General features: G+C 40.1%; 2 protein-coding genes, 3 long non-coding RNA genes, 1 other non-coding gene and 2 pseudogenes across 21 annotated transcripts; 5 read left to right on the top strand and 3 right to left on the bottom strand.

Annotated features, from left to right (window-relative positions):
* Positions 1-9,923: 9,923 nt before the first annotated feature.
* NCOA7 (nuclear receptor coactivator 7) lies at positions 9,924-165,811 on the bottom strand. Of its 16 annotated transcripts, none has more exons than XM_045865492.3 (16): positions 165,671-165,811; positions 132,455-132,568; positions 85,683-85,903; positions 69,463-69,542; positions 66,109-66,216; positions 61,468-61,581; positions 60,755-60,880; positions 58,789-58,973; positions 53,389-54,434; positions 52,625-52,793; positions 28,947-29,094; positions 20,001-20,126; positions 18,516-18,668; positions 12,933-13,028; positions 12,418-12,491; positions 9,924-12,045 (listed from the first exon to the last, which is right to left on the bottom strand). In XM_045865492.3, the coding sequence occupies exons 2-16, from the start codon at positions 132,502-132,504 to the stop codon at positions 11,910-11,912; spliced, it is 2,832 nt and encodes a 943-aa protein (XP_045721448.1). In that variant the 5' UTR covers positions 132,505-132,568; positions 165,671-165,811; the 3' UTR covers positions 9,924-11,909. The 16 variants fall into 16 exon arrangements, with proteins under 16 accessions (XP_045721448.1, XP_045721449.1, XP_045721447.1 ...); XM_045865493.3 differs by lacking the exon at positions 165,671-165,811 and adding an exon at positions 157,537-157,829; XM_045865491.3 differs by lacking the exon at positions 165,671-165,811 and adding an exon at positions 156,831-156,970.
* A 177-nt stretch (positions 165,812-165,988) lies between these two features.
* On the top strand, positions 165,989-171,186 carry LOC123836579 (uncharacterized). Its single transcript, XR_006788986.3, has 3 exons — positions 165,989-166,123; positions 166,933-167,030; positions 170,300-171,186. It is a non-coding gene; the product is annotated as an uncharacterized LOC123836579 (long non-coding RNA).
* Positions 166,714-166,785, top strand: TRNAE-CUC (transfer RNA glutamic acid (anticodon CUC)). The gene has a single exon. It is a non-coding gene; the product is annotated as a tRNA-Glu (tRNA).
* Positions 171,187-178,801: 7,615 nt separating the features above from the next.
* HEY2 (hes related family bHLH transcription factor with YRPW motif 2) lies at positions 178,802-191,348 on the bottom strand. The gene is made up of 5 exons (XM_045865490.3): positions 191,066-191,348; positions 189,029-189,107; positions 188,812-188,895; positions 186,492-186,573; positions 178,802-182,511 (listed from the first exon to the last, which is right to left on the bottom strand). Exons 1-5 carry the CDS (start codon positions 191,146-191,148, stop codon positions 181,826-181,828), a joined length of 1,014 nt encoding a protein of 337 aa, XP_045721446.1. The 5' UTR covers positions 191,149-191,348; the 3' UTR covers positions 178,802-181,825.
* Positions 191,349-191,503: 155 nt separating this feature from the next.
* LOC135365612 (uncharacterized) lies at positions 191,504-415,887 on the top strand. The gene is made up of 8 exons (XR_010413756.1): positions 191,504-192,184; positions 198,904-199,124; positions 204,291-204,406; positions 209,804-209,927; positions 323,987-324,077; positions 399,016-399,157; positions 413,803-413,861; positions 415,050-415,887. It is a non-coding gene; the product is annotated as an uncharacterized LOC135365612 (long non-coding RNA).
* LOC123836514 (phosphatidylinositol N-acetylglucosaminyltransferase subunit P-like) lies at positions 213,440-223,379 on the bottom strand (annotated as a pseudogene).
* LOC123836573 (large ribosomal subunit protein P1-like) lies at positions 410,498-410,843 on the top strand (annotated as a pseudogene).
* Positions 415,888-505,878: 89,991 nt separating the features above from the next.
* On the top strand, positions 505,879-517,159 carry LOC129045530 (uncharacterized). Its single transcript, XR_008505376.2, has 3 exons — positions 505,879-505,934; positions 507,642-507,686; positions 517,041-517,159. It is a non-coding gene; the product is annotated as an uncharacterized LOC129045530 (long non-coding RNA).
* Positions 517,160-576,716: the final 59,557 nt, after the last annotated feature.

Genomic DNA, 576,716 nt, shown 5'->3' with positions numbered 1-576,716 from the left:
TGACCTGAGCCGAAGGCAGACGCCTAACCAACTGAGCCACCCAGGTGCTCCCGTCTGGCATTTTCTAAGGCACTTTCTTAAACGTACATTAATTTGATTCTCTGACAACTCAGACAGGTAGCTATTATTGTCCCTATTTTAGAAATGGATAACATGGGACACAGGAAGATGAATCAACCTACTCAGGATCATTTAATTGGTGGTTGATAGAGGGGGGCATCCTACAGCCCTTTTAGTAGCAGCAGAGAGGTACGTTCTGTCCCCCCAAATCGACAGAAGACAGCTACTGTGTAAATCAGCACACACTCCCCATCTTGAAGTTAATTTTCAGTCAAATTCATACCTGCATTTCTTTATAACTTTGAAGTCAAAAAATCTCATCTATACCATTCATTCTGGTTCTTATTAGTTACCCCCAAACTCTTTATTCATACATAAATTGCTATGCTTCTTTTCCCCCAGCTTCTTTCCACTGCCGACCTCTTTGAAATTTTTCACTGTAAAAGCCACAATTTCACTGTAAGTATTCTATATCCTCAGTGTCCTCAGAGAACCATACCTTCACTTTCTTGCCTTAAATGAAACCTGGCATTCCCCCAAAGACATCGCTTCCCTTGAGCCTTGACAAACAAAAACTGCTTTTTCTCCCTGCCTTTCAACATGCTGAGAGAGATTTGAAAGAGGTGTTGGTATTCTCCTAGCTTCTAACTACCAGTTCCAGGTGATTCCATTCCTACCTGTATGTAACTCCCCACCCTCTGCCCCCTTTTGAGTTTCATGCTGTAGCATGAGGCGTAGTCATCATCATTCACCAGCTCTAGGTCGCTCGCCCAGATTCATGGAAAGCTTCAGCACCTGGCCCACAAATGCTGCCAAACTCCCAGTCCTAAGTTTGCATTTACCCAGATGCTCTCAAAACCTAGTGACTTTAGGTGACTCTAGTGACTCTTCACACCTCTACAAGCACTGTCCCAGCAGGACAGTGCTCCTGACTTCTTAATAATTTCTGTTCTTGATCTTTCTTCAATTCTTTCAGTTGCCCTCCCATCTTCAACTTTTATCCCTGCCCAGTATAGATCCCAAAGGCCCATCAGTACCCTGAACAGCTTCTGGGCACCCACCGTGCCCTCCCTCCATCTTTGCTATACTCCCAACCAACTCCTGTGGTTATCTGAGTGGTTAAAGGCATGGGCTAGGGAGGCCTGTTTCTACCATTTGAAGCCTATTTCTGTCATTTAGTAATTCCACCTTGGACAAGTCATGAATTTTTCAAGGTTTCCATTTCCTCAATTGAGAAATAGTGGTAATAGTATCTGTCTCCTGACCATCATAAATTATTATGAAGATTAATTGAGATAATATGTGTAAAGTGCTTAGAATAGCACCTGGCTCATAAGCACTCAATAAATGTTTACTGTTGTTACAATCAAACTGCTTGCTGATGTTTCAAAAAAAAAAAAAAATCACAGTGGCACCTGGGTGGCTCAGTCGGTTAAGTGTCTGCCTTCGGCTCAGGTCATGATCTCAGGGTCCTGGGATCGAGCCTGCTTCTCCCTCTCCCTCTGTCTGCTGCTCCCCCTGTTTGTGCTCTTTCTCTCTCTGTCAAATAAATAAATAAAATCTTTTTTAAAAATCACAAAACCAAATTAATAAGTGCCAGTACATGCCCAAATCTGCAAAGCAAAACACAATCCAACAAACATCCTCCTTTTTCACCCCTTTCCCTAGATAATTGCCTGTTTCTGGGAGACTTTTGAGTAAATACCCTTGTATGGCCTGGGAACCTCAGATTTTATCATATTAATTATTTGTCCTCCTCATCAGAAGTAGATAGGATTAGCAGGCTGACTAATGTCTATTATTTGTAAGGCAGGAATGGCAAGGATTTCATGTGACCACTTTGCAGAAGACAGACTAGAAGAAACAGGCAAAAATAGACATCTCACAAGAGAGAAAACATGAATGAGCAAGAAACTATTAAAAGATGCTCATCCTCTTTAGTAGTCAGGGAAATGCAAATTAGAACTACAATGAAATAACTTTTTTTTAAAAAAAAGATTTTCTTTATTTATTTGACAGAGAGATAGAGCACAGATAGGCAGAGTGGCAGGCAGAGGGAGAAGCAGGCTCTCCGCTGAGCAGAAAGCCCAATGCGGCGCTCGATCCCAGGACCCTGGGATCATGACCTGAGCTGAAGGCAGACACTTAACTGACTGAGCCACTCAGGTGCCCCACAATGAAATAACTTTGCACACCTTTGAAAATGGCAAAAATGAAGAAATTTAACAATATCAGATGTTGGACAAGGTATTCTTAGTATGGGCATATAAATGGTACAATCGCTTTGTGAAACATTGTGGGGTATCTTGTCAAGCCAAATATTCACATACTGGAGGGTCCAGCAGTTCCATCCAGTGAGACTCTTTCAGATTTTGTTGACAAAACAAAACAAAAAGCACAAAGCTGTGAGTAACCCTATCCATTGACAGGAGAATGGATAAGTAGTGGTATAGTGGAATATTCACCAGAGGGATTTGTTTTTAAGATTGATTGATTTAGGGGCGCCTGTGTGGCTCAGTCATTAAGCGTCTGCCTTCGGCTCAGGTCATGATCCCAGGGTCCTGGGATCGAGCCCCGCATCGGGCTCCCTGCTCGGCAGGAAGCCTGCTTCTCTCTCTCCCACTCCCCCTGCTTGTGTTCCCTCTCTCACTGTGTCTCTCTCTGTCAAATAAATAAAATCTTAAAAAAAAAAAAGATTGATTGATTGATTTGAGGGAGAGAGAGAGAGCAGAGCGTGCATACACAGGAGAGCAGAGGGAGGGGCAGGGGGAAAGAGAAAGAATTTCAAGTAGACTCCCCACTAAGTGTGGAGCCCGAGGCGGGGCTCAATCTCACAACCCTGAGATCATGACCTGAGCCTAAATCAAGAATCCGGATGCTTAACTGACTGAGCCACCCAGGCACCCCTCGCCAGAAGAATATTAAACACACACATAATAAAATACGGCTGCAGTAAGCAACATGAATGAATCTTAGAAACAATATTGAAGGGTAAACAAAAAACAAGTAAATGTACATATTATAATGACGCTTTACATATATTAACCTATTTCATTCTCCTAACATCTCTTTGAGGAAGGTACTATTACTCTCATTTTACAGATGAGGAAACTGAGTCACAGAGGTAACAGTTACAGATAAGTGACTTACTAGTAAGTGAAGGTTGCAGGATCTAGCTAACATTTACTACATGCTTACATAGTATCGGGCACTGTATTACCTTGCCTAGATTATCTATTTTATGAAAGATGCTCTTATAAAATGTCCTTCTTGTTTTTTGTGGGGTTTTTTTGGGGGGGGGGATGTTGCCTGATAAATCTCCCTAAGTCAACATAATAAGTTAGACTGGAGAATTCAGTTTATCATTTGGCTTTGCACTCTTCTCTCAACCCCTTCACCTAAGTGCAAACTCAGTGGATAGTTGACTCTTCATGTAAATGGTCTTCTGAACCATTTTCTAGGCTTCACTTTTGGAAATGGAATATAACTCCCAGCCAATGTCCTAAGCCCCTGAGGCCCTGGAACTTCCTTTCAGTCTACATTTTTCAGAACGCCAATAACTAAGAGATCTAAAAATGAAGGAATTCTTTTCCCAAGGGCAACTACACATACCAGCACCACCACCACATCCCCGAAATCTCTTCCCCAGTCTTCTTTCACTTATATCCCTAAGACCTAAGGGAAGAACTTGAGCAGTTAGAGGAAGGATCATTCCTTTCTGCACCACAACCTTAAGAATCATGTTTGCAAGTTTGTAACTGAACATTGTATGGGGGTGGGGGGTGGGGAAGAGAGCCAGGAATCCCAAACCTGTGTTTTAGTCCCAGCTCTGCCTCTCAGTTGTTGGATGTTGGGCAAATCCATTAATGTCTCTGGGGTTCATATCCTTCAGTAATGCACGTCAGTTAAACTTGACATTTATTGGACGTCTCCTAGGTGCCATGCACCCTGCCAAACACTGGGGTTATAAGGATAGACAAGACTTGATTAGCCACAGAGAGCTCCCAGACATTAAGGAGCTTTCTTTCTAGAGTAGAGAACTGTGGATCTTGGTGCATCAGGTGGTTAAGCAGAGTGTGGGTAACCAGGTGATGGAGATGTTGCAGAGACTAGGCAATGTCAGCATACTGTTGTGGTTGAGAGCTCAGCTCTGGGGTCAGTCATTACTAAACATATTGTGGCTCTAACCCTCATGATCTCTGTGTCTTCAAGCGAGACTTCTGAAGAATCAGTTTCCTCATCTCTAAAACAGAGATAATAATTATACTGGTTCCATTTTGAGGATCAAATAAGATAATGCATATAAAAGAGGGTGAATCGTGATCAATAAATGTTACCTATCCTCCTCATTCTCCCCTTCAGCACTATTATTACTGTTAGCATATCAGTTGTTCCTTAGCAAGGCATCATGACAGGGTTTGGAGATCCAGGCAGAAGTTGTCCATCAACACTGCTCAGCTCTCGCTTACTCACTACAGGGACGGTACTGAAGATGAACATTCAGTTCTTGACCCAAGACATTTCCTGAAGATATTGACATGTGTTAACAGGATGATTACTGGCTAGTGTAGAGTGGAATTGATCTTGGAGGAGGTTATTTCTAAATATTCTGAAGTATGGGGGGCGTGTGTAATTTAGTACAGCATAAGGAAGAGGATGCGTTTTAGATAAGGTGAAAGATTGCATTGATACATACTTTTGGGAGATGTTTAAGTGAGGAGTGGAAATCATGCTGAATAATTTTTTTTTAAGATTTTATTTTTATTTATTTGACAGAGAGAGACACAGCAAGAGAGGGAACACAAGCGGGGGAGTGGGAGAGGGAGAAGCAGGCTTCCCGCCAAGCAGGGAGCCCGATGCGGGGCTCGATCCCAGGACCCTGGGATCGTGACCTGAGCCGAAGGCAGACGCTTAACGACTGAGCCACCCAGGTGCCCCCATGCTGAATAAATTTGACTTGATCTAAAAAATTATGGCCCAGAAGTTATAATGAAAGTGATTAATAAATATGACTACAAAGAAATTATAAACTCTTCATGCATATTAAAAATATAACCCAAACAATATTTTATAGTGTGTGTGTGTATATATATGACATATACATGACACAGGGCTAATTTTGTGAATATACAAAGAATGCTTACACATCAGTAATATGATTTGTATCGACATGGATGGAACTGGAGGGTATTATGCTAAGTGAACTAAGCCAATCAGAGAAACACAATTATCATATGGTTTCACTCATATGTGGAACATAAGAAATAGTGCAGAGGACAATAGGGGTGGAAGGCGGGAAACTGGAGAGAAATCAGAGAGGGAGACAAACCATATGAGACTCTTGACTCCGGGAAACAAACTGAGGATTGCAGAAAGGGAGGTGGGTGGGGGGTTGGGGTAATTGGGTGAGGGGCATTAAAGGGGGTACATAATATGATGAGCACTGGGTGTTATACTGAACTAATGAATCATTGAACGTTATATCAGAAACTAATGGTGTACTATAAAAAATCAGTAAGATGATGAAAATAGAAAAAACACAAAGGACTTGGACAGAACACTCAGGAGAGAGACACAAAAATAGTCAATAGTGGGAAGATTTTCAATATCATTGATGATTAGGAAATGAAAATGAAAAAAAGATACCATTTTAGCAAAGATTAAAAAGAGATGGACATAATCAGTGTTGGTGAGAGTATGAGGTAATTGGCATACTCATAGACAGTTGGTGTAAACAAGTTAGTATAACTTTTATGGAGGGATAATTAGTATCTTTTTAAATAAAAAGTATGTAACTCTGACTCACTGCTAAAAATTACCTCAAAAATATACCATTCAGGGCGCCTGGGTGGCTCAGTTGGTTAAGCGACTGCCTTCGGCTCAGGTCATGATCCTGGAGTCCCTGGATCGTGTCCCACATCGGGCTCCCTGCTCGGCAGGGAGTCTGCTTCTCCCTCTGACCCTCTCATGCTCTATCTCATTCTCTGTCTCAAATAAATAAATAAAATCTTAAAAAAAAAATATATATATATATACCATTCATAAATGCACCAAGTTCTATATACAAGGATGTTACTCAGAACTTTTTTTTTTTTTTAAAGATTTTATTTATTTATTTGACAGAGAGCGAGAGAGGGAACACGAGCAGGGGGAGTGGGAGAGAGAGAAGCAGGCTTCCCGCCGTGCAGGGAGCCCGATGTGGGGCTCGATCCCAGGACCCTGGGATCATGACCTGAGCCGAAGGCAGACGCTTAACGACTGAGCCACCCAGGTGCCCCTACTCAGAACTTTTTAATAGCCAAAAAAAAAAAGTTCTATTAATGAAGAACCATTTAAACAATGATAGACCCATGCAATGGAGAATGAAGTAAGTCTATACATACTGTTACAAAATGTTGTCCACAGTATATTGTTAAATCAGAAAGACAACTGAAGAATGGTATATACAGTATTCTTCTGTTCATGTGAAGAATTTATAAATAAGTATGTGTGTATAGAAATGCCCTAGAAGGAAACATAAGAAAGTTTGATGGTTGTTATCTCTGGGAATGCAGGGAAGAAAATGTTTGCCTTTTACTGAATTGCCTTCTGTACTGTTTAAAAACTTTACCATCAACATGTATTATTTTTGTAATTATGAAAGGAAACAAATCCTTAGTAAAAATATCTAAAGAGGAAATGTGAACTGTTGCAATGTGTCTGAAAAATAGTTTTCCTAACTAAATGAGGTGCTGTCTTAGAAAATGAAGCTTCCTTTGCAAGTCTCACATCATTAGTTTTCTCCATTTGAAGGGCGGAGTTCCTTTATTGTTTAGTAGTGCTTACTTTATCCTGAGCACTGCTGTTAAGTGCTCTAATCATCATACAATCCTGGGTGGTCATTATCATTATCCCCACTTAGTAGATAAGGAAAGTGAGGCGCGTGTAAGTTAAATTACTTAACCAAGTTCACATAGCTGGTAAGCTCTAGAGTGGAGATTCAAACCCAGAATGTTCACACCTTGGGCACTATGCCAGCTGCCTTTTGAAATGTTTAGAAGCTTTGAATTCTACCTGGGTGATCTGATGATAGAACCTATGTCATATGCCCCCAACTCTTCCTTTTGGACTCCAGGTCACACCGACCCACTTTTCTGACCCTTTGGAGGACCTAATAGGGAAACATGCTGCACGAGAACAAGACCAGGCCTTGCTGGGTATGGAGTAATAATGGGGCCTTTTAACAACTCCCACGGTTGACATAATACCTCAACACAGCATGTCTTTGAAGAAATATTCTTACTGTTAACTGGAGATGAAGGAGCTGATCTCAGTCAGCTGTTAGGTAAAATGTCGTTCATCCATCAGCTAGTGGAGACTGAGGTTAAGCCAAGAAGGATTGCTGTAGGGATTAAAGGCTGAACTGACAGGCTGAATTACAAAGTTTTCAAAGTATGTCAAGGTAAGGAGGATTATTTTTTTTTAGCTGTGGAGACATGAAAAAACATGCCTTATCGTGCAAGTTTATTGAACATGAGTGTGTTTCTTGTTGGTGTTTCTTGTTTAGTGGTTTCCTCAAGTTATGTTAAGAAGTTACATCAGGGTTATTTTTTGTAACCCTAGAGGTGAAGTGGTTGATCAAATGATGGGCCCTTGTTGATGTGTAAATAGGACACTAAGATCATCTGTGGTCTTTAATGCTTTTTGACCACCATTCATTCTAACAGGTTGATGTTGAAAACTTTCTCCACATGCAAGCAGGTTCTCTAGGTGGGCATGTAGCTAGTGGGCATCCCAGTTGACAAGCTTAGTAAAGAAGATTGGTCACCAAATATAACTATTTGAGGCACTCTTGGTGGTTCATTATTCTTTGATGATTCTGAAACTGGATGCATGGTTCTGTGTAACGAATAAACGGTTTTTCCTTCCTGTGGTTCATCATGCATTGTGGATGGGTGCCTGATGAGGGATATGGCATCCTACGGGGCTACCATGAGCAGCAGAATGTCCAATGGTAGGAACAAAACACATGCTGATGGCCGAGGCAGAAAATCCTAATTTGAAACAAGGCCTGGGAGAGGTTTTCATTATCTTCGGGTAGCAGTGGAGATCAGTACTCCTAGAGAGATTCCAGTTTTCAGTTTGGAAAGATTCAGGGAACTCAGTCCTCTGGTCACTTACCCAAAACAATAAAGACCCACACTGTTACTTTAGGTGGTGCCAAGCTGTGTGGATAATGGCAGAGATGAATGAAAGTACTCAGAACTGAAGGTCCTCTTCTGGTGAGGGAATAATAGTCTGAGTTCATTGCTGATGGAATATGATTTGGCTATGCCAAATCTAGATCTAGAGCTGTACTGTTCACAATGGCAGGGGCTGGCCACACTTGGCTAAATTTTTTTTTTTTTTAATTTTTTTAAGATTTTATTTATTTATTTGAGAGAGAGAATGAGACAGAGAGCATGAGAGAGGGGAGGGTCAGAGGGAGAAGCAGACTCCCCGCTGAGCAGGGAGCCCGATGCGGGACTCGATCCCGGGATTCCAGGATCATGACCTGAGCTGAAGGCAGCCGCTTAACCGACTGAGCCACCCAGGTGCCCCTCACATTTGGCTAAATTTAAATGAAAATTAGAAATTCAGCTCTTCAGTCACTCACGTCACATTTCAAGTGTTCAACACTAGTACGACAGCTAGTAGCTACCATAAGGGATAGTGAAAAATTCATGTAACCTTTCCATCATCATAGAATGTTCTATTGAGCAGCACTGATCTAGAAAATAAACAATAGGTCCTCAAAGATATATTCTATCAAGAAACACCATTTTGGTGCCTTGGTTGACCACACCAGGGAGGCCCTATCTAGTTTTTATTCTGAATCACTAGATTTGAAATAGCAAGGCAGGCAGTAAGACCTTAGATTTTGGTGTGAATTATAAAGTAAAGACACTTCTGTTAGGGGATCACTATGGATAATGGTCACAGGCAAGGAGGTAGGAGCAGAGGATGTGATGCTCTGAGGTTAGGATTTCCTCTGAATGAGAAAAAGTATGTGACCCAATTGGGCAGAAGGAAGTGGTCAGAAGTACTTCTGATATTTGTATAAGGGGTGAATATAACTGACCTAGAATTTCTGGAACTGCCTTTGGTTTAGACCACCTTACCTTTCTTATCTGATTATGTTGGTAAAAATAAGTTAGACATCCTAAAAAGAATATGAATCTTAGCTTCCCTATCTTAAGGGACTCTCAGTGCCTTCCTCAAAAGGAAAGTAGTTCTTTTACTAGTCTTGCTTCACATGCCTTTAAAAGTTCAGAAGTAATTAAGGAAAGGAACAAATGAAGGGCAATAATACTTCTCACGCTCATCAGGATGTTCCTGGTGACTTGTAGCATGGGGATATATCTAAATCATTTTCAACAGAGTCTGGTGAGCCATTAGGTTGCCCCCTCCCACCCTAGCATTTTGATGTAGTCTCATAAACTGAGGAATTGAGAAGCAGTGAAGACTGAGGTCTTCATCTTTAGGGCCTAGAAGACAGCATGCCTGGGATCAAAAAAACTGATGAGATGGTAAGATCCTTCATGGATATTAGGAAGTAGATCAAGAGAGATGTTAAAAAGAGGAGGTCACTATTCAAAGAACAGCTAGAAGGATTAAGAACAGAGAAACTGGCTCTAGGAACTAACAGGAGTTTTCATGAACTGACTGAGAGAATAAGAGGGTGGCTACTGGGAAGAAAAAGGGGTTTCCAAGGCAGCGATAAAAACATGAACACTGGACCTTGTTTAATTCTGCATAGTTCATCATCCTCTCACACAAGGAGAACCTCTAGCATCCAATAAATACCTGTTGAATTAATCCTCGGGAAAGAAAATCACACTGGATGCATAAATTCCTTTATTGAAAATATTGGGCTAGCACTGCATTACATATACTCAATATCCATAAATGAAGGGCCACACATTTCTGATTGGACAATACTGTTTTAAATAGAGAACACAGCATCTGGACACAGCATCTGGATATGCTCTTACAAGTATAATATCATGGACTAAACTAGGTAGGCATGAACTATATGCAAAATGACCATTTTGTTCGTTAATAGCATATGGTTGCACATGGCATAAATGCTAAACTTGATCATCATGAGACATTCCTGATCTCTCACACCAACGTATCATTTAATGAGCAGGTTAAGGTTAAACTGTCAATATGTTGTTAATCAAGAGTTCTCAATAGGAGAACTTGGGTGAAAGCACACCCAGGCTACATATTTAAGATTTAACAGAATTCATTTAAACTTGCATGGAATGTGAGTAAAATAGTTGCTGATCTGACAGGAGGCCACTTGGCAATTTGTTCTCTTTCATAAATATCCTAAAATAAGAGAATAAAGGAAATATTCTGCCAGCTTAAGGCTAACATTCTAAAGGCAGTTTTATGTTTTTTAAATGCAGGTATATAAATGCTACTTGTTATTAATTTTTCCTTTCAGAGATCACTGGGGATGTAATTTATGACAGACCATTTCTCAGCTTTGGCTGTTATTTGAAAACGTTTTCCGTTATCAGTCTTTGGCTTTCATAAAAGTTTGGCAATCAGTAATATTGTTTAATTTTTAACAAGGCTTTATTATCATTTTTAACAAAGAGTATTTTATGATATGAAAATGGGTTGATGTTAAAAAATAGGTTTTACTTTTTTTATTCCAATTTTGGTATGAATGCACTTCTTTGCATTGCTTTTTCTCAAAAGAGTCTAGAAACCAAGACAGTTGGGCTAATTTGACATTTTTCATTTGATATAAAATATGCAGAAATTAAAACATTCAATTCCTTTTAAAACAGAGGCCTGTTCATTAATTTAAGAACCTGGGGAAAATTATGCACAAAGCACATGAAAATAAAGTTTTTGTTATTAACACACATGATTTTGTAAGAAACAAAACATTTTCTTTTCAAAAGCAGGGTTTGTTCTAAGTCTGGATTCAGAAAGGTATCCGTTTTTGTAAATACCAACTTATGACTGAGAAATGGCTTCTTTACACAATTATGTTCAGAGTAAGTAAAAATGTTCCTTTTTTAATGACTAAATGGAAAGCTGGCCTACAATAGTCAAATCAATAAACATTGGTAATGAGTTTTTAAAATTTCAGAATTATGTGTGTGTGTGTGTGTGTATATATATATATATATACTTAAGACCTATCACCCTAATCAGGGCCAAAAAAAAAAAATTCAATATAAAACTATATAAATCAAATGGGTTTGTTGCCAAAACATAGCACAAAATGTATACATTTATTTCAAGATTTGACACATTAAAAGAAAAAACTGCCAACAAATTTTAGACAATATACTAGAAATAATAAATAAGACAATTTTTTAAAAAATCATATATTCCCTTTAAGTGCCGAGCACTTTCAATTTTTCTAAATGAGACTAAGCTTTTCCATGGCAAACAATATTATGCTGTACATTTTGGTAATGAAAATTATGTTGATAAATACACAAGGCATGTATGTATTTCCACAGTATATTTTTTTCACAGTTACCAAAAATAAAAATTGCATTCAACTCATACATCTATAAATATTCTGATTCCTCACTGTATAGATTTGAAGGAAATGGGAGTATTAAGTCTTTCAACACTCCGGACTTCAACTCTCTTTCTTTGTTGTCTGCCCTCCACATGTCCCTTTCAGAATCCCTCTGCGGTGTGGCCATGCTCTAAGACGTTGGCGGAAAGAAAGCAGTATGGTGGGATGAGGCAGTCAGGGCCGGGGCTGTGTCTTCCAGGAAGCCAGCTTTAGGAGGGCTGATGGAACCCGATCTTTTTAATGTGGTATTTTAAGGCAGTCTGAGTGAGTTTCACTCAAATGTCCATACCTCGAGGTCCTGAACTATGAAGTCTTCCTTTTTGGAAAGGATATCGTTATTGAAAGTGCTGCAAGAGTTGCTCCGTCCATGGTATAAATCAGCATCTAGCCATAAACCAAATCGTCCCCTGAAAAGATCACAAATACAAAAAGGTAAAAACACCTCAATCTCATGTGGCACACTCTCTGCCCTCCCTTGCCCCATCTTCTTTCCTTTATGCTACCAACAGACAAAACCCTAAACTGCTTGGAAAACAAAGCATACATTTCCTTTATTCCATTTAAATGACTCATCTTACCCCAAAGACAAATGATAGTAGTCCCTCCTTTAGACACATAAATAAACCATTTTATCTTTGACTCTTAGGGCCATGTGTTAGGCCACTGTCCTAATTAAGCACACGGCCTAGCTAAAATCACCTGATACAAGGTTTTGGCTACCTGGGTCTAAACAGACTCTCACAGGTCAGGCAGTGAATTAATAAAAACAAAAATCTTACCCTCCACCACCAAGTTCCAAAGAACTTATGTCTCCATTGATAAAGTATGAGTTTTCTCCACTCCACTTAAAGACCTTAGGGTAGAAACACAAGAGAGAGGACATCTGAATCTGGAGAATCAGCGAAGAGGGAATTACTAGCGTAGTACTGTGTGTGGAAGGAAACTACCCCTTGGTTGAGGAAGCTCCTGATTGCCAGCCCTTTCTGATACCAGGATGAGATCTTCAAAGGGGTTATAAAGTAGGCAAGACCTCTCAAGCACATGTTGGCTCTGACCTCCTGTCATGCCTCCCTGGATCCCAGGACACACAGAAAAGCAGTTTTCAAGGCCCAAGGAGGGACCCTCCAAGCAGTCTGTGTGCTGGAGCCATGAAGGGCAGACCCAGGCTACAGTGAGTCCAGCTGAGGTCATGGAACCGCTGCGGCTCCAAAGACAGGCCCCCGCCCCCCCCGCCCCCGCCCCCGCCGCTGACACCGCAGCACTGGGAAGTCGGGCATTTCTCCCACTTCGGTACCTTGAAATGGGGGCTAAATGTGTATAGAAAAGTTTCGCCTGTGCCATAATAGTGGTCACTGAACTTGAAAGGATGAGTTGCATATGCTCCAAAAATCTGTCAAAAGAACACAGAAACATTATCTTTTTTTTTTTAAGATTGTATTTATTTATTTGACAGAGACACAGCGAGAGAGGGAACACAAGCAGGGGGAGCGGGAGAGGGAGAAGCAGGCCTCCCGCTGAGCAGGGAGCCCGATGCGGGGCTTGATCCCAGGACCCTGGGACCATGACCTGAGCCGAAGGCAGACGCTTAATGACTGAGCCCCCCAGGTGCCCCGAAACATTATCTTCTTTCAAAGAATGGCCTCCCAAAGAATGGCTTTCTGAAATATTCTAACACAATCCTGTTCTGAGATATCATTAAACCTCTTTCAGCAAAGACCATTACTAAATTAGAGCTCTTAAATTAAAAAGACTACCAACAAACAGATAAATAAAATATCCCTAGTTCTAATTGGAACTCAAGTGGTTCAGAGAACGTATTTGTCAAAGGCCAGCAATTGTTCCAATTCCTTTAGTGAATACAGATGACATACTGGGAACATGAAACAAGATGCATCTTGCACACGGAAGTGAGTGGTTGAAAGAACAAAATCATGTGTCTTAGGTGTTTTATAAGTGGAGTCATGGCCAGACAGGTCCCCAGAGAAAATAAATTTTTCTCTTTCGATTTATAAAAATGAGTTCTCAATATGCTTAACACTGTGTCCTTAACATGACAGATCTCTCTTAGCTCGAAATGGCTTTTAAGAAAAAAAAAACAACAATCCCATAATACTATGGACCTTAAGGGTGATTTAGATGTATTTGAACCAATAATTTTTCTATTTTTTTCTCACTGTCCTAGCTTTCTATCTTTCTGGTCAGATCCTGATCAGTGCTTGCAAGGGTAAGAGATGGCAAGAGTGAACATATGTATTTTGAAAACATCCCTAAGTGATTCTGATATACCTTCTACTTCGGAAACCCACTGGAGAAACATTGCTTTAAATGGAGGTTATCTGAAAAATGTTATAACTTCTGAATATTATTTTAATTGGGTTATAATCAATGTGGAATCTCTTCTTCACCAATTACACTTAGTTCCTGGCAACTTAAAATACTAAAAATTAGGTAGGGTAGAAGTCTAGAAACTCTAATAATGTTCTTCATACTTCCTGCTACTAAAGCCTTTCTCTAGAGCTGCTAGGAACAAACAAAAACAAAACAGTAACAAAAACATCAAAAATCCATTTTCCTTCTTTTGGTGATCTTTCAATAAAAAAAAAAAAAAAAAAACACTGTGATAGGCATCTACTTTTAAAAGCATGTGCTTAAAATAGTAGGACAAGAAGGGCAATGGCCATAGGAGGAAGAAAGTGGGTCCTTTTCTGATCAATGAATAGGAAAAGCCACCCTACGCTCACCCTCTCATGATTCTAAATATATTCTTTCTTAGCTAAAATCTTCTTAGCAATCATGGAAATCTATTTAAGGATTAGGGATTGGATGATAACTAAGAAATTACTGTTAATTTTGTTAGGTACATAACATTGTGGTTATGCAAGAAAATGTCCATTTTCTCTTTTCTATTCACTTATTTTGAAAGAAATTTTATAGATATGTATATAATGATATTAAAAATTTAATATATTTGCCAATAACACAACAAAGGAATCCATGGGGGAAAAAAAGTTGAGACAACCAAAAGTGGTAAAAAAAAAAAAAAAAAAAGGTTTATATAACAAAACGTATAAATGTATATTTGCTCTCCTCTCTTCTCTCAGCTTCTTTAGTAGAAAAAATTACATGAAGTAGTAATCTTTTTATTTTTAAAAAATTTATTTATTTAAATTCAATTTAATTAAGATAACAGCATATTATTAGTTTCAGAGATAGAATTTAATGATTCATCAGTTGCATATAATAACCAGTGCTCATTCCATCAAGTGCCCCCCTTAATGCACAATTTCTCATTGGGTTTTTGATATACATCAGTGTAATATGTGTAACAAAATTACCACAAAAATGGGAAAATGTAATCGAGCAATATCGAAGTAACATTTCTGTACCTCACTGGAATTAAGTTAGTATAAATCAGACTCTATCAATTGCCTGAATTTTGCTATTTTCCACAATGCTTTGTGGTATGAATTACTCCACAGTCTAATCTGACTAAAATTGGGCCCCTCTGCAGGGGTAGTTTCTTTGGTCAGTTTATGAAGTTTATCCTAACTCCAGGAAGGTCCTCCTTTAGCTATCTCTTTTCCTGGTTCTCTCTGGTAAACTAGATGGTCCTCAGTTTGGCTTGTTGTCTTCATGCAGTTAACAGCCTCCTCTTAATTGTTTACCACCAAAATTTTCATCATTTTCTAGAGTACCCTTTGGCTTGAACTTCTCCATACTCTTCTAAATAAAGTCAGTTTGTCTGGGGACAGCTTCAGAGCTCTATGTCCTTTTTAGGGTTTTGGTTTGTTTTGTGTTTAGATATGCTGTGGACAGGGGCTAGGCCAGGGCAAGTTCAACCACTGTGTCTGACAGGGCAGGGGTTATGGTAGATAAGCACAGGATGCGGGAGCATGTGCAAAGGGTCTGGTGGGAGCCACAGTGGACAAGTGGATGAGTGCATGGCTGGGGAAAGTCTGTGTGCTGTGTCTGGAGCAGCTGTGGTGGATGAGCACAAAGCTGGGGCCAGCCTGAGGGCCTGGTCTGGCAGGGTGGAGGCCAAGATGGATGAGCACTGGGCTGGCCTGGTGGGCTGGGGCCACAGAGGAATATGGAGTGAGCTGTGGGGCTCAATTTCCCTAGCAAGGGAAATTGAGAGCACCAAAAATGGCACCCCCCAGCACCACGCTAGCAAGGAAGTAGCATTAAAAAAAAAAAAAAAAAAATTGGCACCCTCCAGTGTCTCTATTCCCAGAGAGCTCTATCAGACCCCTGCCCCTCTGGGATACTCTCTAAAACTAGTCAACAAATCTCCCTCACCTGCAGCCCACGTGCTTCTCAAGCTACTGCCTCTGTGTTGAGACTCAGCGCAAGTAAGTCTGTGTGTGAGCCCTTCAACAGTGGAATTTCCCTTTCCCACAGCCCTCATGCTCTCCCAGAAATTAGTTGTCGAAGACAGCTGTTCTGGGGGCTTGCCTTCCTGGCACAGGCCCATAGGCTGGCGTGCCCAATGTGGGACTTGAACCCCTCACTGCTCAGAGAGGAGCTGCATGTTTTGTGATCTCTCTCCCTCTTGTGGGTCACTAGGGGGATGGGGTGGAGTCCTGTCAAGACCGCTTTTCTGCCCCTCCTACCCATCTTGATGTGGCTTTTCTTCTTTTGTCATTTTTTTTTTTTCCTGTCCCGTGTTATAGAAGATCCGTTTTGTTAGTCTTCAGGTCTTTTTCAGAGAGAACTGTTCTACCATTGTAACCTTGGTGTGTCCATGGGAGGAGGTTAGCAGAGCTCGAGGTCTTACGATCTGCCTCTTCTCCCAGAGCTGGGAGCCAGGGGCTCTGCTGTGGAGCTGGGGGCTGGATAGTGGCCTGCTTCCCTCAGAGGAACACGTATTTCATGAGCAGGATGGCAGGTAGGGGAAGTAGCTGGTGGTCTTGGCTTGCCTCACCTGGCAAAGAACTTCTGCCCTAAGAGCTGTGGCAAGGGCTTTAGATACTCTTTTATTCTACCATGCCTAAGGTAGAGCATCTCCCCTAGGAATAGAGGTTAGGTCGAAGAAAATAATCCTCTACTTCTAAGCCGTCCTTACCTGGAATTTAGCCTCTGAAACACAGATCTTGGGTAGGGGGTAAGAAGTGCTAGGGACCTGCCCCTCGAGGGTGTATCATAGCAATTTTTAGAGACTTGAAGTGACTGTTGTTTTTTATAATTTCTACCAGTTATGGTTGTTTCACTGATTATCGATTCTGCAGAGCTCCCTTTGCTGCCATTCTGCATGTATAATTTTAAATTAGAATTTTATATAATTTATTCCCAGATAAATTTACAGGTGTTGTTCTATCATGTTCTCAAACACAGCAAAGCCACATTCCTGCCTTGGGGGTAAACGGGTGTGGAGAGCAGAGTTAGTATTCAGGTGTTTTCATCCACACAAGTACCTCGAGGGCACCAGATCCAGTAAGACTGCACCTCCTGATGAATAGTGTAGCCTTCAGGTAGAGGCCTCATTTATATACCTGCTGATGGGAAGCCTGGTGAAGCTGTGCTGCATCCCTGCTCTGTGCTGCCAACACGTGCCCCAACAAACTTGGTATCTTTTGGTAAATTTGCAGGAGAACTAATCTATACTTACGGTGAGGGTTTGTGTGGGGTCTAAAACCATCTAGCCATAGCTCCTCTAAAACGTAACATCCAACTTTTCAAACATTTCATTAAATCCCTATGTAATTCCATTTTAAACTGCTGTTATTATTTTAATTTTCAACGATTAAATAAAATGTCATCAATCAAGAAATAATAACAGTAACAGTGATAATAGCTAAACTACTCCCCACAATTCTTTATCTATAATAACCCAGCAATAAAGTCCCAGGAAAGATCACAGTGGAGACAGACAATGCCTCCAGTACCCCCATCTCTCTAATTTCTCCCAAGACAAATTATGATAACAAAGATCTATTTCCCTAAAATGAACACAATTATATAGCTTCACAGCAAGCTCCCAATGCTTAATAGTGCCCCACATATAACAGGCACTCGTACATTTTCTGAACATATAAATAAATGAAAGGCTGTTGAACAAAACCTGCTTCAATGCCAGAAAGAGAAAAGAATAACATCTACATCTTAAAAATGTAAAGGAATTTCTTCTTGATATAACACAGGCCAAACTGGAATGAATAAATAGCAGACTTGAAAGATGTCTTCCTTTTGTGGAGCAAAAACCGGAGTGGGTAGTATATGAAAGAAAACTGCACAGATGCCACTCACACCCAAGCTGACTGAGAGAAGTACTAGTGAGGGGACATGGGGATAATATCTAGAATTCACCACTGCCTCCATATAGCACAGGCGAAAGGGCAATGAGCAAAGGTACAGAACATTCCTTGCTATTTCATAACAATTGGGTCCTTCAGGTACAACACACCACAGCCCTGACTGGCTCTCCATCTGAGCAACCATGAAGACAAGGTTTGTGGGCACCACTTCAGCTCCCTGGAAAGAGTTCTGGTATGGCACTGGAACTTCTTTCTGCACTATCTCTCAATCCAGACTTGACTTTTGTCCAACTTTTCCAGCTTTAGGTTGCAGAATTTCCTACTATACAGTGAGCACAGGAAAAAAAATTCCCGTCTGTGACTGTATTTGGAAATACACTCCATATTCTTCTAGAGATGCATTCGGAAGTATGTAGGGGTGAAATGACACAGTAATTGGGATTTACTTCAAAATACTCCAGCAAAGAAAAACCAACAAAGAAAGACTGATGAAGCGTATGTGGCAAAATCCTGCTCACTGTAAAATCTGGATGATGGGGAGTTCTTATACTGGTCTCTCTACGACTGTGTAAGTTTGAAAATCTTCACCAAAAAATGTTTTCTGTGAGCGGAACAAGCCTCACCTGATTATCCATATCTTTGATGACCAACAGGACAGGACTGTCTAGCGACGCTGACTTCCGATAGAGAGTTTTCAAACTGGTCCCATGCTCTAATGTGCTATAGGCGAGTCTCCACGGATACCCCTGTACCCGTGCTGGAAGGCGTCGGGCCAGCTGCAAATCCAAAGATGGAGATGTATGTATACAATTCGCCCACGGATCTGACGAGCTTGTAGCACAAAGCAAGTACCTGAGGCTCAAACTCAAAAAGCATACGCACTCACATGTTGCCCCCTTTTACTCTGACAAATATTTGTAACTATGAACCAGGAAAGAGAAGGGAAAAATCACTGCTTTGGTGGTGCTGTCTTGGCAGGGATGCCCCCCAGAGCATACATTCCCTCTCAGGGACCTGAACGAGGGGTCACTAGGCAACTATACATTTGAAGATACAGCACCTAGCTTCATATGAATTAGACACATGCTCTCCCTTTTACACCTCGACCTGCCCTTCACCAAACAGTTCATGGTTCTCCAGTTGTTCGTTCTAAATGCTCATAGGCTCAGAGCTGCCACTGACGACTAACTGCAGCTTCCCACAGAAGTGAGGAGAAGAAGAAAACACTGGTGTTTTACGCTAGTAGTCAAATGTAGTCTGTATTCATCTTGCTGCCTCTTTCACCTACATTAACAGTTAGCTTAAATTTGGCTGCCATAAACACCAATAATGCGTGTCTCTTCAAAAATACTAACAAAGGAGGCTATGAAGTACTTAAGTCTTCAGAATGCTTAGTATCAGTTGTAGTATCAGCATGAACCCCATTTCTGTAACTGCTTGGTCAAGTCTCTTGGCTTTCCTGGGCCTTTACAGACTCATTTGCAAACTGAGGGAGTTGAACTTGATTCTTTTAAGGTCTCCGAAATTCAGGTTTCTAAGTTGACTTATGGGAGAAATGCAAGAGATTCCTTACTGAAGTTCAAGTACAGCACACCATAGTTTTTCATAAAATTGAAGTAAAAGATTTTCAGAAAATATAAAGTGAACAAAGGAAATCACAGAAAAAGGAAAACTACTCCTAGGGGTTGGTAGTTTTCGTAAAGCTAGTAAAGTGTATTTGCTATATAACTTTTATTTAGCCCAATAAGTTAAAACTATTGGAACTCTGTAATAATCACTAGGATAAATTTGGATCCTTTTTTAAGTGTTAGGAATATGCATGAAGACTATGGTAGGACAATTTAAAAATTGTGTTGAAGACAAGAAGGGCTTTTCATTCAGACTTAGGAGATGGATATAGTTTCTGGCCAAGCCCCCAAACTCCCAAGAAAGTGACCTCTTCTCCTCAGAAGAGGAGAAAGGACACTGGTGTTGGTTAGGCTGCTGGTGTTCTTCTTTTAAAACTTGGCTCTTCCTTCACCCCATGAGAAAAGCAAATGCAGGGATGCGAAATGCTTCTTTATTAAGGCCTGGAAGACCCCCGTCCTAAGTCCCCAGGGAGAGCCCACCTGCTCTATGTGCATGTTCTCCAGGAGTGCACTGTGGGGCTGCAGGATTGGCAGGGCCACCTCGTCATCATCTTCATAGTAACTGCAGGTGCTCTTCCTGCGCTTTGCCTCCTCAACGGTGATGATCTGAAATGGAGAAGAGAAGCCCCCCAAACCTGATATATTTGCTTTTCCTTCGCCTACTAAAAACGACCTCAGGTACACACCTGCCTGTAACAGGTGGAGTTTTAGCAGTAGGACAGAAACTGAACCAGAACTCTGGGAAAAGGGCTAATTGCAGCTACAATTTTGAACAAACGCAGAATCTAACACAGTACAACGGAGACACTTACTATGTACAAATTAAAGTCACAGGTTTTCCTCTTCTGCAGCTGCTGAGTGCTCACTGAGTGTGATTATGCATAACTCCACAGGTGACTTGTACCCTTGAAATGCCCTAAATTATTCTCTTTTAGCCTGCATCTAAATGTGAATTGTTAAGGGACTAATCAGCAATCATTCCGTAAATCTTCTATAAATAGGGAAATTGGGAAGATAAGGATAGTTTGTTTAATCAAGACTCCTCTAATGTTTTCTCTCAAGGCTATGGCACAAAGCACCAAACCCTGATAGAACTAACAAATGCTAACATCCACCAGAAGCACCAATACAAAGAAAGACAAAGCTTTAGGCTAAATTACAATTAGGTTACATTTCTTTTTGTACAATCAGAAACCATCAAAATAACCTTTCAAAACTGAGAAAAAGGACTTTGTGCACATTTATTATTTCACTGTTAACTATGCTTATGAACAACCAAAGTCAATTTCAACTTAAAAATCTATTTTTTGTCCCTCCTAACGTCTGGATAAATCACTAAATGATTTTGAAACTGAATGATAAGGTAACTAATTCAGCAAAATACCTCGGTATTAGTATCAGTGACGTTTGCATTATAGAGAAAAAGCATTTACGTTACATCTAGTGAAAGTTGCCAGATGACACACCACTGGATTTCCAATAGGCACAGTGACAGATATAAAGTACCTGCCACCGGCTGAGCCAGATTTTTGGTTAGGAAATTAACTACTAAGTTTTACTATCTTCTCATGGGGGCTTTACCTAAAACCCTGGCAAAGAATCACAAATGCAGCATTTTAAATGTATTAAATAAAGCACATGTTTTTAGTGGACTCTACATTTAACAGAGGTACAAATAGGGCTGTGGAATGAACAACTAAAATATGGATTTTTACTCCAAAAAGAAGGGACAAGCCACATCATATCCATCTCCCAAACAAATAAAACACCTGCTTCGGTTGAAATGTCAGCATATCCTTTCTCATTAGAAGGCATTTTGAAACATAGCGAGTGGTGGATCTCTGAGGATTCACCGGCACCTTATCAGCTCTCAGGGACTCCAACATACCTTCACAAAAGGCTCTTGGTCCGGTCTGGCACAATAGAAAATCTGAATGTGCAAGGGCAACCTTCGGGTTCTCATCCTGCTGGGAGGGAGAACTGTCCGCTTGCCCTCTAATGAGAAACAGTGTTCTCCTCTGCCGCCACACGCCGATGCTTCCAGCCACACGGAGCTACGACTGTTTTTGCTGTATCTAGTTTCCTGCATAATTGAGTTTCTGTTTCCCTCAGGAGAGGGTTCAACATTTCTACAGGAACACACCCAAATTAGGATTTAGAGCAAACACACACTTCCTGTCAGGCAGAGCTGTAAGGCTGTAAAATGACACTTTCACCTTTGAAATGGTAGTTTCCTAACTGCAACACAACTCCATGGGTTTGGGGTTTTTGTTTTTTTTTTTTTCCCTTTATCTTCTTATACTTTCCTTCCTAATTGTCCTCTGGCTAAGCTAGCTCTTCTAGCCCTGCCTTTCCAGAGTTTTTTTTCAGCACCTTCTCTAAAGCTAAATTTCCATTTTAAACTTTGTGGATGTTGCCGGACATAGGTTTGAATCTCGAAGGAAGGATAAAAGGAGCCTTTACCCAAGGTAGGTTCATTATACTTACGCCAATGGCATTTTACTTCAATACCACATCATGTTTGTTAGATATGAGGAACTTAAAAGAATGGGAGAACATCTGGTTTATATGAGGCTGAGAAAAATGTTACTTTAGATTCAGTTTTTCAAAATAGCTGGCAAAGGAACATTTACCCTTAATGACCGATAAGCATGATGAGCCCACCTCTACTTCCCAGATCAGATGGTGCGAGGGGTTGGGAAAAAATGTAGATTACCATTGGATCAATTTTCAGTGATCTTTCTGTGACTCTTCCACATCTAAAATGGTCTTGGGTACTGGTGAGGGGGTCAGAGTGCTATTGCAAAGCTCATCCTAAGGGTTGGTTCTAAAGATTTTTTTTTTTTTTTTAAGATTTTTATTTATTTATTTGAGACAGAGAGAATGAGAGAGAGAGAGCACATGAGAGGGGGGAGGGTCAGAGGCAGAAGCAGGCACCCTGCCGAGCAGGGAGCCCGATGCGGGACTCGATCCAGGGACTCCAGGATCATGACCTGAGCCGAAGGCAGTCGCTTAACCAACTGAGCCACCCAGGCGCCCCTAAGGGTTGGTTCTAATGAGAACTCTGGCAGATACTTAGTGACCAGACCCAGGTCAGCTAGAATTTATTTTCAATGCAAGAACCAAGACACAATCTGGGGCAGAATCACTTGGATTTTGTGCCAGTGAGACAGCATTCTCTCTTCAGTACCTGACACTTCACAACAGCTTGCATTTACTGATTGTCTTCTCTGTGATGGCAAGTGCCAGTTACTTTGCCAGACTTGGGGACACAAAGCAGTCCTTAATCTCAAGCGAGTGAGGAGACAGCAGAGAGACATTTATTTTTATTTTTTTTTAAAGATGTATTTATCTTAGAAAACATGATTGGGAGGGGCAGAGAAAGAGGGAGAAAGCCCCAAGCAGACTCCGTGCTGAGTGTGGGGCTCAATCTCACAACCCCAAGATCACGACCTGAGCTGAAACCAACAGTCTGATGCTTAACCAACTATACCACCCAGGTGTCCTAGAGACATTTATAAGTAAACGAATGCCACTCCACGTAATACAAATGCTAATAGTAGCAGCTCAAAGGTGGGTGGGGCCACCCAGTGAGTTTTCAGAGAGGGCTTATATACGGAGGTGATGGGGCTTCAGTTTGAGAGCAGAAGGTGGGGTGTGGGGAGATGTCCAAGTGGAGGGTACAGGAGGAAAACAGCTGTGTTCTAGGTTCACTGTGGCTTGAGAACAGAAAGCAAGAGAAGTCGAGATGAAGCTGGGGAGGGACAGAAGTGGAGAAAATAAAGAATAGTAATGCCATTAAGAAGTAATGCCATTCTAGAGGCCACTTTTTCTAAAACCTGGCTATTCTTCAAAATCATCTAGGAGCTTTTAAAAACACAGATTCTGACACTCGTCTCCCAGACCTACTGAATTAATGTCTTTAGTGATGAAGGTCTAGGATTCAGTTAAAGAAAAAAAAAAAAAATTCACCAAGTGGTGTTCCGATGATTGGCCAGTGCGTAATGATAGCTGTAGGCAATGGGGAGCCACTGAGTGTTGTTAAGCATGGGAGTATATGTTCCCATGTGGTAATTAACCAAGTAAAATAGCACAGAACATATATGAGAGCTTTAAATATGATGAAGGAAACATCAGAAATCATTAAACAGTGCTGGAAAAAATTGACTATTAAAAGTATTACCTACCATGTATCAATAAATCAACTGCAGATTGAGTGGAGTTTAGATTGATACTACAGGGCCACCCATACCTAAAAACACTACAGGGAAAAAAATACATAAACAAAAAACATAAGTAAAATTAAAAGACAAATAGCCATCTAGAAAAAAATTGGTCAAAAATACAGGACGGGCGCCTGGGTGGCTGTCAGTTAAGCGACTGACTCTTGATTTTGGCTCAGGGTCATGAGATGGAGCCCCGTATCAGGCTCCAGGCTCAGCACAGAGTCGGCTTGTCCCTCTCCCTCCCCCTGCTTGTTCTCTTTCTCTCTCTCAAATAAATGGATAAAATCTTCTAAAAATACAGGAAACAAAAATCAGTAAAACAAAAATTAGTATCTTTTAATCATAAAGAATGCAGTGTGATGAAACTATTTACATACATACATATTTTTTTCATTTATTCTATCCTCAACCAAGGAAATAAAAATTAAAATATATTATTTCTCAGCTTCCAAATTAGCAAAATTTTTGGGAAAGGAATAATAGTAGTAATACTTTCTGCTGGCATAAACACAGGAAGAGGGGTATTCCTCATATTGCTGGCAAGTTAAGTTGTCATATATAAAAAACAGGAGTCTTAAAAAAGTTAGTACCCCTATATCAACTAACGTCACTTCTAGGAAACTAAGAGAATAGTAAGAGTTGCAGATTATCTCATCCTTGTGAAAAACTTGAACACAATGATTCCTAAAAATCAGGAAATGTTAAATAAATTATAATTGAGATTTTAAATATTATGCAACCCATTAAAATGAGGCTTAAAAATCTTTAAGATGATCCAATTCTCACAAGATGTTAGGTGAGAAAAGCCAGATACAAACCTATACATAAAGCATGAATGCATTTTACAAAAATAAAAAGCAAGACTCCCTACCCCTCTCCCCCGAGATAACATCCTAAAATAAAAGAGAAAAAAAGGAATTGAATAAAATGTACAAAAGTGTTAAGTGTGGTCACATATTATTTTTAAATGTTCCACATTGTACTTTTCTGTAGTTTCCAAATTTCCTACAATAAGCAGGTGTTCCTTATGTAAAATTAGGAAATAAAGCTTATTTAGAAAGACTATGTATGGGAGAATGGCCTGGTGGTTGCGTTGAGACTGGAGGTGCCCTTGGAAGTCCAAGTGAAGGGTGAAGATAGGCTGACTGGGGCAGGCTTGGTGGAGGGAAGTAGAGGTCCCTGTACCATGTAAAATCACAATCAATAAGACTCTGACTAGATATGATTCAGGAAAAGAAGCTAGGATGATATGTAGGTTTCTAGCTTGGGATACCACTAATTAAGATAGGAATATGTGAGAAGAAGCAAGTTTGGGGGCAAGATTCGTGTTTTTTTTTGGACATGCTGAGGATCAGACACCTGCTAGCTTCGGGGGGAGTGAAGGTGCCCTTCCCCACCCATAAAGGAGGCGCAGTGCCATTACAGCGGCTTGGCTTTAGGGTAATGCTAGCATGCGAGCTTGCTCCTGCACGGGAGGGATCGTGGCCGGCATTCTTCTACTCACTGCACTTTTGGACTCTCTGCCATATGGCAAGAAAACAGAGATAAGGTGGCCTGACCAGTCCAGCCACCTGTCTCTCCAGTTATCCACAAGCACAAGGAGCTTGGAAGAGGCCAACTAATTTCTTCCTCCTTCTCTATCCCTTCTTTTTTTCTTCCTCTTCCACTACAGATCTAGAGAGTATTCTCTAGAGGAATTTGCCCCCTCTTTCATTCTCCTCAGTCTGAGAAGGCCTGGGGCCGACTGCCCAGGCCCACACCAGATCATCGAGCAGACGTTTCCCTCCCTGTGTACCTCGGTAGCTCCTTTTCCCCTGGTGCTGCTAAGTGTGGCCCACCCTCCCCCGCACTGCCAGGGTTGTCAAGAGCTGAGATTCAAGGATGGGATTACTGGAGAGAGGCAGAAGAGCCCTTAAAGGGGGCTGCTTTGGCTCAAGATATTCAGGCCTCATCAGGCAAGGATTAAGTCCCCCAGGCAGCCTAACCCTTCTCTCTGGAACTCCATATTGGAGCAAGAGACCACAGTCTCAGTAAGAAAATGTACATTTCCTCGCTTTGCTTCATCTGTGGGGGCCTCTTGAGGACGGCTGATGAGGTAAGGACAGGACTTGCTATTCCTGGGTGCCTTGGCCAGAATACCTGTATCACACCACCTCTGCCTCATGGACACTTCCAGCAGTGCCCATGGGGCAGCTATGAGCTCTAGAGTAGCAGCTGGGGGAAGGAGGTATGTGGTGGGGGCAGATGGGGGCGGTCAGCAGCACAAGCCACAAGAGTTGATGAGCTCATCCAAGAAGATGTAACAGATGAGAAGGGGGCCAAGGCCAAACTCCTAGGGAACAGCATGAGAAAAGGACCCAGCGAAGCCGACTTGGAAAGACTGGCCAGAGACAGGAGCAAAGACCAGAAAAACAACAACAAGACGTTGTATCTTCAAACAAGACGCGTTGTGAACTGTGGGGAGACACGTAAACAAGTAAACTGTTGGGCAGGACACGAGACAGCTATGAACGATGAGCTGTGGGAGGACAGGACGGGGAACGGACTGAGAGCGCCACAGCTGTGACAAACGAGAGGGTCCTTGAAGGATGGCAGGAGTTTGCCAGAGAGAGCTGCGTGTGTGCCCGCTGCACATTCAGGCCACGAGGGAGTGACAAAAAAGGAAGAGCAAGGGGGCACCTGGGTGGCTCAGTCGTTAAGCGTCTGCCTTCGGCTCAGGTCATGATCCCAGGGTCCTGGGATCGAGCCCCGCATCGGGCTCCCTGCTCGGCGGGAAGCCTGCTTCTCCCTCTCCCACTCCCCGTTTGTGTTCCCTCTCTCGCTGTCTCTCTGTCAAATAAATAAAATAAAATCTTTAAAAAAAAAAAAGGAAGAGTGAGTCCAAGCACACGTATAAAAGGACCTGGTATTCCAGAAGGGATCAGACCGAAGGGGCAGGCTTATTACCCTTGCTCATCCCAAACTGGCAAGGTTCCAGCCTTGGAAGGATCCCACTGCCCACTTGAATCTAAAACCAGGCCGGGAGTGCTGGAGAAAATCACCCCTCACTGAAGCCTGGGGCCACTAGAAAAGTCCAGTGGCCCTCAAAACCAGACAGCCACCCCACGACAGTCTTCAGTTAGCGTTTTTCCTAGCCTCCGTAACTGCTATTTCCTACCTTCCCCATATTCCTCTAACTCCTCCTTCACTTCAGGAGATGCCCCTCCTTCCGCTGCAAGGAAGCCACTGGATGAAAAATGCCACAATTTACCACCACTGAAGCTGCATTTTCTTTGCACACACTTTTTTCTTTTCGACTCCCCAGCCACCTAAGACCAGTCCTATCCCTACCCCCACATTCCCTGCCCTTGCTCAGAGATTTGCTCTTCCAATCATTTCCTTCCTCATGCCCTTATCTTCTATACCTTCTACTCTGGCGTTCCTGCTGACCTCATCCAAAAGGTTAAAGTCTCTCTCGCGAGAGGAAAAGCATCCTCCACCTCACTTCTTCCAGCTCACCATCTCATTTCTACTCTCCGGAACCAAATCTGAGTTGTTTGCCCACCTCTATTAGTTCCACTTACTTACCTCCCATTCATTCTTTGAACCCCTGGAATCTAAATTTTGAACTTAATCACTTTAATGAAACTGCTTTTGTCAAAGTCACCAACTACCACCTCGGTTTTAAATCCAGAAAACATACCTCAGTTCTTATCTTCTGCCTCCTCTGCAACGTAAGTCATTCTGACCATTACCCCCTCTTGAAACATTCTCTTCCCTTGGCTTCTAAGACATGACTCTACTTGTGTTCTACCTCCTTCCCTGGCTGCTGCTTCTCAATCACCTTTGTAGTCTCTACTGCCTTTGGCCCCTTTAATGCAGTGTCCCTAAGAGTTCTGTTCTGAGCCCCCTTCTCTTCCCACTGTACACACTCTCCCACGATGACCTCATCTACATTCATAACTTCAACTTTGCTAATGATTTCCAAAAGCGTATCTTCAGATCTTTCTCCTAAGTTTTATACTCAGCTGTCTCTTGGACATTCCACAGACACCTCAAATTTAGATTAAAACTAGAATGCAGAGCATTTTCTACTAAATCTAGTACTCTCGCTATTCTCCTATCTCAGTGAAGGGCAGGTACCACTACCCTCCAGTTCCCACTCTGAAAACCAAGAAATCAATCTTGACATGTTCCTTACTTTCCACATATAATAATTACTCACAAAATCCTGTATATTCTACCTTCTCATTATCTTTCAAAAGCACTCAATTTTCTCCTTCCCCACTGCCACTCTCTCAGCAACCATTATCTCTCAACACTGATGACCAAAAGCGCCTCCTAAATGGGTCTTCGAGACTCAAGTGTTGTCCAACTCCAATCCTTGAACATCTGCCAGCAACAAAGAGCTGTCTGAGATGCATATGCGTGTATACTTCTCCAGACTCAAAACAGTTCAATGCCTTCCCACTGCCTTTAGGAAGATACATATGGCTCATAGGTCCTTCGTGATGTATCCTTGCTTCCTTTCCCTGCTTTGTTTCTTGCCCCTCCTTCAGCTTTGAGCCCTATGGTCCAGCCACATTGAACTTCTGTTAGTCTATCAAATGCCCCACTCTGTTTCTCCCCTGGGTCAGTCCCCTGCACAGACTTTCCTCTGGCCAGAACATGTCCCATGTCCCATTCCACCCCAACTGCCCAAACTCCCCCTTCTGATCTTTGTTCAGATCACTCCTTCTGGGCAGCTCTCCCTGATCCCCCTGGCTCCATTCAGGGGCCTGGCTCCATGCTCCTATTGCACTTGGCACTTCACCTTCAATGGTAATTATCTCAATTATATTGTAATGATTCATCCATACTAAATTCTGCTTATCTCATCCATTGTGCCCCTGACATGGGAAGGGCTTGGTAAGTGCTCAAAAATATTATGAAGGGCTTTTCAGGCCACATTAAGGAGCTTGAACTTCATCCTGTACATAAAGGGGACCCATTGGCAGTTTTTAAAAGAAAAAGCGAAATGACCTGGCAGTGCGGCATTTATCTGACACATATAACTAGCTCAGACAGAGGAATAAAGTTATTTTCCCCGATAACTTCAAAAGTGCACAGGAAATCTAACTTCTTGCCAGCCAAGAAGTTCGTGGTACCTGGACCCAAGAAGATTTTAATTACATGTTGTAACTTAAGGACCATGACAGTCTAGCCCCTCTTGAGTGCTCACCTCCCAGCTCTTGGTGGTTGGCTCACTGAAGAAGTTGTCGATCATATTCAGTTCTTCCTTTTCCACCACCACAAAGCCTTGCTCTTTGGCATCTTTCCCATAGACGTCAGGAGACCACTGAACAAAGAACGTGTACAAGTGATCCACCCTGAAAAACACGTTCGTCATAGGAGTTAAACACCAAATCCACTTTCCTGGCAGGCACAGGTAAGGACTTGAGCGCTCACAACCATCTTTTCCCTGCTTGGCAAATCCATCTTACTAATTTCCCACTGTGAAGACGGTCTCTACCAGTGCAGTCCAAATCTGGAAAATAAGTCAAAAAGTGAAAGCAGAAGTCCACAGACACTGAGAACCTGTCTTTCAGTCTGCGGGAAAGATCAAGAGATGGGACATAAAATTGAAAAACACAATGAAGTATTTACACCAAATATATACTCCTCATTGGGTCTTCATTTATTGAGCACTTGTATTCAATGGGGAAAAAAAATTGATCTGGTCCTTTAGTTGGACAGGATAAACAATACTTCAATGGGGTTTTATGTAGCTGAAGCACTGTTACAATTTCAACAGAACACCTTTGATAACTACAAAGTAAATAATACTGGTTGTTGTTTTAATATTAGGAAGAGACCTAATCTTATTGATATGGGAATGTGGTTTGCTTCCTATTTCTCTGTTCTCTCATACATATTTAACATCTAAAAGTACTGTAGCATCTCTCCAGACTTAATAGAGAGATGGCTAATTTCCAAGATTATTGCTCATTTTAAAAAGTTATAATTAGGTAAAAAATATTATAACAATATTGCTACAGAGCTTGAATGTTTGTACCCACCCCCCCAAAGTTCGTATGTTGAAACCTCACCACAAATGTGATGGTATTTCAACGAAGGACCTTTGGGAAGTGCTTAGGTCATGAACCCTCATTACTGGGATTAGTGCCCATATAAAAGGATCCGTTTTCACCATGTGACACAGTAAAAGGACAGTCATCTCTGAACAAGGAAGTGGGCCTTTGCCAGACAAATCTGCCAGGACCTTGATCTTAGACTTCGCAGCCTTTAGAACTGTGAGGAATACATCTCTGTTGTTCATAAGCAAGCCACTCAGTCTACGGTATTCTGGTATAGCAGCCCAAATGGATGAAGACAAATATTAACAGAACTAAAACAAAAAAGAAATGTCCCCCACAATTCTGAAATCCCAATGGATCAAAAGGTTTTTAGGTTTCTATATTCCTATCTGTTCCTGTCCACATGTATACAATTTTCATTGTCACGAGGGCCAAGAGATAATCGTTTGTGATATGTACCATTAAATTAAGCACCTCTGCCATGTTGCTAGTCTTTGTACTGATTCTTAATGGCTAATTTCATGAAAGTAATAGTCATGAATAGCCTGGATTCCCGTGTCCTCAGGATATTTAGCTTGTTCCCATTTCTTCAATTGTACAAATGTTACAGTGAACATCCTCAGGGTCTATGCCTTTCACCATCTTTTGAATTGTTTCCTTGAGATTAGTTCCCAGAAAAGGGATTACTGGGCCAAAGGGCAGGATTTTACAGCTTGTGATTCATCCTGCCAGGTTGCTTTTGAAAGGCTAACTCCTTTACTCCGACACCAGCCCTGCAGTTTGCATTAGAGCTTCTTAACACTCTTGCTTACTCTTTTTCAAAAAAAGAGTTTAATATATATTTAAGTTTTACCTGACTCATGTTACATTTCTTTGAGTGTGTGCTGAACAACTTTCGCATGTTTTCTTCCTGCTGCAGCTTTTCTTCCATGAATGGGCTCCTCGTGACTTTGGAGTCAGTGTCTTTCCTTGTCAGTTTGTGGGAACTTTTACAGAATGTAAACATGAACCACTACGAAGTGCGTTTCAAATCCCTCGTTTCCCTTTTATATTAATCACATCTTTCATAATATAGGATTATCAATTTTCATATACTTGAGAAGTGTTATTTCCTTGAGATTACTCCTACTCCTTCAAAACGTGGAGAGCTGGATCCAAGATAAGGTGTGTATCAGTGTGTAAGATATGTTACCATTTCTATTTAAAAAAAAATCAGATATAGGGGCGCCTGGGTGGCTCAGTCGTTAAGCGTCTGCCTTCGGCTCAGGTCATGGTCCCAGGGTCCTGGGATTGAGCCCTGCATCGGGCTCCCTGCTCCACGGGAAGCCTGCTTCTCCCTCTCCTACTCCCCCTGCTTGTGTTCCCTCTCTCGCTGTGTCTCTCTCTGTCAAATAAAATCTTTAAAAAAAAAAAAAAAATCAGATATAGACATAACTGTGCATGGGTGTGATGGTTAATTTTATATGACAACAACTTAGCCATTTTTTGGTCAAACACTAATCTAGATGTTGCTCTGAAGGTGTTTTTTTTAGATGTGATTAACATTTAAATCAACAGACTTGGGCGCCTGGGTGGCTCAGTTGGTTAAGCGACTGCCTTCGGCTCAGGTCATGATCCTGGAGTCCCGGGATCGAGTCCCACATCGGGCTCCCTGCTCAGCGGGGGGTCTGCTTCTCCCTCTGACCCTCTCCCCTCTCGTGCTCTCTGTCTCTCATTCTCTCTCTCAAATAAATAAATAAAATCTTTAAAAAAAAAAAAAATCAACAGACTTTCAGTAAAGCAGATTACCCTCCATAATGTGGATGGGCCTTGTGCAATCAGTTGAAGGCCTTAAGAGAAAAAGACTAAGGTCTTCCTTAAAGCAAGAAGGAATTCTGTCTCTAGATAGCCTTCAGACCTGAGATTACATTATCAAAATCTCCCTGGGTCTCTAGCCTGCCAGCCTCCCCAGCAGATTGCAGACTGGCCAACTCCCACAACCATGTAAGCCAAATTCCTTAAAGCAAATCTGTCTATGTATATTTACATACACATATCATTTTGGTTCTGTTTCTCTGGAGATCCTTGACTAGTACAATGGACTCTTCTGAAAGGTTATATAAGAAACCGATCAAAATGGTTACCTCTGGGGAATGGAATGGGATGGAAGAATGACATGTTTTACATCATATATATCTTCAAGTTATTTTTAGTTTTGGAGTAGGCAGGACACTTTTATGATTCAAACATTAAAATTATATGTTAAAAAGTAAGTAATGAGAAGTTTCCTCTCACTCACATCCCTGTCCACCAAATCCTGTGCCCATCCTTTTCCCTTACAGGTGACCACTTTATTCATTTCCTGTATATTTTTGTAGTGTTATATAAATAAATATATATTCTTTTTGTCTTCCATTTCTACAAAAGACAGTACTATTCTCTATCTTGCTTTCTTCATTTAACAATATATCCTAGGTATCTTTCCACATCAGTATGTAAATGGTTTCATCATTCTTTCTTTTGCAGCTATCAGTACTTCACCCCGTGGCTATACCAGAGCTTATGTAATCGTCCTCTATAGATGGACACTTGGGTTGTTTCCAAGATTGTGCTGTTACGAACACTGCTGTGAATAACTTCGTATGTGAGTCACTTCACATGTGCACAGGTACAGTTGTAGGATATATTCCCAGAAGGGGGACTGTGCTGTTAGAGGAGTATTTCCCTTATCACTTTGCTATATAAAAACCATTTGCCCTTTTTAGGAATGATATCATTGTTGCCTTCCTTGAATCTGAAGTATTTTTACCATGTAGCATAAAATTTCCCATTAAAAATTAACTTAGAAAAAATTAATCACCACTCCAGAGAGGCTTGATGAGTATACAATTCTAACTCTTTCAGTTTTCTAACACTTAAGATTTAGTCCATCTTAACTGTACTTTGTAATAGAGAACCAAACATGCTTCACTCTAACTCTTGGAAAAGAAGACATTTACTATGAGCATATCCACATTGAATAAAATGACTTCCTAATTATTTGCTAGCAAACTTACCTGTGAGAAAGAGAAAAGCAGTCCCTGACACCTGGAGCTAGCCTGGCACTCATAGCTAGGCCCTCGTATTCTCCTGTTGAACCTAAACAACTTCACAAAACTTCAGCATCAGACACGACTGCTCTATGACTATGATGAATGGTGACAAAAACAAGACCACCTTGAGGTCTATGTCATATCTGAATGCAAACAAAAACATGAACATTGTCCAGCCACAAAAATGACCAAACATCCTTCCAATTTGGCTAGTATGAATGACTATGCTTCTTTACTTATTATAGCATTAACCTCTCTACTCTTCCTCTCTAGTCTAGTTCCTCTCGGATAAGACTTATACCCAATCATAGCATGACCTCTGCTTCCTGATAGCATCTAATCTAGAACAAATTCCCACTTCCTTAAGTCCTTCCCTGTATCACCTAACACAAATCTAAATCCTATACCTCCTTTCTAGCACCCTCATTCTGAGATGGCCCGTGGTCCCATGGTATGCGTTTTCCCTTACAGCAATGAGTCAACTCAACTAATTCAACTTTAGGTGTGCTTCCGGAGGTCTCTAGCCAGAGGGCATTGTCTCCTTCAACAACACTCCCTGTGCACCCACTATGTGCCAGTGACCCTGCCCTCATGGAGATTACCTTCAGGAATATGAGAGCTGATGGGGATATTGGGTATCATTTAATTCAGCTAACTCTCCTTAGATATAAGGGAACGGGGCTCTGAAGACTACTATCAGCCTCACAGCCAGGACCAGATCTTCTGAGGTGACAACCAGGGTTCTTTCAACCACCTACAAAGCCCTCCCCTTATTCCACCTTGATTTCTAAATCGTTCCCCAGTTCACTTCCTGGTTATGACACTAGACACATTTTTATCACTTTTTGCACTTACTTTCCATGAAGGACTGCTCATGTATTCTCTAACAGTTTACCCTCATAGGGAAAGTCACTGTGTAAGCATGAACATTGAAGAAGCATCCCAAGAAATCCTAAAAGCTCATGCTGACACATAACTCTGTACAAGACTATAAGGGAATGAGGAATGTGGTACAGATTTTACATTAGGGGCACCTGGGTGGCTCAGCTGGTTAAGTATCTGCCTTTGGCTCAGGTCATGATCCCAGGGTCTTGGGAGTGAGCCCAGTGTTGGGCTCCCTGCTCAGCAGGGAGTCTGCTTCTCCCTTTCCCTGATGCTCCTCCTCACCCTGCTCGTATCCTAATAAGTAAATAAAATCTTAAAAAAAAAAATAATTTTCATTCCTCCTTGGACATTAGAAGAAAATATAAATTGTGCAAACTGCAAGTCAATAAAGATTTTAAGGAGAGACCGTAACCTAGCAATTGCCAGTTACTTCTCTTTTCGGTGATGAAGACATTAAGTTGCTTGAGGAGACCATTTAAGCAGTCCTTTTTATTATGTGGATGTAAGATAAGTAGGATTTATTATTCTGGAGGGAGATATAATTAGACATGCCTTACTTGATGAAGACAACTTGTGCGTACAACCCATTGGGAGGGTGGATGGGTTAGAAGGTGGGAGAGAGGGAAGATCTGTATAAGGTCCAAAGGATTTCCTAGGAAGGAGGAATCCTGTGCCTAATACCCTCTCTTTTGAAGAGATTTTCAAGATTATTAGAGCGCCTTTGATTAATTAAGGTGGTCTTAACAGAGATAAACCCATAGGAGAGGACAATACCCCTATCCTCACCCTACGCTTCTTGAAAAGAAACTCTTCAAGGTAGTAGAGGGAATGGTCTAGATTGATGACCTGGGATCCATACGAATGCCATGATTATTTTAGGAGCAGGTCCATTTGGACAGAATGTGCTGTTGGTAAAACTTAGACCAAACCATCTGCCACTCTGGGCATACCATGGGAGGGAATGGCTACATACGTCATATGTGTATGTGTGAGTTTCTCAGGAGCTGTAACAAGTTGGGGTGGAGGGCAACAAGGTCAGTTTTAGCATAAAGCGTTCTTGCCTGCCAGTGCCATTCTCTCTAGAAGCAATATCTCAGCCTGGGGCAGGAATCTGGGGTGACTTGGTAAGAGCGCCTCTTCTCCCCAACCTCTTCCCTTGGAACTGCTGGGTTTCCAGGGGCTGGTGAATTGAGCCTCTGGCTTTGTTTGTTGCCAGAGCGAGTGTCCGATTCTGCAGCAGCCACGTGTCAAGAGCAGCCAGAGCTGGCCCTTTAACCTGGGTAAGCCCTGGGCGTCTTGGACCAGCCGTAGAAAGAAGTAACGAGAAAGGAGGAAAGAGGTATTTTCAAAATATCACAGAAAAGAGGGTCAGAGTCGTAAACATTTTTAATATTAAACACAGAAGCGACCTTATGTTTTAAGCAATGCTGATGAGCTATATCAGTGACCCTAAAAAGAAAAGATGTGCTTCCCCATTTTGAGGACCTTCAATGGTACAGTAACTCTAAGAGGCAAGTATTACTATGCCCAGTTTGAGGCTCAGCAAATTGAATGATGTGCCCAAACACCCCATCTCTGGAAATATTCCAGCCCATCTAAGCTGACTGCCTCTTCTTTTATGAATGCTGAACTCCAAGGAGGACGGTGTATTTTTGTACCTGTCCACAGTCAGAGGTCTCAGAGTATAGGGCAACTACTTCCTTGGCTTTGGGTTTCATTAACGAAGATACTACTTAGATGCCCTACGTGGCCCTTAAGGCACATGCTGCCCACCTGCTCTTCTTCCTCCTCCACCTTCCATCAGTAGGCTCACAGCACTGCCAAGACTGTGCTCCATGCTTGGGCAACATCACAGGGCAGCCGCCTCACCTCAGCCATGCCTCTGGGAATGGTTCTCCACTGGCTGCAACACGCAAGACAGAAGCCCCGAATGGCCTCCCTCCTGTCTCAGGTGGGAAGCTCTACCTCTGCCGCCAACAAAGTCCCCCCAACCTTGGGAAGCCTCAGGTAAGTTGAGATGAGAAACCTCAAAAATATGTTCCACAAACAGGCATCCTGATGGGAAATGTTCGTGTCTCTTCTCTCAGATATTCAGAGCACGAGCACACCCCGATTATTTCCCTCAACAATAGCCTCCCACATAAAATCTCCTTCTCTCACGTAGACCAAGTCCTCATACTATCCTCTGACGGCAAACCAAAAGGAATGAAGAATTAACATGGCCTGTTTCACAAGAGAAAATTAAAGTTCATTTGGAACCAATCTGATTACTTAACTCTTAGGCCTCTGGAGACCGAATGGAAGGAATCGACGTCCCCCTTTCCAGCTCCACTTCTGCACAATTCTCCAGCCTTTATTTAACTGTTTAACTGGGGGGAGCAAGGAAGAGGATATGACTTCATCTTTTTTCCTTCTAGATTAGAGTGACTGTAAGTTTATTTAAGTTTATTTAACCTAATTCTTGGAATGGTTCTTTTTGGCTAACTGGGTTTTCCTGGTCATTAGTTCCCAGAAGTCAACCCTGCCCTCTGGAAACAGGCCTCAAAGTCCCCTCCTTGTCCTTCTGCCTTCCCTTCACCCATCCCTTCCCTCCTTTCTGTACCACCTCTATTCTCACCTTGACCCCCACTCCCCCTCTTTCCCCAGCCAGGAGCCCCTCCTGGATTCACACACTTCAGGCCAATCTTTCCATCTCAACCTCATTGTCGTCCCCTAGAGGTCCACCTTTGATCCTCCTACTACACCTGCCCTTCCGAACACCTCACAGAAATCATCTTGCGGACTCCTACTCCCTTGGGATGATGGATGTTGCTGGGTTTTCTTATTTGTGCTTAAGGATCATTACAAATCAAAGGCACCTAACATCAGCTAAGAAAACCCTCCCTCATGGGGCTCCCTACTCACCTCTAACTCACTTCCTTTACTACTCCTAGCAGTGGCTATTCCAGACCTCTGCTTTTGCAAGCTCTCTCTCCTACCCGCCTTCCTCTCTGAACATTCTCCATTGTGCCATCCTAATAATGTACTCCTCTTCACTGTCCCTCTTAGCATCCTTCTCTTTGGAAGAAGGAACTTTTCTTTTACCCATTTTAACCCTCCTGTCTGTATTTTCGACAGTCCTAATGCTTGGTGAAATTTCCTCCATTATTTCCACCCCACCTCTCCATGCCTTTATTCCCTTCATCTTAATCCACGAACCCACTTGCATTTCCCTATCCTTAAACATAAAAGCCTCTGGATTTTGTTTCTCCCTAAAGCTCCCTTCCCATACCTCATCTTCCCTTCAGAACATACTGTTAACATTTGGGTTAGCGTATCTCCCAACTTCTTTTCGTTCCTGAATTCTTCCATTCTGATTGTATTAACCTTTTAGTATATGCCCTTTGTTAAACCTGCCTCAGACACTATCTGGATGGAGGCAGAGTTTTTAACTTTGTTCCCTCCCCTCCTTACTTCAGTGAAACGGATTTTCTTACAAGTGACCTACTGTCAAACTCGACGGAATCTCAGGCATCATTTGTCTTGACTTCTGAAAGCCTGTTGATGGTTTTTTGAAACCCACTCAGTAACTCACCCTGTTTCTGATGAGTCACTGGGTTTCTCTGGCCTCAGCTGTCTCAGGACACCTCCGGCCCAGCCAACCCGGGTGCCAGTCATTACTGCCACACGGGCGGTTGTCCTGAAGCAGCGGGTGTGGTAAACACGTGAGCAGGGAATGAGGTCAAGCTCTGGGTCTTGGGAAAGCTAGTAGTAAGGAGGAAACAGCAGAAGTGGTCCTGGAAGGAAGCCAAGAAGAGACAACAGGAAGGCAGAAGTGATCTTGCAAAATGCAAATCTGATCACTTTCACCCAGCTGTGTAAAATCCTTCCAATGTCTCCCTGGAGGTTTTAGGGTAAATTCAAATTCCTTGGGGATGCCTGAGAGCTTGGTTTTGTGCCCGTCTCCCAAATGTGCTCTTTGTTCCAGCAATATGCTCTTGCACCTTGGCTCCAACATCCATTCTCATGCCTCTTTTCTTTATTATTATTTATTTTATTTATTTTTTCTTTTTTAAGAAGGGTGACAACAAGGGTAAGCCTGGAGGAGAATCATCTCAGGCTGGGGTCAGGGAAGCCAGGGCTCATAGTTACTTACTCTGCCTGTTGAGGGAGGGGAAAGAGGCAGTTACAGGAGGAAGGGAGGAGATGGCATTCTCCCGCAGGGAACATGTGCAAAAAGACATGGCACGCAAGAGCAGGGCGATGCTAGAAAAGGAGGGCAGAGTGGACACGGTCGAGAGAAAGAAGGGCAATGCAGTTGGGTCACTGGCCAGAGGGTTCTGTGATGAGGACAGGGCCACTGAGATGCAGGGGACCCAGGCCCTGCCCTAGAGCGCTCAGGTAGAAGGAAGCCAACAAAAAGTCCAGACACAGTTCCAACAACACAGCGACAGAAGCCAGTGGGCATCTGAGCTGGGAGGTGTGCAGAGTGGGAATTCCTGAGGGGTGCAATGAAAGAGCAAGACTAAGTCTTTGCCTCACAGGATGGCAGGAAAGGAGAAAGAAAGAGCCAGAGGGGCTGTGTCACCGGGTGGGTCACGGAGAGTCCTGAGCACAAGATAAACTGCTTGGACCTTATCCTGCCGCTACTGTTTCCCAAAGTGTAGCAGGGACGGCGCTAGTGACGTCAGAGGGTACACAGAGGACCTTATTTTAATAGCTACGTATTTACTTAAGATTGGCTAAGTAAATAAAAATGGATAGAAGTCCCCTAAAGACAACTATTAAGTAAACAGTGGTACAGACGGCACGCAGATATGGGGACACTGGGAGGAAGTGGGTGAACGAGTGAAGCACCACCGAGAGCACTGTGGACACACCAGCCAGGGCTTTTGCAGGAAGCGGCCTGGCCAGGTCTCTGGTTTAGAAAGATCGCTGTGGAGCCAAGTACAGAAGGGCAGGGAAAGATAGGACTAGAAACAAAGGCTGTACCAGAACAAAGGCTACGCCAGTGATCCAGCCAAAAGCTGATCAAGGCCACAGCCCCACACGTGGCAGCGGACACGGGGAGCAGCTCGCCATACATACTCCTCCAGACACCAAACTAGGGCCAACCCATCCTGCAACAGTCGAGACCAACACCTGGCGCTCGGGCTTTGTTTAGGGTTTCTAATTACCAATGTGGGCTTAATCAGATTTCTTCATAAACTTCAAAGGTCTTTATTGTCAACACAAGGCTGTTTTAGGGATCCACCCCAAAGGAGACATCATATTCAAGTCACAAATCCCTGTTTAGCAGATAAAGTTGTCCTCTATGGAAGAGAAATCCTAAGAAGGTCAATGATACCAGTTTGTGAAGGGCATCAGCCTTACCTCAGGGGCAACAAAGTGTTAAGAAAAGGAACAGCAATAGGAGCAGCACAGATAACTTCCATTAAGTGCATGGTCAAGTTCATTTTTTCCTCATATTAACACCAGGAGGTACCCACTATAGGTATCATTTCTGTTTAATGGAAGAAGAGCAACGCTTACACAGATTACCTTGACCAACACCACACAGTAGGTTAGGGGTGGACCCAGGATCAACCTCAGGTCAGTTCATGGTCTCAATGAATATGCTTCACCCTTTTCTTTATGGTTAGCCCCACGGACAAAACCGTAGGGTTGAGGAGCATCTGGGTGTCTCAGTCAGTTAAGCATCAGACTCCTGGTTTTGGCTCAGATCATGATCTCAGGGTCGTGAGACTGAGCCTGCATCGGACTCCATGCTCAGCAGGGAGTCTGCTTGTGTGTGTCTCTCTCTCTCACTCCGTCTGCCCTCCCCCACCTCTAAAATAAATCAATCTTAAAAAAAACCTGTAGGGTTGAGGGATATAAAACCTGATGAAAAGGGACGCCTGGGTGGCTCAGTCGGTTAAGCGTCTGCCTTCGGCTCAGGTCATGATCCCAGGGTCCTGGGATCGAGTCCCGCATCCGGGCTCCCTGCTCCGCGGGGAGCCTGCTTCTCCCTCTGCCTCTGTCTCTCTCTCTGTCTCTCATGAATAAATAAATAAAATCTTAAAAAAAAAAAAAAACCTGATGAAAAATCTGAGTTGATGCTTGGAATAAAACATTACTATTCATACTTTAAGTATATGGGCTTTAGGCACAATTACAATCTATTTTCTCAAAATTAGCTACGGTGGGATTTTGTTTACGGTTACCTTTTTTCTTTCTTCTTCTTTTCTTTTTTTAACATAGTTGTGAGGCAAAGTGAAAAAGCACACATGTCTAAGGTAAAGACCTGAACTGGTCCCATTTGTTACTAGCTGGGGGCTTTGGGAAAGTTCCTTAATCTCTCTGAGCTTCTAAAATGAAGAAGGTAAGAAAACCTAGCTCCTCATATAGGTGTCTGGAGCATTAAATGTATAAGGAAGTTCTATCTACCTTCAGACAGACCTTTTACAAAGTCTCTTCCATGTGATTATCTAAAATCTTGCTACCATATACACCAACAAACTGGACCAAAATGACCCCGAAGCAGTTAGGCATTCTTGTCTTATCAAGGGTCACTTCACTGTTAGGAAAAGAAATTGGGGCTACACACAGCAAGATATAACCCCCAACCATCCACATGATTTAAAAATTATAAGCAGGAACCATCAAACAATTTAACAGCTATTATATTAGAAGCATACTTTAGAGTACATTATGGCACAGAGATGGGAAATAGTAAGATAAGGAAAGAGATGAAGAGAATAAGAATGTGACCCAGGGAGTAAGGAAATATATGTATATGCAGTCCCACCATTCGTTGTATTGTTGATTATAAATTAAAGATATTCCAGTGCACTTCAATCTAAAACATCCCCAGGCTCCATTCTGAATACAGCCACAGAAGCCCAACAAGGCAAAGCACTCTGGACCCCAGAGGTTGTTACTAGAAAACTACCACCTCTTAAAACCCACCTCAGTGGCCTGACCCAAGGTCCTTATATGAATAAGGTCATTTTCTTTGCCCTGTAAGGTCCCTTTCAGATTCAATATTCTACAACTTTAAATGAAACCAACGGTTAGTAATGCCCTGCTGTAATGCCCATTGTTAAAAGGTCTTAGTGTGTTTATAAAAAGAAGATTTATTTATAAAATACCAACTAAATATGCTTCTTTGTCCTGGTTCATCAAAAATAATAGGACAGTTCTTTTGAGAATCATTGATCAGAACAATAACTACAGTTATAAAAAGGATCACTTACAAATAAGTAAAAACTAGAAATTCCTATTAATATCAATCCTGGAGCATTGAATAGGCTGGCAGCCCATACACAGCCTTGGACTCAGCATCTGTACTTTTCTTTGTTAATTAAACAGTGGCTAATACTTAAAAATTGGGGAGATTTGACACACATAATCCATATTTCAACTTCTTTTGAAAAAGATGGGAAGGGGCGCCTGGGTGGCTCAGTCGTTAAGCGTCTGCCTTCAGCTCAGGTCATGATCCCGGGATCCTGGGATCGAGTCCCACATCGCGCTCCCTGCTCGGCAGGAAGCCTGCTTCTTCCTCTCCCACTCCCCCTGCTTGTGTTCCTACTCTCGCTGTCTCTCTCTCTGTCAAATAAATAAAATCTTTAAAAAAAAAAAAAAAGAAAAAGATGGGAAGATCAAGCAACACCAGGCTCACGTCCCCCCATAGCAGCATTTCAGCTCTGAGGCACGGAGGTACACAGGTACTTGGCAGCTGTTCCCTAGGGCAGGTAATTAACACTGGCCCCCCAAGCTTCCCTCCCTCCATTCCTCCATCTGGCTCCTGCAGGCATGTAGGCTTGCAATAATTACTGTTTCTGCATACTTACTCCCAAACAGTGTGCGCAGCACCCATTGGCATTAACTATTCTGCAGTGGGAACAGGCCACGAGCTACGCTCCGAAGTGCTGTTTTCACTCCTCCCGCAGAAAGCACAGCCACCACGGTGAAGAGCTCCTATGAAGGGGGTTATTTTTTCATGAACTTGGATCTGGCTACAGAGTCACTGATTAACTCAAGACATTTGCCAAAGCTGGTTACTGAAATTACTGAAGGGTGGCTGCCTAATAGTGCTTCTGGAAGGTGATGATGAATTTCTAGAACTTTAAGTTAATGAGACAAAAGGTAAGGTGACCAGAAAAAGAATGAGAGGAAGCAGTATCACTTCACAACATTTTAAAGCATTATTTTAAAGCACTAAAAAAAAATATTGATATCAGTGACTAATAATCCTATGACTTATATTTGTTCAGCAGTTTTCCAGAACTTAAACTTGTGTTAAATACAAAGAAAGATCATTCCTTTAGGGATTATTTTGGAGACCTTTTTTTTTTTCTTTCATAGTTACACTTTTACCTGAAAACATCACAATAAGAATATAGTATGATATGTGTTATACTTGAAAATTACTGGGCTTGTATTCTGAAATATCTCTGGTTTGGCTACGTAGGGCCTAAACTGTTCTAGAAAGTACAGTACTTTAAAGTTAAAGACTATTTAACACTATGGTCTTACTGGCATTGACAGTTATTAAAGATTTCAATTTAGCCCTGACCCTGCTAAAAGCAAGATGACTTCTGATCAGAAAATGCAGCACTAACTATGGTTAAAGATTTCATGCTAGAAAACTAGGTTAGTTTTTGATTCCTTTAATTTGTTCTTTTTTCTCCAAGGAAAATGCTCTTGAGAGCACTTTGCTTAGTCTCCATGATGGTCCTTATGATTTGGACATTTTTCCATTGTAAATCTAGTTTAATAAGAGAATCAGTTTTCTTTTTTATAATTTTTACTTGTTACTGCAAAAGTACTGGCTGCAAACTAAATGCATGCTCAACATATAATGGCAAAGATACATTTAAGTAAAAGCAGTTTACTTTTGAAAATGAGAAGATACACAGATAGTTAAAAGATCCTGATGAGGATCTGCCATCAGTCACTCCTAACAATACAATAGCTTACATACCCACAATTATCAGATATAGACAGATACACACATACTATCATTACATTAATTGATACATAGAAAAAAGGCCAAAAGTCTACAAAACTAAAAATAAATTGTAGTTAGCTTGGTGTAACAAATTTGAGCTTTCTCTTCCTTTTTCCTTTCCTGTATTTTTCTAAATAGTATATAAAGTCTGTGCATTATTTTAGTTATAAGGAATAAGGTATTTAAATATTTTTATCTATGAGATTATAGGCTAATTTATTCATGCCTCCATCCAATTAACATTTAGGAGTATATTACTTATTAGATCCTATGCTGTTTTTCGGACACAATATAAGACACAGTGTCAAAAGCCCCAAGTAGTCCACATCTGTAGAACAGTGTAGGAAGTACTATGACAGAGGTGGGGGTACCTTACATCTAAACCAGACAGGGAACATTTTTTAGACGAGACATTTGAATCAATAAATGTATGTACGTGAGGTGGGTAATGGGGCTGGGCATGGGGAGGAAAGGCTGGTCATCCCAAGGAAGCCAGTTAATTAGTCACTTATTATTATTGAAGCCAGTCAATAAATCTGATTCACCTTTCCTACCACTGAAACATGGCCAGGTGTCCACAGAAGGGTCAGAATGGGAGCTAGAGATTCTAGTGATAGTAAGTGGATAGAATAAACTGGATGTGGTAACGGACCAATGTGGGAAGATGACTGAAAAGCAAGATTCTGTCCACATTCTGGCTTTGGGGACTGCGTAGCTGGTGGTATCAGTTACTGTGATGGAGAAAACAGGAGGCAGGAGTTGTGGGGACACTGGCAGGGACAAAAGAAGAACTAAGAACCCCAGTGTAGGGTATGATCTGCCTTGAGTTTGTTTAATCCATGAATGATCCAAATATTGAGACCTATCCGGTATATATGTGTTTGGGGCTCAATAGAAAGTTCTACACTGAAGATAGCTGGACACGATTGGCATATAAGAAAGAATTAATTAGGTGCAGGCAATTGTATATATAGTGAGAAACAGAAAGGGTCATTTAAGGGTTAACATTTCATGAGGAAACAAGAAGGAAAGACTGGGAAGGAATGATAGAAGGATAGAGGGTGTCAAAGAAATGGATGATGGTCAATGGTATCAAATGCTATAGAATGTTAGGGTAAAATAAGAACACAATAATCTCCCTTTGTTTATCATAAAATGGAGGACACCTCCCAGATTCTAGAATTCCATTCCAAATCCGAAGCTGCAGGATGTTCAGGGAAGGACCTGGGTACTCTCTCTGTTTAAAGGCTCCTAGATGGTTTTATTACAAAGCTAAGTTTGGCACCCTCGCATCTAAGCCATGGATTCTTTGTTAACTCTATAGGCTTTCATCTCTATGAGACAGAACATACTCCTTCACAGGCTTTAGTCCTCAATATTTCTGAATTTAGAAACTAAGATTGCTCCTGTCAGAGGAAAAGGTGCCAGACTTCAATTCCTCCCCTGCCCCCTCAGTGCCTCTGTGTCTGTGGATTGTTCACCCATGAAGTGTAGGTTGAGAAAAGACGGTTACTGCCAGTCTGGGGAAGAGATCATTGTGGGGGCACTATTTTGGGAAACAAAGGATCTGCACAGCTAGAGAAGAGAGGGGAACCACCCGAGTTCAGGAATACAGTATTTTTAAAAGATGCCAAGCTAGAAAGGTCCTAGGCCTCGCAGGCAAAACCCATAAAATGACCAATCTTAGTAAAGTCACAGATTCAGGCAAATGAAGAAAAAGTGAGGAAGGTAGGTGAGTACGTAAAGAGTTTTAACAAATGAACACAGGGTTTAGACTTTAATTCTGAAGGCTTAGGATATTTTTTGTGGCAATGTGACACAATCAAAAGACCTTTTGAGAAGAGTATTTTTTTTGTTTTGTTTTAAAGATTTTATTTATTTATTTGAGAGAGAGAATGAGACAGAGAGAGCACGAGATGGGGGAAGGTCAGAGGGAGAAGCAGGCTCCCCGCCGAGCAGGGAGCCCGATGCAGGACTCGATCCCAGGACTCCAGGATCATGACCTGAGCCGAAGGCAGTCGCCTAACCAACTGAGCCACCCAGGCGCCCCGAGAAGAGTATTTTGGCTATAAGGTAACAAAATAGATTTTAAGGGGAGGAACTAGAGAATAGGGAGCCACAGTTTAGGTTCAAGCACTGTGTTCACGGAAGAGTCATGTAAAATAAAGTAACTGGATCTTGTGAGACGAGCTTCAGAGCAAGGAATATTGTAGTGTTCTGTTTGTTTGGGACCAGATAACCACCGTAGCACATAAAAGTTCATTCTAATAATAAGCCAATGCTAGAACCAGGCTGCAACTAAGTTAAACTACCTAATATTAAAGAAAGGACACTTTAGTCAAGCTCTTTATTTCTATACAATGTTCTCATTAGACCACCTCAGTTCAATTAATGAGCACCCATGGAGTATCATCCATAAAATATCAGTCACTTCCTCTCCTCATAATTAGTGAAACACATTTAGTCAGATGGAGAGCACTTCGGCAAGGCCCAAGGATATGAATCCATTTGGGGATGCTGCAAATTTTCATTCCCTCGCTCGTCAGGAAAAAACCTTGAATGTTTGCAGTATCTCCCATCCCTGTTTCAGTGATTTGTCAGCCTAAATAAAGGGTATAATTAAGGCAGTTTCAGCTGCCTGCTCTAGTATCTATTTAGGAGAATGGGATTTGAAATCAAATGGATTTGATACTTGCCAGTTTGAGCAAGGTGTTGAAAACCAGTACGTCCCACTTTCCTCGTTTGTAAAATGAGGAATAACACTACATGCCTCACAAAACTCTCATGACTTTTAAGTGAGCTAACCATCCAGAGTACCATGCCAGGAAAGGGTTAAGGGGGGCATGGACTGAGCACTCTGCCTGCCCTCTTAACCCTCTCTCACTTAGAGCTGGGGAAACTGAATGTTGAGCTCGTAATTTCTTTGATATTCCCCCCTTAAGAGCGGCAATCCTGCTTTGGATGATGAAGGTATCAATGGAGCATCATTTAAAAGTATGTGTTTAACCAGAATAATCTGATGCACTTTATAAAGTTGTGATTCAGGCACCAGAATTCTATCAGGCTCCAAAGAAGCTTAGACTCATGGTTTAAAAATGAATACAACTTCAGACAGATGGCACATCATGAAAAGCTCAGTACGGGTGGCTTTCAAGCTTCACTCTAAATATTCCAAAGCTAAGAGTGAACACGTTTGAAAATGAGAAGAAGATACACAGATGGTTAAAAGATCCTGACCAGGATCTGCCATCAACCAGTCACTCCTAACAATACAATAGCTTTGATGACCAAAAGATTACATATATGGTCTTTGTATGTGTGGCTGCTACTTCTAGAAATGTGAAAAGGGGAAATAAATCCCAAATTCTATGTACTATAGTAAAGACTTTAAGACTGACAGAAATCAGACTAATGTAATCTATATATATATATATGTATATATATATATATAAAGTCTTTAAATACAAATAAATCTTTATATATATGAATATCCAAGTAATCTCACAGAATTAAAATATAAATAGAGATAAAATAAATCAACTGTATTCTATTATCCCAATATCAGGAAAAATGGAAAACAGAAAATTAAACTAAGAAATTCCTATAAAAACGTATTAAGAGAATACCAACTATGAGCATAAATCTATTCTAGATAGAGATGAACACTGACTATGGACCATATTTAACTACAAAACACCTATTACTTGTCCATGGGATGGGTTTCCATTGAATACCTTTGAGGGAAATGCTGACCTAAAGAAAAGGCACCGTTCCTAAAAATGGGATCTTGAACACTTGTTTCTATGCTTTGGGCTAGGCAACCATGCAGAACTCTACAAAAAGAATCTATAACTCATGGGGCGCCTGGGTGGCTCAGTCGGCTAAGCGGCTGCCTTCGGCTCAGGTCATGATCCCAGGATCCTGGGATCGAGCCCCGCATCAGGCTCCCCGCTTAGCGGGAAGCCTGCTTCTCCCTCTCCCTCTGCCTGCCACTCTGCCTACTTGTGCTGTCTATCTCTCTGTCAAATAAATAAGTAAAATCTTTAAAAAAAAAAAAAAATCTATAACTCAGGAAGTACTACTACTGCCCAAAGACTGGATGTGAGAAACATGCACACAACACGGATAGCACCTTCTAAAAGGACAGATACCTGCGCTCATGGGTGTTACTCATTATAATTTTGAAAGCATTAAACAACTCAACTTTCATAAAATGCTCAGGAACATCAGTTATTCTTGACATTACAAAAGAAAATATCATGCTTTCTAAAACAGAATCAACTTAACTTGTACTTGAGTTTATTCTAAATGTGGACAGGCACAAAATACAACCATCGTATATAAATCAAAGTGCTTGCTGATCTTAATAAGAAGCTGGTTAGAGAACATGGTATTTTAGAATAATTATTAAATATATATTTGTATATCAAGGTATAAATAAATTTTTATTATTAAAGGAGTCACCTAGAAGAAAAAGCCTCAGGCCACTATTGAACTTACTTTATATAAACAAATGTCACATCCCAAGCAATCAACTTTAAAACAAAATGATTTTATTTATTTATTTATTTATGTTTAAAGATTTTATCCATCCATTTGCGAGAGAGAGAGAGAGAGAGAGAATAAGAGAGAGAGATCGAGCATGATCAGGGGTGGGAGGGGCAGAGGGAGAGGGAGAAGCAGACTCCCCCATTGAGCAGGGAGCCCAACTCCTGCTGAGCAGGGAGCCCAAAACAAAAACAATTTTAAAGGGGCACCTGGGTGGCTCAGTCAGTTAAGCATTTGCCTTCGGCTCGGGTCATGATCCAAGGTCCCAGGATTGAGCCCTACAATGGGCTCCCTGCTCAGCGGGGAGCCTGCTTCTCCTTCTGCCTCTGCAGCAACCCCTGCTTATGCTCTCTGTCAAATAAATAAATAAAATCTTTAAAACAAAACAAAAATGATTTTAAAGCTGCATTTGCTTCCTTACCAAACTGATAAAGAATCATAGGACTTAGATTTCCCATCATGTGGAGAAAAGGGTCCTTCTCATGCTGGTGGTATATAAATTGTTACACACTTTCATGTGCCTTAAACATATCCTCTGACTTGGTAAGACTACCTAAAGGATTTTATAAAGATGTTTAATGTAACACTGCTTCTAATGGCAAAAAATTTGGAACCATCTAATATCCAAAAGCAGGAGCATCATTAAATCATTCAGGGAATGTATTAGGGGTGCTAACTATGTTGTTCGTATACATATAATAACATACTATTTCATGTAGAAAATGTGTGTAACATTAAGTGCAGGAAAAAGCAGACTGCAAAATAGATTCTGCTTCCCCCCAACTTACATGTGCGTTCAAGTGTTGCTAAAATTATCTTAGCATAATTATTTTCAAGTTTAAAAAATTTTTAAAACATCCACAGGCTCTCCCTTTCCTTTCTCTTATTACCTTACTTATTACACGAATCACACTAACCAATTCATTCAGTTTGGATTTAACATTTATGCATGACTTGGCAAATTCTACATAATTCCTGCCATTTACTTCCATCTTATTTTAAAAGTTGGATAATATGAAATCAATTATTATAAAACATTTCACGAATTGAGATCATAAGGAATTGGGGATAAAAAGATGTTTCAATATGAACAGGAATTATTGGTTCTTCCAAAAAGAAAGAAATAATCTTAGTATTGAGAAAAAAAGACAATTACATTTTTCACATAGAACAGTATCCAAATCTATGAAATACAATCATATAAAGTCTCTAAAAAGTACTAGGAACCGTTTCAAGAGCTTTTAATAAGCTTCTAAAGGTAGACTCCCAATCTTACTTATCTAGAACTAGCCCAACACCTGCCAGGTCCAATGCACTCAGTGTCCAAACATGATCTAATTACTTAATGCTCCACAATGGCCCATTTTCCAAATTAAGAAACTATGTTTCAAATGGATAAAGTATCTCATTCTAAGGCACACTATTCCTAGGAATTCTCATCCATCACTGCCTGAATCTGTGACTCATCATTCCACCGGCCAGAGCAATAGAAAGTTCAAAGTAAAGTGCAAAGTAAAGGGGCAAAAATACATGCTTGTCAATATCACAGACCTTCTCGTTTGTTGTATTCTATCAATTTAGGATTTTCTTCCAGATAATTATTTCTTTAGGAGCAATGGTCTTGTTTCTATAGACCTAAAACTATAGTTTAATAACTAAATTAAAAAATTTTAATGAAATTCTCTGCAAAAATATTAGGGCTGAGTAAAGGAAACAAAGTATATGCAGATCAGTAAGTTACTGTGAACACCACTGAGTATAACAAAAGTTTTAAGTAGTCAAAGCCCTAAATTATTTGGCTATCATGGTTCATAATCACTTTCAGAATGGTGTATAGGACCGGTCTAATGGTCTCATACTTGACCAGTGGTTCTCGGTGTAAGGCTATTTTGTCCCTCAGACAACTTCCTCCCCCAGGCGAGGTCTGGAGACTCTCCTGGTGGTCACAACTGGGGAGGTGCGACTGGCTTCTCATGGGTAGAAGCCACAGATGCTGCTAAACATACTATAATGCAAAGGACATCCCCTCAAAGAATTAAACAGCTCCAAATGTCAACAGTGCCAAGGCTGAGAAATCCTGTACTAGACGATTAATATAAGGTGAAACGATCTACCGTCCTCAAGCTTAAATGAACACCAAGAGCGAGATCAGGAAAAGCCTGGATGCCCCAGGTTCTGGACAAGGCAAATCTCCCAAGCAGACTACTGTCCTCCTCAGGAAGAAAAGTGTGTGATTCTGCAAGCTGCAAGGGAGACAGGGAGGGTTTAAAGTTGACAGGCACCTCATCCTCAGTGAATGTGCACAAGTCTCAAGTAGCTGTGTATGGGTGTGTAGGAGGAAATCACCAGCTTTGCGGGATCCACAGTGGTCACATCTTCTGACAATTTTGACCAAGTTCAACAAAACCCTTATTAGGTAGTTAGGGAGTTTTGTATCTAAAATTGAAATAACAAGGATTGCAGGGGGAAAAACCCAAACAAAGAAGATAAATAGCAACTATATGATTCCTTCCCCTGCCTCCCGCCCTCCCCACTTTCTCACTTGGTAGACTGTTCTTTTGGTGATGGCACCGTGGAAACCACAGAGCACGTCGTAAGTGAAGAAGGAAATATTTTGGTAGAGTTAATTTCTTAGTAATAATAACAAAAGGGGAAAAAACAAACATGTTTTAAAAATATCAGGAACAACAGAGAGGAATAGTGAAACACATCTGTGAAGCTATGTCAACATCAGAATATTAATCTCCTGTGACAAGGAGCTTTGATGCACTGGAGGAATCAAAGAGACCTCCAATGAGAATAACATGCCACATTCGGAAGGTCTATGAGAGGACACTTTAACCTTGAAAGGGAGCCACTGCTAGGGGGACCTCACTCTGCTCCTGAAACTCCAATGGATGCAGGGATCCAGTAAATAGAAAAGCAAGTAGAACTGCTCCATTTGATGTAGCAAGGGAATCCAGAAATGATCATTCCTCAATCCACAAATGAGGAAAGCATTGCATGCCACGGCTTAGCTCCTTAAGGACTTGGTTGAGCCTGAAGTTCGAAAGATTTTCATAAATTGCAAATAAAAACAACCTTCTCTTATTTCTCACTCTGCACCTGAGAGTTCTAGGTGGGAATTAACTATAGAACTGCTCCATCTTTCCCAGTCTTAAACTAAAATGTGGCTTCCTGTAGGATAGGTAGAAAGGGAAACACATAGAAGAACAATTAAAACAAAAATTTCCTAACATCTCTACAAAGAAATCCATCAATAACATAGTGAGATATAATACTTCCCAGAAAATGCTTGGCTAATGCATTAGTTTAAGAAAGAAAACTAAGTACATAAAATACAATATAATGGAATTCAAAAAGTGACCCACTCTAAAAAGGCCACAAGGGGAGCCTGGGTGGCTGAGTCAGTGGAGCGTGGGACTTTTGATTTCAGCTCAGGTCATGATCTCAGGGTCCTGAGATCAAGCCCCATGCTGCTTGAGATTCTCTACCTTTCCCTCTGCCCCTAACCCACCCCTCTCAAAAAAATTAAAAAATTAAAAAATTAAAGGCCCACAAAAACCACCCGTATAAGAGATCAAAGAGAAATATTTCAACATTACAGATTTCTTCTGGGTTAAAAAATGACAGTAATATAATAACTACATGTGTGGGATTGCTATACTTATTCTAGAAGAGTCCCTGGTGTCTACAGTTTCTTTTTTCTTTCTTTTTTTTTTAAATTTTTTATTTATTTGCAAGAGAGAGAATGAGAGACAGAGAGCATGAGAGGGAGGAGGGTCAGAGGGAGAAGCAGACTCCCCGCCGAGCAGGGAGCCCGATGATGCGGGACTCGATTCGGGGACTCCAGGATCATGACCTGAGCCGAAGGCAGTCGCTTAACCAACTGAGCCACCCAGGCGCCCTGTACAGTTTCATTAAAGATAATAAAATAGGAAAAAGCCCACAATTTCCTCATATTATAAACAATACATCTGCCCAAAGAAAAAGTGATACATATAACAGGTAATTTTTCTGGTAGACCCTGTAAGTCCACATCACCAGCAACGTGGCTGAAAAGTTTCAGTGCTTTGTTTTCCTCATCTATAAAATCAGGAGTGGGCCTAAATCTCTAAGGAATTGCTGAGTGTAAAATTTGATTTTAGCATGCTGATTTTAACAGGGCTTCAGAAATTTACATTGTTTCTGTTGAAACATTTTTAAGTAATAAAAGACATTCATTTTCTTTTTTATCTCCCCAATATCCTGAAAGTTTCCATGAAACACCGTGGGAGTTGCAGGCATAGGTAGAAAAGTATAATACGTAAACACAAAAATTATGTTGAATGTCCATGTTAACATGGGTTTGTATCTAAGACAGGGAACAGATATTGGCAAATTCATTAATTAAAATCCTATTAACTATTTTTCCTGTTAAACTATAATTTATTAAAACAGGGCAACTCCCTCAATGAGAAGTATTCTGGATACTAATCAACCAGAAGGTGTGCTCTTGCTTGGAATTTAATTTTGCTTTATTAACAGTTCATGCTTAAGGAAGTTTGCTGAGTATATTCGTTCTCAGCAGGTGTGTTAGCCAAGAGGTTTGCCCAGATGATAATGTTAATGACCAGGTAGAAAGAGGAAAAATGTGTGAGTTTTACAATTTTGAAAACTAACTGCAAGACCTTTGTAAAGACATTTTTATTCTACCACACATACAAAAGGAAAACACTTATTTTTTTCTAAAAATAGTATCTCCTAATTATTTTCTATTATAAAGATGTCCTTAATGAGGTACTGCTAAAAAATTTCTATGCCATTATCCCTGCTCTCCTAGACTCATATAACCAATAACACTTCTTCTTTGGCAATTTAAAAATACAAATCTCTCTAGAGAGTACAGTCCCTGAAACCCACGCAGGTGAGCCCATATCACACTTTTCATGCTGCTGAGTCACAGACACTCCCTCCTTAAGGCCAAAACAAACTTTAGTTCCCTAGAATAATAAGCACTTTAAGAATTACACCCATGTCTCTCTCCTGTCCTTAGAGAGGTTTAGATCTGCTCCATGGCATTCTTTTATTCTTAACAGAATTGCACTTCCAATTACCAGCACTTGAGAATATCTAAATCTTCTTTCATTTAAAATTCAACTGTGTATATAAAAGGGTTTCAGCACAGATGACCTCAAATTTGCTGAACTGAAACCACTCATTAGCAGAAAAAAATATCCTTCTAGAAATTCTAAAATATACAACTAAGAGAAATGTCTTATTCAAGAATAAGATTAAAGATCTAAAAAAAATCGAGGTGCAATTAGAATCTAATGGACCAACATTTCCCATTTTAGCCCACCCTTACCTCTCCCGAGGAACAGCAAACCAGTACTCTGGCTGCTTTCTTCGTTTGCCATACTGCTGAACCATGGCTGCACTGTGAGTGGCAAAGGATTTTCTCATCGGCTTTCCTACTTTAATGCACAGAAACATGGGTGGAGTCTTGCTTTTCTCCTCTTTTGAAGGAAGTATATCTGAATCACACATGAAAAAAAACCTTCCTCAATATTGACAATACTGGTGAAAAACCTTTAACTTATAAAGAATAGTTCCCAATCCCCTCTTAGGGACAGAAAACCAAAACACCATCAAATTAGAAGTAATCACATTTTCCAGACCTTCTTTAGCACAAAAGGGAAAAGCTTTGCATGTTTCGGTTTGTTCTGCATCACATAAAACCAACACAATGTGGCACTTCACAAGAATACATCTCAGTGAATGATACTGAGGACCCACTTACACCATGAGGCAATTTGGTTTAGGACTGAAATAGCTTCAAAGACATTTCAAACCCCTTTAGATTTAGAAATTCAAGGTGAGAAAAGGAAAGTTCTTGAAATTAAAAAACAAATTATTTTTGAACTAGAAATCTATGTCACAGTTCAAGTTCCAAAATAGATACTATATAATGCTAAGTTTTTTTTTTCCCCAATTAATGTTATCAGCAAAGATAAGCTCTACTGAGAGAACACTGTTCTCAAACAATTGTTCTAATTTCACTTGTATTGACAAGTTTCAGAAAGCCAACTGTACGACAGGATATAAAGATGCTAAAGAAAAGTGGCTTACCTTCAATGGGTACCTGAATTCTCTTTAATAGCCACAACTGAATTTCGGACTTATTATCCATTTGTGCCCCTTGGCAGCTGTTGTCCAGGGTAGATTCTGAAGAGGTGTCTAAAGACCCTTTATTCACATTTTCTTCTGTAGAAGAGGCCAGTTGCAATGGGAGGGACACTCTCTCTTTCACCCAGGTTTTATCTGGCTCCTTACTGCCCTCAGTTGGGGGACCGCCTACCTGGGGAAGAGAACTGCTAAGGGTGATATCTATTCCCACTGGCTCAGTACTTTTGCCATCACTTAATTCTGCCTTCGGCAAGTTTTCAGTTAACTGTGACCCTTCTTTGTTCTTATTCAGGTAATATTCAATGAGTTTAACTTTATCTAGATCTTCATGTATGTTCAGTGTGTTTTCCACCTGGCTTTCTGGGGAACCAGACTGCTTGTCCACCTCTGGCATTATATCTTGCTTCTCACGGGTTTCTAAATCTAGGGCCCCCTTCAGTTCAGCGTCATTATCTGTTCCTGAAAAGTTCAGGGCTGACTGCACCTGCATTTCTGTAGTGGAACCGATGATGCGGGACTTAGCCTTCCTTAGCTCTTTTGGGTCAAGAGAAAGGCACTCCTTTGAGGTGTCTCTTTTGTCCATTCCACTATCAGTTTGAGAAGAAAGTTCTTCCAAGTCAACAAAGTCATCATCTTCCCCTAAAAGGGAATTTTCTTTGGCTATAGATTCAAATGCAGCACGAGTGTCAGAAGGTTCCTTGCTGACCTTAGTCACTGTGGCAGATCCACTGGTTGCCTCTGTAGAAGACTCGAGTGTCTTTACCTTTCCTGACAGAGAGCCATCTGAGGGCTTCATGTGCATGTATTCTGTTGACTTCTCCAAAGGTCTTATGGATTTGGAATCTGAAGTGATGGTTCTCTCCCCATTCTGCTGCCGTTTTTCCTTGTTGAGAGATTTGAACTTACTGAAGGGGTTGATGTCTTTTTCTGAAGCCAGGTCTTCCCATTCTCCAGGCCTGTACAGAGGACAAAGATCCTGAGGTAGGTCACTGTCGGGGGAAAAATGGTGGGTGCACATGGAATGTTAAAAACAAAACCAAAAACAAAATGGAGGAAAGGCAAAAATTAAAACAAAACCCAACCAAAAACTAAAACATAAATATACCACAACTTAAATTTATGTTGAAATGATTTCAGAATAAGGAAATGAAATCAGAAATTGACTTCAAAATGAAACATAAATAAGCCACAAGAAGGGGTAAAACAAAGTACCATGAGAACTGCATATCCTACTAGGACATGAATGATTTTTGAAGTCATTTATGAACATGGAGCTATCACCCACCAGATTTTCAATGATGAAACAATGCTTCTGATATTCATGAAGGAAAGGACAAAGAAAAGGAAATGTTTTACTACTATGACCTAAATTCTTTAAATATTCAAAGCTGTTCCTTTTTATAAAATAGTATATAAACCAATTATGTTAAATCTGAATGGCTCATTGACTGAGTAGCTACTCATTTAACTGTTGTACAAATTACTAGCCCTGAACCCTAATTTTGAGCTTCAGTACTTTGGACCTAATGTTTCCAATAACAGATATCCTTCTACTCCTGAGGGAGATGCAAGAATCTTCCACTATTATTGTGAATATATAGCACCTGCTCCATTTTACACTTTAAAATTTATAGAAAAGTAAATCAAGTAAGCTCTTATAATACTTAGGTTAAAATTCTTAATTTCTTGACTCATGACAATATCATTTTACTTTATGGCAATGGGCACTGGTTTATTAGCGGAAACATACTGTCCCTTAACAATAGATGCTTTTCTACCCAGATCTGAATTATACAAAAATATTGATTAGACATGTTCTCCAAAGTTTAAAATAAATGGTCAAGAAACATAATTTTTAAGCCATGCCTGGCAAGATTTTGAGTAACCTCTTTTTTCACTTACCTTAGTATTGATACTGGGTTAAGACACAGATATATAAAGACCCTTTATAAAAATAACATTTTTAGATTTCAGAAATAACTTTGTTTTCTAAAAAGGCTAGATCATGTTCAGGTAACACTTTATTATTCTGGCTTTGAAACTACTAGGGCAAGAAAGCCACAAAGTACCAGGAAGTTCTCAAGTTATAAGACTATCTCCCCAAACTTATTTTATAAATCACATGCATGGAACATCCATGCTTTTTCCAATAGTAGCCTACATAATTGTTAGGCTCTGACAGATGCTTGAAAAAACTTCTTTAATTCATAATTCATTTCAATTCAATACACATGTGTTGAGCCCCTCCATGCCATATGCTAAATGATGATTTTGACAGTGTCTCTGTTCTGCAGGAACCTGCATGCACAAAAATGTCCTACCCAACTCTAGCATCCCCCAAGACATGAAAGAGTCAAATAAACTAGTGTCACATGTCCTAATTTCCAGTTTAGGACCCCACATTTAACTTGGCATCTTAAAGGTTATAAGAAGTCTTACAACAAAGAAACTCGGCTCTTCACATACTTGGTTACTAAGCAAAACTTTCTTCCATGAACATCCAAGACCCCTTCTCATCTCTTCCTTCTCTGCCTAGTTGACTCCCACGAACAGATGTGACTGCACTCTGCTCAGCCTCCTATACGACCCTGTTTAACCCTCCCTTCTTGTTCATCTACCTAGTCCAAGGGGGGAGGAATTTAACTGTTTTTTGGGCTGCAGTTGCCAAGCACTGCTGGGGCAAAGTACACAGTGGAGCCAACTGGCACAACTGTTAATGTTTTCTAGACTCAGCCAGGCACCTAACACTGATCAGTAATCCCTCCAGTTGTTCCCTTCCTATTCTCCGTCTGGGGAAGCTGGACTTATGAAATGTCCCACACACGAAATACGAAGCGTGAAGGTGAGGACCGGCAGATCTTACACACACACACACACACACACGCACACACACACACACACACGCTCTTAAAAAAAACGATTTGCACATTGCAGGTAGATCATTTGTACTCGTTTTACAACTTCTAGTAATAATGAAATTTTAAGCTATTTTTAACTTTTAAACAACTGATGGAATTCTGAAGTCAATACTAATTTTATATCACACTGATCCCACTCACACACTCTATTTTGCCGACTGGGGCACAAACTGTTCACTAGACTGCAAAGTCTTCACACACTTGCATCCAAGGCAGGAATCTGCACCATTTCGAAATAAACTGAACACAGTAGGAGCCAATTCTTAACTCTTCTCTCTCCCTCCAGCTACAGCTTTAACCCCGTACCCCAGATTGTTAAACACAATCTCACAATGAGGGAAATCTTTCTGTAAAGATGTACCTTCCTTTTCTATTATTAAAAAGAATATTTAATATCCTGAGCTGAAGATGTGCCAGTTATTCCTCCATTAGAAGCCATCATCGGTCACCACAGCACATACCCTCTCCAATGTCTATCACCCAGCTACCCCATCCCTCCCACCCCCCAATCATCGGGCAAGAAATGCCCTATTTGCCTGGCCATCCACTTCTAAACTGAACTGTATCTCTCCTCATTCTCATCTTCTTTCCTCTTGTCACAGAGAACCTAATGTTCGTTCCTTATTTCCAGAACTAATGCCTCACGTCCTCTTCTCTGCCTCCACCTGAGACTCCAAGGCAGCTGGCCGCTCCCTCCCAGGGGTCCTCATGGGATGCTGTGCGCACTTCTGCGCATACAACACACTTAGTTATCACTTCTCTCCATCTGTCTCTTGCACCCAGGAGACTGCAGGCTCCTCAAGGGCAAAGGCCATGACCCACTCATCTGCATACCCTTGCCACCCAAGAGGCATGCACTAAGATGAAGTAGAAGCCTCAACTGTACAGACAAGATTCCCCAGAACGATGAACAGAGTTTCAGAAATGAATGAAAGGTTCACATAATAACAGCTTATACTTGGTAGGTATCAGGCTATTTTCTAAGAGTCTTGGTGTATCAATGTTTAGTTCTTTTTTTTTTTTTTTTTAAAGATTTTATTTATTTGACAGAGAAAGCATAAGCAGAGGAAGAGAGAGGGAGAAGCAGGCTCCCTGTTGAGCAAGGAGCCTGATGTGGGACTCGATCCCAGGACCCTGGGATCACAACCCGGGCCGAAGGCAGCCGCTTAACCGACTGAGCCACCCAGGCATCCCTCAATACGTTTAGTTCTTAAAACAGCCCTATAAGCTGAAGAATACTATTCATTCCATTTAACAGATGAGAAAACTGAGGCACGGAACTGAGTAACTCGGGCAGATCACGGAACCATGAGTGGCAGAGCCAGGGACACCCAGACAGTGTGGCTCCAGACTTAGTCATCATGCAGAACTGCCTGGCCTGCCACACTGCCTCCTACACCTCTCACTTGGATACTTCTGGCAGGATTTAGAAATTCTACTTCAGTGCCCATGCCGGGAGTTGGGTAAGGCCCTAGTGCGTCAGACGCCAAGGACTGTGAGAGTCCAGGGAAACCTGCTGGTATAAACCCCTAAGGACTTTGTGTCTGGGTTAGTTCTCTGATTATCTTCCCTTCTTTTTCTAAGTCCTAGGGGCTAGCTTCCCTTTGCACAATTAGGACCCATTGCTTTCCCTCTACCTTCCTATCACTGAGGGTTTCTAAAGATTTTTACTTCTAGTGGACATAGAGAAATAGAAACACTGACAAAGTGACAGCAAGAATCCAATCATCCCTCCAAATGAATCGATTCCCTGAGCTTTCTTAACCCTCCTTCTCTTTTTTCATGGGGAGCTTCCTTCTCTCTCTTGCCAAAAACACCCTCAGTTTTAGAAGGCAAAAATAATCAAGCTTAAGGTAATATTCATCTACATTTCAGAGACAAACAGGCCAGTATTCCTCCCTCTTCACACCACTGCAGGTGGTCTGATACAGAGGCAGTGGCCCCCACACTGTCCACGCTGAGCTCTCTCCATGCAGGATTAAGGGAAAACATGAGTCAGGAATTTGATCCTATCCTAGAATTTGAATGAGAAGAACACATCTCTGTGTAACAACTAAATGGAGAGAAAAACACTATTCTCTTATTGGCAACCTAACATTCCTTTAGAGAAACTTCATTTCTTCTTTCATTAATTAAGAACACGCAATGCTTTTCAGAAAAATAAGTCAAAGAAATACCATTTCTATGTGCTGGCATTTTTGCTTTTCTCCTTTCGTTTTTGTATGTTCAACCTTCCCCTTTATCTCCATTTCCTCTCATTTCTCTGTTTTTAAAAAAATTTACTGCACAAATCTTCCACCTTCAAATTCACCTCTACACAATCTCTCACTCCTGCCAATGCCCTCACTTTTTAATTGTATTTGATTCTCCAAACACCCGAGGTTTTTTTGTTTGTTTGTTTGGTAAACAAAGAAATCTCTCTTACGATGGCAAGGCATCTTTGATCTTCATGTGGGAAATGTCATTGTAGAGAGCAATGGAAACCACCTCTTCCATGGGGCAAATGAGGCCATACTCCTCACAACCATTTTCAATGACCAGGGGATCAGACTTGTGAGGGTCGAACATGATGTTGTTGGGAGTAACAATCATGACGCCTCCGACCACCCCCTGTGGGAGAAAGGGACAGGACAGAATCACTACAGACAGAAATGCAACCACCACAAGCTGCTTTAATGAACTCATGTTGCCCTTCTGTTGACTCCGGGGAAGCATGGTCTCCTCCGTGACAACCGCGTCCCCTGTCAGAGGGCTAGGACAACCGGCTGCAGAAATGCGATGTTGGCTACCGTGTGGGGAGGCAGTCAGCCGAGCCTAGTTCTGGCACAGTTGCTGCCATAGCACAATTGTGGTGGGACCTCGGGTTGCAAGTCTATGTCTCACACGCCCTGCTTCCCTGTAAACGGGAGGGGCTGTCCCAAGTGCTTTCCCACTTGAGAACTGGGCGCCTTACAACTCACTCAGCACACGTTCACCACGTGTCCAACAAGTGCATGGTGCTGGGCTAAGGAAGCATCTGTCTCACAGCCATGGTACCAAATGAGAGTCCTAACATTTTTCTCTGAAATGTTTAGAAAGGCCACATTCAGCAAAATTTGACACAAACAGGAATATGAAATTTCTGCAGCCAGAAATAAATACAACTAAACTGTGGAAGCTAATAGTAAAAAAGCAGTAATTTGGGGGCGCCTGGGTGGCTCAGTCGGTTAAGCGACTGCCTTCAGCTCAGGTCATGATCCTGGAGTCCCGGGATCGAGTCCCGCATCAGGCTCCCTGCTCGGCAGGGAGTCTGCTTCTCCCTCTGACCCTCCTCCCTCTCATGCTCTCTGTCTCTCAAATAAATAAATAAAATCTTAAAAAAAAAAAAAAAAGCAGTAATTTGGTGGGCCCGTCTGTCTGAAGCTTGGCCAGTTTACGATTTTATAGGTTTTATCTCAGAGACAGCAGGCCACAGAGGACTCCCTGTAGGTAGACCATTTATCTTGGTACTCCTAATGAGTAACGGATCATCTTTGTGAAAAATTTTGCATTGCAAGCACTACTTATTCTTGGTTGCAAAAGTTATAAATGCACATTAATAATGTATTTTCCTACCATTTGGAACCTGGCATGAAGTCTCCACTATGATCAACAGGAATTCACTTTATGTCAACATAACCCTTTCTTCAGAGGCTCACTAAAAGCTGGATTTGCTTTGTAAACCACACCAACAATCATAAAACTAACCATACAACATAACAGACATTATTTTTAATATCAGCATCTCTAGCAGCAAATGGGTTGAGAATTTCACATTTTCCAAGTTAGGTGCTAAGATCTTTACAGTGACCATCCCTTTTAATTACCACCCTCCTACAGATTAAATTTTATTATTGTTCCTATTTTATTTTTTAAATTTTTTTATTTTTTTAAAGATTTTATTTATTTATTTATTTGACAGAGAGCAAGAGACAGCAAGAGAGGGAACACAAGCAGGGGGAGTGAGTGAGCCACCCAGGCGCCCCTATTGTTCCTATTTTATAGATGAGGAAAATGGAAGCTTAGGCAACTCAATACCGTGCCCGTGGTCTCAGAGCTAGTGGGTAGCAGAACTGGATTTTAAATTCACTGAGTCTAATTTCGGCCCTTGCTGTCAAGCATGTACTATATTGGCTCCCTAGCAATGTACGGACCAAGAACTGAAAGAGAAAATGATAAATCCAAGGTCACAAAGAATCGTATAATAAGTACAATGCCAGGCATCCAACAGGGGAAAACAAATGGACACTTATGAAATCTTATGATGAAACTTTGGGAAAGATATTTTAATGTCCCCTGTCTTGAGTAATTTGGAACCTACTTTAGTTTTCCATGGAGTCCAAGAAAAGGAAGCAAATTACACGGCCATATACCTTTCCATCGGTGAAGTATCGGCAATTCATTTTTAGAAATTTTACCACGCCTGGCTCATCTTCTTCAGAAGTGGATGATAAGACTCTTTCAATGGGTTTTAAGGCCTTTCTTGCTAAATCAGCATCCTTTAAGAAAGCAAAAATTCCCAAAATCAAATAGAAGCACTGTTTAAACAGATTATTTATATAAATCAAGGCACACAAGTTCCCTGTAAGGAACTTGTTTTTATTTAACTTGAACATGAAAAAGAGGCAAATATCCTTTGTCCTTCAAAAATTATCACCAATACAGTAAGTATCCAAACAGCATTAAGGTTTAAACAACAACAACAACACGTGCATATGTATGAAACCATAAAAATGGCTCATCAAATGTTTTTAGAAAATAACCTAAATGAAGGAATTCATATTTGACTCATGGTTCAAGTTCTCTAGAAAAAGGAGTAAAAGCCATACAAATAAACGATCAGTCTCATTGAGAGTTTAACTTCATACTTTTACATAAACGAGGTGTGCATTTTTGCCTCTGAGACCTTAAATGTGAACATGTTTCTTTTTGATAGGATGCTTTCTCTCAACTAATGAAAAATCCTTATCCCCACCCCTTTGGGGGAATTTCAGATGACAACCTGTGAAAAACAACACATAAAATTCTATAACTCAAAAAATACATTTGATAAATATGAATGTCAGCTCATGAGGGACATACATACAGGCAGTTTATCATATTCTGCATCTGATGATGACGGAGAGACAGTAGCACCAGGACTGGATGATGATAATCTTAAGGTACTGGAAGGAAAGTTGGCATCTGGCACAAAAAGGACCTGAAAATGGGAAAGACAAGCTGAGGATCAAGAATCGGGCAGGCATACACTAGGCAGTGTTTAGAACAGTTGCTCTCTGCACAGTGTCATGCTAAGTACATGGCTAAGGCCTACTTGGCCTTTGCAAAACTCCTAAGTACCTTGGGGCCTTCTAGACTAATCCATGAAACAATACTCTATAATAGAAATGTGTGCAGTGCAAAAGGTATGGGACATACGTACAGACACTGCAGGAGCTCGCAGAAGAGAACAACGTGGGTGAGCACCCTGGGCAGGTCATATACAGCAAGTGGGTCCAAGTGAAACTTTGAGCAGTATGGGAGATTTAGATAGGGAGGAAAGAAGCTTCCAGGGAAGTGTACTAATGGTACAAGGGAAGAGAGAAGAGAGTAGCCTGGCATGCTTCTAAACATAACACCTGCGTCAGGAAGAGATGAAACAAATCCACGCTTGCTAACTCTAAGCCGGCCCTGAGCGCTAACATAGTAAAATCATTGTACGATAAGTGGTACAAGGTAATATCAATAACCTCAGTACTTTCTCTTCTATCACTGTCAGCTTATCGAAAAACAAGTATTAAAATCTCCCAAATTGACAAAATAGCCTCCTTCTGCAAAATGTACTGGTTCCTGAAATGTTATTATGATCCTGTCATTCAACACACTTAAAATGAGACATGTGACATTCTGGCATATATCATATACAGTCTTAAAATGATGACTTCTGCTGTTATAAAACATAATTAGCACTAGTCATATAACAACGGTTCAATAGTGTTTGTTATTCACTCTTTCCCACCTTTTCTCTGTTTTAACTTTAGTTATTCAAATCTCTCTTCAATCTAGAAAAAATGTGAGGCAACAACAAAAGACGCCTTATGATAAAGGTAGGAAAACCAGTATCAAGGAGAAATAAGATGAGGACTAATTACTACTGAAACTACATGCTCCAAAATTACCACTCACTCACTGAGGTGTGAGCCATAAAACCAGGTCTGAGTTTCCAAAAACCAACGCAAAGGGATGGACATCATTAGTGAGAATTTAAAAACAAACCAGTTTCTCCTAAGTATTTTCTCCGTAAGTCTCATAAAGAGTATCCCGGGCTGAACTACTTGTCTTTGATGACACAGTGACCGTTAATACAATAACCAGTTTTGGGGGACCATTCTTTACAACATCTTCAATGTGGATCAGTGGCAAATGCCAACGTGTAGAGTTCCATAAGAGCAATTTACAGAGGCCTAAAATTATATGGTCTTGGTAGACAGCTCTCTTACCTACCTTACATAGAGGAATGAATAGATGACATTTCTTCCAAGCAATTCTCCATGAATATTTTTTTGTATCTGAGCTCTTGACAAGTGTTAGGCAACATGGGTTGAGATTCTATTGTCTGGCCTGTTCCAAATGTCAAATCAAAGGGATAATTCTCGTGCTTACACAGTTCATTGCAGTGTAAACAGAGGTGACCGATGGATGCTGGGAAGCTCAGTAAAAACACCAGCTCTCTCAACATGGATGTGAGCCTGGAACACGGGCAGGGGTAAATTTACCTACTGACTTCAGAAAATAATGCTGGGTGTACTCCAACACACAGGTAAATGGTGGATATGAGATCTTCACGTTCTTTACCATAAAACAAACCTGTCATCATTTTAGCCTAGAAACTTTTCTAAGCATGTGTAGCCAAGGTACTCGGTGAATATAAAAACAACTTAAACCATGTCTCTGCAAGGTAACTTCTGAGTGTGCTCAAGACAAACTACTTGCAAAAGTACATTCTTTGTACATGTCCTGAAATTTGATGTAAGTATCCAAACTAATAGCCAAACTCAAGACCTTCTAAAAAAAATTTTTATGCCTCCGTTATTCAAAGTTTGTCTGCTATTGGTTTTGGTCTTTTAAGCAACAAAAAGTCTATAGTAAGATTTTAGTTAAGTTACAACTTCCTCTGAAAATCACCTCTTACATGTGGTCACTCACCCAGCCAGACCAGTTTCCTTCCCTACCTCATGGTGACCATCAAATCAGTCTCTAGAAGGGTGAGTCTCAAATTTTTTGGAATCAGAGCAGATAAACCCAGGTTTGAGTTATCAGATCTACTGAGATGAAAGGAATACCTACCCCTCCAGGAACTAAGACAAAAAGTTATCTACAGTTTCTGAAAGCCCCTCAATTTCCCTCTTCTTGATTTCTTTTTTCTTTTTCTTTTTTTTTTAAAGATTTTATTTATTTATTTGAGAAGAGAATGAGATAGAGCATGAGGGGGTCAGAGGGAGAAGCAGACTCCCTGCCGAGCAGGGAGCCCAATGCGGGACTCGATCCCAGGACTCCAGGATCATGACCTGAGCCGAAGGCAGTCACTTAACCAACTGAGCCATCCAGGCGCCCCTGATTTCTTATCTTTGTCAGCAAAATCCTGATTACAGCTGGGTCCTGAGACAGCCAACAGCACATAACTGTTTAGTTCTATGAGGGGCTAGACAGCATTGCAGAGGCTATCATAGAAAAGACACCAGAGACATTGTGGCCCACCCCCTAATTTCAGGGCTTAGAAAACTGAGGTCCAAAAAAGGAAGGGACTTGCCCATGTCAAACAGCTACCACAAGGCCAGTCGGAAACAAAGCTTTAGGGCTCCCATTTTGGGCATTTTTGCCATTACAATTGGCATATTAAAACAGTCCTTTTGGGGTGGCTGGGTGACTCAGTCATTAAGCGTCCGCCTTCAGCTCAAGGTCCCAGAGCCCTGGGATCAAGCCCCGCATCGGGCTCCCTGTTCAGCACGGAGCCTGCTTCTCCCTCTCCCACTCCCCCTGCTTGTGTTCCCTCTCTCGCTGTGTCTCTCTCTGTCAAATAAATAAAATCTTTAAAAAAATAAAAATAAATAAAAAAATAAAACAGTCCTTTTACCTCCAGTTGGCTATTGGACCTTAACCTAGTACCGATATTTTGTTTATGGACATAGTTAATAAGAAATCACTCTAAATTACGTTCCTACACTCTAGTGACTATAGTCTTTAGCGTTGAATTAGTAAATATACACGTAGGTTCTCTGCCATGGATCAGGGACATATTATGTAGATTATAAGAAACCCCAGTTGATTTTCCTGGAGATAAATTTTTATTAATTTTTGAAGAGTTTTAATACATATTTCCCCTCAGCTACCCAGTACTGGCAGTACACTAATTTCTCTTTTTTTTTTCCATTTTATTTATTTATTTATTTGACAGAGACACAGCAAGAGAGGGAACACAAGCAGGGGGAGTGGGAGAAGGAGAAGCAGGCTCCCCGCTGAGCAGGGAGCCCGATGCGGGGCTCGATCCCAGGACGTTGGGATCATGACCTAAGCCGAAGGCAGACGCTTAACGACTGAGCCACCCAGGCGCCCCACTAATTTCTCCTTTTGACAAGAACATAAATACTAAAAGCACCATAATACAAACTGGCCAACTTAGGGCCTGTTGGCTTCATATGGGGCCCTTGAATGAAATGCAAAGAACAATATCAGCATTTCCTCAGTAAAGTTGTACTTAAAAGTAGCAGTATCTATTCTGAAAGAATCCTATGTCACTGTCATGTACAGGGACAGAAAGATGCTCAAATAAGTCAGCAATGAAACCAGCATGTGCTCATGGCAAGCAGACAGTTCTATGGACAGGAGGGGAAACTTGGCCTCAGTCAGGACCTACCAAAGACTGGGTCATATATATTTATTGGCTAAATGTAGTTTTAAAGTAGAAATACAAGAATATATTATTAAATATGTGGAAGGTACTAAAAGAAATTGCTGGTCTAACCGACAGTGGCAAAATTACACAATTAGTCAATTTCATTCAGTTTAATAAATAAAGTATTAAAAACCTGGGGAAAAAATCATATGGCTTTTTCTTGATAGTCCTACTGAATTTCTCTGCTTTTGGCTGACTGACCATTTTTTTCAGGTATCAAATCAAGACAAAAACGACAGGATTCTGCCTTATTTATTTAGTTATTTTAAGTAGGCTCCATGCTCAGTGTGGAGCCCATCTCGGGGCTTGAACTCACGACCCCTGAGATCAAGACCTGAGCTGAGATCAAGAGTTGGACGCTTAACTGACTGAGCTACCCTGGTGCCCCAAAATTCTGCCTAATTTAAAATCAAAATGATGGCCATTTTGTATCCCAGGAGCAGAATAAATGGAAACTTGCACTTCTAAATAAAACATTCTAAGAATGTTCGAGTTACATTCTACAGAAGAAAAGGTCAAATTTAACTTCTCTTGATGCTTCGAGGAACACCCACAACATAAACTAATGATAGTTAAGTAGTTAAGTAAACTGTGTTCATCATTTGCAAAGTATTCATTTCTGAACAGTTCCTCAGTTCCAGAATGCTTTTAGAATTCTTGATCTAAGGGAAAGATTGAACCAATGCACATTATCACCAATGTTAATCCTGTGAAACTGACGCTGAAGCATTAAAAATGGCATTAAAGATAAACGCAAAATTTCTAAAAAGTAATATCCAACAAGAAAAGAATTACCTGGCCTGGAACAATAGTATGTGTGAAAAGTTTATTCAGTTCCACTAATTTATTGGGAGTGATGTTAAACTTCAGGGCTATGGAGTTTAGGGTGTCCTGGCTTCCAGCCTAGAATAATCAGACAAACAAGATTCAAAATATAAAGCAAAAACAAAAAACAAAAAAACCTTTCCAACATTCATCTATTTGTGATATGAGTGAATGAAAAGTAGTTCTATCCAGGCATATTCTGAAAAAGAAAGTGGATACATTCTCAAGCCTTAATAAAACCATGGAAGAGCAAAGTCTTAAATCAGTTCATATCTGGGCTCCCTTATCTTCAAATTTCAGTGTCCACTAATTAGATTTCTAAATCTGCTTTTGCACAACTTAGCTGCATGGAGTAGAAGTCCATGAGATACAATACAAAACTGTAAGTAGAGAAGAAATAAAACACATACACCGTACCCACCCATCAGAGAAGTCAGGGCTACTTTCTCTATTCTCAATGTTGTCTCTTGCCAGTCTCTTCACTGCTCTAAAGGCTCCTGGATGGTGACCTGTTAATGGCTGATTTCCCCAGTGTCAGCACAATGACCAACACACAGAAGGTACTCAAACATTTGACAAATGAATACAATGGAAGGCAAAGAAATCGGTAAGAAATTCAGATTAGCTACCCATCACTGTTCAGTCATTAAAATGACAACTTCTCATGGTCAGCCAAATTAATGCTGTCTAAATCTGTGAAACCTATGATACATGCCCCAGGAGGAGGTCTCTCTCCTTCTCTAACAGAGGGGAAATGGGACCAAAGAGGGCAATGAGATGATGGGAAACTTCCCAAAAAAGTCTGCTGCCTCTGGGCAGGTCGATATCTCAAACTCCCTGTCTAGGGTCACTGGATGGGACCTGTTAGTGGGAGGCCACTCTGGTGTGTGTCACTAAGAAGTTCCCATCTACAGCCCTGGGTCAAGACCTGTGGCTGTCCTGAAACACAGAACTGGCTTCCCCAGGTAAGTCCTGAATGAGGCGGTGACGGGACGTCGTGGACCAGTGAAGATGCAGAAGCAGAATGAAACTCACCACTGGTCTGAGCATCAAAAACCCCCCAACTAGATGAACGGTCTCAGACTAATCAAATTCATAGTTACAGGTGACACCAAAATGACCTCAAAGCATTTCTGGAACAAGGTAGTATTTTTAAAAGGCATTGAAAAATTAACAACCATATGTCCCTACTTCTACCCTGGGCAAAACCAGCCTTACTAAAAGTAAAAAAAAAAAATAAAAATGTTTTAAAGCATGTATTGTTCTTTTAATATTAGACATTTACATAATATATTCACATCTAGGAGGTTTCAGGGTTTAGGAATCAGTACAGGACACACTGAGAATGGAGATTAGAGCCAGACTGTTGGATCTGAATTGTGGATTTGCGACTCACTAGCTGTGTGACCTTGGGTCATTTGCTTAACTTCTCTATGTTTCAGGGTCTTCCTTCATCAAACAGATAATTATAATTCCTGCTTCACAGCACTTACTTCATGGCAAGTGATCAAAAAATTTGCTTCATATTTTTAAGAAAAAACTTGTAGAATATACTGCTTAGGGAGTTTAGGGAAGGAGATTAGGAAAGGAGAAAAACATTAACAATCTGGAGTTATTACATAAGGATAAGACATAAATATAGAATCCAGCCACAGACCCTGGGACAGATACTGGAATCATTAAATGTTTAAAACTAAACAGATGCCAAAAAACAAAAAACAAAAAAACCCCAAAAAACTAAACAGATGCTTGAACATCCATAGCTCTGGAGCAAAACAAGTAATCCAGTAAGTGCTAGCATGGTTCTCTAAACACAAAGGTATGAATCACCTTTTATTTCCAATGACAAGTACAAAAAATAACTTGCCAAGTAAAACTAATCTCCATAACCTATCAATCAAACAGGCAGGCACAGCTGCATTACTAATTTGATCACCTGTTTCTAGGAGTTAACATAGGGCTTGCTATTTACTCTCACTGCATCATTTAGTATATACTTTGTGAAGCATCTCCTAGCCAATACCGCTTCTCATTTTTTTTGGAGGGGCTTGTGAGTAATACTGCTGGATACATACATGGCTTTAGAGTTAATATTGTTTTTAATGATAAATAATCCAATACTTCTTGAGTACCTACTAGGAGGTAAGGCACTGTGCGAGGTGTTATGGGGTTCAAAAACATACTGTAGACTCTGGTAAAGTGAAATGAAAAATTACCCCAAATCCCTTCTGGAAAGGACTAGTCCTTTAACCCCCAGAAAGATGCCTGGAGATGTTCACAGAACACTGAGCACAAAATGCCTGTGCCAGGCTCTCCTGTGTGACTCTAGAAGGCTTGGAGATCATTTACCATTCCAAAAGAAATGCCAGGGAAGGATCAGGTCTTGCTGTTTGCCTTATATAGAGGCTGGCACAGCATATGAACAATGAGTAGAAAATATATACACAGGAGAAAATCCCAACCAGGCAATGACAACAGCACTTATTTTCTTATTAGAAGTCAGAGAACACGCCTCAACAATGCTACTTCAAAGTGAATTAAAACAAATCTAGAACTGAATGTTCACTTTGTAGCAGAGCTAGGATAAATGGACACAGCTCCTGGCCTCCAGGAGTTCATGCTGCAGGAGAGAGATGAGTACACGGCACATACTGTGAAGGTACAGTATGGACACACGCACAGCATTATTCATCTACTGATCCAACAATATGGCAGCCTGTACCCGGCGAGCCCCAGAAATACAATGGTGACCAAAAAGGGGTCTTTCTCCATGGGTCCATGAATTAAGGCACAAGACAGACATTAAAATAACAATCACATTAGTGAATCAATAAACTGAGATAAATTATGTAAAGGAACATGAATCTATGAGAGAGTAAAATGAAGGGATCTGGCTGGATGGTCACAGGGGATAAGAATGAACATGGAGAGTCATGGGAAGAAGATGTCAAGGACAAAGTTCTGGCTTGCAGAAATGTGTGGCCGATGGAGCCATTGCTTTTTGGAAAAATACCAAGCCTGGAGGTCTAAATGGATATGATGAGTAGGCAAGTGAGTCTGGTTATGGAACTCAGAAGGCATGGGTGGGATGAGACCTAAAGTTGGCCATTGCTGGCATATCAAAGGTAATTCAAGTCACCGTTTTACATGAGATTGCCCAGAGAGAAAATACAGAAGAGAAATGACCTAGAACAGGTCTTAAGAAGCTTCATTAATTAATGGGCACACAAGAGGAATGCAGCTAAGGGACAGGATGTGTCATGGGGAAACATCATGTAAATCCAGTGGTATTAACAAATGTTTATACCTCCTGTTTATACTTACAGTGTATTCCATAGTACCGTGGGGCTTCTGAACCACCATCTTCTTCTCTTTTTTATCATGTGTTTTGTTTTGATTGTCATCTGAAGAATAAAATGTATATAAATGAATAATTTCATTTTCAGGGATCGAGGATAGGGTAATCTACAGGACATTAAAACCCACTTTCAGGATGCTTGGCTGGCTCAATCAGTAGAGCATGAGACTCTTGATCTCAGGGTTGTGAGTTCAATCCCCACATTGTGTATAGAGATTACTTAAAAATCTTAAAAAAAAAAAATACAACACTTTCAAACTGACTTAAAAAAAAAAAGACACAACTAGAAAAATGGACTAAAGGCACAAATAGACCATACTCTTAAAAAAGTACTGTTCATCAATGAACACTTGAATAAATGATTTATGTTAACTATAATCAAATAGTACAAATAACAATGAGGTAACGTTTTATAGTTATTAAAGTAATGGTTTAAATGATAAGATATAATGATGGAGTTAGAGTAAAACTAGTTATGACATACATGATGCCTAATGTGAATCAATACCACTCTTTTACTTTTTTTTTCATTGAAGTGTAATTAAAATAACGTAGTGAATCAACAATTCTGTACATTACTCAATGTTCACCATACAATGTTATTACACTATTATTGATTATATTCCCTATGTTGTACTTTTCATCCCTGTGACTTATTTATCTTATAACTGGAAATCTGTACCTCTTAATCTCCTTCACCTATTTCACCCATCCTCCCTACCCTCTCCCCTCTGGCAACCACCAATTTGTTCTCTGTATTTAAGAGTCCGTTTTATTTATTCGTTTTTTCAGATTCCACATATAAGTAGAATCATATGGTATTTTTTTTTCTCTGATTTATTTCACTTAGCATAATCATCTCTAGGTCTATCCATGTTGTCACAAATGGCAAGATTTCATTACTTTTTATGGCTGAATAATATTACACACACACACTCACTGTCATATATATATGACAGCCACATCTTCTTTATCCATTCATCTCTCAGTGGACACTTGGGTTGCTTCCATATCTTGGCTATTGTAAATAGTGCTACAATATATCTTTTTGATTTAGTGTTTTCATTTTCTTTGAGTAAATACTCAGTAGTGGAATTACTGTATCATCTGGTATTTCTATTTTTAATTTTTTGAGGAAGCTCCATACTGTTTTCCACAGTGGTTGCACCAATTTACATTCCTACCAACAGGGCACAAGCCCTTTTAGAAAGTGATTTGTCAATATGCAACAATAGCCATAAAAATGTTCATTCTTTGATTCAGTAATCTTTCCCTTAGGGATTTTTATCCTAAGGAAAAATTCAAAAGAAGAAAACTGCCATATATCATAACATACGGTTCATGCAATCTTATTTATAATGCTGAAAATCTGGGAAGACCGAAATGCCCAACAACATATTGTAAGTTGGGCCATAGACTTTGTTGTTTTTATAGGTCAAAACAGGTCAACCTAAGGTTTAGCAGCTGCATTATGATTCAAATTAATTCTCATGGTTAAATACATCCTAATATAATCAGCCCAGATATTGAAAACCAGAGAGACATACTGCAATGGATAAAAATTTAAGTGACGGGTGCCTGGGTGGCTCAGTTGGTTGAGCGACTGCCTTCGGCTCAGGTCATGATCCTGGAGTCCCTGGATCGAGTCCCGCATCAGGCTCCCTGCTCGGCGAGGAGCCTGCTTCTCCCTCTAACCCTCCCCCCTCTCATGTACTCTCTCTCTCTTTCTCGCTCTCTCAAATAAATAAATCTTAAAAAAAAAAAATTTAAGTGACAAAAAATATAAAATTGAATTAACTACATGAAAAGATGCTCTAACTTGTATGTGATCAGAAAAATGCAAATTAAGACAAGGCATCATTTTCTAGCTATTAGCGAGGCAAAAATCAGAAAGTTGGGTAATTTTAGCGTTGGCAGAGATGTGAACTGCTAGGAGGAACGTAAGCTGGTGTAGCCACTGCAGCAAATTCAATATATACAGCCCATATGACTCAGCAATCTAACAGACCTACATCCTCTCGCAAGAGGTATATACTTTATATATATCATCGAGTCACTTGCTGGAGGATGTACCTAACAGCATCATTGGTGACAGCAGGAAGCTGGAGGGTAAGCAAAATGTAGTAGATATGCTCTGGGATCCTAGCCAGTAATTAGAAATAACTAGCCAGAAGTATACACTGCAGCATGTTTACATCAAGAGAAAAAGAATGGGATGTACAGAACAATACCATGAGGTGTATTTAAAATAGATGCACACAAAGCAACTACACATTTTTCAAGGTCACATCCAAATAAAAGTCTACACACCGAACAGAGCAGAATGCATGCGGTAGAGAGAGAAATGGGAGTGGGGAATGAGGATACAAAGAAATTAATGAATAAATAACAGGGAGCCCAGCTCCGACCAGTGATGATACGCCATGAACTAAGAAGATTAGCTCAGCGCTCTACATCTGACATCCTACAACCTCCCACACCTCACGCTCGATCAACAAGATCACTGCACCCACATGACAGATAGGAGTGTACTGTACTGAGAACCGGAAGTTAACACAGAAACATTAAGAGTTAATTCATGTGGTATTGATCTGCCTTTTAAATATTTCCTTTATATTAATATTAAAACCAAGAAAAAAGGAATAGATGCTGTCATTAGAGTCCCTTTCCAGTCATTTTTATGTTCAATTGGGTCCATTCACAGAACCAAAGAGCCTCTGGAAATGCCTCCAGACTATAAAAAAAGGGACCTCCCCACCCTCAGGTGGCCACACCTAAATTACTTCTGGAAGAGGAGACAGTGTTTTTTAGATCTCCAGATCTCTAGATTCTGCAGATAGGGAGAATTTACACAGCCTGATGAAAAACCCAATCTTAGTACTTTACAACGCTTATGATCTGGTATTCCATCCTTTTTTAAAAAATTTTATTTTATTATGTTATGTTTTATTATGTTAATCATACATCATTAGTTTTTGATGTGGTGATCCACGATCCACTGCTTTTGTATAACACCCAGTGCTCCAGGCAGAGCGTGCCCTCCTCAATACCCATCACCAGGCAGCTCTACTCTCTGGCCCACCCTCAGGCCCTTCTCTTGTCACTACAAACAGGTGTCACTGTAGGTGCTCTTGCTTTCTGAACAGGCTCTTCCCATCCTTTTGTAAGCACTTCCCATTTCTAGAGCCTATCCTCTTCCCATCTGTGGCAGCTTCGGGTCCATGCCTGTCCATAAACTGTGCATAATTCTCTCTGGTCCCAGTGGACCACACTGTCAGAAGCCACCAAACCATGAGTTTCCATACTGCTCAGCTGCAAAAGAAAAACAGGTGCTGGCTGACGCTCTCAGGATAAAGTTAACTTGTACGCCTGAATTAGTACAAAAATTACTTTTCCTTTGTCTCAGGTGGGTAGGCCAGAAAAAAGTCAAACACAGTAACATTATAAATAAAGGGAGAAAGAAAAGCCTTCCCTCCAGAATCTAAGATTTTGAAATTCTTGAGGTAAGGACATGATATCCACCCATCTTTGGATGTCTCGTGCCTTAATATGATACCCGGTACGTATGATCAAATGAACTTCCCAATCTAGGTCAATGAGCCTGACAAGGTTGATTAGGGGCAACATCGTCACTGACAGAACATCACACCAGGAATATCATATGAACTTATCAAAGCCACAAGCCATTTTTACAACTGACTCAATACAGACAGCAAAACACCGGCTAATTCTAAGGACCTAATTCAATTGTCTTCACAACAGCACAGTGTTAGGACGCCTGGGTGGCTCAGTCGGTTAAGCGTCTGCCTTCGGCTCAGGTCATGATCCCAGGGTCTTCAGAACCAGTCCCGCATCCGGCTCCCTGCTCAGTGGGGAGTCTGCTTCTCCCTCTGCCCCTCACCCTGCTCATGCTCTCTCTCTCTCAAATAAATAAATCTTTTTCTTTTTATAATAGCACAAGGTAAAGCTTCATGCTGCTTCCTATTCTTTTTTTTTTGCATTGTTTTAAAGATGGCCAGCAAGGTATCTCCGTAAGCGAAGTCCTGCATACCTTACCTGGACAGGCTCTGCAGCATGTAGTCCATGAAGCACGGGAGAGGTTTCTGGCCCTGGAGAGAGCCGAGAAGAAACAGGAGCTGCCTTGGGCAAGGACTCCTCTGCCGTGCTGCAGGATGGGGCTCCACCTCCAGGGTTTCAGGGGAGGGCCCATCACCATCTCCCAGGATGGAAGGATCTCCCAGTGATAATGACACCTTTACTTCCTGCTTCAGCCTCCTCAGACCCTTATATTTACACAAGGTTGGACCCTCCCCCTGCTTAGGAGAACCTGGAGCAAATGAAGGAACAGCATCTCCTGCCGGAGGGGAAACTTGGCCAGATGGTCCTCAGAAGCCATTCAGAGCAAAGCAACTGAACCTCCTACCTGCCCCGCCTCAGGAAAAAAAAGTCTCAGAGGCAGTTTCTTGCAGCCTAATAAGGAAGTAACTGTGACAAAACTGATAAGACCCCTAGAGGAGAGAAACGAAGGCCCCTTAGCCCAGCCCCTCTCATTTCTCATAAGTCCCGGATGTGGGGGCACCCGTGTTGACCTTGACCCAGGTGGACCTGGTGCCTTGCCCCCAAGTCGTGCCTCCTCTCTTTCCACCCCAGGGGAGGGCCGGGAGTGTCTGCGACACAAGGCTCTTGGCCCGAGCATCTGAGGAGATTCTAGTCCCGTTTCTTGAAAGATGACTCCTCTCTCTGTGCAGTGGGGCTAGACGAAGCTGAGGTCCAGGGCCTCCAGGGGCACGAAGGCTGGATGTGAAGGAATCCTCTGCAGTGGTGGTCAGTGAAGTCTTGGATGCGGTTACAGCTGCCACAGGAATACATTCTAAGAGGCTCTGAGGTTTGAGGACAGACCCTAAGGAAAGCTTAGATGTGGGGAGTGAGGAGAAGGGTGCTCCTGGGAGTGGGGAGTAAAAGGCTCGGAAAAGTGAGCGCACGTGGAGAAAAGTTAAAGGAAGAGCCCGTACTGCCAGTGTCAAATCCACACAGAGGAGGAGACACGAACGCCTACAAACGGATCCCTGGGAGGCCACACGGTCCCTGACGTGAAAACTGGAAGGATCTCAACACAGACGGTGTTAACCTGCTCAGTAAGGTGGGGATAAGGCCTTTCGCTCAAGTGAAACGGGGGGCGAAGACAGGATTGGGAGCTTAAGGGATTGTGAAATTTGAATGGATTACTAAGGTTTCAAAACGACGTGAATATTGAAAGAAGCAGTACGGTTTCACCACGGCGTGGGCTCTAATCACCACGGTGTCAGACCAGGTGTGGAGTGAGTAAATACCGCGCTGCCCCAGCCACCCGGGGGGTGCAGGGCACACGAGCAGGGCAGCGAAGCGAGAGCAGTGGCAGGAGAGGGGCCCTGAGATGCTGCAGCGAGGACAGTGGCCCGATGTATTCCTGTCCTATTGCTACTGTTACCAATGATCACAAATGTAGTTGCCTCCACAGGAAAAATAAACACAAACTTAGTATCTTACAGATCTGTAGCTTCCAAGTCTGACATGGGTCTCAGTGGGCTAAAATCAGTGTCTGGCGGTCCCAGGGAAAGACTAATTTCCTTGCCTCCTCCAAATCCTACAAGGAGGCTGCTTTCGTTGGCTCAAGGTCCCTTTCTCCACCTGCAAAAGCCAGCAACACCCAACCGAGCCCCCCTCCACGTGCCATTTCTCTAGCTCTCCCTCCCCTTCTGCTGCCCTCTTCCACTTTTAAGGGCCCTGCGGTTTATACTGGGCACACCTGGGTAATCCAGGATGCTCTCTTTAAGGTCAGGTGATGAAGCAACCTCAATTCCATCTATAACTTTAATTCAGCCTTTGCTGTGTAACTGAACAGGTTTTGGAAATGAGGACACAGACCTGCCTACCACAAGTGGCGACGAGGTTTTAGAAAAAGAGGCTCAGACTCAAAGAGGGAATTTGGGGGGATTCAAGCAGTGATCTGAGCTGTAAGTGTGCTGGGGCATGGGTAGGGGATGTTAAGGAATGCAGCGCGGGCTAGATGTTCTGGTTCTGAGGAAAAAAACGCAAGAATAAGACAATACCCATGTCGTTCAAACCTAAGCTTCGGGCTCCTGTCACAGACTACTGGAGATGGGGTGAAGTCAGGACAATGGGCATTGTTCACTACTGCCCTTGAAAAGAGACAAAAGACAACTGTGAATTCCCTGGATCTTGATTCCATAATCTCTGTATAGATATAGGAAAGACAGAATATAGCCTTTTTTTTCTGTTATCAATTGTGTGAGTAAGCACAAACAGAATGTGAAAGTCTCAGGGCCAACTCTGTACTGGCCTCACACTTAATTGGGGTGTGGGTGTACTCTCCTCTTACTCTTCTTGAACAATCCATTCTCTCCCTTCCTTCTGTCTCTATCGTAAGACCATCTGAATGGGGGTACACGAGCTGACAGCATAGGACCCTCAACAACTTGTCTAAAGGAGGAGAGTTTTCCATGGCATCCAAATGAGATGGATTTGTAGAGGCAAAAATTGTCTATGTCTCTCCAGATCTCTCTATGAAAGGGGCACCTTGATTTATAAACAGAAGAATCCACTTCCAATGACAGGCATATCCCTATACTGGGAACTGATACATTTGACTGTGACAGTTTGATGATATAAACCATAAAAATCAAGTCATGTGCCATCTCCCTTATGTCACCAAACATTTTTCTGATTACAGTTTGGTTTGGGGGTCAAAATGAACTGAGTTCAACTAGCCAGCCTGATACATTCTCACAGCTGTGCAACATTAACCAAGTTATTTGAAATCTTTGAGCCTCCACTTCCTTATCTGTAAAAGGAAGAACTACCTCATAATGTTGTTCAGAAGATTAAACGAGATGACAAGCACAGCATTTATCTCAGAGCCCGGCACACAGTAAGTGCTTAACAAATGCTAGTATTGATAATAATGCAGTCAACGTAAGTTAATAGCAATTTGAATAGAGTAGGGTATTAAAGAATTATAAACCTTAAGCAAAAAGATTTCATTCCCGAAACACAGGAGTGATAGAACATTAATATGATAGATGATTATAAATTGTTTAAAAGAGAAAAACCAGATCTGATCACTTGATACATCCCAAGGAAGCCTTCAATGAAATTAAACAGCCATTATATTAAAAAAAATAACAAAATTAAAAAAATAACACCAGTTAGAAAACTAAAAATAGGAGTAAACTTCCTTAACATTAAGAACTTTTAGTTACTCTTTGATATGCATTAAAAAAATATGCTCCTGAAAAATCAACAGAACCCTAGAAGTTGTATATTAAAAAAGCAATTTCCCTGTGAGAATGGAAGCACTGAATGACCTCCTGAGATCACTTCCTGGTCTGTCCGGGCTTGTTCCTTACGAAACACAGCCTGAACTAAGGCACTTGTGAGGCCCTTCCCCCACCCCAACTTTCTAGAAGAAAGACTCCAGGGTATGCAGTGGACGGAACACCCTCAGGCACTGCAGGAGCTCCACCCTATCCTTCTCGGCAGGTTGTTCTGTGGGAGGCACATGACTAAGAGCAGTTCCAGCAAAGCGTTTAAGGCTTCTGGGCAGAACAACTCCCAACCCGCTAAACTGTAACAAAGCGGCTAACCTAGGATGATACAAGACTACGCCACAAGAATTTAAGGTAATAAAAATAAACTTTGTCATGGAGATGAAAGCAGCAACACTGCAAACACAACGGAGGCCGGCAGTCTGGAACTCCCGAGGCTGAAGAGAGAATCTCTGCCATTCTCTGGAGGCCACCTTTCACAGCACGGAGACAACGCCTGCACCTGCATGGAACGTGTCCTCGCTTGCTCACCAACCGTCTCCTTAGAAATGAAGCCCGAAACTCTCCAAAAGCATACCCGGGGCAAGGCAACTGAGATGAGCGCTTATAGCAGAAACTGAAAGCAAATATTAAAACACCAATACAAATACAAGAATTCCTCCTACCATGGTTTATACTCAACCGTGTTGTGGAATCCCTCGTCAAAGGAAAAGATAAAAGAGTTTTACATACCGAAAAGCAATGACATTTTGTTTATTAGCAGATGAAGTGTCTACTTAAAGAACCAACGTCATAAAAATATCCAGAATATCATGAAATTGTTCAGTAAGGTGGCCAGATATAATAGTCTTTTATATTTGTGATAGAAGTGTGTTTTGAAAAGTCCCAGCCCATAATAGTACGAAACTAGAAAATGTCTAGGAATAAATATAATGAGATAATTGCAAGATATATATATATGTGTGTATATATATATGTGTGTGTGTGTGTGTGTGTGTGTATATATATGTAAATTTTAAAAGGTTTACTGTAATTTTAAATGGAAGCTTGAATAAAGGGAGGTATATATAACGTTCCTAAATTGGAAATCTCATTCTTGTAAATATTTCACTTTCTCTTCAAATTAATGTTTAAATTAAACACAATTCAAATAAAAAAAATTTTTTTTTGGAGAAGGGAAACATGCCAAATTGATCATCATATTTCTCTGGAAGCATAAATACATCATTAGACTATCCAAAATTATTTTTAAAAGAAAAATGACAGTAGGAACCCTGTATTGATGTTAAAACAAATGATTATAAAGCCAAAGCAATTAAAAGTAAGACAGTAGGAACCCTGTATTATGTTAAATGATTACAAAGCCATAGCAATTAAAAAAATGTGAATTATCAAAAATGAGAACTATATTGAAGGAATTTAATGTAACACAAAAATGCCTTTATAAACCAGTAAGAAAAGAGTGGCTTTTCCCATAAATGTCATGTAGCTTCATGTTAGAGAGGAGGCTTTGGCATCAGACAGACTGAATGACAGTACTGGTCTGCCCTGGCTCACTGTGTGATTAAGTAACTTTACTTAATCAAAGACAGTTTCCCAGCATGTAAAATGGGGATACAGGTGTGCCTGGCTGGTTCAGTCAATAGAGCATGTGACTCTTGATCTCAGGGTCCTGAGTTCAAGCCCCACGTTGGGCGTGGAGCCTACTTAAAAAACACACACACACACAAAAATTAAGAATAAATAAATACGGATACCAATTGGACTCCCACAGAGTTACTGTAAGGCTTACATAAGGCAATTCGATTAAGGTAAAGCACTCCACAATGTGTGAAACAAGGACTCAGGAAACCTTAAGGATTACTATTAAATGAGGTTGGGTGAACTCCAGTTAAGATTTGGAGAAAAATCTAGATCACTCTTAAATCAATGCAGATAGATTAAAGATTTAATAGTTAAAAATATAAAGTTAGAAATGTCCTTGAAGAAAAATACAGGATTTGTATTTGCTTAAAGAATATGTTCTCTATTGGTGATACACACTTCTGAAATTATTGGCCTCATTCTGTCAAGAGTGCAATGAAAATATTAAATATTATTATTTAGCATCGTAAGGGTAATTTTGGAACACCTGAATCATAAACTGTTACAATAAAATTTTTTAAAAGGTGTGTCATGAGCAACCTTCATGGAGACGGCAGGGATGTGAGGAAGAACGGACTATACTAAATATGAACTCCATGTTTTCTCCTCTGTTGACATGAAGGGTAATACCATGCAGATGTTTTCCTTCCTTCCAGCATGCCACAGGCAATATAGTCCTTGACTAACGTGAGTCACAGTCACCTGATTTAAAATCTAGAATGCAAGAAGAAGGGCAGGGGAGTTGTTTATGGTGGAATTCTTTACCTCAGAGCCTAGTAGTGCCCTCAGCAGGGAGCAGGCCCTCAAGTATTTGTGGAACGAGTTAACTAAACTCTCACTAGGTATCTAAGCAAACAGAGTACTTCAGTTGTCCAGTCAGCTTCTGACATACCAGCCATAAAACTGGTGAGTGTGTTGACTGTAATTATATATATAAGACTAGGTTAAGCAGTTAAGCCCAGAGAGAAATTTCAACCTTATCATCATTCACACTCTAGCTCAGGGGAAATGGAAACTCTATGTATAATCAACTTTTTCTCCTTACTAAGAAACCACGATGTCCCTGGAGCTATGGAGAAAACACTAAAATTTTATTTAACTTTTGCCTTCTTTCTCTCTCAGAGTTGACTCGGGGGAAGCAGAACAATGTACAATGGTTTCCTTAGGGCTTTTGTGCCAGAGAGCTGGGCTCAAATCCCTGCTTTACACCGATTCACAGTGGGACCTCTGGTAAGTTACTCAGCTTCTAGTTTGTTTTTTTTTTTTCATTTGTAAAATAGGCTCCTACCACCTGCATTAGATCATGACTACTAGTAAATTAAATAATGAAATAAAGCATCTAACCTACAGGAGACACTCATCCAAAACAGGCTCTTTCTGCTCTTCCTGTACCTGCCGCTGTTCTGTCCTACCATCCAAAAACTCAAGGTAGCTTTTTTTTATATGTATATAAATGGATCAAAAACTTAGCTAGGTAAATTTAAAATTTAGAAGAAAATAAGAAATATAAAGATCAATTCTGTACAAATCCAAACTATAAATGGTCATGAAAAAATACCGTTGAACACGGGAAGAAAATACAAAATCACCCATGTTACCCCTATTCAGAAGGAATCAGTGTTTGCATTCTGGTGACTATCAGGCCAGCAGTTCTCCATCTCCCTTTTTGTCTGTATATAGGGGAGTTATTTAAACAGAAATGGAATCATAATCTATACACACTGCCAACCTGCTTTCCTACCATAACAATATTTTGTGAAAATTTCCCACAGTGTTTTTCTACATCACTTAAAAATAGCACATAGTCTTCCATTTTATGTCATTTATTTTTATTTTCCCACTATTTAAAACAATGCAATGAAGAAGATGTGGTATATTTACATAATGGAATATTATTCAGCCATAAAACAGAATGAAATCTCGCTATTTGCAAAGACATGGAGAGAGCTAGAGAGTATAATGCTAAGTGAAATAAGTCAGACAGAGAAAGACAAATACCATGATTTCACTCATATGTGGAATTTAAGAAACAAATGAGCAAAAGGGGAAAAAACAGAGGGTAGCAGGTTGGGGGGATGAGTTAAATACGGGATGGGGATGAAGGAATGCACTTGTAATGAGCACCAGATAATGTATGGAACTTTCAATTACTATATTGTACACCTGAAACTAATATAACACTGTACGTTAACTGGAATTAAAATAAAAACTTAAAGTATAAATAAATAATGTAATAACAAAATAAATAATAAATAAAACAATGAAATGATAGTCACTGTATTTAAATCTTCTAATATGCTCATGACTGGTTCCTTAGGGTGAATTTCTACAAACAGAATTGTTGGGTCAAAGGGTATGGAAAAGGTAAGTCTCTTGATAACAATGGTTACTGCCTTCTAGAAAGGTTTGACCACATTACCGTCCCACCATCAATGTACTGGAGCATTTTTCCTTTGCCCTTTCCCCAGTTCACTTCTAATTTGATTTTTCAATCAAATTGCTCAAGCTGAAAAATCACTGACCATATTTAGTCTGATCTGTTGTCCTTTTTTCAGCCCAAATCACATTGAGATTTCTCCTAATACAAATATGATATGACAGATTAATTAGGGAACAATATTTGGACTAAACAGATCAATTATAATAGGACTAGACTCAGATCTAGCTCTAGTACAAAAGGTTTTTTAAAACATAGCTGTTTGGTTCAGTGACCGTACTTTTTGCTTCAACAATGACAAGAATGGATTACAATATACTGCATTAATGGGAGTGCTGACACTGGAAGAGGAAAAGGAAGGAATGTCTCTTGATCACTCTCAGGTTACCAGGGGCTGGAGGATGGGGGAAATAGGTAGATGTTGGCCAAAGAGTGCAAACTTCCAGTTCTAAGATGAGTAAGGTTTGAGGACCTAACGTACAGCACGGTGATCATAGTTAATAATACTGTATTATATATTTGAAAGTTGCTAAAATAATGGATCTTAAAAGTTCTCACCACAAAAAAGAAATGGTAATTATGGGACCCGATGGAGGTGTTAGCTAAAGCTATGGTGATAATCATTTTGCAATATATACATGTATCAAGTCAACATGCTGTATAACTTAAACTTATACAATGGTATATCAATTATATGTCAATAATATGTCTGGGATGTTTACTGTGTGCCAGGTGCTACACTAGGTGCTGGATCTAGATTTACCTGCTACCATCTGCCTCCCTGTAATTACTTCACTGCCATTTTCCTGCTCCCCTCTCAGAAACAAAACATTTTTAGAATCTGCACCATTTTGCTACAATGGGGCAACTGCAGTGACTCATCTTTCCATAACATCTTTTATAGATAACTAACTGTTGTGTTTTCTAAGTGTCAGGAGACAGCAATGAATTGTTACCCGAGGCTTACATGAGGCACAGATAAATCTAATTCAACAAGTAAAAACATCATTTTGTTCCTTAGATTAGGTAGATGTTAGTGATGTGCAAATAGATACCTATAGAAAGTTACTATGTTCCTCCTTTATTGATCATAGAACTTTACATTTGTCTAATGATCTTTTTGCAAAGCCCTTGGGTTTACTGTTACTCATTTCTCTGTATTTTTCGATTAACATTAAAAATAACTGTAAAATGTATAATATGTAAAAAAAAAAAAAAAGTGAAGAAAACAAAACTCCCTTGCAATTTCTGTACTCTGAGAAAACGATTATCAACATATTGTTATAGGTTCTTCCAGTCTGTTTTTCTACTTTCCTTATCATGTGTCCTCCATTAACTTTTTGTTTTGACTCTCTACATTCCCTGTTTTTTCTCTGACATGTGTGGATTTACGTCACACCTTTGCGTCACAATTTCTAGGCCTCTCACCTGAAATCTAGGCCCCTTTGGACAAATCCACTTGGCACCTCAAAACATCTCCAAACACAAACTGACATTGAACTCTTTTTTCCTTCTTGAGTTTTCCAGTTTGTCAATTCTTGACTCTGTTCTTTTTGTCCCTCACACACTAGAATGGTCACCAAATACTGCTGATTCTATGAGCAAAATCTCTCCGTAGGGTGCCCTCTCCCCTCTGCCCCAGTCTCCAACCAGCTCCACCTGATTTCAAGCTGACTTCTACCCAATGTCCCACAATTAATGCAGTTCTCTGAACAGCTCTCCACAGACGCTAGCCAAGTCCAAATCCTTAGTGTGGCTGAAAAGAACCTCCCATTTTAGTGTCTCTTCTCAGACGAGAGCCACGAAATTGAAATGGGATTACTCTTGATTTGAGGCCTACTACTCCACCTAGTGGTACAGAACACCACCCTGGGATGGAACTCTAGGAATATGCCAGGTCAGCCCTATCAGACCAAGCAAGCCTGCCCACGTGGGTGTTTGTCAGCTAGAGAGGGAAGTGAAAAGGACAAAGAACTCTGGAATTCAATGGCCATCTAGTGGTTTTACCTAAGCACTGAATTCTCCTAAGGGAAGGCCCCAAACCTCCAAACCAATTATCATTGCCATTCTTTATTTTATTTTATTTTATTTTATTATGTTATGTTAATTACCATACATTACATCATTAGTTTTTGATGTAGTGTTCCATGATTCATTGTTTGCGTATAACACCCAGTGCTCCGTGCAATACGTGCCTTCACCGGGCTAACCCATCCCCCCACCCCCTCCCCTCTAGAACCCTCCGTTTGTTTCTCAGAGTCCATAGTCTCTCATGGTTCTTCTCACCCTCCAATTCCCCCCCTTCATTTTTCCCTTCCTACTAGCTTCGAAATAAGTCAATCAGAGAAAGACACGTATCCTATGATCATCGCCATTCTTGAGAGCAGATGAAAAACTATGATGCCATCTAGACTGATCTCGAGACCAGTCTAGAAAATCACAAACTAATTCTGACCCAACTACTGTACTGCCAGCTGTATCCTTCCAGAATTTTCATGAAACTCAAGCAAACGGAAACAGTATTCATTCATCTATGTATTAGTTCATACCCTCGATGCACATTTAAGGAACACCTGTAACTCAGATACTACACCAAGCTAATAATACAGGGTCCATATGAAGACAGCCTATAAACAGGAAAGCAGATAAATAAATCCATAATGACAATGCAGAAGGAGAGTCTAAGCTGGCCATGGACTGGGAGGGCTTCCTGTGAGAAATGATGGCTGACCCGATTCTGTGGTCAAGCGAGAGTTGGTTAGGTAAAGAGCAGAATGAAAGGTATTCTTTCAGATACAAAGCATTACACGTGCAACAGAGTGCAGCACGTTAAAAAGCTATCCTAACACATCATCTACAGTTAGTACAGCATCCTGACTAAAAGAAACCTCAGCCACCAGGACTCTACCAGCCTCTTTCGGGGAAACCTACAGAGCAAAATATCTCCACTTTATTTTATTTTTTTAAAGATTTTATTGATTTATTTGTCAGAGAGAGAGACAGCAAGAGAGGGAACACAAGCAGGGGGAGTGGGAGAGGGAGAAGCAGGCTTCCCGCCGAGCAGGGAGCCCGATGCGGGGCCTGATCCCAGGACCCCGGGATCATGACCTGAGCCGAAGGCAGACACTTAACGGCTGAGCCACCCAGGGGCCCCAAAATATCTCCACTTTAAAATACTTCTTAAGCAACAGCATTTACAATAAAGGTAAAAAAAAGATAATATTTTAAGCTGCACAACTATTCAAAACCACACATTTTCAAATCTCCAAGGTGCACAAATCATATGTAAAAGAAAATGAGAAAGGCGATTCTCCTTAATCCTCTTCCTCTTTTTGGAAAGAAGGGGTAATACTCAACACTTTAAATTTTAAGGCAAGTCTATTAATCACACAGAAGTTTCTTTCAACAGTTGACGGTTACAGCTTTTTATGAAACACTAAGTGGTTTGAGATTAAAAGCATCCGTTGAGCTGTGTAAGACATGATGTAATCACACTATCACCCATGTATGATATAATCGCAATGTGGACTCTCCACAGCAGGTACCTCATCTACCTTCTGCTGGAGCAATGCCAGCAGAAGCAGCCCATTTTATCTTTGATGAGCACTGCTAGAAAGTTCTGTTAAACATGGAGACAAGACCTGTCTTCCAGTACCTCTGGCATTAACTGCTACCAAATGTGGGGCCCCCGGAAGAATCTGCTGCAAGAGCACGTTTCACATACTGTCCTGCAGTCTGTTCTCAGAGACGCCGTCTTGTCCCTTAGCCTAGCGCTCTTAGTACCCTGTATCCTGTGTGCCACATCAAGGTCAAGGTTTGACTCCCGCTTCCCTTTCTTTGCACGCTCTTCTGACATACCCCAGCCCTGCAGGTGACAGGAGCAGTAGGTGTGAAATGGATGATCCCAGTAAAGCAGGGTTATCACCTCCCTCATGCTAGCTATGCCACTTCTGTTAATGCAGTGTAAGATGCAATGAATACTCTGAGAAACTACAGAATATTGCAGCCTTCTTTTAAAATTCCCCTTAACCAAGGGCGCCTGGCTGGCTCAATTGGTGGAGCATGTGACTCCTGATCTTGGGGTTAAGAGTCTGAGCCCCACACTGGGTGCAGAGATACCTTAAAAAAAAAAAAAAAATCCCTTAACTAAAACTCTCAAGTTGTGTGTGTTTGTTTTTAACTGATGGATGCTAGGCCATTTCTCCACAATTTTCTATTGCCCAGCTGATGCCAAACAGTTCAGGCATTTCCAGCAACGTATTTATGGATATGTCTATATACATTAAGAAAAATATTTCTCATACAGGGAAGGTGACGATCCACTGGATAGATATTTATTAGCACACACTAGGTGCTAGATCCTAGAAACACAAAGTTAAATGAGACACACCAAATTATGTCCGTTTACACAAGACTTTGTCTTTACACAAGACTATGTATATAAAACAAGGGTGGGTGGTACATCATAGTGCTCAATAAACTGCTACTGTTATTATAATGATGATGAGCAGTTATAAATAGTCTTTTAAAAATTACTAGTTGTTTTTTTTTTGTTGTTGTTGTTGTTGTTGTTGTTTTTTAGAGAGGGAGAGGGGGGGGGGCAGGGGGAGAGTGAGAGAGAATATTAAGCCGTCTCCACACTCAGCACAGAGCCCAACACAGACCTCGATCTCACAACCCTGAGATCACGACCTGAGCCAAAAGCAAGAGTTGGACACTTGACTGACTGAGGCGGCCCTATTTTAAATGAAAATACTGCAGTATTGCCACCGATACTCACCAGTACTATAATATCTCTTTAGTTCTGTACGCCTGATCTCCTTTAACTGATTATTTTTTCTCTTTTTTTTCTCATCAGTAATATATTCCTCTTCTACAGCAATGTTGCATTTGTCTTGTTCTAAAATGACTGTTTTAGCATCCTCTTTTCCAGTATGGGTCCTTGTAGCAATAGCTGAGGCTGTCTCTGCATTTTGTTTGGCTTGTTTTTTCTTTTTCAATCTAGGAATGGGAAAAAAAAGGGAAAACATTGGAGAAATGATTTTCTAGGAGGAATTATATTAGTTTCATGCTGTTGGGCTTTCAGAAACTAATTAACTGATACAGAAAATACTTTCTTTATATTACTGTTAATCACATTTTCCTGTTACTTTTTTCTTTTCTAATCACTTAAAAATTCTTACATGGAGACCTGCAGCATTTCCTCAACTTTATATCCTCAATACTTAGATCTCAGAAAATTATTAGGAAATCCTCCAGGCCTGGGGAAAAACTAGATTCTTCTACAGGCTATTAAATGTTGAGCATTTTCTTAATCAAAATATATGGCTGCCATGTTTGCAGTGTTACATTAAAAAAGAGAGAGAGAGTGAATTTCGGTTTTCAGTGGGCAAACACATTTGTAAAACTAAATCCTTTATAATTGATTCACACACTGAGTATAAAAGTTTGGCGAACTGGTTCAGGTCTGAGCAATTCTTTTCCTTTATACATATGACGGTAGTACTGAAGAAAGAGCTACATTCCCTGAGACAGAAAATGTCATAATGACAATATAAAAAGTTATCATTCGGATCACTAATAGCTGATACATAGTTAACATATCTGATGTTTTTAATTCCTTACTCCTAAGTCAAAGAGATGAAGTTTACTATACTTGGTGAAATCCAATAACTCAAAATATTTTCCAACTGATGTATCACTCTAATTGATGTGTCACTCCATACTTAACCAGCCCTTCTGAAGAATGCCTTTACCTTACCAGAAGGTAGAGAACAAGGGTTCTGGCCTCTAGTATATGTGGCAGTCTGCTCCTATGTAAATATTTTTAATTAGGACTCTTTTTGCTCGTTCCCTTTCTGTTTACACATGGTCAGCTATCTCTTATACATACATGTCTAGTTCCTTTGCTCTCTTGAGCATCTATACAATTTGATGTTGGGCAAGAATAAGGAAATGTTTTGGGAGGAAAATGAGATACCCAGCGGGTAGCAAAGGGACCAAGGTTAGATTTTCTGCTTCTTTGTTTCGTGACATTGAACAAATCCATTTAACAATTTGGAGAGGTCCCTTGTTAAATAAGAGACCCTCATTGTTAGGGTCTTTTATTAGGATCAATTGAGATAATCTATGCCAACATACAACACAAACAAACAGAAACAGAAATAGTAAAATATCCCCTCATAAATCATATAATGACATGAGAACTAAGGATACATGACCCATTCAGCTTTGGAAATAAGGTGTCATATTCTAACAAAATATTTCAACTAGGCTGTAATTCATTGAACACTTAGCAGCCATGTTCTTAGATTTCATTGGCTAATAAATGAGTATATGGCCTAGGAGAAAGGGCAGCTGGACAAAAATCATAGATGAATACCCTCCCCATTGCTTAGTTTCACTATCTTTTTATGTTTACCTATTAAAAACCACACCAAACCAAACCAAACTGGAAACTCATAAAAAGGACTTCTATTCAACAGACACTTTATATTCTAACCTCAGATTTTAAACTGTTTAATTTTTTTTATTATTTCTGGTAAGAGTGGGTGGCTCTTTGCAATGTTGAGTCAGATAATGTTCCTAATAAAACAATTTCTCTCTTGATCAAGATTACTATGTGAGGCTGAAATTAGTATGCATAATGCCGTAATGACCTAGATATCTTACAGAAACCAGCACTTCGCTTAGGGAGGTCTAGGCACAGAGCTGATATCTGTGTCCAAAAAGCTGGCTGTGGATGGGCTGATGTTCTGATACAGTGGCTTATCAAAACCATGCTTGAGATGAACCTTATTGCCCACTTCCAAAAATCATTCCTTCCAGGAGGAGAGAAAAGAGGAGTCAAAAATTAATTCTATGCAGCCTGAAATATACTGCTTCTTGCTCTTTTGGATTTTTCCACTTTAAGTTGATTTAAATGTCCTCATTTTGCGGTCCCCATGATCATTAAACTCACTCAGATCTAGGGCACATGTTTTGATGAGCAGCACCGTCTGGGGACATCTCATTAGAGACTGGTTTTCACACATGGAAATAACAAAATGGGGTACATCATTTTATTCATTTGCCTCTGTTCTGCACAGACCCATTACTGTCAACACTTATAGCCAAAAGTAGCTGTTTTTCTCCAAAAAAACCCCAAAAAACCCTAGAAAATAGCAATACCAAACTTGTTTAACAGAAAACAGCATCCAATTTAATACTTCACTAATTTTACAATCAGCTACATCTTTTATTTTGACTAGAGCACTCATGAGAATTTGTTTCTCTGGAGTTTATCAACACGACTATAGCATTCTGAGCTCATAACTGGAAATCAGATGTGAGTTCGGGAAGCCCACTGTAAAAATCCTTCCTTCAAAGCAGGGAATACATTTTTAACGCCTTGTCTAAGAGGGACTAACTGCCATCTGACGTACGTGGTATAGTTAATGCTCTTCAAACGTTCCTGTTTAAGCCTTCTCTGCTGTTCTGCAAGTCAGTATCTACCATGGTAAGACATTCTCACAAAAGGGTTTTGTCATCACTAAATTAAGGTAAACTGAAAACAAAAGGTTACACAAGAAAAGAAAGCAAGCTTTTTCTAATGACCCCAAATGTAGATTTATACTGTGCACCAAAAAAATACTTAGCAAATCATGTTCAGCAGATGAATGACTGTAAACAATGAGACATATTTATATTTGATAGCTGTGAATACAAGTCCTAAAACCCACCTTTATTTTGTTATGCTGCATCTATCTTTCTTCAAGAGATCATAATTACATAAAACAAGTTTTATTATTCAATCTCCCCTCACTACTGTAACCAAGCCCTATCAGTTGTTTCCTAAATCCTTCCCTCTCAAATTCACCTTCTCTTCTTGATCTCTGCTCCCATTGAATCATTTCAGGTTTTCATCATCTCTCTGGACTACTGTTCACAAGATAATTATTCTTTGTTTTATTATAAAATTTGTACTTATTCATATTCAAAAATATTAAAATGCAGAAAGGTAAAAAGCACAGAACTTACGTCAAATGAAATGCTAACGCTCAGAAGCAGTCACTGTTTGGGAGAGAACAGGAAAGCCAGGAGTTAGGGAAATCACAGACCTTCCCCAGGCACAGAAGAATGAAGCAGGGTGGCTTGGGTCATGATTCTGAGCTGCTTATTTGTCCCGTCCCTACCAAAAGGAGTGTTAAAGGACTTATTCTGGAATCTCTTGGCTTTTTTAAATTAAAATTTTAAAATTAAAAATAGCACCCAACCCAGCGTTAGTAGACTGAAGAAATAAACAAGGTGTTACTGCTAAAGAAAGCATTTTTAGTTGCTGAATGAAAACTGTTTTCCTCTGAAGCTTTTTCCTTTCCTAAAGGAAATAAGTTCAGGATACTGGCAACAATCAGAGCCAGGGCCTTGAGCAAGTTCCTTGCTTTGTCTCTGCAGGGGTCTCTTCTGCCGCTTCTGACATCCAGAGCAATGAAACACAGAGAGGCATCAGAGGCTTTTGAGGAGGCTTTCGTGAGCACTAGAGTGAAAGCCTCTTGAAGGCAGGGATTTGTCTAGTAAGTTCTGTTAAAATGCCATACTCCCGGGGCTTCTCCAAGGTACACAGGAGGTACTCAGGAAGCTTTTTCCAAACGCATGAACAAATAAATGAGCGAATAAACTGGGCTCTGTCTGGTTGAGATCTGCTCTCCCAGCTAGGGCTCTCCTACAAACATGCCATTTCACCATCTTCTTAATTAGCAGCATGTGTCAAAAACTCTCACATCTCCTTAATTAGACGCTTGATTGAAAAAGAAAATATATTAGCCACATATAATTTAAAATGCATTAAACTATATACTTCTTTAATTAGTATTAAATTAGTTCCATATGATTCTTTCCCTAATTCCATGTTTCATAATAAAACAAAAGAATAATTATCTTGTGAACAGTAGTCCAGAGAGATGATGAAAACCTGAGGTCCATGAGTTTCTGTATCTAGTAAGTGCCGAAGACATAAATATCTAGCACAGCACTGTCCAATATGGTAACCACTAGCCAGCCACTTGTGGTTATTAAAATTAATTAAAATTAAATAAAAGTTTAAAATTCAGTTCTCCAATTGCAAGAGCCACATTTCAAGAGCTTAACAGACTTATGTACTAGTGGGCACCATAGTGGGTGACAAACACATAGAACACTTCTTTCATCACAGAAAGTGTTGGACAGTACGTAGAGCTATTGATTCAACAGTTAGCCCTATGAGCAAGAGACTAGAAGGAAGGGTGAAGATAGAAATCATTGAATATTTAAACTTATTTAGTATATGCATAGAATATGTCTACAAGGGGACACATGAAAAAAATGGTAAAGTGAGTTTCTGGCACATGTTAGTGGCTAGGGGGAAAGACAGAATAAGAAAAATTACTTTTCATTGTGTTCTCTTCTGTGCCTTTTGAATTTTACACCACATATAAATATAAGCTAGTCAGAAAAACATTTTTTTAATTTAGTCTTTGAAGTCTCTTCCTACATAAGAATAATTTAACACATATTGCCAAATTTTAAAAATCGAGTTTTGCTCTTTAACAAAGACTAATGTGTGGGCCAGTTAAGCATCAGTTAAGCGTCTGCCTTCTGCTCAGGTCATGATCTCAGGGATCCTGGGATGGAGCCCCAGGTCGGGCTCCCTGCCTGGTGTGGAGCCTGCTTCTCTCTCTCCCTGCTGCTTGTGCTCTCTCTTGCTATCTCCCTCTCTCAAATAAATAAAATCTTAAAAAAAAAAATTATGAAATTTTGAAAGAGGTTTCTTCTAACAGAAACTATTATTTTTTCTATTTTTTTATTATGTTATGTTAATCACCATACCTTACATCATTAGTTTTTGATGTAGTGTTCCATGATTCATTGTTTGCATATAACACCCGATGCTCCAAGCAGAACGTGCCCTCTTTAATACCCATCACCAGGCTAACCCATCCTCCCACCCTCCTCCCCTCTAGAACCCTCAGTTTGTTTCTCAGAGTCCATAGTCTCCCATGGTTCGTCTCCCCCTCCGATTTCACCCCTTCATTCTTCCCCTCCTGCTATCTTCTTAACAGAAACTATTACTGAGTTGACTAACGAACCAGACACCATGATATGTACTTTACAAATACTATCCCACCCTCACAGAAGCCCAAAATGGTAGGCAATCTTACCTCCCTATTACAGATAAGAAAAGAAAGACTGAGAAAAATTAGAGCCTTTTCCCAAGGTCACAGCGTTGAGAGAGCAAAAGGCAAGCTGAGGGCCAACCATAAGCTAACACCCCCCAACTCCCTTCCCCCCAGGTGGGATACATGTGACATTCCTCAGGCTCTCCTAGTTGCTCTAGAACAAAGGAAAGGGAAAAACAAATGGTTAACTGATAGAGATCACAGTCATGCAGGACAGGAGTCTCCATCAGTTTGCAACTGTCTTAATGATCTACGAGGAAAAAAGCAATCTCCAGAAATCAACAGACTCAAGTTCCTGGAACCCTAACATCACCCTCCCCCTCTACAGGATAGACTATAATCTTATATAGTCAGTCATTCCTCACAACCCCAGTGCAGCTCCTTCTGCCCAGCTCCTTCTGTCCCTGTGCTTTAATAGAACCACCTTTTTGCACCAAAGACATCTCAAGAATTCTTTCTTGGCCGTGGGCTCCTGATTCCAACATTTCCACATCATTTGGCATCTGAGCGTGGGGCTCATCTGGACTCTGAGCCTCAGTGCAAACTTAGCGAATACTTTCTCTTCTCTTCCTTTACTTTCATTTCAGGGGCTTTTCAAGGAGTATGGTCTTATTGGAACACTTTCATGCTGATTGCTCAGGCTGCAATCCTCCAGCCCGTGACTATTCCACAGGGAGGAGAATGCCTGCCTTTTGGCTGGAAGTTAGTACCCTAACCGGAATGGTAATAAGACCCAGACACTTGATGCCCTTTTTTCCTGTCCTTATACAAAGTTATCTGTCTTGGGCACGGGACAGCCACCTAAGTCACCAGGACAGCTACCAGTCTTAAGACTTCCATGTAAGGTTTCCTCCTCATTGGTCTAATGTGATCTCCTCCACATCTCTAGTCTAGCCACGAGACCCCCACCTGGAGCCAGCCAAAACCAGTACCCGACTGAATTAAAACCCAACTGGGGACCATTTTCTAGGGAAGTCAGCTGTAAGGAATTACCTGTGATGGAATGTCACTTAGACCATCATGGATTTCTATCTTTACTGTTTTCTGTCAATGTCCCCTACTAACTGCTTAAATTACAAAATTGGGTAATTTCCCCTTGCAAAAGTTTTCTAGTGTTTTCCAAGGGTTAAAAACAGCAGGTTCTTCAAGGCAAAGCAAAATAAGGCACAGACTTCAAGGCAAGGCAAAATAAGGCAAGGCCTTCGTGGCATAGTCTTTAAGACAAGGCACAGTATCTCAGTCCACTCACATTCTAGACTGCAATGGGGAAGCGTTGGGGGAGGGGCGCTAACATCCTCCAGGGCCTTTAATGGCAGGGCAGTGATCATAGTGATTTCCTTCAAGGGACATCTTGGGTTGCTTTGACACCAGGAACCTCTGACATATTCTGCGTGGGATGCCACCCAGGAGTCGGGGGGAGGCGGGGAGTGGTTCGTGGTAATGGACCTTCTCTACTTTTCTAGGAGCATGGGATCTTTCTTCTACAGTTCCCAAGGACTCTCCCTTGGAATGCCTTTTAACCCACTGGAGACAATTCGGATTGCAAAAATTAATAAGGACTGATCTCCTGTAGCACTGCATGACCTCAGTATGATTGATCAGTTAGATCTCTTCTGCTGCAAACAGGGCAAATGGACTGAGGTACCTTAGGTCCAGGCCTTTAACTATCATCTTGACCAATTCTGTGTGGCTGGGATGACAAAATCACTCCTTAAAAGCCAGAGTGTATCCCACTCCTTGGGGTTAACTATGGGCTTGTGGAGAGAGTGGATGACCCCACTTTCCTTATGATTGGATTGGATGATGCACTTGGGGATGCTCTTATCTCCTGAGACAAGTCTTCTCCCACTTACCGCGATTCCTTGTAATTAGGATATTGTTAAGGCTACACCTCAAATAAAGAGAGTTTCTTGAGGGTTTTATTCCTTAATCATATTCGTCCCAGGAACTACCTCTGTTAATGTAAAACTGCAAATAGAGGCTTTGGCCAAGCATACAACAGTGCTCCTGGTAGAAGCCGCCTCAAAACTCCCTGTGGGAAAGTCCCTGGCTGTGTAATGACACCCCATCGGGTCCAGAGTTGTCTGAGAGACCAAAGGCCACCAATGGATGACGGGAGGCGACTTTATTAAATACCAGGCTATCCTTACAGATACACCTGAAATTTTACTTAAAACCTGTCAAACTTTAAACCCAGCTACCCTATGCCTGGGCCTGACCGTCACACTTCTATGTTAAAATATAACTGCTCAGAGATTATTGATCTTGTTTATTCTAGCCGATCAGACTTAAAAGATCCCGCTATGGAAATGCAGACAACAGTTGGTTTCCTTATGGCACTAGTTTCATGGAAAAGCGGACAAGAAAAGCTAGGTATGCTACAGTCAGTCTAACTCAAGTCTGTTGAGGCCAAAGCCCTCCTAGCAAATACCTGCGTCCAAAAGGCAGAGTTAATAGTGTTCACCCATGCTTTACAACGGGCAAAGGGCTTCAGAATTAATATCTATGCTGACTCTGAATATGGCTTCCTAGTCCTACATGCCCACGGAGCAATCTGGAAGGAAAGGGATTATCAAGCCATAACTCCCCATTCAAATATGGGCCTGAAATTACGGCTCTTCTTGAGGCTGTACACCTACCTGCGGAGGTAGCTGTGATTCACCTCGAAGGATGTCAAAGGTGTATGACCCTAGAATCTAAAGGAAACATTTGGCAGACTGTGCAGCCAAGCAGGCAGCGCAAAATAAATATTAACCCCAATAAAGGCTTAACTCCAGTCTCTTCAGACCAAAAAATTCACTTAGCCCAGGAATGAGGATATTCAAAAATGCACAGGACTGGCTTGTTTTTTTGTGTTTTTTTTGTTTGTTTTTTAAAGATTTTTTATTTTATTTATTTGACAGAGAGAGACACAGCGAGAGAGGGAACACAAGCAGGGGGAGTGGGAGAGGGAGAAGCAGGCTCCCCACAGAGCAGGGAGCCCGATGCGGGACTCGATCCCAGGACCCCGGGATCATGACCTGAGCCGAAGGCAGTCGCTTAACCAACTGAGCCACCCAGGCGCCCCAGGACTGGCTTGTTAATAATAAGGGGAAAAAATCTTTATACCCAAAAATAACCAATGGAGGGTAATACAGGGTTCGTACCAGCTACTCATTTGGATATAAAGGCCACTGAAGTGACAAAAACTTTGCTAAGAGAAACTGTCCCTAGATTTGGACTCCCTTGGTCTCTACAAAGTGACAACAGACCGTCTTTTATTGTGCAAATAGCTCAGCAAATAGCTCGGGCCTTAAAAATCAATTACTATTTACATTCAGCCTGGCATCCACCATCCTCTGGAAAGGTGGCCCTCCAAAACCAAAGGGCTCTGATATCCTGACTGCAGTTCCAGAAGGCCTATAATTAGATGGCTAGCTCCTAACAGGACCCGGTGGCTAGGCAGCTCTACTTGTGGCCATAGCTTCCCTCAGCTGGACAGGCCGCTGGGCTCTGGGTTTTGCCTGGATGCACGGACACATTATTAAAGCCATTACCAACACAGCCAACCTTCCAAATTTAGAACAGCGGTGGGCATGTTCTGTGATTTATTCATACAACCACCTAGCATCCAACTTTGTTGCCTCTTTAGGACTGGAGGATGTCATTTGGCACATGGACGCTCTTAATAAGTATACTGTCAAAGCCCTAAATGACACTCAAAATAGCATTTCTCTACAAAACACTGAAAGAACTCAAATGCATAAAACAGTTCTACAAAACAGAATGGCATTAGCTGTTTTAACAGCAAAACAAGGTGGGACATGTGCCATCATTAAAATGTAATGCTATGTATATAGTCCAGATTATCACAGACATGTCACAGGGCTGTTGAAAAATATGAAAACCCAAATTGAGGCTCTATAAAATCCTTCTCTCTCTTTCAGCGATTAAGTTCCTGGGTTTGGGGGAGGACCATGGTCAACTATTAAGGGTCTCTCTGTTGGAGTTCTCATTCTTATAGCCATATTAATCCTAATATGTTGCCTTTTTCAATGTCTCTCTGCTTGGTGCTGAGACTCCATCTACAATGACTTCACATCGACAGATGATCCCTACCACCCAAAGAGATGCTCGTTACTGTCTAAGTTGGATTCAGTTGCCTCCACTTTTGTAACTCTGCTATCTGCTCCCTGACTGACCAATACTGACCCATGGGTAGGGACATCTTTACGCCCCTACTCGGCAGGAAGAAGCTACAGAAGGTGAGACCTTCTGCCTTCAACAACCTTAAAGATTTAAGGGTCAAGACTGTTGGCGGGGGGGGGGGGGGGGGGGGGGGGGGGAGGGGCGATGATGAGAGAGCAAAAAGCAAGCTGAAGGCAAAGCACAAGCTAACATCCCGCACCCCTCCCCCAGGTGGGATACATGTGACATTCCTCAGGCTCTCCTAGTTGCTCTAGAACAAAGGAAAGGGAAAAACAAATGGTTAACTGATAGAGATCACAGTCATGCAGGTCAGGAGTCTCCATCAGTTTGCAACTGTCTTAATGGTTTATAAGAAAAAAAGCAATCTCCAGAAATCAACAGACTCAAGTTCCTGGAACCCTAACATCACCCTCCCCTCTATAGGACAGACTATCTCATATAATCAGTTACTCCTCACAACCCCAGTGCAGCTCCTTCTGCCCATGGGTGCAGTCCCCGTGCTTTAATAAAACCACCTTTTTTCACCAAAGACGTCTCAAGGATTCTTTCTGGCCCTTGGCACTGAACCTCAACATTTCCACATCAACAGGGCATAGTTAAGTGGTGGAACAGGAATTCACAAAGCTACATGTGAGCCAGTAGCCTCAGGGCCTCCCAGGTCCACTCCTACAAGTGTTCTGCGGCCTATATTAGCTTATCTTTGATTTTAAAATCACTGGACTTTGGAAATTCTATGAACTATTTGGGGGAGACATGCCTGGCAATCTGGTGGGCTTCGATGGAGAACATGCTTGCAGGAAGGAAAGATTTCAACTCTAGGTGTGGCTCTCTGTGTAATCAGCTGGGATCTGCTTTGAAAATACAAGGCCGAACCCTCTGGTACTTCTAAGGTAAAACAAAAGCAAGAGGCTGATGACAGGATTTTCAAGCCTCGGTCTGGCTCCTACAGTTTACACTTAGCTGGGTTAGGAAATGTGCTGAAGCAGTTTTGAGGTTAAAAAAAATCTTTTAAATCCAAACCAAACCTTTCCCAGACTCTGCACTTCCCTGTGCTCCCTCCCATCTGACTACATTTTCCTTTCACTGCAGTTTCCATCCCTGGGAAAGTCCAGAGGCCAACTTAGAACCATTGATACATGAACCGCTGTACATGAACCATTTACATACAAAGGATATTAAAAAAAAACAACAAAAAAAGGCAAAAAAGCACTGCTCTATAATTTGAAGCTAATAGCTCCATGAAGAAAAGTAGAAAATGTCAAAATGGGTCAACCATGAGAACAATATCTTCTTTTATTTATTTATTTTATTTATTTATTTTTTAAAGATTTTATTTATTTATTTGACAGAGACAGAGACAGCGAGAGGAGGAACACAAGCAGGGGGAGTGGGAGAGGGAGAAGCAGGCCTCCCGCTGAGCAGGGAGCCCGATGTGGGACTCGATCCCAGGACCCTGGGATCATGACCTGAGCCGAAGGCAGTCGCTTAACCAACTGAGCCACCCAGGCGCCCGAGAACAATATCTTCTTTTTTGTTTTTTTTTTAATCTTCCTTAAGGATACCCCTTGGTGTCCCATTTCATTCAGTTACAGGTGAAGAGGGAATGACATTTGGTCTGTGGAACTCCAGAGAACATATTAATGAAGGAGAGGAAGTCATAGAGTAAAAAGGTTAGTTCAATATAACTTTCTAGGAGTGCCTGGGTGGCTCAGTTGTTAAGCGTCTGCCTTCGGCTCAGGTCATGATCCCAGGGTCTGGGATGGAGCCCCGCATCGGGCTCCCTGCTCAGCGGGGAGCCTGCTTCTCCCACTCCCACTGCTCATGCTCTCTCTCTAATAAATAAAATCTTTAAAAATATATATATAACTTCCTAACTGAGCAATCCAATAATGGAACTGGCTGCTCCATAAGTAGCGTCCCCATCACTGAAGTATGCAAGCAGGTCAGGTCCAAGTTCTGGCCTCCAACACTGTATGGGACTGCCCTGCATCTTTTTTTTTTTTCGAGATATAATGAACATAAACATTATATTAATTTCAGGTGAACAACATAATGATTGGATATTAGTATATATTGTGAGATGATCGCCACAACAAGTCTAGTTAACATCTGTCACCACACAATGACAAAATTTTTTCTTGTGATGGGAACTTTTAGGATCTCTTAATAACTTTTAAATATGCGATATAATAACATTAACTACAGTCACCATGCCACACATTACATCCCCAGGATTTACTGATTTTATGACTGTAAGTCTGTACCTTTTGACTACTTTCACCCATTTTGCCCACCCCCCAAAATACAGCTGACCCTTGAATAACTCAGGGGTTAGGGACACCAACCCCCACACAGCCAAAAATCCACATATAACTTTTGACTCCCCCAAAACCTAACTACTAAGCCTACTGTTGACTGGAAGCCTTTCTGATAACATCTACAGTCAATTAACATATTTTGTATGTTATATTAAGTATCATATACTGTATCCCTGCAACAAGGTAAGCTAGAGAAAAGCAAATGTTATTAAGAAAATCATAAGGAAGAGAAAATACATTTAGAGTACTGTGCTGTATTTATTGAAAAAAATTCCGGGTATAAGTGGACCCGCCATTCAAACTCGTGTTGTTCAAGGGTTAACTATAGTCTTCTTTAATACAAATACTTTTCCTCAAAATTGCCTCTGTAGGGAAATAAGAGTACTCACATAAAAGATACAGAAGTAATAGTCTTTCATGAAAAAAATTATAGAACAGTATTGTAGTATGACCCTATTTTTGTGAAACAGAACAAAAAACAAAGCAAAACCCTCTCGAACCAGCAACTATTCCGTTTCAATATCTACGTACGTGCGTTTAGATATGTAGGTATGAGAAAATGGTTGGTCAACAGAGGAGAATGAAGTGGGGCAACTTTTACTTTGCATTTATATAATTTAGTGTTTTTGAATTTTTGATACAACAATCCTTTATTGCTTGTGTAATTATCAGGCCAATAAATCTGTAAAAATGAAGTATCTGCAGCTATGGCAACATTTGGCCAAATCTCTGTCAGAGGTTTATTCTTTCTCCTGAGTCCAGCTATCACGGGAAATCCTGCAAAGCAGCCCCACTCCCTCCGTTATCACGCAGAGCTGGGCTGTTGCCCTCGGGGAACTGTCTCTTGCTATTCACTGCAACCTTGTCATTGCACTGTTCTTCAGAGCCTACGCTGTTTTTTCCTGGTTGCCCAAACTGACTCTTGCCATTTCCAGACTCAGGGAAATGGATGGTCACCACGAAATGGGCCAGAAACATCTGCATTTGAAGTCTCAGTTGTTCCTTCTTAGGTGTGCATCCTTGGGTGAGTTACTAAATCTAAGCCTCAGGTTCCTTGTCCTTCAAAGGGAAAGAATGGCGTCAGATGGCTTTTTTGTGATGATTACACTAACTAGCACACAGAAAGCTTACAGTGACTATTAAACGCAACCTGTGCCTGGTCCACAGCAAGGGCTCAATAACCAGAAGTTACTCGTTTGTTGTGCTGAAGCTATTGCCATCACTTGGGGATTTCTCAGGATCCAAGAGAATGAGTTAACATCTAAAGCACTGTAACACATCAAAGAAGGTATTTGATAAATTCTAGATGGTATGGGCTCACGATTTTTCTCGCTACACATAAATATTAATTTTATTTAACTCTGCTATGAATTTAGTCACTGGTACAAGATATTTATTATTTTTAGAAGAATATCACTTCTAATATTTCATTTCGTGTTTTCACAAAAGGAAGGTCAGTTTTCAGTTTCCACTGCAAATGCCCAACTGTGACATGTGCCAAATAATATCCAACTTCATGCCAGAGGGGGAAGACAGTTAAAAAACAAACAAACAAAAACACTCACTTAATGAAAATTCCCTCTCAGAATTATGATCAAATAAAACCAAAAAGCTTAGGAGTAAGCACTAGAAAGGTCTATAGATGTACCTGATTCTAGTACCAACCTTTGAGATGTGCATTCTTTTCCTCACTTTGTCTAATTTTGACAAAGAGATTCCGCTCCCCCCACCCCCGAAAATTATTCAGTCAAAATGGAAATATTCCGGTTCAGAAACAGTTAGAAAAAGAGATCCTTCGGCTTTGAGTTCAATAACTAGCAATATATCCACACAGGTGAACACATGAACACATAATGGAATTTTCCTTGGCCTCAAAAAATAAAAGCATTCTATAAAGATCACTAAATGGAATGCCAATCAAGGACAAAACACCAAACTTCCCCTTTTTAGGATTTCTATGAAAACAGTGATGGGATCAGTAGATCGTAGGGGACTCTGCTCATCAAAGTGCAGGTGCCGGGAAAGGATGCAAATTGTCACACTTTCAGATGAGACCGGGCGTGGGTTCCTAAGGGACATTCAGAGAGCCTTGTATGCCCCTCCTCAGTACCGGGCTGACAAGGGCACTGCCACAAAACGAATGTTTACTGTGTAGAACGTTTGCCTTGTGTTTATGAAACAAGACAGGCTTTTGTTGCATATATAGATTGCCCGTGTGAGAGTCTGGTTCCTTTTTCTAAAAAGTCAGGATGCTGAGTCACAGCCTGAAAAAGTTACAGGGAAATCAGTGGCACTGACAATGGTGATATAGAACTCAGCTATAAACTGAGGAAGGGAAGCAGAAAAGGGAACTTACTCCAGGTGATAAGAGAAGCACGTTGTGCCAAGAGTAATCAGCAAAGTCCTGTAACTATGGTATTTACATTTTAGGAGTTTTACTGCTTATCAATCAAGAATAAGCTGATAAACACAGCAACACAGAACTTAACCAAACCCTGCAAATTGTATGTGGTTTATTTAACTTCATACAGTTAAACTAAGAGGCTCTATTAGTCCCCTATGTCTGCTGTAACAAATTACCACAAACTCTGGGCTTAAAATAACACACAATTATTCTCGGACAGCTCTGGAGGTCAGAAGTCCAAAATCAGGTACAGGGCTGCATTCCTTGTGGCCCCTTCAGCTCCGAAGCCAGCAGCACGGTCTCTGGCTTCAGTGTCTCAACTGCCTTCTTCTCTGCAGTCAAATCTCCCTCTGCCTCCTAACCTTACGGGGACACTGAGATCGCATTTTTGAAGTCCACCCAGATAATCCAGGATAATCCCCCCATTTCAAAATCCTTAACTTACTCATATCTTCAAGGTCTCTTTTGCTATATAAGGTAACACTCACAAATTCCGGCATTAGGACCCGGCTATCTTTGGTGGTAATTACTCAGTCTACCACACTAGCTAAATTAGCATGTGTGATATAAATAATTGTAAAAGCAACATTACAGCCCATGTCCAAATCATTACCAGGTCTAAGAAAAGTTCACTGCTTGCAGTGAGTGGTAGTAAACATGTTATTTCTAAAGCAAAACCCAAAAGTTTACTTAAAACGATCCTGAAATCTCAAGGTGCAGTGGAAATATTACAGACATGAGCTTTCATTTTATGTTGGTTGACCCCAGAACAGCCTCTTGGAGATGGGGATATTGGAAGGAAAATTTTAACAGGCTGGATTTCCAAAGGGTTAAATCTTGTTTTCATATCTGATCACTTCAATCATCACTGAAATCAGTCTTTCACTGTTTATAATCACCTACAAAGCTGAAGAGGTCTTCCAAATATTTTTTTCTTTTATTGGAGCTCCTTATGTGCCCAGAAATCATTTTTATGACAATCTTTAAAAAATATTTCTTTTTTACTCAAAACCAATCATATGCTTGGACTCCCCAGTGACAGCATCGGGATGTATTTCAATAACATATATTTCAGCAGAGCAGCTATATTGCAAAGACACGATTCTTCGGGAAAAACAGAAAAATTTTCATTTCTTGAAGCTACTTCAGCAAAACAAGCAACTAACTAAAGCAGAGCTACTTGAAATTTTCCCAGCAGAAATACAGTGATAGCAGGGATTTTGTTCTCTGAGTTTAAGCTATTCCTTGCTAACTGCTTAAACTGTAGAAACATGGAGGAAAATAAAAGCTAAAAAATACAGTCCAGAAGTAATCAGTTTAGTATGTAAATTAATGCTCTCCTAAAAGCCTCATGAGTGAAACATAACATCTGTGATCAGCAAAAATGTCCTGCTGAGGAAAACAATTATGAGTGGCATAAAATTAGAATATGCTCTAACTCAACTTCTCTTCCTCCTTCCAACTTTTAAAATATATTCTAATAATATTTAACTGCCTTTGAATAATTTTAGACACACACATATGCTTCCTCTCTTATGATAATGTTATTTCAATGCTATAAATGAGAAGTGGCCTGCCTCATAACTCTTCCTGTCATTTTGGGTACTTTCAGAAAGAATAATGTATTATCAAGTATAAAATCTGAAAAATTATTTTGGCAGATGCTCTCAGCTTAGTTGGTTTACATCCAATATGTCCATTCAATTTCTTAGAGGTATTTTTTCTACTTGATATATACTGTCTATATCCTTGGGAAATGACATTGCTCAAAAATAGGATTCACGGGATGGAAGACTAGTAATATCTACTTCGAAATTCTTCCCTTCTAAAATTGCTGTCAAACTCTGAGGTTATTCATTTGTATGTAAAGGCACACCAAAAATAGATTTTTAAAGAAAAATCCTGGCCTTGCTTTCCTATTTCTGAGGGCCAGTCTCTGGGGTGATGACCTTCCAACCACATGGCAGTCTTGGTTGGGCTTTTCAAAAAGCCTCAAGGATGGTCATCTCTCAAGTGTACTAGTTTGCTCTTAACCAATCGAAAAGAACCCCTGTGTTATAATAAAAAATAAATGCTTGGTTTTTGTCCCTCCAGTCTGGTGTAGAGCTCCTAAAACACTTGGAATCTCCTGAGTGATAAGAATATCTTTTGTGTGTCGATAAATGACTCCTGTTGTTTGTGTGGGGGGCTAAGACAGCCTCAGGATAGGGACTGGTCACCAGAACCGCCAAGCCTTGATTAGAAGATTGGAAATTTTGGCCCCACCTCCAGACTCCTGGGGAGGCGAGAGGGGCTGGAGATTGAGTTCAATCACCAATGCCAATGATTTAATCAATCATGCCTCTACAATGACACTTGCATATAAACCTTTAACTGACACGGTTTAGAGAGCTTCTGGTTCAGTGAACACACTGAAGCGCTAGGAGGGTGGCATGCCCAGACAGAGCATGGAAGCTCTGCACCCTCCTACTCCCATACTTTGCCCTATGCATCCTCTTCCATTGGGCTGTTGCTGAAAAATATGCTGTATAATAAACTGGTAAATGTAAGCAAAGTGTTTTCCTGAGTCCTGTGAGTTGTTTTAGAATTGTCAAACCTGAGGAGGGATCACAGGAACTCCCAAATGTACAGCCGAGCTGGACAGAAGTGTGGGTTGACTGGGGATTCAGGACTTATGAATGGCATCTGAAGTGAGGACAGTCTTGAGGGACTGAGCTCTTAAACCTGTAAAGTCTGACACTGACTCAGGGCAGTTCGGGTCAGAAGTGAACTGAATAGTTGTATACCTAGTTAATGTTGAGAATCAGAGAACGCCAGACTCTAGACTTTGCCAGAACACCAATCTTGAGCACAACAGAGAAGATGAAAGTGAGACTGATGGATCTGTAAAAAAAAACAAGCAGGCTATCCTTTTCTCGATCACAGATGTGACTGAATGCCTGTTGTATGTTCTGCGTGGCCCACAAGCACTTTTTGAAAATCTTAATGACTAAAGGAGAGCATTTAAAATGAGGATATTTCACATAAAAATGTGGATTTCAGGCTCACCTTGAAGAATTAGCAGACATAATAGTATTGGTCCTGGGCCCCGCATGGCCAACCAGGCTGGAGCAGAACAACAGCTTCCCTCCTTGGAAAAGGCGTGTCTGTCGTCATCAGGCCCCAGTCTTCCTTCCCCACAGAGCACCAACGTCGAAGGCCGGCAGTTACCACCTACTGTCCACTCGTTTCCATCACCGCTTTGGTCTCTAAGTAGTCAATGTTTGCATTTTTTGCTCCAGACAGCATAAAGTTCTATTCTTGGGTCAATTCAGATGATCAGAGAGCTGCAGTCTTGGACCATACTATGATGGCCCACTGCAAAACATCTTTTACTAAGTCCTATATTGGCATCATGTCCTCTCTTGGCACTTTTCGCTGCAACAAATTGCCTTTATGAATGTTAATAACAGACACTACTACATCTTTTTAGTGTTCTTTTTATATAGGATATGAGGTCCTACATAATTTTAGAGTTAAGGGTGAGGAAGGGTTTTGACACCTGGGAAACCAGTATGTGCTCTACTCATGAATAGGGAGAACTATGGAAAGGAGTCCCTTCGTTTTTGTTTTTTTAATGCATGTACGTATGTATGTATGTTTATTGCTAACCGACTGACTGTAGTCGTCTCTATACCCAACATCGTGCTTGAGCTCATGACCCTGGGATCATGAGTTGCATGCTCTTCTGACTAAGCCAGTTGGGTGCCGTGAAAAGAAGTCCCTTAGTAACACTGACCATGGAAGTAGTTCTGAGTCAACTACACAACTAATAGCATGAAGTTTAGGGTCAAGAAGAAGGAAGGAGTCTGGTGAAATAGCCAACAGCCATGTAAAAGTTCAGAAGCCAAAAGAGGGTTTTAAAAAAAGTCCCATCATATAAAATTAACTACCCTCCTGGAGGTTTCCTGAGAGTTGAAGTAAATACCTGAATTATTTTCTCTATCGTGCTTATTTCTTTGAACGTGACTTAATGCTGGGAGTGGACCAAAACAAGGCTGGTTGCATGTGGGTTACACGTGTGTAATTTTTATAAGGTATCTCAAATCCTTGTAGAATAAGGTGCGGCACGAATGAATGAATACATAAATAAATAAGGAAATGAACAAACATTAGTCCTGGAATGATAAAGCAGGCTAATGACAGGCTGAGTTTTATCTGTATCAAATTTCACAAATTGATAAAACCCTTGAAGCTGACCATGTCACACAGACTAAAAGGGACCTCATCTCAAGGGAGGTTGTTCTACACCCTTCCAACCACAGAAATCAAACTCCACCCAATACCAATCTATTAATTCAAAGAATAATATAAGGTGTTTTGAGAGGCAAGACCTAACAATTCCCCCACAATTCAAACACCTGCCTCTTTCCCCCAAATAAACAAAACTGGACTTTCTTATCATTAATTCTTCTTGTACCTACTACGTCTCTCAGCACACAGAGGTAAAAAAGAGTTCATTACATACCATTAACTGAGTCATCAAGCCACCCTCTCCAATAGCAATTTTGTACCAAGAAACTTACACTTGGAGTTTAATTATTTATTTAAAGATTTTATTTATTTATTTGACAGAGAGAGACACAGTGAGAGGGAACACAAGCAGGGGGAGTGGGAGAGGGAGAAGCAGGCTTCCGGCTGAGTGGGGAGCACGATGCAGGGCTCGATCCCAGGATTCTGGGATCATGACCCAAGCCGAAGGCAGATGCTTAACGACTGAGCCACCCAGGCGCCCCACACTTGGGAGTTTTTTTTAGTATATGTGCTGCCGAAGCGAGCACGGGAGTTTTTTAAATAGTTGATAAAAGGCAAGGTAATTTCTTACAGATTTGCATTTATTTATATAGTTTTAAGTGTTCTGATCTTAGGGATTCCTTTTAATACACATTATAAAACTTTTTAAACCCTTATAACATTAGAATAATAATAATCATCCAAATTTCCTGTGGATTTCCATGTTCCTTCGGTAAGCCGTAAGAAAACTCAGCTGGACTGTATTTTGGCTGAGACTAAAGGCAGCTTATGAAGAAAACCAAAATGTAATGACAACAATATTGCATAAGATGGGGGAAAATAAATATGTTTTTAACTATTGTGGAGACTCTCTGCAGGGAGTATATTAGCCACAGTTCAAATGAAAGTCAAATAAAGAAAAGTTTCATTGCTGTTTATATGGATTAGGCAATAAAGCTCCAATCAATAAAAAGCACGTTTCAATATTTAACCCATACATACATTACAATTCCACAGTGGCATGGACAAAAACTAAAATTCAGCATTTATCAACAATTATATCTTTAGTGAGGCTACCATACAAACAAAAAAGAAGGTGTTTTCCATCAGTATATTAATTCTTCCATATTCAGATATTGTTTTAGGGGAATTATGATGTCAAAGAAAGCACTGAATTGAATTTTCAGAATTTTACATAAAGCTGTCACAATATTAAAAACTCTAAAATGATAAATTTAAAATGATAAAATAATTACCTAAGCTAATAAACAAATTATCTTTTCCATTTCATTTTCCAAGAAGCATAAATCATAAAATCTCATGTAGGAAAGCTCCTTAAAACGTATCTGATCAAATCATCCAATGACGGAATTAAGTACTACATTTACAGATCCTCTCAAAACTCCCCAGTGCCTAGAAACTGAGACTCAACATATGTCATTCTTTTTAAAAACTTTAACTGCAGGGGCGCCTGGGTGGCTCAGTCGTTAAGCGTCTGCCTTCGGCTCAGGTCATGATCCCAAAATCCTGGGATCAAGCCTCACATCGGGCTCCCTGCTCCACGGAAAGCCTGCTTCTCCCTCTCCCACTCCCCCTGCTTGTTCCCTCTCTTGCTGTCTCTCTGTCAAATAAATAAAATCTTTAAAAAAATAAAAATTAAAAATTAAAAGCTTTAACTGCAGTGTCTAGTTCAGTGTCTAACACTCTATAGATAATTGTAGCAGACTTTTGTTGGCCTCCCTACAATCTTTTCCTCCTTGTTTTGACATCAAGTTTCAATTTTCAGTAAATATACCCTCCCCCCTTTTAATACCATATCTGGGTAGGGCACCACCCCAGCTCCAGGGATGGGACACCTGACCCAAGCCAGTCAAAGCACTGAGGCCTCTCAGATAGAAGCAGTGACTCCAGGAACCAGCACATGGCCTAGGCTGGTCCAGTCACAGTGAATCCTGTGTCAATTACTGGCAAACACACTTGCTTTGCCTGATGTTGCACAAGGGAGATCCTGAGTCGGCAGTGTTTATCAAGTAAAATCTGAGAAGACAAAAGAGTGGAAGAACTCAGATACAGAGAAACTGAGTCATGATGACATTATTTGGGCCCCAATCCAGACATTCCTGAAGTCAAATCTAAAATTTAACCTGGACTTTTAACTTAGGTGTGCCAGGAAATCCCCTAATGCCTTCTTTTCTCTCCTCAGCTAGTTTCATCTGTTTTCTGTTACTCGGGACTCTGGCCCCCTGCCCCAACAAAGGGGAAAGACAGACCTGACTATTATGGAAATTTACGTAAGAATTGAGGCTGTTTCATGTGAAGGATCCCAAAATGTAGATCGGCTGAGCTGGGGTTGGATGCCAGCTGGGAAGCTGGCTACCTTTGTCATGTGACAATAAAATGGATGTCTTTTGTACCTTAAAACCAGACAGTGTGCCTATCAGGAGTGTATTATTAGGGAGCTTAAGAGAATTTTTAGGATTCTAAAGTAAACTCTCCATTTCTTTCAAGTCTTCAGTAAGATCTTACAAGAAAGAGACGAGCTTAGACTATAATTTATCAGCTTAAAGTAGAACCAGATGAAAATATATCTTTGCTAAGAGAAAATTTTTGTTTGTGGTTTGCAACAGTTGAGAGCCTGGTGACCCCTGGAGTCCTGCAGACGTGGAAAAGCCAAATTACCTGCCCCCAACTAAAGTTAGTGCAAAAAAGTAGGGGACGCTACTGTACTGAGATGAGGGTTTAGAAGCAGCTGCTCTTCCTCAGGCTCCTCCCAAATACCTCCACTTATTCCCTCTGCCAGACACACAGGATGGTGGCCCAATGCACTGAGGCAGCTAGAACACCGTCCAGGGCTCCTAAGAAGCAAATAAACAGTGCTTCCCCAGCTCAGGCCACTGGTTTTTACTGCCCTGAAGCAAAGACCCAGAGGGCAGTGCCTCTCCGAAGGCCCAGGAGATGAGCTGAGGACCAGCCCACTGCTGAGAGACCAAAATTCCTGAGCCGGTTCTATCTCCACCCAAAGTCCATGGTTCTGGTTACTAACCCGTGGAGTGTGGCCAACGACAATAGAATTAAAGCCTGCAAAATTTTTAAATGGATTGTATTGCCAGAGAAACCCCTCATTTGTCAAACATAGGAACTTGTAAATGCTCAACTCCGAAGTAATCCCTCGGTCCCCAAATCTATGCCACCATAAAATGGGCGCCAAGGGAAGTCCAGCTCGCAGACAGGCTCCTCCTCAGTGTGGTCGGGAAAACGGACAAGAGTGAGCTACTCTGAGCAGCACTCGTGGCTGCCACAAGGCTGAACAGGGAACTGCCCCACGGGTAGAGCAGCGGGGAAAATCTGCTGTTCCTGCTCAGCAAGACCAGGAAGTGCAGCCGACCACCGGCCACGGGCCACCGTGCGCTCCCGGCCTGCTCCCTCCCCCCAAGGGGTGTTTTCGCTTCAGTCCAGTCAGGGCGAAGCTGAGCTGCACAACCGACGGAGCTGCCAGGAAGCACTCCTGCTTGTTCCTACCCAGGAAGATGGGAGGCTGGCCGTCTTCCTGTCACCACACATCACGGGTCCAGAGCCCCAGGAGCGCACTGCGGGGTCTGAGGGGGAACGGAAAACAGCAGAGAGACACAGCGTCCCAACCCGGAAGTCCGCCATTCGTATGGCTCGCCTGCTGTCGTGGGGTTTTGTTGCCACCTGTATCAAAAGGCGCACTCACCGACACAGAAAACAATTATTACTTATAAATCAATAAATGGCATTTATAAAGTTCTTTGTGATGCTGAATGCCAGAATCCGCCTCTGAAGTTTCCAGCCATTGATCTGATTGCTCTCCTCCCCTGTATCAGAGAACTGAGACTTTTCTGCTCCTCAAGGCAGGCCTTTCAAGATGGGAAGCAGAGAGCACACCCCCCCAGCAAGTTTTCTTCTTCAGGCTAAATATATCCAGTACCTTCCATTTCTCTTCATACAAGCTATGTCTGTGCTCCTACATATTTGTTGCTCTCAAACGAACATACAGTTCATTGCCTGCAGGATCTCAGCAGGTGCCTGAGCTGGGAGGCCTGGAAGTCCACTATCCTTTCCCTCAAGAGGACGTGAGCTGCTTAGGGCTCTTACAGCACACTCCCTGGTGTGGGACGGCCTCTTTGTAAATACCGATGACTGGGTGGAGGGAGGGCAGGAGGGCAGAAGGGAAGAAAAGGAGGAAGGGAAAGAAGAAAGAAAACTAGGAAAGGAAGACCAAAAATGAGGAAAGACAAAAAGACAGGAAACAGGAAGAAAGGAGGAAGGAGAAGCTGATGTAGACTAAAACATCCCCAAAGTACCAATTTTTTATTTTATTTTATTATTTTGTTATTTATTTATTTATTTATTTAATTTATTTATTATGTTCAGTTAGCCAATATATAGTACATCATTAGTTTTGGGTTTTTTTTAGATTTTTGAAAAAATTTATTTGTCAGAGAGAGAGCACAAGCAGGGGGAGCGGCAGGCAGAGGGAGAAGCAGGCTTCCTGTAGAGCAAGGAGCCCGATGCAGGACTAGATCCCAGGACCCTGGGATCATGACCTGAGCCGAAGGCAGCCGCCCAACCAACTGAGCCACCCAGGCATCTCAGTACATCATTAGTTTTTGATGTAGTGTTCGAGGATTCATTAGTTGTGTATAACACCCAGTGCTCATCACAACCCGTGCCCTCCTTAATGCCCATCACCCAGTTACACCATCACCCCACCCACCTCCCCTTCATTTCCTAGTCCAGAGTCTCTCATGGTTTGTCTCCCTCTCTGATTTCTTCCCATTCAATTTTCCCTCCCTTCCCTATGGTCCTCCGTGCTATTGCTTATGTTCCACATATGAGTGAAACCATGTAACTGTCTTTCTCTGCTTGACTTACTTCACTTAGCATAATCCCCTCCAGTTCCATCCATGTCAATACAAATGGTAGGTATTCATCCTTTCTGATGGCTGACTAATATTCCATTGTATATACGGACCACATCTTCTTTATCCATTCGTCTGTTGAAGGGCATCTTGGCTCTTTCCACAGTTTGGCTATTGTAGACATTGCTGCTATGGACATTGGGGTGCATGTGCCCCTTCTTTTCACTATGTCTGTATCTTTGGGATAAATACTTAGTAATGCAATTGCTGGGACATAGAGTAGCTCTATTTTTAATGTCTTGAGGAACCTCCATACTGTTTTCCAGAGTGGCTGTACCAGCCAAGCAGCAACTTTTCAAAAGCATGTGTTTCTAGCAGAATGGTAACATCCCAGGAAAAACACTGTTTGCAGGAATGCCAGCTGGGACACAATTCTCAGAGGGCAATTTGGAATAACTATCAAAGTTTATTGATCATTGCAAGGAATTTAGATATATTATCATATAGATGACAATACAAGTGTCATAGCAAAAAATATGAAATCATCATAAATATATGTCTACATATAACATTAAGTAAAAAGAAAAGAAGTTAAAGAGCAATCGGAATCTATTTATGAGCATGGGAGAGAAGACATGATTACATATGCATGAATATTTCCAAAAGGATCGATATGATCCTATCATCCAGATGACCTTTAGAGAATGGAAACTGCAGGGGAGAAGGGAAGAAAAGGTCAAGACTTTAAAAATCACTTATGCTTCCCTCTTTTACACTGTTTCAATTTCTTATCGTTCTTACTTACTGTTGCGTTTAATCATGAAAAATGGGTGAGGCCTGCAGTCTGTAAAAACCGTATTCTTTCTCATTTATCCTCTGTTCCTCTGGTCTCTATTTTCTGTTTTAATAAGAACAAGGCTTCGCTGTGCGTTTCCTCTGACCGGTCAGGATTCCAGACTCCTTGGGGACCCCCACACTCATCCCAGGGGCACTGCGGTCACAGAGCCTTGAGCTTCAGGAAATGCCTCACAGAGGGCGCAGCAGGGATGGGGGGAGCAGTGAGCAAGGGCTGGGAGGCCTGCGTGGACAGTTTCCGACTCTGATCTCACTTGACCCTTCAGCTGCAATCAACACTACCAGATATATTCTGGCTTCCTTGACGCCACGCCTTGCTCATGTTTGTGTTCGAGGAGGAAAGCCACAGGCGGCTGGGATGCGGCGCCCGGGTGAACACTGGTAAGGGTAAGACCAGATCAGAGAGGTTGGCAGAGGCTGAAATTTGCAGGCTCTGTTCCAAGGTAAAGAGTTTAGATTTTGTTTCAAGGGCTATGAGAAGCCACTGGAAGAGTTAATCTAGAGGATGAGATGATCTGATTTGGGTTTTAAAAGTTCTTCTCTGACTCCCGTGTGAAGACTGGGATTGTCAAAGGCAAGAGTAGAAGCTAGGAGACCAACTGAAGGCTACAGCAGCAATCCAGGAGAGAGAGTGGATGAAGGAGATGAAGTAAACAGACTTAGGTTATGTTCTGGAGGTGAAGTCAACAGGGTTTGCTAATGAACTAGGTGTGGAAAGTGAGGGAAAGAAGATTAAAACCAACTCCCAGGTTTTCAGTTTAAGCTAAGGGGTAGATGTACTAACAGCGATGGGGAAGATTAGGGATGGGACAGGGTTGGGAGTTCTCTCTTCCCGCTCTCTTTTCAGAGGACCCATGGCCCACGGCTTCCATTTTTATTCCTAAACTGATGCCTCTCAAACTTTATACTTCCAGTTCAGAATTACGCTCTGAGCTTCTCCCCTGTGTATCCAATCACCTCTTCCACTTCTCCATGTGCCCTTCCCACAGGCACACCAAATTCAAGGGAACCCAAACCCAGCCTGCCTGTCATTTACCTCTCCCAAATCTGGTTTCCCCGAGGTGTCTCTTACCTTACTGGAAAACCACTGTCCACTCAGCTGTTTAATAGAAACCTGGACCCTGGATCCTGCTCCATCTCAATCTCCACGTTCCACCAGGGCTATTCTGCCATTAATTTTTCTTTGTACCACTTATCAATAGTCTAACTGAATCACCACTACTGCAGTTCAACTGTTCAATATCTGGTTTTCCCTCATAGAATATAAGCTCCCTGAGGGAAGGGACAATATCTGTCTTAGTTACACATCACTGTATACTCAGTGCTTAGTACAGTATCCAGGATATACACCAGAAGCAAAATACATTTGCTGAATGAATGGGTAAATGATGCCCTCGCTAGCCAGTGACTCCAGTTCAATACCACCTCTCAAGGCTCAGTAACTCAGCTTGACCAAGAAGTTAGCTTAAGTAGTTTTTAAGATATTTTCTTGCTCTAAATTCCATACAAATAAACAACTAAGAGATAAATCTAAATCATAGGAAAACTGACTATTCAGAGAACAAAATTCTTCATTATTTTAAATGAAATTTTCTAGAATTTTCTTATAGGTGCAGAGGACTAACTATACTATGTCCACATGTACTTAATAAGCATTATTTATATTTTTGAGTTACTTTAGTTTTACCTCGCGATGATTTCAGACACACAGGTGTTTCATGAGAGCTTTCCATGGTTAAAGCCAAACATTTGCGTTTACTAAAAACAAAAAAAAAGCCACCCACATGTTTCTTTTAATACTTCTCTTACTGTGTATCCAATTACAACTTATTTTTAAAGATTCATCATTTCTTGATTATCTCCCTACGAAAATATTTTTGCGTGCAGTATTTTTAAAAAACAGTGACAACTTCAGTGAAACATGCCATTTTTTAAAAAGTTCCATTATTCAGGGCGCCTGGGTGGCTCAATCGGTTGAGCGACTGCCTTCAGCTCAGGTCATGATCCTGGAGTCCCGGGATCGAGTCCCACATCGGGCTCCCTGCTCGGCAGGGAGTCTGCTTCTCCCTCTGACCCTCCTCCCTCTCATGCTGTCTCTCATTCTCTCTGTCTCAAATAAATAAATAAAATCTTTAAAAAAAAAAAAAAGTTCCATTATTCTGAGAGGAAACAATTATGTAGAACCAACAAAAAGGAAGGAAGAGACAGAGGCAAGAAGGCCTTACTTAAGCGAGTGGGGCCAGGCTATAATTGCTCCAGGAGGAAATCAGGAACAGAACTGAGATCTGGAGGGGTTAGGAAAGGTTCTGAGCCTTGCTTTAAAGCCGCATCTGCTAAGCAGGTAGACTTTTTTTTTATTTGGGGTGGTATGTGAGGAATGCTGATGACATGGTCATTGGGAGAGGGGACAAAGGCCCCCAAAGCAACCTCCTGCCTCCATCCTGACACCAAAGACCAGTCCCGGTTATTTCTTCTAAGAGTTTTAGTTGTCTGCCTAATCAAGTAATTGTTCTATGTATCTGTATTTGATCTTCATTATAAGCACATTTGTCTTTCCTGGTTTCTGATTTTTTGCCCCCTTAATTTCTTATTTTCCCTTCAATGCAATTAAACTATGAGAATCACTTAAAATTATGACCCCAAATTAACAAATCACCAGATTTCTAGAGCCAATAGTTTTACTCTACGGTAACAGAGAAACCTTATTTTGAAAAACATAAATGTTTCCTTAAACGGCATTTCTAGAAATTGGAAAATAATCTATAAAAGATCTAAGAAAGAAAACTAGTCTGAAGCTCCAGAGAGAAACTGAAACCAGTTAAGAGAATTTGGGGGGGCAGGACACATGGCAGGCAGAAGGAAGGCTCAGCAGCGTGCCATGCGGGGATGCAGCAGTGTGGTGGTGTCCCATGGATGGGAGAGCCACCAGTGGCCTCAGAAAACAATAGGGCACCGGAGAGATCACAGCAATCCCTCACCAGTCCTGCCCGAGAATTTCCTGCTCCCAGCAGCACTTCCCTGGGAAGTAAACTTGGTGCTGAGTTTCACTATAAATTGGTTGTGAATTTTGAGGAGGCTACCAGCCAAAGCTGATAAAAAAATGATGAACTCTGAGCATCTTTGGTGTGCTAGACCCTCATGGGCCATAAATGAAGGATCTTTACTGACCAGTGAGAAACGGGAAATGTCAAGTTAACACGAATTAAAGCCAATCATCTGTGGCCTTGTGGACTCATGCCTCCTATCCAGGGTGCAAATTTTAATCCTTAGGTAGCATAACCAATGAACTGATGTGTGCTCTCTTGCCTGGGAAGTAAGAAAATTAAGTTGGTAATTATTTCGCTGATCCCTTTAATAATTAAAACAAAAGAGGAAGGTATCTGGTGGCTCCTTGTCAGGGGGAATAAAAGCAACCCAAATTCGCCCTGGTAGAATTAGGTTTAGCACACTAATTCACAAAGTGGCGGAGAACAGCCTAAGAATGATCAAAACCATCACTCAAGAAAGAGTAACTGGTCCAGACACATGGTCAAGGGATTGATCCCCAACAGAAGAAACATGAAATGAATCCCTAGTGACTGAAGTTCTAGGTAGGAATCTTATAGATTTGGGTCGTCAACAATGTTTTCCCCTTACCTTCCAGTTGAAGGTTAGGACTGTGAGTCAAAAGGAAGATATGGAAGTATACAGCAGAGAGTGAAAAAGAACTGACCCAAGGGATAGGCTTCTCTTAAAGAATCTGAGGATTCCATCTCAGTGTCCCAGTCACATGTAAATCCCATGTAATTTCATGCGTCCATGTATCCATACACAGTCTTTCGTCCGTGTGAAACTTCCCTCCCTTCATTCTCTCTTCCTGACATCTGAAGACAGCACAATATCACCTCTTTTATGATGATGCCCAGGCTCTTCTGGACAGTCACTTCCTCTGCCCCATACTCTTAGCACTTGGCAGTCCCCTTATTCGGTACTTATCCCATTGTTACTCCTTTTATAAGCATCCTGTTATTACACCAGACCGCACATTCCTACAAATGTTTTTGTTTTTTTTTTAATTTGCATATAGTTAATACACAATGTTACATTAGTTTCAGGGGGTACAACACAGTGACTCAGCGTCTCCATATGTTATGCTGTGCCCACCACAGGCGTAGCTGCCATCCATCACCATACAATGCTATTACAGTATCAACTGGCTATATTCCCCGTGCTGTGCCTTTTATTCTCATGCCTTATTCATTCCATAATGGGAGCCTGTATCTCCCTCTCCCCTTCACCCATTTCGCCCTATCCCCAGCCCCCCACCCCTGTGGCAACGGTCAGTGTGTTCTCTGTACTTACAGGCCCGATTCTGCTTTTTGTTTGTTTATTCATTTGTTTTGTTTTTTAGATTCCGCATATGAGTGAACCTACCAATGTTTGCTGAGGGAAAGGACAGATGAATACGATCTCATGGCCAGGGCTTAAAAGGAAAATGGTTCAAGAAGGATGACTCGTTCTTCAAAACATTCTGTCAACTCCATCACAAATGAGCCTGTTGAAGAGGCAAAGCAGAAAGCATCTCAAGAACCAAATGTATCCTGATGAACTCGGGTTTTCAATAGGCAGGTACAAAAAATGGCAGAGAGGAACAAAATGAAGCTTAGACAAAAGCAACAAGCAAATGACAGAAACCCAGAAGAACAACAATGGAAATCTGAAGCTCAGAATGAACAGATGGTTGTAATCAATGCAAAGGAAAAAGTCACAAGGAAATTTTCGGGATGCTGAGAGAATGAGGCTGCAAGAAGCAATAGGGCCAGTGTCCATGGCACATTGGGTGGAGTTAACTCATAAGAGGGAGAAAGGAGATCTAGTTCACTCCAATGTGGCAGCACTATCAAAGAGACCATCCTAAAAAGGATGAAGCATCACAGCTAAGAAAATGAAATCCAGGACGAAGTCTCTAGCCCTGTGAGAAACAACTCCCTTCGTTGTGGAACCATTACCAGTAACCTCTGAAGAGTCCTGAAGAAAGACAGGAATTAGAAAAAAATAAATTCTGGTTTTCAAAAGAAAAAAAAAAAATCAGATTCTAGAAATGACACACTGAGCAGCTTGATCGTGACTCCCTGAAAAATAAACTGACAGATATTAGACTAATCATCTGTGACTACTTGAAGAGAAATTATTGACTGCTAGGAACCACCATGGCTATAAGAAAATGAGGGAAAATGAACTAACACAATTCTCTTTTTTAACAGTACTGCTAGATTTGGCATATCAATCAATGGGCATGTCGCCTGTATATCAAGATTTCACTAAGGTCCTTGAGAATGTCTGACACTACCTTCTTAAAAGTAAGATGGAAACAGATGAGCTAGAGAATTTAGTTAACTGAACTCAGAGCAAGATGATTTATAGCAAGTTGAAAGAGTTAAAGATAATTATTTAATCCACTGATGGTACTAATGTGCCATAATTCGTACAGCTCTCCAATTCAGCATTTTTATCAACTACTTGGATAAGGATACAGAAGGCATGCTGTTCAGGTTGTATATCTGACCCAAGCGAGGAAGGCTGGCAAATATGTTTGATGTAAAAAATCAGGTTTCAAAATTCTGGGAAAATTAGAATAAGGGATAGAAAACAAACAAGATAAAATTAAAAGTCCAATTCCCATAAGGAAAAACACTATTTTCCCCTCAGTGTGAATACAATTGTTACCAACAAACTAATAAAATACTGTATTAATGAAAATAAAAGGATAACAACTAATATTCCTATAAATGCATTAATCAGGCCATACCGTGATAGTGAAAAATCTGAAAACTGTCTTAGATGGAGAGATTTAGAAACCTAGGATATTCAGTATGGAAAAGAAAAGGTTCAGGAAGAACATGATGTTGCCTTCAAACACATACAATGATAATATATGAAAGTGGGATTTGATATATTCTGCATGGATCCTCAGTAACTGAGAATAAGTAAATAAATTGAAAAAAAAAAGTAAATTTAAACTAAAACTTTAAACACAACTTTCTATTAACAAGAACTTTTCAAGAAAGAAACAAGTACCCCCCGGGAAGAGGGGGGTCCCTGGAATGCCCCTGTAGGTGGAAAAGTTCAAATCCAGATTGAAAAAGACCTATTTGTCAGATGCAGCAGAGATTCTGTCCTTGGCATGGTGGCCCCGATGACCTCAGCCCTTCTCCTAAAAGATCTTATGTTTCTGAACTTAGACATGGTGCCCGTATTAAGAAGATGAGTGGAAGAAGAAAAAGGAGACGTCAAGTTAACACGAATTTGATACTTACTAAAGAAAATGCTATCTTTTCTTTCTAATTTCTCAATCACTTCTTCCAGGCTCCCAGGGCATTAATGAATTACTTTATTACCTGGTACCTCTTCATCCCACACCTACTGCTAGAGAGGGACTGAAGTTCCTCACATGATGTGCCTACAAAATGAAGTCACTGTGAGACAGTGCACTAAAAAAAGGTCTTGGAGACACTCATTAGAATTCTGATTGCAGGAAAAGAAATTTAACAGCTGTTATCAGAGCTATGCAGACATAACCATTCCACTGCACAATGTTTACTTGAAAATGCAGGAAGATTTGCTAATGGCTTGCTTTCTGTACCCAGAAGAGGCTACTACAGAATAGGAGCTGTGCTCCTCAAACATACTGTACATCAAGTTCCTGCCCATAGCATTAAGATGGGCATTCTTCATTTAAAATGCACATAAACGACTGATGCTCACCTATAACAGAAAAGTTATGTTAAAACTCCAATAGTTTAAAACCCAGTCACTTATAGTTTATTTTTTATTTTTTATTTTTTTTATTTTTTTAAAGATTTATTTATTTATTTGAGAGAGAGAGAGCATGAGAGGGGGAGAGTCAGAGGGAGAAGCAGACCCACCGCTGAGCAGGGAGCCTGATGTGGGACTCGATCCCAGGACTCCAGGATCATGACCTGAGCCGAAGGCAGTCGCTTAACCAACTGAGCCACCCAAGGCCCGCTTATGGTTTATTTTTAAGATTTGTATCAGTAAGGAAGAAGTCTTAAACACTTAGGAATTCTTCAGCTACCTTTGGACATATATTACAAAGAGGACACATTAGTAACTGCTAAAAAAAATTTATGACAAAATTTCTATAAAGTTCTAAATGATGTATTACAACTGAAAATGTCTAATATGGAATAGATTGATTCTACTTATTTTTACACTATACTTGGAAGGCAGTATGGAAGTCGTAGTTAATAAAGGTCTAAGAGTTGAACACAGAAGGAAGAAATCCTGACTCATTACTTACTAGCCGTATCACTTGGGGAGTTACTAAACCACTCCAAGCCTGCTCTCTTGCCTGTCAAAATGAGGAAAATACCACCATCTACCTCATGGGTTGTTCTAAGGATTAAATAAGGTCATATTTGTAAGCCTCCTGGCACACAGTGAGCAATCAGCAAAAAAGAGGGTAGACCACCAATATACACAAGTAAAACTTTACAGTATGTTATAGGCCCTGATTGGACAGGGCCTAGGCAATCTGGTGTGGCTCATCTCCTGCTTTATTGCTTTGTTAATGTTCCCATGACTTTACATAAGGGTCAGTCATCAAGCTGGCCTCTCTGGGGGACCCCACACCCCCACCTCTGATGGACCATCCCCACTAACTGACAAACATGCTTTACTTCTCTTATTCCTCCGTCTTTTTTTTTAATTTTTGAAAGAGAGAGCCGGGGGGGGGGTGGGGGAGAGGGCAGGGCAGATTCCCCACTGAGCAAGGAGCCCAATGCGGGACTCGATCCCAGAACCCTGGCATCATGACCTGAGCTGAAGGCAGGCGTTTAACCAACTCATCTACCCAGGTGCCCTCCTCTGTCTTTATAAACTTACCCTTCCTTGACCTTCACATCTCCCTCCTGCCATGGCCCTAATTTTTGGCTTCCCTTCCCAGCCAAGTTCCCAGAAGAACTGCCTAGAAGTTCTTACTTCATTCCCTTACTTCCCATTTGCATTACACTGACTTCTCCCACTACTGCACTGAAACTGCTTTTATTCAATCATCAATGACATCCAAGTGGCCAAACCTAATGGATAGGATACTTTTCAGTCCTCATCTAATTTACCTCTTACTGCTTCCAAAACCTCTGATCGTTCTCTCTTTCTTGAAATGCTTGCTCTTTTCTCTTGGCTGCTGTGATTCCATCTCTTCTGGATTTCTTCCTACTAGACCAGTAAAGGCTGGAGTTATCAATTCTGTTCCCCATTCCTAAGTTTTGTTCTCTTTTCACATTACATTCTCTCCCTATATGATCCCATCCATTCCCCTGCTGGCTGGGGCCAACAACTCCTCAACTTCTATCTCAGCCTAGACCACTCTGTTTTCACTCCAGGCACATCTACCCAACTGTACATTTCGTGGTTCTACTGGGATGTCTCATAAGCATCTCAAAATTAACATGTCCAAACTTAAATTCTTGCGATTCCCACTCAAAACTATTATTTTCCTAGTTTTTCCATTTCATTTAATGGTACCTCCATTCCTCTAGTTGCTCCACCCTTCTTGTGCTATCCTCCCTAAAACACTCTGTTCCAGCACCACAGGCCTTCCTGCAGACCCAGGAATCTGCCACGCCTTTTCCCCCCTTAAGGTCTTGGAATCTCAGTGTTTCCTCTACTTAGAACAGACCCCTCCTTTCCTTTTTCCCCAGCCCTTCTCCTAAACACATAGATCATATGGCAAATCCTGCCCATGCCAAGATCAGCTTAAATATCATTATTTTCTAGAGGTCTTCCTTGAATATCACTCCTATCTAGAGTAGATACTGCCCTTACAATTCTTCCATAACATCCTGTTATTTTCCTTCATAGCAAACCGTGCAATTTCTCATGACATATGCATTTATATTTCCTTATTTAATGTCTTTGTGAAAAATAATCTCTAGAAGAGCAAGACCCACATTTGTTGTGTTCACCATTCTACCCACTGGGCTTAACAGATGCAGGCACATAAGGTCTTTCTGAGATATAAGCAATGCTCAAGTTTCTCCCTGTAACACAAGAATCTATTTCAAATCCAAGGATAAACATTATATGACTCAAAGTCTTAAATCTGAGTAAGTCAAAGAACTTGGGACGTCTTAAGTATCTTGTGTCTTAGTATCTTTTTTCAATCTTTTTTTTTTTTTTAATTTTATTTATTTGCGAGAGAGAGAATGAGAGACAGAGAGTATGAGAGGGAGGAGGGTCAGAGGGAGAAGCAGACTCCCTGCTGAGCAGGGAGCCTGATGTGGGACTCAATCCCGGGACTCCAGGATCATGACCTGAGCCGAAGGCAGTCGCTTAACCAACTGAGCCACCCAGGCGCCCTTAAGTGTCTTAGTATCTTAAGTAGATACTTAAGACGTCTTAAGTATCCACTTGCATCAGATAATATAAAAACCAATATGGTCATTTATTCAAACTTAGAAAAAGGTTTTCCTGTGCATTAAAAATAAACAGGAAGAAAGTCAAGATTATTTATATTAGGTTCATAACTCAATTTTATAATTTTAAGTTTTCATTGACCTGTTAAAGACAGTACAAATTGCACTTAAATATTAGATGTATGTGTGTTTATAACTTTTATGTTTAAAAAAATCCATATGTTCTTATAAAAGAAAAACTGTTATATGTTTTTGCATTTAAAATCCATTTACATTTATAAAAGAAAAATAACCTGAAATCCTGATTATATATGGTCAGGGCTGTATTTAGAAAAATTAAATTTATTTCATTATCTAGCAAAAGTAGTCGATTTAGCAAAAGGAAACATCCCCCCCCCACACACACACAAAATGATGGAGCCATTGAAATGGAGATGACTCAGTCCCCAGTGACCTCACCAGCATCTGCTTCAATTACCTTCTGAAAATTAAATAACCAAATTACCATTCAGCTTTCTGCTGTGCTAACAAAATTAATCTGAAATATCAAAATTCATCTCCTTTAAATTATATATTATACAACTTCTAAACCAAAACCTCTCCTAGCTCTAAATTGTGAAAAACATGCACCGCAGTTGTCATAATCAACAGTAACATAGTCTCATAGACACAGGAAAAATGAATAAAATGATTAATGACTTGGCTGAAACCATCCTTGACAGTAATTTGATTTAAATCATGCGACCTATTCAAAATTAGAATCCATCAACTTTGCATCTATTCCACTTTGTACAACAGATGTGTTCTTGAAAATGTATGTGCAAACTATATTTTAAATACTGTAGAGTGATTCAGAAATATAATTTGGTTTTTTGTTTTTGGTTTTTTTTAGTATAGAAAAGAATATTTAAAGCATGAATAATTGGCCTCTGATTTAATTGCTTAAGTTCACATGATCATATTTTGGTCATCCAGTCTATCAAGTATTCCATAAACACACTAATAAAAACCATTTTAAAATCTGGATGTAATCCATATTTTTGTTCTCTGGTTCTTCCATATCTACTTCATACGCTATGTTCACACCTAAACAATTTAATGTCTCACAACCATCAAGCTACTTCTCACTTTAGTGCAGGATAGCCCCACCTCACAGTCATCTTTAATTCTTCTTCAAGTGATTTCAGGTATGCCTGATTTCAGGTTCTAGTAATGTAACTACTGAGAAAAGACCTCCTTTTTTGCTCTCCACCACCCTCTACCTCAGCAGAAGCTAACTCCTGTCTTGCTTTGGGAGGAGACCCAGGGTTTCCCAGATCCAGCTAACTCATCTTCCCTTTTTTTTTTTTAAAGATTTTATTTATTTATTTGAAGAGAGAGACAGCGAGAGAGGGAACACAAGCAGGGGGAGTGGCAGAGGGAGAGGCAGGCCTCCCGCTGAGCAGGGAGCCCGATGCGGGGCTCGATCCCTGGACCCTGGGATCACGACCTGAGCCGAAGGCAGACGCTTAACGACTGAGCCACCCAGGCGCCCCTCTCATCTTCCCTTCTTATCCCTAGGGTGGGGAAACCCTTGGATTCTTGCTCTATGGTACTGACACAGCAGTCTGCCTTATTTGGTGCTGAATCACACTGCAAACCATGGACTGCGACGTGTCTTACTCAGTCTCCTTAAACTTGGCCCATTATCCTTTTCACTACCAACTTGATTTACATGTGAAAAGAAAAAAGCTAGAAAAAGTAGGCAGGGCTGTTGCACATTCACTGGTATAATACACGACAAAATGAGTACAGAAAAAAATGGGGAATTAACCATTTTGTTTACGCAAACTTTATTTAAAGTGGTAAATGAAGGAAAAGGGAAGTAAAAAAGCATGAACACATGACCCATGGCTCAAGCACCAAGCATCTTTACAATAAAAGTGCCCAAGCAAGGAGAATTTCAGCTTGTTAGGGCCTCCAACTTTGAATCTAGAGAGGAAATAATAGGGCACTTCTTGCCAGATCCCCAAAAATAGAGAGAAAGGTCAGGAGATTGGTGGCATTTTTGTTGGTATGTGGAGACTTTCAAAGTTTCCTTGAAGGACCAGAGATTTCTAGTTTGTTTCAAAGTTCCTAAGAACAATTTTGCATTGAAAATCAGAAAATACCAGTACTTTAGTACTTTAATACATTTAATGATTTAGATCAGTGAGTCTCACTTATCCTTACCTGGATAACCAATAAAGCTCTATGAAATTCAACATAGTTTAATGAAGAATATGGCATAATGATTGGAGGCATGGGCTAGGAGGTCTGGCACACCTGGGCTGAGTCCTGGATCTGCCACTTTGTAGTTATGTGACTTTGGGCAAACTCCACAACATCTATAATAAAGTTTAGCATTTTTATCTGTAATTAGGATAATAACAGGACCTACTTCATGGAGTGCTTGGGAGATTACATGAGTACACAAATGTGCTTGTTACATAGCAAATGTTCAACAAATGCTATCATTCACACTGAATGACCGTTAGATGCAGGGCATAAAGTTAGACCTTGTGAGGAATATAAAAATGAAAAAGAACCAACAATAAATAACAAAAAATAAGGCAGAGAAGACGAGAGTATTATGGGTATATCCAAAGACAGACTGTGTTCAGGGCCCCAAGAGAAGGCATAAGGAGGCCTTATCAATGCCCTTTGGGTCCAGTGGCAGGGGAGGGCACATCTAGTTTTGTGTGTGTGTGTGTGTTTGGAGGGTGATTAAGAATTAAATGAAATAGAAAAGGTGTCAAGGAGACAGTATCACAATTACAGTTGGGTTTGTCCTCACTGTATACAGAGAGAGGACACTGATAGCAAAGTTCATCATAAAAATAAAGTGTAAGACATGGACAGAAAAATCCAAGAAGGACATAAAGACAGAAAGGTAGGAATGAACCATATTGTGCAGAACCTCAAATTTGAGAGAAGAATCTGGGATGCAGCAGTGACATATCTGAACTCTGTCTCAGGAAGACTAATCTGGGAAGATCCGTGGGAAGATACGCAATTAGCATTTGACTTAAGAGGGTAGAAGGGGTGACGACTGACGGAATTTTCAGATACGAGTTTCGAAGAAAAAGAAAGAAAACTTTCTACTAAAATCACCGACAAGTGGAGTCCAGGCATGAGCTAGGAAGTTCCAGAGCTGTAAGCACAAAGCATTTTTCTGGTTCAGAACTCAATTTTCTCACACCGAAGAGTCACTGTACCAGCAATAATGAAAGTTTTCAAAGGCATGTGCCAAGGCATCTCCAGCTGAGGCAGTGCCAAGTTTCAGACAAATTTAGAAGTCAGTTCAGTTGAAGTCTTCCTCAACTGTCAGCAACAACATTAAAAAAGGAGGGATATAGCTTAAATCATTTACTTTTCAAGTGCTTCGGACTCATCTGCGTCTAGAGTCTTGGGTCTTTCACTGAAGGCTGTGACCACAGCATGTTTATGGACAAGTTTCAAGGTATATAAACTCCCTGAAAACTTACACCAAATGTATGCCTATATCTTTTTCTCAATTATTCCTGTATTCCTCATTTAGGCAGCATGCTTTTATATTAAAATCCATTAGTGCTAATTTTTCATTGGTACTTACTCTAAAAGACTTTATATCTGTATTTTGATTCAATCCTCCAACAATATCTTACAGTAGGTACTATTATTCTTATTTTAGAGAAAACTATACCCAAGGCCCCAGAGCTAGTAGGTAGTTCCAGAGGAGGAACCTACAGGTGGCCCAGAAACAAAAAAGTTCCCCAAGTTTCACGATCAAAATAGTTCCATTTGGTGGTTTTGTTAGGTTACAGCTTCATCAGGTCTCACTCCAAGATCTAGGACAATCCAGATCAGCCTGAGATTTCAAATAGAAGGATACCTGCTTGTCACTGATCTTTCAAATCAGTTTTATAGGGAGCCATTATACTGCAGTGGGGGAAAATATATTTACAGAACAGGTACTTTATGTACAGTTGTCTTTGAACAATTGGTTAACATGTATTAAATCAACAATTTTCAAAGAAATTTGTTGTTCGGTGAGGAAAATAACCTCACTCCCAGTATACTAACCATCAAAGACTCCTCTAGAACAATGAGTTCTTTTGATCATGGCCCACAATAAAAAATAATTTTAAACTGTGATTCAAGATATACATATTTATATACATTTAAAACAAAATTTTCATGAAATACTATTTATTCTGACTACCTACAATGCTTTCTGATATTTTCTATTCTGTCTAGCTTTAGTCCAGACTAATCTATTCTGTTCCATTCCATTAGAAGAAATGCTGGTTCTTATCCACTTGATTGATTTCATGATGCCCCGATGGGTTGTAACCTATAGACTGTAAAGCAGTATACTACATGGGGAGTTGAATCAAGTAACTCTGCCTGTTCCTTAAAAACAAAGCAAAAAGCATGAGTCTGTTAATGTCTAAATGTTTATAAGCCTTTTTAAAAATCTGTAGAAAAAAAGTTAATGATTTCTTAAAAACAGCAGCTCCCACTTGACCATGGACATTTTTCCCATTAATGAATGACAGGCAATATGTAAATGTTCTCTTAAGAGCTGCTTGATCTGAATTCAATCAAAAAAATACGAAGCATAAGCCTTTAACAACATCACAGCTCATTCAAGAGTTTAATTGGCAATTAGTAATATTTTCAAATAAGGCACAAGCAGCTTTTTATAGGAAATGGTTTTAAAATATTCTCAGTCTTTCTTAAGATTAATAAAAATTGCTGAATACTAAAAAATTTATAGTGATAAAAATTAAGACTCGGGGCACCTGGGTGGCTCAGTTGGTTAAGCGTCTGCCTTCGGCTCAGGTCATGATCTCAGGATCCTGGGATCGAGCCCCACATCAGGCTCCCCACTTGGTGGGGAGCCTGCTTCTCTCTCCCCCCACTGCTCACTCTCTCTCTCTCTCTCTCAAATAAATAAATAAAATCTTTAAAAAAAATTAAAACTCACAAACCATTTAGATCCTAGAGAAGCTGTTCTAAATATTGTCAGTCTTTTAGTTGGTAAAAAAAAAAAAAATTTAACACTTGCCACGTGCCAACCACTATTAAATTAACGAGGCACATGGAAGGAGCACTGACCTATTGCAGAGTCCCACCCCTCCAGATGGCCCACTTGGGGGGAGACAGAGTGCAAACACATGAACAAGAGCTCTGAAGATCGTCCACGGAAGTGCTCCTGGGCCACGCTAGGTGATCACTGCAGGAACTCATGGCGATGACAGTCTTCTAGGACGGTTCTTAGAAACTGAAATCAAATATGCTTTCCAGTAAAACCAACTAGAACATTCTACTTTCAAACCCATGTACAATTTTTCCTACTTCCCACATCACGATGCCAATAACATGTTCTATTCCCCCTCAATGTAAAAATTAATGCTTAATGCAATTTAAACAGAGATAAATGAAATAAAAAGAATCAGAGATATAGACAAAGTAGACTGGGATTCAGGGCTCAGCTCATCCATTTAAAGGATAAGTCATGTGAGGCAAGTTATTGAACCTCCTGAACTACAGATGTGTCATCTGCGTTTCTATCTACTCACACGATCATTGTGAGGGTACAGGGAGAGAAGGCACGTGAAGGCACTTTGTAAAGGGCCAACAAATGCTGTTATTATTAACTTTTATTAGCACCACTAGACACAGCGAAACTGAGAGAATAAAATATTAACCAAATATTAAGACAGTAGAGCATTATAACACTTACCAAGCGCTTAAAACAGTTCTATTTGCTTTTCATGTATCAGCTCAGTGAAAACCTACGTTATGACTGAATATCTTGAATCCCACCCCTGGTAATAATCAAGTTTCTCCTCAAATCTTGGACACGCTAACGTTCTCTAATGGTCCTTGGCCAGCAGGAAAAAACAATCTACAGACTTAATTAAAGGAAGGGCGAGAGTTCACATCGCACCGCACCACCCATGTGGCATATTCATTCTCAGCACTGGCATACCACAAAGTGGTAGCTCTTTCCTAGGGTTCAAAGGCAGCCTCTGTGGGGCTGGAGAGGGGGAGCCCTCCCTGTAGCCTCAGCAACTCTGCAGACCAACCAGCCAGACCCATCCAGTTGATACCTGCCACTGGATCTTAGGCTCTGTACATGACCAAAAGGGCATTCTGGGGTTTTCTGACCAAATGTGTTTCTGCATTCATTTCTATTATAGGTAACTACTCTTTTCAGATAAGAGGCAATGCTAGTGAGTAACGTGAATCTCTGTAACGTAAAACCCCGACTTACGTAGGTCAGTTACCCAGACTACACGTTTCCTCCTGCCTTAGTTGGTCAATATGCTGACATTAAACTTGACAAGAGGTAGTATGGGATGTCCTCACAAGCTATAAACAAGTTTGTTTTTTAAACGGTCACTTAGAACTTAGGATGTAGGGGCGCCTGGGTGGCTCAGTTGGTTAAGCAACTGCCTTCGGCTCAGGTCATGATCCTGGAGTCCCGGGATCGAGTCCCGCATCGGGCTCCCTGCTCGGCGGGGAGTCTGCTTCTCCCTCTGACCCTCCCCCCTCTCATGTGCGCGCGCTCTCTCTCTCTCTCTCATTCTCTCTCTTTCAAATAAATAAATAAAATCTTTAAAAAAAAAAAACTTAGGATGTAGCTCTGCACATGAATTCACAATGATGTGAACCGTGTTCTACAGGCCCCCTCCTGCCACCAAGTTGCCCCAGTGCCACATGCAGCATTGCAGAGTATAAGCTGTGGTTGCAGAAGGCCAGGGCTGGGCTCAAATCCTGCCTCACCCGCCTGCTGTATCATCTCACTCAAGTTTATCCAACCCCTCTGAGTCTAAATTTCTATAACAATCCAATCGTATTTGGGCATGAAAATTTTCATAGATCAGATGCTTGGTATGAAGGTACTGTGGGCCAGTTCTCCCAACCTTTCTCACAGGAAAGCATCCACAGAAGAGGGTAATACACTCGACCCGGGATAAAATGCTACTCATGGCTAAAGGTGACCAGCCTACATGGTCCTACCCAGCCACTCTAAGGGCTGAGGAGTCGGTGTCTCTGGCATGCACACCCAAGACATGAGAGTGTGTCAAACCTGAGTGGTGAGGCTCTGATTACCAGTTCATATACATAAAATGGGCTGGTATGGGGCCAGCAGGTCATTGACAATTTCATCCCATGGGCCTGGGCTCCTACTACGAAATAAAAGGGTGCCTTAGAATTCTCAAAGCCAGGGTGCCTGGGTGGCTCAGTCGTTAAGCATCTGCCTTCTGCTGGGCTCATGGTCCCGGGGTCATGGTCCCAGGGTCCTGGGATCGAGCCCCGCATCAGGCTCCCTGCTCCGCAGGAAGCCTGCTTCTCCCTCTCCCACTCCCCCGCTTCTGTTCCCTCTCTCGCTGTCAAATAAATAAAATCTTAAACAAAGAATTCTCAAAGCCCTTTGGACTACATAGTTCCACTTTATGCTATTCCAGAACCAGCTGTGCTCGTAACAATGTACCTTTGGGAAACTGCTGACTGCACTTTGGACTGTTGTGATTACTCGTGCCTCCCTGATCTGAACCACAGGAGCAGCTCATGGGATGGGAGGAGGGTATCAAGATGAAGATTTTTAGGTGAAGACGAAGGTGCAGATAAGCATAGAAGCCAAGGTCAGAGGTGACTGAGCACTCACTGTGCCAAGCAATATGTTACCTCCATCTTCACAGCATCTTGGTTTGGTTTTGCTTGAATAAGACAGCCACACAACTGATTTTGTCTATTTAATAAAAAGACTATCCAGTGGGTTCAAATATCAGCCTCCAGATCCTCCTCCCTGAAGAAGGGGCTAAACCTCAATCAGTGTGGATAAGGGACCAGACCTGGTTCAACTCTGGTCCTCCTTGCTGTGTCCCATTTGGACTTCATCACCTTGGCTCAGGCTGGGAAGCTTCCTTCTTCAAAGCCATTTTGTTAGTAGGTTATTATTAGCCACACTTAACAGCAACAAGAAACGCAGGGTGAAATTTAGAAAACTTGGCCAAGGTCATACACTGGAGTGGTTTTCAAACACCAGGTACTCTGCTGACGGTTCAGAGGTTCAAGGATGAAGAATTGCCAGGGTGGAGGCTGGGGATGCAAGTGGCGGGGGGTGTCAGAGGAGTGGGGATCGGAGCTGAGATGCGCTCTACACTCTGCAACCTTCAGCGTCTGGGGTGGGAGGGTGAGGCAGAAAGAAGAGCGTCATCCCCCTCCACGCTGCACACAACTGGCTCAGGGGGGCTGGGGAAGAAGACAGCAGGTGGTGGCAGCAGCCCTGCTTTTCTGGAAAACCAGGAAGCAGTGGGAAGAGGGACCTATAGGAACCAAACAGAGTCTGCTGAGGAGTCTCCACCACTCGGTGCCTATTTACAGGCCCTGTCAGACCTTATCTGAGGGGAAAAGTCAATCTCCTACAAAACACCGCTTTAGGCTCACTGAAAATATATTTTTGATATCCTAAATTGACACTCGATCCTGCATGCTGTTTTTAAAAAATGTTCAGACATACAAAGAGCATAAAGAGACCTGCACAAAAATCGCTAAATGGGTTCTAAATTCTGCAAAAGCCACATAACGTCAAATAAAGTGTGGAAGAAGATGACGAAGGACAGCACATGGAGTACAACCTGCTTTCATAACTCCGTTTTTCACTTAGTTGCAAGACCTGTCAAGTGTCGAGGAATTAATCCACATATATAATATACTAATTTTGTATACACAAATTCTTTGCAATAGCATGGGGAAAGGTCTCATGAATCATTCGATCTGGAATAGACAACTGGTATAAAACGACACCGAAGATCCTGAAAACCAGGTGGGCCAGGCCAGGAGATCCTGAAAACTCCTTAGCATGTATCCAGAATAAATCTATCTAGTAGTAATGCTAATTCACCCTTCCATTTAGAGTTACATGGGCATATTTCAAGATAAATGATAAGAAAGGAAGTACTGGGTGATCCTCAAATTGCTAATTTCAATCCAAAATTATTAAAATGGCATCTTTTAAACTTAACTTTGCTTTGGTGTTAAATTCAGAGAGAGGGAGAGGGACGTCCACTAGGAGGTAGATAAAGGATTATTTACCAAACACACACAAGCATACAGTGTTTATGAAAACACATGGTAAAAAAAGTACACCAAGAAAACAGAGGCTATTTAATGACACGGAAGGAAAAAGGGATGAAGACAGGGGGAACAGAGTTTAAAAGCAATTTTTCGGGTTTCAGATATGTATCATGGTAACAGGTAGAAATAAGGACAAATCTTTTGCTCTCCTCTGCATACCAGTAGAGATTTATGTAAGGTAGTGTGATTGCATCAGTTCAGCCTTACCCTTGGCCTGACTTTACGTTCTGCTGTGGAAATCTTGCTTGGACTGCCCTTATGCACACTGCTCCAGAGAAATCAGCCCTGTGTTGTCAGAAACTGACTTTCAAGTAGGTCCTCTTGGTAATTCCATGTTATGGTAATTCCACAGTTTAGTCAGAAAGCATTTGAAAAGAGTATTAACTTTGGTTGCCTCTTTTCTGATAATGGAGGGTTTTCTGGTTTCCCTTTAGCTTTTAATAGCTTGACCATTTTGGGCCCCCAGTGCACTGTAACAACTAAACTACAGATTTGTCTGTTCTCTCTCTCTCTCTCCCCCATTTCCTAGTAACTAATCATGTTAGCGTGCTGTTAGAACAGCATCACTGATTTTTGTTCTTGGCCTGTTATCCTTATGCTTGTAAGGTCATACTCAATTTTTGGATATGTTTTCCTTTTCATTGTTAGAACAGTTGTCACAAGAGGTCAAGGCAAGCATGACAATTAAATTTTACATTTCTGATGCTGAAAAAAAAAAAACGGTGCTGTTCTTCCAGAACAGTGTCCTCTGGCATTCTCAACTGAGGGGGCCCCCCTTATTCTACATCTTAGGAAATAGAGGTGGTTAACTTTGCACAGATTGTGAACCACCCATCGCCCTTACTGTTGGAATCAGTGTGCAGTCAAGCTGAGAAGGCACTGTAGCTTTCCAAGTCACTATCTAGGGCATCCATAAGCAGAAAGAAAAGAAAACACATTGACCGAAACTCATATCTCATACAAAAATTAATTCAATGGATGACCGACAAGTATAAAACATAATATTATAAAACCTGTAGAAAAAAAAGACAAAAGCAAATCTCTAGGACTTAAGGCTGGGTAAAGCATTAGACTTGATGCCAAAAGCATAATCCATAAAAGGAAACACTAATAAATTGAATCGCATCAAAAGTAAAAACTTACGCTCTGCAACAGATGCTGCTAAGAAGAGGAAAACAAAAGCTACAGACTGGGAGAAAAGAGCTACAAAGCCTCCATCAAAGGAAGAGTATCTAGAGTGCATAAAGAACTCTCAAAACTCAACAATAAGAAAACAGGCAAAAGACTTATGAAAAGGCACAGCTCTGCAGATGGATAGAGAGCTAATAAACACACGAAAAGATGTTCGGCTTCTCTGGTCATTAAAGAAATGCAAATTAAACCAGGAGTTATCACTACACATTTATCCAGAATGGCTAAAATAAGAAAGAGTGATAATACCAAATGCTGATGAGGATGTGGAGGAACTGGGTCATTTATGCAATGCTGATGGGAAGGCATGTAAAGTGGTAAAGCCACTCTGGAAAAGGGGATGGCAGTTTCTTACAAAATTAAACATGCACTTAACATCTGACCCAGCAATTCCACTCTTGGGCATTTATCCCAGAAAAATTAAAACTTATACTTACACAAAAACTTATACACAAATGATCCTAGTATCTTGATTTGTGATAGCTCCAAATTGGATATAACCCAAATGTCCTTCAGTGGGCGAATATTTAGAAAATTGTGATACAGGCATACCATGGAACACTACTCAGCACCACATCGGAACTATTGATATATGAAACATCTTGAACAGATCTCAAGTGCTATGATCTGAATATCTGTGTACCCCCAAAATTCGTATGTTCAAACATAATGCCAAATGTGATGGTGCTGGAAGGTGGAGCCTTTGGGGAGTGATTAAGTCATGAGGGCGGTGTCTTCATGAATGGGATTAGTGCCCTTAGAAAAGAGGTATGAGAAAGCTCCTTGCCCCTTCTGCCATGTAAGGTTAGAGCAAGAAGAGGGCCTTATATGAACCAGGAAGCGGCCTCTTGCCAGACACAGAACGTGGCACCACGGTCTTGGACTTGCAACCTCCAGAACTCTGAGAAATACAGTTCTGTTGTTTAAAAGCCACGTAGTCTATGGTGTTTTGTTACAGCAATCTGAGTGGGCTAAAACATCAGGGAACAGCACTAAATGAAAAAAAAAAAAATCTAATCTCAGAGGGTTACAGGTTATATGATTCCATTTATATAATATTTCTGAAATGGCACATTACAGAGATGGAGAACAGATTCGTGGTTGTCAGGGGTGGCAAGCAGAGGCAAGGAAGTGAATGCAGCTACAAAAGGGTAGCACATGAAACCTATTGGATCTGTATCTTGATCGTGATACAGCCACACAACTTTATACATGTGATGCAATTACATGGAACTAGATACATACAAATACACAAATGAATGCTTGTAAACCTAGTGAAATCTGAATCAGGTTGGTGGATTGCATCAATGTCAATTTCTTAGTTGCCATATTATAGGACAGTTGCATAAGGTGCTCCCACTGTGGGAAACTGGATGAAGGGTGCAGGGTGGCTCTCTGTAATATATCCTACAACTATATGTGAATCTATAACTATCTTAAAATAAAGCATTTTTAAAGATTACTATCTAGTTCTTATTTATTCTAGGTGCCCTCTTTCTAATGTTCCACCCATTAGATGCCTGATTTCTTCTTTCCCTGATCTTGCTACTCTGTAGTCTTAATAATGGAAAACACAGCACTACAATTAGTCGTTTAACTCCTGCTTTCCAAAAACTCTTACTTACAGTTTACTATTACTAACTGAGGCATGCCAATATTCGAATACTGACTCTTAAGCTGCATGAAATGGACGAAATGCTTCCTGAGTCTTAGTTACCTCACTGGTAAAATAGGGGGAAATGTAGGTTAGGTTTATTGTGAAGATAAATAAAATAATAAAGAACTTTATACATAGCAGTTCCTTAAAAGTTCATTTCCTTCCTTTTCCTATTAACAGTCTAAAACCTAGCTTAATTTCTGGATAAAAAATATCAACAAAAAACTTTGGTTTTCAGTTTCCAAGGCTTACATTTGGAAAACAAGAAATGCATCTTTAACAAGCACAGACTGGGGATGTGGTGAGGCTGAATTCAGTTCTTCAGAAATATTTCAATTTAGGAGACCATAATGATAATTTTAAGCCTATGTGTTCTCACTTCGAGTTTGAAAACATTCTATCAAAATGGTGTTTTAGCATATCATGCACTTTATTATGATGAGTACCTGCCCAATATATGGTTAAATCTTTAAAGAGTAACTGATCATCTATTAGATTATATCTATTCACAAACCAACAACTGTATATATGTTGGATGAGTTCAGCTTTAGTAATGACACGAACTCCAATGGTAGAATTTCATCCATCTACTTACAAAAATACTTTTCAGTAACAGACTCCCAACAAGGTAATAAGCTTAAAATATGTCATAGGTTTTTAGTTATAGCTAAACCAAGTAAGCTACGAGAGCAGCAGGAACTAAGCATTTGGGATCTAAGATTCAATGTAGGTTGCTAAATGTGGGATCCCAAGCAACATGCAGCTCAGTGCATAATGATGGTGCGAGATCCCCTGGGCAGCACCAGCCTGAGAGAACTGTCAAAGATGGAAAGAAAAGAATCGATTGTTCTTCCTCTACTGCAAGTAAGAAAAAGGATGAAAACAAAGTGCATTTAACTTCTCCTGGACACCTGCTTTCTTTATGAACACTCGCCAAACACAGAATGCCAACTAATACTTGAGGACAAAGTCTCCCCGCAAACATTTAAATACTGATAATAATTTTGCAAAGCAATGCTTACCGAGCAAAATAACTTTGTTTCCGTTCCTTCTTCTCTTCCTTGGTATCCATAATACACAATCAAAATGCAAAGTATTTGGAAAAGTCCTTCTTTTTAAATCAGTGAATCATAACCCTATAATAAAAAAACAACAAAGTGACTAAATTAAGAAGTTTATAACAGCCAAGATGAAGAATAAAACAGAGTGGAGCTACATGGCCTGCCATGAATGGAAGATAAACTTGAACCAGTAAATGCAGTCACATGAGTAATACATGAAATGCAAATGCCCATGGGGGGGCGGGATTTATAACCTATCATCAGGATGGAAGTGTTAAACTAAAATAAAAGGTGGCTGAAAAATTAGACTGAACTATTTTCCTTACAATTAACAATTATTTCGAAATGTGCTAAAATGAAAACCACTGTTTTTTTTTTTTTTTTGAAGATTTTAGGCTGCCTATGCAGCCTAAATTTACGAACTCACTTTTATAGGTAATTGATCATGAATAGGTCTCATACATAATTATGAAAAATGGATCACTTACGTGTTTTACGACAATGTTCTTTCTTTAAAAAGAACATCAGTGTTCTATTTTATTTTCGGAAACATGCCAGCGACTACATCCCACTTGAGCAAATGTGGAAATGAAAGTACAAAGCCTCAGGAAGCTATTCTTCAAAATGGCTTTATAGGCTTGCTCTGCCCTCCCCACCCCGCTACCCTCACCTATGCTTCCCAGGAGTGTTTGCTTAAACCTGTAATAAAAGGTTGTCTCCAGATCAATCTTCCTTAAATACCACCTTCATCATGCCACTCCCCTGCTCAAAAAGTTCCAGTGTCTACTTTGTGCCTAATTCACTCACCTAAATTTTCTGCAAAGCATTAACCTTCCCTAAAATCTATCCGCTCATCCTGAGGGGTATCAAAGTAAAAGCAGAGAATGTTCATCAATCAAAATTATTTGCTAATTCAATTCAATGAACAATTTTTTAAAAAGATTTTAAAGTAACCTCTACACCCAGTGCGGGTTGAATCCACAACCCCAAGGTCAACAGCCACCTGCTCTACTGAGTAAGCCAGCCACGTGCCCCTTCAACGAACAATTTAATTCACAGTACACATTCCATGGAAGGTACTATGATAAGTATCAGAGACCAAAGATGAAGAAGCCATGGTATTTGCCCTAACAGAGTTTACTGTCTTACAAGGGAGATGCTTAGGATTTGAGATCAGTGGGATACCTACTGACTGCTGTGGAGGAGCAAAGGTGCCACGAGAGTCCAGAGGAAGAACACTCGGCCTCGTGCACGGCCCACCCCATGTACTCCCCATGCACACGAAGATTAGAAGGATGAGTGTGGATTTCCTACTAAAAGGGTACAGGGAAGCAGGTCTAGCATGCACAACACAAGAAGACACGATACTTCTCGGCTGCTCCAGGATTAACTGTGAAGCAGGGCAATGGAGGAAGACATGGGCAGGATTAGGGTCATGGCAGGCCTTTCATGTCACACGAAAGAGCTTGATCTTAATCCCAGCTATGCATTATGTGCCGCCTGCCCCTTCGCGGCTCCTGTGTCAGACCTCACCAAGCAACAGGGCCGCACTTGCTTACAGACATTACCAAACTGATCAACAGGAGATGAAACCAATTTTCTCATCCCTGATGTACATGAAAGGAAGTCACCAAAGCGTTTTACACGAGGGACTGTGATACACCCACACTGGAAGGATGGACTTGAGAGGGTTGAGTCAGCGCGAAATAGATCTGTTAGGAAGAAATTACAGCAAAACTAGTTGAGAGAGGAGGGCCCACATTTAGGCAGCAGTATCCAACATAGAAAGAGGAGGGATGCACTCAAGAAATATTTAGGAGGCAAATGAGTCAAGGTCTGGTGACTCATTCAGTGTGGACAACATCAGAGAGGCAAGATGAAGAATGCTTCTGCTTCTGCTGCAGGGGCTGGGCAGACAGTGACACCACAGATAGAACACAGTCGACATGGGGCACCTGGGTGGCTCAGATGGTTAAGCATCTGCCTTCAGCTCAGGTCATGATCTCAGGGTCCTGGGATAGAGCCCCACATCTGGCTCCTGGCTCAGCGGGGACCCTGCTTCTCCCTCACCCTCTGCCTCTCCCCCTGCTCATGCTCTCGCTCTCTCTATCTCTCTGTCTCAAATGAATAAATAAAATCTTTAAAAAAAAAAAAAAAAGAACACAGTCGACATGAAGGGGGCAAGCCGGGTGTGGGTCAGGGCGCAGACACAGATAAAAAGAACAGGTTTTGGACACATTGCCTTCGAGGTGCCTGTGGGATAGTCAGCTGGAGACATTCACCAGATGTTTGATTTTGCTTACAGCACATGAGTGTGGTGAGGGCTGGGGCAAAAGATATAGAAGTTATCAGCATATGGTTGTGGTTAAGTCAAAAAAAAAAAAAAAAAGAAAAGAAAAAAAAGCAAGCAAGCACGAATACGATGATAACACCCTGCAAACATGACAGCCATGCACAAAGCCCTCCATGGAAACAACAGGGACACAGTCTGATCTCTGACTGCTTTACCTCCATGTCCTTGACGTGCCCTCTGCTCTCGAGGACTTTATCACCCGGTAGGGAAAATAAGATGTGTGCAAAACACTAAAACTCAAGGTAGTAACTTGGAGTTGTCCAAAGAAAGGTAGTAAGAATACAGAAGACACAAAGTTCACTTTTGATCGAGGTGATAAAGTAAGTCTTTCAGGGCAGTGAGGATTTCAGTAGGTAAAAAGAAGAGGGAGAGCATTCCAGAAAGAGGGACCAGCTGGGCGTAGGTATGGACAGAAAAAGAACAAGGCACGTTCAGGCAAGAAGGACAGAGCGGCTACCAGGTAAGAAAAGGGAACCAATCATAATGCCTGCCTACCAGAAGTTATTTACTTCAACACATTATCCACACGTTATCTCTTTGAATCTTTACAACCACACTGTAAGTTCAGTACCCTTATTTTCACTAAATGGAGGCTGGGAGATACTAATTTCCCTAGTTCCACAGCACTAGCTGTGGTGGAGCAAGGATTTAAATCCAGTTTGGCGCACGCTTCAATGCCTTTCAATAACCTTTGGAGCCAGAAATATTTGGAAATGAGAAAAAGCAGTCTAGAATCAACAGTGCCCAATGCCTCAGTGCAGAATCTGCAGATCGGAGCAAATGTAGCTGGGTGTGGGGGGAGGGGGTCCCTGAGCCCTCCAGCAGGACTGCACCAGCAGAGGGGTAGGAGTAGAAGCCACGCCTCAAGGAATGAGCATTCATTCAAGAAGCAGGGTGATGAAAGAAAGAAAAAAAAGAAAAGACAGTGGCGGTCCAACTCTCCCGAGAGCTCAGTCTCACACTGTGGCCTGAGCCCAGCGGGGGTCCCTTCACCACCCCCCTCCCTTCCCTTCACCACCCCCCTCCCTTCCCTTCACCACCCCGCCATGGGGTCCTTTCACCACCACCCCCCCACTGACCCCACACCTTAATCCTTACTCTTTCTCCAAGCTTCAAGTGACTTGGCTACACTCCTCCATCTGACCAGATCTAGCACAAGGCCCAGTTCTGCTCTATAGCCTTCCCTGACCACTTGTGTGCTCTCCTTTCTCTTCCTTAGGAGCTTATTTCACAGGTCACTGAATACTTACTGTGACGCTCTGAGTCATCCACTGTGTCACACCGCCACTTCACTTAGCCTCCTCAGCCACAAACAAACCAAAAGCACCTTCAGGTCAAAAACCACCATGTTTCACAATTTCCTTTTACTTCCCTAAATACTTAACCCAGAACTAGGTAGTGAATCCACATAAAAGCCAAGCAAGGAATTAATCCAGGCTTGGGGTAAGGGCAATTAATATGGCAGACTGATATACATCCATGAATTCTCCCCTCCCTCTCAATTAAGAATAACTTGGAGGCAAAAAAATAATAATAGTAACTTGGGGGCGAGAGATATAGATGCAAAGCAGTTTCTCTCTCTCTCAGACGCCAGAAAGGATGAGAATCTCTGATCTGGGCCAGGTGGTTTATTTTAAAGTTCCTCTCCTGCATTCCACCATATGTGATGATCCCTGTTTATTAGATTTCTCCTCATGAATAAAAATGAAGTCATAACAATCTAATTGGAAAATTTTTTTTTTTTTTTTTTTTTTTTTTTTTTTTTTTAAGATTTTGTTTATTTATTTGACAGAGACACAGCGAGAGAGGGAACACAGGCAGGGAGAGTGGGAGAGGGAGAAGCAGGCTTCCCGCGGAGCAGGGAGCCCGATGCGGGGCTCGATCCCAGGATCCTGGGATCATGACCTGAGCCGAAGGCAGACGCTTAACGACTGAGCCACCCAGGCGCCCCAAATTGGAAAATTTTTATATTGCAAGCTGAGCCAGAAACTAATATTTGGTTCTAGTGGAAAAATATTGACAAAAATAAGCACAAGAGAAAAAGATTAAATGATCCAAGAACTGACATCTGGTGCCACTGTGTCTGTTTAGAACTTGCGAACGTTTTTTTTGGTTGTTGTTTAATATTCTATTTGATAAAGAAAAAATATACTAATCTTTGATTTCTTTTAAATTTCTGGGAATTTTTGTATTCTTTAAACAAGACATATGCAGTCCTTTCAGGTCTAGACGCACCAAGAGATTAACCAGGAAGAGAGCAGCAAAGGATGCTATAAAAATGATTTGCACAGGGCGCCTGGGTGGCTCAATCGTTAAGCGTCTGCCTTCGGCTCAGGTCATGATCCCAGGGTCCTGGAATCGAGTCCCACATCAGGTTCCCTCCTCGGCGGGAAGCCTGCTTCTCCCTCTCCCACTCCTGCTGCTTGTGTTCCTGCTCTCGCTATCTCTGTCTCTGTCAAATAAAGAAATAAAATCTTAAAAAAAAAAAAAAATGATTTGCACAGAGGACCGCACAGCAGCCTTCATGCTTCACTGAAGGACCAGAGCTCCTTAAATCAATCTCTAATGGGAACTACATTTTCCATTGTAAGTGGTTATAATGGGCTTCTTAAAAGCCCTTCTTTCATTTAATGTTGACTTTTCTTCACATCAATAAACTCTAGACTCATCCAAACACTGAATTATAAGTCTCCTGCACTTACGGCACATTACAGACCAAAAAGAATTTCATGAGGGAAGCACAAGATGAATCTTCTATCTACATATTTCTTTTTGTAATCTTAAATCAGGATGGTCAATTTAAACCTAAATTCAGTTCATTATGCAAATAAAAAAGGCACCTACAGAATCCTTACCTTGTAAGCGCTGTGTTGAAGACAAAATATTTGCTGTTATTACCTGTAAAGTGCTCCCTGTTTGAGACCATGGTGCCACTCAGAAAGAATTCAAGCACAGAGCGACAAGAGACTTCAGAAGTACATCAAACCAGCATGGACCCACAGAGCCCTGGGTGGCTTTCGGGCTTCGCATCTAACACCTTGCAGCTCCTTGCACATTCAGGTATAACCAGTCTGGACTAGAAAAACACCAGTGTACCTACGATGTCCATCAACTGTTTTCCCCACAACATGTTTCCTATTATACAAATGAAATAATGACAAAAACATGCTTTGAGGCTTGGTCACACTAAGTTTGGGCCCTTGGGGGACAAACCAAACTGTACCTTCCTATGCAGATATTTCCTTCTCAAAAATACTTATACTTCTACAGAAACAGAAGAGGTGTTCCGTGTTTCTCAAAGCCACAGTCATCTAAACAAAGGAAGGATATTCAAATTTCAGCATTAACCAAGGTCTGAATTTGAATTCTTTAACAGGAAACCTGGGAAGAAAGACATAGCAACAGATACAAAAGGGTGCCACAAACACATAAGGGGAACAACCAGGAGATAATGTCCCCAAGTAGACAAATGTGTGTCACAAAACCAAAACAACAGAAAACAGAACATAGAACAGAACCAAGAGTTAAAAAATTATGCCTGAATCAAGGAGATGATCAAGGACAGGCCAACAGTCTCTGCTATTTGGGAAAATGGGGCAAAGTCAATGGATGGAAAAATGAATGGAGAACTCATCAGCAGTTATTCCACTACTCTTTGCCTAAGGAACTAGAATTAGCTAAAGAGAATTAAACAAATTTGAGTTTCATTTAAGACAAATATAGAGAGGGGTGCTTGGCTGGCTCAGTCAGTAGAGCATGCAACCCTCCATCTTGGGGTCCTAAGTTCGAGCCCCACACTGGGTGTAGAGTGTACTTAAAAAGAAAAAAAGGGAGAAGTAGAGAGATTTCATCAAAGCTCCTAGATACTTTTTTTTTTTTTTAAAGATTTATTTATTTATTTGAGAGAAAGAGCACAAGTAGAGGGGAGGGGTAGAAGGAGAAGCAGACTCCCCGAGCAGTGAACCTGATGCAGGACTTGATCCTAGGACCCTGGGATCATGATCTGAGCCAAAGGCAGACGCTTAACCGACTGAGCCACCAAGACACCCAAAACTCCCAGATACTTTAAATGAATACCCATCTCTAGGCTAGTTACATCATTTTATACGTTTCATCTAAGAAGAGAATGTGCATATGAGATTTCTAAAAAGTCACCGGTAGGGTCAAGAATTATCAAAGACGTGGAAAGTGCCAGCAGCCTGACAATGGGCAAATACATTTTAATTTTCAACAAAAGTTAGAAAAGGGATTGTGTTAAATTACACACTGCAGATCATTACATAGATTCTCAGCAAAACTTCAGAACTGATCATGACAGGCAGGTTGGCCAGGACTTGGAAGAAGAGGCAGTGAAACCTGGGACAGAGACTGTTTACAGAAAACTAACCATTCAGCAGAACAATAATAAATGAGCAGACCCCTTTTTCAAGCCTCTACCTTGGACCAAGTACTCTGCTGGAGATAAAATATGAAGACAGCATTCATGGGCCAAGAAGCTCAGGTGGAACAGGCAAGCAAAGCCCATCAGCTGGTACAACAAGTTGCAAGTACTCTGATATTGGCAGAGCACAGAGGGAAGCTACTAACTGCTAAGAAGGGAAGGAGAGTCAAGGCAACTTCGCAGGTGATACCAGAGCTGGGTGTTTCCCCAACAATGCACACAGAAGAGGTTGGGTTCACTAGGCAGACTGAGCCTGCGCGAGCCATCATCAGGCAACGTGTGGTCCCCGGAGAATCCTGAGTGGTCTGGGATGGCTGGAGTGCAGGGCTGGTGGAGGGGAGGAAGTTCAGCGAATGGGGGCTTACTCACATTACACTGACCTAATTTCCCTCTTGGACACAGCTACTAGTCTCATACATTAAGGAAATGAAGTAAAATACAATGTAACTGTACTTAAAAGCATTTGATAAGTTTCTCTTGATCTGCTTATGGATAAGATGGAGAAATGTGGGCTGGACATGGGTGGATGCTTCGATGATTACATGGATAAAGAAAAGTACTGAACCACTGTAGCAAGAGGTATGAGCTGACCAACTGACCTCAACCCAGAGCCGGGAGCTGACCTCCATCTTCAGCCTGGAGGGTGGATGCTAATAAGCTTAATGCAGTATTTGTTCTTAGCCCCTCTCCTCATCAGTAGATTTACCACCAACCTAAATGACAATAGGGACCTCCTTATTAGACTTTTGGAAGAGGGATAAATAACATCCCGGGATAATAGCATTTGGATTCAGACAGATCTCAGCTCTCTGTAGGAAGGTGGAATTTACCCCATATGAACCTGAGGTTCTATATCTGGGTGGTGAGCTAAGGAATGAGAAAGAGCTTAGCATTAGCACAAGTGAATATGACCTGCAGTCTTAGGTGAGAGTAAGCTCCATACACCCAGTAGTGATATTCTACCGCCCTTCCTTCCAAAAATAAAACAAAACAAACAACTTAATCAACCCAGAATAAAAAAGATTATGATGGTCTGTGCCACCCTTCTTGAGGATCAGAATATATCAAGATGACTTCATTTAACTCTAGCTCTTACACTAAAGGAGAAATATAAGGAAAGTGGAGCAACTGGGATGGTTAAGTGACATCAAACCAAGTTTTTAGATTAATAGTCAAAGGAGCTGGTCAGGGTTCATCTGCAAAGAGTTGGAGTGAACTGAGCTATTTTCAAATATCTGAAAGATCTTATCTGGTCATGGATTTAGGCTTCTACCAGTAGACCTCTGAGGGGAATACCTGGGACCAGGCATTAGATATGGGGGGAGATGGGTTTTGGCTGAACAGAAGGAAGAACTGTCTTACAGAGAGATGCAAACAGCTGATAGGGGGGCTTCCCAATCTCCAAAAGTGACTGAGCACAAGCTGAACAACCATTTCATGAGACGGCTATAGACCAGCAGTTCTCAACCTTATCAAAATCAACACCCCTCCTCTAAATAAATAGGTATTTCATAATATGCCCTTTATAATATTGAAATGAATTTCACAGCTAATACAACCTACTTACACACTTAATTTTATGAAATCAATATAATGCCCCACAGAAAGTCATTTATAACAGGTATTTCAATAAGCAAATTCTCAGGCACAAGTTCACTAAAAGACATAATGAAATACTCAGATGCTTGCACCTACTTCTATAGGGCAAGTTTAGCTATAGGAGAAGTGGGATCAGAAACTATTTCATTATAAACGAGAAGTACAGGAAAATGAAAAAGCAGAGGTGAGGGGGATAGGAGGGAGTGGGTAATGGGAGGGTGGGGTGCAGAGAACATTAGAATAAAAACTAGTGCTATAAAGAATAATTGGGTATTTCTAAACACAGTAATTTAAAGCTATTCTCTTTTCTTGAGAATGTCCCAATAAATATTCACATAGGTCCTATAGAAGATATAAAATTCCTGAGTGTAAGGGACAATTCCTTGTTGTCTAGGACTGTCCCGCTCATTACAGGGCATTCGACACTTCTGCATCTCCCCCAAATAAATGCCAGTAGCGCCCTCCCCCCAATATCCGGGGGAAACAAACTGCATCCTGCCCCGGGGGGAAGGGGGAGGGGATACTAAACTCATTGAGAACTACTATTATAGAGGAAAGTCAAGCTCAGTGGGGAAACTAATATTTACTTTTTTTTTTTTTTAAGATTTTATTTATTTATTTGAGAGAGAGAGTGAGAGAGAGAAAGAGCACAAGAGGGGGGAGCGGGAGAGGGAGAAGCAGACTCCCTGCCGAGCAGGTAGCCCGATGCGGGACTCGATCCTGGGACTCCAGGATCATGACCTGAGCCGAAGGCAGTCGCTTAACCAACTGAGCCACCCAGGCGCCCAATATTTACATCTTTTTAATTAAAAATGTCTAATTTCAAAAATTCCTTCAAAGCTGAGATTAGATAAACTCCACACACGGGAAGTTCTCCGTTTCCAAGATGCCCCTGCTTCACCTGACCTCTCTGACCCATGCTATTAGGCATGGCAGCACCACTGAAGGACAGGCCTGGTTAACATCCAGACTCCAGCATCTCTGAAGTATGTAACTTTGGGCAATTTACTCAGTTTTCCTGGTCCTCAGCGTCCTTAAGCGCAAAGCACGGTTATAAGAGATTCAACGTGTCCCAAAGGTGTCTATAGCGTCTAGTGCCCCATGGAAAAGAAAATTCTCTCCAGCGAACCCAAATGTTCAAGTATTCACACAAATGATACCTACCTTCAACAACACCTGAAGAGCTAGATTCAAATTTGCCCCAAACAGAAAAAAATCCTCTAGGAAACTAACTGAAGCTAGGCAGCTCCAGGGATATAAAGATGACAGCAATCAGCAACAGTTGAACATTAACCACATGCATCAAGTTTTTTGTTCGATGCTGTTACACAGTTTAATCTTTATGACTGTATGAGGGAGTTAATATTCTTAATCCATTTGAAGTTCAGAAAGGTTAAAGAACTTAATCAAGGTCAAACAGCCATAGAGTGAGAGCCAGAATAATTAGCTTTACCTGATGCCAAAGTCAAACCCACTAATAATGGCCTCTAATGCTAGGCTAGATCTCTACACAGAATTTTCATTTCAACTGCCTGGTTCTTCCTGCATTTACCCACCATTAAAAGAACAAGAGGGTGAACACCAGCTTTTTGGCCAATTGTCTTTTAGGATGTAAATCCTGAACTGTATTCAGGCTAGTCACTACTATTCATTAATAAAAGCACTGCAGCGAACATGTCCATGCATTCAATAAATATTTACTGCAGTGAATTAGACTTTCAAAGAGCTAACTGGAAAGCACATTCCCTTAATTCACTAAACTAAATGAATTACCCCTTAAGTCTTAAGGACAGAAGTAATGACATAACTTTGAATACACCAGAAAGATTTCTTAGCAGTTGACCTTTCATTTGTTTGTTATGAAATGTAATCTTCTGCCAATCCAATTAATTTTCCACTGAATGTTAGTAAAGACAGAGAATCAGCAAATGAAATTTTCATCTTTTTAAAATAACATTTCTTTATTGATTTTAAGTTGCAAGAGTCCTTTGTTCCTAGGGACTGAAATTGTAGGTCCTCTTTAGAGCTAAAAATCATGATTCTATAAAAATTCTACCAGAGGCTTTTAAGGTACTGCACGCATTCTCTTATTAATATTCATAAGAATATAAGAATTCCGTTTCGCACAGCTTTCTACCAGTGCACAGACAGATCAGAGGAGAAAAATATGCAGAAAGTCATATAGAAAGTTATTAGAGGCAATGAAAACAGAACAGAGTCTACTCTGCCAAACTCATTTCTCATACACAGGGAAAACTTCCTCTTTCTCACCATCAATCACTATTTATTGGGCGTCTGCTACATGCAGATGATTGTCTTTCACAAGAGTGGGGAAAAATCTGCCGCCTGCCTCATCCCCAGAAGTGGTTTCTGGGGACACCCCCTACTTCTGGTTCCAGCACTGCAAGATCAGCCCCAGACGATCTCTAAGATGAATCCAAAGGTGGCAGGCACCAAGGAGCACCAACAAAGGAACAGGTGACAGGAGACAGAAGTTTGTCCTCAGTTACTTCTGGACTTGCTTTTAATATTATCAGACCTATTGTTAAAATCCTAGGATCTCTGGCCTTTTGATTTTTTTTCCCCCAGACCTCTTCTGGCCTTGGCCCCAAAGGAATAAGCTCCACACTCTTCCTGGCGTTCTGTCTACTGGTACAGAACTGAAGTTCGCTCCCCGAGGCCTTGCAGAGGACAGCTGCCAGTGTGAATCACTGTGCCAGCCCCCTGGGCTCACAGCATCTGCTGTCACAACTGTCACCATGCCCCGACTCCTTCAATTTTAGGACAGAAATCAATGTGAGCAGTGGTTACAACTACTCACTTACTGTTGTTATTATTATCACTTAGTGGGAGGTGTCTATTGGTAGATCTGAATTAGAGGTAACGGATGCACACAAAGCCAATAAAATTTAAAGGGTAAAAGATGTCATAAGTGAAATGCCTTTACAAAGAACATACAGCTTATGGGCTTCGAACACTGGTTTTCAACAATTTGATTTGAGTGTGTTTTTGAACTATCAAGAGACATAGAGGTTTACTCTACCTGGTAAACTAGTTCACTAAGGAAAAGGCGACATGCTTCTTTGTTCTCTTATGGAATAGTATCTGCAACTGAATGCATTTTCAAAATACACCAGCATACGCTCATACTTGTAAAAATGCAAACTAAAAAATAATTGAATTATCACTCTTCTTAATGTACTTTCAGTATATTTATTTACATGGAGAGTACAGGAGGCAATAAGTAATTTATACTTACTTCAAAATAGTGCTTTGTCAGTAATTACATGCAATCTCTTCGATTCAGTAAGCGTTTACTAAAAACTTGCTTTATTCCTTCCGCTGTACTATTTACCTAAAACCTATGAATACAAAAAGGACTCAACAGGCTCTAAGAAAACTTTGATTTTTTTTTTTGACAAGGAGACAAAATTAACAAATAAAACAATTAGAAAAAATGGGTAGGCTAAAAATTAATGACTGATAAAATGTGTTTATGCACAGAGAAGTGTTAGTGGAAAAAAAAGGGCCAGTTCACATGGGCCAGTGTTGTTAGGGAAGGTGCCTGAAGTAGAATCTCGCTGAAAACAACCATTCGTGGTTGTATTTCGACAGTACCGCACGACCAACAATCATATCTGTAAACCAGAAACATTTTACCCTCAATGAAAATGTTCCCTATCAGAGCATGCTGAAGAGGACGATTCTACCGGCTTCTGCCTCAGATGTCTAATGTAAAGACCGAGAGGGTCAAGTGGTGCTTTGGTCAGTGCAATCGAAAATGTGCTCAATATACAAATAAGGGTTCAGGAAGAAGGCATAATAAAAAGTGTCTTAGGGGCAGGATATCGACCCAACACAAAACCAAATCGGTATTGTGAAGTATTATGACCTTTACTTGGGGGAAAAAAAAATGTATGTGAGGGGCGCCTGGGTGGCTCAGTTGGTTAAGCGACTGCCTTCAGCTCAGGTCATGATCCTGGAGTCCCTGGATCGAGTCCCGCATCGGGCTCCCTGCTCGGCAGGGAGTCTGCTTCTCCCTCTGACCCTCCTCCCTCTCATGCTCTCTGTCTCTCATTCTCTCTGTCTCAAATAAATAATAAAATCTTAAAAAAAAAAAAAATGTATGTGAATTCAACTATAATTTTCCAAAAAATTGGGTTAAGAAACCAAGTCTATGGTTTAATACATTTTCTTTTAAAGGTTTATTAAGTTGCTTCACATAAAAGTTCTTGTAGAATTCACAAGAAAAACTGCCCTTTGCTAGACTGGATTGTTCTCCTCAATTATGCACTTGCTCACTGTAAGAGAAATATACATCCGTACCCTTTGCTATGCCACCTTGGGGTGCTTTGCACTACACAGAGTATGCATCTCCACCCACCTGGCCATGTGGCTTGTTTTGACCAAGAGACTGAGAATTAACAGTGTACCTAATTCAACTTGAGACTCCAAGAGGCCTGGCAAATTTCTGCTCTCCTCCAGAAGAGCATGCTCCAGGTACCAACTTCTCCTTCTTCAGCCCTGTCCCAAGATAAAGACACATGGAATAGACCTGAACTCCTACCTTAACTTTGGAGGCCAGCCCACCCCTGCCAAACCCAACCAAGAGCAGCCAAACTGCAGTCAATCTGCCAATTTATGAATGTGAAATAAATAATTGTGGTTCTAAGCCACTAAGATTTGGAGGCTGTTATGCAGCATTATCACAACAAAAAAACCAAAACACCCTTAGAAATATCCTGATCCACAAATTACTCTGGATTTTTACCAGGAAGATCAAAGCCATATAGTACATACTACTGTCTATAAGAAGAACTCTACTGGGGCACCTGGGTGGCTCAGTCGGTTAAGCAGCTGCCTTCAGCGCCGGTCATGATCCCAGGGTCCTGGGATCGAGTCCCGCATCAGGCTCCCAGCTCGGCGGGGAGCCTGCTTCTTCCTCTCCCTCTGCCTGCCTCTCTGCCTACTTGTGCTCTCTATCTCTGTCAAATAAATAAAATTTAAAAAAAAAAAAGAAGAAGAAGAAGAACTCTACCAAGGCGTGGAATACCAAAGCCCAGAGACAGAAGCAGCCAATTGACACAAATAGCCAAGAAAGCTTCCTTTCCTTCCAGTTGTCATTTACCCCATAAACAATGTGTGTGGCTATGGAAGTTTAGCCATAAGAAGGCATCATCCGACACCAAGGGTAACTTATGCACATCTTGGTATATTCACCTATAGACTTTGATATTACTTCTTGTTATGAGGCAAAATGTGTTACCCCGCCCCCTCAAATGTTTAAGTTGTATCCACAGTACCACATAATGTGACCTTATCTGGAAAAAGGGTACTTGCAGATGCAATTAGTTAAGATGAGGTCATACTGGAGTACGGTGGGCCTCTCATCCAATAAGACCAGTGTCCTTTTAAGAAGATGGCCATATGAAGCTAGACACACACAGGGAGAACACCGGGGGACAACAAAAGCAGAGATTAGGGTGACACAGCTGCAAGCCAAGGATGCCAAGGACAGCCAGCAAAGCACCAGAAGCCAGAAGAGGCAAGGGAGCTTTTCTCCTAGTTCCACAGAGGTCAAGGCTCTACCAACACCTGGATTTTAGACTTCCAGCCTCCAGGGCTGCAGCACAACGAATCTCTGTTGTTTTAAGCTACCCAGTTTGTGCTACTTAGTCAGAACAGCCCTAGGAAACTAATTCACTTATTTTATTTTATTTATTTTTTAAAGATTTTATTTGACAGAGAGAGACACAGCGAGAGAGGGAACACAAGCAGGGGGAGTGGGAGAGGGAGAAGCAGACTTCCTGCAGAGCAGGGAGCCTGACGCGGGGCTCGATCCCAGGACCCTGGGATCATGACCTGAGTGGAAGGCAGATGCTTAACGACTGAGCCATTCAGGCGCCCCCTAATTCACTTATTTTAAATCGTATACACTAGCATTGTTCCAAAAGAATACTGCATCAAAAATGTTGTTAACTTTCCCACCGTGGCTATTCTGCCACTTCCTCTTATAATTTAAAGAAATGTGAGCCAGTAATTGAGAACACTGGTAGAATTTTTTGAGTATTAGAGCAGAAAGCCCCCCCAGTTAATTAACATCTGTACCTAGGAGATAATTTAAACATAGCTTATTTGAATAGGGGGACAAAGAACTGACCTGATTATCAAGAAAAAAACTTAACATAAAAAGGGTTTTGAAATATTCTGAGAATATAGCATCCCCACGTATTATGCTGCTCTTTTACTTTGGCGATTTTAGTCTAACCACCTCATACTGCTAGGTTTCCTGTGCATACTTATGCTATCTTGTACCATTTTGTTTTTGTTGTTGTTTAGTTAAAGATTTTATTTATTTATTCATGAGAGATAGTGGGCGGGGAAAGGGAGAAGCAGACTCCCCGCAGAGCAGGGAGCCAGGACCCAGGATCAGGACCTGAGCCAAAGGCAGATGCTTAACCGACTGCGCCACCCAGGAACCCTATCTTGTACCATTTTCTAATTGATTGCTCATCATGCCCCATCCTCCTAATCAGACTAAGCTCTCTAAAGGCAGGGAATGTGTCTTATGTTTTATGTGCGTGGGCATATGCACATACACACATGACAATTTCTAGTTTAGGCTAGCACAGGATTTATGTTTAATAAGTTCATTTTTAATTTGTTATGGCTAAATACCATACAGAAACTGACTTCAGGGCATGAAACGATAAGGCCTCGCCTTTTATTTAGATCAGTGGTCTCCATTTTTAAAAGTTATATTCTACATCAATAAAAGTATCTGAGCATTAAATCCTAATATGTATATATTTTTACTTAAAAAAAAATGTGCTCTGCACTAATATATGCATTATAAAACATATAACAAAAATAGAAATCATGAAAAGATGGTACAGACGTTCTAGCAAATTCTTCCCGTACCATCATGGGGCACATGAACCCCAGTTGGGAAACCACTGGCCCAGACTACGAGGGTAGATATATGAAAGCGTTTCCTAGTATTTTTGTCCTTTCCAGGAAATGCAAGATCTATGAGAATCTATCATATTTATGAACTTTAAACACATTCTATGGAAGATTCCTTAAATTGTCTTGATCAAACAAGCAATATTTTTGAGTTGATGATAGAGGTGTCCTTGCAATTAGGATTAGTTTGTATATTACTGGACCCCAACTGTAAATCCATTGCCAACCACAGTGTTCTCTGCAACTGAGCTCTTTAGTTTTTAGGCTTTGGGAATGAAAATTTATTACCAAAACTTCAGGTAAGTATCTATAAGACTGAGAGAACCAAATGAGGTAATATTCTGATTTTGAAAAGGAAGGAAGGAGAAGGTTGGACAGAGGAAAAATGGAACAGAAAACTCATAAATCATGTCTTAAGAATACTGTCAACACAACACCACCCAATCTTCCTGTGTCCCATGTGCACATATGTGAACAACATTGCTATAAAACAGAAGGGCAGACAGTAACACAAAACACAGTCCTATCAGCTTACTGTAAGAACAACGAAGCCATAAAACAAGCCAATATTTAATTTGTGGTACAAATAGTTAAGTGCCAAAAGCCAGGGGTAGAGTAGATGTCTTGGAAAGTGTTCATGGAACTAAGCATCAACCTTGTGCAGAATGGTGGCTTTAAAGGAAGAAAAGGGCAAGGAAATTTCAGATAAAGGGGGCAGTCAAAAAGCCAGAGGCAGGAATTACCCGGTGTGTATGAGAGGGGTACTGGGGCGCCGAGTTCATTCAGGTGGGGAGTGGGAGATGGGGATGAGCGCCTGGAACGTGGAGACAATGCAGAGCCTTAGCTGCACTGTCTCGCTTAAACCTCCATAAAGCCACCACCACTAAAATGTCATCAATCATCTCATTTGGTCTACTTATTCTTGAAGAACTGGCCTTGGGGCTGATCTATACCCAAAACAAGCAAGCTAAGTGCAAAAAATGTGAAGCAGATAGCACGTGGGTGAAAATGTTGGGGAAGTGAAATAGTAGCTTTGAAAGGAAGAAGAGAAAGTAAAGTATGTCAAAATGAATATGCATTTGGTAAAGAAAAGTTGAGAATATAAGAATCCTAGGACACCTAAATTTTGGTAATTTCTAACAAGTATCATTATAATACATACGGATAATACAAATGTGAAAAATAGAAATTACCTATGATCCCATCAATGGGGAAAAAGCTTTACTATTTTGTCACTTTCCTGTCTTCTATGCAGGTGCATTTTAAAATCAAATTAGGATCCTTTTGTGCATACAATTTGGTATACTATATACTACCACTTAGAAAATGACTCCACTGTTGGATTTGTCTCAAATTTTTCAACTATAACCCTTGATGATAACGAATTACTACAGTTACTTACTCTGTGACAGTACTTTACATATATTAATCTATCTAATTCCCAATACTATATGGGAGGTAGATATTATCTTCAAATATACATGAGAAAATCAAGGAGAAACTAACGTGCCTAAGTTCACTAAACGGTGGAAGAGGATTCCAAGCCGGGCAACTCGTTCCAGTACCCCTCCTCATAACCCCGTGACCATTCCACATGCCCCCCAGAGACAGTATGCTGATCGCTGAAATGGAGCCTCATTCCTGATTTCCTTTGGAGGTGCTCTTAGAATAAAACCACTGGTGCCAAAAAATTCTACTAGCTAACCTGTTCTCAATCTAAAGTACACCAACAGACCCTCTCACCATCCGTGAAAAAGGAACATGACCCAGCCTCAACTTTGCCAGCACAGTTATAGACTTTTAAAAATCTAATTACAATCTGCATTTCTCTGGTGCAATTAAGTTGAATGTGTTTTCATGTCTTGGCTCTTTGTAGTTACTGTTTTGTGAATTTCCTATTCCTGCTATCGACTGTGTCCCCCACCCCCAAATTCATATGTTGGCAACCTAACGCCCAGGGGATAGTGTTAGGTGGGGCCCTTGGGAAGTGATTAGGTCATGAGGTCAGACCAGCCCCCTCATCAGTGGGATCAGTGCCCTCATAAAAGAGGTCCCAGAGAGATCCCTGGCTCCTTCCACCACGTAAGAACACAATGAGGTATCAGCAGTCCGCAACCTGGAAGAGAGGTTTCACCACAGCTCGACCATGCTGACACCCTGATCTCAGACGTCCAGTTCCCAGAACTGTGGGCAATAAATGTTGCTGTGTATAAGCCACCCAGTGTATGGTATTTTGTTATAGCAGCCTGAAAGGACTAAAACAATTCCTTACTAGAATGTTTTTAAAGCATTAAGGTGTATTAAATTGAAACTATTTTGCAAAGTGCTATGATTTGAGATATCAGAGGGCTGCTAATGAGCTGTTTCAGGGGGACCCAACAGACAGGCAATATGTTGAAGGAATCACCAGGACCTAGGAAGGAGGGCTCAGTTGTAAACAGCCAGGACGGAGCAGGCCCTCCCAACCCACTAATGGCCCAAGACTGTGCTTTATATCGTAACAGCAGGGACTATTCTTGTCCAATGGCTAGGATACTCATTACTGCCACTCAGGACACCCTAGAATCAACATGTCTGAGGAAACAAATCAGTAAATCTGGTGTTTGCTGAGTGAGGTCAGAATTACAGCAGGAAAATGAAAGATTTTGAAGGATCTCATACCTACAAAGTCATCTTGCGAATTTTTCCTACTCTACAAGGCATACCTGATTAGTGATCAGAATCATCCACCAGCCAGGATTCCACATGAACAGTACTGAACAAACACTATTATATTCTTACTCTCTAAATCCTCTGTTAATCAGTCAACAACAAATTATCTCATGCCAGGCACACTGCAATAAAACTGAGCACACAGGATACCCTGATTACTTGACTTGGAATTAAAAATATCTCATCTGCATGCATAGGAGTCACTTAGGATAGACCACTCTCCAGACAGTTCATGTCATCTGTCAGGGTCAATGTTTAATGGCATCCTATTTGGAAGCTTTTGCCACTCTGTGTATCAATTACAGAGGGAAACCCAAGGGCGGAGGCATAAAAGACCCTCTCCGAGATGAGGGCCATAATGAAATACGAAAGTTATTTTGAATGAGTGCTAACACAATGTTTGAGAGAGAATTAGAGAAGCCAGGATGCTAGAGAAAATGATACAGGCATGTATTCTATTGGGGGGTTGGAGGGATGAGTAGAAGAGGGATGAATGGTTAAATAAAACTTCAACCTGGGCTTTTTTTTTTTTTAACCAATCTTAGCATGCTATCCAAAATCAGAGTTAATTTCTACTAGAAAAGCAATTTTGTTGTTTATGGGAAATGCCTATTCCCAGTATGGAAACTGATCTGGGACACTAAATTACATGGGGAAGTCTCCATGAGTTTATGGAATCTCAACTAAGAATGGCCCCTAGAGAAGACACCAGAATTGGGTGTGGCTTGCTAAGGAAAATGGGAGCACAGAATGTCCCAAGCAGAGGGAACAATAGCACGGAGAAGGAAAATCATATACTATGCATGTGCAAGAAGTGACAAGCAGTTTTGTATGACAGCAGAGATTCTTAACTTGGGGTCCATACACAAGGATGTGCAGGCAAAATGGTGTGTAGTGCATGATGAGACCGTGAACTTTCATCAGATTTTCATAAAGGGTCCATAATCTGGGGCAAGGGTAGGGTGGTAGTCAAGAACAATTGTGGGCCAAATGCATGACAGGGAGGTACAGGGGGCAACAGATGAATTCCTTAGAGCCCCAGAGACCACTAAGATCTCTGGCGGACTCCTCCATGTGTAGGATGATTCGCAGAGGAAAGTTGAGAAGGAAGACTGGCTGAAAAGTGGAGAGCTGAGATGCAGCAGAAAGTAAAATGCAGCAACAGTCCAAAGCATCCGAGGAGCCACACAAGGGCAGTGGGAATGGAGAGAAGGGAATCTGAAAAATAGTTGGGAGATAAAACGAGCAGGTCGAATGTTCATCTTTGCTTGTAGATGCATAAAATGTCACCGGGGGATTCCCAGTTAACAGCACTTGTCGCCAGTGGATAGGGGAAGCACATAACTGGGGAAAGGGGAGGAGAGAGTCCTTTAATTATATAACCATTTGTATCTTTTGAATCATATGAAGGTAGTACCTGCCACAAAAATAAATTTTAAAAAAGACATAGAGGTTATTGAAATGAAATGCTTCTGAGTAAAAATCTACCCACTTCTCTCTTCAGATGACTCTAAGGCTTCACACTGCATTTTTGAATTCAGATTATTTTTGCCCCAAAGGTTCCAGGACCACACCCATGACTGAACCTTAAGAAGGGCCGATCTGTTGACCTGGGTGAAAACATTATCAAACTGAACTTGGCATCATATAAATAACTCATATAAATAACAGTAAATAACTATGTAGTTACATTCAACCAACTTAACAGGTAGTTGTCAAAATACCAGAATGAAGAAAGTTTAGTCAATTAACTTAGCTTGATCTTTTAAAATTTATGGTAAATAAATGAGGCACATAGAAGAATCTATCAATCTGATTCATTAAAACAAAGATGAATCAAATAAATTACTGATATGAAAGAGGTAAGATTTGAGGTTTGGTGTGGTGAGTGTTAAGCTAGTTTAAGCTAGCCCCTTGGCTAAAAATGACTTTTTAAAAATTATATGAGGGCGCCTGGGTGGCTCAGTCGTTAAGCGTCTGCCTTCAGCTCAGGTCACGATCCCAGCATTCTGGGATTGAGCCCCGCATCGGGCTCCCTGCTCCGTGGGAAGCCTGCTTCTCTCTCTCCCACTCCCCCTTCTTGTGTTCCCTCTCTCACTGTGTCTCTGTCAAATACATAAAATCTTAAAAATAAATAAATAAATAAATAAATAAATAAATAAATAAATAAATAAATAAATAAATAAATAAAAATTATATGAATCTCCTGTTCAGCCTAACAAAGCACGTAAGGTAGATTCCAGAAATAATTGACTTAAACTGAATGGTTTGACCAATTTTAAATTGGTGGTAAGTGGACATAAATTTAATATTACAAAATAAATGGAATTTAGTTTTGCAAAACTATGGAACATTGTTTTCCATTTGGCTATATAAGCTCAAATATACATAAGTGGAATTTAGTTTTGCTAAACTAGGGAACATTGTTTTCCATTTGAATATATAACCTCAAATATACTAAACTTGCAACATTTATTCAAAACATACTTAAGAGAATCGATTAAACTTGCTAATCAAAAACATATGTGTCCAGAGATCGATTCTGCAAATGTTTTCATTTGGTTTTATGTATTATGTTTTGCCTTGTTTCACAAAGGATATGAGTCAGCTTTAAATAATAAATTCAATAAAGTGGGAAAATGTAATTAGATAAAAATGAGAATCGAGAAAAACAAGGTAGAACAGAAGCTCAATACCAAAGGGAAAGTCAGAACATCAATATTAGGTCATAGGTTTTTATAGGGTTATTAAAATCAAGTTGCAAATTTGATTCTGCATTTGCTAGTTGCCAAATCAGAAAGGGAAATATAATCAATTATCTGATGCTAGTTTTGCATGATGAAAAAAAGGCACACAACATTTGTGCAGGGCAAGTAAATCTTTTCTTTGGCCTCTATTGCTAAATGGAACTTCCCTGGGTCTTCACACAAGAGCCGCAAAAGGAACGATGATCTTGGTAAGGACATCTCTTAAGTAACCTAACTTAGGTTCGTTGTAACTGCTGTTATAGTAGAATCCCTCCGCATATGCAAATGGGGAGTGGGGTGCAAGAGCTGCAAAACAAGTCACCAAAATACATCATTTCTGAAAATTTGGCTAGACTCCTGGTCTAACATCTAGAATTGGAACGGAATGGGTGGACCTCATGGCCTTTATTACCACCAACCTTCTAGAACCATCATTTCTCTCCATTAAGATTCAGATCAAATTCATGAGCTGACAACTGATATTCTCTGGCATGTGCAGAAACAAAGGCATTCTACACCATTGTTCAGGGGTTAGTAGACAACAATTATTCTTCAACCACCACCTCCCCATATTTGAAATTCAAGGTCATACAAATTTTCTTTTCCATACTTTCTCTGCAACCATAACAATTTTGGTTCCAACATATGTAAATTGAGTGGATCCCACCGGATGTAAAGAACAACAACAAAACTTATGGGCTGGGATAAAAAAGAAAAAAAAAGGACAGTAAATAACATTTAGCAAGGAAGGGATAGAGGTTTTGGCAATAAAACCTTAGGAAAGATACAGAAAGAGAGGAGAGACTATACCTGGTCTTAGAATTGCATTCCAGTGGTGCATATGGAGGCGTTGGGGGTTCACCAGACAGGGCCCTGACAGTGAGGCATCCAATCACAGAGGCATTGTGCATTTGGATGCAGGACACACACAGAAAAATGCCTCTCCCATTCTGAGATTAAAAACCAGCTCTTACTTGATGGGTTTCAAGGCCAAGAGTGTCAGCACAGCCTAAGTACTCAATTTCTATTTGTCAAAGGAACAAATAAGTGTTTACTATCTGCAACAAAGTAAAAAGAGTTTACTGTACCCATAGGGGAGGGCTCTTTTGAGAAATTAAAGTGAACAAGTAAAAACAATGTGAAATAACTGCTCAATATTCTTGATTATAAATGTAAGATGCATAAAATGTAATTATCTTTATTTGGGGGAGGACTTTTGCTTCATTTTAATAAATCATAATATTTTTCATATGTTCCCTCCCCCTGTTGGTTCCCCCAATCTTACCACCTTTTACATAAAAGTGTGATTTCCTCACCGTCTGGGAAAGGCCTAAGTAGGCTGGAGAAGCAATAGTAATAAACTACGGTTTACTGTCATTTTATGAAAATAAGTCTTTGGGGTAATATGTAGTGAGGATAGCAGCAAGGTACTAAAATGACAAAAAAGGGGCGCCTGGCTGGTTCAGTCTGTGGAGCATGCGACTCTTGATCTTGGGGGTGTGAGTTTGAGCCCCACGTGGGGTGTAGAGATTACTTAAAAATAAAAGCTTAAAAAATAATTTAAAAATGACCAAAAAAATAAAGAAAAAAAGAAAAAATAAAAGACTGGACCACTCGCAGATAATTGTGTTAAACAAAGTTACTGAAAAAAGGTTAATACTGATTCATAAAGCTTACATAACAGGAAAATAAAAACAAAATCAAAACAGGAAATTTCACAGTGCAAAAATAAAGCAAATGAAATATGATGCAGTTATCCTTGATTCTTCCAAGATAACATAAAATTTAAAAGCAAAAAGACACTGAATCTTCCAAAACCCTGATGTCCAAATTGTGAAATGTGGAAGGCAGCTATGCTCACCACTATACCATCAACACATGCAAACTGTCAAATTTGGAAATCGATATGCTTATGTACTAAGGAAAACCTGCACAGTTGAAAATATGTATCTATACCATATATTTTGAATCATTTAGGAACCACAGACACCCCTAAATCCTTTATTTTTACCTTTACCTGTAATAAAATACATTATAATTAGATCATCTACAACTCAAGTCTAAACGGAGTTAATGTCACTTATTAACCGAAACACTGTTACCTCTGGAGTAACAGAATCTTCTTGTAAACATGAATTGTATTTTTTAAATTGTTTGAGAGTTTAATCGAAATATGTTTGATTACCAACAAGACTAGAAAATCTGCAAGCTCAGACATGAAATGCACTTACATTACGGGTTGAGGAGAATTGCTTCACTTAATAACACAATTTAAAAAAGGACAGCATGTGGTCCTAAGAATGCCAAAATTCATACTTAAATGTTAAGACAATTTAATTTGACACTTCATACAAACAGGCAATTTTTTAAATCCAGTTAAACTTCAAGAGCCACAGGACAAATACGCTGTAATCCTAAACTGTTTTTAGATAAAGCCTGAAACACAGTTCATTCAACAAATAACTAATGAGCACCCATCACGCATCAGACGCAGAGCATTACAGAACTGAACAAGACTCTGTCCTCCTGGAGCTGACACTGGCTCATTTTCCAAAGCTCTAAACCTTAACACGTTAGTATAAAACTGGAGTTCACAATGACCTACTTTCCAAAACTATAAACCTTCTGGCTTATTATAAAATAAAATTTAAAAAAAGATAGCCCGTGAAGAGATAATCTTGCCCAAAGCCCTGATGTATGAACTTCACGCTTGGGGAAAAGAAAGAATTCATAAACCAGTTTCTCAAATACACAAACAGTTAACACCTAATAGGCTGCGCCCAAGGCTGCCTCTGCTGGCCGCATGGGTGCATCCTTCCAGCAGATTCTCAACTCCCGACACCTGTGTCAAACTTGCCACTCTTAAACACATCCCTTCACGAAAGCAGGAGGTTCCTGAGTAGGCAACACGAGAATACCCCAGCCTCATCTACCTCCGGAAAAATTTGACTTCTAGAAGGACCTTCCCTAATTGGCCCTAAAATGTTGACTGTGAGGGACTGAACCATTAATTGTATTCACTACACAGCCAGTTCCGAAATATACAAAAAATCCCCGGAGACTTCTACGTGCTGCTAAAATAACGCTTTGCGTGGCTACACGTTTAGCTAAAACAGGAAGAACGCATCTGCTCATTCAGCCGAAACATTACGGTGACATATTTCTACCTGAGCGGCTGAAAATCCAACGGTATTCCTCCCCCCTCCCCGGCCCCCAAATTAGCCACTAGCCCACCGGTCCTCCCCACCCCCGCCGCCGCGCGCAGCCCACCGGGCCCGGAGGGGGGTGGGCGGGGAAGGGTCAAGCTCTCCTTCGCCACCGCTCGGCCTCCCGAGCTCCAGAAGAGGTTGTCAGGTTAACAGGGTCTGCGCCCAGCGCCATTAGCACACCTCCGAGCGCTGTGCCGAGCCCGGGCGGGAGGCAAGTTTGGCCGGTCCTGGCCCCGGACCCCCGCCTCTCCCCAGCGGCAGCATCAGCTGCGGCCGGCAGCGAGGGCCGGTCCCCGCCTCACCCACCTACCTACAGGGCGGGGGCGCAGGCTCCTCGGGTCCGGGAGAAGGGGATCCGGCGCATGCATTTCTGGGAGCGGTGGCCTCTGCTGCTCGGCGCGGGGGAGCGCATCCTCCAGGGTGGGTGGAAGGAGGGGTCGGGGGAGGTTCGTGCGGCGAGGAGGAGCAGGGGCGGGAGGGAGGAGCGCCGAGGCGCGTGCCCCCGGGGACGGGCGTCCGGAGCTGGTGGACTCGGGCGCCGCCAGGACTCCTCACGCCTCTCCCCAAGCGCGGCACCTTGCCAACCCTGCAGCTGCGCCCGCGGTCAGGGCATCGGCCGCGACAGGCTCGCGGGCCCGGCCGGAGGCGGGGAACTGCGGGTGGCGCGACGCGGTGCAGACGCCCGCCTCTAGCTCCGCCCGGCCCGCACCACGCTCTGCGCCCCTCCGCAGCGGCGGGGGCCGGGGAGCTCCGCGGCGGGGCTCGGCGGCTCGGGCTGCGGCATCTTCCCCGCCCCGGCGACCTCCGAGCTGGAAGGCTGGGCACCCCCGCTACCCCCGGCTGCTGCAGCCTAGGCTGTCCCGGCGCAGTCCCAGCCCCGGCCGGGCGGCTCCGCCCCGGAGAGCTGCGCGCGCGGCCGCCGCAGGCCTCAGCCCATTGTGACGCGTCCGAGAGGGAGCTCGCTGCTACCCGGGCGGCCGGACGCTGGGCGGTGGAGCCTGGGAGGGTCTTCTTACCTCGCCCCGGGCCGCATCCCCTACAGCTGGCCCGACGTGGCCACCACTCTTCGTGGGAAGTGAGGCTTTGAGAGCAGAGCTGGAGTTATAAAGCGTCTCCCCGAGTCTTAAAGCCTTGAGTTTCCTTCCAGCTTAGGGACCACTGGCCACAATAAATTCATCCTTCCGTCCTTTCCGGCGTTACGTTTCGCAGAGGGGCCCACCATCTCCTCCCCCTCCCGCTCCCGACCCTGGTACAGCATCCCGGATGCTGCCAATTTGCAATCAGTACAGCAGTAGGGACGTAGCAATTGGGTTCTCCGGGCCGGCTATTGGCAGAGGCCCGAGAGAGCCTTGGTTGGGAGGATTTGCATCAGCAACGGGGCAGTGCTGGTGAGCTTCCCATCCCCTCTTGGGAGCTGTTTCCTCTATGGTCCCATGACCAGCACTGCAAGATGACTAGGAGGATTTGGCCTTGAGGTTTACCCTTACACACAGAGAAAAAGAAAAAGAAAAAAAAAAGTCAAGGCACAGTCTGCGGCTGGTCTGATAACACTGGTATGTCAGAGGCCATACACACAGACGCACGAGATAGCAGCCTCCTCTGGGTTGCTGAGGCTGCTTATGGGCTTTGGGATTTCAGTTACAAGTGGTCATATTATACGATTTTGCAAAGTATGGAATAATTGCCCAATTCTGTACTGAACATATGTAAAATTGGACCTCCGGTTTACATCTTTAGGCATTTTGTTATTTGCAAATTATTTTCAAGGGAAAATTAGACTCTTAAAATACAAAGAGCTGATTTTATTGAATCAAAAGATTGATTGGGATCTCCAGAGAAATCAGTTGAGCCATTCTCACATTTGTTTGATGAGTGCTTTTATGATTTTGAAATCTAAGGTTACTTTTTTAAAATGGGCAAAGATAAGACATGTTCCATAGCAGTACAAACTGATAAAATCGCTAAGACTTCTTGAGAGGAGTTCCATGTGGAGCAAGGTAAGACCTGAACTGCTTAGGAGTCAGGAAACAGTGGCACATGACTTGGCCACTTTGAGGACTCTGACCTAGAGCTCCAGTTTATATTCAAAAGATACCTTTTATTATTCATGATATGTTGCCTCCAAATTCAGAATAACTCAGTTATAGAAATGTTTAGGTATATATGTGATACAAAAATGACAGAACGAAGCCACTTAAAGAGAATTTAGCAGTTGCTTACTCTAACAATGCTTATAAAGAAGCCTGCCTTAGAATGCAGTTTATAGGACATTTGTAGAAATGCTCATTGAGTTGCAATTCTTGACTGTTTCCATCCTTTTGCCACCAAGAGTCCCCTTCTGTTTTTCTTTAAATAGACCCCATGTTTTGGCAAGAAACTAGTGATCTTTTTTATTAGACAAAGGCAGAACTGAGTATGTATTTTAAAAGTAGTAAGCATCAATCTATAAAATGTTTGCCAGCCTTTCAAAAACACTGAAGGTAACTTAAGGATCCTCTTTCCTATCTTCAGGAACTCCTCTAGGACTGCATACTGTATCATATGCTTATTATAACATTACAGTGGAAGTCCTGGTATAGAGATTTCTGCTCCCCAGCTTAGAGGGAGAGAAAATCCCCTCTTAAAGATTTGTCACTAATTCCTTCTCATTAATTTAGCATTTATTGATTTGCCCAAGCTCTGTCCTTCTGGAGAAATCAGAAGAAACAAAATCATTTCCTTATCCTCTAGTGTGCTAGATGTGTGCTGTCCAACAGTAGCCACATGTGGCCACTTAAATTTAAATTAAAAATGTATTTTTTCATTCCACTAGCCACACTTCAAGTGCTGAAGAACCACACATGGCTAGTGACTACTCTTTTGTATAGAATAGAACATTTCCATTATTACAAAAAAAATATTCTGGACAGCGCCACTCTAAATAGAAGGTGAAATTTTAATTGGGAGATAAGATGAAATACATAAAATAATTTGGGAAATCTTAGTACACTAAAGATCGAACCTCATTAGAACGTGTACTTCTTGAGAACATGGCAATCTCTAAGAATTCAGGCTTTGACCTCAAACTATAGTTCTCCCTGTGCTGACCTAGGATGTGTTGCTTAACTTCTGTTGCTTTATCTGTAAAAGGGGGATGAAAATAGTATCAACTTCACGGGATGGATATAGGGATTAAATGAGGTAATCCATGAATGATGCTTAGACTAAAGTCTAGAATAGGACCTTCAAGAAAAGTTAGCTATTACTCTTATAATATACATTAATGTAGTAAAAGTTTTCTTTCTTAAAAGTTGTATCCCTTGGGGGGCGCCTGGGTGGCTCGGGTCATGATCCTGGGGTCCTGGGATCGAGCCCCATGTCGGGCTCACTGCTCGGCAGGAAGCCTGCTTCTCCCTCTCCCGCTCCCCCTGCTTGTGTTCCCTCTCTGGCTGTGTCTCTCTCCGTCAAATAAATAAATAAAATCTTTAAAAAAAAAAAGAAAGAAAGAAAGAAAAATTTGTACCCCTTGGGTGCCTGAGTGGCTCAGTCAGTTAAGCCTTGGACTCTTGATTTCAGCTCAGGTCATGACCCCAAGGTTGTGAGATCGAGCTCTGCCTGGGGTTCCAGGCTCAGCCCAGAGTCGGCTGAGGCTTTGGGAAACACCACCAAACAATAGTGACTGTTGTTGCAAACGTGTGCATATTTTTCTTACATAACTATCTAAAGATAATTTTGTAGGGAGAGGGGTGGAGGGATAGGGTAACTGTGTGACGGACATTGGGGAGGGTATGTGTTGTAATGAGCACTGGGTATTATATAAGACTGAGGAATCACAGACCTGTACCCCTGAAACAAATAAGACATTATATGTTAATTAATTGAATTTAAATAAAAAAATTAAAAGGAAAAACAAAAAAATAAAGATAATTTTGTAATGAAGTGTGGCTAGTGTGCTTTTTTTGTTTTTTTTAGGGAGGAAGAGTATATGCCTGAAGTAGGGAGTGTGGGGAGGAGCAGAGGGAGAGGGAGAGAATCTTAAGCAGAACCCATGCTGAGCCCAAGGTGGGGCTGGATCTTAGGACCCTGAGAACGTGACCTCAGCAAAATCAAGAGTCAGATGCTCAACCAACTGAGCTACCAGAGGTGCCCCTAGTGTGTCTGTTTTTAAGCACAACACTCACTGGTTATCTTCCCTTGAACTGGAATTCCAAGAACATCAGCACATACTGCTCTAATACTTTGCCAGAATGAAAGAGGCTCCTTGGATAAGCAATGAGCTCACAACCACTGAAAGAACTGAAACTCCTGTGGAAAGAAGTTTTCTCTGTAAAGGTGTTGGAGAGGAGATTTGTGTATTGGGTGATGAGTTTAATCTGTGGGCACCAAGAAAGTTCACTCTTCAGTGGTTAAACCTATCCTTCTCTTCCTAGCACAGAAACATCTTTCACATGCCTGACTTAGGTTGGTTGAGACACAGGAGTTCCATGGCAGGTAAATGCTAATGACATCTATGGAGGCTTGTGGGTAGCCATCTTGGACCTAAAGAATTGAGGACCTGACAGAATTGAGTTCACTATTTAATAGTGGTTCATTTTTACAGCTGCTATCATTGAGCCAGCACATTATAGATAACCCTTGAATTCTGAGAAAAATGTAAATAGGTCCTTTTGTGGATGGGCCTATTGTTAGTGCTTCTCTCAGTTAGTTATAAAGTCTGAGGAGGAGGTAGAAATCTCCTTGTCATCAGAAAGGAGGAGGCTGCCGGAGTGTATTGAGAAAGAAATACTGACGTCTATAGAAACAGATTGCTGTCTGCGTGCCAGTCAACACGTAGAACTAATGGCTGATTATTTAGATTAAGCCCAATAAATTTGTCCTTTTCTTTTATTATTCACAGTTCATTGAAAAGTTCCCTGTTCTTGGAGAGTTTCCACTGTTTTATTTCTGCTGAAAAGTCTGTTCAGTAGCTTGAGAATTCATTACATATTTTCTAAATTTTCTGGAAAACTTAGTCAAATAAGCAGGTACAAAGACACTGTAGCTAAGATATAATTTAAAATTCTGAAATGAACCCCTAAACTGAACTGGTAGTTGTTGCTTGGATTTATTAGATGAAAGAAATTTACAGTGCAATAAGCTGAAAAGGGTTTTTTTCAAAGGACATAATTATAGATCCACAAAAAGTTGCAAAAATATATATATAGGGAAGTCTCAGGTCCCCCCACCCCCACTGCCCCAGTTGTCCCCATGGTAACATTTTGGGTAACTCCACTAATATCAAAACCAGAAAAATGACATTGGTATGCTCTTTCAAGCTTAGTTATATTTCATCAGTTTTACATACACTCTTTTTTAAGTATTTGTGTGTCCTATACAATTTTATCATCTGTACAGATTATTCTACTACCACCCCAATAAGACACAGGACTGTTCTATTACCATAAAGCTCCCATGACCTGCCCCATTATAGTTGCATCCATCTTCCTCCCCACCACATCTCTAATTCCTGCAAATCACAAATTCCTTCTCATTTCTATAATTTAAAAAATGCTATACAAAGGGAATCATACTGTATAACCTTTTGGATTGGCTTTTTCATAGTCCCTTGGGATCCATCCAAGTTGTTATGTGGATCAATGGTTTGTTCCCTTTTTTGATAAATATTCCATGGTATGGATATACCACAGTTTAAGCATTCACCCCCTGAAGGATATTTCTGTGGTTTCCAGTTTGGGGCTGTTATAAAAAAGCTGCTGTAAACATTTGTGGACAGATTTTGTGTGAACGTAAGTTTTCAATCCTCTGGGGTAAGTTCTCAAGAGTACAAGTGATGGGTCAGATGGTAAGTGCATGTTTAGTTTTATAACAAACAGCCAAATTATTTTCCAGAATAGCTGTACCATTTTATATTCCCATCAGTAAAGTATGCATGATGAGTGGCACATTTTAATCTATTAAATAAATATGTTAAAGTATAGTCCTACATGTCTCTTAATATCCACTATTTTACTGTTGTTCCTTACTTACTTGAACCCCACCAGACTAAACTTCAAGGTCAGGACTCCATTTTGTTCATCTTGATGTCTTTGGTGCCTAATATAGTCCTTGACATATATTAGTCAATAAATATTTGTTTAATAAATGAACAAATTAATGAACAAAAGAATAGCTGAGTCAGACTGAAATCAAATTGAAAAATAAAACTATCAATAAATTATAAGTGAATTTGAATTGGATGCAATGAATTTTCTTCCAATGTATAACAATATTTTCAAATTAGAAATTGGCACTCTATAAGTTGAGTCATTTTGGAGCAAATTTGTAAAAACTAAATGCTAAGTTATGTTGGGCCAAGTTATTCATATTAGTACTTTGGTAAAAGCAAAAGATTGGAAATAATCTAAGTGACTGATATGAAACTGCTTTAATAAAATACCTAAATAGTGGAATACTATGTACTTATCAAAAGTAATGAGAAAACTTTTTATGTAAAGAATGGACATCCTTTAAAAGATATTAATTTTAAAAAATTAGAAAAAGTATGTAGAGTATGTCCCTCTTTGTGTAAAAATAAAACAAAGAAATGAAAAAAAAGATATAGGCATAAAGATCTTAATTCTCTCTAAGTCAATCTATAAAGTACAGGGTGTGCCACACTATCTTATAACAGAAGGTAAAGAAGTGCTCAAAAATTAGGGAGACATATCAAAAGAATACAGGAGCCAACTTAAAAGGACCCCTCTGGCCAAATTTGGGACAATTACTAAGAAAAATGACAGTGGTGGATTATTACACATTGAATAAAAACAGAAAAAGAATATGAGTCCAAACTATATTTAAAAATTAAATAGAGAATAAAAAGAGAAAGGAGAGAAAGGGAAGTTGTTTACATGAGAATGATAAAATTAAAATAACACCATCTTGCAATCACCATGGTAATAATTGATTCAAGCAAAGATTGTCAGTGGGTGAAAGTTTGCTGAGGAACAGAAGATTCATACATTCTCAAGGTATGGTGGACACCTTAACCAAATGCTCGAATTTACTATATGTTTCCTATAGCTGCTGTAAAAAATTAGCACAAACTTAATGGCTTAAAAACAACACGAATTTATTATCTTACAGTTCTGTAATCCGGAAGTCTGACTTTGGGTCTCACTAGCCTAAAATCTGGGTGTTGGCAGGGCTGTTTTCTTTCTGGAGGCTCTAGGGAAGAATCCCTTTCCTTGCCTTTTTCAGCTTCCAGAGGCCACCTGGATTCCTCAGCTCAGGGTCCCCTTCCCCTTCTTCAAAACGAGCAAAGGTAGGTTGAGTTTTCCTCGGATCACATCACTGGGACACTAACTCTCCTGCTTCTCTCCTTCACTTATAAAGACCCTTGTTATAATTTTGGGCCCACTCAGATAATCCAGGATAATTTCCTGTGTCTTGAAATCCTTAATCACATCTGCAAAATTCCTATTGCCATGTGAAGTAACATACTCGTGTGTTCTGGAGATTAGGACAGGGACATCCCCATGGGGGCCATTATTCTGCCTACAACATTGGCCATGAGAGATAATGTGATACATTAGCATCATGCACATTCTGATGTAATGCACTGAGAAGGACACATCACTTAAGGTTCTTTTCTTGTCAAAAGAGATATTTATCTGAGTTGATAAATTCAGTTCTGAAACAACAGTCTTTCACTATTCAAAAAGATCAATATTGTTAAAAAAAAAATCGAGGAATTGTTCCAGAATAAAGGAAAGAGACTAAAGAAACATGACAACTAAATGCATTGTATAATCCTTGAGTAGATCCTGGGTAAAAAGAAAAAGTATAAGAAGTGTTATTATGACAATTGAAACATTTTATTTTTAACTGTATAATTAATAATATTGCATTAAATTTAAATTACCTAAGTGTGATAATTGTTTTGCTTGTTCTTAGGAAATATAGGAGAAAAGTATTTAAAGGTAAAGTATTATGATGTCTGCAACTAACCCAAAATGCTTCAGAAGAAAGACGAAGAGAAAGCAAATATGGCAAAATATTAACAACTGGTGAATCTAGTTCGGTACTGTAAAATAGAAATATAATGCAAGGCACATATATAATTTTAAATATTCTAGTGGTTACCTTAAAAAGTGAAAAGAAAGTGAAATAAATTTTAATAATATTTTAGCCCAATATGTTTCTTTTAAAAAATTTTTTAGAAAGAGAGCATGCACCTAAGTGGTGTGGAGGGGCACAGGGAGAGGGAGAAAGAGAATCCCAAGCCAACTCCACACCTAGTGTGGAGCAGGGCAAAGGGCTGGATCTCACCACCCTGAGGTCATGAACTCAGCTGAAATCAAGAGTCCCGTGCTCAACCGAATGAGCCACCTAGGCGCCCCAACCCAATATATTTCTAATTTAAAAATGTAATCAATGTAAAAATTATTGAGATATTTTACTTTTTCCCCTATATTAAGGCTTAAAAAACCAGTAGGCAGTCATCAACTGTAGAACATCTAAGTTTGTGCTAGCTGCATTTCAATGCACAATAGTCACATGGGCTGGTCTTACTAAATTGGACAGCACAGGTTCAGATGAAGGGTATATGTGTGTTCATTTTCCTACACTTGGAATTTTCTGCAGGTTTGGAATTTTTCAAGATAAAAAGCTGGAAAAAGGAGAAATAGATATTAGTTGTATATGCATAGACTGTTTCTAGGATACAGAAGAAACTGTTAACACTGGTTACCTCTGGGAAGAAGAAATCAGTGACTGGGGAAAAGAGAGGGATGGTGGTGTTTACTGTACCTTTCTATCCTTTTGTAGCATATTGTGACTAAGCCTATTAAAATTTGAAATTATTCTAAAAATAATATCTGTTTTATCTTTGTATTCAAAACCAGATCCTTTGCTACTTAGCCCTGGTAACCCGCAATTCAGAGGAAAGAGCTCCACCTACTGAACCTGATTTCCTAAGAATTCCTTGATAGAGGAAAGAAGCATGAGTCCTATCTAAAATATAATTAAGTTTAGAAATTTCTCGTGATTTTTCCATCTTTGTCAGTCTTTAAAAATCCGTTTAATCTTCCTGCCTGTATATTATTAAACAATTTTAGACAAATGTTATCAATAATCTAAACCGTCTCTGGGTTGCCGAAAACAAGAAACAATATTCAAGCAGAGGCTCACCTAAATTCTACGGTGATGGATGACCGCTGGAACTCACAGTGGCGCCGGGGGTTGTGACCAAGTTCATTACGAATTTATATCTGTGTTACTTAAGCCTCCTTCCATCTTGCAGCGGAGCTGGGTCTCTTGGGTTACATTTGCTCTGCTGGAACGGTTGGCACTTCAAAGCGCAGTTACATCCTGTTGCCTTCTGCTCCTATTTCACGAGGATTTCTGAATCGAGGCTGGGCGGTAAGGTTTCTTACTCCTCTGGTAATTGCATCATTTCCCGGCCGTGTCTCGCACAGAACGCGGAGACGTGAAGCGATTGCCCGGTTAATAACACTTACAAAATATGAGCATAATGGAAACGCAGTGGGTTTGAAGGGTTTCCTCGGATCCGGGTGCAGATGATCTCCGCAGTGCTTCACTAGGCACGTCACCCACAACTCTCAGCTTCGTTAGCCTGGCTCAGTAAGTAATCATCACGATAGATACATAATCGGGTTCTAGAAGGCCACGTGGCCCTTCATCACCCACAGAGAGCCTGCGCCGCCTGCCAGGGACGTGTGCGGTGTCACACCCAGCTCTGCAACGTGCAATGCTCTCCGCCGGTGACAATCTATCTAGATTTAATACAAGGTTTAGTGGGACTTAACATCTGCGTGAGAGGAAGAGTCAGAGACAGAGGTTAGATTTAGAAAGAGCAGCTAGATGATTAAAAAAATAACAAAGCAAATGACAAGCTTCCGGGCAGTACTCTCTAACATTTCTATAGATATAGATATTTATGTTACATAATTAGAATGAATTACGTAATTAGTCTTTTCTAGCAGGGCAGTCGGAAGAGGATTGGATTTGGAGGGTCCAGGATTTCCCCACAGGAGCCACCTGGGTGCTGGGCTGGGAGCGCCCAAAATTTGCCTCAGTTTAGGAGACTGCGACTCAAAACAGGAACGAAGTGGGTGGGGCTTAGAACCAACAAACTCTCTTTCTACTGGTCAGGTCTACGTAGAGATTTTTTTTAAGTGGCAAATAAGCTTCAGGGAAGACGGCAGTCAGCTTCCCTGGTGGTCTAGTGGTTAGGATTCGGCGCTCTCACCGCCGCGGCCCGGGTTCGATTCCCGGTCAGGGAAAAAGTTTTATCCTACCTCCTAAAAATCTTGAATTCTTACCTGCTTTTTTTTAAAAAATCATATTTATTTTATTCACTCATAAAAGTTGAATTCGTCTTTAAATGTTATTTAATCTAGGATTTAAAATACGCCTTCTTTTCCCCCCAGGTACAGCAGCAGGTTCTTTTCCTGTTCCTCAAAGCATCCTACGGGTTGTTGGCACCGAAGAGAATGTAAACATTGGGTTCCTCCTGCTGGAGCACCTGGTAAGACGCTTTACCCAGATTGGGACTGGAGAGTTGGAAGGGAACAAAGTGAAAGGTGGAGGTCCTGTGAGACATGCAGGGGAGGCCTGGATAGAGAGGAAGGTGGGTAAAGAGGAAAGACAGTAAGGAGAGTGGTGAGTGGGGAGATGGGGGACACTTCCTGTTCCAGTGCATGTCACCTTAAATAAACTAGATTTACTGAACAAGAACGTTGTGGAAGGAGAAGCAAAGCATAGAAGTTAGAGCAAACACCCCTACCCTGGGCCGACCAGGTCCTCTGTACAGAATTACAACAGAAATATCCAGAAGTAGAGCGAAGAAAGCCTTGGCCCCCAGCACGTGAAGGGGCAAATAAAACTGCCTCTCACAGTTGTGTAGAAAGTCAAAGGAGAACACGATTACGGTTTTGAATATGGCCTGTTAATTTGGAAAGGGTGCTGATTGGGAGCGTGGTAAAGCAGGAAGCTGGGTTACATTAAGATTTGGTTTGAAGAGGTCATCCAAGTGAACTTATCCTGTACATATGGAGTGAAATTTTTGACTAATAATGATAGATTTGGAGGAGATTATGCTTTGAAGTGAGAACTGAAGGCCCAAGAGTAGAAATGCTTCCTAAGAGATTGAGTGCAGCATAAAGAGGCAAGGTTTGCAGGCTTGACTTCCACTGTAGGAGGACAAAGTAGGAAAGTCTGAAGGACAAGAGTCAGTCTAAGTCAGGGTCAAAGAAGCCAAAGAAGAAAGAGTCTAGAAATTGCAGTGTAGAGGTGCCTGGGTGGCTCAGTTGCTTAAGCGACTGCCTTCGGCTCAGGTCATGATCCTGGAGTCCCGGGATTGAGTCCCACATTGGGCTCCCTGCTCAGCGGGGGGTCTGCTTCCCCTCTCTGCCCTCTTCCCTCTCGTGCTCTCTGTCTCTCATTCTCTCAAATAAATAAAATCTTAAAAAAAAAAAAAAAAAGAAATTGCAGTGTACCCATTAATAGCATAACGGATATTTTTCTTGTTTGCTTAATTTTTTTTTTTTTAATTTATTTATTTGAGAGAGAGAGAATGAGAGAGAGAGAGCACATGAGAGGGGGGAGGGTCAGAGGCAGAAGCAGGCTCCCTGCCGAGCAGGGAACCCGATGCGGGACTCGATCCAGGGACTCCAGGATCATGACCTGAGCCGAAGGCAGTCGCTTAACCAACTGAGCCACCCAGGCGCCCTGCTTAATTTTTTAATGGCGTTTTATTTTCTTTAGTCTTGGTGTCATCCTTATTGTTTCACCTATACTATGGCTATTTTTAATCAAATAAGTACACTTTTCCTAAATAATATTGTCATTTAGACACAGCAGTACTTTATCACATTCCCTACACACAGCACAAAGCTGCTGCTCTGTAGAGCCGGAATATTGTGCTCAGCTCCGTACTTATGAAAAAGGGGGGCGCCTGGGTGGCTCAGTTGGTTAGGCGACTGCCTTCGGCTCAGGTCATGATCCTGGAGTCCCGCATCGGGCTCCCTGCTCGGCAGGGAGTCTGCCTCTCCCCCTGACCCTCCTCCCTCTCATTCTCTCTGTCTCAAATAAATAAATAAAATTAAAAAAAAAAAGAAAAAGAAAAAGGGGGAAATGCTGAAGGACTGTTTGCAGAAATAGCCCACATATGAGGAGTTTCCTTAAAGATGAAGGACTAGAAAGTATTTAACCAGCACAGATGAAAGCAAAGGTTATTTGCTGCCTATCAAAAACATTTTTCTGAACTTGTCAAGTTATTTCATTTAAACACAAAATCCTCATATATCCAGGGTTAGGGTGATGCATAATTGAATATTAAGGTGGTGGAGAGGAACCAAGGGTGGAGAGGAAGGAAGGGGAGGACTTTATAGTTGGTGCTGTATTAATGGATTACTTAATCAATTAAATCAAGAAGTAGATTGCTAAGACTTCACTTGCAAACAATCATATACATGTTCAGCCCTCGTAATTCTATTTTTTTATGATCCACAGCTCTACATTTCCACTGAAAGAAGTGGAAAAAGAATTACACTGAGTCAATTTGAATAATGTCTACAACTTAATGAGTTCTTTCAGATTCTGAACACCGAACTAAGCACTTTATCTACAATAATCAAATCAATTTGTACAACAATTATCCTTGTTTTGGAAACAGACTCAGAAAGTTTATTTAACCTATCTGCAATCACACAAGTATGTGGGGGAACCAGGATTCCAACCTGATTTGCCCAACCTAAATCTGATATTCTTTAAGACTCCCCACACTACAACAAATTTTCTGGTGCCACATTGGCATCTTCTTTAAAGCAGTCTTTACAAATCGGATGGCTCATAGGGAGTGTTGCATAGAAGTAAAGAGGAATTATATGACATTGCAGGTTCTCTTTTAAAGGTATAATTGAATTCTATGCATGACAAGTTTAGTAAAAGTCAACTGTAGTAGTTTTGGGGGTTACCAGATTCCATAGAAACATGTGGAAAACATTTATTCTTTTTATTTGTTTGTTTGAGAGAGAGAGACAGACAGCAAGAGCAGGAGGGACAAAAGGGGAGGGAGAGAGAGAATTTCAAGCTGACCCCACGCTGAACACAGCTGAAAGCCAGGCTCTATCCCAGGACCTTGAGATCATGACCTGAGCTGAAACCAAGAGTCAGATGCTTGACCAACTGCACCACCCAGGCACCGCGGAAGACTTTTAGTTAAGAAATAAGTTCAACAGCAAACACAGTGTACTTGCATTTATGGATAAGCATGTTGATTTGTGAAAGTGTTTTTTTTTTTCCTTCAGTGCGATTTTATTTAAAAATCATCTTTACCACAACTCCATTTGATCATTATTACTTTATTGACTTAAAAATGATTCTTGGTTTTTTATCTTCTTCCTTTAATAGGTAGGCTATAGAAAAATAATATTTTTACATTAGTTACATAAAAGGAAAGCAATTTAAATTTAAGCCACGGACCTACTTGATTAGCTTTTTTACCAGCTTATTACATCCTCTGAATTTCTATAATATATATCACATAATATATAGTAGTTTATATAACTTGCTATAGTTTTGTGTAAGTTATGTTTTTGTAAATTCCTAGATGTCAGAGTTCATAAAATATACTTCTTCTGCCTTATAAAGTGATAGTCATATCATTGGTGGCCAAAAATTCTTGCTGTTTTTGGTCTTGATAATTAGTATGATGCCTGAGGGCACTAACGTGGTAGTAAGCCAAGAGCTCCATGAAGGCAACGTCTGTATCACCTTCCTCTTTGTATCCTCTAGGTTATGTCGGTACTTGGCACCTAGGAGCAACTCAAATGACTCTTGAGTGGATAAATGAGAGAATGAGGCAAGACTGGAATTGGCACTTCTCCGAAGAAACATATGTGACCAGTAAATTTTTTTAAAAGAGTATCAACTTCTTTTGTGATTAGGAAATGCAAATTAAAATTTAAAAGATCCTGGGGCACCTGGGTGGTTCAGTCGTTGGGCGTCTGCCTTCGGCTCAGGTCATGATGCCGGGGTCCTAGGATCGAGCCCCGCATCGGGCTTCCTGCATGGAGGGAAGCCTGCTTCTCCCTCTCCCACTCCCCCTGCTTGTGTTCCCTCTTTCGCTGTTTCTCTCTCTCTGTGTCAAATAAATAAATAAAAAATCTTAAAAAATAAAATAAAATTTAAAAGATTCTGTTCATACCCACAAAGTGGCAAAAGTGAAAAAAATCTAATACCAAGTGTTGACAAGGATGTAGAACAATGGCACTCTTACACGCTAATGGTGGAAGTGTAAATTGGTGCGATAACTTTGGAAAACAATATGGTGTTATCCAGTAAAGTTGGAGTTTCCCATACCCAGCAACTCAAACCCTGAGAAATCCCTGCACAGGTGCACCGGGAGATACACAGAATGTTTATTGCAGCACTGTCATAATAGACCCAAACTGGAAGCAACCTAAATGTCCATCAAGAGTAGAGTAGCTAGGGCGCCTGGGTGGCTCAGTTGGTTAAGCAACTGCCTTCGGCTCAGGTCATGATCCTGGAGTCCTGGGATCGAGTCCCATGTTGGGCTCCCCGCTCAGCGGGGGATCTTCTTCTCCCTCTGACCCTCCCCTCTCTCATGCTCTCTCTCTCTCAAATAAATAAATAAATAAAATCTTAAAAAAAAAAGAGTAGAGTGGCTAAATATATTGTGGTTTAGTCATGCAATGAAATACTGCAGCTTAGGGAAAATAAATGGATTACAGCTCCTCTTACTAACATTATGAATCCAGAAAAATATGATTTAAAAGCAAATCGAATGCAGAATGATTCCATTTTATTTGAAGTTTTAAAACGCTAAATTAAAAATGTTGTTCATTGGTAAATATATACACAGATGGCGAACTATAAAGAAAAGCAAAGTGGTTATTCCTGGTTGATAGAAAAGAGAGAGGAAGGATTTGGCAAGAAACATGCAAGAAAAATGCTAGCCTGGGTGTACACAGTTGTTAATTCTCATTTGATTATTTATAACATATTATACTATTTTTCTCCACCAGTTCGATATTTAATTAAAAAACAAAAAGGAATGAATGATATGTTTGGGCAAACTCTTTGGGATGATGGCATGCCAGCAATATTTAGTTGAGCAAAATCTCACTCCTCAGTAGTCATAGTTTATAATGGTGCTTTTCTGTTTTTTTGTTTTGTTTTGTTTTGTTTTTTTAATAATGGTGCTTTTCTAAAGTAGGGAAGTTCCAGGATTTTGAAAGTGACATGCGGAAATAAACCACAAGGTGGCATCATAGACGCATGTGTCTCATTCAGAAACATTTAATCCACTTGCCTTGGAAATGTTGAATATAGTTAAAATCTAGAGTTTATTGTATTCATAGGGAGCAGCAGAGGATATTTTTATTCTTTTACCTTCTTTCTTCTCATTTCATCAATTGTGCTTGATTTTACTTGCATGTATTCTGTGTTACCAGATTAAAGGTTGAAGGAAGCAATTCAAATAAATCCAACGCAACAATTACGCAGGTCCAGCTTGTGACATTTATTCATTCATTTCTCATTCAGTTATGCACTCATATAGTCATTCATTTAACCAGTATCTGCAAATATTTGTTGTTTCTTTCTGTACCAGACGTAAGTCAAAGAGGCCCTGGAGACTTAACATGAGCAAAAACATAGTCACTATCATTTGCTTTTCGCATAGTGGTAGAAACAGGTAATAATCATATCCTTACAAATTTAAATTGCAACTGACAGATTCTGTAAGGAGAAGTATGTGATTCCACACTAAGGTTTTGAATCAGTTGGAGATGTCTGCGGAGGGATCCATCTGTTGAGATCTGAAAAATGAAGGTGAGTTACCTGGGTAAAAAGGAGAGAAAAGAACATTCTAAGTAGAAGGAAAATGTGCAAATGCTGGTAGCAGGAGAGAGCAAGGAGATTACCAGGGGCTGAAAGAAAGCCCGAATGGCTGGATGGCAAGTCCAAGGTGGTAGAGCAAGGTGAGGAGAGGTCTAAGAAGTGGACAGGAGACAGATCTTGCGTGGCTCTTAGCCTGAGGTTAAGGATTTTGTCTTCATACTGAGAGCATGGGGCGAGCCACAGAGGAAAGCAGGTGCAACAGCGGCTTAAAGCCCATGCCCTGTCACTGGTAAATCTGCAGCTTTATCAGCGTCTAGGAAAGATTCTGCCTTAGGTACTAGAGAGTGGCACAACTCTGTTCACCGATGTATGTGTGATTTGCTTTTTGATGGTGAAGGACATCATTTAAAGACAGTAGGATAATTTCATTCTCAGTCGTATTCATTAGATTCAAGATTTGTCTTCTAAAGAGACATGACTCCGTTGTATTTATTTTGAATCAGTCTAAAAACCATTGCTTTTGAAGATAGGAAACATAAAGGATGATTTCTTAACCAACCAATAGATCTATTCAGCTCATCCACAACAAAATAAAAAGCCTTGGCATCTAAAATATAAAAGGTATGAAAGAAAATGTTTATAATCCTGTTGTCTCAGAAAGAACCATGTATTAGAAATCAGGAGATCTGGGTCACATGACTGTGAGAAAGATGATCTAATTTGGTTGGGCCTCAGTTTTCTTCTTCTGTAAAATGAAGCACTGGTCTAGGTTATATTCTTCTAACTCTGAAATTTTGGAAATCTGAAAATTTATTTATATAAAGCAAAATGTACAGGCAAATAATGTAATGTAAAGAGAACAGGTGTTGGGGAAATACCTTGGTATGAATTTGAATAAAGGTGTGTGAATGGGACTGTATGAGACTTATTCTGGATCTTAAGACATTTTCAATAAACTAAATTTGAATAAGCTACACTACCATTTATTGATAGTGTACTATGTACCAAATCTTACGAACATTATCTCACTTAATCCTCAGAAAATTCTTGTGAGATAGGTGTTGTTTTTTAATCCTATTTTACTAATTAAAAAACAAAGCTTACACAGATTCAGTAATTTGTTCAAACTCACACAGTTAATGCATCTCAAGATGTATCTTGATCTGATTTCAGAACTTGTCCTTTCAGTCATTATACTATTTATTATATGTCTTGAAGAGTTGAGATTTTTTTTTAATCTTTTTTTTTTAAAGATTTTATTTATTTATTTGAGAGAGAGAGAATGAGAGACAGAGAGCATGAGAGGGAGGAGGGTCAGAGGGAGAAGCAGACTCCCTGCTGAGCAGGGAGCCCGATGCGGGACTCGATCCCGGGATTCCAGGATCATGACCTGAGCCGAAGGCAGTCGCTTAACCAACTGAGCCACCCAGGCGCCCAAGAGTTGAGATTTTTAAAAATGACATATATATTGAGTAAAATAGAGATAAATTTACTAGAATCACAAATACGGATTTCAAGTTATTTATAAGTGATCTGTTGAATAAGTACCAAGAATTTTAATAAGCTCCCACATCTTAAACAAAACTGCTTATTTAATGAATTAAACATGCACTATCCTGGATATGGCTGTGAAGTTGCACTATTACTAAGCAAACCATCTCTTTGTCAGTATGTTTTTGCTGTATCAGTCAAGGATACGCTTGCAGAATTTTAAGCTATATATTTAAAAGGAACAATTAGACAAATAGCTTCCATCACTTTTCTCGCTATGTCATATCCTGATGACAAACAATGGTGAACTTTGTTTCTCCTTTTGTCTCAAACTCCTGATACCCAGAGCAAGGAAGCTGCCTGCCAGACCTTGTTGTTTGGAGACGTGGCTAAATACATTTATATTGAGTTATTGCTCCTGTGTTGTTTTGTCTGTAGCTCCCACTCTTAAGCATGCTTGAGGTTTGATGATTCACATCAAATGAAATTGTGTTCTCTGTTGTGAGAACTGGTCAACATTGGACAGATAATTCATCAGTTTATTGCTGGACCCGTTCCTATGATGGTCATGGTCAGGAGGCACTTGCTGTTTGAATCTATTCCTTCGATGCAACACATTTGCCTTAAGCCTGCTCAGTGATTCAGCTGTGATGGACTTATGGATATCTTTGGGGTAGGGGTGCTTACTGAACCTTGAAAGGGGACACAATGGCCCCTCAAGCCTCCTTACTGTAGGAGTAAATGGTGTTTGTCATCAGAGGTAATGCTTGCCTACCGAGCTTGGCCGTACCCTCATCTGATGGTCACCAGACTATATGTGGGTTTGATGATGTTACTACACCCAGCCATTTTTACTGTGCTATGCTTATCTTTCTGACAGAACGATTCAAAACAACAAAATAAATCTAGCAGGGGCTGCTTGTGAGACAAAAAAAAAGTGGCTGGCTTAGTTCCTGTTTAGGAGGTGGCGTGTGACTGTGACAGAGAAATGTGTTATGACGAGAGTAAAATATGGTCTACGTCCTTCTGTGTTTTGCCCTCCTGACTGTGAGCACATCTCTGTCATCTTGCCAGACCCCAAGGGAAGCCTATTTAAAGCAGGCATTCTGGGGTGGACTGGCTAGAACAGAGAAGAGGCCAGCCATTGCTGGCCCAGGAGAAAGTCGACACAAACAGCTACACAAAGTGCTAGTTGCTAGTTGGATTGTTTTGGTGAAAAAAAAAAAAGTCTTTATGTTCTCTGTAATTAAGGGCAAGGTTTAAAAAGAAGTGATGAAAGATCTAGGAAGCAGAGTTTTACAGTATGGTAAATAATATTCAGCTTGATAGCTTATAATCACAAAAGGAGGGGTTAACTCAGTTAAAATACTCAGTTTAGTTTTAGGAGTTTATGAGCAATTTAAAATTTATCACCCCACTTGTACAAGTGAGACATTATGACTAATAGCCATTCTTTCCAAATACTTTTTCTTCCACATGAGAAAACATGACTTTGTTATCACTGCTGTGAAAACACAATTACAACTACAAAGCACACTTAATGCAAGAAACTTTAGAGTCAACTTGCCAAAGATACTCAACCTCATTCTATCCCTTAAAAACAAAACAAAACAACAACAAAAAACCTTAGAAGGCAGTCTATTACATGCATATCCATTTCATATGTATGAATCTCTTCACTCCCACAGACTAATAGATTGACAACCAAGGTCAAGGAAACAGAATATTCAGTTCTCCGAAGACTAAGAAATTAGAGGCATATAAAAATGCCTCTGGTTATAAGATTTTTAAAAAACTATACACATATAAACTGTTAAAGGCTTTGGAAAACATGCTTAACTGTAGGCCAAATCTTTAAGGCTAGTTCAAAATCCCTTCCTGATAATAAGAATTGTTATAGTGGATGGGTTACTGGGCAAGTCTTCCTAGGCCAAATGACGAGTATTGTTTTATGACATGATGGACCTGGAATATATAAGTAATCAGAATGATCCAGCATTCTCTCCCACCCCACCCCCCATCCACAACCTCTTTTACATCCAGTGGGAGACTGGGGGTTTTTATTTTCTTTTCAAACTCAATTTACTCAGATACCTCATCTTTTTTTTTTTTAAGTTTTTATTTATTTAAGTCATCTCTACACTTGATGGGCTCAAACTCACAACCCCAAGATCAAAAGTTGCATGATCTTCCAACTGAGCCAGCCAGGAGTCCCCAGGCACCTCGTCTTAACACTTCACCATTTTGCTTTGCTTTTGCCAACCACCTTGAATGAGATTATAGGATATTCTTTGGTAGCCATTACTGAGGGTCAAGCTCACTGATTAAGGTAAGGTAGGTATGACCTGCTTGAAAGTTGAAAGTTAAAACTAGAAAACTGCCAAAACTATTTCCTTTTATGCTGTATGATGGAATAAAGTGGGGTTATTCTTTTTTAAAATCCTTTCATATATTAAAAGGGTAAGATGGTAGAGGCTTTTATGCTAATACGATAGACAGATTTACTCTTGTCAATAATTCAAAGTGATTCCAGGCAGGTTGAAATATTCTCGGTTAGTCTGAGTCTGAAAAAGCAGTGTCAAAAGCCATAGCCTAGAGGTTCAAAGGTATGGGTTGAAGAATCAGACAAGCCTGCGTTGAGTCATAGCTCAAACTGCTAGGTGTGACCTTGGGCAATTAACCTCTTACTCTCCAATTCCTAATATGCGAAGCAAAGATAATAATATATGCACTCCATAGGACGGTTACAAGGCTTAAATGAGACAACAGATTTCAAACACTTAGCATAGAATTAAGCACAGAGAACAACTGAACAATATTTGCAGTTAGTATTAACATGTTTTCTTTATTAGACCTGTGACTTAGGTGGGTACCAGTTCTCAGTTATAGCAGAGGACCCAATTCCCTGACCAAACCCATTCCTGTCTGTTCCTTTGAAGTTGAAAGGGAGGGAGAAAGTACCACCTGGTACCTGGGGAACCATTTCTCATATGCCTCTGGCCTCTCATACAAGATCATCGGTGTAAGCTAAGGGTTTTTTTTTCTTTTAAATTCTCCCATCTGAGTTCAAAGACTTATCCTTCCAAAGAATTTGAGCTATAGTCACAGTTTATGAAGTCATATTTGCTGTAGTCCTTTGTTTTAGTTGCTCAGTTCACAACCTCAGTTATTGCTTAGATTTTAAAAGAATTACAAGGGGAAGTCAAACTCCATTCTTCAGCAAAATGCAGAACTGGGAATAGTCCCATTGGGCAATAAAAGCATGAAAAGCTTAAAAAATGTATCTATCTTTAGCTCATTAAGCTTACAAAGTCAACCCAGATTCATAATTTGACTAGGACCCTATCTTGATGAGGTATTTTTAAAGTAAGCTAAGTCAGACACATTTTAATCTCTATACATCTCTAGTCTTGGACTTTTTTTTTTTTTTTTTTTTTTAAGATTTTATGTATTTATTTGAGAGAGAGAGCACACAAGCAGGGGGAGCTGCAGGCTCCCCACTGAGCAGGGAGCCGGACGCAGGACCTCAGGGTCGTGACCTGGGCTGAAGGCAGATGCTTAACCCAGACACGCCATAGCCATGGATTTTTACAATTGCATTGAAATATGTTATTATACTACACTATTGCCTCAGATCCAAGATGTACCTTTTTTTTTTTTTTTTCATTTTTACACTCTGGAAATTGGGATGTCTTATGTTCAATAGGTAATATTCTGTTGTGGTGGTTCTTTTCCTTAAAAACTGACCTTAAGCCAATAGTGTATTTTGCAACTGATGGAGTCTTACACTTAAGGAAATTGCTTTGTGATGATAACCTAAGGTGATTACTCTTACTCTGAATCCATGTAATGATTGGAAAAGGAACGAGATGATTATATACAGAAGATAATCCAAAAGGCTTCATTAAGATTTATGATACATATGTACATGTGGGTCACTAGGGCCATCACTCTAGTTAATATTTGGCCTTTTTCATGTTTCAACTTACTTTAAAATCCCTCAGATTTGTTCAAATGATAGGATTACCATATTTGCAGTAGCAAAAGATCCCAAAGAGACCAACAAGCCTTTCCAGCTAGTTCTCAGAAACCCTCACTCTCATGGCACCTCCTTCTTTTGAGGGCCCTTGTGAATAGCGAGAGTGAGCCATACCGATCACTCTCGGGCGGTAGAAGCGCGTTTGCATGTGCTGCTGCATGCCCTTCGACACTTAACATGTACACACTTAAAATTGGTAGTTATTCAATAAATACCTTCTGGTTCACTGATGTGAAATACAGAACTGTGTTTTAATTCGCGCTGAAATACATTTCTAGGCCCAAGATGGAGCCGCTCCTGCCCAGGTGCTATATCAGCAAATGGAACTTTAGCTAACTTTTGAGTCCCTGTACATGTTCCACTTGACCAGAAATGCAGTATATCCAGTTAGCCAATCCCCCAATGCCAGGCCAACTCTGGGCCTTCTCACCCTAAACAAGGTTGATTGTGTAACCCTGCCAATCAGATATTTTCCATTTTTCTCTTCCTTGTTATTCTTTATCCTATAAAATCTCCCTGCCTTCCGCCCTATTTTGCAGTTCTCCAAAAGGAGACTTCTTCATGAAGTATTACAGTTTGTTTGTATTGGCTAAATTGTTTCCTTTGTTTTTTAACATTAGGTATGCATATAGCTTTTAACATTTGGGGAAAATGAAATTTCTAAAAATGTTCCTTTTTCCTTTTATCCTACCAAAAATCCCTTGAATTAATTTTGGGACTAACTCTGGCATAAATAAAAGCCACCCACAAATTAAACTTTAAAAGTTCTTTTCCCCTTGGACCATAAAAACTAATTTTTTTCTATTTTGGAAGCAAACATGAAAATTAATCACACCTAAAGGTGGGACCCCACTTTCACAAAACATTGGATCTGTGATGGGAAACAGTTGTTAAAAAGAAAAAACAGGCTCAAAATGGAGTCACTTGTGCAAGCCCCGCATCAGCAAACCAAGACTTACTATCTAACCAAATTGCAGTGACCTTTAACCAGTCAATTTGGAATTAACCCATCAGTACCAGTGAGGTCATCTGTGTCACAGGCCCCCCACCCCCAAGGAAGGTGACCTTCCCTGAAACAATCCACTCTTTGTTACAAACTTCCTTTTTCAGCCCCCTTCTGCCTATAAAAGCCTTCCATTTCGTATGGCTTCTTCCAACTCCTTTCTATTTGCTAGATGGGATGCTGCCCAATTCATGAATTGTTGAATAAAGCCAATTTGGTCTTTAAATTTACTTAGTTGCATTTTGTTTTTTAACAGTGTACTGTGATGTTAACAGCTGAGGATGTGAAACATTTATCAAGAAACAAATTCACATGACCAAAATTACAGACAACAATTAACTTTAGGAACTAAGACAACCTTTAGCAACTATGTAGCAATTTGTTTTGCAAATATTTTAATCATTTAATTGGAAAAATAACAACCCATATGTAACTGAGAAGGAAAAAATATAAGGAAAAAACAAAAAGGACAAGAAAGGGAGGAAAGGAGGAAGAAAGAGGATTTATCTTAAAATATTTAATCAAAATTAAAAATAAAAATTCCTGATCTCTAAAATGGTTTACATTCCAAAAAAGGAAAAGAAATTCTTTGAATGCTGACATTACAACAGGCACAGAATCAGTATTAGATCTTAAAATAAGAATTATTTCTATGCCTATTGTCCACAAATCATGATTAAAAAGCAAACTTCAAATACTACTAAATTCATTTTCTTATTTACTACCTAATTCCATCAGAGCTAATTGAAGATACAATAACCACAGAACTTACAGACAGGAGGAACAAAGTGATCTGTTTTTGCTCATTTTTTTTTAACCACTTATAGACAAAAATTAGAAAAACTATGTAACTTTTCAAAACTAAAATAATGTAAGAAACCTCGCACTCTTTCCTTTAACTGTGAGGATAACTGATATGAATAAAAAACATTCTTTTTTTATTCTTTTCTTATGTTTGGCCCAAAAGCTTCAGGAACTGAAATAATCTCTTCTAGGCTTCACTGAAGAGGGAGAGATATGTGCATAATTTCTACAGCATCAAAAGAAAGTTTCATTGAGGTAGGTACAGAGGATTTATCATCAAGAAGCATGTATATGCTTATCACATATGCATGTGATGTTTTAAAAACCCTCTACAAACGTTTTTGAGTTACAAAATGTATGACACATTCTAGCTTATTATCCTAGGTTCAGTTTACCATTATTTGGAGTTCTTATATTTGCACTTTTCCAAGAACCATGGTTAAGAATAAAAGGCATAGGAAACTGATCACTTCCTGTCTCCAATAATGTCATACCCGCCTATGCTTAACTGATTTACAAGCTCAGATAAATGTTATTTTCAGGCAAGCTGTGAATTATATTAATTATATTAAATGACTCTGAAAGAGAAAAAGAAAAGCCATGGCTTAAACTGTTAATGTAAGAAGGCCTTGCTTGAAATTCATGTCAACTTTCCATTCTGCAAAGCAACTCATCCACATAAAAATAGTCAAAAAGGATTTCATTTAATTAGTGATATGTAGACTTCTGCATAGAAAAAGGTTACAAAGTAATGCAAAAAAGACTGGGTACAATAATTTTAAACAAATATTTAAAAAGTATAATTTTGCATAATGTTTAACATTCTCATGTTTATTGCTTTCTCCACACAGCAGAGAAATGAAGTGCATAATAATGCATGCTGTGTCTTTATCTTTCAAACATAAAATCTCATGTACTCAATTTTAATGTATTAAGAGATTACTTTGTCATTAAACAGAATAAAAAAAAACAAAAGAAAAACACCATTATGTAGCACTAGTCTAGGCATGAACAAAAATAATTTATGTACATCCCATTGCATACATTCATCTTGATTTGGGATCAAATGCAATCATAAGCTTGACAAAGAGCTTTTAAAAATCGTGGCTTTTCTCTTCCCAATGCTCTATCTCTGTCTCATCACCTCCAGAAATGCAACTTTTCCCAAAGGGTGACGAGAATAGATATTACACATTATCAGGACGAAATGAAGAGGGTAAGTATGTAAAAAGAGTCCAAATGAAACAATAAATTAACCTAGACTTTTACAAACTGAAGAATTTTCAAGTTGGCATGAATCAAATGGGCACATGGTAGGCAACTGCTTTTAGGTGCACTCTCTATATAAATGCATGGTTTACATAAAGAAGCACCATATTTTGAGCCATGAAAAGAGTGCCTGGGGGCTTGCAGGCAGGGCAGAAATGGTTGTTAATCTGAGCACTGATGGAATAATTGCTTATACCAATGCATTGCTAAATGTCACCACTTGGCAGGCAAGTCTGTACAAAGAAAGCAAACTAAGATAAAACTAGGGTCTTTCAACTTGAAAATTATTTTCAGCAATCCTTTTGGCCAATAAAAACCTGTTGGTTTCAACACAGTACTCTTCTCTGGCACTGTATTAAAATGTCTGCAGCCTAATGTAAGACTTCTGTCCCTTTCCTTTCTTAACCTAACCTCTACGCTCTTTACTTGTGCAATGTTATATATTCAGAAGAAAACTTTACTAGCTCAGGCACTTATGAAACACGAATTTTTTTTTTCATCTAGTTTAAAGAGAATCCAGTCAGGACTTCCCTCCGCCCCCCCTTCCCCAATTCAGACATACTGATGCACTGCTGGATGATACAGTCCATATATCTTCCAGGAAACTTCTAAATGAATACAAGGGTGAAGTTTTCAAAAGTTGCTGATGTCAGTTACCAAGCTGCCCTAAACAAAACAAGAGAAAAAAGATAATACCACATTTCCACTTGTGAGGTTTGTGTCTCAAATAGCTTTATTGCTCCTTTGTGGATCTGTAGACATCTGTATGGCTACTCTCAGGGTGCAGAGGTTTAAGCTGACTCGGAAACGAAGGACATTCGGTTACCACCGCAAAAAGTTCAGTGAAAACTTAAAAAGCTCCCACTTCTGTCCCCCAGGGTCGGTAAGGTTTACTGTTTGTTCCGCCGCTTGTCTGCTGCGGGCTGGACGTGGCCGACGCGGTTAAGGGCGGGCTGACGGCTGTGGCGGCTGCCACGGCTGCAGCTGCGTTAGGGGGGAGCATGGGGAAGGCCCCCGCGAAGGACAGAGGGAAGCTGTGCGCCGCTGCGGTGGCCGCGGCCGCGGCCGCGTGGACAGTGGCGGACAGGGACAAGAGGGAGGTGGAGAGAGGCGGCACGCAGGGCGCCGCGCTGCCCGTGGCCGGCATCCGAAGGGCGGAGTCGGCGTGGGCGAACGTGGCCGTGAGGAGGGCGGAGCCGTGGGCAGGAGGCGCTTCCGAAGCGGTGGAGAGGCGGCAAGGCGTGGCCTCGGACGCGTGGAGTCCGTTGGGCTGGAGCAGCGCCGCGGGGAGGTGGTGGAAGGCTGCCGCCCAGTGGTGCGGGTGCAGGGGATGGTGGTGGTGGGCCAGAGAGGACGTCATGGCCGCCGCCTCCCGCTGCGAGGCACACGTGCTGAGGTGAGAGACCAGTCGCACCCGCAGGGGGTCGGAGGAGTCCAGGCCCTCCACGGAGCTCAGGTACCGGGCCACTTCCGTTAGGCACTCCCGGAAGCCAATGCTCATGAAGTCCATGGCCAGAGCGTGTGCGTCAAAGTAGCCTGAGAGGGGGTCGGAGCGGGGGGGGGCAGGGGGGAGGAGCGAGAGAAAGCGGTACAGAGACTGAGTAACCACCGGCTGTGCTTCCCTCTGTGCTTCCGAAGAGTCGGGGAGAATGACGACCCTTTCTGAAAATGTTGCCAGTTATTTCTGGCTGTAATTGTTACGGAAGAAAGTCTACTTTGCAATTCACATGTGTGACAACACTAGCAATGCTACATACTACAGTTCTTGCAACTAAATATCACAGTGGGGAAAAAGTAATTAAGAACACCCGCGTTTCAATACTTCCATTAAAAAAAACAAGGGAGGGGGGCCTCTCCTTTTGTACTGTGGGATCGTGAAATTCCCTAGTAAACTTTTTCACGATCGTACAGGATTTCAGTCCCTCTGTCTCTGTCGCATGCGGTGGAGATTAAAGGGTTATTCTGAAACAGCCGCACTCTTGGCATTTGTAACAGATATGAAATACATCTTAGCAGCTTGAGGACTTTCTTTAAATATGTGCTAGAATCTCTTAATAAATTCATAAATACTTCTTGACTGTTGTTTTTTTTTTTAGCAAATTGTATGAAAAATTTGATGAAAACAAAAATTTTTTTTTTTTAATTTGGGGGTTACTAATTTGAAGATCTTATTTTTCTATCAGGCAATATAAGGCTGCTTTACTGATATGAGATTACGATAACTCCTCTCACTTTCCCGAAATTCAAAGATATCTTTCCTTTACCGGTTAGCTTATATTTTCCTGGCATCCACCCAAGAAAAAACTGTTAATTTTTCAGTGTGTATGCATGTACCACACCCCTCCCACACCTAAGGTTACAACCATAAAAATGGCTGGAGCTGAGTCACATTTATGAGAATCCCTTTTTATCCAAATGTAGTACATTAGATAAAAAATAGTAATGTATCATTATTATCAGTGCCAATTTAGGGTAGAATAATAATCAGACATTTGGGGGAAATGTCACCACTCTGAGTGACCTCTAATGTGTACAAATGTATCCTTTTCAGATTCTTTCTCATTTGCAACTTTTTTTTTTTAGCAATTTTCAAATTAAAAATTTATTCAGCTGTGGGATATGGGTATACAGAAATGAAAAATATTACAAAGTTATTTTTACCTAAGGCATTTAATGTATTATCTTTTTCATGTTTCTGCAGACCCAAGTATTACTGTTTCATTTATCATCTACTAAAAATTAAACCATCTTATTGTGTAATCAAAGCACTTTGGAAACTCCTAAAGCTATTATATCAACAGAAATATGGAAGTCTCAAAAAGATATTTGGGGCAAAAATACACACCATTAAAACAGTAACAATAACAGCACAAAGCTGATATAAGAGAATATCATGAAATGTGGAAGATCAGCAACAGAAATAGTTATCATCCCAGGACTTCAGCTTAGATAGCAACAAAATCCCTGGGATTAAGAGAGAAAGCTCTTCCTGAAGAAGACGCCTCCATAGAAAGAGTTCACATGAGAACCCTCAGCGTTCTTTGTCAGGCTTTTCAGGCTTCTAATTTTCATGAGAGAAGGATCAGGCTTCTAATTTTCATGAGAGAAGGATGAATGTAATCCAACAGAAGACAGAGTCCAGAAACACAGAGGGATCTAGAAATTTAGGTTACTCTACTAAATTCTCTTTAGAAGACACTGCAGTACCAAGACACACTGTAAAGAATGGACCAAGAGAACGGGAATCCCAGGGGCTTCCAAGAATTTTCATGAGTGGGCACAAAGTGATTGAAATTTGTGATTTGCCAGCTTTGTGTTGTTATATATGGCTGAGTTCTCTGTTGCGTATTAAGGAATATAAATTGTGTAATTCCTATTCTATTGCTGAATGCAGAAGAAAATGATGATGAGCAGCTGTCCCTTAGGAATAATCTTGGGCCAATAATGAAGGCACATGGGTCCATATCACTTCCTCTGTGCCATCGCTAATGTATGGCTTTAAGTGAATAAACTCACAACAACCTTGTGAGGTAGACACTATCACTGTCCTCATTTTACAGATGAGGAAACTGGGGCTCGGCAGGGGTTAGTAGTTTACCCAAGTTCACAGAGCTAAAATATGGCCGAGCTAGGATTCGAAACCAGGCAACCCAACTGCAGAATCTGTGTCCTTCACCACTACACTGTGAGGCCCCACAGCAGCTGTGAGTCTTGGATGATGTGAGCCCCCACTGCCAATCCCTCCTCTTCAAGGTCCATACTTCCTCCTGTGCGATGACCTCTCTGATGACTTGGCCATCAGGCAACTTGTACGGAGCTTGCTTGGAAATAATCTGTTCATAAACTATTCTGGGATGAATTTTAGGGCTGTTCAGGTAGCCAAGAATAGCAACCAAGAATGGAACTTAGTTTTTACAATAAGGCATAAGAACAGTATTCCTCTTTAGAAGTATAGCTCATGCCAAATATTTGAAACCCTGGTAAGAATTCTTAGCCTTGTGAACAACACCAAGGGAGGCAGAACAGTCAGACTGCTGTTCCTGCACCATCACCAACTCCATCAGTCTACTATCCTGAGGTGGCAGGTGCAGAATCAAAATCATGGGGCTGCAGGGGCTTTAGAGCTCAGAATGCTAGTGTAGGCCTCACAGTGCAGCAGAGCACTTCTGTCGTGGGTTAAAGGCAAGGCAATGGCCAAGCTAGGCTGGATCACTGGTTTCTACGATTTCATCCAGTTCTCTTCTCTATTATGTAAGAGTTTTTGCATCCTATGCTGAAGGTTAATTTTCATGATAAGAAATCACAATTCCGTATCCAGGATGGTTTCTAGAGAAGGTGCAACTGAGGTTTAGTCAAACCATGGGGGCTTCTCTTTACGTGATCACCGCCCCTCCCCGCACACCTGATACAGGTAAAAGAGAGTAATGCCAGGGCTGATGTTCCACAGGTCCTTGGCAGTATGGTCACATTGGAGTTAAACACTGAAGTACTTCCACAGCAATTGGTAAACAGCTATTTCCCTCCAGTGCCTTGCCCTTGCTCCGATCTAGGGCAAACTGTGATACTATGTAATGAAAGGATAATGCTGAGCAGAGAAGCTGCCAGGGTTGAGGGCAGCACTTAGCCCTCGTGGTGGTAGTCTCTCCCTACCCAGTTGTCAAATACATTAAATAACCAAAGACTCTTGGTGAAGGTGACTAGCAAAGGCCTGCTTGAAGAGTGAAAAAGATACTAAAGGGCAAAATCAAGTCTGAGTAATGTGTGAGAAGAGGGATCATGAAATCTGAATGAATATTACAGCTTTCAGGATCGCAAGTCTATTTTTAACGTGACATGAGGGGTCCATCTCTGACCTCTGGATGATTCTTTCCTAAATCACTATCTAGTACAGAAGACATCTCTCCAGGGCCCTGGGCCCAGGATACCTGTCCCTGCTTGCTCTCTGCAGGAATGTCTCTGCTCCATTAATAGTTTTCAGTACAGAGATTCACTACCTATAGTTCAAATGTTCTGTCTGGTCTAAACCCAAGATCAACCAAAATCTGAAAACAGTGAAGATAATTCTAAAGTCAATTCCTTTGGAATGGCTACATTAGGTTGAGTCCTAGTCTTGATTTCGGGGGTATCAGAGGATGAGAAAGAAGAAGAGAAAAAGATTGCCTTTAACCTCCTGTTTATGTTTGGATGTTTGCGTGTTTGTTTTGTCTTTCTGTACAGACTCCAGCATGTGTTCCTGAGGTCCCAAACAAATCTCTGACCAGGCTGCTGTGAATGAAGCTTTACTCCCACAGTATTATGAAAGCAAACACAAGCCTAGGGTCAAGTGCTTCTTTTGTTCCGGAAGTTCTTTCCCACGAGTTCAATCCTGCCACTAGCATTGATTTCCACAGCTTTAATCTGGGACCTCCTATCTCAGCTTGTTAAAGAACTGTTCAACTATGACTTTCCTATAATCTTAGGGGGAAAAATGAAAAGAGAGAGGTGGCAAGGGGGTAAAAATGAAGTCACCTACTTACCTTTACCCCCAGTTGCCTGAAGCATCTTCAGATGATCTACTGTCATTTGCAGTATTTCGGCTTTCTCTAACTTTGCAGATCCCTGTATAAACAAATAACAAAGTCTTAGAAGTTCTATGGAAACTGAATTGGAACATTTTACACTGGATTTTCAATATTCCTTTTCATTAGAAAATTCTAAGTTTAAATTTTTTCACAGAAACATCTGAGTTCTTGGCAAACTTTACATGTAAACAATAATTACTGTGTCACACCTAATGACAGATATTGGCCAATTTATCTTTTAAAGACTAAAAGGTATAACAAATAATTTTTTAATCATAAGAATAATTATACTCCTAAGACTGCTCCACTAAAACAATTATAATCGCAAAAATCTCAAACCTTGCATCCAATCTCTACCCTCTATTTCATTAGGGGACATCTAATAGCCTTATATAATGCTGCAGTTCTAGATCAGTTGAATCCCACTCTGAAGGATAAAGAGACAGGATCTTAGCAAATTAGAATTTTCAAAAATAAAAAGTTCTAATAAGTCTTTAAGGCACACCCTGGTAAGCAGAAACAAAAAATAAAAAAGGGAAAACTTTTAAGGGTTTTTTTTCCCAAAAATTACCAGCAGGTGTCACTGTGAGTCCCAATATCATAAACAAGAAAGCATAATTTACTACCTATCTAGTAAGCATCAGAAATGCTTAAAGATATTTGAACACTTTAAAATAGTTCTTAATAAAATATCTTGGAAATATATTTATATGTCCTACTTTTTAAAATCAAGCAACCTCTGGAAACCAACTGAAATACAGATGTGCCACCTTGAACTGCCTCAGAGGACTGTGGGTGGCTGCTAATTTCCTGGAAAAGCTAAATAATTAAATCAATATGTCTTTTTGAAAAGGAAACTGAAGTTTTTTTCAGGTTCCTATGCTCTACTTGTTTTGTGAAAATTATCAGCGCCCTGTACATGGTGAGAGTGCCAGAGTTATTTAAACTGCTAGAAAGAACACTCTTCTAATCATACTGTGACAGGGCCAGCTAACTAGGATTGGTAGCCAAGCTTGGCAAATGAGAAAGCCTGTGTTTATGGTAACTAACTGCCAAACAACTGAGGTTTGCTTTTAAGGTTTGTTTTAAGTCGACATTTAAGAAAAAAACCCTAACAAACTAAGGGGGAAAAAAAAATCAAACTGACTGTTCTTCATAACTGCAGAGATTTCAGTACTCAAAGTGAAAATGCCAATTACTGATATTTTCATTTTCAGCCTATTGTCATTGAAAATGTTACTAATCAAAACTACAATTTCCAAAGGCAGTTTCAGCATATAGGTATCTTTTTTCTCTCAGAAATGTACAATCAAGAGCATATTACATCTTGTACTTCTGTCAATTTGCAGTACCTCCATGAAGATGTACAGTAGTTTTAGTGAAAGTGACAAATAACAGAATTGCAGTTTCTGGATAATTTCCAAGGGCTTTGTAGGGCTTGCTGTATAGTTGTGGTTCATGAAGTAAACAACAAAATAAACAAACAACTGCTGCCTTATACCCTATTTGAATTAAATTGAAAGTATTTTCAATAGCATACGATGCCATATTCTTTGAAAGATGCTCTTAGAAATCTGTGCTATTAGCCATTGTGGCAAGAGATATAAAACTTTTCCAAAACGGCAAAGGAATATTTAAACATTTGGCTTCTTCCTTTTCTAAGTGTGCAAAATCTTTTTTTTTTTTTTTTTTGTAAAGGAATACCTTGAATTCTGAAAAAGGAAATTTATGGCTAGTTGTATTTTTACCAAACTTCCAAAAAGATGCCCCAAGTAGAACACTGTTCTATTAATCCAGGGATTAAAAATGAAACCAAGTGATTTGGTAAAAAAATTTTATTGGTATTATCATAGGAAATAGAGCTAGAGATGTTACTTCCTGGACTTTGGTTATTTTTAAAAAGCATTTTTTTTTTAACCGTTTGACACAAAAATGAAATTTCACATGGTATATTTTTTAAAAGAGTACGACATACAGCTCAGTTTTAAATAAAACCACTACTGGTCTTCATAGAAAGAACAGAGAAAGCATGAACACTGTTACCCTTAAGGGAGAAATAAGCTGAAGAATGGAAATGTTTTTCAACTTCATGATGGATTATGTTTTTAATAGTTTTGCCACAACAAAGCATTTTATTGAAATAGCTGCTCTGTGCCAGATCAGGGCACATGCACCATTATTTTAATGAGCTTTAACAAGAACCCACATTCCCAGATGAGAGAATCAGATTTTTTTGAGCCTTTTGGTGGGGTGGTCAGGGGTAAGGGTAGCTTACTTGTTTTTCAAAAGCAGTTGGCACCAGTCGTCTCAACTCAGATAAACTGTTATTTATTCGATCTCGACGCCTTTTCTCTATTATCTATTCCAAAGGAAGCAAAACAATAACAAAAGTTTTTGAATACACAAATGCTAAATTTACTCTTAATGGAAGAATACAACTGTTACACATTAGTCTGCATTACATGAAATAAAAAGAAAAAAAAATCACATACCCCTCTCCTTTTCTTTCTTGCCATAATCTGAGATGTTGTTGTTGGGGAATTTGATCTAATCACAGAGCTAGTACTTTGCCTATGAAATAGGAACAGTATGTCAGGTGCTGCATTAACATAACAATGGTTTCTTCTGGGTGCTTCATGGCATCCATTAAATATTGAGTGATTGCACAGTTCAGTTCTGTGTTTATTCTTAATTCTTACTTTTAACATACTTTGTTTTCAGTCCTTATATCTACTTTCAGGTAAGAATCATGCCCTCCCCCCCTTTTTTAACAAGTCATCCAGACACCAAATCCATTTGCAAAAACATCTCTAAACTTTTAAGTCTTGCAGTGAAAAACTTACGAGCAGTCAGAGTGAGAAGTCAGTTATTAGTACTTCCTAGTTCCACTCATAAAAATTTCTTAAAAATCAACTAATCCCTAATAGCATCCCTCCTCCAACCTCCGGTCAGACACACTAAACAAAGCAAAGCTATTTTAAAATAAAGGCCATGTTTAGCACCACTATCAAACAGATAGACAGTCATCACATGTCAAACTGTTGTCCCTAATGCAATCTTCAAAATAAACAGAAGTTATCTTACTATTTCAAAACTTCAGTCAGTCATATCTCACAACAGGAAAAAAAATGACAAATGTAATGTTTTGTATACTAATCTTCCAAAAGAATGCCCCAAATTAAATATGCCACTGATAGGGAAATTAAAATGAGATCAACCACTAGGTAAATGTTTTACTTTGAAAATGAAACTGTAGGTATCTCCTAGTCTTCAGCCTAAGCTTAAACCTCTAGAAGCTGCAATCCATCTTGAGTTTACTAATGAAAAAATATTTTGTATTGAAAATTCAATCAAATCATTATTTTGTCACTTACAGCTTTTGCCATCCTTTCTAGTTTGTACATGTTTCTCTTCATAATTCATGGATACTATGCTTCTTTATGTTCTCAAATTCTCCAGATTCCTGTTATTTGTCCTCTTTCATTTTAGGACTGTTGCACACACCAGGTTCTTATTACCTCACCTTCTCACTTCTGGATCTTATTTCTGAATTAAGTGTCCCCCTCAGTCCCACCCCATCCCAACTGGTTTCGCCTTTCACATGACTTCTGTTTTTCAGATCTCATTTTTTAAGATGACGCACACTTTAATAATTAAAAAGATCCTTCGCAAGCAACGTTTCATGTAAATATCTCTGCTGTTGCCGATTTCACGCTTTGGTTTGTACTTATTAGAATAACGATGTGGAAAGAAAACCAGTTTTCCAAAGGTAGGAAGAATTTTGCTCTTTGAGTGACAGCTGCAGATAAATAATTAAGGAGCTTGTGGGGATGCCAATTAGAAGCAATTATCATTTGACCCGCCTTGGCATTAAAATGCCTCGGTAATCTCCCTCTGTCACTGGAAAGTAGAGGTCTGGCTTCTGTGATCACGACCCCGATCTTTTCCAGACTTAAGAACAAGCAGTCAAAGAGATGATCTATGCCCCAAACGATCCTTACGTCTGTCACTCACTCTCCCGTCAGGCCACTCACACATAGTCAACCTGGAAAGCTCAACCTACTTGGCCTTAAAATTGCAAATTGCTTTAATTTCTCCAAAAGGCAAATCATCTTTTTAGACTCTTGAAAAATAAAAAATATATATATCAATCTCTTTCTCTCTTCGCCTGGCCTATCCTGGAAGTGCTCCCGCAGTTTTCAGTGGCGGGGGCGTCGCCCGTCGCCAGCGCCTGCCTGTCCGCGCTCCCAACGCTGACAGCCGGGGACCCTCCCTCGCCAACTCCTGCGCTGTGGTTCAGTCGCGTCTCCCTTCCTCTCCGCCCCACCCCTGGTGTGAAAACCGACATCCCCCGCCCCACCCCAACGCACGCTCCGTGAGCGCCCACCGCCCAAAGTTTCTCGGGCAAAACTTTCCCCGCTTCGTTAGGACGTCGCGGAGAGGAGCCTCGGGACTTCCCAGGAGCCGCTCGCGCACAAAACTCCCGGATGCCTCGGGCTCCGGGCAGTTCCCGTCGAGCCCGCGCTCACCCCGAGTAATTGTTCTCGCTTCCCACGTCGATGGTCTCGTCCATGTCGCTCTCGGAGGTCGTCTCCTCGCAAGGGCGCTTCATCGCGGCGAAGACGGCGTGGGGAACAGCCCAGCCCGAGCCACCAACGCGGAGCGGGGCGCAGCGCCCAGGGGCCCTGCCAGCCTCCTCCCTTCCTCCCTTCCTCCCTCCCTCTTTGGGTCCGGGAAGGCGCGGCTCCCGCGGCGGCGCGGTCGGCTCCTCGCGGCTCTTTCCCACGCCGCAGCCGGGATCGGCCGCAAGAACCGGCGCCGGCCACGCCCCTCCGCGCGGGCGGGGCCACCTCGCCCGCCTCCCGCGCGCAGGCCCCGCCGCCCCGCCGGGTTCCGCCTCCTCCGGGTCGGCGTGGCCTGCGATTGGCTGGGGCGGAGGGGCGGGGCCGCGCTCGCCAATGCTCGCGGCGAGCCTCCTGCGGAGGCGTGGGAACGCTGCCGCGCACCTAGGGTCCCGGAGCTGCGCGCAGGCGGGAGAGGCAGCGGCGAGCGTGAGCGCGAGGTCGATAGCTCCAGCTAGGGCAGCACGCGGACGTGGGCGCGGGCGCGGCGGGGGAGGACCGTAGAGGGGCGGGCTCCAGACCTCGGGTTTCGGCCCTCCCTCGCACCCCTCCCCACAGTCTGGCGGTGAAGTTTCTGTCTTGTGTTTAAAGAATAACCCCAAGCGCGTGGCTGAGTGTGAGCGAGCGTGTAGTGACGTTGGGAGGCGCCGTGGCTTAACCGAACCGCCCCACTCGGCTGTCCCTTGTCTGGACCAAAACTGCTGACTGGCTGACCCTGAGGGTCACATTTGCCCTCTGGGGTTTTTGAAAACCTTAAATCAAAGTTGCTTTTCTCCCTGGCAACTCCCAAGGCTGCTTTCGCGGCCTCTGGGCTGTGGACAGATAAGGACGTGAGTTTCCCCGACCAGGTACTTAACCGCTGGCTGTCTGAGGGTCTGAGCCCGGCTACCATGTGACGTTCGATTTGCTCTAAATCAGTTATTTCCATCTGGCCACGGGGGCTGTGGATAGTAGACTGCGCTGAGTAGACCGTGAGCCGGAGTTATGTCCGCTCTGGCGGCAGGAAAGACGAGACCAATGACGCAGGTATTTCAGGACACAATTTTAGTAGTTTTTCAAGTTCGAGTTTTTCGGGCTTGGATTATCCAGATGATGGCAATTCTCCACTCCCCTTGGTGTGTGCAGTCGTAGCGGTAGAGTTAATGAGAATTCCGAACGTGAAAAAATTCGCGCTTGGAAATTCAGTTTGTTTTCTAAAGTACGAATTCGTGTCCAGTTCTTAGAGCGTTGGACAAGGTGGGTTGTAAAAACTACAGAAGTGCTTTCAAAACACGTTTTCTAGCGGCTCTTTGCGTGTGTTGCGGTACTTGAACAGGCTACGCCAGGGTGCCTCAGCGAGGGCTGGAGCTGAGCAGACCGAGCGCGAGAGGCGGTGTGGGCTCGCACGGCCCCGAGCCGCTGTACCGCGAGGCGGGCGGCGGGTTGGTCGCGGTCGAGCCGGAGACTCGTTGCTCCGGGACAGCTCCGTGCTTTCTTTAGTGGGGGAGAAAAGGCTTTGAGAAAGGGGCGTCTGTCATTCATCATAACCGTCCGCCACGGACGGATTCCGGATTTTCCAGGGATCTGCTTAGGGCGTCCCATTGACACTCCATTCTGTCCGCACACAAGACCGGCGCGGGGCGGGGAGGCGGAGAGGAAAGGATGCGTCGGGAAAAGACTGGGCCCGGGCGGGGGTTGGGCGGGGGAGAGCGGGAAGGACTTGCAGCCAGCGTGTTAAGCCCTCATTAAAACACAAAACCCCCTTCCCCACAAGCCCTCGTCTCTTTTGTGCGGTCCCGCCGCGGTGCCTGCAATAACCGTGTGAACAGAAACCCAAAACGTTTCATCCTGACTTCTGAAACTTAACCTCGGGCAAAGCACACAGTCGGCGGGGGCCGGGCGGGCCCTGGTGGGCTGGACCAGGTCAGCTCAGGACGCCGGGGACGCGGGGGTGGGGGTGGGGGGAGCAGTGACCCCCCAGCTCGGCTGCCTGCCTCAGGGTGGGTACCCAGCCCGCGAGGGCCTCTGCTCATCTGAGGGCGCTGAGCAGAGCTGAGCCGGCCGGCTTCCCACGCGCTCCGACCTCCCCCGACGTCACCCGCTCCGGATCCCTGTAGCTCTGCAGTGCTGAGCCTAACCGGCGGGTCGCCCGCCCCACCTCCAAGGAGGATGTGCCAATGGCCAGGCGGCTCGGGCCACAGGTGAATGCGCTGCACCAGGCCTGGCGCGAATCAACCTTCACAACTTTCAGTGAGGGATGCACGTTTTTCTGAAAGTGAATGCCTACAAGTGCAATTAACGTTTGCCACGCGAGCAAATAAACCCGCGCTTCCAAACGCCGGAGGCAAAATCTGAGATCGTCACTGAAAAAAATTAAGAGTTCATTCTCACTATATTAGTGCATTTGATTACTATAATTGTGAAAAATTGCAAAGAGGGAAATGGTTTGCTTGCAATAAACTAGCAACTGGTTATAATTTTTCCATATTTGTCTTTGAAGACTTAACTGCTGTAACGTGTTATAAAGAAAAATACAGCAGGGACGTTCGAAAAGCACACGCGGATTTAATGTCGCTTAAAAATTTTTTTTTAAGCAAAGAGGGTCATATTTTAAAAAGTGTTTGGAACAGTGCCGGCACATGGTAAGCGCTATATAAGTCCTTTAAATAAACAAGAATGCATAGGGCAAAAGACCTCGGTGTCAAAACAAAAACCACTACCAAAAGAATAATATGCTCACTTATCTGCAAAATAATCGCAATTAGGCAGCACGGGATTTTTCAATTAGGTCTTTTATTCCCCTCAAGTATTCCATTTGACTATCCCCTGGTTAAGCATCTTGTCTGATCTATCTTCCACTGAAAGTAACTCTCGGGTCAAAGGAAGAAACGGGGAGGATCGCCCCGGTTTACTTAGAAACGGTTGTGGATTGTGGATTGTCGGGGGAATAGAGGGCGATGGAGAGGTGACCTATGCGGAGAGAAAGAAAAGAGAATGAGAGAGCGGTGGGATTTCAAGCCTCATCACCCCTCAGCAACATCCTTTTCAGCGAAAGTTGGTTGAAGGCTTACTAAGAGCCCCGGCAGAAGAAAAGATGTCCGCGCACAGAGCAAACCACGGGCTCTTTCCTTTTCAAAGATTTGTACAGTGAGATAATGAGACCGAAAGATATGAGAGACTTCCCTAGAAACGAAAAGCCATTAAGAGAGAACGTTCAGGACGAGGATCTAAAGGGAATGGAGGAGGGGGAAATCTGCCGTCTTCCCGAAATTGGTCATCTCGCCCATGTTTTGTGCTTATGTGATTTAACTCACTTAAAGGCGTGGGAGTGAGATGTCGAATGCCAAGATCTGGAAACATCAGACTCAATGGCCTTGATCCCCTTCCCCAACTCTTCTACCCATTTAATTTTGCAGCTGTTTAAATTACAATTTTTGTACCTGTGTTTCTAAGTATGGCAATCTTGACCTAGTTTTATATTGTCCCACAAAATTTGGGTTTTCTTGCACAGATTAGTGAAGTGCTTACTTTGCTGTAATTCTAACATTCCCCTTGCACCATTTAGGGAAGGAACCTAGGATTTAAAAAAAAAAAATCTTCTTGGTCTGCTTTTTTCTTCCTTAGAGCTCTCTAATGTTTCAAGATCAATTGTCATACACTTTGCTATTTGTAACTTCTCTGAATCCTTTGAGATGCTCCTTAGGATTACTTAAAAGGTATCTGCCATTCCAATGTTTGGCTTCTCTTAGAAAATCACCAAGGCATGACACCACTTTAAAAAAATGTTTTAACTTGGTTGTCAGTGAAATTATAGGCAGCTCTGTTATGTAAAGACTATGTTAGTCTGAGAAGCCTGTGTGCACATAGTTCAAATTGAGAAGTCCAATTTTGGGCCTATCTGAAATACATATTATGGTTATTTACGAGCTTTCTCTTGCAAAGGGAAGACAAACAGGTTGCTCTGAAAAGTGGTAGTCTATTTGCAATTGCTGGGGCAGGTGACAAGCACATGCATCTGTGGGCAGTTTTGTTGGGCTTCCCTCCCTGACTGGAAGGCTATTGTGAGCTGGCAATGTTTTAAAGTGTGTGAAAAAGCTGCACCCTTGAGAGTGGAGGCCAAGGGCAAGATCCTTGTAAATTTTAATACCTTTCTCAACATCAGGCTGGCAGAAGGCAAGCCAACCTAGGGTCACGTAAGACAGGACACATATTAGCAAGCCAGTAAAGTAAAACAAAGCAGAAAGCAAGGGTAGATGTAGGCCCACCAACCTTGAAGTCAACTATAAAAGGGAACTGCTTTACTAGTTAACAATTATTCTTGCCTGGTCACATAAAGTGCATCATATTTCTTGGCTTACCCCAATAGGTGCTACTTATTTGTTACATCAAAAACTCTGAGGTAGGAAATCTTAGACCCAAAGCCTCCTTTCTTCGAAGTTAGAATGTTTAAATTGATCTCTGCTACTAAGGGGTAATTTATTTAAAAGCTTTTATTTCATTAATAGTGTTATTGGTTTTTAGCACATGCCCAAGAATGAAAGCTGGTTTTATTGTTGGACCCTTGAGGAAAAGGTTGTATAATTAAGTAACTAGTATTCCATATCCCTGTAAGCCACATTCAAAAGATAACTACACTCACTCTATCAACTTCTTTGTGAGGGTTAAATTTATATTGGCAGGCTTTTCTTTCAAAGAGATTCTTTTAAATTTCTGTTTTCTTGAAGTTGGTTTGACTGGAATTTTTTTTTCCTCTTTAAGGATACAGTTAGATATATTCACTTCTCTCATGAAAATAATCTTTTAACTAACCTCATCCGCATCCTCTAGAGTAGGGCCTGGCAGGCAGGGGGTGCACAATAAATGGTTTGAACTGAAATTCTTTTGAAATTAATGAACTTCCTGCTTCTTTCCACATATATAGAATTTAAATACATTGGCATAATAAAATAGCAATAAACAACCATGAATTTAAAAGCTAGGAAAGCATTTACTGTTAATGGGAACTTAGTTTAGCTCTGAGCTTCCTGGCAGCCAAGTCAGAAAGAAACATAGTGAGTTTTCTAATTCTTGTAACCAGAAAAGAGGAAGCACATCTGTTTTTCAAAAAAGAAAAACTTTATCCAGTAGCTGAATTCTAAAAGAACTGCATGACCGCTTTGTTCACAGACTTTAAAATTTTTATTTTATTGAGAACAGTTATTTTCTTTGTCTAAAATTTTCTTCCAAGTATCTGTATTAATGACAACATGAACAATAGCATTCATATTATGTGTAAATGAAGACAATAGTTTATCTCCTAATAGCTGAATAAGCCATCTACTAAGCTCTCAAGTTTAATTAACTGACATAAATAGGACCAGTACCTCAAAGAGTTACAAAAATCTGGATTCTCCATAGGAAAGTGTCTGCTTCTAGTTTTAGAAAAAAAATTTAAATCAAAGATTCCTGGAACTGGTTGGTTGGCATTATTTGATGAGAGTGAAAGAAAGAAACACTATAGGTTTCTGAAATATCAAATGCTGTGGAAAAGTTTAAGAGTAAAATTATTTCCCACTAGAATGCAAATGAACACCTATATTTCCTTAACACTTTCACTGGGAATTTTATTAGATGTGTGCACATTTTATGCCCTTACTGCTTATTTTAAAATTGATAGATGACTTCATGGGGAGGGGAATTCTCCTAGATTGGAAATAAGTTGCTAATTTTAGATTTTCTGTGGAAAAAAAATAACAGGCTATTTCTGGACCTTCATGCTTTGCAAACCTATTGAAGTACATACTTTGTGAGAAACAGAAAAATAGCAAGTTTTTTGTTTTTTTTTTTCCCCCCAAGACAGGACTGTATTTTTTCTAGCAGATACGAGTTTAACTAACTCTGGGGATCTGTTGGTTGAAAGGCAAAACACAGAAGTTTTAAAATTTTTCTGCCTATGGCCTTCAAAATAATTTAATGTAATAATGTATTGTGGGCATTGGAGATAGATATATTTTTTAGAGATAGATTTTGGTCTTAAGTAATAGCTCATTCTATTTCTAGGAAATGAATACTTAAAAAAAAATAACAGTTCTCTTAGGAACTGCAACATTCATCAAGACAATGCAACCTCTTTGAGAACAAAATGTCATGGTGCTTAGCAGAGAGCAAACATGCTCAGCTGCAGGATGGAAAGGGCTGTGTACTGTACCTTGAATATGTAAGAAAGGTGCATCTTGAATATGTAATAAAGGCGTTTCCATAGCACTTTTAATCTGAGAATCCTAGGGCATTAGTGAATCATGTATGAATCAAAACTCAGAGCGTTGTAGGGTTTACTTGTCAAGGCTGGCTATCAGGATTTTGCTAGAATAGTCTCAACAGGAACATTAATAAAGTCTGAAAATAGGTCAAGATATGAATAGCAAATAGAAAACCCATACAAATGTTGTTTATGGGCACTTAAGTGTTTATCCATCTATAAGTAGATAGAAGTGTCTATATACAGATACATGTACAAAGCACAAAATAATTAAAAGTTTTTAAATTGACATGCCTTGATTGTTAGTATATAAGAGGCTATGGTAATACCTGGTACAGACCAGTAGTTCAAGTCAGAGAGGAAATGCTGCATTGCATAATTAAACCACCATTTGTAAAAAGGAATTTGGAAATTTTGTAGGTTTTGTATTTTCTCTATTTCTGAAAATTGCATTCATTATATTTAAGTTTATTTTAGATACTGAAATACCTTATCTTTTGTCTATTCTATCATCTACATTTTTAAATCAGTTTCTTCAATTTTTAAAATGTACACCCTTGGAAAAGCAGACTTTAGTATTTTGAATCTCTTGGTGCAAGGGGAATAAGATTGTTATATAAAAGGGTTGGGAGAGTGAGTTTCTCTGGCATTCAGGTGAAACACCTGAAAAATCATGTTCTGTTTGTGTGAACCCATGAAATATTGATAAATTAACTATATATTTGTTTGCATAGATTCCAGTTGTGATAACGAAGGTGTGAGCAAAATTTAAAATTGAAAAATTCTAACAATAACTTAATGTTTTTGTGTGAATTGGGAAAAGAATATCCACACTTTGATTTTAACAATGAGATACTGTTCTCATTCAAAAATGTAGTTTGAGAACTACTATGTTGGGAACATCACAGTAGGGGCTAAATAAGTAGAATTGTGGGGGAAATGATCTAAAAATGAAACCGAAGAGAGTATGAACAGAGATCGCTAACAGAATTGTTAGTTTGTATACTTGAAAGTAATAAGACTCACTCATTAATCATGCCTGATTTTTTGGACTGTGCCTCTCTTAAATTTGTTCTTATTTCCAGGCCACTGAAGTATTAAATACCTACTTTGAGCAGTGCTCTCTGTTAAGCAGTGTGGGTAATATCTGGTGAATAAGACCCAATTCCCACTCTCCAGAAATAGCAGGAGAAATAATATAGGAGTCCAAATACAAGGAATTGTTACACAAGATGGGATATATTCAAGGCCAAAGTAAAAGAAATCTGCATGCTGTGGGCATAAAGTGAAAAATTCATTTTCAGAGGGTGATTTCATCCATGGTAGTTCCAAAATTTTTGTGTAGGATTAGAGGCAGCGATCGTGTTGGAAGGGGGATGGGGGGTGGCCCAAGGATTTTTGTCTTCAATTTCCACTTATATAATAAGCACAGTTTTCATTTAGATATTATGATTATTGGGATGTCTTTGTATTGCTGTCAAACATTATGAGGAGGGTTGTCTAACCTCTTATCTATCCTTTGGTGCAGTTGTAGGATTAAGAGAAAAAGTGGCATTTGAGCAGAGCCTTGAAAGGTGTCTGGAATAGCTACAATCCTAAACACACTTTCTTGGAGAAGGATCAGCATAATCCTAAACACACTTTCTTGGAGAAGGATCAGCATTTGCCAAGATACACAGAGGCTGAAGATGCAGGCCATTCTTAGGGAAAGAAGTGATCCTTAGCTAGAGTGAAGGATCTGGAGGAAAGGTGGGTATAAGGGAGAGAGTTGTTTGGGGGAAATGAATTAAGTTGTAGCCAAATCATGGAGAAGTTTGCCTGCCTGAAAGAGCTATAATTAATTAGATTGATCCAATCATGTTTCTTCCTTGTTTTGTCATCACTAATTTGAATTGAAAACGTTGTAGTAGAAGAAAAATTCCAGGAAAATTTGTCTTTCTAAATGGAATTTTGATACTCTTTGTTTCTCTGTGTAAGTCTTTTAGCCACTGGAAGAGAATTGTCAGGACTGTTAACTTGGCCTTTGGGAAAGTCATAGAATTTTATTACATTTCTTGGATTTATTTAATATGACCAGTTTAGATGAAATAATATGTTCACTGTCTATTTTGTGGAGAATTCACAGAATTATGCCATGAGTTGCATATCAGTATTTACAGATTTGTTTAAAAATCTGCCATGTCATTATTAAAATCAATAAACAGTTACACTCTCAAGGATTAAGAGAACTTTCTAAAAGTGAGATTTTCAGCTTCGTTGACTTCTGAGTAACCTATGGTACATGAACACTGCAAGCTATCTCAGATTTACCCAGATTAGATATTTTCAGTGAAAGATTGAGCCCTGATTCTTTCCTCTACTTTCTTGCTGAAAGAGAAAAATAAGTTACAGTTACTTTTCTACTGGGTGCCATAAATATTTAGGGATGTTACAATTCAGGTGTCCTTTAACTGTTTTTAGACTCATAAAGTTACATTCTTCCCCAAAAGGCCCTGTGGAAGTGAAAGTAACTTGCATTTAAATGTTGAATATTCAATCAGTAAACAACAGTAATGTTTAAGAAGGAAATGCAAGACAGCCTTAAAATAGTGATTTTCTTTTAGTCACTGCATTGCAGGTCAGAATAAAACAAAGCTCCTATTAGTGAACAAAGGTTAACAAGATAGGGCTCTTACTGAATCAGAGTGGAAAACTTGCAGTGCTGAGATTTGGAATTGGATATTACTTTACATCCAGCTTCAATCCACTGATCAATCATCTAGTGAGCTCTTTAGGGAATTCAAAAGCAATGTAACATGTGATTTTGGGGGGAACTTACTATCCAGAGGTTACATTAATGATTGGAATAACTGCCATTTGGCAAGTGCTTACTTTGTGTCAGTTAACTAACAAAGCACTATGTGGATTCATTTCTTTAATCCTCTCTGGAACTCCTTGAGGTAGGACAATCATCATCTTTATTTTACTGGTGAGAAATCAGACCCAGTGAGGTTAAATAACTGCTTAAGGTGTTATGGGTATTAAGTGGTAGAGTCAGGTTTGACTCAGGAAATCCAAAAACGGGTCAGTGCTCTTACCCATTACTGGATATTGCCTCCAAAAAGGATGTATGTGAGACAGATACAGCCAGTGCAAACAGGTAGAAGCAATGCACAGTTCGAGAAAAATTTGTTTCCCAAAGACCATTTATAAGTGTATTGTTTGGAGTGTCAAATCTCATAGCAACTATGTGATACCTGGTAGTTTTTTTTTTGTTTGTTTGTTTGGTTTGGTTTTGGATGTGTGTGTGTGTGTGTTTTGTTTGTTTGTTTGTTTTGAGGGTCTACCTTCAAAAAGCCAAACTACTCCACAACAAGAATATTTGTGGTTAAGAATATAAGCTTTGGCTTCAGACACTAGGAGGTCATTCCCAACTCTGTCACTAACCACATGGCCTTGAGCAGTCCTTTTTCCAAACCTAGGACCTCAGGGGTTAATGATACCTAATAAAAGAGTAAGGAACAAATAAAATAATGGGTGTCAAGTGCTTAGTAATATGCTTGACACATGAAAAGAGACAGATATTATAACTAATTAACTAATTGTGGGTCCTGATAATAGGGGACCAACTTCCTTGTTACCTTTTGTTTCTTTATTGAAATTGAAGGCATGTTTTATTGCTTTTATATTATAGTAGCAATACATGATTTTGCAGAAAAAATAGTAAATTGAGTTAGCAGTAACATTTAAATTGCCATTTAACCTGATAATCAGACAATCACCATTAGTGATTTCTAAATTGAAGCTGGATGTAAAGTTTATCCTTCTAATTTTATATATTTTTTCATTTTCACAAAACATGAAATCATTTTGCCTAATACTATTTGGTAAACTGCTTTTTAAACCTAAATTAGTATAGTGAACATTTCCTCCAGTCATTAAACAGTCCATAACATCATTTTTTTTTTTTTTCTGATAGTGTAGTAGTCTTTGGAATGGATGTATCATAAATTTACTTAGCTGTTTCATATTGGGCACTTAAATGTTTACAGTTTTTTTCTATTATGAGCAATGCTGAAATTTAGAGAAACCTTATAGGTAAAAAAAATGTGCATGTGTTTTAATTATTTTTAGTCTAAATTATCGGGAATAGAGTCAGGTGACAAAATAGTATTCAAATTGTAATCACTTTTGATATTTCCTGCCAAATTACCTTTAATAACAGTTGGACCAATTTATATCTCTGCCACCAGTGTGTAAGAATATTCATTTTTCTGAATCATCACCAACACTAGATAGTTCAATAGTTGCCAACCTGATAGGTGAAATAGTATCTATTTTAATTTTAGTTTTTTTTATTATTAATGATGTTAGATTTTTTTTCATAATCTTATTGGCTTTTTATAACTTCTTGTGACTGTTAACATACTTAATGTTTCTCTTGAGGTAGTTGTCTTTTTTTTATTATTGAGTTAAAGCTGCTAATTATAAACCAAGGCACTTAATGTTTGTCTCAAATATTATAAATATACATATATATTTATTTCAGTTTGTCATTTTCTCTTAAATCTTATTTATGCACCTTTGATGTTTATGTGTAGAGGTTTTTACTTTTTCAAGTTTATCAGTATTTAATTTTTTTTCCAGTTAGAAGCAATCTTTATTCAATCTAGAATTTACTTTGGTATATTTTTTACATAGGAATGAATTTTAGTTCATTCAGCAAACATTAACTGCATGCCTACAATGTACCAGGTATCATGCTTTTGCTTGGGAAATTGGTACACAATGCAGGCAGAATTCCTGCCCTCAAGAAGGAGTTCATCCTTTAAATGGCTCATTAGTTGTCTCAGGATAGACTATTGCTGCTCCTACATTACTGTTTCACTGACTTATATTCCTTCTTCATTGCATACCAAATTCATGTGTATAAACAGGTCTGCTTATAGACTTTCTATTTGATACCATTTACTTGTTTCTCTGTTTCTGTGCCGGGATCTCACTGTTACTAATTATTATAATTTTAGAACAATGTATTTTAATTAATAGTAAGACAAGGGCTAATTTCATTCCTCTTTCTTTTTTCTCTAATTTTTTCTTGACTTGTCCTTTCTTTCTTCCTTCTTTTTTTTTTTTTTTTTTTTTACTATTTTTTTCATTGTGGTATAACGTGTATAACATAAAACAAAATTTTCCATTATAAGCATTTTTAAATGTACAATTCAGTGGCATTAATTATATTCACAATATTGTGCAGCCATCATCACTATCTCTAAAACTTTTCATCACCTCAAACAGAAACTCCGTGCCCATTAAATAATAGCTTCCTACAACTCACTTCCCCCAACCCCTGGTAACTTCTAATCTACTTTCTCTCTCAATAAATTTGCCTTTTCTAGATATTTTATATAAGTGGAATCATAATATTTGTACTTTTATGTCTGGCTTATTTCACTTAGCATGTTTTCATCCATGTTGTAGTATGTGTCATAACTTTATGCTATCTTATGGCTGAATAATAGTCCATTGTATGTAATACTGCATTTTGTGTATCCATTCAACTATTTATATAGTTGATAGAGCATGCAACTCTTGATCTTGGAGTTATAAGTTCTAGCCCCATGTTGGGTGTAGAGATTACTTTAAAAAATGCTTATACTTCTGGAAGAACTTTAGAATCATTTTCTCAAGTACATCCTCTAATGTCTTTTTTTTTATTTTAAAGATTTTCTTTATTTTTGCAAGAGAGAGAGAGCACATGAGCGGAGGCAGGGAAGGCAGGTTGGGCACAGGGAGGGGAAGAGGGAGAAGCAGACTCCCCGCTGAGCAAGGAGCCCCATGCAGGACTGGACTCAATCCCAGGACTCTGGGATCATGACCTGAGCCAAAGGCAGATGCTTAACCGACTGAGCCACCCAGACAACCCATCCTCTAATGTCTTCTTAACATCCTCTCATGTGCCTTTCTATCTACCTTTCATTCCTGTCTCCCCAAGTTACTAGTACTGAGTGCCTTCATAATGACCCAAACCCAGCATTGTACTTTGATCCTTGAACATTTCTTTCCCTCAAGCTGCTCCATACTTTAAAATTCATTACTTCCATCTTCATTCTCCTAGTAAGAATGGATAGTTCCTCAGTGTAATTGATCTCATAGAGGTAGGTATTGGGAAAACAGTCTGAACTGGCCCTAAGTTGTGTGTGTTAGATGCCTCTTGGTAGGAATGTGTATTTTAGGAAAAGGATGTTTGTGGACTTAAATGATTTGCTATTTTTTCAAATTCCAATAGTATAACAAAGTCTCTTTTTCAAATTTCAGTCTACAGAAGGGTAATGTATTTTTGGGTTGAGGGCCAGCTCCTTGAGTCTGCCTGCCCATCCAAGCTACCTGAAGGCATTCCTGTTTTGTCACATATTATTTCTGTTCTCACTGATGGACCCATTAATTTTCTTTCTTTTTGGAGTTCCTCCTGTAGTAATGACATTACTGAGCCCATTAATGATGGAAGTGTTGGAGGTAGTGTGTGTGTCTGATTGGCAGGGGTAGGTATAAATCAGGGAGTATTTTAAAATAGAGACTTGGGGCACCTGGGTGGCTCAGATGGTTAAGTGTCTGCCTTCGTCTCAGGTCATGATCCCAGGGTCCTGGGATTGAGCCCCGCATCGGGCTCCTGGCTCAGCAGGGAGCCTGCTTCTGCCTCTCCCTCTGCTCATGCTCTCTCTCTCTCTGTATCTCTGTGTCTCAAATGAATAAATAAAAAAAATTAAAATAAAATAAAATAGAGACTTAATGTAAATAATCAAATGCTAAACTGTGGCTGCTAGTCCACAGGTCAGGGATGGAAAACAGAAATGAGGCTGGCATGTTATGAGACAACTTCATGGGTGTTAAAGAGTAATTTATTTGAAAAAGTTATGTTTCTTCTATTCTTTGCAGAGGTATGGACAAGCTCCTAGAAGAAAGAAACTGTGGTTGACCCTTGAACAACATGGGTTTCAACAGTGCAGATCCACTTATGTGTGGATTATTTTTTATGACTATGGTACAGTACTGTAAGTATATTTTCTCTTTCTTATGGTTTTTGTAATAATGTTTTCTCTAGCTTACTTTATTGGAAGGATATAGTATATAATACATATACAAAATTTGTGCTAATTGACTGTTGTTGGTAAGGTTTTTGGTCAACATTAGGCTACTTACTAGTTGTTACGTTATTGGGGAGTCAAAAGTTATATGCAGATTTTTGACTACGTAGGGGTTGGCACCCCTAACCCCTATGTTGATCAAGGGTCAACTGTATTAGATTGGTGGTGATTATTCTTCCCCTGTTGTATGTATGTATGTATAATGGAAAGCGCAATGGCTTTGAAATCATGCAGACTTAGGTTCTTGACTCTGTCACTTAGTAGCCTGTGTTATCTTAGCCATATTAATTTTTCTTCTAAGACTTAATTTCCTCAACTGTAAAATATACATCACTGAGTTGTTTTAAAGATCAAATAAGATAAATAACATGAAACCTCCTAGCAATATATAGTCCATTGTATATTCTCAATGAAGGTCAATTCTAAATAACAACGAAAATAATCTGTATGGGGAAAAGCATTTGTAGCTCTGAAACTGAATGTGTCAACCCTTCTTGTTAATGGCTGAATAAAGATGTCTTAATTTTTCGAAATGCCTCAATTTTCTTATATGTAGCTTTCATTTCACGCTTTGCTAAATTATGGTGCTTGCAAAGCTCCTTGAACTTTACCAGTACAAAGCACACTGTAAGCAGGATGGAATTAACATTATCCCTGGTCTGTAAAGTATGGTACCTGCATTCTTAGTGATTGACAAGATACATGTGTATAGTGTTGATGTTGCCAAGGGACATATTCTTGCTTGCGTCTTGCCGCAGTGTTTTGCCACCTGTAACTGTGCTGAATAGAAGTGGTCCCATCTATCATTTTTGTAGCTTTTCCCCATAGAAGCAGTCTTGATAAGGATGAGAAATCCAGGACATCACAGTATCAACAATCCTTTCCTCTTCAAAGGCATCTTTCAGACAAGGCTCTACCAGTCCCTTATAAACATTAATTATATAAATCTTATACACTATTGCTTTGTGGGAGGTGAAGTATTTGGTAAAAATGCTCATCTGAACAGAGGTTGTCTGTGTGGGGGCAGGATGGAAATATGAAAAGTGGGAAGTGGGTGCTCAGCATGCATTCATTGCTGATACAAGGTCAACTGTGTGCTTGCCTAGTCCTGTGTACCCTTCTGCTAGGTTTTCAACTAATGTATAAAATACAGGCTATTCTTTGTTAGAAATTTGTGAGTGGTATGAGCTACTTGAATACTAACGATGTTAATTCTTAAGGTTAATTCTGCATACTGCATACCCAATGGCACCCTGAGGTCATATGATGAAGAAGCAACTTCAGGTTGAGCTCAGATTGAGTCCGGATGGCTCAATCTGACTCCATAGAGAATTAAATGGCAAATAAGAAATGTGGGGGCCCTTCATCAGAGTGGTAGAGAATGATTTAGTGGAGAAGTGAGCTTTAAACTTGATAGCAATGGTGTATAGGATTTATATGATTTATATGTTGGTGTCTACACTTTTTTGTTTTGTTTTCGTTTTATTTTATGATTATTGTTCCTAATCTGGGGCCCTTGTATCACCAGTGATTCACAATAGTAGTCATGAATATTTTTTTGGAAAAAAAGTCATTATTTTTAAAAGCCAAGAGAGATCACATACATATTATTTATTTTAATCTTTAATAATGCTTTTTAGGCAACTGAATAATATATTTATATTATGATGATACTGAATAGACTAATAAAAATGTCAATTGTCTTCAAAGTTTCAGTACTTCAACTGTTTTCAAAATTTCATTTTTTACCTTTTAAGATTTCTTAAAATTTATGTCATTTTTTTACCTCTTAGGATTTCTTATAATTTATGTGTTTTTGATTAATCTTTAAAATGGAAAAACAAATGAATGGTTTTGTTGTTTGTTTCATAGGTAATTTTTTTTTTGTAATGTAGAATTAGTGTAGAAAAATAATAAAGAGCTCCTTGGTGTCTAGAATCTAGCACAGCACCTGATACACATAAGTATTTGTTAAAAGAATCAAAACTGTTGCTGTGGTTGAAATCTTTGCTAATTTGATTCTTTGTTTCTGATAAATTCCTTATTTCTATGTTTTATAAATACAATTTAAAATAGGAGGACTATTTTCTCTGATGAAAATTGTATACTTGCCCATAATAATACTTGTCCAGAAAACAGAAGAGCTACTGTGACAGTTAATAAGAACTATCTGGACTAAAAATTAATTATCTTCCCAGTACCTATTACCCCTTGCCTCACTAAGTTGCAATACTCAAATTTTCCTTTGAAGAGCCACCCCTCATCACTGGGGAGTAGCTATTAGCTGAGGTGAGATTGAACTGACTCCAGTCCAGGGGTGGACCCTGAACTGGGATAGACCAACCAATCAGAAAATGCCCCTTCTGCTTGCTCTAGGCTCATGTATGCACATGCACAGTCTCCAGGCCACTGAGACTGATGATGAGAAGTTCAATCAGGGAGCATATTGAGATGTGAGAACACATGAAACCCTCCTTCCTGTGAGACTGTTTTGGAATCCTGAAGGAAGCCTGAAGATGACATTATAGAGAAGCGCAAAACTACGGAAACTGTAGAAAAACAGAGCCATGTCCCTGACTGAGCTATACCTGAAACCAGTCCTAACACTGAACCTTACTGTTTTATGAGCCATTAGATCCCTTTTGTTTTTAAACCAGTTAGTATGTGGTTGCCTGTCCTTTGCAAGGGTAAGAGAATAATGGTTATATAGCCTTATCCCAATCATTACAGGAATTAAAAAAAAAATATTAGATTCTCCACAAAATATTTTAAGATTAAGTTTTTGCTTTTAGAGAGAGACACAACTAATTCCAAAAGCACAAAAGTTTCCTCTGATTAGAATACAAAGATACATTTATGTATTTTAGACAATAAAACCACTAGCAAAACAGGTCGAAGTTTATGAGAAACTCATAAGTATTGCATACTTTTTTCCCCCAAAAACCCATTATGGGTTTTTGCATGGCACAATCAATTCATCTATCTTAATGCACACCTGATATCTATCATTATACCTTTTAGTTACTATTCATTAGAAAAACCCTATTTTGAAGGAAGTTAGAAAACAAGTTGTTGTTAACAAAAAGTCCATTTAGATAACCTTTGCAGAGTTGGTGTTTTTTCATGCCAACAAATCTTTTGCTTTATATTCTGACTTGGTTTCCATCATTGTTCATTTCAAAACCTCCCCAAGTCAGACTTTCCATGAAGAGCCATCCAAAACAGAATATATTTGGAATTCTGCTTCTCATGACCTAGTTGTATCACAAGAGGGATCAAAGAGGTTTTGTTCTGTTTCTATAATCAGCCATTTCTTTGAGAGGGCAGATTCATAAGAGTTTGAATTATGCTTAGAAATGCATACAAGGCAAGCAGCTACATGGCATTTTAATTACCTCCCTCCACTCCAATGAAAAACAACACCAGGCACAAACAGATGTCTCAGGTTAAATTCAGTAGATTCTCTTAACATACCAAATAATTGGACTATTTCCTTTCTCCCTGGGCCTTTTCTTTTTTTTTTTTTTTTACTTATTTTAGTCTGTTTGCTCTCCTAGCTCTTCCTTTTTATTTCGGAAGCATTCACCTTTTGCTAATGTTAAGAAAATTCCTACTGGACAAATTCTTCTCCTTGCTAGACTCTACATGACATAGTATTAATATTCACAAAGGGAACAGATGGCTGCCTTTGGAATCCACCAATTATAGTAGTACCTTGCTTAGTCTGAATTGACTAATTAAAATCCTCAATTAACTAGAATGGAAAATTCAGCATGTACAACCCCTATGGTGACCTCATGTTATAGCAAGTTTGCAAATGAGCATTTAGAATTCTTTCCCTGCCCTTTGAGGGGACAAAAACAAAAGGCAAGGAAACAGACTCATCTAAGGGATTTATGAAAACTCTGAAAAAACTCAAACCCTGATATCCATGGTTTGCTCTGGCATCACTATACATCTAACCAAAGTTCCCATATTTTTCAACATATACATCTATAATTTTGTTCTTTTCAATCATCACTGAAATTTAGATTAATCCATATATTGAGATTTTCATTTTTATATTCAATTTGATCAGCATTTACTGAACCTCCAAAGTACTCAAAATACTGTGCTGCTGGGATGCCGGGGTAGCTCAGTTGGTTAAGCATCTGCCTTTGGCTCAGGTCATGATCCCGGGGTCCTGGGATGGAGCCCTGCTCAGCGGGGAGCCTGCTTCTCCCTCTCCTCTCCGCTCCTGCTCTCTCTTGTTATCTCTGTCTCTCTCTCTCAAATAAATAAATAAAATCTTAAAATACTATGCTGTTAAGGCCCCCCCCCCCAAAAAAAAGAAAAGAAAAAGAAAAAGAGTTTTCTAGTTACCATTGCTGCCTAAGAAATCACCCAAAACTGATGGCTTAAAATAACAGCAGTCATTTTATTAGGATCACAGATTCTGTGGGACGGGAATTCAGGAAGGCCTCAGATGGGTGGTGGTGGCATTGGCTATCTCTTGTGGTTGCACTAAGGTAGTGGTCAGAGCTGAGAGAGCAGGGGGTTGGAGGAACTGAGGACTTTATCTTCCTTGAAGTAGCTTCTGGGCTTATCCATGCGGTGTCTCTGCGTGGGCTAGTTTGAACTTCCTTGCAGCATGATGACCTCAAGACAGTTGGGTTGCTTACATGGCAGCTCAGAGCAAATGTTCTGGCTAACAAGGTAGAAATTAATCACCTTTTATGACCTAACCTTTCAAATCAAACAGTGTCATTGCTGCTACTTTCTGTTGATTACAAGTGAGTCCCCAGTCCCTCCAAATTCAAGGGGAAGAGAATTAGATTTGTGTCTCATTGAGGGAGTGGTAAGTTTCTAGAAAAGCATGTGGGACTGAGAATGTGGTCATCTTTGAAAGAGACAGTTTTCCATGATGAATGAGATACAACATCTTTTCCAAAGAAGCTCATAATCTAGTGGATAAAGCATGATTCTTGAACTATGCACTAAGGTACCCCAAGTATCTGTAACAAATTCACAGGTAGCTACAGGATACTTGACATTTTTGAGGGAAACAATATGACATCTGTCAGACACAGTGTGAATTATTACTAGTAAGTTGTTTGGACCTAATTATTTAATAAGTGGAACTGTTTCTTTTGTCCTAGTTATACCATGAAAAAAACTTACAGAGACAGTTTAGGAATCTCTGGGATAAAAACAAGATATAGACATTCAACTACAGTCTTAGCAGGGCCATAATTGACATTTGTAGGGTCCCGGGCATGAATACAAATGGAGCTACTAGCTTGCTCCTTTCTTTTCCCGTTACAGCTCCTACCTTTGTGAGATGACATGCATGTGTATGGACACACCAGCTTTATACCCAAGCTCTGTGCATTCTTTCTCCCACTTCAATAGCAGCTTCTCCTTGGCCCTTGGAGTGAGCATCCCAGAGGTAAGTTGGCCCTCTGGAGGAAGGGCCAGTGGAAGAAGCCCACACAGAAGTGGACTCTGGATTTAAGCTAGGAATTCTGGAGTCCCGGGTACCTGAGACATGATCTAGGGAAGGAGATCAGGGTTCTGGATGAGCACGCCCCCTTCGCCTTGCAGACCTTTTGCCCATTTGGAGGGGAGTGGCTGGACGGCCTTCTAAAATACAGGGACCTGTGCAAATCCTGGTCTAAGGGAGGTACTGAGACCCAGCACAGAACCTAGCATATAATTGGTCCTCAAGTTATATTTGATGAATAAATTAATCCAGAGCAGGTTCTGGTAAGTATGATGACAGAGATTAAATACTGGCTGCTATGGAAATTGAAACAAAGAACAATTAATTCTAACTAGGTATCTTGGGAAGGCTTCTGTGCATGTTACCTTCAAGGATGAGGGAGAGAATTAGAAAGAAGTGGGATGGGAACTCAGTAAAATGCAGGGATTAACGAAGCTGCTAGAGGCAAGCATCAAAAGAAAATCTAAAACTATGTTCACCATCAGTGGTGAATCTGAGTTTAATAGCTTTCTGAAGCATACGCAGAGGGGCTTTCTTTCAAAAAAAAAAAAGTATGAAATCAGGTACAAAAAGATCACACAAATTATATGTTTATAAAAGGTCACAAAGTCACAAATGCAAAACAAAAATCTAAAAAGAGTAAGGGTGTCTGGCTGGCTCAGTCAGAAGAGCATATGACTCTTGATCTTGGGCTTGTGAGTGCAAGCCCCATGTTGGGTGTAGAGATTACTTAAATAAATAAAACTTAAAAAAAAGCCCAGAAAGAGCAATTTTAAATCAATTATTTGTCTGCCACACTTCTATAATACTTAGAATATTGTTTTGGCTGTGTAGTCTGACTGCTTTTTTTTTTTGACTACTTCTTTACTAAGAATCAATTTTATGTCCTGTAGACAGAATAGAAAGATAATTTGCTCTAGTGTTGATTGAATGTTTTAAAAAATTATTTTTAGTTTATAAAACTTTAATGCCATCATTATTTGTAATGACATGCAAACTGCTGTCAACTGTTGTCAATTGGGGAAAACCTCTTGTCATGCTGTTGAACTGTTACAGACCTGCTCTATTTTTAGTATAGTTACAGGTTTCTTCCCTTCAAACCTAGCAATTCTGAAATATTCTGTTTCAACAACTACCATAAACTATGAAAAGTGTGGAGCTTTTATAATTGTATATACTGTATTCTCAAATATATTCCTGAGAGGAGAAAGCATTTGTTTTGATTAGATCTTGATGGGAACAAAACCCTCTGTTAAAATTTTATGCACTTGATGATTGGAAGAATTTTCTACAGATTAGTTTCTGGCTCTGTAATTCCTACCTCCACCACCATATGCTGTCATGTAATAATCAGCCTCTGGCTCTGCACCTTTGTGTCAAGAAACCAGGAGAATTGACACAATGGGCAGTAAGGGTATTCTTAGAATCTGTCCCTACACTGGGATAGCTAGCTGTCAATAATTTTCATGGAACTTAACTGTGAACCATATAAATGACAATGTACTGAAATTGTGTGTATCCCAACTTAATCAACTGCTCCTTAACTCATATCCTCAAAAGGTACAAGGCTACCGAGTACCACCTAGCATGAGGGGAACCTGGAGAGGAAAGAGACAGTGGCCTTAACCAATTGCTGTTAAAAAAAAAATTACTGTGCACATTTTACAAAATCATGTGCCCATATGAACCTAATGCTGTGGCCCTCCCAGGACCTCAGAAAAGGCCCACGCAAACTAGGCGCTTAAAGCTTAAACCTCATTCCTGTAAATCCGCCTCTGCTCACCATTCTCTCTATGTCACTAAAGGAAAGAAGTAGCCCAAACTGAGAAAGCACATTCTGTAATAGAAATAACATTGGATTGGAATCTAGGGGACTAGAGCTTTGGTCCCAGCTCTCTCAGCTCTGTTCCTTTGGGCCACCCTTTGGGACTTACTCTTGTTATCTGTTAAGTACTGGCCCTTCCTCATCTGCAAAAAGGAAATGGGAAATTGGCATTCCATTGTGGGACCTGGGAAGTAAATCATACTGAATTATGTAAATTATGTACATTTTAGTCCATGTTATTTCCATCGATTAGTACTGCCATTTCCGCAACTCACATTAATGTGAGAATTACAAACAGTATGTAAGAACTTAAAAATAGTTTACTCTGACATAGAGAGGTGGATGTACTGCAAAACACTCATGAGAAGCAAGAACAAACAAATTGTCATTCTGAATACCATCACTGAAAGTACACTGGAGCCTTTTTCCTCCGGTTTTAAAAAAGTTTGCCTTTCAAAAAAAATGTGCAGAAGTCACATAAGCTCCTGTAAAAACACTGCAAATGCAGAAATTTACATAGCAAAAAATATGGGTCTCATCTCCAAATTTCATTCCTGAGAGGAATTACTGCTAACAGTTTAGACAAGTGTGTAGCCGTCCAGAACTAGTCTATGCACACACAATGGCAGATGACATTTTGAAATATTAACTGAGGGGTTTTCTTTCCACTGCATTTCCTGGTGGTCCTGGCCTTTCACCCATTCCATCAGCTAGCACATTCGGCCTTCACTGCCTCAGGAAAAGATAACCCAACTGAATACATTAAAAAAAGGAAGTCAAGAACTTTTGAGTTTCTAATTTTGAGTTTCTAGTCCTTGAGGGAAGAGAAAGACACAGGGAATAAAAAGAGATTTGGAAGAATATATGATAAGTCAGAAGAGGCCTTAGAGCTTTTAAGAGTAGATAACAAAAGATTTCAGCTCTTGGGAGAAGAGAGAGATTTAGGAAGAAAGGACCTCTGGCAACTTATGCTGCTTCTCTCTGAAAATTAGAAAAAGGGCACATTTTGGTGAATGAATTACAATAAGGTGCCTTGTTGAGTAGATCCTTCCTAGGGGCAGTGGCTTAGACATCTGGCAACACCTTTGTACAAAGACAAAAGCCCTTCCTTCTTCCAGCAGCCTTGGCCCCATGCCAAGGGTCTTGCCTTTCTAGATTTCAGTCCTATTCATGCCACAGCAAGTATCTCTCTAGAGTGTTCAAACTACAAAACTGTATAAGACAGCTTTCCTTGTGGGGTCCTGAGAAAGAAGGTCTTCTGTCCTGCCTCCCCAACTCAAGTGAACTTGGTAGTAAAGTGACAGGACAAAAGCAGGCTTAGGGAATTTGAAGGTAGAGACGTTGTGCCTGCTTTCTAGGTAGATGCTCAGGCAGGGGTGGTGGCAAGTCCTGGGAGGAAAAGAAATGTCAATGGGGGTAGCTAGCTTTTTATAGTAATACAGTATTTTATTTATTGTCTATTAATAACTAATATTTGAGAACATTTATAAAATTAAAAAACTTAATCTAAGAGAAGTTCAACTTGCTTTTTTTACATTTCAATATCAGGTGTTAATAAAAAAGATAGTCGAAATTATGGTCAGGGTTATATCAAAAATTTATAATAAATGCTTGGTGTTAGTCTATATACAATTTAGTTTTTGGCATAAAGTTCTTTGACTGCAAGAAAGAACATTTGGTTTACTTTACTAGTAGTAATACTTCTTTCTTCTCTCTCTCTCTTTTTTTTTAAAGATTTTATTTATTTGAGAGAAAGAATGAGAGAGAGAGCATGAGAGGGGGGAGGGTCAGAGGGAGGAGCAGACTCCCCGCTGAGCAGGGAGCCCGATGCGGGACTCGATCCCGGGACTCCAGGATCATGACCTGAGCCGAAGGCAATTGCTTAACCAGCTGAGCCACTCAGGCGCCCCGTCTCTCTTTTTTTTTTAGAGGGGGTAGGGGCAGAGGGAAAGGGAGAGAATCTTAAGCAGGCTCCATACCAGCATGGAGCTGGACGCAGGGTTTGATCTCACAACCCTGAGATCAGGGCCTGAGCAGAAATCAAGAGTTGGATGCTTAACCGACTGAGCCACCCAGGTGCCCCACTAATAACAATATTTCTTAATGCTGGGATGGTCTCTTCTTGTATTTCTTCTACTGTTGATTTTTAGTATAGTACCTATGATTGTATGAATGGCATTGAGTGGAGGGGTACTCATCATGTTTATTACAAATAAGAGTATATAACCAATTACTATAGTAATGAGGACATAGACAGAAAATGCAACTGCCCAATATTTTTGAGGCCAATAGGTTTTGGGTTTTTTGTTTTTGTTTTTTGTTTTGTTTTGTTTTGTTTTGAGGCCAATAGGTTAAGCCTAAGGAGTTTAGCCAAGATTCAGGAATAAAAGCCCACACAAGAAATAGTATGAAGCCAAATTGGGAACTTAGGAAAAGAACAAAGCCATAAATCACTCTTTCTGGCAATGACAAGGGTGAGTTTTCTACCACTTTCCCTGTGACTTAAGACAATCTCCAATACACACTGCTTGTATGGATACATAAGACCCACTGGACTTTGGAGAGTCTCTCAGAATTTCCTACAGCCTAGCATGTATGGAATGACTCATGGGAAGGGCATGGGAGTAGCTGGGAGAACAGACTAAGGAAGGGAAAGACACAGAAATGATTGGCATGATCCGAAGATGGGTGGCCAGACAGGTTAAGAATGGATCCTAGGATACCAGTAACTGATAGAGGACAAAACCAGGGATGAGCTGTCTTTTCACCCACAACTTGGCCGAAATAAACCTTCCTGGAACTCAAATGCAATATCAGAAATTAATTTTCTATTACCACATAAAAGTAAGGTTAAAACAGAAAGTTTATTATTTTTTAAAAGTTACATTTCTTGCATATCTAAGTTTGTAAATCAAGATTCATACTTCATTAGCATTGCAATGCTAATAAAATTGTATGTATACTTGACAATATATCTGGAACAGTCTTCTATATGAGCACATACAAATCTACCTCTGTAAAAAATCCTTTCATAATATGGCTCAGTGTAACATTTACCTAACCATTTGCTGAATGTTTAAGTTGTATCAGAATTTCACTCTTAGGAATGTGGCAGCAGTAATTATCCTTTTATGGAAACCAACTGTTGTTAGCACAGCCTCTTTGAGCAATCTTTTTGTGTACCTAGATGCCTGGTATTGAGAGGATTACATATCAGTTGGAAACGCACACGCACACACACACACTCACATCAATATGAGAAATTGTGTGCTAAAATTCATGCTCAGTTGGATTTTTTTAGCACCATTATCTTTTTGTTAAATGAAATATTATGTGGCAAGTCTATATTTTAAAGATAGGAAGTAGAGGCACTCTGGATGGGTAGAGGAGGAAGGCTAGGGGATCTGACACTCTGGTCAACTCTATCCCTGCCTCAGTAGCCCCACCTTTTCCTGGCTCCTGCCTCTGAGTCAGTTCCAAGGCAAGGGATGATACTACAGCCTTTTCTATGGTCACTGGTCAGGAATACCATTGACAAGATTTAGGATGTCAGTCTAGCAAAAGCAGTTAGGTGTCTCAGGTGTCTTTTATGGCTTTTTGACTTTTGCTTCTGTGATTTAATATCAACTGTTGTGAAGTTAATTGTGTTCTCCTTTGGTTTCCCATAATACATAGTGTATATTTCAATTACAGCACTTACCACATTGTTCTTTCCTAAAAATACTATTCCAGAAGAGGAACATTTCCTTTATTTTTATTTATTTATTTTTATTATTATGTTATGTTGATCACCATACATTACATCATTAGTTTTTGATGTAGTGTTCCATGATTCATTGTTTGCTGGAACACCCAGTGCTCCATGCAGAATGTGCCCTCTTTAATACCCATCACCAGGCTAACCCATCCCCCCACCCCCCTCCCCTCTAGAACCCTGTTTGTTTCTCAGAGTCCATAGTCTCTCATGGTTCGTCTCCCCCTCTGATTTCCCCCCCTTCATTCTTCCCCTCCCGCTATCTTCTTTTTTGTTTTTGTTTTTTAACATATAATGTATTATTTGTTTCAGAGGTACAGGTCTGTGATTCAACAGTATTACACAATGCACAGCGCTCACCATAGCACATACCCTCCCCAATGTCTATCACCCAGCCACCCCATCCCTCCCACCCCCCACCACTTCAGCAACCCTCAGTTTGTTTCCTGAGATTAAGAATTCCTCATATCAGTGAGGTCATATGATACATGTCTTTCTCTGATTGACTTATTTCGCTCAGCATAATACCCTTCAGTTCCATCCACGTCGTTGTAAATGGCAAGATTTCATTCTTTTTGATGGCTGCATAATATTCCATTGTATATATATACCACATCTTCTTTATCCATTCATCTGTTGATGGGCATCTTGGCTCTTTCCACAGTTTGGCTATTGTGGACATTGCTGCTATAAACATCGGGATGCACGTACCCCTTCAGATCACTACATTTGTATCTTTGGGGTAAATACCCAGTGGTGCAATTGCTGGATCGTATGATAGCTCTATTTTCAACTTTTTGAGGAACCTCCATACTGTTTTTCAGAGTGGCTACACCAGCTTGCATTCCCACCAACAGTGTAGGAGGGTTCCCCTTTCTCTGCATCCTCTCCAACATCTGTCGATTCCTGACTTGTTAATTTTAGCCATTCTGACTGGTGTGAGGTGGTATCTCATTGAGGTTTTGATTTGGATTTCCCTGATGCCGAGCGATGTTGAGCACTTTTTCGTGTGTCTGTTGGCCATTTGGATGTCTTCTTTGGAAAAATGTCTGTTCATGTCTTCTGCCCATTTCTTGATTGGATCATTTGTTCTTTGGGTGTTGAGTTTAATAAGCTCTTTATAGATTTTGGATACTAGCCCTTTATCTGCTATGTCATTTGCAAATATCTTCTCCCATTCTGTCAGTTGTCTTTTGGTTTTGTTGACTGTTTCCTTTGCTGTGCAAAAGCTTTTTATCTTGATGAAGTCCCAATAGTTCATTTTTGCCCTTGCTTCCCTTGCCTTTGGCGATTTTTCTAGGAAGAAGTTGCTGCAGCTGAGGTCGAAGAGGTTGCTGCCTGTGTTCTCCTTTAGGATTTTGATGGACTCCTGTCTCACATTGAGGTTTTTGAACCATTTTGGGTCTATTTTTGTGTGTGGTGTAAGCAAATGGTCCAGTTTCATTCTTCTGCATGTGGCTGTCCAATTTTCCCAACACCATTTGTTGAAGAGACTGTCTTTGTTCCACTGGACATTCTTTCCTGCTTTGTCGAAGATGAGTTGACCATAGAGTTGAGGGTCCATTTCTGGGCTCTCTATTTTGTTCCATTGATTTATGTGTCTGTTTTTGTGCCAGGAACATTTCCTTTAGCTTTGGAATCTATAGAATGTACCCATAAAACTTGGCAAGTACTAGTTTTCCATAAAGGCCTTCTGATGAATACATGAACACATGAGTCACACACATTTGCACAACTTAAATATACTACACAAACTCATCTTCAAGTGTATAGATAATTTTAAAAAGTACAAATGTACCTATTTTAGTCTCCCCTAGGCTTCTTTGGACCTACTATATAGGTGTTTGAGTATTCTTGCTTTAGAACAGATTTATAGAAAAGGGTTGGAATTGGTCCAAATGTCCCACATCATATTCTTGCAGCCACTTTTGGTAGGTGACATAATGAGAGCAACATATGTACCTATAACAACTACTATTGTGTGTGAAGGATGGATTTTTGAGCAAAAATGGAAATATATCTGTTTTTCACATCTGAGAGTTAGGAGAATCAAAGGTTGCCCACTCTACCCAAACTCTCAATTTTGTTACCAGGATGAGTGGGTGGAAGATGCTGTAGAATAGAACAGAAGATGAAGTAGAGGAGAGAGCACATGATAGATGCTCAATAAGTAATGGAGAGATCAACCACATAAGGATAATAGTTTTTTTTCTTGTATGTTTTTATTTTAACATACTTTCAGACTTATAGAAAAGTTGCAAGAAGATTTCAAAAGATACCCTTCACCTAAAAGATTCTCAAAAAGATTAACATTGAAAGTTGCAGATATGATGCAACTTACCCCTAAATATTTCAAGTGTACACCCTAAAATCAAGGAGATTCCTTACATAACAAATAGAATCATCAAAGTCAGGAAATTAACATTGATATAAATTATTACTTAATATACAGACAGATTTTTCAAATTGTCCAAGTAATTCTCTTTATAGAAAGCAACCAACCAACCAACCAACCAACCAACCAACCAACCAACCAAACAGAACAGCAACAAAAAAAAAGCTGCTGGATCTCACATTGCATTGTTTAGTCTCCTGTCACCTGGAATAGTTCTTCAATTTTGTTTCATATTTTATGACACTGACATTTTGAAGTGCACAGCCAGTTATATTACAAAATGTTCCTTAATTTGAATTTGTCTGATGCTTCCTCATGATTAGATTCAGGTTATACATTTTCAGCAGGAAAAACCTAGGAGAGGTGCTGTGTCCTTTTCAGTGCATCATTCTGCGCTAAAACGTTACTACTTTTTTTCATTGTAATTAATAAATATCTTAAGGGAGAAACTTTGAGACTATATAGATAACTGATGGCTCTTCAAATTGATACATACTAGTTTACTGTCCATTGATGATACTTGCCTGAAGCAATTATTTCAATGACAGTCGCTAAACAGTGACTTTCCCTGTACATCATTTCTTCTATATTTACTAGTTGCTTTTGCACTGTAAAGAAGGGCTTTCGGGCGCCTGGGTGGCTCAGTTGGTTAAGCGACTGCCTTCGGCTCAGCTCATGATCCTGGAGTCCCTGGATCAAGTCCCGCATCGGGCTCCCTGCTCAGCTAGGAGCCTGCTTCTTCCTCTAACCCTCCCCCCTCTCATGTACTCACTCTCTCTCATTCTCTCTCTCTCAAATAAATAAAAGCTTTTAAAAAAAAAAAGAAGGACTTTCTTGGGAGGCCTTGGTGGCTCAGTCAGTTAAGCATCTGCCTTTGGCTCAGGTCATGATCCCAGATTCCTGGGATCAAGTCCCGCATCAGGCTCCTTGCTCAGTGGGGAGCCTGCTTCCCCCTCTGCCTGCAGCATCTCCTGCTTGTGCTCTCTCTCTCTGACAAATTAAAAAAAGAAGAGATTTCTCTTCTTACGTTATGTATGTATATATATGTGTGTGTATGTATATATGTGTGTGTGTGTGTGTGCATATCACTATGGACTCATGATTCTTATTTTATTCAATAGGATATAAGTTACTGTCTTTATCATTTTGATGTCCAGATTTCCAAGATTTGACTAATGAGAAGTCCTTCAAGCTGGCTTCTTTATCCTTTTGATATATCCCTATCATTCTTATTTTCTCCCACCCAAGTGGTACTTTCCCTGTCCCAAACCTGTTTTGTTTTATAAATGGAAAAGGGGTGTCATTGCTTTTAGATCTCAGCTGACAGAGCTGGGAAAGCTACAGGGATTATTCAGACCTTTCTCCTTTCCACATTTGCAATTCTCTTCTTTGTCAGCAAGAAAACTGGCTCCCATTGACCATAGTATATTGACTTATTTGCTTAATACTAGAATATGCAGAAAGTAGTTTCAGAAATGCCAATCTATATGTCTATGAGAAAAAGAAAACTCTACTGATTGAACTTCAGTAATTGTTAACACTTTTTGTTTTTAGCTTGAAGGGATATAGTCCAACTATTCCACTTACAAGTTATTTGAGTTCGTTCTCCCTCTCATTTGGCTCATTTGTTTGTTTCTGTTTATATTTCATTTTTTCAGTTTTCCCCCCTCATCCTTGTTTTCTTGAGTATATGAAGCATTAACATTTCCACAAGTCAAGATTATATAAAAAGTGGTATGATTTCCCACATTTGTTTTATTCTTTTCAACAGTCTTACTGGTTTCTGTTTTATCCTGCTCTGTTTCTTTATGCACAAATGAGTAGATACATGTATATTTTCTAAATCTCTCTCTTTTCTTGCCAAAATAACTTCATATAGATATATTTTTCTTTCTTTATTTAATAGTACATCCTGGAGAGCAATCTGTATTGGTTCATAGATCTTATTCTTTCTTACAGTTGCATGGTATTCCATTGTGTGTATGCACCAGAGTTTATTCAACTGCTCTCCTATAAATGGGCATAAAGGTTTCCAATATTTAAAAATTATAAACAATACAGCAATGAATAATCTAAATAATATTGTACAGATATATTTTTGTATTTTTGGAGGTGTATTTTCAGGGTAAATTCCTACAAGTGGAATTGCTGGCTCAAAAGGCAGACACATATGTAATTTTGTGAGATATCACACATCCCTGTCCATAAATGTTTTGTACATACCACTGGCAATGTGTGAGAGTGCCTGCTTTAATTTTTTGCCATATGATAAATATTATCTCATTGTAGTCTTAATTGACATTTATTTACTATGAATGAAGTTATTATATTTTAATATATTTATGGGCCATTTTTATATCTTTTTTGATTAATTATCTGTTTATATCTTCTGGGAATAATAGTTGTTTCATGTTATAAATGGAGTAAGTGAAATAAATATGCTCACCTTTTGTTCAAACTTTTTGAAAGAGTGGCCAACTCAATATTCAGAGGATTGCAGGTTTCCTCATCTGTAACCCATTGTCTACTATTGACAGGACTCTGCCTAAGTTATCCCAGAGAGAAGGGATATACAAAGCAGGAAGTTCTGTGACAACTAGAGACACTGTTCTTATGTTTGCAATTGCGTTTGGAAAATCAGGGAAGAAAGAATGAAAATGAGAGCTGGTTTTTCCACTCAGTTGAGTGGTTGAATTAGCTGACCTTTAAGGTCTCTTCCACCCTGAATTTTATGATTCCATGAATCATTCCTCTGACTCAGGCCAAGTTAGTGATGAAATTGCTGGGGAGGTGTGGAGGTCAGAGGTGAGCTGGAGACATGGTGAGTGTGAGAACAAGGAGAAGAGGGACGAGATTTTAAATAAGAGTACAGAGTTAAGAAATATATTTTTTCTCCTTTCAAAACCTGGTATCAGAAGGGGGAGTAAAAATGTGCATTGGTGAAAAGGAATATTGGGTGGATAGGAAATTGCAGGGGAGTGGTAGTATGGTCATGATAGAGAATGGATTTAGGGAGTTGGACAGGATTTTAAGGATGAATAAGATGACAAAAAAGCATAACCAGCCACCATCCCAACAGGGAGAACAAAGCAGTATGGGGGTGCACAAAGTCTTCAGAGTGATTTTTTCCTTCTTCCAATGTTATCTACTTTGCATATACATGTAAAAAAACTACTTTGGATAAGACAATCTAATGTCAAATCTGTAACAAGAAATTAAAGAAACGATTCCATTTACAATAGCACCAAAAACCATAAGATACCTCGGAATAAACCTAACCAAAGAGGTAAAAGATCTATACTCTAGGAACTACAAAACACTCATGAAAGAAATTGAAGAAGACACAAAAAGATGGAAAAATATTCCATGCTCATGGATCGGAAGAATAAACATTGTTAAAATGTCTATGCTACCCAGAACAATCTATACCTTCAATGCCATCCCGATCGAAATTCCAATGACATTTTTCAAAGTCCTGGAACAAACAATCCTAAAGTTTGTATGGAATCAGAAAAGACCCCGAATCGCCAAGGAGATGTTGAAAAAGAAAAACAAAGCTGGGGGAATCACGTTGCCCAATTTCAAGCTATATTACAAATCAGTGATCACCAAGACAGCATTTTTTTGAATAGAGACCCATGCACTGCGGTTTTAAAAAATGTCTTCAGATTTTAAGGCCATTCTTAGAGGACAGACATTAAGGGAGAAGTGAAAAGCCTCTATAGATCAAGGTATTTATAAGAAGAGATTGAAAGTATCTTGAAACAATTTAATATTATTTAACTATCCTCAATTGTAGAGGATATTTTCCTTCAGTTGACCAAAGAGATTTTGAGGTGGCAAATCATTGCATATGAAAGTGGACGTGCCATTTTCATTTCATCTTAAAGAAGTATTCAAAACAATAATATACAAAGGAGAAGTAGCCTGGGGGATGACAGAGTGACAATGGTACCATGGTGACTTAAAATGGGTAGATAATACTTGTCTGTTGTAATAATGATGATGATAGTGATAATGATAATAATAATTAACACAGACACTCACTGAAAAGCTTAAGCTTCTTTTTGCTGGTATGATGGCATCTTTCTATCACTAAAGGAGTGAAAAATGCGTGAGAATGAAAATTCACATCAAGCAGCACCAAGGTAACATACATAAGAAGATAATGTTCGCCTTTAAATGACTTCCATGGTTCTCTAGCTCTACTGTGTTGGCTTTACTTTGCTCAACCTCTGAATGGCTGAGCTGCAGAAGACAAAAAAAGTATCTCCTGTCCCAGTCATCTGTGTCCTATACAGCTCTTCCATTTTGAATTGAGCAGAAAGAACAATGAAAATGTCTTTTATTTGCCTTTTGGCTCTTTTTTTGTCTTTTGCATAAATGCATTAATTCAAAAATTATTTACTGAAAACCAACTCTGAGCTCAGCACTGGGTAATTCGTTATAATACCTTTCATTGGATAATATGCTGGATATTTGTTTTATTATTGCTGTGTAAATTGGCAACACATAAGCTCCAAGAGAACAGAAATTTTGTTTCTTGTTTTATTTCAAAAAAAAAAAACACTGATGAAATGCACATAATATTTGTTTAATGAATGGAGAAATAAATGAATGGGTGGATGGAAAGGGGAGATAAGGATGAATAAGATGGAATAGTTTACTGTTGAGTACCTTACAATGAAGAGGTGAGAGTGGTAATAGACACAAGGACAGGTCGTTATAAAGTAAGGTGGTAATACAAGGAATGAAAATATATACAAAGAGTTCATAGAAACCCATATCCCAGGCTGGGTTGGAGATGAATGTGATGGAAAAATATTACATTAATATGACTGTATTATTAGTTATACTTGTATAATCCTGTTTTACTCACTTTTTTCTTCTTCATTTTCTTCAACTTAATATTTAATGTCTAGGTATGGCTAGGCCTGCTCAATAGCAAAAGTATGACCTTAGTACTAGAAATAGCTAATAGTTATTCAGTGCTCTACTTCATGTCATTTCCTTGTCAAAATATTTTGCTGTTTTAACTCATTTAATTCTCACAACCCTTTGAGGTAGTTACATTTATTATTTCCCTTTTATAGATACAAAAACTGAGGCACAATAAGGCTAAGGGATTTGTCCAAGGACGCATAGCTAGGAAGTTGGTAGAATGAGAATTGTATCCAGGCACTTAGTTCTTGATACTCTTTTTTTTTTTTTAATTGAAGTATAGTTGACACGCAATGTTACATTAGTTTCAGGTGCCCAACATAGTGATTCCACAAATCCATACCTTATGCTGTGCTTACCACAGGTATGGCTACCATCTGTCACCATACAACACTATGACAGTACCATTGACCATACCTTGTATCCATATGACTTATTCATTCCATAACTGGAAGCCTGTATCTCACACTCCCCTTCACCCATTTTGCCCATCTCATATCCCCCTTCCCTCTGGCAACTATCAGTTTGTTCTCTGTATTATTTATGGGTCTGTTTCTGCTTTTCGTTTGTTTATTCCTTTGGTTTTTTAGTTTCCACATGTAAGTGAAATCATATGGTATCTTCTTTCTTTGACTTATTTCACTCAGCATAACACCCTCTAAGTCCATCCATGTTGTTGCATATGGCAAGATCTCATCTTTTTTATGACTGAGTAATATTCAGTGTGTGTGTGTGTGTGTGTGTGTGTGTGTGTGGTATATATATACCACATCTTCTTTATCCATCCATTTGTTTATAGACACTTGTGTTGATGCTTTTTGATTAGTGTACCCAGGCTTTTTCTCTCTCACTTCTACCAGAATGTCAGAAAATGCTTTCAGGACTTTCTTTACATTATGGTGTAAGTGTACAATAAGTTCAATATGCTATTTACCTCATGAGTATTTACAAGGGCAGAAACACTAAGACAAAGGAATAACTTCTAATTGGAGAATCTCAGTCACCAGATAATGAGAACATTTTTTGGTGGGGAAAAGAATCTTTAAAAATGCTCCTTAACTCTTACTACTTCGGTCATCCCTTCAGTTGTCAGACATTTATTGAGTACATAGTGGGTGTATTCCAAGTTATGTTCTCTGGAAGCAGCTGCTGAAATGGAATTGGAGTACAAGGTCTTTATCAGGGACCAACAGCTATGAAAAGAATAGGTGGCAGCAGAACTGGACCAAGGGAGAAGTCAAATTGCAAAGCAGGGCTGACAAAATCTCAGTCCATTTGTCACAGAGCTCTGTAGTCAGAACTGCCCATCAGCTTTGTCCCAGATTGGCTTCCATTCTTTATCCTCCTACATCACTCCCCTTGGTTGTTTGGGTAGAAGATGCAGGCTTCCAGAAAAGGGCATGATCTCAAGTGAGGCAATCACCATCTACACCTGAGGCCAACTAAATGGAACCAACAGCTGGAGTTCTGACTGCACTCCCAGCAGCTGGGCAACAAGTCTTTCCATGAAGGGGCACCTGGATGGCATATCTCTGCATCTACCACAAGGTGCCAGACCCTGGGCTAAGTGCAGGGAACAAGCAGATAAAGAAGACACCGTCCCTTTGTTCAAGGAGAAATAGTTCCATCTGATCTATCAATGGTTACCTCTGACTGCTTTTCTTTCTTAATAATTTTGATTGCCCAAAACCTTAGATTTGTCCAAAGCCCTAGAGGGGCTTTCTGTTCATGGGCAAACAGGAATGATTATTGAAAACAGAGCAGGTAGACCTGGGTTTGCCCTTGGGAAGTCACTTTTCCTGAGCCTTTGTTTACTTATCTATAAGGTGAATATTACAAGTATCCTTTGGAGAGAGTTCTAGAAACTACACAAGATATTTATAAATTTTCTAGCTAAGAGTTCTAAAATTTAGTAAGTGCTCAGTAAATGGCAGCTATTATTACTGCCCTCTTTATCATCATTAGATTCATGCTTACCACCAGCGGCCTTCTCTAAATATCTGTCAAGGTGGGCTTGAATCATCTTTTCTGTCCTTCATTTTGACCATGACATATCTTCTCAAATATGTCTAGATCTTCATATTCTACTTCAAAACTCTTTAGCTCTCTGCTTCTTATGAGTTTACTTCTGTCCATTTTCCCTATCTCCTGATACATATATTTTTTTTCCTTTCTAGGAAAAATTTCCTTAATGCTTCTACTCCATCCTTAAATTTTATTACCTTGGCTACAAGTCATATTTAGGAAGTTTGTACCTTTTAGCTAAGCAGACATTTTTACAAAATGTTTTATTCTTTTGTAAATACCTCCAGGATGACTGGAAGAGAACAGCAAACTCTCACTGACACACATCCCTCATGATTCCCTCTTTACTACTTTTTTTTAAAGATTTTATTTATTTATTTGAGAGAGAGAATGAGAGAGAGAGAGCATGAGAGGGGGGAGGGTCAGAGGGAGAAGCAGACTCCCTGCCAAGCAGGGAGCCCGATGCGGGACTCGATCCCGGGACTCCAGGATCATGACCTGAGCCGAAGGCAGTCGCTTAACCGACTGAGCCACCCAGGCGCCCTCCCTCTTTACTATTATTGAATGTCACACAGCATATGCTTTCTGCTTACATGTAGCATTTATAGACATTCATTACTAGGACAGAGAATCATATAACTGTAAAGCTGGAAGTAATAGAAACTTTTGGCCACATCTGCCTCATATAGAAGATGGGGAAATTATTCTTAGAGAAATTAAGTTGCTCGTATTCATGCAGCTAGTTAAGCAGACACAAGCCTTGGTGATTAAAGCTGTTTAACTCTATGCTCTTGTCTGTTCTTTATTTTCTGTATCAATAATGCTATTTTAAGTTTCATGTTCCTTGGGTATAAACACATGAATCAATATAGTCACCAGAGACTTACTCTATAAGAATTTAATAAACATGTGAGGGAAGATGGTTCTTCTCTACCTTCTCTTTTCCCAATTAGTCACATCAGAATAAGAATAAGGGGAGATGGGAGAATCTTGAGCAGGTGGTTGTCTTCATCCTCCCTTCTCCCTGCCCCGGTATTTCTGCCAGAGTTCCCACCCACACCATTGGCTAGGATATCTCTATAAGGTGATGTTTCAGGAAGAATTGGGGCCAGTTGCTTACCTTCAGGTTCCAACCATCTTGCAATCCCAGATCTTAAATGTCAATTTCCTGGAACCTTCCTTTAGGATGAGGGCAGGACCCTATATTGCAAGTCTCAGAGAAAATGTGGGGATCTGTTGATCCAGCAAGTGCTCTAAAATCTGAGCTGCTCAGGGGAGTATACACTTAATCTGGGATGGAGAAAGGGAGATAATTCCAGTTTTCTACTCATGAGGAAGTTTTACTGGGGCTTAGCTGCCCTTTCCCTAATACAACTCACAGAACCAGTGACTTCAGAGGGTTATGGGGTTTTCCCTTTGTTCAAGCTCTGGGTCATGGTGCTCTTTGCTGACAGTTTAATGCATATTTAGGAAAATTCAGTTTGTCTTGGGCCATTTCCAAACCACAGACCTCCTTTGCATTCCTGACTTCTCTACTGTGTTCTCTATGGGATTTGCAGAAGAGGACAAGACAGTCTGGAAAGAAAAACAAATGATTCTGTATTTATTAATGATAATGATAAAATTTTCAAGCTGGGAAGGTTATCTTTAAGTCAAAAGCTATCTCCCAAAGACCACATAAGTGAGAAATTACAGATTATTTCATGTGTTTCTTAACAATGCATTTTTGGTGAACACACCTTCCTTTGAGTAACTCAACAAGTTTCAAATTGGTTAACTTTTCAATGTAATGGTTGTTTGGGAAATTTTTATTTTCCTTAAATTTTTTGAGTCATAGGTTCAGCAAACATATTTTCCATTGCTTTTTGAAGCCCAAATACTCTTTTTGCTCATTCATTGATGATAATATGGTTTATATTATGAAGAGACTGTTGGTAATATAAATGCTACTTTGTAATTCCCAAAAGCCATAGAATTTTAACTTATTTTTCTTTATAGTTCCTAAACAATAAAGAGGCCATTGCATACTTTCTCCTTCTTATAAGCATCCATTCACAGGGACAGAGTGGTGATAAAAACATGAGCTGTGCCTTCCCTCATGGAGTTCAACATCTAGAGTGAAATTAGACATTAAACAGGCAATTATGTACCAGGAAGGCCTCACCTCCTTAATCTCTGAATGCTGTTGTTTAATAAAATTACAACTGACACCAGATAAGAATTATAAGTTGCCAAAGAGACAAATGCACAGAGGAATTATTCAAACTGTGTTGAATACAGTGGTGATTAGTTGGCAACCTTAGCAGAAGAGGGCTGGAGAAGAAAAGTGGGAATTTTCACAAAGATAGCTCATGTTTTTAAGTTTGCAGTTTCTCTCTTTTTCAAAGGAAACCTAAATAATGGCCTTACGGCTTTGGTTCAGAGCACAACTATTGAATCTGGTTGTTCTTGGAATGGTCTGGGAAGTCACAGTGGGCAGGGAGGGAATGTAGGCCTGGCTTCATTTTTGCTTGCACAGATTTAAAACACCGACTTCTTTTCAGAGATCCTGAAGATATTTTGTTTAACAATATAAATTAACAAATAAGAATAATAAGAACTTCAAGAAAATAGACTATATCTGAATATTAAGAAGACTGTATCAGTCAGATGTGCTAGCCTCTGGACTAGCATATCTAAGGATGTATGAGAAACCTTGTTGGTTGATATTGTTTCAAACTGGAGTGACTAATCTGATAGTAAAACAAAAGAAATCATAGCTTGCACTAACAAAAGAATAGAAAAGACTTAGTAAACATTTTCTACCTCTAGGTTTTTATCTGTAGTTTTCATATGTGACCATTGCCAGCATAGTAAGGATAATCATTTCCTACTTTAAGAGGTTTCTGTTGGGTAAATAAACTCATAGTATAATAATAAAAATCAAGAAATTTTGAAATCATTATATGACAATAAAATTACAATGAGACATGTACTTGCTCAGCACATACGGAACAAATATTCCCCATAATAAAGGAGAATATTGGGTGATTTTTCAGTCTGTTTCAATTCTAGAAGCTCAGGGTAGATATACTGCATTAGAGTTCTCTTTTGTTTTCATAATGGAACACTTGAATGGGGCACCACAGCATCAACTGTGAAACTGTAGCTAGATTCCTCTGCCATCCTTCTATCCCCAGCATTTTATATCATTCCTGAAATTCAGCCCAGGGTGCAAAAGTCAGATTTGCCACAGTGTGCACATCCAGAATGCATTCCTTTCAACCTTTTAAAAGTTTAGATTCATCATTACCTTTAGAATGACTATAGGAAGATACTTCTATTTAGGGAATGTTGAATAAAAATAATTTTGTTTTTTGTCCTTAGAATTTTTAACTGGAAGAAAAAGATGAACCCAACAAACATCCAGAGAATATGAGTCTGGAGTAAGGTCTCATTTACCCAAGAAAGTTTTAGCATTTGAACAGGTTAGAAAGGATCCAATCTTTCAAGTAAATCAGGATAGTTCTGAAATACCAGGATCAGAGCAGTTAGTCAAGTTCTAGAGATAAGAGACAGGGCAGGATGCTTCAGGTAAGAAGCTCTGAAGCAGGGAACAGCTGGGCACCTGAGCAGAAATGGTCATGCAGGTCCTGTAGGCAGAGGTCACCAAGCCCAGCTTCTGGGAGGCGAGTAGATCAGGAGACACTCAAGGTGAGCTGTGAAAAGAAGACAGAAGCGATTTGTTCTTGGACTCCTTTGAACTCCTGCTATGTGGGTGGGCTGGAGCTTGCAGGTGTCTGTAGCCAGGAGAGACAGGGCCTCACCAAGATCAGCTTTCAGTTTTCTGTTATCCTCGCCCCTTGTCTCAAGCTATTCAGCCAATATTGCATCTTTAATGGTTAAGCTCTGGGGCAGGTGGCTATTTGTAAGGCTACTAATTAGATAAAGGGACTGATTTGCACCAGGATGCAGATAATGCATGGAATTGTGCCAAGGCCCACAGCTCAGGAGTTTATGACCCCCAGCTACCATGGCGACCATGCCTATTCAGGCTGAGGAGTCTTTTTGTTGTGGGATAGGAGGCAGGGCACCGGGCAGAGCATCAGCTTCTGTGAGTTTGAAACTGAAAACTGAAAATGGAAGAGAAGAGACAAGAAGGCGAGAGGGCATTAGATTTTCCATTTATACCCAAATGGATAGATTATTCTGTGGATTTGTTTCCACTTACTTGTTAGAAAAAGCAGGGCCTTTCTTTGAGGGCAACTGTCAGATGAGTCTGAGATTTGGAAAGAAACGTTTATTTGTGGATCTTTTCTTCTTGCACTGTCTTCACACTTCAAAGCCTTCACCTCTATGTCTTTGATTTCTTATCCTTATCTTAATTTTTTCCAAATGTTTCATTGTGTTCACTAAGCAGATGTATTGTAAGGCTAGCCCATGACTTTAGAAAAAACTGAGATCTATTTTCTGATTTTAATGTATGTAATATAATCATGGCATTTTAGAACTAGAAGATGCAATAGAGATAGATGGTCACTTGTCCAGTTTCCTTACAACTGTCCTGTTATCCTGGTGTACTAATTAATAGTGCTCCCTTTCATGCTCAAAACCAACCCAGTTGGGCAATAGTTATCCTACTTCAAGACTGTATTATCCAACTCTTCATTCTATAGACAAAGAAAGACCCAGCGTATTTAAAAAAACTTGACCACGAGTCTGGAGTCAGACTCTTGGAAATGGAGAGAATCATTGAAAGAGATGTCATCATAGCCAGTGACATAGGACTATTGAATCTAGGCTAAACTGGGGGGAAAAAACAGAAAGAGGTTTAAATACTGGGAGAAGCAGGTGGGGGTGGGGTGATGAGGCATGAGATTGGAGAAAGAACAGATTCAAAATCATGTAAGTAGACAAATGAAAGGATAGGAAGTTGTAGTCAGAGACTGGGATGTTGAATTTATGATTTCAGAGGTGGAGAATTAATAGTGTGGCCTGAAGTTGTAGAGACTCCAGCAGGAAATGAATGACCCACTAAAGGATTAACCAAAGAGAGTTTAATAAAGGAACCAATTATAGAGGTGTGAGCAGGCAAAACAAAAAATGCAAACAGGAATGGTAATACATTCAGGAACTAGCAGTGACAGAAAGCTAAGCCATTTTCATTCTTAGACCTGAAGAACCAAGGAGAGGGAGTGGTGTTACTAGAATCTGGCTGGTTTTGTAGCCATGGGAGAGGGATTGCTTCTAGGAGCTCTGGCCATACCGAGATGAATGCAGCTCTTGCCAAAACCTTGGCTGAAAAAGAATGTGGGCAGATGGGATCACTGTCTCCTCCCACCCTTGGATCTCTTGCCAGGACCTTCTATTGGTTAAACCTAACCAGAAGGCAGAAAGAAGTAGAGAAGCACAAAATTTGGATCTAACAGGCAAGCATAAAATAATCAACACTTTCAGAGAATTGTGAAAATAGAGTTGCAGCAGTTGTCTGTACATACTGGCTTCATCCAGGATGATAGTGAGATATGGAGTGAAGAAAATATGTAATATTATCTCTCAGAGGCTTATATACTTCAGTGTCACTTTACAGAACTGTAATATATGATAACTGAACAAATAGACTCCCCAAAAAATAGATTAGTAGAAAAATATTTAAAGTAATAATCAATTGAAAAATATCTAAATTTGATGAGAACTAAAAATACATAGATGAAAGAAGCTAAATGAATTGCAAGCAGAAGAAATATGAAGAAAAACACACCAGAGAAGAATATAACACTAAAATTACTCAAAACTAATAATTCAGAGAAATTATTAGAAGTAGATAGTGGGAAAAAGACCTCTTAAATACAGAAGAACAAAGATAAGGGTGACAACTGATTTGCCATTGGAAATAATGCAACCCAGGAGACAATGAAGCAACAACTTTAACTTTTTTGAAAGAAAAAATAGTCAGCTTAGAATTCCTTCCCCAGTGGAAATATCATTCAAAGACAAAGGTGAAATAAAGCCTTTTTCAGACATATGAATGCTGAAAGATTTAATTAATAGATCTACACTACAAGAAATATTAAAGGAAGTGATTCAGGCAGAAGGAAAATGATACAATATAAAAATCTAGATGTACATAAAGAAATGAACAGTTCTGAAAATGATCACTATGTGTGTTAAAAAAGGACAATTTTTATTTTATTTAAATCTCTTTAAAATATAATGAACTTTAATGAAGAAAAAAGTTCATTATCTTTTTTTTTAAGATTTTATTTATTTTTTGAGAGAGACAGTGAGAGAGAGCACAAGCATGGGGAGGGGAAGAAGGGAGGGTAGAGGAAGAGAGAGAGAGAAGCAGACTCCCACTGAGCAGGGAGCCTGATGTGGGGCTCCATCCCAGGACCCTGAGCTGAAGACAGACGCTTAACCGACTGAGCCACCCAGGTACCCCAAAAGTTCATTATCTTTTATGACCAGTGGGATAGATATGTAAATATCTATCTCAGAGCTTGTAAGAACCAAAAAAAACCCCTGCAAACAACAATTTAGAAAGTAAACTTTGCACAGAAAAAAAAAAGCACTCAATGGATTTAAAATTCAGTAGCATTTTTGGATATTCTATAATATGCATCTTCAATGAAACAAATATTTCTATAATTTAATAGTAAAAATGGGTTAGGAAAAGAACAATTAAAATTACCTAACCAGTTATAGATAAGCATTTTGTGGTATTTTTGCATCATTCTGTCTCCCTACTTTTCTCTCTCTCAGAACCTGTCTCTCTCAAGTATTAAGTTTCACTGACTGAATCTTCAGGTTTCTGCTTTCTTTTCACTTAAAAAAATGTGAGCATTTTCTGTGTCCTTAAATGTCTTTAAACATAAATTAAGAGCTCTCTAATAATCCATTGTACGGAAATACAATAATTTAACACTTCCGTTCCAATAGATCATTTAAGTTGTTGTCATATTTTCACTTTAATAAATACTGTTCCATTGAATCTTCTTGGAATGCATGTTTATTAAATCTTTAGGATAGCTTTCTGGAAGTAGAATTATACTGAAAAAACGATATGAACAATTAAAAAAGATAATGATTTGTTTAAAGCAAAAAGAATTAACAAGGTAGTATGAAATTTGTAACATATAGTAGTAAAAAGTATAGCAAAAGTACAATGGATGAGAGAAGGCAAATAGAAGTATACTGTTCTTAGGTTCTTATAATATGCAAAAAGCAATATTATTTGTAGGTAGATTGTGATAAACTAAAGATGTATATTGCAAATTCTAGAGGAGCCACTAAAAAAGTAAAACAAAGAGGTATAGTTATTAAGCCAATAGTGGAGATAAAATGAAGTAAATTAATCTTCAGGGAATCCAAAAGGAAGCAGTTAAAGACACAGAAAAAAAAGAACAAAAAACAGATGGGACAAAAAATGAAAAGAAATATTAATATAATAACCCATTCATGATAAAAACTCTTAGTAAACTAGGAATAGAAGAAAACTTTCTCAGCTTGATAAAGAACATCTACAAAAAAACTATAATTGATATCATACTTAATGGTGAGAAACTAGAAGCTTTCTCACTAAGATCAGGTACAAAGCAAGTATGTCTCCTTTCACTACCTCTTTGTGACATTAACTGGATATTGCCTAATGCAATAAAGAAAGAAAAGGAAACAAAATGTATACAGATTGGGAAAGAATAAATAAAACTTGTTCACAAATTATATGTCATCCATGTAGGAAATCGAAAGAATGGACAAAAACACTCCCAAAACTATAAGCAATTACAGCAAGGTTGCAGGATACAAGGTTAATACACAAAAGTTGATTACTTTCCCATATACTAGCAATGAACAGATGAAATTTGAAATTAAAAGCACAACAGCATTTACATTAGCATCCACCAAAGTATAATTTAGGTATAAAAAATTGTAACAAATGTGTTATAAATAATAACAAAATATGTACAAGATCTATATGAGGAAAATTACAAAACTCTGATGAATGAATCAAAGAAAAACTAAATAAATTGAGAGATAGTCTATGTTTATGGATAGGAAAACTCAATATTGTCAAGATATCAGTTCTTCTTAATCTGAACTATAGGTTCAATTGAATCCCAATCAAGATCCCAGCAAGTTATTCTGTGGATATTGACAAATGTTTCTAACATTTATATGGAGAGGAAAAAGACCTAAAATAGCCAAAACAATACTGACGGAGAAGAACAAAATTGGAGGACTGATACTACCCAACTTCAAGACTTATTATAAAGCCAGAGTAATCAAGACAGTGAGGTATTAGCAAAAGAATAGACAAATAACTCAAAGGCACAGAAGATAGATTGAAAGACCAGAGATTGATCCACATAAATATAGTTAACTGATTTTCAACAAAGGAGCAAAAGAAATACAATGGAGCAAAGACAGTCTCTTCAGCAAATGATGCTGGACCAATTGGCCATCTACATGCAGAAAAATGAATCTAAACACAGACCTTACACCCTTCACAAAAATTAACTCAAAATGGATTGTAGACCTACATGTAGAATAAGAAACTATAGAACTCCTAGAATATAACATAGGAGAAAACCTAGATGACCTTTTTAGATATAACACCAAAAGCATGATCCACAAAAGACATAACTGCTGAGTTGGACTTCATTAAAATTAAAAGCTTCTGCTCTGTGACAATGTCAAGAAAATGAGAAGACAAGTCACAGACTGGGAAAAAAAATTTGCAAAAGACATCTGACAAAGGACTATTATCCCAAATACACCAAGAACCTTTAAAATTCAACAAAAAGAAAATTATCATCCAGATTAAAAATGGCCCAAAGACCTTAATAGATACCTCACCAAAGAGATGGCAAACAGGCATATGAAAAGATGCTCCACAACTTATGGCATCAGGGAAATGCAAATTAAAACAAAAAGATACTACTACACACCTTATTAGAATGACCAAAATCTGCAACATTGAAAATAGCAAATGCTGGAGAGGATCTGGAACAACAGGAACTTCTCATTTATTGCTGATGGGAACACAAAATAGTACCACCACTTTGGAAGATAGTTTGGTGGTTTCTTACAAAACTGAACATACTCTTACCATATGATACAGCAGTCATGCTCTTCATAATTACCCAAAGGAGTTGAAAAGTTAATTCTGTACAAAAATATGCACATGATGTTTATAGCAGCTTTATTTATATTTGCCCAAACTTGGAAGCAACCAAGATATTCTTCAGCAGGTGAGTGGGTAAACTGTGGTACATCTAGAAACAGCTGCTATTCAGCTCTGAAAAGAAATGAGCTATCAAGTCATGAAAAGACATAGAGGAAACTTAAATCCATGTTATGAAGTGAAAGAAGCTAATCTGAAAAGGCTACATACTGTATGATTCCAACTATATTCCATTCTGGAAAAAGCAAAACTATGGAGACAGTGAAATGATCGGTGGTTTCCAGGGGATAGTGTTGAAGAGAGATGAATAGACAGAGCACAGAGGATTTTTAGGGCAGTGAAAATATTCTATATGGTACCATAATGATGGATGCATGTTACATGTTATTATATTATTGTCCAAACCTACTGAATACCAAGACTGAACCCTCAGGTAAGCTATAGGCTTTGGGTGATTATGATGTGTCAATGAAAGTTCATCAGCTGGAACAAATGTACCATTCTAGTGAGTAATGGTGATAAAGGAGGAGGCTATGCATGCATGTATGGAGGCAGGGGATATATGGGAAATCTCTGAACTTTCTCCTCATATTTGCTCTGAACCTAAAAAAAAAAAAATTCATGTAGTAGATTTAAACCCAAACGCATTGACAATGATATTAAATGTACATTGTTTAAACTAGCTTTGTTTAATAGAAATACAATATGAGCCATGTGTATAATTTAAATTTTTCTGTTAGTCACATAAAGAATAAAAACATGTGAAGATAATTTTAATAACTTACTTAACCCCAAATATCAAAAACATTATCATTTCAATATATAATCAGATAAATATTACTAAGATACTTTCTATTTTGTTTTCATATAAGATGAAGTCTTCAAAATCTTGTGTGTATTTTATACTTAAAGCACATGTCAATTTACAGTAGCCATATTTCAAGTGCTTAATAGCCACATATGGCCAACCATATTGTACAATGTAGATCTAAATATTTCAGTTAAAAGTCAAATATTGTCATCTTGGATTAAAAAAAGTAAGACAACTATATGCCATCTATAAGACCTACTTTATGTATTTATTATTTATTTATTTATTTATTTATTTATTTATTTATTTATTTAAATTCAATCAGCCAACATACAGTAAGTACTCATTAGTTTCAGATGTAGTGTTCAGTAATTCATCACCCAGTGCTCATCACATCACATGCCGTCCTTAATGCCCATCACCCAGTTACCCCATCCTCCCACCTACCTCCCCTTCACAACCTCATTTCATTTATCAGAGTCCAGAGTCTTTCATGGTTTTTCTCCCTCTCTGAATTCTTCCCATTCAGTTTTCTCTCCCTTCCCCTATGATCCTCTGCACTATTTGTTATATTCCACATATGAGTGAAACCATATGATAATTATGTTTCTCTGATTGACTTATTTCACTTAGCATAATACCCTCCAGTCCCATCCATGTCGATGTAAATGGTAGGTATTCATCCCTTCTGATGGCTGAGTAATATTTCATTGTCCATATAAACCACACCTTCTTTATCCATTCATTTGTTGAAGGACATCTCAGCTCCTTCTACACTTAGGGTATTGTGGACATTGCTGCTATGAACACTGGATAAACTTAAAATAGATGAAAGACCTAAACGTGAGACAGGAATCCATCAAAATCCTAGAGAACGGGCGCCTGGGTGGCTCAGTTGGTTAAGCAACTGCCTTCGGCTCAGGTCATGATTCTGGAGTCCCGGGATCGAGTCCCGCATCGGGCTCCCTGCTCAGCGAGGAGCCTGCTTCTCCCTCTGACCCTCCCCCCTCTCATGTACTCTCTCTCATTCTCACTCTCTCAAATGAATAAATAAATCTTTAAAAAAAAAAAAATCCTAGAGAACACAGGCAGCAACCTCTATGTCCTTGGCTGCAGCAACTTCCTGCAAGGCACATCTCTAAAGGCAAAGGAAATAAAAGCAAAAATGAACTATTGGGACCTCATCAAGATAAAAAGCTCCCGCACAGCAATGGAAGCAGTCAACAAAACTAAAAGGCAACTTACCGAATGGGAGAAGATATTTGCAAATGACATATCAGATAAAGGGCTAGTATCAAAAATCTATAAAGAAACCTACTTTAAATATAAAGACACAGATGGGGCGCCTGGGTGGCTCAGTCGGTTAAGCGTCCAACTCTTGATCTCGGCTCAGGTCATGATCCCACAGTCCTGGTATCAAGCCCCGCATCGGGGAGTCTGTTTCTCCTTCTGCCCATCCCTTCCACTCATGCTCTCTCTCAAATTAATAAATAAAATCCTTAAAAAATATATAAAGACACAGATGGTATAAAAATAAAAGGAAATAAATAGATATTCTATGCAGAAGAAAGTTAGAGTTGCTATATTAGTATCAAAGTAAATTTCAGAATAAGTAATATACCAGGATAAGTAGGGACATTTCATAATGATGAAGAGAGAAATCTATCAAGAGGACTTAACAAGCCTAAATGTTATTGCATGTAATAAAAGAACTTCAAAATATATGAAATGAATCTGATAGAAATTAAAGGACAACAAGACAAACTCACAATTATAGTTGTAGATTTTAATAGTTTTTTGTTGATAGAGTAGACAGAGAAATTCGTGAGGAAAAGAGGACTAAACAACACTATCAGCCAAATTGACCTAATTGATACTTACAGAATAATTCACTCAACAATAGCGGAATAAATATTCCTTTGTGCGTGTGGAATATTCACCCAGGTAGACTGTGTTCTGAGCCATAAACCAAATCCCAATTAGTTAAAAAAACATTGAAATTATACAAAGTATGTTCTCTAATCACAATGGCTTTAAATAGAAATCAATATAAGAAGGATATTTATTTGAGGAATCTTCAGGTTTGGAAATTAAACAACACAATTAAAAAAAACGAAATATGGGCCAAGGAAAAAATTACAAAGAAAGCTAGAAATTATTTTGAACTGAAAAGGAAAATGAAGACAGAGTATACCAACACATGTGGGATGCAGTGAAGGCACTGTTTTAAACAGAAATTTAAAGCATTAATTTCTATTACAGTTGGGAGAAAGTTCTCAAATCCATGATCTAAGCTTCCACTTTAGGAAACTAGAAAAAGATGAGAAAATTAAACACAGAATAAGCAGAGGAAGGAAATAATAAAGATTAAAGCAGAAATAAATGAAAGAAAAAAGAGGAAAATAGAGAAAAATCAATGAAAAACACATTTCACAGTAATTCCACTTCTAGTTACTTATCAAGGAAAAATGAAAACAAATGTCCACAGAAAGACTTGTACTTGAATACTCAGAATAGCTTTATTTGAAATCGTCAACAATCGGAATGAACTCAAATGTCTATCAGTTGGTGACTAGATTTACAAGTTGTGGTGTATCCACACAATGAAATATTACTTAGCAGTGAAAAGGAACAGACTACTTATACATACCACAACATAGATGAATCTTAAAAGTAGTATGCCAAGTAAAAAAAGCCAGATACAACATTTTATGTGATTTTGTTATATGATTATGGTACATGAAATTCAAGCAAAAGCAAAACTCATAATAGAAAGCAGATCAGTGGTTTCTAGGACCCAGGGATAGGGTTATGGAATTAGTAGCAAAAGGGTAGGAGCAAATTTTAGGAGTGATGGAAATATTCTAGATGATGATTATGATAGCTGCTACAAGACTGTGTACATTTGTCATAACGCTTTGAATTGTTCACTTAAAGGCAGTGAAATTTTATTACATATAAATTGTATTTCAATAATGTTTCATTAGGAAAAAGAGAAAAATTTGAGCTACAGATGACGTTTTACAAGTTAGTTTTTAAAAAGTTATATGTTTACATGCTTATTTAAGAGAAAAAATACCAAATAGAACAAAATGATATAAGATGAAAAAGTAAAAGTTCGTTCTCCAGATTCCTACTTCTTGGGGCATTTTACTAAACAGTTTCTGTTTCTTTTCTTTTTGTTTCTCCGCTCCCTTCCCCTCCCCTTCCCTCTTCTCCTCTCCCTTCCCCTCCCCTCCTCTTCCCTTCCCTCCCCTCCCCTTTCCTCCCCTTCCCTTTCCTTCCCTTCCTTTCTCTGTAACCAAACAGAGCACTAGAAAATAAGACTGTCTGATAATCAATAGACTTCAGAATGGACCTACTTGCCTCCTAGAAGTGCTAACTTCTGACCTAGACCTCAGTGGTTCTATGTGCACAGCTGCGGAGTGAAATCACCTATTCTTTTCAGGAATCTGTTTTTTTTTTTTTTTCATGATCATATTGCCGTTTGTTTTCTTTATAGACCTGCCACTTGAGAGCTTAAGAAGTAGAGTATATATCCGCATGTCTCTTGGAATTCATGCTTTAGTCTTAAATACTTTTGCTCTCTTCAGTGTTCCTTTTCCCCATGGGTATTCAATCATGTATATGACAAACCGGCCTTGCATGTGACTCTCCTAGTAATGCCATATGGTTTCCCTGAATGGGGATGGATGGAGGAATTTATTGACTTTGATCATGGCAGTATAACAAATACAATTATGGCATGGGAAATTTCCTACTAGAGTTCAAGAGAAAATGGGGTAAGCCCCTCCTTCAGATGATTTGTGTGTCTGAACGAATCAGGAGGTTTTCCCCAGATCCCATTCTCTTTCATATGTAATCATGGAGATGATGTGCCCATCTGTATTACTGATGACAGGTTTCTCTCCACCCCCATTGCCAATCAAATAATCACTCCTTTAAAACAGAGGGGATGATTTAGCAGTTGAAGTGTTGGCTTTGAAACATTTAGACGTGGTGGCATCTTTCAAAATTTCATCAGGATTGACTTAGTCCTTCATTCTGGAAATATCACAACCACATGGAATCCTAAGCCATTACAGAAGAGCTGTCTTTATAAGAACCCCCAAACTTGGGGGCCTATTGTCTTTGAAATTGTTGAATATACAAAGCATCACTTTCTGAACTGTGGCATACAACTAAGCACCTAAAATTCTGACCTTAGTTATCCCTGGTAGGTTTCAGCATTTTAAATAGAGAATGTAAACTAAATATTTAGTTCAACTCTTAACTTACAATGCCATATGCATTTTCAGACAGAGTGCTTTTATGCTTTTTATAGTTGCATAGTTGTCCCTATGAATAGACAGGTCACTTTGTTTAGGTAAGTTACCATTTGAACCTTCTGATGGTTGCCTTCTGAACTAGCAAAATTAGCCTTCTGTTTAATTTGTGTTCTTATACAAGGGAAAAGAGAGAGTAAGCTTCAAAGCCAGGACACCCAGTTAGAATTTCTGCTTTATGCACTGTTTCCAATGAAGTGAATTGGCAGGGAGGTGGATGCCCCCTCAGCCTTGGCCTGGCCTCTTTGAGGACTGTCAGTGTCAGCATGGTGACCCATGGCCTCAGTCAAATAATAAAGAATGTCTCCTGAGCCCACAAAACAATGTCTTATGTAACACAGTGTCTGTGTTACAGACCAGGCAAACAGAGGTGGAAGCAAGGGGTCGAAGCAAGGGATGGAAGCAAATGTCACTGGAATACAAGGAAATGCTTTACAACCTGCTGTGTGATTGTCAAGATCTCTCTGGAGGAGAATCTACCAAATTTGTTCACACACTTGATGGGATGGGAAGGGTCCCCGTGGGTGCGCAGTCTTTCGGGTGGCTGGGTCACTGAGAGACACAGGATCCCACTTAGCCTAGACCTGAGCTAAAGCCCATTAAAACAGTAAAAATACATCCACGCAGCCCTTTTTTTTCCAGGCCTCATTAAATGGCAACAGTTCTGTGGCTTTTGGCAGCCCTGACGCCTCAGCCCCTGTTGTCCCAGGAGTCTGGCATCATGCAACGTTGGAGAGCTGTTCAGACAATCATCATTTTCTGCAATCCTACTGGGTTCTTGGGCATCTCCCTGGGCCTTGGGCTCCAGGGTAGTTTCTGATGTGTTTTTCTTCTGTGCGATGCTGCTTGTAGTTCTTATTGTTTGGTGAGTCTGTGGCAGATCCTCCCAGCCTTGGGAACAAAGGGGTTCTGATAAGTGTCTCTTGAGCAGCTGATCTCTATTAAACAATACATGCCTTTCTTTTTGTTTTTGTTTTTTTTTTCTAACACCCTGCTGGTTGGCAATGGCACTGTGTCCCCCTAGTCCAAACAGCACTAAGGAATGGGATCCTTGTGATTTTTCTTTTTAAAGCAGCCAGTAGGTCTCAATAAGTGCTCTTTCTTAACATCAATCACCATCCTGTTGAGAGCCCTGGGCAGACCATTTTAATTGACCAGAACCAAATCCAGTTGTTCGATCACGGAAAATGAATGCTATTGGATTGGTTTCTCTTTGCACACTTTGCAGAGTTAAAGATTAAACATACAAGTACTCTGTTACTAAGATATAATAAGCCAAATAATTTCAAGGGCTTTTTTCATCTTAAAAATTGGATGGAATTTCAAACATCATGATGAAAATATTCTCTGTGCTAACAGAGGGTTCTATGGATCCTTTATTTTCCTATTACATAACTGACATTGATGTAGCATGAACAGATGGTTAAAGGCTCTGTTTAATTGGAATTGCAAACCTGGACAAATTTTCTAGTTACTCTAAATTTTTTAGTTATCCTTCTTTGTAAAATGGGGATGATAACAGCACCTATCTCCCAGAGACGTTACAAAGATTTAATGAAATAATCCATGCACGATGACTTCCATGTAGTAAAAAATAAATGTTAGCCATGAAAGTTTCCCTAGTATAAGTATGCAAAAATGTTGTAGTTGGCTAAGTGAGTTTGATTGAAATAACTGTATAAAATTAAGTTTTAAAAATTATAAAGGGAAAAATTATATGTATTGTGGCCTACATTCAGTGGGTTGTGTCCCTATGCTAGATAAAATAAACTTTTTTGTTGTCTTCTCCTTACCTTACCTTCCCCACTGGGTTGATATATCCATCAAGGAGAATTGGGGAGTACATGTGACTGATTTTGTTTTTCACTCCCTTCCTGTGCATGTATCTCTCATAGCCCTTACTAAATTGTATTGGGATTATTCATTCAGTGGTTTGAATTAGCCACTAGGCCAAGAGCTTTTTGAGGACAGAGACATTGTCTTATTTATCTTTGCCTCATGAGCACTTTGTTTCATAGCACTTGGTACATGGTGCCATGGTAGGTCCCCAAAAATGTTTCATGACTGATGGAATGTATTTTTAAGGACTGTGTGCCAGCTTATAGTAGGACTTAGTAATTATTAATTACACCAAGAAACATCTTTAAAATAAAATTAAGCATTCCCAGTAGTTTATTTTTGTTCTTATTTCCCTTGCCTCAGGTGACAGATCTAGAAAAATGTTGCTATGGCTGATGGCAGAGAGGTACCACCTGTGTTCTCTTCAAGGATTTTTATGGTTTCAGGTCTCACATTTTGGTCTTTAATCCATTTTGAGTTTATTTTTGTATACGATGTAAGCAAATGGTCCAGTTTCATTCTTTTGCATATGGCTGTTCAGTTTTCCCAACACCTTTTGCTGAAGAGACTGTCCTTTCCCGTTGGATATTCGTTCCTCCTTTGTCAAAGATTAATTGACCATATAATTATGGGTTTATCTCTGGGTTTTTGGTTCTATCCCATTGATCTATGTTTCTATTTTTATGCCAGTACCATACTGTTTTAATTACCTCCACTTTGTAATATAACTTGAAGTCTGGAATTGTGATACCTCCAGTGTTGTTTTTCTATATGATGGCTTTGTCTAATTGAGGTCTTTTGTGGTTCCATACAAACTTTAGGAATTATTTGTTCCAGTTCTGTGAAAAATGCTGTTGGTATTTAAATAAGGATTGCATTAAATCTATAGATTGCTTTGGGTAGTATAGACATTTTAACAATATTTGTTCTTCCAACCCAAGAGCATGGAATGTCTTTCCATTTCTTTGTGTCGTCTTGAATTTCTTTCATCAGTGTTATATTGTTTTCAGATCACAAGTCTTTCACCTCTTTGATTAAATTTTTTACTAGATATTTTATTGGTGTCGGTGCAATTGTAAATGGGATTGTTTTCTTAATTTCACAATCTGCTGCTTCATTATTAGAGTATTTTGTACATTGATTTTGTATCCTATGACTTTATTGACGTCATTTATCAGTTCTAGTAGTTTTTTTGGTGGAGTTTTTAGGGTTTTTATATATAGTCTTACGTCATCTGCATATAGTGAGAGTTTTACTTCTTCCCTACTAATCTGGATGCCTTTTATTTCTTTATGTGTCCAATTGCTAAGGCTAGGACTTCCAGTACTGTGTTGAATAATACTAGTGAGAGTAGACATTGTTGTCTTGTTCCTGACCTTAGGGGAAAAACTCTCAGTTTTTTATTATTGAGTATGATGTTGGCTGTGGGTTTTTCTTCTTCTTCTTTTTTTTAAGATTTTATTTATTTATTAGACAGAGAGAGAGAGCACAAGCAGGGGGAGTGGCAGGCAGAGGCAGAGGGAGAAGCTAACTCCCCGCTGAGCAAGAAGCCGGATGCGGGGCTCGATCCCAGCATCCTGGGATCATGATCGGAGCCGAAGGCAGCTGCTTAAACGCCTGAGCCACCCAGGTGCCCCAGCTGTGGTTTTTTCATATATGGCCTTTATTATGTTGAGGTATATTCCCTCTAGACCTACTTTGAGGAGGATTTTTATCATGAATGTATTTCATACTTTGTCAAATGCTTTTTCTGTGTCTATTGAAATGATCATGTGTTTTTTATCCTTTTATTATTTTTTTATCCTTTCTTTTATTGATGTGATGTATCATGTTGATTTGTGAATATTGAACCACCCTTGCATCCTGGGAATAAATCCCACTTGATCGTGGTGAATGATTTTTAAAATATATTGTTGGATTCAGTTTGCTAATATTTTGTTGAGGATTTTTGCATCCATATTCATGAGAGATACTGGCCTGTAGTTCTCTTTTTTGTGGTGTCTTTATCTGGTTTTGGTATAAGGGTGATACTGGTCTCATAGAATGAATTTGGAAGTTTTCCTTCCTCTTGTATTTTTTGGAATAGTTTGAGAAGAATGGGTATTAACTCTTCTTTAAGTGTTTGGGAGAATTTGCCTGTGAAGCCATCTGGTCCTGGACTTTTGCTTTTTTGGTTACTGATTCAATTTCATTCCTGGTAACAGGTCTTTTCAAATTTTCTATTTGGCATATAGGTTTTCATAATATTGTTACATCAAAATAAAAAGTTTCTGCACAATGAAGAAAATGATCAACAAAACTAAAAGGCAATCTATTGAATGGCAGAAGCTATTTGCAAATGACATATCCAAAAAAGGGTTAGTATACAAAATATATAAAGAGCTGATACAACTCAATACCCCAAAAGTAAATAATCCAAGTAAAAAGTGGGCAGAAGACATAAATAGACATTTCTTCAAACAAAGCATACAGATGGCCAACAGACACATGAAAAGATGCTCAACATCACTCATCATCAGGGAAATACAAATCAAAACTACAATGAGATATCACCTCATATGTGTCAGGATGGTTAAAATAAAAAACATAGGAAACAAAAAGGATATGGAGAAAAAGAAACCCTCTTGCACTATTGGTGGGAGTGCAAATTGGTGCAGTAACCCTGGAAAACAGTATAGACTTTCCTTTGAAAACTAAAAATAAAATTATCCTATGATCAAGGAATCACACTACTGGTTATTTGCCCCCAAAATACAAAAACACTAATTCAAAAGAATACATGCACCCCTATGTTTATTGCAGCATTATTTATAATAGCCAAACTATGGAAGCAGCCCAAGTGTCCATCAATAGATTAATTAGATAATGAAGAGGTGATTATATATATATATGTTTATATATTTTATATATATATAAAATTCGGCCATAAAAAAGAATGAAATTTGCCATTTGCAACAACATGGATAGAGCTAAAGAGTATAATGCTAAGTGAAATAAGTTAGCCAGAGAAAGACAAATGCCATATGATCTCACTCATATGTGGAATTTAAGAAACAAAAAAAAAGGGGGAAAAAAAAAAGAGAGTCAAACCAAGAAACAGACTCTTAATTACAGAGAACAAACTGATGGTTACCAGAGGGGAGGTGGGTAGGGGGATGGGGGAAATAGAGGATGGGGATTAAAGAGTACACTTTTCATGATGAAAACATAAAACAAAATTAAAAATTTAATATAATTTTAAAAAGCATAAAATGTGTTCATGATAAGAAAGTATTATTACAGTGATGAATATATCATGTTTTAGTATCAAATAATTTAAAAATCATTTTTGAACATTTTTAACTTTTTTAATATTTTAAAAATATTTCAAACACACCAAAAAGTTCAAAAACTAAAATAACAGAGGCCCATATACCTATCACTAAAATTAAACAAATGCAAATACTTTGCTTTAGCGCTCTCTCTGTCTTTATAAAAGCACATTGTTAAAGATAGAACCCCCCACCCCCAACCCCTGCCCCTTGTTTCTCTCTCCCTTTCTTTCTGGATGTAACTACTATCCTGAAATGGTATGTATTTTCTTCACAGTAAAAGTACAAAGCTATTGGAAATTTTATTTTTTAAAAATCAAAGTAGAAACTTTTCAAATACAAAGTCTTTTTTAACTTTCTCTTTTTTTGGTGACAGGCTTTTTTCTCAGCTTAAAAAGACCTGATAACTAGGACAGGGGAAAATGTCACAGCACGTCTTTGGCTAAAGGACCTGATTGAGAAGGGGCACAGATTTTAAATTAAATATAACTATCCCAGACTTTTGTTTGCTCAGTAAAATACGTGTGATCTAGGAATTGAAACTCCTTCCATTTCTTGGTCTTAAAACCACAAAAAAAGTATATCTGAGTACTAGGCACTTCATTTTTCACAGTCTACATAAGTTCTGGATATAGTCACTAACCTCCTTGTCATGGGTGTATAGAAACTTTTCTGCCTGAAGGAAAAAAATATTGATGTTTTTCGTTTTCTAGCAATATACCTCCACCTGTCTGTCCTCTTTGCTTTACCTTCACTCTGTGGGTGTCACAGCAGAGTACACCCCAGAATATAGTGCATTTTACACAACTTGTTACTCTGCAGATTTGGATTTTTTTTTAATTGAAGTTTACATATCATGACATTCCCCTTTTTAAGGTGTACAGTTCAGTAGTTCCAAATATATTCAGAAGGTTGTGCAACTATTATCACTATCTAATTCCAGGACGTTTTCATTCCCCACAAAAGACATCCCATACCCATTAGCAGTTATCCCGTATTTTCTGTCCTCACCCAGCCCTCAGTAACCAGTATCTACCTTCTGTCACTATAGATTTGCCTGTTCTGGACATTTCATCTAAATGGAATTATATAATCTATGACCTTTTGTGATTGGTTTCTTTTAAGGTTCACCCATCTTGTAGCACCGATCAGTACTTCATTCCTTTTTACGAAATATATCCATTCCACGGATGTATCACATTTTGTTTAACCTTCCATCAGTTGATTGGCATTTGTGTTGTTTCCACTTTTTGGTTATTATAAGTAATGCTGTAATGAACATTCATGTGCGTGTTTTTGTGTGAACATGTGTTTTCAGTTCTCTTGGCTATATATGCATAGAAGTAGAGTTAAAGAGTCATATGATACCGGTGTGTTTAACTTGTTGAGGAACTGCTAAATAGTTTTCTAAAGTAATTGCACTATTTTACATTTCCACCACCAGTGTTTGAGGGTTCCAATTTCTCCACATCCTCGTCAACATTTGTTATTATGTCTTTTTGATTATAACCATCTGATGGTTGTGAAGTGCTGTCTTATAGTGGTTTTGATTTGCATTTCTCTGATGACTAAGGATATTGAGCATTTTTTCATGTGCTTATTGGTCATTTGTGTATATTCTTTGGAGAAATGTCTATCCAAATCCTCCACTCATTTATTAATTGGGTTGTCTTGTATTATTGAGTGGCAAGAGTTCTTTATTTTAGAAAGTGGATCACTTTCAGATATATGATTTGTAAACATTTCCTCCCATCTTATTGTTTATCTTTTCACTTTTTGGTAGTGTCTTTTAAAGCAAGAATTTCTAAATTTTGATGAAATCCAGTTTGTCTATTTTTTCTTTGGTTACTTGTGCTTTTGGTGTTGTATCTAGGAAACCATTGCTTTAATTCAAGGACATGAAGATTTAGTTCCCTGTTTTCTTTTAAGATTTTGATAGTTTTAGCTCTTACGTTTGGGCCTTTGATCCATTTTGAGTTAATTTTTGTACGTGGTGTGGGATAGGGGTCCAACTTCATTCTTTTAAATGTGGATATCCAGTTGTCCTACCATTTGTTAGAAAGCTTATTCTTCTATTGAATGATCCTGGCACCCTTGTCAAAATCAATTGAGCATAAATATGTAGGTTCATTTCTGGGATCTTTATTTTATTGATCTATATGTTTATCCTTATGCCAATACCACAAAGTCTTCATTACTGTAGCTTTATGGTGAGTTCATAGCTTTGTAATTGGAAAGTATGAGTCCTCCAACTTTGTTATACCTTTTCAAGATTGTTTGGCTATTATGAATTTTAGTTTGTCAATTTCTGCAAAAAAAAGGCAGCTGAGATTTTGAAAAGGATTGGGAGTGTGCTGTAATTGCCACATATTTTCCACGTACTTATAATTTCCACATATTTGTAAATTTGCCAAATTTCCTTTTGTTATTGATTTCTAATTTACTTCTTTATGGCCAGAGAATATACTTTGTATAATTGCAATCTTTTTAGATTTGAGACTTGTTTTATGGCTTAATACATGGCCTATTCTGGAGAATGTTCCATCTGCACTTGAGAAGAATGTTGTGTTCTGCTATTGTTAAATGGAGTGTTTTCTAGATACGTTATGTCTAATTGGTCTAAAATGTTGTTCAAGGGGCGCCTGGGTGGCTCAGTCATTAAGCGTCTGCCTTCGGCTCAGGTCATGATCCCAGGGTCCTGGGGTATAGCCCTGCAAAGGGCTCCCTACTCAGTGGGAAGCCTGCTTCTCTCTCTCCCGCTCCCCCTCCTTGTGTTCCCTCTCTTGCTATGTCTCTCTCTGTCAAATAAATAAATAAAATCTTAAAAAAAAAAGTTCAAGCCTTCTATTTCCTTGCTGATCTTCTGTCTAGTTGTTCTATCCTTTTTTGAAGGTGGAAAAATGAAACCTACAACTATTATTTTTGCATTTCTCCCTTCAGTACTGATAGTTTTTGTTCCATGTATTTTGAGCTCTGTTGTTAGGGTCACATATATTTATAATTGTACAGATTCAGATCAGGAATGCACCAAACCATGCCAGACAAAACAACTAAATATGGATTCATAATTTTAAAGATGGAACCCAACTTAGTCCTTCTCTAGCCCTCTTACAGATGAGAAAAAACCAAGATACACAAAGATTAAATGACTTTCCTGAAAGTGATAGAGCTACTAGTTATTATTGCTAGAGGCAGGATTAGAATTAAGATCTCTTGACTCACAATCGAACGCTCATCTCTACTAGAGCCCAGTAGCAGCCAGGAGCTGTTCTCAAAATAGTATATATATGTTACCTTATTACTAACCCTAAAAATGATCTTCAGTGTTAAGGGATAGATGAAAAATTATTTGTCCAGTTTTCCTAAAATAGAAAATTTCATATGTCAATATTAAAAAGTCCTAAACAGAAATATCATGGGGAAGAAATATGGCTAAGTGATGGTAATGAATTTTATGTTCCTAGTGGAAAAATCTGAATTTTTAAAACATTAGCCAAAAGACACATTAACCTATGTCTAAAATAATGGAATGTAATGGAAAAGTAACCAAGGTATTAATTAGCTCTTGCAATCCAGCTGTATTATGTCAAGAAATATTTGAACCTTGGGGCGCCTGGGTGGCTCAGTTGGTTAAGTGACTACCTTCAGCTCAGGTCATGATCCTGGAGTTCCGGGATCGAGTCCCACATCGGGCTCCCTGCTCAGCGGGGAGTCTGCTTCTCCCTCTGACCCTCCCTCCTCTCATGCTCTCTCTCTCTCTCTCATTCTCTCTCTCAAATAAATAAATAAATAAAATCTTCTGTCACCTGTTGACCTGAGTAAATGGTATCATTTTTTTGGTGCTTGTCTGTCTTCAACAGGACTTAAGAAGTAAGATTTTTGGTCTAGCAAAAGCCAACTAATTCAAATTCAGGGATGAGCTTTTCTACTGGGGGAAAAAAAAGACAAAAATAAAGAAAACAGATGTAGCAATAAATTTTGAAGTAGTATTAACTGATTTTTTTCCCAATAAGGCTGTGAATCCTTCCTTAAAATTTACTTTGTTTTCAATAGTCTATGATATCAACTAAATGCATTATGATTTGTTACAATTTAAATCACATGTATTCTTCCTTCCCCTTCCTCCTGTTTATTTTCATAGTCACTTAAATATAGTTATTGGCTGAATATGGCTGAGGGTATGTCTTTTTCTATTCTGTAACTTAAATGGCCTCTTTCCCTAGAGGTGTGGATTTAAACTAAAGTCAGTTACACATTCCATGCATGGTTCATAGTTGTATTTATTTTCTCCAATTATATTTTTTATGCTCTGCTTATTTTTATTCTTAAGCACATAATCCAGATCTGGGTTTTTCAAAGCTCACCAATATCTTTATAGTCTCTTGCTTTTGTGAACTTGCAATTTTTGCGTGAGTGATTTATTTGACATGCCATCGGTCTGCTTCCAGTGATCATTTGTTAAGAACCTGAGTGGACAATAAGGAAGTCCGATAAAGGGTGGCCCTGCGCAGCATGCTCCAGCCAGATGGCAGTGGCCTGGAAGTGGGACGCCGTCTGGGGGAAGAGGAGGAGGGGCCCAGGGGGGAGGCAGTGGGGCTGGCGCCCCAAGTCCTGTTATTGGAGTGCGCCTGGGCTTTTAGCTGGAGGCTGCCTCTGGCGCAAGTGAAGGCCTTCGTGGAGTCGGACCTCAACGTGACCCTCAAGGGACAGGAAGCCATCTTTAGTCTGTCACAAGCCCTGGAGACCATTGCAAACGGTGCCTACTGCTGTGCTCAACAAGGAAAGGGGAAAACCCTCCAGAGGAGAGATTTGGATAATGAAATAGAAGCTGTGGATGAATTTGCTTTTCTGGAAGGAACTTTGGCTTGATTGCCGAGTTGGGAAGTTTTGTGAGCCTTCACCTGCATCCTTCAGCTAGCTCTTGTCCGGCAGGCCTCAGCTTTGAAGAACAGAGTATTTGGAATATTATACTTAGATACTTCTCCTGTTCTACCTTCACCTAAGCCAGGATAAGCAGAGATCTCACCTGTTGGCTTTTCTCTACAAGGCCTTCCTGTAGTTGTGTTTTTCCATCTTAGGCTTGGATGCAGCCGCTGCTGTTTGAGGCAGAGGAAAAGAAGATGATTTGTGCAGGCTGCTTAATGAATGATAAAGACCATAATCATAATCAAGGTCTATGATCAATCCCCCCCCCCAAAAAAAGAAAACAAGAAAAGAAAAGAAAGTCCAGTAAAACTAGGACTTGTTGGGAAATTTGGCTGAGATTAGATTAAGGTGGATAAATAAAGGAATATCCTTCATTTGTTCAACAAATATTAAAAGGACTCCAACTATGTTACCAGGTATCATTCAACAGTGAACAAAAGTGATAAAGTTTCTGGCCTAATGGAGCTTGCATTCTAGTTATGAAAGAAAGATAATAAAGAAATAAGCAAATACATGGGTCTTATGTTAATTAGTTCTAAGAAGAAAATAAAGCAAGTCAGGGGAATAATATTTAAAAAGAATACATGGTTAGGGAAAGCCTTTCTGACAAGAAGTGATGGATCAGAAGTCTGAATAAGGAAAAAAGTAAGCAATATGGATATCTTGAGATGAAAAAGCCAGCTTTTGAGGTAGGAGTGTGCTGGGTGTATTCAGAAGTGATAAGGAAGCCAGTGTGATTGGAGATAGAAGAGGTGAGCCAGCAGATGAAAGCAGAGAGTCAGGTCATTTTGGGCCCTGCACCCCATGATTTCCTTTGAGTTGAGTGAGAGCCTTGGAGGTTTTGAGTAGCAGTGACAAGATCCAACTTAGGCTTTAAAAAGATCACTCTAGCTTTTGTGTGAAAAACACAATGTAGGGGGCAGGAGTAGAAGCAGAGAGACAAATTAGGAAACTTTTGTATTCCAGGCAAGAGATGAGGGTGGTTTAGACCATGGTGGTGGCAGGATTCCAGAGAAGGGCAAGCAAATACTAGGTACTGTAAGTTTGGGTTGATGAGAGAGCCATGTGACTTTTCTTCTTTTATTTTTGGCTGTGTACAGAATTGATAGGAACAATGTAAAGATTTTTATTAAAATGAACATGACTATTCATCACCCAGATTAAGAAATAAAAATATTGCCAGAACTGGGGTGCCTGGGTGGCTCAGTCAGGTAAGTGTCTGCTTTCAGCTTGGGTCATGATCTCAGGGTCCTGGGATCAGGCCCCATGTGTGTTGGTGTATTGGGCTCCAGGGAGCCTGCTTCTCCCTCTCCTTCCCTGCTTGTGCTCTCTCTCGCTGTCTCTGTCTCTCTCTCAAATAAATAAATAAATAAAATCTTAAAGAAAAATATTGCCAGAACTTTAAAAGCCTTTGTGATCTTCTCCCCAGTTATACTGTTTCCCTGTTTCCCAGAGGTAACCATTATCCTACTTTTTTAAAAAATATTTTCTCTAATGCTTCCTTATAGATTTATCAGTTATATATTGTATTGCTACACAACATATTGCTTACTATTGGAAAATGGTAAGAAGCACGAACCTAGCTGTGTAGGGAAAGGATAATACTACCATGTTGAGATAGAGGCTTCTGGGAAAAGATGAGTGAACAAAACTGTATGTTCACAATCAGGCTGTAGCTTCCCTGAAAGTTTACAAGACCTCTCCTCTGGAGAAGTCTTTGGGCAAGATCTTGAGTGGATCATGGAAAACATTGGGCTGGAATATTGGAGTTGGGCCAGTAAGCAGGACTATGTTGTGGGCTAGGTTCTACATGTTTAATAGAAAAAAATGTTTAGTGGTGGGAGTAAGTTGCTCTTTATTTTTTGCTTCTACACTAACCATTGCTGCTATGCTTCCAAGCTTACGTCCAGCTCTCAGGAGCAAATCAAAGCAGAACACTTCTGGGAAGTGAACTGAATGTCTTGAGCCGATTTAGGCTGTGGCACATGGACTGGAGAGCCATAACTTACTCAGATAAAAGTCTGGGCTGTTTCAGCCAGACATTCTCAACTCATGATGAAAAGGAAATATGTGGCAAAGTCCTCAATGTGGGCCTGTAAGACTGTTCCAATCTCAGCTAACTGCTCTCTCTTTCCAGTGTAGCTACCATCCTGGGAATGTCTCTTCATCATCCTTCTTGAGAGTTCCTTCGATTTTATCCTGTTCCCTGCATCCCATGTTTTTCTGAGGTCTGAGCTTAACTCTACCACTGTTCTTCTTCTTTTAGTCAGTAATCATTTAGGTTAATCAACATCCCATTTTTTAGTGGTATTTATTCCTACTTGTATCTTCATCCTTCCATTTGGGACTACTTTCCTTTTACCCAAAGAACACCTTTTAGAATTCCTTTGATGCCTGTCTGCTAGTGGTGAACTCTTTTGGTTTTCTTCTTATTTTACGAGACCAGTGCTCTAACCCCTGAGCTACGGAGCCTTTTCTTATTTTAAAAATGTCTTTATTTTACCTTTATTCTGCATTGAGAATCAGCAGTAATTAAAAAAATTTTTTTTTTCACATGAACATTTAATTGACCTTTACCTGACTTTCTTTCAGCATTATTTGGAGCTCTTTGCTTCTGTATGACTGGTTTTTATTTGTGTTTTTGTTTATGTGTGTGTGTGTGTGTGTGCACGTGCGTGCATGCCACAGTCAGTTATCTGGCTGCACCCAAATGGGAGCATTGGCATCTTTTAATATTTTCACCTTCATTCTCCCTTCTTCACTGGTTGGCCCTGTTGTATAGGAAGGGTTCACCTCCAGATCTTCTGTGCTTTCTGTCCTTCTCTTCTTCTTGCCTTTTCACCTTTCTTCACATTCTCCTCTTCAGAGGTCTTATTTGTCCCTTCAGATCAGACTTGGCACAGTCTCATAGCGAGGCTCTTGACTCCTTGATTGTTACCCAAATTCTTTTCTAGCTATGCTGCAGGAAACCACTCTGGATAAATCTTTCTCCAAGCCAGACTTGGATCCCGGAAGCCCTGACTTCAGTATAGTTTCTATGTGTATAACTTTTGGTGGGCTCATTCAAAAAATTCGGGTTCTTGTGATGACACATTTAATAGAAAAAGAGACAGAGAAGATCTTGGGATAGATGGGGGAAACTCTCTCACAATTTCTACCTTGGTAGAAATTTAAGCATTACTTAGAACAAATCAAATGAAACTCCCAAACATGTACATGCATATACATACCTTGTTTAAATAGATATGAATTTTATCTGAACTATTTAAGCTATTTTTCTGTATTAGGGATTTAGGGCAGTGTTCTATGATTTTTTAAGTCTGACTAAAAAGAATAAAAAGTCATTCTCAGAATATAGATATGATTATACCTTATACATTTTATTGATTCTTTGGAATTAGAAGGTGAGGTGGTAAAGGGAAAGAAGTATCATGAAATAATTTTCAAATTATTACATATAAAATAAAATTTGGTCTAAAACATATATTGTTATTGCAAAAATCTATAGATTTATTTGACTGATTGAATACTTTAAAATAAAAGCCAATTTCTTTTTGAGAAAAGCATGCTCCCCAGAAAGTGATTTTTATAATAGTTTGTGAGAAAAAAAAGTTGCAATTCAATTTTGTGGCTCTGATTTTCAGCATGTTTGAAGGGATTAATTTATTGGCCTGGATCTTACTTTTCCCAGCTATGAAATAGGAAGACTAATTGTTGCAAATATATTATGAGAACCTTAAATGGAAGATAACTATCAAGGTGCAAAGAGTAACCAGACATTTTACTCCATTTGTGTTCATCTGATTTTGAAATTTCTGCTCTTTTTCCAGTCTCATAGAGGAAACACCAGCTGCATAATTCATCCTGTTGTGATAAATTATAAGAAGGGATGTGGAAGTCGGCTCTGAATTTCCTCTTCTTTTGGTGTGTGTAAACCAGTCTTTAATGTTATTGCCCTGTTGTTTTGTGGTTTCCTTTCCTTTACGTCAACTGCATTCGTGTGAAGAGCTTTCTCCAAGATTAAACATTTGCTTCATTGGCAGCATTTCTGAATTTTCATCTGCCAAACTCTTCACACACAGACTACATAAAGCCAGTTTATTTTCTGGCTGAAAACCGGACGATGTCCCAACCACCTCATGACAGAGAAATCAGGCAACTGATGTAAAACAGTAGTGGATATGGAGACGAAATTGTGATGTGTGTGTGTGTGTGGGGGTGGGGATAGAAGAGTACAGAAGGGAAGCTCTTTCTATTAGACAGAAATCCATTTTATCCAATAGTCTGATGTGACAGAAAGATGGTGTCTCAGTGATTATAAGACAGAGATGTGAAAGTCAGGCAAGCCGAGAATAGTAGGTGTGTCCAGCATATTACTCTAGTCCAGAAAGCTGCTCCACTTTTGGAAACTGGAGATGGTCTGTGAATTTGTGAGGTTAGTACTGCAGCTGGGAGGCTGAATCTGTGGGCTCAGTGGTATGTGCAGAATGCGTTTGATCAGTTTCCCCACTTGGAGTTGAAGAAGGGGGCATAAAAAGAGTATGACTGAAATAAGCTGAAAGTAGGAGTTGAGTTCTGGGGAATAAGTCTTAGCTCAAATTTAGATTCTAGAAAATTTTCCTGTTGCAGTCCTTTGCCATGGCAAAAGTTTGACTTTTTGAAAATTTCAAGATATGAAAAGCACACAGAATATTTTAGTACCTCCATAAGCATTTACAAGTCTCCTATTATTCTCTTCCACACAATATCTCCAGGAATCTGACACAAGCTCTGCCATTTGGGGAATATAATATGGAAATAAGCATGATGACGGTCTTAATGACCTTACTGTGTCCTTGACAACCAAGAGACATTAGTCAAAAATGGCTTTGAGAAAGCAGGGATTGGAAACCTTGCTTTTTCTTTTGAAAAAACTTTGGTAGGAGCCTATTTATAAAGCTTATTGTTTTTATTCCCCCTTCGCTCATGAGTTCAAGGACTCCACAAACATTTTCCCTCATAACCTACCTGGGCAGTTAACACAGCCTAATGCCAAGAGTATCCTCAGGGGTGTAGATCTTCATTTCATGGGTGGATCACTAGCCCAAGGTCACCTGGGATGGTGGAGGAGAGACTGGGATCAAGCCACAGCCCAGATTTCAAGTCCTGTGCAAATAACTGTCAGCAGCAATCCTAAAACACGTGGGCAGCTGATGCAAGCTCTTACAGGAAAGAAACAAGAGAGCAGTAATTCAGCCAGGTACTTTTATTTGTGCAAAGAGGGCTCAAGTAAAGAGGTTGTTTTGTTGGACTCTTGAATTCTTGAACTAGTTGTGCTGGTGCTGCTCGAGTCACTTAGCTGTTCTGTGGCTCACTTTACTCATTCAGCATTGAGCTTGGGGATGCTTGATCTGTCCCTCAAAATAGAGGATTCAAGGAGATGATGTGAAAAGTGAAGTGTAATGTTTGGCATTGGCACCGGATGAAACAAGGGCAATGTAACCGACGATCCCTTCAAAGCAAGTTTGCTTTTCCTAGGCACTCAGTAAAGTTTGTCAAGTGAATGAGCAATTGCAGAATGTTGAAGCAGGAGGCCTCCGGGAAGCAAGGTCCAGAGTAGTAAAGTGACTTAGCCGGCTTTCATAACTTGTTCATGGCAGAGGTCCCTTGTCACATCCCCAACTCTTGTCCTAATGCTCTTTCTGATATACCACATTGTCTCTCTTAGGCACCACTATGATAGCTTATATATATCCCAGATGCAGAATTAAACAACACTGAAAGCTTATATATATCCCAGATGCAGAATTAAACAACACTGAATTCTAGCTACAGGTAATATTTTAAAAAATTGAGCTATTTTAAATGTCCTAACCTTTTTTTTCCTATAGCTCTGCCCTCAGAGAAATACTTTAAACACAGGCATGAAGAAACAAACATTTACCGTAAATTAATTATTATTTCCATTTCAAAAAGTTGTGAAATGTTTCTAGAACTCCCCAGGATTGACCCAAGTTGGTTTCTAAGAATATTTTCCTATAATTACAAACATGTAATTAGAGAAGTGGTTGGGAGGGTAAAGATTATTTCAAACTTTTCCTCTCTAGTTTGTTCCTAATTAAAAATAATGAAAGGCACAAAATCCCATTCAATGATACAATGTATATTATTTAAAAATATTCATGTAACATTATATTAGCAGGAATAGGAAATGTAATCTTGTAAATGCAATCAATTCACATTTATCAGAGTTAGGGCTATATAATATTTATTTAATTTTTAATATTTTATGAATTATATACAGAGGATTTGGAGAGGAATCAAGGAAAAGCTTTATAACCATTTCTGGCCAAACTAGAAGCAAAATGTAATTGAAACATTCAGGAATGTCCATTTTCAGTTAGGCTCTATCTAAATTTAGGAAAGCCAGATAGGGTTTAAACCTATCACTGATAAAAGTTTATCTTATTAAATCTCCTTTAGCTCAGTTAATCATATACCAGTTTTGATTCTTGATCATGAGGTGATTTTAAACAGTAATAATGCCTCCTTAGTCCTATTCAAACTATGCCCAAGCAATTGTTTTGTGTTTGATGGGTTAATATCATGTAACACTGGCAAATTAGGAAAACAAGCAATATAAAGAGGCAGAAAATATGTACTTTAGTTGAAAGGTGCCATGATCTGTATACAACATAAACACATCTTATTCACTCAAGTACACTTAAGTTTCTTTTGTTGCTAACTAGAAATAATAAAAAATCTTGACCTCCTAAGAAATTTGTTGAGAGTAAGAGAGAGAGACAGAGAGGGAGGGAGAGGGAGGGACTAATTCAAGTCGGGGGTGGGGGAGCCAAGCTAGAAACATTGGAATTTCTTTGTTTAAAGTTATGAAGGAAAACATACAATAAGACATTTATAACCAACACAACATTGTTCAAAGTATTGCTTCTTGGATGGATCTGACTCAGTCATAAAGGGAGTTCAGCAGGACAACTCCCTTTCTGGTATGGCAAGAACAGAAGGAAAAATAAGCCAATGTTCACAAAAGCACTTCAAAAATGAAGATCATACCATAGTCACATTTATTTAAAAGTATATATATTCGAAGGCCTTTTCAACACAAGTTGAATCTACTAGTGTTCTGCTGTGCTGTTATTGAATCCCATAGTTTGAGAGCTTGGCAACACATGGGCTTCTAAGGCTCTAGTCTGCCAAGATGAACACTGTCAAGGGAGCATCTCATCTTTACATTGACTTTCACTTTTCTCTGGAAAACTATGACTAAGCTATAGCACAGTCAGCAGCTCTAGCAGAGGGTGTCTCGATGGTCACCAACTGCTATCACCTAATTGACTGAGGCACTTGGAATCTTTAGGAATGTAGAAGTAGTGGTAAAGGTGAATCTTAGCAACACCTTTGAGACATTTCCATAATTTTCTTGTCACTGCTAGAACCAGATTCCAAAGAGACTAGACATAACTAGTGGTAAAATGGGAGGAGATAATGCCATACATTAAATATAGTTCTAAAGGCTCCATTTCCAGATAGAGGGTTTTATATGCCACTGGAGAGTTCTTTGGCGTTCTTTTAAGAAATGACTTGCATACTCAGTGTTTGAGGCACTTGTTCCTGAGCCAATTGAAATCAGTCTTGAAGTCTTCCCATTCCCTGTGCTGCGTAGCTCTCTGATCTTTGATTGAGGATTGAGACAATAATGAAATGGGGTCGATTATGGCATACAGAGCTTGAATGAGAAATAAAGTCAGGGTGTTGCCAGAGGCAAGCATGTAATTGCCAAAGATTGACAGCGAGTCGGTTTTGAGGATACACCAAGATCCTATCACATGCGTGGTCTGCATATTTGGAAGGTAAAGCAAGAATTGATGATATAGGACAGGGAGGCAAATCTAAAGAAAAGAGTAAACACTGAAATTGCTTCTAGGAGTGAGGAACAATTAATAGCAGACACTGTCAGATCTTCTTAAGTTGCTCTAGTTAGATTCCTTAGCAGCAGTGTTGAAGGAACTAGAAACCCGACCACCAAGGGTTTCTTGTTGTTTATCCTGGTTTTGATGACCTCTAAAACATACACTTAGCATCACAAGCCTCTGTGATACAGATATTTCCTCCTTATTTGTGGAACAAGGGTGTTATAGTTTGGGTTCCCTCAGACTCTGAAGCACTGAAATTTATGTACAGGTAGTCTGTTGTGAAATGCCAACACATTTGAGAGAGAAGGAAAGCAGGATTAGGCAAAGAAGATGTGGAATTATGACTTTGCAGTAAAAGGCTTGGTTCTTCCTACTGGGAGTTCTGAAGCTGAAGTAGTCCTTAAGAGTTATTCTAAACTGGGGAGAGAATATCAGTTCTGAATAAAAATCAGTCACATGATGCACACACACAAAAAGATTTATATCCCCTACTGTGTAAATTAAAAAAACAAAAGTTCAGAGTGGTATAGTAAGTGCCCAAAGTCACACAGCTTCTAAATGGAATGGCTGGAGGCTATTTACTTGTTGTGGCTGAACTCCAGACTCATGGTCACAGCCAGGGAATATATAACCTCTGGCAGAAGGATCCTCTTTCTTAAAAAGAGACCAGAAAACCATTTGAATGTACTAAATATTTTCTTTTATGTAATTATATCAAAATAATAAACATTGTAGAACTTTTGTATTTTGGTTTTCCACCTGCTCCACATAGGAGCTTTGTGGATTTGAGTTATGGAGGCCAGAGCTCAAATGTAGAATCTGTGGTCCTGAGAGGTTATGAGCTTTGCCTGAGGTTACACAGTCTGTGTGGGTGATCCAGACCTCCTGCACCCCTTTCCAGGATCCTCATTTCCTGTGTGCTCTGTATGCACTGCCTCAGCCTAAGGAACGTTCCACCATGGCTCCATATCTAGGAAGTAAATGTGTTGTACCATATGAGTCAATGGAAGAACCAGGGCCAGTGTGTTTTTAGCGTGAGAAGAGCAACCAAACCACTGAAAAGAGGCATTGGAACTATTCCTGTGAGCTCCTAAGAAAAATAATTGCTCTGGAAAGGGATTAAGACTTTCAGTAGAACTTGTTATCTATTTTCTTTGGATGAACTCTCTGTTATTAGTCAATGTGATCTGGGCTTGGGTACCACATTAGAACCAGTAACAGAAAATATTGATCCTGCAACTTGTGAGAAGCATGAAGCAGGCATGAGTTTATCTCGGCGCTTCCATAAATGGTAACTTTAATTCTAGTTATTTGAAGATTTGTTGATTATTATTACTTGAAAGGGATCCAGCTAAAACAGCATTTGCTTGGATTCTTGGGTCAACTATTTCACTTCTAGTGGCAGAAAATATACTACATAAAAAGATTATGTCTATTTTTCTTAACTTTCCTTTCCTTTTTGGTCACTTGGCCAAAGTGAGGTCCTGGAAAATATTCTCCATATGCTCAAGTGTGGGGGGAAATGTGTGCATGTGTGGGGGGAAGGGGCTGGGAGAGAGAGAGAGACAGAGAGAGAGAGCACGAGCAAATTAGCCACGTCTGAATGTGTTGTAACAGTAAGTGTGGTTTATTCAACAGACCAAACCTTACTGGGAACACCTTTGAGACTGGCTAAGGTTTGGTTTGGAAGGCTTAATAAGTGTTACTCTGGTGATGTGTGTATCACGTAATGAGTGTTAGGCAGCGAATCCTTGGGACAGTGGTCAAGGCTGTGGTTATTTCTATGGCAGGACTCAGACTGTCTCTTCCAGAGAGGTGTGTCACCTAGTGTCAGTGGTTGTGGCACACTGCTTGGGTCTAGGTTCTGGTAGAGCCAAGGTGGTGCCACATTTGTTGGGGACAGTGACCAAAGATGTGCTGCTGCCAGTAATTCAGGTAGACGGTATGAGAGCAGATGGACAGCACATGGAAGGTGGCTGACAATCCCTCAGTTCTGTAGGTGACTCACGGTTACAACTAAAGCAATTTTTGGTAGAGACTGCAGTGCCCATGATTATGTACAAAAAGTTGCTGGAGGCTGTCAAGGGCTGAGAGTGCTGATTTTAGTAATTAACCCAGGAAATAGAAATACCAACATTAGAAGTCTTACCTTTTGACAAATGAAATCATTTCAAAGAGAATTACGAGGGCCTGGGGCTTGAGGCCACAGAAGAATTTCAGGGCCGAATCAGGTACTGTAGGTGGCAGTACCAAAAAATTTTTAACTATCCATAAACTTGACTGAACAGTTGCCTCTAGTAATTTATACAAAATGAGTAATTAAGAATATGTGCAAGCAACTACAAGAATTGTTTTTGGAACGTGTTCTTCTAAGTTAAAAATTGGAAGAAAGTGTTAAAATCAGGAATTTGTTAGATTATTATAAACCCATGTAATAGAATCACATTTAGTCATTAAATATGATGAGTTACATAAAAAATATATATGTAAATACATATTTATATATAAATGTAAATGTATATTATTTTGAAACATTTAAAATGCATAGAAAAATTGAAAGAATAGTGCAATGAATATCTGTTAACAACTTGCTGTACTCTCCCTTTTTCTCTCCTTTTTGCTAACCCTTCTGAAAGTAGGCTATCAATATTATGACATTTCACCTTTTAATGCTTCGTCTGCATGCTTCTCCCAAGAGGAAGAGTATTCTCTTTAATAACACCATTACCACAACCCAAAAGATTATCACTAATTCAGTAACATCATTCACAAACTTACTTAAATTGTCCTAAAAGATTCTTTATTATTCTTTTTTTTCTGATCCAAATTCCAATGAAGTTTCATTCATAGCTTTGGCTATTATATATTTTTACTTCCCCTCAACCTAGAACACTGTTCCTTGTCTTCCCATGGCATAGAATCTTTTGAAAAGTCCAGACCAGCCTTCTTATAGAATGTCCTACATTCTGGATTAATCTATTTTTTCAGGATTAAGTTCAGGTTAAAAATTTTAGGCAAGAACACCTTATAGGTGATGTGTATACCTCCCACTACATTGTATCATGAGGCGTAAAATATCTGGTAATCACATTATTGGCAAAGCCACACTTAACTGGGAAGTGCCTTTATTTTAAAGGCATGTTTTCCCCTTTAAAATAACGTAGGCTCGTATTTTGAAGGGTAGATGTATGTTTATCAAAATGGAAAGATGTTCATGCTCTATTAAGTATAAAGAGAAAATTAGGAACTGTAAAGGATCTTAATTTTGTCAAAAAGATTTTACACACAGACACGCACACACACACACAGGGTAATGTCTAAGATACATATCCCAAGGCAGAGGACATATATCCCAAGGCATTTATAGTACTTACGTCAAAGTCATATGACTATGGGTGATTTTTATTTTTCTCTTTTTTATTTGATTGTTTTAAATAATGACTACATATAACTTATATAATTTTAGAAGTTAATAAAATGGATTGAATGCAACTAATGTTTTACAGCCTATTTTACATAGGTGAACATAGTATATGTAATCTCCCTGTACTCCTTCCTGTTTTGGTGACACACATATGTTGTCTGCATAGTTAGAGCTATTTTTATTGTTATTATAGTGGATCCTACTGGGCATATTTCTCTAGAAAGGAACAATTAATTCAAGGACAGAATTCTCACACTTCTCTGCAGAATCTCAACTTGTATATTTTAATCAGTACCCTGTACTTAATGAGTAAAGTATGCTTTTTTTGGTAATTTAAAATGAAATATCACAGAATTTAAGGCACCTGTTTATTTCTTGCTCCAGGATAGCGTAAGAATGCTGTGATTCTGGACAGCGTTTTTGAACTTTTTTCTCCAAAGTGACCTATATGGTTGTGGTCTAAGGTCACCTACCCTTTTTGCAGATGTCCTCTGGCTACTTCAGTAAAGGAAGTAACCTTTACTCAGCATGGGTCACAGGGATCTGGTGAGTCAAGGAGAGGGGAACCTAGGCTCATCTTGTCTGGTGACTCCTAAGTGTACACCAGGTGGTAGGGCCACCGAAGACCAGAGGCTTAGGTCTCTGCGGCAAGGCTCGGAAACCATCTTGGCTAAATGACAGAGTTGAAGACGGCCAGATCACAGCGTCCTGCCGCCTTTGTTATGGATACACAGCCTGTTGTTGATGGAAGCAAAGGCCGCCACTGGCCTTCCATGGAAGCTGACCAGGCAAGAGGCAATGATGTTGGGTTTGCTCCTTGGGGAAATCTTCCTTTCATCCCTGGGAAGGCAGACAAGCTGGTGCAAAAGGAAACCCACACCTAGTAACTGATACACAGCAGTGACGTCCCTGTGAAGCGATCTGCAGAACGGGGCTAGATGGAATTCTGCATTCCATTAACTGTAAGCAGGATGTGAGGGATTAAAAGGGAGTTGGAGTGGGCCGCACAAGGCTAAAAATTATCTACTGGAGTCACTGATATTTTCCAGTGCAAACAAAAAGAACACCCTTTGCAAAAGTAAATCCTCTGGAATAATATTTCTGGGGAATATAAGACTGGCTTCAAGCAAAACTGGTAAGTGGGTAGTGTGATTTTATAGCACACTACCCCTATTTCAATGCCTGTCTCCACCAACCCTGGCACCCCATTTTTCTTACTGCTATATTCCTTTCCTTTGAAGGTTCTGCTCTCTATATTATACCTTTGAATTCAGGGAGTAAACACACTTTGATGGTGGAGCTGAACTGGGTTCAAGTTTCAATTCCATTACACTCTGGTTATATGAACATGGCAGACCTCTTAACTTTTATGAGCCTCAGTTTTATCATCTTTATGTGGGAGTTATAATCCAATATTTAACATAGGTCTTAGTACATAGTCAGGGAAGGAAAGAAGATGGGAACTGATCCTTGCTGGGCATCTCTTGTGTGCCAGAATCTGAGCTGGGCTAAGTTGTGTAGCAGGGGTCTCAGCTTGAGCCCAGGCTGTAGTAACCATTTGGGATCTATAATGTCTAGGCATGTTTGGTGACCCTGGCAAAGGTCACCTGGCAAATGACCTGGCAAAATGGACCTTCCAGAAGATTGAGGGAACTGAGGAGCATCCCGGATGAGAACTTATCATTGAAGGAAAAAGAAGGTCTCCAGACAACTTGGTTCTAAAACACATTATTAGCAGGGCAGAGTTGACACTAATGGAGAAAGTGTGGGTAGTTCATATCCAAGATGGCCATATCGATCTTTTCCCTTTGTATATGTGAATTCCCCTGTTAAGAGGTGGAATCTACTTCTCCCATCCCCTTGATACTGGATTGACCTTAGTGACTTGCTTGATAAATAGAATATGGCACAAATGATATTCAGAGATTTCTGAGGCTCAGTCATAAGAAGCCTTGCAGCTTACATTTGGGACATCTGGAATGATCTTTCTTGCAACTCTCAGCTACTTAAGAAGCACATTTCAAGACCATCATTCATGAAAAGTCCAAGCCACATGGAGAGGTCCTGGAGACACCATGTGGAGAGAGACCAAGGAGAACGGAGGCAGCAGGCATTTGAGTGAAGTATCATCATAGGAGTCTTGATTCCCAGCTCCCCCATCAGGATGCCATGGGGATCAGAGATGAACCACCCAGACAAGCTCTCTCCACAAAACTCTGAGCATAAAAGTGATGGATGTTTTAAGTAACTGACTGTAAAAGGAAGAGAAGACTCTGCGTGTGTGTGTGTGTGCATGTGTGTGCGTCAAGTGTTCTAGAAAACAAATTTGAAAGCTATTACATAAAATAAAAGAAGTTTTAAAAGCTATTTCTGTGAAATAATGTAGAAAAACTATGGGTGGGAATGAGAATATGGTTAAGTTGAGCTATCATGGGAGAGGACAAGTGGACTGTTGGTTAGCCAGCTATGAACATTTTGACCATGCTTAGGGTTTCCTGGGGAAAAAATTTCAAATTAAGACATGGAGCAGGTGGTATCTTGGGAGGCTTATGAATAAGGTTCCATAGATTCCTTTAGTCAGTTCAAATCAAGAATGCTTTGAGGGAACGTAGCCCCTTCACATCCAGAATTGGCCCTGGCATTCCAACTTATATTGGAATGGGGTTATATTGATGTGGGTTCAGTATATGGATGCAAAGGGGCTCTGGGGCAATAGAAAAACTCTTTATAACCTATGACTTACTTAATTTGTTCAGAACAAGTGCTTCTTTACTATGTAGGAGACCCAGCTGAATGGGAGGTCTCCTTATAAGGGAGTTAAAATGAAAATAAAAACCATATGAAAAGAATTGAGTATAAAGAAAGGCTTCAGGTCCTCTGGACCAACAACCTGGTCCCTGGGTAAAAGACCCAGGATGCCACCTTAGCCGTGCTGTGGACTAGACAGAGACATGCAAGGCCACAGCCCCCCTGTGGCATGTGAGAGAGCTTGCTTACTGACAGCACACAGACTGTGCTAGCTAGCTCTGCCACGTCCTGGGAGGGCTGTGGTCCCGTAGTTCAGGAAAGGCACTCTTGGCAAACTGCACTCCTGTTTAAGGATTGAGGGACTCACCGAGTGATAATTCAGCTGCAGTGCTGGAAGTACAAGGGAGTCGATGTGCTGAGTGTCTGCAGATAGAGTGATACGTTTATTCCAGGGGTTGTGGAGAGGTTATCATGGCTCTACTATATTACAAGTTTACGTCAGGTACTTTTCAAGGAAACTTTCTCTTGCTAGCTGGTTTAGGTGTGGAGATAGACAAGTTCTTTTGGCAGTAGGTGGATACAAGGACGTAATTATTTATTGCATTTCTTATATTCCACCATGCCTTACCCTTGGGCATGGTATGCATTCAATCACTCTCTTCTAATTAGCCAGGAAAATATTTATAATCATTCTTTGTTGGGAGAGTCATTGTGTGCTCTTTTTCTGTGATTTTAGTTTTTTGAAAATTGCTTTTCACTAACTTAAAAACAATATGTTTACAGGCTCCAGGTTGTCTGTCCACTTGTGAGTGGGGTCTTGGGTCAGGTCACTCAGATTCTCACAGGATTCATTACTCACCTACATTGTGGTCTGCAATGCACACCATACGCCAGTTGGAGGTAACTATATAGCAAGCTTTTGTCTGCAGTGAAGGAGCAGGAAATCAAAGGTAACAACTACTTCCTGACAAATTCAGCTCTCTCTGTCTCATTGAGTAGATGTTCGTTTGATTACTTAAACATAGAGGGGAAAAACAGGTTCCAACCTCTGTGGGCAAGCGTCAGCTAAGGCGCCATATGAACCCTTGTGGGGCCACATGTCAGGCCTTGTTTTCACCCAAGTTCATTGAAGTGTAAGAGAAACTTTCTATAGGAAATTCCTAATTGAATATGCTTATTGTCAGACATGCAGGGGATTTTGTTAACAATCACCATGCAAAATGGCAGGGGCAGGGGGAGCAGTCCAAACTGGATTTCCCCTTTATACTTAGTGTCCTTGAGATCAGAATGAGACCCAGGGCAAGCTCGATCACACCTTTTACACTTGTTTGAACAGAAGATTTTGCATCTATCTGGATGGGAAGCATGGCTGGTCAGGTCTGCAAAGCCCAGCGTACTGTGCAAAGGCAGCAGGCATTCTGCTCTCGTACCCCTCTAGAAAAGCAGGTAAAATATCTACTTTGGGACATAGGGAGACCAAGGCTTCATATAAAAGGGAGATGGGTAACTACGTGGACATCACTTAGTTTCGAGTAAAGAAAATAAGAAACCAGCAATTCAGGAGAGGTGCATGAGACAGCACAAGAGATCTGAATTAACTGGGTGAAGGTCTATACTCCAACTCTTTATAACTGACATCTTTTATTCTGGTATGTTCCAAACAAACTTAAGGAAGGACAAAAATTATTCTTTGGAAGGAAAGGTGTGGAAGGAGTTGGAAGACAAAGAAGAATGGAAAGGGAACAGGAATTTACAATGAAATCTCCTTTCTGTCCAAGACTTAGAAATAGAGGGTATGTAGAAATCATACTCAATCCATCTACCCATCCATCCTTCTTACATCTGTCCATGGAGGAAAGAGACAAAGGGAGACTACGGCCTGCTGCCACACACCACCCTTTGAAAGTGGTTTGCTGATTTTAATGCTTCCCAGATGGATGCTTCAGGAAATTCTACATGGTGCCCTCAAAATGTAGCATTTCAGTTGTTAGAAGTGGGACGGAAGAAGCAGGGCATTTGGTCTAAGAGCCAATGTCTAAAACTAACAACCCCTTTGTTGTTGTGAAGCTATGAGGAGAAGCCAAGAGACAAGGGGTAAAGGGACACAGCTTTCCTTCTCCTTTAATGCCTGGACTAGGGACACATTTGGTAAAGCCCAGTGGGGAAACATATCTCTGTGAATGTTGTAGGGATGAATAGAGAACTTTTGTCTCAGGATGTCAGTCTAGCACCTTCCATCAGAATTAAGTTCACTCAAAAATTTAAAGCACCCCACCCCCTACAACCATTCCTACATCCCTGAAGGATTATATTACTGTAATCAAAGTCACTCCAGATAGAAAAGGCCTTGCAGGTTATCCAGTTCATCCTCTGTTAGTGCAGACTCTCTTCCTTCAGCATAGCTGTTGCTGTTTTGCTCTGTCTGGTTTCCAGTGTCTCGAGTGAGGGAGCTTCCCACCCTTCCCTGGGGAGGGCATTCTCAAATCCAGCAGTTCTCACCGCCAGGAAGTCTTGTCTGATACTCATCTTGAGTTTTCCTTCTTCAGCTGTATCCCATTACCACCAGGCCCTGCCTTTGTACCAAGGCTCCGTCCCGGTGGCTGCATGATGCTTCCCACTTCCACAACTACCCCTATTAAAACCACTTCTGTGTTGTTCACTCTCCTTTACACATCCTGTCCTTGGTTCTGGAGACTGCAAGTTAACTTTTTGAGATTCATGTTACCATATTTCGTTTGCACCCTTCCTCATACGTGAACACAGAAGTCTAATTTTAATAAGAAAGTGGGGGGGGGTAAAAATTTGTTTCTTGAGAAATTTTTGTAAATTTGCAACTTTAGAAATTCTTATTTTACCCCCAGACTAATTATTGAGCTCTTGTGTATTTCCTCAATGGGCTTAACCTTCATAGGTCAACTCTGTGATATACTTGACAAATTCAGGTCTGTGCATAAATGGGAGGAAGATAAATGTAGTAAAGAAAGATACATGTTCTTAAGCAACAAGATGAAAAGTCAACTTTAAGGGAAGATCCTGCAGAATCATCTGCAGCGTGGCTTTATTAGGTTGTGTGTTGTCAGGGATCTTGACATAAATGTCCTTTCTGTCATTAGCAGAGGGGACTCAGGTCTATTTGGCTCATCTCACAGGCTAGGTGGTTGCATGTTGATGACACGCTGAGCTCAGAGCAACCAAGGACAACTCCAGCTTCCTGAGTCTTCCCAGGTCATCCCAGGTGGACTCTCTTATTGGACAGGTCCTATACACTACATCTGATGTGGAGAAAAATCTCCTTTTGAGGAGAGAGAATGTTAGAAGACATGGCAAGTCTGGCAATATTTTTTATTTTTTTATTCTTTTATTTTTTTTTAAGATTTTATTTATTTATTTGAGAGAGAGAGAATGAGAGAGAACACATGAGAGGGGATAGGGTCAGAGGGCAAAGCAAACTCCCTGCTGTGCAGGGAGCCCGATGCGGGACTCGATCCCGGGACTCCAGGATCATGACCTGAGCCGAAGGCAGTCGCTTAACCAACTGAGCCACCCAGGCGCCCTGGCAATATTTTTATTAAAAGTCTAGACTCTGGAGGCAGACTGGAAGTGTTCAGATCTCTGTTATTTCTGTCTGAACTCGGGCAAGTTACTTAATCTCTCTTATACTCATTTTTCACATCTGTAAAAGGGACTATTAGTCGTAGATTATCTTGTAAGAATATGGCGAGAATTGAGGTAATGCTCATAAGTTATACCACAGTATTTGGCACATAGTAGACACTCATAACATGCCCAAAATTTACCTAGAACATCTTCTCGAAAGTTGAAAAAGGCTTTGCCAAATTTATGTATAAAGGTGCTCATTGCAACGTTGATTATAATGGGATAAAGAAATTGGAAACAACCAACATATCCAACAATAGGGGATCAAAATCTGGAAAATTTTATTAAGAAGCAATTTAAGTTCATTTAGAAGAGAGGAGTACAAGGCTGTATAGTGGGATCCCAGTTTCATATTTATACATATGCTCTATGCAAATATGTAATATATATGCATCAAAAAAGACTAAATGTAAATGCATCAAAATGGTTTTTTTTAAGTTTTAATTTTAATTCCAGTTAGTTAACATACAGTGTTATATTAGTTTCAGGTGTACAATGTAGTGATTCAACACTTCCATACATCACTTGGTACTCATCACAAGTACACTCCTTAATCCTCATCACCTATTTATTTTTAAATTTAATATAATTCTTTTTTGAGAGAGAGCTTGTGTGTGAGGATGGGGAGGGGCAGAGGGAGAGAAAATCTTTAACAGTCTCCATGCCCAGCAAGCCCGATGCGGGGCTTGATCTCACAACCCTGAGATCCTGACCTGAGCCAAAACCGAGTCCAATGCTTAACTGACTGAGCCACTCAGGTGCCCCCCATCACCTATTTAACCCTTATCCCCACCTTTCTCCCCTCTGGTAACCAGCTTGTTCTCTATAATTATGAGCCTATTTCTTGCTTTGTCTCTTTCTCCCTCTTTTTTGCCTTTGCTTGTTTGTTTTGTTTCTTAAGTTCCACATATGAGTGAAATCAATGGTGTTTGTTTTTCTCTAATTGACTTATTTTGCTTAGTCCTATACTCTCTATACTCTCTAGCTCCATCCATGTCATTGCAAATGGCAAGATTTCATTCTTTTTTTATGGCTGAATAATATTCCATTGCATATATATATATGTATGTATATATACATATATATATATATGTATGTATATATACATATATATATATACACACACACACACACACACACATACCACAACTTCTTTATCCATTCATCAGTCAATGGACATTTGGGCTGCTTCCATAATTTGGCTATTTTAAATAATGTTACCATAAACATAGGGGCGCATGTATCCCTTTACATTTGTGTTTTTGTATTCTTTGGGTAAATACCCAGTAGTGCAATTGTTGGATTGTAGGGTAGTTTTATTTTTAACTTTTTTAGGACACTCCATACTGTTTTCCACATGGCTGGATAAATGCACCAAAATGTTAACAGTGGCGCTCTCTAAGTGTGGTGTACTTTCTCTAAGTATGGCTGATATTTTTTTCTATTACTAGTAGGTATTGGTTTTATTTTGCCATTTCCAGAGATGGAATGGGGAGATAAGGTCTCTATGAAATAACCTATATAATTTATGTTTTGAATATGTTTTAGAGCAATAATTCTCCTTTGTCTAAGCCTTTGCAAAGCCATGCTGCTCCATATTCAGCATCCAGATTACTTTCATATTCAGCAAAAAGGAGATGTGAAAAAATGATGTAATTTGCAAATAGTGTCTTGTCGGCTGTTAAACTATGACTCATCGGAGGTGGGCAGGACAGCCCAGGGGTTGCCTCACAATTCATTGCTGGTTCCCTGCCTCTGAGCCCTCCCCAGTCTCTGTTCTTGGCTCACTCTGAGTCACCTTCCTGTTCAGGGCAGACCTTGTCACCCCCTCCACAGAAGAAAGATTATTTTTGACTTTTAAATCAACAGATGTGAATTTGAATTCTAGCATCGACACTAAGAGTTTCATGTTCTTGAGCATGGGGACAGAAAAAAGCAGCGTCCTTATTTATAGAGTACTTATAGAGTATACCAGAATGCATTACTCATGGAAGTTAAACTAGAGACCAAGCAGCTGTGTATGGTGGGATAGTGACATGTTCCGCCTTCTCACTTCACATCCTATGCTCTTTTCTCTACATCTAGCATTTGGCTTCTTATGGATCAGGTTTTGTTTTTGTTTTGTTTTGTTTTGTCTACAAAGGGAGGGTAATAATGAGGGGATTAAGTGAGGTAGCCTACTTGGGAGTGCATGGATCATGATTCATGTCCAATTTGAATGGTGCAATGGTGATCTTGGATGAAGAATTTGAAAGGGGCTGACTTAGAGCCAGGAACAGATCTTCAGGGACCTAATTCCTAGGCTGGTACTCTCTTTACCAATATCCATGCTGCCCATGCATGCACATTCGTGCACACGTACACACACACACACACACCCTGATATATACTGTAGTTACTTCTGTGAAAGAAAGGCAGTGTCCTTTCTTTTCAAAGTAGTATGTCATTCAGGTCAAAAGGAATTTCTGACCCAGATAAAGTTTTTTTCCCCATAGTCTATCCTATTCTGTGTTCAGAGTCATATCATGGAAGATATTTTTAAGGGAAAGAATTGACTGGGATACTGATAGATTCATAAGTGAAACCATATGCCAAATCACTTCTCATGAGCTACAATTTAAACTCCTTCTGATGTGTTTTTCAGTCTTTGTCTTGTTAGACATATTTATCCACATAAACAGAATGGTGAAGTGCTGGGCCTTTTCTAGATTTTGCCAAGCCCTCAGAATATCAACTGCATGCTCAAAGAAACTAAAGCCCAGTGATATGCTTACTGCAGCATCAAGGTAGGTGACGACACCTCTTGAGACACCGTGCCTTGGGCTACAGTTAGTCATAGTTTCATGTTCTTAGCTCAGAATAGGAGATATTTGACAAATATGTTTTGCAAATAGGTTTTTGACATATCCGAGATGCCATATCTGAGATAGCCTATAGTGGTAATATTTATATTGTGGACAATATCACTTTCCTTGTTTTTTTAAAATTATAATCCCTTTTCCTGCCAAGCCCAAGATAGCTGAAGGAGTGCTTCTGGCTCCTGGGGTGGCTAAATGCTGCAATATGCTTGTGTCTGCTCCCCTGACCTTGGGAACACAAAGTAGGCTTCTAAAGATTCCACTGTTTGCTGCAAGCCTCACGCTGGGCCCCTGCTGTAGACCACATTTTGAATGTTTTTATAATGATTTTTCAACTACTTCCTTGAAAAAAAAAGTTCATTTCTGAAATCATCTGTTGGTAATTAGGGTGACCAGCTACTTGTCTCCTATTCTAAGGCCTAGATCAGGATTTACCTGCAGTGGTGTTCAAAGTCACCTTTGTATCGGAGAGGAGAATATGTTCATTGCAAGAGTTTGGGAATCACTTGGATTCTACAGTCTGGAGAGTCTTGGTCAATACATGGTAAAGTTGCTGATAAAGATGATAACTGGAATTTGTAAAGTGATTTATAGTTACAAAGCAACTCAAGGATACTAATTTATTGGACAGAAATTCTATTTATCCAACAGAATTTCCTATTAAATTCCTATTAAATCCTGTTTATTCAAGAGAATTTCCTAGGGATCTACTATATGCTAGGTACTCAGGATTTAAATATTAGTAAGACATGGTGCTACTCTCAGAAAGTTTATAGGGAAGTAAATTACAGTAATTTATTTGGTCATCACAATAACCGGTGATGTAGGATTTATTTTTCTTGAATATGTTTATTTAGGCTGGGAGAAGTTAAGTTTACATCAATATTTCCACATTCAGAAGGGACAGTGCTGGTCCTCAAACCTAGTCTTCTTTGCTCCAAACTCTTGCTCTTACCGAAGTGCATGAGCTCTGGACATAGATGTCTGCATTCTCCTTCTGAGCTCTGCCACTAGCTAGCTGGGAGACTTTGCGAAAGATCCTTAGCCTCCTTTAGCTTTTGCTCCCCATCTGTAAAATCACTCCTCCCAGCGTGATTGTGAGGATGAAATGAGATAAGCATGTGAAGCACTTAGCACAGTGCCTGGCACACAGTCAGTCTCAACAAATGCTCCCTACGATAGGAATATCAAGAAGGATTATGATTCTAGCTACAGCATGAAGCTTGCCCGTTACACGTTTTTATAAGATCCTTGAGAAAAATGTCATGTTTACAGAAGTGTGGTTGACACAAGGAGGTTATGACAGTTTCCATATTTTTGCTAGGGATGATGGCAATGTATATATTGGATCATTTATTCAATAATGAATATTTATTAAACACGTATTTTGTGCTGGACACAGATCTCAGTGCTAGAAGCTAATATTCTAGGAGCTATTTAATTTTCAGAATAATCTCTTGAGAGATGATTATCAATATCTGCATTTTACGTGTGAAGGAAATGAGACTTGGAGAGTTATAAATTATATATAACCTAACTATACATGTATAAAGTTATAAATTATATATAACCTAACTATACATGTATAATCTATAACATATAGTTATAATATTATAATATATTATTTGTGTAATTATAATATATTAATTGTGTAATTTGTGTAAACTCCATAATACATAACAATATTATATAATATATAATGTGTATTATAATATTATATTATATAATTTGCCTACAGTCACCTGGTTGGTAAATGGCAGAGTCAGGATGCTAATTCAGGCCCTCTGCTCCACGTTCAGCGTGCTGCTTCTATTCCTATCTTCTATTCCTAACAAGAGTGCAGATTCATTCCAGAATCTTCTTTCCTTTCATTGAGGAAGCGATGGATGTTACCATAGAACACCATGTATGTTAGGCAAATCTAAAATTTTAGGTTACCATAATTATAATTTATTCAGAAATTTAAAAATTTGTAAAAGGTAACAGGTTAAGATGAAAGGTTATTTGCTAGATTCCCCCTATTTCCAAATAGGTCCATTCTATAGACAGGTAGATATTTATCCTTAATATCACCAGAAGAGAACTCATAACCATTCTGTTCCCTCACAACCAATTTCACTGCACAGAAATCCCTTTTTCTTGTCCAGTATGAATATCGAACACAAACTTGAGCAGTCACAGACTAAGGCGGGGTTTTTACATAGCACTCAATACCTGTTATCACTGAATTAAATTCACATTCTAAAAGCAGTGAGATTAAATATCAGCTGAGCTACTCTCTTCTCATAATATTGTCGTTTATATACAATACTTGAGGAGGGCTATTTAATCCAGATTAGTTCTCCTTTCTTTTGGTAAATGAATTGTAAATTCCATACCATTTTCTTTTGGGTATTATTATTATTATACTCTTTAAATTTATTATTATAATATTTAATATTTTAAATTATTAAATTTGAAATTCAGCACCAGTCACATACCTAAGATGCTTAATTTCAGATTCGGGGTTTCAAATAGAATGGCTCCCTATCTAGACCTGCACTTCCTCCCTCCTAGCTTGGGGTAGGAGAGTCCTAGAAGCTATTCATAGGGAAACTGTAGGCTTGCCCAATACATTTGGCGTTGGGGGCTTGAGAGCCAACAGATACAGTACAGGGTAAACTTTAAACACCTCTAAGAATCAGAATCTAGCCATAAGATCACCTGGAGCTTAGGCTTGCTACATGATCCATTCATTCATATTTATATTTACCTATCTAATCTTTTCTACAGAGCACCTTGAAAACCTGTAGCCAATCTACCCACTCATCATTTAGTACTGGCAGTGAGTTCCAGATAAATGTATTAGGATCATCGTTAATTTCCTGTGGTTGTTTTGAATCTTAAAACTGAATTCTAATCTTCAAAATTAGCTGAATTTAAGCAGCATAGTTTTTTTTTTCTGTTACCCATTTCACTGATCAGTATTTCTGATTGTGCAGAGAGGCAGACCCCCTACAGGATATCAATCAGTGTACGCTGGTCTTTTACAGCTTCCCCACCTGTGGATACGGATGGGTTGTAATAACATCACAGCTCAGGTTTTGCTGGCTCTGTTCTTCATGTGCTGATGTACATCTCCTCTTTCTCCCCCTAATGCTTGTTCAGGTCCTGGGGGTATTGCACATGAATTTACCATAATCTCTGTCCCAGCTCTTTCCAGGTTCCACTCCTACTCCACTTGGCGTCATTTTTGAAACTCTGAATCCCTAAAGTGACCAGGTGTGGAGGGACTTCCGGTGAAGGGGAAGAATGCTGTGTTATATGTGGTGTGAGGAGTCTTAAAGCAACCTGTTCTGTGATCCAAGGTTTCACTGAGTGTTTAGAGAAAGAACTCTCACCCCTCTACTTGCAACCCTCTTGCTTTCAGGATTGGGGATGGTGGGTACCGGGCTGGCAGGGAAACTGTAAGAGAGTGACAGAAATGTCAGAACCATCCCTCCCCTCAACCTGCCTCTCCTCTCAGGTTGTGTGCTCCCAGGAGGCACCTCAGGCCACGGGCAAATGGCTTCAAAGAGTCTTTCCTCACCACCTGGCCACACATACTCAAATGTACCTGAATCCTGCTTAGACTCCTGCTCTGATCTTGACTACATGGTCCCAAATGGACAATAAACTATTTATAACTACGTCTAGGGAAAACCACTTACCTGTAATATTAGCCATCTAAAACTGCTCGCATGTGAATGAAATGATAACCTCTGTGGGGGCAGAGAAATGGAACTAAGCTATTTCTGAACTTCAGGATGATGAACTAATGATAGAAAGTGGATTATTCCGCATTCAGCATAAATGAGACTTCTACTTAATGAAATGCCATGTATTGTTACACAGATGAACACAGGAAATAGAGCAGGCTAACCCTATGCTCTGATATCTATTATACCCCACGTCTGTACTTTTCAAAGGGCAATTAAGAAAATATTAAATGTGATGTAAAGTAATGAAGGCTGTTTCTCACAAACACTATTTCTCCCTCTCAGTGACTTCTTTTGGAAGATGATCATGAACAAACATAGACTTGATACCCTTGTACATATGGGCTGAGCAGATTGGGATGAGTGTCAGGTTGTTCTGGGAGTGAGTGGATGGAAGTGGATGGAAGGGACAGCTGCCCTTGATGAGCAGAACTGAAATCATCACTCAGGCAATCACCAGTGAAAGCTCTGGGTGAATGCTCCTAAAATCCAAGTATCCATTTAAAAATTAATTGCATTTGACATTGGAAACACACATCATAGATCTCATGTGGATGGCTTTCCTTTGAGGTCTACAGTGTTCCCTGCTGTGCTGCAGATGTGTTCAGGCCCTTGTAACTGCAAAATGTAATTAGGATGATCCAAATCTTTACAGTGGGATGATGAGAACCAATCATCAGAAATCAGGAAACGGGATGAATCTAAAAGTTCCATGGTGTGGGGAGGCTCAATTAATTTCCCCTAAAGTGTCTAACACACAATTAGTCCCAAACACACTCTCACTTTGATGGTAGCCATCATAGTCATCTGTCGCAATGTGGAGGATTATTCTGGGTTAAAGTGCTGATTTTCCCTATGAGCCTTCTTTGGGGAATACTAGGTTCATATAATCCTTGCTCTGTTTCTTTGCCTTTTCATCTTACTTTTTAAAGTTTCTAGGTTCAGTACTTAAGAACTGCAAGTTTAATCCTGGGAGTAAAGATTGAAATTTGAGGCTTGCTGTTTTGTATGTGTTGGTGGACTAGTATTTCTTTTAAAAATTTTTAAAAAATTTAATATTTTCCCAGCTGTATGAAGACATAGTTGAAATTCTGTGTTTTCCATGACATTTTTGGAATTTCTGGGTTGCTGCTTCTCCTTATGTTGACCCTCTGGCATCATATCACTGGAAGAGGAGTTGGGGACTCTTTACTCTTTGTCTGTCATCTTGTCAGACAGTCTGTTCTATTTCCCCAAGGCGGCCCAGTATCATTTGGCTACCACACCTGTCACCTGATTACTCTTCTGCTGTGTGTTTTAACATTATTGGACTTTGTGTGTGTCTATTTTTAAAAAAGATTTTATTTATTTTTGAGAGAGAGAGAGAGAGAGAGAGAGCATGAGCAGGGGTGGGGAGTGGCAGAGAGGGAAGCAGACTCCCCGCTAAGCAGGGAGCCCGATGCAGGGCTGGATCCCAGGACCCTGGGGTCATGACTTGAGCCAAAGGCAGATGCTTAACCGACTGAGCCACCCAGACACTCTATTTTTGGCTATTTTTTGCTGAATCTTTGTTGCATACTGTGAGCAGGTTTTTTTTTTGGTTAATGTTGAAAATTTAGCAGACTGCAGTCCCAAAATATCTCTTTGTGTTAAATGAGATGAGAAAATTAGCTGTAGTTTTAATTATTGATGATCCTATGTGGGTCTGAAAACTCAGTGTTCAGTGAATTTTGGGAAGTTTTGTAAAGGTAAAATGAATTCCCTTACCTTTTTCTTAGGATGGTCACACTATTCTTGAGGACAGTGCATAGGAACAATTAGTGATTTAGTTATTTGGGCAAAGTAAAATTCTGCATCTATCCATAAACTCTGGTTTCTTTTGTATTTGGTGTAATGGAGGCTTACACATCGATTTGGTTAAAGACCCAGTCAATAATCCAATATTAAAATCTTTGCAAAATAATGGAAGAAAGAAAAAGAAAGAAAGAAAGAAAGAAAGAAAGAAAGAAAGAAAGAAAGAAAGAAAGAAAGAAAGAGACAGGGAGTAGGGAGGAAGGAAGGAAGGAAGGAAGGAAGGAAGGAAGGAAGGAAGGAAGAAAAAGAAAGAGAAAGAAAGGAAAGAAAGAAAGAAAGAAAGAAAGAAAGAAAGAAAGAAAGAAAGAAAGAAAGAAAGGAGATAGTAGAAGAGAGAGGAAGGAAACCCTCTCTCCCTGCCAGCTCCCCAGTTCTCAACACCACCAAAATCTTCCAAAGTCCTAAATTTGCTTTCCATTAGAACAGTGGTTAGACAGCAGCTGTTCAGCCTCTTAAGAGAATACACGATATGGTAATAAACATCATTTCAGAAATATGCTTTTTGTCCACTTTACTAGGAAGCACAATAATGAGCTCTGCATGTTCTCTACACTTTTTACTCCAGGCCCTGAATTTAACAAGGGGGGCTCACTGCAATTGGTTCACTCCCCACCTAGCAAATGGGAATGTTTGTTTTGTCTTTCAATTCCAGCCACCCCTGACTTGAATTCTTTTCTGCAGTGCATTGTAAAATGCTTTTTGAAGTTCATGTGTCATCCATTTAGAATGAACACCACAGGTCGGCATTTCTAAGGCTCTTGTCTCCAGTTGTGCTTGGTGTCCCAGTTTCTCTGGGGAAGGTTCAAATCTGACAATACCCTTCACTTATGGTACAGAAATCCATGCATAACGCTGAGTTTGCCAGATGGAGATGGAAATTTTATGGCAGCTTACTTGCTGTTTGTGTAGGAAATTTAATTTATAGAGAAATAGAAGGGTGATGATTTTAATGAAATCGAACGTCTTGGAAAGTACTTCCTGACTATGTCCTGCTCTGTGCTCGGCTGGCTGTGTATAACGATTGAAGTGGCTCTTCTTTCCCTATAGCACTGGACAGTGCTGGGGGAAGTCGAGAGAAGACAAATGTGGTTCAGGACATTGCTTGTGGATGGAGAGATGTGTGGAAGGGAGATGGAATTGGAATTTAAGAATGTCCCCCTGTATTTTGGGGGACTCAATTTGAGAGCCCACGGGGGCAACCAGGTATGACCAGTATGCTACTCTTGGGTCAGTACATTTTAAAAGTTACAAGTAAACTATTCCTTAGGAGCCCATGTACTCTGCCCCATGTGAACATAGCACTTTATGATTTAGAAGGCACTTTTTTTTTAAAAAGATTTTATTTATTTATTTATTTGAGAGAGAATGAGATAGAGAGAGAGCATGAGAGGGGGAGGGTCAGAGGGAGAAGCAGACTCCCTGCTGAGCAGGGAGCCCGATGTGGGACTCGATCCCGGGACTCCAGGATCATGACCTGAGTCGAAGGCAGTCGCTTAACCAACTGAGCCACCCAGGCGTCCCTAGAAGGCACTTTTTAAAAAACATTTCTCTTTTCTTCATTTAATGCTTATCACATTGTTCTGAAGTTGAGGGTAATATTTCTATTTTCCTTTTTTTTTTTAAAGATTTTATTTATTTATTAGAGAGAGAGACAGTGAGAGAGGGAACACAAGCAGGGGGACTGGGAGAGGGAGAAGCAGGCTTCCCGCTGAGCAGGGAGCCCGATGCGGGGCTCAATCCCAGGACCCTGGGATCATGACCTGAGCCGAAGGCAGATGCTTGACGACTGAGCCACCCAAGTGCCCCTAATATTTCTATTTTCTAAACAAGAATAGAGCACAGGTTTTGGAGCAGTGATGCTGGGTTCCAATTCCTGTTCTGCCATCTTAACTAACCTTCCTGGGGATTAAACAAGACAAGACAAGATAATATATATTATTATAAATAATAAATGGTAATAATTATAACAACTTAATAAATATTTTTCTCGCCCTTTCCTCTCCATCCCATCTTTACCAGTTGGATAGGTTAGCTTTAGAGAAAGAGATTGATTGTAAGGCTGAAGATAACCACTATTTATATATTGAATAATCACAGTCATAGGCTTTTTTTTTTTAAGATTTTATTTATTTATTTATTTGAGAGGGAAAGAGTACGAGCAGGGGGAATGGAAGAGGGAGAGGGAGAAGCAGGCTCCCCACTGAGCAGGGATCCCAACTCAGGGCTCGAACCCGGGACCCTGGGATCATGACCTGAGCCGAAGGCAGACGCTTAACCAACTGAGCCACCCAGGCACCCCCATAGTCATAGGCTTTTAAAACTTGGTTCTGATTAGAATCAAGGTGGTACAGAATTAGGCCTGTTAAACTTATAGGTGAGATTAGTCACTCAAGAGAAGCAAACTTCAGGACTTCAAGTAATGTGAGGGATATTGCTTGAAAATTCTTGAGATATTATTTATGAATGAGTTGATGAATTACATCAAATAATTAATTTTTCTGTTGTAAATTTAAATCTGTGATCCATTTAACTTTTTGGTCATGAACCCCTCATCCATAATAGAATGGTTTGACCAGCCATTATCTCATTGAAGGAGACTCTGAAAATTGTCTTGCCACCTCCTTACTTTTTATAGACAGAGGGAATGTGACTTGTTCAAGGTCAAGCAGATGAAACTGGACCTGAACCCACATCTCCTTTACCTCATGACTTCTTACCCCTAGACTGACACACTTTCTGTTATATATTGCAGTGAAATCAAATCATTCTCTGTGTTAAAAAAGAAGTGGTTATAAATTGCAATGTGTGGGCCTTATCTGGATTCTGATTCTCAAACAAACAACTTTTTAAAAATGATGAGATTCAAGAGATGATTGAGAATTTAAACATTGAACAGATATTGAAGAATTATTATTACATTTTTATTTTTTATATTTTTAATTTTAATTTTTAATTTTATTTTATTTTTACTTTTTTTTAGAGAAAAAAGAACTTTTATTAGCAAAGGCTGTATACATCCATAGACAGAATGATTTGAAAGATTAGTTCACTTCTTATTTATTTTTATTTATTTTTTTATAATTTTTTTATTATGTTATGTCAGTCACTATACAGTACACCATTAGTTTTTGATGTAGTGTTCCATGACTCATTGTTTGCATATAACACACAGTGCTCCATGCAATACGTGCCCTCCTTAATACCCATCACTGGGCTCACCCATCCCCTCACCCCCCTCCCCTCTAAAACCCTCAATTTGATTCCCGGAGTCCATAGTCTCTCATGGTTCATCTCCCCCTCTGACTACCCCCTCCTTCATTTTTCCCTTCCTTTTCCTAATGTCCTCCATGCTATTCCTTATGTTCCACAAATAAGTGAAACCATATGATAATTGTCTTTCTCTGTTTGACTTATTTCACTTAGCATAATCTCCTCCAGTTCCATCCACGTTGATGCAAATGTTGGGTATTCATCCTTTCTGATGGCTGAGTAATATTCCATTGCATGTTTGAACTCACATCTCTTTTACCACATGACTTCTTACCCCAGGACTGACACACTTTCCGTTATATATTGCAGTGAAATCAAATCATTCTCTGTGTTAAAAAGAAGTGGTTATAAATTGCAGTGTGCGGACCTTATCTGGATTCTGATTCAAACAAACAACTTTTTTAAAATGATGAGATTCAAGAGATGATTGAGAATTTAAACATTGAACAGATATTAAAGAATTATTATTACATTTTTATTTTTTAATTTTAATTTTATGAAAGATTTTATTTGAGAGAGAGAGAGTACAAGCAGGTGTAGCAGCAGAGGGAGAGGGAGAAACAGACTCCCTGCTGAACAGGGAGCCTGGTACAGGACTTGATCCCAGGACCCTGGATCATGACCTGAGCCAAAGGCAAATGCTTAACTGACTGAGCCACCTGGGCACCCCGAATATTAGGTTTTTAGATGTGGTCATCTTACTGTGGTTGTGTCAAGAAATAAAGAACTTCTCTTAAGAGATCCATAGTGAAATATTAATGAATGAAATGTTATGTCTAGGATTTCCTTCAAATCATATAGGGTGGGTGAAAAATGAGGGGATGGGCTGGGTCCAGAAGAAACAAGATTTGCCATGAACAAAATGAACTATTGGGACTCCATCAAAATAAAAAGCTTTTGCAGAGCAAAGGAAACAGTCGACAAAACCAAAAGACAATCGACAGAATGGGAAAAGATATTTGCAAATGTCTTATCAGATAAAGGGCTAGTATCCAAAATCTATAAAGAGCTTACCAAACTCAACACCCAAAGAACAAATAATCCAATCAAGAAATGGGCAGAAGACATGAATTTCTCCAAAGAAGACATACAAATGGCCAACAGACTGAAAAAATGCTCAACATCATTCAAATCAGAACCACAAGGAGAACCACCCCACACCATTCAGAAGGGCTAAAATGAGCAAGTCAGGAAACGATAAATGTTGGCGAGGATGCAGAGAAAGCAGAACCCTCCTATGCTGTTGGTGGGAATGCAAGCTGGTGCAGCCACTCTGGAAAACAGTATGGAGGTTCTTCAAAAAGTTGAAAATAGAGCTACCCTATGACCCAGCAATTGCACTACTGGGTATGTACCCCAAAGATACAAATGTAGTGATCCGAAGGGGCACCTGCACCCCAATGTTTATAGCAGCAGTGTCCACAATAGCCAAACTATGGAAAGAGCCCAGATGTCCATAGACTGATGAATGGATAAAGAAGATGTGGTATATATATACAATGGCATATTACTCAGCCATCAGAAAAAAATGAAACCTTGCCATTTGCAATGACATGGATGGAAGTAGAGGGTATTATGCTAAGCGAAATAAGTCAATCAGAGAAAGACAATTATCATATGATCTCACTGATATGTGGAATTTAAGAAACAAAGGGAAGGGAGGGAAAAATAAAAAAGATGAAATCAAAGAGGGAGAGAAACCATAACAGACTCTTAATCATAGGAAACAAACTGAAGATTACTGGAGGGGAGGGGAGGGATGGGGTAACCAGGTGATGGGCATTAAAGAGGGCACATGATGTAATGAGTACTGGGTGTTATATAAGACTGATGAATCACTGAACTCTACCTCCGGAACTAATAATATACTGTATGTTAATTAATTGAATTTAAATTTTAAAAAATTAAAATAATTTTTTGAGAAAGAAAAGAAAGGAAAAAATAAAAAAATAGGTCAGTAAAAATTATTACAGAGCTGCATCTGGCTGTTAATTCAAGCACAATATTATTTGTCTAGGTTTGTCAGCTTTTAAAAATTTGAAATTTGATGTAATTTCTTTCTTCTTCCAAATAAATATCTACTTTTTACCTAAAAAAAAAAAAAAAAGAAAAAGAAAGAAACAAGATTTGCCATGCGTTGATAATGGTTGAGTTGGATGATGGCTTCATTATATTATTTTATTTTAATATTTGTTTAAAATTCTCCACAATTAAAGAAACATATATGACTGGTTATATTTCTATATGAACTTGGTGTTTCCACTGTTAAGCTTTTCATTTTGTCTTCTGGTCTTGTGTGCACCTATTATGTGTATCTATTTATGCTTCTCTCAAGAAATTGGTTTGGTTTTTTTCTGAAAGACACAGTGTCTTTCAGAACATAGAATTAAATTTGTTTCCTTTTTTTTGTTTTGGATATTAGAAATCTTAGGGCAAAATATATGGCGTGCCATGTCCATTTATTCTTTCCTTCAATCGACAGAGCCGAGGTGATGCTGAGATGGACTTCCCTCCGTGTCCTCTACCAAGTGTTTCATGAGCAGGGATTCTAGAAAGTTAAGTTTGGAGGCTGCATGGTGCAGTGGATAAAATTCCAGGAGTTAGACTATCTGGGCTTGCAGCCCAGCTTTGCCATTATCAACAAATTAGCTTTTTTGAAACTCAGTGTAAGCATCTGTACAATGGGGATGATAATAGAACTCACCTCAGAGGTGAATGCAAGGATTAAATGAAGTAGTGTGCTTTTTTTGCCCTTAGAGACAAGATCTAGTACACGAACAGCACTCAATAAATATTTGCTTTTATTATCAATCAGTAATTATTGAGTACTTACTACCTGCTAAATCCTAAGCTGCAAAGGGAGCTTTCAATGACGTCCTAGCTTCACTTCAAAATAGATCTTAACTTGTCACGTTTTTTCTAATCCAATAATTTTTTTGACCTTGATATCCTCCCTTTCTTTTAAATTAAAAAAAAATTCCAGTAGAATTAACATACAGTATTATATTAGTTTCAGGTGAATATATAGTGATCCAACAGTTCTGTACATTACTCAGTGCTCATCACGACAAGTATATCCTGGGTGCTTGGGTGGCTCAGTCGTTAAGTGGCTGCCTTTGGCTCAGGTCATGATCCCAGGGTCCTAGGATCGAGTCCCGCATCAGGCTCCTTGCTCAGCGGGGAGCCTGCTTCTCCCTCTGCTTGCCACTTCCCCTGCTTGTGTTCTCGCTCTCTCTCTCTGGCAAATAAAGAAATAAAATCTAAAAAAAACCCAAAACAAGTGTATCCCTAATCGCCTTCACATATTTCACTCATCCCCCACTCACCTCCCCTCTGCTAACCAGCAGTTTTCTATAGTAAAGAGTCTGTGTTTTGGTTTGTCTTTTTCTCTTTGTTTTGCTTCTTAAATTCCACATATGAATGAAATCATATGGTATTTGTATTTCTCTGATGGACTTATTTCACTTTCTAGATCCATCCATGTTGTAAAAAATAGCAAGATTTCATTCTTTTTTATGGCTGAGTAATATTCCATCACACACACACGCGCACGCACACACACACATATACCACATCTTCTTTACCCATTCATCTGTCAGTGGACACTTGGGCTGCTTCAATAATTTGGCTACTGCAAATAATGCTGCAATAAACATAGGGTGCATATACCTTTTTGAATTAGTGTTTTCATATTCTTTGGGTAAATGGTGGAATTACTGGATCATCATAATTTTTTGAGGAATGTCCATACTGTTTTCCATAGTGGATGCACCAGTTTGCATTCCCACCGGCAATGCATGAGGGTTCTTTTTCTCCACATCCTTGCCAACATTTGTTGTTTCTTGTGTTTTTGATTTTAGCCATTCTGCCAGGTCATATCTCATTGTGGTTTTGACTTGCATTTCCCTGATGATGAATGACGTTGAGCATCTTTTCATGTGTCTCTTGGCCATCTGGATATCTTCTTTTTGGAAAAATGTCTGTTCATGTCTTCTGCCCATTTTTTAATTGGATTATTTGTTTTTTTGGTGTTGAGTTTATTAAGTTCTTTATATATTTTGAATATTAACCCTTTATTAGAAATGTCATTTGCAAATATCTTCTCCCATTCAGTGGGTTGTCTTTTAGTTTTATTGTTTCCTTTGCTGTGCAGAAGATTTTTATTTTGATGTAGTACCAATAGTTTATTTTTGATTTTGTTTTTCTTGCCTCAGGAAACATATTAGAAAAATGTTGCTATGGCCAATATCAGAGAAATTATAGCCTCTCCACTCTTCTAGGGTTTGTACAGTTTCAGGTCTCCTATTGAAGTCATTAATCCATTTTGAATTTATTTTTGTGTATGATGTAAGAAAGTGGCCCAGTTTTATTCTTTTGCATGCTGCTGTCCAGTTTTCCCAACACCATTTGTTGAAGAGACTATCTTTTTCCCTTTGTATATTCTTTCCTTCTTTGTTAAAGATTAATTGAGCATATAATCATGGGTTTATTTCTGGGCTCTTTAATCTGTTTCATTGATTTATGTATCTATTTTTGTGCCAGTACCATACTGTTTGATCATTACAGCTTTGTAATATAACTTGAAACCTGGGATTGTGATACTTCTAGGTTTGCTGTTCTTTTTCAAGATTGTTTTGGCTATTTGGGGTCTTTTGTGATTCTATAAAAATTTTAAAATTATTTGTTGTAAACTTTGAAAAATGCTGTTGGTATTTAAATTTAATCTAAATCTGTAGATTACTTTGGGTAATATGGACATTTTAACAATATTTGTTCTTCTAATCCATGAGCTTAGAATATCTTTCCGTTTGTTTGTGTCATCTTGAATTTCTTTCATTCATGTTTTATAGTTTTCAGAGTACAGGCCTTTGACCTCCCTGGTTAAGTTTATTCCTAGGTATTTTATTATTTTTTGTGTGTGTGTGCAATTGTAAATGGGATTGTTTTCTTAATTTTTCTTTCTGCTGCTTCATTATTAGTGTACAGAAATGCAACAGATTAAGTTGATTTTGTATCCTCTGATCTTACTGAATTCATTTATCGGTTCTAGTAGTTTTTTGGTGGAGCCTTTAGGGTTTTCTATACATAGTATCATGTCATCTGCAAATAATGAAAGTTTTACTTCTTCCTTGCCAATTTGGATGCCTTTTATTTCTCATTCTCGTCTGACTAATCCAATAATTTTAAAGCTTATCTTTTCTTGTTATATTTTATGTATGTGTCTAAGTATTCATAAATTCTTTTTGAAATAAGGCAGGATGTAAATTAAAATATTGCTTCCAGGTTTATGTTTATGCCTAATTCTAGACATATTTTAAGTAACAATTTAGAGGACAAAGTATTTGATATACAGATCACCTTGGATAACTGCATAATTTAAAATTCAAAAACACAGTAGTAAGAGAGCCAAAATCTGGAGCCAGTGAATGCTGGAATTTGAGAAAGAAAATTGCTGAGTTTCTAAATTGAAGTTTTTCTCCTAGTTGGTACTCAGGTCTCACTGGTATAAATCAGTTTATTTGTATCTTCCCCAGTTCTTATTTAATTTCTACCCTTCTTATGCAATTTTGCCTACTTTTTAAAATGTGAGCAGGAAAGTCAAGTATGTCATTATGCTAAGAGATCTCCAGGGAGCTAACAAGATCTGACCCACACATTATTATACAACTTTTCCCACGATTATGGAGTCTGTTAATAGATATTAGCTGAAATGATCGGCGTTCTGAGTGTACAGTTATGTATGAGTCGGCACATGCACTAACTTCTAGGTCCTATTTAAATTATAACTTGTTAGGCATGCTGTTTAGAAAAGTGACTGGCTTATGTTAAGGGCCAGTCAACTGGAAAATTACATTCAAAACCTCATCATTTTAAAATTAGCAGATTTCAAGAAAAGATATAAGATTTACATTTTATTTTTAAAAATGTAACTATGGTTAGTTAATACATGGTATCAATATTAAATTTCCTGATTTTATTAAGTGTACTATAGTTATATAAGAGCATGTCCTTGCTCTTGGGAAATGCACACTGAAGAGTTTAGGGGTAAAAAGATATGATGTCTCCAACTTATTCTCAAATGGTTGAGAGAGAGAGAAACAGTAAATGGGAAAAAATGTAAACAATTTAAGCAATTAGTGTATCTGGGTAAAGGATATATGGGTGTTTCTTGTCCAACTTACTCTTACAGCTTTTCTGCACATTTAATATCATATCAAAATAAAAAAATTTCAAAAGTAACCAAAGAACTCTTCACCTAAAATGGTAAGAAATTTTTAGGACTAATGTTTCAATCTAAAAGGTATTCCCCCTTGTAGTCACTGTTAAAGATTTGCTTCCCTGTTGACTGACAAGGGAAAATGTCTATTAACACTAATATATTCTGGTTTTCAGAATTAAGCTTAATTTGGGAATGAAACATGGAAAAAGGTGCGGAATATGTCAAGTTTCTGGCATTTCAAGGCCCAGTGAACTCTTAATGGTGACATCATGATCATCTAAACCAGTTACAGGGATTGTCCTTATTTTACGGATCATCGAGTTGGAAAGCTTAAACGGATCATTCTAGTGCTTCCTTTCCCATAGAACGCAATGTTGTGGTAGCAACTCTGAGAACAAGCCACTTTCTTCACTGAAGTTGAAGTTAACTGTGCCCTTTGTGCTGGGGAGAAGCTAAGGAGCCTCGCCCTGCTCCACCACCTTTTGCCACAGCAAAGCTCCCTGAGCAAATTTCAACCCACATTTGAGGCTTTACATGGAGAGGGCTTCCCCAAAATGGTTTAACTGCCTGATCTTCTCACCTTTGGGAACACATACTGTGAGAATAAAGTGAACAATTTCCATTTGACGTAAGCCCTGATCACTTGTTGCTGTGCATTGCGTTCTTATTTTAATGTCACTGTGCAGAGGGACATGCAGCTGCCAGTCTTTGTCAGGGTTGGAATTCTTTGAAAATACATGCAGATGCCTGGAAAAATTGGAGCAGAGTCTTGGATGTTGTAAGTTAAAATCACAGCGAAAGATTGCTTAGAGGTAATTTTGTATATTGGGGGGGTGGGGAATAATGATCGCTTTCCCTTTCGTAGGAGAAATGAAAGAGAAAAATAATGCATGGTTCCTCTGATCAGGTGTTTGTGGTTCTAATGGGGATATAAGATAAACACACCTAAGGCAACAGAAGATCAGATTGGTGGGTTAAAAAGAGCACTAGTCCTGATATTGGTGATCTCAGCTTGGTCCCTGATTGACTGTGGGTCCTCAGGAAAGTTCCCCACTCTCCCTGGTCTGCAGTTCTCTTTCCTGTGCAATGGGGCCTTGACCTCCATAGTCCCTTCTAGCTCTGACTTGTGTTTTCTATAATTACATGATAAAATGCAGTCTTTTAAGTAGTGATGACATTGTTAGAAGTCTGCTATATATGTGTCATAATTTTCCCCAAAATCTACTAGTCTCATACAACATAAGGAATTATTTCTGAGAATTTTATAGTGAAAGAAGGCCAGTCCCCTGAAGTTTTTAGCAACCTTTACTCTAGAAGATGAGAAACTTTTTGGATTCATGTTTTTATCTCATGCTGGCATTTAAGCCCTGAGTCATTCTATTTGAAAACAACATTATGTTTTAAATGCCAGAATATGAAATATTTATAACACATATCTACAATGATTATAAGCTATTAATATAATGTTAACACAAATAAAATGAGGTGCATGTTATCACAACCCTAGAAGAAAGAAGGGAATTAAATTCTCAATTAAGTCAGAAGAGTCAGAAGCTCTCATGAGAGGTCCCCATAATTACAGTAGTTCTATATTCTCAGAGCTTGAGACTGGAAGAATACGTGTTTGTGTGTGATCGCTCCTCCCCTCAAAACAAAGGGAGAGTTAATAAATCATGCCTGTATTATAGTTACTTCTTAGTGTTACAGATGCAAACCTTGGTCTGCTTTTTGCTGATTATTACCATACAGATAGACCCAATTCAAAAGAATCTGATCTGTGAAAATCCCTACTCAACAAAACACATCCATTCTGGAACAATCATTTCTTTGACAAGGTTACTTTACACAGCCAGTCTGGTAAGCACATAGAAAGTATGATTTAATTGACCTAACACATTTACTGTTTAAAGTGAAGTATATAGTAAAATCTCGTTGAAGAACCCCCAAATCAAGCAAACAAAGGAAACAAACAAATCAGGCGAACAAAAAAAGAACTCCTTCAAAACTCAAAGATGCTAAAATATACAGTTGCCTCATAAATTAATTATATGGAGTCTCAAGACAAAATGATCTTTAATGGCAATATACTAGATCCATAATCTCTTATAGATACAACGCTAAAATATGAAAAGCTTGGATAATTATTTTTTTAACTTTATTGAATGGCAAAACTTGAGCTGACCTTAACAAATTTGGTAGAAAACCTCCCTTGAACTGATGTGTCTGTTTATAGTTTTATTTACTTCGTTTTGTGTGAATGTTCATGTTTTTGCTACAAAAATATTACTGTGTTTGATTAAAGAAATGGTGTTAGACCCTGCTGCCTTGTTATGTGACATACAGCAGCTGTGCTCTGTCTCTTTTGTAAAATCCAGAAATACAAAACTTTGAAATGCATTTGGCTATGGGGATTTTAGCTAAGGGATTATGGACTATAATTTTCATATCCAGTTTTTTTTAATTTATTTTTATTTTTTAAGTAATCTCTACACCCAATGTGGATTAGGGAAATATAATTTACATTGAAAAATTCATTTTATACTCAACTCTTCAGAAAGCCAAAAGATGCAAAGGGAGAAACACCTGTAAATGAAAACAAATCTGTGGCATTAGTGTGAACTATCAATTGTTTTAATAATCTATATAAATGGAAAATTCGATTTCAGCTCAAAGAAGGGCGCCTGGCTGGCTCAGTCAGTAGAGCATGTGACTCTTGATCTCAGAGTTGAGAGTTCGACCTCCACAATAATAATAACTTAACATACTTGTAAAATCATATAATTAAAGGAGGAATTTAATGTTATGACATTAATTACAATAAATTGAAAAATAAAATATATACTTAAGATATTTCTCAAAATCCAGAAGTTGTTCTTTGGGATTCCCCTGATGTGTGAAAGAGATTTGCTATGATTTCAAGGTGAAGATACACATTTGAATACAACAAAAAATAATGCAGATAAAAATTTGTCTTTCTCTGATTGACTTATTTCACTTAGCATAACACCTTCTAGTTCTATCCATATTGTTGCAAATGGTAAGATTTTATTTTTTGAAGGCTGAGTAATATTCCATTGTGTATATATACCACATCTTATTTATCCATTTAGAGAGAGAGAAAGAGAGAGAAGGAGGGAAGGAGAGAGAGAATCCCAAGCCGACTCCCCACTGAGCATGGAGCCCCACTGGGGGCTCAATCCTCTGACCGCAAGATCACGACCTGAGCCGAAATCGAGTGTTGGTCACTTAACCGACTGAGCCACCGGGTGCCTCTGCATTTCACCACATTTTAAAGGATAATTTTCCTCTCCTTCGTAGTACTGACATAACCCCAATGGGATTATGAAAACAACATCTTAGTCTCTTTCTCTTTTACAGGATGAGGAAAATGAACTAAACTGGTGACATCTTTTTATATTTCAGCAAATGGTCTTTGTTCTCACATCACAAGATGACCATACTCCCCAGGCATTGAGAACAAGATCCAGGCAGGAAGAGAGTAGAAGGAACTTATTTTGGTCAAACTGTCTTTTTACGAGAGGGAGGCTTCCAAGAGACTTTGGTATATTTTATTGGCCAGACTGTTTTATGCTCACTCCTAGATGCATAGTAGGCTAGGGAAACACATGGTTACCTGAAACAAAATTGGGATTCTTTTAGCATTTTAAAGGAAATTTAATAGTTAGATAGGCACAGTTTGTCATTGATATGTCTTGCCAAAATTTCCCCCAGGTTTTGGTTTGTTTGTTACTCTGCCTATAGGATGCTTGCCATGTAGATTAAAAATTTTTTTCTTTTTATGAAGTCAAATCTATCAATCTTTTTTTTATGACTTCTGTTTCACTGCTTACTTAGAGTGATTAAGTTAATTAATCAATAAATTGATTAAATTAATTAAACCTTTTACTTTGGGATAATTGTAGATTTGCGTGCAGTTGTAGGAAATAATATGGAGATTCCATGTACCTTTTACTCTTTTCCTCAGTGGTAGCTTCTTGCAAAATGCTAGTACAATGCCACAACCAGCATATTGACATTGATACAGTCTAGATATGGGATATTTCTGTCACCACAGAAGATTTCTCATGTTGCTGTTTTATAGCCATACTATTTCCCTCCTACTTCCAATGTCTCTGTAACCCCTGGCAACCACAAATCTGTTCTCCATTTCTGGAATTTTGTCATTTGAGTAATGTTACAGAAATGTAATCATACGGTATGGAATCTTTAGAGATTGACTTAAAAAATCTTTTTCTACTCCTCATGAATCTCTGAAGATTCATCCACATTGTTGCATGTATCAACAGTGTTCCTTTGTACACACATGGTATGTATGTAGCACGGTTTATTTAATGGTTCATCCACTGAAAGACATCTGGAGGGGCGCCTGAAAGACCTCTCAGTCAGTTAAACGTCTGCCTTCGGCTCAGGTCCTGATACCAGGGTCCTGGGATCAAGCCCGGCGTTGGGCTTCCTGCTCGATGGAGAGACTTCTTCTCCCTCTCCCACTGTCCCTCCCCCCAACCCCCCCCATGTGCGTGCTCTCTCTCTCAAATAAATAAATAAAATCTTAAAAAAAAAAAAAAAGACATCTGGATCATTTCCAGTTTGGGAATATTACAAATAAAGCTACTATGAACATTTATGTGCAGGTTTTCTGTGAATGTAAGTTTTCATTTCTCTGGGATAAAGGCCCAGGAGTGTAACTGATAAATTGTATTATAAGTGCATATTTAGGAGTTTTTTTTTTTCTTTGAAACTGTCAAATGGCTGCACCATGTTACATTTCCACCTCTTAGAATGTATGCGTGGCGAGGTTTCTCTGTATCCTTGCCAGCCTTTGGTATTGTCACTATTTTTCATTTTAGTCATTCTGATAGATGTATAGTGATAGCTTATATGGTTTTAATTTGCATTTTCCTAATGGCTAGTGATGGTGAACTTCCTGTGTTCTTATTTGCATCTGTCTACCTTGTTTTGATAAAATATTTGTTTCTGTCCTTTTCCTATTTTCTAATTAGGCCATTTAAAAAAATGTTGATTCAGGGGACCTGGGTGGCTCAGTTGGTTAAGCATCTGACTCTGTTTTGGCTCCGGTCATGATCTCAGGGTTGTGAGATGGAGCCCCCGAGTCTGGCTCTGTGCTCAGGACAGAGTCCACTTGTCCCTCTCCCTCTGCTCCTTCCCCCGCTCTCACTTTCTTATAAATAAATAAAATCTTTAAAAATTTTTTTTAAAAATTAAGAAATATTGATTTGTGAGAGCTCTTTATTTTATATACTAGTCCTTTGTCTAATATGCGGATTGCAAACCTCTTCGCCTAGCCTGTAGCTATTTTATCCTCTTAACAGAGTATTTCATGGAGCAGTAGTTTTTAATTTTGATGAGGTTTGATTTATTAATTTTTACTTTTAAGGACCTTGCTTTTTGTGTCAAGTTTAAGAACTCTTTAGCTACCTTTCAAGATACCAAAGATTTTCTCCTGTGTTTTTCAATAAAAGTTTTATGTTTTAAATATAAGTCTGTGATCCATTTTTGTGTACAGTTTTGCATGAGGTGTGAGATTTGGGTTGAGGTTCATGTTTTTGCCTGTGGATGTCCAATTGCTCCACCACCATTTGTTGAAAAAAACAATCCTTCCTCCATTGAATTTCTTTTGTACTTTTGTAAGAAATTAGTTGGATATACTTGTGTAAGCTATTTCCAGCTTGTCTATTCTTTTCCATTGATCTATGTATCTTTTACTCCACCAAGACCACACTGTCTTGATTAGCTAAATGATCATCTTCAAGTTGGGTAAACTGATTCCACATCTTTTTAAAAATTTTTAGTTGTTCTAATTCCTTTGCCTTCCCATATACAATTTAGAATAATCTTATTTATATTCACAGAAAATTCTTGCCTGGCTTCTGGTAGCAATTGTTAAACCTTTGGATTAATTTTGGGAGAATTGACATCTTTACTACATTGGATTTTCTAATCCATAAACACATATGTCTTTCCTTTTGTTTGGATCTCCCCCCACCCACTGGCTTTGTGTAGTTTTTAGCATATAAGTTGTATACATGTTTTGCTAGATTTATACTTAAATATCTCATTTTTCTGAGTGATTATAAATAGTACTGTATTTTTAACTTCACCATCCATGTGCTTATTGCTAGTATATGCAGTACAATGAATTTTTATATGTTTACCTTATATCCTTATTAGTTTTAGGATTTGTTTTTTATTTCTTGTGTCTTTGTATACAGAAAATCATATCCTCTGCAAATAGGGACAGTTTCATTTCTTCCTTTCCAATCTGTCTGCCTTTCATTTACTTTTCTTGCCTTATTTAGTGGCTAGAACTTCTAGTACCTTGTTGAATAGAAGTGGATATCCTTGCCTTGTTTAAGTGGGAAGGGATTCAGTCTTTCCCTACTAAGTAAAATATTAGTGGTAGATTGTATAGATATTCTTTATTATGTTTAGAAAGTTCTATTCTTAGTTTCCTAGGAATTTTTACCATGAGTAGGTGTTGAAATTTATCAACAGCTCTTTTGCCACCAATAGATATGATCATGTGATTTTTTTTTTTTTCCTGTAGAGGATTACATTGATTTTCAAATATTGAGCAAGCCTTGCTTATATCTCTGGAATAAATCTATTTCATCATGGTGTACAGTTCTTTTTAGATATTATTGAATTCTACTTGATAATATTTTGTTAAGGATTTTTGTGTCTATATTTTTGAGATATAGTGGTCCGTAGTTTTTTTTTTTATACTGTCTTTGTGTGGTTTTGGTATCCAGGGAATATTGGCTTTATAAAATGAATTGGAAAATATTCTGTCCTCTTCTATTTTCTGTAAGAGATTGTGTAAAATTGGTGTTAATTCTTCTTTAAACCTTTGGTAGAATGTGCAGTGAAACCATATAAGCCTGGAGATTTCTTTTTTTAAGAGTTTTAAAATTACAAACTCAATTTCCTTAATAGTTATAAAGCTATTCAAATTATCTATTCCATATTGGGTGGGTAACAGAAGTTTTTCAGGGAATTAGCTCATTCCATCTAAGTTGTCAGCTTTGTGTGTAGAGTTGTTCATAGTATTCTCTTATCTTTTTGATTTCTGCAGGGTCTGTAATGATATATCCTGTTTCGTTCCTGACATTGGTAATTTGTGTCTTCTGTCTTTTTCGTTGTCAGCCTTGCTAATGCTTTGTCACCTTTACTGTTCTTTTCCAAGAATCAGCTTTCTGTTTGGCTGATTTTCTCTCTTATTTTTCTGTTTTTAATTTCATTGATTTATGCTCTTACCTTTATTATTTCATTCCTTCTGATTGCTTTGGATTTATATTGTCCTCCTTGTCTAGATTCTTTAGGTAGGAACTTAGATTATTGATTAGAGACTTTTCCGTTTCTCTAATGTCACCATTTAGCGTTCTAAATGTCCTTCTCAGCACTGTTTTCACTGTGACTCTCACATTTGAATATGTTGCATCTTTATTTTCACTCAGTTGAATGTATGTTTTTGATTTCCCTTGAGATATTCTCTTTGGTCTATCCTCATTTTATTTTATTTTTTAAATGTACAATTCAGTGGCTTTTAGTGTATTCACAAGGTTATGCAACCATCACCATGATCTAATCTGAGACTACCTACATCATCCAAAAAAGAAACCCCTACCTATTAGCAATCATTGCTCAGTCTTCCTCCTCCTAGCCCCTGGAAACTGCTGATCTGCTTTTTGTCTCTATGGATTTGCTTCTTCTGGACATTTCATGTAAACAGAATCATATAATACGTGGCCTTTTGTGTCTGACTCCTTTCACTTCATGTATTATTTTCAAGGTTTATCCACAGTGCAACATGTATCTGTGCTTCATTACTTTTTTTTTTTTTAAAGATTTTATTTATTTATTTATTTGAGAGAGAGAATGAGAGACAGAGAGCATGAGAGGGAGGAAGGTTAGAGGGAGAAGCAGACTCCCTGCCGAGCAGGGAGCCTGATGCGGGACTCGATCCCAGGACTCCGGGATCATGACCTGAGCCGAAGGCAGTCGCTTAACCAACTGAGCCACCCAGGCGCCCCTGTGCTTCATTACTTTTTATGACCAAATAAAATTCCATTGTATAGATAGACCACATTTTGTTTATATATTTGTCAGTTGATGGACTTGAGGGTTTTTTTTCCACCTTTTGCCCATCATGAATAATATCTGCTATAAACATTCACACACATAAATGTTTTTGTGTGAACACTTATTTTCAGTTTTCTTGGAAATATACCTAGGGTCATATGGTACCTATGCTTAACTTTTTGAGGAACTAACAACAGTTTTCCAAAACAGCTACCCTTCCATTCTGTTTTATAAAATATTTTTTTGCACGTTTTCTTTTTGGACTTTTATTGCTTCATTTAAAAGATACATTTAAATCTTGTATTTATCTGAATTTTGTTTTGGAATTAGGGGTGAAATAGGAAAATAAGTAATTTCTTTTCCCCAAAGTGGCTGCCTGTTCATCTGAGCACAGTATCTTCATCCCTAGTTTAAAATGTCAGATATACTAAATTCTCATAGGTAATTAAAATGCAATTTTTAACTTCATGTATTTTGCTTCATTAATCTGATTGCCTACTTATTAACCCATACCATTTTGTTTTAATTATTTTAGTTTTCTTGTGAATTATGCTTTCCAAAAAAAATTCTGACTCTAATCTTACTTTATCCACTCTTCCTGATTTGGTGAGTACATGTGATTGTAGAAATTCTCGGAAGGATTCCCTTCTATCTCTGAAAAACTCAAGTGAGAGAAAATTTCCAGGGTGAAAAGAAGATGGCGTCACTTGCTTTGCTGGAGAAGTTAGGAAATATAGTGTTAATTTAGGTATCAGTTATTTTTTTTTTTATTATGTTAATCCCCATACATTACATCATTAGTTTTAGATGAAGTGTTCCATGATTCATTGTTTGTGCATAACACCCAGTGCTCCATGCAGAATGTGCCCTCCTCAATACCCACCACCAGGCTAACCCATCCTCCCACCCCCCTCCCCTCTGGAACCCTGTTTGTTTTTCAGAGTCCATCGTCTCTCATGGTTTGTCTACGCCTCCGATTTCCCCCGCTTCATTCTTCCCCTCCCGCTACCTTCTTCTTCTTCTTCTTTTCTTAACATATATTGCATTATTTGTTTCAGAGGTACAGATCTGAGATTCAACAGTCTTGCACAATTCACAGCGCTTACCAGAGCACATACCCTCCCCAGTGTCTATCACCCAGTCACCCCATCCCTCCCACCCCACCCCCCACTCCAGCAACCCTCAGTTTATTTCCTGCAATTAAGAATTCCTCATATCAGTGAGATCATATGATACATGTCTTTCTCTGTTTGACTTATTTCACTCAACATAATACCCTCCAGTTCCATCCACGTCGTTGCAAATGGCAAGATCTCATTCCTTTTGATGGCTGCATAATATTCCATTGTATATATATACCACTTCTTCTTTATCCATTCATCTGTCGATGGACATCTTGGCTCTTTCCACAGTTTGGCTATTGTGGACATTGCTGCTATAAACATCGGGGTGCACGTACCCCTTTGCATCCCTACTTTTGTATCTTTGGGGTAAATACCCAGTAGTGCAATTGCTGGATCATATGGTAGCTCTATTTTCAACTTTTTGAGGAACCTCCATACAGTTTTCCAGAGTGGCGGCACCAGCTTGCATTCCCACCAACAGTGTAGGAGGGTTCCCCTTTCTCCGCATCCCCGCCAACATCTGTTGTTTCCTGACTTGTTAATTTTAGCCATTCTGACTGGTGTGAGGTGGTATCTCATTGAGGTTTTGATTTGGATTTCCCTGATGCCGAGCGATATTGAGCACTTTTTCATGTGTCTGTTGGCCATTTGGATGTCTTCTTTGGAAAAATGTCTGTTCATGTCTTCTGCCCATTTCTTGATTGGATTCTTTGTTCTTTGGGTGTTGAGTTTGATGAGTTCTTTATAGATTTTGGATACTAGCCCTTTATCTGATATGTCATTTGCAAATATCTTCTCCCATTCTGTCGGTTGTCTTTTGGTTTTGTTGACTGTTTCCTTTGCTTTGCAAAAGCTTTTTATCTTGATGAAGTCCCAATAGTTCATTTTTGCCCTTCCTTCCCTTGCCTTTGGCGATGTTTCTAGGAAGAAGTTGCTGCGGCTGAGGTCAAAGAGGTTGCTGCCTGTGTTCTCCTTTAGGATTTTGATGGACTCCTGTCTCACATTGAGGTCTTTCAATCATTTGGAGTCTATTTTTGTGTGTGGTGTAAGGAAATGGTCCAGTTTCATTCTTCTGCATGTGGCTATCCAATTTTCCCAACACCATTTGTTGAAGAGACTCTCTATGTTCCATTGGACATTCTTTCCTGCTTTGTCAAAGATGAGTTGACCATAGAGTTGAGGGTCCATTTCTGGGCTCTCTATTCTGTTCCATTGATCTATGTGTCTGTTTTTGTGCCAGTACCATGCTGTCTTGATGATGACAGCTTTGTAATAGAGCTGGAAGTCCGGAATTGTGATGCCGCCGGCTTTGCTTTTCTTTTTCAACATTCCTCTGGCTATGCGGGGTCTTTTCTGGTTCCATACAAATATTAGGATTATTTGTTCCATTTCTTTGAAAAAAGTGGATGGTATTTTGATGGGGATTGCATTGAATGTGTAGATTGCTCTAGGTAGCATTGACATCTTCACAATATTTGTTCTTCCAATCCATGAGCATGGAACGTTTTTCCATTTCTTTGTGTCTTCCTCAATTTCTTTCATGAGTATTTTATAGTTTTCTGAGTACAGATCCTTTGTCTCTTTGGTTAGATTTATTCCTAGGTATCTTATGGTTTTGGGTGCAATTGTAAACGGGATCGACTCCTTAATTTCTCTTTCTTCTGTCTTGTTGTTGGTGTATAGGAATGCCACTGACTTCTGTGCACTGATTTTATATCCTGCCATTTTACTGAATTCCTGTATGAGTTCTAGTAGTTTTGGGGTGGAGTCTTTGGGGTTTTCCACATAAAGTATCATATCATCTGCAAAGAGTGAGAGTTTGACTTCTTCTTTGCCAATTTGGATGCCTTTGATTTCTTTTGTTGTCTGATTGCTGTGGCTAGGACTTCCAATACTATGTTGAATAGCAGTGGTGATAGTGGACATCCCTGCTGCATTCCTGACCTTAGGGGGAAAGCTCTCAGTTTTTCCCCATTGAGAATGATATTCGCTGTAGGTTTTTCATAGATGGCTTTTATGATATTGAGGTATGTACCCTCTATCCCTATACTCTGAAGAGTTTTGATCAAGAAAGGATGCTGTACTTTGTCAAAAGCTTTTTCTGCATCTATTGAGAGGATCATATGATTCTTGTTCTTTCTTTTGTTAATGTATTGTATCACGTTGATTGATTTGCGGATATTGAACCAACCTTGCAGCCCAGGGATAAATCCCACTTGGTTGTGGTGAATAATCCTTTTAATGTACTGTTGGATCCTATTGGCTAGTATTTTGGTGAGAATTTTTGCATCCATGTTCATCAGAGATATGGGTCTGTAATTCTCCTTTTTGATGGGGTCTTTGTCTGGTTTTGGGATCAAGGTAATGCTGGCCTCATAAAATGAGTTTGGAAGTTTTCCTTCCATTTCTATTTTTTGGAACAGTTTCAGAAGAATAGGTATTAATTCTTCTTGAAATGTTTGGTAGAATTCCCCTGGGAAGCCATCTGGCCCTGTGCTTTTGTTTTTTGGGAGATTTTTGATGACTGCTTCAATTTCCTTAGTGGTTATAGGTCTGTTCAGGTTTTCTATTTCTTCCTGGTTCAGTTTTGGTAGTTCATACATCTCTAGGAGTGCATCCATTTCTTCCAGGTTATCTAATTTGCTGGCATAGAGTTGCTCATAATATGTTCTTATAATTGTTTGTATTTCTTTGGTGTTGGTTGTGATCTCTCCTCTTTCATTCATGATTTTGTTGATTTGGGTCATTTCTCTTCTCTTTTTGATAAGTCTGGCCAGGGGTTTATCAATCTTGTTAATTCTTTCAAAGAACCAGCTCCTAGTTTCGTTGATCTGTTCTACTATTCTTTTAGTTTCTGTTTCATTGATTTCTGCTCTGATCTTTATTATTTCTCTTCTCCTGCTGGGTTTAGGCTTTATTTGCTGTTCTTTCTCCAGCTCCTTTAGGTGTAGGGTTAGGTTGTGTACTTGAGACCTTTCTTGTTTCTTGAGAAAGGCTTGTGTTGCTATATACTTTCCTCTTAGGACTGCCTTTGCTGCATCCCAAAGATTTTGAACAGTTGTGTTTTCATTTTCATTGGTTTCCATGTATTTTTTTAATTCTTCTTTAATTTCCTGGTTGACCCATTCATTCTTCAGTAGGATGCTCTTTAGCCTCCATGTATTTGAGTTCTTTCCAACTTTCCTCTTGCAATTGAGTTCTAGTTTCAAAGCATTGTGGTCTGAAAATAGGCAAGGAATGATCCCAAATCTTTTGGTACCAGTTGAGACCTGATTTATGACCTAGGATGTGATCTATTCTGGAGAATGTTCCATGGGCACTAGAGAAGAATGTGTATTCCGTCATAGGAACTGCTCCAGCTCATGCTCCCCAGCATTGATAAGATGTTGGTTGAAAAAAGGGAAAAAGAAAAATTCAAAAAGAAAAAAAAGACAGTTAAAAAAAAATTAACTTTGAAAGACTAAAGAATCATGGTAAAAAAGCCATGAATTCTATGTGCAGTATTCCCCTATCGCTGGAGTTCTGCCGTTCTCATTGATCGGTAAACTTGGTCTTGGCCGGCTGTTCTCGCTGATCTTCTGGGGAGGGGCCTGTTGCCGTGGTTTCCAAATGTCTCTGCCGGAGGCGGAACTGCCCCGCCCTTGCCCGGTCTGGGCTAAGTAATCTGCTCGGGTTTGCTTTCAGGAGCCTTTGTTCCCTGCAAGCTTTCCGTTCAGCTTTGGAGGCGGAGAGTGAAAATGGCGGCCTCCCAATCTCTGCCCTGGAGGAGACGGGAACTCGGCCCCGCTCCTCAGTGAGCCCCCAGAGAAAAGCCGCCAGTCACTCCCGTCTCCCCGGTCTCCGGCCGCACTCCGTGCTCACCCGGCCTGTGCCCGCGCGTTTCTATCTCTGGCACCCAACCCCGGGTGGAGTCTCCAAACCCAGCAGATCCCTGCGTGCACTCCCGCGCGGCTCCTCCCGGGGGAGGAAGGTGAGTCTCCCCGGATCTGCCGCTTGTTGGGTCCCTGCTGGAGGAGCAGGGGCCCGACTGGGCCCCGGATCACGGTTTATGGCCACCCCGAGCTGAGAGCCCGCGCCTGGGCTCCGCCTCTGCAGCCGGCCTCCCTGCTCCGTTACCTGGGAGCTCTGCCACACTCAGGCACCCCCGGTCTTTCTGTGCCCCCGAGGGTCCTGAGACCACACTGTCCCGGAGGGTTCCACCCCCCGCTTAGCCACCAGAGTGACGTCCCTCGGCGGAGCAGCCTTTTAAAAGTTCCGATTTTGTGCTCCGCGGCTCTATCACTTGCCAGAAGCGGCCGACGGAGGCCCCTCCCCCGCCGTCTATCCTCCCGCATATCGCCTGGGATTCACTTCTCCGCACGTCCTACCTTCCAGAAAGTGGTCGCTTTTCTGATGAGAGAGTTGTTGCTCTTCTTTTCTTCGATCTCCTGTTGAGTTTGTAGGTGTTCAGAATGGTTTGATCCCTATCCAGCTGAATTCCTGAGACGAAATCCAGGTCTCCTACTCCTCCGCCATCTTGCTCCGCCCCCCCTAGGTATCAGTTATTTTTAGTCTGAAATCTTTCTTGGTTGTTGCCTCATCAGTTTACCATCTAGGTGGTGGTAATCTGAGAAAAGGGTGGTACATCGTATTTGAACAGTATACTTTACTTTTTTTCTCACTCTGGACATTAGGGTAATGATTCTGAGTTTTGTTTACTTCTACTTCACTTAGATCCATGGCTTGAGGGGATTATCTTAATTCAGGACTCAGTGCTCCGTAAATGATAAAACAACTCTATGAAAAGAAGTACATACAATTTAATAAATATTGACCTAAATAATAATAATAATTTAATAATAGTATTCAATACTGCTTAGCTGTTACATGCTAACTTGTATGTAGATTATACCTGGATTCTGTAAGTGTGGTCCCTCTAGTCTCTTTTGAGAAGCAATGTGGAACCGCTATTAGTTCTTAAGCATGCCAATTATTTAAGGAAATAATTACGTTTTACAAAGAAAATCTGACAATTGTACATTAAAGAGATGAAGTGGAAGAGATGACTAGACACAGGAAGGGCCATTAAAATAGTTATGGAAGCAAAATTCTTTATGGCCTGGTGGTGGTGGTAGGAAAAACAGGTTTGAAAAATAACACAAAAGGAAACTTGAAGGTAGAATCAAAGAAACTTGATAATTTGAATTATTTGCAAATTGGGTTATAGTATATGGAGGTGCTAGCAATGATTTCTTCAAAATTTAACTCTTCTAGGAGGCCTGTTTACATAAATGTTGCTTAACTCTGTCTCTGCCTGTGTTTTATTGGTCTCCAGTTTATAATGACATTTTACACTGGGGCAATCTGTTGCTTTCACAAAATGTCAAGTTGCTTCATGCTTGTGTGTGGTTTCTCCTTTCTCCTGTACCAGTATATATGTTCCTTAAAGGTAGGGATTGTTTTGCTTATTTCTTTGGATTTTGTGGGATCTAATGCTGGTGTTCTGCCTACAGCAAGGTTTTAATAAATATTGTTGACTGATAGAGTGACCTAAAGGGGAAAGAGAACTGGTACAACACAGGAAGATTCAGAAAAATAGGCCAGATTCCCATGTTTCTTTCTGATGACAAAAGTGGAAATAATCAAAGGAGACCCCCTGTGTGAGATGGATTCTTCTAGAGCAGACCACCCTGCCATTTAATCAAGTCTGGTCAGTGTCCCAGGGAGCTTTTTCTTCAGGCTACAGCCTCGTGCACAGCACTGGGCCAAGAGCCTCCCACAGTCTTCATTAACACACGGACAGCGTACACACACACACACACACACACACACACCAATTGGTCAAAAAAAAAAAAGGTGACTGAATGAGAAAAAAATTACACGAAGTAAAGGAGACTGTTTATATGTTTCAGTTTCTCAACATCTGTGGCTGTCATCTGTTTTCAGTTTGGTGATTTTTATTAAGGCAAAGTGGCACATGCTGTCATAGGAACTGCTCCAGCTCACGCTCCCCAGCAGGTCACCGGGTATCCCCTGGTGCGCTGAGACATGATGTTTTTGCCAGCGGATGAGGTGGGGGGAAAACTCTGCTCAGCATCAGTATCTGATTCAACACGGAAACAGACAAGCCATAGGCAGAAATGTGAAACGCACCGAACAATTACTCCATTTAAGAAGTTTGTTCATTAATTTCACAAATAATTATTAAGTGCTCTTAGTCGCTCACAGTGATTTTATTTCTTGATGGAGTTTAAGATTGTTGACCTGCTCTCCGGAGAGTAAGCTTTGGGCTGTGATCTTCCCTTGTGTTGCATTCGCATGCCCGGTCTATTCCCCCATGACCCAGTCTGCATTTGGGACCCAGGTGCCTGGATTTGGGAGTATAGCCTATGGTCAGAGAAGAGGAGAAGGTTAACTGGCCCCATATTGCAACAAAATCAGTGGTTCTGAGTATCATTAACACCAACTAAGTGAACCGACCACAATAATTTGCAAGTGGAGTTTGGCCACTAAACTTGATCTCTGGCAAACTCTGGGATTAATTTACATTTTCATATGCTTTGAAGGAGTGTCTGGTAGTAGATGTGACAATAAATGTGGATCTTCTCCTAAGGATATCTCACTAGACAATAGTAAAGGAGAAAGTAATGTTGCAAACACATTTTCCTAGAGTGTGAACTGTGACTGATGTCACTGACTTTGAGAGTGACTGTGATGTCTGCCCAAGGCTGAGAAAATGAGGAGAAAACAAGACTGAGACTGCAGATTCCTAGATATTTGGCACTCTCCCTTGGTCCCCTGCAGGCCATGAGGCAACGTAATTTTGTCAGAAGATTGGCAATGGACGGTTTCTAGACAGAGACCAGCAGGGGCCCTTTAATGACGATGAGTCTGTTCTGGAAGGATGGATTAGATAGCTTGGCCTGAGTTGCTTCCCCTTTAAAGCCAGCCAAACCCTCTTGCAGGTGTCTGAGAAATAGTGTCATAGCCCTTCCACTGAGGCCCTGACAATGAGTTTCATAAGACTTTTGGACTCCAAATGCGAAACTCTTCTAGAGGCTTCCTATACTTGGCTCAGATCCTTCAACTGAAGACTGTGACTCCACCATTTCCTTGATACTCATAGTGACCTACCCACATTGCCTGCCTGATCCTGCTATCTCTGTCACTCACTAGCTCACTTGACCACAGGCAAAGGCTTCATTTCTCTGTGATTCATGGAAAAGACCGTCCTTCTGGAGGCAGGGAAAGGAATCAGGATTGAAACTCTTGGTTGCACATGGTTGTAGCATAGATAAAATAATATATGTGTACTGAATAATCTGCCAAGTTCCCTCTTCAAGGCTGTTCAATGCACTGAACCCCAATTCGTCGGAATAATAGGTGCTAATGGCCTGAAGCTGCTCTCCTCCCTGGGAATTGTCCTCAGCAGTAGAGAACCATCTCACCCAAGGTTACATCTCCTTTCAAAGCACAACCTGCAACCAGTGCTTGGCTTCTGTAGGTATCTGTAGGCCTCTCCCCCTTGCTTCATTTTGGGACAACTCCCAGCTTTAGAGCTCACGGTAGAATCTGCTGAAACTCACTTATAACCTCACATTGATAGACTGCTCTCTCTGTCTGGTCCTACCTTTTGCACTTCCTGACAGCTGTCTTTTTTAAGAACATTCCTCAAAAAATCTTCTGTAAGCAACATTTCATTTTCAGTCTGTTTGCAGGGAATTCAGTTGAAGACAGTTGGTACCAGGAAAGGTCATAAGAAATAGACTGTAAGGTGCGCCTGGGTGGCTCAGTCGTTAGGCATCTGCCTTCGGCTCGGGTCATGATCCCAGGGTCCTGGAATGGAGCCCCATATTGGGCTCCCTGATAGTGGGAAGCCTGCTTCTCCCTCTCCCACTCCCCCTGCTTGTGTTCCTGCTCTTGCTCTCTCTCTCTCTGTCAAATAAATAAATTAATTAAAAAAAAAAAAGAAAAAGAAATAAACTCTAAGAGAAGAATCATTTGTTGGCTAAATGGCAAGACAGTCCCATTACTATTTGTGGGTGGAATTTATATATATATTCCCTAACATGTTGTACTGGTGTTACTATTAAAACTTTTGCGGGCGCCTGGGTGGCTCAGATGGTTAAGCGTCTGCCTTCGGCTCAGGTCATGATCCCAGGGTCCTGGGATCGAGTCCCGCATCGGGCTCTCTGCTCCTTGGGAGCCTGCTTCTCCCTCTGACCCTCTCCCCTCTCATGCTGTTTCCCTCTCGCTCGCTCTCTAAAAAATAAATAAAAAATCTTTAAAAAAAAAAAAAAAAAAAACTTTTGCTAGTGGTAAAGTGAATTGAGATGTGATGGGAGGAGATATACTGGCTGGTATTGAGAAGTGTGCTGGAAGTCTAGGGACTTTGGAATTAGATGACTGTTGCTGAGCACCATTGATTCATCAAAGAGGTATAATGACAGGCTTAGGGTGATTAATTACCAATTCAAGGCAGAATGTGAAAATTAGAGGGCCTCTTTGGCAACAGTTAGGGCAATTAATCTCTTGCAGTTGAAGGGCAGACTTCACAGGCCAAAGCAATGAACAACCACAGTCCTGAGCAACCTTCATGGGTCAGGTATTCTATTACTCATGTTGCATACATGGCCTATTTAATCCTCTGAGGTGGGTATGATTCCTCCCATGTGACAAAGAAACTGATGCTCAAGAGGAGAGAAGCTGTCACTTTCCAGTATGCCATATTGCCTCCTCAAAGCCCTCTCATTTCACAATAATGTTCTTTTCCTGGCAGCAAGTCATCGCCCAGCAACCCACTACTTGCAGTGAGCAGTCCAGGTATCCTGCTCCACAATGGTTAGTGATCTTCAAAGAGGAGGTGCAGAGTACTACACCCTAAATCCAAACTCATAATGTAGAAGGACAAGCAAGAGAGTGAGCTGTTCTTCCTGACATCTAACTCTAGTAAAGACAATCATAGTGTCAGAAAATCAAACTTTTTTTGGTGGGGGAGGGGGTGAGGTTTGGGGATTAATACTCCCTAAGTTTTTTGGCTGAACCCAAAGGAATGGTGTAATTACTTATTGCAACAGTTGTTAGCAAAGACATATGGAAGGATTAACTGCAAGAATCTTAGTTTCAACATGGTCTTCCCTGGAGAATTCACATTTCTTCCTGTCTTTTCACGACATCAAAGTCAGATGGGCAGTAGTTCCCTGAGTAATATGTGTCTAGAGAGCTATTGGAGGATCTAAGTGGGTTTTGTTTTGTGACTTAACAGCAGTCAAGGAACTGCAGAGAGAGAGAGACAGAGACAGAGACAGAGATGACAGAGAGAGGGAGAGAGCAGGGGAGGGGAAGGAAACAGAAGGAAGGGGAAGGAGAGAAAAAGAGATCCAGTAGAGGGAAAAGTAAGTCCTTGCCTTCTCTCCCTCATGCCAAATGGGTATGCGCTGCTGCTAGGAGCATTTGGCAGACTGTCTCAGTCAGCAAGGGCAGCAAGGGAGCTGTGGCTCAGCAAGTGAGCTGTGGCTCGAGGCCAGTGGGAGGCAGGCTGCATAGTGGATGGGGCTGAGCACGGGGGTGTGGGGGGGGAGTGGCTGGCCGAAGTGGAAAGTCCTGGAGGCAAATTGTTGAAGCTCACGCAGAGATCTGGCAACTAAAGTTTAAGATCTGTATGGTAAAAAATGAGTGACTAAAAATTCTCCTGAAGCTGCTATTAGATTTTGAAGTGAATGTATTTTGGTACCTTTGCTGAAACGAAAAATGATTTAAGATTATAGGGCTATACACTGGTGGCCCATGTGTCTGCTGTCTTTAGTCAAACAGAGGGTCTGGACTTGGCCTCCCTTTTTCAGGCCACCTTTGTCTGGTACATTTGGATCAGATAGTCCGGTCACTTCTGCTCTGGGTCAGACCAGCACAGCTTGCCTCTCTGCTGTTGCCTCTATCTCCCCAATGAAGCCCCGGCTTTGTCTTTACCACTTCTGGACTTTGGGATAATCCCTTTCTTGCTTTGTTCCCCAAGGTGTTCAGCTACAAGGCTTTGGAAGCAGCTTTCATTGGAGGTCTGGGGACAAAGGAGTGGGGCTTAAAATAGGCAAGATCTTGAAACACCTCAGAGCATGTTCTTGTTTGTGGCCTTTATCTGCTGCTGTGGGGCTGGGCCTCTTCTGCCTTGACCTCTTGTAATGTTCTCTTCTTCTTCCTGTTCCCGGTCTGAATTGCAGTCCCTCTTGACTCCTCCTTCTTCAAGGGCTGCAGTCAAACAGTAGGCTCAGGCTCCCTGCTTTCACCATGGCCTGTCTTCCATTGCATCTGGGACTCTGATCAGTCTCTTACTCCATCCAAAGTCCCTCTTTCCTGGTGAGGCTTTGGTAGCAACACACATCACCCCAAGCAAGTTCCTTACTCTCAGAGTGAAACGTGAGTCCTTGATTTCTCATTCTTCACTTGACGTTTCCTCTGTTCACTTCTTTTCTCTATTTCTGGGACCTCCAGCTTACATCAGGCTAATCCCTGTGGACCTGTGCTGGGGGCATCTGTTCCTTTGTGAGCAATACAGGAGGTCTTTGATCTAGCATCTCCCCTTTAAATACCTAATGCAGAGCCTAGAAAAATAAAGTAAAATGAAAAATATTCTTCATTTTAGTTTAGGTTGTGATAGAAAAAAGCAGAAGAGAATTTAACTGTCTCTCGATACAGGAACGATTGACTAGATTATGGTCTGTCATATGCAATCATTAAAAATAATGAAGAGTCTCTCTGCTTATCTCAAATAATGTCAAGTATTTATTGCAAATTGAAAAAGCACTTTCTGAATCAAAAAGTAGAACATGATAAAAATACATGTCTCCTTCTCGCTCTCTGAATGAAAAGATATCTTGATAAACATAGGAAAAAGTCAAAGGGAAGGGCCCAAACTGCTTCTGGATGGTGGAGTGGGAGAAGTGTGCTTTAATATCTTACTTTATATAATTTTTCAGGGCACTGATTAAGTTGTGGAATTATGAATTTATTTTTTTTTTCAAGTAAAAACATTTTCAAGTATAGCATAATATGAAGCCAACTGATAAAAATGAAGGGATCAGGTTAAATATTCTCTGGATACTTTCAAAGTTTTATTTTTATTTATTTTATTTTTTTACAAGTGACCTTTGTACTTTTAAGTTTTTTAAAATTTTTATTTTTTAAAGATTTTATTTATTTATTCATGAGAGACAGAGAGGCAGAGAGAGAAGCAGGCTTCCCACAGAGCCGGGAGCCTCACATGGGACTGGATCCCGGGACCCTGGGATCATGACCTTGAGCCGAAGGCAGACGCTTAACTGACTGAGCCACCCAGGCACCCTACTTTCAAGTTTTATTATTCTGAGAATATGTATTTCCATGTAAGGAACAGATAAGTTTTAAAAGCATAGAGTGCTTAAAATTATTTCTGGAATATATTAAGCACTTACACCATGTGCCTTTTATCCAAAAATTTAAATGTATCATTTAGATTATCCCATTGTTTCTTACATTCTTTTTTATTATTATGATGTTCGAAGATGTTCACTGATTTAAAAATATTAGTGAGATTGAAATTTTTCTCTAGAAACTTTAATAAATAATTAAATGTGTGTTTATATAAATCATTCTTTCTTGATTTGTTTAGTATCTAGCTGAGCTCATATGTGGTATTTAACAATCTTTCTACTGGCAAATTAACCACACAACATCTCTGTGATCAAGGTGGGGCTAAGGCAGGAAAAGAAACAGCTCTTACCCCTTGATTCATAGGTCAACAGTCTCATGTTTTACCACAGGTAATAGCCTCACTGCAAGAGGGTTGCTCATGTCCCTCTTGTCCCACTCAGAGCCACTGCTTTTAAGAGAAAAGGAAATGGGTCTGAGAGGAGAGTTAGGACCGATCTTTCAAGAATATATCCATCAATGAAGTCATTGACTCTAGTGCAGGTCTTTATCACATTCTCTGATCACCAAACAGTCAGGCCGTGATCTGACGTGAATGATGTAATCCCAGGTATCACACTCCGACACATGCTGTTGAATCCAGTCTTCCAGCACATTCAAAAAATGTTAGATTTGGCTCCTTCAGAAACTGAATTGGCTCTTTCAGATCAAGACAAGAGTCTACTTATTCCACAGAAGCAGTAATTCAGTCCTAGTTGTCCTGGTGGCCTAAAAAAGTCAATGCTGCTTCCAGAGGTGCCTGATTTGCTCCCAGGATGTAATTTATGTACCAGGGAAATCTGATTTGGTAAGTCTTTGTTCTGTGAAGCTCAGAAGCAGGTCAGAAATTGAGAATGCAGCACATGACCTTGGAATTTGTGGTAAAGATGCAGTACCACTCAAAATGGAAATAATAAAGCCTCCACATTCTGGAAGAGATTTTTTTGGTGCATATTTCTTCTTGTTCAACTTTGCAACCCTTGATCTAGGGAAGACTTTCTCTAACATCATGCTGCTGCCAGCGTAGAGCTCATTCCCTTAATGTCTTATGTAACTCAATCGCCGTGTGACAGTTGCTGAAGAAAGAACTGATAACAACGACCCACGCCAAAAACCCCTTTTCCTTCTACACCATGGTCTTTTCCCCTACATTCATTCTCTTGTCATGTTTGTTTTCAGTTTGTCCAGGGCATGTTAGAGATTTGGAGTTAAATGTGAATCACCGCTCAAGTGGGGAACATTCTCATTTCTTACCTTGCCAAAATGACTAACAAAGTACAAATGAGCAGAGGATGAGAAGGTTGTATTTTGGCACCAAGGAGTCCTCCCTCCGGGACCCCCTTCACCAATCTGCTCCACTACCCAGCTCTTTCCTTGATTAGCTTTGATTTTAATGTTGCAGTGTGTTTTGTTAGTTAATAGATGGTGTTTTTTGTATTAGGCAGTATAGGGAAGCATGAAAAGAAATAGAATGTGAGGTCCTTGCTCTCAGAATGCCTATAATCAAAGGGCTCCATACCCTGTAATCTTTCTCTTTTGAAGATTTTAAGGATAGCCTCTCAACTGTCCTCCTCTCTTTTATGGGTCTGCATTGGGGAACGGTGAGATGATCACATTTTATTTCTCATCAGGAAAATGTGGAAGGACTCAGAAACATTTAAAATATTAATTAGCAGCAACCATGCAGGAACTGGGCAGAATTTCATATGACCTTGGGACTGAGAGTTTGGTTAACCGGGAATTTTGATCAGCATGGCAAGTAAGGAAGAGCTGGTAACTTATTTTAAGCTAGAGAACCCCAAATTAAGCTTCTCTTCATTTTATCACTGGGCTGTATACTGACAATGTGGATTTCCGAGACAGATGGTTCTCCACTGGGAGCAGTCAACAGTGTTTAGCAACCTGAACTTTCCATAACTCCAGTGATAAGCTGAGATGCTCCAGCCAGGCAGCTGGGATACTAAGATCCAGATGTGCAGGACTAGCAGGTGCTGAGGAGGATGCTAGGTTGAGGATGTGGTTTTTAGCTGTGCCTCAGGAGTACATAAACCACAGTATATTGGCTTTTTGCTCTGTTGGCCAGAGACTGTATGTATGTAGAGTCTGCCTCCTACTGCATTTTTTCCATGGCTTGTGTCCACTTGCTTATTGTCCTCCAGGTAGTGATGCTGTATTTAGGCTTCCAAAAGAAATATTTTTTCTATCTCCCAGGAAAGTCAAGGGAAGATCTGTACAAGTCTTTGATTCCCTAATGGTGCCTGGCATGTAGTAGGTACTCAAAAATATACTTGTCGATTAAATCAATGATTGATTAAATAAAATCCAGTGAAAGAAACTAACTCCCGTAGCTCTCAGACAGTCATCATCTCCTTTAGATGAACAGAAAATCAGTCTCCATTTATTTTCACACTCTGCATAAGTTTCCTTTTCTTACTGACACTTGCTGGTTAGTGACGATGATGCTTTGAATTAGTCAGGAGATTGATGAAGGGATGGTGAGCCCTGCCACATTTAGGTTTGTTGAATATTGCAAACTGCTTTGTGTTCAGAAGAACCCAGAGCATGTTTGGCAAAGTACTTTCTTCTCAATGTTTTAAGAGCATGTGGATTTAAGATGGAAATTTAATCTGCATGTTCATTTACACGTAACTCATCAAAACATTTTAAGCAGCGCTTTGAAGTCTTCAGAGCTTTTTCAATCCATTTTATGGAAACTTTTCAAGTGTTTCTGGGATTTTCGTGAAAATCTGTGTTTGGCTAAGATCAAGCATACTGGGTACTGGATCCTCTCATTCCCGAATATTTCATATTGACCTAAATCTCATACCCTATATTCATGAGTTCCATTACAGTGCCAACCCATTCCCTTATTTCTAAATTGATATTGTTCATTAAACTTCATGGAGAGAGGGACAAATAACTGAAACTCAAAAGGAACAAAAACATTGTCAGCCTTTGATGGACAAAAGCTGACCATAGTCAGTCTTCAATGCCATTGTAATGGAAGGTAAAGGTGAGCAATTCAAACTAGCCAAAAGGAAGAAAGAATTCCATTTGGTTTGAGAACGACTGGTGTCTTTACGAGTTGATAAAACTTTGTATGGCCAGAAACATTTATTTAGTTTCAGTTAGGTCCAGAAAACATTGATCCATTTTTGGCAGAGAGTGGCATGGTTGTTCTTGAATTTTGGCTAGAGGATTGGGTCAGGACAGGGTAGAGTTTAGGCATGCAGGAGAGTGGCTCCTTCTCTTAGACCAGAGGGAATGAGAGGAGAGAGAGGAAGGAAGTAGCATTTTTATGATGGATGCATATGTATGTATGAGGTTATATGCTTTCATTTTCTCAAGTTGTAGACAACGTGGTTGGTCAATAGTTAGAAATATGAGCATGCTTAAAATATGAGAAATCTTGAGGAGAATAGTGAGCAGTAAATATATATTGATGTGGGATAAAACATGTATGTAATATTTGCTCAGGGAAAAAGAGGCAACTGGCCCAGCCCCAGTAAAAGGTCTTGAATTAGTCATTTGCAGTGACTCTGTTGGCAAGTGGCAAAAAGCCAACCAAGACTTGAGGGGAAAAAAAAAAAAGAGTATTTATTAGTCTACATGGTTAGCCACCAAATACTGTCCTCAGGAATTTTCAGGCTCTGTCACCTTCTGAGTTGCCTTATCCTGAAGCAGGTGGTTCTGTGTGGTAGCAGCAGATCTAGACTTACATTCTGTTTGGAAAGATGAGATTAAGCTTGAGATGCTGGAGTTTATGTAAACTTTCTAATATGGAACCCTGCTGGGGGATAACACATTACAGACTATGGCCATGCAAATGGTTGCAGGAAGGTAGAGATGGAAGTATTGAGATTGGAGGAAGCTGGGGAAGGGGGAGGCCAGGGCCAGGGCATCTTCACTAAGACACATTCAAGGTGACATTGGAGTTGGGGTAAGAAGGACCACTTTGAACTACATGCCAGTTTTCCATGAATGAAAGGCAGTGGCTGGGAAGTTTCTAGATGACAGTAACAAGAAAAAGTGTTTTATATAAATAGATGGTATAAAAAAGGCGGTTATTTTCCTCCCAGTGAAGACAAGGATTAAAGTTGGAGAGGCACTAGGAGTTAGGAGAATCCTGACTTTTACGTGATAGAAACCCAAAACCAATTAGTTCAGACTAAGGGGAATTTATTGGTAAATGTGGTCAAACTGAGGAGAGAGCATGGCTGGTTGGAGCTGCCCCTGGGTGACTGGAGTCAACGATGTCCCCACCAATGGCACTGTCTTTCTCTACCACTCATTTTGCATCTCTTCACCTTTAGACTTCTATTCTGAAAAATGTGACAGCTCATATTTTTCAGCTTTGCTACATAAGAACTCTCCCTCTTCCCTCAGCTCTAATGTGATAATTTTCAGAGGAGAACTCTAGCATAGCCCAGTTAGGTGCCCATTTTGTTGGCTTTAATACTGTGGCCAGTGATGTGGGAAACTATGATTGGTCCAGTTAGTATCAAGAGTCCAGCCCTACTGGGTGATAGACACTGGGGAGGGTATGTGCTATGGTGAGCGCTGTGAATTGTGCAAGACTGTTGAATCTCAGATCTGTACCTCTGAGGCAAATAATGATATATATGTTAAGAAAAAAACAAAGGAAGAAGAAGATAGCAGGAGGGGAAGAATGAAGGGGGGGAATCGGAGGGGGAGACGAACCATGAGAGACAATGGACTCTGAAAAACAAACTGAGGGTTCTAGAGGGGAGGGGGGTGAGAGGATGGGTTAGCCTGGTGATGGGTACTAAAGAGGGCACATTCTGCATGGAGCACTGGGTGTTATGCACAAACAATGAATCATGGAACACTACATCAAAAACTAATGATGTAATGTATGGTGATTAACATAACAATAAAAAAAAAAGAGTCCAGCCCTAGACCAATCACTGTGCCTCAGGAGGTGGGACCTGAAGTACTGTGTTCAGAATAAAGTTCAAGTTCTTACTATGACCTGTAGGCCTTACTCATCAGATTTCCTGCCAGATCTTCAACTATGTCCCCATTCCTGCCTCACAAATCTCCCTGTCCTTCCTTGATTACATCGAATGTGCCTCTGGATCAGCATCTCTGTCTCTGCGATTCCACAGAAATGCTTTCCTTCCAGATGCCTGTATGATTAAATTCCCCGCTTGATTCAGGTCTCAGTTTATATATATCATCTCCCAGAGAGGTCTTCCCTGACCACTCTATCCAAAACAATGCCCCCTGTCCATCTACTCTGTAGCTTCTCCTGCCTGTTTCTTCATAACATTTGTTACGTCCTGACGTCTTATATATTTGTTTATTTTGCCTCCTCAGAGAGAATGGGAGCCCCATAGGAGTAGGGAGTTTTGTCTGTTTGGTTTATTGCTATATATTCAGCACCTTGAAAGGTGCCTGGTCCACTCTGCCTCCAGGTGGGAGAACTATCTCCAGGTGAGATTTAAACAGCAGAGCTCATCTGCCCACAATCAGGCAAGGACCACATCCTTGTTCAGCTCACCCTCCTTCCCAGGTCTGCTTCATTCTCTCCCTTATAAGAATTTCCTGAGAATGTCCCCACAATAAGTCAGGTATAACAGAGTCCCCAGGTCAGGATCTACTTCTAGGAAACTTGACTTAATACATCTATATTAAAGTTACCTGTTTTATGGGGGCACCTGGCTGGCATAGTTGGAAGAGCATGCAACTTTTGATCTCAGGGTCGTGAGTTTGAGCTGTGGGTGTAGAGTTTACTTAAATAAATAAAATATATGTTTTAAAGTTACCTGTTCTATATATTATCAACTAAAAATTTTAAAATAAAGCCTTCTACTCAATAAGTAGGCACATAATGAAATTTCCTAAAATAAGTGATGAAGATAAAGCCTCTTTTTGAACAGTAAGATTGGGATCTCCTAGGGAGAGAATTATGCTAGAAGATGAGGGTGGTGCTGCTCTGTGCAAACAAAATAATCCTACCGACCCCTCCTCCTGGTCCATGGAGCATGGGAGACTGCATAGAAGCATCTGTTCTAGCCGTGTCTGGAGGAAAAGCCCAGTTTAGTTAAGGCAGAAGAGTGAAGGAAATGAACATTCAGTAAAGAGGCAAAGGGTATAGAGAGGTTTGTTTATCTTGGTGTGGAGGATCCAGATGGAAGAGTGGAAAGGTCTGGAAGATCAGAGAGAAGACAGAAGGGAGGAGGGGAAGCAGAGGACAGTATGGAAATGGGACTTCGAAGAGAAGAGATTTCTAGAGGGTGTTATATTTGGGGTAGTAACAAGGCATGACAGGGAGGATGTGGTATTAATTCCAAATGGCTTTATTCTGGGCCTATATGCTTTAGAGTCAGCTTCACTTGGGGCTGGGGTGGGCTGAAATGGCTGTGAACCAGCAGTCTTGACCTCCTGGTGTCTAGCTCACAGCTTCAGGGATGGTCTGTGCAGGTCGACTCTCAGGACAGGTGGGCTCAGGGTGCCTGGGAGGAAATACTGAGAAGCCTGCCTTTGGGTCAAAAGTTACTAGATTTTGCCCCATATTTTAAATATAGAAGGTCAAATGGGAATTAAAAATATTTTTAATACTAGCTTAGCAGCACTAAAAACAAACAATTTTCAATCCTTCAAATGATGGGATCTTATTACTACAATTTAAAAATCCCTTACTTGAAATTTAGAATTGACTTCAGAAAGCAAACAAAGTTTTTGGAAATTCATGCAAAATTTTGTGTATATGTGTTTTTGTGCCTATTTGTGGGAGAGGGCCTCACAGTGATGGTGATGATGGCAGTGACTGTGGTGAAGGCGATGATGGTGGTGATGGTGGTGACAGGGGTGACTGTGGTGAAGCTGGTGATGTGACTGTGGTGAAGGTGATGATGGTGGTGATGTGACAGGGGTGACTATGGTGAAGGCGGTGATGCTGGTGATGGCGGTGACTGGGGTGACTATGGTGAAGGCAGTGATGGCGGTGATGATGGTGACTGTGATGGCTGTGGTGAAGGTAATGATGGCAGTGATGGTGGTGACTGTGGTGAAGGCGATGAAGGTGATGGTGGTGACTATGGTGAGGGCAGTGATGGCGGTGACAGGGTGACTATGGTGATGGTGGTGATGGCAGTGTTGGTGGTGACAATGGTGACTGTGATGGCTGTGGTGAAGGTGATGAAGGTGGTGACAGGGGTGACTATGGTGAAGTTGGTGATATGGTGACTGTGGAAAAGGTGGTGATGGTGGTGATGGTGGTGATGGTGGTGACGATGGTGAAGGTGATGATGGTGATGATGGGGGTGATGTGACCTCCCAATGCTTCCTGGTGAAGTGGCACCAGTCAGCCCAGGGCAAATGTCTGGAGGAGGTAACAAGGGTCAGCGGCAGAGGGAATGGGTGCCCTGGCTGGGGAGGGCAATTTGGGAGAGTTGCCAACAGCATCTACTGCAACATGTAATGCAGTTCTATCTGTGTTTAACTCTAAACTGTCTCTGAAAATTTTGAAAGTCAATAAATAGCCAAATATATATCGAGAGTGTATTATGTGCGAGATATTTTAAATTTAACAAAAAATTACCTCTTTACTTAGTGGAAATAGGACTATCAGTTGTTAAACTGTTGCAAGTTAATGATCCTATTTTAAGTCATCTTTTGGTCTGTGTTGGGTGTTCTGCTGATAAAAGCTCTAAGTAATAGAAGAGACTGGCGTGCTTTGGTAAAACCGAGCATCTTGGATCTGAGAAATCCCTGTCTCAGACCTCAGTTGGTCTGGGACAGTGGTTCTTAAACTTTAGTATGCATCAAATTCACCTAGAGGGCTTGTCAGAGCACAGATTTCAGTCTTTTTCCACCTCCGCCCGTCCTTTTCCGATTCAGTGGGGCTGGAGACTCTGAGTTGCTAACATGCTCCCAGATGCTGCTGCTGCTGATTGTGCGTCTGTATTACTGCTCTAGGAATCGAGGAGCTCTTATTTCAAGCCATCAAGGATAGTTGAGGCAGTCTCTTCTTAGTTCTACTTGTAAACACACACATACACACACACACACAACCAGTGACAGTTTAATGTGCATTTTCCTCCTTAGTTGTATTTGTTTATGGTCGTGTCCTTAAGATTGCAAGATCTATCCAGGTGGGCATTGTAGAGGCCACTAGAAAACTGTGAATAGTTTTCCTGAAGATAAAATGAAGATCTCAATTAGCACCATACATGAAATATAATGCAAGCCACAAAATGTTATTTAAAAATTTCCAGTAGGCACATTAAAAAAAATAAAAGGAAAATGGTGAGATTAATTTAATAATATATTTCACTTAATCCAGTAATGCAAAATACTACCATTTTAGCCTGTATAAAATTACTGATTTATTTTGTAGTGTTCCTTTCTGAAACTAGCCCTTAGAAGTCTGGTGTATGGTACATTACAGTTTGTACTAGCCACTTCTCAAATGCTTGGTATCCACGTGTGGGCAGTGGCTACCAGACTGAACAGGGCAGAAGACGGTCTGCTTTTGTCAGAATCATTTAACTCATGATCTGGTTAATCAAAAAAATGTGAGTTCTCTCTTTTATTGTCAATTCTCCAATTTTCATTTAGTAGGTAGGACTCTGCTCTTTATGGTCCTCACAATGTGCAATAATAATAAAGAGGTCCACAAAGGCTGCTGAGGGTGCCAGAGAGTCTCTGAGTCTGTCTGCCTGCAGAATGCAAGGGAGAAGCAGCACTTACTCAAGAAAATTTTGTGATTTTGATAAATGAGTCAGGAGCCCCCTGTCACCAAGGATGTCATACTTCCCAATAATTGCAAATACTGAATCAATCCAACATACCAGGTGGAAAACAAGATCGCCCACACTTTATTTCAGCCATTCCATCAGCCTGGGGGGTAACGAGGTAAGTCTGAGGACTCCATAGCACATGGAAGCAAGTCAATGGGAAGCTGTCGAAGGTTGGTTCCAATTAGTCTGAGGTTAGCGAGAGGTTTAGCCTCATTTCTGACTACAGGCAGGGTGCTAAAACTCATGTAATGCAAATGAGAAAAATAATGAAAACAATTTATATATATAGGACTTCCATATAAAATGCTTTCATATGTGCTATTTCTCCCTTTGTCTTGGTGTCCAGAAGTAGGTAGCATTTGTATTCTTTCTCCCCCATTCTACAGATCACTGTGGACAATGACTTGCCCCTGGTGGCATAGTTATTGGTGCATGAGCTTGGAGTTAAATCAATGTTCTGATTGTTACCTTGTCCCATGGCACCCAGATACCTCCTGTGAAGTATGCAATGTGGGTGCCTGGGGGTGTGAGAGATGGAGAAAGCAAGACCTCCAATCATTTTTACAATTGATTGATGTCAAGTATTTCCTGACATACGTATTTTTTCCTTTCTGATAAATTTCAAGTGGAAGGACCTTCCAGTGGTTTGACTTACCTCTGGAAACTTGAATAACATGTATGTTTCCTTTCTGAGCTTTTATAAAAGACCCTAATGGAAAAACCAAACAGCTGAGAAATTGTCACTTGGCCTACTTTTGGTACAGCTTACCCACTCCCACTACCTACGTGGGCCTCTGTTCCCTATTCCCAAGACAGGGAACTTGAATTGGGATCCAGTGTCCCATTTCATTTCTTTAGGTAGGCCGTATGCAAGAACTGGGAGAAGTTAGTCTCCCCTTGAGTGAGACGTTTAGACACAGAAGGACGAGGCAGTTCCAAGGGTTCAAAGACAAAGATGAGGGCATCACACAGCTTTTTAATGTTCCCATGGTTTGTGGGATAATATAGAATGCAAGGGAGAAGCAACATTTCTTTAAAAAAAAATAATTTCTGATCTTGATTAATAGGAGTCTGTTCCCAACTCTGTGCTCAAACCTGGCTGCAATGAGAAATACCTGAGGTAGGAGGTTATTTTTTAAAATATGGGGCTGACCAGGCTTGTCACTCAAAAATTCTGATTTCACTGCTCTAGGGTGAGAGGCTGGTGCTGCTGTTTCAGGTGATTCTAACGTGAGACCCAAGCTGAGAGGCAGTGTAAAGTATACATTTTTTGTAAAGTAAAATTTTTTCTTGTCATTCCTTCCCATCCATGCATAATTTCCAGGATTTCTGGGAAAATCAAACTTCATTTCAAAAGTGCAATTTGAGGTTTAAAAAGAGAAGAAGCTGCTTTCTTATTTAGAAAGGTCTACAAATCCATCTGGAGGGCAGATTCAACAGGAAAGAACTGACCCCGGGTCTGGGAATGGCCCTGGAGGACTGTGAGGTGGGACTGGGTTGCTGACTGGAGATGGCTAACCAGGTGTTGCCCACTTTTTAAAAAATTACAGAGCTACTTTTAATACATTGGGGTGAGCCCCACGGGAATAAAAAACACTGAGAAGGGGTAACCCCCTCACCCCTGGAGCACATTTTAGTCTTCTCTCTTTTCCCCTCTCAGACTCATTTTCTGTTAACTGGTGACATGAATTGCTAGTAGGAGTTTGGGCATCATATTCGTTCCTGTTTTTGTAGAATGGAGCTTTATATTCTTAGTCCAGTTTTGGATAAATGACAGATTAAGAAAGACCTGAGTTAAAGTCCTACCTCTAGAGAATAAAGCTAGAACAGGCTAGTTCTTTATTCTCTAGTCGTCAGTGTCCTCATCTATCAAATGGGGACAATATTTATATCATTTGGTTGCTGTAAAGATTAAATTACATACGTAGACTGTTTAACACTGAGTAGGGAGGCTTGCATTTAATGAAGTATCAACAAGGAGCAGCTATTACTACTCCCCTATTAATTGTGAGCTTTCTCTTTACAGTAAATCAACATATAGCAGACAGATGCTCCATCCTCTTGGTTTCTCCTAGTCCTTCTCCCACCTGCCTTCTCTTGAAGAAACCCACAACAGGATCTCTCCATGTACACCAACCCTCTCCCTGTCCCTACGAAAGTTTTGCCATTTTTTTTTATATGGCTCTCAGTTTCTTCTGAAGGGCAATGTTGTTTAAGAGAAAAACTGCCCATTATAGCAATTTTACTTACTTGACCTCATTTTTCTCTATTTAAAGCCCAATGTTAGTTTGTATTGTTGACTGAGTTTTTCCATTCCTTATCACCAGTTTTGGCAAATATCACTGGGACCTGCCTAGTGAATCACACATGTCCCCCTTTTCATTTCTAGATTTTTATACAGCAGTCAGTGGGCAAAACTGATTTCTTGCCCTCAAGAATGGCCTTTCTTACTCAGTTTTCAGATATATAATTCTCACCAGCCCCTTCCGCCACCGCCAGCCACATCCTTTTCTTCATCTCAAAACCAACTTCCTTAGTAAGAATTGCCACAGAAGGCCACCCAGATTATGCTTTTGCATTTCTGGGGGCAAACCATGAACGCAGACTAGGATGTAAATGGTTCTCCCTAGAAGTTTTCTGTGACTGCCCTATAACTGTGTAACTGTATACCTTCAATATTCCTCCCAGACTTATTCTCTTGGATTTATTAAGAGCCCTCATTTTCCAAAGTGGTTGTACCACTTTCCATTCTCACCAACACAGGTGTATGAGAGTTCCAGTTCCTCCACATCCTCACGCATACTTGGTATAATCAGTTTTTGTAATTTTAGCTCTTTTATTTTTAATTTAATTTAATTTAATTTTTTTTGAGAGAGAGCGTGAGCAGTGGAGGGAGGGGCAGAGGGAGAGGGACACAGAATCTTAAGCAGACTCACGCCCAGCTCAGAGCCTGAGACAGTGCTTGGTCTCATGACCCTGAGATGATGACCTGAGGTGAAACCAAGAGTCAGAAGCTTAACCACCTGAGCCACCCAGGTGCTCCTAATTTTAGCTCTTCTGATAGGTGCACAGCAGTACCTCAGTAATGGTTTTAATTTGCATTTCCTTAAAGACTAATGGTGTTAAGCATCTTTTCTTCTGCTTATTTGCTATTTATAAATCTTTAGTGAAATGTCTATTCTGATCTTTTGCCCATTTAAAAAATTAGATTGTTGGGGCGCCTGGGTGGCTCAGTTGGTTAGGCGACTGCCTTCGACTCAGGTCATGATCCTGGAGTCCCTGGATCGAGTCCCGCATCGGGCTCTCTGCTCGGCAGGGAGCCTGCTTCTCCCTCTGACCCTCCCCCCTCTCATGTGCTCTCTCTCTCTCTCATTCTCTCTGTCTCAAATAAATAAATAAAATCTTTAAAAAATAAAATAAAATAAAATAAAAAATTAGATTGTTTTCTTAGTATTGACTTTTGAGACACACACACACATACTCATTATATATGCATATACATAATATATATACTTTTGAATTTTGATAATGTTTCCTTGTGAACTTGTAAATTCCTCAGAAAAGGGAGGTTCCTTGAGAACACAAGACACATTATAATATGTAAATCCAAGACATCCAGTTGAGATTCAAGTGCTTGATGGATACTTCTTAAGCATTTGGTGGTGGTGAGGACCAGTCCACGTGTCTCTGTCGCACATTTGGAAACCGTGCTACACAGAGTCAAATACTTTTTAACATTAAGACCTAATCCTATTTAAAGAGTTCTGTATGCATAGCATATGCTATACAATTTACAACAGAAGTACTTTCAAAGTTTTTTTAGAGAATGAAAATTTGGTAGTTTCCCCCAAGTGGTTAAACCAGGAAGCATTTGCTTCTAAATTATTGGCGATCTGCTTGGAGTACCAGTTTAATATTTCCAGTGGACTGTCTTTGTAGATAATTTTAAGAATAAATAAACAATTTTAAAGGAACTGGTGTCTGTTTACCAAATGCAGAATGTGTCGGTCAGTTATATTGCCAAAGGGCAGAACCGTGGTTTCTGAAAATAACTTTAAGAAGTTCAGACCAATTGGCAACCCAAACCAAATTATCTTACAAAGCACAATGTCCCTTGGGATAAATGGCATTTGAAAAGTGAATATGAATAATATATTAAACCTGTCATAGTAGTTCTGCCCTCTTTCTTCATGTGCAAGTTGGTAGCAGCAACTCTGAGAAAAGATTATTCTATTGGATTGAATGATACCCCGTACAGTACTGTGGCGTATAATACTAGTTCTTTTAATTTGAGCTTAATTTCATTTTTAGGCTTAATGGACCATTGCCAGGGGGTCAGTGGGGCCTTTATGGATTCCCTAGTTCTTCCTGATTCTTCTGGTGGGCTGTCAGCTAACCAAACCCAGAACTTCCACTTACTGAACCGCCCAAGGAGATGCCTTAGTTTTGTTTTATCCTCTGACTCTGATTCAGTCTCACATCCAGAGATCTTTCCAGTTGCAATTTTCAGTTTGTTTCCTTTTGTCTCATTCCCAGAGCCCAGCCCTTTCATTCTACCTGAACGGGGCAGCTTCATGTAGGAATTTTTTTAACTTTGCTAACTACACGATTGAAGGCTCTACTCACTTTATGAAAAGGGATTATTTTGTTGAAGCTTCTTATTTTCATGATATGATTTACATATGGGATTCTCTGTTTTTTTTTTTTTTTTTTTTCTGTTGTTTGGATGCTGAATTAGATGACCAGAATCTTATAATAATCACCATAATCCCCTGGCAATTCATAGAGTATTTGTAAGTCCCCAACACTTTTTTATGTTATCTTTAATCTTGACATAATTTTCTAAGAGAGGTCTTAATTTACTCATTTTACAGATGAGAAAAATAAGTTATCTGCCCAAGATCACACAGCCAGTAAGTGACAGAGCTTATTATTGTTATTACTGGCAGCAGCAATAATTGTTTATAGTTGTGAAAGCTTTGTGCTAGAATTCGGAAAAAATAAATGATACGCATGGGAAGATGGTGTGCCTGAATTCATTTACAGCTTTAAAAAGATATGAAATGAAGACTGAGGGCTTTAGGGTCATGGGAAGCTTCTATAATCTCTTGACAAATCAAATATTTTGACATCTATTATCACCCATTTTTTTTCCAATTGGTAAAGAGAGAAAAGTTTTGTTTATTTACATACATGGATTTCCAAAATTTGTTACTTTGGATCTTTTATCTTATGGAGTGAATGAGTACTTTTTTTCTTCTAATTAGTTTTTAAACTGATTGAAAAAATCTACTAGTTTACAAATTTTACAAGCGTGTATTATTTCATGTACAGACATTGAAAAATGACCATTTAGAATATTTGTACTCAGTCATCCCATTCAGATACAAATAAAGAAGGCAAAGTTACCTTCCTAAAGCTGAAGGTAGCCTTCCAGTGAAGTGTATTTCAGAACTTGGAATAGACAAAGCTGTTATAATGTGGACATCATTGTTTGTGGGAGCTGATAAGGTCAGATTAGACAGAAATTAATACCGTACAAAATTCCTGTATGTAATATGTAATTCCTCTTACATATAGAAATGAAATAAATTGATATTGTATTACTGGATGTAATAGAAGTTTATAAATAGTGAGTACATAATCTTTACCAAATTAAAGAAGAGCATATTGGGGAAGCTTTTCTCAATGAATTGATGTGCATTATGCACTCAGGTTATGCCCCCCTGCAAATCTGTGCTATGCACTATATGAGAGCACTTGCGAGACATGTATTTAGAAATCCTTACATCCCCATGACAATCTATAACATCCCTTCACAACACTTGCCAGTTTTAAATTGTCCTTGTATTTCAACGATCAGTTGACTAGTGGCCAGCTCTCTCACTGGGCTGCAGACTTCTTGATGGCACGGACCACACTTGATTTGCTCACCATTGGATCTGTCTGGCATGGTTTCTGGCACATAACATGTACTCATGTCATAGTTGTTAAATAATTGTTAAGTAAGTAAACAAATTCTTGCTTTGCTGGGATTATAGTCTGAGAAGGAGGCAAGCTAGACACAACACCTCTATGCCTCTTACCCTCACAGGTGGAAGAGGACTGTGCTGGTGGCTTGTGTGCCCCCAGAATCTCCAAGTCCTTCCAATTCTTGCCTGCAAGTAGAAGAAGGGTGGGATAAAGCATCTGGCATGTCCATGTTACAGTCAACATGAGGACAGAGACTTTCAGTTTCTCGGACAAAAAGGGAATTTTTTCACCTGAGTTGGGGTCAGGTAGCCGAGGGTATTCAATAACCTTTTTAGGAGAGGGGCTGTGAAGCTCCCTATTATAAACTTCTGGGGGGCCAACTCACTTCTGCTGTCCTCCTACCTGGCTAAGGTGGGGCCTGGGCAAACTTTAGGGAATCCCCTATTCACTCCTTTTAAAACAGAGTTCTTTTTTTTTTCTTTCTTTATTTTAAATTTTATTATATTATGTTAATCACCATACATTACATCATTAGTTTTTGATGTAGTGTTCCATGATTCATTGTTTGTGTATAACACCCAGTGCTCCATTAAATGTGTGCCCTCTTTAATACCCATCACCAGGCTAACCCCTCCCCCACCCCCTCCTGTCTAGAACCCTTAGTTTGTTTCTCAGAGTCCATCATCTCTCACGGTTCATCTCCCCCTCCAATTCCCTCCCCCTTCATTTTTCCCTTCCTACTATCTTCTTTTTTTTTTTAACATATAATGTATTATTTGTTTCAGAGGTACAGGTCTGTGATTCAGCAGTCTTACACAATTCACAGCACTCACCTTAGCACATACCCTCCCCAGTGTCCATCACCCAGCCACCCCATCCCTCCCACCCCCCACCACTCCAGCAACCCTCAGTTTGTTTCCTGAGATTAAGAATTCCTCATATCAGTGAGATCATATGATACATGTCCTTCTCTGATTGACTTATTTTGCTTAGCATAATACCCTTCAGTTCCATCCACGTCGTCGCAAATGGCAAGATTTCGGGGTTTTTTTTTGATGGCTGCGTAATATTCCATTGTATATGTATACCACATCTTATTTATCCATTCATCTGTTGATGAACATCTGGCTCTTTCCATAGATTGGCTACTGTGGACATTGCTGCTATAAACATTGGGGTGCACGTAGCCTTTCGGATCACTACATTTGTATCTTTGGGGTAAATACCCAGTAGTGCAATTGCTGGGTCATACGGTAGCTCTATTTTCAGCTTTTTGAGGAACCTCCGTACTGTTTTCCAGAGTGGCTGCACCAGCTTGCATTCCCACCAACAGTGTAGGAGGGTTCCCCTTTCTCCGCATCCTCGCCAACATCTGTTGTTTCCTGACTTGTTAATTTTAGCCATTCTGACTGGTGTGAGGTGGTATCTCATTGAGGTTTTGATTTGGATTTCCCTGATGCCGAGCGATGTTGAGCACTTTTTCATGTGTCTTTAAAACAGAGTTCTAAGTTTCTAACGTGGAAATGAGTGCGGAAGTGGGCCCCATAAATGGACTTTTTATAGCCAACTTAGGTGAAATGTTGACTGCATTTTCTGTATATTGAGAGATGATTGGCAACAGGAAGCCAACTTGAATAATAATTCAGCCCAATTAAAGAAGGATATATGAAAAGTAGTTTTAGCTTTCAGTGTAGGAAACTTCATGTTGGAGAGAGAGCCAGTTATAAACAGGCCCTTGGTTTATATTTATATTTTAGAGGACATGATTAATTCTTTTTTTTTTTTTTAAAGTTTTATTCTAAAGTAATCTCCACACCCAATGCGGGGCTTGAACTCACAACCCCAAGATGAAGAATTGCATGCTCCACCAACTGAGCCAGCCAGGGGCCTCAAGGACATGATTAAGTCTTAAAATAATGAACAAAATAACAAAACAAGCATAAATTAAACTGCATGTGCTATATAAAAACTTGTTTTATTCCCCCAAACATATATTTAGGTAAAATACATAAATAGGTAGAAGCTTTAATCCCAATGAAGTTCTGGAAGCAGTGAAGTCATGCATCATAACTTGGTATGTGATATTTAAGTGACCTTATTATAAAAGACCTTTGGAATGATATGTCAGGAAAGGAGCAGATCTACAGGACCAGAGGAAGCAATCAATTCCCTATGTGGATGTCACTCTGCCTCGGGATCGCTGAAGTCTAAATTTGGGAAGAGCTGACAGGAACCTGGCTGATGCCATTCGCCACAGACCTGCAGGGAGAAGCAAGCTAGTCCTGGAGGCTTGTGGTCCTGGAGAAAGGACATCAGGGCTTTAACAGCTCCCTCAGAATGCTTTTGTTATACAGTTTCTTCCTCTATCCCTTTATCCAGGTTGTCAATTTTACTCTCCCTAGACCCGACCGATGATTTCAATGATCCCTTCACAATAATCCTTGGGTCCTGGTTCTGATCAGCAAACTGGATGTTTGTTTCATTTTTCAGATATTCCCTTGATTGGTTCCTGGTTCCTGGTCTCCATATTTTGCATTTTTTCCTAAAAGAACAGCATCTGCCACATGCCATATCAATCCTGTAATTGATCCAAGTCCTTTTATATTTGATTAGTCTTCTGAAAGCAATGAGAGTGTCATTCGCTCTCTTAAAAATTTGGTTTCTCTGGATGTCTGTCTGTACTCCAGTGTAGCTAAAATCCTCAAATTTGTGATGCCCACAAATGGGCACACCATCTGAACAAATAGATACGCATTTATATGCCTGCATTATCCTTATTTGAAAAATCAGTGGCCAAAATACAATATTTTACAAATTCTAATTCCCCGAAGTAGAGGATTTGTAGATGTAAGAGTTGACAATTTCAGTCCTCTACATGTGCTTCTTTGTGATTCTTTTCAAAAGTGTATCCTGTTTGGGTGTAAGTTTTCCAAAAATAAGCCATAACCATAAAAAAAAGTTAAACTAAATCCATAAAAATATGTTTAATTAAGTGCAACTAACTGGCATGTTCATTGACTTCTGATACATAAAGGAGAAAGTAGGCTTTATTAATGGAAATGGATATAGAATCAGAATTTCAGAATAAGAAGACATTTTTGAAGGGTGCCTACGTGGCTCCAGTTGGTTAAGCATCTGACTCTTGGTTTTAGCTCAGGTCATGATCTCAGGGTCAGGAGATTGAGCCCTCCACTGGGGAGTCTGCTTGGGATTCTTTTTCTCTCTCTCCATCTTCCCCTTAGCCTGCTTGTGCTCTCTCTCTCTCTAAAAAAATAAGCAAATCTTTAAAAAAAAAAAGAAGACATTTTTGAGCATCTGGTTTTACATTCTTGTTCTTTGAAGAAATTTAGTGTCTTGTTATTTCTCAGTCTTTTGGCTGGGGATGGAGAATAGACTTGTCCAACTTTATAGAGTTATTAGTATCAGAGCTGAAATTAGACCAAGTTCTCCAGACTCTTTTGTCATCATGCTACTTCACCAGCTAAACATTGACATGGATTTGTTTGGGAAATGTGTTATCATACTGTATAAGCAGAGGGGTGGAGATGAGAATGAGCACAGATGAGTGGTAAATAGTGGGGTAAGGAGGTGACTAACTGTATTTTTTCCCATTCTTCTTCTTATAGAGAAATTTTCAAACTCAAAGAGGTCGCCTTGACTATGTTTGGAAAATTGGATGATGAAACCTCATGAACACTATTGACGTTTGTGTAAAAGGTATGTAGGCTCAAGTATCTCCTCAAATTGAAAACTTGTTAGTTTTCTTGAAAAGTAGACTGGCGTTCAAAGATTTTCTAATAATTCGTTTTCTGGTGCTGATGTAAGAGGAAGCAGAAGTGAGCTTACACTGAAAAAACTGATGAAAAGGAAACACGTTCCTAACAAGGTAATCTTTTGCCTAATCAAAAAAATAGTTTTGGTAGGGAGGAAAATGGTTTTTAAAAGAGGTGTGAATCTCTAGATGATACTCTACAATCTTCCAGATACAGGTTTAAATGCATATTTCAACATTCACTTAAAAGGCAATAGTTTTAAATGAACAATTTATTTATTTATTTTTAAAGGTTTATTTATTTGAGAGAGAGAGTGTGCATGTGTGCAAGGAGGGGAGGGGGAAGGGGTAGAGGGAAAGGGAGAAAGAGAATCCTTAAGCAGACTCCCCACTGAGCATGGAGCCAGGTGGGTGGCAGGGCAAGGCTTGATCCCAGAACCCTGAGATCGTGACCTGAGCCAAAATCAAGAATCTAGAGTCAGCTGCTCAATAGACTGAGCCACCCAGGAGCCCCTAAATGCACAATCTAAATTTCACATATATGGAGACTTCAATCTACTCTGAATCTTCTCCCCTAGCACTGTCTTCCACACATTCTTAATCTTTCTTTAGCCCCCTCTTCAGTCCTAATGTGTTGGAAGCTCACCAATCTCACAGGTCATGTTCAGAGATAGCAGCTATGAGAGGCAAAAATACCAGGGCTTCAACTTTGTCCAAGTTCAAGTGAACACGAGATCACAGGAACAAGAGTGGACACGAGGTGTTTGCAGACATAGCATACAGGACAGGTCAGTGGAGCTTTCCAATAGTTCCTTTGGGTTGACTTCATGTCTATGAGCACATGGGTTGTTGTTTGTTTTTTTTTTTAAGTAAACATAAAATAATAAAGCCACGTTTCAGGGCATTAAGTAGATAAATTGAGGAAAAATTTTTAACCAAAAATAATTATGCCTCATTTAGATCTCATGAGCTATTGCTATTTGACAAAGCAGCTGCAGTTTTAAGTAATGGCCAAGTGGGAGCTATATGCACTTTCCGTGCTAGGAGTTGATTATAAATACTGACCTATTGCTCTAAGTAACGTATTAGCCAATCCTTCCTTTGAAGGAAAATACATACATAAAATCCTTTTAAAACCCCTATGGGGTATGTGAGTGTGGGGGGGGGGGGGACCGGTGAGAGTGGGGGAGTGAGGGGTGCTGTGTATATGTGCGTGTTTTTAGGGGGTGGGTGGGCAGGGGCATGGAAAGGCCTTACTGTAGGCAGTCTGTGTTGTAGTGACAATAATATTTTGAATATTCCTATGTGCAAATTGGTGAATCTCAAATTCATGTTGTAACAGGGCTCCTAAAAAACATTTTAACATAATTTTAAGAGGCTGAGTTGATTTAAAAACTGTCATGATGAGTACAGTTGTCAGATATAATATAGAACACCCAGTTAAATTTGAATTTCAGATAAACAGCAAGTACATTCTTAGCATAAGTTTAATCCCAAAGACTGCATGGCATATATTTATACTAAAAATTTATCATTGTTTAGCTGAAATTCAGATTTAAGTGGGTGTCCTGAATCTTTATTTGCTAAATCTAGTAAGCTAATAACTAAGTAAATTATGAAAGTCATGCCTTCAAAATTATTTAGTAGAGCCTAGCTTGAAAATGTGCTACTTCAACATAAAGGAGCTGTTCGTCAACACTTGAGAAAGTTACGATGTGCGGTTTTGCAATACCAAAAAGCTCATGTGCCTGATTTTTGCCTCTTTCTTGTTTTATTTTATTAAACAATACCACTCCAAAGCCCTTGCAGTTATATGCATTCACTTTGAGGGAGGATGCCACATTTTAGCTATTCCCTTATCCTTGAAGACAAAAGCTTTGAAAAATTAGGACCATGTTGGAGTCCTAGATACATAAAGTCTGCTCTCCAGCAAAAAGCAATGTATTGTTTCAAGCTGATTTTCCCCCTTTTCCTTGGGAGAAAAGTACAGCATCTTAAACTAAAGCACACTTCAGCCGTCCCCCTGCGCTTGCTTGGGCCAGCAGCCACAACACAGGCCTTTCATCTAGGCTTCAAAGTGTGGTGGAGGGAGTTGGGGGGAGGGGAGTGGGGAAGAAAGGGAGGGCAAGTTGAATGCAAAAAAAGTAACAAACAAACAAAAAAGAAAAATGGAATGGGCTGGGTAGAAGGAGAAGTCTCCAATCTTTCGATGATCACGTCCCCGCAGCCTGGCCGGACTTCGAGAGGCAAAACCCTCACAGGTTTCCCCTGTTGTGTTTTTTTTTTTTTTTTTTTTTTTTTTGTCGTTCCTGCCACTTCCCATGCTGGGAAGATTCTTGTCATCCCTCACATATTTTATCCACAGAAAAGGCTGCCCTGCCCTGGGCTTGGTGATGGAGGCTGTGCCCCTGGTGTGCCACTCTATCACTGGTTCCCAAGGCTGTCTAGCCTGGGAAAAGCTGCATGGACACGTTCCAAAATCAGCATTACATGCATCATTGTTCTTACCCTCCCTGATTAGAGTGCACACAATGAAAACAACAGCAACAGCCTCGTTTTCTAGCCCTCCTCCCCACAAGGCAGTTCTTAGTCTGTTTTTCTTTCTCTGGGTCTTCCTACAAGTTAACCGCTTCAGTGCTGGGGGAGTCCTGGACCTCACAGCAACTGCCCTGCCAAGTCGCTTTGTGCTTCTGGGAGGTCACCCACGGCCCTGGGGCAGCGCGGGGAGGCAGGCAGGCTTGCCCTTCTCCTGGAAATCTGGGCAAAGCAACTAATGGGGGGCGAGAAGTCCAAAGCTGTGTGTGGTGCTGCTGGGGCTGCTGTGGGCAGGCGTCCCGGGACAGCTCCTTCCAGCCCTGAGCGTGGTGAGGGGCTCTGAGTTTCTGATCTGGAAAGTGGGGACAGATGGAAAGAAGTGGAGCTGGGGGTCCTGGTGTTTTAACTCTTGAAGCCTTCAAGAATCTTTCCGCGTGAAACCTGCTGGGTTTAGTTGTTGAGTCTCAATTATCCACAGGAAACTCTTCTCATCCTCCTTTGGAACTTTTGAGTAAAATCTTTATAAACATTTGCAAGCATGTGGGGATATTGGGTGGGGAATGGCAATTTTTACTTCAAAAGCTATAGGGCAAATCCAAGTCCTATTATAATAAATATTAAAATGAAAATTCTGTTACAAAGGGAAAAAAAAGAAGGAAAAAGACCTCCAATATGCAGCTTGTGACTTCTTTGTTTAAAATAACAAAGGCGGGGCGCCTGGGTGGCTCAGTTGGTTAAGCAACTGCCTTCAGCTCAGGTCACGATCCTGGAGTCCCGGGATCGAGTCCCACGATCGAGTCCCGGGATCGAGTCCCACATCAGGCTCCCTGCTCGGCGGGGGGTCTGCTTCTCCTTCTGACCCTCTTCCCTCTTGTGCTCTCTGCCTCTCATTCTCTCTCTCTCAAATAAATAAATAAAATCTTTAAAATAACGAAGGCTACATGACATTCCAGTATAACTGAAGAATTCGAATGTTTCTCTGGATTATAGTGTAACATAGTTGGCCTGACTTTTGTGAAGAGTGTGAGTGGATGAGGGGCTATGTGAGGCTGTGTGAGCATGTGGTAGTCCACTCAAAGCTGTAACTTAAGCTGTTTATAGACTGCACACGGAGCCCGTGCACACACCCAGAGTCCCAGCCCCAGTGGAGGACTTTAACTCAGATGTGGAGACTGACATTACTGGCTGTGTTTCTGGTATCTGTCCTGAGACCAACATTACATATGCTTATGATCTGGATGAGGGATTGGTCATGAAGTTGCCTTCAGCCCAGTCAGAAAGATGAAAGGCCGAGGTTTACTTTTGAGTCACTATCCTTGACTTTTAAGAACTTTTAGGACACAAAACAAGTAGAGAATGACCCTAAGCATTGTGAGTTCTTAGAATGCGGTACGTCGCGGGTGCTGCGCAAAGGTTTCCTCCTGGCTGAGACCGATGTCACTTTGCTGCTACTTAAATAAAGAGCCACAGGGTTGCTATTAGAAAACTGTTGTCTTTTATTGACTTATACAAGTGAAGAGGCTTCCTTCCTCTTCCTTTTCTCCGTCTCCTCCTTCCACATGAGGCCAGATGCAGGATGGCTGTAATTGACATAATACTGTTAGCCAATTTCTGATAAATGACATCTTGGGGTCCACACATCACATCCATTTTCCAGAAGTTTAACTGTTGGTCACTTATTTGTCTCCCTGCAAATACATAAGATGTCCAGTGTCTCAAAAACAAATAAGTGAACAAAAACTCCAAATCATAACCTGAACTGTGTCACTTGACCAAGACATGATTTTTCTTGCCAACCATAAAAAATCTCACGGTGAGAATTGAGATAGAGAGTTATAGTATGATGCTTGAGACAAGAGTAGACTTAGTTTGTCTAAGAGAAGCAGAATTGGTTCTGGTTTCCAAGGCTGTAAGTGTCCTTTTTATAAGGAAAGCTTATTTCTTGGGACTCAGGATACAGCTAAGGAGGAGATGCAACAAACACCGTGTCATCCTATAGGCTTTTTCTCTACTTCCTAACACTCTGAATATAAATGTTTGTTGGGATGAAGTTAGACTGTTTACAGTATTACATTATGTCACTCACATTTCTTTCCTAGAAATAGAACTGCTTGTTGGCACTTGCACTAGTACCTCAGGTCGACTCTTCTTGAGTACATATGCAAGCAATCTTGGTGCAGAGATCTTCCTTATCCATAGCCCCAGCTTATCCTGAATGGTTCTTGATGTGGGAAACAAAGGCAGAAGAAAAATTATTAAATTTCCTCACTACCTACAGCCCATTGACAAGTCCTTGAAATAGGCAGAGTGACCTTCCTCTAAGGACTCAGCTGCCTGGATGTTAGTTCTTTGCTAAGGGCAAAAGACAATCTTACCATGACCCCCAGGATCCTGTAAGTCTACTTTGACCTATAAAAATTCCTTTGGAAACTTCCTTTATCTCTACCCTCCAAGATACCTGTGGCAATCATCCTCCAAGCATATGACCCACCAATATTCATCTGAAGCATCTCATGACTGAGTTTTTACTAAACAGTAATAAATGACATTTTCCCAACAATAGCTAGCCCCCTCAGGATCCAGGAGACCTTGTTTCCAAAATACCTGGGAGGCTTACACTATCCCTAACCCCCTGCCAACTTGAAAGTATATAATGGACCACCCCTTCCTGACCCCAGTGCAGGTCTTTCTGCCCATGGGTCCTGTCCCCATGCTTTAATAAAACCACCTTTTTGCACCAAAGACGTCTCAAGAATTCTTTCTTGGCTTCGAACCCTAACATCTTTCCTATATCAGTTCTCCCCAGAGAGGAGCTGTTCAAGCCACTAATGGAGCAGAATGCAAGCAAGAACACAGGATTTGGAGCTGGGAATCTTGTAATTTGACTTCGGCTCCATCACTTGGTAGCTTTGGGACAATCAACCACTTTCTCATTGTTCCTACCTCTCAGAACTTATGTGAAGATTAAATGAGATCGTGGATGAAAACGCTTTGTAAGGTGTACTTAAATTTTAGTTGCTAAAATTTTATTGTGTGAAAATGAGATTTACCATTGAACCAAATTGATTTACAGTGTGTAATGCTTAGAGAGTTTTATTTATTTTTTTTAAGTGTAGCTCTGCATTAGGCAATTTCTTTGAAGCTATTTCAGAGAGGGATTTTCCACACACAGAGATATACATACACAAAACATTTAAACTTGAACAATAACTGCAGTAGTTTTCTAGCACTGCTATACAAAGTACTACAAACAGGCAGCTTAAAACAAGAGAAATTTATTCTCTCATTGTTGTTAAGGCTAAGGTCTGAAATCAAAGTGCTGGCAAGGTCATGTTCCCTCTGAGATTCTGGGTAGAATCTTCATGGCTCATTCCTAACTTGCAGTGGTCGCCATCAGTCTTTGGCTTTTGTTGACTTGCAGTCAAATAACTTCAATCTCGGTTTCCATGTCCATATGGCATTCTCCCTGCGTCCCTCTGTCTTCACGTGTCTACCTCCTACTTCTTGTAAGGACACCCATCATATTGGATTAGGGCCCACTCTGATGACCTCATCTTGATTATATCTGTAGAGACTCTAGTTCTAAATAAGGTCACATTCATGGGTACTAGGGGTTAAGACTTAAACATGTCTTTTTGTAGATACAGTTCAACCCGTAAAAATATCCTATAAAACAAGCCAGTGTCTCATTGGCTAGGGACCTGGCTGCCAGCCTCAAATTTGCTATTAAATAGCCAACTAACTTAGAGGTAAAATGAAGGAGTTGGAATAGATCTCAGGATATTTTTCAGTTTTAATGTCCTATTATTCTATCATTTTAGTATTCTTCTATTAGCACTTCTTTCTAAGAACATGATGATTCTCTTTACTCACCTACAAATCATGACACCAAAACCCAAAATTCTGGCTGCAGAAGGAATGGGTGAACCATGGCAATTTCTATGAGCCCAGCAAGCAGAATGTTTCCTTCCTCAGGCCAGGCCCTCACTTCCCCTTGCTTGGACTATTGCAATAGTCTGTCAGCTTCCTTGAGTCTCCTCCTTGAAGGGGCTGCTAGAGTGAGATTTTAGAAAACAAACGTGATCATGTCACACCCTGTATGACACCATTTAACGGCTCCCCAGGAATGCTGCATGGGGAGCCATTCTGAGCTTCGCACCCAAGGCTCTATAAGCAGGAACTGCTGACCCAAACTCATCTGCTCAAGATTTACCCTCAATACATGGCACCTATTCATTTCTCTCCCATCATTTGTCACATTTCATACTTTAGTGGATGATGTTTCCTCTGTCTTTTCTACCTAGAGAATTGCTATTTATCCTACAAAGTCCAGTTCAAATAGCATCACCTTTGAGAAGCCATTCCTGACTACTCTAGTCAGAAATAACCATCCTCTTTTCTGTATCACCATTTTGTTCATATTTATTTCTAATTTTGCACCTATCATTGAATTATAACATTGGTGTGTGTGTGTGTGTGTGTGTGTGTGTGTGTGTCCCCATACTAGATCAGATGTTGCCTAAGGGTTGGGGTGATGTCCCTGGCTTTGAGTCATGGCCTGTACCTTCTTTATTTCCAGGGGTCAAACACATAGTTGGTACTCAGAAACATTTTATTAAATTGAATTAAATAACCAATTCTCAACAGGCAACTGAATCCAGCAGTCATGGTCAAATGGCTTCTTTATATGTGTTGTTGTTGAATTAATGAAACAGGAAGGCGTGCTTTGGCACAGCTGCCTGGCATACCTGGGTGAAGTTCTAGTGCAAACAGCTGTGTTGCTGTAACTTGCTGTAAAACATCCACTTCACACAGTGCCGTGCGCTGTGGGGCCCATGGAAGACAGCCAGGCCCAGGGCTGGCAGTTACCTGAAAACACTTGGGTTAAGTTTCTATTGTCATGGCAGTTAGACAGCCCCTTGTAATTATCGCCTTCAACTGGCAGCCTTGCCTCACAGAACATATTCTGCGAGGGCTGGACTCCCAGAAGAGCAGCTCTGGGTTGCCACCTTCAATGTCTCACCGCTGAGAGCTGTCACCAGGTTGCCTGGGAGCTGCCTTGCAGATAGCCTCAGCCCATGTCACAGGACTGCAAGCTGTAAATCATCAACCACATTAATAGTCATGGCGACCAACTGGGGGACGAGCACCCCAGCAGGGTTAGGGTTACGGGTGCACTCACGTCTACTCTCCTAGTACACTGGCCTCTTCTGAATGCTGCTGCGGAACTCTGGGAAGTGGAAGCCCAAGCTTCTATAAAGAGTTAGGTGAGGCTGGGATAGGAAAAGAAATGGGTAAAGCCCTGGACACTGCTGAGGTTGACGGAGGAGAAAGACACGTGCCTCAGGAAGAATGACAGTGAGGCCAGAGTTGCAAGAAGCAGGGGGACAGGTGCTGAGCCTCGACTGAATGAGGATAGTCTTCTTGTTTATTTTCCCTGTTTTATGTAACGGGTGGATAGAAACACATGATTATCCATCCTCTTTTTTGGTCAATATGAGCATCTAGTCCAATCCTAGTGCTTTCAGGTACCACTAACTGGTCATTGCTAAATGCTACTGCCTGCATTGGTCTTTGTCTTGATTCTGCGATGAGACTGAAGCTCTCTGAGAGCAGGATCCTTATCCCATCCGTCTCTGCTGTACCTAACAGAGTTTCTTACACCTGATCACACAGGAAAACTTCTGAGGTTAGAGAACCTTGAGCATAAATGTTGCAGGTACGATCCCTCATAATCCAGGGAAATGGATGTCCTAAAACGGCAAGTAACAGTGATGATTTTAGAGGAGAATCCTGATTTGGTGGGTAAAAGAGCACATATGGCTTTATCCTATTACTGCTGTTGGCAGTGAAAGGAAATAATTATGCAACCTTTAGAAGCATAATGACCAGACTTTGGGAAACAAAAATAAATCACAGTGGGTAAATGGGTCATTAGAGATATGTTACCAGAGAGCTCAGGATTTACTTTATCTTACATGTTCCAACTTGGTAAATGCATGAATTTGTTGAAAATTCTTATTAGAAAGGCCTACTAAGTGTAAGGCACCCTGTTAGGTCTTATGAAGGATGAAGAGAATCAGCATACTTGAGAGCCTGTTTCTAAAGGTTTTCTATAAGGAAATGTTATACTATAGGAAAGAATATCACCTCAACACAGGACTTGAAAGGAGTGTCTGTCAGGTGAGCAGCATGGCCCTCTATGTACTAATGGGTCCCCAGTGATGTTTCTCAACTAACAAAGTGACAAAGTACAACAAGCTCATGGTACCTACAAATCATTTCCTTCCTGTTGCCAAAGACCAGTGCCATCTGACTGCCTTACTCACACAGCAAATTGTTCTGGCACTCCATTATATTAAGAAGCCTGCCTATCACAAAGACTCCTGAGTCCATCCCATGAAATGTCAAAAATATTGTAAATATTAGTGATGGGCCAACCTTGGAAGTGTTGGAACTTTAGTCTGGGAAAAGTTCCAAGATTTTATGAGCCTATATAAACACTTTTGATCTTGAAAAATTGGTCTGCAAATCTTACAAGAACAGGTTCTTTCCCAAGATTTACAGTATGGTTTTGGTTTGGTGCACCTTATGTGGTAATTTTTGGGAGATTTTGCTATTTATTCCTCTTTACTTTTATCATTCTGATCAAAACAAAATGCACCAAGATACAGGTGTTTTATAAGAAAAACAAGTTGATTCTCATTTCACAGAAAAGTCATTTTATCTCTGAAAATAGGGTGAGAATGTATTCACAAATCCTTATTTTACTAAAATTAATTCAACATTTCCAGTGAATCATATGCATATGCTATATTTAGGAAGAAAATAAATACACGTTGAGTTTCTCATGAAGGATATGAACAAGTGTGAACTGAGAGTAAAACTAAAACAATACATTGTTAGCACTTTGTATATTACACTTAATTCACACTTATTTGGACATATGTGCATAATGTCTTCTGTAACATGCAAACACAATATGTGTATATAAAGAGTCCATCTGATCTATCACTGAAATCACATTTTCTCAAGCTCCATTTTTATGTAAACCATGGAAATGTGGGTTTTTAAGAAAGATTCTACTACCGTTCAGTTTCAAATCTAGTAAAATCTAGGGAAGGAGAGGTATGTAGTGCAGAATTTCTCCAGTCGTGTTCTTTGGGATGTAAACATGTATGACGTGAATACTATTCTGTGGTAATAATTTTTGGAACTGTCATCCAAAAACATTTTTTTTACTATAAGACTTCTCAGAACCTTTAAAATGCAAATGTTCAGTTGGATTTTTCAAATGAATTCTCTCCCGAGAGACTAGGAGTTCATGAACCAAATTTTGAACATATTGGTATAGAGGAAAATGTATTATAACTGAGGTAAAAAGAATCAGATTCCTGTCCTGATTCTGCCATTTACTTGAAATGTGGTTTTAAGAAGACTGCCAAACTCTAAAACAAGTACATTAGATTGGATGATCTTCAGTGTTTTTTGTGTTAGCATTTTCTATGAGGTTTCCACCTTGGGCTATATGTTTGTTTGTTTGTTTGTTTGTTTGTTTATTATTCCCTGGAGGCCCAGCAGAGTGCCTTACATTTTGTTGGCCTTTAATAAATGTCAATTAAATTGAACATAGCCTTTTAGGCTTTACGAATCATTAATGGGAGCCATTTTTTTTTTTTTATTAGCTATGTTACTTTGAGCAAATCATTTCTTCTTTCTGAACCTGTTTCCCTGCTTAAAAATTTAGGTATTTGACCATTGGATTTCACATCTTTTTTATTATTAGCAATATTTTTCATATTCCTGGTAGCACTTGGCTCTTTCTTCAAATGAAATCTTACACAGACATCTAGTGTGTAAACCAGATCAGAAGTGGAGCTGCTCAGTTGAGTGCACGACCATCCCCACCCGTCCCCATCTCAGCCTATCCTTGACTTTTTTTCTTGCCCCTGTGTTCAGGCATGGTTGTGGAACCCCTAGGTTCTGAGTAATACTGATACAGATAATCTCTTAAGCTTCTTTTAGGTCAAACATCTTAGATTTTGCTGGAAAAATATGCAATTCTTATTGCTGAGACTAAAAGCTTTGGGGGAAATAAAATGTAATCAAGCCCCTCTCTACCTGGAAAAAAAATGTACCCTTTTCATGAACCACAGTCTGAAACAAATGCCACAAAAATCAAACATTTACAAAAACTACAAATGACAGATCCAATTTTGGCTTTAGTAACATATTTGAAAATAGAAAAGATTTTTATTTCATAGGTATACATGGTAAGAGCCTATAAGAAATCTCTATTTATCCTTGGAATAATCTTTATAGCCCAAACTGAAATAATTGTACTTTATCATAGTTTAATAATCTCTCATCTCTATAATTCATATAACTAAGACCAGAAACATACAAATATTTCACATAGATTTATGAAGTCAAAAGTAGAAATTGATTTATTAATTCACAATGCATGCAAGGATAGCTAAAAATGCAGCTTAGCATTTCAATTAATATCCTGGTTGAAATGCTAGTGAAAAAATATATCTGGGGATAAATAGCTGCTAGAAATCACCAGGAAATATTTCAGTGACATGTTTACAAGAGACCTTAGGGTTTCTACCTGATGCATATATATTTTTTAAAAGATAAACAAGACTAAGTTCTGTGTCTGAAGAAGACAAGCTCTTGAAGATTCAAGGGTGAGTGTCACTGATATTGCAATAGTGAGCCACCCAACATGAAGCCAAGAGCCCTTCTCTCTCTCTTCTTTGCACTTAGAAGCTGTGGGAATTGTGGTTGTTTATAGTCTCAGCCTTCCTCCCTCTAGATAGAGCAGAATTGAGGCAGGGCTGGTTGTGTGATTGAAGCAATCATCAAGCCCAGCTTTCTCATCTGCAAATGACACCAAATTTGTTAGGAGCTTGTTGATTTAAAAACAGGCAGGCATAGCGTTTTGCAGACAATGTTACTTGCATGTGAAAATCAGCACCAGCTACATTTGGGGACTGGGCTACAACAATCATTATTACTAGGTCACTGTGTTATCCTGGAAAAATATTTATTCCACAGGTTATGATTCTGAGATCATGTTTAAAGTAAAAGTCTGGACTAAAGGAACAGAGCAAGCACAAAGTATGTAGATACCTCTGAACTGAGCGACAGGCAAAAACAAAGCCAACCTTGGTTTGAGATTAAGGGTGAAAGGCAAATGGTCTAATTAAAAAAGAAAAACAGACCATGCACTTGTAAATTTTAACCCATGTGTTAAAAAAAAAATCTGGAAATTATTTTTTGTGGTAAAGAGGCAACATGTTAGAGTATGGTGATTTGTTGAGCACAATACGGGGAATTTAGAATACAAGAGGATGAATCCTTAGCTGCCATGTCTTATTCAGTGATGGGACGTTGTTCTCATTTCTGGGCTTCACAACTTGAGAGAAACAGAGAACTTGGAGGGTCTTCAAAGGTGATTAAAAGGATAGAAAATAAGTCTTTGGAAGAAAGGATTAAAGAAATGGGCATGAATTTAAAGGAAAATAAAAGAAAAAGCCCTTTGAACATGCACATATTTAAATAATTTTTAAAAATTCACTTCAGTTTCTAGCTCCAGATTATTTATGGAGAATTTCCTCTCAATAGAAGATCACTAATATGTTATAACATTTCCATAATCAAAATAAGAGTAACCAAACATAACAAATGCACTAAAGCAAGTTCTAGCAGTACCAACCATGGTTTTATATTTTTTATTTGTGTGGAACATGGAATTGGTCACCTTCTGGTTGATGAGAAAGTATGTTTATACCATGTTGTGAATTTGATGGTTGGATCTGTTTTTCTACATTTATGGTGTATTCACATACTGTATCAGGTTTAACTTTCCTACGTGTCTGTATCCATCTACAACAAACCAATAGAAGAAAGGATACAGATATTTAGTTAAAAAAAAAAAAACCCATAAAAACATACTAGAAACAACCCAGCTCTAAGGACTGGCTAGATGAAGCAAGCATCTGATAGGACCAAGACTAGTTTTCTATGGATTTATGCAATACAGCTAAATGGGATGCTCTATAAGGATATAGGTCTTCCACCTATGGATATGTGAATCTTGGTTTTTGGTCCTTGGCCTTAAGTAAGGTGCTTAAAATTTTCTAAACCCCAGAATTATCATCTGTAGAGTAAGGATCACAATATAAACCCATAAAGTTATTCCTGGTAAGTGAGAGAAAACTTTCTGTATGATTATTGTAAGAATTAAATGAGATAATTTATATCAAGTATTTCAACAGTGCCTAACATGCAGTAAGCACATAATAAATGTCAGGGATAATGATGATGATGATGATGATAAAGAATCTAACACAGTGCCCAGCATATAGTTAGAAACTCAAAAGCATTTAAAGGCAGTTAAATCTGAATCTAATAGAACAGATGAAAAAGAAGTGGTAGAATTCTTCAACATAGGTATAGATATGTAAGTATTATGGGAAATACATTAGAAATATGTAAAATTTTGAAGGGAACTTTTAGAATAACTTATTCATCAAATTGCCAAATCCAGATGTACTTTGCAAAATGGCAAAAGATAATGATAAAACGAATAAAAGAAAAACTGACATGTAGTACGTATTAAAATTGAATGCTCGTTACTCCAAGATATAGTAACTTCGGATAAACTTATAAATAGGTCCAGGGAGGGCTCAGCAAGTCACAGACTCATGACAGGCCAACACAGAAGCCACCCTCTCCTGCTGGAGGCTGCTATCATGGAGAATAATCATGTCATTGTAGTCTGACCGTTAAACGCTGGATGGAGGTCTCGGACTCCATTTGCTTTTGCTCATATAGGCTGGCAATTCTTGGTCATGGTTGTGATAGATCACCTTCAGCTATTGGTCCTTGAGGACAGCAGACTGAAACTCCCAGGGCAGGTTTCACAAGAACTCTTGACCTGGCCTGTAGACTATTCAGTGGACACTCTCCAAATACAAAAGGGTGGGCAGCCTGCCTCTCTGTCCAGTTTGATATAAATTCACCCTCTGAATGTAAGTGTATGATGTTGACAGAAAGAGGAATAATGGAAGTATAGGACCCTTTCTCAAGAAAGAGGAATTCAAGCTTAAACACACAGAACACGGAGGACATGACGCCAGCAATCTCCCCAGTCCTGATTTGTGATTCGAGTAGATCCACATTATGCATCAGATCAAACACTTATCTTACTGTAGAAGAAATATAAAAGAAGAAAGGATGGGTCTGTAAATCGCGACCTTCCTGTAGAAATGCTCATCACTTTGATAACATTTGAGAGAAGGCAGGCAGAGGTGACCAAAGCGGTCAGCGGTGCAAAAAGTCGGCGAGGGAATTCGCTCCTCTAACCCTATGCCCAGAACTGGGGACAATTCACACTCAAGAATTGTTTCCCAAGCGCCATAGCTCTCCTTCCAGACAGCTGGGGAAAGAGAGCAAAAACCATCGCTGGTGGCTGTGGGCTACCAGTCTGTGGCAGACATTCTCCGGCCACACCTCGGTATTAAGCGCCGCCAGTGGGCGGCCCAGGCTATGCTACATTGTGAAGCCCCCCCACACACACACACCAGAATGAAAGAGCCCCACCAGCATGCCAGGACAAACAGAGATAACTGAAAGCACTCCCGTCAATCGTTTGCATTCCGGTTGGCTTGCAAGTCTTGTCTAGGTCATATTATGACTCCTTTATTAGTGTGTAAGGTCACCAGGAGACAGGCAAGTGCATCCTATATCAGGAAGTGTAGTGAGCCTCAGGAGCGAGATATTCGGCTTTCATAGGCACTGGGGCTGAGACTCGGAAATCCAGGGAAATGAGTTAAGCTCAGTCAGACTCCAGGCGCCGCGCTGCCTCCCAGCAGATAGAATGAAGTAGAATAATAGAAGCTTTCCTGCCATTCTCAACATTAGGTTGAATTCCGGTCAGCCCTTCCAGTGGGGTTTCTGGAGGCTGTTTTCTATTCAGCCCCCATGCTGCAGGCTGTAACTCATGGGAAGGGGCTCTAGGGAAAGGTTGGCCCCAAGCTCAGGCTGGATGGTGCCAGCAGAGCCCTCCTGCAGGAAGACAGATTAAGGGGCATGTGTACCCATTTGGTGGGTGAGTGCAAAATTTAGTGCCCACATTGGGCTCCCAGAGAAATTACTGCCTGGCTGATTTAGATCTGGCAACCACACATAAACATGAATACTCACACTTCCACACGCCCCCTTGCACAGTGACTAACCACATCTGCTTTACTCCAGTGGAGAAGGAAAGAAAGGCTGCAGTGGTCATCTCCTCCACCCACTGGAGAGCCCATGTCCTTGTAAGATAAGCTCTCAGCTGGTCTGGTTTGAACGAGGCTTATTCTTTTCATAATATGATTCCTATTCAAAGTCCTAAAAATTCAAATGACCTCACTGCAATATGAATCAGTAGCCTGAACACTTCCTTCACAGTATGACAGTAAAACACAGTTGTTAAGGGAGGTGGAAAAGCTGGCAAAAGTCAGCTCAAAAAGAAGAAGCTTTCTATTTCCATGAACTGATAACAGTAAATACTGCAAGGGCGAAGTTGCCAGTAATGGACTACCACCTTCTCACTTCTAAGAATCCCACATTCACATTAAGAGTTTGTAAAAGCACCAGTAAAATCTTCAACTTGCAGAGGGTTGAGCTGTGATGCACTGTGATATCTGGAGTACTAGAGTTTATGTAAATGTTCATGCCTTCAGTGGTGTTTGATGATGCAAAAGAAAAGGATTTTAAGATTAGGAGACTTTTTTTTTTTTTTTTTGAGAGAGAGAGAGAGAGAGTGCATGAGTGCAGGTACAGGAGAGGCAGAGGCAGAGGAAGAGAGAACCTTAAGCAGGCTCCACACCTAGGGTGGAGCCTGATGCCGGATTCCATCTCACAACCCTGAGATCACTACCTGAGCTGGAATCAGGAGTCAGACGCCTAACCGAATGAGCCACCCAGCTGTCCCTTAGGAGACCATTTTTAAGAGAAAGCAAGAAACATTTGTGACTGAGCAGGCAGCCCTTTACCTCTCATCTGCTTTGTCCCAATGTGCATACCCATGAAGCTGGTTCATGAGGACACAGTGGAGAAGGACTCTGAGCTGTTAGCCTTCAGTAGGCAGGGAATGCATGAGTAGCTCTGGCCAGGATAGGCTCGCTTTCTTGCAGAGAAAGCCTCAGGGCCTAGCAGAGCTCCTAATACAATGTAGGTGGTCAATAAATGTATTTGAGTGACTGGTGAATGGAGAAGCCAGCTAAGGCCATGACCACATGTCACTACATATTTAAAAGAAAGAACAAACACAGAAATAAAATGGGCAAGTTAGTGTATGGAGACCTATGGATAGTTGACATTTTAAACATTACATGATTCTTTTTAAACGGGGGGCAGAGGGAGAGCCAGAGAGAATCTTAAGCAGGCTCCACACCTGGCATGGAGCCTGACTCAGGGCTCGATCTCATAACCCTGAGATCGTGACCCTGAGATCACAACCTGAGCTGAAATCAAGAGCCGGTCATTTAACTGACTGAGCCACCCAGGCGCCCCTAAAGATTACATGATTTTAAAGACCACTTTCAATGCTAAAATCCTGCACCATTTTTTGAAATAATAAACTGAGTTTTCTTATCATGAGAGATATTTAAGCTCTACTATCTAAGATAGTCTGTGGGGAAAAAAAAAACATATTCTGTGGTTGTCTTTGAAAGACTTAGAGAAGCACCAAGCCTTGAGATGATGGTAGAAAATTTTCTGTTGGTAGAATTTGGAAGAGCATGAGCAATGGAGCATGTCGTTTTCCTGATAGAGCAGGGCTTTACTGAGTTAAGAGCTTGTTTTGAAGTAATCACAAAGGGACTGCATGCATGGTGAAAAAGCTTTGTCTTGGGGCCCGTTTATGTCTCTGTGTGCTATGGGCACGGGAGTGTTGTGGCGTCATGTGTGTGAGCGCTAGATGAAAGAAGTTTCAGAACACTGTTCCCAGTGCCTAGGGACATCCACTGCGTGCACAGACCCCAAGCCAGGGGACAGCACAAGTGTGTGGCCTTGCCTTCCGAGCAGCCAGGCCCTGCTGAGCACACACAGCCCCCAGCAACCTGCCACCCAGGGCCTTACACTTTATCACACTCCAAAATCGTGACACATTTCTGATTATTTGAAACTATGTCAGGTAAATAAAATATAACCTCTTGATTATGACCAGTACTGTAGAGGGAGCAGATGGGCAGGCGGGTGGGGCAGGGAGGGAGGGAGGGAAACTTCATAATGACCTAAAAACCCAAAAGGCATTCTGGACATCAAACATCAATTGCAAAGTACCACTTTGATGAGTTAAGAGTAAATGAATCAGAACCAGATGGATTAAATTCCCCTTGAAATATACACAGGATTAAAAATTAAGAGAAGTAGTGCTAGACACAATGGGTTGTTTCAAATGCTAGTCAGAGCATTGGCAACGAATAAACAAAATTCACTGGAGACATTTGACAGTTCAGTGAGTGTGCACCCCACCTCTAGATTCTGAATTCTAATTTGGCAACATGAATAGCGGGAGAGAGGTTTGTGTGTATGAATATAAAAACGTTTACCGGCATCCCGAGAGCGGGCCAAAGAAAAAAATTCTTTCAACATTTTATTTGCTTGCTTAGGTAAATAAGATAACATGAAATGCCATAGAACATGTTTATTAAGTTACAAGCGGGTAGAAATGAACAGTTGCATATGCGTGCATACAGGCTGGCCCAGGCACTTAATTAAAGACACTTGATCATGTTTGACAGATCTTAATAGGTACTTAAAATGCACACACACACGCAAAGGCATCCACATGTCCGTGTGATGCATCCTGACCCTGACGTGTTGATCAGCCCTTCAGAGAGTTGCTTTTCTTAGTGATTACTCACTGACACATGACCCTCCACACAGGCTGCTTGTCCCGCTGGTGACAGCAAACAGGGCTGAGCTGCAGGCCCTTCTCAAGCAGAGGCCCAGCATCTCAGTGCCCCCTGGATTCCACGCACAGGCTGCCAAATAAACAAGGGGTTCCAATTTTATGCCTAGTAGCCTCGGTGGTGTTCCTGCAACAGGGTTCTCTCTGTTTATTTACTCACAGTTCCTCAGAGCTCCCTTGGGAATGTTTGAGGCAAAGGTACTGGATTCCCAGACAGTCTGTGAAAGAGGTAGTGATTCTTGTCTTATTAGCCCAATGCAGAAAATATCAGTTTAGGTATGCATATGACACCAAGAGCACAGGCAACAAAAGAAAAAATAGATAAATTGGACTGCATCAAAGTGGAAACCTCTGAGGATCAAAGCGCACAATCCACAGAGTGAAAAGACACCCACATATTGGGAGAAACTATGTGCAAATCATAGGTCTGATAAGGAGTTAAGATCTAGAATATGAAAAGATCTCCTATAAGTAAACAACAATAACAACAACAAAAAACCCCAGTCTGATTAAAAATGGACAGAGGACTTGAATAGACATTTCTCCAAAGAAGACATCCAGATGGCCAACAAGCACATGAAAAGATGCTCAACATCACTCATCATTAGGGAAATGCAAATCAAAACCACAATGAAATACCATCTTGTGCCATTAGGATGGCTACAATCAACAAAAATAACAAGTGTTGGTGAGGCTTACTGAGCCCTTCCTGTGTCCCAGGGGCTATGCTAGGAATTTTATAAATAACATGCCATGAGATACAGTAACACAGCTGAGAGACCTCATTCCTCCCTTTTACAGTTGAGGAAGCTGAAAGCTGCAGAGCTTAAGTGACACAGCTAGTAAGTTTTGGAATCAGTGGGCCAGTGATCTGATTCTAAGAATAAACTCTCAACCTATATGCTCTACTGTTTCTAAATTATGTTCTACGATCATTGACAGGACTTAAAATGGGCTCAGAAAGCAGATCATCGGTTATCCAAGTCTCTATAACCAAAACTGTAATTATCCTAAGTAAGCAAAAAGTTTTCAAAGGAAATAAAAGGACGTTGTATACATTTGAAGTAGAGGAAGCACAGAATTGGAAGGGACCTTAGAAGTCACCGAATTTACGTTTCATTGCAAGACTCAGATGAATGTTTGCTGAGCCTCTGCATGAAGACGCTCAGTGTGGCAGCCTCACTGCTGAGTGTGGGCAGCGGGGACTGTTGGGAAGCTCTTGTTCCTTCTCAAGGCTACGTTCCAGTGCCTTCCTTCCACTTTTTTTCTGGCTCTGCTAGAACCACACAGAATAATATAACCTCTGCGCCACAAGGTGACCCCCACTTATCATGTACACTGGTCTCCGCATCGGACTCAAATGCAAATTAGCCCTGGTTGCATTGGAGGCAGCGTGGTCCAGAGGAAAGAATGTGGATTTTACAGTCAGAATGTCTGTTCAAATTCTGGCTCAATCACTCATTACTTATGAGATCCTAGGCAAGGTCAGTTTCCATATCTTCATAAAGAGTTTATAGGACAGAGGCGCCTGGGTGGCTCAGTCGTTAAGTGTCTGCCTTTGGCTCAGGTCATGATACCAGAGACCTGGGATCGAGCCCCGCACTGGGCTCCCTGCTCAGTGGGAAGCCTGCTTCTCCCTCTCCCACTCCCCCTGCTTGTGTTCCCTCTCTTGCTGTGTCTCTCTTTGTCAAATAAATAAATAAAATCTTAAAAAAAAAAGATTGTATAGGACAGCTCTGGCGGTCAGGATGTGATGATAGATATCGAACGCTAGCAGGTAGTAAGCACGCAATAAAAATTAGCAATGATTCCAAGTTCATCTGTTCTCTAGTAAAGGGGCCAAGCGTTTTGCTAATCTGGGTTATTCTCAGACTACTGGTTGCACTAGAGCCTTCTCTAATCCATGGTACATGGGCAAGTGACCTGTTGTGTGGTTAAGTGGTATAAAAATAGCAACTTTTAAAGAGAGATGTTAGTAGTTTGCTATTGTTGGTGTGGTGGGGTGTTGGGTGTGTGTGTGTGTGTGGTTTCTCCAGCTATATCTAATTTATTTTGACTACCCAGGCTATACACATCGATACTGGTTAAGTGTCCAAATAAATTGGGATCCTGGGGTCTGAGGTCAGGTTCAAGGTCAGGTTCTTGAACTCCCTGATAATCTGAAATCTCTCCTTAGAGAATTTCACAGAATGTCTGCCCTTTGTATAGTTCTACTTAGGTTAGGAGAGTCGGAGTGGTAATGGGGTCAAAGGCCAGTTTTACAGAGCACGCCTTTCTTCAGACAAATGTCTTCCCTTCCCTGTGGCTCAGTGTGGATTCCCCAGTCCACTTCAAGTCAAGAATGCTATTGGAGTGGAAACAGCTAACTGTCCTTACAAACTGTGCTCTTGTCTTCTTCCTTAGTAACAGAGCTATAACTCGCAATGTGAGTACTCTGTCAGGACTGCATTCCTCAGCATCCTCTATAGCAAAGGTTGGGTATGTATCTTGCTTCTTGCCAATGAAATATGGACAGAAAGGAAGTGTACGATTTCTGCTTCACTTGCTTAAGAGGAGTTCCCTGAGCTTGATCTTCTACTTTTCCCCCCCTTTCTCCAGGAATTGTGACCTTGAATACCTCATTTGCAAGATGGCAGAGCTTCCGTCAGCCTGGGTTCCTGAGTGACCACAAGGATCAGAGTTGCCTGCTGGCATGAAATTCTGACCTTGGAGTTGTTACATAAGAAAGGAATAAATTTATTTGCTCTTTGAGCCACATGATTGTTAGGTCTCTTCTTCTTCTTTTTTTAAAATTTTATTCTTTTATTTGATATAGTTGACATAGAATGTTACATTAGTTTCCAGTGTACAGCATAGTGATTCAACATCTCTATACCTTGTGCTGTGCTCATGTTAGTTCTCTTCTTAAAGTCACTTACTGATCCACCTGTTTTATCTAATAACTTACTGATTTCTGGAGCCCAAACAGTCATTAGTTTCTTCTTTATTCAACAAGAATTCATTATTTTATGGGAGCCACTGTTCCAAAGAGAAGAACAGAGAAAAATATTAACTCTGTCGGTCCTTTGTCCTTGGAATAAGACAAGTGGGGACCATCAGAATTTTCAATGAGTTCCTTCCCTGGGCGGTACCAACCCACACCAAATTTCCAGATCTGGTTAGGATTAAACTAGCATGCTAAAGGGGCAGAGCGGCTAGTTATTTTCTTTGTTCCATCCTTCTTGTAGCCCCACAAAAATTACCTATCCCATAGAGTTGCTTGCTTGAGTTTCCAGACATTTCCTGTATATTTTACCATGAGAAACTGTGTTTCATCCAACCATGAAGCCTTCTTTCTCCTACTACTTCAAGCATAAGCTTGGACTATTTTGGAATGGAAACTGTCAGTTTGGGGGGAAAGCCCTATTTCTCTGATCTGTGCTCTGGATCTGGCAGCTTCTGTAGGCTTTCCCAAAGAGCCACAACTGTGAGCCTTGGCTCGTTGTCTTATCTCTACTATGCTCTGTGCACAGGATATCCTGTGTGAGGCTGGCAGGGGGACCGGGGGGATAAAGAAATCACATTCATCAGAACAAGCTGGTCAATTTCCCTAAGTAAGGAGTTTGTCTAACATCCAGTGGTTTCCTCCAAAAAAGATAGTGTACTTTCTTAACTTACTGATAAGATTAGTGCATAGAATCACTGTCTGCAGATCCTCGGCTGCTTTTCAGCTTTCATCTTCTTAATGACTACTTTTTAGCTCTTCTAGATATGTACAAAGTGCAAATCTCAATGTTTACAATCTGTAAAGTCATGGGATAGCATATAAGATTATTGTAATATACTGTAATCATTGTTAAATGATAGAAATCTATTAAACTCAATGTATCTTAAACTAAACTTCTGATCTGTGCAGTCTGACCTCTGCTACCCACTGCTACCTCATCTCAGGTGATGGTAACTCCATCTTCACAGTTGCTCAGGTTAACAGACCCTGTCATCCTTGACTCCGTTTATGCTCATCTCACAACCAGTGCATCAGAAATCTTGCCGGCTCTACTTTCAGAATCTTTCCAGAATCTGAATCCTTTGTACCACCTCCACTCTTACCACTCTGGTTGAGCTGCCAGCATCTCTTGCTTGGATTAAGTGGCCTCCTAACTCCTCTTGCTCCTTCCTCCACCCACCCTCCAACACACACACATATACACACACACACGCAAGTGCACACACATGCACAGTCTATTCTCAACAGGGCAGCCAGAGAGATCTGTTGAAAATGGAAGTTAGGTCAGTACACACATCTATTCAAAACCTTTTAGAAGACTCTCCACTTTGCTTTGAAGAAAATTCCAAGTCCACCCAAGGGCCAATAAAGCCTTTGTTATCTTTTTGACCTCATTGCTTACTCCTCTCCCCCTCTTAGTCAGATCCCAGCCTAGTGGCTTCCTTGTTGCTTCTGGATCACATTAGGCATGCTATTGTCATAGGGCATTTGCTGTAGCTCAGTCTTAACGCTCTGTCCTCGATGTCTGCTTGGAAACTCTCTCCCCTTCCTTAGGACTTGGCTCAGGCATCTCCTCCTTCATGAGATCCACTCTGATGACCCTATTTGTACTACCACTTGCTTCTCCACCCACTAACCCTATTTAACTGTTTGATATCACTTACTGCCTTCTAACATATGAGGTAATTTACTTACTGTGCTTATTGTCCCTCCCACTCACCACCTACAATTATATTTGTTTACTGGAAGAATGAATGAATGAAACATACATGTGATGAGGTGGGTTCTTGCATGACTCTGAAGTGAACTGAGGTCATCAACTTCTCCAGAGACTGAGGCCGTGGAAGTTATTTTCTTTCCTAAATAGCAAGGATGCAGTAGCAGGAAAGTGTTGGACCCCGAGGACAAGACTTTCCTGAAAGTGAACCAAAAAGTATAGAAAGGAATCTTGAGATGACAGCCCTGGTAAACTCTCCCATGTAACATTTTGGGATGGTTGACCCAGGAGGTAGAGAACACTGTTTTTGGAGTTAGGACTTAGCCATATTGTTAATGAGAATCTCAGTGACTGAGAAAAGCAGGGTGGATCGAATTTCCTGCCTCCTGCACAAATATTTCCTGGTCTGGTTTCAGGTGTCCCTTTCCTGAGGTGGGTTTGCCATTGAGGGATTAAAGTGCCTCGTGATTCAGAGCCTGGACAGTCACGGTGGTGCTGACGCACGTGCTGTATCTTGGATCTCTATTCTGTTCCTCAATCACGTTCATCTTTGGGCTGAAACAGCAAACTTGGTCAGTGGAACCAAATACCTGAACCTGAGCAGCCCGGGGTGTTTGCTGTGGGTCCACTTCCCTGATCCCCAGCCTGCCCCGCCGCTGGTGGCATTAAAGTGGGGGTGAAGGGCAGCGAACATAGAACAGCGACGGCTGGGAGAAGGTGAATAAATGGGAAGAACAGATGGGTTGCAACCAACTGAGAAGAAAAGAGGCTGAACACAGTGTCGGTAGTTTGCTGTGTGCCCCTTATTCTCTGGCATATTCGTGCATTATGTTCCCTGGTGACCCGAGGAACACACTAATTACTTTTCTCCATGAAATATGGAAAAAGCTCCTTCGTCATTCAAATTTGAAATCATTGCCAACAGGGGAGGAATATACTGTGCCAAAATTTGCAAGCACGAGTTCCTTTAAAAAGTGAAGATTAAAAGGCTCTCTAATGACCCTCTGACCACTAACACACCTTCTAAGACATTCCACATTAGACTTCCAACCTAAAGGAGATGTACTGTTTCACATGTCCAAACCCAGGCACTCCACACCACCTCTCTCAAGCTGGTTTCAGTCACCAGGAAATTTATGAACAGCAAATTAGCTTTGCTCAGCTGTGTTCTGAATATACATACTACAGGAGTACTAGTAATTGTGAGGGAGCAATGCATTGACAGAAGGTTAAAAAACCAAACCCAACCCTTTTTCTCCAAAAAAGGAAGAATCTGTATGAAAGAGACTTTTCAGATCTTGGGAGTGTCCAGTGTAGTTCCCAGCAGCCTGTTGAAAGGCCCTGTGTTGTCTAAACAGCCTCCTGTAGGGCAATTGCCAGAGCAGGCCATATAAAAGGAACAGTGGAAAGGTGCAAAAGTCATTAACAGGGAGAAATAGGAAGCAATCAGCAACACTTTAAACAAATTATTGCCATGAAATTACACTCTCAGCTTGAGATAAGTGTCCTGGATCTGTTAAAGCTATATACACCTCACTGGCTTAAATGAGATGAGGAAAGGTTTCCTCTCTGGTTATTTATGAAGTGTGAGCCCACGAAGGACTGTGATGCCTGAGTCAGGGAGGCTGGCTGCCTGCTTCTTCCCAGGCTTCCTGTAGAGACCTATTACCTGCCCTGGAGCTGGGGCAGAGAGGCTTCTCAAATACGCGCCTGGACAAGATGTTACCTTTTCGGATGAAATGGAAACCTATCGGGCCGACTGTATTTTATTCAGAAGTCGTTTTGAGGAGAAAAGCCCAGGACTTCTCCGGGTATGAGCACGGGAGCGGGAATGTGGGCGTTCGCTGCCGGAACTCGCTTGGCACCTGAGCCCTCCCTCCCACGCCACCCAGCCTCGGCCCGCAGTAAAGGGCTGCTTTCCCCCTTTCCAAGAGTCTTGTCCCTCCCCAGATCCATTCCTCTGCGTAGGAGGATTCCTGCGTCTTGGCCTTATTTTAGGTCCCAGAATCTTCTCTGGCCTCCCCTTTTGGACTCGGCTTTTCAAAATGCCCTCAGTTCGCAGTGACTCAGAGTCGGGTTGCTGTTTGCTTCTCCACCCACCACCCTGTAAAGCTCCGGATGAAGAGCTGCTCGCTGATCTGGGACCTCCGGCCCCTGCCACCCCATCAACAGCAGCCTGGACCGTGAGGTTAGAGCACCTCTCCCCTCCAGAAAGCCTCACTCTGCATTGCAGTTGTCTGTTTTTGAACCTCTTAGCTGCCCGTCTGTGCTTGGACCCAATGGACTATATTTGGGGCGCTCCTCATGGGTCCAAGCTGGTATCTGGGGGCCCTAGATGCTGGGACATGCAAAGGTGAGTTTTTCTGGTAGACACCTCAGTTTTTCCCCCCAGTGCCCCAGGCATGTGCCCAACACTCTCCCGTTATATTTGTTTCCTAGATGCATCATTGCAGCTCTCAACAGCCAGCCCAGAGGGAGTGCTAATTCTCAGTTACAGTTTCTTTTTTTGCATTCTCGTTTTAATCACAGGGAAATCTGAGAGAAAATGAAGTTTTGATTTCTTTTTTTTTTGTAAAGAAGATTCTAAGTTGAAAATTAGATGCTTGCTTTTGCTGAAAGGTGAAAAGGGGGTTGTAGCATACCCAGTGCACAATGAACTCAGACATATGGAATAAAGAAGACTTTTTAAAGGTACCATGAATAAAGTTAATGAATCTTGATGTCACTGAAATAGGGATTCTTCTTAACCTATACTCACAAAACTCTTAGAATTATAACATATTAGCATTGAAAAAGAGAATGTAGAAAATATCACATCTAATATAAAAACGAAGACAATAGTACCATCTCTACACACTTGGACTGTTACCATCCAGGCTCTTAAACCTTCTAGAGACAAGGCACTTTCAAACTTACAAAGAAGCCCATTCCAGGTCAAACAGCCCCAACATTGTTAGATTCATTCATTCTCTCTCATATTTGAATGCCTCCCCATAATATCCTTCTACTGCATTGTTTTTTGCCTCCTAAAGATTTGTGAAAATTAATGCAGTCCTAGAGTTGAAAGAGACATAGACAAAACCCTATCACATATTATAATTCTTCAGATTTTTTTTCTCTCCAAATGAAGCCTTTCTACTTCTTTCAACTCTTCATTATGTGACATGGTTTCAGATTGTTCCACATTTTGGTCTCCACCTTTGGGTTCAATTCCTATTAAAATTTTCTTCCCAGGTGTGATAATGGTGACAGCCACAGAGTTTGATTGTTAAGAAGACCCACAGGACCCAGATAGCAATACAGTATAGCAACAACATTAAAATAAAGATACCCATCACAGCCCAAGTTTGCCTCACACTAAAGAGTCTGGACAATCTGGGCCAGGCTCTAATTATCTTCCTTCTGTGAAGGCCATTCTAGACCTGCTTTCTTTTTGGAGCTGAAACCAGCAATGTGTGTGCAGAACACCTTGGAACTAGGGAGCTCAGAATGGATTCTTGACTGGGTATCTTCTACCTTGCTGGTCACATAGGCATGTTTCTTGCTGTGTAACCAGATACAAGGGCAAAGCATACTAGGCTCTCATCAACACCAGGTACATATCATCAATCTCAGTGTTATCAATAAACAATGTTGACAAGCTGGTAAAACCACTCTGAAATTTTCCTTGGACTCCTGTTTACAAAGCAGTGCTATTATTCAGCGCATTTCATGGTCTTGACCAGGGGTCAGTGCTGTGTGGATACGTCTCTTACTTCAGCAAAACAGCTTAGGCCAACTCCAGGCCTACTGGAATAACCCCTCACAATAAACCAAGACTGAACATCCACTTCAAAAGTGGTCTGACTGACTCAGGCTATGGTAGGATCATATCTGTCATATTCTGGATGCTATCATCCATGTCTTATTTTAAAATAATCTCCATGATTTTCCCTCTGGGCAGGAATCCCTGATGCCTCCTTCTGTAGGTTCAGACTAAACATGAGCCAATATTATGAAGGAAGAAAGTTCAACCAAAACTTTATTTCCGTAGCTAGTAAAACCTGAAATACATCTTGTCTAGCAATCCAGAGAAATTGGGGTGACTTCCAAGGAGGCTCCTGTCTATTTGTTTCTGCCTTATTTCTGGCCCCATGTCAACCTTACCTTATATTTCATTCTGGCTATCTGATTCTTTGCTTATACTGGAGTTCTTCCTTTAGCCCCTAGTTGACATGGCTGGGTCCTAGTATCCCACAACATTCTTGCCAGCCCCATCCATAGTTTGGGATCCTGCTGAGAATAAACTTTTCTCCTAAATTGTGACTCTAATCTCTACTTGACAGGAAATTGCCCTCTTCTAAGCCCCCAGGGACAGAGCTCCTTGGACACATCCATAACTATAAAGCTAGGTGTTAAGAGTAGTTTAATTAAAAAAAATGTGGAGCTTTTAAGGTAAGTGTATTAGGGTTCTCCAGAACCAATTTTTATGTATGTATATATATGACATATATGTGATATATATATATAATATTTGTGATATATAAATATTTTATACATACACAGACAGAAAGAGAGAGAGAGATTGATTTTAAGGAATTGGCACATGCACCTGTATGGGCTGGCAAATCTGTAGGGTAGGCTGGTAAGCTGGGGACCTACAAAACGGTTAATGTTGCAGCTCAAGTTTGAAGACTGTCTGAAGGCAGAATTTTCTCCTCCTTGGAGAAGGTCGGCCTTTTTCCTCTTTAGGCCTTCAACTGATTAGATGAGGGTCACTCACATTTTGGAGGGTAGTCTGCTTTACTCAAGTCTATTGGCTTAATGTTACTCCATCCGAAAAATACCTTGACAGGGACATCTAGACTGGTGTTTGATTGATCATGAGGGCACCGTGGCCTAGCCAAGTTGACACATAAAATTAACTATCATAGTGGAGAAAACTATGATTTGAGGGAAAAACAAGGAAATCCTCAGACACAATATAGTGTATGAAGGTTGGGAGTTTAGGAAAGGAAGGCATTATTGGTGTGAGGAGTAGCATGAACTAAGACACATATCTGAGAAAACAAGAGGCTTTCATGATACTAAGTGCACTTAAAAAATCAACTAAGGGGCGCCTGAGTGGCTCAGTTGGTTAAGCGACTGCCTTCAGCTCAGGTCATGATCCTGGAGTCCCGGGATCGAGTCCCGCATTGGGCTCCCTGCTCAGCAGGAAGTCTGCTTCTCCCTCTGACGCTCCCCCATCTCATGCTCTCTCTGTCTCTATCTCATTCTCTCTCTCAAATAAATAAATAAAATCTTTAAAAAAAAATCAACTAAGACTGCAGAGAGACATTATTCATAATGCATGGACTGAGCCAATCCCACACAGACAAGTTTCAAAAACCATTGCATTCAGATAGTAATTAGAAGCTGATTAATTTTACTGAATTCTACCATTCTCCCCCTTCCCTACCTTTAACTGGTTAATGTGTAGACATCATCCTACTCTTATCCCTAGAAACAAGACTGATCAGCCACAAACTCTTGATTTTTATGGGAACTAACTGCAAAATCTCTGTGTGAAAAAGAGGGCTGAATTATAAGATGGAAGCCTTAGGTGTCCTTCCCAGTTTGCTGTGTAACTGTGCCTTATAAAAAATGTAAATACCTTACCTGTTTTCCTGATTTTTTAAAAGATTTTATTTATTTGTCAGAGAGAGAGAGTGCACAAGCAGGGAGAGAGACAGGCAGAGGGAGAAGCAGGCTCCCCACTGAGCAAGGAGCCTGATGTGGGACTCGATCCCAGCACCCTAGGATCATGACCTGTGCCAAAGGCAGGCACTTAACACACTGAGCCACCCAGGCATCCCTTTCCTGATCTTTTATAACAATTCTCTTTCAAAGGCAGGCAACTCCTAATTTTATCATATGTGAATTTATGGGGTGAAAATTTTACTTACTTTTTATAGGCAGGTGAACTACTCATTTATATTCCTTTTTTTCTTCAAAGTTGTGCTTGTTTTTATTTTCAATGTTATTAAATAGTTGTTTTTACTATTCTTGATTATACATTTATAGCATTTTTAATTATTAGAGAGCATTAAAAATTTAGTAATAGCAATAATGCTTTGATATTTATGGCAACAATGTTCTGCAATACTTTTTTGGGTAGTGACTGAAAGAGGTAAGCTAGATGCTTTTTATCACATTTCAACCATATTTTTTTTTTGAGAACTCTCATGTTCTAGCCTTTAGGGGAGAACCTGGGAAAGAAATGGAAATGAAAAATAGACTTAGCTTTAAGGAGTCTGGCATGTGAAAGGTACTACAAGAGAAATAGGATCCCAGAACCTGAGGGCACAGGGCAGGGGTGGTATGTTCTATTGGTCTCCGGTTGGCTGGCCGCAGGAGAGGTCAAGGGCAACTTTACAGAAGATGTGATGCCAGGCTGGGTGTTGGAGGATGAATGTGATTTCATTAGGAAAAGAATGGGATGATCTTCTAGGCAGAGGAGCCAGCATGAGCAATATCAGGTGGGTGTGAGATACCTGGTGTAATTGGGGAAGGCCAGAAAATTCCTTACAGGGGAGGCCAGCAAGACCAGAATGGCTGGGAGCATATGTGGAGGTGGAAGGCAAGGAAGTGAGACTAGAAAGGTAGATGAGCCAGTAGAATCTGATTGCTGATCATTTCAATACTATTTTAATCTATTTTTTGCATGTTTATTTATTTAATCCTTTTTACAAAAGTAATGCATGCTAACTATAAAAATCAACATTTCCTTTAATCTCAATTGTTTTGTAAAATAAAGGTGGCCAAAGACCCAAAAGTTGAAATTCACAGTTCTCTCTCCTTAGGTCAATGCAGCCCCTGATTTTAGCTGGTTTAACCCAGAAATATGCATATTTTGTACCTGCCATAGAAATCCTTACACCTTTTCTAACTGAAATGGTAGAGACAACAGATGAATGCTGGGCAGTGTTTGGTAGAAAGGGATTGCCAAATGTTTGGATATTTAAAGCTCAGTACATACAGATAAGTTCTTATCAGAGCCATTGCACTACCTTAATAGCTAATAAAAACAGTTAAATAGCAGTTTAAAACTGTTTCGGTACAACATAAATATAAATACTCTCTAGTACTGCAATAACAAATCCTATGCAATTGGAAATATTCTTTTGAAATTATTTAAATATGAATACAGTTTTGAATTATTTTTAACATTTTAAACCATCTTACTGAAATAAAGTAATTACATTGGAAGTATCCCTAGGAATTCCTCCTGCTATTATTTGGTTACATTCACATTAATGGAGTAAGAATCCATTTAAAACTACAGAGAATAGATTCTACATCTTTCATATATCACTTAAATAATCTAAAAAAAAAAATCTCAAAAGATACCAACTTTTGTTTCACTTTGCCCAACTATGCTATGCTATAGTTTAAATCCCTTACCTCTTTTTATCAAATCTTTTTTTTTTTCTCTTAAATCAAATCTTAATAGAGACTGAGTCTATTGGGCTGGATCCTCTGTAACAAGATTACCATATCTGTTTGTTATTACTATCCTTCTTCCCTCATGTGAAATAACACTCAATTCACACTGGCTAATGCTGAACTGTAATGTTCGCTTCTAACCATCTCCATTTGAAGAGTGCCACATGCACAAGTATCCTTTCCACAGGTGAAGAAACTAAACCACCACAGCAAGTCAAATAACATAAGCCAATCTTGCAAAGCTCTTTGAAGAACAAAAATTTATGTCTTTAGTCTCTAAGCAGAGTGACCCCCACATTAGCAACTCCTAAGAATCATAGACTATGGAATAATAAGCAAATCCACCTGACGACTGCTTTCTCCATGAAGGAAGTTATAGAAGGAATGTGTACAAGTTATAGAAGGAGCAATGGTTGAAGTAGACTACAGAATTCTGCTAGTGGTAGTGTGTTTTAAAACTACTGCAGGGCCAAATTGCTACAGAATTTGTTTCCACAATGTTATTCGTGGAGAATCTTCTATTTGTGTGGTCATATTTCGGGGTAATCAAGCAGCACCCTTGAACCATTATACGGTGTATTCATTTTTTTTAACATGGAAGGATCTTAACTATGAAGATTTCAAAATCAATTTTTAAGAGTCCCATTATGTTATTTTCTTAGACTCTAGGCAACAGAAACGGAAAACATATTAAAATAGAAAAAAAAATTCACAGGAATAACCCATATCCTGTAGCATATTTAAATAACTCAAGAAAAAGTCTTGATGCTCTCTCTCTCTCCCTTTTATATCAACACCCCATTCTCATTCTCATTTGCTTTTCAGGATTATGATATATTGTTATATTTTGAAAAGTATAATTACCCTAGATTTGTACCCAGAGCTCCTAAAAGAGATTTTGAAAGCACCCACATGGTAATGGAGAGTGAGGTAAGAGGACAAGGGGGTGGGTCCTGTGTGAGAAATGGAGGCAGGAGGTCCTGAGCATTGTTCTCACCCTCAAAGTATCAGGTCTCTCTCAAATGTGCTCTAACCTTGTTGGGTGTCATATGTAGTGTGGTTTGCAGAGGAAAAGCCAATGAAGCCCCCCAGATAATCCACCTCTATCCATTAAAGCCTTTCTCTATAGAAGGCTCTCCTTACTTAAGTGAGATCTGAATCAAAGGAGCAGAATCTGAAGGCTTCTTGGTCTAATTCTTGCTCTTCTAACAAGCCATGTGATTGCCCAGCTCATTCCATCAATCTGTGTTTCTGATTCCTCTTCTTACATATGACTCTGCAATGTCAAACATGAGATCTTCTCCTGCAGCACTTACATAGTTCTAGCAGCCAAGGTCAGAGTGCTTAGAAACTGAGGGGTTTCATGTGCCTAGAAATGTAGAACAATCCTCATGCTCTTGTTTCTGTGATAACAAGAGAGACAAGATGGCAGGTTCAGCATTCCTGTCCATTGTGTGTTTGTGTGTGTGTGTGTGTTGGGGGGAGGGTTCGTGGGGGAATGAGATGGTGGGTGGAGTGAAGGCAAGGAATGGGTAGAAGAAGGAGACTTAGGGAGGAGAAGGCGCTGGGAAGTAAGCCCAGGGCTGGTATCTGGGGAAAGGAGAACCAATACCTCTTTTGTTGTCAGGAAAGCCCTGGGCACAAAGGGTGAGTTTGAGTTTCACTTCAGGTCAGTTCAGGGCATTGTAAAAAGGCAGTTCTCAGACAGCGAGCTTAACTGACTGACTCTGAGGTAATTAAATCACTACATTAGGCTGCTGACCATGAAAGCAGAAAAATACAAGCACATAAAAAAGAAGAAAAAAAAGCCCTTACATTTGTTTCTAATTATATAATTAAAATGTTTACTGTTCCATGTAATAATTACATGGCTCATATTTGATCATGATGGAGTTTCTCTAATTAGTTAAAAGTTTTACCCATTCTTCTTGTGGGACAAAATTTGGTTTTATTTAGTCATTTTTCATTCAGGCATGTAAGGCTTCCATGCCATCTGACTTTTATTCTGGCTGGGGTCTTGGCAACTTCTGTGGTAATTTTCAGTTTTATTTCCTCTCTTCAGTGATGTCTGTAATTATGGACCACCAGTTACCTGAGGAAAGGATTGTTTCTTAGTCCTCCATTTACTTTCCTAGTGTAAATTTTGTTTCTCAGACTCCATGAGGCACAGTAGGTGTGAAACCAGAAGAATTATTCTGCAGTGCTGAGAAGGTCCCCTACAGGGGACCTGGTGGCCTCGACCACTGCATTGTAACTGGCTCATTTTTCCTCCTTCGATCACTGTTACCTGGGCTTCCTATAGCTTTATATTTATTTTATTTTATTTATTTATTTCTCTCCCTCTCTCTCTCTCTCTTTTTTCCCCTGTAGCTTTAGGTCTTGACTAGTCAGGGGCTTATTCATTACATTGCAAATTCTCTAGGCACGTTATTACTCTTCCTCCTCACCTCCTATCTCCTTTTTATTTATCTATTTGTGTTTTGCCATTTTACCGATGTCCACCAACAGTCATCAGAATAATGTAGGTGGAAAGAAAAATGACAAAAGGAAAAGCAGTCGCATACTGTACTTGTTCATTGCTCTGGTTAATGGTGGTAGGAGAGAGTATGCTGAAATTTAGGACTAAAATTAGATTTGACTTTTAGCTACGTAATTCAATGATCTATTGTCTGTTACTGCAAATAAATAGTTTGGTGGGAGAAGTGGGTTTATAGTGGTGTTGAGAATTCTTAATAATCTTATGCGGGACAAAGATTGTTTCCTTTATATAAGGCAGACGCCATATTGATGATCTGTAGCGGGGTGAGGAAATGAAATAGCTCGAGCTGGGAATACAATCTGCTGGTCACACAATGTCCTGTCTCTCTTGGGAGAAAGGCACTGTATCATTTCATGGAGGCCCGAAAAGTCTGTCCAATCAGAGCAAGCTCAGACCATAGAGGTCGGTCAACTGGCCTCCCGACTGCATTCTGGGAGTGGGTAGGGCCTCGTGGAGGGGAGGCAAGATAGCACTTAAGTTCAGGGTACAGCTGGTTGAATTGGAGAAACAGCTGGGGTTTTTGTCCTGGTATACACCTCCCATTTACCCTGGTTCTGCAGTGGGCTACCCACTTCAGAAAGACGCTTGGTACCTATCAAGGTGACAGTAAACTGATAATCTTTTTTTTTTTTTTCCTCTTCCAGTGTGCTAATAGGAAAAGATTAGAGCAGTAGTTCTCAACCCCAGGGCAGTTTTGTCCCCCAGGGAACATTTGGTAACATCCAGGGACACTTTTCATTGCCGCAGCTGGGTTCACTACTGGCACTGAGTGGTTAGAGAACAGGGATGATACCAGACATACTACAGTGCACAGGACATGCCTGCGCAGCAGAGCATAGTGTGGAGGTTAGGAATTTCTGGATAGAGGCATCTATTTAGAGTCCTTAATTCCCCTTCCAGGTAATAGATACACTTGTTAAAAAATGCTTTTCTGGAAACACCCATCCATCCATCTCTCAGTGTGGTCAAGAGAACAAAAATATGCCAGAAAAGTAGAGGACCCTCACTTTTCAACGTTTCTGGGGATGTTGATAGATGTTTTTCCTACTTGTCACATTATTTGAAAATGTGTTCTCTAGTGATTTCAGATCACTTTTAATGAGCTAAGATGCTAGTCATAGCATCTTTTTTATTGTAGCTTTCATACTTTAGGCATGTGCTTTCTGCCTTCTCATTTTTAGCTTTTATAGAATTTCAGTAATAATAAACTGTAATGTCTTTTGCATAATGTTTTCCTGAATAAAATGTTCTGGCCCTCCTCAGTCTGTTGAAAAAAAACACATAAAGAAATTTATTTATATACAAAAGGAAGCAATACTAGGGGAGGCTTTTACCTTGAAATAAAAGTAAGTTCACTCAGAGAAGTTCATATATGATTCTTAATATATAGAGATTTTTTTAAATGTGGAAATAGGCTATTTTTTAATACTTAAAATCTGATTATTGACACATATCTCTTGAATGCTAAAATACGAAAATTGTTTTTTTTTTTAAAGATTTTATTTATTTATTTGAGAGAGAGAATGAGAGAGAGAGAGAGCATGAGATGGGGGAGGGTCAGAGGGAGAAGCAGACTCCCCACTGAGCAGGGAGCCCGATGTGGGACTTGATCCAGGGACTCCAGGATCATGACCTGAGCCGAAGGCAGTCGCTTAACCAACTGAGCCACCCAGGCGCCCCGAAAATTGTTTTAAGATAATTTAGTTCAACCTCCTAATTTTATAGGTGATAAAAACAGGGACCAGAGAAGCAAAGTGACTTGAGAGGTATTTACCCCTAAGGCCAGAACTAGGAAGCCAATGTCACAATCAGTTCCCTTTTCAAGCATGCCACATTATTAGAAGGCTGGGATCCTCTAGTAACAGACACAATTTTTTTTTCTAAATTTGGGAAATTATCTTGGGAGATTTAATTAATGAGTGATTTTGAAAAAAATTAGCCTATATCGACACTGGGCAAAAAAAAAATATATCTATATATCTATATATCTATATATCATATATCATATATATCAGATACCTGATATCTATATCATATCATAGTTATAGATAGCAGATATATATATATATATATATATCTGAGGGAGGTCAGTGCTTTTTCCCTGAAGGCAAATTGGTATGTAACCATTTTATGAAAAAAGTCAGTCTGCTAAACTCATTGGTGATACCTAAGAATTCATCTTAAATCTCTTTCTTAGCCTGACTACGTACTTTTATCTGTTCTCCCTGCTAGCCACCCAGTGTCTTCACAGAAAAATCTTACTTTGTTGTAGTCCCAGGGGAGACCCCTAAGCACCAGGCTCTCATATTAGTTTTCTTGGCCGCCATAACAAATAGTATGAACTGGGCAGCTTAAAACAGTAGCAATTTATTCTCTCACAGTTTTGGAGACCAGATGTCCAAAAATCAAGGTGTTTGCAGGGCTATATTCCCTCCAAGGCTCTCGGGTGGATTCTTTCCTTTCTTCTTTCAGCTTTTCATGAGTGTTAACATCACTCCAATCCCTGCCCCTGTTCTCACATCACCTTTTCCTGTGTGTCTCTGTGTGCTCAGTCTCTCATAAAGACAGCTGTCATTGGATGGAGGGCCCACCCTAAATCCAGGATGATCTCAAGATCTTTAATTATACCTGAAAAGAACTTTTTCCCAAATAAGGTCACATTCACAGGTTCTGGGGATTAGGTGTGGACATTCTTTTGGGCAGGGGTGTTGACGGGGGTGTTGGGGGGTGGACACCATTCAAGCCACCATACTTCCCGTTCTACAAACAGCGCCGTCAACTGTGCAGTCCTCCTTTTCCACAGTTAGGGTGACCAATTGTTCCAGTTTTCCCCACATGACAGATTTTCTGGAAGTGGAACTTCCAGTGTTGAAGCAGAGGAAGGTGCATCCCAGGGAAACTGGGATGGTTGGTTACCCTATAACAGAACAAAGAGACTGAGTGACCAATATCCCCATCCTGGAAGCTTGGAAGTTGTTAAATGATGTCAAAACCCCAGAAAGCAAACACCTCTGAGAAAAGGTGGATTGGCCCCAGCTGCCACTTCTCCTCCTTCTGACCTCTGCTTTGACAGTTGAGAAGAGTGAGTCAGAAGCTTCTGCTGGAAGGAGAGGCCTGAGGAGAGCACTTCTGTCTGTCAGAGCCACTCTCCAGACTTAATTTCCGCTCTTTTCATTACCTGCGGCACCCTCGCCTCCCCTCTTAGCTGTTGGTATTCTAAAAGCAGTTGAGGCAGAGGCAGCTGGCCAGTGAAGTTTTAGTCACCTGGCCAGTGATCCCTCAGCAAAGTGTTTCTTGTGGACCTTGTAATGATTTACATTGTGCTAAGATGCCCTTCCTTTTTTCTCCCCCACCCCCTCCCTCATGAACCACCCCTTCAGCCTCCACAGCAGGAGAGTCAAGAGAAGCAGTGGGTAAAGCTGGAGCTTTGATCTTCTAAGAGGCAGTGTCCCTTTCTCTGTCCATTTGGACCAGGGGTCACTGGGCAAGCAGCCACACAGCTGACCTCTCTTTGAAGAGTTTAACACAGCCAAGGACACTGAAAGAGGTCTGGCATTTGCTTGCTGTGGAAATGTCTACGTGCAGCGGCCATCCACCTTGTTCTAATGACTTCTTTTTTTGAGAGAGTAAGAGAATCCTGTCTTCACACCAACTTTATGAGCTTCTGGCACTGCGCATACCCTCTCCCGACCTGCAGCTTCATGGAGATGGGGCTGTATCTGGTTGCATCTTTAACCCCATTTTATTTTCCAGGCTGAAAAAGATAAGACTATAGGAAAACTGCTTTGGATCAAGCTGAGGCAGTAAATTAAAAACAAAAGTAACATGAATGAGATGATGGGATCGGGACATGATCTTCATGATGAAATGATTACACTATCTGCTTTTGTCACAGTTAGATTAATTTCGTCTCTCATTTACACTGATTTTACACATTTTCATGATGAAAATTTTTAATTACTTAATTCAGTGATTTACAAAAAAATCTTTTGATCATTGTCACTTGTAATTGTGATGGTTTAAAAATTTATATGCAATAATTATTTTGTTGAAAGCAAATTTTTTTGGAAATTAGATATTCCTGATTCATTTATGTATTCATTTATTCATTCATTCCATCTTGATTTATTTATAGTGTTTTGGAGTGTTTAGCTTTGGATACTTTTCTTAGTGGTTGTTCTCTGATTACAATATGTGTGTGTAATTTAACACAGTCTGCTGGTATCAATTTATGTTTTACTACCTATTTTTTAAAATATAATTTCCTTTATATACATAACTACCACATCAGATGACTTTATAATTTTTGCTTTAAACATCAAATATAATATAGGAAACTCATAAAGGATAGTCTATTATACTTGCCCATTTTGCCCATTACCTATTTTCACCCATCCTTGTGTTCTATTTTTCCCTTCTGAAATTCCAAGCCTTCTTCTATTATCATTTCCTTCATGTATAGAGAACTTCCTGTAGCCATTTTTTAAGGGTTATTTTCTTGTTTTTCTTCATCTGAAAATGTTTTTATTTCCCCTTTGTTACTGAGGATATTTTCACCAGTTAAAGAAAATATGGCTGACAGTTCTTTTCTTTCAGTGCTTGAAAAATATTGTTCTGCCCTTTGTGGTTTCAGATGAGGAATCCCTGTAATGTGTCATTTTTTTCTGGATGATTTCAAGACTTTTTTTCTTTTAAGTTTTCAGAAGTTTCATTATGGTATATCTTGGTGTGGATTTCTTTGTGTTTATTCTATTTGGGGTTCAGCCTCTTGAATATGTAAGTTTATGTCTTTCTCCAAATTTGAGAAGCTCTCAGTCACTTATGTCTTTGAAAACATTCCAGCCACTCTCTCCTTTCCTTCTGGGACTTAAATGATACTATTAGATCTTTTTTTTTTTTTCTTTTTTTTAAAATGTTCTATAGGTCCTTGAGACTCCGTTCATTTTTTTTCCTACTCCATTTTTCTCCCTATTGTTCAGAATAAGTAAATCATTTTGATCTGTCCTCAAGTTCAGTGATTTTTATCCTGTCATCTCCACTCTACTATGACACTTATCCAGGCAATTGTTTTATTTCTGTTATTTCAGTTATTTCAATTCTTCATAATTTCTATTCTTTTGCTGATCTATATTTTTCATTTGTTTCAAGAGAATTCATAGTTGCTAGTTGAAGCATTTTTATGATGACTTCTTTAAAATTCTTTTCAGACAATTCTAACATCTGATTCATCTTAGTGTTGGCATCTGCTGATTGTCTTTTCTCACTCAAGTTGTGATTTTACTTGTTCTTTGTATGACCCAAGATTGATTTTTTTTTTTTTTTTGGTATCATGGAATTTGGAGTATTATATTATGAAGCTCTGTATCCATTTAATCTTTCTTATTTAGCAGGCAGTCTCCTGCTGAGGTGTAGCTTGAGGGTTGGGTGAGTGCCTGTGTTGAGCTTCATGCTGGGCCCTGCTGACGTTACCCCAGCAAAGTGGAGCCCTTGTTCACACTGCCTCGTTGCAAACATGTGGGGTGGTGCTTCAGTTTCCCCCATCCTGCTGACATCTTCCAGGAGAAAGTGGGACATGGCCTTTTTGTTTCTGAGTCAAGGTATAAGCTCAGCTCCCCTGGGCCCTGTTGACAACAAAGAAGAGAAATGGGGGGTGGGGTGAGAAAAGACTCCTTCTGATATTTCTTACTACCTCATTGGTGCTGATTGGGGCTGGAGCCTTAGCTTCTCACTGAACCCACTGATAGAGGGATAAATGGGGAGCTAAACTGTGGATCAGCCTTGCTTTGCACTATCTTACTTAGGCTCAGTTATGCCAGCTGGGGAAAGGAAGATTAGTTTATTGCTCAGCCCCACCAACACTACCTGGGAGGGGAATCAGAATGTCTCATTCATTCATATATTTAAGTGGAATTTGTTAAACACTTTTTATGTCTCCCAGACATTAAAGAAGATTCATAAGATCAGTAAGGAACCAAGACAAGGTTGGATCTTTTCCTTTGTGAATCTTGCAGCCTAGCAAGGGAGGCAGACATTAAAGAAATAAATTTCTAAATAAGTTTTTGAATCAAAGCCCAAAAGGACTTACAAAGGGAAAGGTAGAGAAGTCTTCACAGAGAAAGTGAATTTTAACTAAATCTTGAATGAATAGGAGTTGGCTTGATGAAGGGAGTCCCAGGGAGAAGGAAAGAATAGATGGTGCAAAGGTCATAAATTGAGAAGGACCAGAAGGGTAGCACTGTCAAATACAACTATAATGCAAGTAGTATGCACAATTGTAAATTTTCTAGTAACCACAATAAAAAAAGGGGGGGAGGGAGGAACAAATGAAGTTAATTTTAATGATATATTTTATTTAACCTCAAATATCCTCCAATATTATCATTTCAACATGTAAGCAGCTGAAATAATTAATGAAATATTTTATATTCTTGTTTTCATACCACATCTGTGGTCATCGAGGTTTCTGTATCATTGAGGTGGTTGGCCATGGAGAGCCTGGGAATGGGGAGACTTGGACTAGGCAGATGCGATATGCCAGGTGAAGGGTGATTAGGTGGTGAGGATAACAACAAGAGAATAGTTTCAAGGGATAGTTCAGAGAGAATCACCTGACTCCACAAGATTCGGAACCTCATTTGTTGTGGTGATGGCTTACGGTCTGGTATGGGCGTATCTCCAGTCCTTGCCGCAAGCACAAGAGCAAGAGCAGGTGGGGTGGAGAGAGATGTTTGTTTTAGACAAATTGAGACTGAGGTGCCCAAAGGACATCTTGTGAAAGAAGACCTCCGACAGAAAGAGGTGATAATTAGTGCCTCTCCCACAGGTTGGCACAGACATGGCAGAGAGGGAGATCAGTACTGGGCCATTTCTCCACATGTCCCTGGTCTAGTCCCAGTTACCCAGGAGGCATGGACTAAGAGAATGGACTCCTGAAATGCCACCTTCATGAAACAACAACAGCACAGTGACTCGACCACATGATAACATGGACGGAGATGGGAATCTATTTTTTTTTTTTGAAGTCTTTAACTGCAAAACAGGATACTCACGTAACTGCTAATAGTTGCCTGGAGCAACAGAGAGGACTAGCCCATTTCTCAAAGTTTTTCCCAACCGTTGAGTCAAAGAGCTGCTGAGCAAGAAGAGGTCACGTGGCAGTCCCCATGTGGGAACTTTTCTCCTGATGTCCAGCCGTGCCAAAGTTTCTAACACTGCCTGCTGCTTTGCTCATTTGCGACCCTGCCTCCACTTAGTTACAGATCACCAGCTGACCTGAGTGGCCATAGATATCAGAAAAAACATGCAGCCTTGGCTTTTTAGGAGAAAAAGCAGTATTCAAAAGATAAATGTGTGATTCCGGATGCAGAGCACCGATTGCAATCCACGAGCTCACTGGACATGATATGCATCCCCTATTATTGCTTACTTGGGAGAAGAGTCAGGAAATAGTAATAGTGCATATTTAGGAAGCATTTACTTGTGTCAAACCCTGCACTAGGGGCTCTACAAACACAGTCGCATTTAATTCTCACAACCCTGTAACACAGTTATTTTTGCTTTTTAATAATAAAGAAATTGAAGTTCAAAACCTGGGTATGTTGCCATGGGTCATAGAGCCAGAAAGTGTCAGAAACTCAGAGCTGAACCTAGTCCTAGCTGATCGCAAAGCCCTCACTCTTCATGCTACACTAGCCCCTGTCAACCTGTTTGGGGAATGCTTGCCATCCAAGGGCACATCTCTTGTGTCACCACTGCCTGAGGGGACATGGTACCATATCAGAGTGAGGATCTCATGGTGATGTGAGCAAAGGCAGTTAGAAAATCTGTAGGGTCTGAGGTCTGACCCCCAGGATGGAGAGTCTTGGGGAAAGGAAGTGAAGGGGTGTGGAAGGGGGTTGGGTGTTGGATAAAGGCTTGTGCCCTGGGTAGGGAGGAGCTCTGGGGGTGAAATAGAAACCCTCCTGGCCACTGAAGTATATTGGCTGAAGGATGCGTTTTGGAACAACACTGTGTGGTGTCCACTGAAACATTCTTCCACTGATCTGTAAGGGGGAAAACATCCCTCAATTTCTCTAGGAATGGGAAAGAGGGCAGAACTGGATGCTGTAAGAAAACTGAGAGAGTAGGGCACCTGATTTGGAAGCCCAGTTGAAGAATAGCAACCAGTTCCAAGAGGAGAACTCTCAAGGACTATAGCTATGTGACCTTGGTAAGCTACTTAACCAACCTAAAATCTAATTTCTCTACTTGTGAAATGGGGAGAGTAATCATGACACTGTGTGGTGGTTGTTGGGATTAAATGAGATAATGTAGATGAACCACTTGGCACAATAAACCTAATCCCCCTTCCTTCTTGCCTTTCTCTGTCTTTCCCCTCCTTTGGTGAATAGCACTCTTGTATACTGGTGTCAGAACTCCTACAGTCACTACGATTTAAATGTTTTAGTTTTGAATACACACATCTCTTTTCGGCTGGAAACCTGTTAATTTAGTATGAGGCTTCTCTGGTTTATAATCAGAATAATGAATGATAACATCTTAGTTACAGTTTTTCAGGCCAAAAGTCTTGGAGTCATCCATGACACACCCCTTCTTGAACCCCACATCCAAAATTAACAAATCTTGTCAGTTTTATCTATTCAGAATCCGACCACTTCTTGTCACTTCTACTGCTAACACCCTGGTGGTAGTCACCATCACTTTTCACTTGGCATCATCCAGAAGATTCCGAATTGCTCGCTTAGTTTCCACCTTGCTGTCCTTCAGTCCATCCATTCTTAACACAGCAGCCTTTTACAAAGACCTTTCACATAGAGTTCGTATCATGATGTCTGCTTCCAAACCCTTCTATGACTTGCCATCTCACTCAGAGTAAGAGTCAGAGTCCTTACAGTGGTCTGCAAGGCTCTATACAGTCTGGCTTCTTTGTTACTTTTTGATTTCTCTCTTTCCCACTACCACCCTCACCCCCCATTCTGATCCAGCTACATTGGTCTTGTATTTCCAGGAACGTGTCCGGACACCCTCCTGCCTCAGGGCATTTGCATTTGCAGTTTCTTCTTCCCAGAAGCTCTGCATGGCTAGCTGGCTCATCTTTTGAGCCTGGCCTCCAACAACACCTTCTCAGTGAGGCTGTCCCTGACCACACTGCTGAAATGCTTCTACTCCTCTGTTCTCCTTCTCTGAAAGTATTTATTACTTTCTAATACTCTACTGTATTCTCTAGAATTCTAAATGCTATCACTGAAGGTTTGTTGGTATCACTATTTTATGGCCCTCCATAAAACCACCAATTAAAATATGATTTACCATCCTAATTTATGTATGTTAAAATGTGGGAAAAGTATGTATTAAAAACTCATAAAACATAATACCCAACTTACTCATTTGACTTTGTTTAATGTCTGTTTTGGCTACTATTTTGTAAACTCCATGAGAGCCAGGATTTCGCCATTTGTTCACTGTCTAAAACAGGGTTTGAGCACCTAGCAGGTCCTCAATGCATAGTTACTGAATGAATGTGTAAGACATGTCTCCCTCCAAAAAGTAACTCTAGTGATAAGACATGGACATTTAAAAATAGGCATTGCATGATGAAGGCCAGTCCAGTGGCTGTACCTCAAGCTTGTGCTCTGTGAACACCTCTAAGCAAGGGAACAGAATATTCTTGCTACAGCTTTTATTTTAATTACAAACATATTGTATAGCTTAACCTAATATGTGTTAATAAATAGCATCAAGACCCACCTCCATTCTTCCCATCACAAGACCAAAGGATATTTAAAAAAGAAAAGGAGAGAGGATTTAGGAGTAGATTAAGGATTCATTTTCCCTCCACTATATGGCACAAACTTTTTTTTAACTCATGTGCCCACACTTGACCCCTTGTTTCCCTCTTTCACCCTGGACCTCTGCAACAGCTCCATGACAAGGGCATCTAATCATTTCTAGCATGCGACAACATTTGGTTCAGATTCCCTTATCAGCATTTTACCTTTTCTTCTCTCCTATTCACCCCACCTCCATCTTAAAGGGGACCTGGAATGGACCTCAGAGATCACTGACACGTCCACCCCTTCTTCAAACACTTCATGTAAAAAATCTTTCAGAGATGTGATTGTGGGACCGTAGACCTGGAAAGTAACTGTCATCAAGACCTTTACATCTGTTACAGGAATTCACTCCAACGACATTGCTCGGCCCTAAATTTATTGTTAGAAAATTAAGAATCTATATATACAACTGTGGGCTTTATTACACAATGACAGGAAACTCATCTGAACTCCACTTATTTCCATTATAAATCAATTTACTTAAATAACCTGAGAACTGCAATTTGTATTGGAGTACAAGGTGGTTTCACTTAGATTTTTGAAAAGCTTTTTTTTTTTTTTTGCCTTTGAAAAATGTATGGATAACATTATAGTATTTAAATATGTTGCATATATGCAATGCATTTTCATTATAGAAATGCACATTCGGTAATATGCAATTAAGTTATCTCTAGTGTGTATTTTTGTACCTCGCATTATCATTACCTTATGAGTGTTGAGGATAAACAGCTCCAACTAAAATGAAGCATTAACTATGGCTTTTAATTGACACTTAGAAACTTCCAGCTTCTGAAAATATTGCCTTTTAAAATCGGAATTACTTCCAGATTCTTATAGTAGCCTGACTACAAAAATACTTTTAAATGTGCCAAATTATTGTGGTGGGAGGAAAATCTGAAATTTCTCTTTTTGTTGACCTTTAAAGACTTTCTTTATGATTCATTTGAGAAAGTCTCACTTCTTTGAAAGTCAAGCTGTTTTCTAAAGCTCCATGTAAATCAATGTTAGCTGATTCACCGTGATCCAGAGTCCTTAATCAGAAGCAAGTGTTAGGAAAATTCCTCACATGAAAATGTAAATTTTCCCTGCCCCAACTCAACTTTTAAATAAGGTGAGAAAATAAAACACAATTAATATATGAGTAATGTGTTCAATTCACACATTTTTCAGTGCAATTTAGAAAATCGAATCCTCTATTTTTCGTGACGTTATAGAATGAGATGCATGTACTTCTTAAATTTAATTATGTGATTTGCCTGAATGGTATATTTCCTCTAATTTGTTTTCTGGAATATAGCAAGGTGACACCAGGCAGGTGGAAGACATATGAAGCCATTTGAAACACACATAATTTGGCGTCAAACAAGTCTTGCATTCTGGCAAAACTCTTAAAATTGAAGGGCTCTTTGTTTATTGTAATGGCTTCCGCTCTGGAAATTATTTTAATTTTATTTTTTAACCATGCTATTGTGGTACGATTGACATAACATTAATTTAATTTTAAATCTACCTCCAACTTTAAATGTTTTTGGATGTTGTTTCGACTGCTGCTAAATATTTTCTAGTTGTATTAAAAAAATTTTTTATACAGATAAAACAGGAACCAAATTCTAAAATTAAGATGCATGTGACATTCTCTCTCTATGTTTATAATATATATTTAAAAAATATGTATATATTTTAAATATAAATTTAAAAGAGAAAGAAATTAAACATGGGCCTGTGAGTGAGATAAATGTGAATCTTCAAGACATTTTAATCTCAAAATGTTTCTCTTGAGCGAAGACGGATATACTTTTTTGAAAGTTTTAAGTTACCACAAGTCATCTTTTTTTGATGTTAGAATTAAGTAGCATTATTTATTATACAACATCTATTTCTTTTGTAAATATATTGTCTAAAATTTGGCACTTTAGAAATCATAATATTTTATTTATATGTTAGATACATTTACTGAGTGAAGTTTATTTTGAGCAACAATATAACAATTTAATTTTAGAAGACATGGGGTTATATGGTAATTTAATAAGCGAACTATTTTCAAATTTAAATGTTAAATATTGATGCTGTAAAGCTTAAATATAATTACCATTCCACAAGTTAATGGAAGCATGTATAAGAAACCCCTCCAAAAGAATACTCCGTAAAGTTACTATTATTTTCACCAAAATGGTAAAAAGACACTTTGATTACTGAATATCTGATTATAAGTCTTAGAATGTATCATGTATCAGATTATAATTGGTTCACAGGCTTTATCTTTTCAATTTCTTAACTACATATTTTGGTAACCCTTTACTCCCCATAATTTTTATAACATTTCTATTGGTTGATTAGGAAGGTCTAAAAATTCTATTAATACAAATATCTCAAGAGTTTGATGCTATAAACAGTTGGAATGAAATGGAACAGATGGAAACAAAATGCAATTTGAAGTTAATTACCTTTCTTTTAAAATGGTTTTATAGTCTATTATAAATCTAATAGCTATGTAGTTTACTAAAGCATATCACTATAAGGAGTCTTATGTTTCTAACTTAATCTTTGAGTGTATTATAGCACATTTAAAAATTCAACTGTCAAAAAAAATGAGCTGTCAACTATAGCTATATTTTAGTGATGTATTTATATCTCTAAATACTCTTCAAATATGGGATGCCTACGTGGCTCAGGCTTTTTAGCCTCTGCCTTAGGTTCCAGTCATGATCCTGGGGTCCTGGGATGGAGCCCCTCATCAGGTTTCCTCCCTGCTCAGCGGGGGACCTGCTTCTCCCTCTGCCTGCCACTCTCCCTGCTTGTGCTCTCTCTCTCTGACAAATAAATAAAATCTTTAAAATAAATAAATAAATTAATTAATTAATTAAAATAAAATAAAAACTCCTCAAATAATCTTTACTGTTTTGTTAGTGATATTTTTGTTGGTTTGATGTTCTGGTCTTTCTGTAAATTAGTGAGGTCTTTCTAATATAGCACTAATCCAATCTTTTTTTTTTAATATTTTATTTATTTATTTGACAGAGAGCGACACAGTGAGAGAGGGAACAAAAGCAGGGGGAGTGGGAGAGGGAGAAGCAGGCTTCCCGCCAAGCAAGGAGCCCGATGCGGGGCTCGATCCCAGGACCCTGGGATCATGACCTGAGCCGAAGGCAGACGCTTAACGACTGAGCCACCCAGGTACCCCTAATCCAATCTTTTAAATTAACAACTTTATTGAGATATAATTCACATACCATATAATCCATCTATTTAAAGTGTATAATTCAACTGTTTTAAGTATATTCACAGACTGGGCAACCATCATCACAATCAATTTCAAGATATTTTTATCACTCCAAAGAGGAACCCTGTACTCATTAGCAATCATTCCCTACCCCCCTGCCCCAATATCCCCAGCCCTGAGCAACCACTAAATTACTTTCTATTTCTATGAATTTGCCCCTTCTGAACACTTCATATAAACGGAATCACATAATGTGTGGCTTTTTGTGACTGGCTTCTTTCACCTGATATAATATTTCCAAGATTCATCCATGCTATATAGCATTTGCCAATACTTCATTTTTTTTCTGGGCTGAATAATTATTGTGTAGATATATCACATTTTGTTTAACGATTCATCAGTTGGTGGACATTTGTGTTATTTCCACTTTTTGGCTATTAGTAATACTGCTGCTATGAACATCTGTGTAAGAGTTTTTGTGTGGACATATGTTTGCATTTCTTTTGGGTATATTCCCAAGAGTGGAACTACTGAGTCATATGGTAACTTTGATGCTAATTCTAATAGTAACTCTTAAAATTTTGAGGACTTGCTAGTCTATTTACCAAAGTGGCTGCTCCATTTTACATTCCCACCAGTGGTTAATGAGGATTCCGAAATTTTCTCTACATCCTCACCAGAATTTATTATTGTCTGTCTTTTTGATTATAGTCACCCCAGTGGACATGGTGGTATCTCATGGTGGTTTTGATTTGCATTTCATTGATGGTAACTAATTCAATCTTAGTCTAAGCCAGAAAGGCATGCTTTTCAACAACTAAACATATATTTTCTAGAACTTTAAACATTTTTTTTTCCAGAAAAATATAGGCATTAAATGTGTTCATATATGGGCTATCTGGTCTATCTGTTCTACTTAATTCCCAAAGTGTGAAGATTGGGTTGATGGACTAGGAGATGGCCAGACTAAATTCTCATTTCTCTTTCTTTGTGGACATGCTAATCTTTCTCATACAGTGGACTACCCAATCCTAGAACACAAAATTGTTGGACTCTTAATAATAGGAGTAACAACTACCATTTGGTTCAGTGTCAGTTCTGTGCCTACATTGATTCCTTCCTTTACCACAACACCGGAGCAGGTATTATTATTCTCATTTGGGGTTTGTAGAGTGATGTAATTTGGCCAAGGCCACACATCCAGTAAGAGTTGGAGTAGATATTCAAACCAGGGTCTGTCTGACCCCAAAGCCTATGTTCATCATCACTGTCTGCTCTTGTCTCTTAAATATCGTGGCTCAGTTGGAAATGTCATTTTGTAGGGGGCCTGAAATATTCTTTTGAAGTTCTATATGATTATTGCTCAAGGTAGTCTTTAAACAATATCCCATAGTGTGGAGTTTCCTACTTAAAGGAGTTAATTGATAATCCTACTAATCCTTTTCCTATGTAGAAAGAACCTAAATGCATGGTAGTTGACCACACTTTGGTCCACTGCTGTAGTCATAATTTCCACATTGACACTGGAACACTTTCTTGGACATAAATGTGGCATAAAGATTCTTTGTACATACTCTGGACCCAAATCTATGTTAGGTCTTCTGAAAAAATAATAATGACTATTTATTGAGCTCTTACCATGTGCTAGACACTACCATGTCTTTGATACATACCATCCCATTTAACATGCACAGCAAGTGCATTAAATAGTCCTGAAGGAATTTACAGTCTAGTTGAAGATATGAGACATATATTTGCATGCAAAAAATTAAAGTTAAAAAGAGGTCAATAATAATACATGACACCATTAAGCAGCACTTGATTATCCATATAAACAAGTGAATCATATAAACAACATATGCAATGTATTTGGGGGCGGGGGGTGTGAACACTGTGGGCTGGCCAAAGCTACTGTGGACTCATTGAATGTGATGGTCTTACTGCATTAAATAGCAGAGTTTATCTTCATTTGCTAAACTATAGAACATGAGATCCAAAAACACCCTTAAGAAGTCATTGTCTAAGGACATCTGGGTAGTGCAGTCAGTTAAGCGACCAACTCTTGGTTTTGGCTCAGGTCATGATCTCAGGGTCATGACATCAAGCCCTTTATTAGGCTCCCACACTGAGCATGGAGTCTGCTTGGGATTCTCTTTCTCCCTCTACCCCTCCCATTTGTGTGCTCTCTCTCTCTCTCAAATAAATAAATCTTAAAAAAAAGAAGTCATTATCTAGTTTGTTTATAGGCAGAACATCTTATCACCTTATGTTGTGATAGCTTATTACTCACATAGTCCTTAATGGATAGTTTACACAGCCCTTTCAATTACATTGTTATTTACATTACTCCATTTGATCATTGCACACTCAGATGAAAAAAGAAGACCTAGGAGTGTTATCTCTGTTTTCCAGATGAGAACCTGCAGCTCTGGGAATCCAATGATTTGCTTTGAGTCACAAGGTAAAGGAGAGGCCTAGAAGTTTCCAGCATTCTTTCTGCCTCTATTCCTTTTCCTGTGTAGAAAGAACTTAAATGCATCGTAGTTGACCATACTTTGTCCACTGTTATAGTCATAATTTCCATATTGACCCTGGAACACTTTCTTGGAAATAAATATAGCATAAAGATTCTTTGTTTTATGGGTGTGGAAGTAGTCCTAAAGATGGAAACTCGGGAAATAAATACATGAGTTGGTCACTAATGGCAACCCTTGACTCCCAAGCTTTGTTGAGATGAGCTTTCTGTCTGAGGGGAGGGGAGGGGATACTGGCTGCTTTCCCAGATGATGCTCATTGGCTTAATTGAGTAGCCCAGAGCACCGATAAGTTACCAATGCTCCAAGACCTCTCCCCAGCCAGCTGCAATCTGAGAGCTCCCAAGTATTTGCAGATGGGTCCCATTGGAAGTTATTCTCACCTTTTCCAATGCCACCCCCAAAATCCTGAGCTTGCCTTTATTGAATTCAGTAAGTAGAAGTTTGAAGACCTCACTGATTCCTCTCTTGGACTGTACCATGGGTAGGAAGCCTGGGGCTAGTGGTGGGGAGCAAGGGTGGGTAGGGGCAAAGAACAAAGGCTTTCAAGACAGAGGAAATAGGGTCTGCAAAAGGCTCTGGCCTTTTTAATGTGCAGGATCCGAAGAGGATGAGTTTCTATTTGTATAGTACTCTGTCCCCACTATCATCCCAGTAGGGGTCTGTCGTGATGGCAAGTAACCACGTCCAGGAATCGAGCATGCAGGGAAAGATGCCACACCGGGTGTAGCTTTTGTCAAGTATGCTTGTCTTCATCACTCCTCGGTCACGCCCTGATGCCTCTAGGAAACAATTCTAATCTCAAGGAAAATCTGGAGACATAGCAGTGGTTTAGCTTCTTAAACTTGAGGGTCAGGAGAAGACAAACTAGTTCTCCAATTTTCTTTAGATATGGATTATGGTCATTTTTCAAAGATGGGCTTGTAGGACTTGCAAAAGCCAGCAGGTGCTTTTTTCTATAGCCCAAATGCAGCCACAGTTTCCCCCCTTCTGGTTGTGGCCATCTTAGGTACAGGTTAAGAGTCTAGATACAGTCAGGAAAAGCAGCACTGTGCACAGCTTTAGAGCATTGCAGCTAATTGCAAGCCTTGGGCAAATTACCCAAATCTCTGGCTCTCGTTTCCTTATCTGTAAATGGGGCAATAGTAGTGTCTTACCTGGTAAGAACTACGTTAACAATGAAAGGTAAATACAAGTAAGGACTTGGGACAGTGTGTGGCTCTGAGTAACTGCTCCAGGCATTTCAGCCACTCTTAGATCTCATATATATATATATGATCCCTGAGATCATGACCTGAGCCAAGATCAAGAGTTAGATGCTTAACCCATGGAGCCACCCAGGCGTTCCTCCATTGCTTTTTGAGACAGCACTGCCCCACGTGAGGGACCTGGAGATTGAGAAGTGAGAAAAGCAGACACATAGCTCTGTCCTCTTCAGTTTGAGAGTGATCTTTTCTTTCTTGAGATATCTATTCAAATAAAGAAGAAAACATGGACTTTAATATATTTTTTTAAGATTTTATTTATTTATTTGACAGAGAAAGACACAGCGAGAGAGGGAACACAAACGGGGAGTGGGAGAGGGAGAAGCAGACTCCCTGCCGAGCAGGGAGCCCGATGCAGGACTCGATCCCGGGACTCCAGGATCATGACCTGAGCCAAAGGCAGTCGCTTAACCAACTGAGCCACCCAGTCGCCCCGACTTTAATATTTTTATTGAGCTTTTCATGTCCTCTTTTTTGTATTATAGCATTTGAGCATAATAACTTGAAAAGGAATGTGGATTTTCCAATAAATTTTCTAAGCATGATGAGAACCCAAATATATCCCTTCTGCAGAAAATACTAAAGTGCAACAGACTCTACTCGTCATATTTTAAATATACCAGAGAGTAGGTGAGAACTTTTTGTGTTCTATGTGACAACCTCCTTCCCAATCATAGAGAATTATAAGAATAACCCTGTCTTATTGCAGAAGACAATGTAACCTCATAATATGTTGTAGGTTTATAGTATGTTTTTTTTAAAAATAAATGTTTGTATTCAGAAGAACTTACTAGATAACCATGTGAGTGATTAGACAAGGCTACCTACCAGGAGAGATGTGTGAAGAGAATGACTAAATCTTAAAGTAAATTAAAAATTAATTAAAGTGAATTTTCAGTGCTGTTGATGATGGTAAAATGGACACTTAAAAATACCACTAATGGAGAATAAATTGGTAAACCATAGCAAAATTATATACATACACACATAGAGCACTTATTTACATATAAATTACTGATATATAAATATATATCATGTATTTGTTTATATCATATCGTATATATAAAGAGTAAATTAGTAAATTTGTGGAGAGACTATATCAAGAGTCAAACATTTTGGTCTTATTTTCCAGTTTTATTGAGATATAATTGACATATATCATTGTGTAAGTTTAAGGTGTACAACATAATGATTTAATATACATATGTATTGTGAAATGATCACAATAAGTTTAGTTAACATCCAAGAACCAAACAGTTTGATCATAACTCCATTTTTGATTTTAAGGAAATGATCAAAGATTAACACATGAAAATTATCACAATAATATTTGTAATACTAAATGATAGAAATAATTTTTTCAAATTTCCAAACATGAGAAGTTGTATGTTACAACTAATCTATTTGACTTAATATTGTATAACAATTATAACTTGTTAATAAGGAATTTTAATGACATGTAAAAATTCTCGTGATGGAGAGACTGTTAAATGAAGAAAGAAGAATATAATTTTTCTGTGCAGCATCATTTCAGCCATGTAAAAATATGTATAGCAAAAAAGCTGTTATATCTGGACATGGGAATCTGGGTTTCTGCATCTAGATTCCCACATTCAAACCAATAGGATTTCTTTTTTCACACACCGAGCTTCATTTTATGAGAAAGGAAGAAATCACAAGTAACTAAGTTAATGTGAAGAATTTTTTTAACAGAGCACATCCCAGGGTAAGTCTGTGGGGAGTGAGTTTATTCTTCTACCCCTCTTAAAAATGACATGTTTAATGGTGACCCTAAGGCCATAACATTCTAAGGCACTTTGGAACCAAGAACGGTTTTGCTCAGTATGGTTTTCATACTAGGTGAACATATTGTCTTCTATTTTCTGAAATTGGTGGGTCTGCACATATGGAATATACACAACTCTGTGTAAGTAGAAGATCCAATTAACGAAACACTGCATTCTCCCATATTCATGGTAATCTGGGGCTTAAAATCTTGTGACCGTAAGCTTTATTGACTTAAAGAATTAATTTGTATTAATAATTGTGGATCTTACTTGGCCCCAAACAGTCTCCCACATGAGAAGGTCTACATCTGAATGATGCGAATAAAGTAGTTTCCAAGTTTCTTTAGGCAACAGAAAATACCAACTTGTGCCAACTGAAGGGACAACTTCTACCATTACTGTATGGGCAGTGAGAAAGGAGACAGACCACCAATGTGCTTCCCACAGGCCACTGCATTTTCCCATGAGCCTCTCCTGTGGCAGAGCTTCTCAGTGCTACCAAGAGAAGACTGGCATCTCTCCAGGAAGTGAAAGGCTCTTTTTCATACTCTGTGCTGCCATATGTTTTGAGTTGAAGTTGGTACTTTAAAGGTTTTGTGAAGCGGCCACAGGGCTTTGCTTGTACATGTGCCTTTGGATCTGCTTCTGAAGACTACCCTCCATGGTCATTCTGATATCTTCATGGCTTTGTTTGCAATTTGGGATACATATTTTGATCTAGGATCAAATAGGACATCTGAATTGAAGACAAACATTTAAACCAGCCACCACATGTGTTTTCTTCAACGTGTGTCCAAAACAGCAGCTTACTTTTGGCATGCTTTTGGATCCCATAGGCAGGACTTCCAAGCTTTCCAGATCCAGGTATTTCAAGAATCCCCTTTTCCAACTGGTGACCTGACCTGAGACATCAGAGTATTTAAGTGACTCTTAACCACCCTGGAGCTTCCCTAGGTTTGGCCCCTTTGACTCTTTAACTGGGTTAGAGTGGTTCTATCATTTGGAGTCTCTGCTACACTGGAACAAAGACAGTAGTTGTCCTTGTAACTAACTTCTTTTGGGAGAGGAGATGCTTTCATTTAGCTTGTCAGATGGCAAATATTTTTGCTGAATGTCTAATGAGCAATGTATTCATTCCGGGGGTGATGAGCTTAGAGAGAAATGATGGAGGCCTTTTACATTTGAGTTGGAGGGAAGTAGGTCCCAGAATCACAGTGGACCCAGTAGAGGGCTCTCTGCTTAGTGGAATAATGAATAAATAAATGAGTAAGTGTACTTTCCATGAGAAAAAAGTGATAATGTAGCACCTATGTGGCCAATTTACATGGTACCAATAGACAGATTGAGAAAATTAAGACTGTAGAAGTGTTGGCCATGGGACTAGATTTAAATGCAGCAAGTGGTGAGGACATTGGAAGTAGGTCTTAAGGGAGCAAAGCTACCTTTTGGAGTATCTTTTGGAACAGAAGCATCTATTTGATGCTACACAACAATGCAAAAGTAGCTTCTAGAGGCCCCAGTGCCCCTCTGAGTGTGCCTTTCTAGTCATGAGCATGACAAGGAATGCACAGGTAACAGCACACCTCCAGGTTGCAGAGGAGTTGTCCATGGATTCTTTAAAAACTCATCCTACCATTTGTCAAAATATAGCTTTTCTTTGAAACAGAAATAAAAATAATCCCTCTTTTAACTGAGTTTCCATTACACTTATCTTTTTTCATGAATTAACTTATTTGTTCTATAAATATTTATTGAGAATCTGTTCTGTCCCAGACACTGTGATCAGTGCTGGGAATACAAAAAAGGCACGATCCCTGACCCCAAGAGGCTTGGTGTCCAAGAAATAGAAGTAAACAGACAATTAAAATACAATGCTCTTAAAGTATCTCTATTGTACTTATTTATTTTGATGTCTACTTTATTTAGTTAGATGACCTAATTTGACCTATGCGAGTACAGAGACTGGATCTCATTTTATTTGATTCCCTAGCATCTGGGATGCATCCTATGTGTTTCAGTACATTTATTGAATTTAATTTAATTGAGTAAAATCTAGCATATGATGGATTTCGAAGTAGTATCCCCTACTTATTTTTTGTTCATATTATTATCATTATTATTATTATTATTTTAAGATTTTATTTATTTGACAGAGAGAGACACAGCGAGAGAGGGAACACAAGCCACAGGAGAGGCTCATGGGAAAATGCAGTGGTCTGTGGGAAGCACATTGGTGGTCTGTCTCCTTTCTCACTGCCCATACAGTAATGGTAGAAGTTGTCCCTTCAGTTGGCACAAGTTGGTATTTGACAGAGAGAGACACAGCGAGAGAGGGAACACAAGCAGGGGGAGTGGGAGAGGGAGAAGCAGGCTTCCTGCTGAGCAGGGAGCCCGATGCGGGGCTCGATCTCAGGGCCCTGGGATCATGACCTGAGCCGAAGGCAGACACTTAACGACTGAGCCACCCAGGCACCCCTTTTGTTCATATTATTATAGAAGTTTTGTATGTTGGAAAAGTACTGCATGTGCTCAGTAATCCAAATTGATCCAGCACTGATTCCAAAATGCCATATTAAAAAAAAACTTTTATTTTTAAGGTAACAGTGTTATATAATGGAAAAAGCTTGTAAGTGACACCTTTTCTTAGACCCAGTTTCCTTTTCTCTAAAAGGAAAATATAAACAAAACCTAACTCAGGAGTTTTAAAATGAGATTAAAGTAGTATGTGTGAAAATTGTTTTGTCAACAATAAAGTGAAATGAAATGTTAGCGGTGAATCAAAGAGTCAGTTAATCAGATAGAAAAAGCTATTGGGCCTTGTGGGAGGCAAATATTACTTTTGTTTTTTTTCCCTGTTCATCATCGTCTCCTTGGGGAAATGCCCTTTCCCCATTTTTATGTGACTTTGTTGTGCCCCTGTCCCCACCCAGCCAGGGACATGACTGAGGCCAGACCAGACAGTGTCTTAGGAATTGGGACCTTGTGCAGACTTGCGGGTACTGAAGACCGTTGGAGTGGCAGTGGTGCCCAGTGGAGCCCAGCAGCTCCAGGGGAGGAGACCCTCACTACCCTGGCTTCTGCCCTTCCCCAGGCCTGGATGTGTTGCTGTGAGCTGCCATGTAGTTTTTCAGCAAACCCTTCTTGTGCTTAAGTGAATCACAGCTTTTGTTTCTTGCCCCTAAAAATATTGATTGATAAAGACTCTCTACTGGGACTGTAATTAATTTGGAGCAATATCTACTAAGTCTTTGTATATTTATTGCATACACACTCCCTAAGATAGGAGATATGCTTTCTGCTTTTGAGAAGCTCTGTCTCCTCTGAGCACCCCACCTTTCCCGAGCCATCCCAGCCGGGGCTGGAAACACGTGACACCTACAGATGGTATGGAAGTCCCCAGGAGCACCTCACAGGTGGCTTGTGGAAGGGCCTTCTTGACCCCTCCTTGGTATTTCCATTCTCCTCTCGCACTCCATCTGCTTTGGTGGTGAATCTTTTGCTGCCAGTGCCCAAGAGGGCACCGGTGCTGGCAGTGCCTTCTCGAAACTGTTCAGCTTCTGGAGTCTGGCCCTGCAACACGTAAGCTCATGTGAAATGTAGTAGCAATTCAAGGTAAATGACCATTCAATATCAAGGGACTGCTCCACAGACCAGGCACTGGGAATCCCACTGTCCAGGAGGCTTCTTGGAAGATTGAGGATGCCCATTGCTTATCGGAGGGTGCGTTGGGTTTGGATAGACAGAAACAAATGAAGTGGGAATATAGGAAGTGGGAAAGCAAAGATGTGGAGGTGTTAATGAGTGAGGTATCTACATAGCACTAAGAATAGACAACCGTGAAATGGAGGGAGGATTTTTGTGGGCCCTCGGAGTCTCACAACCAGAAGAACTCACCTGAGTGAAGCACAAAGGTGTGGCTTGGATGGGAAGAGGTATGTGAGACACTGATCCCCTCAGCCTATGGGATTACCTAAAGGGGGCTCGGCCAGTGAGAGCAGCCGCATCCAGTGATGATTAGTTCTAACCTTTGACCTGAGCACAGGAAAGCTTTATCATTTTCAAGATGAGCCGTAAATGACAAACACTGCTGTAAGCCTGGTGGAAGATGGGACGGGAAAGACAGCACTAAACGACTGCCCAGGAAATAGAATGTCAGAGTAAAGGATTTGTTATTTCCTGGAGTCAGGGAGGAACCACTGAAGGATTTTGACTGACACAAGATTAGCATTGTCATATGGCCATAAAGCCTTTGACCTAAGAAGGCCCCAAACAAAACTCATTTAATCCATCTATTCACAATCCAAGGGGAGGTAGGGAAGGCTGACACATAACAGTCTCGCTTGAATACTTTTTCAAAAAATGTCCCCTCCTCTCCCTGTGCAGATTCTGGTACATCTGCTGAGGACATTGGTGGGCAAATGGCATCTGAGAGTTTTTCCCAGGTAAACTAGTCTAGTTTCTGCTGATTAAACCTAGAGTTTTTTCAGATATGTGGATCAACTGATACCCTGGTAACCTACCCATCTTTCCCATCCTAAGGGCTCTGTGACCAGTAAGCAACTACCAGATTCTTTCAGGTCTGACACTGATTACCTCTCTGCCTTTCTGCAGTCTGTTACGGTAATGACTCCTTCCAAGTCCCCACACTGGGATTCCATGTTGCCAATGAAATTGGGACCCAACTCCACACTAGCATTCCCGTCGCCCCATCTCTGGCATAGAGACATCCCTGCATCTTGGTAGAGCTCTCTAAGGTAGAGCTTTTTCTGCCTAAGGCATTTCTTAATAAGGAGCATCATATGGGTCTTCTGAAGTGGGGATGGGGTGGAACAGGGGTGAGGGTGGTTGGGTGGTTCACACATAATAAATTCATTCCAACGTTCCCACCTTTTGAAGTTTTTGGACCCCTTGTTCTTCCAAGGGCAATTGTGATATTTCAGCCTCATTTACTGGTCCAATTAACTGGCTAAGGAAACTGTTGTGCAGCGGTTCTCAACTTTGGTACCTATCTGGGTCAATTAAGAAATTCCTGATGCCCAGGATATACCCCAGAAAAGCTAAATTAGAATCTTTAGGTTTGGACTGCAGCATCATTGGTATTTTTTGAAGGTTGTTCCAGTGTGCTGATAAGGTTGAGAACAACTGTGTTAGGCTCAGGTGCGTTTACTCCTATCACTACATTCAGTCCCATCCAATTTATATTTTGTGTTCCTTGGTCCAATCCATTGGATGTTTCCATTCTCCTCTCATGCTCCAGCTACTTTGGTGGTCATGTTTCCCTAGATCTTGCTTGTTATGGATTAAACTGTGTCAACCCAAAATTCATATGTTGAAGTTCTAAACACCAGTGCCTCTGAATATGATTGTATTTGGAGATAGGGCACTTAACAGAGGTAATTAAGATAAAATGAGGTCTTATGAGTGGGTCCTAATCCAATATGACTGATACTCTTATAATAAGAGAAGATTAGGACACAGACATGCACAGAGGAGAGACTATGTGAAGACACAGGGAAATGTTAACAATCTGGAAGCCAAGGAGAGAGGCATCAGAATGTAATCAACTCTACTAACACCTTGATCTTGGACTTTTGGCCTCAAGAACTGTGAGAAAATAAATTTCTTTTGTTTAAGCTCCTCAGCCTATGGTAATTGCTATGGAAACCCCAGCAAATTAATTCACTGTTTATAAAAATTTGCAAGATCCGGGTGCCTGGGTGGCACCCTCCTTTAGTTAGAATGAGTTGGATTTCCTTCAGGAGTAAACCTTGCAATTCTTCTTCTAAACCACACTGGTATTTAACTCTCCTAGTGAGCCTGTCAGTAGCGTGTGTGTGTGTGTGTGTGTCTGTGTGTGTAGGAGTCCTAGCTGTTGGGGGGATATGAGTAGGTTTCAAGGAGAATTGGTATTACCTTAGGCAGCATCTGCCATGGATGGATTCATTGGAAGATCTATAAGTGAGGAAAAGCTTGCTTTCTCTTAGCAGGAGGAAGAGATACTTGGCTGTTGATCTAGAGCTGTGGTTCTCAAATTGTAGTTTTGGGATGAGCAGCTAAGGCTTCCCCTGAGAAGTGTTAGAAATACACATTGTTGGGGTACCTGGGTGGCTCAGTAGGTTAAGCATCTGCATTCGGCTCAGGTCATGATCTCAGGGTCCTGGGATTGAGTCCCACGTCAGGCTCCCTGCTCAGCAGGGAATCTGCTTCTCCCTCTGCTCCTCTCCTTCCCTCCTTTCCCTCCCCCTCTGCTTATGTTCTGTCTCTGGCTCTCTCTCTCTCTCAAATAAATAAATAAAATCTAAAAAAAAAAAAAAAAAACAAACCCCAAAAAACAGAAAGAAAGAAATGCATAGTGTTGGACCCTACTCCCTAACCTACTGAGCCAGAAACTCAGGGTCAGCTCCAGCAACTTTCTCTATGGTGGCAGTGACTCTCAAACTTTACTGAGCTTCAGAATTATCCAAGAGCTTGTTAAAAACAGAGATGACTAGATCCCACCCTCTAAATGTCTCGTGCAGTAAATTTGGGACAGGGCCTGTAAATGTACATTTCTAACAAGTTCCCAGGTGATGCTAATGTTGCTGGTCTGGGGACCATAATTTTGAGAACGGCATTTCTCAAAGAATTAGCACCGTTAAGTCTGAAAAGGCAAGGGAAGAAAATCATGTTGCTGGGATTTTGTAGGAGAGTCTGCCCAGTAGGAGGGAGACAGCAGGGAACAAATATCCCAATTTCTCTCTCCTCCCTTGCTCCCATGTCTGCCTCCCTCCCATTGGCAGAGAGGAAGACAGCTGGATGAAAATCCAATGATACCATCCATAGGGGTCAGCCTTCCAGGACACACAGCGGGGCATAGAATAAATGTACCTAGTAGGGCTAACAGAAAATGAGTAGTAGATGGGGCCATCCCAGTGTGAACCTTGGACCCCACCTTCACTCACTTTACCATTTAATCTTGTTCAGCCTTTCCATTCAACCTTTTCTATAACTCAACCAAAGTCAAAGAACTAATCAGCGGTAGAGCCAGCACTAGAACCAGGTCTTTTGATCCCACACGCTGTGCTTTTCCCACCATGCCAACAGGACTTTAGGCTGATAAATCTGGGTGTGCCATAGGAAATACACTGGGATGCGTGTTTGTGATTCGATCTCTCTGTGTTGCAGATGGTGATGGAGGCGCTCTGGGAACTAGGGAAACAGTTCAGAGCTTGTTGCAAGACCCTAGATATGAAACTATAGAACTCAGGACCAGGGTGGAGGCAGTGGGAGTGGAAATGAGGGAATGGATCATGAAAATCTTTGAAAGGAAGAATGGCTGGGATGTCTTGGGTGAGGGGAAAGAAATATGAGGGTTTGTCAAAGATGAATAAATTCTGAAGGGGAGCCTATTGAGGCATATGGGGAAGGAAGAATTTACAGGTTCGATTTTCCAACTGAAGCGCAGTGGGAGGACCAGGATTCTAAGAGGACAGAGAAACAGAAGTCAGCCCTGTTGTCTCATTCCTGGAGCATGCACCCCCTGGTGCTGATTGTGGCAGGGTGTGTGTGTTGCTCTCTCTCTCTCTCTTTCACTTCTTCAGCTGGTGCCACTTGTGACAACAGCACACTCTGGAAGGATACCTCGCCCAGGGTCAGGTGAAGTGAAGGACAAAAGGTGACTGGCTCCCACAAGGCCAGTCTATGCTGCTGACCTCAGTATACCAGCGTGGTATCAGATCCACCTGGGCTTGAGTCTCGGTTCCGCCATCAGTGTCCAGGCAACCTTGGGCACCCCCAGAATCTCCTAGAGCCTTTGAAGCCTCAACTCTGAATTGGGAGTAATAATTAATATCCACCTTTTTCCTTGTTATTTGAAACTTTCTAACCAAGTTGACCAACTTGTCTCAGAATTTCAACAGTGACTCAAGGTGGGGGCCCTGGGTGGCTCAGTTGGTTAAGTGTCTGCCTTTGGCTCCGGTCACGATCCCACAGGGTCCTGGCATGGAGTCCCAGCTCCTTGCTCAGCGGGGAGGAGCCTGCTTCTCCCTCTGCCTTACACTCCCCCTGCTTGTGCTCTCTCTCTTTCTCTGACAAATAAATAAATAAAATCTTTAAAAAACCCAAAAAACAAAAAAAACAGTGACTCAACGTGAAATAAAGAAAATATTGGCATCTCTGTTCCTAGCCCAGGAGGCAGACAGGTTGACTTTTACATGAAAAGCACAAACTGACTAAAAGAAGCATTTGGTGAGTTAAATTGTGAGAGACTGGCTGTTGGAGGAGAGAGCAGTCACTACTGGAAGAGCAGGTCATGGTTTTAGTCAAATACATTTCCCTTCCTGATATGCTTAAAGAATCAATAAATGTTATCTTTTCCCAAGGTGTGCTTAGATAACTGCTTTTGCATACAAATACGACATTTCACCAGATGGACCATTCATGGATCTTTTAGGATCCTCTGGAAGTGTCAAAAAGGAGGGAAATTTTAGGTTTGTTACTTGGGAAGACTTCTTTCACAGGGAGTCTTATCATTTTATAGTGACTGTTTTCAAGGGACAGGCTAGAAAGTCCGATGTTTATGTTATTTAAAAGTGATACTAGCCTTTAAACTCAAAATTTTAGTGGACGCAATTCCTGCCTTCAGCAGGAAGAATGATAGTAAGACATTTCATTTTACATCTTTTCCATTTGTTTTTAAGCGTCCCACGATCGACACAAAGTAGTCCAGAATATGGCAAAAATTGGCTTTCAAATGATTTCAGTATCTTTCTGAGTTTTCTAGCACCTGCGGTCAATAGGTAGGCTGTTATTTGCTAGTTCTGCAATGTTGAATGAAGCAATTATTAATGGAAAATGTGAAGTGACCAGCAAGTTAACCCATATTTAGTGCAGTCAGATGACATTTATGTTCAAAGCTGTGATTCCAAGAACTACTGGTAGAGCTAGCTTTAAAGGCAACTGTTCCACAGGCGCCTTGGTGGCTCAGTCGTTAGGTGTCTGCCTTTGGCTCAGGTCATGATCCCAGGGTCCTGGGATCGAGCCCCGCATCGGGCTCCCTGCTTGGTGGGAAGCCTGCTTCTCCCTCTCCCGCTCCCCCTGCTTGTGTTTCTTCTCTCGCTGTGTCTCTCTCTGTCAAATAAATAAATAAAATCTTTGAAAAAAAAAATAAAGTTCAACTGCTCCATTAAATAACATGTGTTGTCTCCTTCACCTTGTTCAGCAACTTGGAAGTAAGTGACAAATTCCCATTTTACAGATGAGGAAACTGAGGGCACTAAGAAGTTAATGACTTGCCCATGTCACCAGGCTAGCAGGTGGCAGGGTTGGGCCTGGAACTCAAGTCTGCCTGATTCTCAAGCTGGGGCTCTTTCCGTGATGTCACACCGTCTCCCCAAATGGACAGCCCCAGTGTTGACAGCTGTCCAGATCTGGAAGGGTGACTTCCAGCTGAAATGAGGGTGGACAGTGTACAATCTTGGGAAAAGTTGATGGGAAACAAATCTGAATCAGCCTTATAGAGCAAGGGCTAATTGTGTTATATGGAAATAGGTCTCAAGAATGAACACTTTGCCCCTAAAAAAATTTTTTTTGGGCCTGTCGTGTCCCTGCATACTTGAGAATTCTGGCATAAAAACATTTCTTTTGTTTACATCACTGGACCACACATGTAGCCCTGTTTATCTCTTAACATGTTTGTGTTAATTAGTATTCAAACTTGTTTCCCATAGGATAATTCACTGAGATGGGACAGAAAGAAATGAGATGCAAAGAAAGTAAATTTGGATAATTTGGAAGGTGAAAAGAAAGTTTTGGAGAAGACACTACACAAAAATGGCAGGACAAGGTGGGGGTTCACAATGAGGGGCCTTTGCTACTCCAGGAGTCAGTGTGAGGACTCAGGGAATGGAGGGGCGAGGTCAGGGAGAGGGGCCACCAAAGGTTTATGGATCCTTTGTTTTATAATTTTTAGCTAAGGGTGGCTCTGAATTAGGGTTTGGGGCACATGTGATGGGAAAATCAGATTGTGAGCAGAGCAGGAATTAATCCTAGTAACTGTCCAGCTTAACTAGGAAAAGCGTTGAAGGCCTGGGGGCTATTGCTGTCCCTGAAAGTGGACCCCAGGAGCCCCTGGCCTCAAGGCTGATAACAGAAAATCCAGGCGGACGGGAAGATCGCAAGGCCTTCCCGGGGGCTTGTGGCACAGGTGGGGGCCGGCTCCTGGGGGGAGATGGCAAGTCAGTGAGACAGCGGGACAAGACCACCCCGAAGAGGTGAGGATGTGCCGAGAAGGTAGACTCGGAAACTGAGTTTCATGCCTGCATTCAAAAGGGAAAATAACCCTGCTGCTATGTCGTGAGGAAGGATGTTTCTGTTAACACGGAGAGCCGGGAAGAGCCACAGAGGCTGTGGGAGGCCTTCTGGCGTGTTCCGCTTGACCTCCCACTTGACTCGTGGCACCTCGCCTGTGATGGACACCAGGAGCCACTCCCAGGCCTCCACTTGTGAGTGTTGAAGTGTTAGTCCCATAATCCAGCCTGCAAGTGGCCGGTAAGATGGAGTGCATGGGGCTCAGTGCAAATTCCAGCCCCTTCGATAAGTCGTCCGTGGTCTGGGGCTTGCCTGATCAAAAGGTGCAGACTGGAATTAAGATTCCAGATAAGCAGAATGAGTGTCTGGGGAGAGGCCCATTCAATGCTCTGAGGCCAAATGCTGTAACTTGTGATCTTTATTTAACCCACACAGAGGCAGGGATTCTTGGCTATTTCGGCGAGGTTAGTGGACAGCCTGCATCTCTCAGGGCCTGAGATATAAACACAGTGCAGCCAGAGTGAGGTTATTTCCCCAGGCGATGCCGAAGGCTCCTTGTTGAATCTCCTCTGGGAGGGCAAACTCTAAATACCATAAGTGTTTAGTTAAAAAATACTGGACCATGTTATCTGCTCCTCATGTGCACCACATGACGTAACTGATTAACTGCCTCTAGGCTGGGGTCCCAGCTTACTTTCGCCTATGTGGTCTGTTCACCGGCTGGAGAAATTTTTAGAATTTCTCACTGGACACTTTGAAATGAGAAAATTATCTCAATGGTTTATTATGTAGTGGCTTCTTTGCATATGCGTACATAAAGGTAATTTGGGTAAAATAGATAAAAGGGGAACAAACTGTTCTAGAAAGGAGACGTTGCCATATCCAACTGGCAAATCCTTGATGGAAAAATCTTGATTCACAAGACTCTATTGTCAACAGTACAGAGAAGGAACGCTGACAGGAGTCTGAGATGCGGTCCCAGAAATACAGATTTACAGGAATCAAGGATCCTCTCTGGAAGTAAAATGGCCCTTCCTCTTTCACATGCTGAGCGGGATTTCTCTTTTCATAAAAGGACCTCCACCCATTGAAGCGAATGCTGGGACCTTCCCAGCCAAGCTTGTCTATATTTGCTTGTTTCAGAGCCAGCAGTGGAAAAACCCGTTTCTCAGATTTATTTAGCAACACTGTCATTTCTCAGATTTTCCCTATAAATCTTATTCTAGGGAATAAGTTAACTCTGAGTTAATAATAGCAAGTCGTTTGCATGCAGTTACGTGATTTGTACTTCTTTCATCAGACATCTGAAAAATGACGTACCAGCTCAGATTTCTGGATTTCCAACAGTTTCAAGGAGTCTGACCTCTGCAAGAAGACAGCCTCAGAGTGGCATGCTACTAGAGTGTTCCTTGATTCGAGAAACTAAATGCAGAAATAATACCAGTTAACTTACTATACAGAAAAAAGACTTTTATTTTTGATTCTCATTGTTCCTTTTCCCTTTTTCTTTCTTTCTTTCTTTTTTTGGCAAATTGTTATTATAGATTAGTTGAAACACGCAAAAGGAGACAGGATGCTGTAATGAACCCTCCTTTACCCCCTCACCCGAAGACATTTTCAATTCCTCACCAGTCTACCTTCATAAAAACTCCACTAACCACCTCTCTTCTTATTTTGAAGTTCAACTCAAAAATCATTGCATTTCATCCTTAAATATTTCAGTATGCTCTAAAGTTTATTTTAAATTCAATACAGAGCAATGATTTAATTCCAACAATAAAAGAATCTTTGAAAAAAATATTTTGAAAAAGAAATCTTCTGTTTTTTTTTCAAAAGAATGTCCTGCTATTTTTAGAGAATGTCTCCTCTGAAAGTACTTTTATTATTACTAAGTACTATTATTAGCCTGATTTTTTGGGGGGAGAGGGGTCCCTGAAAAGGATTTTCCAACTTAAATGTGCTCCTGGTCCTAAGTACTAGGGTCCATTGTTTTTTGAAATTGTAAATGAAGACGGGTCAATTTTTTTTTTTAAGATTTTATTTATTTATTTCACAGAGAGATAGTGACAGCAGGAACAGAAGCAGGGGGAGTGGGTGAGGGAGAAGGAGGCTTCCCGCAAAGCAGGGAGCCCGATGGGGAAATCGATCCCAGGACCCTGGGATCATGACCTGAGCCGAAGGCAGACGCTTAACGACTGAGCCACCCAGGCACCCCATGAGACGGGTCAATATTTAAATCGTATCCCAAGATCAGCGGCTTTGCAGCACGAGAGTGGTATAGGGCATGCTTAAATCCTTTAATGAAAAACACAAATTTCATTTGATATAAGGGAATTTGATATGTTTCTATTACCTTTGTGCTTTATAGCTTTCTATTGTTCTAATAGAAAACTGGAGGTTTACATGTTTCTGGCAACAATGTTGTCCTTTAAAACTTGAAATAAACATGGATGCCTGGGTGGCTCAGTCGGTTAAGCATCTGCCTTTGGCTCAGGTCATGATCCCAGGGTCCTGGGATCGATTTCCCCATCGGGCTCCCTGCTCTTTGGGGAGCCTGCTTCTCCCTCCCCCACCCCCACCCTGCTTGTGCTCTCTCTCACTCGCTCTCTCTCTCTCCCAAATAAATAAATAAAATCTTAAAAAAAACCCTGAAATAAACAAAATCTCTTTGATGAGTGACTCTGAGTGTCATAACTGATGAGAAAAATGTGATGAAAGATGCTGGCAAAAACCATGAAAGCTTTATGAAACAAAGACTACCAAACTAGAACCACAAACTTGTGCTAAGTGATAGTCAACAAAATAAGTGTGTTTTTCAATACTTCTCTTAGGAAAATCAAGCTGAAATCCTATATCAAATCTTGCTCAGTTCATTTTGTTGAAATTACACTAAAAAAAAAAAAAAAGGTTTGGTTACACAACTAAGCCAGTGTTCCCAAACGAAGCCAACGTGACACTTAGTCATTAATGGGCTATAGACCACAGTGTTCCTCCCATTTATATTTGGAAATCAACACATAAGCAGGCATCGGCATTTCAATGGTAAATAAAAAGGCATCACATTCCTCTTTCCCCAGGCCAGCTACTTTTAAAGTTCTCTCTCCCTGGGCTCAGGAAAACAACCCAGGATCTGAGCTCCTGTGAGAACCTGTCTGATTTAAGCTCTGCCAGGAAAACACCAAGTAGTTTACCTTACACTACAATGTGGGCTGCCTGAATAGTGGGCTGATCAAAAGGGATAACAGGTCAGAGCACTGAATAGAACCACAAGGAAATCCATTCCTAAGTGCGTTTCACTGGGCATCCATGTGTCCTGCGCCCGGTTTCAGAACTCTGTTTAGCTCCCCTTGAAGTAAGGCTCCGTTGATTTCTCAATTTAAAAGCAGGCAGAACATGTCAAAAAACCAGCAAGCAAATGGGACCGTCCTGGCTTCCTTTCCCAAAGATGGTTATCGGCTCCATCACACATCTCTGGTCTTCACCCCTGGGAACCAGCCTTCGCCTCCGTTTGGACAGTGTCTGAGGATTCATCAGCAAGAGGCTGTCTACTGATACTCAGTTTCTTCCTTCCCTTGCTGACAAGCAAACACCGCTCCCGCCGGTTTACTGGGATCTTCTGGTGCTTGAGAGTGGTTCCGAAACAGCCCCGGCTGCCCTGCCTTCCTCCGCATCGTCCCGCACCTACGGGCCATTCCCAGAGTGAGAAAGAAAAACAATGGCCCTCAGGGCCACGGTGCAGAATGGCAATGGGAGGAAATGGCAGAGACACAGGAAACAGGGAGAGAGGTTTTCTTACACAAACAAGCCCCGGGAGGAGCAGACTAGGAAAACAAAGGTAAAACCGGAGAAGGCGGCCACTGGGCCCCGGGGAGAGTGCGGTCAGGGCAGGGGCCTCTGCCAGAGCAGTGGAGCCAGGGCCCTTGGCGCCTATGGCCCTTCGGTGACCGAGCCTTCAGGGGCTCCTGAAGTCTGAGGGGAAGAGAGGCCCAGAAGGAAACCTAAGAAAATCTTGACCTTCTGCGCTTACAGTCTCGGTGAAGCGCTCAGCCGGTCCGCGTGCGAGTCCGGAGCTAGCCAGCCACGCCTCACCCCACTGCCTCCCGCTCCGGCAGGGAATAGACGCACCCAAGGTCACAGCTCCTGCCTTCGGGTAGGGACCCGTCTCCGGAACAGCCTGCTCGCTATCCTCTTCCGCCAAAAGAGGCGAGTCCCGGCCTCTGTCTCACTGATGCTGCGCCCTTGCTCAATCCTTCCTGGTTAAGGAATTGGTTTCTCTGGGATGCCTCCCTGCCGCAGTAGCTCCTGCATCTCCGCTCCCATAATGCCTGGTAGGCATCCTTAGTACAGAGCCCGCGTGCTCCCTTCTCATTACTTGTCGCTTGTACATCGCCTGCACTCAGTAGGTGCTCAGGAAAGGCATGGGATATGAAGTTAATCGAACTCCCTACCTGTACTTTGCTCTCAGGTAGAATCTTCCTGTCCTTGGGCTTCTGATGCTGGCTCCTCCCTAGTGACCCTTCTTGGCCACTTGCAGTATCCACCTGCTCTTTCTTCTAGGACTTTCTTCCAGAAAGGGGCCAGGGAATGTTCTGACAGAGCACTAGGAAACCCCTTCTGCCTACTCCCTAACTATGTTGAGGGTAGCATGTTGGGAGTAGGACCACTGTCTGGAGAATGCTGCCATTTCTAATATTCCTCTGTGGAATTAGTTTTGGAAGGCGGCCCCACCCCACCTCCTGACCCCCAGGGGAAATGATTCAGCCAGGGGCAGCTCCGAGGTTGGCTTGGGGGATGGTGATGGCTAGAGCGGCCCTATAATCTCCACTGCCCTCTGTCCTAAACCACCATGAATAAGACAACACATTTTTATATGCACTATTTTGTGTGTGACTATTGCTAGTTTTCTAAATGTGGTATTAATAAAATAATAAAAGAAATCTATGCCAGTTTGAGCTGGAGTTTCCTGAAAGGTACATGGAGACTTGAAGAGGTCCCCTCAGAGTGAAAGAAAGGGTGAGCTCAGCCCAGGAGGATGTGATTCAGAACACATTTATTCCCTTAGAGAGGACTTCACTCTGGGGCTCATGTCCCCTTGAGCTATGAAGTCATATTTAGCATTTAGTTTGACACCCAAGTATTCAGTGGCATCTACGTACCCACATGTCTTTGTGTGGTGAGGCTATGGAGAAAGGAAGAGATGGGACAGCAAATGGAGGCGAGGCCTGCCCCACGCTCTTCCACCCTCCTAATGGGCCTCAGGGGGAAGCAGCATTTTACAGGGTCCTCAGTAAATAGCAGCCACATAAGTCGTGGCCTGTGGACCGTGGTGGAGCCCTCAGGTCAAGGAGCAGTGGTCAACTGGATGACTTGAAGGCTGGTACGAGACACAGGGGAGTGATCCTAGGATGGAGGGGAGAGCCACCGCCGGAGTTACTCGTGTGACTAGTTGTGTAATGTATGTCCCTCTCACTAAATTACAAATGCCTCGTGGGCAGGGACTATGCCCAGAGTTCTATTCAAGAATTATTTGTTGGGGCACCTGGGTCGCTCAGTCGGTTAAGCATCTACCTTCGACTGGGGTCATGATCCCAGGGTCCTGGGATCAAGCCCCGCATCAGGCTCCCTGCTCAGTGAGGAGTCTGCTTCTCCCTCTCCCCCTGCTCCTCCCCATCTACCCCTCACCACCCCCACTCATGTTTTCTCTCTCTCTCTCAAAATGGATGAATAAAATCTTTAAAAAAAGAACTATTTGTTGAGCAGGTGAATAGATACATTTATCACACTATTGATTTTCTAAGTTTCTGATTTCCTCATTCAGTCATTAAAAAAAAAACCCAGAAAATATATTGACTCTTGTCTCTGAGCTGAGCACTGGCCAGACACCAAAAATAATGCAAAGCAAGCAAATAAATGAAGCTTCCCATTAGGATATGCTTCTCTGACAGAGTTCCCCAAACTTATAGAGCTTGCCCACAGAATTCAGCCCTGCAAAAAGTTAATTCCTTCATCACGCGGGAAACCAGCCCTTGGATACGCTGCTCCTATTTACAGGACGTACTGATGATGTCTGTTTCTCCCTGTTAGAATGATCTCTTTTTTGCATCTTCCCCAAAGATACTTAGGGGGACGTTAGTTCATTTATCTCTCAGACTCCAAGCGCATGTACAACAATGCAACTTTGTTTGAAATAAGGCGAAATTCTAAAGTTTGGACCCATCTCCAGATCTGTGAAGGTCGGGATGGGTCTAGATTTGACAACAAGATGATGGACACAGCACTGTTTTCTAAATGCTCTGAAAGTTAATAAAGCTGATTACCTCTCAGGCTTGGGCAAGGACTTACGGGGTAGGGATTTTGAAACTAGAAAGAAATTTGCAAGTAACCTTCAAGTTTTTCTCATTTTATGAATAAGGGTAGAAAACAGAGTAAGAGCTTCTATTTATAGCTCTTCTACTGTCCATATTTGGTTGTCCTTAGGCAATTCCAGCCAACGTCTTTTGAGTATTATCAGTATCTGCCCTATCTACCACATAGGATTTTAAAGAGATTATAGATATGAAAGTACTCTGAGAAGGTTGAAGTGCCCTGTAAATGAGATGCCTCTGGAAAGTCTAGGTGGATGCTGATTCAATTTTCTAGTACCTGGGAAGTGGTTTCAGATAAAGCAAATCAGGACTGTTTCTTTAAATGAGATAATATATGTAAAGCTCCCACTATAGTCTCAGGCTCCTAGTGAGTGCTCAATAAATGTTTGCTGTTATATGATTATTTCTTTCCTCAGAAATATATGATCTCAGAAAATACAAGCATTTCAGAGCACTACATGGACCAATCACACTTAAAAATAAACCTGTCTTGGTTTATACTGAAAACAGTATGTGCATGGGATATCTTTATCTTGATGAATACAAGCCAAAAAGCAAGATTTTCAGGTTGAAGGAGTAAAATCCATGCATTAAAATTTGGAATTGATCCCAGAGAGCAAATTGTATCCCTCAGTAAGTCCTTAACCTTTCTTCATCTACATTATTTACCTACAGTATCTTGGTTAAAACTTTGTTTTCAAGGATCAGATCTAAAAGGATACTTGGTGTCTTTTGTATAATCACTACACATATTTATATCAATTTTCCTACAAGTCCAAATTTGGGGGGGAGCCCAGATCATTATGATACTCCCAACTTATCCACAGCATTTAAATAACTAGAACACAAAGATGAGATCATTTTTTAAAAAAAGATTTTACTTATTTATTAGAGAGAGAGCAGAGCAGGGGGAGTGGCAGGCGGAGGGAGAAGCAGGCCCCCACTGAGCAGGGAGCCTGACCCGGGACTCAATCCCAGGACCCTGGGACCATGACCTGAGCCAAAGGCAGACGCTTAACCAACTGAGCCACCCAGGCACCCCAGATGTGATCATTTTTAGCAAATAGTTGGAGCTTCAAGAACAAATTCCCTATTAAAAAACAAAACAAAACAAAACTCACTTTAGCAAGAGGTTTGCATTAATTTCTTTTTAATTTCAAAATATTTTATCTCCATCAATTTGTTATCTAATAGTAGAAGCTACTGAATGGGAATACTCATTCTCTGGATGGGGACGTGCAAAGACCATGTGAATGTGCAATTTAGAAGTGATTCTAAGAGAAAATTAAAAATAAATATCTCAGACCACTGTTATCCATTCTACAAACTTCCTCCCCAATTTGCGTTTTTCCTCGTCTTGTCCGTGGGCTGATGTTTACTTCTGGGCTGGGCTGTTACTCACAGGGCTTCTAACTGGGCATTTGACTTCAACTGGATTTTAATTAAAACGGGTCCAAACTGGAATGGGGCGCCTTGCGAGAGCGCGACGCCTGTCACCGGATGTTCAGTGAGAGTCCTGATGGCTGTTTATATACTGAGGATGCTGAAGAGAGCATCCTTTGGGAGTTGGCCTCTCTGGCTAATAAAATCGTTTCCAATTCCTGAGATTTTATTCTGAAGATCAAAGTTACCATAATCATATTTCTTTTTTGCTTTTATTGTCTAACTATTCCATTCGTATGAGATATTTGGCATTTTACTTAATTTGATGCTGCTCGCTCCTTTGGTATTCATGCAGCTGCGTACTTGATTTTAAAACCACTTGAGAATTGCTGGTCCTGCCTTAGGCAGTTGTCACCAAGACCCCCCAACCCCTCAGCCCCCAAAACAACTCACTGGTAGAAGAGCCTCCCTAGGGGGAAGAGGGGCAAGTCTGGAGTGAAAACAGGACTATGGATCCTAGAAACTCAGGTTAGGGAGTTTGATGCAAGGAGGCAGAAGGGAACAGAGAGACCATAAGGATGATTTATATTGCTGTTTAGGAAGCAGATAGTGAGATGTGCAAAAATAATCAAGGGTTTTCTCAAGGAAAGTGAAGGGGGCACATCGCAGCCAGTGACTAGTGGAGTTGGGTTTGTTCGGGGCAGCCTTGTTCATGATGACAATGGATGAAGAGTCTAAATTGCCTAGTGGGGTTGTTCCACCGTTGTATCCCCCCATCCCTGCCCCCAGGCCCGCCCCGCTGCTACTTCAATGGAGTTCTTTATTTCTCTTGGGTAAGTTCAGTTCATCAGTATGGACCTGCTTTAATTCTCCCAGAGCCCTCCAAACATACATGCCTTGTGAAATTTGGTCCCTGGGTGATTGAGCCATGCTCAGCCACCTGCTCTTATGCTGCGGAGTGGGAAAAGTAGCCGTGGCCAGTTGCTGAATTTCTTCCTCCAGCAATTTCAGAAAGATGTGGGGGCTAGTGAGGAGTGGTGATTCAAGTCCTTAGGTAAAGGAGAGAAGGATGAACAGAGATGTATGTTAACTAGACTTACTATGATTATTTTGTAACATATACAAATATCGAATCATTATGTGATACACTTGAACCTAATACATTGTATGTCAATTACAGCTAAATTTTAAAAAATCAGAGAAACGTGGACCCTAAACTATGGAACTGTAACATTTTAGAAGCAGCAGATACCTTAGAGATTATCTTCTTCACTGATCCTCCACCCTGACTGCCCATTAGAACCCCCTTGGTTGCTTTTCAAAACAATGCCAATATTGACGCTCTACCTTAGACCGATTAATTTCCTTGAATTGGCCTCATGGAAACTACCTTATTTTTCTGACAAACAAAACAAGAAGTGCAGTTTCCGTTCATTACACCAGGTCCCAGAGCCAGTGGGGGCAGAGAGGCTGGCAGCTTCAGGGCAGCGAGCTCCCACCAGGAAACATTTTGGTAAAGGCTCATTTCTCTCCTTCATTTCATTTTTTTTTTTTTTTCAGTTCCAGATGGAAATGGCAATCTCTATTTCTTTTTCTTTTTTATTTATTTATTTATTTTTTTAAAGATTTTATTTATTTATTTGAGAGAGAGAGAAAGCATGAGGTGGGGAGGGTCAGAGGGAGAAGCAGACTCCTCCCTGAGCAAGGAGCCCGATGCGGGACTCGATCCCGGGACTCCAGGATCATGACCTGAGCCGAAGGCAGTCGCTTAACCAACTGAGCCACCAAAGCGCCCGGTAATCCTCTATTTCTTTATGGCATTTCTTTGCCTCTACACTCACCAAACACCAACTACATCTTTGAAGGATTTCTCTTACAAAAGAACTTGGAAACTCCAGGCTGTTTTGTTTAGAGACACTTGGGATCAACCAAGATCATGTGGAGTTGATGAAGCCCCCCCCGCATAAACACACACACACACACATCTTGAGATGCAATTGACCAAGTTGGTGGGTTCAAAAGGGTAAGAAATTCGATTGGAATGGGTTAAACGTTACAGGAAGGCATTCTCGTCTTCTCCCCGCTCCCTTCATTCCTACCCCTAAGCTACGCTGTGGTTAAGTGGGTCACATGAGAGCCTCCCAGGTGGCCCAGCCACCCTCAGGAGGAGACACTTGGGGCCCTCTGACCTGAGGGCAGCATTTTCCATTACAGAAGTGAAATGAGGCTGGAAGGCTGGAAAGGGGACATTGTCATTGAATGGTGGCTGACTTTTACAACCCAGAGCAAAAACTCAAAGCTTTCAGTCTTCCCTCACTCCCTCCCCGCCACATTTCTTTTCACAAAGCAACAAATTCTGGCTGGTTATCACTTATGCTCCACCCCATTCTTCTAAGTTAGCTTTTGTGCAGGAAAATAGAGAACTGTTTTCATTGCCTTATCAGCGTCCCAGGAAAGGGGAAAGGAGCGTCTGGCCTGCTATCTGCGCCTTGCATGGGGACAATGAAACGCTGAAAACAGGCTCCATGGGCAAGGGGCTGCCACTCCAGACCCGGGGAGTGAGGCTCTGTAAGGACCAGGGAAGGAGGGGCTCTGCTTAGCCTTCTGAAAACATAATAGCCCCTGGGGTGGGCTGCCACAAACAGGAAGGGTGTGGGCAGGATCTGAGTGCAGGGGCCATTCTGCTCCTGCCGCCCATTCCCACAGCCTTTGATCAGTAGGCAAATGGCATTTTGTGCCCAGAGATAAATGCTTGGTCAGAGGCATGTGTGGCTGTGGAGGGGGATAAGGATTAAAGATGAAGATGTTTTATAACCTGCCTTAAGGATCTGTGCTTTTGGGGTGCCTGGGTGGCTCAGTTGTTAAGCGTCTGCCTTCGGCTCAGGTCGTGATCCCAGGGTCCTGGGATCGAGCCCCACATCGGGCTCCCTGCTCCACGGGGAAGCCTGCTTCTCCCCTCCTTCTCCCCCTGCTTGTGTTCCCTCTCTCGCTATGTCTCTCTCTGTCAAATAAATAAATAAAATCTTTAAAAAAAAAAAAAAAAGGATCTGTGTTTTTAAACCTGGGATCAGGGAGGTGCTAACAACAAGGGAACAGAAAGATTTTCTATGGGGGCATTCATTCATTCATTCATCAGACATTTTTTTATGCATGCACCCTGTAAGTTCAAGGCACTGTGCTAGACAATGGAGGAGATGCAATGGTGAATAATACACAAGCTCTTTCTTGTCTAATATGGCAAATCTCAAGTGTGGTGAGGTTGTTTGAGATGGGAGAAATTGTGGAGCCAGGTAGCAAGAGGTGGGGTACTCTTTTAGCCTATATACATCCTTCCCCGTCATAGACTCAGATATACACTGCCCTCACCTCCACTCTTCCCACCACGGGCCTTGTGCTCTGCAGTTGAGAATCACTGTGAACTAGGAATGTTTTGGGCCTGTGAACTGAGTGGAGGCAGAATAATAAAAACAAGGGAAACTCCTTCTTGGTCTAATTTGCAAAGCAAAGACTCATACAAAAACAAACAAATAAGCAAACAACAACAACAATAAAAACAAATAACCAAAGCCTCTAAATACACAGTAAAGAGTGTCATTGCAATCAGGGAGATGGAGACCTAAATGAGAGCAGAGAGGAGTGGCTCCTTTCAGTGGGGACAATGGTGAGGATGGTGATGGTGTGCATGTGAAGAAGAGCCCCAGGGAAGGCATGGTTCCTAGAGGAGGCCTTGAGGCTGAATGAGATGAAGTTGAGAATGTGTGGTGATGGCAAGAGGTGCTGGGGAGGCTGGGAAGGGTAGAAAGAACATTTGGGGGGCAAATAAAACATTATAAATAGAACACAATGATGAGGTGAACATGCCTGATAGAAAATAGCTCACTTTGGCTGAGAATGTATATGTTTACTCTGGAAAATATTGGAAGGCTATTCTCCAGAGAGCTTTGAATGCAGACTAAGACCTTAACCTGTGATCAAGCCACAGTCTGTGGGGCGTTGTCCTGTCACCCTTCACTTACCAACCCTAGACTTTTCCACAGCCTAAAGGAAGGTCCCTGGGTCCTGTGGTGTAATTCCCCGCCTCTGGGCCACACACACGATTTGAGGGCAACACACCATGAAAGGTCAATAAATGGCTGGAACCCTTTCTGAAACTCAGGCAAAGGTGTCTTACCATTCACTGATCGATTTATAAAACAAATATCTCATGGAGGTGTCCTCTTTAATTTACAATGAAATTATAATTTATAATATGTAATTAATTTATATTTAAAATAAGTTTTTATTTATAATTTAACAATGTCCTGGCATTATTCCAGGCCTTGGGAGTACAGCACCAAACAAAAAATGCAGAGTCCTATAGCCAAAGAGCTGATATTCTAATTGGGGAAAAGCCGCCAGTGAATAAATGTAGTGAGTTAGGGTTATGAGGCAGACTAACGCTGGGTAAGACGTTGAGAGAGATGGTGTTGATGGGTTAGTTTACAGAGGGTGGTCAGAGAAGGCCTTTTGATAATTGAGTGCCATTTGGGCAGCAACATGACTGAAGTGAGGGAAAAGCATTTCAGGCAGAGGGAGTTTGGGGGAATTTGGTCACTTCTATAGTCAATGGAAGGAAGAGGGACACTGCAAAAATCCACTTATGATGGATACATACACCTCCTCTCCGAGGTGAGGAGACAAGTAAGAGAAAGCCAGTGTTGTATGCTTGATCTGGAAACAATCCCATGCCGCTGTTAGAAGCTCTGCTCCTTGGGCAATTCTGGGTGTTGTTTCATGTAGCCTTCTTAGGATGGAGGCAAACAAAGTTTACCAAAAATATCTCCGTAAACCCTGACTTTGATGAGCAATCCTGGATTAGGAAAACATTGTGGTCTAGAATTCTTCTATGACACTGAAGGTGGTTTTTGCAAGGAGAGTATGAATTTTTTAAAGGGTGGTGGGGTGTTAGGGATGGAGAAGTCCTTCTTATAAGTCAGTTGTTTATTAATTCAAAAAAGGCTTCTCCTTTGAGGTGAAAGGGAGGATACATCTTTCTTGGCCACTTGAGCCACAGCTCACCAGTGAACAGTGTCAGCGTTTTCTTTGGCAGATGAAATCCCTGTTAAAACACTACAAAATTTGGTATATTTCCCCATACCCTACAACTGCCTGCTATTTCCCCAAACCTTATGTAAATACAGTTGGGAAGCTTAAAAAAAAAAAAAAAGCATGTGTAATAAAAAAAGAATGTGTGTGGAAAAACTGGTAAGCAGAATGAGTCTCATATTTTGGTATACAGTGTGTTCCTGAAAACGAGAGAGTTGAACCGTAGATGTACTCACTTCCTGAGGGCTAAATACAAAAAAAAAAAAAAAAAAAGAAGAAGAAGAAGAAAAGAAAAAAGGCAAGAGTGCTAATTTTTAAAGAAACATTTAGGCGTAATTCAAGAGGCCTTGTCGATATTAATTAAGGTTGGGGGTGCTTCCTCTTATAACTAGTATCATACTTTTAAAATATTTTCATAAGATAAGGGAAAATGTAATCTAAAAGGAATATAAACACTTTTCTCTCTTCTTTTCTTCTTTTTTTGTAATGACATTTCTTTAAACGTGATCTTACCTGGAAGACCTCTTGTTAAGGAAATGAGATGTGTTTGAATGCGCTTTCCTGGGCTGCTGGGGCGCTTTTCTGTTTTGGCCCCTGAGGGATCTTAACCATGTATATGTCAAGACCTCTCAGATAGCAGCACATGTGGCAAGTATAAGTGGATTATTCAGCTCCATGCTCATCAAACTAGAAAAGGAAACTTATCCAAGGAGACTTTAGTTTGCTCTGTACTGGACCCTGGAATTAAGCATGCATACATATGTACATACATATTTGCATACATACATCAATCTCTAGAAAATACAGATTCCATTTTTCCTCTACTTGTGACCACTAACCTTTTTCTTTTTTCTCCAAATCTCTTGAAAAATGGTGCAGGGCTGCTTTAATGGTTTCTTTGTTCCTTTACAGAGCAACAGACTCTTGGCCATGAAACTCTAGCCTGTATGCAGATCTAGGTTCTGCCTCACACTTGAGGAGCCATCTGCCCGAAGCTTAGAACTCTGGAGTGACTCTGTGGCCCTTTGGTATCCTGGTCCAAGCCCAGCTGCAGGTGGGTGGGATGAATGAGAGCCAGGGGGAAAGGGGGTCTCTTCCCATCTGCTCTAAGGTGATGTGCTTTGGAGATAACTATTTATTTGTTTATTTATTTATTTATTTATTTATTTATTTATTTATTTATTTATTTAGTTGACAGAGCACAGGAGAGAGAGTGAGAGAAAGCACAAGCAGGGGGAGCAGCAGAGGGAGAGGGAGAAACAGACTCCGCACTGAGCTGGGAGCCCGATGTGGGACTTGATCCCAGGACCCTGGGATCGTGACCTGAACCAAAGGCAGATGCTTAACAGACTGAGCCACCCAGGCGCCCCTGGAAATAACTACTTTTGAATAGCCTGTCTGACCTAATTGGAAAACCCAAGATATGGGGTATAGAATCAATTGCCCTGTCTTGGGAATTTTCTTAATTTCTAGGGCAGGTCCAGGATAAATCAAATATTTGAGGCATGGATAAAATCCATTTGATCCCAATTTGCAACAATGGACAGAAGACTCGTTGGGTATAGTTCATCTTTCTTTGACCACTTTGTAGCTCTGAGAAATTGAGTATGCAGCCCCACCTCCTTGAGTTTCTACTACTTGACTCCATAATGGGTAGCAATTTCTTGCAGTGGGATTGTGACGCTTACATGAGACACTGTTTGAAGAGGACATCATCATTCCTGGCATTTAGTGTCTGATGTATGTTCATTCCCTTTCCTGTGACTATGAACAAGATGTGAGCATTGGCTCAGGAGCTCAGGTTTTAGCGGCAGTACCATATTCTCAGACCCATCTGACATGAACACGTGGTATTAACTATTTCAGATTTACTGGTGAAATCATATGAAATTCCACTTTCTTAAAATCAGCATTAATTCATGCAACATGGATATCTGCTAGACTCCCTGCTAAGCTCTGGAGATATCAATGAAGTACAGTCCTCATCTTAAAGCAGTTCTGAGTTTAGGGGAAGGCCCAGCACATAACAGACAAGGATTACTTCTTGTCAATCAAGCAAGGAGGATGGAGGGTGAAAAGGTATTGGGGTGGGGGAGGCATTTTTAATAAGGACTCTGAATGAATCAGATGGAGGTGGCTCAAGGAACCTACTTAAAAAAACACAGCTCTTAAATACATTCATTCTAGAAGTTTAATTTTTATGAGTAATTTTTTTGTCCCTCTTACATTTAACTATAAAAATCAAGCCCACTTTATCACCTTTTCTTATTATGTGCTCTTATGTTGGTTTTGTTTTTTTTTTTTTTGTAACCTCAAATCCTATTTACCAAGAAAACCACTCTTTCTCCCACATCTTCTCCAATCATCACATCAAAAGTAGCAGGCGCTCAAATAATTAAATTCACTGAGCTCTCTCAAAAATGTAGATCTCCAGGCCCTGGATGGCTCAGTCAGTTAAGCGTCTGACTGGTGATTTCAGCTCAGGTCATGAGCTCACTGGTTGTGGGACTGAGCCCAGCCTGGGGCTCCACACTCAGCGGGGGGTCTGCTTGGGATTGTCTCTCTCCCTTTGCCCACTTGTGCGCACTCTCTCTCTCTTAAATAAATAAATAAATCTTAAAAAAAAAAAAAGTAGATCTCTATGGGTGTGTTGTCCAAGCCACCAAGATTGTGCTGAGGTCTCTGAGCACCACGGATACATATGTACAAGTTCACTGCTTTCGAGGCACACGGATACATGCTTGGTCTCAGTTGCATATCAGCGTCAGGGTTTATTCGGGCGTATTGAGCCTGAATAAGGAACGAGCATTATGTGGTCCCCTGGTCATTGTGTAACACTAGAGCATGCTTTTGTTTGAGTTTACTGTTATAATGCCTTGTGGGTTCAAGTTGTATTTATATGGCACGCTCACAAATAAGGGGAAAAAGAAAAAGGTTCAACTAGCAAGCTGATCGTGTGCCCTTTGTGGGATACTGACGATTTTATTATTTTCTAACTTGGCCAAATGAGTGAAGTATCTTAGGAGGTAACAGGTACAGATTTGGACAAGTGTTCCATCTGGTGTAGGTTATTTTTGTTCCAGCTTAACTTCTTGAAGATCTATTTTATACGGAACCAGCGTGTATACTTGCATGGGGCTTCACATTTATGTTTATGGAAAGGTGAAACCCCACGTGCAGACTGAGGCGCCTGGCTCTGTAGTGTCCAGGCTCATTTACAGCATAACTGCCCCTTCTACCACCCGGGGCACTGCCGATGTAGCAGCTCACTGCTTTGATTTGCCAGAGTGTCGGGGAGAAGAGTAAGTACGACATTCCTATAAGGTAGAGCTGATTGCTGGCTTCTCTTCTCACCATAATTTTTTTTTTCCCAGTTGAGCCTGTGTGAGATGCAGATGGCTCAGTGATCCCATTATGCCTGGCATCTCACACATCTTAACCAATTAGAAAAGGCTGTAGAGAATTACATGGAATTAATCCCATCCAGAAGATGTAGGGACAGCCTCAACTACTCAAACTCTAGTTCCTTGATTTACAATGTCACAAGAGCCCCTTGATGGGATTAAAGCCATGTATCTCCAGGCAGTTTGTCTATTATTTCTTGTGAACTCTGTGTGTGTGTGTGTGTGTATGTGTGTCTACAACTGTGTCAGCATTTGTCGGGGGTTAACAGTAAGCTCTCACATTCATTTTATTCAATCTGCCAAGCCATGAGGCCCTTTGAAAATGGCCACTTCTTTTATACTTATAAAAAACATGCCATTTAGTTGACTTCTCTTGACTTTTTCAAGTGTTTGTTTTGAAGTTTCATTTATACAGGAACTAGGCATAATCACCAATAAATTTAACTTTAATAACTCAGACCCTGGGAGCCTTTCCTGGTTGGCAAAAACTTCCCTACATGCTGCAAATCCTCCTTATGGGATATCCTATTTCTTATCTGGAGTTGAAAGTCAGGATTAATCCAGATGATTAAGAAAATCTTTCTAAAAGATACTCTGCATCCTCTTTAAAATTAAACTCTCCGTGGAAGTTTCCTTTCTTTTCTTACTAAAATCATAATGTCAATGATAAAAGTAAAAGTAGATCACAGGAGTTTGGGTGTTTTCCCTAGGTATTTTTAAAATTCAAAGACAGTGCGATCCTCCCTGTTTCTTAGACCACAAAAATGACATTAGAATATAATTTTCAATCTAATTACTAATACTCAATATTCCTTTTACAATGTATTCAATATACTAAAGAAGTTACAGGAGTATATAAAGGAAAAGTTTTTGATTCTTTCAATGAAGTTATCCATTTGAAAAGCTCCCACATCATACGTACCACATGTATGTGCTTCAGGAAGTACACATACACGTACACACCCACACACAGAATTCACCTGCTCTGTAAATTCTGAAAGCCAGAAACTCTTCTGCAGATAGCATTACTGAAGATTTCCCTCCCTTCCTTTTTGCTTTCTAAGGCCTGGAACTCCAAGGCTCCTTCCCAGACAGTCAGATATGCTATAAAAAGTAACATCAGCCATGGGAAATGTAGAGGGACAAGGGGTATGCCATAAACAGGGATAAACATCTTCCTCTATGCAACCCTGCCAGATCCCTTTAAGCAGAGAACTGCTCCTTGTCTCCACTGTGGCCCCTCTTTCCTGTCCAGGGACCAATGAATTGGGGCTTTCCCTCCTAAGTGACCTACTGTGAGAGGCTTAGATAAGGCACAAAGTTGCCCTCAATAGACTTCAAACCCCCACCTCTGGAACAAAGTGGAAAAGTTATACTTTTGTTAGCACTCTATCAAGGAGAAAAAAACCCAAGGAAAACATCCACTGGACAAAGCCTACTTTGTGTGCCGAGAAACCCTGATCCTGGACTATTGTCTCTGGTCTTATTTATGCAAGAAATGATTTTTCAGAGTTTTAGCAAAATTATCAGCAGGGCAATTATAATACTCTATGTTTATTTGGTTAGTACACTATTATCTAGGGGAAGAAAACATTCAAAAAATTTTCTTTAAACAAAAAGTTACAGAGGAAAGAATAAAATGTTCATTTCTGAATAGGAAAGCTTTCACTTGTGAAACGCCCTGATATGATAAGAAATGTACTTTATGCCAAACCTTATGAAACTTATTCTATACATGTGCTGTGTAGACATATCATATGCTTATGCTTTTTTATTATATAGTATATATGTATACATAATATACATTATGATTCCAATCCTTTTTGTGTAAATAAGTGCATCTATGAGACCCAATGGCTTTTCTTGACTAACCCCAAATCCAAGTAGGCTTTAAACTATATGCAGTGCTTTCAGTTTGTGGGAGAGGCAGGAAACGGAGGGAGAGGTAAAGAGCACCAGAGCAGAGAGAAAGAGTAGGGGATGCATGGGTTTAGGGGCTCCATGGCCCAGGTTCTGAGTCTCAATTCCACACTTTACTCATTAAGAGACCCTAATAAATATTATTTTATTTTGATTTTTGAGCTGTAATATTAGGATAATACTAATATCTCCCTTACAGACCTGCAGTCACACATGTAAAAACCTCCATTGCAAAGTAGGCATGAGAAATAAGCTTTAAAGATGGTTAAGTGCCAGAGGTAGGTAACTGCAGAGTGACTCAGTTTTCTTTCTGCCTCCCCTGGAGAGGACGAGGGGATCTTGAGAAGTCTTTGCTATATTATGCCAGTGAATTTTTAAGCTAAAATCTGTCATCCACTCAACAAACATCTCTTAGTGATTCTGGGCCAGGCTCTGTGTCAGATACTAGAAGAATTCTGGAAAGTGATTCAGGGAGCTGCAAACATTTGATTTGAATTTTATTTGAGAAAAGAATAGAAATGGCAGGTGTGTTTGATGTGCTGTTTATTAACTCTCTTTTTTTTTTTTTTTAAGATTTTATTTATTTATTTGAGGGAGAGCAGGAGCAGGGGGAATGGCAGAGAGAGAAGGAGGAGCAGACTCCCCACTGAGCAGGGAGCCTGACATGGGGCTTGATTCCAGGAGCCTGGGAGCTGAAAGCAGATGCTTAACTGACTGAGCCACCCAGGCGCCCCTAAATTAACTCTTTTGACACCACTAATGTCTTAACTTGTACACTCAGGTTAACTCATTTTTGTGTAGACTCAGAATATAACTTCTCCTGCCTTCTCTGAAAATATTTTTATTTCTAAATGTGCCATTGACTAGAAACGTAATGATGCTTAAACGTTCCTTTAAAAATTCAGGCCCACTCATGTGTGCTCATGTATAAGCACACAACTGTGTTATATGAATGCTGGGCTCGGTTAAATGCTGTGTCAGGCCTGGGGATCTGCCCAGAACCTGCTCTGTTCCCTATGTAACCACACATTTGTGCAAAAACAAATGACAAGCTACCCTATTTGACAGTTTACGACACTGTAAACTTGGGTGCTTCTCTTCTGGCTTTTATATTTATGAAAAGGAATGAACAGTTATTACATATTGCTGATGATACAGTTTTTGAAATGAAATATTCCTACCCACTTTTTCGGAGAGTATATGGAGATTGCAAGGGGAAATCTGCAAAAGTGTTACCCTTTGTAAAGACTTCTGGGGTTGAATTAGGATTTTATTCTTAGTACTGTGCAACCAAGACGAAATACAGCAAAAAATGAAATACTGAGATTGATTTCAAATTACTTTCCAAATAAAAATACTGGCTGTGCTCAATGATTGATTTAGTAATAAGTCGATGTTATAAATTAATTATATGAAGAAATACACTAGTAAAATAATGTTTTGTCTGTTTCTATGCCCGGGCGTCAAGTGCTATTGAACAAGTATGGAAACCATGGCTCAAGGTATGACTTTTTCCAAAAGGAAGGTCATGGGAAGAGAGCAGTAGAAGTGCAGCAAAAGTTCTGCTTAACACAGTGCTATTTTCATTGTTTATGGAAAAAATGGAAATGTAAGCCCCAGACATGTAGTTTGCATGGTAACACGGACAGAAGTGTTCTATATGACATAAGTGAAAGTTGAATAGAATTTGGGTGAGATGGTCTCAAATCATGTTTTACTCATTTTATGCATAAGATCCCTTTCATAAAAACATTTTCAAATTGCATCTGTCCCTTCCCACAGACTCAGAACCATGCATATATCTGGACAAGGCTCATGTGGATTCTTCTGGTTCTGTGGGGCTTATTTCTCCTTTAACTGAAATGTCAATTCGTCCTTGATTTTTTAAAAATTGTGAGAAACATCGCTTGGATGTTCAAAAACGAAAGCACAAGCTTTATAAATATTCCTGTGGGAATGTTTCCCCGCTGTGGTCAACATTCAGAGTGGAGTACATTCACAGTGTCCATCATTGTTCTATTAAGACCAAGGAGTAAATATCACTTCCTGTTTCTGGATCCTACAAACTGAAAGGAAGGAAAGAAGAAATAGGGAGTGACCTGCCAGCTGCTAAAGCTGATGCTTCCCCTTTGATGAGGATTGGACAGAGGCTATATGTTGCCTCCAAAGCTTTTGTGCATTTGCGGAAGGGGTGGAGGTATTAGAAAAGCCTGTATTGGGGCACCTGGGTGGCTCAGATGGTTAAGCGTCTGCCTTTGGCTCAGGTCATGATCCCTGCGTCCTGGGATTGAGTCTCGCATCGGGCTCCCTGCTCACTGGGGAGCCTGTTTCTCCCTCTACCTCTGCCTCTCTCTCTTTCTCTGTCTCTCATGAATAAAGAAATAAAAATCTTAAAAAAAAAAAAAAAAGAGAAGCCTGTATTGATGCAGTGCCCTGCATGGGTAATGGTGTTCAATTATTATTCCATTTATAGTCTTGATAGTTAAATGTTGGCCTTTAGATTAGTGATAATTTACAGTTACTTTTTGATCTGTTGCACCTCTACTAGACAATTAAATAGATGCAAATTCCCATCTAGAAACTAGGAATATATTTTATTGTATCTTATTCTCTAGGGCATTTGTGATAGAACTGTCTTCCTAGTTGCCCATTTCCTCATCACCTGGCTGCCTATTTCTTTTGATCCCCCTGGTCCAGTGAGGTCACATGCCTCTCCTAAAGTCTGTTTGCAGGTTAACATTGGTGGTATCAGCCTTGCTGATGCTACTTCATTTCTCTAGTGCTCCTTCTTCCAGGGGACTTGTCCTACATTTTTGTTCATTTTCTGTTTCTAAGACTAATCCCTTTTGTACTTCTATGTCCATCTTCATAGGGTTTCAACAGGACTCTCCTGCATAGAACCCAAATGACTTAATATAAATTCTGTCATTTTTCATTTTGGAACTCTGCTCCCCACCCCTCCCCAAGACTAGGTTAACATGACCAGTATATTACCTTTTCCAGAATTGGAATAGCCTCTATCAGTCACCACCCAACTAAACTGAACATAAATTAGTGGAAAGATCCTTAATCATCCAATCTCTCTCATCCCCTACACGAATCACTTAAAACAAAAGACACTCAGAGTTAATCATCTGAAAATCCTGCCAATGTAAAAAATAAGCAAAACTTCAAAAACGTGTTAAAACAGGTGGAAAGGGATGTATCCTTATGCTTAACTGAATATACATTTGAAATCATTGTTTTCCTTTTACAAAATAATTATGTGGGGGCAAGAGTAGCCTAGAGGTTAGATTTGGTCTGAGTTCTTGAGATACAAGCATGATGGGGACTTATTCTGTGTTCTCAAGCAATTCACTCCTTGCATTCATTTCCCTAACTATAAAATGGAAGTAATTCCTCCATCCTGAGGGGCCTGGGTCTTACTGTCAGAGAAGGGTGTTGGAATCCACTGCTGAAAGGCATTCAGCAAGTTCAAAGCACTAATATTGAGAAAGGTTTATCATATTTATAATCCTTCCCATGGGTATAAAATGATTCGTCCTAGTTTTATTCCCTACACAGACTAAAAGAAGAGCTTCAGATTCTTCAATACTATCAACGTAATGCAGTGCTCCAGCTCTGTACACGGACAAAACTCTTCCCATCCTCTTTTGATTTGCCCCATGCGCTGAGCCCAAGACAAAAGAACGCACTACTCACAAGTGGGACTCATGTGAAAATTGAAACTTCATGCTCCATTTTATTAAGGGCCTTGCTTTCTTTCAGTGGGTTAGAATAATTGGGAATAAAGATAAACACTGTAAAAAGACATGAACACTGAATTAGTCCAATAAAGTAAATGTGAATCAACTGCTCACCAGCAAACCCAGTGGACAAATGGGGGAACTGCAAGAGTCAAAAAGCTATTGATGAATCCAATCCATTATTTCCCCAGGCACTTTATTTAAATACATTATTTGGATCGATAGAAACAATACCTCATTATAAAACACATGAGAATTGTCGCAATTAGGGTTTTCTTCAAGAGAATAGTGAGCCCAGAAGAGAAGAGAGCACCGGGCGGGCAGCATGGATGGATAGGGGAAAGGGTGAAGGCCCAACAGAACTGATGGTATCACAAAGTTATAAAGGGAGAAAAGAAGAAAGATGACATTCGATGTGTGCCAGGTTTGTGCCAGGCAGTATGCTAAGCACCTCACATGCATTCTCTCATGGAATCCTAATAAGGAATTTGCAAGATAGGCATCATGATTTTTTCCACATTATTGAAGCTGAGACCTTGGGTCATTTTTCCAGGTACTAAATAATAGAACAAGAAATCTTTCTGGTTTCATATGAGTCCCATTAGAACTGTTTCTACCACATTCTGACACCATTTTGGGAAAATGTCTGTTGAATCTGAAAATTGTTGTTAGGTTTTTTTTATTATAATTTGTTAATAAGCACACCAAAATAATACTGTTAGTTTTCCTCTTGGCTTAGTGTATCTCTTTCACTTCTGTGTGGCCATATTCCCTTTTCTCCAATCATAGTTGTATTGAAAACCTGTTTTTTTAATAATTAGATTGAAATCTGTTTTAAATATGATACTGGTGGTGAAAATATACACATAGCAGGTATAGTGCTTGGTATCTCCCTTATGTTGTGATGATAAAGGTGAAGAGGCATTGAGATGAAATTTGAGAATCTTAGAGAAATTTTGGCAAAACGTATAAGAAGAGAGAACAATTTTTTGAACACCTCTTTCAGGAAATTTGTTCTGAGCTGTGTACTAGGAAAGGAAAACCCTAGTTCTTGGAAATTCTATGAGGAGAAACCAATGTGTGGATTGTTCTGAAGAAAGCAACTTTTGTCCCAACCATTTCTATCCCTCAGTGTCCGCCTCCAGAGAGTCTCTAGAAAGGACTTTCCCCTTGTAAGATTAACTCTGAACTGTCCCCTGCCTCCTAGTGCCTCAGGACTCCCTCTCTCCATTGCTCTCTAGGTTACCTTTCTTTACTTCTCAGATCTCTAGTTTCACTCCCCTGACAGTTCCTCTCTCTTCTCTGAGACCCTGGGGTTAGGAACTGCCTTTGTTTCTGCACTAGATGTCCACACTTCCAGCTGCTTTCAGAACAGCATCCGGGTTCTCTCTTTTGTCTGTCAAACTGAAGGATGAACAAGGGCAGAGATCCACAATGTTTCTTCTTCACTGACCAGAAGAGCACTGAGTTTCATCTCATCAAGGCCTGTGTAGGAGCGAGTATCCATAACTGGAAGTCCCTGTGGGGGCTTGGTACTCATAAACTTGGACAAGTCTAAAACTGGCAAGGAAGCTAGCCTTGCCACACCCAAGTGTGTATTTTTTTGGGTGCACAGTATTTTGAAGTAGCATTTGAATTTCACATTGTTTTAAAGTGGCTTTTGCTCTCTAAGATTCTGATGGTAAATATCTCTTTTACTACAGAGAATGAGGTTAAGGGAATGGCAATTGAAGCTCAGACCTACTGCTTTTGAAACACAGCTCTGAGAAGACATCCTGGTCTCTGGCACATGAAACTATCTAAGTATGGGGACTAGGAGAGCCTGTGTTTAGGAGCTTGCTCTGCTTTTTTTTTTTTTTTTAATTAAGATTTGCTCCATTTGGGTATTTACAATGTCTCTCTCCTATCTTTTCTTGTTACCACTTTTTTTTTAAATCTTCAAGTTTTAAAATTCTTTTTTTCTCACTCTCCCTATTTTTTTTTTCCTTTTGGTATTTTTTTTTATTATGTTATGTTAATGACCATACATTACATCATTAGTTTTTGATGTAGTGCTCCATGATTCATTATTTGTGCATAACACCCAGTGCTTCATTCAGTACGTGCCTTCTTTAATACCCATCACCAGGCTAACCGCCCCCCCTCCAGAACCCTCAGTTTGTTTCTCAGAGTCCATAGTCTCTCATGATTCATCTCCCTCTCCGATTTCCTCCCCTTCATTTTTCCCTTCCTGCTATCTTCTTCTTCTTTTTTTTAAACATATAATGTGTTATTTGTTTCAGAGGTACAGGTCTGTGATTCATCAGTCTTACACAATTCACAGTGCTCACCATAGCACATACCCTCCCCAATGTCTATCACTCTCCCTATTTTTGACTTTTGTTTTTATAAGTTATCATCTTTAAGAGAAGCAGGAATGATTTAAGCTCATGAAGAGAAAGGTATTCATGTATACCAGCCCTATACAATAGAATTTTCGGAGATGATGGAAATTTTCTCTATCTGCCCTGTCCAATACAGAACTTGCTAGCCATATGTGGCTACTGAGGGCTTAAAATGTGGCTTGGTGGCACTAAGCAATGACAACACACTAGAGACTTGGGGGAAGAATTATGAAGAGAAACAAGGTAGAAAAAAAAGACTCTTTTAATTCTATGATTAAAGTTCTGGATTGCTTGTTCTTCCCCCACCCCACCCCCACCCCCGAAAAATGGCTTATGTGCATGAAACCTGCCAAAATGAACACAGCAAACACTTATAGAACTGAAATATGGTGTGCAATACCACATTTACAGATTGGACTCAGAGAAGCACACAGGTGAGGGAGACCAAAATAACACTGCAAAGCTTTTGAAACTAAATTAACATTCAAACCACAGTCCACAAAACTGAGTCCAGACATGTTCAGGGTTGATTGCCTGCTAAAATATATGATTTAAAAAGAAACCTCAGTCTTTTAACATAATACTCAAAATGTTCAGGAATCAATCCAAAATCATTCATTATACCAAGAACCAGAAAAGCCATAGCTCAAATGAGGAAAGTCAATAACATATGCCCTGCCAAGATCACACAGAGGTTGGAATGAAATGACAAGGTTTTTAAGTAACTGTCATAAAAATACTCCAACAAGCAATGCATGAAAGGGAAAACTGAAACAAAAAGCAGTGGGAACAAACAGAAAACAATAAAGGAGCTGACCTAAATTCTATCATATCACTAATGACTTTAAAAGTAAATGGCTTAGCCCCCTTTCCTCAGCTGCCACTGAAGTCCTCGATCACACCGAGGAAGCTTCACTTCATCCAGCCACTCGGCCGCACCATGGCCTCGGCCTGGGAGCACGTCTGCATGGACTCAGCCCTCATCCTGCATGACGATGATGTGCTGGTCATGGAGGATAGGATCAATGCTCCCTTTAAAGCAGTGGGTGTAAAGGTTGAACCTTTCTGACCCTGCTTGTTTGCAAAGACCCTGGCCAATGTCAACATCAGGGGGGCCCATCTGCAATGTCGGGGCTGGTGGTTCTGCCCCAGGAGCCGGTGCTGCCCCATCAAGAGGTCCTGCTCCCTCCACTACCGATGCCCCAGCTGTGGAGAAGAAAGTGAAAGCAAAGAAAGAAGAATCAGAGGAGTCTGACGATGACATGGGCTTTGGTCTTTCTGACTAAACCTCCTCTGTAACCTATTTAATAAAAAACTGAACTCTTAACAATAAAATAAATAAATAAATAAATAAATAAATAAATAAATAAATAAATAAATGTAAATGGCTCAAACACACCAATTAAAAGACAGAGACTGGCAAAATGGATTAGAAAATATAATCCAACTATGTGCTGTCTACAAGAAGCTCAGTTCAAATATAGGTATGATATAGGTAACCTAAAGTATAAGAATGCAAAAAGGTATATTGTGTGAACATTAATCAAAGAAAGCTGGAGTGTCTATATTAATATCAGCCAAAGTAGACTTCAGAGCAAAGAGAATTAACAAGGACAAAAAGTGGCATTATAAAATTGTAAAAAAGATCAGTTACGTAAGAACATATAACACTCCTAAATATGTATGTACTAAGCAGCGAACCTGCAAAAATATGAAGCAAAAATTGCAAAACTGGACGGAGAAATAGACATCCCACAATTATAGCCAGGGCTTCTCTTAGTAATTGATAAACCACCAGCCAAAAAAAATCAGCACAAAACCTGAACAAGAATGTTTGTAGCAGCTTTATTTGTAAATCAAAAACTGATAACAACATAAATGCCTTCCAACACGTGGATGGATAAACAAATTATAGTATATCCATTGCTATAGACTGAATGTGGACCCCCACTTTTCAAATTCATATGTTAAATCCTAATGCCTATTGTGATAGTATTTGGAGGTGGAACCTTTCGGAGGTGATTAGGTCATGAGGGGGGAGTTTTCATGAATAGGATTAATGCCCTTATAAAAGAGAACCCATAGAACTCTGTTACCCCCTTCTAGCATGTGAGGACACGGCAAAAAGATGGTTGTCTGAAGCAGAAAATGGGCTCTTGCCAGACACCCAATCTGTACACAGATTGATCTTAGAATTCCCAGCCTCCACAATGATAACAAATATATTTCTGTTTTTTAATAAACCATGCAGTCTATGGCATTTTGTTACTGCAGCCCAAATGGACTAAGACATCCATACAATGGAACAATACTGAAACAAACTGTTGATATATGCCATAACCTGATGGATTTCCAAGGCATTATGATGCATAATGAAAAACCAATTATATTAATGTTACAGTCTCAAAATGACAAAATTATATTGATGAATGACAGATCATGTTTGTCAGGAGTCGGGTTGGAGGGACAGTGTGATTGTAAGAGGTGATGAAACAGTTGATGATAATCTTGATGATGATCATGGTTACACAAATCTATATACATGATAAAATGTCATAGAACTATACACCCCCCAAAATGTGCATATTAAAACTGGCAAAAATCCAAACCATATAATTATTATAGTAATTAGATAGTTAGATAATAGTATGGTACCACCATCAATTGGTTGGCTTTGATAACTATGCTGTGGTTATATAAGATATTATTGGGGGTAACTGGGAGTAGAGTCCATGGGAACTCTGTATTATTTCTGCAACTTCTGTGTGAGCCTTAAATTATTTGAAAACAAAAATATTTTTTTAAATGTGGCTAGATCAACGGATGAACTGAATTTTTCGTTTAGTTTGATTTTTATAAATTTAAATAGCTGCATGTGGCTACTGGCTTTAGTATTAGACCATGCAGGTCATTACTAAGTTTCACCAAATAACCTTTTGATTTCCCTTTGCTCTTATTCCAAGGCTCCTGAAGGAAAGTTTCATGTATGAAAAATTTATCCAACGCATAAAATATAATCTATATTTTTTCAGTCTCTCTCATCAAGTACAATACTATACCAAATCAGAGCATAATGAAATTCAAGTTTGAAAAGCAATGCATTTGGTCATTTTATCATTTTTTATTCCATTCTGATGACTATTGTGGATCAACTCAGCTAAGTTGTAAAAGTTTTAAGACTTATAACCTTGTTTTGTAAGCTCACTGAATAGGAAGAAGTCTATAGTTATTTAGAACCTTAATTATCTCTTTTTACTAACAAAATCTAAGCAAGTTACTACCTCCAAATCCCTAGGAATGAACAGTTGATCTTTTGACTTTCCCTGCCAGAATAAGTGACTTTAAATCTTTGCCAACACAGGTTAAGAGATCAACTCTTCTCTCAGAGCCCACAGAAGCCAAACTCCTCTGACTTGCAGAAGGGGTTTGATTCTGTCCCCTCTTTTCATTCATCCCCTTCTACCTTTCCCAAAGCATCCTCACTCTAGATAAAATATACAAGCTTATGATGAGGCAAATTTATGGTGTGCTGGCTCAACCCTCCTCACTTCCTGCCCCAGCCCCACACAAAAGCAAGAGTCTAATCATAACGAACTGCCCAAGCTTTCCTGGGGGCACTCAAGGGTGGGGACTCTTAAGGTTATTTTGGGACAGATTGCTCTAAAGTTCTTCCAACCACTCCTAAAGTGATAATGGAGGCTTGTTGGGACCCCTCACCTTGGGGAAAGGCTAAGCCTAATTGTCTAGAGATTTCCAAAAAGGAATATTAGGATTCTTTTCAGTGGTATATGGGGGGGGGGGGGTAGGGAGTGAGCATTAATACTACCATTGTTTAGGATTGCCAGCTCATGATAATAATAAAGTGCATACTGACGTTTAGTTGGTCTTTATCACTGCTTAAAATTCTCTACAGATGGTGCACCCACTTTTGCCTGTACTAGGGAAAACTATTCCTATCACCCTCCCTTCAGAAAGCCACTGGTTTTCTCCCTTCTGTGTCCAGAGCATACTCTGCTGTCACCTTTCCAGACAAACTGAGGGAGACTCAGATATGACCCTAAAGCGTAAGTTCTGAAAAAGCAGGGGAGAGTCGATTTCCCTCTTGATATTCTCTAACAGGTAACACAATGCTTGGCTCTAATCAGTGTTTAGGAAGTTATTGTGAAATAAATAGAGAAATGAGTTAGTTTATATTTCACAGACAGAAATGACCATTTTTCTTTTCTTTTTTTTTTTTTTTTTCAGGCTAAGAGATGACTCCACGAAATAGATCTCAGTTAACTGAAAAATACCTCTCTGGACAGGTAATTCCCATTTGCTCAAGGGCACTTTTCCAGGTAAAAGAGCAGGTATGAGCCATTAGCTGACCAACTCACACTAGCTGTGGGATAAGTGCACTGGCCTGGAAAAAAGGGATCTTGGCAGGGCACCAACAGCATGTATGATACTCTATCCCCTGTAACACCTGTATCCAGTTGTTTCTCACATGAAATTCCCTCCATCTTGGAAGAGGTTTTCTAAGATCTGGTTATGATGTTTAGAGGTGGTATTTAGCGGCTGACTGACATTAACTGGTTGAGTCATTCTATCTGTAGTTATTTCATGACCGGTAAATTAAATGGAGCTGATGAAGACCATGATCCATTCACCTTTTAAGTCTTTGAGGGTGGTACCAATCTCTGCCTTTCCATCTGGGATGTGATATTGTTTTTGATACATTACCTTAAACATTTAAGGGGGCTATTCACTTGGTTTTTCCTACTGTAACAACTTTTTCCACTAGTCATTGTGTTAAGTACACCTATGCTGATCATAATTTTCTTTTTTTTATGTTATGTTAATCACCATACATTGCATCATTAGTTTTTGATGTAGTGTTCCATGATTCATTGTTTGCATATAACACCCAATGCTCCATGCAGAACGTGCCCTCTTTAATACCCATTACCAGGCTAACCCATCCTCCCACCCCCCTCCCCTCTTGATTATAATTTTAGTGAGTCAGGAAATAGCTGCCAGGTGGGTTCATGAACCCTGTGGACCCAATTTGAGATGGACCTAGCCTAGAACTCTGGACTCACATATGGCCCTTCTCTAACAGGAGGATCCATGATGGTACTCTTGGTTTTTCGGTATCATAATCAACTCAGATCCCTGATTCAACAACCCACTTTCCCCAGTGTATGTTTATTTGAGTAAATGGCCATTGGCCCTTTTGTAGAAAGACTGGGGGAAACACTGCTATATACACTTTCCATGGTGTTTCAAGATCCTTCCTCATAGGAACTTGCCATTACTTCAAGCAGTACGTTATGGTCTAAGAATTAGCTCAAGTCTGTAAACTGACTAAGAGATGATGATTTTCTACTGAGGTGGTAGACCTTAGTCTTCTGCTCATCTATTCATGATCTATTTTGATTGATGATACACATTAAGCAAGACCCTTATTCCTTGCCCATCGATCTCATTCTGGAAACACCATCTTCCACTAGGTAGCTCCAGAAATCTCTGAGCAGAGCCTGCTAATCCATCTGCTGTGCACTTTGATGATCTTGCCCACCTAGCTTCTGGCCATCTGGCCTCTGTTATTCTGAAATCCTATCATCCCCATTGTTATCAGAGAGCACCGTTCGATAGCAGAATCTCCTATCGTTAATCCTGATCTACATGGGACAGCCGCTACTGAACTTCTAAACAATGCTGGTGCCCCCCGCACCTAGGAGAGGAAGTTGCAATATTCTCCATGGAAGAAGGCAGCTGTGAGCCTCCAGCAGCCAAAACTCACAGCAGCTGTAAGTTGGATACAACAGGTTGAAGAAGGGAATCTGGACAGGGCAGCAATGGCATCCACTGCAGGGTCTTTCCTTTCTGCCCCAGGTCCCTACTACATGGCTTTGTCTCAGTCCTCGCAAGTAATGATGTTATCTGTTCACATGACTGTCCCTCACCATAAAGGCTTTCCTTATGGTGTAACTTAATTTAATCTCAATACTGAGGTGTTTTCCCAATGAAGTTTATGTGCTCTTTCTGAGCCCTGCATGAAAAATGACTTTGACCAACTTAGCTTTGTTTTCCCTGCTATAAAAATTTTGCAAAGATCATCTTTCAATCCATATAACTCATGCCAAATTACTACTGATTTTCTTTCTGATTAAAAAGCATCCATAATTCTTGTAGTAAATTTGAAAAGAAAAACATAAAGGGAAAAATAATCTAATCTTGCTATCTGAATACAACCACTGTTAACAATTGCATTTACTCCCAAATATTCCTCTCTGTGTATGCATATATATCCTATTTTTAACTTAACATGACTTTATGTGAATTTTCTCATGCCATGAAAAATAATATTTGTAAGACTCTTTTTAATGACTACATGATACATTGTCATATGATTGTACTATTATTAATTTAATTAGTTTATTTAAACAGTCTCCTGATTTTGGAGATATAGATTTTTCTTAATGTTTCAATTGTTATTATAAATAACATTGTAGTGAACACATTTTTTTTAAATAATTGAAGTATAGTTGACATACAACATTAAATTAGTTTCAGGTGTACAACATTATGATTTGATGAATCTATGCAGTAGGCAATGATGAACACATTCTTTTTGTCTACCTTTCTAGTCACTTAATTCATACAGTAATCACTTAACCAACAGATATTGGCTTAGCTCCTATGACAAGCCAGAGGCACTGTGCAATCAGCTAAGCACACAGCAAAAGACAATTAATTAATTCAATAAACAAATTCCTTAATAATTCTTCATGAAACCCCCCATTATGCAGTGAACATTTAGCTTTCCTTGACAAGTCCATACTCCTGGAAAACTACTTTTTATAAATATTCAGAAAAATGTGACAATGCTGTAGGGCTTTCAGAAGACATGTGGCTGCACCTCTTCACATTGATTCTTTGTCCCAAGGCTGCCATTCACTGTATTTTAGGCAAGGTAGCTCTTATCTCAAGAGTAGGGTTTCAGCTGCTAGAATACTTTCTGACTCTCAATCACTTTCTCTGCCTTAAACGCTTTATAACTGTTCCTTGAAAAACACTCAAGCCAAGAAGGTGGTACAATTAGCATTTGCCTCAATACTCTCACAGAAGCTCTCCCCAAGATAATTTTACACTCAGCCACAGACACATTATACGATTTTTTTTCAGGGGATTACCAACTGGAAACGAGAGCTGAAATGTATCCTATACAGTACAATTGTACATACAAAGTACTAACGTCTTAAGAGACACAATGTCACCCTATCTACGGAATCTAGCTGGCAAACGAAATATTCAGCAAATATTTATTACATGGCAGTATCTGATTTGAATGTCAATGTCCCCTGAATTTCTTTACTGGTCTCCAAACTCCTTTTCAGATTTCCTGAGTGCTTTTCTTTCTCTTCTCACCTCTAAGTCCATAAACACAGTGCATTGTTTCGCTTATCATCTCTAAAGAAGCAAGCTCTACTTGAATGACCCCAGCTCCCGGGCTAGTAAACGCTAAGTTGTAAACTGTTGGGGTGGAGAACGTAAGAACATACAATTATGTTTTGCTCTTAGTTAGATTTTGATTTAATCAATTCAGACAATGTGAAGCTGTGAGTTAAAAATATTCTTGTGAAGGGTTAGAAGGAATAGCTTGGTTTTCTGTATCCAAAGGAGGCACATGTTTATTTAGAAGCCTGAACTACAAATGTTTTAATACAGAGTTTTAAGGAATAGCTGTTTTGTGTGCACTCTTCTTGACTTCCAACATCTACAGTCCCTTCCAGGACCTAAGCTTCATGGGGATAGTAGATTTTGTTTATTTTGCTCATTTCTCTATTTCTAGTGCTGGGAGCAGTATCTAGTGCATGGTACATTCTCTTTAAATATTTATTAAATGTATGAATAAATAAAATACAATCCCCCAAATGTGCTTCATTTCACTTCCCCAGGGTATAATCATGAACAAATATTTGGTGTAGTAAGAAGGATCCTCATATTTAGCACTAATTTCATTCCTACTGTCAAGGTGGGTGTTCATCGGGTGTTCATACCAACTCTTTCTAATTGATGTTTTCAGAACTCCCCTTGCCAAACATTAGTGACTTTTGTCCTGCCATGTTTACATACCTGAAACCAAGCACAGGCACTTTTTGAAGTTAATTAAAGATTCACTTATGTTAAACATTTCCGGATGATAGCAAGAGACCAACTTGGCAGACAATAGAAATAATCTCTAGTACTTCCCTCTGTGATTTTTCTCAGACAGGTCTTGAAGGGTCTGGTCCTAATGGGATTGATAGATGCGAGATGGGGTGATTGGGAGATGCTGTGCTACTTACTGCCTATAGCAAGAGAATGCAGGTGCATTCAGAGACAAAGATCACCAACTTCCCCCTTTGCATATCAGAGAGCACGTTCTCCACGACAAATATAAAATCCCATAGCTGGCTTGGCCTGCCACCAGGGCCTTTCTGGTATGTCTTTCATTTATTTGTTCTTGTATGTTTGAAGGCTAACTTTAATACCAGCTTAAAAGATAACCTTATCAGATTGCTTCCCAATTTTATCATGTCAAAGTACCCTTTTATTTACTTTCGTCCATGATCCACTCGGTTTTGAAAGATTTTATCTATGTAGAAACTATTTATAAACTAATAATTAATTTTCCACTTCTGTTTTCTTTTAGAAACTCTGCTTCTCAGAGTTTGTCTTTGGAAAGTGACAGGCTGTTACCACAGGTGTTGATTTAGTTCCAGCCAAGAGAAGACTCGGTGTTAAGTTTATCACGGGTAAAATAGATGACTGTCCCGGGGCTCTTTGAAATAGTCAAAGTAGTTCGTGAGGACCTCTGGGGGTCCCAGGCTGAGAATCACATTAGGGCTGTACTTTGGGACCGACTGGGGAGCTTGTAAGTACTGGTGCCCAGGCCCCATTCCAGACCAATTAAATTAAGATTTCTGTGCCCTGGAGTCACTTTATTTTTTTGAAACAATAAATTCATGTGGTTAAAAAAGTCCAACAATACAGAAGAGTGATTTTAATGCATGACTAGGGTTAAAACCACTACACAGTGTAGCATATCTAAAGCAAATGTTAAAAACAAAACAAAAGAAAAAACTGAAAAGAAAGGAATAAGGGGGAAAGCCTGCCTTGGAGGATGCATCAAGAATGTGGGAAAGGCTTTTGGAACTCTGGGTCTGGCCTCTACCGTGCTAAAGCAACTCTCAGGAAAGTGAAGGCAGAGGTGTCCCCCTATCAGCTGAAGCCCCTCCCTTCCCAGGGCCCAGTCTCAATAACAGAACAGGGCACTGCCAAATCCGACAGGAAACAGGAGAGTGAGCTCCCACTCAAGATGTCTCAGGATTAAATTCCCTGCATTCAATTAAATATGTGGGGGCACCATTAATTTCTCAATTGGTGTTCTTCCTGCCAAGCAATCTTGCATTTTCAAACAGCTCTCTCTCTTTCCCACACAGCTTTGGTGTCATCCTTTCTCCCCAGCCCAATGTTTGCAATATTTTCTACTCTGCTGGTGGTCCCTGAGGCCCCACCTCTGGCCCCCTTGCTCCTGAATGGCGACCATTCAAAAGCTCAAGAGAAGTGACATGTTTATTAAAGATGTCCAATATTACCCTTTAGGCTTTACAGATGAACAGAAGCATTCCAAGGGAGTAGGGATATTTTTGCTGGAAAATTGCCTGTAGGAAAAATTGCCTGCAAAGGACAAAATTGATAAGAAGAAATAAACAATAAAATGAATGCCAAACATCTTAGGAAATGTGAAAATTCTCTGATTCAATATATTTCCAACTGTCTTGTAAAAATAGAGGAGACTTCCATGTGTTCATTTTGATAAATTTAGTATATTTTGTAGTAACTTATTGATCTCAGAAAACAAATACCCATGCTTTTATGACATTCATGTCTTTCTGAAAGCTAGGCATCGTAAGGGACCTCAAAAAATCATTGGACTTGGCCCTCTGGCTAAGTTAGGGAATGAAGCATTACGACTACCCTCAGAGGCCGCTTAGCTGGTAGACAGAACAAAGGCTTTGGAGAAGACTGGACCTGGGGTTAAACCTATGTTCTACTCTTGGGGCTCCTGGGTGGCTCAGTCAGTTAAGCGTCTGCCTTTGGCTGAGGTCATGATCCCAGGGTCCTGGGATTGAGTCCTGAGTCAGGCTCCCTGCTCAGTGTGGAGCCTGCTTCTCCCTCTGCCTCCACCCCACTCTCTCTCTCTCAAATAAATAAATAAAATCTCAAAAAAACCCCAAAAAAACACCAAAACCTATGTTCTACTCTTGACTAGCTGCATGATTGTAGGCAAATTTCTTAACCTTCACAAAGCTCAGATTCTGTACCTGTAGAGTGAGACTGATAATACCTGTTCCACAGAGTTGTTAGACAGCTTAAATGAGCAATGTCTACAAAGCATTTAGTACTGAGTCTGTTGTTTAGGAATAATTTTCACATATTGCTATCATTATTATTCAAAAAACTAAATTACATTGCCTTTTTTCAAAGAGTTTAAAATCTTTGGAGGAAATGATTAATGCAAAAAAAAAAGTGAAAATAATACAAATTAGAATATAATAAAATCCTCAACTAAGAAGAAAGACAAAGGAACAGGTTCTGGGTTAATGTCAAGACTGTGGGCTAGTTCTGGGATGACCATCAATGACTGTGTGACCTTGGGCAAGTTACTTAACCTTTCTGGGCTTGTTATTTCCTTATCTATAATATGAAATTATTAAAGTAGATGAGTATTTCCAAATTCTAAGAGTCCATGAACAACGAGAATCCTCCAACTATTCTTAATATTTCAAAAAAACTCAATAAAATTAGAGTTCGTGCCACAATAAAACTGCTCAAATTAGTTAAACTATCAAAATGCTTTGCTTTTGTAGGATTAGAAAAAAATCACTTTTGACTGAAAATATTACTTTCCATGCAGATGAGAAATGATGGTCAGCCATAATATTGTAGGAATTTGCAGAAGAGATAATGAAATGGATTCTTGGTTATTAAAAGGGTGGAAACTACTGTAGGACTCAAAATTTTCCAGTACTGTTTCCTATTTGATTATTTCATGGATTTGACCATATGTTCCTGAAAATCAGTGAAACAGGTTCTCAACTCAAAATTTTTATTCCTGTCTCCCCCATATTCCCTATAAAAACTTCTGCTCTTACAGCATCAGTTTCTTTCTTCCTGTGCTTTGCTTTTGCCTCAACATCTCTTCTCCTCCCAGGGTTACATCTTCCTTACAGCCTAGCCAGCTTGAAACCCAAACTACCCCTCCATGTCATACTCTTCTCAACAGCTATGGAACTTCAGTTCATCACCAGCCTGACACTTCATCAGATAGCTCATGTTCCCTGTCTGTGTCTATTTCTTACTTTCCCAATTAGCCTGCATACTCAAGGGCTGATCATTGCTTTATAGTCATTTCCTAGCCCTTATTTTCCATAAAACCCATGAATTTTAGTTAAAGAAATTGAGTTGTCATTGTTCAGACCTAAAAATCATTGATGGATGCCAAAACTAGCTGGTGATAGTTTGATGAGGATCAGGATATTTATAGTGCCAAAATCTATCCTATCAAAATACTTGTTAATAACTTATTAATAAGTAGTACAAAAAACCTGGCAGACATAATCATAACCAAGTAGCAAAATTTAACAACACCCAGAATGGGACAAAATGACATCATGGACCTCCTCATATGATGCTTCAAGAAGAATATAGCATCACTGTTCTCGTATTCCTGTCATAAAGCATACCTTGAATCTAATCATGAGGAAAAATCAAACAAATTCAGGTTGCGGACTACTACACAAAATAACAGTCCTATACACTTAAATAATATCAAGTACATAAAACGCAAGGAAAGACTGAAGAATTATTCCAAGTTGAAGGACATGGCAACTAAACACAACAAGTAATCTTAGATTGGATCCTCAATTTATAAAGGATTTTACTGAAACAATTAGTAAAATTTGAATGGAGTCTATAAATTTAATGGTGGTATCAATGTCAATTTTCTGATGCTGGTGGTTGTTCTGTGTTTATGTAGTAGAGTGCCTTTTTTTCCCTCAAGATTTAATTTATTTATTTGAGAGAGAGAGAGCGCACAAGCAGGGGGAGGGACAGAGGGAGAGGGAGAAGGAGACTCCCTGCTGAGCAGGGAGCCCAATGAGGGCTCAATCCCAGGACCCTGAGATCATGACTTGAGCTGAAGGCTTAACCGACTGAGCCACCCAGGTGCCCCTGTAGTAGAGTGTCTTTATTTTTAGGAAATAAACACTGAAATCTTGAGGGATAAGTCTGCTACTTACTCTTAAATGGTTCAGAAAAAATATGTATATTATATAGAGTAATTGATGTGATGTTAGATCTATGTACATATTTTACATAGGTTACACATATAGTATATTTACGTGTATATTATATATGTGTGTGTAAATACAGACAAGAGGTGTGATAAAATGTGAACAATTGGCTAATCTGTGTGTAGGTTGTATGGGAGTTCTTTGTACCATTCTGCAACTTTTTTGTACGTTTGAAATTATTTCAAAATAAAAGGTTAAAAAAGTAATGAATTTCAGTACAATCAACATGGGGAATCAAATTAATAACATAAGACTGAGAATTTAACAGATGTAAAAGATGCTATCCTGAGAGAACATCCTAAGGTGTGATATAATAGAAATGCCACATATAATAAAAATTCTTTGGCAAAGAATCATAATCTATTGTTAGAGAATAGGTTGAAATGAAATCAAAAGATGTCAGAGTTTAGGCATAAAGTAAACCTCCTTTATTGCAACTGCATTGCTGAAATTATATATGGTTATTCTTTGCTTATTCTAAAATGGAATACACTTGACCCTTGAACAAAGCAAGGCTTGGGGTGCCGACCTCTGCACATCTGAAAACCTGGGTATAATTTCTGACTCCCCAAAAACTTAACCACTAATAGCCAACTGTTGACTAGAAGCCTTATGGATAATATAAATAGTCAAATAACCCAGATTTTATATGTTATGTATATTATACACTGCATTTTTATAATAAAGTAAGAGAAAAGAAAATCTTAAGAAAATCATGAAAAAAATACATTTATAGTACTGTACAGTCTTTATCGAAAAAAATCCATGTATGAGTGGACCCTGCAGTTCAAACCTGTATTTCTCGAGGCTCAATTGTATATTGAGGTATGGACTTACTGGACAAAAACATCACTGGATTTGCTGGAAAATTCAACGTAATTATTTTCTAATTTTTCTGGACAAATGTTAGTAGATTCACATCATCATGCAATGACTTGGCCCAGCCCCATGTATGTATTAGCTGTTACTCCACAGTAATGACTGGGAACAGACACTCATGTTTTCACCTTAAGCAGCATCCAATCCTTAGGCAATTAGAAGAGCATAGTGTGTGGATAGCAGTGTGCCCTTCTTGCTGAGATAAAGTCACTGGAGGGACTGGGGTGCTTCTTGGAAGACCCATCCCCTTTTAAACCATACCCAACAGTGACAGACGGCCTGGTACAGTTAGCTCAAAGGCTGTTCTAGACCAGTAGTTCTCAAAGTCTGCTCCCCAGGCCAGCAGCATCTGCACTCCGGAAGTGGAGCTCCGCAATCGGAGTTTATTCAGTTCATCAGGGGACTCTGAAGCACGCTGAAGGTTGCAAACGGTTGATAACTCATCCACTCGGCAAGTTTGAAAGACCGTCGTCTGCTAGGAAATATCAGGCACCTGTCTCTCTTCTGAAAAGGGACTAATTCCCAATTTCCTTACGGTTAAAAGCCTTCAGAAAGAATCACCATAATTTAAATGGCTCGAGCTCTCAGGGAACTGCTTAATATGACCATAAATAAAAATTTAAAAACAATTAGAGAGGCACCAGAAGCTCTTTTCATCCTTTTGTGATCCTCTAAATGCACCAAGGACTTGCCACTTGGCTATTATAATTTTATATCCACCTCTATATTAAGGTTCTTGGTTTGCAGTATTTGCTTTCGGAACCAAATGCCTGTCATTTGATGGCACCATGGAGTGATTAATAAAGGCTTTTACAATGCACTGACTTGCCCTGTGAACACATCCTGCTCATTAAAATGAAAATGGCTCAATAGATACCTGCAGCCCAGGAGAACAAGGGGCTCCTGTGGAGGCAGGCAGAGGAGTCTGTTTTAAGAGAAAGCAGGATTGGGAAGCCCAACAGCCTCCTGGGAGATGTGGCAGGGAGAAGGAGCAGTGGAAGGAAGCATAAGAGGGAAGCGTGCTTCTGAATTTCCACGTGCCTGGAATGTGAGTGGAGGTGAGTCTCCATGGAAGAGCTTTGCCTGCCATCCAGATTCCTGCACCGCTCGATGCCCTCCATGCAAAGATTCAGAAATGACACAATACTCCAGTCACAGTTGGTTTTGGTGTTTCTAACACAGTGTTTTGTTTTGCCTTTTTTTTTTTTTTTTTTAGATTTTATTTATTCATTTGACACAGAGAGAGAGCACAAGCAGGGGGAGCGGCAGGCAGAGGGAGAGAGAGTAGCAGGCTCCCCACTGAGCAGAGAGCCCTACGTGGGGCTCCATCCCAGGATTCCGGGATCATGACCTCAGCCCACGACAGATGTTTACCTGACTGAGCCACCCAGGCGCCCCGAACACAGGGTTTTAGTCAGTTCAGGCTACTGTAACAAAAATACCATAGACTGGTTGGTTTAAACAAGAAATGTTTATTTCTCACAGTTCTGGAGGCTGGAAAGTCCACGATTAAGGCACCAGCCACTGTATCCTCACGTGAGGAAAGAGGGCCAGGGAGCTCTCTGGGTCTCTTCTACAAGGGCACTAAACCCATTGGTGTGGGCTCCACCCTCATGACCTCATCACCTCCCAAAGGCCCCACTTCCTAAGACCACATTGCCCTGAGAATTGGGTTTCATTGTATGAATTTGGGGGAGACATGACATTCAGTCTATAGCAGATAGCTTTTTCAGAAGTTAAGAATCTTGCTAACTTTAGAGGAGAAGACATTTATTTAAGTAATTTTGCTTGGTCATTCTCTCTTGCCAAAGGACAATCCCCATGGCTGTGAGATCTTTGTGGGTAAAATGTTTGCCTTCTAGGGCAAAGTCTGCCTGAGCTTTGCTGTGACATCTGGGAAAAGCCACTTCACCTCCATTTGTAAATGACTTATTTCTCTGTATTAGAAGCAGAATCACTTCTTGTTAATAAGTGGACACACCTGTGCCACAGGTAATTATGATCAGTTCCATCCAGTAGCCCCTTCATGGGCATTCTAGGACTCAAAGCCCTACTGAACCAAAGGTCTCACTCATGAGGTGGCCCCCAAGCCTGAGAGACAGGAGGCAAGACTGGAACTCTCACCAACTTGGTGGACAGTCCATTCAGGAAGCTTCATCCCTGGGCCAAAAGCCGCAGTTAGTTTTCTGAGCCCTACCACTTCAGATCATTTAAATGGTGCTGCGGAAGGAAGTTCTGTGGGCCAGTGTTCCTGGAACCTTCCAAGCCATAGACCTTCTATTGGTCTACTCCCAGGTATGGGGCCAGTTCTCTATACCTGGCCCTGGCTGCCTATCCCACTGTTCCTATAGCTCCATTTTACCTTTCTCTTACACTTAAATCTTTTTCCTCCATGAAGGCTGCCTTCCTTAAATTCATACATGCTTTCTAATGAAGTCTGCCATAAACCCACCATCAAGCCTTTGAAGAGAAAACAAGCTTTAATGAGTATTCCACTGTATTAGTTAGTTGGAGTGATGTGCAATTTCTTGCTGACACCACAGCTAGGAGAAGAGAGTCCACTTCAGTTAAATTACATTCATCCATCCACCAATCTGAGCGATCTGCTTTTCCTGGAATGTTCAGGAAATGCTATGCAATTTTTACCTCCGGGTCCTTGAGCACATCGTTCCATCATCATCAACATTATCATAGCTAAAATGTATGGGATATCTACTTATGCTTTCATAAGAAATTACACCTGTGTGTTCGTTTAAACCTCACCAAACTTTTTGGGTAGTTACTACTGATAAGTCCATTTTCAGATAAGAACATTGAAACTCAGGGGATTTATAACTTGGACAGGGGCTTATAACTACTTAGTGGTAGAGTAAAAGTCAACTCTGGTTATTGTGACGGGGTACTTCTCCCCACTCCCTGCCCTGGCAACCCTTACTCATCCTTTAGATCAGGATCAGGACATCTGTTGCAGCACTCTCTCTATGACCCCAAATTAGGATCCCTCTTCAGCTCCCGCATGGCACCTCTGCCCCATCACATGGCACGGTTTTTCCTACATGTGTTGCTCACCTCTTACTTCTGCCTGTGTTGGAGAGCACTATTCATGTAGGTCAGGGGGATTCATGACACGTTATTAATATTCTCTTGCCTTTAGGATATCTGTGTTTTTATACAGCAGTTGTGTAAGAAGTCATGCTTTTAGCTGTTCTGGTGAAATGTGCTGAAACTGCTTGAATTCCATCTGATTGCCTAGAACATGAGGCAGAATAAAGGTAGGAAATGCTTGAAAGAAGGGCAAGGGCAGCTCTACAGGTTTGGGGTGTTTGAGAGTCCAGAGCATGTGGGCATTGCTCTGCTATTTGAAGCTGGGCTGCTTGGCAGGGTATAAACACTGCATTTAGAAGTGGAGAATAGGATCCTGCTCCTGCTCCCACATCTAACTCTCATTGTCTGTGGCACTTTGAGCAAATTATTTAAAATTCTCTGAGCAGCAATTTCCTTTATTAAGATTTTTTTTTAAAAGATTTTATTTATTTATTTGACAGAGAGAGATACAGCGAGATAGGGAACACAAGCAGGGGGAGTAGGAGAGGGAGAAGCGAGCTCCCTGCCGAGCAGGGAGCCCGATGCGGGGCTCAATCCCAGGACCCTGGGATCATGACCTGAGCTGAAGGCAGACGCTTAACGACTGAGCCACCCAGGCACCCCAATTAAGAATTTTTTAGTTCCAAAGCTGTATCATTTGCTTCAAAAATATACCTAATAACACTTTATAAGAATATGAAATAATTTTTTTAAAGATTTATTTATTAATTTAGAGAGAGAGCACAAGAGGGAGAGACAGAGGGAGAGAGAGAGAGAAACTGAAGCAGAATCTATGCTGAGGGTAGAGCCTGACATGGGGCACCATCTCACGACCTTGAGATCACCACTGGAGCCAAAACCAAGAATTGGAGGCTTAACTGACTGTACCACCCAGGCATCCCAGAAATGATAATTCTGAAAGAAAAAAAAAAAGGCAAGGCAAATGAGAATAACTTTTCTACTTAGAACTTCAAAGTCTTTCATTCTCACTTAGAAAAAATAATGCATGGCCTGGAGGGGAAAAGAATATGTTTGCAAATGACTGCTTTTGGTGCCTTTGCATTTGCAGTCTGTGCAAAAAGCAAAAAAGTACCTTTATAGGTCTATTTAGTAATAACCCCAAAGGGCTAAGTATGCATCCTCTAGAGCCCCTTGATTTTATCAGCTAGAGGATCCCAGTGGACAAGAGCCGATTTAGCAAACTTGGTGTTTCTCAGAGGTGTGGGCAGCTCTCTAGGTTCTGGGCTCCCATAAACTAACCAAGTCCTTCCTTTTTAAGTTTGATGTACTGCTTCACTATTAACATTGAGCCAAAATTCTGGGAAAGTCTGTAAAACAAAAAGTCCAGGACGTGACTTGGACAGATTGCTGACTGTCTTTCACAGGCTCGATTATATGAACTCTTCCATGTATGACAGTGTTTTGTTTTGGTTTTAATGTATTCGATGGTGGAGGGATACTGAACCAAACCATTGTGGTGAGGCTCACAAAGATTTAATAGAGTCCAAGGCGGGCCACAAGAGGGATTCATTATGCGCCAAGAGTGGGATTCCAATCATGTATATTCAAAATAGGCTACTGTCATTAAAAATTGAGTTTATTGGGTTGAGAATGCTTGAATTTATTAGCAGGTCATGCAGTCAGATGAAAAGCTATCCAAAATAGACCATTGCTACAACAAAGTATAAGAAGAAGGAAAAATTGTCAGGGATGAATAATTAGATACCAAACTTCACCACACCTCTGCAAACTTCACAAGGGACCCAATTTGTGTAAACTTATTAACCCATAGTTTTTAAATCTCTTCCTCTAGAAGCCAACAATCCATCCAGTCAAAAATGTACCAGGGTGTTTGCTGCTATATGAATGATGGATGGAAGGATCCACTTTCTGCTCCGATGTTGGTGGGGCATATAATCCTGGTCAAAGCTGCAATCGTTTTTACTTCTCAACCCCCTACTCTTTGTGGAAGGTGGGGATTTAATATTTTGTTGGGGTATCAGAGGTAACATAAACTTTGAACTTACTTTTAAGAAGCTTGAAATTTATCTGGAGAGAAAGCATACAGAAAAAATAACTCTAGGAGGGAGGAGCAAGATGGCAGAGGAGTAGGAGACCTAAATTTCATCTGGTCCCATGAATTCGGCTAGATAAGGATCAAACCAATCTGAACACCTACGAACTCAACAGGAGATCGAAAAGAATAGCAGCAACTCTCTGAACAGAAAAGTGACCACTTTCTGGAAGGTAGGATGTGCGGAGAAGTGAATCCGAGGTGATATTCAGGAGGATAGATGGAGGGGGAGGGGGCCTCCATCAGCCGCTATCGGCAAGTGATAGAGCCAGGGAGCACAAAATCGGAACTTTTAGAAGTCTGCTCCGCTGAGGGATGTCGCTCCAGTGGCTAAGCGGGGGGTGGAACCCTCGCTGGGACAGTGTGGTCTCAGGACCCTCAGGGTCACAGAAAGACCAGGGGTGCCTGAGTGTGGCAGAACTCCCAGGTATCGGAGCGGGGAAGCCAGCTGTAGAGACGGAGCCGAGGAGTGGGCTCTCAGCTCGGGGTTGCCATAAACCGTGATCCATGGCACAGTCAGGCCACTGCTCTTCCAGCAGGGACCCAACAAATGGCAGATCCAGGGAGACTCCCCTTCCTCCCCCGGGAGGAGCGGCTTGGGAGCACACTGCAGGGATCTGCTGGGTTTGGAGGCTCCACACCAAGTTGGGTGCCAGAGATAGAAACGCTTGGTCACAGGCCAGGTGAGCATGGAGTGTGGCCGGAGACCAGGGAGACAGGAGTGATTGACTGCTTTTCTCTGGGGGCTCACTGAAGAGTGGGGCCCTGAGTTCTCGGCTCCTCCGGGGCAGAGATTGGGAGGCCGCCATTTTCACTCTCATCCTCCAAAGCTGCATGGAAAGCTTGCAGGGAACAAAAGCTCCCGAGAGCAAACCCGAGCGGATTACTTAGCCCAGACCCAGCAAGGGCGGGGCAATTCTGACTCCGGCAAAGACATTTGAGAATCACTGCGACAGGCCCCTCCCCCAGAAGATCAGCAAGAACAGCCAGCCAAGACCAAGTTTACCGATCAATGAGAATGGCAGAACTCCATCACTAGGTGAATACTGCACATAGAATTCATGGCTTTTTCCCCATGATTCCTTAGTCTTTCAAAGTTAATCTTTTTAATCTTCTTTATTTTTTCCTTTTCCTTTTTTTTTTTTTGAATTTTTCTTCTTTCCTTTTTCAACCAATATCTTATCAATTCCTTTTTAAAAATCTTTTTTAATTTTCATTTTTACAGTCATATTCTATCCCTTCATTGTATTTAACCTTATTTTTGTAGATATATATAAGTTTTTCTTTCTTTAAAATTTTGGGATACAGTTTCTTCTAACAGACAAAACTATACCCTAAATCTAGTGTTTGGCTTTGTTCTAGTCTCCTGCCCAATCACATTCTCTCTCTCTTTTTTTTTTCTTCTTTCTTATTTCAACCAACTTCTTATCTTATTAATTCCTTCTTTAAAATCTTTATTAATTTTCATCTTTACAGTTATATTCCATCCCTTCATCGTATTTACCCTCATTTTTGTATATATATAAGTTTTTCTTTCTTTAAAATTTTGGGAGGCAGTTTCTTCTAACAAACCAAAATACACCCAAAATCTAGTGTGTGGCTCTGTTCTATTCACCAGCCTGATCATATTCTTTTTTTTTTTTTTTTTTCCTTTTCTTTCCACCACCCTGGTTTTGGGTCTTTTCTGATTTGCTTAGTGTATATTTTTCTGGGGTCGTTGTTACCATTTTAGCATTTTGTTCTCTCATTCATCTATTCTCTGGGCAAAATGACAAAATGGAAAAACACACCTCAAAAAAAAAAAAAAAAGAGGCAGTACCAACTGCCAGGAACCTAAACAATATGGACATTAGTAAGATGTTGGAACTAGAGTTCAGAATGACAATTATAAAGATACTAGCTGGGCTTGAAAAAAGCATAGAAGATACTACAGAATCCCTTTCTGGAAAAATAAAAGAACTAAAATCTAACCAAGTCGAAATCAAAAAGACTATTAATGAGGTGCAATAAAAAATGGAGGCTCTAACTGCTAGGATAAATGAGGCAGAAGAGAGAATTAGTGATATAAAAGACCAAATGATGGAGAATAAAGAAGCTGAGAAAAAGAGAGATAAACAACTACTGGATCATGAGGGGAGAATTCAAGAGATAAGTGATACCATAAGATGAAACAATATTAGAATAATTGGAATCCCAGAAGAAGAATAAAGAGAGAGGGGGGCAGAAGGTATATTGGAACAAATTACAGTGGAGAACTTCCTTAATTTGAGGAAGGAAACAGGCATCAAAACCCAGGAGGCATAGAGAAGCCCCCTCAAAATCAATAAAAATAGGTCAACACTCTAACATCTAATAGTAAAACTCACAAGTCTTAGAGACAACGAGAAAATCCTGAAAGCAGCTTGGGACAAGATGTCTGTAACCTACAATGGTAGAAACATTAGTTTGGCCACAGACCTATCCACAGAGACCTAGCAGGCCAGAAAGGACTGGCATGATATACTCAGGGCACTAAACGAGAAAAATATGCAGCCAAGAATACTATATCCAGCTAGGATGTCATTGAAAATAGAAGGAGAGATAAAAATCTTCCAGGACAAACAAAAACTAAAAGAATTTGCAAACACCAAACCAGCCCTGCAACAAATATTGAAAGGGGTCCTCTAAGCAAAGAAAGAGCCTAAAAGTAACATAGACCAGAAAGGAACAGAGGCAATATACAGTAACAATCACCTTACAGGCAATACAGTGGCACTAAATTCATATCTTTCAATAGTTACCCTAAATAGGCTAAATGCCTCAATCAAAAGACACAAGGTATCAGATTGGTTAAAAAAAAAACAAGGCCCATTGATATGCTGTCTGCAAGAGACTCATTTTAGACCCAAAGACACCCCCAGATTGAAAATGAGGGGGTGGAAAACCATTTACCATGCTAATGGACATCAAAAGAAAGCTGAGGTGGCAATCCTTATGTCAGACAAATTCGATTTTAAACCAAAGACTATAGTAAGAGACAAGGAAGGACACTATATCATACTTAAAGGATCTATCCAACAAGAAGATCTAACAATTTTAAATATCTATACCCCTAACATGGGAGCAGCTAATTATATAAGCCAATTAATAACAAAATCAAAGAAACACATAGACAATAATACAATAATAGTAGGGGACTTTAACACCCCCCCCTCACTGAAATGGACAGATCATCTAAGCAAAAGATCAACAAGGAAATAAAGGCTTTAAATGACACACTGGACCAGATGGACTTCACAGATATATTCAGAACATTCCATCCCAAAGCAACACAATACACATTCTTCTCTAGTGCACATGGTACATTCTCCAGAATAGATCACACCTTGGGTCACAAATCAGGTCTCAACCACTATGAAAAGATTGGGACCATTCCCTTCATATTTTTGGACCACAGTGCTTTGAAACTAGAACTTAATTACAAGAGGAAAGTTGGAAAGAACTCAAATACATGGAGGCTAAAGAGCATCCTACTAAAGAATGGGTCAACCAGGAAATTAAAAAGAATTAAAAAAAATTCATGGAAACAAGTGAAAATGAAAACACAACTGTTCCAAGTCTTTGGGATGCAGCAAAGGCAGTCCTAAGAGGAAACTATATAGCAATACAAACCTTTCTCAAGAAACAAAAAAGGTTTCCAATACACAACCTATCTCTACACCTAAAGGAGCTGGTGAAAGAACAGCAGATAAAGCCTAAACCCAGCAGGAGAAGAGAAATAATAAAGATCAGAGCAGAAATCAATGAAATAGAAACCAAAAGAACAGTAGAACAGATCAATGAAACTAGGAGCTGGTTCTTTGAAAGAATTAATAAGATTGATAAACCCCTGGCCAGACTTATCAAAAAGAAAAGAGAAAGGACCCAAATAAATAAAATCATGAATGAAAGAGATCACAACCAACACCAAAGAAATACAAACAATTATAAGAACATATTATGAGCAACTCTATGCCAGCAAGTTAGATAATTTGGAAGAAATGGATGCATTCCTAGAGACGTATAAACTACCAAAACTGAACCAAGAAGAAATAGAAAACTTGAACAGACCCATAACTAGTAAGGAAATTGAAGCAGTAGTCAAAAATCTCCCAACAAACAAGAGCCCAGGGCCAGATGGCTTCCCAGGGGAATTCTACCAAACATTTAAAGAAGAATTAATACCTATTCTTCTGAAACTATTCCAAAAAATAGAAATGGAAGGAAAACTTCCAAACTCATTTTATGAGGCCACCATTACCTTGATCCCAAAACCAGATAAAGACCCCATCAAAAAGGAGAACTACAGACCAATATCCCTGATGGACATGGATGCAAAAATTCTCACCAAAATACTAGCAAATAGGTTCCTACAGTACATTAAAAGGATTATTCACCACGACCAAGTGGGATTTATCCCTGGGCTGCAAGGTTGGTTCAGCATCCACAAATCAACACCCACAAATTGTATCAATACAATATATTAATAAAAGAAAGAACAAGAACCATATAATCCTCTTAATAGATGCAGAAAAAGCATTTGACAAAGTACTGTATCTTTTCTTGATTAAAACTCTTCACAGTGTGAGGATGGGGGTACATACCTCAATATCATAAAAGCCATCTATGAAAAACCCACAGTGAATATCATTCTCAATGCGGAAAAACTGAGAGCTTTCTCTCTAAGGTCAGGAACACAGCAGGGATGTCCACTATCACCACTGCTATTCAACATAGTACTAGAAGTCCTAGCCTCAGCCGTCAGACAACAAAAAGAAATAAAAGGCATCTGAATCAGCAAAGAAGTCAAACTCACTCTTTGCAGATGATGATACTTTATGTAGAAAACCCAAAATACTCCACCCCAAAACTGCTAGAACTCATACAGGAACTCAGTAAAGTGGAAGGATATAAAATCAATGCACAGAAATCAGTTGCATTTCTATACACCAACAAGAAGACAGAAAGAGAAATTAAGGAGTTGATTCCATTTACAATTGCACCCAAATCATACGATACCTAGAAATAAATCTAACCAAAGAGGCAAAGATTCTGTACTCAGAAAACTATAGAATACTCATGAAATAAATTGAGGAAGACACAAAGAAATGGAAAAATGTTCCATGCTCATGGATTGGAAAAACAAATATTGTGAAAATGTCTATGCTACCTAAAGCAATCTACACATTTAATGCAATCCCTATCAAAATACCATCCACTTTTTTCAAAGAAATGGAACAACTAATCCTAAAATTTATATGGAACCAGAAAAGACCCCGAATAGCCAGAGGAATGTTGAGAAAGCAAAGCAAAGCTGGTGGCATCACAATTCCGGACTTCAAGCTCTATTACAAAGCTGTCATCATCAATACAGGATGGTACTGGCACAAAAACAGGCACATAGATCAATGGAACAGAATAGAGAGCCCAGAAAGGGACCCTCAATTCTATGGTCAACTAATCTTCGACAAAGCAGGAAAGAATGTCCAATGGAAAAAAGACAGTCTCTTCAACAAATGATGTTGGGAAAATTGGACAGCCACATGCAGAAGAATGAAACTGGACCATTTCCTTACACCACACACAAAAATTGACTCAAAATGGATGAAAGACCTAAATGTGAGACAGGAATCCATCAAAATCCTTGAGGAGAACATAGGCAGCAACCTCTTTGACCTCAGCCGCAGCAATTTCCTCCTAGAAACATTGCCAAAGGCAAGGGAAGCAAGGGCAAAAATGAACTATTGGGACTTCATCAAGATAAAAAGCTGCACAGCAAAGGAAACAGTCAACAAAACCAAAAGACAGCTGACAGAATGGGAGAAGATATTTGCAAATGACATGTCAGATAAAGGGCTAGTATCCAAAATCTACAAAGAACTTATCAAACTCAACACCCAAAGAACAAATAATCCAATCAAGAAATGGGCAGAAGACATAAACAGACATTTCTGCAAAGAAGACATCCAAATGGCCAACAGACACATGAAAAAGTGCTCAACATCACTTGGCATCAGGGAAATCCAAATCAAAACCTCAATGAGATACCACCTCACACCAGTCAGAATGGCTAAAATTAACAAGTCAGGAAACAACAGATGTTGGTGAGGGTGCAGAGAAAGGGGAACCCTCCTACACTGTTGGTGAGAATGCAAGCTGGTGCAGCCACTCTGGAAAACAGTATGGAGGTTCCTCAAAAAATTGAAAATAGAGCTACCGTACAACCCAGCAATTGCACTACTGGGTATTTACCCCAAAGATACAAATGCAGTGATCCGAAGGGGCACATGCACCCCAATGTTTATAGCAGCAATGTCCACAATAGCCAAACTATGGAAAGAGCCTAGATGTCCATCAACAGATGAATGGATAAAGAAGATGTGGTGTATATATATATACAATGGAATATTATGCAGCCATCAAAAAATGAAATCTTGCCATTTACAATGACGTGGATGGAACTAGAGGGTATTATGCTAAGCGAAATAAGTCAATCAGAGAAAGGCAAGTATCATATGATCTCACTGATATGAGGAATTTGAGAAACAAGACAGAGGATCATAGGGAAAGGGAGGGAAAAATGAAACAAGATGAAACCAGAGAGGGAGACAAACCATAAGAGACTCTTAATCTCAGGAAACAAACTGAGGGTTGCTGGAGTAGAGGGGGGTGGGAGGGATGGGGTGGCTGCGTGATGGAAATTGGGGACGTATGTGCTATGGTGAGTGCTGTGAATTGTGTAAGACTGATGAATCACAGACCTGCACCCCTGAAACAAATAATACATTATATGTTAAGGAAAAAAAATTAAATAATAAAAATAAATAAATAAATAAATTTGGAAAAAATAATTAAAAAATAAAAATTAAAAAAATAACTCTAATTTTAATATTCTTTGAGCATTTGCCGTTTGCCAGCATGATATTAAATGCTTTACGTGCATTGTTTTATTTAATCTGTTAAGCAGTCATTTAGGTAGAGATTATCATTTTCCCCTTTAACAGTTGAGGATGTTGAGACTTAGACGCATGAAGTGCCTTCCCAACGTCCCATAGCAAGTAAGGATCAGAGCTTGAATTTGTGCTGTGTCTGGCTTCCCATCCTTGTCTCCTAACTGCTGCAAAGGGCAATAGAGCTCTCTACCAAGTCATATGGAGACAAATGCAACTGTGGTGCAGACTGAGTTCATAAGTTTTTATCAAGACACAGAATAAAGAAACAGAGTTTGTTAATAATGATATTTTGGAGCTGAAGTTTGAGTATTTCCCATTCATCAGAATAGATGTAGAATGTCACCAAGGAACATGGTGAAGAGACTAAAATACTAGTGAGTGTATTTTATGTCAGTTTCTACCACTAAAATTTGTCCCTTTCATAATCTGGCCTTCCTCCCTTCCTGACCACACTGCCTTCCATCTCTGAACTTTTGCCCTTCTCCTCTGCCAAGAGTTACTGCCTGAAAGCCTGAAAAGGGTGTTACTGTCATTTGAACTCAGTCCTTTTCATCTGAAGAAGTGGTATGGTGTGGATGAAGGGATTTTGTTTCTGAGTAACCAGCTTCCAGACTTGACCATGGCCACGTCCTTCTCACCGGCCTACTCTCCTCCACTTCAGATCCTGACAATCCAGGTGATAGAGTGGGGACGATGCCTTCACCACCCACTGCAGGTTATCTGACCCTCTGAAATTGCTGCAGATTTCAGTTGTGTCCCTCTCTATAGGTCAGGCTACTCAGGCACTATTATGGACTCTTTATCTGATCCCTGGGTCTGTAACAAATCTCTTCCCTTCTTTCATGTTCTCTTAATTTTGCCCAAACCTATCTCCTCAGTATTTGCTTCATCTTGTTCTACCAACCAGACCCCACTCTCACCGAAGCCATTCCTGGAGTTCATCCAGCAGTCTCTCTACTGGGAAGAATCCTTTCTTGGCTTTCATTTCTTTTAGGTTCTTCCTGATTTGGGTGATAATTCGTGTGTGTGTGTGTGTGTGTGTGTGTACAATGCTCACAACAATGAAACCCTCAAACAGATGTTAAACTTAGTTATCATTTGTGTGCTTGCTTGCATATTTATTATTCCTTGTACTTTCTTCTTGTACGGTTGGGTGTGTGGTTATATTCTTTGTGTTGTTAAGTGCTCATTTTGAGTTTTAGATTTTAAACTCCTGCAGAACTCCGTCTACTTTATTGCCTGCTAAAATGTTTTGAGCTGCACTGTGTGTATTTGGGCAATTGAATCCTATTTGGGTATTAGAACCCAATGGAATACAATTTAAAGAAAAACAAGATAATACTAAGTTTTGGATTGCTTTTATGGAATTCATTTATTTTTCTTTCTGGGTTTTGGATAGCATATGTGAATTTTATGGTAGAGTCATACAAATTCTAAATAATTAAATAGACTAGTGTGGAGTGGTGAAAATTCCAGATTGCATTCATTTTAAAATGAAAACAGTTGTATCACTTTTAAGAATGTATAATAATATGAATCATGTACAAAGTATTAATAATATTTGTTTTAGGAGACCTACAATATTGGTGTAATGGTCAGGAGGCCATATATTATACTGAGCACAGGAAGAGATACTTTTGAATCCCAAACTTCCCATGTAAAAACTTTATGTTCCTGGACAAGTCCTTCAACTCTCAGATTGTACATGTGTCCTCCCAAATCAGTACTGAGGATTCAGGGAGAACTGTAAACAAAGCACTTAACATGTATGTGTTGAGTAAATGATAAATATTCAAAATATTTTAGCTGATGTTAATATTTTAACTTGCTTTTTGACAAGATCTTCAAAAGCACTTTATTTCTTTGTTCCTGTCATTTTGATTCCATTTGATTCCATTTACTCAGCAAACTTTTTCCTCATATTCTTTGTCTGAGTAATCCATATATTCTCTCTAAGGGATTTAAATTAATGTAAGTTAGGTGGAATAAGGACAAGAGAACTTCTTCTCTGCTTCCTCAGCCCTGCATAGCCTAGAATCTTCTGTCTTGTGGGAGGCAGAGAATCACAGAGACAGGAAGTAGTAGTTTCGGCAACCTCTCCTTGACCTACGGTGGCACTCAGTAGCAAGACCCTCCTGCTTGGAGGTTCCTCTTTTCTCTTCCATTCCAGGTTGGCTCACAAACTGTATCAGAATTCTGGTAAAAGCAGGAATGATGGCACTATGGGGGCACCTCACTGGATAGAGATAAGAGATGGGGCTTAGAATTTACACTCAGGCCAACAGTGTAGACACACACATCAAGGAGTTCATCAGAGAAGAAACACTGGTGCAAGGCGGCAGGGTCCTTTGTCAGAGTGTTTTCTGCCTTTTTTTTTTTTTTTAGGAGCTATGAAAAAGGTCTATAAGATGCCTGAAGACTTTATAGGCATGTCCACCTTGGTAAGGAGGGATTGTGATCTTGGTTCAAAGGGTTTAGGATCCAGTAGTAGAGAGAACAAGTTGGATTCAATGCCAGTCAATAAAAGAGAAATAATGCCTGATGAGTGGATTCATTTCTCATTTCTCTGGAATGGCAACTTTCTCACAATTATCTGAATGAATCTCACCACTAGTGGGTGATGGGACCCACTGAGGTCAGAGCCCAGCACCAAGGTGTCTTTGAAGGCAGGGTGCTTCATCTGTGAGGAAACCATCTGGGACTCCAGAAGGCCTCATGCATCTAAACAGCTTCGCTTGTTCATTTATTATTTATTTATTTACATCTACTCTAGAGTAATCACTAACAGTTGATTATGATTTTAAGCAATGTTTATGACATATTTAAACTGTTCCAGTGACTTTTAGGATGATGAGTGAAAAAAATCTTCTCATTTCTTTGAAATGTTGTACTACACATTCACCTGGTATTTTCCAAGCCAGTTATTCTAACACAAAGGCTTTTTAATGACTTTTCTACACACACTATACATGTGACATTAACTGAAAACTTGAATTTCCCTTTATTTTTGTTTTCTTTAATAACATAAATCTCTTCTAATTATAAATTCCTTGAAATGAATTTAGGCAATGGAGCAAATGAGTTATATTGAATAGCTTGTAGAGCCAAAGAAGCATTCTGATAGACTAGACTTACAAAATATTTTCTTGTCTTTCATATTCATTTTCCTTAGGGTACAAAGAAACATGTAAACGTTTTTCCTTCAAGTTTGGCTCCTGTGAAAACAGACAACACTCTAAGTACGCTCAGGCAAATGCAACTCTACAAGTGTCTACATTGGTCAATTTGCTTAGAAGAACTATCTTAATTAGCCTACAGTAAATTTGACTGAAAACCTTTGAAACTGTCTTTACTATAGGATCTGTGGAATCCTTCATGTACATGTTCAGGTATCCTGTGCATTTCCTTGTCCTTCTACCAGAGCAGTTTTTCTAAAAGGCAAATCTATCACTTCATTTCCCTACCTAGTGGTCCCCCTTTGTAGGATAAATCCAAACTACCTGCAGACCAGACTTCTTTGAGAACGTCCCCATCTCTCACCATTTCCCCTATGACCCCCATGCCACATTCCTGTGGACTCATTTGTAGACTTGTGAATGTGCCCACGGCTTCACTCTGCGTTCAAGCCATTCCATCTAAGAAAAATGTGAGCCCCTCATTTCCTCTCGCCTCCACCTGCCTTGGGAATGTCCACTGTCTTTGCAAGTGTTCAGGCAACACTTCCTCTCTCAGCCCAGGCAGGACCGTCCTTCTTGCCTCCCCATCACCATCGCCATTTCACATCCTTCCCTGACCACACATGGCATCGTTAGGTTGCACCTCGTCTCCCCAGCTGGCCTGTCTTCCTTGAAAGAAAGATCTGGCCACAATATTCACTTTTATGGCCACACAGTGAGTTCTCTAGAAGTGTGTATCAAATGACTGATGGATTAGGTGAGTAAACAAAGAATTGGATGACAAATGATATTCTCTTACAAGAATAGCCAATGATCCCCTGCCAATAACTGTTATCATGACTTGTTCTTATAGACTGTCTCTGTCCCTTTCATTTATGATACTGCCGCAGGTTTCAGGGAATCACAACAGTCTGGAGTTGATGGTCAGAATGTTGTCATTTTCTCCAGGGCTCATTGGGCTTTCTGTGGCTTGACACCCTAGTTGTTTGCCCATTAATAATAAAAAAAGAAAAGAAAAGAAAAGAAATAAGCAACTAGGAAATGTTGCTGCTGAGTGTTCAAGACATTCCAGCCCACTCCTCACTTGGCCTTGAAGACTTAGACATCTCCATGCTCAAGGACAATGGAACCATTTCAGCTAGACCTCCTGGAATGGATTCACTCAGCAGGGGCATGACTCCTTCAGGAATCGAAGGACTCCCTTCTTGAGTCTGGGTGGTAGAAAATAGCACGTGTGTGCACGTGTATGTGCGTATGGGTGTGCATGTAAAAGTAAGGGAGTTCCTCTTGTATGTCATTTTTTTTTTCCTCTTGTATGTCAAAGAGCAAGGAAAAAACGGATAGATTTCATGGATATTTAATCTTAATATGTCTCCAGCTGAACTTCCGGGATCTTTCCGTTCCAAAGCTCCTGCTGCTTTCCCTGTCTCCGTTAATAGCAACTCCATTCTTCCAAGCACCCAGGCCCAAATCCTTGCATCTGCGTCTCGGGATTCAGCCCCTTCCCCGCACCCCCCCCCCCGCCCCGCCCCACAGCTACCCCTTTGGCTCCAGCCACTGCCATATTTCACCGGGATCTGTCCCGTTGCCTCCCACCTGGAGCTTCCGTCACTGCGCAGCTTCAGTATGTTTTGACACCGTAACCACAGCAACCTGTCAAGACGTAAGTCAGCTCCTGTGGTTCCTCTGCTTAAAACCCTCCAATGGTCTGACGTCTCATTCAAATGAAAAGTTAGAATCCTTGCTGTGGGCCAGAGGCCCACATCCCCTGGCCCCTCGGAGCGCAGCTCCTCCCCACCTCCCTGGCTCACTCTGTTCCAGCCTCGCCAGCCTGCTCCTTGAACCCCCGGGCACACTGTCACCTCAAACTCCCTGAGCTTGCTGTTCTCTGGGCCTCCAATGTCCTTTCCTGTTTGGATAGATCCCTCACTTCCTTCAGATCTTTCCTCTCAACCATCTTCTCAGTGGGGCTTTCCCTATTTAGATTTTACTCTCCATCCTGCACTTATTCCCTCCTCCCCTTTCCTCTCCAGTATTTGTTGTCCAACTGTTCTGTTTACTGCCGTATCCCCAGTGCTTAGAACAAACAATGTGTGGATGCTTAATAAATATCTGTTGAACTGATGTTGGGTATTTTAAAACGTTGTTTTTAGGAAGACAAAAAGTATGATTTTTCTTTTGGCTGAGATTCAAGACATTGTGCTTAGTAGCAGGAGACTCTGGAAGCTTATTAAGGTCTATGGGTGGGAGAAAAAGGGAGAAGGGAAAAATTGTATTTCTTGGTTACAGATTTGCCATCTAGGTGGTGTGTGGTTGGTTTTGCTCTCCTAAAAAGTCCTCTAGTCAGAGCCCTTGATGGGTCAGAGGCAAAATGAGGAGACTTCAAGGCTACAGTCTCAGCATCAAGAACAAAGTATTCCAATATGCAGATTATCCCGGAATTTTTTTTTGGATCTCCTTGACATGAACTGTCTACTCTATTTTTAAATCTGTATTTTTAAAAAAGCAAAAAAAACAAAACAAACAAACAAAAAAAAGTGAGCATTTGTGAATGCAATCACAGAATGGTATGAACCCAGAATAAAAACACCAAGGGGGGTGTTTCTGCAGAGGCACAGAGGACAGGTTGGGAAGGGGGATGAGAAGACTCCTGGAGCCGGAGTGGTGCTAACACCAAGGGGCACCGGGCTCCCTGCTCTGACCAACGGCCTTGCTGCTCCTCGAGCCATCAGCCAGGGCTGCCTGGGGAATCTGAAGCCTAAGCAAGTTTGCTGCTTTGTCTCTGGACAGATCGCCAGGAAGCAAGCAACATCTAGAGTCATGGAGCCAACCTGACTTGACAGGGAGACTGCCTGTGCCCACACACACTCCAGCTTTCCTGTTTAGGGGGTATTCACAACCTCAATCCCATCCCTCCCCACCGATCAGGCCACTGTTATTTATTATATGTGAAAGCAATACATTTGGACTTTAGGTTTTAGGCCACGTGTTTTCTGAGAGGCTTTCAGCAACTGTGCAGCGCTTACAGGTTTGTGGAACTCCTTGGATCTATTCTTGGGCACTCTAAATTGATAATGTTTTGCTAAGAGATGCTGTTTTCTCTTCTTTATATTTTATCTGTGAGTGCCACTTAAAATCTGCTGCAAGAGAAATTATTATAGTGGACATTGGCTGTATGTTACTATTTTAGGCTGAAACAACTCAAGATTTTTGTCCCCTGCAAAAAGACTCCAAATCAGTTTTCAATATTTGATGTGTGTATGTGTGCGTGCGTGTGTGCATGTGCATGTGTGCCATGAAATTAAAGATGTCTGAAAATCCATTGTCAGATTTGGATGAATAAGTTCAGAGAGGACTGAAATATTTTATTTATTTTTATTTAAACCTAACTGTTTCTAACCTGATTGTTTCTAAGGGTAAATGAGCAAATACTATAACATATGTTTAAACTTTTCCCAGGATCTTACCACTTCGTTTTAGCAAATACCACTTTTTCCTTTACACAAATGCCTCAAATTTACTCATAGGCCCTCCACTCTCCCAGAGAAGAGTAATAGATTTCAGTGTCCTGCAGGGAAAAGTTAGGGTAATTTTTATTTGGGAAAGAGTAGATTTTGGAAGCTATGAGATTCCTTCTCAGGTATGTGATGGGCTACATGTGGTTAAGGGATAAATATTCTAAGTTGCTCCAAAGAGTAGAGTTAAGACATCAAGTGGGAATTAGAAATGAGCAAAAAGATTTTAGTACCAATGCTGAATAAGGTTGTTTAAATGTGGAACCGCTTTATTGAAAAGTACTGAGTTCTCTGTTTCTGGAAGTTTATTGGTTGGCAGATTCCATAGATATTAAAGAGAATATTGCTCAGGTACAAATACAGTCAATTCTAAAATTCCAATCCTGAAATAAGATGAAGTCAGCTGAGGGCTGTTTTTGTTGTTGTTTTTAATGATTATGTAAGTGTCTTTATCCTCAAATTTCGGCAATTGCTATTTTGAACCCAAACGAAGGCCTTTGCCTTTTTTCTCTGTTAAGCTTCATCTGGCTGTCTGGGTGGCTCTCCCAGTAATGAGCTCCCCTACCCTGGGGAAGTGTTCTCAGTTCTATGCCCACCTGGCAGGGTTGCTGCAAAAGGACTTCTTAGCCTGGTAGAAGGTCAGAGAGAGAAAGGAAATGAGATGGTATTGTGCTAGGGATTTGATACACATCATTTCATTTAAACCACCCTCTATGTTATGTAATATCATCTTCATTTTACTTAATGAAGAAACTGGAGGTAAGTGGTGATGTTGCATAACTTCCACAAGGCCACATGGTGACTGAGCAGAGATTCAGGTCTGGGGCCACCCTTACATGGCCTCCTCTCTCAGCTTTTCTATTCTGATGAGTGATGTCTGCACACAGAGCCTGGGGGGACTATCGCTACCAAACTGTTTAATCAAGGTGATCAAATAATCAGTTCCTTTGATGATTTAACTAATTTGTTCATTCAGTTGACATCTTTGATTTTGTTTGCTAAATTGGACAGTTGTTTGGGACACTTGTAGAAAAATCTAAAGACATCTCTTAGACTCAATTGGCAATGAGATGAGTTCTTTATGAGCACCATATCAGAGAGTTTGATGTGGCTTTTAAACAACAATATACAGAACCTGGCATGTGGCTGTGTGTGTTAAGGGGAGGAAAAATGATAACAGATGGGAGGATAGATAGAAAGAGGCTGGTCCAGTGGCACAAAGGCCAACAAAGTGAATTCTTAAAGTCTTAAAATCAGGAATTCTTTAAGTTGGAAAAGATCTTAGAAAACATTTTCATTTTGCCCTGTCCTGTTACTGACGAGTGAGCTATGCCCCAGAGAGTTGAACTGAGCTGCCCACGGGCACACCCTGATTAATGACAATGCCAGATAGGCCCCCTGTCTGATGACTCCTTTTCTAGAATTCTCTGCACATTCAAACAACCTGCTTTAACAAATGAGTGTCTCCTAGGAGAGAAAAATGAAGTCTTGACAGAAAGGCACCAAATTGAAATATGTGCAAAGTCATTCAAGTTAGTGACATCACTGACCTTTCAAGGGTCTTGGAGGTAAGTTTAATTTTTTATTTATCATTTTAGGTCAGGCTGCTTTCAGTATTTCAAGGTGAAGAGAAACTCTCTCACTCATGAAGCAGCAAGCATCACCAACACAAATACTATATCTATCTTGGCAAAAAGGTTGCCAAGTAAATATTTGAATGTTTTCATCCTGCTTTTCTCTGGGATTCTGTCCTTGTCACATTCTTAGCTGATAAAGAGCTGATAAAAAGATCATCAGGAGTCACCAATGCTCTTCTTCTCCTATAGATAAGCATACTTATAAGCAGAATATTTTATTTTTCAAAGAGCAACCCTTAATTTGGTTCTCAAGGGAGAGAAAAAACAAAGAAAAGCCAGGATTTGCTTTACCTTCTGTAGCATGTCCGCCCTCATCCACTCTATACTGCTCTGTAAAAGTTGGGAGACAAGAGAGTGACTCTAAGATTACATACATTTCTCTCCAACTAACTAAAAAATCTGGTTCTAGGACTCCCCATCCTCTGCTTCTCTTCAGCTCTAGTCTCAAGCACTACTTTGGGTTTCAAATGGATGTTAGATTAAGTATTTAAAAACACAAAGAGGTTGAGAGCTTTGTATGATCATTTTAAGAGCTTCCACATTCTTATCTTTGGGGATCCCTGATTAGTAGAACACTTTACTGGTAAATTTATTTCTTTCCATTAAATGGAAGTTGCTAATCAATTCCTTACATTCTCACTCTATTAAGCCCTGGCCCACAGGCCTGGTTACTGCTACCCTGAGAAACTGACTCACATTTCCATTAGGCAAATCCAAGTTGACTTGATGGGTTGCCCTTCAGCTGCCTAATTGCTGCTTTGGGTGGGTGAGGTCCCAGGTTTGGACCACAGTTTCTAAGCTCTCAGGAAAATTTAGCTTAGTTGAAAACTATCTGGTAAAATGTCTCCTCATACTAATTCTAGCTCCTTCAGATGAATCCTAAACTTCACTAACCATAATGAATTGAATTCACACGCTACAAAACCCCAACATGGTTCAAGCCTGATTCTGGGATATAATCATCTGAAGTTTAGATTCTAATCAGAGTTCTGGCCAGAAAGGAGCCTGCCAGCTTAGCCAAAGTAGTGGTATTTAGGGGCTCAAGGATCTGAGGATGGGAAGCTCCTTTGGATATTCTAAAACATGTGCATTCCATTTAGGACCCTTCTCTTGAGAATGGCTTGGACTCCTATGCCAAAGGAGCACGAAACTAACATACTCCTCTCAGCTGTATAAATATCATTCGGCAGAAGATATGAGCTGGAATGCCAATAGTCAGAAACAGCCTTTCATCTTCATCATAACCTCAGCTAGGCTGTGTGCCTGTGTTTGACCTCCTTTTTGGGCTGCTTGCTTCCTTTTACCCAATAGAATGCTACCATGCAGTGGCACTAAAGATAAGGAGGGAGCTGACAAGAGGACTCTGGAGAGCTACTATAGTAGCTCCGTGATGCAAAGATTAGCAGCGGGTCCTCTGCCTGCTGTAGGCATTGGGACATTTCCCATGATTTCCGACCAAAATTAAAAAGCCATATTTGAGATGTTCCCCAATTTAAGTCAAAATTAAGTCTTATTTTTCAATCCTCCCTGCCTTGACTGGTTCCCGTATGGGCCAGATTGCCCTTCATTCCTGAACTGAGAAGGACTATACTCCCTGAGTCTCATTTAAGCATATTTATTTCTCTTCTGCACCCAGTACAGAAGTTATCAGAATTTCTTGGTTCTTAATTCCCTTAATGACTCCATAATTTTTTCTTATGATATGAAAAAACAGTTCCATTTCCTAAGTAGAAATTTCCAAACAATCTTATAGTCATAGTTTGCTCCATGTTCAACAAACATCACTGTATTAAAATACCCTGCAGCACTGCTGTGAGTTTGCTGTGGCACACCGGGACCCCTCCAAGCAGTTAGGCACTGACTGCACACAAGGGAGAGTTTAACATAGTTACTTCCTATCTCATGGAGCTAAGCAATCTAATAGAGAAAACAGTGAAAGTGTGGTAAAGCATGTTATTCAGCAAAGCAAGGTAGTATGTCATAATAAGAAAGGTATTTTATTGGTCAGAATGTTTAATTGCAGAAACCAGAATCCACAGACCTACTTTGAGCAGGGTTATTATAGAGTATTAGGGTGCTTACAGAATTTCTAGAAAGGCCAAGGAAGCAAAGTTCGATGCTACACAGCCAGAAGAATGGTCCAGCATAGCACAAAACTGTTTAGTGAAAATCTCACTCTGGTGATCCTTGCTTTCTTCCACCCAGCACCTAGGACCCTAGGTTTTCTACCTGGCTGCCTCAGAAGAATAACATACCTCCCTGCAGGGAACAATTACCTCACAATGGCCAGTTCTTCTTTTTAAGTCTCATGTGACTCAGAGGTTTACTTGGGGGAACCTAAAGCATAGGTAGAAACTCTGATGGAAGAGTTTGGGATTAGTGGGGCTTTTTTAGTTCTCCAGCCTCTTTAGTACAAAAAGGCAGTCCAGAAGTGGGTTGGGATGAGTGCCATGTGGTATAGAATCTGCCATATCTGCCCTGGGTCCAAATGCATATGATGGTTGTTAAGAAAGTATAAGGATCAGATTTGGTTGTGAGATAATAGGAATCACTCCATCCAACATGGACATAGAAGTTGAACTGGAGCTCAGGAGACTGGTGGTATCTCAATAAGCTGAAATGTTACAATGGAAAAAATAAGACAATCAAGGTTTCAAAGACAGGGAGGAGTACGGTTAAGATTGAGGAAATAGTGATCATCCTTTGGAGCATACATTAGCAAGGAAGGATGGAGACATGAGGTCAGGAAATTGGGTTGTATCAATGTGGTAAAAGTCTTATATTGGATGGAGAAGTCTCTGAGTACATGATTAAGGTTTTATGAAGAATTCTGATTAAAGACTAAGTGGAAATAGAAATGGAAAAAATCTTGGGCATCTTCTCTTCTCTGTCAATATTTGCTTCCTGGGTGACCTCATCTAACTCCTATGGCTTTAAAGGTGTCCGAATGCTAGAGACCCCACATTTCCTATATCCAACCCAGATCCCTCTTCTGAACTCCAAACTTATATATCCAATTACCTACTCTACATGATATAGATATAAATAGGCATCTCAGACTCAACACATCCAAAATGGAACTCTCGATTCTCCTTCCACCTTATAGACTTACTGGACAGTCTTTCCATCTTTGTAAATTGTAGGTTCAAAGTTCTAATTCTCAGTCTAAAATCACGGTGCTATCCTTGACTCCTCTCCTTCTCTCACACTGCATATTGACTCTCCACAAATCCTGTCAATTCTTCAGAAAACATCCAGAGCCCGACACCTTCTCATCACTGCCTCCACTGCCACCCAATTATAAGCCACTATCATCTCTTGCCAAGATTACTGCAATGGTTCCTAACTAACCTTCTAGCTTCCAAACATTCTCTACACAGCAATCAGAGTGTTTTTACAAGTTGAGTCAGATCAGGTTACTCCTCTGCTCAGAACTTTCAGTGGCTTCCCAATTCATTAGAGAAAAAAACAAAGTCCTTATAAAGTTCTATTTGACCCTACATGATTTTGACCCCAGCTACTTCTCTGACCTCTCCTTTTACTCCTCTCCCCCTTGCTCACTGTGCTCCCACCCTGGCATGCTCACTAGTCCTCAAACATCCTAAGCACACCTCTGCCTCAGACATTTGCAACTGCCATTCCTTCTGCTTTAAATGCTTTTCCACATGATAGCCCTTAGCTCTCTCACACACTTTTCTTCAAGAATCTGCTCAAATACAATATTATCAGAATGGCCTTCCATTGTGCTTTGCATGAAACAACACTGGACACCATCTACCTTCCTTGTTTGCATTTATCACCATGTATCACATTATATATATACATATATGTGTGTATTTAAATAAATATAAAATATATTTTAAAAGTTAATATATTTAAAATATATGTTTAATTTTTGACCCTTCTTATGAACTAGGACAGTGCCTGGCATAGAGTAAGTGTTTCATAAATATTTGTTGAATGAATATAATTAATAAAGGGGAGATTCATAATGAGGACATACTGTAAAATAAAGAAACACCCAGTAAAGTGGTAGATTATTTTTTATTTCCACATCTCCAGGACCCCACCCTATTACTCCATGCATGTTTCGTTTATGACAAATCTGTTAAGAAAATCTTGATAAATATGAATATCCTGTGAAACAACGTGTTCCCTGGCACTAGATATAGAATAGCATGATTTGGAAACCAAACAGGTGGCCAATTACAACTCCGTACACTTCGATAACCCCTGACAGATTAAACGGCTCTTCCACATTCATCTTCTAACCATATCCTCACAACAATGCTGAGAGTCAGTTCGATGTGTTGTTCTCATTTTAGAAATGAGGAAAATGAGGTTTAGCAAGATAAAGTTACTTCACTTGGTCACACAGCAAGAAAGTGGCCAGTGGAATTCCAGGTGCATCTGAGAAACTCCCAAGTTCTTGGCCTTTTCCCATCCCACCAGGCACATGGACCCTAATTAAAATGCTTTGTAAAGAATGGAGCCTGTTACCTCCACCCTCTGTCTGTTTTTCTTAGTTGAGCAGCTGTACCAAAGTAACCAGTGACTTTTAGGTTGGTGCAGCTGCTGAGTTCAAGAGAAACTGATCTGGAATTTTTAATGTGTGTTTGGTGTGGAAGCACCTTGCACATTAGGGCCGGATGTGTGAAATTGCTCAGTGTTTGGATTAACAGTGATTCAGAACACAACTGTGTTCAGACTGATTGAAAGATACATTCTTCTGGTGGGAAGAAATATGGCAGTGAATGAATATGGATGAGGACTCAGGAAGTTTATCAACAGGTGCAGCACTGCTATCCCTGGGTTTAAATGATTTGCATGCATTTCTTGAGAACGAACACTGTTTGGCAGAAGGGGAGGAGATGGGCTTTCCTTAATGCAGTTGTGATCTAGGTTAATTGAAGGAAGATCTTTCTGATGAGTGTTAAGGACTTCCTGGACAGGTTTCCCAGAGTATGTGCGGCTCTTTAGCCTCTGAGAGAGAAAAGAGAGGAGTCTCCTCCAGCCCACCCCTGCAGACGCAAGCCTGGATACAGCCAATCTTGCTCTGAGGACTGGAGATGGAGGTCTGAAGGCGGAAAAGTAAGTATTTCTGGGAAAGTTAAGATTGCCCCTGTTTCCAACTGCCTGGCACAGGAAGAAAACAGAGGGACGGACTGTTTCATTTGGAAAATGGGAGACAGACAGATGACAACTGTGTGGAAAGCGTAATTAGGGAGGATTTGATTGTTTCCTTCAACAGACAGTCCCAGTACTAACATATACCCTTTACAAAGTAGAAAACAGGGAGATTTTAACATAACAAAGTATTCAATGGCACAGGGATATCTGTGAAGGCCATTTACACCAGGAGGCTGGAAGTGAGGAGAGCACTGTTTCCTCTGGCTCTTGTGGACGTAAAATGAGGGATTCCGGCCATTATCTGCACGATGGTCGTTGTCTATTTCCCCTCAGTTTCTAGAGCTCTCAGTCTCAGGTGGAAGGTTTCTGTACCTAGATCATCACTCTAATCTGATAGTCTCTCTTTGCTTTACATGGTAAATACAACCATAGTGGCAGTGTGTTCGTACTGCCTGCAAAAAACCCTTTGGTCCAAACTCCCCACCTGAATGGCTTTTTTTTTTTCCTTCAAGGTGAAGATGCTCACACCTAACTTCTAGGGATTCTGATTTAGTAGATTTCGATGAGGCTGTAGCAAATGAAGTCTGAAACAGCTTGATTTTCAGCTAACTTTGGAAGGCACAAAACCCACAGTGTCCTTTCCCGGGAGGGTGGCATGCGCTGTGTCATAAAACAAACTCCAGTTCTCTTTTGCTTTCTTAATATTTTCCGAGCGCTGCTGAGCAGCAAAAAATTCCAGTTATTTGAAAGGTCCAGTTAATTGGATTTCTGTGTGTTAATATGGTAGTGCACTTTCCACTGGGTTTTTTTTTGCCCCCACTCGGAGGATGAGAATTTGGCAGGGAGTGGCCTTCGTCGACTCCAGCCTCTAACGTCTGTAACCTCAGTATATCAGCCTCTGGTCTAGAAGAAGGACACTGCCTCATTTCTTTCTCTGCCGAAAAAAGAAAACGTTACCTGAAGGTTCACGTTTTTTCCTCTTCCAGTCTGATATTTCTGTTCCTGTCAAAGAATAGAATGGTCATGTCATCCATGGAAAAGAAAAAAAATAATAAGTAAAAGAAAGGGTACATTGATGTGCCTCCTGAGGAAAAAGCAGATCACGAACAAGGGGAAACTTTGAGTGGGATGTCAGCCTTACTCAAAACAACAACTCTCTTTACTCAGCAAAGAGCACAATATTCAACCTTTCATGGGAGGATTTAGTATTCTTTTCAAAGCTACATATCAAAACCCCCCACACAATGGAAACATTCTCTCTCACTGGGGCATTAGAGAGGAGAGAACTTGCAACCATCCAGGCTTTCTGAAATGTACACTTTTCATTGTGGCCTCAGATATGTTCTCTGGGGATCGCGGACTTAAAACCCTGAGGAAGGGGGTAAGGAGCCATCATGCCATTTCCATCAAAAGCAGTTGTTGAAGGCCATTTTCCCATTTTCTGTCTCTTCTTCCCTACTTCACAGTAATGCTTGCATTCCAATAAAACAAGGCTTCCTGCAATAGGCCAGCAACACTGTTCTTTCCCCAGTGCCAGTTGCTTTTCAAGTGGGTAGTGGGATAAGTGAGAACATTTGGTACTGGGGCAGAGTCCCCTCAAAACCCATTAAAACAAAGTATTCTGCCCTTTCGTTTTGTGGGGATTTTTTCCTCTATGTAATTCAATTTAACTTCTTTTGGGAAGAAGGTCTGTCATCAGTTAAAAGTCGCAATCTCTCCATCTACACAACCAGAGTGAAACAGGAATGGAGACTTCCATTTAACGGAGCTCTGTTTGATTGGCCTTATCCTTGTACTAGGAAATGCATAGGGAAGTGTAGTGACTTATACATATTTGTATATATTTTGTTGTTGTTCTTTGCTGTGATAGGCAGACTTCTAAAATGGCTCCCAGTGAGCCCTGCCCTCATATGCGAGCTGGACCTAAGGACTTGCTTTTAATGAACAGAACATGGCAAAAGTGATGGGTTTTCACTTCCACAATTACCTTACAAAGGACTATGTCTTCCGTCTTGTTAGCAAGCTCTCTTGTGGGCACATTCTGTTACCGTGCTGCGATTTGCTCTTTGGAGAGGCCTACAGGGGAAAGAACAGAGGGAGGCCTCTGGTAAGTAGCTCAGGAGGAATGGAGTTCTCCAGCACAACCTGCAAAGAACTGAATCCTGCCCTCAACCACAAGAATGTGCTAGGATGCAAATCCTGCCTAGCTGAGCCTTGAAATGACTGTAGCCTTGTGAGAGACCCAGGGAGAGCCAGAGGACCCACTAAAGCCATGCCTGGATTCTTGACCCAGAGAAACTGTAGGATCATAAATGTGTCCTAAGCTGTTGTTTTGAGATAATTTGTTACAGAGCATTAAATAACTAACATACATGCACTGTTTTTGTAAATATCTTCGAAAGTACACATACAGAAAAGCACACAAATCATAAGGGCACAGTCAGTGAATTTTTGTAAAAGGAACATGCACATATAATTACCATCCAAATAAGAAAAGAGAACATTGCCAGTGTCCCAGAAGTCTTTCTCAACCCCTCAAGTCATTAACCCCCTTTCCAAGATAATCATTATTTCTAAAATATAAAAATTATAGGTTAATTTGCCTGTTTGGGGGCTTTATGTATTTGAAATCAGGCATTATATACTTTTTTGTACTGGCCTTATTGTCTCTAAACATTATTTTTTTTAATAGTCTTTCTTATTGCTTCAGGTAGCAGCGTTTCATTTATTTTTATTGCCATATACCACAATTTTAAAAAATCTATTCTACTGTTGATGGACAGTTGTTTTTTACTTTTGTTTTTTCACTATTGGAAGAAATGCTGGTATACACATTCTTTTTTTTTAGATTTTTTACTTAAATTCAATTAGCCAACATATAGTACATCATTAGTTTCAGATGTAGTGTTCAATAGTTTATCAGTTGCACATAACACCCAGTGATCATCACATCACATGCATTCCTTAATACCTGTCACCCAGTTACCCCATCCCCCACCCACCTCCCCTCCAGCAACCCTCAGTTTGTTTCGTAGAATAAAGAGTCGCTCATGGTTTGTCTCCCTCTCTGATTTCTTCCCATTCAGTTTTCCCTCCCTTCCCCTGTGACCCTCTGCACTGTTTCTTATGTTCCACATATGAATGAAACCATATAATAATTGTCTTTCTCTGCTTGACTTATTTCACTTAGCTTAATCTCCTCCAGTTCCATCCATGTTGATGAAAATGTTGGGTATTCGCCCTTTCTAATAGCTGAATAATATTCCATTGTATATATGGACCACATCTTTATCCATTCATCTGTTGAAGGGCATCTCGGCTCCTTCCACAGTTTGACTGTTATGGACATTGCTGCTATGAACATTGGGATGCAGGTGCCCCTTCGGATCACTACATTTGTGCTATACACATTCTTACAAATGTCTTTGATAGATATATTTTGCTTTTCTGTGGATCAATGGATGTGTTTGTTCTGCTTTGGTAGATGTGTCAATTACAATTCTACTAGCCGTGTATGAAAGTTCCAGCTCCCTCTCATCCCCATCCATGTATGGAATTGTCAGGTTTATTTTGCATTATGGCCAATATGGAGGATATACAGTAGAATCTCATGGCAGTTTAGTTTGTATTCTTCTAAAAATTAATGACATTAAGTACCTTTTCATGTTTATTGATATTTGAATATTTTAATCCACAAAATATCAAGATATACTTTTATTCTTTTCAATAAAATGTTTATCCTTCTTAGTGTAATATTAAGATACATTAAAAAAATATGGATATTTCCCAGCACCATTTGTTGAAAGATCATTATTCCCATTTCATGGCAGTGGTGTTGTAGGAGTTTCCTAAGGAACTAACAAAATATCATAACTGTGTGGCTTATAACAACAGAAATTTATTTCTCACAGTTCTAGAGACTGGAAGTCCAAAATCAAGTTGTCAGCAGGGCATATTGACTCTGAAACCTGTAGAGAATCCTTCCTTGCCTCTTTCTAGCTTCTGGTGGTATGCTGGCAATATACTGGACATTTCTTGGCTTACAGCTGTGGCCCTTCACTCTCTGTGTCCTTCGTCACAAGGTTTTCTCCCACAGTGTTCTATGTCTGGGCTCAAATGTCCCTCTTCTTATATGGACACCAGTAATACAGGATTAAGGGTCCACCTTACTCCTGTTAAGACCTTCTCTTAACTAATTACATCTGCAACCTCCCCCTTCCCAAATCAGGTCACACTCTGAGGTGCCAGGAGTTAGGACTTCAATATATATTTTTGGGGGAGGACACAAGTCAACCGGTAAAGGCATTTTTGTCATAAATGATTGTTTATGTGTAGTCTGGTTTTGATTTCTATTCCATTCCTGGACTTTCTATTTTTTTTTTTTCCATTGGACTCTTCATTTCATCTTGTGTCTATTATTATAAGTTGATTTTCATTGTGTCTCAAATTTCATGTGGGATAATTTTCTTTGTACCTGAAGAATTCCGATGAGTATATTTTTGGTGTGGGTATGCTGGTAACAAATTCTCTGTTTTTGTTTGTCAGAAAACAACTTTACATTCCCTTCAATTTGATGAATTTTTTTTCCAAATATAGAATTCCAGGTATTCCACGGTTTTACTCTGATGTCCAGGACTTTCTTAGTATTTACTTTTCTTGGAATTCTTGGAGCTTCTTGAAGTGGTTTGATACCTTTCATTGGTTTTGAAAAGTGATGGATATTTAAATGTGCAATATTTGATGAATATTCAAATATTATATCTGCCTTCTCTTCTTTCCCCTCAAACTGGGGAGTCCAAAGACACGTATGTTAGACCTTGTCTGTGTCTCATCTGCTTTAATGCTCTTTTCGGTATATTCCATCCTCTTTTATTGTGCTCCAATCTGAATGTGTTCTAATGACTTATATTCCAGCTCAAAAATTCTCTCTTCTGCTGTATCTAAACTTCATTTAAACCCGTCTAGTGAGTTCTTAGTTTTTGTAATTTTATTGTTCAGTTGTAGAATTTCCATTTGGATTTTTTTTTTTTTTACCATGGGGCAGGCCCCATGCTATGTGCTTTATGTTCATTGTCTCATTTGAATCCTCACAAATCCCTATAAGGAGGATATACTACCAGTACCTATATTTTCAGAGTGGGAAAATAGAGACTCAGAGAGAGATGAAAATGCCCAAGTCACACAGCAAGGAGTTGATGATACTGGAATGCAAACCCAGGAAGTCTGACTCAGTGAGCTTTTATAGCTACTAAGTCAGTTGCTCTTAGGAAGTGCATGATGGTGATAATAATGGTAGTTCTCTATAGGACTTACTATATGCCTGAGAGAGTTCTGAGCACTTAACATATCTTAACTTACCAAATCCTCACAATGGCCCTGAGGTAGGTACCCTTATTATTACCATTATACAAATGAGAACACTAAGGCTCAAAAAAGATAAAGCTTGCCTCAGGTTTCACAGCTGCTGAGTGCAAGTCAGAATTCCAACCGAGGAAGTCTGTCCCAAAAGTCCATGCACTTAACTATTACACCAAACTGCCTCCCAGCAAAATCAGAGCAGAAGGAACACTTGGAATTGAGATACAACACAGGCAAGGGAGAGAATGGCATCCGACTCTGATCACTGAAACATAAATAGAGTGCTGTGAAACAGAGAGAGAGAGAGAGAAAGATGCTTCTCAAGGGCAGGGTGGGTAACAAATTATGAGTTTGATAGAAGACAAGGAAGGAAAGACAAAGGAACTACGGAGGACAGGCTACGGTAAATAAATTATGAATAAGAGCGTGCGGCATGCAGCTCGGGAGAGAGCATTCTTTGGAATGTGGTTTGCAGTCCTCGTCCGGGGAGCACAGCTGTGAGAGGCACAGCAGGGAGAACCAGAGCCTGGTTAATGCTGAGTCCTGGCAACTCTTTAAGGTCAGGAGGTTCTGACCACTCTGGTGGTAGTGAAGGTTGGGTTGATAATTGCTAGGTTTGAAAGATAAGTATCAAGAAGGCAAAGATGTGGTCAGGATGGTCCACAGGGGTCCCAGCAAAGCACTGGGAATCTCAAAACTGGAACTGAATAGGCGGGGGGTAAATTGTGTTAACTCTGGGCTGTAATTACCAAGCCACTTCCCAGACTTTCTCAAAACACAGAGATATATATTTAATAAGCATTTTGGGGAGTTTACAAAAGGCATTTTGTTTGTAATAAGTGACATTAGGCAAACTTTTTCTGTCAGCAAATAGGACTGCCGTTTCTATTCCTGTGTTGCTGCATGTAAATAAATTGCTACTTTTATGTAGCCCTGTTTGAGATTCCTGTAAACACTGGGGATAAAGAGCTTGTTTTTCAGTTTTCTAGAGACAAATCACATGAAGAACCCAGGCACCATAGTGGCATCTGGGCCCCTCTCCCATCCTGGAAATGCAGAACTGAAAATGACTCGTATAAAAGGATTAATAGAGGATGCGTATCTGTCAATTAGCCCTTCTCAAAGAGGCAGAGAAGAAAGTATTCTACTTCTCTTTGGTAAAAACACTCCAACATTAAGCATCCTTTATAGTTAGAAATGCCGAAATTGAAATCTTTCTGTTAAGATTGCAGGCTTTCCCTCTGTTCTCAGGGGAAACCCAAAACATGAAGCCAGATTGCAAGTCCAAATTAGGTTCCTCCTTTAATCTCACTCATATTCTCTTTCTTCACAATGCACAGCACAGGGTTTTGTAGCCATATATTTACACATGTATTTATTTGTTACCTGTCTCTCTCTCTTCTCATTTACGGTCTAGTGCCCCCAGGTTGAGAAGCATATCTGTTTTGACCATAACATACCCAGAGCACAGCTCTGTACTTGCTCCATAGTAGACTGTCAACAGATATTTGTTCAATAAATAAATGGGAGAAGGTAAGTTCTGTAATTTTAGATCTATGTTAGTTCTTTGTTTAACGCCAGTGCATACAGTGGGCATCTATCTAATATCTGTCACTGCCATGTTAGATGCAGTCAGTAAGTCATCCTACTCTTGCATTGGCGCCCTTCATTGCATCTCCAGGGATTGCTCAAAATACTATTCAAATGTCTCTCACCTGGGCTAGTGAGGTCTCTAACTGACCTCCGGTGTTTTTCTTACCAGCCAATCTCACACAGTTGTAACAGTTTAAACGATAAAAACATTCAAAGGTAGAATGAATTAAATGATACTGGATTAGAACTCATGGTTACGAACTCATGGTTACCTTGATATAGATACCAGTAGATCTATATGGAAATAGGTATAGATATGTGTGTATACATGGTTAATATACATACATGTATTCCCCAGATCTGTCTGCTAAGAGGGGCTGGAAGCAGTTTTATTCCAATATCAATGAGCATAATCCCTATCCAGATCTTGGTTTCTAATACCATTCTGCAATAAAATGAATCAGCGGGGGCACCTGGGTGGCTCAGTTGTTAAGCATCTGCCTTCGGCTCAGGTCATGATCCCAGGGTCCTGGGATCGAGCCCTGCATCGGGCTCCCTGCTCCTCAGGAAGCCTGCTTCTCCCTCTCCCTCTGCCCCTGCTTGTGTTCCCTCTCTCGCTGTGTCTCTCTCTGTCAAATAAATAAATAAAATCTTTGGACAAATGACCAGTCCTAGGGCTTGGTTATAGAATATGCAGGATAACCTGGATCACCTTGTAGTGCCAAAAAATAAGGAAGTGCTCAAACAAAATGACAGGAGTATGTCAAAGGGACACAAGAATCTACTGAAAGAGCATTTGATAGCCAGAGACAGTACAATTTATGAATCAAAATAAAGTAGCATTGTATTATAATGTAAAATATAAAATAAAAATCCACCAGCCACAGTCTTAATATATGACTGAATAAATAAACAAATGCAGGGGGGAGGGGGAAGAAGCAAATCTATACAGAAGAATTCCAAATTATTTGTATAGACATTCTGCCCTCAAGGAGATGGAGCATAACACCCCACTTTTTTTTTTTTTTAAGATTTTATTTATTTATTTGAGACAGAGAGAATGAGAGAGACAGAGAGCACATGAGAGGGGGAAGGGTCAGAGGGAGAAGCAGGCTCCCTGCCGAGCAGGGAGCCCGATGCGGGACTCGATCCTGGGACTCCAGGATCATGACCTGAGCCGAAGGCAGTCGCTTAACCAACTGAGCCACCCAGGCGCCCCTAACACCCCACTTTTTAAGTAAAAAAACATCCCACTCTTCTAAAAAGTACAGTAAAGAGAAACCTGGTAAATGCTACCTTAGTCGGGGTATTAAGACTAACATTATCAGTATCAGAGATAAGTCACGTGGCTAGCACATGTCCTTAATACAATATGTTAAGAATGGCATCTTACCTCTCTGATCTTTCTCCCTGAAACCTATAATCCCAGTCTAATGATGAGAAAAGCACCAAACTGTAGCTGAGGGATATTCCACAAAATACATGACCTGTACTCTTTAAACTGTCAAGGTCATTACAAATGAGGAAAGTCTGAGAAATTGTCAAGTCCAGAGGAACATAAAGAAATATAATGATTAAGTGTAATGTGGTCTCTTGGATGGCATCTTGGAACCAAAAAAGGACATTAGGGAAAAACTGATGAAATACGAATGAAGTATAGAACTTAGTTAATCATAATGGACCAATATTGGTACATTAGTTGCGACAAATGCACCAGTAATGTAAGATGTTAATAATAGAAGAAATGAGTATGGTGTATACAGAAATTCTCTGTACTATCTTTGCAACTTTTCTGTAAATCTAAAACTGTCCTAAAATTCAAAGGTTTTTTGAACATTAGACACCAACAGTACATTTACCACATCTTACCCCATTTGAAACTATTAGTCAGTCATAGAGGTCAGGGTAAATTCATGTCTGCCCAGAGCCCATGTCCTTGTTTTCTCTATTTCAATATGTATGATTCATATGAAATGAATGAGGCAAAACAAAACAGACACAGAAATGTGGCCTCAACCCCCCAGACACTGCTAGAAATCACATTTGTTCCTGATCCTTGTATTGATTCTTCAACAAATTCAAATCATACAGCAACTCTGTGAGTAAGGCTTTTCTATCCTCATTTTCTGGTTGAGACTCCTCATAAAAATGACATAGCTGAACTAGCAGTAACACAAAAACTGACAGTCTTTCATTTATTCAAAAAGCCTTAACTCAGCACCTGGTTTATTGAAAACCTAGAAGAGTTCAAGGTACTGATGTGAGTTCAAGCAACATAGTAATGAATAAAACAAAATACTCTCCTGCCCTCGTGGAACTTCCATTCCAGTGGGGGAGAGGGGAAAAAATTAAAAAAAAAAAAAAGACAACAAGCTACCACTAATTTATCAGGTAGTGATACCTGCCATAAAAATAAATTAGGTGGACTTCTTGTTTCTACTCTGGTACATAAGGAGCTTGGAACAACTCTTCTCAACTCCATCAGAGAAATGAGTTCATAGGGGAAAGTACTACCCCACCCCACCCAAACTGGAGAGCCAGACAGGCTGATAGAGATAATAAAACTTACTGCAGCAGAAACCCACTTTTGCAGAAACCATTAGGACCTGAGGGGAAAACCTGAACTGTAATTAATGAATTGCTGGAGGCTTACCATGGACAAGTCTATGAGTTAAAAACTCCCCAGAGTATGGAAGAAGGGCACACTTTGTGAGTTTTATCTCCTGGAGCTCTACTAGGTTCTCATCATGAAGATCAGAGAAAAATCCCCTTGTGCTTCCTGTAAGAGAAGGGGGAAAAGAACCATTTTGAAATGTACCAGAGTATTCTGTTCTTAACAAGGCCTGTCCTCAAGATAAACTATTTTACCAGAGGTTAACCTGCTGGGGTTGGGAAATACCTAAACTCAGCCTCCTGCAGCCATCCTGTCCCATCTAAGGCTGTGAAGTTCACAGCCAAGGGGCACAGGCTCACTAAAAGGCTGAGATCTAATCATAGAAATATAGAATGCTTCCCCTCCTCCCACACTTACCCACCACAACACTAAAGGCCTATTTACTGGAGTTCCTTTCATATAGTATATAATGTCTGGCTTTCAACAAAAATTACAAGGGCATCCTAAAAGGCAAAAAACGCACTTTGAAGACATAGAGCAAGATCAGAACCAGACTCAGATATGGTTAAGGTATTGGAATTATCAGGCCATGATGTTCAAAAACAACTATGATAAATATGCTAAGGGCTCTAACTGATAAAGCAGACAACATACAAGAACAGATGGATAATGCAAACAGAGAAGGAAATTCTAAGAAGAATCAAAAAATGCTAGAGATCAAAAACACTATAACAGAAATGAAGAATGCCTTTGATGAGCTCATTAGTAGACTTGACACAGATAAGAAAATAATCTCTGAGCTTGAGGACATGTCAATAGAAACTTCTAAATCTGAAAAGCAAAAAGAAAATAAAAAGACTAGGGGAAAAAAAACCAGAACAATATATCCAAGAACTGTGGGACAACTACAAAAGGTATAATGTATATATATAATGGGAATATCAGAAGAATAAAGAGGGAAAGGGACAGAAGAAATATTTGAAGCAATTATGACTGAGAATTTCCCCAAATTAATGTCAGACACCACACCACAGATCCAGGAAGCCCAGAGAACACCAGGCAGGACAAATGCAAACAAATAAACAAAAAACTGCCCCTAGGCATAACATCTTCAAGTTAGAGAAAAATCAACATAAAGGAAAAAAATCTTAAAAGAAGCCTTTTAATGGGGGGGGAGGGGACCCTTACCTATGGAGGAACAAAGGTTAGAATTACATCCAACTTTTTCTCAGAAACCATACAAACAAGAAGAGAGTGGAATGACATACTTAAAGTGCTCAAAGAAAATGACCACCAAGCTAGAATTCTGCATCCTGCAAAATTGCACTTTAAGAATGAAGGAGAAATAAAGACTTTCTCAAACAAACATGAATTTGTTGCCAGTAGACCAGCTCTAATATAAGGCAGAAACTTTACATATAAAGAAAGGAAGAACATTAGAGAAGGAATAAGTGAAAGCAAATAAAAACTCTTATTTTTCTTACTCTTAATTGATCTAACAGTAACAGTTTAGTTAGAATAATAGCAACAATGTATTTGCTTCTCTCGATAGATAGATAAATGAATCATATATATATATATATGATGAATGACAGCAATGATAGAAGGGATGGGAGGAAGGAATTAGGATATTTTATCATTATAAGGTACTTATAATACCTGTGAAGCAGGATAGTATTAATTTGAAGTGCATTGGGGTTAGTTGTAAACATATATTGTAAATTCTAGGGCAACTACTAAAACAAGTAAAAAATGAAGTATAATTGAGGTGAAAGACTCAAAATACGCAACACAATATTGAAGGAAAAGTAGAAAGAGGAAAGATACTACTAAACTTTTAAGACTGACTATAAACCTATAGTAATCATGACAGAGTGGTATTGGAAAAAGAATAGACACATAGATCAGTGGAACATAATAGAGAGCCTGCAAATAGGCATGTATATAGTCAACTGATCATTGACAAAAGGGCAAAAACAATACAATGAAGAGAAGATAGACTTTTCAACAAATAGTACTAGAACAACTGGATATCTACAGGCAAAAATAAATAAATATATAAATAAATAAGAAGAAAGAAATGAATCCAGACACGCACCTGAAATTTTTCACAAAAATTAACTCAAAAAGGATCATGGACCTAAATGAAAGCACAAAATGATAACCTCTTAGAAGATAGGAGAAAATCTAGTCGACTTGGTCATGGTGATGACTTTTTAGATACAACACCAAAGTCATGATCCATGAATGAAGGACATGATTAGCTGGACTTCACTGAAATTAAAAATTTCTGCTCTGTGGAAGACACTGTCAAGAGACTGAGGATAAGCCTCAGACTGAAAGATAATATTTGCAAAGGACATATCTGATAAAGGCTATTAGCCAAAATATGCAAAGAACTCTTAAACCTCAATTAAAAAAAAGGAATAATCCAATTTAAAAATGAGCAAAAGGTCCGAACTGACACCTCACCAAAGTAGATATACAGATGGCAAATAAGCATATGAAAAGATGCTCCCCTTCGTATGTCATGAGAGAAAAGTAAATTAAAACAAAAAGATGCCATTATAGCCCTGTTAGAATGGCCAAAATCCAGAACACCGACAGCACCAAATGAGGATGTGGAGCAACAGGAACTCTCGTTCATGGCTGGTGGGAATGCAAAATGGTACAGCCAATTTGGAAGACAGCTTGGCAGTTTTTACAAAACTAAACATACTCTTATCATACAACCCAGTAATCATGCTCTTTGGTATTTACCCAAAGGAGTTAAAAAATTATGTTCACACAAAACCTGTACCTGGATGTTTGTAGAAATCTTGTTCATAATTGCGAAAACTTGGAAGCAACTAAGATATCCTTCAGTGGATGAATAGCTATCTCCATTCCACATCTCTTTTGGTACATCCAAACAATAGAATAGTAGTTAATGCTAAAAAATGAAGACATAGAGGAAACTTAAATGCATATTACTAAGTGAAAAACACTAATCTGAAAAAGCTACCTGCTGTATGATTCTAACGTGATATTTGAGAAAAGGCAAAACTATGCAGTGAAAAGAAGAGTGATTAAGAGGGAGGAAGGGATGAATAGGTAGAAGGGAGAAGATTTTTAGGGTGGTGAAATTACTTCGCATGATACAATATATACATTTTAATGATAGATACAATTTCATTATATTTATTTGTTAAAATCCATAGAATATACACCACCATGGGTGAACACTAATGCAAATTATGGATTTTGGGTGATAATGATGTGTCAGTGTAGGTTCTTTTATAACAAATGTACCAATGTGTGCCAGATGTTCTTTGTGGGGAGGCTGTCTCCATGGGGACAATGGGTACACGAGGACTCTCGTACCTTCTGCTCAATTTTTCTATGAACCTAAAACTGCTCTTTAAAAAAAAAAGTCTATTTAAAGGGAAAGTATTAGGGAACAGAGACAACTACAACATCTGCTGCATTTACTAGGAAGATACAATGATTGAAAAACTGAGGGTTTCACTTTGAAGAGTGAAACTTGATTCAAAAGACTATACTCTGTTGACCAAGAACAATTAATTTTCCCTGAACAAGATGGTGCCATCCATGCTGCTCCTGACAGTTTGAGAATTAGACAGACAGTACATGGTGAATGGACCAGCACATTTTATAGAAAGCACATTGTTTCCAAGGTAATCTGGGAAAAAATTGCAAAGTCTACGCCTTGTTTGCCTGGGGCAATGGAGAAAAAAAATAAATATTATCAATGTCACTAACAAGGCACATGATGTAAATACACAGAATTTGGTATTCTATTCTGAGTACCACATCTTAAATGGGGTATAGACAAACTAAACAGTGAAAAGTATGAAAACAATATCTAATAGTTTTCAAATATTTGATACTCACCAAGTATCATGCTGAATATTTTACTACATTCTGTCATTTAACTTCACAGTTACTTATGATCTAGACAATATAATTATCCTCCAGTTCACACGTGAGGAGACAGAGGCTTAGGAAAATTGAGAACCTTACACAAAGCCACACACTAATAAAAGCTGGAGCCAGGATTTAGATCCAGGCAGATTGACCTCAGGGTTCACTCTCTTATCCACATCCCTATGGAATTTAGGAGGCTATTCTCTGAAGATCAGATGAAGGAAATGGAGTAACAAGGACCAGCTAACTTCAGGGATATGATAGCTGTTCCCAAATACTGGAAGACCGGGATATCTCAGATGGAAGAAAGATTAAACGGGCCCAAAGAAGAATATATGAAAGCCATAAGGAAGCAAATTTCACCTAAATTAAAAGGATGGGGGCACCTGTCTGGCTCAGTCGGAAAAGCATGCGACTCTTAGTCTCTAGGTCGTGAGTTTGAGCTCCATATTGGGTGTAGAGATTACTAAAAATAAATAAATAAACTTCAAAAAAAGATAAGATAAAAGGATGATTTTCTAACAATAAGAACTGCTGAATGTAATAAGGACTGCCTTGGTAGACAGTCGTATCATCACTACTCAAGGTGTTCAGTAGAGACCATATGGAGGGAATGGTTTAGAGCTATTTTTTTTTTTAAAGATTTTATTTATTTATTTGAGACAGAGAGAATGAGAGAGAGAGAGAGCACATGAGGGGGGAGGGTCAGAGGGAGAAGCAGGCTCCCCGCCGAGCAGGGAGCCCGATGCGGGACTCGATCCAGGGATTCCAGGATCATGACCTGAGCCGAAGGCAGTCGCTTAACCAACTGAGCCACCCAGGTGCCCTAGAGCTATTTTTTTCAGACCATAGTTATTTCCCAATTATTAGATCATGAAATGAATTTAGTGGAATATTAACATCATTATTTTTAATGAAATAGAAAAAGTAGAAGAGAAATTATTTGAAGTACAACATTCATGAAACTTTGATTGGTTTTATGTACGTGTAAGTGCTCACTGGGTTGTTAAGATATATTTCTTGTGAGTCATTAAGTAGATGTGAAAGCTGCTCGCTTAAATAATTGGTCTCTAAACCTTGGCTGGTCTTTGAACCAGTGCTAGTCCTTGATAAAGTTATCTCTGGTATTTATATAACCTAACATAGTGTTTTTCATTAAGTTAGATTTATTCAATTCAAATGATTACCTTTTAGTCTGAGATGATGTCCTTCTAAATACATCAGTGTTAAAACATCCTGTCTTTTTTTTTAAATGAGAGGTGTAGATAGTATTTCCAAACATGGTCACAACAATACTGCCCATCCCACACGACCTTTTGCAACGTGACTGTGTCACTGTCCCATCAAAAGGCAGAATCTATTTTTTCTTCCCTTGCATCTAGGCTGGCCCTATGAGCTGTATTCAGTAACAGAATGGAGCAAAACTGATAGTTTTTTAAAAAAAAGATTTTATTTATTTATTTGATAGAGACAGAGAGTGACAGACATAGCGAGAGAAAGCACAAGCAGGGGGAGCGGCAAAGGGAGAGGGAGAAGCAGGCTCCCCATGGAGCAGGGAGCTCTATGGGGGGCTCGATCCCAGGACCCTGGGATCATGACCTGAGCCGAAGGCAGATGCCTAACGGCTGAGTCACCCAGGTGCCCCCAAAACTGACACTTTTTAACTTCAGAGGCTGGGATTTAAGGGATATGTAGCTTCCACTCTCACTTCATAGAATATTTCCCCAGCTACCATCTGGTGAGGAAGCTCAAGCAGCCATATGGAGGAGAAGTAATGTCTTAGGCTGGCAGCCCAAGATCATTGCCAAGTTGACCTGTGGGTGAAGCTCCTTTCGATTTTCCAGCCATCCCATCTGGCACCATGTGAAACATGCATTCTTAGTCAAGCTAGAAAACTGAGAGAAGTGATAAACTGCTGTTGCTGTGAGCCATGAAGTTTTGGGGTAGTTTGTCATGTAGCAGTAGATAATGAAAACACATGGTGACAATAGATCTTAGCTGATTATTTGTTTTAGTGTCTGCTCTTGGCAAAATAAAAATGGACAACCTGACATATCGCTCCTGTTGTTTGTTATTTTTTGTTTTTGTTTTTGTTTTTGAACTTTTTGGTTCTATGAGATTAGGTCCATGAGAACCTCTGGATTTGGTGACCTTCCTTTAATTCCTGAGATGCTAGGAGACGTCCTCTCCTTTGTATATCCAAATACTCTTATTGTCCTGGCCAGATGGAATAAATAGTACTCCCTATGGTCTTGTCATAAAATTAGGAGCCTGTAACTGTTTTCGTGTTTCTCACGCCATTTTAGAGGAATTTTCACTTTTACTTGGTGAACTACTTGAGGACAGGAGCTCTGCCTTATCCATTCTTGTTTCCTCAGCATCTACATTAGTGCTGGGCATGTAGCATGTTCTTAATAACCTAGCGGAACTGAATTTTAGCTTTTTTAAAAAAAATCATTTTGTAATGTCTTTTGTTGCTCTCAATTAACAGCATGCCAGAAGAGAGTATCCTATCACATACATAGGTGCTTAGCTCATGAAAATGTAATGAGAAGAAAGTAAGATTGTTGAAGGCTACAGGAAAAGGGAAGCACCATGCCTGTGGAAGGAGTCACACGTGCTAAATAGGTCCCCCAAATATCAACTTACTGTAGTCCTGGAAACAAATGGGCATAATTCTATGTCAACACTGAAGAGCTTCCATGAAAAAAATGAAGCAAATTATAATTAGCAAGAGCCTGTTCTTTCAACCTAAAGCTTACTTTTCCAGAAGAATCAACAAAAGATTTGTCTCATGATACTTATATTCCCTAATGATGTGGATATATAGTAATCTCCATTCATGTTCTATTTTTCACATGGGGTCTAACAAAACAGAACAATTTCATCTGATATTCTAGGACACTGAATGTAACTGAACCAATAGTAATTGAACCATCCACTAACTATAAGAGAACCATCTACTGATTATACCAGTTAATTAGATGATTTAATTATTTAATGTAAACACCTATTTTCAAGTCACTGAATAAGTGGTTGAGCAAGACATTTACTATAATTATTCACTGCTGTAAGTTCCTTCTTACTGATGCATAGTTACTAACATTGACTAGAAGTTAACAGGAGGCAGGGGTGGGGTGGTTGTTGCTGCATGTCATGAAATTCATTTTATGTCCATAGAAATTTCTCCTAAGAAATGGTATCTGTGATAATGATGACAGTCACTTGACCAGTGAGTATCCTAGAAACGTTTCATCTTCAGCTGCTTGGATTTACATGGTTTTTGAACAGCTGAATTGCCCAAATTGCTGAATCTGTTTAAAGCTGTGTTCAGGGCGCCTGGGTGGCTCAGTTGGTTAAGCGACTGCCTTCGGCTCAGGTCATGATCCTGGAGTCCCTGGATCGAGTCCCGCATCGGGCTCCCTGCTCGGCAGGGAGTCTGCTTCTCCCTCTGACCCTCCCCCCTCTCATGTGCTCTCTCTCAAATAAATAAATAAAATCTTAAAAAAAAAAAAGAAGCTGTGTTCAATCTACTTTTTTTTCCTTAATTGAAAATGACTAATTTTTGCCATAGTTTTAAAATAAAGATCTTTTGTAAAAATGAAATCCTGCTAGTAAATTGTAAACTGTTAAGACTCTTTCATCCTTTATTAAATGAATGCAAAAGATTCACTGGTTTGATCTAAAGCTTTTAAGATATCAAGAGGAAAATGATTGTGGACTAGAGAACACTTTAATTTTGTGGTTTGGTTCCATATTATCAAGAGATCTGAGTGCATCTTTGCAGTGTTTCTCTCCAAAGAGTTCATTCATAAAGAAACCAAAAGGAGAGGAAGTGGGGAGGTCATTGGGCAATTTTTATTTTTGTAATAAACCCTAGGTTAGCTTTGACATTCTTGCATCTGATGATTCCCCATCGTAAGAAGAAACATCTTTAACAAATTAGGAGCATTGTGGTGGTTGAGTATAGGAATTCCCTGTTCCATTTGAATGAATTAAACAAAGCATTTTCTTAAAAGGGAAAAGCGAAACATTTTCATTTTAGATGTTTCATTTTTCAATTTTCAGCTACATTTTATTTGATCTTAGGACCACTGATGTGCTGAAACCAAGAATCATTTCTAGTCTGGTCCTATGAATTTGGAGGGGAGTGTTTTTGAAAAGATATTCTATTTGTATATAAATTCTGATCTAGCACCTGGTAATCATTTTGCATTACCAGGTAAATGGACACCACTTCTTATTAATATTCTTTTGGTTGGATGACATTGCATATCTTGTACATTGAAATTAGTATTAAATCAAGGAGAGTGAAAAAATAATTCCAGAAGAAGTAAAAATGAAGCTAAAATGACATCTGTCAGGGAATGGTCACAAAGAAGTTCCATAAAAGGATAATCCATAAAAAGCAAACATTGAAATGCAGGTGTTCTAAAAGGCTTGTGTAAAATTCTCCTATAACTTAAAAAAAGTCAGACAGAGATCACAATTGTGGAAAGAGAAATTCTTGACTGGGAATTAGTAGTAGGGTAACTGAGCAAAGTCTAATCAACCATTGTTTCCATGTGTACTAAGCACTGACTAGAGAGTACTTTAAGAACTGAAGACCCTCAAAGTCCTTGGGGTCTTCCTGGCTCTTCCTCACATGTTCTACAGACTCCTCCCTTTATCTTGCTTCTCTCAGACCTGGTCCTTCCCACTATACTCCCTCAACACACAGAAGCTACACAAATGCTGAATTCATCTAGTACGGTGTGCATAGGGAATTGGAGCAAGTGCCACTGGCCTCTGAACTTTTCACCTAGAATGCTGTGTTCTATCAGAGCACCAGGCCTCCCCCTCACAATGCTGGTTCTCTCGTTCTTCAGCCCTGCTGGTTCTTGCGTTTCATACATCCTGCTTAGAGGCCCAGAAATCACAGAATTTAGTCCAGGCTCCTTTTTCCGGGAATGTCCATCAAAGTGAGGCTTCCAAGGCTCCAGTTCAGCCCCTCTTCATCCCTAGGAAATGACCCCAGGCTTTGACCCCCACCCTAGAGATCTGCAAAGAGGGACCCCACCCCTCATCCTCAAAGCATCATTTGCATGAACTAAGAACTCTCACTAGAAAGTAATTAAAAGTTCTTGGCTCCCCCAGGATCCACAGTGATTCTGCTTCCCATCCTCACCTACCAGATTTCCACCATCGCAATGTTTGCTCTTCTACCCATACCCAGTAGGCCCCCAGTCTGTATCCCTGGTAACGGGGGTGTGAGACATATATAGCTCAGATGAAGAAAAGATGAATTTAGAGACAAAGAGTGGGCCATGACCACCAGTCAGGTCAAGCATGTGAATTTGAAAGCTGAGAAAGATGGTAAAGACTAAATGAATAAAGGCAGAGATAACTGACTTTGGTTTTATTTTTTTTTTTAATTTTTTTATTATGTTATGTTAATCACCACACATGACATCATTAGTTTTTGATGTAGTGTTCCATGATTCATTGTTTGCATATAACACCCAGTGCTCCATTCAGTACGTGCCCTCCTTAATACCCATCACCAGGCTAGCGGGGATGCAGAGAAAACTAAAATGACTTTAGTTTTAAATGGCTGCAAGGATAGACCAGCACAGAATAGTGCTCCTTTCTGGATTAACTCAAGACATGAACAGTTTCTCTCTTGTCATGAGCAGTGAGAAGAGATTTGGGCCCCAGACAAGGGAAGTGTAGAAGACCGATAAGATATAATTATGATATGATTTTAAAATTGCAGTAAATACAGGGTCAACCTAAGATAATTTTCCAGTGTTCCCAAGCCAGGGAGGTGACTCTGTAAGCAGAGATACAGTAACAAAATATCTGTGGCCAAGGGTTATTCTGCTTGGAGCTCAAAGCCCAGAAAATAGCAGAGTCTAAATAATAGGAAAGTGACTCAGAAGCTCGAGCTGTGACTCCTAGTAGTGGGCTGCTCCTAGCAGTGCCAGGCTGGTTGCAGGGGTCTACCTGGGCAACTTTTAAAAAATAGGAATATCTGAACTGTCTCTCCAGAGATTCCTATTTAGGAGGTCTGGGGTGGGAACTAGGAATCTGCATTTTTTAAAAGCTCTTGGCTGATTCATATGTGCATCCAAAATTATGAGCCACTGGGCTAGAAGCCACAAGTTCTGAGCCAAGTGACTAACATCTCCAGCCTAGATCATTAACTCTGTCTCCAGAGAATGAAACAATATGGGGCAAACCTATGAGGTGTAGGGGTGTGAATGTGGGGGTGCTTACTGTTTGTTAGATCAAGACAAACTGTCTGAAGAGGATGTAGTAAAAGAAGGAATAGGCACCAATAAGCAAGCCTAGGATTAGCTGAAGAGCTGCAGAGAAGGTGTGAAACTTGCATCAGAAGAGAAAAAAAGAGCCCCAGAGACAGCAGCTGACACAATTTTGAAGACATTGGTAAAAGATAAAATCGCAGTAAAGCTAACACTATTGAGCTAGGTGTGAGTTTCTTCATCATGCGGCCAGTTCCTCAGCCCAGGTGTCTGCAGTTCTGTCTCCCCCACGTCCCCACTTTGCCTCTCCCTTCCTTCTTTACTGACACCGCATTTGTTATTTTCAAAATCCATTCACCCTGTTCACTGAAAAATACTGTAATATGTAAAAGAGTGTGTGTTTGGGAGCTAACCTTCCCTGGATTCGAATCCTGATTCAGTTCCTGTCTCAGCCAGTGCCAGCTACTAAGAAACCATAGACTGGGCGGCTGAACCAATAGAAATTAACTTCTCATGGCTCTGGAGGCTGGCAGGTCTGAGTGGAGGGTGCCAACATGGCTGAGTTCTGTGAAAAGCCCTCTTACTAGTCTCCAGATGGCTGGCATCTTGCCGGGTCCTCACAAGGCAGAGAGCAGAGAAAGAGAAAAGGCAAGCTCTCTCAGGGCTCCCCTTATAAAGGCATTAATCTCATCCCGAAGGCTCCAACTTCATGAACTCATTACCTCCCAAAGACCCCACTTCCAAATACCATCTCATCCCAAGGTGATTTCAACATATGAATGTTTAGGGTTTAAGCATATGAATTTTGGGAGGACACAAGCATGCAGGATAGCAGTCCCTTCCTTACTAGTTACCTGCTCTGGGGGAAGTTACTTGAGCCTCGGGTTCCTCCTCTGTTAAGAGGTTTAAAATTGACTGTGCCAGACATTTCATAAGTTGTCATTGCTCTTCTTCTCATTTACTTTACTGCAGTATTAGGTGCTACACTTCTTCCTTGAAACATTCTTTCTCTTTGATCTCCTTAGTGCTCTTCCTCCTCCTCTAGTGTTCTTTCTCAATGTCTTCTCTTTTTATGTCCTTTCATCAGATTGTGGGTTTTCCCCGAGACCACCAAAATACACATACCACCAAAATACACATTTTCCTATTGGCCCCTGTCTTCTCGGCAGAGCTAGGTACGCATCCCGTGAGGTCCTCATTAGGCTCCCTCGCCTGGACCCCACAATGCCCTCTGCACACTAATTACAGGGCAGCGTTATCTTCCTCTCTAACCAGATGGTGAGCTTCCTAAGGGAAGAGACTGGTAACCTGGAAGCATAGTTGGTGCTGAGCTAATAGAGTTTGGAGGGAGAGATGAAATATTGAAATTATGAATGAATAAAGGTCCATGTTTCCAAAGTGTGTGTAGTGCACATTGTCCATCTTCATCCCCTTGCCAGTGATCAATTTGAGGACAGGCAAGCCTAAATCAGTTTGGACCAGTGAGACACAAGGTAAGTTTTACTTGAACCTTCCGGGAAAGAGAACCAAGTTTCTCTCTGTCCTGCTGAGTGTGAATAGGGAAGTGTTGGCTCCAGTAGCTACTGATGGTCAACTCATGATCTTGAGGAAAGCCAGCCTCAGTGCTGTGGATACCAGAGTAGAGATGTAGAAGGAACATGGGTCTTACCTGATATTGTTGGGTCACTGAATCAACCACTTCTGAAGCCTGATCTTCCTCTGGACTTTCATGCTACATGTGATAATATATAATATTATCACATATATATCATATAGGTACATACATCACATAGATGATAGATAGATAGATAGATAGATAGATAGATAGATATAGATATATGTATATATGATAGAAACAGAGCATTTTGTTTAATACTAGTTTCCAAGATGCAGAAGCTTGCAAATTATATTTTTTTCTCACAGGACACATTATCATTTAGTATTTCTAAAAGATCCTATGGGGAAGATATCAGTTCACTTTTGTGTTTAACCCCTTGAAACACTTAAACTCCTACTTCTTTTGGGGGTGCCTGGGTGGCTCAGTCTGTTAAGTGTCTGCCTTTGGCCCAGGTCATGATCTCAGGGTCCTGGGATCAAGCCCTATGTTGGGCTCCCCGCTCAGTGAGAAGTCTGCTTCGCTCTCCCTCTGCTGCCCTACCTGCCTGCTCATGCTCTCTCTCTCTCTCAAATGAATAAATAAATAAAATCTTAAAAAAAAAACAAAACTCCTACCTCTTTTTTAATGACATAATTCCTGATATCACTTTGAGAAATGCTAGAATGTTATTCTCTCCCCTGAAATGCCTTTTATGCTTCTTTCCACCTGTTTAAATCCTGATCATTTTCACCTTCTTGCTCAAACCTGAATTTCTGGGAATGGGCCACCTCAGTTGTGAGTGACACCTCTCTCTTCAGGACAGTGACTCCAGGTCTAATACATGGCACTCTTTCAGCCTCTGCAGACCTTGTAGCATTGTTTCATCATGTGTCTACGCTTTGGCTCGCAACAATAGTGAAATCATGTGAAGATGTAAACTGGGTCTTTGTCTGCAGAGATATTCCAGGTAAGCCTTAACCAGGTCTTGAACCATTTTGGCAATTGTAGGAAGAGAAGAGAAAATGAGTTCAGGAGTCTTTTCAAATGTTTTAGCCAAAGACTTGGTGAAGGGCAGCTAAAAAAAAAAAATCACTCCATGACTGAGGCATAAGAAAGAGTAGGATGAGCGCTGTGAATTGTGCAAGACTGTTGAATCTCAGATCTATACCTCTGAAACAAATAATGCAATATATGTTAAGAAAAAAGAAGAAGAAGAAGAAGAAGAAGGTAGCAGGAGGGGAAGAATGAAGCAGGGGAAATCGGAGGGGTAGATGAACCATGAGAGACGATGGACTCTGAAAAACAAACTGAGGGTTCTAGAGGGGAGGGGGGTGGGAGGATGGGTTAGCCTGGTGATGGATATTGAGGAGGGCACATTCTGCATGGAGCACTGGGTGTTATGCACAAACAATGAATCATGGAACACTGCATCTAAAACTAATGATGTAATGTAGGGGATTAACATAAGAATAAAAAAAAGAATAAAAAAAAGAAAGAGCAGGATGATCACAGGTTTTTCTGTTTTATTTAGGTTTGAGGTATGATAACAATACAGTTATAAAATCTTACCCATCGTCCGAGGCATAGGTCAAATCCCACCTCCCTCTCAAGCTACCTACGGTTACCTCAGCCATTGGTGATTTCATCCTCCTAGTCCACTTCCTTGAACTTCAGGCTCCTGTTCTATAGCGCAATGCCGTGGGGTGTATCTGCCTGTGGACATGCTTTGTCTCCTCCCCTAGAGTATAAGTTCCGGAGGGCTGGTTATGCCTATATTTAATGTTCTGTGGTGGTTAAAACCTGTGTGTGGGGTCAGAGCACCTGGATTTGTATTCCAGACAAATCCCTTAATGGATGTGTGTCCTTGAGAAAGTTGACCAATTGAAGTCTGTTTTTTCCTCTGTAGGTTGAAACAACAATACCTACTTTGTAGGGTGGGATTATAAGGAATACATGAGAAATGCATGTAAATCCAATACCTAGCACAGTGCACTGAAATAGTGGGCACTCAAGTAAACATTTCTTGAAAAAATTGAAAACTTGAATGAATGGATGAATGTCACCAAGGCACCTCAGAGAGGCAATGTTATATGGGGACAAGACTCGGGGTCTCAAGGGCAGAGGATGGCATCAGGGATGGCCAGAGGTCACAGCTCTTAAATTCCCAGCCTGCAATTGGCTTCCTACCATGTAATGATTCTGCAGATTTTATTTGGTTTCCTTTGTTTTAGGTTTTACTATGTCCTAAAGTCATCTTGAGTCTTTTGGGGACTGCTTTGAGGAAGACCACCCCAGAGTTTTATAACACAAGGCTCTATTTTGAAAAATATTCTGTACTTTTCCACTTCCAGCATTTGAGGGGAGCTCTGCATCAATTTGGCTCTTTATGCATACTGTACCTCCTGTGGATAGCTAATGGGATATTATGAGGCTAAAGTATATATTTTGTGCTTTATTTGTCAAAGCCATGACCTGAATTTTTCCAAAGGCAATTTCTCATCATTATAGGCATTAACATCCTTTCATTCATAAAACATTTTCATGAACTTTTTATTTGTACTTTTGAAAGAATACTGTTTTCTTCAGCAGATCTTAAGCACCTTGTATGAGTTTTGTTTAAGTAATCTTTGAAGATTCCTTATCTCTCTTCAGCCTGATCTCCAGTTCAGGCTGAACTTGAGACATCTCAGGGAGCTATCTGAGGGAGAAGAAGAGGGAAGTGGAGCTTAGGACAAGCTCAGGAGGTTCTTACAATTTATTCAATAGCCTAAAAATCCCTGGTTTCTGTAATGTGTTTTTATAAAATATCTGGGAACTTGAGGCACAGAAAAGCCCAGGGGTATCCTACCCTTCCTTCCCTATTTCTGGATTAAGACAACAAGCCCCTGATTAGGAACTTTGCACAAAACCATGCACATCAAGCACTCACTTCCTTCGGTGGTGTCACGCAACGACTTATGACCAGATGAATCAGCAGAGAGGGAGGGCTGCTCTCCATCCCTGCAGCAACCACCCAAAGTGGAGTTGGCAGGCTCCAGAGCTGTGCAGGGGGGCCCTTGTGCTGAAGCGAAGCTTGCTGAGAAGAAACTGGAATCTGAAGAAGGAAGAGGTACGAGCACCTTGGAGACTTCCAGGTGGCCTTTGAGGAGTTGGACGAATTAACCAGTAAGAGTGCAGTGGGAGATAAGTAAATCTGGAATGGAAATATCTCGACAGCTTGAGACAGTCACCGCAGTACAAAAGAAGCGTGTGTCCTCTTTCTCTTCACCTGAGGAAGTTTTCAAATGCGTTTTAAAGGGAAATTAAACATGTCTTTTAATTCTCTTGGCTGAGCATGACATAAGCACATACTCTGATTTTCCCCTCCGATGTTGGACAAAGGAGGGATGCGGTTCCATTTTGTCTGTCAGGGCCCTCTGTTCGGCATTGTGGTGATTTACTGGGATCTTTGTCTCTATGTGAGGGATGCCACATACCACCCTGGTTCCCACCAGAGTCAGTGGTCTGTTTCCTCTTTGTCTTCCTTCTGAACTACCACTGCATGACTTCCACCCCCCCAAATGGGCTGTCTTCCATTATTCAACTAAAAAGATGCTTTACCAGCACCAGCATCCTCAGATGTGGTTCATTCAAATAGCATCCTACCAGCAGCTAAACAGTAACTGGCATCCATCAGCCTCTGAGGAGGGAGCGAGCTGCGAGAGACAAGACTGCTTCAGGCTTGCACAGACAACAATAAAACATGTGCAGATTCCAAAAGAACACACACCAAATCTAATAAAGACTTGGTGCCACAAGAGGCTGTGTTGTGGATGATGCTGGAGTTCTTTTGTTTTCCTCCTGGATCTTCTTGGATAGGTTTGCTTCTGGGAGCCATGGTCCAAATCTCCACTCCCCACGATAGTGAGTAGATTTGCCTTTAATTGCGCTGCCTTCTTGGTTGCTTAGAGCTGGGTTGCTTGCAGCCAGCAAGTGGGAGAGTATTGATCAAATGGAGTCAAGGTTGTGAGCTCCAGCTCGTGGAGTTCTTAGCCTCAGTGTCCTCCAACCACCCCACAAATGCCTGGGCGTGGCCACAGGGGCTCTGGGTTAAGGATGTTGGCGAAGTTTCCATGCTGCAGTGCTTGGAGAAGAGCCTTAAAATCCACGCTTCACTGGCAGTAGCTAAAAAAGATCACTAAAACCAAGTAGTAGTTGTACTTACAGAGTATAGAATAGTTGTAGTACAGAGTGTAGAGAAGAGGGAGTATTTGAGGACACGCAGAGGCTTCTCTGAGAGGGGGATATTTGAACTAGGTCTGGAGAAAGGCAAGATAACATCCTCGCCTTGTGGAGACAGAAACAAAGCATGAGCCCAAAGACTGAGGCATGAAATACTGAGGCTTATTCAGGGTTTTCTAGAAGTATTCACATTTTCTTTTATTTTTTTTTTCAAGATTTTATTTATTTATTTGACAGAGAGAGACACAGTGAGAGAGGGAACACAAGCAGGGGGAGAGGGAGAGGGAGAAGCAGGCTTCCCGGGGAGAAGGGAGCCCCATGGGGGGCTCAATCCCAGGACCCTGGGATCATGACCTGAGCCTAAGGCAGACGCTTAACGACTGAGCCACCCAGGCGCCCCACATTTTCTTTTTTAAATATAAAAGTGAAACAGCAAATTTCAAACAGTGCAGTAAAGAAAATATTTGTTTCAGACAACCTTCGGAGGCGAGAGGAGGTTTAGCTATTCGGGAGTAAGGGGGGGAGGGGAGGGTTAGCCCTGAAAATCTGGCCCGAAGCTTTTTCTGATTTCATATGTTCTGAACGCTCAGATTGTCTCAAATTCTTTCCTTTTAAATTCATGGCTGTCGTGGCGGAGTGGGGGCAGGCAGGAGAGGGGAGAAAGCACTGGGGTTCCATTGAGCTGTAAGGCACCTCTCCTCTGTTTGGGGGGCCCTTTGATGCTGGGGGAGGGAGGGAGGAGAAGGTGGCTTCTTTTCTCTTCTCTAGGAATGAGCCTGCAGCAACTCTGGGGCTCCTCCCCACAGCCTCCGGAGCGCTGCCCACGCTGGCCCTGGCCCCTGGTTTCCCACGCTGGGCAAGCCCGGCCCGCGGGGCTCTTCCCTTGCATGTGCCCGAGGTCTCCAGAGGGACGACGAGGAGGCAAAGGCACATAAATGGCAGTCACTGGCACGGCGCACGGGCCTGCTACTCGCGACAAAACGTGCCCGAGTTCTTATTCAGCAGGTATATTGCGTTAAAATTAGGGTGTCGTGTGGGAAAGGGATTCGGGGTGGATTTCATGACCGTTAGAGTTCAAGGGAAGGAGGCAAAGAAGAGTGAAGGCTCCATATGGTCGTCAGCACATGTCAGTTTTCCGTCTTGCTTGTGTGTGTAAATCTGGCTTCCTGTCCTTGACCCTAAATTACTTGACCCTGTCGGGAGGCCGCGGGTGCTCCATCCAGTCAAGCCCAGGGCTGCTGAGCAGCCGCCCAGGCTGGGGGGGGGGGGGGGGGGGGCGGGGCCGGGAGCCGGCCGCCCTGACTCCAATTTAGGGTGGCGGGGGGGAGGGGGGGGAGCGGTGGCAGCAAGAGGTCCTGTGAAAATCGTCTGCGCTGCCTCTGCTGGCCGTCCTCCAGTAAGAACTGCTCACAGGCCTGTTCTCAGGCGGCCTCGTTCCAGAGGGTCTAACTGGGAACACAAAATGCCCTGCTTTTCTTCTTCTTCTTTTTTTTCACCAACCTCAAAGAGATCCTTTTATGGACAGACCCGTGCCTGCCTCTTTTTAAAAAATTCCTGTTGAGAAGCTGACCTCCCTTGACCTGGGTGAGGCAACAGGTGACCCCCTCAGAGAGTGGCTGGTTGTCAAAGCAGCTCTGTCTCTGGGGTCTCGGCGGAACTGAAGACAAATAGGGCTTTCAGCCTGAAAGGACGCAGGCGTTGCCCCAGGACATGCCCTTGAATCGGGGTGGGGTAGCAGGGCACTGGGACTCTTGGCCTCACAAAGGAGTTGTGGCTGGTCTTAAAGCTTTGGAAACGCACTAGGCTTTACGTGATCACATTGGCAAACAGGAGAGCAGGATGTGTAACAACCCTTTGGGAAAAGTTCCAAATATACTCGATGCATTCTGCTTAAAAACTTACCCTCCATGCCCTCTCTTCTGCAGATCATTGTGGAGAAGAGATTCTGAGTTAGGTCAGGATTCTGAACATCACTGGCCAGATGAGAAATGATGGGCTAGGTTAAAGGGATTTTTCTTAAAAACCCATGTGTGGAATCTTTCAAATCTCTAAGAAAGGATTCACTTGATGTTAATTTACTGAGCCATAATTAAGCGTCATAACGTGAACTGAAATGCAGTTCAAAATTGGCTTCAGCTACCACTCAAATGTTAGCAACTTAATATACAGATCTCTTTAGGAAAGGACTAATAGAATAGGATCTATATAACTGAAAGGCAAAGGTTCAGTTATTCTGGGTACAAATGCATTTGGTTCAGGTTTTAATGGCCTTTTTTAGCCATGTATTTAGATCTCTATATTTATTTTATGCTTGGAGTGGTAAAAAGAAAGGAAGCTACAAAAATGCTCCGTTCTTTTTCTACTATTAAGAGACTTGGGGGCGCCTGGGTGGCTCAGTTGGTTAAGCGACAGCCTTCAGCTCAGGTCATGATCCTGGAGTCCCGGGATCGAGTCCCACATCAGGCTCCCTGCTCAGCAGGGAGTCTGCTTCTCCCTCTGACCCTCCTCCCTCTCATGCTCTCTGTTTCTCATTCTCTCTCTCGCAAATAAATAAAATCTTAAAAAAAAAAAGAGACTTGGAATAGAGGAATCACTTGTCCCTTTGGCATATTTGTATTCTACTTTGTTTATTTTTTTATTTTATTATAGTCTTATCATATATATTATAAATATATATTATATATTTATATCATATATAAATTTGTAAATATATATAACATTAGCATTTAGCATTCATAGTGCCTTGCACTAAATTGATCATTTCCAATTTGGTATTATAAAGGCAGGAGAAGTCACAGTGACTATCACAAGTGATCTACAAGGCCTGGGGAGAAAATAGAAGTGGCACCACACAGAGTTCTCAGAGACTGTAGAATTTAGTATGTATTATTTCACTTGACCAACAACTGACATAGAAAGTATCATGACTTTGGGACTTTGAGCTAATCCAGATCCAGTCAGAAGTGGAGTCAAGCCTCAGTCACTGGACTCCTCCCTCCCCTTGGGTTCTTTTAGCCATTGGTAGGGAGCCTAAGGAAAGCCATTGGCAACTCAAAAAAATATATATATATAAAATTACTGAGTTCTCACAGTGCTTGCTCGCATCAGAAGAATTGAGCCTTGGTCTGAGTGGCTGGTTGGCTAAAGCTCTTTCACTAATGTATTTCTCAGGATCTGCATTTGTGAAATGGGGATACTTAAGACACAAGTTATCCCACAGCTATGTCTCAGGGATAGCATAATAATGATAGTCATTTACAAAAAGATCATTCTTTACTGTTTATGGAGTTCTTTTACACACAAAAGAACTCTGAAAGAAGACTACAATTGCACGCAATTGCTGAGCTTCTCTTCTTAAAAATTCAGTTATCCCACCAGCTAAAGAGATGGTTCATATTTGCCTCAAATATTTAACAGGAGTTTGGAAAGTCACTCACTGTCACTTGGATGGTCTTTTCTGAGCTAAAGAGATACTGATTCAGAAAACTTCTATTGAGCGGGGCCCCTGGGTGGCTCAGTCGGTTAAGTGTCTGTCTTTGGCTTAGGTCATGATCCCAGAGTCCTGGGATAGAGCCCCGCGTCGGGCTCCCTGCTCAGTGGAAAGCCTGCTTCTCCTTCTCCCTCTGCCCCTCCCCCTTCCCATTCATGTTCTCTCTATCTCAAATAAATAAATAAAAATTTAAAAAAAATTTATTGAGAATCTCTTATCTGCTCTGTATTGAGTTAGGTTTAGAAAAGGTGAGCAAAACTGGATACTTTCCCTCAAAGAACTCATAGTCTAGATGGGGAAACAGACTTTAAAAATAAAATATGGTCATTTTAACAAGGCTAGAGAAGAAAATGAGACACAGCCTCAAGCTCAAGGCAGCCAGAGGAAGCTGTTCCAGGTAAGCAATGAAGACGGATGTGCCAGTAGAAATGGAGAGAAAAGATTCGAGATGCAAAAGATCTTTCTGAAGTAGATGAGACTCTCAGTATTTGAAAGTAGGGACTATTTGTTACTCGTTTCTGATCCCTAGCATGAAGCATATACCTGGGACGTAGAAGGTGCTCAGTAACAATGGGAAGTACTAGTTTTACTGTGAGAGAGACAATCTTGCATATTATAAGCCCTTGAGCAAAAAGTTTCTTGTTTTATTATGGTTTAAACCCTAAGAATTAACATTTAACCTTGGTACATGTGTGTGTGTGTGTGTGAGAGAGAGAGAAAAGGGAAAGAGAGGAGAGAAAGCCATCCAACCAACATCCACTAAGCAACTAGGAAGTTGAGAGGCATACATATAATCTACACAGACATGGAGATTTGAAAGAGGTCTGGACTTGACTTGCCCCCATGCTGATCTGTCCTACAGAAGCCCGAAGACATTATTCTAGACTGAGTACATTCAAGCTTGGGGAACCAGGGAGGAAACTTGCTTCCAAAGCAAGCTTAGGGGTTTACCAAAAAGGGATGACATACTGGAGAAAGTATACTCTATGAGGACTTGGTGAGCCCAAGGCTACGAGAATAAGGCAACCATTTGGAGCATTCAGCTCCAGGGAGGATACAAGGAAACTTACAAAGGATTTAATTTCTAGTGAGCTTTCCCTTTAAACCATGGATACATACAAATTTAATTTGGTCACTCCCATGCTGAAATTCCCTTTAATAATCTCAGTGTCAGCTCTTCTTCATCCCCTTGTTTGTTTCTTCTAAGGTACTTATTACCAATTGTCATTTTTTAAATGTTTTATTTGTTTTTTAACTATCTTCCCACCTAGACTATAAGCTCTAAGAAAGAATGTTTTTTACCATCATATTTCTAGACTCTAACTTAGGAGGCACTTGATAAATATTTGTTGCTAGTGGGGAATGAACTGCTACTCTTCTGTTTTATTCCATTTTCTGTAACTGATATTTTCATTATTTAAACATTTATTGAGGGTGTATCTACCATGTGGATTCAGGTCCTGGATGGGCACAGGAATACAAAGATGAATATACATGGTTCCAGAATTAAATGAGACCTTCAGAAGACAGATGGAAGCAGATAAATAATAGTGTAACACACAGAAGAGGAGGTCTACCTTTTTCAAAATGAGCCAAGGAAGGTTTTACAAAAAAAGGGAATATTGGAACTGGACCTTGAAGGCAACTTAGATATCTGTAAGATGGACAGAGGGGGGATCACACAGGCACAACCCAGTGAGTTGTGTTTGGAAACTGATGGTTAGAACATAAAATGAGCATGGAAGCTTGGTAGGAAGTGAGGCTGGACAGATAGATGTGCAGGAGCTGGGAAATTAAGAATTCGCCCACCATGATAAAGACCTTGGGGTGTAATCCCAATGAATGAAGTATCTTTGAAGCAGTTAAAGCATGTGGGGAGATATTAGTTCATCCAGTGATAAACAGGCAAGAAACTGTAAAGGCCTGAACTAAGGCAATGGAGAGGCATGAACCAATTTAACATATACTTAAGAATAAACACCCATATAGTTTTGTAACTATATCTGGCAGGGTTCAATTGCAGAGAACAAATCCGCTATAGCCAGTTTAAGCAGAAAGATTTTTTTTTTGTTCTATATTTTAAACAGGGTATAAATGGTTTGTAGAATGTTTGAAAGGGCTAAAGGATCAGATTCTAGCCTGAATTTCCAGGAATAATTCTCATTGTCACAACAGAACTAGTCTGCCAAGAGAGTTGTTTCTCTTGCTCTGAGTATAAAAATCATATGATGATTCTGGAAGTTGCTAGAACAACCATGTTATCTGTTTTAGTGTGCACCAGCAAAATGTATGCCTAGTGTCCTGCTTCTCTTCCTTCTAAACTCAATTTTTAATCAAGCCTCACACAACTGCATCTGAATCACTGTCAGATCTAGCTTCAAGGGCTTCTGGGAAATGACATTGTTTAATTTTTAAGCCTTTTTAGTACAGGAAGAACAGTAAAAGGAGATTGGAATAGATATTGAGCAAGAAAATATCCACAATTATATCCAGCACAGTGGACAATTAAATGCGGGGGTGGGGGGAAGAGTACAGTTTAAAAAATTATTCACTCAATTTAGCTGACTGAGAAACCAATAACTGAGCCAGGAATTAGAGGAAGGAGAAAAGCAGCTTTGGCATTCAGTTTTGGACATGCCGGGCAGTTGGATAGACCAGAAAGTAAAAAATTTGGAAGTCATTTTTTCATAAGCAATAGATAGAATTAGGGATTGAATAAGATCATACAACTAGATCATCATAGTAAAAAGAATGACAGTACTTAAAGAAAATAAGAGAGATTTAAGCAGGTTTACTAGCTGAGAGGATAGATCCAGCAGACAGGGAAATAGTTAGGATGCAGGAGAACAGACGGGACTCCCTGAAGCAAAATTCTTGAAGAGATAGTGGGGTTGACAGAATGTGTCTTGTCCTAATCCCTGGAACTTTTGAACATGTTACCTTACATGGAAAAAGGGGCTTTGCAGATGTGATTAAAGATCTTGAGAGTAATGAGATTATCCTGGATTATCTGGATCAGCACAATGTAATCACAAGCGTCCTTATAAGACAGAGGCAGGAGGAACCAAGGGGTGCAGGAAGTCTCTAGACATTGAAATAGGCAAGGAAATGGATTCTCCCCCAGAGCCTTCCAAAGGAACCAGCCCTGCCCAAACCTGACTTTAGCCTAGTGAAATTGATTTCAGACCTTTTCCTTCAGAAATTTAAGAGAATAAATTTGTGTTGTTTTAGGACCCTGGATTTGTGGTAATTTGTTACAGCAGCAATAGAAAATGAATACAGGCAGTAATAGTTGAATCAAAAAACAAACATAGGGGTGCCTGGGTGGCTCATTCGTTAAGCATCTACCCTCGGCTCAGGTCATGATCCCAGGGTCCTGGGATTGAGCCCCGCATCGGGCTCCCTGCTCTGTGGGAAGCCTGCTTCTCCCTCTCCCTCTCCCCCTGCTTGTGTTCCCTCTCTCACTGTGTCTCTCTCTGTCAAATAAATAAATAAAATCTTAAAAAAAAAAAAAAGCAAACCTAGGGATTGGCTTTTTGAGAGAAAATAATAGTATGGCAAGAATTAAGATGAAAGTAATGAGGAATAGGAATACCACAGGAAATTAGAAAGAGTCAAGATGGGAAGATTTCCAAACAGCATTTGGATGTGAATGTGAATGTGAACACTCTCATTCTCTATAGTGGAGCAATTTTCTTCATCAGTTCTCAGTAGTCGCAGAAAAGCCAAATTGCCAGATAGAGGCAAGATTTAAAATACGTAGGTGGAGGGTACTAAATAGTCTAGAAATTGAGGGTACTGGTGAAATTAGTTGAAGTGATAACAATGAAGTATAGCCTCGTCAGAAATTGATCAGTAGAGGACCAATTGAGAAAAAAAAATGGTCATGGGAACTGAAGGTCCAATAAATTAAGGGAGCATCTGGTATACCAGCAGTATGAAATAGGTGACTGTAAAGGAAGTTGTGAAATTTGACAGGAAAGTCCAAAATAAAGAGCAATGAGATATTGTGAAAGATATTGTTGGGGCTTACTTAACAGCCAAGAGATCAAATCACCATTGTCTAAGCCAGTGGCTCTCAAACAAACAAGAATTTAGCATGAAGTTGGGAGGTTTTAATTAAGGCAACATAGGCATTTTATGAAATAGCCAAGGATGCTCATGAATCTCCACTGCCTTTCCCCACCTCTGCTCCTTGTCCCTAGTTCCTTCATTTCAGTACTTAAAGGGAACTTCAGCTGAATATAGCTGCTGTTCCTGAAGATTCCAAAAGGCCAAATGCTATCATTGAACTTCTGCCCATGCTGCTTCCCCAATCCCACAGCCTGTTTCTTCTCCTACACATGATATTCAGGGTCAACCAGAAGTTTTTTCTCCTTCATGATTTCCTTGATAGTTCTGACTCGAAGAAGTGTGTTCCATGTATGAACATCTAACACAACTTAGTTGTGTTTTCCTCACAGATTGCCGTTTGCTACTCGTCATTGGTTCTCTATCTGTAAGTCTTGTTTCACAATAGTGGTCTCAAGACATCATTCTCTTCTACCCTATCAACTCCCTATTTTTTTTTTTTTTTACTCTTTGATTTCAGAGACATAATAAAAGATATCAGTTGGAAAATCCTTCACATTTCTCCCTTGCCCTCACAGTCCTCCTTCATGCCTTCAAATCAGGGAGGAGGAGGTGCCTCTCCAAGTGTCAAAGACACACACCCTCTACTGGTGTCTTATTCTCTTCAGTTATTTCCTGAGCATCTGAATGTTCCAGCACTAACCCAGGCAATAAGTAGAGAGTGATGAACCACACAAAAGTGGTTCCTATCCTCAAGGAGGTGAAACTCTAGCAGAGAGCAGGTGTTTGTAATTACAAACAGGATGAGTAGTAAGTCACACAGGAATCCTCTAGTCCAGCCTTCTTGGTAGCTGCCATTGATTAACCCCTTACTGTCTTCCTTATATCTCCCAGCTTTTGTTTCCTACAACATCCCTACAGTCAGCCTTTATATTTGCTATCTCATCTTAAAAGTAAGATCAAATTTCCTTTATCCCATATTTCCCTCCAAATACAGTCCTACATTGTCTTCTATTCCACAGTAAAACTTCTAGAAAAAGTTGCTTATCATCACTGTATTCTTTTTCTTACTTCCCCCTGCTCCTTGGCTTCTGAAACACTTGCTTACCTCTACCACCAGCTTCTAGGAGCCTCTCCTGCCGAAAGCAATGGCTTTCACATGGGTGAACCATATGCATACTTTCAGTTTTGTTTCTTCTCTTGGCAGAATTTAATGTTCCATATCAGTCCTTGCTTCTCCAAATCTTCTTTGTTTGCTCCAGACACTCCACAATCTCCTCACTTCCTCACCTCTTCGGCTACTTTATTTCCATCTCCTTTGAGAATTCATCTTCAGCTGTTAGACCTCTAAGGTTCAGTTCTCCCTTCTTTTCACTTAGTATCTTCCACCTTGGCAGTTTCATCCATTCTTAAGACCTAAAGTAACATCTCCAGATGAATGAATGCTCAGACCTCTTCTCTGAATTTCAGATTAGTCATACCTAACAGAACTTACGCAATTTCCTCTGTGAATATTTCTCAGAATCTTTGACTGGCTTAGAGTCCTTTACAGTGTGTTCCCATATCATATTGTATTTTTCTCCCAGTTTGTTGTGATTTTATTATCTGTCCTGTCCCAGAATGTACTCTGGGAGGCAGGAACCACAGAACGGTCTGTTCTTACCTGTCTTATTCATCACTTTATCTGCAATGTCCAGGAAAGTCACTGGTTTGTATTGACTAATTATTGAAAGTCTGAATTATAAATGTAATGATTTTAATTTAAGCTATTGTAGCTCTTATTTGTCTTAAAGGGCACAACTAAGAGTGTGCCTTTCATTTTTTGCAATGTAATAGTCCTTTAGTGACGGATACTTTGGGAAATACTATAAAAACAAATTACTAGAAAAGTGAAGCCAGCAATAACAAAAAAGACACACAAAATGCAAGCCCTGATTCTTCATTACTAAATTCCACAGACTTGATATGACTCTGTGGGATACTATGTTTACTCTACATTTCTGTAATTTTCCTGGTGCCGAATGGTGACAAATAGCTCACAGACCAGCACTAGACAACGGAACATACTTTGAATAACACTGGACTGGACGACAGTCATACTTCACAGTTTTTTTGCATCTTTCCCTTGTCATTTTATTTGCCGAAGAACATTAGAGAAAAATCCTTTTTGTTTTTGTAAAGCAAGTAAAGAGCTGATTCTCTAATTGTCACACTCGTTAATGAATTGAGCATTTCTCATAGTTCGGCCCTGAGGGTACAGATGTCACAGATGGCACTCTGAGGTGGCATGCGGAGCATCAGTGAGCATGTGGACAAGTAGAGACCCGCCGGGGCCTTTTGCCGTGTGACTATTACACGGTCCTCAGTAGAGTGATCACAGAGTCCGTGTCCATTATTGTGCAGCCTTATCCTGGCGCTATATGCTTTAAAACCAGTCTTTCTGAAAATACTGCCTCCTTTCATTATCAGTACTGTTTCCAGAATCCCTCAAAGACTACAATTTTTATAACCTTTAGAAAATTTTTGCGCTGTTTCTACTATGGTACAAGAACTGCAACTTCTTTCAGAATGCCAACTGTTTTTTTTTTTTTTTTTTTTGGTTGTTGTGTTTTGTTTTCTGTTTTTTAATCCTAGGACCAAATATCCACGGACATTTTAAGTTCAGCATGATGGTATCTACTGTTTTCCCACATATGTTTTAACAGTAAAACTATGGGGAAGTTTCAACCTCTTCTCCTCATCAACTTTGGAGTTTTTCTCTCTTTAACATTGGAAGATCTATAAAAAGCCCAGCTGCACACTGGAACCTCAGTTTATCTCCGACAGAAGTTGCTGAACAGAAAGCTTGTTAGGGTTGCCAGATTTAACAAATATAAATACAGGACACCCAGTTAAATTTGAATTTCAGATAAACAACAAAAAACCTTTTAGGATGGATGTGGGATGTGTCCCTTGCATGAGACATACTTACACTAAAAATTTATTCTGAGTTTGTCTGAAATTCAAATTTAATTGAGTGTCCTGTATTTTATCTGGCAACCCTGTCTTGTGTAAATTATTTTATGTAGATGAGCCCTTTTTCCTATGTTACTGCTGTGGGGTTTTTTGTTTTGTTTTGTTTTGTTTTTGCTTTTGGACTCTTTTCTTCACTATTAGAACACACTTTTTAAAAGGCTCTTGGCAATCCCCAGCTCATTATCAATGACATCATTAGCATCACCATAGCTCTAAATTATGTTAAAACAGGATTAGAACTACTGACAAATTGTAAAGACAAGAGGCTCCCAAGGAAGTTAGGATCAAATTATGATCAAGAAAGGAAAGGAAGGAAATGCCAAACTTAGCTTGTAGATAATGCTCAGTATAGTGAATGCTCTGTAATGGAGTCAGACACAGAATACCCCTGGGAGGCTGATGGGCACTCAGCCTTGCATTTCACAGATGGAGAAACTTGAACACAAAGGGAGTTAGTGACTTCTTGAGGGGGGCAGGAAGCAGCTGTGTAAAGGAATGGGGGTAGAGAAGCGAAAGAAAATCTTCTGAAACCCAGTCTTACCTGGCAGAGCATGGAGAAGGCAGGCATGACCGAAAGGTGGATATTTGATCAAAATATTTTTCTTTCTAGACAACTGACAAAGTTTTGTCTCTACAATCTCACCTTGTATAGGCACAAATCCCGGATCCAACACATTCTAAAATTTGGAAGGGACATTAGAAAACATTTACCCCAATTCCTCCATCATATTGATAGAGGATTTGAAGCTAAGAGGTTGACTGCCTTTACCAAGTTGTAGAATTTGTAGGAGTCCACCTGGGTCCAGGCCTAAGGACTTCTCCATCTCATTGTTTTTATCCAGCTGCTTTTTATTTCATAACTGACCCATAAGCTATAGAAAAAAAGCCAGGTGAGTTTTCTCAACCAGTGAAAGTGACTCCAGTGAATTGGAGAATAAGAGGATCTAAAAATGTTCTCCTCTTTTCAGTAACTTTAGGAGCTGCCATTTAAGAATAAAGTCCCCTCGGGGCGCCTGGGTGGCTCAGTTGGTTAAGAATAAAGTCCCCTCTTCTGATTAAATGATAAATTATAAAAGAGATATAATTATGACACATACAAATATAAAACAACATGTCAAAGATTTCACTTAGACTGCTGAGAAAGCTTTAAATTCTGCTAATCTTCATATTGCGTTGCTTTCTCTATAAAATTCCACTTATTTGCTTGACTTTTGCTGAGATTTTTATGATGATGATATTGATAATTGTCCTATTTAGGAAGCCTGCAATATACTTACGGAAATTAAAAAAAAATGCATCCTCCAAAGGTAACACATGGGTTTTTGTAAGTGTATCTTTATAAACTCATTGATTTTAATACATTTTTGTATATCTCTTCATTGCAATTATTTTTTTGTGTGTGTGTTCAAATGTTTCCATCTTTGGCCAGTAGGATTTCCTTCAAGTTGGCTCTGGAGTCCCTTTGATACAATTCTAGGAGTCCTAGAAAGCTTTCATTTTTTTTGCTATGACACGTTCCAGTTTTATCTGGGACCTCCTGTTCCAAACCTGGAATCAGACATTTTTTCACGCCCTAGTTTCTTTAAGAGGAAAATAGTATGTAGATCACAGTCTATGTGCCAAGGGAGCACATATTAGGATAATATTAACAATATTGGAGAGCCAATCCATTATTCTAATAACTGGGAAAGAATGGAAAAGAATCAGGAATATTGCTTTCTGTAAACAAGTTGTACCTCAGAGTAACCAAATAAAGGAATGTTCTTTATAGATTTTCAACTAATAAATGCAGAAAGAATGGTAGAACTAGAATGCTACCATTTTGCAACCCTTAATGAAATAATGGATTTAGACGATGATAATCCAGGGCTGCTAAAATTATTAAGTAGAAAGTTGATGAACAATTTATAAGAGATGGATTAAGCTAATAATACCAATTATTGATCAGTTGATTGATTATAATGATGACACAAAAAAAGAGGCAACCAAAAGTATGTACCTCTGGATTTGATTTAATAGGAAGTACAGAGCACCACCTATAGAATGCCCTTGCCAAAAACAAAAACAAAAACAAAAAAGTAAAACCTAATCCAGCCTCTAGATCTAACTAACATGTTGCTAGTATGCTGGAGACAAAGGAATGTGTCTAATGACACGACAGGGGCACAATTCTACAACCTGGTTCCTTTAATAAAAACTTTCAAGAACTAGAAAAGGAGGGTGGGGGAACTTGAAGACTAAGAGGAACTTAAAAGACATATCAACCAAATGAGTGTGTGGACCTTGTTTGATCCCTAATTTGAACTAAGCAGCTATACAAAATATTATAAGATAATCAGGGAAGTGTGAATACTTTCATGATATTAAAGAATTATGGACTTGGTTATCTTTTTAAAAGTGAAACAGTAGATATGGAACAAGGTTGAACATGTGCTGATAGTGGGTTCAAGGACGTCACACCCTACATGTTGTAATCTTCCAATTTAGTATGTGCTTGAAAGTTTCCATAGTGAAATATTAAGAAAATGTAAAATGCATGTACTCTTTCATTTAGCAATTGTACTTCAAGGAGTTTATCCTGGAGACATATTTGCCTTTGTGCTAAACAACATGTATTTGTGAATATTCATTGTAGCAGTATCGCTATATCGAAGAATTAAAGTATCTAAATGTCCATCATTAAGGAACTCCTTACATAAATTAAGGCATCTCCATACATTGGAGTACCATGCAGTCATTAAAAAAAAAAGAGTGAGGCAGCTTTAGATGTAAAATTAGGAATGATCTCCAAGACATGATATTAGGTGAAAAAAGCAAGGAAAAAAAACAATTTATATACCTATGTAGCGTTGACTCTGAACATAAATAAAGGAGCACATAGTCCCAGGTACCACTGCAGGACATTTTGTTGTCGTGAAGAAAGCTGCTGTGAGAACTAAGCTAATAATACAAGGGCAGAACTGAGATAAGGTCAAAGAAATGGAGCTATTTGATTTTTTTAAATCACCTTGGTTTGTGTTTTCTGTATTTGCAACTCCAAATAGCCTAAAGGGGGGGTGCCTGGGTGGCTCAGTCGGTTAAGCATCTGCCTTCAGCTCAGGTCATAATCTCAGGGTCCTGGGATTGAGCCCCAAGTCGGGCTCCCTGCTTGGCGGGGAGTATGTTTCTCCCTCTCCCTCTGCTCCTTCCCCTGCTTGTTCTCTCTCTCTAATAAATAAATAAAATCTTAAAAAAAGAACCCAACAACAAATAGCCTAATGGATGCATCATTTAAAAGGCTGGTGCTGGGGCACCTGAGTGGCTCAGTCGGTTAAGTGTCCACCTCTTGATTTCAGCTCAGGTCATGGTCTCATGGTCAGGGTCCTGGGATCAAACCCAGCCCCTTTGGTCTCCCTGGTCAGTGGGGAGTCTGTTTCTCCCTCTGCCCCTCCCCCGGCTCATTCTTGCGCATGCACTCTCTCTCTCTCTCTCTCATATAAATAAATAAAATCTCTAAACGGCTGGTCCTGCATCACCAGGAGAAGATCACAAGAAGGTATTGGGGCTGGGATGTGGCAGACATAGATCATCTCTTCCAAAAAGTGACAAGAGAGATATTAAAACCATATAGTTGATAGCAGAGCATACTTTAGAGAACTGCATTCTTGAAAACTTCTTTAAAAAGTTGCCAGCAAAACCCCTAAAACAAATCTGCTATATTCAGATGAGATAGCTAAGATTTCTCTTTGATTTTCTGCTCTAAAATGTTCTTATTCTCCCAAATGTTCAGGAGCGCATTCTGATATCTGTAATACATAGAGTGTTGGTCAGAACTGTAAACTTTTTTCTGAAACATGAAATAAGCAAAACTTCTCTACTTTGGTGTTTGATCTAAACATGAACCCAATCTGACTGTGTGTTCATGATTTACAAACCATAAGGAATTCTGGGCCAAGTTTCAGGTGAAACTTATTTTTTCCCCCCGATTTCAAATTGGGCAAAAATCAATGTTCCAAGTCCATTAAAAGTAAAAGTTATTAAGGTCAACTGACAGGAATTCAGATATAAGATTTTCCAGCTCCTTAATAGGCACCAAGCTACATAGAAAAAGGCTCTGTTATTCAGATCATTGGTAGCTATGATTCTCCACGGACAAAAGGGCTTTGCTTGATTTGTGTTTGTAAGTTAAATGTTAAAGTAATAAGCTAGAACAGGTAACTTATCCAAAACTTAGAAAGTTTAGGGCAAAAGGGTCTCAAGATCAAATTATCAAAGCAGACTTTAAGGTACTCTTTTTAGGTCGTTTAAACACAGTCGTTATTTATGGAGTTGTAGACTTCTTATTTAGTCTATTAAGAAGTAAAAATTGGGGCCCCTAGGTGGCTCAGTCAGTAGAGCATCTGACTCTTGATCTCAGAGTCTTGAGTTCAAGTCCCACATTGGGCACAGAGCCTACTTAAAAAAAAAAAAAAAGGCCAAATCTCTTATTTGGCTTATCTGCTCTCAAGGGTAATAAGGGAATCTCAAATAACAATTTTTCCAAGAGTTCACCTAGGCCGTTTAAGTCTCTGAATTGAAATTACTCTTTCCTTAACCAGACTCATAGTCATAAAGGACCCAGTTCTATGCTGCTCAGCTGAAGAGAGAGGTAAATACATTTATCTCTAATGGTAGAAGGTGAGGAGCGAAGGTTCTAAAGAAGACTGCGTCACAGATGAAAGGCTCAGATTCCTAACCCAGCAAAGAGTCTTTCCCACTCCAACAGAGTGAGTTGTCCTGAGAAATAGGTGCTTGCCCAGGTCAAATAACCAACATACATGAGTGATGTATATCTACCTACATGGCCGCTATCTAAAGAAATAAAGTAGTACGGTCAGGAGCAAGTTTCTTTTAATCCGTGCTTCTCAAAATGTATAGTCCATGAGAAACTTCTGAAAACCTTGTTAAAAATGCCACCCCCATGTTAGCACCTCTGGAGTCTGAGTTGGGTCTAGGGTGCGACCTAAAACACCACACTTTTAATAGCTTCTCAGGTGATTCCAATACTAGTGAGCTGGGTCTCTCTCTTTGAGAAATACTACTTTAGACCAGGCAGCTCTAGTTCCAGCTGAATTCTGGAATAGGAAATGCTGTGCCACTTGGCATTATCCTGTCCTGAATTCCAACACTCTTGGCACCCCCTTTCTCTGAATTTAGTATCCTAAGAATAGAGACAGACAAACCTGGGTTTATGGCCTGGCTCAATCTGCACTAGCTATGTGATCTAGCATAAACTACTTAACATTCAACTGTCCATTTAGTCACTCAACAAATACGAATGAAGGTCTTGGGCATCAAATTTTAAACAAACCATTATACAGTTTGCCATAAATAGAGACGCCAAGCAAACATATAGACAAAGAAACTAATAAGTAAATTTCAGAGATTCCTGAGCAAAGCTTAAAAGAAAAATAAAACAGAATCGCAAGATGGAGAATGACCCAGGGAGGGGGCAGGGAGGGGCGGGCTGCTTTATTGGACAGACAAATGAGGCCTCTTTGGTGGGGTTGAGTACAGACCCAAGTGATGTGAAGAAGTCAGCCATGCAAAGATTTGGGGGAAGGGCAGCAGGACTGCAAACCCCAAAATAAGCTTGGACAGCCAAGGGACAGAAAGACAGGAGAAGGGCTGGCAAAAGGGAGGGTGGAAAGAGAAAAATCAGGTCAGAGAGAAGGATGAACCAGATTATTCAGGGCCTTGGAACAGGGTTAAGTGCTTAGATTTTTTTCTAATTAGGATGGAGAGCCATTCAACAAATTTAAGCAAGACACAGACTCCTGTTGTGAAGTGGTTGGGTAACTACTTCATAGGGGTGAATTTAGAGTGCTTGGCTCTTAGTAAGGGTTCAGTGAACGGCAGCTGTTGCCATTTCTTTCCTGGGCAAGAAAAATGCTCCCACCTCATCATTCATTACTCATCAGCACCATATTCCCCCCACAGGGCATTTCACAGGCTCTGTATGTTAGGGTCAACTGGGGAGCCTGAGAAGGCTACTTCTGCAGCCGTGTGTGGATGGGAAGCTCCTGGAGAATGTCTGAAGGGTAAAGAAGGCTTCCCACAGGCCTGACAATGTCCCTGTTCTATCAGAGTGGAAGGGACCACAAGGATCATTAGTTTTCAATAGGGAACAAAACCAAACCCCAAAAAACATCTAAGGGTCTAATAGCAACTCCAGAGAGGAAAATGAGAGTTGAGTAAGTATTTTGGGTAGGATGACAGCTCATATGCTCCCGCTGGCCCTCAAGAGATCTCATTAACCCCACATACGGGTCAGGCAACAGCAGCATGGTTTCCCTGATCTTCCTCCCTGAACCAAATTAATAATGTCATGGGTTTATCTTCTATGAAAACACATGACTGTTTCTAATATTATCTCATGTTGTTATTTTAAATAAGAATTAAATACGATTGGTCCAGAAGAATCACTTGTGGTTCAAGTAGTCTACCCTTGGCCAACAAATATTTTTTGAGGGCCCATCACCAGCCAGGCATTAAATTTATTTAGAACAGTGGTTTTAAACTTTAATAAATTTTTTTTTTTTTTAAGGCAGAGGCAACTTTCTTCAAACAAAATCCATCAAGGCAATCCAACATGGACCAACATGAAGCCCCTTTGGCGAAAGCAATGATGGGTACTAGGCCTGAGATAGGTCTCTCAGATTGGCCATTATTTTTCAAGGGGATCCCTTAAGTATTTGGAGAACCTTGAAAATATTTGCAAATTAGCGCCCTGGGTGAAAAGATTCAATAGTCTTCAGATACCAGTAAAAAATAAATTAAAAAAAAAAGCACATAGGACTAATGGCCTAAATGTTAATTCCTCCTTCTTTTGTCTATAAAAGATATTTTTGGGATTGTGAATTACATTTCAAACCCTTTATAGTTTTAATACTTAATGTGCCTTTTTAGTCAAAGTTCCTACAATCTCCTACTTACATAGCTGTCCAGAACCTTCTGTCTGCAAGAAGCCCCATCCCCATTCGATCATTCATCACTACTGCATTCCACTAATAGCATCTAGAACATAAAGGACCAAAAGTCCCACCAGCTGCAAGGTGCAAGACCCCTTTACAAATATGCACAAGAGGTAGTCAACCAGCTCCTAATACACCCCCAAAGTTGGAACATTTGAGGTTCGACTGACTGCAGTGCATTTGAGATAAACTGAGACACATTAAAAATTTTAAGAATTTATTTAAGCAAAAATCATTTTGAATCAGGTAGTACGAAACCAGAAGTATTTAGAAGCATTCCACTGACAGGAGCTAGGGGAGAGACTTTTATAGAGAAGAGGATAAAGCGAAGCAAGGAGATGTTTGCCTGCCTATAGCTTAAGTGTTCACCTTATTTGAAAAAGCCTACATGGCCATTTGTGAGTGGTTGTCCTTATGTTTCCATTTCCTAACCTTACGGTGTTTACAGGCTTAGGTTTTGGTTTGCTTACATAGGCTGCTAAAGCATTAGACCCACTTCAGTCTGAAGGCCTCCTTGTTTAATTAATTTAACAAGTAGGAGCAGAGAGAGGTGGAGAGTGCCGTAATTTGAAAAAGTCCTTGCTCTCTCACTTGCCAATAATAGGACCTGATGCAGGTAACTTAATTTCTCCATGTTAGCTCTTTTCTATTCCATCGAAGAGGATTGATAAAGGGTAACCTTTCTTACCCACCAGTAGTAGGTAGTTTGTACTCAAGAAATACCAGCTTCCCCTTTTCACTCTTTTCCCACGCATGTGGCTGCAGTTGAGCCAAGAAAATACAAATTCGGGCGCCTGGGTGGCTCAGTCATTAAGCGTCTGCGTGGCTCAGTCGTTAAGCGTCTGCCTTCGGCTCAGGTCATGGTCCCAGGGTCCTGGGATCGAGCCCCGCATCGGGCTCCCTGCTCGGCGGGAAGCCTGCTTCTCCCTCTCCCACTCCTCCTGCTTGTGTTCCTGCTCTCGCTGTCTCTTTCTCTGTCAAATAAATAAATAAAATCTTAAAAAAAAAACAAACAAATTCAAAGTCTTTATGAAATTCAAGGTAGCCTTTTTAAAAAGAAAAAAAATACTTTATTTAAAAAATAAATTCATGTCCATGATGCAAATGACCACAAAGTAGGTTGATGGTAAGAGGTCCTTTGGGCTCTGAAGAGTGGGAGCAGCTTTGGGACTGACCAGGCTAGAACAGAAGTGCAATGGCAATGCTCCGGGCCTCACTTGAAATCCTGCGGACCCACGCCCTTCTGTGGCTGCCTCTTGCCATCCCTCAGTACTGCGTATCGGTGGATGATAAGCACACCAACGTGGCTTTCTTCACCTGCCTGCGGGGCGTCCTGGCTTCCCCAGCCCTCCCCTCCCGTGTCCTCGCCCCGCCCGCGCGTCGCCGGAGAGCGGGGCACATCCCAGGAGCGGCGCAGGTGGGCCACGGCGTGCCAGGCTCCGTGGTGCGCTGGCCCCCGCCCGCAGGAGGCGGCGCAGCGGCGGCGTCCGATTGCTAATGAGCTTTCTGGAGGCGCCTTCTGGTCAGCGACGTTTGTTTTTACAGACCGCCCTTGCAGACTTGACGCTTGTTTTCCTTGCCTCCGAGGCGCTCGGAAGTTTTTCCTCGCTGGGCCTGGCTGTCTCCTTTTCTTTTGAGACTGTGTGGGAGCTAAATTTAAACTTGATTAACAACATTTAGTCCAAGGAGGGTCAGGATTCTATTTTCATGTTAAACGCTGTTCTTTCTGGTTCTGTTTTGTTTTGTTTTGAGACACAATAGGGCCTCACAATGAGAGCCCTCCTCATTTTGTTGCTATGGTGTGAGAAACCCAAAGTAGCCCTTTGATTCCATCAGAGATGGAAGAAGGGAACTAATACCCCTTTTGTGAGCATATAGTCTACTATTGACAGATAGATTTGATAAACCTCGTAAGTAGTATCGGCAATAACATTTTGACTCTTGTGAATAACGTCTACTTAACATCTGGGACCCAGCTTGAAGTCAGCTGCTCAGGGAGACTCCCTGACTCCAGACATATCAGATCCACCCAGGGATGTTTTCCTTCTAGCATTTTCTAAGGCCTGATTAAACCATTATTCATCCTCTGCCTTGTCTACTAGACTATAAACTCCCTGAGAGGAGGCTCAGCTTCCCTGGTTACCTCCCGAGGGGCCTGAATAGAAGCCCAGACCGTGGCCACACCACATATGATAGGAGCTCTTGGTCCAAATGGTCAGTAGAATGGTCAGGGCTAGGTCGATGACAGCCAGGTTCTCTCATTGTGTCCCCACTTCCAACTCAGAACCAACCAGAGAAGGTAAAATATGCTCCCCAAACCTATCACATGGGATGCCCCACTCCTATATGTGCACCTCCGGCTGCCCCATACCAGCAGCCTCTAATCAGAGCATACCTGAAGCCTTCCCCTTTTTTTCACGGTGATCGTTTCCCACTTCCCTGCATGCCTTAGTCTTCTGTGTTAAGTGTTAAATGCTGTAGCAAACTCGAAACAAATGGCCTTCGTTTGTTCTCATTTGGATTGTCTTTATTTTTATACCTTATCATCCTTGTACTCTAGCACAGAGCAGGCACTCAGGAAAGATTAATTGAATGAATGAATGAATACACATCAATTCATTACTAGAGTTAGATCTTCCTGAACAGGAAATTCAGGAGACAAGAGGACTTGGGTTTTCACCTTGGGCTTAGGTTTGCACGTGACTTCTGTCTAGGTACCATTTTTTTCAAGCTGTAAAGCAGCAAGCTTGAACTAGATGATTCCCCTGTTTCAAATATCTCTGGATTCCCATGTTTCAAAGATCCTGCATAAAATGTCTGTCTGCCATCATGAGCTCAGTACAAGCCCTTAAGTTTCCCCTCATTATGCTTAAGGAAGAAATGAACTCAGTGCTTTTTCTGATAATCCACTTCTGCTGAATAATGGAAGGAAAGAATAACTTAAAAAAATGAGTTTATTCCTCCTGAAATTATGCCTCGGTGAGCAGGATGTGTGCAAGGAAATAAAAAGATTATTCTTATTGTATTTTATTTGTTTGCTAAAGATCCTGGGGAAATGATCATGCCTTCTGCTTTCATGCTGGAAGGACAAGCTGTTAAACTTTGCACCTCTACTTTCCTTTAACTTACTCTGCTTGGCTAGGATGCTCCCTCCTCTATTCCAACAATGCAAACTCTTCCGTCTTTAAGGCCGGCCTCACATTCTATATTCTACATGAACTCTTGCCCAATTATTCTTGTTCCTGATAATCCTCTTTCTAAACTCCTGTAAAATATCACTTAAAGTTCACATACAGTCTTTCCAATTGGATTATAAATAGCTTGAAGGAGGGAATTACATCTTCTGAGCCTTCTACATTTGACCCAATGCCTTGAGGAAGTGCAAAAGAAAAGTATAAGCATCCCTGGATGAACAAATGCTCTGCACCAGCTTTTGTTATGTCTTAATTTCTACTACAATTTTTGGGCCATGGTTATGACTCCATTGAACAGGACAGACTGAATTTCAGAGAGGGTAAGTTCTCCAAGGTTACATGAGCAGCAATGCTACATCTCAAAGGCAGGTTTCCTGACTCCTGGTCCAGTTCTCTTTTGATATCACTACAAAGCCCAACCTGTGTGTTATAATTACTAAATCAGTTCTTGGGTGCTCACTGACAAATCTGGCTCAAATTTCTAAAATGGCAGCAAATACAGACTGGAGGACAATTTCCAAAGTTTCAAGTTATATTTTCACATTCATTTGAAATTTTCAATTAATCATAACACGTTTTTAAAAATTTCTCCTAGAGCTTTGGAACTCACAGGCTTATGCCCATTTGCATAGTAGTAATAGTCTTTGTCATTATGCACTGAATAATTTAAATATTTTGAAACTTTGTAATGGTATAAGGTGAAAAATTAAAAACCCAAATTGACAAATCAGAAGCAATTTCACTGCAGTGGAAGTTCAGTTCAAAAATTAATCTATTAGATACTAGAAGACATTGTCACCTGTTAGGTTTTCTCTCTTTTCATTTCTTTAACAGAGATGTGAAGATAAACTAAAAGAAGATCAAGAGGAGAACAGATTAAAAGTAGCATGCCGTTCAGCATGGTAATTGTTGTTGAAAGCATATTTACCAGGCTGGGGTGTGGAATTGGAATAATGTATGTATCATTACTGGACAGATCTTAATCAAAGCAATAATTCTAGCACTAGAATGCAAAATTTAAGGTCCTGAGGAATTTAGAGGCAAATAAGAATAGAATCCAGAAATTCTTAAAATGATAAAAAAATGAGACTGGAAGCCAGACTAAAGCAATTGGGATTATTTGGCCTATAGAATAAAACTTCACAATTTTGAATAAATAATGGCTTCCAAGAGTATCAATAATAATAAATTAGACAAATGAGAGTGACTTCCTACTTCCACGGAAGATTGTAAAACACAAAAGAAATGGGCATACACATGGGACGTCTGGGTGGCTTAGTGGGTTAAGCATCCCACTCGTTGATTTCAGCTCAGGTCATCTTGGGGTCCTGGGATGGAGCCTCGTGTTGGGCTCTGTGTTCAGTGGGGAATCTGCTTGAGGATTCTCTCCCTCTCCCTGTACCCCTCCCCCCTGCTTGCTCTCTCTCTCTGTTTATCTTGAGTAAGGGGGTAAATCTTCAAAAAAAAAAAGGGAAAAAAAAATGGGCATACATGTAACTATGTCTTTCCCTGACTGTACTTCCTAATGCTTTACATGTACTTTTCCTGGAGTACTCATCACTTTCTCCTTGTCTCCTTACCTGTTTTCCTCTCTTATCTCCAGAAGCTGTGTTTTATTCATCTTAAATTCCTTGCACTTATAGAGGATATCTCTATCTGGGGATAAAGGGTATCTCTATTTTGTCTGTCTGTTCTTTTCGTCTTTGATTTTCCTCTGGGGAGCCACTCCTCCCCCACTCCTGGTCCCAAGGGTGGGATGACCTCACAGCACTAGCCAATCAGAGGATTCCCTCCATCTGACCACCTGTTGGTTTAAGAAACTGTAACCCAAGTAGGTCTAATAAGAGTCCTGGAACTTCAGTTGGAATTTTTGGAAATGAGAAGCTTTCTTTCTTTGGGGTTTGATACTGATAGGATATAAACTTGGAATTTCTGGGGATATCCATACATTGAAATTGAAATGAAATTGAAAATGAAACCAATTTGGAGGATAATAGAACTGAAAGATACTGAGGCCAAGCCATCACTATGGTTTTATAGCACTTGGATCCGGCCAACCTTCAAGGTAGTCTATCCTGGATTTTTAGAACTATGAACTCATAAGTTCATATTTTTACTTCAAGTTTCAAGGAGAAGAGGATTCTTTCTTTCTTTTTTTAAAGATTTTATTTTTAAGTAATCTCTACACCCAACATGGGGCTTGAACTTACAACCCTGAGATCAAGAGTTGTATGGTCTACCAACTGAGCCAGCCAGGCCCCCCTGAAAGAGAAGAGGATTCTTAAACTAAAAGAGTAGACATGGGTAGGAGACCGGGACCATCAGAATAATAATAATGGTTAGCTGAGTTTTTAACTAGCATCTCTCCTAGACCTGGTTTGCAGTCCACATGTCTTTTCTGTAGGACAAAACCAAAATGCTAGTGCAATCGACAATAATCTCTCCAGAATGCCGTGTGGTTTCCCTATCCTCACAGCTTCAATGGCGCCATGACAGTGACTCCAGTATCCATATTAATAGGTCAGAACTTCTCCAGGCCCATATGCCCAGCTGTCTACTGGTCCCTTAATGGGCATCAACAGCTCAGTATTGTTAAACCACTTGTTTCCTACTCCCTCAAACCTGTACCTCCTCTTGTTTTCCTATCTCACTTAGAGCATTCAGACATCCAAGCCAATCTTTCCTTACTAAGCTGTCTCCTCACTTTTTCTTCCTTTTATCTTGTTAAGCCCAGTCCTGGTAACATACATGCCACTTAATAGATGCTCCAATTTTTTTTTTTTTTTTGCTGAATAAAACTGTCAACAAAGAAAAAATGAATAAATGATTACAGGTAAGACTTCTCTACTATTTAGTGATGTCAAGGGCAGGTACTGATGGAAAGAAAAAGAACTAGAGGACCTCTTAAAATTTATCCTTATGTTAAAAAATCTAATGTCAAAAAATGCTTTTAAAAAACCTCCTATGCCTTCTTTATCAAGAGAGTCACAGGTTGATTTGTGGTTTTCATAGTGTTTTACAGGTAAAGAGCGTTTTTGTTTATTTTTCATTTCTGATCCAATTAACAGAGTAAGTTAGATGCCTAATTAGTGCTGATTCAATACAGTTGGTCATAGACATCTAGTCTATGGATTAGTTTCTTAGCCCAAAGATTCAAAATTGTCTGAAGTATCGGTAATGCAACTTCAATCACAAGTTGTTCTGAAGGGACATTTCTTTCATAAATAAACTAGGAGAGAAGCAGGAAACGAGTGGAAGGAGACTTGGATGGGAATAGCTGAAGAGGCTTTGGGGAGTCCTTAGTGACAAACAACTCACAACTGCACATCGGAAAAAAAAAAAACAGAACAAAAAGTTAAAGAAGACAATTCAATATGAAGGGAGATATGAGAGAAGAATAAAAAAATTGTATCCTGGGGGATAATCTAGTTTGATGAGCATTTTCTAAAGTCTATGCTAGAACACATCATTATCATATTTTTGTGTTTTTTTTTTTTTTTAAAGATTTTATTTATTTATTTGAGAGAGAGAATGAGACAGAGAGAGAGAGCACGAGATGGGGGAGGGTTAGAGGGAGAAGCAGGCTCCCCGCCGAGCAGGGAGCCTGATGTGGGACTCGATCCCGGGACTCCAGGATCATGACCTGAGCTGAAGGCAGTCGCTTAACCAACTGAGCCACCCAGGCGCCCACATATTTTTGTGTTTAAAAGAAAATTTAGGGGTGCCTGGGTGGCTCAGTCGTTAAGCGTCTGCCTTCAGCTCAGGTCATGATCCCAGGGTCCTGGGATCGAGCCCCGCATCGGGCTCCCTGCTCAGCGGGAAGCCTGCTTCTCCCTCTCCCACTCCCCTTGCTTGTATTCCCTCTCTTGCTATCTCTCTCTCTCTGTCAAATAAATAAATAAATAAAATCTTTAAAAAAAATAAAAAAAGAAAATTGAGTGATTGCTTTAGTTGCAGCATTGGAGGGTGTTAAGACTGACTTCTTGAGGGCGCCTGGGTGGCTCAGTTGGTTAAGCGACTGCCTTCGGCTCAGGTCATGATCCTGGAGTCCCTGGATCGAGTCCTGCATCGGGCTCCCTGCTCGGCAGGGAGTCTGCTTTGCCCTCTGACCCTATCCCCTCTCATGTGTTCTCTCTCATTCTCTCTCTCTCAAATAAATAAATAAAATCTTTAAAAAAAAAAAAAAGACTGACTTCTTGAGGTGTCTGTTTTACTCTCTCATTATAAATATGTAGGAAATGGGGTGAGGGAAGCTCACAAACTCTAGACATAGGTTGGAAGCATTGCAATGTCAACTACTCTCATGTACTCATTCCGCATGAAAGTCTCACGCTCTGCCATAAGATGCTTTTTGAGCTGGCACAGTTCTTCCCCAACTGCTTTAACTCTGGGCTCTAAGAAGCCATGAATGGCCACCTCAGCCTCCTGACTGGAAGGAGGGCTAAATAAAATCATCTGACAGTTCTCACACAAATTTCTTCAGAAAGCAACCACTTTCCAAAAGGACATCCATCAAGCCTTTCGGTATAAAACCTTAAGATCTAACCTAGACCTAATTATCACACTTCTCTTGCCATTTCTTTTCTGTAGGACAAAACCAAAATGCTAGTGCAATTGACAATAATCTCTCCAGAATGCTGTGTTTGCCCAGAATGCCCACCATCATGGAAAAATGTGATGGTTCAAAAAAGGACACAAGGCAGAATGATTTTTTGGCAGCCAAGAATACAAACTCAAGCCCAATCTTCAGTTCTTGGAAGTAAAACAGGACAATCAGGCAGAGGGCTCAGTGACATACAAACAATGGCCTGAAAAGACATTAATTTCACCCCCAGGATCTTTTTGCCTATGGGAGACTTCTGTATGTGTTTGCTACATGGAAATATTTTCATTGTTGCAACTGAGAAATCTGGGACTCAGAAAGTGTGGGTGAATATGATTACAATGGTGGTGAGGAGGTAGGAGAGATGTCAAGAAATGTGGGCATGCCATGAGGTCTAATCAGAACCTCACTTTGGTCAGAAATATGGTCATTATTGTCACTCTAATCACACTGCTGACCTAATCCCCTCATGCAGGCCCTCATGTATATCTCACCATAAACTTTAATTTGTTACACATAGTATGTATAATCTTATGTATTCATCTATTCATATATATGTTTCAGAGTTGGTTTAGATAGTCCAGTTGGTTCTTTAGTATTCTGAGGTCACCCTTTCTACCTAAAGTAGGTTTTCTCCTTCTCCCCTACATTATTCTGTAATTTGTGGTTTTGAATAAATGTTACAGACTAAGCTATATACATTTTATGATTTCAGAGAATTCCTTATGAGAATAATGAAAATGTTATGCGTATGTATAGTCATCGCTATAACTAAGAAAGAAGAGTCTGGCTAACAGGGTTGTGATGTCTTATTTACATGTCAGGGAGTGTGTGTTTTGATGAAAATGATAAATTTTCATCCCATTTATTAATCTGTTTTTAAATAAATGTATCAACTTCTTCATGCTTTTGTTTTTAGCTCTATGTGATTAATCAGGACATCGGTTATCTATTACCGCACAGCAAAGAACCCCAAATAACAACCACTTTTAGCTCACAATTCCAAAGGTTTGGTCATTTGGGCTGCAATCAGCTGGGTGGTTCCTCCAGTGCTGAGTGGGCTCGTTCATGTGTCTATGGTATGCTGGCATGGGGGTGAAAGCGCCCAGGCTCAAAGCAGTATAGCTTTACTTCCACTATATTTTATTGGTTGGGCCAAATGACATGGCAGCCCAAATTCAAGGGCTGAAAAAAGAGACACCACCTGATGAGAAGAGCTATAAAGTCACATGACAAAGGTGCTTGCATATAGGAATGAGAATAATTGCATCCAATTGACATGTAGTTTTTGAAAATTTTAAATAACACATGTCCATTATAAAAGTCTCAAACAATCCAGAAAGACATCCTCTGATATCCTAGTTTCACACTGCACCTTCTTATATATCATTTCAGAAATTTCATATATATATACAAAAGCATATACATTTCCCCCCTCTCACAATGTAGATATTCTTGTACATACTGCTCTGAATTTGCTTTTTACTCAACAGTTCATTTTAGGTGTCTTTTCCTAATATTACATATAGTTCTAACTCATGCTTTTTTTTTTTTAACTCATGCTTTTTTAATAGTGGCATACCATTCCATTATATGAATATTCTGTAACAACCAGTTCTCTATGGATAGGTATTTTTTTTTTTTGCTTGTTTCCCCCCCTCTTATAAACTATAAGGGACTGAATTATAACCTTCCCAAATTCATATGTTGAAGTCCTAACTCCCAGTACCTCTGAATGTGACTGTATTTGGAGATAGGACCTTTAAGAGGTAATTAAGTTAAAATGACGCCATTATGGCGGGCCCTAATCCAATCTGATGCCCTTGGAAGAAAAGACTAGGATACACAGAGAGATATCAGGGATGGGCAGAGAGGAAAGACACAGCAAGAAAGAAACCATCTGCAAGCCAAGGAGAGAGACCACAGAAGAAACCAAACCTGCCATCACCTTGATCTTGGACTTCTAGCTCCAGAACTATGAGAAAATAAATTTCTGTTGCTTAAGCCACCCCGTGTGTGGCATTTTGTTATGGCAGCCCTAACAACTAATATACAAACAATATTACATTGAATACTTTTTTATATACAACTTTCCTTATGTGTGTGTGATGGTTTATGAAGTTTCAATTATTCTCAGATGTGGAAATGCTGGATTAAAGGGTATGTGCTTATTTTATTTTGACAAATACTGCCAAGTTACCTTCTATAAGATTGCACTAATTTATATTTTCCCCAATTGTGTAACGAAAAGGATAATTTTTCCTGCATCCCTTCCCCATGTAATTTTCATCTCTGCCAGTTGGTAGGCAGAAAATAGTGTTTTGTTGTCATTTTAATTTGCATCTCTTTAATTAGAAGAGAAGTTAAACTTATTTTTACATGTTTCTTATTCATTTATATTTTTTTCTATGAACTACCAATTCATGTCCTTTGCTCATTTTTTGGAGTGTTGTCTATTTGCTGTTGATTTATGAAAGGTCTGTGTATATTAAGAAAATGAGTCCCCTACCTGTCATACACATCTTAAATATTTTCCAGTCTTTCCTGTGCTTCACATTCATATTTCTTATTCATTTTATGTCTTACAGGCCTTTAATGTTTTACACAATCACATTTATCTTTTTTTTTCCATTTTGGATTCTTGGTTTTATGGTTCTTTAGAAAATCTTTCTCCATTTCATAATTATTTTTAAAAACCTAGTGCTTTTATGGTTTTAGACGTTTACAGTAAATATTTGCAGTATCTGGAAAGCCCTGGGCACTTTACAAAAACCCATAAAATTATTGTTTCCCATCATAAAGGAATTGCAACAACACAAGGAATAGGGAGTCAAAAATGTAGAAGCAATACTGGCCCTGACACTTTACTTCTAGTTCTAGTCTTCAGTCTATTGTCTTATCTGCAAAATGTGGTGTCATGGACTAAATCATGCCCCCTCCTCCCAATCCGTATGTTGAAACCCTAATCCCTAAGGTGACTCTATTTGGAGATAGGGTCTTTTAGGAGGCAGTTAAGGTCATGAGGTTGGACCCTTGATCTGACAGGACTGGTATAAGAAGACAAAGAGACATGATAGCACTCTTATCTCCACATGCATACTGAGCAAAGGCCATGTGAGAGCACAGCGAGAAGGAAGCCATCTGCAAGCCTGAAGAGTTCTCACTGAGAACCAACCTTTGGCACCTTGACCTTGGACGTCTAGTCTCAGAACTGCGACAAAAGAAATTTCTGTTGCTCAAGCCACCCAGTCTGTGGTATTTTGTTATGGCAGCCTGAGCTGACTAATACAGGTGAATCAAGATAATATATTTCAGAAGGATTTTGAGAGGTTCATATTCGATTTGCAAACGAAAGATTATAAACAACAAAAAGTCATATGATAGCTAACTATGAGTAATATTTAATAGATAACCATAGTTAGTAATTATGTACTCTTGAGTTTAATAATTGGATTAAAATTTGCCAACGGCTTGTTGACAGGGTAGGGACAGGCTTGCTGTAGGAGTTTGAAAGGATTTATTAACTAGTGGAGAATACCTCTTGCTGTTGTTACTGGCCCTGCAAATCGTGCAAAAAACCTGGCTGGCTTCAGGATGATGAGTGGAGGAACGTTTATGCTTTGTCCTCTGACAGGCCACTGGAGTACAACATTTCATGTCAAAATGGGACAAATGACCCAAGTGATCAAACTCCAAATTATGGAAATAATCATCAAAAGCTACATGGTTTTGCTTCCAATGCAACACTTCAAAGATCAGTAAATGACATAAATAAAAATTGAGAAAACTCGTAAGGGTAGATGAAAGAGAATTTTCCAAAATTAAAAAAAATTAACTAAGTTCAGCTGATATATTTTCCTGATGTTTTTCTATTTTAATCCATTAAACCAAACACATGAGCACTTACTGTTGGATTATTTTTGAGATGTCTACCAGCTCCCCTACACTCTCCTTCTCATTATGAACTAGAGTTTCTGGGTTTTATAATATGGTTTAAAAGATGGGTTCCAGGCTCAATCTTGGAATATGAAAGCTCATCCCACGGTACTGGGTGTTTTCATATATTTTAAATAAGATCTAGTTGGCTCTTTATCCAAACTTAAGGAGAAAACAGAAGTTCTATGGTAATAAAAATAAAATTGGGTTTAATTTTTTCCTTTCCATCTGGGCTGACCTAGAAAATGGTTTGGTCACTGCAGCAGCTGGACTTCCAGATGTCGCAGCCAAAAGCAGCCTTTGGGACATCTGCACGGGGATGCTGGCCTCGGCATAACATAAGGCAGTGAGCAGCGCTAGCTTAAGGAGACACCTTCCCTCATTTCCAAATTGCCTTAAACCTGGGTGTTCTAGGGCCTCTGTGGCCCCAGGTAAGAGGGACTTGTGTTCATAAAATAATGGCATAGTCCATTTTTTCTATTTTAGCCACTCCCCTTGCCCCATTTTTTTTTCAAGTATGAAGAACTGCCAGGCTTCTCCCTTCTTTCTGAGAGGAAAAAAAAGTCAATTCCAAAATGACATACTTGTCCAGCATCATTTTCTCCAAAAACTCAAAACATATTTTTAAATATTACTTGTTTGCATAGCCACTGGATAGATGACAAATATTAAATTTGCAAAGAGGAAAAGCTCCGGAAAAAAGACTCTCCAGGGATTTTCGTGAGAGAAAAGTTACAGAGTTAGACTGAGATGTTTGCATGTTTTATACCACTACAAAACAAAATTCCTGCAAAATATAGTCTTTGTGCTACTATACATCCAAATCACCCAGAATTCCTCCTCCAAATTAAAAATTGGGGTAGTCAACATAAGTAAAGAAGGTATTATAGGGTCCTCAACCATGTACTTCCAGAATTTTAATGGGAAATGGGCAACGGATGGATATTATGGTGTTCCTCCCCCCACCCTCACCCCAAAAATCTCTAAAAAATACAAATTAATAAAAGATCCCAATAATTTATAAAGAATTATTTAAAAAATAAATCAGGTTGAGATGTGCATTTAGAATGCACTGGATCTTGATGATCATTAAGTGGAAAGACAGGGAAGTACTGTGGCTGGTTGACATATAAGTTCTTTGGGATTTTTTAAGCCCAGCTGGGGAAGCCATGCACACAACTGCTGCTTGTTTCCATGAGTCATATTAAAGAGCTTAGACCAGGGCCATCATCAAAGAAGCTGTGCCTTCTGGTTAATTCTGCTTATAAATATATCACAGCTAGTTCTTCCCAGAGATATTGAAAAAATTTTATTTGCTCTTTAGGTCATTTTAATGAAATGCTGACTTTCAGTTTGAGAATTTTGGCACTATCCCAATTGCTAATAAAAAGAATTAGGAAAGATATCCTTCTAAATATATGCCATCAGCCCCTAAATATACTTCAGTATCTAAGGAAAACTTCCATTGACTCTCTGGGATGAATTTGTTTATGTCTGTGTCTATGTAAGAGCCAACACATGGTCTTAGAAGGAATTATTCAGACTCTGGGATCAAAGTGTACCTTTCTTCATATGTAAACCGGTTCCAACAAACCAAACAATCATAATAGGCTTTGATGCCTTGTTAGCAGCCCATATAGAGATTTTAGACCAATCTTGGATATCCAAGAAAGACAATCCTAGCAACAGGGCTAGAAGGAAGCATTTTGTGAATGAATGTGTAGAAACTTGTGTGATTCTAGGCAAGTCGTTCAATCTTTCTAGCTCTCTGTGTCCAAAATTCCTTCCAGCTTTAACAACCTCTTATTTATAATTTCCCAAAATTGAAATTTCCAATTCCAAAATTATCACTGAGCATATAAAATGAGACCTTTATGTCCTGGACCTGGAGGGGGTCAAAATACTGAAGAATTAGATATGATTGCTGTCTACCAGGATTACACACCAGACAAGATATACACATGGGAAACCATGAAATAAAGATAGAGATTAGGAACACAAATGATAGTCAGGAGAGCAATTGCAGAGAGAGTAATGTGGCCAGAAAAATAATAATGTAATTCTAAAAGGGTAAGTTAGATTTGAATTAAAAGGCTTAGATGCAATGTATTCTTCCTCACCTTATTTTTTCTCTCCACTTTGGCATGTTCCCCTTACCAATGCCTTCCTTCTTCTGACACTAATTTGTCAAATCCTCTCCCTTCTTTAAAAGCTTCCTGGAATTTCTTTTTCTAATGAGATTGTTTTTTCTTTTTGTCATTTCTTCAAGACAAATTGTAGAACAAAGCAACATATGACATGTATTTACTAAATTTTTGTTGATAATGGTGGTAAAAACTCATTCCCCAAGATAGCAGCTTAATAATTTAATAGACTAATCATCTGTTCTGAGTGCTACTATATATTATATTAATACTAATGACATAATAATATAATTTAGTAATATATAATATATATTTATGTACAATATAATATTATATAATTATATGTATATATACAATTTACGTGGGTACATATACATATATACACTCATATACATATAATATAATTATATGCATATGATAATTACATAGAATATATATTATGTTAAAATATATATATTAATAAATTTCTAGATGATGGAGAAAATGAAGTAGTGACCACTGCTTGACATTCTGGATTCAATAAAAGTAAGTCATAACATACCTCTTTTCTTTAGTTAGCAAAATTGACAGAAGGACAAAATATAGAAATGCAGTGTCTAAAGACTTCCATTTAGAATTTTTTTAAACAAGTAAGGTCTAGAAGAAGGTTTAGTTAAATCGGTGCTTGTGTTGAACAACTATGTTTAAAGAACATTCTTCAAGGTAAACCTGATGGGAGGTTCCAACTGAGTGCACAGGACCCTATACTCAGTTCTGTCCTGCCCCACATTTTAATCAAGGACTTGGATTAAGTTATATAAAATTTGCTTAATAAATTTTTTGATGCTTTGAGGCTAGAATGATAACTTATTTTGTTTTCAGAATCTGAGAGATTTTCAGAGACTCAAAAGAAAAAATGAATCTAAGGTTGAATTTTACAGAAATAAATAAAAAGCCTGTATTTTAAAGCAAAAACAGAAAGGTTGAATCAGTTATGGAGTGACAGGATTAATGATTTCCGTTAATAGTTGATTCTTAATCATCAGAGGTGTGATGTACCTTTTAAATAAGTTAACACGTCCATATAGTATGCAAAAAGAAAAAAGTAGTTACAAGTTTATTCTACTTTATTCTACTTACTCAGGGCCATATATTTATATTGCACCTAAAATATTTTTGGAGTAGTATATTTAAAAAATGGACAAAGGAGACTGCATCTAGCAGGATGTCACCAGGATGGTTGAGGAAACTAGAGATAATCAGATGATGCAAAGACACTTTTTGGAGTGAGAAAAGTAGCAGAGAAGAGGCTTGTGCAATTCAAATATAGATGTTCTCATTCAAGACGTAAGAGAAGGCCAAGTAAATAAAAATCACAGATGACATAAGAATATTCGAAGAAAAGTGTTTAAAAGACATACTGAGTTGTTTTATGGGAGTAGGGAGTTCTCTTAGAAAGGATCTGGGCGGTGGTGCCTGGGTGGCTCAGTCGTTAAGCATCTGCCTTCAGCTCAGGTCATGATCCCAGGGTCCTGGGATCAAGCCCCGCGCTGGGCTCCCTGCTCAGCTGGGAGTCTGCTTCTCCTTCTCCCTTTCCCTCTCCCCCTGCTTGTGTTCCCTCTCTCGCTGTCTCTCTCTCTGTCAAATAAATAAATAAAATCTTTAAAAAAAAAAAAAAAAGAAAGAATCTGGGGATTAATGGGTATTTAAATCAATGGCCTTTAAGTTAGTATCTGTTGGAAGATAACTCTCCATGGATTTCTAATGTGTTTGCATGTTTTGTGAGCTACAGTTACTGCCAGTGTTTTAATCATAACTTGGTCTTAATTTAGGTATAGTGAGACCATACACAGATCAAAGAGAGAGCTGTCTTGGAGTCATGAAAGTTTATGATACTGTTCCCCAGGGAACAGGGCCCCAGGGAGAAACGCCAGGGTCAGTCATGAGGCAGGGAAGGAGAGAGAGCAGAACTGCAGGCAAAGACTTCTATTGTGATTTCCACAGGAAGGAGGAAGCAAAGCAAGGAAGGATGCTCTGGGATTGGTAAAGTACAGTTAAAAGTGACACCTTTGCAAACTCATGTAGGGCTCAGAGTATGGAGAGTCCGGGTGGTTAACTCAAGTCCCTAACTGTTCACCTAAAGTAGTTGACATCTGTCTTGAAGATATTAAAGCATCAAGTTACAGAAACTACAAAACATAGTTAATACAGATTCTTTTGTTCAAAACTATCTTTTCACTTTTGTGTACACAGAAAACAGCCTTGGAAATTAGATATGGTGTCTCCTTCTAGAGCAAGGTAAGTTTATTTACTGTCTAGTATAATAAAGATAGTGTCTCCTTTCATAACAAAGGGAAGACAAAGTTATTGCTCATTACAAAATATTATGATTCTCTAAGCTTGGGGTTCATCTCCTCTAATGTACCCATTGCATGTACAGGTCTCACTTGGCCCTCCTTGTGTTGCCTTATGAGAACTGGAGCTCAGGAACCAGAGCAAATACTGATACTTCGACCACTGCTATGTCTGTGGTTAATAAATTGTCCTTTGTCTCTGACCCAAGAGTCTCTTGTCTTCTGCCAGCATCCAAGAAACTGTGACTGGCTAACTTGTTAGCATGCAAATAGGACAAAATCTAAGACTCTTCACCATTCTTGACACTAACTTCTGAAATCATGATTTCATGATTTCTGTGATTTTTAAGAGTTTGGGGACAATGCCTTAGTACAAACAAGGTATACTAATGATGAGAATTCCAATACCTGGTAGTGTGGTAAAGAGGTGACCAAGAGCAGGCAGGACTTTGAAGAGACTACTGGAACAAATTTCATGGAAAACCATCTGTTCAGGCTCTGCCATGGCTGGTTCTGATGCAGTGTAAGGTCTTCTGCACAGTGTGGATGGAGGCAGGATATATAGACCCACTTCCCATGGAAATTGCATTATTTCAAAGTTCTATTGAACAGGATTTTCTGGGGCACCTGGGTGGTTCAGTTGGTTATGCATCTGCCTTCGGCTCATGTCATTATACTGGGGTCTTGAGATCAAGCCCTGCGTTGTCGGGCTCCCTGCTCATCGGGGAGCCTGATTGTCCCCTTTCCTTTGCCCCTTCCCCCTGCTCATGCTCTCTCTCTTGCTCTCTTTCTCAAATAAACACATAAAATCCTAAAAAAAAAAAAAAAAAACAACAAGGATTTTCTGTTTTGGAACTATGACATAACCTGAACTATATTTGAATCCATGAAATAGTTGACTGAATCATCCAAAACTCTTATTTTATATTATATGGTCCCAAAAATACATGAAGATTTTTCTGGCAAACACATGGCCTATTAATTTTACTATCAACACTGGATTACATTTGTTTTCCATGAGACCTTCCCATTGGTGTAATTGAAACAGTGAAACTATAATGTAAGGTTTTTTTTAACATATCAATTATTTGGGGGAATAGTGATAAAAGACTGATTTATTGGGGCACCTGGGTGGCTCAGTCGTTAAGCGTCTGCCTTCGGCTCCGGTCATGATCCCAGGTTCCTGGGATCGAGCCCCGCGTCGGGCTCCCTGCTCCATGGGAAGCCTGCTTCTCCCTCTCCCACTCCCCCTGCTTGTGTTCCCTCTCTCGCTGTGTCTCTCTCTGTCAAATAAATAAATAAAAAATCTTTAAAAAAAAAAAAAAGACTGATTTATTTCCCTGAAATTCCAGCAGCTTTAGGAAGACGGATGCCTGATTATTTGTATAAGTTTTTAAAAACAAAGTTTTACAATGATTTTACAAGTATTTTATCAAGTTGCAGGATGTGAACCATCACATGCACCTGAGAATTCCTGAATGTGTTGACTTCGGCATCACGTGCACATGCTGCGGTGGGATTTACTGTCTGGATTCTGCAGGTCTTGAGCTGAGGGAGAGAAAGCTATAATGAGTGTCAAACCTTGCCACTCATCCTACCTCTCACATGATTGGGTTTGGGACAGATGCTTCCTCCAAGCTTGCTCTCCAATAAGGGGAGGCGGAGGGTATGACACCCAGTCTGAAATGGGAGCATGGAGCAGAATGCCAAGATCTCCTTGCGGACGAGTTGACAGCTGAAGACCGTGTGTGCCAAACTGGTGTCTGGCACAGGAATACCTCTGGTCGCTGACACACCACAGCCTCTACAATGAAGACTTTGAAAAATGAAAGGGAAAAAAGTTTCCTTATTGAAATAAGTGTAGTTAGGGTGGGAAATCTGCTCTCATTGTTTATAAAAATAATACATGCTGAGAATGGAGTATAAAGCAGAGCTTTATCCCACTAGATTTTTTCCTCATATTACAGAGAATAATATGGGGAAAAATGGAAGTTAATAACATGTCTTCAATTGGAGGGCTTATGATTGGAGAAAAGACCATCTTTTTTTTTTTTAAAGATTTTGTTTATTTGTCAGAGAGAGAGAGCGCGCGCATGAGCAGTGGGAGGGGCAGAGAGAGAAGCAGACTTCCCTTTGTGCAAGGAACCCAATGCAGGACTCGATCCCAGGACCCTGAGATCATGACCTGAGTCAAAGGCAGATGCTTAACCAACTGAGCCACCCAGGTGTCCCAGAGAAAGGACCATCTTAAAAAGAAAAAGAATTGTTTGTTTCACGGAAAAAACCTCAGAGTCTTTGAAACTGAGCAATATTTAGGTGACCTGTAGAAGCAGGGAAGCATCCATACTTACATTCATGATTGATCAATGGAATGAATAAAGCCCTAATTCACTCCAGTAGACTTGTAAACCATGGGAACACTGGCGAGAATTTCAGGTCAGGCATATGCGGCAAAGAGCCCCTGCCCTATGGACCCAGCATTAGACACAATTCATGAGGAGGATCCCAATCTTTCGTTCTTCTGACAAACTTGGCCCCTGTATTTTTCTTGGGCTCTGTATCTGACTGGCTCTGTTATTCATTAGACAAATCAATTTAGTTCTCAGAGTTCCCTCATCTGTTCTCTGGTTCCCTGATTCATTACAGCTTCCCATTCTTTTCCCATTAGTTTCTGAGTTCACACTGATCACTCCTTTCCATCCCCAGTTTTCTTGGCATCAATTCTCATGCCTGATCCCTCCACCCTCATCCACACCTGTAGCTCCCATCCCAGTCAGAGCATCTTTGTCTAACAGTTGACACAAGAGTTCATTTGCCTCTTGAGGGCATGTGAGCCTATCACATCAGTAGCACTTTGTTCTGGCCACCCTATCAAGAAGTATCACTTGCCGGGCCCCTGGGTGGCTCAGTTGGTTAGGCATCTGACCCTTGATTTCGGCTCAGGTCTTGATCTCAGGTCATGAGTTTAAGACCCACGTTCTTAAAAAAATTCTGGTTACAAAGCTCAATACTATAAAAATGTCAGTTCTCCCCAAATTGATTTAAAGAGTCAACATAATTCTAGTAATATCAGGTGTGTGTGTGTATGTGTGTGTGTGAAGTGATAAGCTGTTTCTAAATTTTTACAAAATTGAATAGGTCTAAGAGTAACCTCAAGGGGTACAGAAAAAGAGGAATTACACCATTAATAAAATTATTATAAAGTTGTAAGAGTAATCTTCAAGAAGAACAGAGTTAAGGGAATTACATGCTGGATATTAGGACTCATTATGAACTTTGAAGACATTATAAAGTTATAAAAAGCAATCTTCAAGAAGAACAGTCCTGGAGGAATTACATTGATGAATATAATGATGTCTTTTAATTTACAGAAAATAAGAAGGTGGGATATTTGTGTAAGAATGGACAAATAGGCTAATGGAAGAGAATAGCAAGCATAGACAAATACCCACACATTTAAGTCACTTGATTTTTGACAAAAAGGATACTGCAGTACCATCTATATAGGAAGGTCTTTCCAGTAAATGGTGCTGGGTCAACTGGATACTCATATTTTTAAAAACAACCCTACCTCACACTGTGTACTAGGTTTCTTCCAGATGGATTACACTATCCCATTTTAGTTAATGGATACCTTATCCTTCCAATTGCTCAGTCATCTTGATTCCTCTTTCTCTCTTACATTTTACATTAAATGCATCAGCAAATCCTTTCAGCTCTTCTATAAAGTATAATCAGCATTAGATCAATTATCCCCACTTTAAGAATACACTGTGGTCCAAGTTGTTATCCTGTCTTGCCTGGATTATATAACATAATATTATTATAGTACCTATCTTAGTTTGGATTCCTCCAAATTACACCAAAAATGGTGTAATTCCTCTTTTTCCGTGTTCCCAGGAGGCATGGCGAGTAGATGGAGAATGGAACAGGGACAGTGGATGGAGCTTCATTAAAGAGTGAGAGTCTGCTCTGGGACGTGGGAGCTCGGTTCTGCTGGGGACCCTCTGAGAGATTGTGCAGAACACAGCTCAGACTTGTCCCACTGAGAGAAACCAGAGTCTTTATGCACCAACTCCCATGCCATTCTTGGTGGGTCAATTCTAAGTGTAGCGCCCTGGTACTTCCCCGCTGTTGTTATCAGGCAGAGAAACAGGAAGTAGTCAGTATACATGAGAGCCCTACAGGTGCCTCTGGAAGTGAACCAAGACTCTGTGGACCGGAGAATTACAGCTTCTGCTCTACCGTCCAGCGGATCTCCTTGCTTCCATCCTCTTAAATCTGTTCTCACCACAGCCGCCAAAACCAGAACTATTTAAAGCATTTCAGATTACTTTTTTTTTTTTTCTCAAAATCTTCCAATATCTTTCCAATGCACTCCAAAGAAAAACTCTGGAGTGTTACTATGACTCATAAAAAAACCAATTACCTGGCCTCTCATTATATATTTTTAAAATCTTATTGACTACCACTCTTCCTGATTGACTCCAACTTCTTTACTCAGTAGATACTTTCCTGATCAGGCTTTTTGCTCTATCTAAAATTTCAGCACCCACCCTTGTTATTTTATATGTCTCTTCTTTGTTCACTTACTGTAAGCACTCTCTATCCTAATTTAGATGTCATTCTAATAAAACTTGGATTATTGTTCTTTCCTGCTAGAAATATAACCCCCATAACCTACACTCCCACTCCCTCTCAGTATTGTGTGCCCAGTGCTTAGAAGGTTTGGCTGGCTTATAGTAGATGCTTAATAAATATTTGTCATTGAATAAATTAATCATAATTTGTAGATAATATTTTTTGAGAAAATCCAAGATAATCCATTTAATAATTAACAAAATTATATCAGTTATAAGTGGTTATACAATAATTATAATAATAAACATATAAAGCATAACAAAAATCTAACAATCTAATAGTAAAACAATCCACTAACACTTTATCAAGAAGTGTGTGAGACCTATGTTAAAAATAACCCCACAAATATTTTTTGAAATGCAAATCAAAGTTTTGCTATTTGAAGAGACGTATCATAGAAATATTAATTCTCCCCCAAATTAATTTACATGTTTATCCAAATTCCAATAAAAATCCCACCTCCTTAAAAAATTGTATGGTTTTAGAACATTAAAAATTATTCTAAACTTTTTTTAGAACACTAAAGAGATGAGCTTAGCCATGAATTTTATGGGAGCACAAAAAAGGGGGGAAGAGTAGCTAAGGAGGAACTTTATTAGATGTTAAAACTTTATATAAAAATTTAATATAGTGGTAAAATCAATGGATAAATCAATGTAACAGAATGTATAGGCCTTGGTGCTGATCATAATACCTAAGAATCTAGCATATGATAAATAAAGTATCTTAAATCAATGGGGAAAATAGCTTTGTCCCAGTATTTTCACTGTCTGAAATTCTTTCTAAAAAGTTAATAGGAGAAAAAGCCAAGAATTCCTAAACAAATGCATTCATCACACATGATTTAAAACAAGGTTGGAAACAACTAACTGTCCTGTAACATAGCAGAATGATTAAACGAACTAGGGCAGATCCACATGATGAAATAGAGCCCTTAAAATTACATTTTTGACAATTTTCACTGATACGGGCAAATAATTACAATATATTTTCAAGAAACTATAAATCAAGTATGATCATAAATATATACATATTCCTTATGCAAATATGTAAATATTATATGTACAAAAAGACTGAAAAAATATACACCAAAATGTTATATATGCATTTTTACAAATAAGCAAAAATATGAGATGCTTAAATCTCCTGATTAAAAGGAACTGAAAGGAGTAATTACGTAAGTCTATAAAATTATTGAGGGTATATATGGACAAAGTTAGCAATGACTTTTCCTTTTTAAACCTCGAGCATCTTATATTGGAAAAAAAATTAAGATTCCTTCAAATTATGGATATTGTAGATGTCATTATAGATGACTTCTGGTCTTTTTAGATAATCATGCTACCTACATTACCACAGTCCCAAGTAGTTTACAATCGTATTTCAACTATAGATGATTCAAAAAGCTTTTAATATAAATGGAACTTCAAAAACTTTTTCTTTCTAGTTTATTTTTCTTTTTGAATACATCTGGTAAACATGGATAACATATAGAAATATTGCCAAGATCATATTTTTGTGTTTTAGACAACTACATGTAAATTTATGTATGCCCCTGATTCGTAGATACTGTGAAAATTATTTGGTGTAATTCTTTAACACTAATCTGTATGTCTGTAGGCACAAATAAAGCAAATTTCAACAAATCCTCATAAAACCAAAAGCTTACATAAATAGAAAAGACTTGTAAGATCAGAATAGAAAACTGGGTTCTTCTGGATTAACTGCAACTATTATACACAACTAAACTTTTACATTTATTTGAACCCACAGCATCATTTATTTAGTAATTTGTTCTTAAATTTTGTCCCTTTTAAATTTGCTTTGACCAGGAACATCCGGTCATCTGACTATTTTTTCCATACTTATTAGGCTCTAACATTCAATTTTTAATACAAATTTTTAAGTTAAAAAAAAAGAGAGAAAAGGAAATTTGAGGTGTACCTCCACCCTTAATCTCTTTATCAGAAAAATAATGCAACACATTCTCTTACCTGCTAATGAGCAATCATCTAAAAATAAAAATGCACTCCCCCACGGCAGCCAACAAAGCTTCTATTCTAAGAAAACAATTTATTTCCTTGTTTTGATGATTTTTGTCTTTTGTAGCCTGTCTCCAATGAAAGAGAGCTTTGAATTCCCCCCAAGACCACAAAATACCCCCACTTCTCCCTCATCATTGTGGTTACCAGTTTATTTATCAGTTGTGGCAAATGGCAACCCTTTACACCATACTTAGCTAAATAGTGTTTGCTTTAGGAACAAAGCACAGAGGACAAATATTTCAGTGTGGTTTTCCATTTGGGGAGGTAGTGGGACTAAGTCTTGAACTCCAGCTGATTCTTGTCCTCTCAGACCCATGGTTTCTGGCAGCTAAAGCTTCAAAGAGCCCTTATGGTGCTGAGGAGACCCTTTGTCTCTGCCTTGTACAGAAGAGGCAGGAATTCAACTGAGGCAATTAACCTGAGAAGTCCCTAGCTTCTAGGCCCCCTAGCAAGGAGCAAGTGGAAAGACAACTACAGCACCCTGAGTTAATTATTACATAAACAGTTCATAGGCAAGCAGGGTCTCTTCTTTTAAGAATCCTCTGCAAGGGACTTTTCTTGGTCAGGACTTATGGTGATTCTAGTAAACTAAACCGAGAATGAATGTTAACTCAAGCAAAATCAAAATGAAAAGAAACTACCTCTTCTCAAGGCTACCCAATATAAATCAAAGAAAATCCCCTTCAAGCCTGAAATATTAGCGGAGGTCGAATGGTAAAGGAGAGAATGCACTCTATTTTATATAATTAAAAAAGCACGTCAGTTATGACCCACTGAATTGATTTCATGGTGCACTAATGGGTCACGATCCTCAGTTGGAAAAACACTGGTCTTATGGGAGCCCATTTATGAGTGGGAAAAGATTTAGATCTGGTGCATTGAGCCCGTGAGTACTCCACATGTGTAATTTTTTAAGGCAGAGCTGCCTGAGAAAAAGGAAGTATAGGGTTGCAGGGCCACCAAGGAGAAAACCCTACATTTTTTAAATCAGTGTTGGATTTCCCAGAGTCAGAAGCTGATGTGCAACAGTGTGGGCTATTTTAATGGTCTTGCCCATTTGTTTTTCTACAAATCTACGAGTCAGGTTTTTTTTGTTTTGTTTTTGTTTTTTAAGATTTTATTTACTTGTCAGAGAGAGAGAGAGAGAGAGCACAAGCAGGGGTAGTGGAAGGCAGAGGGAGAAGCAGGCTCCCTGCCGAGCGGGACTCGATCCCAGGACCCTGGTTTCATGACCTGAGCCAAAGGCAGACGCTTCACTGACTGAGCCACCCAGGTGTACCCATGATGTAACTTCTAAATTATGGGTCTGTCACTAACTAGTTATGTGACCTTGTGCCAATCACTTAACATCTATGAGCTGAGAGAAGCTGTGTGAATTTCTCACCTGTAAAGTAAGGGGTTTTAATGAAATGGGTAATGTGGGTCTCAGATTTAGATTCCATTAATTAAAATACACTTACCACTAGGCATTTAGGAATACTGCAACCAGGTGATGGAAATGTCCCTGTCGGCTAGATCTGTAGAAAATACAAACTTTGAGCTTTCATTTTAGCACCCAGACACTGACTTCTTTAAAAAGCTGCCTTGTTTGTAAAAAGCCCTCAGAAATCATTTCAGAAACAGAATAGAATTATAAAATCCAAACCTCTAATGACAATGTTTCAGCAGGAGGAAAAAAAAAAAAAAAAGCAGGCTGCAATATGATACTGTGTTGCTTAGATGCCAGAAGCCCTGCAAGATTTTGCTAGTGATATCATTGGTAATAGCTCCCTGGGAGGAAGGTTTTCCTCATCCAGTTTTTATGAGATTTTCTGTATCATCAATCCTATAAGGATTATGTAAAGGTGACTCTTCTGCTTTTTTTTTTTTTTTAAGATCTTTTAAAAAAATAATCTCAACACCCAAGGTGGGGCTCAAACCTACAACCTCAAGATCAAGAGTCAAACACTCCACCCACTGAACCAGCCAGGCTCCCCCGCGTTTTTTTTTTTTAATCTCAGTAATCAGTTGCCTCTACATTAAAGAAGGAAATCTAGTCTTAGCTGTTGGAAAAATAATTCCTGTTTTCCTTTTATACCCAGCCTTCCTCCTACTTCATTCCAGGCCAATGATCTATTGTTTAATTTCTTGGGAAGTCATTCAGAATGAGATCCTTCAGTTGTTCCTGGCCTTTTAGTCTTCCTCTCCCTTTCAGTTTCTTCTGGTCTAAAACAAATAAATGTTCTCCTTTCTGTGCATCCAATTTTTAATTAGAATCCAACCCATTTGGCTTCTCTAGTTGCTGAATTTGCCATCACAGGATTCTTTATAATAGTTTCTTATTGCTTTGTGTCTATAGAATAATAATATCTGTTTTATTCTTGAAATGAGTGATTTGTGGGGATTTTTTTTCTATTTTTTTCTCCTTGATCAACCTAAATTAAATTAAATTGACAAATGTGAATGTTGGATTAGTTACTTTTCATTGAAAATATACTATTAAGCTCAAGTTTAATAGACTAATATCTTTATTCAGGTTGGAAAAATGTCATATTAGCTGATTATATGGATTTCAACTTGAGCGATATTTTTAGAAGAAAAAGATATATTTTAATACGTATTGGTTCTTTTAGTTCAGTCCCCAAATGAAACATCGATGGAGTCTTTATGAAGATGAATTCTGCAAGTACATAGATGAGGTGTTCAGAATGTATTCTTGAGGACCCCTTTCCATACACAAGGTAGTCACCAGATGCACAACACATAAGCATGAAGAAAGTCTGCCACTGGTTTCCTTGCTGGCTGTGTCTCTCGGACCCGGGGTAAAGCGTGAGCTGTTGCAGGCATCTCTGTTTGCCAGGGGAAAGAAGAGCCAAGCCAGCATTTCCCAGGTAACCAAAGGAGTTCCCTCTCTTCACTCTGCAGCCCATTCCCAGTCTTATTATTCTCCACGCCTCCCTGTTCTGTCTGAATTGATTCCCCTTCTTCACTTCTATGTCGTATACAGGTTATTCCCATCCATTGGTTTACTTCTGTTTGGAGTAAATCAACTTGCTCATAGTGTGTCTTTGAGTAAAAAAAAAAAAGCACAGATTACAAAATTATGTGCATATTATTATATTTTGTACACATAGAAAAATGCCCATTATAGACTCAAATATGTTAGTCACACTTCTCTATGGATAAAGGATTATCAGTGTAATTCCTTTCCTTTTCCTTTTTAAAAAATTTTCTTATTTTTTTACCTTTATTTTTTATTTATTTATTTATTTTTTTTTTTGAGAGGGAGAAAGAGAGTAGTAGTGGGAGGGGCAGAGGGAGAGGGAGAGAGAGAATCTTGAGCAGGCTCCATGGTCAGTGTGGAGCCAGATGTGGGGCTTGATCTCAGGACCCTGAGATCATGACCTGAGCTGAAATTGAGTCAAACGCTTAACTGACGCTTAATTGAGCCATGCAGGCACCCCTTACTTACTTTTTTACCTACTTTGCTTTTTCTGGAATAAGCATGATTTTTTAAATTAAAAATATAAAGCTATTAAAAATCAACTAAGAAGAGATCATTAATATTGTCATTTTCAGCGTATCTTTTTAACTTTTTCTTTATCTCTGTTTTTACGTCTTTCACTAATTTTTCTAGAATAAAAATGATTTTTTGAACAAAAATATCAAAGGCTACAAAGAATCAACCAAGAAGACATCAAAGGAATTTTTCTAATTTGAATTCTAGCTGTTTTATGGAGATTGAAAAGATTACTATCCAAGAAATAATTTCCAAAACATAAATAGATTAAAACTGGATGAAAGGCCTGACATAGCCTTAGAATATAACAATAGAAGATTGAAGTCCCCATCTCCTTGGCTGGTTCTATATTCACATACATTATCTTGCCACTAAGCTTCGGTGTTCGAGTCATACCATTAGATGTAGACTCATTTTAGGAAGTCAGGGAAGAGAAAATGTCAAGTGGCTGACGTAGAGGAAATCTCATATGAAGAAAGCTTAGCTGCCTTTTCCCAACAAAGTTCTCAATAGTTAAAGGACAGATCAAATTTCTGTAGTTAGCTCATATGTATTGATATTATAATATATACCTTAGTTTGTACTAAGTCCTTAACTCATTTAGTCCTTACAACAATGCTATGAGGTAAGTAGAAATATTATCCCTGTTTTTGGGATGAGAAAATGGATACAAAACATCAATAAGCTAGTAAGTTAAGGAATGGGATTCAAAACCTAGCAGTCTGTCTCTAAACAACTATATTATACTGCTCAGAGAGAGTTTAGTCAGACTTTTACCCTGTGTGACAACAGAGGAAATAATGTTTGAACTACCATAGCATGTCTGAGAGAATTTACCAAGAAAATAGAAAGAACTCATTTCATTGCAGAGAATGTAATCATAGGGGTAAAGGAACTTGGGTGATGGCATCAGTTTCTACCTTCAGGCAGGTGGATGCCTCTTTCTTGCATGACAAATTTTTGTAAAAACATCTAATGATACAGATGCCTCTGTGGAGTAACCATGGAAGACAGCCTCCAAGACAGCTCCAAATGATCCTCCCCTCCTAACATTCATACCCTTGTGTAATACCCTCTGTTTGAGTGTGGGCTGGGCAAATAACTTACTTCTGACACAGAAGAGAGCAAAAGGGATGTGATGTCCCTTCTGAGATTCAGTCGGAAAGACTGTGACTTGTCATCTTACACATTCTCTTGCTCTCTTTCACTGTCTACCTCACTTGCTCTGAGGGATGCCTGGCTGCCATGTTGTGAGCCGCCCTATTGAAAAGTCCATGTGGCAAGGAGCTGACAAATTCAGCCAACAGCCAGGAGCAGGATCTTGGAAATGGAGCTGCCTGCAGCCCCAGCTGACAACTTGATGGCAACCTTGCAAAAGACCCTGAGCCAGAGACATTTAGCCAAGCTACTTCTGGATTCCTGACCCACCCAGGAACTATGAGACAGTAAATGTTTGTTGTTGTAAGCTGCAAGTTTGGGTTACTTTGTCTCCCAACAACAGGTGGCTAATACCAGGATAGACATTCATCACATTGCACCCCTTGGCAATTCTTTGGGAAAATGTGTACAATAGTTCCTCTCCTCATCCCCATTTTTGCTTTCTGCCAAGCAGAAAGTCAACTGTCTCCAGAAGCAAATTATCCTCCTTCTGTCATCTCATTAGGTCAATAGCAACCTCATGCTATGTCGCAATGCCTACGTCATTCACCTGACTGCATGGACCTGGCTATAAGCAACCAGTCTGGCAGCCCTGGCCGCGTGACAGCGTTCTCACCAATGGGATGCAAGACGTGTCCCCTCTGTCTCACTTGCGCAAAAGGAAATTGCTTGCTCTCCACTTCTCTTTCCCCCTTCTCATGAGCTAGAGGTCAGACATGCCAACAACCCACCTCCAACTGTGCGAAGAAGGTGGCAGAGCAATAAGGTGGTAGAGCCCTGGGTGGCTCCTAAATGATCACACAGAGCAACAGAGCCTCCAGATAACCCTGGAACACTCACTTCTGGATTGTCAAGTGAGAGGAGAACAATATCCACCTTGTTTGGGCCACTGAATTGTTGGGTCATTTTGTTACTGAAATTCAGCTTATACTGCAGGGGGTATTTCATCAAATTTAAGGTGCCATTAAGGTAAGAGGTCTCTCTACTTTTATGTCCTACAAAGAAAAAAGAAAGTGCTGCCAATTAAATCAGGATAAGCCATCAAAAGAAAAAAAAAAAGACCAATTCATATTTTAAGTAATTTAATAATATAGAATTTCTGGAATTAATAGAATAATGAAGCAATTTTATAATAACTATCTTCTTTAATGGATTATAAAATAAAACAATGTCATCATTTCCAATAAATTTTGAACAATAAGCTACAAACACAACACTGCCCATTTCCTAAAGGAAAGTTTGGGTTCTTGAGGATTCAAAGATTAGAGGTCATTGTAAATCATATGATATGGTTACTTTTCATCTTCAAACCAATAAAATGTTTTTTTTCCAAAGTGAATTTGCGGTGTTCTCTTAATCAAGACTTTGTGTTATGCTCACAAAATAATTGTGCAACATATATTTACTGAAAAACTATGAAAGTCAAGACACTTTATAGGAACATAACAAAAATAAAACTAGAAAAGTTAGAGGAAATATTTTTAAGAATTTTCTCTCCAATTCCCCACTCACTTATGAAATAGATTGAAAAAATATTTTTTCTTCCTTATCCAACTTTCACTTAGACTTCAATCGCTGAATATGAAAGTTAAAATTTTCTGAAAAAAAAAACCCATAATGTGTAACATGTTTTTGTTCCTCAAAATAATTTTAGAATTGTTTTTAAACTAGTAAAATTTATGTCTTACAGATATGCCAAATTTCTCAAATGTTCAACAGTTTTTAAAACATGTATTTCATGATTCTAGAATTTAAAAATATCTTACATCTTACTCTTTGACTTATCCTATGTAATATATATGACAATATTTAAAGTAAATTATCTCTTGGGCATCTCCAATTTGCTGCCAGCCTTCGTACCCCCAAGAATGTCAGTTCCTTGAAAGCAGGGATTTTCATCTGTTTTGTTTCCTGCTGTATCCCCAGGCCTGGGAGAGTGAATGCACAACACATAGTAGGTGCTTAGTGAACACTGATTGAAGGAATGACTGCATTTGGAAGAACAGGGTTGGGGTTTCGTTGGCATTCTTACTCCCATGTGTCTGGCTGTCACATGCAGATGAATACAAAATAGATAGCCTTTCCTTCTAGTATTATGATACTGGATTTCAACTCCTGTAAAGGAATTATATTTTGCTTTAAATGGGAATAAATGCAAAAATATTCTCAAAAGTCTGAAGTCAAAAAAAGAAAAACCCTTCCCCAACCTGTTATTTATCTTAATCTTTTTAGAGTGAGTCTTTGCGGTCCTCAGTCCCTAAGCACCTTGTAAAGATGAACTAGATCAAATTCAGAAAGATGAAAGGGAGTCAAAGCCTCAGATTAAAAAGCGAGCTAACTCCCAAATAGCGACGCGGGGCTGCAGTGTGTATCACGGGGGAAGAGCAAGTTACTAGTAAGAAGCCAAGATTCATTTGCTTGCTGGATTTCTCTCCTTTGTTCGTCCTCTCTCCCCAGTTCTATCTCTTACCATTCTTTACTCCTTCCCTTCCTCATTTCATTCTTTTACCCAGATCTCAGGGCTTTCTAAGAGATTTGGAACCTGATGGGCAGGGCCTTTCTTTTCACTGTACTTCTGTCCACTTATATTCCATGAAATGCATACTGGGTTACTTTTCTCTGGAATTTACTTTTAGAAAAACAACAACAACAACAAATTCCAAGAAAGAAAAAAAGCTGATGGGAATTCCTTTTCTCTTAAATACAACTTCCAATTTATGTCTTGAGGTTGGTACCCATTAGGTGAAAAAATCTATCCTTTTTTCCTCTTCTGTAATCATATCTGCATCTCCTGAACAGTAAGAATTAATTTTCATAACTTGGGGATAGAAACTTACATAGTTCTTTAGCAGTTTACAAATGTTATCTGATTTTAATCCTCACATAACTCTACAATTATAACCCAATAAAAGAAAAGAAAATTCTGTTACCACCACATAGAGAAGCCCTTGTATTTCACTCATATTTTATTTAAGCAAAATACATGCTGAAAATCACATCTGATTTTCATTGAAATTTCTTCGGCAGTTAGATGTGGGTATGAACTAGGGAATGTGTTTTCTTTGAATTCTGTAGCTCTTTTGCTCATTTCTTTATGTTCTTTTTCTTTTCTTACGCATATGTTTTTGTAGTATAATAATGAAAACTGTGGGATCCCTTGCTGGGGGGATTAGACTTGAGGGAACTCGTTCTATGTCTGGGAGGGAGAGCGTATGCATTTGGCTTCATCATTCTGTCCTGCTATCACAGTTCTCAGTGCCAGTTCTGGGGAGGGTAGGAACTGGATATAAATTGCTTCTATTTTAACAAGAACATGCTTTCTTTATTCCCAGTTTGATGTTTCATTTGTGTGAATGTGACAAGGCTTATGTTATTAGATCATGTAAAATTAGATGAAAATTATTATGCCTTGAGAGACAACATGCTATAAAGGTATAGATGTTATTTCTAAATTCTCTAAATGTATACTATTAATTTAGAATCCACTCAGTGTTGAGACATGAGACAAGTAGTTAAATGAGGTAAAAAAAATGTTCAGTTCTTTTTGGAAGGTTGTAATTTTATTGAAATTCTTGTGCTCACTCTGGGAGCTCCTTCGGCCCTCCTTTCCTATTTTTTTCTATGTCCTTACACCTCCTTTTAGAGGTAATTTGAGAAAGGGAGTAAAGGAAAAGAAACATTATTCTAATTCCTCACTAAAATTCCATCCCCAGCAAGCCCTGCCTATTTCACTCCCTACTAATCTCTCAAAGAGAACGGAGTCAGCTCATTCCCTGTGTTCACCAGGACATCTCTACGAGATGATATTTGACCCTTTGCTTTCCAGATGTCATTGGAAATGAAACCATATGTGATTTTCTCATGACTCAGAGCCCCTCTTACAAGAGAAGTTAGCTTGAACAGTTTGGGCCCATGAATCCCCCCGTGAGAAACAGAACAAGAGATAACTCGGTCACCCCTCTGCCTTGCCCAAGAAGAAGGGAGAGAGGTGAGCCACATTGTGGGGAGGGGGGCGCGGGCAAGACATTCTTCCTCCAGGGTAGTGATTGTGTATCCCTCTTCTCTGGGCCAGCAACCTCAATTGTTTGCTCTTGTCGCTGTCATTGGACCTGCTCAGCTGTCAAGCTCTGTGGACAGCAGAGGCTTCCAGAGAGGCTGTGGTGTGTGGACTATAGCAAACACACCTGCCCGTGAGACACTGAGGTCCCGGTTACGGTGAAGCCCAATATGCTCCCAGGTATTCCCTTACTCTTTACAAACTTCACGCCAAAGCATTTCACTCACTTCTTGGCTTTACAAAACTTAAAAAACCATAACCTCCTGTCTCAGGCTCATCGTAACAGGCCCCTTTATGCTCTTTTTTTTAGATTTTATTTATTTGACAGATAGAGACATAGTGAGAGAGGGAACACAAGCAGGGGGACTGGGAGAGGGAGAAGCAGGCTTCCCGCTGAGCAGGGAGCCCGATGTGGGGCTCGATCCCAGGACCCTGGGATCATGACCTGAGCCGAAGGCAGAAGCTTAACGACTGAGCCGCCCTGGTGCCCCTTTATGCTCTTAACTATTCACAAGGGGCCAGCAGTCCTTGGTCTCCCCACCTGGTCAAAATCATAGCCGCCTCCTTCTATTCTTTCTCTTGTTAAAGTGCTTTAGATTCACCTCCTTTCTTTGTTTTTTTGGAGTGACCTTTTTGCTTCTCTGTCATTTACAATGGTTCCTATGATTATATTCATTATTCAACTTACCTCTTTCTCTGCATAGGGCAGAGATTAATTACAGAAGATGGTCTTCAGCATTTCTTTGGGATCCCACCAGTCTTTGGCCTCTCAAAGGAACCGTGGCTCCTGTATCACACATGAGACTTAAGGCCTAGGCTGACCCTCATTCTCATGAGCCCCAGGCCAAAGTCGCTGCAAGATCTGGCTAACAAAATGCTGGGTAAGCATCGTCATCATGCCATCATGCAAGATCATGCTTTTATTTAAAACATGCAGCAGCATCCTTTTATATAAAACAACTTGACATTTCTAGCTACTTTGCTCTCTTATTACTTCCAGATTAGCTGTCTTCCTGGGCAAGAAAGGAAGCAGTGAGCTGTAGTAGTAGGTGAAAATTGCTAATCTCCCTGCTCAGTCATTGAGTGCACTGCCATGTTAGAGGTATGAAAAACAAAATGTGTACATCATAAACTCACTTTGTTCCCGCTCACTCCCTCAAGGCAACTCATGAACATCCCTGGGCAACATTTGCATCACACAACGCATTTCACCACACTGCATAATACCACAAAACTATCTTCATCTGGGGATTCTTTGCCTGATGGTCACCACAAGGTAAACAGGCAGGTTCTCATGATCCTTTGCATATTAGGTAGACTTTTTTTTTTTTAGGTAAACTTTTTGAAGACAAAGAGCCAACCAGCATTCTTTCTTTCCATCTACTTCCTTAAGGTAAAAACTACTACCCTTTGGTCTACTTGGCCAGTGTCGAATGGTCTTTGGGGCAAGTTGACCCATTTCACATGGGTTTGAAACCAGGAATGTTTAGATGATAAACCTGTGTGGGGAGTGGTGGTAATAATGGGAAGAGTACTCTCACAGAAATTAGAGGGATTTCAATTGGTAAAAGGCGAAAAACCCTGTTTTGTCTCTGGTTTAAATTTAAGTTTACTGCCGAAGGTCACATAATGCAACAAGTCACACGGGTAGTCTTCAAGGCGCCCAGGGGACAGAGCTTGTTCTCTATGAAGTGATGTCCAGGATGCCCTTTAGAAGTTTGTGGTTTCCACAGCAAGAGGCTGAATTGTGTTGCTGTCTCTAATTCCAGCTTATAAAAGCATGCAAAAAGATTATTCAAGTCCTACAGAATTTAGTAACTATATTGAAGACAGATTTGCTTTGAACATCAGTGGCCAAAATGATCAAGAAGATGAAAGAAGATATAGGTGGAGTACAATAGGCATTTCTATTTACAAATTATGTGTCTTTAAACTCCATACTCCCTGGATTTCATTCTGCTTTTGTACTCAGCAGATAACCTTTGATCATGTCTGCAAAGGAAAGAGACCAAAACATGAATAACTTGAAAATGACAAATAAACTGAAATCCTGTTACTGTAGAAATCATTCTGATACTGTCATTGTTGGATATTTTAACTAGAGTCCCAAGGCACTCCTTAATGATCAAACCAAGTATGTGACCTTTGGTTGTTTGGCAATATCTATTATAGTTCTGACTGCATATGTCATTCAGCTCAGCCTTTCCACCTTTAAGAATTTGCCCCACAAATACACTTGTGCATTAGTGAAAAGACATTATGTCCAAGGTTCCTTGTGAGAACTATTTGATATGTTCTCATATATCTAGTCAAGGAAATAGCATACAGCTGTAAAAAGAAATGGCAAGGTCAGTCATATATTGTTGTGGAAAGATCTCCAAAATATATTGTTAACTGAAAAAAATTTAAGGAAAAGAACGATGAGTATAGTTTTATTTTGCTAAATGTGTTCAACATAAGAAAGGAAGGAAGGGAAGAGAGGGAGAGGGAAGGAGGGAGGAGGGAAGGAAAAAGGACAGTGTAGGAAAGAAGCGAAGGGAAGAAATAAAGGGGAGGAAGGAGAGAACAAAAGGAGAAAGAATATTTACTTGCAGATGTTTAAAATATCTCTGCAAGCCTCCTCTCCTAGGATAGCAACTGGGAGCTGGGCTATATACTTTGTACCTTTTTAGTATTTTACAATGTTTATACATTTTGAATTTTTTTAAGTTTCTTGCGTGTTCTAACATAAATATGAGAAAGTTGCCATACTTCCCTGTTCCCTATGGAGGCAGTGGGAATGACCGGTGACATTTAGTTTAATGCATTGTAAAGCATGAATGTAGCAATGACTATTTTTCTTTCATCATATTGATGACACTATCATTTTTATTGAGATGCGAACATGTTTTTTTAAGCTTTTTTAAAAGATTTTTATTTATTTGACGTAGAGAGACACAGCGAGAGAGGGAACAAGAAGGGGAGTAGGAGAGGGAGAAGCAGGCTTCCCGCTGAGCAGGGAGCCCGATGCGGGGCTCGATCCCAGGACCCTGGGATCATGACCTGAGCCGAAGGCAGATGCTTAACGACTGAGCCACCCAGGCGCCCCTCAAAAGATGAAGTTTTAAATGTCCTTCCCTGGGAGCCCTGGCTGGGTGGTAAGTAAGAAGGACAATCAATCAGCAAAGATATTAATAAACTAAAGAAAGGGCAATGCTTCAAGGAAGTAGAAGGTAAATTGATGCTTTACAGATTCTCATAAGAGGTAATAATGTGAAGCTATTGAAGGGTAGGCAGTCTGAAAATAAGGCACAATATCTACATCTATGTGCAATTGAGTGTAAATGCAATCAGCTTCTCCAGGAGAACTTTTTTTTTTAATGTGTGATGTCATGCAGCACTGTTGATAGTTTTGTCTATTTACAGGTTTCCTGCACTGTGAGCCCAGGAAGAGAACGATCTCTGCTTTAGTCACTCGTGGACATCCTGACGCATGGCAGGAGATTAAAAAATGATCATTGCCTGAATCATTGTTAGCCTCAAAAGTTTATTATCATCAAGGGGTCTAACGCTTTCTAACGTAAAAATGCCAGAGTAAATAAGTGTCTACAGTATTTCCCCTCTAACTTCCTTTTACCAAGGCATGCAAACACTTCTTAGAAGTAAACACATTGTCTGAAACTGTAGCAAAGTTTATTTATGCGCTTGTAGCAGGTTTATAATAAAATACAAATATTTGCCCTGTAAATGGTTTTAACATGAACCAAAAAAAAAAAAAAAAAGAATATAAACTTGGTGAGGTCTTTGCTTTAGGTTTCAATGTAAATATGTTTACAAGATATTTGGGACACTTAATGAAGTGATTAACAATAATAAAAACATAAGGAGAGCTATCAGAGATGATGTCAGAAGTCACACTCCACGATACAGTGACCATGTTCTTAGCGCTTTTTATTTTAAATTTAAATCAAAACCACAGAAAGTCTTTCTGATCAACTTAATTTATAGTTAAAAGGGGGAAGAAATGTAAAACAAAACAAAACAAAAGACAATTGCTGCTTTTGGTTATTCGGTACAATCTCAAACACAAATTAGCATTTGGAGCTGGATTAAATAAATGAATGTCTTTTTCCTGATTAGTGAATCTTTGCTAGTCTAAAATTTGAGCTCTTCAAACTGAATGTTTGAATTAGAATAAAATAAAGTCAGGAGTAATTGTTTGACTCTGGGTTCCCCACCCCCCAGCTTTTTCTTTCTTTCTCTTATTCTTTTTTTTAAAGTAATGTGAGGCTCAAACTCAGGACCCAGAGATCAAGAGTTGCATGCTCCACCGACTGAGGCTGCCAGGTGCCCTGCTTCTTCTTTTAAACAAAATAGTTTTAATTGGTCTTTTTTTTTTTTTAAAGATTTTATTTATTTATTTGACAGGGAGAGACACAGTGAGAGAGGGAACACAAGCAGGGGGAGTGGGAGAGGAAGAAGCAGGCTTCCCGTAGAGCAGGGAGCCTGATGCGGGGCTCGATCCCAGGACCCTGGGATCATGACCTGAGCTGAAGGCAGACGCTTAACGACTGAGCCACCCAGGCGCCCCTAATTGGTCTTTTTTAATCTTTAGAATTGATGATTTTCATATAACTCAGAGGTGAGTTTAAATGCAGACTATACGAACTTCGTTATTCTTTATTCCTGAGGGAGAGCTATGATTCTGTGAAAAACCCCTGAAAAGGGGCCATGGAGACAGATGGAGACCAAGGAGGCAAGCATGGCCTCTAGGGTGTGCCCTGTGCCAGTCTGCCTGGATCCCTCTGGTCTCATGTGACCCTGGGCAAGTTTCACAAGCTCTGTAACCTTAATTTGAAATTCTGTAAAATGAGGAAAGTGTTATATGTCTTCAATTCTAAGACGTCATCAATTGTGAGATGCACCATTAATTTACACACAACTAAGAAAACACAGTTCAACGACTTGTCATTGTAAGACGCATCTTAATTTCAGAAATGTGAGACTGTTGGTAGACGTGGGGAGAGTGCATATTTGAATCCCAGAAATGCAGTAAAGATAGAATTGTGAGGATTTAATGAGCAAATGCATGTAAATGGGTGGCACAGCTCAGAATGTATTGTGCCCAGTAAATATTAGCTACCGATATTACTGATAGAATCCTCAATTTGAGTAACAGCTTATTTTTGGGATGGACTTCAGCTGGACGGAAAGCAACCTGACTCACTGGCAAAGGGGTAGAAAGACAGAAGATTGAGATGTAGACCACAGAGAATGGGGACTGATTTCATTTCTCTTGAGTCTAAGCTCTTTTGCGGACATATGTGCATCCATTCACTTATGGTTATGGGAAGAATCACAAGGTTTAACTATAAAGTAATTCTTAGGTCAAGTTTCTATCAATGTTGATACTTTTGCTGCATACCTCTTCTTTTTTTTCCTTCTCACTTGTCGTTTCATAAAGCTTCTATTTAAATATTTTTCATGGTGAAAGATCATCAAATTTTAAATGTTATTGTGATTTTTACATAGGCCCCAAGTCATTCAAAAACAAAACTGATGAATAAAAGACTGGAATTAATCCAGCATTACAAAAATGACTAAATATTGGGGCGCCTGGGTGGCTCAGTCGTTAAGCGTCTGTCTTCGGCTCAGGTCATGATCCCAGAATCCTGGGATCAAGCCCCACATCGGGCTCCCTGCTACGCGGGAAGCTTGCTTCTCCTTATCCCACTCCCCCTGCTTGTGTTCCCTCTCTCGCTGTGTCTCTCTCTGTCAAATAAACAAATAAAATATTTAAGAAAAAAAACAATAGTTAGAAAACAGTAACAAACCCCACAACCCTTCCCCGCCCCTCAGTTTTGTGCTTGATTAACATAAAATAAATCTCCCAATTAAAGGAGTTATTTTTTTAATAGCTCATACTTTGTATTTAAAAAATAAAAACCTCTAGGGGTGCCTGGGTGGCTCAGTCGTTAAGCGTCTGCCTTCGGCTCAGGTCATGGTCCCAGGGTCCTGGGATCGAGCCCCGCATCGGGCTCCCTGCTCGGCGGGAAGCCTGCTTCTCCCTCTCACACTCCCCCTGCTTGTGTTCCCTCTCTCGCTGTATCTCTCTCTGTCAAATAAATAAAATCTTTAAAAAAAAAAAAAAAAACCTCTAGATTCAGAGTTGAATATATATGTATATATATATATATATATGGAACATATATACAAGACAAAGACAAATCCATTGTATTTATTACATTTTAATCTAACATAATGTTTATTACCTCACTTTTTTTATATAACAATATTTAGAAAATACATCTATGAAATCTCAAGTTTCCTGGAAATTGCAGCACTTGGATTCAAGTTCTGTCTCTTGATTATGTTATTTAGCCTTTCTGAAGTTTGTTCCTAAAGGTCTCTATATCCAACTTTAAAATGCAAAAGGGGGTCAAGTGAGAAGATGTTTATCCACATAAATGGCCCAGGGCCAGGTTTATATAGAATTTCTTTAATGTTTTTGTCCAAATAGGTCCTAGGTTTTAAAACTTCTTTTTGTAAAGATGAGTGCTATTGATGCCAGCTAAGAGAATTCCTCCCCATTTGTTCAGTGAGGGTATCACCTCTGCATGAGGCTTGAAGAACCCCAGCTCAGGAAGAGAAGTTAACACTCCAGACCCCACGCTGACTTGCCAAATTTACTCTTTCATTGATTCCAAATCGGAGTGTTTCTCAATGGTCTCAAAGGTTTTTCCCCGGTATTTTTGAAACAGCTTGCTTTTACCCAAGAATCGCTGTCATGGTGGGGCTACAGTCCGCTCTTGGCATCCTTCTTCTTAAAGCCACTTAGCGGTTTCCCGGGTAAAACGTGTTCTCTTTTGTCCAGTGCCATCTGCTCTGGGGAAACCTCAAGGACCACCTGCCCATCAGAGTCACAGCAGAGGGCCCTGCTTCTGGGTGTGTAAACAGCTTCCTGAGCTGCCCAACGTGTCAGTTCTGTGCATCTCCTCTCAGATGTCCCAGGCCCCCGCTGTGTCTGACAGAGACCTTTCCGCAAGTACATATATGTGGGTCTGCCCTGCAGAATCATTATTGTTTGCAGAGTATTGCACAGATGGGCTACGAGCTGTGGTGTGATCCTGTCACGGAGACATTGGTCACGTCTTCAGAGCACCAGGAGAGAGACACCTGTAAGCTTAACACTTCGCAGATTTTTAAGAAATCCATGTTCCTCCAAGAAAACGGGACTCAAACAAATTTAATCATTGATCTATGAAATAAATAATTTAACACGAATGCATCAACTGACATTTTGGTCTGGGATTTTAGGGACAAATGAAAACCAGGCACAAAACATTTTTTTTTTATTTATCATTATTTCCCTTGATAGTTTAACAAACATTGAGAAAGTTGCCTAGAACTACTTTCTGAGTTTCCTGTGACATCTTCCCCATGATCTAAAAAGTCAATATCCGATAGCTTAAAAATCAATATTGACAGAAACACAATTATTTAAATAGAAACATGGATCATAAAACAACAGTTTTATATGATATGAAATATTTGAATATTTTTGAAACTTCTTGGAGCAGGGATGCGCTTAACATGTGGTAAGTATTAGATATTAAAACCATCACTCACAAGTTGCTCTGGTGCTCTTCCTTTTATATCTTGGCCATTTTTAAAACTTAAAGATTCAACAGAATTTCCTTATAGGTTTAAACTTGGGAAATGCCTACGCGTTACACAAAGTGATTCTCCCCTTTTTTCACAGAAGTGTGTGAAGTTACAAGCAGAGTCTTCTCTTAGGTCATGCAGGAACTTCTTGGATATTATTTAAATCTGTTTTTTTAATTATTTTAAATCTTTAAATTATATTTGTTTGTACTATTGCCTTTTTCTCTCCTGTCCATTGTAATTAGCTACTTACTTTTCTTCTTTTTTTAAATATATGAAATGTCAAACCTGCAAACACGCCACCAAACCAAACCAAACAATCCATGATGTGTGGTTGTCTTTATGTATTTTTTTCTATCTTTTCCCATTCTCTCATTTATATGACATCCCTTACTTATCAGCTGTCTTCTCTTTTCTCTTAATAATATTGCTCTGATCCCTTGGGCGCCTGGGTGGCTCAGTTGGTTAAGCGACTGCCTTCGGCTCAGGTCATGATCCTGGAGTCCCGGGATCAAGCCCCGCATCGGGCTCCCTGCTCCGCCGGAGGCCTGCTTCTCCCTCTGATCCTCCATCTCATGCTCTCTCTCTCTGTCTCATTCTCTCTCTCAAATAAATAAATAAAATCTTTAAAAAATATATAATAATAATAATATTGCTCTGATCCCATTATTTATTTTGTCCTAAGAATGTTTATAGTGTCAGTTGTCTTCTGTGGATAAATCACCATTCCTTGGCTCTCTAGGACCAGCAGCTTTTCAGCATATTTCCACATAACGTATGTCCTGTGCATTCCACGTAACACATTTGGGTTTTCCTTACAGTTCGTTCCTCCCAGTGCTTACCATTGCCCTGCTCTGCTCCGGGGTTCTGTCCTTGATCCTCTTATTTAGAATCATTAGGCATTCCTTCCCTTCAAACCATAGAGCAAATCGACACCCAGCACTTTTTTTTTTCCTTTCCTAGCTCTTGTCCGGTCATTTCCAACTGTACATGCATTCCTCTCTACATTTCTATCCTCTCAGGATTTCTCAACATGTATTTGCATTGTTCTCTTTTTTTGAATTCAAGCATATTTGCATAAGTTTCCTTCAACGTAGCTGCCTGAGTTATTTTCTACTTTTAAGACGCAGTTGCCATCTATTTATCACCTGCAAGCGTTATTTTGCTATCTTGCCCCTTTCCCACTTCTCTTTCTTCGAAAAGAGTCAACTCTCCCTCATAATTTTGAGGGGGAGATTTGAAGTGCCTCTTCGCATCACGCCCTTTCCCTCTCCTTGTTCAAATGGAAGCAACAACAATAGGAGAAGTCACTGTAAAGGAAAGCTATGAGCTCATAATCCACATTTTGCTTCCCTGAGGTGAAAAATCACTAGGAATCTTTACAGTTTATTTACCCTGCCATTTCAGAAGGCAACAAAACTTAAGATGCTACACACCTAGTTACTTGAAACTAAAGATAATAACGATATGCATATAGATAAATGTGAAATAATTTAAGTAGAAAAAGAAAGAAAATTTAAAATTCCATCTCAACAAGACTGGCCATGTGGTTGGCAGGCAGAATATTTCTTCCATGAGGTTTTTTTTAAGCATGAATGTATGTAGACCACATGTCTTTTCTTTATCACTCATGACTTAATATCGTACATGTTTAAAAATGCCTCCTTGTTTTGACACAGATGAGATATGACAGTAAAGGAAAGTTACACTATATAAATGAGCCCTTTTTTGCCCAAATACTAAAAGACACTGAAAATCATTTACCTTTGCTTATGTATTGTTTGAGATAATCCTTTGACATACTATCTCACAGGTTTTCACAACTTTGTGATGGAGGGGAGGTAGTTATTATTGTCCTAATGTTTTGGATGATAGGAGAAGCTCAAACCCGATGTGACTTGTCCGGTGTCACAAAGGAGGTGACCGAGCTAGAGCTCACACATGGTCTGCTACAAAGCCACAGCTCTGGGGCCACTGGAAGAGGCTGGCCTTTTAGTTCATGTTCAACTGCCAGGAGGCTTTGTGAGGTGAGCCACAGCTATTAGTTTCCGAGAGCAGCATGGGATGCCGAGTATCTGGGAGATGAGAGAAGGAACAAGAGATGGAACACACATTCAGAAAAAGACGTGGAAAGGACACAAAGACCAGCCCTGCATAGTCTGTGGTTTTGCACAGAGCCCCCTCAGCAGCCCATGGCCACAGATATTGCTGCCTGAAAAGTCGGCTGCCTGAATTCAGAAATCCAGACTAGAAATCCAGAAAGGCTAAAAGCATCACCTTTCCCCAGTGTGGGCAGGTACAGCAACATCATCCAAATCCATGCTCATAATAGAAGAGAAATCCCTTCTTCGGCCCTGCCCAGGGTTCCCATCTAATTCTTTCTCTTCTCTAGGGAAAATAAAAGAAGAAAGGGGGGTAGTCAGACATCTCTAAGTTCTGTCTTTTCTTCTGAGTATGAGGTTGTACAAGGAGAGTCCTAGTCAAGAGAGCCTTCAGAAGAAACACCTAAGTGGAACACAGTGGTTGCTCAATGCATCTTTGAGTTTCTGTCATTCAGTTTCTACCCCCTCTCCCTCTTCACTGTTTTTACCTTGGGTCTTTCCCCTTGAATCTACAGTGGTCATTTCTGGAGAACTTTAATGTAGTTGTCTTTTTATCTGCTTCTTTATTCTCTGGTTCTCCATACTCATTCTGCCATTCCTTACCATACTGGGATGTATTTTTTAGTGACTATTCATCTCATATCAAGATATGTGCTCAGTGCTTTAGTGTCCACAGAAATTTGATAGGCTTGCTTTCTCCACTCCAAAACTCTCTCTAGCAAAGTGTTATTTTTGGCTTCTTCTAATACACTTCTGTCTCCTTCACAATTACCTTTTCCTGACTAAAACTGTCAAGAGTCTCACTCCTCTGATTTATGACTTCACAGCATTTCCTTAGTCCCTTCTGGCAGTCATTTTATTTCTGAATACTCTGGACACAGGACATTTGTATCTGTGACCTACTTATAATAGTACTGCAAAATCAAGCCAAAAGTTCTTTCTTTTCCAGAAATTTTTTCCAAAATCATCATCTATTCCCTTTCTCTTAAAGCTTACTTCATCTGTGCTCACTCATGACCTTTAGCCAGCCATGGAAATGTCTTTCAGAATGACACCAGGTTCTGATACAACCAGAGTTCCTACATTCTTATCCATTTATGGATGTTGCCTATCTCTCTTTTCAGCCTCACTTGTATTTTAGAGTAATGGAATTTCTTTCCCCCTTTGCAACACTACATGAATCCTTATTTCTCTTTGCTCATCTCATTTCTTTCTGGGATTTTATGAAATCAACCTATCCAACAGCAATACTGATTCAGCACCTATTGTATGCAAGACACAGTTCTCAGTGTTGACAAGAAATAAAGATGTAAGGCATAGTCTTGCCTTCTGGAAAACTGTAATCTAGTTGTGGAATAAGTCATGTGACACGCTAAGTAGAATACTGAATTGGAAATCCAGACCCCTGGGGACCATTCCAGTGCTGTCTCTAACTTAATTCTGAGGGCTTGATGAAGGTTTGCTGCTTCTGTGTAACCTACTCACCACCCCAATAACAGAGGATTTGTGAGTCTGACCTGGGTTCAAGGGAACTGAAGTGCACCTGGGGATTATTAAACAAAATAAAAGTGGAAATAAGATTAGTGCGCCCATATTTAAAAGAATAAATAACCATAAGTTTCACGAAATGAATTGCTCCTGATTAATTATAAGTGTCTTGCTTATTCATTTTAATCAGATCCTAAAGGACTGTCTCTACTTTATTAGTAAATATATGTATCTGTGAAATAAGCATATCAGAATATATATGAATGTGTGTATTGTGTGTATGCTTATTTCTACATTTAAAAGTAATGGGTAGGATTTTGTTCTTTAAAGTTGATCATGCGGAGCACTAGCTTTCTCCCACGTGCTGGGAGTCACAGGCTGTTTTGCTACCGCACTCTGGTTTATGTCCTGGAGGGCATCTGAGTATTGATGAAAAGGGGAAATTGAGCGACAGGGCCATCAAAAGGGACTGCCTGAGTTTAGTGAGACCAGGTTAGGGCCAGAGCCAGAAATAGCCCACAGCAGGATTCCGTAGCGATAATTAGGCAGCGTCTCCCCCACCCCAACCCCCGACTCCCCCCCCCGCCCCTCCCACGCCCCCCTCCCCCCGCAAACTTCCCCATAATGGCTGGAGGGTTTATCAGTCCTCTTGCCCTCCATGCTCTCCTGAAAGTTGTGCCGTGGGCCGCGGGGGGAAGGCTGGAGACCCCAGGCCTAGAGAGGCGAGGGCAATGGCTGCACTTCTGCCTGAGCATCCCATCCGCTGGGCTTCCTCGGGGCAGAAGTCAGCCCTGGCTGTCCCTCTTATGTTAGTTCTCCTTCACTGGGTACGTCCTTGTCCAGAACCTTCCAAGGCTCCGGTTGCTGGCCCTCTGCCCAAGAACAGTGGGAGGCGCACCAGCCAGCCTGGTGGGAAGACGGGACAGACATGCGCCTCCGTTTCAGCCCTGGCTGCCCTATTACTCACTGGGTGACAGATGCATTGTTCTCCCGGGAGGCCGGCAGCTGGACGCCCCCCCTCCCCGCCGCCGCCCCCTTTCCTGCAGCCCCGCGGGCCGCGCATCCCAGCCGGCCACCCCGCACAGCCGGGAGGCCCCGGCTTGGTCGTTGGCGCTCCCTGAACTTTGAACAGCACCTGCTAGAACAGTGTCTGTTGGTGGCATGAATGAAGCTGGCTGTCGGAGCAGGAAGGCTTTATATTTATTGCCATGCGGGGGAAGTCCTGGAGCCATCGCGTGGGACCGGAAAGCGACAGGAATGTGGGCGGGAGTGAGGAGCCAGGGCGGCCGGGTGGCCGGGATCAAGCCGGGGCTCCTGCAACACTTCTCAGGCCTGCGGGACCTGCCCTCCTCCTCCTACCTGGCGGGGAAAGACAAAGACAACTGAATGGTCTTTGGAAGTTTCAGATTACTTCCTTTGTCACACTGCAGGGAATCAACTGGCCCCACCAAGGTGGGATCTGCAGTTTCATCCAGGCAGGAGCTTTTCAGAGTGGGACTCAGGCTCACTTTCTCAGGGTGGGAAAGGAAGGAAGGAACCTGCGTGAATGAAATTTAATTAATTAAAAAAAAACAAAAAAAACGGTTGCTTCATTTGTATTAGGCAAATGCATTTCCAAACGCCTGCTGAAATGTCTTCTTCCAGTCACTTAACATAAGACATGTCAAAAATTGAACTTGGTGGTTTTTTTCTCCTGTCATTGGTTTCTCTGCTGAGTTATTTACTATGTTAAAAGTATTTTCATAGTCATCGAGATTTGCACGTCTGTGGTCCTCCTGACTTTGCCCTCTACCGTGCTCTGCACACCCTGCAAGCTATGAAATCCTTTCTTCTTTCTCTGTACCATCTTTCACCACGGCCTGTTCCCGAGTATGGTTCTAGTTGGCCAAGATCTCTCTTCCCCTCCTGGACCGTAGTCATGGTCTGCTGTCTCTCACCTTCCAGATCTTCTGCCTCCCAGTCCAGGGGACACGTTGCTGCCATATTGTCATATGCTGATCATCTCAAAGACTTCAGGTGACTACTCCCTATTCTTTATAGCAAAATGTGCAGCTCCATGGTGGGACATTCAAGGCTTTGCAAGACTGTTATTTACCAACATTATTTGCCTCTTCTCTATTCAAACTCCTTGTTTCAGTCAAAATAATCCATCAAAAATTGCCTTCTATCCAAACAGCTTTTACCTCCCTGTTGAAACTCTGCCCATCCTCAAGGTCTGGGCAAGTATCCCTCTTACCATGAATACTTTCCTAAGTTCTCTGAGAAAAAATTATGTTTCCCTCCTTAAGACACCAACCACTTCTTTGTATCAGTCTTGGGTGATTTTACACCTTGCTAGCAAATTGTCCAAGTATCTTGTCTCTTTTATCTCCTCTGACACACCCTGGGAAAAACAGGCAAAATGATTAGTTGCTCGCCTAGTTGATGCAGCCTTGAAAATACCCATTAAGTGCCCCTGAAGTGTCCAGTAGTATTTGGACACTATTCATTTATGAATGACCTACTTAAAGCTAAATAAAGGACATTTTAAAGTGTCAAAGGAACAGCTACATCTGTTTCCCAAGCTCCTTCCAGTGCTGACCCTGGCATGCATCCTACCACACCTACTTCTGACCAAGGGCACGCATTTGTGTAGTCTGTAGCCATGGAAGGACTGAGGAGATAAGCTAATGTTGGAATATTGGGCTTAGTGGTGCTATGTAGAAGCCAAATGAACTAACCAAGCCTAAGTAACAAGAGTTTCTAATATGGTCAATAAATAAAAACACCTACTTAAATCCCAAGGTAGAGCAATTTAGGGACATATAAAACTCTCTTCAGCTCCTAGACTTTGCTTAATACAAGCAAAGTAAAAACACACATGCTTCAATATGAATTAGTCAAGCATCATTTCCCAAGTATGAAGTTCTTCTAGAAATGCTCTTTTGATTTAATTTGCTTACCAAAAGTCTGATATAAGACAGAAATCTAGATTTCCTTCTTCAAAATATATTGTCACCAGAAGACACATGCAAACCCATGTGTCCCTAAATTGTACTGTTTCTGAGTTTAGGCAATCAGTGTGTCTTTAGGCCATGTGGGCTGAATGGTCAAAGTGATGAGTGAAGGAGAAAGAATGAAGGCAGCCGGGGGGGCCACAGGGAAGTCCATGGTCCCAGTGCCACCTGTTGTGTGAATGTTCCATGGGGAGGGTGAGCAGTGAAAGACAGGAGGGACTAGTTTTGACCTAAAAAAATGGAGAAATACGTTCCAAGGGCACCTCAGGTAGCCTTGCATTGCTGGAGAAGCGGGCATGGCCTAGGATGTAGGGAAAGATGAGAGAAATTAGGTAGCCAAGTCAAAGGAAAGCATTAGAATGGACACTTGATTACTTAATTTCATTGAGCAACAAGCAATAATACACCTCCGAAAAGACATGATTACATTTAACCCAGCACAGTCCCCTTTCATTGATGGTCATTCACCAAAGTATATGAAGAGATACATGAACCAAACAGCTATACCGAAATTTAAGCAGATATCCCTGTTCTTTTGAAATATGGAATTTCATGTGAAGCTTTGATTATAAAATAGCATTCCCATTTTAGTAAAATCAAACAGGAGACTATTATATGAAATATCTCATTCTATGCCCAAGAGTTGCAGCTGTTAACAGGTGGGTTTATTTCCAGACAATTCTTCTGCATGAGCAAATACATAGATGTGTACACCATTTGCATGCAAATAGAATCACACTACACATAGCGCTTGGCAACGTGCTTTTACACTTTTAAAATACTGGAGATGGGGTACCCGGCTGCTTAGTTGGTGGAGCATGAGACTCTTGATCTCTGGGTTGTGGGTTTGAGACTCACATTGGGTGTAGAGATTATTTAAAAAAATAAAAATAAAATACTGAAGACAACTTTCTATGCTTATACATGACAATTTTGCTCTCATAAAAAATGAGGGAATGGCATTGTTTTGAATGAATGTGCCATAATTCATTTAATTGCACATTAAGGTAGTACTTTTCCAAGTTTTGCTTTCTTTCCAACATTAGGAAAACAATTACAATATGTATGCTCTTTTCGGTAATATCCACCAAGAACCACAATAAAAATGGCCAGGTCTTCATTCCTATTAAAGATTTTGTTTTTATTTTCATGAATAAAAAATACATGCATTCAAAAAACAGTTGACAGTATGGCTAAACAAGTAAACATCAGTAGCCATAAATAAATCTATAATTTTCTAAAGCTAATTAGCTTGGGGAAAGTTGATTTCAAAGTGGTCAAATCACTCCGGAACAAACATTCAAAAATATATGAATCAATGTTGAGAAATATTCATTTTTAACCAGTGGGTTTTATTTTTTTTTAATTATTATTATTTTTTAAATATTTTATTTATTTATTTGAGACAGAGAGAATGAGAAAGACAGAGAGCACATGAGAGGGGGGAGGGTCAGAGGGAGGAGCAGGCTCCCCGCCGAGCAGGGAGCCCGATGCGGGACTCGATCCTGGGACTCCAGGATCATGACCTGAGCCGAAGGCAGTCGCCCAACAGACTGAGCCACCCAGGCGCCCAACCAGTGGGTTTTAAACAATTTACTTGGAGCCACAGACAAAATTTTAAAGAATGCCAATCAAACCTAAATGCATAAACAAAGCAGATGTAGCTGGCTGAAAATTAATGGTGCTTTGCTAATAATGCTTGTAAAAAAAATCCCACGTAGTCCTTCCCTGCCTTCTTCCCTAACCCCTGGCAACTATACAGTCATAGTATACAATACTGGATTTTTTTTCACTCAGCATGATTCCCTTGAAATCATCCAAGTTTTTGAGTATTTCAATACTTTGTTCCTTTTTATTGCTTAGTAGTATTCCATGGTATGCCTCCAACCATTTACCCATTAAAGGGCATTTGGGTTTTTCCCAGTTTTTGGCTCCTATAAATAAAGCTACTATGAAGATCCCCCCCCCAAAAAAAAATTCTAAAAAGAGAATAGAAGATTAAGAACTTCCCTAGGGGTCACAAAAATGATCAAAACACCCTAAAGTTTTTTATTAATAACCGAAGATGCACATAATGTTCATTGCAGGAATTATAAGTATGCGGAAAAATGGAAATGGGAATCATTAAATTTGACTAGTATCAGGTTTTTTTAATCTAGCTTTGTAAAGAAGATCAGTTTGCTTTTGATGCATTTTTCAGAGCTCGTCTCCCACCTGTTTGGGAGGAGGGTAGGAGGGGCTCTTAAATGGCTCCTCAAACGAGAACATCTCAGTGTAGTTACCATGTGCCCTGAAAACTGGTACAGAGAAAACTTGACATACATTTCACTTACTAGTGTTGTGGAGGAATCAGCCAGATGGTGGGCATAGTCTCTACCTCAGGTCTAGAGCCAGATGTCCTGAAGAACATACATGTACAATACGTATTGCTTGAGTGGGAGATAAGGAATGCCTATTGTATAAAAGCAAGAAGGTAGACATGATGAACTGATTATTCTGCATCTCTAGGAGAATTCGAGTATATAACGATTTCTTCATTACTATTGACTGGTAAAAGGAATAATTCCTTTTGCAACACTTCTCTTTTAAGGCGATAGCCATGACATCATTTTTCGTCCTCTCTTTCTCCTCATTTTGTTTGGTCTCTGTCTCAGAATGTGCCCCAGCAGGCTTGCAAAACTAGATAATACCTTGACAACCAGAAAAACCTGGCTCTCTCCACCCAACTCTCGTAGGACTGGTTGTAGTGCCTCGTCACGCCCACAAGGATGGCCGTAATACTCAAAAGTGCCAGTGGGCACGTGGAGAAACTGTACTTCTCATCCATTGCTGATGGACACAAAAATTTTGCAGATGCTTTGGAAAACAGTTTGGCAGTTTCCCAAATGTTAAACACCATATCACCCAGCCATTCCACTCCTAGACGCTGACTCAAGAAAAATGAAAACACGTGTCCACATAAATGCTTGTACATACATGTTCATAGCGGCACTATTCAGACTTGTCAAAAAGTGGAATCAGTTCAAATGTCAATTAAGTGATGAATGAATAAACAAAATGTGGTATGTCTATACAATGGAATACTATCTGGCAATACAAAGAAACAGTATTCACATATGCTGCAACATGGATAAAACTTAAAACATTCTGTTAAGTGGAAGGAGCCAGACATACACCCACAAAAAATGTATGTTTGGTTCCATTTATATGAAATGTTCAGGAAAGGTAAAGCCAGCCAGACAGAAAGTAGGCTAGTGGTTGCCCGGAGTTGGGAATGAGGAGTGGTTGCTAATGGACAGGAGGAGTTGTCTGCAGAGTGAGGCAAATGTTCTAAAAGTGGATTGTGGTGTGGGGTGATGGTTGGCACAACTCTGTTAAGTTCTACCTAAAGCAAGTGAATTTATGGTACGCAAATTATAAATCATATAACTGAAAGAACAAAAAAGAAAAGGTGGGAAGGAAGGAAGGAAGGAAGAAAGAAGAAAAAGAAAGAAAGAAAGAAAGAAAGAAAGAAAGAAAGAAAGAAAGAAAGAGAGAGAGAGAGAAAGAAAGAAAGAAAAGAAGAAAGAAAGAGGAAAGGAAAAAAGAAAAGGAGGGAAGGAAGGAAGGAAGAAAGAAAGAAAAAGAAAAAAGAAAGAAAGAAAGAAAGAAAAGAAAAGAAAGAAAGAAAAGAAAAGAAAGAAAGAGGAAAGGAAAAAAGAAAAGGAGGGAAGGAAGGAAGGAAGAAAGAAAGAAAAAGAAAAAAAGAAAGAAAGAGAAAGAAAGAGAGAAAGAAAGAAAAAAAGAAAGAAAGAAGAAAGGAAAAAAGAAAAGGAGGGAAGGAAAGAAGAAAGGATGGAAGAAAGGAGGGAGGAAGGGGGAAGTTGCCACAGGGGAGCCGTTCTCTAGGCTGGAGAGCTTTGCCTCGTAAGCACCATGCACAACACACCCAACCACTGCAACACACGATGCCCCACGAGACTCTCCTAATTCTGGAAGAAGGAGTAACTTACGCACAGTGCTAAGGAAGTTCACAGGCTACAAACGGTGGAAAAAACAATCTCTCCTTTCATCTATTTTTGTAAAAGTAGCAGAAGCTATAAACATTGTCTCTTTCCTGGGTTGATAATTTTATCCCTCATGACCTGTCTTTAGTCCCCGAGAAGGAAGTCATTTAATTCAAGCCATGATGATGGAGAGGTCCATGTAGCTCTCCCACACTCTCCTTGTCAGCACGCAGCGCACCCCCTAACCCACTCCCCCCGCCCCACACTGGCCGCTTCTCTCACCTGCTTCTGGCGTTAATCTGGCCAATCAGTGGCAAGAGAGGAGAGACGAATTAGTTGTTGGAATGGTGACTGGATACAGTGGGCTGACCCAGGGGCCTGGAGTGGTTTATTTGTTTGACTCCGTTTCCTCAGACCTGACAGGCAGGGCTCCCTTCTGAAATCGCTCTCAGGCCTCCAGCATACTCTGACATCAAGTGCACACAGACGTGGGGAGGCCAGGCTTGACCTACGTACTGACGAGGTGTTGTCTGAGAAACAAACCAAGCGTTGTGTGGGTGCTTCTCTTCCTGGCAGAGTGAATCTCCCAGAGCCCTGCCAAGATCCCACTCCTGTTTTGTTGGGAGAAAGAGAAAAAAGAATGCACCAAGCATACGGAAGGTCAGGATTCGACTCCTTCTTGGAGCAAACAAAACCAGTAAAAAGTAGCGTGTGAAAATTCTGTGTCCTTGGAGTTAAAAACACACACACTCGTCCAGGTCTATACAGGGAAGAGCGTGCTCTATGGAACCACACCCTGTGCACATTGAAAACGTCCAGGAGAGGGGCGTCTGGGTGGCTCAGTAGGTTCAACATCTGCCTTTGGCTTGGGTCATGATTCCTGGGATGGAGCCCTGCATCAGGCTCCCAGCTCAGCGGGGAGTCTACTTCTCCCTCTCCCTCTGCCCCTCTCCTCAGCGCTCTCTCTCAAAAGAAAGAAAACCTCCAGGAGAATGTAATACACCTCCAGAGGTGTATGTGCCAGAAAAGTCAACTTTCAGCCAAAGCAGTGCTTTCTATTTTGAAGGACAGTTTCTAAGAGAATGTTTTTCGTTTTTACAGCACGTGAAATATCAGAGTGAGTGTGTTGGGGGCGAGGTGGTGAGTGGAGAGGGTGTCAGTCTATTTCTAAGTAAATGGCTGGTTGCTTTCTTATCTTTTGAACCAAATACAGAGATTTCTCTAAAAGTATGCACCCCGACACTCTGTGAGTGTGGTGAGCTCAGTAGTAAGTGGAAAGTCACCCTGCTGCCCCTCCCAGGGGAGGACTGCTGATGAGTGACAGAAGTCTGGCACACTCAAAACTATCACAGCCTCATGGGGCTCGTCCTGGGGGGAGATTTGCTTGAGTTGCATTGGGAGGACCCGGAATGTGGGCCTCACCCGGCCACGGAGGGTCACATCAGCCTTCCTGGAGGAAGGAATGGGCGGTAAGTCCCATCATGTTGAGATATACTCAGGTAACTCCAGTCTTTAGAAGATGCACTCTTATTTGCTCTACAAACTCTTTCAGCAGCTGCCCCTTTCTGTCATATTCTGCAGAGCAAAATTTCTAGAGTGTTCAGTCCATGGAGGCTCCTTCCCTCATCTATTTACTTTTCTACTTCCTTCTATCTGCCTTGGTCCTAAGCAATCCACTCTGGCAAAATTCACTGGTGACCTCCGGGGTACCAAACCATTTGCCACAGGTGACCGCTGCCCTCTTCTTGAAACACTCCTCTGTAGGATTTGGGGCCATTCGGCACTGGTTTTCTTTCTACCCCGCTGGCTCTTCCTTCTCGGTCTCCACTCTTGATGTCTCTCTTGCACCTGAACTCTACATCTAAGAGTTCCTCAGATCACTACCTTCAGTGTTTTCTTTCCCTCTTTAGGTGATCTCTTTCATCTTTATGACTTGTAATGTCATCTGCTTATTAACAACCCCACCGTGTATCCACCATAGTCCTCTGCCCTCCTCTAATCTCAATTGGTCTTACCTGACATCACCTATTTGTTATCCATTGGGCAACTCAAACTTCACATAACCAAAATGGAACTCTTTTTGTTTTAAGAAATCTCTCCACCCAACAAGGGGCTCAAATTCATGACCCTAAGATCAAGTCGAATACTATACCAACTGAGCCAGCCAGATGCCCCCACAAGTGGAACTCTTGATTGCTTCTCTTCATTCTCATCCCACTACCAAATCAACCAAAACAATCTCTAGTGAATATATTTACTTGTTTATTATCTATTTTCCACACTAAACTGTAAGTTCCTGAGGGCAGATCCCTTGTCCACTTTGTGTTCCATTTTATCTTCTGAACTGACACATTCTGGGTTATAATAGGCACTTGATATGTACTGGTTGAATAAACTAATGAACTGATCTGAGTTTTAGATCTGAGTTTTGAAAGATAAAGAAGTTATTTAAGTGAGACAGTGTTAGGAGCAGGTCCAAGTGTAAAGACTCAGGAGGTAGAGCTTATAGCTGATTGAAGAAGGTCATTGGCCTATTTAGATAGGGAATTAAGTTAAGTTTGAGATGTAAATTGGAGGGGGAGAGTAACCTAAAATGAGCAAGCAGGGCCATTCTGCCTCAGACTAAATTGGAGAGAGACATTCCGAAAGAAGCGTAAGAAAGCTATCTTTTTAAAGAACAGAGCTTAGTGGCTTTTGAAAGCCGTACATAACTGGAAACTTCTAATTGCACTACTTATTAGTTGGTCTTTGACACAATTTCAAAATAGAGATAGGACACAGCACTAGGACCTTCATTGATGCTTCTAGCATAGTTGGAGCATTTATATCACTCCTAACTTCCATGTGCATTTCTCTCTTGGACTTAATTTCCAGCTGGGAGAACAGTCGCAAATTTTTTAAAAAGATTTTATTTATTTGAGAGTGAGAGAGGGAGAGAAAGAGAAGGCGAAGGGGCATAGGGAGAGGGAGAAGCAGACTCCCTGCTGAGCAGAGAGCCCGGCGTGGTGCAGGATCCTGGGACTCTAAGATCATGAACTGAGCTAAAGGCAGACGCTTAACCAACTGAGCCACCCAGGTGCCCCAACAGTTGCAAATTTAATACAAGATCAGTATTGGATTCTGGAATCCATTTTTCCTCTTTTGGCGCTTATCAACTATGGATCTTGAGCATGAGAACATCTCTTAAATGTGTTCATCTTGGTTGGAAGCGAATGAAGAGAAGTTAATGATTGTACCTAAGAGATTTGGGGAGTAATAGGATTCCTATGTATATTTAAGTCATCCAAGGCAGGGTAAATACTGTGTATAGTATGTACTATTGTGTAAAAAAGGAGGAGGGAGACTAATGATGTTGGCTAATTGAATTTAAATTAAAAAAAAAAACAGAAGGAAGTTTCTAGAAAAAAAATAAATAAAAATAAAAAGACCAACTATGAAACAAAAAAAAAAAAAAAAAAGAGGAGGGATAAATATAGGTATTTGCTTATATTGGTATAGATACTCTGAAAACATACACAGGAAACTAATGAGGGTAATTGCCTCTTGTGGTGAGACTCCGGAGGGCTGGGGACAGGGTGGAAGAAAGGACTTTCACAGTATGTCCTTCTGTACTTCTCACTCTTCCTCTTTCTTTTCCTCCAACCACTCCTGATTCTCTCATTGCCAGTAATAGCTGTTTTAAAAGGTATCACTCTTCTCCATGACTCTCATCCGGGATCTCAGAACTGTAAATTCTACTTCACAGAAAATATGAAATCATCTCCAGACATGTTCCTCAGTTTTATGGCCATGACTTGGCATTAGATTTTAGTTTTATTTCTACCATTTCAGAAAATGCAGTTCCTTTCCCCCCCCTCCCTGCACCCATTTGCACTTCCTTGGTAGTATTGAAATACTCCCATATTTTTCCTATCCTTAAAAAGCCTCTCCCTGCCCTCGACCACTTTAGCTACCATTTTCCCTCTCTTTCCCCCTTTTTAGCTAAGTTTCTTAAAGAGTTTTCTACATGTTCTCTATTTCATGATTAACCTCTCACACCCTACCCTACTAGATGTCCTTCGCTCCACTCCTCTGAAACAGTGTTCTTCAAGCTCACTAAAGATGACTTGTGATGTCATCTGCTTATTAACAACCCCACCATGTATCCACCATGGTGGTTAAGCCTGATTGACATCTTTTCTTTGTCTTCTTTGACCTCTGTGCAATGTATTGTTACCAAAGATTACTTCTCCCTTTCCAGAAGTTTTCCTTCATGGCTTTCATAAAGATTTCATTGGGGCACCTGGGTGGCTCAGTCAGTTAAGCGTCTGCCTTTGGCTCAGGTCATGGTCCCAGGGTCCTGGGATCAAGCCCCGTATCCGGCTCTCTGCTCATCAGGGAGCCTACTCCTCCCTCTCCTTCTGCCCCTCTCCCCTACTTGTGCTCTCTCTCCTTCTTTCTCTCTCTCAAATAGATAAATAAAATCTTAAAAAAAAAAAAAAAGGACTTCTCCCATTCCCTCACCCTTGCCTGAGTAGGAAGCTTATCCTAGTTGTTCTCATAGAAATCTCTGCATACCTCTGTGATCATCTATGGAAATGAACATGAATATCTTCATTAGACCATATAGTTTCCTCGAGAACAGGAACTGTATCATTTTTGTCTTTGAATCCTCAGTACATAGGTCAGGGTCCTAATCAATGAATATTGGCTTACTGAATCTTGAATGAATGCCAGAATGTTTGCCCATAACTTCTGTTTTAATACTAACTGCGGCAGGAACTTGCTCATCACCTCTAATACCCATCCTCCCTTTTTACTTACAACAGAAACTTGAATGTGTTCGCTTGAGAAACTGCATTTCCTAGCCCGCCTGGTGTGGCCATGTGACAGTGTCCAGGGTAATGAGATGAAGGCTCTTTAGAAGGGAGGGGCACCCCTTCTCTCCCTATTGTTTCCTCTAAAGTGAGGTGAACGGCTACAGCTCCATCAGCCCTCTCGTGACCTTGAGAACAGATGGCAGGGCAGTAGGAGAGCAGGAGCCTGGGTCCCTGATGTCCTTTATAGGATCCACACTACCTTGTATCAAATACTTCTGGACTCTTAAAATGCAAGGCAACAGATTCTTCAACTTGTCCACTCTTGGGGCCTCTGTTATTAGCAGCTGCACTTGATCCTAACTTAACATACATTCTAAAATTAAAATGCTTCACACCTGTGGCACACCTGAGCCTTTGTTTTTCCATTCACTTTTTCCACAAGGGATATGAGGTATGGCAGTCTACCTTTGTGTAAAGCATAGAGTCCAGATGATCACTAACATGTTTGATGCCCATGGCTTAATGGGTTTGTCTGGAGCAACAGAAACAAGGGAAAAGTGGGAGCTTAGCAGACTAAGACAAATGATTTTTATTCAGTAGCCTATTTTTGATGGGGTAGATGACTTTGGTTAAATCTACTACTAGATTATTCAAAAGAGTGATTGGATTGAATAAACCAGTTAATTCAGTCCAAGCAATTACCTTCTTTTAAATAAATTTTAAATTGTCTCTTTTCCCAGTTGATAATCCTAAGACCAAGTGAAAATTCAGTCACAGAATAGAACATTTCAACACCAGAGGAGCATGCAACTAGGGCCCAGGGAGTGTATTAGTTCTAAGTATAACAGCTAAAAGGAATGTTTGAAAGAAGCATCACAAGTCTAAAAGGCATGAACCATCACAGGTAGAGATGCCGTCCAGGTGTAACTAACTTTTTAGTGTCTTAGAAAAGTGTGCAATTGATTTTATCCTTAGCAGGGTTCAAACTATTTGGTGGCCATAATCTTAAGACATATTTTGAAATAATTGGAATACCTGAATGTATGTGAAAGAGTCCAGACTCATGTTATTTACACTGGAAAGTTTGATAAGCAGAGCTTTTCCCATATAGGCATGGAATTGATTTAACTATAGGCTTGACCCATGGAATTCCCTTGTCAACTGACAGCCATGAGAAAACCCACTCTTGCAGTGAAGCACTCCTCCTGAAAATAGAGCAGGCGCTTCTTGCCCTTTCTCACAGTCCTCTTGGCTGCAGGGAAACAAGAATGCTCTTTGTCAAGGCATACCCAGGAGGAACATTTTGGAGCTCAATTTTCTCATGCTGTATTCAAATGAAAAGGAATGAAGATAATTCAATTTGAAATATGTCCAAGTGTTTCTGGTATCATCCCTGTGCTGTGGCATATTTCTGAAGCAAACAAGATAGTAAGGAATCAAATATGGAGAAAGTCAGCTGAATGTCTAATGTCCTAAAAATGGCTACCTATAGAGCTTGTCATGGCTTTCTTTTCTCCCTTCATTTCTGAAATAAAGTGTTTGATAACCTGGTCTCCTGAATCAAAGAAACATACAAAGAGAAATGGTTATCAGTCATGTTGGTTACGTCAACCCATCTCACAATGAATGAGCCATGAGGCTAACGAGGCTTAGCTGGAAAAAGGGAACCCAGGTCTCCATACACTCTAAGCCTGCGGGACCCTCCACTGGAATCTACAGAGCTCCTGAAATCATCCCATCCATGAAACTCAGTAGGCGGCAGCACCTCCTCAGAACCTGGCTTAGCCATTTGTTGCTGCTTTGATCTTGATCCAATGCGTTAGCGTAGCTGGGGACAGCACATAGCAGGACTCAGGATGGAACATTAAAATGCGTGTGAAGTTTCCAGTTTTAATTAGTTTTTAATTTACACTTTTTAGTAGTTTAATTGGATAAAATCCTTTTTATTTTTCACTTTGCATTTAGACAATCGACCCATATACTCACCCCTTAAAGTCTCCATAACTGTTACTGGTTTGATGCTAATGACTGAAAACTATTTTTAAATAAACACATGAAGTGCATTAAGTTTTGTTGGATATGATTTCCATGCTATTCCCATACCAAGAAGGTTGAAAGGAACGGCTCTGTAGTCAGACTGCCTAGGATCGAATCCTAGATCTGCCACCTACTAGATGTGTGATCAGGAAAAGTTACTTCACATCGTTGTATTTATTTCCTCATATGTAACAAATGGGAATGAAAAGAATAGTATCTGTTGATAGATAGCAAGTACTCAGTAAACTTGATTATATATAGCGGAAGGCATCAAACATGCAGAATGGAAACTCCCTTGGTATCCACGTGGAAAGAATTCCAAAGTTACAATTAATCTCTGTGGGTGAATGAGCCTTGGATTTTGGAATCAGTTTAATTCAGTCTTGTACAACCATATAGAACTCTCTAGGCAAAATGTCTTTAACTGGATTGTATCAAATAGCCTGATAATTCATTTGACCTGCTGCCATGACATTACAGATGTGATAATCAAATTGCAGGATGAACCAAAAACCAAAAACCAAATACAAACAAAAAACCCAAACTTTGCTATGCCAAGGACTGTTGAACTTCAATGCTATCCCTTGTGAGATGTTTCTATACATTTATTCTAACATTATTATGATTGCTGAAATGTTCTCGTTTCTTCTGTTTGGAAAAGGCTCTCAAAAGCAGTTTATAGGCTACTGGCAAAAATCAATTGAATCCATTTTAGTTCCCCATCACATCTGACACTGATTGGGACTATTCCCCCAAATCATATTTAGCCTTAAAAGGAATTGTTAACACTAATAGAAGTCCAAAGAATGAATAACAGGCCCTGAAAGCAATGAATGAACTTAATCCTCTTTCATCTATAAATTTCAATGCACCACTAAAGATGCTTTTACAATGTCAATCCCATTGGCTTAAGTGAACTATTTCCTCAAGTGATTGTTTTCATAGAAATGTGTATAAATTACATCATGTACTTAAATAAAAGCTATTCAATAGATTTATTGTGGTGATCACGTGTAACGTATATAAATGTTGAATCCTTATGTTGTACCTCTAAAACTAATGTAATATTGTTTAAAAAATGCTATTCAATTAGTTTATAGATACACACCAAACTTGAAATGATCCACAAAGATGCTACTGCTAAGAATGTCACATTGTGCTAAGCATACCCTTTTTTAAATAAAAGTGAAGTTTTAGATGTTGGTGAAGTAGACATTATTTGAATTTATTATCATTTAGCGTTATTTTTAAAATCCCTGTTGGGTCAATTTCCTAGGGCTGTCCTAAATAAAGGTACCACAAACTAGGTGGCTTAAACAACAGAAATTTATTGTTTCACAGTTCTGGGGTCAGAAGTCTATCATCAAGGTGTTGGCAGGTTCCTACTCCCTCTGAAGACCCTAAGGAAGCACTCTTCCTTGCCTCTTCCTACCTTTTAGTGTTTTCCACAAATTCTTGGCATTCCTTGTCTTGTAGGTACATCACTCCAGTGTTTGCTTCCATTGTCACATGGCCTTCTCGCCATATTTCTGTGTCCAAATTTTTATCCTCTGCTTACAAGGACACTGGTCATATTCAATCAAGGGCCCACCCTACTCCAATGTGACCTCATCTTAACTTGATTACATCTGCAAAAGCCCTGTTTCCAAATAAGGTCACATGCACCAGAGGTTAAGACTTCAACATTACTTTTTGGGGAACACAATTTAATTCATAAAACTTTATGTGACAATTTAGCTAGGCTAGTGTCCCCAGTTATCCAATCAAACACTAATATAGATGTTTCTGTGAGGGTATTTTTGTAGGTGTGATTGAAATCTACAATCAGTTTGCTTTATGAAATGAGGATTCTCCTAGATCATCTGAGTGAGCCCGATCCAATCAGTTGAAGGGCCTGAAAAAGAGAATTGATGCTTCCCTACGAAGAAATTCTACCTGTAGACTGCAGTGTCAGCACCTGCTCCAGAATTTCTGGCCTGCCCTTCCTAATCCTTGCCCTACACAGCTCTGACTTGCCTGGCCAGACCCCACAATCACATAAGCCAATTCCTTGCAATACATCTCATATGTATATACATAATACGTAATATGTAATAGATAGTATTTTACTGGTTCTTTCTCTGGTGGAAGCTGAGTGGTACAATACTTAAAGGAGTAGATACTTCTTGAAATCAACATTTCCTCATTCGGAAATAATTTACCGAGCACCTGCACTACCAGCTGCAGTTTGGTGGAGGGCTCACGCGTGTGGGCGCTGGTGTTCGGCTGCCCAGGCTCAAAACCTGGCTCCACAGCTTACTGGTTCTGTCACCTTGGGCAAAGCAACATAACTTTCCAAAGCCTCAGTTTCCTTATCTGTGAGTGAATAAGAATAGTATCACTTTATAGAGTAACTAACACTTGTTAATACTTAAGGCCGTTAATACTTAGAGCCAGCAGGAGTACGCTGGGCCTGACTCCTGCTGGCTCAGGAAAGCCAACTGTAGTGGTCTCCTCTTCATTCCACATTTACTTTCAAGAACTTTGGTAGCTTGAACTTGGCCATGGGGGAATATTTACACCATGGAAATTGGTAAACACTGCAATGCAGGCTTCTTTTTTTCAGAGCTGGGTTATAAGCACAACACTGACTAGATTAGCATCTGATACAAAGTCAGCCCTCAGTAAACAGCAGTGATTATAGTAGATAAGGTGCACTAGGGGAAAAAAAAGTAGATACTGCTAGTCCATACAGTCCTTTTGCCCAAAACAGAAAAAGGCACCCTTCCTTCAAGACACTTGACTGACACTTGTCAGGAAATCCTCACATTAAATGAAAGCTATAGTGTGAATAGTGACATCTAGAGTTTCGCAATGTGTAGCTTAGAGAACTAACTGCATTTAGTATTCTGGCAAGAAACCACACCCATAGTGACAATTTCATTATTCCATCATTGTTTTAAAGGTCATTTTTCTCACTCAGTAAGTTTGTGAGTGGTTCCCTATCGTTTTATCTTCAGATATACTTTAATGCTGATGAAGAAATTGCTTAAAAATAAAGATATTTCTTAAGTAAAACAAAATATTTTCTATTCCAGGACATTTTGAAACACATTTTCAGTGGAGAGAAGGATCTGAACAGGAGCAGCAGAAAGAGAAATAAACAGTCACTGGAAACAGTAATGCTGAAGGGAAGGGCTGGGGGCATGTATAGACTATCACAACTAAAGCTGGATAATCTGCAAGGACAGCCAAACAAAACCAAAGAACAACAACAACAACGAGGATTTGGACATGAAGGGCTATCAGAATGGGGCGAGAACCGGTCTCTCTCACTAGTGCCCACGTCTGCATTAAGTTGTCCGGTTTACTGCCCGCCCCCACCCCCAAGCTGGGCTCCAGTTACACAGCCAGCAAGTTCTCACAGCCTCAAGGTGGCCATCCTTGGGGGGAACCGTGAAGATAGCCTCCCTGGCACATTCCTGCTGCCCTCACAGGGTTTGCTGCTTCCCAAGTCTCAAAGATGTGAAATGAAACCCCAAGGGCTACATTAACCAAGGCCAAAAGCATGCATAACCCAAGCCAGTGGTTATGGCGAAGCATCCTGGATTCCCATGAGAAACTCTCTGCATCTGGTTCGCCTACGTCACATGAGTCCGCAAACAGGAGGCACAAGAGTTTAAAAATACCGCAACTGCTGGAGACTTCCCTGGCCATATTTAGGTCACAGGTCTCACAGTGGCAGGAAAGAGCTGGAAAGAGACAAAGGGGCCTGGAGGGAGAGAAAGAAGGCGAGAAGCATTGCCTGCATTCGGAATCGGGACATGATACTGCCACCCCCTTCCCCCTACCCCCACGGCTCTCTTGAGCGCTTGTTTTCTGTCCAAGGAAGCTACAGCCCAAAGTACTCCTCCACCATCCCTGGACATCTGCTTGGCTGGTCTATTTTCTGCTACAGGCAGAGGACAGGAAGGAAGAGTTTGTTTCCTGTAAATAGAGGGAGAGAAAATTACAGCTATTATTGTTTTGACAACAGAAGCCCTCCCTGAAGCTTGCACCAGGGTTCATTCCTGACAAGCATCAGGTCTGAGTTGCTGGCTCTCAGCAGAAATTCCTCCCAAGGGGTCCCCGGGGAAAGCTGAAAGCCTAGATGGCTTTGCATTAGATGTCTAATGGCATAAAGATGTAATTCTGGGCAATCTTGATATTGGGCTGTGCAAATGGAATGCAGCCTGTGTTTTGATGAATGTTTTGATGCAAGCTCCTGCTACCCCAGATGAGCAAGCTGGAGCTTGACCCTTACACACACACACACACACACACACACACGTTTATGCAAACACACACCCCAAGATGGAAGATGCCTGATAATGCAAATTATTTTTATGTTCTCTTTTAACTATCTCCCCTTGTTCCCTGCTCTCCCAAAATTCATTTCTTTTGAATATTCCTGAGCCTTTTAAACTATATCTAGCTACACACCTATTCAATGAACAGCTGTAAAACTACCAACTGCATGCTGGGTATGCTGCTTCCTACTTTCAACATTGGATGTGTCCACGTGTTCTTGGGAATGTATTTGACCACGGTCCTCAGACATGCATTTGCTATTTTTAGATGTTTGAAATTAATCTTTTACCTAATCAGTGTTTGAAATCTAAAAGGAAGGAGGAAGGAACCAACGGAGACTATGGATTGGGAGCCAGAGGAAAACCTACTACGATGTCCATTAACTAATGAGAATGAGCTCTGTTACTCATCTGGAGTGATAATCTCCTATTGATAGCAGAAGTAAGCTCAAGTTTGATAGTCGAAGTAGGATTCATATTTTTGCCAAATACATTAAGAAGGGGTTGGTTAGCTCTCTTTACTGAACTTGCAACAGTAGTAGAACACCCAAAGCAGAATTAAGCCAGCGGGATGATTTTCACTCTGGACTGTCTTGACCCCACACTTTTCAGTTGTCCTATTTCACTGGCAGCTCCTTTTAGCATCCTCTACTAGTCCTTCGTCCTTGGCTCCACCTCCAAATAATATTAAGTCCCAAAGCTCATTGTGAGTCCTTCATGTTTTATCTAGACCTGTGGCTTTACTAATACCTATTGCTAATGGTTTCCAATTTGTGACTCCAGGTATCACCTGTCACCTAAACTCCAGACTCAGAAACCACAGCTGAACTGACAGATCCCTTGGCCATCTAATATATGTTTCAAATTTGACATGCCTAAAACAGAACTCTTGTTTTCTCCATCTCCAAACCTGTTCCTTGTTGACATGTCCTAGCTCAATGTTTGTCACCGCCATTCACCTAGCTGCTCCATCAGGAAATCGTCCCTGAGTTTTCTTTTCCCTTTATCTCCCATATCCAATCCACCAGCAATTCCTCTGCCCTCGACTTGCAGGGACCATCTTCTGTTTATCTTTCTCCAGCCCTAGAGCTACTCTCCCGGTCTGAGCCACTGCCATCTTTCACCTGCACTCTTGCAGTGGGCCCCCATCTGATGGCTCTCCTTAGATGTTTGCACACCCAAAATCCTTCTGCACACAGTGGCCACAGTGCTTTTCTGGAAATGTGAAGGGCAGGAAATAATTACCTTGTTTAAAGCCCATGACTACCTTCTCATTACATTAGAAATTCGATCCAAACACCATAATTTGACCTTCATAATCCTGCCCCAGATTATCTCTTCTGTATAAACTAATCCTCTTCATTCCCACACCCTAGTCATCTTTCTCTTCTCCAGAGCCTTCCATCCCCAACTAGAACCTCTGCTGGGAATGTTCTTCCCATGGAATTTCATACCCTTGCCTTCTTATTGACAGTCAAGCCTAAGCTTAGCTGTAACCTGCTTGGAGAAGCTTAATGCCCCACTCTGTTTTATTTTTATCTGTTATATTTCTATCATTGAGTTTATCATTACCTGGTGGTTTCTTGTTCATTTACTTATCTATTGTCACATAAGCTTATGTGAGTAGAGGCCTTATCTTCATGGCTAGTGATGAGGATGAGCCTAAGTGCCAAAAGAGTGCCTGGCATGCAGTGATATTGATAACTGTTACTGAATGAGAGAATCAATAAATATACTCTCAGGGGCCCTGACCTGTGCTGGGACATCAGGAAAGCTTTTCCTGAAGACGTGTTGTTTGAGCAGAATCCTGAATGACAAGTGGTAGTTAACTAGAAGAATTCGAGGAAGGGAAGAGGAGAGAAAAAAACATTCCAGACAAAAGAAACAGTAGGTGGAGAAACCCGACATGGGAGGGGCACTGCACAGTTGTTACACCGTAAGAAGGGAGCGTGGTTTGCAGTACAAGGAATGAGAAGAGGAGTGTAAACTGAGACTTGAAGAATTCTAGACGAAGTTAGGGATTCCAGCCTTCACTTGAGGGCTCTGGGAAACCACTGTGCACTTAAGCAGGCAGATGGCATCTTATGATTTGCTTTCTGAAAAAATGCTTTGGGCTGCAGTGTAAAGAAGAGTCTGGGTGTAGGTGATCTGCCTACTAACCTTCCTGCCAGTAGGAGGCTCCTGCAGGGAGTTAGAGGGAAGCTCCTGGTACCTGGACTCAACTGGTGGTGGAGGACATGGCGAGATTGGGACAGACTCCAGAAATATTGAGGAGGTAAAATAAATAGTGGTGTTTAATTAGATAAAGCCAGAGTGATGGTGGGTGGGGAGAGCCTGAAGTGTAGGTTTTTAGACTTGCATGCATACTTGGATGGGTGGTGGCAACATAGGGAACACGAAAGAGAACTGGAGTGACAAGAAATACCAAAAGCTTAGTTTCCTGTGTGTTGAGTCTGATTTCCTTTAAGATAGCCTCGTGGAGATGTGGAGGTAGACAGTTGGACTCAGGAGCAGGGAGCTCAAAGAAAAAGTGTGATGGTCAGGAGGATACATTGGGGAGCACTGGCTATAGCCAAAGAACACGCTGATGACTGACAAGGGCCACTTTGCATTATTTGTACCTGCCACAGAGTCTAACACACACATATAAGCTCCTACAGCCATTGCCATGAGTTAATGGGTCTGAAGGCAAACTGTACGGGGTTCCAAAATGAGGTGAGTAATGAGACAAATACATTCCAAACAAATATTTTTACTATAATTCTATCACAACGGTCTCCTGGATTGAGGAATCATAACAAAACGGGTACATTTTCCTTACTTCCAAAGTAGTTCACAAAGTTTAGTAGTTGCCCACCTTGCAATTCTGGCCCACCTTTCATTTTATTCAAAACTGGACAGCCTGACAAGAGTTTATTGGATTAGGAGTGCATACACCTGCATTTAAGTTTAAATTGTTTTAAATGAGACATAAACACGAGTGTGGAAGTGTGTCAGAAAATACACACAGGAAGTGTAAATATGCGGATGTCCATTTTATAGAAGTGATTGATGTTAGTTTCCTGTGGTTTTCATAACAAAACAGCACAAACTGGTGGCTTCACACAGCAGAAATTTATTGTCTCACACTTGTGGAGGCCAGAAGCCTGAAATCAAGGTGTTGGCAAGGCCACCCTCCCTCCAGCCACCACCCCACCCCCATCCAGGGATTCTTCTTTACTTACAGCCCCAAGGGCTTGTGGCAGGGTATCTGTAATCTCTGCCTTTATCAGCACCCAACCATCTTCCCTCTGTGTCTGTGTGTCTCCGTGTCTTCACGTGACATTTTCATCCCTGGGTCTCTTTTTTTTCTCTTCTTATAAGGACCCCAGTCCCATGGATTGGGGTCCCCTCAAATTGAGGATGACCTCATCTTAACTTATTACATCCACAAAGAGCCTATTTCCAAATAAGTTCACATTCATAGGTATTGGGAGTTGACTTCACTGTGTCTTTGGGGGAGCACACAATTCAAACCATAACGTGAACTATGGGAGCTAGGGAAATGGTGGACAAATGTGCAAGTGAGGGCTCAGTGTATGTGCATGTGTGAGTGTGCATACACGTAATAAAGAACTATAACCAAGTAACCAATTCGTTGATCTCTATTCTACTTCCTGGTCCTTGCTTTCATTGGTTCCTTGGATAGCTTTTATGCTGTCCCATGACTCCATTCACAATGAGTAATGGATTGTTTCCAGGCTCTCACTCCCACTTTTAATGAATACCAACACTAATTAACTGACAGTAACATGTAGCTGCTCTTGGCTTCATGCATCTCACTGAGGTCATAACGGCTGTTGGTAATGTAATTTATTACTCTGCAAGGCACACTCTGGGACTCTCAGTGTGAAGACCATTTTGGCAAGTGCCAAAGCAGTATAAGGCAGGCCTTTCTTGGTAAGGTAATATGTTCCATAGCTCCTGGGCCTTGGCATAGTGATGCATCAAAGGCATAATGGTTCCAGTGGAATGCTGTAAAGATTTCCAACCACAGTACCATCTGCTGGGAGGGACAGAGGACTACTGTTTGAACCAGGACTACTGCTTATATGATGATATCGGGATCGGCAACAGAACCCCCCAAATTATCAGGACACAGTATATTTTACTATTATTAGTACTGTTAGCCTAAGAATTGTTCTGGGGATGAGTGACAAAATAGCATCTCAGGAAGAAACAACACTATACAAGCAATATCAAGGATTTCTGATTAGGAGAATGGCAGGCGCCCAAGCCCTTGTGTGCCCTGTAAGGTCACCTGGGCAGCCTGCTCTAGGACCCAACTCTGTACTCCGCATGAACTCCACCAAATTAGCTTTACATGAGGAAGCTGTCTTGCTTCTCTAGAGGATCAAAGTAGCTGGACCCAATCCCAGTGTTGTGCAGATAACCAGGTCACAGGATACATTTGCACCCTGTTCTACTCCTAGTACACCATGCTGCAGATTCCTCTGTATTTCCCAGTTTATATCCATAGAGGGAACTTGGGTTCACATGCTTCCTTCTATTATCTGCACTAATCTGGTAATCTGAGATCATTTATGTACCCTCCACTCTTGTTACAATGCTTCTGGAACTGTGTTACATTTTTTTCTCATGTATGGGGCTACTGTTCCCAATGAAGTACTTCCAATGAAGTATTATCCTTCCTATAATAACTTTTGTAATAATAACAGCACCTCCTTGTAACACTTAAAATGCTTGTCTCACAAGGGCAGCATGATAAGGGAAAGTATGCCAATATGATTTTTAAGTGACATCTGAATAGTGAAAAATCACAAGACAGTCTACCCAAAGTAATAAATGACAGTGAAAAAGATATATTAATATAATGAATAAAATTAATATAATGAACAAAGAATCGAAGAGAAGAATGTAAGTTAGAATGAATTTTAGCTGTTCCATGGTGGGTGTTTTGGTCAATGTGCCACACTTGGATTCATTCTCCTTTTTCTGCTGTTCAATTCACCTATAGAAGGACCACTCTCTACCTACATCCATATATACAAATACATAATAAATGTCTCCATAAAGTTTTGGGACTGACTTTTTTAAAAAAATGCCAGAACTTAAATATCTAAATTGTTATTTTCCTCAGTCCTGGAAGCATGTGTGAGTTCTAATACTACTGTATTTACCTAAAAGCCTTATGGAACTGGTTTTTTTTAGAAACACCTTTGAATTTAGTTTGTGAAAACTAAACAAAAAGTGTATTCATAACTTTGTAGTTACATTTTAATTTTTTTTATTGAGGTATAATTGACATACATTATATTAATTTCAGGTGTACAATGTAATGATTCAACTCTTGTATGTATACACTATGAAATGATCACAATAAGTCTAGTCACCAACCATCATCTTAAAAAGTTACAAGAAATGTTTTTCTTCTTGTGGTAAAACTTTTCAAGATCCACTCTTTTGCAACCTTCAAATACGCACTACTATACCACTGAGTATAGTCACCATGCTATACACCACATCCCCATGACTTATTCATTTTACAACTGGAAGTCTGTACCTTTTTATCTATTTCACCCACTGTCCAACCTCCTCCCTCCTGGTGACCACTACTCTGTTATCATATCCACGAGTGTTCTTTGGTTTTGTTTGCTTGTTTTTTAGATTCCACATATAAGTGAGATCATAGCATCTTTCTCAATCTAACTTATTTCACTTGTCATAATACCTTCAGAGTCCATCCATGTTGCTGCAAATGGCAAGATTTCATTCTTTTTTATGGCTGAGTAGAATTCCATTATATATATTACATCTTCTTTATCCATTCATCTATCAGTGAACACTTAGAACATTCTTATATCTTGGCTATTGTAATAATGATTCAATGATCACAGAGGTGCTTCTATCTTTTCAAATTAGTGTTTTTGTTTTCACTGAATAGATACCATGAAGTAGAATTACTAGATCATATTGGAGTTCTATTTTTAATTTTTTGAAAAACCTGAGAAGAATACTCACTCTCACCACTTTTATTCAACATAGTATTGAAAATACTAGCTAGTGCAATTAGGCAAGAAAAAGAAATAAAACATCCAAATTGGAAAGGCAGAAGAAAAAGTGTCACTGTTTGCAGGCATGATTTTATATATAGAAAATCCTAAAAGACTCCACCAAAAAGCTATTTGAACAAATAAACAAATTCAGTAAAGTTGTAGAGTACAAAAGCAACACGCAAAAACTTGTTGCATTTCTGTATATTAATAACAAACTATCAGAGAAATTGGGAAAACAACCTCATTTATAACTGCATAAAAAAGAATAAAATACCTAGGAATAAATTTAACCAAGAAAGTGAAAGGCCTGTACACTGAAAACCATAAGATGTTGATGAAAGAAACCAAAGACACAAATAAATGGCAAGATACTCCTTGCTCATGGATTGGAAGAATTACTATTGTTAAGATGTCCATACTATCCAAAGCAATCTTCAGATTCAATGCAATTCCTAAGAAAATTCCAATGGCATTTTTCACAGAAATAGAACAAATAATCCTAAAATTTGTATGGAACCACAAAAGACCCTGAAAAGCCAAGCAATATTAAGAAAGAACAAAACTGGAGGCATCATGCTCTCTGATTTCAAACTGTATTACAAAGCTAAGTAATCAAAACAGTATTGTATTGGCTTAAAAACAGATATATAAGCCAATGGAAGAGAATAGAGAACCCAGAAATAGACACACCCATGTATGGCCAATTAATTTATGACAAAGGAGCCAAGAATATACAATGGGGGAAGGACAATCTCTTCAATAAATGGTGTTGGGAAAACCGGAGGGCCAATGGAAAAAGAATGAAACTAGACCACCACCTTATACCGTACACAAAAATTAACTCAAAATGGATTAATGACTTGAATGTGAAACCTGAAACCATAAAACTCACAGAATAAGACATAGGTAGTAAGCTCCATGACATCAGTCTTGGGGGATGTGACTCCAAAAGCAAAGGTCACATCCTAAAATTGTCATCAAACTATTTAATCATTTTTGGGCGCCTGGGTGGCTCAGTTGGTTAAGCAACTGCCTTCAGCTCGGGTCATGATCCTGGAGTCCCGGGATCAAGTCCCACATCGGGCTCCCTGCTCAGCAGGGAGTCTGCTTCTCCCTCTGACCCTCCTCCCTCTCCTGCTCTCTGTCTCTCCTTCTCTCTCTCTCAAATAAATAAATAAAATCTTTAAAAAAAAATTTAAACTATTTAATCATTTTTAATACTCATTATATTCAGAAGTTAGTTCTAAAAATCTTTGTCTTTAAACCAGCCTCCTTGAATGAACATTTATTATCACATTTTAAACTTTATAATCTTAACAACAAAAGTGATATATGCTCATTATAACAAAACAGAGATATAAAAGAAAAACATAGTAATCCCCATTCTCTTCTCTCCCTTTAATCTCATCTTCATGAGCTAATAAAATATGGCACATCCATGCTAAAGAATAATAAACAGCTGTATGTATTAACCCAAAGGGATGCCCAAGATATATTTCAATTAAAAAGAAAAAGAAGGAAATTCTTCAAGTATTTAACGCCAAGTTTCAAAATGAAAATGACAGTGATACAGGCATAAAAAAAATGCCATAGTTATACTATTAGATATAACCTAACAAAAAAAAATATTTTTTGTCATATTGTCATATTTTATGACCATAGGGAATACAATAATCCAAGACTAACATATTATTAAACCATTGTAAACTCTGCCTGAAAAAAAGTAACAATTTCACCATTTGTGACTTTCTCTGGAGTCATGTGATAAATACCTACATAGCAATGTCTGTGTTTCCCTGCTGAGTCATTCTTCTAGCCCTGTCACCTTCCTAATGTCATCACAGTGACCTGTCAGTACATAAGATGCACATTGATGAAAAATGCTGCATGCCAGGTTACAAAGAGAACCTTGTACAAAGACCATAACATAATGTGTCCACCAACAGTCATGAGATGTTTTCTTTTATCTGTATATTTTTTCAATTTTTTTATTATGTTATGTTAATCACCATACATTACATCATTAGTTTTTGAAGTAGTGTTCCATGATTCATTGTTTGCATATAACACCCAGTGCTCCATGCAGAACGTGCCCTCCTTAATACCCATCACCAGGCTAACCCATCCCCCCACCCCCCTCCCCTCTAGAACCCTCAGTTTGTTTTTCAGAGTCCATAGTCTCTCATGGTTCCTCTCTCCCTCCGATTTCCCCCCATTCATTCTTCCCGTCCTGCTATCTTCTTCTTCTTCTTCTTCTTCTTCTTCTTCTTCTTCTTTTTTTTTTAACATCTAATGTATTATTTGTTTCAGAGGTACAGGTCTGTGATTCAACAGTCTTACACAATTCATAGCACTCACCATAGCACATACCCTCCCCAGCGTCTATCACCCAGCCACCCCATCCCTCCCACCCCCCACCACTCCAGCAACTCTCAGTTTAGTGTCTTCAATGTTCATGATGTTTTGGTGTTCAGGAAAGAGGGAATACTCTTCATAATGTGTAAAATAATGAGAATCAAAGTCATGACTGAAGAAAAGTTCTAGTGTGCACCATAAAGTTTAAACTTTATTTCACTTGGCAAATATTTATCGAGTGCGTCCACTCTGCCAGAAATAGTCTTAGGCATAAGAGACCTAGAAATGGGCACACTGGTCACGAGCCCCGAGGTGGCAAGAGAAAAACCAGTAACCACATTTACACGGTGTGAGAGGAGCCGTGGTGGAGATGTATACAACTTGCACTGGAAACCCAGATATTGGCCACCTATCCTACTTAAGATTGTCTAAAATACTCATAGAATCACGACATGTGACAAGGAAGCAGATACAGCTGAATATTAAGTTTGCTAAATAGTACCGAAAGCTCAATGATTATTAAGTCAAGTAGAAAGAGAATTGGGCAATAAATTACATAATAATTGAAAATCAACAGGGTTTATACTTAAGCTTTTCACTGAAAAACCCAAAGACAGACTCACATATATTTATAGTGGAACCTTAAGATAATGCTCACTGGGAATAGGAAGAAACAAACTTTCTAACTTAGGAAACCAACTTATCAAATAAAACTCTTCTTTGGTCACCATGGTATCCAAATCCATGTAAGAATAAGCCATTACACAATGAGGTTTGACTATATTTATACAATCCTAATAAACAAAAGCCATTGAAAATAAGAATCTTATCTTTTGATTTAATGTTTGTTGACAGGGAACAGAGTTCCGTGTGACACAGCAATTACAGCTTAATTCAGCTTCAAAGATGAGCTATAAAACAAAAGAATCCCAGGGTATCTATAAAATAAAAGAATCCCAGGAAAGTTTTTTAAATTGAAGATGTGTTAGCTTTAAGAACATCTGCATAATCCACTTAAAAGGAAATAGTAAACTTCATAAAATATTTCCATCAAGGCTTACTTTTAATCTAAAACCATGATAGTCTATAAAAGCACAATTTTAAACCTTGAGCTATTCTTTTTAAAAAAATCTGGTTTTCTCAGTTTTCCCCCACAGCAGAGTGGTATTTGCTGATCTTGCATTTGTTTGTATAATATAAGGGTTTTTAAGTGTTTGCTTAAATGAAATATTGCTACCTTCATTTAGTGTTTTCCTACAAAGGAATAAAAAATAAGCTATTATTTTTTTTTCCTTAAGGGCATTTTGCAAAGCTTCCAGTATATCATCATTTAGCACTCATCTACATACCAGTAAATAACAGTTCCTTCTCTCCTTCCTTCCTTCTTTCCTTCCTTCCTCCCTTCCTTCCTTGGTCTCTCTCTTCCTTCAACAGTATTGACCAATAACAATTACATGCTTATGGTGGAACTATCTACACAGATGCCAAAAGCAACTTTACAATTATGTCGCAACTATTCCATTAAAACCCTGTAGTATTAAACTGCAAATATACATGTTAGGTTTAGAAAAATGAATACTTCTGATTCAGCATTGTTTAATGACTTCATCAGTAGGATGACTGAATATTTGAATATAAGCCTGGGTATCAATACCTCAGAGCCAAAACTGTTTTTTACTGCCTTTGAGGATATGCTCTGAATTCCAAGTGATCATGGTAAATTGGGAATGTGGTCAGATGGACACTGATTAAAATCACAGAGAAAAATTGCATGCTAACTTAGAGGTAGAAAAAATACATTATACAAATAAAATTACTGAGAATGACTTTTTATGTGAAAGAAGACGGAAAAATATCACCCAGTCTTGGACTCAGAGTGAATGCAAAATGACTGTTCTAGCAATGGGGCGTAGTCATTTCTCAGAGTATGCCTAATAGGCTCTAGAAGGTTAATTCTTGCTTGACACTCATACAGTATTGCCAAAGTACACTACTCAGTTGGGATACACCCATTGAAAGAAACACTGAAGCCGATATCAAAATTCACAGATATGTCTGTATTTGTGATATTATTAAGTCTCCTAGAAAAGACTGACAAGTTGCCCCCGAGTCTATTCCCAGCATGACCCCAAACCACCATTCTCCACTTCCAATGAGGATAGACTCAAGGACACATGGGAGAGGAAAAGCAGATGAGTGAAGGAATAGCCAAGAAACGAAAGCTGCCTCTCTGGTCTGAGATCATATCAAAGCTCATCTTATGGAAATATTGGCAGTGCTGTCCTTCCTAGAAATAAGGAGGAACAAAAACTAAAATACTGTCTTTAAAGAGCTAATTAATAAGCAAGCATCCTCTCAGGAATTGCAAAAGCAGAACTCTATTTCTTTTTTGACTGGAGCATATCTGTATATATGAATTATTTACATGTGACATAGAAGCTAATAAAGTATTATGAAGCACTTTAAGTGTTATTTATTTGCTTCTTTTATAACCTGCCTCACATCAGAAAGGACTGTAAGTGGCTCCCAATGATTCTGGGAAGATGGCAGTTGTGGAGTCATGGTACCTAAATATTCTTGAATCCCCTCAGAAAGAACTGGAAGAGCAACTATGATAACAAACTCCGAAAACTGATGGGCAACGTGTGCAGCAAACTAGGTAACAAGAGAGCCCCCATGGCTGCAAAATAGGAGCCAGAGCTCCCGTAGCTACAAGACCCACGCAGGACCATCCTTGGTGCAGGAGGAAGCAAAGGAAAGTCAGCAAGGCATCTGGTGCACCCCGCCTCCTCCCCTCCCCCCGAGAATGAAAGAACCTCAACAAGCTCTCACTGAAGGCCCCACAGCGGCTTAGCCTAGAGGGTTTCACCAAAGCACTCTTTCAGGACGAAGCTTCCCAGTGAGAAGAAATTGCTGGGATAAAATCTCCTTTGAACAGGCAGGGGCAACAGAAAGGAAAGAAAGAGAATGTCCAGATTATTGTGAAAAGAACAGAAGAGGGAGCCCAAGAATCATGAAACTAGAAAAGATACCCCAAACTACTACCGCCGCTCTAAAAATACTGGAAAACTCATTTTCCTTAAAAATTAGCATCAGAGGGGCACCTGGGTGGCTCAGTCCGTTGGGCAGCTGCCTTCGGCTCAGGTCATGATCCTGGGGTCTTGGGATCGAGCCCCCCATCCGGCTCCCTGCCCAGCGGAGAGCCTGCTTCTCCCTCTCCATCTGCCTGCCACTCTGCCTGCTTGTGCTCTCTCTCTCTGTCAAATAAATAAATAAAATCTTTATTAAAAAAAATTAGCATCAGAAAAATATCAGAGTTGTATCCCATATGAAGTTATACAATGAGAGAGAGAAAGAGAGAGGAAGAGAGAGGAAGAGAAGAGAGCAGAACAAGGTCCCTACAAATAATAAAAATCGTCAAAGAGACATGCCCACAAAAAGGTAAAAAGTTTAACCTCATATTTAGAAGTGATGGAAATGAAATGAACAAAATGATAGAAGATAAAAGAATAACAAATTAGAATTAGGAAAAACTCAAAAATGAAGTGATTGGAGAAAAGGGAAGTTTGAAAAGAAAGGTGACAGAAATTGTTAAAGAATAAGACATAAAATAAAAATGCTGTAATTTAAGACTAAGCTAGCAGGAATTCAGGAACAAGTAAACACAACAGATAATATCTTTGATGAATCAGATAACTCAACAAATTAGAAATAGAAGAAAACTTCCTCAGCCTGATGAAGGGCATCTGAAAACTCACAGCTGAGATCATACTTAATAGTGAAATACTGAGTGGTTTTCCTCTAAAATGAGAAACAAGAGAAAGATTTCTGCTCTCACCACTTCTATTCAAGCTTGTGCTGCAGGGCCTAGCCATGGCAAGTAGGCGAGAACATAAACTAAAAGGCATCCAGATGAGAAAGGCAGTAACACTACCTCTATTTGCAGATAGCATGATCTTATATACAGAAAATCCCAAAGAATCAATTTTACAACCATTAGAACTGAAAAAACAAGTTCATCAAGGTCGCATGATATAAACCAATACACAGAAATGAATAGTATTTCTGTACATTTGCAAGGGACAATCTGAAAGTGAAATCAAGAAAACATTTGCAATTACAATAGCATTAAAAGAATTAAACACATAGGAATAAATTTAACAAAAGAAGTCCAAATTATATATTCTGAAAACCACAAAACATTGATGTAAGAAATCAAGGAACAGAAATCAAAATCAAAATCTGGCTTCTTTGCAGAAATTAACAAGCTAATTCTAAAATCTATATGGAAATTCAAGGAGCCCAGAATGGAAACAATAAAAAAAAAAAAATGAAAAAAACCCTGAAAAAGAAGAACAAATATGGAAGACTCATACTTTCTGATTCAAACTTGCCAGAAAGCTACAGTAATCATAGTAGCATGAAAATGGCATAAGAATATATAATCATAATACAGAACAATAGAATAAAATAAAAAGTCCAGAAATAAACCCTCCCATGTGAAATAAGACAATCAGAGAAAGATAATTATATGATCTCACTCATATATGGAATTTAGGAAACAAAACAGAGGATCATAGGGGAAGAGAGGAAAAAATAAAATAAGATGAAATCAGAGAGGGAGACAAACCATGAGACTCTTAATCACAGGAAACAAACTGAGGGTTGCTGGAGGGGAATGAGGTGGGGGGATGGGGTAACTGGGTGATGGACATTAAGGAGGGCATGTGATGTAATGAGCACTAGGTATTATATAAGACTGATGAATCACTGACCTCTATTCTGAAACTAATAATACATTATATGTTAATTAATTTAAATTTAAAAAATTTTAAAAAAAAAGAAAAAGAAATAAACCCTGCCATTCACAGTCAATTGATTTTCAATCAGGTACCAAGACAATTCAATAGTGGAAAGAATAGGTTTTTCAACAAGTGATATTGGGACAGAGAGTTATCTATACTGCAAAAGAATAAAGTTGGACCTCTCCCTCACCTAATATAGAAAAATTAACTCAAAATTGATCAGAGATTTATATGTAAGAGCTAGTATTATAAAATTCTTAGAAGAAAACATAGGCATAAGTCTTGAAGACCCTGGATTAGATAATGGTTTCTCAGCTATGATGTCAAAAACACAAATATCAAAAGAAAAACAGATAAATTCAACTTCATCAAAATTAAAACCTTTTGTACTTCAAAGGACATGATCAAGAAAGTGAAAAGACAACTCACAGAATAAAAGATAATTTTCAAATCATATATCTGATAAGGGACTTGTATCTAAAATATATAAAGAATTTTTCCAACTCAACACAAAAAGACAAAGTTAAAAAAAAGGCAAAGGATCTGAATATGCATTTTTCTAAAGAAGACATACAAATAGCAAAAAACACATGAAAAGATGCTCAAAATCATTAGCAAGCAGGGAAATGAAAATCAAAACCACAATGACAATACCACTTTATAACTTACAAGGATTGCTATAATCACAAAGATAATGAAAGTGTAAATGAGGATGTAGGGAAACTGGAATCCTCATTCACTGCTGATGGGAATGTAAAATGGTGCAGTTACTTTGGAATACAGTTGGACAACTTCTCCAAAGGTTTTACAGATTTACCATATGACCCAGCAATTCTACTCCTAGGTTTATACCCCAGAATAATGAAACTACATGTCTATACAAAAACTACTACACAAATGTTTGTAGCAACATTATACATAATAGACAAAAATGGGGTCAACCCAAATGTTCATCACTGATGAATGAATGGATCAGTAAAATGTGGTATATCCATACAATGGAATGTTATTCAGCAATAAAAACAAATGAATAACTGATACACATTACAAGATGGAAGAACCTTGAAAATATTATGCTAAGTGAAAGAAGCCGGTGTCAAAACACCATATATTTTATGATTCCATTTACATGATATGTCCATAATAAGCAAATTTATAGAAACAGAGAATAGATTAGTGGTTGCCTAGGGGCTGGGTGGGTTGAGGGGCTTAAGGAAATTGGGGGGTGACTGCTAATGTGTATGGGGTTTCTTTTTGGGTGATGAAATGTCCCAAAATTGATTGTGATGGTGATGGCACAACTCCATAGATTCATTTTAAAAACCATTGAATTTATACTTTAAACAGGTGAATTGTATGGTATAAGAACTATATGTCAATAAAACCATTATAAAGTGTATTTTTAAGAGAATTGGATATAAAAAGGTATTTTAAAATTCAAAAATAAATGATAGGATAAAAGAGACTCATGAAAATCTAATAGATATGGAAGACAGGCAGGTAGAAGCCCCCAAGGTCGGGGGGGGGGGGGAATCAAGTAATGGGATAGGGCAAATGCTAAAATCTGTAATTCAAGATGGGCTTCCTGAGAAAAAGAAACTTGAATCTTTATGTTGAATCATCAGCATTGATAAACTATTATTTAAAGAAAAAATATCTGAATGGAGATTATGGATGGGGATGGAGATGGAAATGGATGAGATTCGGAAAGAACAGTTAAGGGCCTCCCTGAAGGTGAGTAATACTCTGTCTCCAAAGCTTGGTCATGGAGCTACAGATGTTTGTGCTGTTGTTCATCTTTATACCTCTCAAACACACTAGAAATATTTTATTGTATGTTCGATATTTAGTAAAAGCAACTAAATTGACTAGTACCATACAGCAGGATCTAATAAGTGCATCATAAAGAACATAGACAAAGTGAGGAAGAATTACCCTGCAATGAGGGTGTGAGCTTTTAAGCTGAGTCTAACAATATCTAACAACTGTGGAGCTCTTACATACAACAGGCATGATTTAAAATACTTTACATTCATTAATTAGTTTGATCCTGTGAACTATCCTCAGAGGTAGACACTATTATTTCCCTCTTTGGCAGATGAGGAACCTAAGGCACAAAGTTCAGTAACTTGTTTATAAAGTTTGCACAGTGAGTTGGTGGCAGAGCTGTATTTGAACCCAGATGGCTTGGCTTCAGGGTCCATAGCCTTAATTTACAATGCTCCACTCTGTGGGTCTGCTTCGGCAGGGGTAGCCGTGGTGGTGTAGGATAGTTGGGAGTCAGGCCAGCTATTCACAAGGACAAGAGGGGGAAGGGCAGGCAACTTTTTGAGATTAGTCAGAAGGCTAAATTGGGGTCAGATCCAGAAATACCTTGAATGCTATGCAAATCATTATTATCTGATATCTGGTCTTTACCCTTAATCAGTGGCAGGTATTAAACATTTTTGAGCAAGCAAAGAAGAAGCTGGAAGTCATGTTTAAGAAATAATAAACTAGACTGGAAGGTTGAGGAAAGAACCGAATGAAGACAGAAGATCTATTTGGAGACGGGATGAATTTAAAGGGGATGACTTTGAGCCAGGAACCAGAATCCTCAAGTACTATTTTTGACCACAGTGCTGAGCCGTTCCCAAGGGAAATTGTGTGCAGGGGACCAAGCCCAGCAAAAGCATGTCCTTTAATACTTTGGAGTATTGACTCCTGACAAATGATGTCTCCTGCTTGAAACCTGGTGAGTGGATTGTGTGAAGAACTCTGTCTTCCTGACTAGGGACAGGACAAGAGCTTAGACCAAAAAGTGCCATGAAGTCCCATAATTCTTGGCCCTCAACAGCCCACCACCCTTATCGTGAGGCAAGAGTCATCTGAGAGGGGCAGCAGGGAGAGGTGAGAGCAAGAAGGCCCAGAGCATCTCTTGAGCTGGTTTAACACATGCCCTCATGCTACAATTCTACCCCTCTTACTGCTCCTCACACCTCACAGGGATCAGGTAGAGACAGGCTTCCGGCCACACCTGCAGGCAGCAAACACTCCTGCAACCGGCAAGCATACGTGATCTAAACCCCAGCTGTGGTGGTGGATATGGGAGCAGAAAAAAAAGATTTGCCCTGAATTCACGACTGACAGGTTATGAGATAAAGGGATGGAACAATTAAACATGAGAGTTTTGAGCCAAAACAGTGACAATGGTGGTACTGAGAGAACTATGGGAACCAGAAAGAGATGCTTGCTCAGAATAGATGATCATTCTCCTTCGCTTTCTGAAGCATCACAGAATAGTGAAACTCAGGAAATTTAAATGAAATTTTATATTCCTTCTGCTCTGCCTTGAAGGCTTCAATGAAGGCTAAAAACTCTATATGTAAGTTCTCCTTCAGGTTCATGGTTTTTTGTATTTAGAGAGAGACGTTTTTTAAGGCTGTGTACAATACAATCCACTCATATTCCTTTTTATGAGGTATAACAGAAAATGATATGGGTTTGTTAATAAAAATAAGTTTCGGGGCACCTGGGTGGCACAGTCAGTTGAGCGTCTGACTTCAGCTCAGCTCATGATCTCAGGGTCCTGGGATCAAGCCCCACATCGGGCTCCCTGCTCAGTGGGGAGTCTGATTGCCCATCTCCCTCTCTCCTCGTGTGCGCTCTCTCTCTTTCTCTCTCTCAAATGAATATATAAAATCTTTTAAAAAATAAAAATAAGTTTCTATTTCTTGAGTACTTATTTTGTTCCAGGTATTATGCTAAGGATTTTATACACTACAGTAATAAATCTTCACAATAGCACTATGAAGGCTATTATTATCTTTATTTTGCTGATTAGGAAATTTAGGCACTAAGGAGTTTAAAAAGTTAAGAAACTTATTCCAAAGTACATGGCTAGTAAATGGTCAATCCAAGCTTCACAGACTGGGGTCTAACTTTGACATGTCTTATCCATGGTTACAAATGGTGTTCATACTGGCTCTGATTTCATTTTTCTAGCATCTAGCATTTTCCTGCCACAAGTTTTGCTCATGTGGACACTACACAATTAACAGGTGTCCTTTTAACTAGATCCTAATTCACTGGTTATTTCACTGAATTGCTAATCGGTTTACCCAGCACCCCAAATCCCTTCTTTATTTGTTAAAGCATTAAGTTGATTGAACACCTACCATGTGTCGAGCACATCAATCTACCGGACAAACCGAACACAGAAACTTTCCTTCCATGTCCATAGTTCATCATCTGTGGAGAGATATGCCTTGAGAAATAACGTACAGCATTCCAGAACCATGCAGGACGTCACGACACAGAATACCAGTTAGTCTGGCACTAGAGTAAAGAATTTTACTCTGGAGTCACCTATTTGAGTCCAGCTTGGAGAAAAGGCTCTACCTAATATGCAAAATAATAGCAATAACTGAGATGATAATCTAATGTAAATTATTTTCCACTGCCAATCTTTCTAAAGAGACGAAGTCAGTAATTTTAAAAACTTAAAAAAAAAAAAGAAAACAACTGGGGCACCTGGGTGGCTCAGTCGTTAAGCACCTGCCTTCGGCTCAGGTCATGGTCCCAGGGTCCTGGGATCGAGCCCCACATCGGGCTCCCTGCTCAGCGGGAAGCCTGCTTCTCCCTCTCCCACTCCCCCTGCTTGTGTTCCCTCTCTTGCTGTGTCACTCTCTGTCAAATAAATACATAAAACCTTTTAAAAAATAAAACTATACCTCAATAGATACAAACCAAAAGACAAATAATTGAGATCATTTTTCAGAATCAGTCCAATAAAACGGCTATTTTTCTTTGAATCATTCAGATGCTTCCTTTTCCAAAATGTTATCTGGGGCTGAGCAAGTTTTTCATTGCTAATGATCTGTTTTGCGTTAGCAGTGGAGACTTAGATTGAGAAAAACATTTCAGACTGAACGTTTAGAGAATAAAGCCAGAAGGGAAACGTCACGGACCTGGGTCACCTCAGCCTGAAGCAGGCACAGTAACTCAGCAAGTCCTCAAGCACAGGAGCGACTGATGATCCTCCTCCCTGCACACCGAGCCCTGCGTGGCTACGGGGCAGTGCCTGGTGCACTGGGGCTACACAAATGAGTCTTGAGGAATGAACTCCTGACCCATAATAACAAGGTCCCTTCCCAACAGGTACAATGCAGGAAAGGGTAGGTCTCTTAGTGAGAGTTGTCTCTTGCTTGAAGTCTAAAAACCAAGCACAGGTTACCCCCACTATCTGTGAGAGGAGCGTCCCTATAAAAACTTTTGTAAGTTGAAATGGCATAAAGAGAAAGAGTTATTGCCACTAAGTTACATGGAAAAATTTTAAAGTGTTCTCAGACCCAATAAATAACCTGTCTTAGGCTTTTCTGACACCTTTGGATGATTCTTGGGAATGGATGCACAAAATAAATCAAGATAAAGCACAGATGCTCCCAGACACAATTCAGAGCTTTGGCTGCTCGATGCTGAGATGCTGGGGAAGGAGCTCAGCGGGGGGTGGGGGGGACGTGCCGCTCGGTCTGTGCAGCTTCTATGACAACTCGCTGCAAAACAAACACTGAATGCTATTTTTGCTTTTCATTTTTTTCGCCTAAATGTGAAAATCCTCTTCCGATTTCTTTCAGTTATCGAAAATAGGTACTAAAGTAGGTCTTTTGTGAAAGCAAAGTGGCATACTGCAGACTTTGGATTCGTGGGGGGATACCTGTATTTAGAAGAGTTTAGAGTTAGGGATGACATTTCTTGGGACATTTCTCAAAGAGGAGCCCGTTGTGCTCTCAGCGGTGACTTGAGTCCTAAGCTGCTGGTCCTGCATGAAAATTTGCCACAATGATTTATCTACTCCCACCTATCCCACGCTCTGTGATCTCACATTCCTAAATCAGACACTAAAAAAGGATTTTAGACCTAAGTGGTGCTAAACTCAGAGCAAAGGAAAGAGGATAGTGACTTCCTAATGATCCTCAATGTTTTTGCCTCCCAGTTTTAACAGCTTTATCTTAAAAATCACATCTCTTAATTATTCAAGATGAAAGTCGGGACACTTGGTAAGCCATTTCACGAATGGTCAGGTCTCTGGCATTAAAGAAGTCAAACTGATGAGTAAATGACTTGTTTACGAATGCAGGGACTTAGAGGGGGACTCAAAAGCTCACATCTGCTTAGTCTCAAACCAAGTAATGCTTTAAAAACTTGCCACATATTAAGTCACCAGGAGAAGGCCTCTTGTGACACTGGGAATCCATCATTACTGGGACTCACATCTCACTGTAATAGATCCCAATGCAGCCCTCAGCTTAGTCACCCAGAGAAATGCAGTATGTATTAAAATGCAACCATTTTTTGCCTGTGTGGTAGAACACAGAAGCTATTTTGTTTCACAAGTATAACATGATGGTTTTTATGGGGGAAGTGAAGAATAATTTATCCAGTGGGGGAGGAATGTAATTAGCTTGAATACAGAGTTTTGGAATTGGGCCAGGACAAGAGCCAAGTTACTGATAAAAAAAAAAAAAAAAAAAAAGATTCCATTTTGGATACCAAAAGTTAAAATAGTGTCCTCTTATAGAAGCTTGTATTCTCGTGGTCGTTTTCCCTCTCTCTCTCTCTGTCTCTCAAAGCAGACAATATTACCTAATAAGCTACTAAGGGAATATGTCAGAAATAACATTTGCTAAGCATCTACTGTGTGGTAGGCACTGTGTTAAGCATTTTCCATGTTCACAATGACTCTGTGCTAGTCTGATGGCCAAGCTCCTTCCAGACCCCCCAGATGTCTGTCCTTTGACCTCCTCTGAGCCTAAAATGATCCTCTCAGTGGCATAATGCACTTTCAGAGAAACAGACCTGGCAAGAAACCCGAGCAGACTGGAATTAGGCTTGAGCTGTTGGGCAGAAAATTCTAGGGTCTCTGGGACCTGGATGACGGCCTAAAAGGCAGGATGGATGCAAGGAGCAGAGGCTCCACAGGAATGTGCCCCTTGACCTTGCTTAGTCCTCAGTGCTGGTGTCGGCAGCCAGAAGCAGGATGGGGAGCCTGGTACAGAGATCCCCATGTACCATTCCACCTCCTGCCTTGGCCTAAGGCTAGCGCTATGAAACCGGGCCCAACTCCAAAGCTGATGCTCTTAACCACTGGCCTAAATAGCTTCAGAGAATACAACAGGTGTTTGAAAATTGCTAGTTGAATGAATGCTTGCCTGAGAGACCCAATACCTGTCTTCTTGGAATTGAGTAGAAAAAGACTTGTAGATTGTCTATGAAAAAAATTGAACAAATGCTGGGCTATAAAAGCAAAAGCAATGTGATCATCACCAGTTTTCAAGCCCGTGACATTTGGGGAGACTTTGCATGAGGGGCACCTTGCAGCTCAGCTGTCAGTAAAGGTGGTTATTCCCCGGGGCACAGTTTCCAGCATGCTGGATGTGCTGGATTGTTCTATCACAGTGTGGGACTCGGCATTCCCTCCATGATAAGCCATCTCAAACAAGCTCAGAGGCAATGCTGGGGTCACAGGAGAAGAATAACCCCAGGTTATGTTGCTTAACCTATTGTATATTTTTAGGGGTGGCTCAAGAAGTAAATAAAGGAAGTGAAAGTCAATCTAATCAGCATCAAAATTTGTCTCAGCAGGACTTCCTGGTCCTGGTAACATGTTAAAGTATCCATTCATTCCTATTGTGTTTAAGTAAAACAACCCTTAAGCATAAAGGAGATGGACATTTAGAAGTTTTAGTAGTCTTTTTACAATAGAAGAAAGGTTTTTTTTTTTTTTAAATAAAATTTTTAATGATTACAAAATATGGCATATGTTCTTTGTTAATAATTTTGAAAATATGGAAATGTACAGTGAAAAATCAACCATAATCCTGCCAACCGAGGCAATGACTGTTAGTGTTTTATTGCACTTTTGCATGCTAAGAACATTACCAGTTACTCAATTACAGCTTCTCTTTTCACCTAACATTCAGATAAGCATTCTCTCATATTATTAAGAATCTTTGGGGCGCCTGGGTGGCTCAGTCATTAAGCGTCTGCCTTCAGCTCGGGTCGTGATCCCGGAATCCTGGGATCGAGCCCCACGTCAGGCTCCCTGCTCGGTGGGAAGCCTGCTTCTCCCTCTCCCACTCCCACTGCTTGTGTTCCCTCTCTCGCTGTCTCTCTCTCTCTCTCTGTCAATAAATTAATAAATAAATAAAATCTTAAAAAACAAAAGAGAATCTTTGGAAACATCAGTTTTAATAGCTACATAGTATCTCATCGTGTACCTTTACTTAGGGTTAACAATTTACTTACGAAGTAACTCTATTGTTCTCATTTTGTTTGGGGACTTCGTTTCTTCCTGTTCTTTATTTTTGCTGTGATGAATAATACTGTATTTATTTTCTTATTTTGCCTTCAGTATAATATTATGCATACATGTATATAATATATAAACACATAAATATATTTTAAGAAGTAGGATAACTGAATCAAAGGGACAGAGTACTACTAAAGCTCTCCTAAATTACTTTCTAAAACTGTGGATCCAGTTTAAACACCATATTTTCATTTCACCTCTACCACCATCATGGAGCACTGTCATTTGAATATTTCATAACAGGCAAGTAAACATGGGATCCCATTACTATAATCTGTACTTATTTTTAAAAAGTCAATTTAAATAAATAAAATTATGCCACATTTACCATCGAAATGTATTAAAAGATCAGGTTAAAAATGCTTCCTGACTTTCAATCAGTAAGAAATACATGATAAATAACTCTGAATTTACACTGCTCTTAAACATTTTACTTTACTTATTGCTATTTTTAAAATCAGAGTTGGAGATGTCCTTGGCTTGGTGTACAGAAAGAGCAGCCTTTGGGGTGCATATTCAAAATGTGAAATTGAGTTAAAATGATTCCATTTTCTACCTGAAAACCATATTGTTATACCCCCAAATTCAATTTCTTAAGAATCATAGTGGCTCTTACTGCTAGCTTCTTAACTTAGAAGCTTATCTCAATTTATCTTTTTTACATTTATAACATTTTATTTTTGTCACACTGCCCATTCTCCATATTATTGCATGCCACATGCTTATTTTTCAAAACTCAAACCTAATTTTTTTTGGTAGGCATCAATGAGGATTATGCATTACCATTCAAGCTAACTCTATTTAAAAACAAACAAACAAAAAAGAAAAAGAAAACAGGTATGAAGATTACCAGCCTGGAGGGAGTCTCACTTGCTAGAAAAGCCTCTACACACCAACTTCAGCAGGATGTGGGATTTTTGCCACTGACTTTTTTCCATTCATGGTCTCACTTGTGAACAGTAGAAGTGAAGGGAGCTGGTTGGTGGTCTGCGCCTGTCCGGTCAATGCTGGGAAACTGTCAGGATTACAATGCTCCTTTGTTGGCTGGCTTGGCAGCAATGCCAAGAGCTGAATGGGCCACAGAGACTGAACTAGTTATGACGACTGCTTGGTCCTCTCAAATGACCAGAGGCCCTCCCACCTCTTTGCCCGGCCACCCTGGGATGACAGCATGGATGTGGAGATGCTCCGATTCCTCCCACTGATATTGTGTAGCAAGTTGGCGAATGGAAAATTCTGATTTCCTGACAGTCTCTAAACCAGTAAGAGTTCCAGTCTCACTTGAAACTTACAAAAAGAAAAGCAGATTAACAAGATAGCAAGTAGAACATGAAAATGGTATAGTATAATGATGTGTTAATCTCTCTCACGGAGACTGTGTGATGATTGCTGGCCATGGAGAGTAAAGGAAAAAAAAACAAAACAAAACCCCAGAACAAAACCGAAAAAGAAGCTCCCCAGGATGATATTCATGGGAAAAAAATCTGATCTGACTACTTTAGGTCATCATGATTTTTTCATGTTTATTTTTGTCATATCAAACTTCCCAGAGCCCCAATTTTCAAATTTAGGTGCAACCCCCCAATAATACAAAGAGGAAAACTGAAGGTTGTGAAGCAGGTAGGACAAAAAGATTACTAAATGAAAAGTGAGCTGTTTTTTAACAGCTTTCTGCTAACCCAGACTCCTGGTTTTATTTAAGAAGCCCACTGCCTTTGAAAATACACAGGGTCTTTTCAATAGCAAAAGATCAAATGATGTTAATCAGGCAGTGGGGTCTAATCCTTTAATGCAGCTGTCTCTTTACATTATAAACATTCCAGCTATATAAGCTGGAACGATTTTTATCTTAGCTTGTCTTTCCTTCCTCGTCTTCTTCTTCCCCCCTCTCTGTCTCTCCCTGCTTCTCTGTATCTCTTCTGTCTCTAAATCTTAACTTTGCCACGGTACAGAATATGCTTTCTTCTACCTGGTTTCTAACCCCCGTCAAGAAATAATCTTTGAACGAAGGAAGACAAGAGGGTGGGGGAATTAACCTCTCTTGCTCTCCTCCATGTTCCCCACACTTTTGGTTGGTCACTGTAGACTATATTCTCTTGGAAAGACCACATCTACAAGGCACTGCACAAAGCTCAGGCTTCTCCCTGCTCATCACCTCTATTCCTCCTCAGCTGTTGGTTTGGCCTGATGGATTCAGTTCCACTTTGCACAGATGTGGATGCCTTTACAGCTGCTTTCGACAGCTTTCTTTGAGCCGATCTTTTCTTCAAGAATACAATAATCATAGTTTGAAGAAATGATTATGGTGGGAAGAAAGATATATGACAGTTTTCTTCAGATATTTGATCTAACATCCCGTTGAAGGAGGATTGGACTTTTAGAGGAATATAGAACCATCAGAGCAGTGATTCTTAAATGGAGGTGTGGTGGTACGTAGAGTCACTTAGGGACCTCTTCAGGTTACAGTCCCTTTCTCTGCTGAGATGCTGAGGATTACTAGCCTAGAGGGAGACTCGCTTGCTAGAAAAGCATCTACACACCAAATTCAGCAGATGTTGATTCTGTAGAGTGCAACCCTTGTCCACAGGAGTACGACCAATTTCTTAGGAACATTAGGATGGAAAATAT

This window comes from Mirounga angustirostris, unplaced genomic scaffold, assembly GCF_029215605.1.
Source record: "Mirounga angustirostris isolate CCGP_5_RB_7025 unplaced genomic scaffold, mMirAng1.0.hap1 SCAF_8, whole genome shotgun sequence".
In the NCBI taxonomy this organism is placed as follows: domain Eukaryota; kingdom Metazoa; phylum Chordata; class Mammalia; order Carnivora; family Phocidae; genus Mirounga; species Mirounga angustirostris.
Note: the sequence above shows the minus strand (reverse complement) of the source record. Positions and strands in the feature narration are given on the sequence as shown.

What these genes read in the sequence shown, in the direction of transcription:
- HEY2 (XM_045865490.3), bottom strand. Translation starts at nt 191,148, where the DNA reads ATGAAGCGCCCTTGCGAGGAGACGACCTCCGAGAGCGACATGGACGAG. An exon ending in CAAGAAAGAAAAGGAGAGGG is followed by an intron (nt 188,896 to 189,028) that starts GTATGTGATTTT and finishes CCTTTGGAATAG; the next exon opens with ATAATAGAGAAAAGGCGTCG. An exon ending in TCAGGCAACTGGGGGTAAAG is followed by an intron (nt 182,512 to 186,491) that starts GTAAGTAGGTGA and finishes ACCCCCTCTCAG; the next exon opens with GCTACTTTGACGCACACGCT.
- NCOA7 (XM_045865492.3), bottom strand. Translation starts at nt 132,504, where the DNA reads ATGGATACCAAGGAAGAGAAGAAGGAACGGAAACAAAGTTATTTTGCT. An exon ending in CAGAATATGATAAACTGCCT is followed by an intron (nt 60,881 to 61,467) that starts GTATGTATGTCC and finishes GCTTTCTTAAAG; the next exon opens with GATGCTGATTTAGCAAGAAA. An exon ending in TCAAAGATATGGATAATCAG is followed by an intron (nt 13,029 to 18,515) that starts GTGAGGCTTGTT and finishes TTCTTTTGACAG; the next exon opens with ATTTTTGGAGCATATGCAAC.